At 43.3% G+C, this 538,570-nt stretch overlaps 2 protein-coding genes and 1 pseudogene across 6 annotated transcripts; all 3 read right to left on the bottom strand.

The window, feature by feature from the left end:
• Positions 1-2,031: 2,031 nt before the first annotated feature.
• On the bottom strand, positions 2,032-3,759 carry Gpr151 (G protein-coupled receptor 151). Its single transcript, XM_048419712.3, has one exon. It carries the CDS (start codon positions 3,757-3,759, stop codon positions 2,491-2,493), a length of 1,269 nt encoding a protein of 422 aa, XP_048275669.3. The 3' UTR covers positions 2,032-2,490.
• A 36,884-nt stretch (positions 3,760-40,643) lies between these two features.
• On the bottom strand, positions 40,644-41,654 carry LOC148120001 (prothymosin alpha pseudogene; annotated as a pseudogene).
• A 19,958-nt stretch (positions 41,655-61,612) lies between these two features.
• On the bottom strand, positions 61,613-460,061 carry Ppp2r2b (protein phosphatase 2 regulatory subunit Bbeta). Of its 5 annotated transcripts, none has more exons than XM_048419510.3 (11): positions 459,588-460,061; positions 310,537-310,730; positions 153,882-153,979; positions 153,524-153,604; positions 150,776-150,941; positions 143,770-143,882; positions 113,652-113,829; positions 98,172-98,336; positions 73,179-73,348; positions 64,733-64,824; positions 61,613-62,331 (listed from the first exon to the last, which is right to left on the bottom strand). In XM_048419510.3, exons 1-11 carry the CDS (start codon positions 459,659-459,661, stop codon positions 62,052-62,054), a joined length of 1,611 nt encoding a protein of 536 aa, XP_048275467.1. In that variant the 5' UTR covers positions 459,662-460,061; the 3' UTR covers positions 61,613-62,051. The 5 variants fall into 5 exon arrangements, with proteins under 5 accessions (XP_048275467.1, XP_048275471.1, XP_048275469.1 ...); XM_048419514.3 differs by lacking the exon at positions 459,588-460,061 and adding an exon at positions 310,848-311,285; XM_048419512.3 differs by lacking the exon at positions 153,524-153,604 and having other exon boundaries at positions 459,588-460,051.
• Between the last annotated feature and the right edge of the window lie 78,509 nt (positions 460,062-538,570).

Raw genomic sequence — 538,570 nt, 5'->3', positions numbered from 1 at the left:
TCCTGGCTTTCCCTTTTCTCTCTCTGTCTCTCTCGTTCTCTCTTTGTAAATCCTATGTTGTTCTCATGGGTTGCTAGTACCAGGGTGCCACAAAATAAGATGTGTGCGAAGATAGGTTAATTTCTTTACCTACAGTCTCCCACCTTTCAGGATGGCAACAAAGCCTGAGAAAGGAAGGAATACTGGCCTGACCTATTTGTGTTATGTACAGCATCTCTATCCGTGGTCGTTAGTATCTGGTGTAGTCGTAGAAATCATGTGAGCTGTTGAAGACTGGTGTTGATGAGCAGACTGAGGTCTAAAGCTGTGGAAGTGATAGACTAGTAGGATTTGTACACCACCCCTTTTGAAATTCACCTTTATAAATTTAGTGTTTTTGTTTTGTAAGGAGTGAGACTGAATGCTTGCCAAAAGGAAAACTATTACCGAAGTCTGCCTTTCCTGAGGCCTTCCTTCTGAGTTCCATGTGTTAGTGTCTGCACATCTACCACATCTGTCATAGTAGAAAGGAGTGAAGAAACAGCGTGATGAGATAGAGCTCCTGTTTCCTAGTTTGGGCACACATTCTTTGTGTGGACTGTTCTTAGAAGGAGCGAGTCAGTTTTTCCCTTGCAGATTTTTAAAGAGATCAGACTCTGATGTTCTTATGAACAATTCATTATAATTATATGTTGTTTTACATGTAGCTTAAGGTGTTACTGCAGCTTTATCTAGAAACCTGGGACTTTGTCACCCCCAGGCTACCTCATAAAGCCCTCTTGTTCTTAGTGATGGTTTGAAATGCTAATTCAAGACACAAGACAGCATTAAGTCTGTAACACCTGTCAGAAATAAAGCATCACTTTTATTTCTTTACTTCAAGACATAAGACGGCATTAAGTCTGTAACACCTGCCAGAAGTAAAGCATCGCTTTTATTTCTTTACAAGTCAAGATGTCATATACTTGAAGCTTACACTCTACATACTATGTCTATAAAACAAAAGCTTGCTTCTTTTCAGTTCCAGGCAGCTTTTCATGTATCTGGATTCACAAAACAGTTATTTTGGAATCTTGGGCTATACTATTATTTATTTAAAAATGACAGCTTCAAATCCAGTTTATCCTGAAACAAGTGAAAAGGAAGGCAGTTTTGTCTCTGTTGACTACTACAGCCTTTTATAGTAAAATCATTTCAAGACTGAACATTGCAAATGACAGGTCTTGGTACTGTACAGAATATTCCCCAAACTCCTCCCTTGCTTGTTTCAGAGACATTTTTATTCTCAGAGATACCCAACAGTGGAAAAATCCCAAAATTCCATTAACAGAGCTGCTAAGAATCATAAGTGTCTTTTATCTTTAAAGGGGGATGCATGATCATGCTTTATTGGCTTGCTGCTATACTCAAATTTTCCACATCTAAAAAAAAAATTTCCACATCTAGGAACTCTTTGAGTGCTTATATTGTTCTTTGCTTTGCATAGTCCTTGGGACCATTCTCATCTTTCCAAGTTTCCTGTTACTATTTGCTCGGTTCTCTCTCTTTCTCTCTCTTTTGGAATGTGTACTATTCCACATTTTGTTTAACTTGATTATTTATCTTAGAAGCCCTGCAATATTTTAAAAGTTGAGGGTATTCAAGTTTGATGACACCGGGAAAGCCCCCACATTCTCCTTCATGCTTGCCTTTAACCAGTAGTTAATACCTGTATCATTAGCTTCAACTTACCATCTACCTTAGAGAACAGAGATCAAGGAGAATACATTTCAGCTTGTAGAAGAATACTCTGTTTTAGAAGAGAAGAGACATCATAGTTTGAAAACTCTCTGCATTGTGATATAGAATGTCATGTAAGGGTACTAATATTCTCAGAATTTGAATCCAAAACCCATTCAGGTATATTTTTCAAGATTGAAACAGCTTTTAGACTGTAAGGTAAAACTTGAATTTACTTGGGCCCCAAAAGCCATGGTTTGAAGTTAGCCCAGAATAGAAGATGTATTCATTATTTTGTAAATTTTACTCAGAAAAATTACATGGACTTGATATTAACATGTACTAAAAGCAAATGGAGAGACCTACAAGTAAAATTTACACTTTTAAAAAAGCCAGAGGAGATAGGGATTTTGAGCTATGCTCAGGTGAAATATAACTTGCTGACTTGAGGCCAGCAGTTTCGGGAAGACAGTAAATGGGCTCAGTCTGATGAACTACTCCAGCCAGTGCAGTACCTGACTGTGTTTAGGGGGTACCCTGGGCATATGTTACTGTGAACCCAATCATCACTTTGATGTAGGTTTCTTTACATAACACTTCTAACGAATTCTTTAGACAGAATCCTGAAGCATAAGCACTGCGTGCCAATCTACTTACCAGATTGAGTGGTTTGGAAATGCAGATAGAAACCTTTGCAATTTCTAGTAGTAACTTATAGTTGGGAATATAGCTAAGCAACAGCCCAAGTAAATACAATAATCACAATTTGTTTTTCTTTGAAAATTAAAGCCATTAATTACAGCCCTCTGTCTCTTGGCCTTCATGTTCCCAGGGTACAGGGTCATTGTCCTGCGCTGAAGGGACAGCATCCCTCTCATGCCAAAACTGCTCAACGTCAGGGAGGATGGGAGCCACTGCCTTGTCAGTTTTCTCTTTGCTGGAGTTGGGAAAGTCAGGTCTGTCTGTCTCTTGAGTGGATGTTTGGGGCTCTGGAGACGGAATCTTGTCAGGGAGGGCCTCTGTGTTCCCCGCTGGTGCCCCCTGAACCTCCGAGGCAGCTGTGGGCGTTCTGGTTATCATCCATTTCCATAGGCCTTTCAAGCCTGCCTTGACCTCTTCAGACATCACTAGAAAGATGAGAGGGTTTGCTGTAGAGATGGAAAACATGAGAACTTGAGACAGGGCTATGAAACCCTGTGGTGGCAGCGGACCTCCAGCCTTCAGGTGCCATACCCACAGCCAGGCCACCCATTCGGGGAGCCACAGAAGAGCAGAGGTGACTGCAGTGCTTAGCAGCATCACTGTGAGTTGCTTTGAGCGCATCTGGTTTCTAAGGCTTTGCGTTTTCGTCCCTCGCTTTTTGCATTGGTCATAAGCTCGCCAGAAATAGAAGCTGGCTAGAAGTAAAGGAAGGCAAAACACCAGGAGAGGATAGAGCTTACCGAACATTGACATGAATTCTTTGGCTACAGCTGGCACATCCAGGAGGCACATTTCCACACCTCCATGAAGTCTGGTGGTGCTAAAGAACCATTCTGGCAGGGGAAGCAGGCTGGCTACAACCCAGATGGCCACCAGCACTGACCAGATGGTGCAGTTGTGGATACTCACTTGCTTGCCTGGGTCTCTTGCATACATGAAGCACACTTTGGCAACTACAACAATTGTCAAACTCTTGGCTGCCATGCATGTGTGGATGAACCAGTCGGAGGACTTGCAGACAAACCAGCCGAGATCCCAAACACCTTTGGAGTATGCTGTAGCTCGGACAGGTGCAGAGAAGAGCAGGAGAGAGATGTCAGCCAGGCTGAGATTCAGAATCAGGGAGTGGATCATGGACGGCTTGCTTTTCCAAACACCATGAAGGAGGATGCCAATCACACACAGATTCCCCACGAAGCCCACCAGGCACACAGCCACCAAGAGAGCTGGAATGACGGTCCTCCAGTCCTTGGAGTCAGATGGCAGGTACCCTCCTGCAAAGTGGAGGTGAGCAAGCGACACATTCATGATGCTGGAATTGAAGTCAGCAAAGACAGCTGCCAGCCTTGCCTTTCCCATGTAGCTCCTCCCTGTAGATGTTAGCTTCTGGTTTAGGTTGGTCTTTCTCTTAGCTCTTTTGCATAGGGAAAAAAAAATACCCTCTGTCGTCCACACTGACGACACTTCTGGACCCTCCCCTTGCGCGTTCGCTGACAATGGAAGGCTGGCTGCTGAGCTCTTGTGCTGCACACGGCATACCTGTAACTGCATGGAATGACAGGCAGCAGGAGTGTGTTGATACAGCTCATTAGCAAGTCTAATACTAAATACCAGCTTCATGAGGTGATAACACATTCCCATAAATGATAAATGAGTCGAAACATACACGTAAATAATGGTGTTCCCCTGGGGTGAGGGCAGCTATGGGAGGGGAGAATCATTAGAAGAGGTATTTTCAATCAGTTGTTTCTAAACTCTTGACAGGATTTCTAAGTACAGACTGGCCTGTGATTCGGTAGACACTGCAGAAATCCAAGGCCTTTGCATTTTCACATGCATCAGGATCCAATAGTTTGACATTGGTGTAAACAGGGCCCAAGAGTTCTCTCCTACCAAGTTCCTATTGGGTGTTTCTGCTGCTGCTGCAGGGAGACCACAATTTAACCAGTGTTCTCTCCCCTCTTGGTTTTCCTCTGCAGACAGGTGCATTCTCCTCAACCCTCACTAGCGTATCAGTTCCGTGATCAACTGATTGATAGCAGGCACAGCTGGATAGTGAAGAGGTTGGAACAGTGTTTTTAAATCCAATTATGGATGACCTAAGTTTATTGTGAATTTTCTAGAGGTACTTTTTGGAGCTCTGAACTAGTTCACATACTAATCAGACCTCAGCAAGTGATGGTGATGAAGCCAAGTGGGAAATTAAAGCTTTTCAGAATTTTTATGTTTATGTTGAAGACTTTTAAGGGGTTTGAGAGAAAGTACCATGTTAAAGCGGAAAAGCCAGCAAGGTGCCACAACTAGTAAAAGCAGTTGCTTTGCAAACTCCGGCGACTTGAGATCCACTCCCCAGAGCTGCCCTCTGTCCTCCACAGGCACGGTGATGCACGTGTCTGTGCATATATATCGTGCATAAAATACACAGCGACAAAAAGGTTGGGGAAGTAAAGCTCAGGTGAGCGGAATTTCCCGGGCAGTGGACACTGGAGGGGATCAGAGGAGCTGGCATTGCTCAGACAGGAATAACCAGCAGATGGTACAGTTATTCGGGGACTGATCTCCCTAACAGGTTCATGGAGAAAGTGTGGCCTAGAAAGCCCAAGGCCTAAAGGGCAGTGCCAGGTGGGAGCAGGGAGAACCGCCCCACTGAGTGTGGCTGCTCATAGGCTTCCAGCTCTAGTGGCCAGATCAGAACGGCCAGGCTATGACTGAGTCACGCCTCTGGGTCCTAGTACTAATTGTGCGGTTTTTCCCAGGGAAGGAAAAGGAGGGCACAACAAAAACCCTGGATGCCGCAGACATACATGCAGGCAAACACTCAAACATGTAAAGTAAAAATCAATAAAGCTGAAAAGAACCAAAACCAAACCAGCGAGGTGTGTAACTGCATCCTCTGAGAAGGCTGCCCATGGTGCTGGGCTGCAGCTTCTGTTCTTTTCCCACACATCTACGAGGTGGAACTGGGACGGAAAGGACCAATGATAGAAAGGGTCCTCTGAGCTATAAGTTGGTACAATGGGCCTTCTTTTGGTAATGAGAATATTCTAAAATTTTATTGTGTGGTTTTCTGAGCAATTAAATGTACCAGTTTACCTTTGATTATATATTCAGAGAGTGCTAATTTGATTAATGTGAACAATTTCTCGGCTTTTGTTTGTTTTGTTGCTGTTGAAACATGGTCTCACTATGCTGCAGTTCTGCCTGTCCTGGAACTCACCGTGTAGACCAGGCTGGCCTTGAAACTCATAGCAATCCACCTGCTTCTGTCTCCCAAGGGCTGGGATTAAAGCCCTGTGTCACTACACAGTTTGTTTGGTCACAGGCAGAAGGAACAGGGAGAAAGACCTAGAAGGTAGGAGTCGGTAGACGGCATGCCTGGCTTTTCTGGTTTAACAATGGGCCTTCAGCAAAACCTTGCCTGCTTCTCCCTCATGCTCAGCTCTAGCACAATGTATCTGCCACCCGCAGATTTTCTCAGCTGGGTCCCATGTGACTTTTTTTTTCTTTAAAGATTTATTTTTCTCTCTCTTTTTTTTTAAAAAAAAAAGAAAACAAACTATCTTTTTTTCGTTACACATACCAATCCAAGTTCCTACTCCCTCCCCTCCTCCCATTCCCTCCACACATCTTCCCACCCCACCCCCACCCACTCCTCAGAGAGGGTAAGGCACATTGCTTTGTGGAAGGTTCAAGGCCCTCCCTACTATGTCTAGGCTGAGCAAGGTATCCATCCAAAGAGAATAGGTTCCCAAAAAGCCAGTACATGTAGTAGGAATAAATCCTGGTGCCACTGCCAGTGACCCCTCAGTCTGCCCCAGCCACACAACTGTCACCCACAATCAGAAGAACTAGTTTGGTCCTATGCTTGTTCCTTCCCAGTCCAGCTGGAGTTTGTGAGCTCCCATTAGTTCAGGTAGACTCAGATAGATGGAATTGGAAAACACTGTCCTGAGTGAGGTAACCCAGACCCAAAAAGATGAATATGGTATGTACTCACTCATAAGTGAATGCTAGTTATAAACAAAAGATTTATTTATTTTATACATATATAAGTGCATGAACAACTCGATGCCAGAAGAGGGCATCAGATCCCGCTATAGATGATGGTTGTGAGCCACCACGTGGGCGCTGGGAATTGACGTCAGCACCTCTGGAAGGGCATCAGTGCTCTTAACTGTTGAGCCGTCTCTCCAGCTCCCCATGTGACTTTTCCATGACCTACCACAATGTTGCCAAGACTTGCCCTTGAAAATTGAGAAGCAGTAATAAAACGATAAAGAATCTGAGCTATTGGCATCATTTTCTTATTTGGAGATGGGTTTCTCCACACTGAAGAAGTGGGTCACTTTTAGGCTTGCCTTAGGAGAGTAGGACCTTCTCAGGAAGTGCCAAGAAGTTTTGATGGGCCCAGAATGGTCCTGGTTTAGACCTAAGAAGCTTATTTTTGTTCTGTCATTTGGAGGCCAATCTAGTTAAAAATGATCCATTGCCACAGCAGTATGGTAGCATATGCCGTACTTGTAACACTCTGAAGGCTGAATCAAGAGAATTGCAAGTTCAAAGTTAGCTTGGGCTATATAATGAGATCTTGTTATTTTTTGACATTGAATTAAAATGGAATATTCACTAAAATACAGAAATATACCTTTCTCACATTACATTGTTCTTTTGTTGGCTTTCCCCTCACCCACACTGCCTTCTTTCAAATGAGAGATGGCTCAATGGTTAAGAGCACTGGTTGCTCTTCCAGAGGACCTGGGTTCAATTCCTAGCACTCACGTGGCAGTTCAGAGCTGTAACTCCAGGGGACCCGACACCCTCACACAGACATACACACAGGCCAAGCACCAATGCACACTTAAAAACAAAAACACAAAAATCTGAGATAAAAAAAATTTTTTATCTAAGGTAAAATTCTAACTGAAAGAAGTCATGTGACCAAATGGCTAAGACATGAACAACAAATCTTGCTATCTTGCCCTTCCACACAGTCTGGAATAGACTTGGGGTGCCAGGTCAGCTCCCATTGTGCCCCATTCCACAAGAATCCATGCAGAATTTATTCATGTGTGTCATTTCTGTTGTAATTCTGGATTACGCTTGTGTGTGTGTGTGTGTGTGTGGTATGTGTGGCCTTGCCTTGGCACAGAGGATAACTCTGTGGGGTTAGTTCTATCCTTTAATGTGGGATCTGGTGATAGAGCTCAGGTTGGCAGGCTTGTGCAGTGAGCTCTTTACTCAACGGAACTTCTCACCACCCTCTTTAAAAATCTTTTTATTTGTATTTTAAGTTAAATTTCAAAGTGTATTTTCTTTATTACTCTTAGTGTGGTGGTGGTCACTGAGTTCCGTGGAGCATGAGTGGAGATCAGAGCACAACTTTCTGGAGTTAGCTCTCCCCTGCCATCTTTATGTGGGTTCTGGGGATCCAATTGAGGTTGCAGAGGCTTGGGCTGCAGGTTCTTTAAATACTGAGCCACCCTCTGATAACTGGAACTTGTCTCAAAAATAAACAAAAGAAAAAGAAGAAGAAGAGGAAGAGGAAGCAGAAGAAGAGGAAGAGGAAGAAGAAAGAAAAAGAAAAAAAAATCACAAAAGCCATTGAAACCACCCTGTCGTATAACTTGCCACATTTCCAGTAGCCCCAGTTAGTTATAGTTTGAATATTACAGAATTCAGCCATCACATTGTATAATTCCAGGTTTAATAATGTTCCTATCCTTCCTAGTCAGAGTGGCTAGTCTGTGTGATGATCTGTTTAGCAAATGGGAGCTGTTTCCATGGTTACTAAACCCAGCGGGGGCCCCTTGCGTCTTGACACACATTTTCAGCATCCCTAGACATAACTAGCTCCAAGTGTTGCGTGTTCACTACCTTAATTTCTTGGTGGTGCGAGAAGAGAAGCTATACTGCCCTCTTCGAGATGACTGTGCACCTGTTTGTGACCTAGAGATACCATCTGCTGTGCAAGGCCATGGGTATTAATTGAAGTTTCTTCATGCCTTAAAGCCCTAAATCCTACCCTTAAGGAGGAAGATGGCACTTCTCCCAGCTCTCCTTGTGGCCACTTCATGAATACATGTTTTTTCAGAAGCATTTTTACTGATTGGCATTCATTTGCTTAGGTAACATTATTTTTTAACATTGTCAATTGCAAAATGTATCAGAAAAAAATTCAAAGGAAGAATAGCTCTTCTGGAGCAGGGACTCTGTAGAAACTCCTGGTAAGTGTTTCCCCCCGGGCACAAAATGTTTGTGAATCACCCTTTCTGCTGAGAACATTGAGACAAAGAGCTTGAAGTACCTCTCCTTTTCAGTGCAGTGCTTGGTGAAGCAGACAGCAAAGCTCGTTTTCACCAGCATTCTTCTACCTTATTATTTATCCCCTTGTATTGAGAAATGGAAATATCTCTAATCTTCATCTTCATAAGTTTTGTTTTGTTTTGTTTTGAGACAGAGTTTCTCTGTGTGACAGCCTGAACTGCCAGGAACTTGCTCTATAGACCAGGTTGGCCTTGATTTCAGGGAGATCCGTCTGCCTCTTGATGTTGGAACTGATGTACACCTTCATGCCTGGCTCCTACCTTGTTAATTAGCTAAAGGAGTCGATAATTAGCACTTTATAGAAGGAAGAGGTGCTTCGGAGATGGTGACTTGCTTGTGGTTCCAAAACTGATTAGTATTTACAGATAAGGGGGTGAGGATCTGGGTCTAGACCATGTGAAACAGGTGTGGAGGTGGAATCTTAGCCCTTGGCTTTGAAGTCCCACTCCTCTACTCTTGCTGCCTGAAGGCGCTCTGCAACTCCAATGGACTGTCTGAGTCCTGGAATCTCGAAGAGCAGCGGGAGCTGGTGGCACATGTCTAGAAACCCAGCACTTAGAGGCCGGGGCAGAAGTGCAAGGCTAGCCTGAGCTAAATGAGATCTGTATAAAAAAAAATTGTTTTTAAAGATAAAATACAAAGGAAAACAGTTTTAAATGCCCAGAGGCAGGAGAGTACCTGGGTCTGTTAGGGGAGGCTCTGTGGCAGAGGTGAGATGTGATGCCTCCCAGATCTCTCCATCTGTCTATTCCCATATTCATTCCATCCTGGACGTGATTTTGAAGGGACCACAGTTTGTACTGGCAGTGGCAGCGGGGGCAGCAGCAGCAGCGCTAGAGACCCAGCTTTGCTGTCACCCAAGAGCCTAAGGTGTTCCCCGAATCAGGCACCCTGGCTAAGGTCAAACCAGATGCTTAGCTCCCATGCAGCAGAAAACTTCAGGACAAGCCAGTATGAAGCACAGCTGAAGGTCATTAGACGCCATTTGAAAAGGAGCTCGGAAGCCCAAGGCTTAAGGGACTGAGGACACCTGGGGAGAAAATGAGACTCCTGTGGGCCTCTCTGTATCACCTCACCGTCTTTAGGCACAGAGACCATTTTGGAGATCTTGAGGTTATCTTCAAAAGGTTGCTAAGGAAACTATATGAGGTCGCATGTTGCTCCTCCTCGAAGGCCACCAAACATGGATCTAATTGGTAAGGTAAAACTCGAGGTCGCTGGGAAGCTGAGAAGTTGGATGGCTTTACTGTCGACAGTCAAGAGTCCTATTTGTGGGTTTCTCTGAAAATGAACGGGAGGGGAAGGAGGCCTGTGCTGGCTAGGTGACAATGTGACACGGGCTAGCATCATTCTGGAAGAGGAGACCGCAGTGGAGAAAATCTGCCCACTAGACTGACCTGTAGGCAAGCCAGGGGTGCATTCTCTTAATTGATGATTGTTGTGGCTAGGCCTATCCCACAGGGGGTGGTGCCACCCCTGGGTGGCATAAGAAAGCAGGTTGAGGCAAGCCCCGGGGGAAAGTCCATGGGGTAAGCGTGTTTCTTCATGGCCTCTGCTTTAGTTCCTGCCTCCAGGTTCACCTCAGGGTTCCTACCCCGACTTCCCTTAGGGACAAAGTGTGACCGATGACTTGTGTGCCAAATTAAACATTTTCCTCCCAAAGTTGCTTTTTGGTCATGATTTTTAAAAGTGTATTTACTTGTATTTTAGGTACATTGGTGTTTTGCCCACATATGTTTGTGTGAGGGTGCCAGATCCCCTGAAACTGAAGTTACAGAAGTTGTGAGCTGCCATTTGGATGCTGGGATTTGAACCCAGGTCCTCCTGGAAGAGCAGCCAATGCTCTTAACTGCTAAGTCATCTCCCCAGCCCCTGTCATGATATTTTATCATGAGATAGAAAACTAACAAAGACAAGACCCTCCCCCCCCAAGGCCATGTGCTTTCAGGCCTCGTGCTAGCTAGTTTTATGTCAACTGGACACAAGCTACAGACATCTAAGAGGAAGAAGCCTCAACTGAGGAAGTGACTTCCTTAGACTGGGCTAGAACCAAGCCTGTAGGGCATTTTTTTAATTAGTGTTTGATGTGGGAGTATCCAACCTATTGTGGGTAGTACCACCCCTTGGCGAGTGATCCTGGGTTCTACAAGAAAGCAGGCTGAGCAAGCCATAGAGAGCAAAGTCAGAAAGCAGCTCTCCTTCCATGACCTCTGTATCAGCTCCTGTCTCCAGATTCCTGACCTTGAGTTTCCCTCGATGGGCTACATAACCCAAATAAACCCCTCCCCAAGTTGCTTTTGGTCGTGTTTCATCATAGATCATAGCAATAGTAACACTAATTAGGACAGAAATTGGTACCAGAACAGTGGGATATCTCTGTGACAGATATGACGACCATGTTGTTTTGGGGAGGATTGTGGAAGGACTTTGGAACTCGGGGCTAGGAAAACCATCGAGAGTCTAAAGCTTGCTGAGCTTGGAAGATAAGAATGTTGGGAGCATTGCAGACAGTGGAGGCCTGGCTTGTGATGTTCCAGAGGGACGTTTGGGAGTCACAGACTCTACCATTTTGAGTAGAACTCTATGGTTCTACTTAGCTAGGGTTGAATAACCCGCTGAGATTAACAAGAGCCCAGACACTGGTTAGTTGGAAGTAAGAAATGAACAGTGATTAAGAAGAGGCCAGCATCACTGAGGTGTCACCTGGGAAGTGTCTCCTCAGAGTTAGCCTACAGCTGTGATCCCGAGGGGGCCAGGGTTGCACCTTGCTCCGGAAGCTTAATTGGTGGTCTAAGAGTCACCCAGCCGGTCCCCAGCTGAGGCTTGGCGCTGTGAGAGGCCAGGGGTAGCCTCAGTAGAAGTTGAAGTCCCAGGATTAAAGGGGTCATAGGGAGAAGTTGAGGCTTGGTGCCCTGAAGAGAGCTCAGGACAGGCTCTTGGTGAAATTGCAGCCCTGTTACCGCAGAGACTCCAGCATTTTGGAGACGCCAGTACCAGGGGATGATCACCAAGACCAGCAGCAGCGCACAGTTGAGAGACTTCAAACTTTGAAAAAAGAGATTGGGAGTTTCACAGAGACTTTGAATTAAAAAAATAAAAAAAGCCTGGATATTTTTAAGGTGACACCCTTTGATGTGTTTGATTTTGTAAGGCTGTGGGGCTTTTTATATTTTTACAATGTTTTATATTGTGATGTCTTTATTAATAGGTGATGGTGGGGATGAACAAGAAAGGAAAGGTTGTGGCTTAACGTTGATGTGTTTGTGTGTCAAGTTGACCAGGGGTCAGCTGTGCTGGCTAATTTTATGTCAAACAGACACAACTTGAGTCATCTGAGAGGGAACCTCAGTTGAGAAAATATCTCCATAAGACCATAAGATTGGGTTGTAGGCAAGCCTGTAGGGCGGCCTGTAGGGCATTTTCTTTTTTTTCCCTTCTCCTTCCTGCTTTCTCTTCATCATCTTCTCCCTTTTTCTTCTTCCTTCTTCTTCATTTTTTTTTAAATTAAATTAAAATTTTTTTTTTTGAGACAGGGTTTCCCTGTATAGCCTTGACTGTCCTGGAACTTACTCTGTAGACCAGGCTGGCCTCGGACTCAGAGATCTACCTGTCTCTGCCTCCTGAGTGCTGGGATTAAAGGTGTGCATTACCACTGCCTAGCCAGCAGTTTCTTAATTAGTGATTGACAGTGGAAAGCCCAGCTCATTGTGGATGAGTTCACCCCTGGACTGGTGGTCCGGATTCTACTGGAAAGCAGGCTGAGTAAGCCAGTAAGCAGCTCTTCTCCATGGCCTCTGCATCAGCTCCTGCCCTGTTTAAGTTCCTGCCTTATCTTCCCTCGACGGACTGTGACTATGGGTCTATATACCACACAAACCCTTTCCTCCCCAAGTTGCTTTTGGTCGTGGTGTAATAGTATACCTATCTAGGACAGGCCTTAGGCCTGGTTCATTGTTATTTTAGCATATCAATATATAAAATGATTTACTGCTGTGTCTGCAGCCTTCGCAGTAAATGCTGTGCTGGCATTCTCGCGTCCTAGCTGATGACTCAGCAGGTCTCTACGGGTGAAGGTCACCTTTCCCTCATGTCCCCATAATTTCCCTGTGTTTCTGGCTTGTTTTAAAACGATTGCAATTTTCTTATTCTCTTCCTAATATGTCATAGGTAACTTTTGCTTTTTCAAGATGGCTAGGCTGAAACTTGCAACGTAGCTGAGGGTTACCTTGAACTCTTGACCCTCCTTCCACTTCCCAGGTGCTGGGTCTAGAGGTGTGTGCCACCACATTCAGTATAAGTAACTTTCTATGCTGTCAGTGCTGATGACACACAGCGTTAAAGGGGCAGTGTTTCCTTCTCTGAATGTGAGAGACAAAAGGCGGGCCGGGCAAGATGGGTGTGTTCTTTAATGATCTCATGTTACTGATGTAAGCCAAGCCACCTCATCAGTGTTGGGTATATTCCTTGCTTGGAAACAGCAATTATTCCTTAGAACGGAGCACCCTTACCTGAAAAACAGCAAATGATGTTAGACATCAATGGCAAGGCGTTAAAAGCTTGCCGTAGCTTTTCTTTCCCGCTTATCACTTCGCAATGAATCTGTCAGTTCTAAAGATGGAGAGAAAAGGCAGCGGCACAACAGTAGGGCAGGCAGCCCGAGATCCTTGGCGGGACTCACACAGCGCCTGCCTTTTGTTTTCCCAGCTTCCTTTCACCGTTAACTGGGATCCAATAATTACACAATCGCCCAGCATCCCAGAGGGCGCTGCGGTGGAGCCTGAGATTAGTGAGCAGCGCCCCCTTGTGACAATTTAAAATACTACCGCCGAGCCAGGACAGAAGGCAGCTTGCAGAGCCTTGGGTTGCATGAAAGGAGGGGTCTGGAGAAAACAAGGGACTATTGAATGGGATATGAATGGAGTTATTGAAGAATTTTTAATCAGCATAAGAATATTTATAAACAGGAAAATGAACACACGGGTTAAAACGAGGCCCAACATGATGGAGGAGAGAAGCAGCTTCTCTTCTGACTTCTGGGGTGTGCTTCACACGTGCGTCTACACACCCACACCCCCCCACCTCCACCATCATCCCCAACCTCCCCTCCCCTCCATCCCTTCCATGTGTTAGAAAAAATCCACAGCATCCATGAGGAGAAAGGTACAACCTTCACCGTGGTTTGAGAGCGAGCAGCAGACTGGCTTGGCAGCTTGTTGGACGAACAGAATCTCTGGCCCCACACAGATCTTCCGAGTTAGAACCCAGACTGGATCAGCTCAGGCGCTCGCATGCGCAGTAGAGCACAGCAGGAGTGTTTGCTGCGTGGATTCTAAACTTAGCCTTGGGTTGGCTGCTCGCACTACTTAACCAGCTGTGGGAGACTGGGTACCATGTGCGCCTCAGTTTTCTTAATTATGACTGATGAATACTAACTAGTGTCTGTATTGGCAGACAACCAGCCCCACCATTGTCTCCAAGGTTTAATGAGGAATTATTACATTCTAGGCAACATTTGAAGCTTTTCCACTTTCTTATTTTGGTATTTTAATTAATGCCTAATTATTGTTTCTTCCCAATAGTTTTATTTTTCAGTTAACATACAAAATCATAGATTAGAATTTTATCTTAGGGTTTCTATTGCTGTGAAGAGACACCATGACCACAGCAACTCTTATAAAGGAAAACATTTCATTGGAGTGGTTCGCTTACAGTTTCAGAGGTTCAGGCCGTTATCATCACGGCAGGAAGCATGGCTGTGTGCAGGCAGCCGGCAGTACTGGCTACTGTTGATCAGAAGGCAAAGGACTGAAAGACTGGGCGGTATATTGAGCGAAGGAGACCTCAAAGCCTGCTCCCACAGTGATGCTCTTTTTCCCACAAGGCCACACCTCTTAATAGTGCCACTCTATTTGGGGGCCGTTGTCTTTCAAAACCCCACAAATATTTTCATAGTATGCGTCCTTGGCCTTAGCTGGTATTTGGCTCCACGCTGCTCCCAAGTCCCCCCTCCCTGTCTGCATTGGTCCCCTCGCGCTCTCCAATGTTTTCGTTTCATATGCAAATGTATGAGTGCGCATGGCTAAATTTAGATTCTGTGTATGATAGAAAACCGTCAGCATTTTGCCTTTCTTCCCTCTCATTCCTCCCTTCCGTCAGGTACTTCCCACACCCTAGTGTCTTCCTTCTACTTTTGGGTCATAGTTTATCAGTTTAAATGCGATAGATGCGGATGCTTAGCTCTAGCTCCCTTAGACGGGAGCACATATTTGCCCTCCCAGCTGTTCAGCCGGGCTGACTTCACTTGGCATTACTGGCATTTGGTCCCAGTCACTTCATAAAGGGGGCATTATTTCATTCTTCCTATGGCTGAGGAAAACTCCATTGTGCGTGTATGTACCACACTGCTCTGTCCATTCATGTGGGGATCTAGGCTGTGGGGAACCCAGGCGGGTGCTGTGATTGGGCTGTTGTTTTCTGCGGCAGGGCCTCATGTGACCTAAAACTTGTGTGGCTGAGGATGGCCTTCAGCTCTTGCTCCTCTGCCCCCCACCTCTACACTGGTTTTGCTTGCATCTCCTAATAGTTGATTAGAAGCCAAAGTTGAAAGTGACAGCAAGGGACTGGAGAGTGGTGGTTCAGCGGTTAGGAGCGTGGGCTTCTCTAGAAGAGCACCTGAATTCAATTCTCAGCATCTAAGGCAGGGGTCCCACAACCACCAGTAACTCCAGTTGCAGGGGATCGGGCGCCCTCTGATCTCGCTTTTGCGGGTACTGCACTCGTGTGTAGCGAATCATGTTCATATACTTACACAATTTTTAAAAATTAGAAAAAAAGCCACCCATTATAGGTTAATAAAAGCAATGATGTTTTCATAATAAGCAGATTTTCAAGAAACATTAAGTGAGAAAGAGTCAAATTGTTTCGTGTTCTTGTGTTTAAAAAGCCTGCCTTCTGCGTTATCTGTTGCAGAATCACAGAATACGCAACCTGTAGAGAATGCCATGGCATATGCAGGGGAGAAATGAAAAAGGCAAAGATTAGGGATCAATTTTATCTCATGAGCCCCCCAGAAGGGCCCAAGGGGACCACCTTTAAACTGGACGGAAATTCAAAAGACTAAGGCACATTCACTGTAAACAGGCATATAGAACCCAAACCATTTCTCTTTCTGCTTTCATTAATTGCTTAGTGGGAAAGAATTCTGCTGGGGTTCCGAGTTGTATTTAAAATGACGGAAGCAAGTTTCTCTAAGAGTGATAATCCTTACAGGTTGCGTATTCTGTGATTTTGCAACAGATAACGCAGAAGGCAGGCTTTTTAAACACAAGAACACGAAACAATTTGACTCTTTCTCACTTAATGTTTCTTGAAAATCTGCTTATTATGAAAACATCATTGCTTTTATTAACCTATAATGGGTGGCTTTTTTTCTAATTTTTAAAAATTGTGTAATTCACTGATCTGAGCTAGCTGATGCCCCGGAGCCTTTGCTTAGTTGTACTTGGCGAGCGTCACTTTCCAGTATGAGCTGCAGGAAGTGAACATGGTACATTGTCTTGGGTTGCTCCTGCTGCTGGAAGGGAGGGTGGGAGTAAAATGGGGATCCAAAAACAGAGAGCTCTCTAACTGCATGGATCTGTCAAAATACACTTGTCAAAGTGAATTGGATTGGTGTGGTTATAAAATCTTTGCAGGCAGACTGGGAATGCCCTGTAGGTAGGTGTTGGCTGTTCTGTGGGCCTGGAGGGTTTTCCTTGCCGAGACTCAGTGACGGAGAGCCTCCTGTGTGCTGGTAGTTGCTGCTTGTCTTAGTTAGGGTCCCTATTGCTGAGACAGCATGACCATGGCAACCCTTATAAAGCAAAAATGTTTAATTGGGGTGGCTTAACATTTTCTGAGTTTTAGTTCATTTTCATTGTGGTGTGTCGTGGTGGTATGCAGACAGACGTGGTGCTGGAGAGGTAGCTGAGTGTCCTAAATCTTGGCTTGCAGACCACAGGAAAAGGTCTGTCTCACTGGGTGTGGCTTGACCATAAGAGACCTCACAGCCCGCCTCCATAGTGATATGCTTCTTCCAACAAGACCACCCCTACTCCAACAAGGTCAGACCTCCTAATAGTGCCACTCCTTTGGGAGCCATTTTCTATTAAACCACCACACTGTTTTTCCTATTCTTATTTCTCTTTCCCTTTCCCCTCTGCTTTTCCTATTCCCTTCTCTTCCCTTTCTTCTTCTCCTCCCCAAGCCCCTTTCTCTTCTTTCCTCTCCTCTTCTCTTTTTAGTTCTGCTGTGGTTGCTATGAGTACCATGCTGAGATAAGGAATCTAACATTGAAATCTTAGATAAATACAGTGTAGCTCTTGGATACTTCAAGACTGATTTAATACACTAATAATCCAGACATCGCGGCCCATACCATGAATCCCAGCACTTGGGAGGCAGAGGCAGGTGGATCTCTGTGAGTTCAAGCCAATCTGGTCTACATAGAGTTTCAGATTATCCAAAGCTGTAACATGAGGGCCTGCTTGTTGGGGTTTATGTCCTGCCTAGTTCCCTACAGCCAGCAAGCCCCAAAGAAAATCACACAGAGGTCTCCATAAGATTATAACTGATTGGCCCATTAGCTCAGGCTTCTTATTAGCTCTTGTAACTTATATTAACCCATTATCCTTATCTATGTTAGCCACATGGCTTAGTACCTTTTTCAGGTGGGCAGATCACATCCTGCTTCTTCAGTGATCTGGGCAGGAGTACAAAGGAATGGGCTTCCTCCTTCCCAGAATTCTCCTGTTCTCATTGCCCCGCCTCTACTTCCTGTTTGGTTGACCCACTTATACTTCCTACCTGGCCAATCAGTGTTTATTTAAAACATGATTAACAGAATATAGACAATTCTCCCGTACCACAAGGTTATGCAGTGAAACTCTGTCTCAAAAATATTTTAATCATATTTAGAAACATGGTGCTGGTGCACACCTTTAAACTCAGCACTTGGAAGGCAGAGGAAGGTAGATCTCTGTGAGTTTGAGGCTAGCCTGGTCTACAGAGCTAGTTCCAGTTTGGCCAGGACTGTTTTAAAGAAAAATCCTGTCTTGAAAAAACAAAACAAAACAAAAACAAAAAACCCAAACACACACACACACACACACACACACACACACACACACACACACACACATATATATCAGGGCGGTGGTGGTACACATCTATAATCCCAGCACTTGGGAGGCAGAGACAGGCGGACCTCTGAGTTCGAGGTCAGCCTGGTCTACAGAGCTAGTTCCAGGAGAGGCTCCAAAGCTACAGAAAAACCCTGTCTCAAAAAAAAGAAACATGGCGGGAAAATTAATATTTTAAATGCTGGGGGGAGGCGGCGCCAGGGAACAAAATGTGCTATATAAGCTATATAAAGCTATCAATTCTGCGTTTACAAGTAAGTCTATGTAAAACATAGGACAAGAGAAGTCAGTATTCAGCATCTGCCTTTTCACTTTTGAAGTGGTGGTCTGTTAAATTCCATTTGCATTTCTCAAACATGTATCATCTGCTTCTGGGAGAAGATCGGGAATAGAGATGAATTTGGTTTCTCAGTGTCAAGGATCTGTTTGCTGCTGATAAACAGGCCAGAGTCATTTGGCAGTTTTCTGCAGTTGCAGAATGTGGCCAGCAGAGGGAAGCAGAGTAGATGCTGCTCCTTGCTGAGAATAAGGCAGGGGCTATGCAAGCATCTCTAGCAGTAGGAATGAGGCTAGCTGAGGATCGGCTTGCTCTTGGTGCTAGTTGCTGGTTTCTGTGGGAAGAAAGCCCAGAGCTGCTGGTGCTTCTGGTGCCTCAAGAGAAGAACACATCCAGATTTCTCCGATTTTTCTAATTTAAAGGCAGAGCTTAATTTCCTTTACAGCATCATTCTGAAGCTCAGAATAAAAACAAAACCATGCTAGAGGGTTGAATTTGGCCTGTGGTCTGCAAAGATCTAGACTCTTTGAGGGAGGCTGCAAATGGCCCGAATTTATCCCCCCCCCATTTAAAATCAGTTTCTATACAGTTATTAGTATATAGGAATTTTACAAAATAATGGGCTCTGGATGTGTGTAATGCATTTTGATCCTGCTCACTGTTGTGTGGTTCTTTCAATCTATTTGCCTCTTTTTATAATGGAATATTCCATGGTGAAGATAAGGATTCAGGAGACAAAGACAACACGGTTTCAGCATTCTTGGGGAAAGTCACCTCGTCTCCACTGGGATTAAAATTTCAAGATGATGATAGATTTATCTTGGAATCTAGCCTGCTTGCCGGATAAGAACCTTCCATCAAGGAGCATGTTAATTTTGTGGGCAGTTGTAAGTCTGTCACTGTGCGTTGGAGGGGAATGACTACAGCATCCATGTTTCGTCAAATGGTTTGACTTAAATATTCTGCCCTATTTCCCGGTAGGTTCCACATTCATTAGTGTAGTTTCTTGACTTTTGATTTGGGAACTATAGTGAACCTCTGGGCCTTAAAAGAGTTTGCTCTCACAAATGACTCTGTCACCCTTGAGAGGTCTGTCTGCATTTCCACATAGCAAGCGGACCATCTCTCAACATGTGGATTTGATGAAGTCTTCCTTGACTCCAAGCTTCTTCTCTTCGCCGCCAACTCCTCCACAACTTCTATGTCGGATGAAGATGGAGCTCTCATTCAGTCCTAAAGAGAACATCATCATCAGACTTTTCCTTCAGGGCTCAGGGATCTCTGTGGAAGAGGAGGTAGAAAGACTGTAAGAGCCAGAGCTGGTGAATGGCTTCAAGGAAACAGTGTCCTCCAGACCCAAAAAGGCTGATGGACACGTGAACTCACATAGACTGTGGCAGCATGCACAAGAGCCGCACAGTTTCAACCCAGAACTGAAAGCAGAAGTAGACACAGGCTGCTACCCCTAACCTGGAAGCTATGTCCAGTAGGTACCACAGGCAAAGGAAAGCCTATTTTTTCCCAATGGAGCCTCAGTGGGTATAGTAACTGCACTTCAGGGGATATTAACCATGCTCGGAACTAGTTGGCCAACTCAAAATGAACTTGATGGTATTTTTGTAGATTTTTTTTTTGTTTCAGATTGCTTCGTTTGGTTTATTGATCTTTTGCATGTATATTTTGGTTTCCGTTTTTATGGCTTTTTTTGTGGGGTGTGCATATGCAAATTTACTGTTTTCTGTCTCTTGTTTTTCAAAGAAAGGGAAAGGGAATGGTGGAGGGGATCTGGGAGGAGTTGGGGGAGGGAGAGGATTGATCAGAATATATTGTATGACAACATTTTCTTTTCAACTAAAAATAAGCAGGATCTCTCTAGACCGGCAGGCAGCTATGCCTCCTGATTTTCCCTGACTGCTTGCCTTCTTCTCTCCAGACCCTTCGTCTGTTTTCAGACCCGTCTCTTGCCATCTCAGAGCTTTGGGACAAAGTTATTTTAGTTACACCTGCTATAGAACGGGACAGCATGATGGTGCTGATGCGTGTCTTTTGTGAGTTGGGTTGCATTTTGTTTGGAGATAATCAAGGAAAAGGAGGCTTCCTTGATAAACCGGGCACCGTAAGACCTGAGTTAAAGTAGCATTTCCTGTATTGAGCATAAAACTGATTTCCCCCCTTTTTTCATTCTGTTTTTTTTTTAATTTTAAAGCCATGGTTTCATGTAGCCCAGGCTAGCCTAGAAGTCCTGCTTTCCTGCCTCCACCTCTCAAGTACAAGGATTACAGGTGTTTGTGCCACCATACCTAGCATAAAGTAGAAACAAAAATATATACTTTATTAAATTTACACGTATGTGTGTGGATGAATGTATGCCATGTGTGTGTAAGTTCCCATGGGGCCCAGAAGACGATGTTGGATCCTCTGCAGCTGGAGTTACAGGCACCTGTGAGCTGTTCAACATAGGTTCTGGGAATTGATTTTGGATCCTTTGGAAGAGCAGCAAACTCTCTTAACTGCTGAGCCATTTCTCCAGCCCCATAAAGTTGAATTTTTAAACATTCACTTTAAGTGAGTAGAAGAGACTCTGGGAAGGTAACTGTACTATTAGTCAGGGCTCTCTAGGGAAACAGAGCTGATAGAATGTATCTACCTTATCTCTATCTATCTATCTATCTATCTATCTATCTATCTATCTATCTATCTATCTATCTCTACCTATCTATCTATGTATCTATGTATCTCTCTCTCTCTCTGTATCTACCTTATCTCTCTCTCTATGTATCTACCCTATCTGTCTGTCTGTCTATCTATCTATGTATCTATCTATCTATCTATGTATCTATCTATCTATCTATCTCTACCTATCTATGTATCTATGTATCTCTCTCTCTCTCTCTCTCTGTATCTACCCTATCTATCTATCTATCTATCTATCTATCTATCTATCTATCTATCTATCTACCTATCTGTTGGCAGAGTTTTCTGTCCCTCCCACGAGTCCTGCAGTCTTTCAGCCCCAAAGAAACACACAGAGGTCTACATTAATTATAAACTGGTTGGCCTATTAGCTCAGGCTTCTTATAACACTTATAACTTATATTAGCCCAAAATTCCTGTCTATGTTAGCCATGTGGCTTGGCACCTTTCATCAGTGAGGCATGCTCATTTTGCTTCCTCTGTGTCTGGAGTGACGACTGCAGACTGCGCCTTTCTTCTTCCCAGAATTCTCCTGTTCTCATCACCCCACCTCTACTTCTTGCTTGGTTGCCCTGCCTATATTTCCTGCCTGGTCACCCTGACTATACTTCCTGCTGGCTACTGGCCAATCAGTGTTTTATTAAAATACAAGTGACAGAGTACAGACCGTTGTCCTACAGCGGCAAGCGGCATCTATCTATCTATCTATCTATCTATCTATCTATCTATCTATCTATCCATCCATCATCTTATCTGCCATCTACTTATTTATCATATGTCTGTCTGTCTGTCTATCATCTTATCTATCATCTGTCTAGAATTGGTCTAATCTATCTGTCTATCATCTATCCTGTCTGTCTGTCTATGGGATTCATTAGAGTGACTTACAGGCTGTAGTCCAGCCAGTCCAATAATGCTTATCTACTAACAGAAAGTTTAAGAATCCAGTACTTTAGCACACTAGGTTCAGTGTGGCTCTTTACATGTCGCATTTTACATGCCACATTTTACATGCTGGAAAATAAGTAGGCTCTAATGCCAGTGAATCCAGAGTGAGGGCAAGCAGGCACAGAGCAAAGCATCTTCCTCTTATTTCCTTCATCTAGGCAGACAGGAGAGTGTGTGACCCTGATTTAGGGTAAGTCTTTTAACCTCAGATGATCGGGATTTAGCCCCAGGGAGAATTTGGGAACATGAAGAACACTGGGGGTCCAGACCGTGTGTTTAGGGCCTGACCTCAAACAAGAGGGTGTACACTCTTCTGTGCTGAGAGAGTAGATATGGAAAAGGAGATGATGGTACCAGGAGCCATGGATATCTTTGGGCAGCCACCTGGGGTCATGCTATTGTCCAATGACCACCCTGCAGCTGGGGCAATGCTGATGTGAGTGACATGTGCAATTACCTAGGGCCTTGGTGACATTCAGGGATGTGCCAAAGACCATGACTGGGTCCGTGGCTCTACCTCAGCCTAGCTCTTTGAAGATGTCCATGGCCCACATTTCCACCAAAGGAAGTAAGAACCCTGGGCCTCTGGGCTGCTACCTGTGACCATGCTGGAGTCTGGGGGACATGTCACTGTTGGGACCATGCCAACCTCTGTGGCCTGTGCTGCCACCTGTGGCCATAACATTGCCTGGGCTTAAGTTGCTGCCACGGCCATGTCTGGGTCCATGGTCCCATTAGTCAGGGTAGTCTTTATCAATGTCCAAAGCTCCAGTTACCGCCAAAGGCAATGCAGGTGCCTGGGGTCAGGACCCCAGCATGGGAAAGTTGGCCAGTTTGGTCTACAAAGTGAGTTTCATGGCAGCCAAGGCTACACAGAGAAACTGTCCTGAAACACTCCCCCCAACAAAAACAAAAACAAAAAACACCGAAAAACCAGCAGCAACAACAATAACAATCCCCCAAAGCCTTCCATGTTAGGAAGATAAAAATAAATTTTTCTCATTTATATATTATGTTATAAAGCTCAGCTAAAAAGAAAGTCATTCCTTAGAAAATTATAAATATTCACATAAAGTCAAGAATTTTAATATAAACCTACTAATAAATAATTTTACCATAAAAAAGAAAGGAGATTATTGAGCATCAGGAGAGATTGATATTGGGAAGTGGTAAGAGACGGGAATTGCTGTATGATTGTACTTTCTGGGTGGATTTGGGGTGAGGCCATCAAATCCAAACAGTGGGGAGCAGATAGTGGATAGTTTAGGTTATTGGGGCAAATTAGGTCCTGGTAGCTTTGAAACAGAATGGCACTGAAGACTGAAGAGACCAGTTTCCAATGACAATAGCCAGCTCATTCATGTCAGCTCATGCAGATGACCTGTCTGTTGGGCCAGCTCTCCAGGTATGGCAGAGAGGTGAACAAACCAGGCTCCTTTGTCACTAGGAAAGGTCTCTCCTGTGTCTCGACAGTACATATTGGCTTCTTGTTGGTGAGAAGAGGTGGATGTGACTGGAATGTGTTGAACTCTTAGTGGTACACCTCACATTCCTCTGTCCCTCTAACGGGGGCCTCTTACCTGCCCGTAGCTCCATTATTTGGAAGATAGCTTGAGACCATTAGGATGCGGTCTCAAGGAGGTTAAGTTGAAGTTAAGTTGTCTTAGCACTACTTAGCAGTCTTTTTTTTAAAAAGATTTATTTATTTATTCATTATACTGTATTCTGCCTGCATATGTACCTGCACTCCAGAAGAGGGCACCAGATCTCATTATAGTGAGTCACCATGTGGTTGCTGGGAATATTACTCAGGACCTCTGGAAGAAGAGTCGGTGCTGGGAATTGAACTCAGGACCTCTGGAAGAAGAGTCGGTGCTCTTAACCGCTGAGCCACCTCTCCAGCCCTACTTAGCAGTCTTACTCTTGGCTGACACAGGGCAGAAGGGCCTTGTCTGACTTACTGCGCAGGACAATTGCCTGCTGGAATTCCTCCTCCTCACTCTCTGTCGATATTGACTATGAAAGAGAAAAAAAAAAAAAACCTGTCTTCCAGGAAAGGTAATCCGACCCAGCTCTGGAGCTCTGGGCTCCTGGTTCAATGACCACAGAGCTGTACAAACCCTTCTGCTGGATCCATTTCCATCCAGAGCCGTGGTTCTCAACCTTCCTAATGCTGTAACCCTGTAATACAGCTCCTCATATTGTGGTGATCCCCAACCATAAAATCATTTTCATTACTATTTCATAACTGCAATTTCACTAGTTAGGAATCATAATGTAAAATCTGTGTTTTCTGAGGGTCTTAGGCAACCATTTCAACCTGTGAAAAGGTTCTTTGACCCCCAAATGGATCGTGACCCACAGGTTGAGAACCATTGATCTAGAAGGCGTCATGTTGCCTGCTGGATGGCTGTAGGTGGTCAGTCTACAGGTGAAGTGTCCCTGAAGTGGTAACCTGCTCACATTCTGAAGAAGATTCTTTGGGGATGTGCTAGCTAAAATAGCCTGGCCCTCACATGGTTGCTGTTGCATGTGAAATCCAAGGGCCATAAATCCCATTTGCTATTGTTAAAACAAAACAAAACAAATCAAAAAGCTCCCTCTTTAATTTAACATGTGATTTTTCCTTTTTCTTTAAAATCACATTTTACTTGGACAATTGCCTTCTCCCAACAGATTTTCCTAAAAGTTAAATCTGAGAGAAAGAGCTGTGTTTCCTCTGTATTTCTCTGTAGTTGCAACCCTCTCCTGTTCCCAGGGGTTACAACTGATATTAGGTTAGTGTATCTTGCAGACCGAGAGATTTACCTACACTCTGTTATTTTGCTTTACATTTTGGTTTACAGTTGTCTGCAGGAGATAGGGAAATCTCAAATAGCAATAGTTTGAGCAATTTAGAAGTTTCTGCCAGAAGTAAGGAAAATCTGGAAGCAGGAAGTTCAGGACTGGAGGGTACCTTCATGCTGTTATAAAGAATCCTGGTCCCAGTCTGCAAACCTTTATCTGTTCTCCATCTTTAAGGTTACCTGGTCCAATGTGATGATGAAAGCTGCAGCCGTTCTTCCTGTATACCAGATGCAGTAAAACGAATGAGGGTCTTATTTATGTACACGTCTGATTACATCTCATTGAGCAGAATTTAATCAAAGGGCCCCATGTAGCTGCAAGAGATGCTGGTTACTAAACCCTTGCTAAAAATACAAATCACGCTTCTATTAAATAGAAGAGGAAGAAGGCAGTGGATCTGTCATGAAAATGTACACAGAAGGGCACAGTATTACTTCTGTTACATCAAATGTGATTTTGCATCTTGTTTTTTTCTTTCCAGTTTAATGTGGTTAACAGTGAATAGAATGGGATATATATCTCAGTGTAGCTATATATACACTGATATATCTACACTGAGATATATATCCCATTCTACTCACTGTTACCTAGTATACATATTATAGAGCTATAATTTGTTCTCTATAGGAGATCATTGGAAGTTTTTTTTTTTTAAAGTACTTAGGTGCTTTCCTTTCTATATTCAGGCACAGGAAAATGATATATGAACGTGGTTAAGTTGGTAGAAAGGTTGTATAGGTAGAAAATGGTAAGGTTGGGACCCAGATCTGCCAACTACTCAGAATTTTACAGATTATCTCGGTCCGTCACAAACAAACCACTATTGGATCCTCCCATAGGCAAAGCATCTTGGTAACCATCTCTGCATGTGCTGGACCCAAGGACTGGGACAAAGGAGCCAGTGAGGCAGGGTTGGGGCCCAGCTCTTCACTGGAGGAGTGTGCAGTGCACATCTATTTCCCAATCAAGACCACGTGCTGTGGGAGATCCCCGGGTGGGAGGAGCCCTTGTCTGTGCAGAGACAGTTTAGGAGGAAGCCACCGTTTGCAAGAGCCTCCTAATTTGTCTTCCTTCCACTTTCATTTGCCTTGGCATTCACAGTGAGCTTTTAAAAATAAAATGCCAGATAATGCTAAGCTCATACTGTTTCCTTCCTACCGAAGTATCTCGAATACTTCTCCGTTTATCCCTTTCCCAGAGTGTTCTCCTGGGGCACCTCACAGCAGGCTTAGAATCACTTTCAGGTGGCAGGAAAAATCGTTCCTCTGGAAGCTGTCCCCGCAAATGCTTCTGGTGCTGCTGTAAGATCATCAGCAGCTCCTCGGTTGTCCTCTTGTCCCTTGTCTGAAAGTCGTGTACGAGGGCATGAGTGGGTGGGTTCCGTGAGGCGAAGCCATTGTTTTGGCCGCGATACAAATGAGGGGTGGGGTTGTGGCAGGTGAAGGCTTAGCCTTTTTGCTGCGTGCTTTCTTGGAGTCTGCTTTTTCCTTTCTAGTGTTCTCAGAGCCTGTACCCGCACCATCTGTCCATCTAAGGTTCATGCCTTTCCTGTGGCCTTATTATTCAGCTTTCCCGGCAGTGTCTAGTCCCAGGAATACTTCGTAGGTTTGGGTTTCTTAAAGATACACACACACACACACACACACACACACACACACACACACACACAAAGAAGTATCCCAAATACAATAGGAGCCTAGAGTGTGGGGTGGGACACCAAGCCAATGTCTTTCAAAAAACACTCAACATATACTTTCACCCCACCCTGGGGAAAAAAATCAAATTCCACTCCTTTTGCGGTGTTTTGGGGTATAATTAGCTATTTATTTCTACAGTTAGAGGGGTAAGAGCAGGTGGAGTGGGCACATGCCCGCTCAGCTCCCATGTTGCTTCTTTGTCACTAAAATAAAAATTTTTAGGATGATCCCCTTGGCAGGCGATCACACGTGTTATGTCAGTGTATTTAAAAAGTGGGTAATTCATTTGTTAAATGAATACGGCAATTATTAATTTCAATTTATCCTGTTTATTGGGAACAGCTGTTCATTAACATTTTATGTAACTGCTAATTTTAGAGCCAAACTAATTACCTCAAACACAGCGCTGTGGTATCCTGAATAGAAAAGCACTCTTAACTGTCCTGCCAGCCAGAATATAAATATAAAGCCAGCAAGCCCTCTAGGGTGCTATTTTGCAGCTGGCCAGGTGGGGGCTCTCTTCAACTGGAGTTCAAGTCATATGTTGCAAAGAGTCTTGGTCAAAATGCTGCAGGGTTGTTGAAGGCCAACCGTGGCAAATCACCCCTAGGGAACAGGCAGTTAGAAGAACGAAATGGGAAGGTCTGAGAACTCACACATCCTCATTGGTCTTTGTTTTGTTACTTTGGGTCGAATTTAGTCGTGAGAATCAGGGTGGTAAACGGTCATCAACCATCAGAGACAGAGATTTAAGAAGACCCTGATGTTGTGTAGGGACAGCGACAAACGGGACGATGACCATTGGAAGGGCTGCTGGGGCCTGGGGAGGTGTGTGCCGGGAAGTAAGAGCTGGAGAGGCTTCTCAGGGGAGCTAGCCATTGTCATCTGGGACTGAACAAATGTGCGGAGCTACCGACTTTTCAGCGGAAACCCAATATATGGATTTTTTTTAACGTGAAATTTCCCAAATATGAAATGTTAGCTCAAATTTTAGTTGAGCATGTAGACTAACGTAGTACCTGTGACGTCATGGGCCACGTATGTAGAGCTTGCTAGGTAAGAGCTGTTTCTGGGTGAGAGATGTAGTTCAGGGGGCAGACACTTACCAGAACCCATGAGACCCTGGGCGTGATCCTCAGTACTATAGAGAAAACATATGGTGCTATATGCCTGTAATCTCAGCACTTGGGAGGTACAAGCTATATAGCAAGTTTAAGACCAGCTCTCAACATGAGACCCTGCCCCTCCCCCTCCCCCTCCCAAGCACTCTTTTCTCTGTGGGAAGTAGTTAGGAGATGGTGAATTTGAGAATTTGAGGATGACTCTAATTCATTTGATAACTTTAATTTTTAAAAGAATTTTTTTGTTATTTTAAATTATGTGTAGGTAGGGGTGCGTGTGTCTGTGTGAGTCTGCGTGCAGGCATATGCACACGAGTGCAGGTGCCAGCAGACGCCAGATGTGCCAAATCTCCTGGAGCTGGACTTCCAGACAGCAGGCATGGGGGTGCAGGCTGATTGGGCCCCGCACAAGGGAAGCAAACACTCTTAATCACTAAGCCACTTCTCCAGCCCCTCCTTTAGTTCTACCACTTCTTTCTTCCATACAATTGTCTGTTTCCATTAAAAAAATTAATCTGAAGAAAACCCCATAACCCTCACATTACCTCACATTTCTTGTACAATGAAGGAGTTAGGATTTATTTTTCTGCAGATTCTAGATCAAATTTTCAGGATCTATAACTTCGATATGACTAAACTCTGTAAGAAACACAAAGCTTACGGAGAACATTAAAATACAGGGTTTCCTCTGTGTAACAGTCCTGGCTGTCCTGGAACTCATTTAGTAGACCAGGCTCACTTCGAACTCACAGAGATCCACCTGCCTGGGCCTCCCAAGTGCTGGGATAAAGAAATGCACCACCTCCGCCCAGCTATAGTAACCCTTTTTATGTAGGAGTGACTTCACTCTTTTTTAAATCTTTCTTTTGTGGGTAAATCGCCTTTAACACGGGACAGAGGGCCTTGGGATTCAGTGGGTACGAAGACCCCTAGGCTCTGAGAGTCTACTGCTAAACGACCGGGGCGGACAGAGAACCCCCAGTGACGGGGGCGGACAGAGAACCCCCAGTGACCGGGGCGGACAGAGAACCTCCAGTGACCGGGGCGGACAGAGAACCTCCAGAGATTCTGCGGTGCGAAGGTCCCTGGAACACACTTCAACTCCTTACTTTTTATGCTAATCTTAAAAAAAGAAAGAAAGAAAAAAATAAGAAAGAATTGGAACGAGATCTTGTGTGTTGGCGATGAGCATCTGTTTCTGTCAGTTCTCAGCCCTCAGGTGCCTTCTCCAGAAGCCCGCGGTCACTGGGATGCTAGAAGCTACGTTAGGTTCTCAGAGGACTTTGAAGACAGACGGGAGGCAAAGGGCGTGTTTCCCTCTGAGTTTTGTCGAGTCTGTACATGTGAATACCGGCAGCAGCTGGGCTGTATGTTCACTGTTCATTCTTGAGCTCCGTGGTGTGAGAAAAGCTGTGCTCTCAGCACTGCTGGTAACCATGGAAACAGCGACGGCCTGGCATCTCCAGGGCTGTGGCAGTTTACGCTCCTGGAGTTTGAACCCATTTCCGTCAGCGCTGACAAGGTTTGACTGTGGTAGCGAGTTGCTGGAAACCTTAGACCAGGGGTTCTCAACCTTCCTAATGCTGTGACCCTTTAATACAGTTAGTTCCTCATGCTATGGTGATCCCCTGACTGTAAAGTCAGTTTTGTTGCTACTTTGTAACTGTAATTTTGCTACTGTAATTTAGGGTAAATATCCGAGATGCAGGATCTCTGATATGCGACCCGTGTGGGGTCGCGACCCACAGATTGAGAACCACTGCCTTGGTTGATGGGTTTATGCTGGGCTGTGTGCTGCTGGTGATAAGATGCTCTGGCCTGGAAGCAATATGATATGTCTACTCTCAAAAACAGAACTATCAGTGCACAGGACTGTCATGTGCCTCACCTTCCCACAAAGGGAAGTGTCCCTGGGAAGGAGGTGAGCTGGGGCTATTTGGTAAAAATCACTTATGTGCTGGTTCACAGACGCCTAGTTGTGGCCTTGAAATCCCACTCAGTTGTCTCAGAATCCCGCAAACTTCAAACCTAAGGTTTTGAATGAAGCCACATGCTTCTAAAGCAGTGGTTCTCAACCCATGGGTCATGAGCCCTATGGAGGTCGCATAGCAGATATATCCTGCATATCAGATATTTACATTAGGATTCATAACAGCAGCAAAATTACAGTTATGAAGAAGCAATAGAATAATTTTATGGTTGGGGGGTCACCACAACATGAGAAACTGTGTTAAAGGAAGCATTAGGAAGGTTGCTAACTACTCATCTAAAGGTACTTGGACTGGTTTTTGTTTCTTACCAAAACTTGAGCAAGTTCTTTGCATTTCCTGGGAAGGTGAACAGGATCCACCCACATCCTTTGGAAGGAGCTACTTGGGGGTGTTAGCCATGCCTCTTCTCTCTTACCTGGGTAGCTCCAGCTGTCACAGGTAGCATTTGCTACTTTGCTTCTCTATACAGTCATGTCTTTTTCTTCTATTGGCCTGAAAACTCCTGAAGACCCTGGCTGCCTTTGCTCTTTTTTTGAGACAGTGTTTCTTCTGGGTAGCCCTGGCTGTCCTAGACCTCAGAGATCCACCTCCCTCTGCCTTCCAAGAACTGGGGTTAAAGGCATACATCACTGAGGGGTCCCTGTAGGTGTCACACAGGGAAGTGAACCATGCAGAGATGAGAATGAAAACGGGTGCAGATTGGCTTGGTCAACCTGGACCATACTTCAGGGAGTCTAAAAGCAGGCAGTTTATTTCCAATGTATCTAAACCCAGTGCAATTAGGAAATAAATGTTCTGACTTACTACAATTCTCATTGCATAAGAGGCACAATTACATTGACACTCAACTCAGGATACCTGTCATTTCTTCCGAGAAGATGGGTTCTAGAGATAGGTCTACCTGTACTAGCTTAAGGGCCTAAGGAAAGATCTGGCCTGGTCTCCTTCATACAGATAATGACTGTGGAGGTCAATTGGGCTATTAAGCACCTCTGGTCTTGGTTGTGGGAGTTTGGGGGAGCCTCCGGCTATAAGGGTCATTTAGATTACTAGCCACCCCCGGCTTGATATGGCCTGGCTCAACAGGTAGCACAGATTACCAGACAATTAAGCTTCCAATTCTCAGCTTTCTGGACAGAAAAACAGGTCTTTCATCTTTCCCATTGGAAAGATGTTCATGTATGCTTAATATTCCTGGATTATCTGGAGACCTGTGGGTGTAAGACCCTTGGTGCTGAGCTCCAAACATGCCACCATGTCTGGCTGCCGCCTTTGCTCTTAATCACACTCTCAGAACCATTGCAGCTCGAGGCATAGAGTGTTTGGATGAAGGAGTCGGTCCTTGCTTCATTAAACCTTAACTAAAGTTCAATTGGTTAATAACCATGATTTAATATTATTACTGTCCCAACTTGGATTACAGCCTGAGTTTATTAAGACAAGTAGAAGATTCCGAATGGTGTGGAATGTACATTTCTTCATTATTTTTTTCTGATACACAGATCTTATTAAGATTTGTTGCATGTGACGACAGCACAGTTTCCACTGCGTCCAAGTAGCAACTGAGAACGGCAGCATGTCATTCTGCAAGAACTGGCGCTTGCGGTGTTTCCAAGTTAGCTCGCAGGAACTTTATTCTCAATTAAATCTAGTCGTGCTTTTGAAAAAACGCTTTAGGCCACTCCAAGCTTGGCAATTAGCATTGGGCATGGGCAATGATAAAACAACCACAACAGATAAATAACAGACACAACCTCGCAGGCCGTAAGCGTAAGCATTGCCTGTAAAAGGAAATGGTAGTGAACCCGTAGTTAGCATGTTGATAGGGGATTTAGCAAAGACATCTGGAAGCCCCAAGAGATCTCAAAGCAGGGGTGATGTCTATAGCACAGTTTACATCGCTAACACACTGAGAACAAGTACAGTATGAGGAGCTCATTTGTATTAATGCCTTAAATCCTTCGGAGTTATCAATAATACTTCAATATAAAAAATGTTCAAGTTGCTGAGTGGTGGTGATGCATGCCTATAATCCCAGTGCTCAGGTGGTGAAGACAAGCAGGTCTCTGTGGGTTCAAGGCCAGCTTGGAATACAGAGTGAGTTTCAGGACAGCCAAGGTTACGCAGAGAAACCCTCTCTTGGGAAAAAAAAAGGTGATCCCAAAACTTTTAATAATCAGAATTTATAAAAGAACAATTTGAGCCGGGCGGTGGTGCTGCACGCCTTTTTCCCAGCACTCGGGAGGCAGAGACAGGCGGATCTCTGTGAGTTCAAGGCCAGCCTGGTCTACAAGAGCTAGTTCCAGGCCAGGCTCTAAAGCTACAAAGAAACCCTGTCTCGAAAAACCAAAAAAAAAAAAAAAAAAAAAAAAGAACAATTTGAAATTAGAAATCAAGTGTACAGAGACTCAAAAAAAAGGAAAACAAATGATTCATATAGAAGAGAGGGATCAAATAGAATCCCAGATGTGGGGTGATTTTGGAAAGTAGAAACACAGAAGTCTCCTGCAGCTTCTGTCACTCCGGTGAGTGTGTTAGGGACCGCCAGAGGTTCTGTGATGCTGGCTCCCGTACAAAGAGCACTGGGTGAGCACTAACGGCTGTTTCCCTGGAGCAGAGGTGAAGGTGAAGGCGCTTTCACTTTGGTTTAATTCACAAACTATCTCCATGGTGTTCTTGTTTCTCCAGGAGCACAGTTTCCAAGGTAGTATTCTACTTCTAATTAAAAACATTTCTTATTTTATTTCATGTGCATGGGTGTTTTGCCTGCACATATGTCTGTGTACCACATGCATGCTTGTTACCTCGGAGGTCAGAAGAGGGAGTCGGGCCCTCTGGAACTGGACTTACAAGTGGTTGTGAGCTGCCAGGTGGGTGCTGGGACTCAAACTCGGTCCTCCGGAAGAGCAGTTGGTGTCCTTAGCCACTGAGCCATCTTCAACCCTCTTCTTTTAGTTATACCTCTAAGCCTCTGCTTGTGGGATTTGCACCTATGGTGAGGAGTCTGTAGGCAGCAGACAGATATGAAGAGTTAGCTGCCACACCAGATTTCATGTTCCGTGTGGTTACGCTAGGCTACTGTTTGCAGACTTCAGCTGCCTTTCTAATGCACAATGTGCAGATCTATGTGTGTTCTTAAATCGCTCTTCATCTTGGCATAATCACTATCCTTTTTCCTTCCCACTAGCCCGGGAACTCCCTGAGGCCTTGTCATGTTAAACACAAGAGAACCTCAGATCTATCTTTCCTTTACGTAGGACTTGAGACAAGTTGCTAAAATAGAAGAACTTCCCAGGCAAGCAGAGGAATGCACTCCTGGTACCGTGGAATCTGAGCAGGACAGGGAGTCCCTACCTTCCATTTTGGTCTCATACAGGGAATATAGGCTTCCTTCAGCATCCACACCAACCGGGGTTTCCAAGATAGCCCATGAGCTGGACTTGGTCTGTCTAGGTGTCATCCCTGGGTGCTTTGGACCTGTGTGTTGGGTGTCTATTGTGCCAATGGCACCCCTTGCTCTTCCATCACGAATTCACCTCAGAGGAATGTATTTTTATCATCTGCCGTCTCACCCCTTATGGCTACCGTGGAAGCTGTTAAAATAATACTAATTATAGCAATAATAATAGCTGCCACTTATTGGCCATCTGTTACATTCTACTAAGTTGCTAAGAGCTTTATGCGTATTGCCTTCTTTATTCTTCACAATCATCCCTTTGCCGTGGCTAGTCACTTTGTGGACACTTGGATGTGACTTCCTTGTGTGAGGGGACTCTGCCTCCAGAAACACCCAATTTTGTTTTTCCCTGTCTCCAGTAAATGTGTCAGCTGGTTAGAGTCTTGAGTTGGATTCTTTGGGCATCACTCGGAAGACAGGGAAGAAACAAGGGATGGTAGAGCCCACTGTGCAGCTCAAAGTAATATCTGGACAGAAGTCTTACTGCCCAGGCTGAAAGAGCTTGCAACAACCGCTGGCTTCTATGTGTGCACATTCATGCTTCTGTAGACTCTAATACATTCTTCTCTTGCTAGAGTTCTGTTGCTTATAGACATTCACCCCATCATATCAGGAATGGCCCACTGTGCTTTATGGTTTAACTATGAAATGTCCCTCATAGACTTGTGTGTTGAAGCCTTGGTTCCTAAGTGGTGGCGTTGTTTTCAGAATTTCTGGAAACTTAATATTTTGTATGTGTATGAGACCAAGTCTCATATAGCCCAGGCTAAAACTCACTCTTTAGCTGAGGATGACCTTGAGCTTCTGATCTTCCCGCCTCTGCCTCTCAAGTACTGGGATTTTAGATGTGTGTTACTATGTGCCATTGTGTTTTTCATATTTTTTAAAGGACAGGTTTCGCCATGTAGCCCGGGCTGACTTCAAACTCATGATAATCCTCCGAGCTCAATATTCTGAGTGCATGCACCACCATACCTGGCTAGGGATTGTTCCTGGAAGTTTTAAGAGTGTGGTCTAGCTGGCGGGAGCAGGGCATTATGGAGCATGCTCATAGGGCTATGTCTTGTCCTGACCCCTTCTTGTATTTTTTTTTTCTGCTTCTTAGCTGCCGTGGTATGAGTTGCTTTCCTCTGTCACAACCTCCCATGGCAGACTGAAGCCTCTGAAACCGTGAGAAAAGCAAAGCTCTGCCCCTTAAGTTGTGAGGTGCTTTCTCGTAGCAACAAACAGAGTAGATGGCTGCTCCTCACTGCCCTATAGGACAGACCGAAACTCAGGTAAGATAACTTTATTGAGGCTCCATGCGAGTATGTGGGAGGGCTGGGGCTCAACCCCATGGATGTCAAAATCCAAATCCATTCTTCCTACTGACCTCTGGAGTAAAGGAACTCCAGACTTCACAAAGTGTTTCAGATGTGGGAAGAATTACCACACGGCCTGCTCTTCAGAAAAGACCCATGACTAGGGGTTTCCTCCGTTTAGCAAGACATGCACTATCTTCACTGTCTTGACTTGAGATGAAAGAACTTTCAAACTCCAGAGTGAGTGTTAATTAAACACCATTTTGTTTTCTTCTTGAAATCTATAGCTCCAATTAGAAAACAAAACAACCCAACTGCATAAAACTTCATCGCTTGAAGCCCCAAGACAGAGAGCAGCCATAAGACAGTGACAAGCCAGAGATGGATTCTGGGCATTTAACAGTAAATGAGGACGCATTTCCTAATAGGCTGTAGCCTGGAGACCTGAGGCTTGGCTGTAGCAAACTGGTTAAGATGTCAGTTCATAAACGGGAGTGGAACAACAATGCCTGTCGACTGCTGCAGGTCCAAGAGGGACAGCTTTTAAAGAATGTATCTGTGGAAGGGGTTCCGCAGAACTGGTTTGAGGCGTGAGAACTGAGTGGGCAATCCTGGGGAGACGGACACAGGCTCTCACCAACTCTGGGATCTGTCAGTTACAGTTCCAGGAGGTGTTCTATTTTGTCATTTTATTCCCAAGGAAAGGTTTTTTTTTTTCTTTTTTAATAGAGGTGGCTTTAACTGTAGTTTATAGCTGTGGAAACGGGCATTCAAAAAAGCCATCAGAAATTAGAGAGATGGCTCAGCCATTAAGAATACTGACTGCTCTTCCAGAGGACCTGATTTCAGTTCCCAGTCCAAAATGGTGGCTCACAACTGCCTGTAATTCTAATTCTGGGGGATCCGACATCCTCTTCTGGTCTCTGCTAACTCTGCGTGCAAGTGGTTCATAGATACACATGCAGGGCAAGCACTCGGCTACATAAAAACGTGCATTAAAAAAAGTCACCAGTTGCTGGGGATTACCGGGAGGGCCCTGTAGGCCATAGACCTGTTTTTGACTTGAGAACTTTAGCCTACGGCATGGCAGGCGACTTCCTTCCGCTCCCTTGGACCCATTTCTGATCCAGAAGAACTCTCAGGGTGAAAGCTTTGAAGCTGGGCGGACCTGGTGTCACTTGTCTTCTTACTGCTGGGTAAGTAGATGATCTTTCCTGAGCATTGGTGTCTGTCAGGGGCAATTTCAAGGACATGTCATAAGATACAGGATGATAACAGCATGAGGACAGAGCCGGGCACAGGCTGACGGTGTTGACACTGATGCTGTTTTTTTTTTTCTTTTCTTTTTGTTCCCCTTGGCCTTTCAGGTGCACATCTATCTTGTGTTTATCTGTCTCAGCACCTGCGGCACTGCATGACGTCCGCCCGGGTTCTTCACACGGCCCTTCTAATCTGCAGGTGGTCTCAGCCTCCTCTTATGCGAATGCTGAGCCTCTGTGGCTGCTGGGAATATACATGGGGCTGTATTAGCACTGTCAACAAGTTCACGTTGTGGAAAACTTCAAGCAAATTTAAGCAAAATGTCTTTGAATATAAACTGAAAATTGGAGAGGATTTGTCCCATAGCTAGCCTCTGACTGTGAGACCCAGGCTCAAACCTGGTTTCCCTTTGCTATTTTATCTTGTTCTTTTTAAGTTCATCTTTATCTCTTATTTATTTATTTGTTTATAGGTGTGTATGTTCTGGGATATGCACAAATTTTAATACTTGTGACAATGGTATGCTATTTTAAAAAGTATTTAATATTTTTATTATTTTTGAGGTTAAAATATAATTGCATTACTTCCCTCTTCCCCTTTTCCCCTCTAGTCCTTTCTTTATGCCCTCCAGCTCTCTTTCAAGTTTATGATCTCTTGATCTCTTTTTAAATTTTTGATATATGTATTCACACATATATGTATATATATACATATATATATTCCTAAATATATAAATACAACCTACTTAGTCCATACAGCGTTATTTATATGTGTATGAATCCAGGTCTTGGGGCCCAGGATCTTTCCCTTTTCCATGGTAGCATGTCTATTGATGTGGTCTTTGTTCAGCTTTTGTTTAGGCATTCATACTGGTGAGACTTCATGGGTGTAGCTTCTTGGACATTTCTAGGAGACAACAATCTCGCAGCAAACTTCCTTTTCCTCTGGTTCTTGTTCTTCTTCTTCCTCCTTCTCGTTCTTCTTGTTCTTTCTTCTTTCTTCTTCCTTCTTCTTCTCCTCCTCCTTCTTTCTTCTTCCTCCTCCTCTTCCTTCTTCTCCTCCTCTTCCTTCTTCTCCTCCTTCTTTTTTTTCTTCTTGTCAGCATGCAAAGTGCTGGGTCTCATTTGAATTTTCCACACATAAGCTGTCATTATATATGTTCTCATCTGTTTCTCTCCCCTATTCCCCACCTAGAAGGAAATGAGAGTTTACATCAAAGGAAACTTATGAAACAGAAGAGTGAGTGGCGATGGGTCAGGGGCTGTCTTAGGCTAGACCTCTTCAGACTTAGCCTACATGGTTAGAATTGATAAGAGACTTCTTTAGTAGCCTCATTTGAGTTTAATTTGAGTTCAATGAGGGTATCATGTAACATGATGGCCGGCTTGTTGAGGTATCTGTTCCCGCCCAGTACCCCACAACCGGCAAGTCCCAGAGAGACTCAACCACACAGAGATCTCTATAAGTTATAAAGCTGATTGGCCCATTAGGTCAGGCTTCTTGTTAACTCTTATAGCTTATATTAACCCATTATTCTGATCTATGTTAGCCACGTGGCTTGGTACCTTTTTTAGCTGTCAGCTTACATGTTGCCTCTTCGGTGGTCTGTGCAGAAGTGGCAGAGGGAGCTTCCTGCAGTCTCTTTGCTCCACCCCTACTTCCTGTCTGGCTTTCCCGCCTATACTGCCTGCCTGGCCAATCAGCATTTTATTAAAATATGATTGACAGAATACAGATAATTCTCCCGCACCAGCATCACTTTGTTGGTTTAAATGCCTTTGGAAGCTCAGACCCTGAAGCAATAGTAATTAAAACATACCTGGTCATGTCTATAAAGGCAGCAACTTCTAGAAAAAGCCTTGGTTTAGTCAATAGTTTCCTAGCCCTTAGAGGTTGGCATGACAATTCATACCCTTGTATTTCCTCTGATTGTTTTTGTGAAGAGCAAAAAACCAAAAACCAAACCAAACAAAACCCAGCTTCTAAACACCAAGTGGTTTAGCTGAGGAATGCAGAAATTCTGAGATTAACCAAATAGGAAATAAAGGGGAAGCTTTGTTAGTCTTTGATTTATTTTGAAAATATGAAAGAGTTATACATCATAACATACACATAGGAATTATAAAAGAAAATAGTCAAATGCCTCCTTCTAAACCTGTCTCCTTCTTGGGTGCTCCTGATGCCAACAATTCTGGTATAACCCTTGTGGGTATTTGCTATGCCAACACAAGCAAACATGCCTCTTTTTCTAATTGTTTTTTTGAGACAGGATTTCTCTGTGTAACTTTTGGAGTTTGTCCTGGAACTTGCTCTGTAGATCAGGCTGGCCTCGAACACACAGAGATCTGCCTGCCTCTGCCTCCTGAGCGCTGGTGTTAAAGGTGTGCGCCACCACCAGCAGGCAAAGATGCTTCTTTTTTTTTTTTCTGCATCACTTTCTTTAAAATACAAACAAAAGCAGGAAGTGTGCATTACTGTGCAGTACTCTGTTTTTCTCACTGACTGGTACCCTCCCCTTGGGAATTTGCTCTTCCTACTGAATCAGTGTTGTGGAGATGAAGACACCATCATGTATGAATAAGGGTGGGGAGTGTTGTCATGACACCACAAAACTGCCCAAAGGCAGTAGTGATTCAATGTCTGCTTTCTAAAACCCAGGGGGCAATGTTGTTTGGGAGCTTAAGAAGAAAGAGGCACATTGTGGGGCTGGCAAGATGCTTCAGTGGTTAAGAGTTCTTGTTCTTCCAGAGGATCCAGGTTCTCAGCATCCACATGGTGGTTCACAATCATCTGTAATTCCAGAGAATCCGACACCCTTTTCTGACTTTCATAGGCATCAGGGATGCACATTGTGCACAGACATACATGCAGGCAAAACACTCATAAAATAAATACATCTAAAAGAAGAAAAGAAGGCATATTGCCATGTGAACAGAGATGGTCAGTAGTAAGTTAAAAAGCATGTATATTTGGCATACTATTTTTTTCCCTTGGAATATTGCCACTTTGTTGACAGGTACTTCCATTAGGAAGATGAAATTCTGTAAAGTTATTTCCTTGACATAGCCTCTAACACTTGGTCCGGTATAGTAGTCCTGGAGACCCGTGAGAAATTGACTGGGCTGTGAACTTTGACCTCAGGCAGATCCATTTAGATAAAGATAACTCTCTAACTTTTGGGGGTGATGCATACAAGACTTCAAGCTTACTGATGCCAAATCTTAAGAAGTAGACCGTTGATGCTGAATTTATGGGGAATAGAGTTTGTGTTATGTTGGAGCCTATTATTTTTATGACTATAGAAATTTTAGTAAATGGAAAAACTGATTGCAATATTCTAGGATATGAGCTTATGAGATTTGTTTCCTACTGTTCTTTCCTGATCGCCTCCTTCCAAGTGATTTTGTATTTGGTGAACTAGTAATTCATATACAATAGTTGTTAACATCCTGGGATTCTATGAGTTATTGGTCCAGGTGGGTCCTTTTACTTCCCAAACACAGGATACTGCTGTTGGTTGCCCACCTCCTATTGCTGAAGACATCACACACACACACACACACACACACACACACACTGGTTGTAGGACATAGAAATCAAGCTGGAATTGAGCTTGAGAATTCCTCCTGGTGGCCAGCCCTCATAGTGCTGGAAGGGGCTTTGGGAACTGTCATAGGAGAAAAATCAACAATCTTACTCAGCTGTGGTCTCTGCATGCTATATTACCAACCTGCCAGGCAAGCTGTGCCCACTGGTGCCATAGAGACATGGTGGTTTGAAAGAAAATGGTTTCCAAAGGGAGCGGGCAGTATCAGGAGGTATGACTTTGTTGGAGTAGGTTGGTCTTCTTGGAGTAAGTGGGCCCCTGCGGAGGCAAACTTTGAGATCTCAAGTATGCTCAAGTCACGCCCAGTGTCTCAGACCACTTCCTGTTGCCTGTGAGTCCAGATGTAGAACTCTCAGCTCTTTCTCTAGCTCCGTGTCTGCCTGCATGCTGCCTTGCTTCCCGCCATAATGATTATGTACTAAAACCCTGAACTGTAAATGAGCCACCTCAATTAAATGTTTTCTTTTACAAGAAAAAAGATCAAGCGTTTTCCTTTATAGGAGTTGCCATGGTCATGGTGTCTCTTTACAGCAATAGAAACCCTAAGACAAGTGACAAGTCTGTTATGGAGGAAACCGAGTGTTTTCTGATTGGCTTTGAGGCAGGGATGGTGGTAAGCCCTAGCAGAGAAGCTCCTGTCGATGCTCTATTAAATGGACACGATGTGACCAAGGTGTTTTCAAAGTATTTAGATCCACACCCATCGATTAATACCTCGGTCAGTTACTGTAGAGGCTCATGACTGTCAGAGTGCTGAGAATAGGTGACCGTTGCATGTGTGAATGGGACATCTATATCGCTTTCCCCAAGGTCCAAGGAACATTGTGGGGGAGGGGTGGGAAGACGCTAAGAGCCAGGGGGAGGGGTGGACTGCTGCGCAGTGATGTCTTTCAGGCATGACAAGGCTGATGTGCTCATAAACTCACAGCAGGTGCAGTTAGGTGCACAAGATTGGGCCAATATGCTGCCATAGAGTGGGGAGGGGCCCTTGAAGCTGGACCCCCCCCTCCCCATGCAAGAGGATTTCTGGGCAGTTAATGATTGCTGTGGAAGGAAAAATGTTTTCTTCAGACACTGGCAGGTTGTTTGTGCGTCTGTAAACAACCCTTCCCATAAGGTCCTACCAGCAATTCTAACTAATTGGGTCCCTCCCTCCTAAAGGGCAGCTAGTTGGCTAAAGAAAAATGAGCAGGGGTGGAAAGGGGACAAGAGAGGGTCATAGAGGGTGAATAAGATCGAAATAAATTACATACATGCATGGAAATGTCGTATAAAACCATTATTGTGTATCATTAGTATAGGCTAATGAAAAAATACATTTAAAAAAGCATCGTCAGAATATCAAAGCAGAGGGACCTAGATCAAAATTCTGTTCTGTCACCTATCTAGCTCAGGCAGGGCAAGCCAATTTTTTTTTTTTTTTTTTTTAGAACAACTCAGCAAAATAAAATTCCGGTTTATTGTTGGACATTGTTTCACACATACATCAAACAGGCCCCCCCCCCAATAAATAAATAAACAGCAACTTCATAGACAAAAAAAGGAAGAAAAAAAAGAAACCTTTAATTTTTGGCCTTTTAAACCATCTCATACAAACCAACTACTTACAGTACAGCTAGGTACATACACAAAAAAAGTTACTGGAATGCTCGGAATAAGATTGTTTTTTTGTTGTCATTTTTTTTTTTTTACAAGTTTTTTCCTCCTTTGAGATTATAATGAACATGGTCACACCACAAGTAAGGTCAGGAGTAGGACAGAGAACGCTCTGAAGGCTGGTCTGGTCACCAGTTATCATCAAAAATGGCTGACCCCTAACAATATGTACAAAAATATAAAATGTAAATAAAAAGTACAAACAAATTTTTCCTTTTAAAGTATTTTAAGAAAAAAAGCAGGGCCTTGGCAGTTTTGGTTTTCTCCTCCCCTGTTGCAAATTCATGTTATGGTTTTGGTGGGTTGATGGAGAGCGCGTGTCATCTGTGGGTGGCACTGCCCGCTGTTGGCGGGTGGGGCCTGCTCCTCTACTCGAAGGTGACCACGTTTATATTCTGAGACGGGAAGTGGAGGGTGACTAGGTCATGGCGGCCTTAGTTTAGCTTGTCCTTTGCTGTCTAGTCATCCTCGTCTGTCTTCTGCTTCTTGGTGTCAACATCATCATCCTCATCATCTTCAGCTGCCCGCTTGCCCGTAGGAGCCTCAGCCTCATCTTCATCTCCATCCTCTTCCTTACCGTCACCTTCTTCCTCCTCCTCTTCCTCCCCACCTTCTTCCTCTTCTTCATCTACCTCATTGTCGGCCCCCTGCTCCCCATTTTCCTCTTTAGCATTGCCATTGGCAGGTGCGTCTCTTCCATTCTCTGCCTCCTCCACAACTTCCTTCTTTTCCTTCAAGTCCTTGGTGGTGATCTCGGAGCTGGTGTCCACGGCCGCGTCTGACATGGTGGGGCACGCCGGTGATCCGATGCAGCGAGGGCGAGAAGAATCGAGTTAGAGGACTCTGGCGAGAGAGCTGCGGGAGTCCGCCGCGGAGGAGGAGGAGGAGGAGGAGGAGGAGGAGGAGGAGGAGGAGGAGGAGGAGGAGGAGGAGGAGGAGGAGGAGGAGAAGGAGGAGAAGGAAGAGGAGGAGGAGGAGGAGGAGGCGGAGGCGGCGACGGGGGCGGGGGCGGGTGGCGAAGGCGGCTGCAGCGAGCGCCGAGCAGCACCAGGAACAATGCAAAGATGGCTTTTCAGAGCAGCCAGTCAGGGCAAGCCAATCTTAAATTCAACTTTTCATTTATAAAGTCGGGCTAACTGCCCTTCCTGGCATGGTATAAACACAGGACACCGGGGCAAGCTGGGAATAGAGTGACCAACAGAAATGAGTGTTGACGTCACCTTCCAGTTTCACCCTGATGTTAGGATAGTTTGTTTTACACATGAATCTGTGGTACATTCATCACTGTTTTAAAGGAAAAACAGCATAATGACTTTGAAACCAATTTCTATGACCATGGACTGCTATTAGAAGAAGCATATTCTCTTGGTCTTTTGGGGTGGGGTGGTAGGTTTTTATAAGGACACTAGAAATGCCAGGTAAGGAGTCCGGTATAGGGTGATTACAGCAGCGGCCACCCTCACCTCTACATTCTACTCTACTCTTCTCGGGGCTCAAAAGCAGTTTATCACCACCGCGAGTGAAATTCCATCACCAGAGCAAACCGAGAAATGCCTAAAATCTTCATGCACACCTTCGCTTGAGTCGGCCCCCTGAATCCAGACAGTGAAAGGGAGCCTTGGGAATAAGCAGCCAGGAACGGCTTCCTGTTCACACAAGGGCTATTGAAAATGCTGAGTTCCCCCACTCAGAGGATCTTTTGCAATCATTTCTAAGAGTGGAGTCACACTGTAGCTGTTTCACCGATTTTTCGGCCAAAGTAGGGAACACCCTCATAGGTCTTCTGAAAATCAACTTTTGCTAAGCCTAGTGTGTATGTGTATGTCTCCTAGTGTGTGTGTGTATGGGTGTTTGTTTCTCTTTGTGTGTGTGTGTGCGCACACACACACACACACACACACACACACCTATTCCCCGCACCCCCTCCCCACAGTCATCTTAGGGCTGAGAAAAAGCGCTGAGAAATAAAGACATGGGAAGTCGATTTATCACTGGAACTTGCTTTTCTGCCTGTATAGTGGCTCTCAGGGGAGCCTTAACAAGGTGCTGATGAGTCTGAGTCCCTTCCCTGCCCCCCCCCAACAGTTCTGGAAACACTAATTTACAACTGTTATACCCCCTTCACCCTCAGGCTCCATCAGACCTCCCCTCCTCCACTCCCCTCTGGGCGCCTTAGGGATGTGGGTGAAGGGAGGAGTAGTATGGACAGATTGGTAGTCTTGGGACCACTCTTCATACATCCCGGATATTGTGTCGATTATTTGTCACCCAGAAGCACTGTAGGGGAAATCAAGAGGAGTCTGGAAAACGAAAGGTTACAAATTCCAATCCAGTTCCACCTCTGGTAGCTTTGGAATTCAGTGCCAGCTCAATAGAGGCATCTGGAGAACAGATGTCCCTGGCTTTTGCAATCCTGGGGTGTCCTCCCAGAGTCACCCCAACTGGTGGAAAGGGCTGTGTGACTGTAAACACAATGCTCCTTTTTAAAAATGTTTGCTTGCTGTTCTAGAGTTTGATAGGTTTGAAACACTCACTTTTCTCTCAGTCAACCCCTCATTGAGGCATTTTTTTTTTTTACAGCCCTAGACGAGACCAAAAATGGGTGTTTGAGAAGATGGCAAATGCCACCAGTTAAATATAGACCGACCCGGCACCTCAGAATGGCTGGCAGACAGAATGTGGGGGCGCAGGCTTTGCTGCCAGGCAGTGATTCAACCTCTCCCAGCCCATTTCCCCATTTCGTGAGTGAGACTTTGTATCGACTGTAAGGCTTGTTGTGGGGATTAAATTAGGTCGTCTGCATTGTATGTTTCCAGTGGCCAGGCTTCAGGAGGCTGCCCATCTCTTAATGTAGGTCTGGGTGAAGCAGACTATGCTGGCTAGTTTTACGTTAATTTGACACAGCTGGTGTCATCAATTGAGAAAATGCCTCCGTAAACTTGGACTGTTCCCAAGCCTATAGGGCATTTTCTTAGTGGTTGATGTGGAAGGGTACAGTCCTTTGTGGGTGGGGCCACCTGTGGGCTGGTGGTCCTGGGTTCTATAAGAAAGCAGGTTGAACAAGCCAGCAAGCAGCAGTCCTCGTGGCCTTGGCATCAGCTCCTGCCTTGAGTTCCTACCCTCACTGCTTCTGATGCTGAACTGTGATGTGGAAGGGTAAATGAAACCAACCTTTTCACCCCAACTTGCTTTGGGTATGGTGTTTCATCACAGCACTAGAAACTACCTAGGACACTGGTACTTTTTCAGTTCTGTGCTGTAATATCCGGTACAGAGAGTGTCACATGACCCTCTTTGTCCCGATCCCAATATTTTCCACGATTCCCTTCCTTCATCCCCTCAAAGAAATGCCAGTCCAGCAACTGTGGATCCATCTGTCTGTGGGGCAGACATGCGTGCACGTAGTAGCAACTGGTTATACACAAGATGAGAGAAAGCCCCTGCTTTCCAGCTGCCCGTGTTCTGGTGGGAAGGGCAGAGAGCAGGCATGCATGGACGTGCCAGGGAGCAGGGGGCACTGTGAAGATGATGGGTCAGGAGGAGGGGGGATAGGATCTGAGCCAGTAGTGAAGCGTGAGTGGAAGACAGAGCCGGGTTATGTAGAGTGTTCTGGAACATCAAACCTGCGGTGGAAAAGGGGGTGTGACAGGGAAGTGTGGCATGAGGTGATGAGAGAGGGGCACAGTCTAGGACTTAGGAATCTCATGGACATGGACTCTGTTCAAAATGTGTGCAAGGATTTTTTTAAAAATTTTTTTTAAAGATTTTAAAATTTCTTGCTCTTAAGTTCTCCATGTTAAAAACATTACTTCAGTTTTTTCTAGACTTTTAAAGCAGACATAATTTGTCAGAAGTTAAAAATGAAATTTTTTTTCTGTTGAATAATATCACATTTAACTTAAAGATTATGAAACTTGAATAGCAAGAATTAAAGTTGCTGGAGAAGGATCACACCTATTTTTGGGTACCAAATTAGCTGTGAGGTCTAAAATAGAAAAATAATATCGCTCATAAGTTTTTTTTATAAAACTCTCATTTCAAAATATTTTGCAAAGTATACAATTTTGTTTCTTCTCAGGAGTTTTATATCATTCAGAAACCTAGCAGACTTCTATAAAGGTCAGTGGAAGTAGTTTTGTCTTCAGAAACCAGAGTTCACACCAGGAAGATGAATCCTGAAGCCTGGTCCCTGTGCAGAAGTCAGAGGGGAGGATTTGAAGCCAGCACTTGGCAAGTTGTGGTTGGTGGTGTGACTGAAAGGTGGGTGGAAGGAATGACAGACAGGCAAACTAGCAACTCTACTACAGCCCAGGCTCAACACAAGAAATCTTGCAAAAGGAGAGTCTTGGATTTTGAAGCCAGAAGAGCTTGGCCTCAGATCTCAGACTAGGGGTAGCTATGAGTGCAGAGTAGGGAGAGATAGGAACAAGGGCACTGTTATTCCTTTGCGGTCACTTTAAGGACTAACCATGCCCACCCCAGCCACTTCTGACCTCTCTCGTTGCCATCTTTCTCTCTCTTGTGTTTGTCTCTTGTCGTGTGTACATGTGTCTTTGTTTTTCTCTATGTTTCTCTTATGTCTCTCTGTTTTCCTCTTCTTTAAGCAATAAATGTTTCCCTCTTCTTTAAATAATACTATGTCCTGTGAGTCTTTTATCCGCCATAACCATCCGCCTGACTCCCCCGGCCGCATGGCGCTGCCACCCTGGAGATCTTGCAGGGACCCACAGCCATCCTTGTCGGACTAGAAGCTGCTCTGCGAGCCGCCCGGGGCATCCCATCATCATATCTTTTTTAAAGAACAATAGGCACAAATACCAAAGCTTCCCAATTTTGGCCAGAGATTGGCTATTGCTAGAGTGACCAGAGAAGGGTGAGCAGTGAGATAAAGAATGTTAGGTGATTTGGAACATCTCTTATGGAGAGCTACTCCCCAGGGTCAACAGTATGGGGGTGGATGATAAGATTCTAATATCTAGTCAAAACAAGTGACTTTAGTTCTGGCCATGCTAATTACTGTGCTTTTGGGAAGCTGTCACCATTTAACCAAAAAGGAGGGACTTTACAAAATGCCAGGTCCATGGCGAAAAGTGGTAGAGAATTGCTTTCATTCCTGTTTGTGGTTAAGGTTACAGAGGCAGTTGATGGGGAGCAAGCAATAGCGGTCCTTAGGTCAAGAAACCGTGGTGGCTTAGACTAGAATAGTGTGAGCAGCGAATGTAGGAAACGGATGGAGTCAGGAGTTTTTCAGGAGGCTAGGTCAAAACCTAGAGAAACGTTGATAATCTTGGCACCCAGGTAATGCATCTGTGGTTCTGCCTGGATGCTTTCCTGCCAGCTATGCCTGTCTGTGAGCCCCATCTCTTTTCACCTTCTGAACTCTCCCTTCTGTGTGTTCTGCATGAGAGCTTGGCAAGGCAGAGCAGCGGCTGGCGCTATTTTTAGACCTGTATATTGACAGCCTCCTGAATGCCCAGACTTGTGCCTGTCCTTTTAAGGACGGTGGAAAAACTTCTGGAGTTGTTATCAAGCTGATGTCCATCATGATGGTCCTGGGGAGAACACCATTACGCTTACCTGATCAGAGAAAAATTCCCTTCGCACTCTCCCCAGGCTTTCTCATGGGACTCTGTTTCCCAGAATAGCACAGTGGTGTCTCAAAACAGGGTTGTTAGAAGCTCTGTGTTCAGAATCTCGTATGCATTGAACATGCTGCCTAACATCTTGAAAGCTAATTTTCTATGTGTGAAAAATGGGAAACCACTTTCTAGGGCACTTAGGGAGCTTCCAGGAGGCTTTGTGTGAGATCTGGCAGATGTACAGGCAATTGAAAGTGAATTAGCTCGTACAGCTATTGTCATTTCTACTATTGTTTTTATTGACTTAAGGAAGTCGTGCGCCTATTAAAATGCAATGCTGCGCATGGGTCCTGATGGCTTGCCTTCTTCAGATGCTCAGAGACTCAAGAAGTATTAAGGACCTTAAAAGGCATGTAAGTGTGATGAAAGTGTTTTCAGAGGATCGCCAGCTGTTTCTACTATTCTATCAGACACGGGAGACCTCACCTAAGGGAGTTTATGTAAGAGAGTTTTGGAGTCATCTACCTTCATACCTCATCCCGCACACGGGTTTCGTCTGTGACCTCCTTATCTAATGCTTCCGCGGCATCCTTGTCTGGTGCTCAGGTTTTTGGGATCTGCTTGATATGTTCCGTGATGCTGTTTGGGGATAGTCATTTGTTTTTCCTATGCTCAAAGGATTTCCAATCCTGGAATGTTCCATTCTGTATCCCATACTTTACTCACAGACAAAGACACTCCTCTTGACGGGCAGTCTCATCTTCTTGAGATATTTGAAGTGCACTGCCTCATGAGAGTTTGCGGCTGGTTATCATGAATAAGAAAATTCTTTCACATATTGAACTTCTGCTGATTTCATTCAGCCTCTATTGGTTTTGGCTTATTAAGTCATAGGAATATTAGATTTTATTTTTTGATTATTTTCTTCTCTCCTTCCCCTCTCCCTCTCTCCTCCCCCTCCCCCTTTCTCTCTGGTAGAGAGGGAAAGAGGTAGCAACCCAAACTAAAAAGCAACTTGCCTTGACTTTGGGTTCATGGGTGTATTAAATTCTTGTTGTGTCTGATATGTGAATCACTGGTATGAGCAGAAACTTTGGTCAGTGGTACCCTTCCTGCACTCTGCAAATTTGACTTTATCTATATTCATTTCATATTAGATACAACCTAGAATTCTCTTTGAGAGGTAGGGTCAGGAAAAGGAACCTTGCAGCAAAAGTAGGAGCTGGGGGCAATCACTGCAAAGGAGGTATTAAGTCTGGCCCTAATGTGGGCCAGGACCTTTGGTAGTAGTTACTTAAGTTACTTCCCTGGAGAGAGGCTCTTATGATAGACTCAATGGCTCTGTTACCAGCTCCACAGACGCCATTCTGTCCATCAGGTTGCCAGTCTGATCAGGGCAGGGAAACAGAGGGCAGGGTTTGCATCAGCGGGTGTTGATGGACTCATAAATTAAGAAAACAGTTTTCCATGCTGTGATGGCTAATATTGATTGTCACCCTGACAGGATCTAGAATCACCTAGGAGAAAATCCCCAGGCCATGCCTATGAGGAATTATGCAGCTAGGTTGATGGAGGTAGAAGTATATACGCTAACTTCAGGCGGCACCATCTCGTAGACTGGGGTCCTGAACTAACTAAAAAGAAGGAAGTGAGTGGAAAACCAGCATTCATCTCTCTGCTTCCTGACTGTGCTTGTCATGTGACCAGCTGCCTCAAATTCCTGCTCCAACTAAGACCTTCCAAAGCGGGAGACAAGGAAGATTTCTACTGAGTTCAGGGAGGAAATTATGGGCTGTGGATTGGGACATTCCGTGCTTGGCAAAGTCTTGGAACCATAGATAAACCTGCTGTGGCTTTCAGATTGACTGAAAAATATTTTATTTCTCCCACATGGCTGTCTAGATTCAGATTCAAATTATTCTTGTGGCAACATTTAGGCCAGAAAATGTGCTTTTCTGATCTCAACTTAGTTCTTTTAAAAATTATTTTTATTACGTGTATGTGTGTAGGTGCCCACAGAGTCCTGAAGAAGGTGTTACAGGATTCTCAGAAGCTGGAGTTACAGGTGCTTGTGGGCCATCCCGTGTGGTTGCTGAGAACTGAACTCAAGTCCTCTGGAAGAGCAAGAAAATTGCTGAGCTCTAGGCCCTGTCTTTGCCTTTAAAATGGGGACAAACAGTATCTATGGCATTGACTTGTGGTGACCAGGTGATGAGATCTGATGGGTAGCTACTGTTTATTGAGCGCTTAATATTAAGTGAGATATGGTCTGAGAGAACTTGGAACAGTACATTGTGTTTTTACAGAGAGTTGATTTCACTAAAGTAGGTTCCTTTTATTTCATTAGCAGCATATGGGTAAAACCAATAAAAGTTCAAGCTGCGAGTTCTAGGAGAGTCTATTTGGAATGGAAGTTATATCTTCGCTTTTATTTATTTTTTTCTGTGTCTCTAAACTGACCCCACGCCTCAAGGCGCCCAGGACTCTCGCATGCATTCATCTTTGCTCATTGTTTGGACATCAGAAGATCTGCCTGGAGCTGATTGTAGAGACCTAAATTCAGAACCTGTCTGCCTATAAGGTCGAGAAAGACGGATGACTTCCATTCCCCCGAATCTGTTATTAGAGAGCAAGTGTACTAACCTATCAAGTGAACGGAGGGACGGGAGAGAGGTGTGCCCCACTGGGAGAGGGAGGACGCAGCTTCAGAGAGGAGTCCTGATGGATTGGTTGGTACCGGTGAACACAGATCTGAGCCTGGGGCACTCTGGCTGTTGGAAACTTAGCCCAGATGTTCAGTGACTCGCACAGTTGCTGTTCAATTTGAGTCCGTGACATTTGTACAGTTGATGGGATTTTATGAGACATTTTATAGCACTTCCCTGCCACTGTTTAGAGAAATAACCTCATGAGAGCCAACCCTCTTTCTTGTTCCATTTTATGAGGAAAAAAAAAAAAGCTCTTTGAGCTGGGAGCATGGCTCCGTGGCACAGTGTCTGCCTAGTGTGTGTCGTGTGTGAGCACTCCCCCCACCACCCTGGGGATGGGCAGTTTGGTCTCCAAAGCTGCAAGAAAAACGAGGTGGTTTATGTTAGTTTCTAACTGAGCTTCCCCACCTACGCAGTTCCCCGAGCATTCTACAGATGCAGGCCAGCCTCAGGCAGCAGGGGCCTTTGCCTCTGGGTTTCAGAAGGGGCTGCATAGTTGAAGGCTTTCCCTGGTCTTTTGAAATAGGAATCAAGGCTGACAGAGATGAACTGTCCTGGAATACTTACATGTTCTTGAGGTCTGCCTTTTTGGTTCTGAGGTCTCCCTGGGTTGTTAAGCGTTTAGGAGTAAGACATTTAATTTGCATCCTGTCTTTCTGCCATCTCAACTGTTATTTTGGGCAAGCTATGAATCCTCCCAAGCCTGCCTTCCCACCTGGAGAATGATGAGCAGAATTGTTTTATAGGTTTGCTGGGATGGTTTTTGCGGCATTTAGCAGTGCCTAGCACAGAGTAAACCCTTCAGAACTGATACCAAATGCCGATAATGACAGCTGCCTCATCTCTTTCCTGCCTCTGTGTAGTGGTTGGTCTCTTTCCCTGGTACTGTATAATTTCTGTCTGCAGATCAAGATGTGGAACTCTCAGTTCCTTCTCCAGTACCATGTCTGTCTGCACACCACCATGCTTCTTGCCGTGATGATAATAGACTAAACCTCAGAAAATGTAAGCGAGCCCCTGTTGAATGTTTTCCTTTATAAGAGTTGCCATGGTCATGGTGTCTCTTCACAGCAATAAATAAAATCCTAAAACAAAAGCTGGTACCAGGGACTGGCATATTACAGTGACAGGCCTGGCTATGCTTTTGTTTGGAGGACTGTGGACTTTTGGATTTTGGATTAGCACAGCAGTTGAATGCTTTAAGTGGTGCTTAATGGGCCATTGTAGGAACATGGAAGACAGTGGTGCTGAGGGTGATTTGAACTGTGGGGGGCCTGGCTCAAGAGGTTTCAGAGGAGAAGAATTTTAGTATGTGGCCCACAGACTGTTTGTGTGATATTTTGGCAAAGAATACGGTGGCTTTTGCCCTTGTCTGAAAAGTCTGCCTGAGGCTAAAGTAAAGAGTTTTGGATTAATTCTATCGGCAGAGGAAATCTCAAACCAGCCTGGTGACTGTCGTGTGGCTATCAGTGTTTACTCTTATGAATACCTACAATGAAAAGGAGCAAACCAGTAAGCAGCCCCCCGCTCCATGGCCTCTGCATCAACTCCTGCCTCTAGGATCCTGCCCTGTTTGAGTTCCTGTCCAGGCCGTATTTAGTGGTGAATAGCAATGGGGAAGTGTAAGCCAAATAGACCCTTTCCTCTCCAACTTTCTTTCTGGCCATTGTGTTTCATGGCATCGACCACCCTGTGACTCGGCTCTGCCCTCCTTACATTTCCCTCATCACCAAGTGGAGCACATTTCTCAAGTTCACTGACTTTGGACATCATTTTTAAAGCCCCTTAACCATTTTCTTTCTGGTTTCTTTGAAAAAAAATACAATGTGTAGGAACCTTGCCATTCACACAGAGAGTTCTGTTCTCTCACCTGGAGCCACTGCACTTCTGCTGGCTCATCTCCTGTTACTTTGTGTGGTCCCTCCTCTACGGGCACTTTCTTATGTGGGTCCTTGGCTCAGCTAACATGTTCATGCTGCAGGTCCCCCCCACCCCCAATGTAATATCTCCTGCAGAGGCTACCACAAGCTAATGTCCAATTCTCTGTCAGGTCAAGTGATATCCTGGCGATAGCCATTTTAATTTCCATACTTAGAGTTCTATCCCCACCTCTGTCTGACTCACCTGACTCCTCACACATCCAAGATTCCTTTCCCACACCTCCCTGCTTCCTCATTTTCCACCTCATTTCAGAGTCTTCGCTGAGCAAAGCAGCTGTCAGCCAAGGCATCTTGGTTAGCTTCTCGTTTGTTGTTCACACGAAACCAGTCTTTCAATTGTATTGATTTTACCTTTTCCATTTTCCCCTTTATTCCTAGTTCAGGATTTATCATATTCCTCCTTCTGAGCCCCTGAGGTGCAGCAGTTTCTTCTGAGTTTAAGACTCAGATTCTATCCTGCAGGGAAGTTCATTAAGACAGATAGCAAAGAACTCAAAATAGTTTCAGGATGTTTCTGAAACTGACCAGATTCACTGGATCCTCGGTTCCTGGGAGTAAACAGTAAAGACGCTGAGAATCGCTCTCAGACAAGCCACGCTGCAAAGAAGACTCTCAGACCAGCTTTGCTACTTGGAAGAAGCTGAGACCCAGCAGCCTTGGAAGAAGCAGAGAGAGGCTGAACTGCTGACTAGAAGTGATGGGTTGCCTTGCCTGGAAGAGGATTAGACCAACTGAGCCACCAGAAAGGGTACTCTCCACCCTGTTGATCTGCCTGCTGGCTGGGCCCTTCAGCTTTCCCGCTTTGGTGAACTGTCACCGTGCTGGAGTAGGCTTTGGTGACAGAGCTCTCTGAGTCATCCATGCTTCTGTATCTTAATCCTCACCCAAATCCGGGAAGAAACCCCAGTAAAACTCACGGTTCACCATGTTGGACTTTGGTGGACTTTGTCCTTTGGTCTGTCATCAGTTCCCTTATCTGGGGTGACTAAATGTTTGCTCATGTCTCCCCGGGAATAGTGTCGCTGAGCAGCCACATCAACATTTTCCTAAGTACTCTCCTTACCGTCAATCTCGTTCCCTTCAAATGTTTCATTTAAACAGTTGCCAGAGAGAACCTCAAAAAATGCAATACCAGCTAGGTCAATACTCCTTCCCCATCTTTCTGGGGGCGTTCCATAGCCTACTGCGCGTCTGAAGTCTAAACAGTTCTCTACAGTCCACTCTTGCTCTCTCAGCATCATGGGAGCCCAGCTTTGCAGAGATGCTCCCCTTCCAGCTCGGACAGACAACTCACGGTTCTCATGTTTTTGTACCTAGGTGGCCTTCGCCATTCTTTTGGACTTAACCCTCTTTCCCCTCCTTCAGAAGAGTGGATGTCCTCACAGCAAACCCCAAAGCAGCCTCTGTATCTCTGTGTTTCCCATGCAGCTTTTAACGGGCCTATTTGGGATGACACTTCCTATCAGTCTAGACTCTCTGAGGCCAGGGCCTTGTGATCTCTGTAGTTCATGCCGAGGCATGGAAGTTATGAAGTAATTGGAGAGGAAATTATTTTTTAACTTAAATTTTTTAAAAATAATCTTTTTTTCATTTTACATACCAATCCCAGTTCCCACTCGTTTCCTTTCTTCAGCGCCTCCCACCTTTCCCCCACTCTACCTCCCCTTAGGGTAAGGCCTCCGATGGGGAGTCAACAAAGTCTGGCACATCACTTTGAGGCAGGACCAAAGGTCATGCCCCACTCGTATCTAGTCCAAGCAAGGTGTCCCTCCACAGGGAATGGGCTCCAAAAAGTCAGTTTATGCACTAGGATAAATTCTGGTCCCACTGCCAGGGGACCTACAGACTGCCCAAGTCACACAACTGTCACCCACATTCTGAGGGCCTAGTTTGGTCCTATGCAGATTCCCCAGTTGTTAGTCTGGAGTCAGTGAGCTCCCACTAGCTCAGGCCAGCTCGCTTTTGTGGGTTTCCCCATCATGGTTTTGACCTGTTTGCTCATATTATTGCTCCTCCCTCTCTATGACTGGACTCTAGGAGTTCGGCCCAGGGCTTAGCTGTGGATCTCTGCATCTGCTTCCATCAGACGCTAGATGAAGGTTCTATGATGACAATGAAGATAGTCGTCAATCTGCTGACAGGGGAAGGCCAGTTTGGGCACCAGAAGAAGAAATTTTTAAGAAGACAAAACAGTTCACAGTATTAATTCTTGTTACTAATTAAATGATACTTTAATTTGATGTGTGGTAAATAAATTTAGTGTGCCCACCTGTGCCAACTAACATCAAGAATTTCAGCCTGCGTTCGAGTAGATCCATTAGTTTGGGAAGAGGGGAGAGTGAAAAATGACATTATTATGATGCAATGAAATGGACCTTCAGAGTTCATAAGACGTGGTTTTTAGCCCCACCTTGGAATACGTCTCTTTGTAGCTGTGGGAAATCGGCACTATTTTCTTGGTCATGAAAGTGTCTGAATTGAAACGTCTCCAAAAGCAGTAATCTGCAATTATCGCTCCTCACCCAGGCGGTGATGTCGTAGCGAGCACATAAAAAGACAGTCGTAACAGTCTTATGTAGAGTCATATAATCTTACTATCAACCAACCCAGTGAGATTTAATTTGTAAATGGAGCCTCCGTCCCGATGTAAAAGATAATGAAAACTTTACAGCCTCTGTTTTCAGGCTCTGTCCCTAAGCGATCGGGAAGCGTCCTCCCTAGCTACAGGGAAGATAATGAATTCAGACAGGATCCTCCAAGGGTCTGTTAATGTGGTGTTGAGACCATTTGGGCATGTAGTGTGTGCGCATGCATGTGTGTAGTGTCGTGGCAAGAAGGATTTGTTTCATGCTGGAGAATGAGGGGAAGCTGTAATCACTGTTCATACTGGATGGGCCCCGGAGTCTCTCCTGGGACACACGAGACTGATAGACGGGGTTAACCATCCCTGTGCTGGCCCGAGGGCAGAGCTGCTCAGAGCCAAGTTCCACCCCTGCGATGGGACACACTTTCGGTACCCGAGGAAAGTCAGGTTGCTTTGGAAGTTTGTCCTCTGTGACGGACAAACAGCTTCTGTGACAGTTGTCTAATAACCAATGAATGTGTTCATCTTAGCATTTCGGGGCACTCTGTCACCAACAACCATCATAAATGAATGAATGAAAATTTCTGCCTGTTTAAAAAGAAGATAGAAAGTGAAGCTATGCCTCTCATCTCGACGGGCAGGGCTTAAGGGGACAGAAAGTGGACGTTCATTAAGTGTCCACTGACAAGAGGACACAACTCTGGTCTCCTGCCCCTGCCCTTCTTCTGTGAGAATCAGAGAGACATGATTACACCACTGCATGGTGTGTTTGTTCACGTCACTGGGGATGCGACCCTGGGGCTTTGTGCATGCGAGGCAACTGCTTTATCCTTGAGCCACATCCTTAGATTAATCACCATACCACCTTTGTATTATCGTCTTGTGTGTACGTGTGCATGTGTGTGTGTGTGCACATGTGTGCGTGTGTGCGTGCATGTGTGTGATATTGAGAATGAACCCAGGGTTTTGTGCATGCTGGGCAAGTGGTAGGTCACTGAGCTCTGCCCTAGCCTGTCAGTGTGTTTACTAGCAGGTCTGTGTTGTATGTTGTAGAACCGGTTTTGCTTCATTGAGAACTGGGTTGTGTTTAACATGCAGCTGTACTCATTTATTGCTTTCTGATTGTTCATAAGCAACTTGTGTTTGGGGTTGGAAACCAATGGCTTAGAGGAAATACAACTTCTGGTTGTGCCATAACCAGAGAACCAGAGGTAAGAAAGCTACACTGGGGGGAAATTCAGGAGTTTTTTTCCTCCTATTTTTCAGTTTTTTTAATTGGTGTGATTTGAATATATAGAATAAAATCCAGCATTCACCCTTCGCCATCCTTATCAATCTATCACCCACCTCCTCTCTAATTTACAACCTTCTGTTCCTTTCACTGCACTCAGAAAGTCCCCTCTGTACCGTGGACACTTAGGCAAAAGAGCGTTCCAGTTGGCTCCCCTGCCCGCCTTGCCCCGCCAGGCATCTGCTCAGCCCCAAGAGATTTTCTTAGGGAACCGGCCTGCTTTCCCTTAAGAATGTCCCAGGCAAGGTTTGTCTCCCCTTATTTTGAGAATAATCACTCTTGTCACCCCCATAGCCTCGTTATGGGGAATATTTAGTGCTGCAGCCAGAATGTGTGTGAGGGGGGAGCGCTATCTCGAACGCGACAATACTGCTTCCTGCGTCAGTGAACACAGTATTGATTGTAGGCTGTCAACCTTCCTGCATGCTTTGCGGGGTCCCAGAAGGCTAACAGCTGCAGGGAGGGTAATGCATCAGGCCCGGGCACATGTGTTCTGTTAACCAACACGACTCTGAGCTTGCTTGCTTGCTCTTAATGCATCTTGGCTCACTGACTCTCAGATTTCCTTTTTAATCCCCTGAGTCCTCTGAGCAGTCCTTTGGTGCTGTTGGGATCTCCGTATGTCGAGTTCCCCTCACTCAGCAGCCACTGTTTGTCTTGTGATCTTCCTAAGGGCGAGAGCTCGCACTGACTTCTGTGTGTGCCGATTCACTCAACAAACATTATTGAGCATCTAGGAGGTGCCGAACATCGCTCTGAGGATCAAGAGTGGACTAAGCAATGTCTCATTCGTGTGTAACTTAGAGAGGCAGGGAAAGGCCTTTCCAAGGAGGTGACAGTCCAGCTGAGGCCATTAGTGTATCCCCTGGGACTGGATAATAACTACTTGCTAACTTAGGCTGGAAGCTGGAGTTTCCCAGGTTAGCTGTTCCCGGGCTAGTTTCAGACTGGCCCCACGGGTGACCCCAAATGAGGCCAAGCATTATTTTCTCACTGTGTCCCTCACCTCTCAGGACTGTCTGTCCCTTGTCTTTTCTAGTCAGCTGCCCTGGAGCAGGGTAAATTCCTTAAATACCCACGTGTTCTTTGCCTGCACGTCCTACCCTGAGGCCTGAAATATTATTTTCTCTTCACCTGGACGACTCACTCCTCTTTGTCTTTTAGGTTTCACCTGAGGAATTGCCTGCTGTACAGTTCCTCTCTTTGATTGAGGAGGTCCTGTGTGCCCTCCGTACCTGCTCGGCCCAACAGGGCAGGTGTGGTTCTTTGTAGTTCTAACGGAGACATACCAATACACATTCACACAGTGCCTCTGTGGACCAGGCACCCTTCTGTGAGCTTGGAGGGTATCAGATATTTCAGTTTTCACACTGAATTTACAGGGTACGGTTTATTATTAGTAAGGGCACTGGGGCGCAATGACGTAATTTGTCAGGGTCATATGGCTTTTCAGTAGTAGAGATCTGGTTGCTTCTTAGGAGGCAGGCAGACAGAGAGGCTGGTAGGTTTGTCCCCGGAGGTGCTTAGCCAAGACCTTGAGCTGCCACTGTTGCCTGTGAGGTTGTCCCTTCCTGTGTGCTACAGGTTCTATGTAGACAGGGCCCAGCCCTACTGCCTTACAGATCAGCCTGACACATGTTTGTCAGGCGTTGTTTGATCAACTATTAAATACTTAGTGAATGAGTGACTGCTCAGAGTTCCAAAACGTCATTTTTTCTTTGGCCATTGAAGCAGACATCTTTCAACTCCAGTGTCTCAGGTTCTTGACACTCAAAAATTGAGTCCCACAGCATTCTGGCTGGAAGGGCAAATCATGACCCAAGTAAGGCAAGAAAACGCCACACTGATGGCTGGTCCCAGAGACCTCTGGGTTTTCCTCTTAAGGTTCATTTTGGGAGAAATGCACCTATCTAGGGGTGTCAGAGATGGTGGCCAGGGGCGACTTCAATAAGCTCTGCCTACCCAAGAATACTAAGGGTGACTTAGAGGGACTGGTGACAAGGTGAAGGGCTAGCAGTGGCTATTCTGGCCCCACAACAATTACTGTCTTTGGTCTCTTAAGTCAGGAGAAGGCAGATGTGATGGACCCGGCTGGGTCTGCCCCAGCATTTTATCCAGTGTGGCAGATCTGAACTGGGGTGGGGTGGGGATAATCAACATTGAGGGCAGAGTTGGAAGCTGGAGACACCACTGAGTGTATGGACTTTGCACTTAGTCCTGGTCATGCACCGGTATTTGCCCACAGTGTGGCCTGTTTTTGAGTCTCCTCATTGGTGAGAACGGACAAGCCAAGGTCTCTACACATCATTCATCACTGTGGAGGAAGAGACACAGGATCTGGAGGAGGACAGACTTGGATTAGTATCTGGGCTAATTTGAGTCTACCACGGGAATGCGTTTCTACCCATGAGGGGTTGTGGTGATTTTCATAGTCACATGGTGACTGCTCTGTAAATACAGCTTTTCTCCACCCCCCCATCTATTATGTTTAAATACTTGAATGTGGAGCTTGAGAAATATTTGTAACTGGGACTAGGGGGCGTGGTAGTTTAGTGGTGGAGTGCTTGGACGGTCCTGTGTGAGGCTCTAGGTTCAAACCCAAGTAGCAGTTATAACATTGTTACTGGATGAGGGAAAGCCAGGAGGGGTGGGTTAGCTCTGGGGAACTGAAGACGCTTTTCTAATAGCACGAGGGGAGCGTTAGCTAGGTATCCTGCTCCCATGCCATACCACGCCCACTCTCGCTTCAGCTTCTCTTTGGGGTTCCATCTATTTGAAGTGCTGTACCATGTTTGGGTGCTTGGTGGCATGCCTCAAAACGCTGCTTAGGTGTCAAAGATTCTGAGTAAGCGTTTTCTTATCACTGTAACCATCCAATCCCTCTGTAGTTCCTGTGTGTCCTTCACCCTGCCTTGCCTTATATAAATGCACTGATGATGTGTTCAGAACTCCTACATGCTTGTTACATCCAACAGAGACAGGGTCTTGCCTGTCTCAGTACCTCCACCCTTCTGCCTGAGAGCTGGTTCCTAATTTCCACTCACAAGCCATCAGGCTACTGCTGATGTTGGTGAACTTAGGCTCATGGTTAGGACTGACTTTCCAATCAATACTTTCTCTTTCTATATAGTGCAGGATGGGGATGAGAACATAGACCAAGCATCCTGGTTTTGTCTTTTGTTAATTGTGTAAACGTTGTCATTTGTTTCCTCTATTGTAACAGTTCAGTCACTCGCTACACAGCAGTATATGGGTCAAAGGTGACTCACATTACCCATCACCCATAGGGTTATAGGAGTTGATAGATTCTTCTTGCCAGGTGCCACTGTGGTTGTCCTGACACTGTGGTCATTCCCCCACCCCCACCCCGCCGTGGTCATTCTTAAGTCCTAGTGTAACACATTGATCATGGTTATAATGATATTGGTGTAAACAAATTTGTCCAGATACATTTAGCCACAGAAATACTATTTCTCTCTCTCTCTCTCTCTCGCTCTCTCTCTGAGACAGGATTTCTCTGTGCAACAGTCCTATCTGTCCTGGAACTAGCTCTTGTAGACCAGGCTGGCCTCAAACTCATGGAGATCTGTCTGCCTCTGCCTCCTAAGTGCTGGGTTTAAAGGCGTGCACCACCACCGCTGGGCAATGCTTGTGTAATTTGTAGAGTCAAGCCTGGCCTGGGAGAAGTGCTGGTTAATGTCAGCTTTGTCTGTAGCTGACCCAGGACTTTAACAGCTCGGTTTCAGTCAGACACACCGAGTTGGAGTCTGAGATCCATCTCTCACTGGTGATATCCTTGGCTAGGGGACAATCTGTCATTCTCCATTTGCAAAGTGGGATTCCATGGCATTGTGTGTGGAGGGAGGAGGCGACAAAGTGAGCATGGAAAGCACTCTTGTAATCCTCAGGGAGCATGGCCGGTGTGGTTGGTCTGTCGTGCTTTAAGCAGCAGAAGAGGAAGGGCAGAGCCTGGCCTGAAGCAGTTAAGAAACAAGCAAGTCCCCACTGCCTGTCTTTCCGGCACGCTGCCCCTTGTTGCCGGCTTAGGTCACTCGTATGTCTCATGACGTCTTCCTCCTTTGGATAAGAAATCATGGCTGCCTTAAGCACAGGAAGGCGTGCCTTCCATTTTACTTAATCGATCTGATGCCCTCCAGCCGTAATCTGATGGTGCTTACAGCATCTAGTGCAGGGTCCTTGGAGCCAAACAAACTGTTCAAAGTAAACCAGGTCATCTGGGTTGGCTAAGTAAAGCTTACCTGGGGCTCAAGGAGACGAAGAGGAGTCTGGCAAAGAGCCAGCAAATGGTGACAGATGGTGGTTAGTGACACCCGAGGGCTTGCTCTAGTGACATCCTTTCCTGTGTTTGTCTTTTCGGCGATTTGTCTGAGGCTCCTTTTCATGTGCAAGGGTCTGGTGGCCCTGTGCTCTAACGCATTCGCACGTCCCTAACCCACCTCCAGATCACGGGCTGCGCTCTGTACGGAGTTTGTTAGACAGTGTGGGGGCTTGTAGTTGAAGTCCACAGACTTCAGTGAGCTTGTGAGCTGCTTAGTGATGATTAGAACCGGATTGTTCATGTCTATGTTTTGGGGAGCAATGATGTCTCTATCATGTGCAGACCATCGAGATATGCTAATGCCTCCGAGGGTATTGATGTTAGGCTTGTTCTGTGGTCCTCAACCTTCCTATAGTACAACCACTTAATACAGTTCCTCATGGTGTGGTGACCCCCAACAATAAAATTATCTTCACTGCTGCTTCATAACTGTAACTTTGCTACTATTACGAATCATAATGGAAACATCTGTATTCTCTGATGGAATTGAGTGACCCCTGGGAAAGGGTCATTGTTCGACTCCCAAAGGGGTCATGACCCATCAGTGGAGAAACTAGCTACTTGAACTTTAGTAAGCCCACTTTTGGCGGCTCACACAGTGACTCAGGAGGTGTGTGGATACATGTTTCACATACGCACAATTAATGCGGTTCCTATTTGAAAGAAACACCAGCCCAGCAGACCAAGATTTCAGGGATATTTGTCCTTTGGAGGAGGAGATCATGCTTCTGAAGAAAGGTGACTAGGAAATATGTGTAATGAACAAGAGTACGAAGGAAGGCTAGTGTTCAGTTTGCTATGAATGATTTGTACACACCTCACCTGGCGTAGTCGGAGGAGGGGAGGCCCCAGGAGTTGGGAGCAGGACGAGAAGATGACAAACATCTGTGACCCGTGCTTCCTGCCCATTTAATGTTCTCTAGGAGCTGGAGGGATGTCTCATCCAGGAAAGTCTGACAGAGCCACTTTCCTTCCTAGGAACTCTCTTCATGGCCCTGAAAGATGCCCAAGGCGCAGCTGGCATTGCAGAGAACTTGAGAAACATTAGGAAAGTCCCATCATCACCCTAATGTGCCCGCTGTGTGAGAGGCAAAGGCTTGCGTTTTAAGGCTCCTGACATTGGGATGCATCTTACAAAATTGTTATGACTTAAGTAGATAGTGATTTCCACTCCACAAAGCTGTTAGCATACAGACAACAGCTTAGAAATTGAGTCAACATAATGCTTCTATTTTTTTTCCTCCTCCCAAGCGAATTAAAATATTGGGAGTTCTAAAAAAATCTAGAAAGAGAAGGAAAATTTCTTTTCTAGCGAAAATCTCCCATCTCAAGTTATTTCCTGTCTATCAGATGAAAACGGGGGGAGATGTGTTAAAATAGAGCAACAGGTAGAAGCCTAGGTCCCACATTTTGGACATACCCCAAGCACCTTCTACACTTCCTCTCTAAGTGTACAAATGCTTTACTTTTGAACTTTTGGTTATGGAAATGGCTTTTCATAAGTGGTGCATTGCATCATCACAAGAGAAAGATGAACCAGGCGCTGTGATTAATGATGAAAAGAAATACTGCTGGTCAGAACTGATGTTTCATGACAGTTCTTGGAGTGTAAGGAAATGCGACTTCAACACAAGGCCAAGGCAGGGATGACGGTCTGTGTCCTGAGCCCATCCCCCTCCCTCCCAAAGCCCCCCCCCCCCCATCTCGTTGTTTGTCAGGAGGGAGGGAGCTCTTAAGTCTATTCTTCCAGTTTGGTGAGTGTGAAGGGAGCTCAGAGATGTGTGCTTAGGTTTACAAACCAGCATCATTATGACCTTTGTTTTAGACACAGTGAGGACTGAGGGATGCCCGTTTCTAGAGAAGAGGAGGGGTTGCTTAGGAGGGATAAACCCAAAAGAACAGGCCAGCCTTTCTTGGGGGCTGCTGCTGTTATGCCCCACTGCTTCATTGAGACCTCCTGATACCAAGCAACCAGGGCACAGCCTCTGAAGTCAATGGGCAAATCCTCTGGCGGAGGTTGAAGGGAAAGAGCCAAGGACCACGGAGGCGGGGATTAGATGGAGCCATTTAAAAGGAAACAAAAATAAAAGCAAGAGTAACAAGCAATGGAAGGGATCTGGTCTCAGCCGGCCTTGCCAAGCAAACTCTGGGAAACCCCGTGGAGAAAGGATTTTCTCTGAGTTCCCTAAAGTGTTTGTGGTGCTTTGGCCATTACATTCCCAGGCTGTTTCTATGGCATTTACCAAAAGAGAAAACAGTGTCATGATGTCCCTTCCCTTCCCATTCGGTACCGCTTTCTCAGCCTCATGAAATAAGTCTTTGGCCTCAATGGAACTGTTTCAAAGGAAATGGGTGGGAAGGCATGGGTGATATATACTGACTAGGCCTGATTTTTCACAAAGAGAAACTCTCTAAGAGTAAACAGTGTTTATTTTTTGTTGATTTTTTTCAAACAAATGGAATTGCTTAATTAAAAAAAACCTTATCTCTTCGCCTTAAATACTACAGACAATCTCATTTTTATCGCAGCAGACACCTAGAAACAAAACACGGAACCCACCAGAGAAAACTGGGCAATGAGTGAACGCATCAGAAATTCAAGTCGACTATGGGAGAATTAGTGCCAGTTGGCAGCTCTCGGTTCTAAACAGAAGTGGCCCGAGTCTACAGAGTTGGACAAAAGTTTCTTAGAATTGGGGAGCTGGGAACATTGAACTCCTTTTAAATCCTATTCCAATTGTTTTATGCATAGGGAAATGAAACGCAATGCATCAAATGAAGACCCAAAGAAACATTTAAAAACTCGTTTGACTAGTATTCAGTATGTGAGACTAAGTAATAGCTTGTCCTCCTAGTTAACCTTGTCCTGGAATATATATAAGTTATTTGTAGCCGCCACTGCTATAATGTTTTCTGAAGGATGCCAAGCTGTATGCAGGATCTTTTTGCTAAAGTCCAGACTGTCCACACTGATCTCGTCTTTTCTTCGCTTGCCCCCGACGCACACTTTTCGGGGTTTGAGGATAGCCCGGGGCTTGCTGTTTTCCCTCGAGGCCTCAAGCGTCACATCACGCTTGGTGTTGCGGTCGAACATCCTGAAGAAGTTGTTGTAGGAGCCGGTCATGATGACACTGCAGGGGAGAGGGGAGACTGAGTATGACAGAGAAGGGTGGCGAGACATCCCCCGAGCATCTTTTAGGAGCCAAGGAGGCTTAGCATGGACATCTCAGCTCACAGGGACCAGAGGGTTAAACTGAGAGCACTGATGTCTTTTTGAGTCATTAAAAGTGCCAAGCTCTTTGACTGGGCTTAGGTTGAGATGACCATCAGTATTACTTATTTTTATCCCATAGAGACTTTTTGTTCTTGGGTCACTAATATGGTCCAGTTGTTATGATTCTGGGGTTATTGACTTTTCATTAGTGTAAGGTGTGGTGGTTTGAAAGAAAATGGCCCCCAAAGAAGTGGTACTATTAGGAGGTGTGACCTTGTTGGAGTAGGGGTGGTCTTGCTGAAGGAAGTGTGTCACTGTGGAGGTGGGCTTTGAGGTCTCATATATGCTCAAGATTCCGGTAGTCCAGTGTCTCAGTTTACTTCCTGGTGCCTTTGGATCAAGATGCAGAATTCTCCAGCACCATGTTTGCCTCCCAGCCATGATGATAATGGATTGAACCTCTGAAACCATAAGCTACCACCTCAGATAAGTGTTTCCCTTTATAAAAGTTGCTGTGGCTGTGGTGTCTCTTTACAGCACCAGAAACCCCAAGACAGGAGGTGTAAGCAGGAACACATGGAACCAGCAAACTATTTTCCAGGTTTGACACACAATTGTTGTCTTGGAATTTCTGGGCTGTCTGAGCTCAGGGAACTTAGCTTGTCAGTACTGACGCAGTGCCCACCACAGGGTGGCCTCTCTCCTTTTAGGAGCCAGCTCTATAAGCTGATGTTTCAGGAAACTTATCCAGAAAATGGATGCCGTGATCTTACCCGGAGAGACAGTAAACAGATTTGATCACCCTAAATCTAAACTTGGAGGAAAGCATTGTTTTTGCAATCTCTCTGTCCTCGGGGATGTCTATGATTGAGTGGGAGAGCAGCGAAGGCTGAAGACGTCCAGCAAGAGGGTGCTGGCTGGCATTTCAGATGGGTGGCAGGCAGTGGGGAGATGTGGAGTGCCGCCTGTACCCCTTGTATACCATCTCATGGTGGCACCCCAAAGAGGCTGACAGATTGTGTTTGGGAAGGAATGCCGGGTGTCATCTGTGTTTTGGAGGAGGAAAACAAAAAAACTGGTAAGGCTGGCTTGCTTTGGGAACTTCGTCAACTGCAGATTAATCAAAGGTTGATTTTTTTTTCCCACTGGTCAAATAAAGGGATGCTATGGATAAAGGGGTATCTATCTGTCTGGGTGCTCCAGTGAACTGTCATGGGGATACGGATGCGAGGGGCTCTAGCTCCACAATCACAGCTTTCAGTAGCTCATGCAAGGCAGTTTCGGGGGAGATGAAGGTGTGCACACTGGCAGCGAGTGTGACAAACCCAGAATGGATTGTGGCTGGGATTGGAAGACGTGTGTAAAAAAATGTCTTGTGCATAGACACCTAGTAGTCATCGGTTATGAATCTATGTTAATGAGGGACGAAATGGAATTGTATCAACTAACAATGACTAAGTGTAAATAAAGGAACAGGCTGGCTTCTTTCCCTGGGGACTCTGGTTCATATGGTTCAGTTGCTGTGCTCTCTTGTCCTGTAATAAACTGCGTAGTTGCAACCCAGGTCCTTTGCTCCATGTTTACTACATTTAGTTCAGCTGCATTCTACAGAAGAAGATTCGGTGGTGGTTTGGCAAGGGGGCAAGATCGTCAGAAACCATGGCACTGACTTGAAGCTGGAATCTCAAAATGGCTAGCTGGGCAAAAGTCCCGTGCTATCGAATGCTATACCACCTTCATCAAGGAGCTAAGTGAGCTCAACAGCCTGCATCTAGTTTACAGCTAGTCAGAGAATCATCTGTATTTGTCAGACTGAAAATGAACTATTGGGAGGTAATATGAAGTATTGTACAAATCAAGGGCCTTAAAACACTAATAAATCACTCTGAAGGAATGTGATAAATGAGGTTGGCTCGAATTCTGTTAATGAAGCACTACAGGCTTCAGTCAGGTCTGCTCTAGCAGCTTCCAGGGGATAGGTCTAGTAGCCAGAGTTATGCAGGAGAGGATTTCCTGGTGTTTTACCAGGGGTCTTGAGTAGGCACCCGGCCCTAGCTTTCCGGTACCTTGTATGTCAAAGACACCATTTTCTTGTTGACACTAAACTGTCACCTGCACCAGGCCTGAAACGAACTTGGGGCCTCACTGCATCCTTCTCTTTACAGGCTTGGCCACGGACTCCAGTTCGTGGCCCGCGTAATGTATCCTGGCCAGGTCTTGGGGTCCGCACTGAACTCCGTTTGGATGTACCCCATTTAGGGCGAATCGTCCGAAGGCTCCTCAAGGGAAAGACTCTCAGCCCAAACACAGTTTCTTACCTGTCTGACCCATTCCATACACACTCAAATTTATCAAAAATGCAGTCATTTTCGTAGAGGGAGCACAGCTTGCTGCGGAGGTAGTCATGAACCTGAGAGGAAACATCAAGAGCATGGCATCAGCATAAAAGGGGCGGAGTCCCACGAACACAGACGCGGTGACGTGAGCAGTTCAGCCCCTCTGTGTGCCCTCTGATATTACATCAGGAGGCTCTGCACTGAATGCAGGCTCAGGGCCCTGTCTCTAGGAGGAAAGCCTGCATCAGTGACCTTCTCTTATGCCAGTGTGGACTGAAGAAGGTTGCTTGTGTAGAGTGGCACAATGCAGGAGCCCGTAAGTGGTAGTATTATGTTTTGTTTTGTTATTGTTGGTGTACGCCTGCATGATGTGTGTATGCAGGCGTGAGCACATGTAGCAGGCGGAGGACAGCTCTGTGGAGTTGGGCTTCTCTTTCCACTTAGATGTGGGCTCTGGGGATTGGATAAGGTCATCGGGTGTAAGAGACTAGTATTCATTGAGGCTTTTGATACACGGCTGTTCACTACAAGTCTGCTATGGGCCTGAGGCAGAGCACTGGGGAAGAGACCAGAGGATGGAACAGATCCATGAGAAGTTTTGGACAGCGCTAAAATCACAGAACATGGAAGTGTGGTGAAGGGCACTGAGAGATGAGGGACATTATTTTTTGTAGGATGAGGATGCCAGGTTACATGTAATGAGGTAACACATGTACTCTGCAGAGAGCAAATGAGTCTGAATGACATCTGGAGGAAAGGCTTTTCAGACCTTAGGGAAGAGCTAAGGGCCACAGGTCCTGGAAGGAGTGGGACAGACCTATGGCGAGTAAGCAGATCCTGAGCAAGGGGAAGAAGGACATCATAGGAAGGGCCACCAAGTCTGCGTGTTCCAATGACACGTAAGTGCAAAAGTCCAAGGGCACTTCCCTGATGATGGCTCAGATTGGGGTAAGGGCAGCAGCTAAAATCTAGATGGGGTCTGGAGCTCTGTTGATAGGACACAGAGCAATCCTGCAGGGTGGAGCAGAAAACTGAGCCAAAGAAGGTTCCTGACCTCTCGGCTGAGTATAAGATGGCTGGGTAGGAGGGGCTGCTGAAGTTCTTATGAGGAGACAGAGGAAGCCCTGGATTTGAAAACTGAATCCCTTAATGAAATAGAAACACTGATAACTCAAGCTAAAACGAAGGTAGGGGTGAAAAAAATATTCAGGCTCTCAATTAGAAAATTCAGGGGAAAGCCTTTTAGACAAAAGAAAATATCAGGTCTCAAAGATTAAGTAGAAGAATTAGATCACACAAACAAAGAACATGAAAGATTAAAAATCACACAGGAAAGGACTATACAGGAATTGTGGGACACGATGACAAGATCAGATCTTTGAACTATAGGCATAGATGAGAGAGAAGAATCTCACGTTGCTGGTGCAGACCAGACCTTAAAGCTTATAGAAGAAAATCTCCTCCGAGGAAAGGCACACCCATATAGATACAGGAAACACACAGAACAACAAACAGAAGAGCTCCCCATGGCGTAACACAGATAAAACACTAAGTATATGGCACAAAGAAAGAGAATGGACGTGGCAAGAGACTAAAAACCCCAGAAATCATATATAAAAGACAATCAATCAGAATAATAGCTGATAGAAACCTGGAAAGTCAGAAGAGCCATAAACTTCAAATTCAAAATGGCAATGGAGGCTAACCTAGATGACTGGACCCAGCCAAACTATCAGCTATAGTTGAGAGAGAGATGAAAATTTCCTATGGTACATATAAACTAAAAGAATTGATGCCCACTAAGCCAGCCCATAGCCAAATGACTCTAGAGAGAAAATGAAGTTGCAATTACTGAAAAATGAAGTATGAATAAGAACACAAACTGCAAAATACACACACACACACACACAAACCGACTATAATTAACACAAACCTTTCAACGATAACTTAAATATTAATGACCTTAATATTTCAATTAAAAGACACTTTGGCTAAATGGATTAGAAAACAGAAGCAATCAATCTTTCTGTCTATAAGAAATGCAACTTTAAAGATATGCAGATCTACAGAGAAAGGATAGAGAGAAGTATTCTAAATAAATGGAGCCAGGAAGCAAGACAAGCAGGTATTGCTATTCTAACATTATGCCTTCATATAAAAATTAACCGGGCCAAAAAGCAGGTAGGCTAACTGCAGATCTTCACCTCACCCTCCTCTCTTCCAAACCCTGCCCCAGTCTCAGCCCCAGTTCTGTAACACATCATCTGCTGCAGCCTGCTCTTCCTCTCAGATCTCCAGAGAATCAAGCAGACCTCTTCCCACTGCATCCCCCTCTCCCAACTCACCCTTTGGTCCCAAGTCACACAACTCCGGGATTCCCTGGGAAGCCATGAGCCACATCTCCCAGGGAAACAGGTAGGCTAACTGCAGATCTTCCCTTTTCTCTTCTCCTCCAAATCCAATCCCCCAGTCTCAGCCCCACCTCTGTAGCAGAACACCTGCTGTGGTCTGGTCTCACTTTCTGCCCTCATTAAAAACCAGTAAAGCAGATACTGGTGAAATGCCTTGCTTTCTCCTTCCTGTGGACCCCCTTCTAGCCTATTCCTATTCCTGGGGGTCAGCTCTCAATACCTAGAGAATCACTGTACCTGAAACCCCCAGTGACTACACCTGGCAGGACCCCAGAAACATTCTACACCAGGCAACACACAGCCTAAGAACACTGTCCTAAGAACAGAAGGCAACAGAAATGAGGGAACAAAGTACCCAACAAAGACAGGACCAGAACCCAGCACCTAGAATTACAGTCATCCCAATCTCAGATGCCTGGATACCAGTGTGAAAACAGAACTCCCAGGGCAAAGTCTCCACGAGAACCCTGCAACCCTACTGCAACAGTCCCTGAGAAATACAACGTAGCAGAAGCACAAAATAAAATCGAATATGATTGGGGTTCTTAAAGAGGAGATAAATAACTCCCTTAAGGAAAACTATGAAAACCCAAACAGTGGAAGGAAATGAATAAAAATAGTTCAAGATCCGAAAGTGGAAATAAAATCAAAGGAAACCAAAGCCCAAACTGTGACAAATCTAGAAATAAAAAAATCTGGGAACTCAAAGAGGAACCTCAGGGGCGAGCCTCACCAACAGAATACAAATGGTGGAAGAGAGAACCCCAGGCATTGAAGATAAAAGAAATCGATACCTTGGTCAAAGAAAATGTTAAAGCTAGAGAACTCCAGGCACAAAACATCCAGAGAATCTGGGACACTGTGAAAAGATCAAATCTGTGAACAACAGGAATAAAGGAAGGAGAAAAAAAACCAAGGTCAATGTCACAGGAGAGATTTTCAATAAAACTATAGAAGAAAATGTCCCCAGACTAAAGGAGATGCAGATCAAGGTACAGGAAACCAAATAGACTGGACCAGAAAAGAAATTCCCTCAGCAGATAATAATCAAGACACCAAGTGTATAGAACAAAGAAAGAACATTAAAATTTGCAAGGGAAAAAGTAACACATAAAGGCAGACCTTTTAGAATGACACCTGACTTTTCAGTGGAGACTCTAAAAGCCAGAAGGACCTGGACAGATGTTCTACAGACTCTGAGACCACAAGTGCAAACCCGGATTACTAACCTAGCAGAACTTTTAGTCACCATAGATAAAGAAAAAAATTTCATGAGCAAAGCAAATTTTAACAGTATCCATCTTCATCTATCCAGAAGGTGCTAGAAGAAAAACTTCAGCCTGAACAGGTTACACACACACACACACACACACACCCTCACAAAGAATAAATAATACCAGATCAGTAAATCAAAAGGGGGGCACTACCACAACAAAGATAAACAGTAATCAATGAACACTGCTCATTGTTAACTCAGTATCAATGGTATCGATTCCCCAGTAAAAAAACCTAAAAGAATGCATGTCAAAACAGGACCCATCCTTCTGCTGCAGCCAAGAAATACACTTTAACATCAAAGATCACCTTGAGTTAGATAGACATTGTCTCAGGGTAAAAGGATGGAGAATGATATTCAAAGCAAATGGAACTAAGAAACAAGCTGGTGTAAGCTTTAATATCTGACAAAATTGGCTTCAAGCCAAAACTAATCAGAGGAGATGGGGAAGGACACTACATACTCATCAAAGAAAAAATTCAAGAGGACACCGCAATTCTTTATATTTATGCAGCAAACAATGGCACCTAAGTCATAAAAGGAACACGATTGCAGCTTAAATTACACTCAGCCCTCACACGCTGCCAGTGGGTGACATCACTACCTCACTCTTGCCAATATACAGGTCATGCAAAGAATAAACAGAGAAATGCTGGAGCTAATTTATACCATAAACCAATGGACCTAACAGATGTTTACAGAACATTTTACCCAAACACAAAAGAATAGACCTCTTTCCAGCACCTCATAGAACTTTCTCTAAAACTGACCACATACTCGGACACAAAGCCAAGTCTCAACAGATTAAAAAAAAAGTTTTTTTTTTTTTTTTAAAAGAAATAGCATCCTGCATCCTGCCTACCCACCATGGATTAAATAAAGCTGGATATCAACAACTGCAGAAACAACAGAAAGCTTACGGGCTCACGGAATGGAACATCTCACTACATTCAATGAAAAATGGGTCAAGACAGAATTAACAAAGAAACTAAAACTTTTAAGAATTGAATGAAAATGAAAACAAAACATACCAAGCTTACGCAGCACAATGAAGGCAAGTCTCAGAGGCAAGTTCAAGGTGCTATGGACCCACATTAAAAAAAAAATTGGAGTGTGCCAGGCAGTGGTGGCACACACCTTTAATCCCAGCAATTGGGAGGCAGAGGTAGGTGAATCTCTGAGTTTGAGAGCAGCCTGGTCTACAAAGCAAGTTCCAGGACAGTCAGATCAGTTACATAGAGAGACCTTGTCTCGAAAAATAAAAGCAAACAAACAAAAAACAAAAAAAATTGGAGCGATCTTATACTAACAGTACCTGAAAGTTCTAGAAAAAAGAACCCTCACCCAAAAGGAGTAGATGGCAAGAATTAATCAACTTAGGGAATAAATCAATAAAGTAGAAAGAAATAACCACAGAGCAGGCAGAATATCCAAATTAACAAAACTAGAAATGAAAAGGGGGGTTGTACAACAGACACTGAGGAAATCCAGAGAATTAATTATAGGAACATACTTTACATACTTTAAAAACCTGAACTCCATCAAGTTGGAAAATCTAAAAGAAATGGATACTTTTCCTTTTTTCCTTCCTTTCTTCCTTCTTTTCCTTCCTTCCTTTTTTTTTTTTTTATTTCTCAAGACAGGGTTTATCTGTGTAATAGCCCTAGCTGTCCAGGAACTCAATTTGTAGACTAGGATTGCCTTGAACTCCACTTGCCTCTGCCTTCCAAATTCTGGAATTAAAGGTGTTGACCACCACTGCCTGTTGGATATTTTTTTGATACATGCCACTTACCAAAATTAAATCAAGATCAAATAAACAATTTAATCCCATGAGAAACCCCAAACAACCCAGGCTATTGCCAAGGCTATAGGTTGGTATCCACAAACTGATGACAAGGCTCTATTGAAGACAACACCTACACAACATTGAACATGGAGAAGTCCAGTGGATGCCCACCTAGAGCGACCACTCTAGGTTGATACCATTCTAGAATTGTCGGTATCAGTGGTACTCTGTGCACTACCCTTTCCTTCCTGCTTGTGTCTCTGAAGACTACTTCAGGATGATGTGGGGGTTTTGTTCTCAAGTCCACATGCTCAAAGGGAGTGCCCTGCTGCTCAGGACTACTGTTCCTGTCTTATTCTCCGTTCCTTTGATGTCAAACATTCAAATTCAACTTCTTGTTATCCACGTCATCAAAAGCACAGAGTCATTCCTTGAAGCAACTTGAGTACCTCATTCTCTCTCTCTTTTGAGTACCCCTCTCTCTTCCATTCTTTCTGTCATCATTTATAGTGACTCAAACACATGGCTATTAACTACTGGGCCCATCATATTCAATGATTTTCCTTCCCTGCCCCCATTGTCACACGACTACAACAATATCAAATGTGAAGTCTACTTTTATTGCTATTTCCTTTCTTTTTAGTTCCTAGTACCTTGATTCCGTCAGTTCTTCAGGACCATTGACCCAAGCACTTTGTTCTTCCTTAGCTCCTTAGGGTTGGCATCTGTCATGGCAACTTCACTCACAATGTGCAAGTTCAACAAACCTCTCTCTTTTAATTCTACTCCCTTAACAAAACTTCACCACTGGCTGAACTTCTTCTGTCACTTGTGCTAAGCAGGCGAATGTGATTGGAAGACACACTCACACATATTTGTCTTATTTTATTATAAACAACTTTTTGAGAGAAGTTTTCATACATCCCCAGCTAAGGATGTCTTTGAACTGATCCTCCTGCCTTCACTTCCTGAGTGCTGGGATTACAGGTGTGTCCCACCCTGCCCTGTTTATACATTACCGGGGAATGGACGGAGGGCTTTTTGCACGCTAGGCAAGTCCTCTACCAACCAAGCTATACTCCCAGTCCTTCCAAGGTTCTAAGGTTTGAATGAACAACATAGACCTCACACTGATCCATGAGTAACCTTATAGTATCCCCCTCTGTTAATCGAACATTTTAAGTATCTTCTCCTTATTGAACAGATGACCTTGCTCACTTTTCTGAGAAAACAGAAGTAAGAAAGCGTGGATGTTCCTAGAATGAAATTTATCAGCCCCTGCATCTTGACCATGGTGGGTGGGGCCATCCCTGGGCTGGTGGTCCTGGGTTCTATAAGAAAGCAGACTGCCCAGGCATGGGAAGCAAGCCAGTAAGCAGCACCCTTCCATGGTCTCTGCATCAGCTCCTGCCTCCAGGTTCCTGTCATGATTCCCTTCAATAATGAGCAGCAATGTTGAAGTATAAGCCAAATAAACCCTCTCTCCCCAACTTGCATTTTGGTCATGGTGTTTCATTGAAGCAACAGAAACTCTAAGACAGATTGTGCATAAACTTTAAAATCCATTTTTTTCCTGTCTCTTCACTTGTCTCTGCTACAGTGTTTCCTCCCCAGTGCGACTAGAATGTTTGAAAATCACAGTGACAAAATGTTCCGGAGTCGGTAATGGTTCTGCAACTCTGTGACCATACTGAAACTCAGGGAGCTATATGTTCTGAAATGAGTGAATCCTGGGCTAGACGAATTGTATCTCAAGCAAAACATTATAAATCAAATCTGTCTGCCTAGATCCCCCTTTCCCTGCCTCATTTCTTTTTATCTAATTAGAGATAATAAAAAAATAAAAGCAGCTATTTTTGTCCCTTGATTTATCTTCTCTTTGACCCTTCCCTGGCTTTTTAAATTTCCCCATCAGTGTTTCTGCCATCTTCTACCCAGTGCTTATGGCAAGAACTTCTGACATAGAGTCCTTGACAGCACTTCCACATTCTATAAGGAAGAAGATGACACTGACTCTCCATCCTCCCTGTTGTTCTATCATCCTGCTCACATCAGCACCATCTCCTTTCCTGCAGTCTGCTTGTCATGTTATAAGGTGGAACCCATTGTTGTCAATGCCATTTCCTTGTACCCAGCCACAGACAAGTAAAGCTCTCAGTACCAGGTTTTATAAGACCAGGCCCCACTTCAGTCTTCAGGCTCAACTTTCTGCCCCCCCCCCCCCCCCCGTTCCAAATCAAGGAAAACTTTCTCAGTCTCAATTCTCTTTACTCCAGGTATTTGGCCATGGTCTGTAGGTCTGTCTGTCTGTCTGTCTGTCTGCCTGTCTGTCTGTCTCTCTCTCTCTCTTTCTCTCTCCCTTCCTTCCTTTTTTCCATTTATTTATTTATTTTCAAGACGGAGTTTTTCTGTAGCTTTGGAGCCTGTCCTCGAACTAGCTTTTGTAGACCAGGCTGGCCTCGGACTCACAGAGATCCACCTGCCTCTGTCTCCGGAGTACTGGGATTAAAGGCACGCACCAACACCGTCTGGCTGCCATAGTATTTTTCTAAGCACATGCTGTTGTTAACCAACTTATGACAGTTTTGTCTTTACCTTCTTTACCCTGCAAGGTTTCCCTACCTTGGGTTCCCCTGGTCTTAGCACCATCTCTTGCTCCAATGCAGTGAGTTCCTTGTTTACCAGTCAGCTTCTCCACTAGAGAGTGTCGTGAGAGCAAGGCTATGCTTGTCTTGCTCACTCTAGCTACGGTACCCATCCCACATAATATTTTTAGGATATAACTGTTACTAGTCCAAGTTCACATGGATTCTATCTTGAATCCTACAGCACTTGCCACCTGTAGTTTGTTTTTTATGTAACACATCACTATGAACATCCTCTATCTCTCTGCACCGTAAACATCTGCAGGTAGAGACTGATGTAGAAGCCCACAAAGGGTATAGTCTGTACCTGGTAAGTCTCGATGGGGCGATTTTCCATGTTGAGATCCCAGACTTTCACGGTCAGATAGTCTCTGGTCATGATATACCTCCCACTGTGGCTGAACTTCACATCCGAAATTGAAGAGATAATTTCAGAGAAAAACGATCTGTTGCTTGGATCTTCTGGCTCTTCAAAAACTGTAGAACATAAGACAAAAGCAAAACATGATGAATATGACACAGGCTTGTGATCAGATTCTAAAGTTCGGGTCAGACAGAGAGCTGACAGTAAACTCAGAGTTTCTATGTAGGGCAGGTGTCTGTAGAATATAAAGAAGTTGCCAACAGGGTTAGCTCCATGGAAACAGAAAAACAAAACCAACAAAACAAACAAACAATAACTGGTGAACTGGTGGATTACTGTGTTTTCAAGGGACTGGAATGGGCCCTGTTTCACCCTCTCCTTGCTGGAACACTGCCTGTTTGAAAACCCAAGATTTGGATCACGTTTTCCCCATCTCTGGACGTCATGTGCATGCCCATATTTGGAGACATCTTAGAATTCTCTTTTTAAATTTTCCTTTTATCTCTCCTCTTTTCTTCCCCATCTCTTCTCTATTTCTTTTTTTCATGGTGTTAGTGATCAAACCCAAAGTCTTAGGTATGCTAGGCAAGGACCACTTAGCTGTACCCCGAGACCTTGGAGTCATTTCATATGCTTAAACATGCTTCAGTTTTTTCTAAAACATGTAATCTATATTACTCTAAACTATAACGCAAAAGTTAGTGGTTTTATATATAATGATGTATTTATGAATCATACCACAACCTAAATTCAGATGTTTCTACCAATTCCCTCTCAAAAAATCCTCTTTATTTCCCATTCCTATAATTCTAGGTAAATATTAATCTATGCCTATGAGGAAATGGTTCTGATGGGACTCATGGTAGCTGAGACCTACTCAGTGAAGGTAAGGGAGATTCTCCATCAGGGCACATGTATGTGTTTTATCAATGTCAGTATAACCTAAACTACCATTTCTTACTCCTTAAGATCTATGTGCCTATGTATGTATCTAGGTATCTATCTGTGTATCTATGTATGTGCCTATGTATCTATGTGCCCATGTATCTACTATCTCATCTAATGCTCAAATGTATGAGCTGGCAACTATCTCTGTTGTCATTATAGAACAGGGACCAGACCAGCAAGACTGAGCAAGCTGCCCAGGACCTCACTCCTGCCCACCTGCCCACTCCACACTGTACTTTCCCTTGCTCTGTTCCCATACTTAGGCTGACCCACAACGCTCATGTCCTGATGTACCTAATGCAGTACCACCTGCATGGCTTGACTTCTCCCCTCTCCTTCCTACTCGCATCATGGGACACTGAGTTGGAGTAGAGGTTGGGATGAATTAACCCACTCTTAAGAACTCCCTCTTTAGCTCCTATGTACTGTACGGTGTGGACTCATTCAACATTTGTAAGTCTTTAAGCCTCTTTCTCATGAATTAATCAGTCAATACAGGTATCCTTGTGGCTGAAAGGAACAGAGCCAAAATATGAACTTGGTCTGTTTCCAGCCTATGAGTTTTCCTCTCTTTTTCTTTATTATTGTTACAAGGATACATACATATCATTCTCTAAATACAACCTGATTGAGTCCATTCAGTGTCATTGCTGAAACAGGTCATTTCTGGACCATCACTTCACAACCATCTCTTTGGTTTAAATGTCTCATTTCAATGCCACCACCACCTCGGCTTTGATGATCTTGACAGATGAGAGGAGGTGAAGGTTGGCTTGTGATGAGGAGGGAGCAGACTCAGACTCACGCATGGGTTTTACATTGCTCACTTCTACCGACTTCCCTTCCACGGAGAGGCACAGCTGGCAGGCTCTTCCGTTTGGAGACAAGGTCGACTATTTCCCATAATGGGGACACAACTGGCAATTTCCATAAGGAGTGAGGCAGATGGCGACTTTGCTTTGGAGATCTGCAGGCATCAGTTTTGCCTCTGGAGAGAAAAGGGCTAACCGACTGAGATACAGCCAGCAATTTTTTACTACACGGAAGACAAGTCCAATAGTTTTTCTCAACCAGAGAATTGGCCCACAGTTTCCTTACAGAGGGTAAGAACTCCCTAGGGTTGCCAGCATCAGCCTTTGTCCAGCTGAGAACAGTGAGAGAAATGGTTTAAGATTTAGTTAGTGCCTAATCTACTTAATATGCTTAGTATCCTCATTTCCAGATGTGGGTTGGAGATTGGGAATTGAGATCGTATTTACCATGGGAGGATTCAGAAGTGGGAAACAGTGTAGTCCAGTGGTTTAGTTCTTGTGATATACTTTTTACACACCCTTCGGTGATTCCACAAATAATTGTTCCTCAGTGAACACTGCAGCCACATGGTGCCTTGCACAGCCTGGCGGAGGATAAGTGTGCTGTGGAATAATCTCTTTGTATTCTGTGAAGCTGTGTCTTTGCCAAGGTACCTACTGATTGGTTTAGTAAAGAGCTAAATGGCCAATAGCAGGGCAGGAAAAGGTTAGGCAGGACTTCTGGGCAGAAAGAGAAGAGGAGGAGCTGAATCTAGGCATGAAAAAGATGCTAGAGGGTATGGAGAGGAAGCAGGACATGCAGGAGGAGATGAAACGCCACGAGCCATTTGACAACACATAAATTAATAGAAATGAGTTAAGTTATAGTTATAAGAGCTAGTTAGAAACAAGCCAAATCTAAGGCCGAGTTTTTATAATTAATAAATCTCCGTGTCCTTATTTGGGAACTAGTGGCCGATAAGTTTACTACATAAGTGAATGCAGAAGACATCATATCTGCCCCTAACTTTTACATTTTTTTTTTCTGAGACAGGGTTTCTCTGTGTTGCTTTGGAGCATGTCCTGGAACTAGCTTTTGTAGACCAGGCTGGCCTCTAACTCACAGAGATCTGCCTTCCTCTGGCTCTCCAGTACTGGTATTAAAGGTGTGTACCACTACCATCTGGCTTTTACATATTACTCCTAAAAGAAGATTCCTTCACAGATGTCTGAAAATAAGCATTCAAAACTAACACTAAACATGAGCCCAAAATTTATTTTGGGGGTCTCAGGGGCTAAAGCACATGCTGCACAAGAGTGAGGAACCCTAAACCTGGATCCCCAGCACCCATGTAAAAAGCTAAAGGTGGCAGTGCACATCTGAAACACTTAGCCCTGGTTCTGGGAGAGGCATCTGGCCGATCCTGGGGCCTTGCTGGCAAGGTAGCTTAGCCGAAATGGTGAGCTTCAGGTTTAGTGAGAAAACCTGCCTAAAACAATGTGTGTGTGTGTGTGAGAGAGAGAGAGAGAGACAGAGACAGAGAGAGAGACAGAGAGAGGGAGGGAGGGAGAGGGAAGGAGGGAGGGAGAGATAGGGGGGAGGGAGACAGAGAGAGAGAGAGAGAGAGAGAGAGAGAGAGAGAGAGAGGCAAGTTACACCTATAATCTAAGATAGGTTGCTGTGAGTCAGAAGAGGCCAGCCTAAACTACCAAAGCAGCCAGGGCTTCATAGCAACACCCCCTTTCAGAAATCAAGAAAGGGCTGGAAAAATGGTGATGGGCCAAGGGTGATGGCCCTTGCCACCAAACCTGAGGATCTGAGTTCAAACCTAGGAACCCACACGGTGAACGAGAGAACTCATTCCTGTAAGTGGTCCTCTGACCTCCACATGTGTCTGGAGCACGCATGGCTCATGTCTCCAATAAGATAAACGTTAACAAAAACCAAAGCAGCAAAAATAAAACCCTATTGTTTCAGCTAGAAGACTCCAAAACATATAGCAGCTTCACACAGAGAGAAACGATGAGACAAGGGGAGCTGGAAGCGATCAAGAAGCATTTAATGTTAGAAAACACTTCAGGCTCTACAGGCTTCTGTCGCCATAATTCAACTCTGCCCCAAGAGTGCAAAAGTAGCATATGTAAGAAGGGAAGAAATGAACACCAGGAATCAGCTCAGGGACAGCAAACCTTCAGTTTCATACCAGGCCACACTACTACCACACACAGCACATGACCCTAAGTAGACAAGTACTGGGGACCCACATGGTACTCAGAGCACAGAGGGTACAGCTGGGTTAGATGAGTGAGCAGGAAGAGTCACGTTCCTGTATCCCTCCAACAGGGAATGGACCTCCTTAGTTATTGTGACCAGGAGTCTATGTCAGCCCTCACTGGAAAATGTGTTCCTTTTTCCCCTCTGTGGCAGTCAGGGAGCACTGACACTCTACCCTCTAAGGTGCCCACATCCACATCCCATGAACTTGCACTATGTTGTAGACAAGGGTGGCTAAGACTGTAAACTGACCGAGTTGAAGTTGAGAGAGTGATCTGGGTGTAACGGTCGGCACTTGGGATCCCAGAACTTGGGAGAATGAGGCAGGAGTTCTCGGCTAGCCCAACCATGGAGACGATTCAATGGGAGAGCATGAAACTGCACAGCACCCGGCCATGTACTGAATGAGTGATCCCAGAGCAAGGCCCCTCCCTGCTCAGATGCCTACAGACAGTCCCCATTGTCTACAGCCAAGAGCCAGTCCACCCTGGGCCTTAGGTCAGTATGTCCGCATTCCTGCAACATTCTTTTAGGGTCTAGCACTCCCTGAGACCTGTCTGGTCTACTCATCTGCTTCAGAGCCAGGCAGAGAGCGAACAAGATTAATATACACAGACAGGCAGCAGAGACAATGGGACTGCTTGACCTGAGTGTTTATACCCCAGAGAAATGGCAATGCCCGCTCGGCTCTGTTGATTGTGGCCAGGCAGAAAGGCGGCAGCTCCCACATACTCAGTGTTTCTATCTGAGATGTCTACACTTTTCTGGGAGAATCCCGATGTTTTTAATGTTAGTGATCAACTATAAGTCACACGTGAGCCACGAGACCCATGATTGACAGGCTATAAAGGTGCTGTGGGTGTGGATGTCACATGGTGCACATTTTCACTTGCTCTTTGTTCGTTTCCCATCTGCCTTTGCTCTCTTCTTTCTTGCACTTGAGATTCAACCTTCAGGGCCTTCATGAGCCACCCAATTGCCTGTGCTGTCTCCTTCTCAACTTACTGGTAAACTTGGCTCAACTTCAAACTTGTATAGATTGCGTGTGTATGTGTGTGTGTATGTGTGTGTGTGTGTGTGTGTGTGTGTGGCACAGGTATGCTCTTGTGGGTGGAGGTCAATGTCAGGTCTCTTTCTCTACCACTCTTCACCTTATATATTGAGAGAGGGTCTCTCACAGAACCTAGTGCTTGCTTATTTGGATACTGTCTCCACTGACTGTCCAAAAAGCTCCAAGAATCCCCAGGGCTGGGATTACAGGCGTGTGTCATTGTGATCAGCTTTTTGTGGGGTGCTAGAGATCAGAATCAGATCCTCGTGTCTGTTCCTCAAACACTGTGTGACTCAGTTACCTTTGTACCCCTCCTATTGTTTACAGAAGTTTGTATGTGTTTTAGATCCACGAGTTTAGGAAAGTTCCAGTTCAGAGAACAGGCTTCGTGGAAAGGAAGTATTGGGAATAGCAACAGCACCCGTCAGCTGCCCAGCACAGCACGGAGGTAGAATCAGCTCTGCTTCATAGCTGAGGACACAGGACCCCATGGTCCCTGAGTGCACACATTGTAAAGGTTCACTAGCTTTGAGGGTGGAACCTCCTTGTGCAGGGGCCTCAGCTGGAATCTATGATCTAAAGAGAAGGGGAACGAGACCCTGTGCTTGGCTTAGCACAGGCCTGTCAATCTAAAGCCGGCATTCGGGCTAGCATCCACTGAGAAGTTCATTAACGGTGGGCCTGCTTGTCGTCCTTTCGTGAAGAATAGCCGTTTATTAGCTAAGCAGGTCTGGTCCCTTTTTGTGAGCTGCCATTCTGGAGGGATATTGATTGAGGGGGCTCTTTGAGCACATTCTCTCCAGCAGGCAGCAGCCATAGGAGGCGGCTCCAGTCCAGACAAGATGATGAGTTGGCAGTGGGGGTCTCGACAGGAGCCTAATGAAGAAATCTGCTAACAGGCAGGCCTGGCTTTACAAGGGCTTGCATTGGTCTTTTACCCCCCATTATATTCCTCTTCCTGCAAGGCAAGTGAGGGCCAGAGGCCCACGGGGGCCTTATCCTTGTCTCTGTACAACAGTACTTTCCTAAAGCCAGGGGTGCCAGGGGCTCCAGGATCATGATGGCAGTGTCCTCAAGTCCTTGGAATCCTGCCACACAGCACAGGTTAGAGACTCGGGCTTCTCTGCGCCACCCCCTTTCCCCTCCGAAAGAGCTCTCTTTGCTCCCTCCTTTCCTGTCTCTGATAATTTGTTCCCAACAGGAAGCTTCTTGCAGCTGTTCCCCGAGCAGCCCCAGCCCCCTAGGGAGTCTCTGCCCAGGTGGAGGAGATGGCGAGTGAGTGGCCCGTTATTAGGGGTGATCGCTGGGAAGCTGGTTGTCATGGCACCGTGGAGGCTAGGGCTGCACTCTCAAGCTGTCCCTGCTTCCCAGGATTTATACATAATCATTGCTAGGAGAGGCAGACACACGGAGGGGGAAGAGAAGAGCCGCGTCCTGCTGACAGCAATCTCTTTGTAGACCAAGGTGAGCAGTTCATGCTGAGTGGGGTGGTCCATCTCATCAGGGAACAAGCGCTGCCGGGACCCTGTGTGGGCTGGTCACAGCCTCCCTGTCTTCTCCTGGCTCCTCGGGATGCTCGTGTGTTCCCAGAGATGATTTTCCACAGAAACACATTGTTACTAATCCACTAACAGATCAGCGTGTGGTGTCCAAAGAGTGCCCAGGTGGAGCGGTGACATTGTTACTGGTGAAAACCTCTAGGGCTGTGCAGGAGGAGGCAGGGGGACTGTTCTGTGTCCAGGTCATGTGCTAAACTCTTACGGAGGTGAAAGAAGGAGGCTCAGAGTTGCCTACCACTGGCCATTGAATTGAGGGCTGACTCTACAGCCCACTACTACCTCCCCTGTGGTCTTGCTTCTCCTCCCCTGATGAGACTGACAACACACACTTTAAGGCACTCCATATGTGTGTGTGGAGTTGTTCCAGACACATGAACATGAGCTAATCCAAGTCTTAAACCTTGGGTAAACAGCCAAGCACAATGGTTCATTATCTCTATGCACTCACTAACCACAGCTAACGAGTGGAGCCATCTCTCTGTGGATTATCATAATGCACCAGAGGTAAATATGGAGACCAGTCACCAAATTCAGTAAGCACCCGCCACCCTTCTCCCACAGCTCCAGACAAACTGTCATCATAGGTTCTTCCTTCCTTTCCCATTCGTCACTGTTGCTGTTGCTGTGACCAAACGCTTAACTGCCACGGGGAGGGAGGATTTATTTTGGCTCATGGTTTGCATGGTTTGAGAGGGTTGTGTCCATTGTGGTGGGAAAGGCATAGAGTGGTTCACGATGGTGGGAGCATTCGTCTGGGACTTCTCACTTCTCTGAGGGCCAGGAAGCAAGGCAGGAAGTGTTGGCACCCATTTAGCTTCTTTTTATTCCTTTTCATTCATCTGGGGACTCCAGTCCTCCCTAAGTTAACCACTCCTCTGAAAGACAGGCATGTCCGAAAACACCTTCCCAGACGAATCCAGAGGTGTGTTTCTAGGTCCCATTGTATTGACAATGAAGATCAGCCTACATTCCTTCCCATCAGTGTGCTTTAACACAGGGAAGACACAATCCATAGCTGTCGCTGGAACTAAATAGGCTTTATCCTTCAGTCGGCACTGCTGTTCATACGCTTTCTTCAGTGCACGAGGCAAGTCCTCAGCAAGACCCATGGAAATGGATCCATACGGATCCATGTTGTGTTGAGCTGGGCCTGATGCTACATGCTTGGAATTCCGGTACTTGAGAAGCAGAGGCAGATGATCAGGAATTAAGGTCAGTGTTGGTTACACAACAAGTTCCAGACTAGCCTGAACGCCAAGAGACCTTGTTTCAAAAATCGGAACTAACCAAGCAAACAATGAAAGCCATAATGTGTTGATTTTTCGAAAGCCAGACTCTTGTACAAATGCTTATGCGCTCTCTAGCTTTCTTGGGTACCTGTCTTCTGCGGCTACATCCCAGGCCCGGTGAGGCAGAGATGGGTTATTTATCATACCACCGTCATTATCATCACCGTTCACTTCTGGGTTTCAGACACTGGTTTGAGTTCAGCTTTCAGCTTCTTGTTTTTCTGAGCTTGCTTTTGGGAGCCCCAGTTTTCCCACCTTTATCTCTGGCTTCACGGACTTTTGTGAATGACAACCAAATGCTAATAAGTGGTGAGTGTTTGTTAGGTGCCAGGCATCGCTTCATTGAATCCTCACGACAGTCATGTAATGCAGGCTCTAATGCTGATCCCATTTACACAGGTAGACAGATACTCAGGCTTGAAGAAGTTCAGTAGAAAAAGCCCAAGTTACCTACTTGGGTTGGTTTTACTCCAGAACCAACACTAATGACCACCATGATGTACATACATACTTTCTTCATTCTCATTAGAGCCAGGCTTCCAAGCCACAAACATCGATAGCTGGCTTTTGAGATTTACTGTTATAAACCTCAACAGAATACAAGGAATCCACCTGCTAACAAATAGTTGTTCAGTGGATTTAAAATTCTCTAAAAGACAAAAGCCTTCTTAACACCAGGCTCTGCCTAGTTGGGTTTTCTCTCTACTCTAGCCTTTCCCCCTCCCTTTGTCCCCTGATATCCTTTCTGGCCTAGAAACCATTTCTTTCTTCTGTGAACTTCCAGGTCAATGGTGTCAAGATCTGGTTAGGACACAAAAGTCAATGAAGAATATCATAAAATGTGTTGACATTAATACAAATGATGGAGACCCATCAATCATCTCTCTGGGATACTGGGCAGGTATGGAACACCCTGAAGACATCATTAAAGATCAATATTCATAACAGTAAACGTTTAACAAGCAAGCATTCATTTTGATGCTGATTTTTCTATAAAGAAGTAAAAACGTTGAGCAACAGGACAATTTGACTCCCCAAAGGGTAGCTAGCTGCTAGACCCTCCTCTGGTGTCCTGGCTGCTTTGAGCAAAAGACTGCCAACCAATGACATAGATGAATGCTTTTTATGCCAGTATCATTTATTTTTGAATACCTTGGGGTAGTCAAACAATAACAACATTCAACAATAAGAGCTGCTTGCTCCAGCTCCTGAAGGAGCATCCCTGCCTTAGACTGCTTCAATGGTTTGTGGTAAACTTGCTGCTTCCATAAGTGAACTGTAGTTGATCTTGCAACTATTTCTATGGAGGTTAGAGGGAAAAACTCTTTCCTTGTTCACCTAGCAGATGGACTACTGTGCTTGGTATACAAGGACAAGGCTGTGATTGGTGCAAACACAAACATTCATTTGGATGAAAGCTTTGTTTTGATTGGTACAAACAGCTCCTTTCTGTCTATCGAAGTGAAATTTTTGGACTTTTTAATGAGCCGAATGGATGGGAGATAACATCTAGGATTGTTTGTCATCGTAAGGTTTTTCTTAAGTGGTCCTCTCCTCCATCCTTTCCTCCTTTTCTCTCTTTTCTCTCTTCTCTCTCTCTCTCTCTCTCTCTCTCTCTCTGTGTGTCCTGGGGGAGTAAACATAGGTCTTGGTGCATGCCAGGAAAGTGATCTACTACTGAGAGATTGTCTCATTCTCCTCAAGCGTTCTCCTTTCTTCCTTTCTTCCTTCTACTTCCTGGAGAACAGGCTGTACTGGAATTACAAAGAAAGAAGTGGTAGCCGGGCCAGTAACAGCTGGTGGCCAATAGGCCAGCCAACAGAATCTTACTAAGTGGCTGGCTATGTGACAGCTAAAGAATAGGCAGAGCCATGGAGAGCACCAGAGCTGCAGAACAGACCACATGGCCTTGACTCTACCAGGGTCAGAGCTGTAGGAACCACTGAGGGGTCTTGGTGAAGCTGCAGCACAGTAACGGCTGAGAGTGACAGGGTGGACAGTAGCCACAGGGGCTGCAATGACAACAGTAACAGGGTTAGAAGCAGCAGTGGGATTATTAAAGGTCAAGGTCCAAGAACAGCAACATTGGCTGCTGTCAGGGTGAAGGAATCTTGGCTTCCAAGGCATGCACAAGAGTGCTGACATGTGTTACCACAGGACTAAAGGTCTTGGGACCTGTGGCCTGCATGAGAATTGTAACACCAAAGGGTGTCCCCTGATGCTGCTTTTGCCTGCCTGTCACTGATGTCAAAGTCCCATGGATATGAAACCTTCAAGACCAGCAATGAAGAGCTTCTGTTTTCAGTACAACTTCCTTCTAGAGCAGGAGGACCCCAGTCAGTGATAGTACCACCCTTAAGTTCTCCCCCATCTATCTATCTATCTATCTATCTATCTATCTATCTATCTATCTATCTATCTATCTATCTATATCAAATAATAATTTTGTTTAAGACTTTATTACAGAGCTATGGGATGACTCGGGGTACAGGTGGTTTGCCACAAAACTTGAGTTCTATTCCTGGAACATAAAAGGTGGGAGGGGAAAACCCACTCCCAAAAGTTGACTTCTGACCTACTATTATGTGACACTAATGCATGTGGATGCACATGTGCATGGATGCACACACACATGCAGAATAAATTAAAATGTAAAAACATTAGGGTCTATTACATAGGTTATTAAAAATTTCAAGAAAGCTTGTAGGAGAAAAGTTTAAAATTGAGATATTTCTGAGTTTGGGCTTGTTTGGTTTTCCTAGGAACTAAGAAATCTTGTATGCAATGCCCCCATCACATCTTTTGCTTAAGAATCAGCGCTATTAAACAAATGTAGCAATAAGACAGCTTCTAATAACATCCCCGCCCCCCCCCTCCCGATCAATGGATCACTGACCCTCAGCAGAGAAGCTTTTCTCAGTAGAGGTCTCACAACTGGACTCTGTGCAGAAAACGAGAGACCTCAGAGTGCTCAGCCCCGAATGGGATGTCTTTCTCCAATCCCTCCCCTTATGACTCAGGGATCTCTATGCAGAAGCGGGGGAGGAGAGACTCTGAGGCCAGAGAGAATGGCATTTTGCAGACTCAACAAAGCAAATGCACTTATAAACCCACAGAGACTGGGACCGTACACACAAGACCTGCAGAAGTTCAAGCCAGACACAGTCCCATTATAGAGGGGGGAAAACAGTGTGACGAGCCACCCATAGTTGAGAAGCTATTTACAAGGGATACCTGCCTGGAGAAAGGAAAACCAGCTTTCTCCAGTGGAGTACCACTGGGTATCAACCATACCCCAGGGCAGGCTGCATGCACATGAGCAGCTGGCCAACACAAATTGGACTGCATATTTTTTAGTGGCTTTTTAAAAAACCTTCCCTCCTTCCTTCCTTCCTTTTTCCTTCCTTCCTTCCTTCCTTCCTTCCTTCCTTCCTTCCTTCCTTCCTTCCTTCCTTCTTTTCTTCCTTCATTCCTTCCTCCCTTCCTCCCTCCCTCCCTCCCTCTCTTTCTTTCTTCTTTCCTTCCTTCCTTCCTTCCTTCCTTCCTTCCTTCCTTCCTTCCTTCCTTCCTTCCTTCCTTCCTTTCTTTCTAGCAAGAGAAATAATGTAAAATTGAGTAGTCATGGGGTCAGGGTAGGGGTCTCGGTGGAGAAGCAGGATGGGAAAGAAAACAATAAAACATGTATGAAATTCTTGAATAAAAAACCATCATTATTATGTTATGAAACACATGACATTTGATCTCACATCATTCATTCCTACATCCAACCAGCATGGTTTAGCGTCCGTGCTCTGCTAGGCTCTGTCTCTGGTCCTCTACCATGAAGGACTTCCTGAGGGCAACAAGTATGCATTTGACTAACACCCATTCATAATTCTGTAGTCCAACAGTGACAGGAACATGGGAGGTTCTTAACAGAGACCAACAGTGTTTGGGAACACATGGGATCATTTGGGGACGAAGGCATGCAAAATCACTTTTTAGTCCAGTTATTTCACATTATATTCAGAGTAACCTTTCTTTTGTGTGTGTGTCATGCTGGGGATGGGTTTCAGGGTGAGGCAAACACTCTACTATAAAGGCCACATGTGCACTCATTTAGCTTGTACAGTTTGTAGTTAGCATCTGCTGTCCTTGACATTGGGAATCTAAATTTCACGTTCAGCTTAAAATGAACTTTATGTTCAAAACACTTCATAATTTCCTGTCCTGCATTAGCATAAGCCTTCTATCCTGCCACGCTCAGCCCAATATTGTGTTAATATTTGCTTTGATTCCCATGTTTTCTCCCCTAAGCTTAGTGATTCCATCCCCCCACCCACATGTAACTTTTCAATTGACAACTTTGTCTTAATGCAGGGATTTTTAAAAGCCATTACAATTTCAGAATATACTGGCTGACCCTAGGGTTAAGAATGCCCACACAGATGTTAATTCCTATTGAAATGCTTATACTGAGGTTCAAGAGAGAAAAGAGAGTATTATTATGAGCTTTGCAGGGTGAGCATTGGCTGCCCGCTGCTGCCTCTGGTCTGTGCTGGGGATGATGGGAAGCAAGTTCTCACAGCAATTCAACGGAGAGAGGACTTGCAAGATGGCCTGAAAGCTGTCTGAGTGGATGGCGGCACTCACGACTCAGTCACTGATGCCACCTGCTAAGCTGTCAAAATAGAATTATGGGAACCACACAGGGGCTCGCATTAGCCGATATATTTAACACAGGTCAATTATACACACAAGAGATCCCTGCTTCTCTTCTCCACCTTTCAGTACACACATGTACTAAGGGTGAAGGCATACATCATTTAAAGTAAGAAACAAACTGGATCACTGTTAATGCTCTGAGTAGCCTTTCCCGGATTTGAATTCCTCAGCTACCGGAACGAAAACACACACACACACACACACACACACACACACACACACACACACACACACTAAACGAAACCAAACTAAGACAAGCCAAAGACACCCAGCTAGGCACATCCATGCCTGTAACCCTAGCACTCGGGAGGTCAAGGCAAGACTGTCTGGGCTAAACAAAGGCTATGGCCTTTAGGAGTTTTCATTAAGATTGGTGAAGATAAAAGCTAAGGCAGGGCTTTCATTGTTTCCCAGCAAAATGTGTCAATGCAAGCATTTTATGAGGTTTTTTTTTCCATGAATCTTAGTGCTCACAGAATTTATGAAGCCCCTCCAGTTTCTCCCCTCTTTAATCTTTGCAAACCTACCAGTAAGCCCCTTCATTTAGACCAGTGCTCTGACTGAAACACTGGGAACTTCCTTGGTGGTGTGTGGGGGGTGTGTGTGTGTGTGTGTGTGTGTGTGTGTGTGCGCGTGCACACACGCGCGCACGCCAGAAATAACCTTGAGCCTCATTTTCCCAGGAAACATCCATTTCATATTTTTGAGTCAGAATCCCTCATTGGCCGTAACTTGCCACATAGGCTAGTCTCACTGGCTGGTGACCCACCAGGATTATGAGCATGCACAATCATGTCTGACTCTTTGGTGTGGGTTCTGGAGACTGAACTCAGGTCTCCATGGTTTCACACTTGCAAACCCTTTCCTGATTGAGCCATCTCCTTAGCCTCCTTAGCTTTGGCTCTCCTCCTTACCCTCCACAGCCAGGTTGCAAACAGACCTACTAGTTCATGCTCCAGGCTGCTCCAAACTGTCCGGTTTGACATCTCAAGAACTTTATTTGTTCTTCTTGTAATCACTCTTTTTTTTTTTCTGATGCTTCATTCTTAAAAGGTCCCTGAAACCTTCCTAGATGTCCCTTCCCCTGATGTGGGAGAATTATCTGTATTCTGTCAATCATTACTACATTCCCCTATTATAATAACAAAGAAAGTCCTTACCACGGCCTACAGGGCCACTATGTTGCCCAACCCCCTTGTTGTCTGCACAGCATATACCACGGAGAGTACCAGTTGTGTAAAGGGGAGTTTGAATATAGCTCCTTCCTCATGTGTTCTAAGTCACCAGCTCCCCGCCAGCTGTCCTTCTCATAACACAATGGCCATTCCCTCCCATCCCTGCCCACTTGCCAAGCATGTCCCACCCAGTGCCTCTGTAGTGCTGCAGCTTCGGCTCCAGGGACTCTTCACCAAGTGTGACTGGTGTTTGATTCCTTCTCCCTGAGTAGAGGCTGCATGGGCCACAGGTTCTATCTTTTCAGTGTTTGGCAACAGTAAACGTTCACTGAGTACACAAGTCACAGATGATCACAGCTTCACAGACTCCTCCCCATACTCAAAAGTTATCTTGCATTTTCCCAGCTTGAGAAAGTGCATTGCGGCTTTTGAAATTATAGCCTGTTTACCGTCATTTTTTTCCTATGTTCAGTGCTTAGGAATCTATTTCAACTGTAATAAAATTTAGACATGATAAAGTGGGCCTTTCCCTCGGTCTCTTTCTGCCCCCTCTATTCTTCTCCACTCTCCCCCTCTGCAGGAGATTGCAAATAGGGCCTCCCACTTGCTAAGAGCACATGCTATCAGTAACCTAAACCCCAGCTGCTAGAAATGCAGTCTTAAGTTAGAAATGAACCACCAGTCAACTTCTTCTTTATGCAAGCCTTCCCCACTCTTCAAAGGGAAGTGCCAGATGCAAACCATCATACTGCATGATTACAGTCGTTTGCCTCTTTAGGGGATTTGTTCAGCCCTGTGTTATGTGCCTAGGGAGTCGTAAACAGAGTCTAGTCATTGGGGAGGTTTGACTTAGTGAGAAGAAGCAAAACAGATCAGCAAATACATGGTATTTAGTGTTCAGAGAGGGCATTTCAACTGGCTCGGGAGCCCAGAAAGTCTCTTTGGTCGAATATGCCTTAGCTGGAACTTGAGGGATATGGTGGGAAGAAAGTTGGCCACAAGGGTATCTATCCCCTAACCCCTGCAGTCCTTCTGTGACAGCAGGTAAGACTGGAGAGGGTTAGGTTGCTAATTAGCCGATCCTAAAATGAGGTCGTTCCACTTCATCTGGGTGGCTCTCATACAAAAAACAAGTGTCCTTAAAAGAAGAGAATGGGGCAGAAAAGGAAGCAGTTGTATGATGTGAAGTTCTCATTTCCCTATTTCTGAATTATCAAAGCCTGGGAAGGGAGGCAGTGTCTGAAAGCTGAAAAACTCAAGGAAGTCAGTTCTTTCTAGAACGGCCGATGGGAAGACAGCCAAATTTTAGCCATCAACAGCCATGTTCCACAGCTGGACTTCAGAATGGCAAGATGGCAGCTGTGAGAGGGTTAAAGCCATGGGGCTTTGCTACAGCAGCTCGGAGAAGCACTGGGTTTCCTGATTGGCCTTTGGAAGGAAGGAACGGGGCTTCCTTAGACCCCTGCCAGCATCTACAGGCCAGGGACCCTCTGAACCAGCGTTTGGAGGTCCGTGTGTTGGTCTGTCTCTGCGTGTGTCGGTTTGTCTCTCTGTGTGTATTCTCAACCTCCAGTCCCTTGCCCAAAGCTCGCAAACTGGGTTCTAGTGCACAGAGCACAGACACGGGAGCACGGTGTGCGGCAGGACCCTCCCCAGAAACCATAACTGCCAGGTAGTCCCTACAACTCTGGTTTCCTTGAACTCCACTATGAATGCTCGCTTGTGCCTGTGACTAGTTTGTGGGTAATGGCCCATCGCAGACAACAATGACAAGTTAACTGGCCCAGAGGTGTTCTGAGGGCCAAAGCCACTTATGACCTCACAGGTGGCCCTCCCCATCTTACATGTCTTGGTGTGGAGTAGGTGGAGGAGGCTGCAGCCATGTGCAGGTGATGATTTCAACCTCGAGTGCTTTCTCAACCGAGACCTTGAGCAGAGAAGAGGGCAGGACCTGGGACAGTGTCAACTGTTAATGAATGACACTCGCTTCCAAAATTAATAAGCTTTCTAGTCCTTAGGAAAATCCACTCAACTGCAGTCTCCAGGATGACTAATTGACAGAACTGGTAAATTAATCAAACATGGAAATGAAGACGGAAGAAGGGGGAAGGGATTCTATTTTTACCTGGATGTGGGGCTTGCCTGCTCTGTGGTTAATTGCTGCTAAGCTTGAATGGGGTAGACGTGTGTGTGTGTGTGTGTGTGTGTGTGTGTGTGTGTGTGTGTGTGTACTCTGTCTCATGTATCAAGACTGTTTGGCTTTCCTCCAGGTGTGGTGTGTGTCTCTGCGTGTTTGCAATCCTGTCATCAGGAAAAAAGCCATTCTAATAAAGGGCTTTGTTTCTCTAACCTAACCAAGCTCGCCTACAGTAAACAGTGTTAATTATGCCCTGATCGATACTGAACCCCCTTTGGAGGCTTTAGGATGAATCGCAGCTGCAGTTATAGTTGATGCCTTGGACACATTCCATTAGGGGCCTGGGGAAGGAGACACAGGTTTATTAGGGGATCTAGTGACTTACAGAACCCGGGCTTGGCAATTAAGTTTGTAAATGAGGGATGAGAGTGGATTTCACACCCTGTGCAGAAGCTGACTTAACACTGCAGCTGGAAATGTTTAGGCTAGGGCACTGGGCTGATGTGCATAGTACAAATTGCAGACCCATGAAATTATCTTTCTGGATACTGAAAAACAATCGTGTATTTTCCCCTGCTAAATATGCACAACTGTAGTGACTCCTCTGGGAAGTAGACAGACATGGGTTCGAATCTGACTCTGGCCCCTGGAATCTGGGGCAAGTTTCTTCATCTCTACATCTTATCTGTTAACCAGTGCACTAATCTTTATGAAGATTAAATAAGACGTAGAAGACTCCAAAACAAATTGCCCATCCTTCTGCATGCCTTCCATCTTTGAAGGGAAATGAAACTGCTGTTTTGGGTTAAGCATCAAGCTAGGCTGTTTTCTTAATGAGGCTAGTCACTAAAATGTTTCAGTATTTAAGACCTGTGGTAATATCACCTTTACTTCCTCAACACAAAAAGGCCTGGTGGTCCCTAATCATGGTCTATTTTAGACATACTTACATGCACTCCAGGACTGAGGGCTGAGTAGACAGTCTGCCTTGGTGGCATTGAAGGAAGGAATTCCTATGGCCTTGATTTGGGCTATAGTCTTGCCCTTGTAGAAGGGCTCAGTGGGTAGAAAAGGACCCCAGATCTCAGGCCTGCTGGTGGAGCCATTTAAGGGGACTGAGGCTGCCAGGTGCTCGGGCTCCTTCATTGGGACCCTCCATGACTACTTGGCTCTCCTATAGGTCCTGAGTAAAAGTCAATCCCTCCCAATGGGGTGGGATGGCCGGAGGCAGGCAGAATGGAGGCAAGCAAGCCTGCCAGAACCACGGTGGAGCAGAGGTTCAGTTGAAGGACCGACCCCATATTTGTGGGTGATGTGGCGTCACATGATTGAGTTCGCTCAACAGAAGCACACTACAACATACCAGGCAGGACACGCCTCCTTTGCTTAACAGTGAACGCTGCCACAGGACTACGTCTCATGTTCATTTTACCCAGTCTATCTTCGTTGGCATCACAGAAGCGTTCAGTAACATTGATCCTGGCACCTTTCTGAGGCCTTCTCCAGGCTTTGCTTACGCACCTTGGCTTCCTCCTACCCCCGGAAACTCATCTCTTACCTTCTTCTCCACACCCCATTGTTCAATGTTGATTGACATCTACTGGCCTTGGTCTTGGGCCTCCACTCTTCTCTACCCCTACTGTGTCCCTTGAGTAGAACCATTCTGTCCCACTTCTTGAAACACCATGAGATGTTTATGACCCCTCAACTTCATCCTTGTAATGTCTTTCTGAGCTTCTAGATCAATGTATCTAAGACCAACAGACTTCTCTAATCGGATGGCTCACAGGCACCTATATCTGTAGACAGTTAAAGAGGTAGTCTTAGTCTTTCTACAGCAAGTCACTTCCCTCTCTGGCCTCCTCATGTTGGTATCTTTCCACTGTACCATCAGCCAAAAACAACACATGACTGCACATTTCCCCCTTGCAGCTGCTTCCCCATTTCAAATCTCTCGGCAAGTCCTCGTAGCCTGACATCCCGGGAGGACCACACCTATGTACACTCCTTGGTGGTGGCTATCATTTCTTCTGAGACAATGGAAGGAGTCTCCCAATCGATTTCCTTGATCTTAGGCTGACTGCTCCATTTTCAAAGAGTATTTTAAGGCCATCAACCCACTTCAACATAGCTGTGTTCTGAGTGAGTGAGTGGTGTTCATCTGAACAGGGGCATATGCATACATATGCATGTATGTGAAGCCAGAGGTTAATGATGGGTGTCTTCCTCAAACACTCTCCACTTTACATATTGGGGCAGGATCTCTCAGGGACCCTGGAGGTCATGGAGTCAACCAGTCTAGCTGTCTAGCATGCTCCGATTTTTCTGTCTCTGCCTTCTGAGGGTTGAGATTACAGGCAGGGTGCTATGCTCACCAAACATGTACATGGTACTGGAGATCTGAGGTCCAGTTCTCATGCCTGGGTCACACAAGCACTTCACCTAGGGAGTTGTCTCCATACCCCCAGCCAAGTCTTTCTTCATGCTAAAATTGTACTGGTATGGGCTTTTGTTGTGCCAGCATAAAAGACGTTGGGTAAGATGTCAGTAGGTGATTTAATCTTAGGGGACACTGCCAATGACCCAAATGACCTTACGCAGCACTAGACTGCGTTCATTTCCTGCTAATGGCTCCTTATCTCACTTGGAATAAAATCCATGGACTTTTCCCAGGCTGCACGAAGTATGGCTCATAGCCCACCTTTTGGCCTCTCCTTCTACACTGCTCTCTGCAGATTCAACCCCATCCTCTGGTCCTTGGTCTGCTCTTCAAACACAGGTGCTCCTGAGCTAGGCCTGTCACTGTCTCTGGATCCTTCTAATACTTCCGCTGTAGTTCAGAGGCTCACACTACCCCATGGAGGTAGCTCTACCCCAGCTACTCTCTGACCCTGTAATATTTTTTTTTGTTTGCACCACTATCTGAAAATACATTGCATGTGTATTTTTTGAATGTACTTGTTCCTTTGCCCCATGGGATGTCACCTACGGGATGGCAAAAGCCAGAATATGTTTGATATGTCTTAGCTGACTCATTGGTTCCTGGTGCTCTGGTGAATTAGGGGAGATACATGGCCTGAATTCAAAGCCCACAGCCCAGAACGGCCAGTTCAGCTCTTGTTCCATGGATCCCCTGTAGCAGGAAGCTGATGCTTTCCCCAGGTGGTCAGAGTAGAAAGAGAACCCAGCCATGGGGCTCTCACATCCCCTACACAGTGTAAGCACACAGCATGGCTCTTATCGAGAGCAATGGGGAAATAGACAGAGAACTGCAAGGCCAGAACAATAAGAAGTCAGTGAACTGCACAGACCTGAATTAACCCATAGCCCATGCTTGTTTTCTACTCTCTATAATTGTATCACTTTCTCTTCTGATTGAGTAGTGATGCTGGGCACCTCACAGGGTGGGCACGAGGATGAAATGGGCCCACACTTGTGTATTTGGCTGGCTTCCTGGACATTGTGAAATGTCACAGAAATCAGCTGTGGTTATGGTTGGTGATATTACTACTTCTTCACTATTGCTACCTATCCTCCTGGTTTCCCTCTTAAAACAAGATGCACATGGTAGGGAAGAGATGGGGAGGGAAGAGAGAGGGAGAAAAGAAGGAGAGAGAGAGAGAGAGAGAGAGAGAGAGAGAGAGAGAGAGAGAGAGAATCTTCATCACAGACCATGCTATGTGTCAGGCACTGTTCTGAGGTCGTGGGTGTTACTGCATTTAATCCTCCAAGTATCCACAAGGCAAGTACAACCACTAGTCATTATTTTGCAGGTGAGGAAACTGAGGTAGAGAGAAGTAATTGGCTCAATTTGGCCATTGTGTCATAGGCTGCTAGTGGTCACCTTGTCTTCATTGTACTCCTTACCCAGGCTCTGAGTTCACTCACTGCTGTCTGGAAGGAAAAAAAGCCAAACTGTTCTGGGTCATGTGTGGAGGGAACACCAGTCTTGTCTCCACACCACCTGGCAGACCTCCTGTGTCTCTGATGGACACTTAGGGGTATGGGGAGTGTTGTTTATTATTGCAGACCCCACAGTGGAGTTTGGGCACCCTGGGCGCTCCCCCTTTACTCCATGGACTCTCTCTAAATTATACAAGTACAGCTCCAACTGAGGGTCAATCTAGAAAACAGACCCACATTCCATGCCATCTAACAGCCCTCCCTGCAGCTAGTCTCTCATGGTCTCTGTGCAGACACGCTCACACTGCTACATTGTAGCTTTGCAGCCCCCTAAGTTCATCGCAGGCAACTCTGTTGTTCTTGTCTTCGAGTGTGTCCACAGGATGCCAGAAAGTCAACTCTCTCCATGGTTTCAATGTATTCCAGTCCCAACTGTGGGTTTTCCTGACTCTTTTTTCCTTTTTAATTAGCATGCAAATTTATATCCATTTTAGATAAATGGTAAAATTATGTGTAGAACAAAGACATTTTAAAACAAAACTCTTAATGATTTTCTATCAATGTTCCTGCTTTTCTTTTATGTTGTTAGTACAGTTTGACTTATGAAGGGCTAAACTCAAATTCTACTTATTGTTACTCAAGGATGACTTTTGAGCAAAAAAGACTTCTTAGCTCAGCACCTCTGAAAACAAATTAAAATCCTCCTTAGAGGAAAACTGCTTCAGGACCACAGAAAGCTCCCAGACTGCTTTCTCCTAAAAGCCCTGACCAGGATGCCTTTCAGTGTACAGTTCTTGTGGTCCTGATCCTGTGGTCCTCCATCTCTGCACTCCTTTTTTAAAAGGGCCGCACTCCCTGTGCTTACTGTGTGTGAAGTCTGATTAAGTCTGATGCCCACGATCTTTTCCTGCCCTTACCGCCTGGAGGGAAAGCAATGGCTTGCAGGAAGGGACACAGTCAGGATAGGAGGCTCCTGGGCCTGCACATTTATAGAATTCCTCATCTCTCCCTTCTGTAGGGGCTGAATTCTGCCATCCCCAAAGACCACACAGAGGTCCTATCTTGTCCCCATGCCTCAGAATGTGAATGTCTTTGGAGACCAGGCCTTCAAAGAGGTGATCGCATTGACATGACACCCTGTAACCCAAGATGATGCTTATAAAGAAGGGGACTTTGGACATAGGCACACAGAAAAGATGATGTGGACACACAGGGAGAAGGTGGCTCTGTTCAAGTGAAAGAGAGAGGGGTGTGAGGAACCCAGCTAACCTGCCAGCTGACACCTTTCTGGGAACCGAGTCAGGGGCTGGGAAGATAGCTCGGCTGGTAAGAATGCCTGAAAACCTGTGCTTGACTCCAAAGTCCATATAAAAATGCTGTGCACAGCACAGTGGATCTGTCATCCCAGCATTTCTACGAAAACATGAGTGGTCAAGATGGAAGAATTGTTCAGGAGCATGCAGGACAGCTAGACTCGAGTGCACAGTGTGGCCGAAGCCGCAGGAGAGACCCTGCCACCCAGGTAGAAGGAAGGTGAGAGCTGCCTCCTGAAAGCTGTCCACTGACTCACCTGAGCGCAAATGAACAGAATAAAGAAAGATGTGTCACCTGCATGCCCTCATTCACACACATGCCACATACTAAATCAAATTTAAAAATTGAGCAAAGGATTGACAACATTTCGTTGTCAGTCAGCCAGGGGAACTTCGTTAAAGCATCCTTGTTAAGTGCATAAAGCCTTCTCTCCCGGGTCTATGCGCCGCTGACCTGTCTCTTTCCCACAAGTGCTCAATCTGGCTCCATGGCAGTTGTAAGATAATTGAGGGTTATGGGGGAAGGGTGTTCCAGACAGGGGAAGAACTTATGCAAAAAAAAAAAAAAAAAAAACCCAAGGCAGGAAGGGGCTAAAAGTGTTGGTGGTACAGGAAGTGTGTCAGTATGGTCAGGTTCCCTGGAGCTTAGAGGGTGGAGACAGGGGCAGAAGATGATCCCTGTGGGGCAGGACAGGAGCTTGGATTTGAACTCTTTTGGTCTTTAGGCTGGCTTCCACATCACCTGGCTAGTCTCTTCCCCCACCGCCCAGTACATGCGTGTAGAAGGAGAGAAGCCAGGCCCGGCCCGGCCCAGCCCAGCCCAGCAGAGCCCCGCCCAGCCCAGCCCAGCCGAGCCCCGCCCAGCCCAGCCCAGCAGAGCCCCGCCCAGCCCAGCCCAGCCGAGCCCCGCCCAGCCCAGCCCAGCAGAGCCCCGCCCAGCCCAGCCCAGCAGAGCCTCCCTGTCTTCAGCACCCTTTGTTTCAGGCGCCTTAGACTACAAATGCAAACACCTCGCTGCCGCCAGGAGCAATAGGAAAAAAAAAAAAAAGAATCAGAAAATAGAGAGGGAGAGGACAAATCGTCTCTTCCAACCCCTGCTGAGCATGCAGAGTGAGGGACATATGGAAATTAATATATTCGGCTCTGATAACACGGTTTTCCTCGGCGTTTTGATTAAACGCCGACGGTTATTAAATACCCTCCTCCTCCGTGCTCAGCTCCGAAAGCCAGTGTTGCTTTTCATTTTGAACTCTGATGAACTGTCGCGCGCTGCTCACACACCTCAGCTGAGCCTCAGCCCGCTGTAGGCTGGCATCGGAGGGGAATGGAGAAAATCGATATGAGATGTCAGGCAGGAGGTCAGAACGCAGAGCCTCCCCAGTTGGCAGGCTCTGGGGCCGGTGGCTTTGGAACAAAGGGAGGTGTGCTCTGAAGAAGGTCAGCTTTTTGGCCCAGTCAGGGAAATGAATCTATTTCTTCTTAATTAGATTACCAGGCTGGTGCCTTGCAATGAAGAGGTGGGCAGCTTTGATGAAGGCTTGTGAATGTACCCACTAGGGTCTCCCTAGGGACTGTGCTCAGGACTTTGATCTTGTAGGGGTGGCTGGAAGGAGGAGCGGACTCTGGGGGCTCCCGGGCATGTGTCCCGAGAGACTTCCTGTGTCTGTGCACTTGGATGACCCCTTCCTATACTCTTCTTCCTCCTTGGGTTTTACATTTCAGCTCAGCAACCATTGCCTTGTAAGGTCCCCATGATGCTAGCTGACAGTGCAATGTTCCATGTCACTTGGGACACTGGCGATGCTCTAGGTGTTCGTGATCCTCTAACGGAGGCAGGTGTCTTCATCCTTCGGTGTGCCTCATTTTCTCTGTCAACTTGACTGGTCACAGGTGCTCAGCTGCTTGGTCTGACACTCTGGTGTTTCCGCTAGGGTGTTTTGGGATAAGTTTAACATTTAAATCAATAAATATTAATGTGGAGGAGCCTCATCCAATAAGGTGAAGGCTTGATGGGAGGAAAGAATTGGTCCTCTTGTGAGTGACAGAGCCTCTCCCCGCCTGGCTGGTTTGGGGTTGCGATGATTACCCGTTGCAGTTGAATTGAGACTCTTGGCTCATCAGCCTGGTGGCACGTGGGATGGAAGACCGTCCCCTCTCCCAGAACTTAAGCTTGCTGGCTGCAGATCTCAGGATTCAGTCTTCATATGTGAGCCAGTTCCTAATAATAAATCTCTTTATGCACGCCACCTGTCATCCCCCCTGCTCTGTTAGACCTTGGCTAATACAGCGAGCTCCGAGAGACAGAGAAGTACTGCTTTTGCTCACCCTAGTGTTTCCAGAGTTGGATGTAGTGCCTGGCATATGGCATGGACTTGGTGAATCTGAATAGTGAGTAATGGGGCCTCCTGTATCTGGTAAAAGGGTAGGGGTTCTAAGTACGTTACAGCGACAGGCCTGTGGTTGGGGTTCCGAGGAGGATAGGAACCATTCTGGATGCCACCTATTGCCCTCCTGTCACAATCAGAAGATGCCAGCACTGTCTTATTCAGGAAATAGTGTTAATCTCTTCTGCCCACATGCCCTGTGGGGAATGTGGGGCTCAGGAAGATTACCTGAGGTCACATGGGTACCAAGTGCCAGAGTTCAGCTCTCCAAGTACCGTTCTAAACCATTCTCATTTAAAATCCTTCTAAAGCCTTGTCCACTCTCCAGCTTAAGTGCTGGGTTCAGCTGGCCAGTCAGTCCACAGTCTATTCCTCTGCATTCAGGACTCATGTGGGCCTGCCTGACTTCAAAGCCCAGGCTGGTCGCTGTCACACTGGCTGTGAGGGCATCACAGCTTCTTGTGGCCCCTCAGGAATCTCTGTAGGTCAGGGTCCCTCCCACCTTGTTCCATATTCACTTACCAGAGAGAACCTGTCCCTCCCAGGTAGCTCAGGTTACCCCACACTCAGCAGGTCCCAAAAAGAACACAAACGCTTCATGCCTAGTAAAACTTCCTGTAGCCCCCATGCCACATACAATTCATGTCAGCCATTGGGCATGTCTTCCTCCACCTTTCCCCGAATCCTGCATTTACTCCTACCTCTTCCCTCCCTGCTTCTTCTATCCCATGATTCTCAACCTATGGGTCACAACTCCTTTGGGGGAGGTCACATATCAGATATCCCACATATCAGTTATTTGTATTGATTCATAACAGTAGCAAAATTACAGTTTTAAAGTCGCAATGAAAATTCTTTTATAGTTGGGGGTCAGCACAACATAAGGAACTGTGTTTGGGAGTCGCAGCACTAGGAAGGTTGAGAACCGCTGACCTAGTCCTTCCCCAGCTCTCTTCTATCTTCACCACCCACCCCTCACAGTCCGCAAGTCTGGTTAACCCTGCTGCCGAGACGGAGATCTGGAATTCTCTGCTGCTAACCACGCCACCCCATTTCCTTGTCATTGCCCCCCCCCCCCGCTTTGACAGCTTCTTCACTGTTTCTCAGGGCCGTTCTTCCTCCCCACAGCAGTGAATGACCTCCACAGAGAATTCAGATCAGATCCCAGTGCTCAGCCCTCGATGGCAGAGTTCCCTCTGCGTCCGTGTGCTTCCAACTTGAACATGGGGCTTCCCCTTCTCAGGAACAATAAATGTGGGGGGCTGACTCCCCAGTCAGCCTAACACTTGTGATTTCTTTAGTCCCAGTGTTAAATGAGATGGAACCCTTCCAGGGCCCCCCCCCCCTCCTCCCACATGTCAGAGGCCAGGGCACCTCTCCCCCAGGGCCCTTGTGCTGGGTACTCACACTTGGTGTGCCTGTCACACAGAGCCGATGCCCGCATGTCACACAGCCGGATTGTCCCCTTGCTGCTGCTGTATACAAAGGTGTTGCAGTGATGGGGGTGGAACTCGGCTGCCGTGATCACCTCTGTGAGCTCTTCCATGTTGGCCGGCTTGATGTCCACGATATCTGGCACAGACGAGTAAAGGAAGGGCAAGGAGAAGCGGGGAGAGCCTGGGGCAAGAGCGGCCCTTGCTGTGAGCGCTATGGGAGCATTTACCGCACACAGGGGCATCTCACTGGGAGGCCATTAGCAGAGAAGCAGGCAGCAGTCATTTCTGGCAGCTGAGGCTCAGGGACTTTAAGGGATGGGGGCTACCCCGTAGTCAGTGGTAGCATTAGAGCTTCGGTCTAAGCTGGGTGTGGTGCCCCATAATCACTGAACTCAGGAAGCCGCAGCAAGAGGATCACTGTGAGTTCCAATCTAGCCTGGGCCACACTGTGAAACCCTGTCTCAATGAACTCAAGTTTCAGGACTCCTCGATTCTATTTCATCTTCTGTAACACGTAGAGGATGAACTCACACTTGGCCGGGAGATCACGTGAGAGTGTCTCCCACTCTATAACAATAGCTAAAAATCCAGCCAGTCCCGCTGTAGCCAAACTATTGATTTTGAACTCTTCCTGGGATCGCTAGGCTGGTAAATGATATCTACAACGGGCTGCAAATCCTCTTCCGTGAACTATCCATAGAGCCATAGAAGCTGCCACCCAGTGTGGGGTCATTAAAGAGTCTCTCAGGATGCATATCTCGAACTTGTCTCATTTAATCCTTAACAACAACAATATCACGAAGAACACTTTTTACACCCACTTTCAGGGCTGGGAGTGGAGGCTATGTGAGCATTCAAGAAGTTTCCACAAGAGACATGGTTAAGGGACTGGGGAGAAAACTACTCAGCCGGTGAAGGAGCTTGCTGCTAAGCCAGTCTGAGCTGAGTTTGATCTTCTGGGACCCACAGGTGGAAGGAGACAATTAACTTCTACAAACTGTATTCTGACTTTCACAGGTAGGCTGAGGAACACGTTCACTACTCACCTACACACACACTATATCTAGCATCTATCTATCTATCTCTCTATCTCTCTATATAGATATAGAGGTAGAGGTGGATGTATATACATGCATACATATATACATATATATCCAGGTGCAAAGCCTGGGAGATTTTATAATTGCCTATTAGTCTCCATAAGCTGTAATTTGCTAGAACTGGGGTGTTGGGTGGGAGCTTAAGTGTCAGAAAGAAATCATCTATGTGGAGTGAGGGTTTGGGATAATGTGGGATATACTCAGTTTATATCTCCAAGTTCCCACCTCCCCATTCCCCAGTATATCCCTTTGTAATATATCACATATACATATATACACACATCACACACATACACACATATGCATCTATATATATACACACATATATGTGCACACACGTACACACATATACATATGCACGTATCTATTTCAGGCTATATCCTTGTGTATCAGAATTAAACATTCAGGCTTATGTTTACAAAGGCAATTCAGTGGAGATAAAAACAAATTCTTTCCAAAGGATATATAGCAGAAGTGAAGGAATGGGCTTGCATATGCCCTGGCTGGAGCTGAGGTTCTGTCTGGGGACCAGCTGTACCTTGTCATGTGGATATTGGGGTGCAGCAGAGCTAGGCAAGGGGACCTGCATTCCACTGACCCTACTACTCACGGGCCGCCTTTTTCATGTTTGCCCCATCACCAGTTTCTTTTTTTTAAACTTATCATGTTTTTCTTTAGATTGCTTCACTTTTCATCTCTTACTACTTAGCTAAGTAGTAAGCCAATATTCATGAAGGGATGAGTTTAATCATCTACATGAAAATGAACATACAGTGATTAAAATAAAAATGTGTGGGCCAGGAATCGTTGTGCCACACTTTGGAGAAAAACACGTTGCATGAACGAACAGTAGCTAGACACAGGCCATCCTAGAGATGCTTCTGTCTAAGCAAGCAACACAGCTCCCTCTTTGGCATGGAGACAGGCACAAACATGCAATAAGCTCATATTTTGAGCCCTACTAGCACCAATTAGGTAGCCATGTACTAACTAATGTAGATACGTACTAGCAAACAGTACCTAGGTTCCTTCTAGATCTGTTGCCACATGGGATTTGTTTCAACGGCTTTGTACAGGGTTCTGCCTCTTGCTATTTGATTATCTCTTAGGGATACCGTTGCATTCTTTCTAAAGGTAGTATGAGCCTGGGCTAGTACCACCTTTTGGCACATTTTCATCTACCAAAGCCAGATGCAAAGGTTACTTGGTTCAGCAGGGCACGCACAATCCTGGATTAACAAAACACTACCTCTCAACTAAGCCTCTCCTTTTGGGACACACACCTGGAACACCCAAACAGTTTGGGAGGGGCTGCAGCTCTGATGTGCTTTCTGGCTGCTGATCTGTGCCTTGGGCTTGGCGTTGTTGGATAGGGTAAGCAGAGAGGATCCTGTTCAGTCGCTCCCTACCCCACAGTGCCAGCAAGCATGTTTTCCTTCCAAAGTAAGGAGGGAAAAATCTGGTGTCAGCTTTCCCAGCCTCTGTAAGTATAGCTCAGCAAACAAGCTGCACTGGGAGGGATCTTCACTGTGTGGGAAGGGGAGGTGCTACAGCCACAGCTATTTTTTTCTACCTAAAAATAAAGTCCCTAAGTCAGAAGATGAGAAAACAAAGTCCCTGAGCATATCCGCACCTCCAGGAGCGTCCTGCGACCATCGAGGACTTCTTCCTGGAGCAGAGTCCAGTTGATCTGCCTCTGTCCACCGTTTCCAGATCCGCCCTGCCTCCCACCCACCCTTCATCTGAAGCCACTTGATTCGTCTCCAGGGTCTGAGTCTCCCTCCTGATACAGTGCTTGGGTTAAACTTGGGTTTGGTCAAGGGAAGAAGCCATGATTCTATTCCTTTTTAGCACAACTGTAGCTGTTGTCTACTGCGGGCTGAGCCTGCCTCTTTGTCCTTCATTCCAGGCAGACAAAGTCAGTGCCATTAATAATCCTAATTTACAGCTGACGAAATAGAGGAAATAACTTTTTCTTTCTAATCAGAACAACCTTTTGTTTTTTAAATCTGGTCTTTCCCGTTTTTATCCATGTATTTATTACATTCTGGTGACTTTGACCCCGTCCTCCGTTGTGTCCCTTTAGCTCCTATCAACCTCTCATCTTCATCTTTTTTTTTTTTTTTGAGATAGAGTTTCTCTGTATAGCTTTGGTGATCCTGGAACTTGCTCTGTAGACCAGGCTGGCCTTGAACTCAGAGATCTTCCTGCCTCTGCCTCCGCAGTGCTGGGATTATAGAGGTGCACCACCACTGCCCACCTTCATCCTTTCTTTATGTTCCTCCGCAGTACTGGGATTAGAGAGGTGCACCACCCCTCTGCCTCCGCAGTGCTGGGATTACAGAGGTGCACTACCACTGCCCACCCTTCATCCTTTCTTTATGTTCCTTTTCCACAATCATATGCTTTTGTTTTTCGTTTATTTTATTTTTTTTGAGACCCAACGAGCTTACCCGGAACCATCTGTGTGACTGTGGCCTTACATTATTTATTTTGAGTGTGTGTATGTGCACACATGTGCCAAGGTGTGCAAAGGACATTGGTACAGTTGTTTTTTTTTTCCCTTCCATTGCGTGGATCCTGGGGATTGAACTCAGGTCATCAGTCTTAGTGGCAAGAGATTTGCTGAGACATTTCGCTGACCTCTGAGATAAATTTCTTAGGGCCGGATGTGGGGTAGAGCTGGGATTTGCACTCAAGCTTGTGCAAGGATTCTTTACATGAAGTCACAGAGCATCTTGGGAAGAAACGGGCCCCACAGAGCAAGTTTCCCTGAGTGGGTTTGTCTGGCTCTAGATGAACCATGACTGATGCGGGAGAATTGTCTGTATTCGGTCAATCATATTTTAATAAAACGCTGATTGGCCAGGCAGGCAGTATAGGCAGGAAAACCAGACAGGAAGCAGAGGTGATGCAATGAGAACAGGAGAATTCTGGGAAGCAGGGAGGTTCCTCTGTCATTCCTGCGCAGACCACCGAAGAGGCAACATGTAAGCTGCCACACTGAGAAAGGTACTGAGCCCATGTGGCTAACATAGATAAGGATAATGGGGTAATATATGTTATAAGAGTTAACAAGAAGCCTGACCTAATGGGCCAATCAGTTTATAACCTTATGGAGTCCTGTGTGTGATTTCTCTTTGGGATTTGCCAGCTGTGGGGTACCAGGCGGGACGGAAACCCCAACAAGCCGGCCCCCTCATGCTACACATGACTAGCTTCTGAGAGAGAGAGACAGAGAGAGAGAGACGGAGAGAGAGAGGGAGAGGGAGAGGGAGAGGGAGAGAGAGAGAGAGAGAGAGAGAGAGAGAGAGAGAGAGAGATTCCTCCTTCGAATTATGTCCCTGAAAACTCACCAACTACATTTCCATGATGGTATTTTCCAGAACCAAATTTTTTATGTCCTATGATATCACTGATTTGCTTGAACTAGTTGTTGGGAGAAAAATCTGATAAGGGCTTTCATGTCCTATTTTTCAAGAGAGGACTTTGCTGAATTCTAGAAACATGTGAGAGAGTCTGGCTGGGAAAATTTGATGTCTTTTGAGGAAGACAGGAGGAAACTCACACCGATGTCCAGAAACCTAGGCCATTTCTCTCTCAGGTTCCAAAGGGAGAGGTGTGGCTTCAGCTCACCAGTTTCCCCCTTCATATTGGAAAGGAGAGAGAAAGGCGCCAAGCAATGCGAGGTGCCCTGTATTACAGGGAAGTCGAATGATGTATTTTGACAGTCAATTTTCTCCATCTGATCCTTTTGAGCACTCTATCTAAATTATTTCCCTGTTTTCCAAAGAACTAAACAACAAACGATATCACTGAGCGCGTGCCTACTATACAACCCAGACAGCCAACAGATTGTCATTAAATTAACCCTGGGGCGTGACAGGTCTGCTCTTTTTGACCCCAACTGCTTGGGGGTATTCCTTATTAATGCTAAACCCAGGCAAATTACCTCTCCTAACAAAAGGGGTTAATCTGGCTCTTGGGGGGCTGACTCTGGAGACAGTTCTGAGGATGAAATGGGGCATAGCCAGCCTGGCAGCTGAGCTCCATGCTTGCAAGGCAGAAGGCAGGAAGGTGAGGGCACTCCTGTGCCAGGCAGTTGCCTACGGCATCATTGAAAGTAATAATTGAAGACATCAGGAGGTCACCCCTTCAGGGATTTGCTTTGAACAAATAAGCAGTCCAAGCCATAAATTACAGCAGCGGTAGGATGAGGGGGCGGATGGGATCAGGGCTGTGGTGAAGGAAGTGGGGAGCCTTTCATTCACTTACATCATCCACATTCGGAAGGCCCAGGCTCTCTATACCTGTCATTCCCCTGCCTCCTGTCAATGGCAACATTATGAAAGATTGACAGCAACCTAAATAAATATATAGGATCACATGATAAAGTGAACTTTAAGAAACCTGCTATTAAATTAGTTTTGCAGTGAAATGTACAAGTATGTAAAAAAAATCCCCACTGTATGCAGAATTCTACTCTAGGAACATAATGCCATTTAAGCCTATACCTGAAAGGGATGAGCTTCAAGGCAGGAGGGACATGGAGGGACATGGAGCTGCTTGTGGTGATTCTGTGAGCGGACATCTGTGAGTGGTTGTTTTTTTTTTATATCCATACCATTCTCCCACTTTCAGTCAATGAAATGGTAAGACTTTAGAGTATGATAATATTTAGGACAGATTTTATGCTTATCATATATCAGGCTAGGAAAATTTGATACAAAATATATACTACAGTCAGAGAGACTGTCACCTGTGAGCAACTGTCCACTCATCTACTTATTCCATGACATTTCTGAGAATGAACAACGTGCTGGTGATCTGCTGGGTACGGTGGATAGGCTGGTGACCGAAGCAGACACAAACCCCATCTACAGGGTCTACAATAAGGGGACTGTGGCTGGCAGACAAGGTAAATCAGCTACCTGAGACAGTGCTCACTGGAAAGCAGAAAGAGGGGGTCTCTCTTTCTCATTCTCTTGTTCTCTCTCTGTGTGTGTGAATGTGTGTGTGTGTGTATGCTTGTGTGTGTATTGTGTGTGTGTGCATGTGTGTGGATGTGCTTGTGTGTGCATGTGTGTGTGTGTGTGCATGTGTGTGCAAGTGTATATGTGAGAGTATGTGTGTGTGTGGTGGCGAGTGAGAGGTGGGGTATTCCATCTTGAATAGAAGAAAGGCTCCTAACAAATCAGGACTTTGAATTTCTTATGTTTTTCTTTTGTTTTTCCCCTGCTACCTTTTATTTTTTCCATCAACTAATATGGCTGAATTAGCTGACATTCTCACAACTGAGAGACAAAATCAGTGGTGAGGTTATTGGTTATTTTATTTCATTTTCCAAGACCTCTACCATGACTGTGTCCTATTAAACCAAGAAAACAACCTTTGCTTAGAGCCATCCCTGAGAGCTGAGACTGGCCTGAGCTCTGGGGGTAGAATTCAAGAAAACACTGATAAATACTGTATTTGGAATAAATGTGGCTGGGAGGCCATTTTCATTCCTTCTGCTTAACTGAGAGAACTTGAGACAGTCACTTTATCTCTCTGGGGTTCAATTTATTTGCCTTCAGATGAATAGAATCCTATTAACAGCCTCTAAGAATTTTAATTATTAGAAGAGATAATGGAGAGAAATTATTAAAATCATTTTCATATTGGACAGAATTCCGTTTTCTAAAGGAAGTACATGTATCCATAAAAATCATTTCCAGGCAGCGTCTTGGGGTCAAAGTGGCTGTCCATGTGTGCCTCTGACCCATTGCACAGACTCTTCTGATACTGACAACTATTTTCCTCTAGCCCTGGCTAAGCCAGGCAGGGAAGAGAGAGTTGAGGAACACATGCTACATTTACTGGTCGAGGTTACTGCCTATTACAGATGGACCTGCTTGTAGAGGACACATGTTATCATGCGATCTTTACTTTTACTTTTTTAAGACTCAAGTCTGATCCTTGGCTATTAAGCAAGGATCACAAAGCACCTCATTTTGTCAGCTGAAATCACTGGTAAGGCATTGGTGATTTCTGAAGCAGCTTCAGGGAATAGACACCTTTTAGGAGCTTAAAAAGCCAATGTACAAATATCCATGGAGTATTTGCCAAGTACCAGGTTCAGGCTGAGGGGCTGACAGGGATGTATGATGTCATAGTAAGTCTACAGACTGCTTCATAAGACATTAGCGGCAACACCCTTTATGACTGGGGAGTTCTTGAAAGCTCCACACCTCAGAGTCTTCTACGTACACGTCAACAAGCCCAGAATTGTGTTTAAAAAAATTCATAATCCAAGATTCTGTTCAGGCATTGTTTCCATCATGAAGCTGTTCAGCTGCTGGGACTCTTCCCGTCTATGCATCCTGGAGGAGGCATGCCACATAGTATGTGTTTGGTTCATTAGCATGGTTGAATACAGATTTTACTGATTCAGATGATTTGGAGACAGGTTGCTAAAATTTTAAACCTCAGATCTGACCAGTTATAGAATCTCAGATGATCTTGAACATAGAAACTCATGCGTATAGAGGAAGAGTTTCTGGGTGTGGTGGCATATACCAGTAATCATGGCTTCCAGGAGGCCAAGACACTAAGAGACTGAGTTTCAGGCCAGCCTGAGCTACACAATGAGACCTTATATCAGTAAGCTAGAATAAAGAAAGATGAAGGAACTCCAAGAGATGGCATGTATCTGTAACACACTTGGTGCTTCATACAGGCTCAAAAACCCTTAGACTTGTATTCCCTCAAAGGCTGTGTGTGTGTGTGTGTGTGTGTGTCTTTCTGTCACACACTTACTTTGATGGCTTTGGGAACTGCTAGTGTTGTCAAATTGACCTTGGGCTTCCCCTTCTCCTGTTTTAGATTAGTCTCAGTTATAAGGGATATCCTTTTCACAAGTTGGAAGACAAAAGGAAGAAAGTGATGTGCACATGCCCAGTCATTCACCCACTTACTCTACCTCGGTGCAGCCACGAGGGGATTTTACAGATAAAACTAAAGATTCCTAATCAGTTGAATCTAAGTTAATAGTTAATAAGAAAGGGAGACTATGTAATGTGGGTCTGTCTGGAAGGCATTTATTTATTTATTTATTTATTTATTTATTTTGAGAGAGGGTTTTTCTATGTAGTCCTGGCTATCCTTGAACTCACTTTGTAGGAAAGACTAGTTTCAAACTCAGAGATCTTCCTGCCTCTGCCTCCCAAGTGCTGGGCTTAAAGGTGTGTATCCCCATGCATGGCCGAGCTGGAAGACATTGAACAGCGAGCTCAGGGCCGCAAAGTCCTGGGTTTGAGCCCAGCCCTGCATGAACTGGGGGTGGTGGCGCAGGGAGATAAAGGTGGGAGGATCAGGAGCTCAAGATCAACTTTCGCTACAGAGCGAGTTTGAGGTCAGCCTTGGCTAAGGAAAATCCACTAAGAGAAACCTCAGACCTTCCTTGAGAGCTGGCAAGTCTGTCATTTCTGTTGCTCACTCCCTAGTCTTCCCTCCTGACAGCTGCCGGTGCACAATCTTCTGCTCATGCCTGCAGGGTTCCACCTGCTTGTGGTTTTCCATCCCTGACTCTGTGTCTTAAACATGGATGGCACTTGCCTTGCCAGCCTTACACCTACAAGGACAACACACTGGCAAAGGTCCATCACTAGTGTCTTAACCACTCCTTCCCAGTATTCATTGTTTTTTTGCATTCACCCCAGTTCCGCTCATCCCAGTTCTCCAAGTGAACTCTACCCCATTCACCTACCAGACTACAGGCCATGATATAGGGGATGGAGCTGGCCTCTTCATGTCATCTCAGTTTGCTTAGTAAGTGCTCAGCAATGCTTATGGCATTCACGTGACTCATTTTTTTCTGACTCAGGGGTCTCTTCTAAGCGTCTTTACATTTTCAAGAGCAGAAAACCCATGGTAGTCACCACGGGTCAATGGATCAAGTCACCAAGCTGGTGGAGTATGAATTCTATAACTTTTTGTTGTCTTAGGAGAGGAAAGTACAAGACCGCATAGCAGAAAGAAAAGTAGGTTGAGAATATGAGCTCCACACTAACAGCTGCCAAGCATGGAACCTTCACCCTACGCTAGGGACTTCACAGGATCGTTCATGCAGCCTTCACAATGGCCTCCTGAGACAGCTATCTTATTATTTCTATTAATTGATGATGGGATTGGGGGATGGAGAGATCTCAAATGACAAATCAAGATTATGCACATTTGGGAGACAGTTCTGGGTTCAGGTCTAAAGCATCTGACCCCTCAGTCTTCAGTCCTGAGTCAGGTGGGGAGTGCACACCTGTAACCCCACAATTTCAGGAGGCTGATGCAGGAGGATCTACGAAGTGGGAGCCCCATCTCAAACAGATAAAAAGTGAAGACACAGTTCAATGGCTAGCTACCACCCTGCTCTGTGGGAACTGAACAGTCCAAGACAGGCATACGGCCAAACTCCTGTTGTCTGTCCCAACTATAAGAGGCCCAAGAGGCGCACTTCCGGAGGAGAGAGACTAGGTACCATAGGGGTAGCCTCTGAAATTGGGGCTTAGTGTCTACACAAGTAAATCAACTGGCTTGGGGAAACCTTCCAGGGAGGCTTTCAACATGAGGGTGGGTGCTGCCTCAGCACAAGCAGACTATGTGCTGGGCTTGTCATCAGAGAGATGCTCTTCAGGACCAGGGATACAATTCAGTGGTGAAACATTTACCTAGCCTGCATGAAGCATGATCCCAGCACCAGAAAAGGGAGAGATGTGACCTCATTTTATAGAAAATGCCAGCCTAAAATTAATTTGTGCCTTTGCTTGGTGTGGGACAATGGTCTGTATCCTGTCAATTATATTTTAAATAAATGCTGATTGGCCAGTAGCCAGGCAGGAAGTAGTGGGGCAATGAGAATTCTAGGAAGAGGAAAATTTCTTCTGCAGTTGTGACCCAGCCACAGAAGAAGCAAGATGTTACTGCCTCATTGAAAAAGGTATCAAGGCACGTGGCTAACATAGACAAAAATAATGAGCTAATATAAGTTATAAGAGTTAATAAGAAGTCTGAGCTAATGGGACAATCAGTTTATGACTAATGCAGACCTCTGTGTGATTTCTTTGGGACTTAACAACTGCTGGAACTGGGCAGGACAGAAAACTCAGACAACATTTGCTCCCATGGTGGGATGAAAGACATCTTAAGAAACAGGGAGTTGCTGCATCTGGCTTCCACGTCCTCCCCCAGGCTTGTGTAGCACTGACCCTTTAATCTAAAAGGGAGACAACTGTCCACGATGTGACCAAGTGTTGTTCTAGAAGCTAGAAATCACAGAGTTGAGGCTTTGTGCATCCTGGATGGGGCAAGGTGACAAACAAAGCTACCTTATGAAGATGCTGGGATCAAGTAAAAATATCCAGGTTTTTTCTTTCAGAGGCATCCTTACACAAGGAGTAGCCTTGCCTAAGCTTTCCAGTCTATATCCAGGGATGGCCATATGCACACACAGGGACCTTGGTGAGCGCTAGGCAAATATCTCCACACCTCCTTGCCCAAGTTAGCTTCTAGATTCTCTCTGAATATCTCAATTCAACGATCAGTTCCTCAGCAAAGCCCTCTTCATTTTCTAGTCCAAAATTGGTTTTTAAAAAATATAGTTGAAGAATTAAATTACTTTCTCTTAAAGAGCTTGTCTCAGTTCACAATAAAATACATATTGGTGTTATTATTTGTATCATGTCATTATGAAAATTCAATTTTGTTTCTTTTCTTTTTCTTTTGTCAGGTTTAGTGCGGTACCTGGCACAAAACCAGGCCCCAGTATTTGCAATTTTATAAGATAAAATTCATTGACTGATCAATTCTTAACTCCCCGGACCAATAAAGAATTCAAAGGATTCCGTGTATAACATGCTTTTCAAAAAGAAATAGTAACATATGCGTGTGTATGTTAGGACTGTGTGTTCAGCATGTATTTATGTGTGTGTGTGTCTAGGATACATGTATGTGTGTGTCCAGGGTGCAAGTCTATGTGTAAACATGGAGCCAGAAAAGGTTATTGGCTATCCTGATTTATCATTTTCTACTGTGTTCTCTTGAGACACGTTCTCTTACTGAACCCGAAGCTCCCTATTTTGGCTAGGATAGTAGGCCAGCGACCCCCTGAGATCTGCCTGTCTCCGTCACCCCCAGACGGAGTTTGGGGCTGGGGTTATAGTCATGCTCATTTTTTAAGCTGGGGATTCAAACTCAGGTCCTTTTGTGTGTGCAGCAAGTGTTCTTACCCACTGAACTGTCTCCCCGTTCCCAGAGAAGCAATGTGTTAAGAGCAAACTTTGCTTATTAAAACCCAGGGCCACCTCTTGCTCTAGAAAATTACTAACCTAGGAATGGGGTCCTGACGCATCAAGATCATTTTATTCACTTTAATAAAGGACCCATTATTTGGGATGTCCTGGGTGCCTGTGGATGGAGAGGGCTTGTGGTCAGGTACCCAAAGGTGTAGGACGGGCATGCTCTTACCTGGTGCTAAATGTGAGGCCCTAGACCTCAGACACTCCAAAAATGGGTGCTGATTAGATTATAAGGAGCAACATTTGATAAATATCACCCAAGTCTAGAGCCAAAGGAGGAATGTAGAATTAAGAGTGTGATCTAGACAATGACAGAGAAGAAATCACTGATCATCTTCTCTAAGTTTCTCTAGGTTTTTTTTTAAATCTCTTCAACAAGAAGCATAACTTTTATTAGACTTTGTTATACTGATCTGTTGTGGGATATTTGATAACACTGTGAAACCCTGAGAATGTGTTAATAAAATCAATCTTGGCCCAGGGGACGGAGTCAGTGACTACTTGACAAGAATTAATCACAGAGAGTACAGAGGATCCAGCAAGATGGATAGAGAGACACACAGGATGGAGTAGAGAGGGCCTTAGAGACTTACAGTGTTTTGGTTTGGGATGAACGGAGAGACGTTCATTCTCTCTGAAATGTGAAAAGGATGATTAGCTGGTTGCTTCTCTGCCTCTCCAAGCTACCAGGTTTCCACCCCAATAGCTGACTCCTGAGTCTTTACTGGTAAACAGAACTATAGAGACTTAGTTAAAAACTACATTTGGTGGCAGCAGCAGAGTCAGTGCCAGCAGGAATAGAAATCCTGCCAGGCCGTGGCCTGATCAACGGAGCACTGACCGTGGGGCAGCAGGCCCTATGGATGGTGGTTAAAATATCATTAGGCTCAGGAGTAGCCACTAAGTCAACGGAAGATCAACATGATCATTTACTTAGCAAGGCATTTCTCAAAGCGTGTGTGTGTGTGTGTGTGTGTGTGTGTGTGTGTGTGTGTGTGTGTGTGAGGGGGGAGTAAGAGTCAGTTTAGCCATCTCACCGTCCTTTAGTAGCGTTCTTCCTTCCAGAGGATGAAGTGGAGAATGGGAGTCTGGGTAAATAAAAGGCACGTGGTGAGAATGTTCACAGTCAGAAAGTACTGGACCTGGGTGAGAGAGCGCTCTGTTCTCGTCAGACTCTAAATCCTGTGTTGTGAGCTGCGACATCAGTGCTGTGCCTGCGTGTCCCCAGGCAGACTTCCTTGCTACTTGTCTTACCGAGTTAACTGTGGATGTATACTGTGTAATTTAAGTGGATTTTTTTAGCATCTGTGACCTCACAGGATGCGAGTTTTCTACCTCTTAGTAGCACTAACACACAGTTATGAAAACGGTCCATGTATTTCTACGAAGCATCTTGCCTGCCACCCCAAGCAACCCAAGCCATGCTCCTGCCTCTGGTTGATAAAAGGCATAACAGAAGAAGGTGCTAAACAGGAGGTATTTAAGACAAGGGTTGTTCTAGATACTTTTCTGAGGATGTTGTGGAAGAGGGCCACTGCCTGCTCCAGAGGTAGCTACACTTCAGTGCTGAGAGGCAAAAGGGCCCTGGTTTGCACACCTTCCTGCCCGGGGCAGTCTGACTGAAAGGCCATATATAGATGTCAGTTGTCGTCACCCACATGATGACAGTGATTATTTTACATATGGCAGCGGTAAGGGTGAACGCTAAGGTCTCATTTGTATGCCAGCATCTGGCAGGCTGTCACACATCTGCAGGAGATAACCTAAACAGCACTATTAATATGTCCCCTTTGCATTCTCCCCAAGGCATCTGTCTCCCCAAACGTCTGAGAAAGTTCCTTTCCCTCTTGAAAGCCTGGAGGCAAAATTCAGAAAACATGCCACCTAGGCTGGGGAAGCATAAGCTCAGAGTGACAGCTGGCTGAGCCCAGGCAGATTCCTGGTTCTCGGAATAGATGCGAGGAGGGAAAGGCGACCGCCATCGACATTCATTCTATCCGCAGCTGCTGTGCCGGGAGAAATCTGCAGTCAGAGGCAGCTATTCTCCGGCCCACACAGTGTGTCATGTCTGCTCTGGGATCAATGAGAGCTAACCAGTCATGGTCCCAAAGACCAGTTCTCAGTGTCTCCAGATGTATCTCAGTGCCAGAACCTGGTTAAGGACACCTTTCCTAAGAACCTTCAGGGACTATAGGAATGTCACTGTGGTAGTGGCTAACGAGCTGTGTACCCTTGCACAAATATCCTTTCCACGTATGTGCGTGAGTTGCATTCCTCTCTGTGGCTTCAGAGGATCCCCACACCTCAAAAAGACAGGATCTCCTCCAGGCCTATAACTTACCAATAGGCTAGGAAGGCCGGGAGTGAGTGTACTTCCGCGTCTCTAGTGCTGGTATTATGAAAAAGTGTTGCCACATCTGGTCTCTTTTTCCTGAGTTCTGGGGATCAAACTCAGGTTCTCGCGATTACCGAGCAAGCACTTTACCAACGAACCCATTCCCTCAGCTCGGCTTCAACACTTTGCACGTTAAATTTCCAAGCTAGGCTTCATAGTGAAGAGTCTCCTACAGGTCCACTCTGACCACTGACTACGATGCCACTCTCGTTGTGTGCAGTAGCTTTCAATACAGAATGCTGGATCCATTGGAATACAGCAACGGGCCATTCGGGGCTCCTGTTCTCACGAAAACGACATTCTCATGGGGGCAAAGTAAAAAACGCACACGCTAAAACACTTCAAGTTCTGGTGAGCACAATGCAGACAGCAAGAATACAGCTGCTGGCAGCCACTGGGGAGCTAGTGGGAGAGTCTCTGTAGAGACGGTAGGTTCGGTTGAGGCTGGAATCAAGAACTCTGAGGACACATTTCCAGATAGAGGGGACAGCAGGTGCAGAGAGAGGAAGAGCAAAGCTTAGCTGGGAATAGAAACATGGTTCTCTGGTTGAAGCAGAGTGGGTGAGGCAAGAGCGACATGACAGGTGTCAGAGGGAGTCAGGCCCAGATGGTGTGGAATCTTCTAGACCCTGGGAAATGACTTATAATTTTCAGTTCACTAGAAAGTTACTGGAGCGTTAGGTGCGCAGTCAGGATGTCGTGTGGGTCACACGGTAACTGACAGGCAGGGCATGTGTGCTGAAGGAGAGGAATCAGGCAGCCATAGGGGAAAGAGACAACGGTGGCCCATGTCAGTGAGTGCAGGTAGGAGTGGGATGGAGCCATCTCAGCTGTCCGAGGTTCACTGTGGACAGCTCGGGATGGGCGGGGCTGGGATGGCAGAAGCCGGCAACTGAAGGGCGGAATCAAGGTTGACTGGGAGCCAGAACTCAACTCCCTGAGGGCTGAGAGCGAGAAATGAGTTGGGAACTAGAGCTAAGAGTCAGGCTTTAGGATGGATTGAACGGGCACACCCGAGACCAGTTGTTCTCGACCTTCCTAAAGCTGTGATGCTTTAATATAGTTCCTCGTGTCATGGTGACCCGAACCATGAAATCATTTTCCCTGCTACTTCATAACTGCAATTGTGCTACTATTATGAATAGTGTAAATAGCTGAGTTTTCTGATGGTCCTGGGGGGGTCGTGACCCACAGGTTGAGAACAGGTGCCAAGATTAGCTTTTATCACCAAAAGCAAGATGAATACAATGAGGTCAAACACTGGCCTTACACAGACACTCAGAAATCTTTTGTACTTTTCATAGTTTGGGTTAAGCGGAAGATAATCACGCTTATAGCTTTTGCTTTGTCTGAGGTGCTGGGATCAAACCTGGTGTCTCGGACCTATATCCTCATTCGCCTTAGGATCATCATGTTAAGCTGCATTTGGGCCATTATTCACTGTGCAAAGAAATGGTTTTAAGCTGCATTTCAGAGCGAGAGCTGCTGCTGTGCCCACAATTTAAGATTTTTCTTCAAAGTTGCCAGGCATTTCCATTTTGACGGTTCTTTTCTGACCTCTTTCTCCCCTGCCCGCTCCTACCTGGATACCCCTGAGTCAGACCAATAGGCTTGGAAGGAAAGGATACTAAAACTCTGATTGGTTATCTCAAAGTTCCACAGATTAATCCTCAGGTCATCAGCAGACATGTAGGTTTCGTAGTCGCTGTTGACGGATATGGAGTTGATGTGGTATGTGTGCGCATTGGCAAACACTCTTCGTGGGGTGGCCTCCACCATCAGGTCCATGGGTCTCAGGACGGGCACCTAGGGTATGAGAGAGGCACAGTGCTCAGGACAGAAGTCTCTGTTTTGGTAGGAAATGGGTCATGCTGTGCCCTTACCACCACACAGTAAGTCACAACCCTGAAGCCAAGAGTGACAGAAGCCAGCTGCCATTCGCACCACATTCTGGGCCTTGCAGATGTTGACATCTGGCACTGGGGCATAGGGGACGGTGACAGCACATCTTTATAAACTTGAAGCACTTCCCCAGCCCCCTTCAGGGGGACTTGGATCCCATTATGGGAACATAGTCTTCTAAGCTCTCACTCCCAGTCTGTTTCCCTTTTTTTAATTTAAACTTTTTATTTTTTGAAAATTTTATATATGAGCGCTGTGTTTACATCACCTCTTTCTGTCCCCGCCCATCTTCACTTCATCTCAAATTCATGACCTCTTCTTTGGCTATTATTGCTACTCACACACACAAATATGTATACATATACATGCGCACATTTACACAATACACCCAATCTTCCGAGTCCATTTAGTGTTGCTAATATGTACATTCTTTCATTTTCAAACAGGAAATCCATTCAAGAAGGAGATTGTGGGAAAAATCTTAGGAATCTGTCATTTAGCTTCAACCTCCATTCATCTTTTTTGTGTTTTTACATCTTGCCCCTAGTGGCCTGGGTTCCCTCCTAGTTTTACACTTAACCTTTACGGGACACTTATAGGAAAGCCTTCCACCACCCAACCCTAGTGACCCCAAATGAGCCATTAGTACACGAGTGCTTGGTGCATCCTGGTTGGCCTGGAAGCATCTTTGTTTATACCTATTGTCCACGAGTATGAATTAGCTAGTGTCACATTCAAACTGGCCCCCGTTTGGACAGTAAATTATATGGTCACTCCTCTGAGATTTAGAAGGTATTCCGGAAGTGTTTATTGAAGGACTGAGTAGAGCAATGTCAGTAAGTGTTTTCTTCATGGTGGGCTAGGGAGCTAGGACACACACACACACACACACACACACACACACACACACACACAGAGAGAGAGAGAGAGAGAGAGAGAGAGAGAGAGAGAGAGAGAGAGAGAGAGGAAGAGAGAGAGAGAGAGATAGAGAGAGAGATTTCTCAGGAAAATGTGAACGAAGACACACTCTTCTAAAAGACCCAAACAAGCTGAACTACAGAGCACAGACAGAGCTCTTAAACAGAAACAAGGAGACAAAGAGCCACAAAGATCTCCTCCCTCACAAAGACTCTTGGAGGAGCCCTGGCTGACGTGACAACAGGGGGTAGATTAAGACTAGCTTCTGGATAAACATCACCCCAGGATGCAAGAAGAGGGGACCCTAAGCTGATTGGTAGTCACCTGACAGCACCTGCTAGAAGGCAAAGTTCTCCCAGTCCAACTTGGAGTTGTTCACAGGCTCGTGTGTGTGTGTGTGTGTGTGTGTGTGTGTGTGTGTGTGTGTATGCGCGTGCGTGCACATGTGTGTGCCCGTGCGCATAAACAGCTCTGAGAACACATGGATGGAATAAGGTCTAGACAGAAGAGATGCTGGGTCCCAGAAGCCAGTGTTGGGGTCTTCTGTGTGACAGGGTAGATGGGGGAGTTGATCTCTCGGGTCTCATATGCCAGGCATGGATAGTGGTTTTGTGGGAGAGTAGGGGGCATCCTCTTTGAGCATAAATAACCACTGACTGATGGGCTGGTATGTGCTCCATGATCTGGTCATTGACTGAGCCTGCTTTGCCCTCTTCCTTTTGAAGATGGTCATAGCGATTTATTGAGGCGGTCACTACCCATTCCATCCACTCTTTCAGCAACACCAACTGAGCTTTGTACAAAGTCCCAAGGGCTCACCTGGTAAGTACTCAGGACCCCTGCCTCACCATCATATGGCTGCCATAGCTTAGGGTGGGGAAGGGGTGGAGGTGGGGTAAATGATCACACAGCAGTTGAGCAAGTGCCCCAGGGAGGAGGCACAAGGCATAGTGGGTCTTGAGAGGCTTCCTGTGACTGGGTGATTGGCTGGGGACATGAAAGATGAGTGTGAGTCCCCAGGTCAGCAGAAAGGGGGTTCTATCCAGAGAAATGGGGTTGAAGCCGGGATGGTGATAGAGCCCACTATGAGAGCAAAGGTGACAGGGTAGATTGGGGGTAAGCTACAAGATGGGGCTCTGCCTACTCAAGAAGGTTGGAATTAAGAAGGTGAATGCCTTTGTGATGACCCAGACATGAACAAAGTCAAGCTTTGCTCAGACCTTTCTGGAGGTACGGGGGGGTGGAGGGGCTGAGCTCCATCTTTCACAGGTACATGTGCATGAGTGAACACCTGTTGAGGGCTTGTGTGAGTTGAGGTTTCACAATGGATAAAACTAAACTTCCCCCATGAACCTGGCCCTGAACTAGCTACTGAAGCATCAGTGCCTGGCTAGGCACTCTTCACACAGACTCCCAGACAATGCTTTCAACAACCGTGAAACAGGTACCAGCCCAAAGTAGGATTACAAACAGGACGCAGAGGTCAAGGTACTGTCCCAGGGTGGCCCAGATATGAGAAGGCACAGATGGGATTTGATCTCAGGACCCATCTGACTACAAAGATGAGAGTCCTTTCCTCATCTGCACCAGGCAGAAACACTGTACAAGGCAGGGACTGGTCATTGCTTTGTTAGTGACCTGGATAAATAGCCAGGAAGGCTTGTAGAAGAGAGGCATTGTGGATGTCACACCATACTGTATTCACGATGTCTCCATAGGCATCGCCAGTTTGTACAGTAAATGGACAGGGCATCTATTTTGTGTGTTTTCAGGAACACATGGCACCTACACTTTTACAGTTGGTCCTAAGGATGCTCACACTTTAGAGCCATTCAGTGCTCCCCGGAGAGGCCTGAGTGCCTCCCAGGCACCAGGGCCCAGGACACTGGGATCTGTCCAGCTTCCATAAAATCCTTGCCCTCTAACCTGGTCCTTCATGTCTGCACTGGGTCGGCAGATTGCTTCTGTGGCTGTGTCTGATGCAGATGAGAGCGTGACAACAGGATAAAGAGGCATTTCAAAGTAGTAGCTGCCAGCCTAGGGCTGCTGCCTAATGTGATGAGCCTGGTTGCTAATGCAGGCTGACACAATCCATGATGGGTCGTCTAATGGGGAAGGGCTCAGAGCAGGTGTCTGGGGATGGAGCCCTCTGATGCTCTGCACAGATAAAGGATGTAGGGTGTGTGTGTGTGTGTGTGTGTGTGTGTGTGTGCGCGCGCGCGCGCATGCATGGGTGTTTGCATGTGCATGTATGTCTGTGTATGTATGCACGACTATATGTGGAATGAGTCCCTGAGCCATTCTTATGTTCAGGTAAAGGCTGGTCCTCTGTCCATGACGGCGTCCTAAGGAGGACCCTCTGCAGTTCAGGAAGGACCAGATGGGCAGATTAGACAGCCATGTTGGGACCATGATTCCCGCATGGTCTGATTATTCCTTCTGGGACCATGCAGGGAGAAGAGCGGGGCACGATTTCAAGAGTGACAGGCAATGTTTGGGCTTTCTTTGGTGAGTGCTGTTCTGGCAGCCTTCCTGTGCTGTGAGCCAGCCTTGGTGTTCAGAACCCTAGGTGTCAACTCCACCCCATCCATGATCTCATTCTGCTTCCCTGGAGCCAGCCTTGGAAGGGGCTCCATTTGCCACCCTATAGGGGAGGATGCAGCCCAGTGTCGCAGAGAGAGCAAGCTTAGCTTTCAATGTTGGGAGAATAAGATCTTGATCTGTAGCCCAGGCTGGCCTTGAGCCTGTGACCTGCCTGCCTTAGCCTCCGAGTGCTGGAATCATGAGCAAATGCCCAGCCAGGCCTGGTATCACTTAACTCAACTGAGGCTTTCATCAGAGGCTTCCTGACAGATACCGAGGCTCTGCACCTGGAGTGACCCAAGCTGGGATGCAGCAGTGTGCTCTCTAGGTCAGCTTGCCTCCCTCCTCCTCTGCTCAGGTCCAGTGTCTTCCTGAGGCTGACTGTGCACATGAGTATTCTCACACACTTGTGTACGTGATACTGGGAGGGATCAACCCAATCCCATTTTTCCCGGACACCTGGCATCCGGCTATTATATCCACTGATGGATATCCCTGGGGACAAGGGGCAGACCGTGTCTGACCTGTCATATAGGATTACAGACAGCCACTCTAGTCAATTCCCCTTTCCGGTGGTACCCTCTCAGACAGACCTTCTATGAACACCCCCACATTAAGTGACACCCTCATATCTACTGCCTGGAATGTTCTAAACACTTAAGCCAGTTATCAGTAGATGATCTTATCTTCACGATCCCCCAAGGGGCAGATAAGAAAGGCGCGGCACAGAAAGGTTGAGCAATTAATCTAAAGTCACACAGCTGGCCCGAGGCAGAGTAAATAGACCTGTACTCCTTGGATCAGGAGTCAGTCTGACTCTCTCTATCCTCCTGGTTCTGTATCAGATTGCACAGATATTTGAGGTAGGGGTGCTGAGCTGTACTGGAGTTCAGTGGGAACTTCTTAGGTGGTATCTCCTAGGGAGGCGGTGACAGACTCAGAAAGGAGAGGATGCTGACACAAGATGAACTAGAAGAGGGGCTATGGGGGAGTGTGTGCACTCCTGAGAGTAGGCCATTAGCTTAATTAGTCACTCAACAAACACAATTAGATCTCTTCTCCTTATCAGGCATGCCTCAGGGCATACACAGTCAAGTTTGCTTCTGTGGAGTCTCTGTCTGTCTGTCTCTCTTATGCTATATGACACAGCTTCTCCAGGAAGGCAGCTCTGAAGGGTGCCATGTGAGCAGATGCCAGAAGGACACGAGGCAGGGGGACCAGTAGATGCAGATGCACCAAGGCTGAAGGGCATGAGGCAGGGGACCCATGGTTGCAGATGCACCAAGACTTAAGCATGTGCAAGGCATCAGAAAACCATGAGATTGGAGAGGATGCGATGAACAGAGAGGAGCCGGAGAAGATGCCACCGTCAGGGTGAGGACGCTCAGGAAGCTGGGAGGAGCAGTCCGCTCTCACACTGCCGAGGAGCCTCAATTCTCATTGTTATGAAACCTTGAACAATATGGACGCTTGTCCAATTATCAAACCCACCTAGGGGGGTAGAGTCTGGCATGATGTACTCGCCATTAAAAGGTAATTCGGTGTAACAAACCAAATCGAGTCTGTACAAAGACTGTCAAATAAAATAAGCCACTAACAAATTAAATTACTCCCCATTTTTGGTGGGAAGAATGCCAGTCAGTCATTTTTCATTTAAAAAATTATGCATCTTAATTCCATTTTTAAACATGAAAGGAGCATTAAGAGGCCTCGTGGGCCGTCTCTGATGTCACGTCCCTTCTGGTCCTCAGAGAACCGATGGAGCCATCAAGCCTCACTCTGGTCAAAGCCTTGTTTCCTCTGTGAACTGGTGGGTGGGTTGGGGAAGCAGGAGGGACAGGTTGGCTCGCCTTATGATGACATATCAGAGCTGTTGTTTCCAGAACGAACCTGCCAATCAACAGCACCCCGCCAAAAACCCCCAGGAATCCTATCCAAATAATATAATTTTTAGACTTCCCTGCTCACACCCTTCAACAGCCTCAATATGGCCCTAATTTCTTCTTTTATAGGATTTGCTGTATAGATTGAAATAAGCCCCCAGAACAAAACCCCTTTTGGACCAAGTCAGGCTTTGTGCTTCAGGATATTAAATAATCCTTTCATTTGACATATACTTATTAAGTGCCAACCACTGTGCCAGGCAATATGTGTACAGAGTGAACAAAACAGATTATGCTGTGGAACTGGAAGTGCAATAGGAAAGAGACATTCATGTCTCAGGCAAGTGTATTGTTACAGGCTGTCACTCACTCCGCACCGACTTTTCATGAAAGAGAGAAAGAAAAAAAAAAAAACCAAGGTTTCCAATTTAGATTAGGGGATCAGGTAAGCTGTTTGGAAAGAAGGGGAAGCTCACTCTCTCCAGAGCACCCCAGTTCTTAAGTCAGCTGTTCTTTTGGGGGACTTCGATTCGGCCATTAGGTGATGTCTGGAGACAGCTCTGGAGTAACTGAGTGGCTATTCCTGGCATTAGTGAGCAGAAGCCAGGGACGTTGCTAAATGCTGCACAGTGGACACAACCACCACAAAAAATTACCCAGACTAGAACGCCAGCGGTTCTGAAATGGAGAAGCTGAACTCGTAAGGAAGCCCTTCTGAGATACAGCGTAAGCTGAGCAGACAGAGGAAAACCTGTGCCAGCTTACAACCGGCTACAGAAGGTTCAGCTCAGGCCTGGGGACAGAAAGCAGTGAGGGTCCACGTGCTCTGTATGCGCAAAGTCGTGCCGCCAATTTCCATACTTATACATAGATATGAATGAAACTCAAGGCGTCAAAGGTGACTGTCATGGCAGAACAACAGTTTCACATTCTCAGTGTCTAACTCTGAGCCTGTGTATGGAGAAGGGAGAAGAAACACCTTTCCCTCAGAAGATAAACTTGCCATCTAATTACCACTGCGTGCAGAAGCCCCAGTCACTGCCAGTTCTGTGCTATTTTCCCCCAGACATTTCCATGTTCTGCCAGCATCACTGCCTTTCAAAGCGTGTTTCCCTGATGACTGCCTCCTCTGTTATTTCCCCCAATGTTACACACTGTATAATCTCACATGAAGAAGGAAACATCCTGAAGCGTTACAGAGCAAGGCAATTCCAATTAACACATAGCTGGGGAAGGGTGGGTAGGGAGAGGTAGTGGCTTCGTTTTGGATTAGTTTGGTTAAGATTTGTTGCAGAAACTGCCTCTGCCTCTCACATGGATTATTAAATCCAGGGATGTTTGCTATTAGGATAAATAGCCAATGAATATTTGGTGGCTAGAGTTACCAGACCTTGAGCAGTATCATATTATAGTCTGCTATTTATGTCTACAGAATATGCAGAATCAATGGTATAAATGCAAATTCAATACTAACTTGACAAATCTTGCCAGAGAATTTCCCTGGGAAGTCATTTACACAAGGAAGGCCCACATGTATACAAAGATACCTTGCCAATACCCTGAAAACGGGACCTTACATAGATCTGAGCTTGTAGAGCCCTTTGGAGCTGAGCTGTGTCAGTTCTGCCTCCTACCTGCAGGTGGTAGTAGTGATCACTGGTGCCTGTCCCACAGGACCGAGTTAACTTTCAATGACCTCCCAAGGTAGAATGATCCAATTCCTGGGTCTGGCTGCATACTCAAATCCAGTAAGCATTCTTGTTTAAAATTGACATCTGGGCCTTGCCGCCAGAAAGTTAAGTCACCGTGCCTGGGAGATGGAACTCAAGGACTGGTATTTTGAAAACCAAACCCCCAAACCAGGCAACCTGTGTAGACACACAGCTGGGAACTAATGACTTTGGGGCTAAAGGGAAGAATCCCCGAATATTCATCACTTAGCAGGAGCTTTTTTGGGGGTGTTTAAATGATTGCCACAGCCAGCCAAAAGAGAGAGATTCCCCCACCCCCCAGCTCTGCCCTTTACTGAGACGTTATTGGCATTGTAGGAAAAGAAGAATCACTGGTGTTTGAGGGTGTGAGCATGTTCCCCATGCTCCTGTGGCTGGTTCTGCATCTAGACACATGTAGGCAGCACTAGCTGAACTCAATGGGTAATAATAATAATGATGATGATGATGATGATGATGACGACAAAATGACCCGCCCATACAGTTTTATACTGGTGTGTTTTTTTTTTGTTATTGTTGAAAGAAACTTTTCCTGATTAATTTTATGAGTGCACAAGGAGCTCATTCGTGGAATATTAAGGACGTGGAGTAGGAGAAGGGCCTGCGAGGAGATGAAGAGGGAATGCTGGGTTGACAGGATCAACATACCTTACACACATATATACATTATCAAAGAACAAATAAAAATAGGACAGGCTTTTTATTTGTTATACATAATGAGTTCCTAAGAACTGGTAATAAAGCAAATAGCTCAATAAAAGTATAAATAGAAGATATACACAGAAAATTCAGAGGAAGAGAGAACCAGACATTTATAGGTATGCCAATCTAGCAGCAGCCAGCAAGAGTCTCTAAAACCCTCAATCTTGCAAAAGATCGGTCAGATTCCTTTTTAAATCTTTATTCATAAAGAATCTACATGGCAGATCCTGTCGGAATTCACTGCAGTTTTACGACGAGGGTAGCTCTTGAGACACAAAACAGTTGCTTCATTTTCTAGGCTGAAAGCATTCAGGTGCTGGGCCTGGGGTGACCCTTAAGGAGAACTATCCCGCCTGGAAGTTGAAAAGGTGAAGGCCAAGATGATCTTCTCACCCAGAGGTGAAAGCAGCGGTTCTTAGCCTTCCTGATGCTGTGACCCTTTAATCCAGCGACTCATGTTTTGGTGACACCCCCAACCATAAAATTATTTTTGTTGCCTCTTCATAACTATAATTTTGCTACTTTTATGAATCATAATGTGAAGAGCTGTGTTTTCTGATGGTCTTAGGCAACCCCTGTGAAAGGGTGGTTCGACCCCCAAATGTGTTGCAACCCACAGATTGAGAACCCCTGCCACTGGCCAGGCGAGTAAGAACTGCAGCAAAAAAAGTCAGAAGTAGATACTAAAAAAGAAAGAATGTAACTTTCAACTTTAGAAAGTCCTTCTTAAATGGAAACTGTCATTCAGTCCCTGATCCCCCCAGGAAAAAAAAAAATGTTGGAGACTACTAGCTTCCATTGTTAGGTATGATCACATTCTATTGAAACCTAGACTCCTTGGGAGAAGAGGCTGCATAAATCACGGTCTACCTAGACTCTAGAATGGCTACCATTTCAAAGAAGACGAATGGACTCAGAGGGTTATCTGTGAGCTAAGTGGTGTAGGCATTATGAGAACTGTATCCCACCCCACTGTTGTTATAGCAACATGGGAAGTCAGAAGCACGGGGACGATACAGAAACACTCATACTCGAAGCAGTAACATTCTTACCTGGGAAGAGTCTCTATATGTTATTGTCTGACTTGATGCTATAAACGTATTTTCCTTTTCTAATATACAAGGAAAGGAAGGGGAAAAACCAGAACACAAAATTGAGGACTAGGAAAGTGGGGGTGGACCTGGGAGTCAAGGGAAGGACTTGGGGGTATTATAAAAAACATGCAATTCTCAAAGAATTACAAATATATTTGTAAAAACATTTTACAACAGTAACAGTGCAAACTGACTTTTCTATAAATGCTTTTTTATGCTCTACTTTGCTTATTTCTCAAACATATACAGTAATAAAAAGCTGCTTTCCCTTGGTGAGTTTATTGAATTAGGAAAGTGTTTAATTTATTTGGTATAAGTGTTTCAATTTATTTGATTACCTTATCTATCAAACTTACTCATTACATTTATAAAAGGAAGGAAAATCATCGTATCTAATACCTCACAGGACAGAATTCTTAGTTTTCTTCAGTTTGGCCTATAGCCCTAGTCATTGGGAGTCTGAGCAATCAGTGGTTACCCACAATGCTTGATCAACAAAGTAAGACTGCATCTCACAGAAGGCTCAGCAGGAAAGGGTCCTTGGCTGGAGATCTCAGCTTGATCTCTAAGACCTACATGGTGGAATGGATGGAGAGAAAGAACTCCTTAAATTGTTCTTTGATTTTCACACGTGGACTTGCACACATGCATGCACACACACATACAAAAACAAACAAACAAACAAACAAACAAAATGACATTATAAGCTTACTCCATCGTGCACTCGCCTCTCCCTGGGGGAAAGTCGAGTTCTGAAATAAGCACAACACCCCCATTACTGTGAGCTAAGAGCTGCTTCGCGCACCCCAACTGTCAGCACCATCAGCATGGGGAGGGGACAGGAGGAGCCTCGCCAAGCAGAAGACAGGAAGGGTCAGACACTCCCATAAGCCTTTGGACTTACTATACACCGTTTTCTGTGATCTCCCCACTTCTGTCTCCCTAGTTTTCCCCCAGCCTGATGAATCCCACTGTTACAGTTAGCAGGGTATTCTTCATTCTGTGCAGGCTCTCCATCCTGCTGACACTGAGAGACTGTGAGAGTCCTAAGACGACAGACCTCCAGGTTCTGTCTTTAAAACAGAGCACTGTTCCCAGGGTCACTTCTCCCTAAGGCTCCTTTGCTCATTGTTTCCTAGGCAGAAATTGTGTTTGTTTGGATTGTTACTTGCAACTACCTGTCGTCTTCTTCAAGCAATGAGCCCAATTATCTCTCATAAATTTTATTCCAATCTTAGAAGTTCAATGAGCCCTTTTCATGTAAATGACTATCTATCTATATATCTATCTGTTTGTTTATGTGGTTCTTCTGCGGTTTGAACTTAGGACCTTGAACATTCTAGGCAAGGACTTTACACCCTCAGCCCTCTAACATTCTTTTAAAATTTAGATTATAAACCATATAAGCCAGATTATGTAGGTAAACTGTACAATAAAACGTTCATCCTGGGTGGAATAAGCGATAAGCGTAGGTCATTCCATCTTTTGGAACAATGTTGTCTTATTGGCACTAAGAGTCTGAAATCTTCTGCCCTTTACCCTGGCCACATTTCCATATCCTACTAGCAAGCAGCTGATTCTTCTCTTCACACTCAGCCATAGACCTTGTACTATAGTGTGGTGTCCTGTGTCTATTCCCTTTGAGGTTTTCAGGTCACCCGTGATCCATATCCTGAGTCATCCTGACCCTTCTTTGCCCTCTGATTTGGGGAAAGGTGAGCCATCAGGAAAGGTGATAGGTTGGAGGCCATTGCCTAGGACTTGAAACGTCCACTGTAGTTCTCTCTTCCTGAAGGGAGGGGCATGAATTATTTTCCCCAAAGTCAAAGCTAACAGCCTTTTTGACAAAACAGAAAGCTTCAAGGCTTCCAGAAAGGAAAATCTGAAAAGAAGAGAAAACTGGGTACACAGAGGGTGCAAGACAAGGAGCCATTAAAACCACTGCATTTGACCACGAAATGCCTGTTCCTGACTTCTACCCAGGTTCCATTCTGTTGAGGACCCACAGGACCTATAACCCAGGAATAAGAGTTATTCACTGAGTCCCATTTGTGTGTATTTAACATGTGGACTCGGCTGATCATGTGCACATACAAGAAAAAGGGAAACAAATGCGTGCATTGATAACCACTGCCACTGTGTCCCCAGCGGGCAGAGGCCCCCGAGTGAGCATGAGGTAGGGAGGCAGCAAACTGCCCCGCTGTCTATGTCTAGGTGGATCTCATGTCTGTTCTGGGGGGACCATGGACTCGCTGTCAGAGGTTTTTTTTTTTTTTTTTTTTTTTTTCCTGGAACTCAGTCACTCTAAAACCGCCTGCCACTTCACCACCCTTCCCTGCCTCCTGAAAGTTCAGCACTTACTATCTCTTATAAACTATACAAAACACTTGGGAAGCTCAGTGGGGTTAGGTCAGATCGTAAGGGATGAAGTCACTTAGTTAACACCGTAGGGTGGGATATGACAGTAATCTCAATGTCACTGACATTAACAAAAATAAACAAACAAATAAATAATTAAAAATTTAAAAAGCTCAAAAACTTATGACAGTTTTAGTATATTCATTTAGGTGGGATTTGGCAAAAGCATAAGAATAAGCAGAGAGGGAGAGAGAGAGAGAGAGAGAGAGAGAGCGAGAGAGAGAGAGAGCACGTGCTTAGCATAGAAGAGCTTGTACTAGTATCTGAGTACCACAGTGGCAGGGCCTCTTAGTCACACGGTCTCTTCAGCCCTCAGGGGATCACACGGAGTTGCTTCTCAGCACATTTTTAGAAAACTTTTCTAAAGATAAAGATCATTATGGCAGTGAACTTGCAAATGAAACACATTACGCACCTAGTAGCCCATCAAACAAGCACATGTCCAGACAGAAAACTTTGAGAGGAAAGGAAACGGAAGATTTTCTCATGCAGGGACTTCTAGTATAGTCTTTCATCAGAATCATTTGAGAGACACAGAATACATGGACTGCCAAGACCTGCAGTTTGAGACTCTAGCTCAGTTGGTACGGGGTAATGCATACTGACTTTTTAAAAGTGCCCCAATGACTGAAAAACAGTCGTGCTCGTGATATCTCAGAGACCTGCTATTCTCCTTTAGATACTTACAACTGATCTGTTCTACATGGGCTGTGACTTAATATTTACTTTAAATGGACCTACTGTTTAGTTCACCACATTTATTTTGATTGGGAGTTTCACAACACTATAGTATATATATAAAAGAAAGTTTCATGTGAATTGTCAAAAATTATAAAAATGTATTGGAAAAAAAATTTGTGTTTAAATTCTGGTTGATACAGTTACCTGGGAAGGATCTAGAGTTTAAAGTAAGCTATGAATTAAGAGAAAAATTGTTAAGTGTTCTGAGTGAGGTTGAAACTATTGTTGCAAGAGCCAGTCTTAGGGCTCAGTGTAACCAGAATGATAAAAAGGGAATGGGAAGTTGCTGAGTTTTTTTCTTGTTGTTATTTTTTTTTATGATGCTTCCCAAGGCTGTGTCTTAGACCAGTATAAACATAAAGGACTTCAAAAAACTTGGTGACACAGGAAAGTGACCGCCATGCTACCAAGAATGATGGTTCACACAGTGGCTTCAACTACTGATAGAAAAATATATTTTCCCAGGTGTGGTGGCATATCCCTATGATTCTAACACTTGGGAGGCTACACAGAGAGTTCCAGGACAGAAGTTATGACCTTGTCTCAGAAAAAAAAAAGAAAGAAAAGAAAAAGGCAATTTTCATCAGGTACAATATTGGATCTCGGTAGAGTGTTCATTGCTAACTTAGGCATGTTTTCATAAGTGGGACTGAAGAGCTGGTTTGACAAGTTCCACCTCCACAGTGGGGATGCCTAGCTGGGCACAGAGGGTTCCTCTCTTTCATGTGTAACTGAGGCCTTCAGATGCAGTGAAACGTGGCTGTATGGCATCTAATCCCGTGGGCTAGCCATGTGTGACCTCATGAAGTATGTTCTCCCACACACCTGATCAGATAAATGCCCTCAGTGAGCCAAGCTTTATTTTTTTTTTTATTTTTATTTTTTGGATTTTTGAGACAGGGTTTCTCTGTAGTTTTTGGTGCCTGTCCTGGAACTAGCTCTTGTAGACCAGGCTGGCCTCGAACTCACAGGGATCCGCCTGCCTCTGCCTCCCAAGGGCTGGGATTAAAGGCGTGCGCCACCACTGCCTGGCTTGAGCCAAGTGTTATTACCCAGAGAAGACTGAGGTGCCAGTCTACTGGGAGGTCTCATCTTTCCTATATAGAGCACACATGGCACCCTCTATAGACGTGGCATCTGAAGCCATGTCATGCCTTCTCTCTAGTGTACTACCGGCTTCTGTGACCTCAAAGCCCACACGTGTCCCTGTGCGGTAAGAAAGGGGATGAGATTCTGCCGAGGGTCTCCCTGTGAGGAACAAATGGGGATTGAGGGCTTGAGAACTAAGTTAAATGATATGCAAAGACAGAGGAACAAAGACATAGCTGGAGGAGAAGAAGAAAAATAATGAGCGCCTTTTCCCATCTGAAAGGAGAATTTAAGTGGCAAAGGAAGAAACCAGGCTCTTGGAGCTTGGCAGGGGGTGATTTATTGATCAACACCTTAAGTGTGCGCCCAAAAGGAAGGCACACACTTTCTTATTATTTGTGCCAGTGTGCAAGATGAAAGCCATCCCAAGAATCAGGAGCAGATGTAAATTTCTCAGGAGGAGAAAATGAGGAAGTAAGATTCTTTTCTTCTAAGCCTCTGAAAACAAAGCAATGGTTTTGAGGTTGAAGAGACCTCAAATCACACAGCTGGCTTGGGCTCTGATGAACAAACCGCTGAAGCACAGACTCAAGTGCAGTCTTGGGTAGAGTCAGAGACATCTTAGACTTGCCCTATGAGCATGCAAGGGGTTTTGGTATTTTCTCAGGGATGTTGCTTAGTGACGGGAGATGCGGTGGAAGGGCAGGAAGCTTTGTCCCTATGTGAAGCTTTGTTTTCGCAAGAGTAGAGACTGCTAGCTGAAATAGTAAGGGCAGCTGGAGAGAGAGGGAACCAAGGTAAGGTGTTACACGTAAACTCTGAAGGTGGTAGACAGACACCCTTCTCTGTGCGCATGCTTGAAGAGGGCACAACAAATCTCGACGCTATCTCTAGAGTCTGACTCAACAAGCTCCCCAACTGCTTATTTTTTCCTTCACAAAAACTGCTAGTTTAAAATGGCTTTCTATTCTAGCTCTATTTATAGGCATGCAGGATTTTTTTTTTTTTGGCTTAAATTATAGAAAGTAAGTTAAACCTAGATCTTGAGTTACGACACCAAAAATAGGGAGACATTTTCATTTCCTAAGGTTGCAGATTTAGGCAAGCTGAGCTTACATTGCGTTTGGAATTTTAATCTCTTATCATATATGCCACTTCCACTGCTCATAATTTTTTTCTTTCTCAGAAGGAGGTAATGCCAGCTCCCCTGTGCTGTGGCGTCTTTCCATTTGAGAATCAGTAGAACTTACATGAAGGTACAGTCTTGCCAAACACAAATACAGAGAAATCTAATTCTCTACGATACTCCATCTTAGTACAAAGGCGGATCGAAGCATTCCTCCAAGAAAAACTGTCCAGTTAAGGGTGGGGGCAGATTCTAGAAGACACTTCAAGTGTCAGTGTTGCATTTGAGTTTTCGAAAGTTCTAATCACTTCCCATGTGTGTGTGCATATGTGTGCGTGAGTGTGTGTGCGTGCGTGTGTGTGAGTGTGTGTGCGTATGAGTGTGTGTGTGTGTGTGTGTGCGCGTGAGTGTGTGTGTGTGTGTGTGTGTGTGTGTGTGTGAGTGTGTGTTGGGCCAGAGGTTGACACTGGGTGCTATCTTTCTCAATCACTCTTCATCTGAATGTTCTAAGGCAGGGCCTCTCACTGAACCTGGCATTCATCAATGGGCTAAAGTGGCCCACCAAGGAGCTAGGGATCAGCCTGTCTCTACTGTCACATCCTAGCTAGGGTTACAGTGGCATCACAGCACTGCAGACCCTCACCACCACATCCGGCTTTCACATAGGAGCAGGTGGTTCAAACTCAGGCCATTGCACCTGCAAAGTGGGCATTTTATGGACTGAGCCATCTCCTGAGCCTGAGTCTGAGAATGTAGAAGCGGTTAAAAAACTTCTGCCAGGAGGGAAATACACTTATTTGTTTCTTAGTGGTCAAGACCAACTAGAAACTGAGAGCGCTTTCTGTCTTGTCCTTATTTGAGGAAAGATAATCCCCTACTCAGAAGCAGGGCTGCCAATTTTAGTTCTTTATTTGTATTTTTTACTGTGCCCACAAAATAAAGACATGACACATAACATTTGACAGCAACTCCTATGACCTAAGGGTAAACTGGTTCAGACAGAGAACTCTGCATTTGGATGACTGACAGATGGAAGCTGAGGCGGAGAATTTAAAGGGAGATTTATAGCCAGAGTCCCAAGGGGCTCTTAACAGCTTCCCAGGTGCCTGTTCTTGCCACCACCCCAGGGTCCCTCATGGAGATAGCGAGGCTGCAGTGTCTTGCCTGAAGAAGTCACTCTTCAGCAGAGCTTTCCTGGCTCAGAGAGAACGGCCTCCCCAAACTGGGCATTATGGAGTGAGGGACTCGCTCACCTCGACTTACTGCAGAGACTCGGGTGGGTTTATTTTCTATTGGCACCGTATCTGTACTTACAGAGACCAACTGACTACGAGATGCTCAGGCCCCGTTGACACACCTACGGTACAACTACACCTGAGGCTCAGGTGAATACGGAGGCAGAGTGGGAAGAAAGCTTCTCAGAGCTAGAGATTGCCCTCTGCTTTGGAGGATGAACTTCTTTCCCGTAGTTTTGTCCGTTTTGCCCCAAACACCCCAGAAGCAGTGCAAATCTTTTATTTCTCAGAGTTTGTGCACAAATGAGAGGTTCCTGAGTCCTAGCCCTTCTCTAGCTGGAATCTTCCAGGCTGTCACATTCTGCAAGCTGTGCGGTGTTTGATACACAACATGCAGGGCGAAGAGCATTTGACTACACTGTCTGACCAATTTGAGTTTCTTTTTAATTAATTAATTAATTAATTAATTAATTAATATGCATGTGTGTGTGCCCCCTTGAATTTATGTACACCAAATACTCGCATTCAGGGGCTGGATCCCCTGGAACTAGAGATAGAGGGGGTTGTGAGTCATCATGTGGGTGAACCAAACCCAGGTTCTCTGCAAGAACAACAAGGGCTTTTTAACCACTGAGCCAAACCAGGTTGTGAGGGCACACATCTTTATCACAGCAGTCAGGATGCAGAGGCATGAGGATCTTTGTGAGTTCAAGGCCCGCCTAGAACAGAGCTAGTTCTAGGTCAGCCAAGGATACACAGAGAAACTCTGTCTTGAATACCAAGCCAAGCCAAACCAATATCAAAACCAAAGCCAAAACCAAAAAATCTTATTAAATATGTTTAACTTGCTGTCTTTAAGTTTTTTGCTTTCTAAGTTTTATGCTGTTAGTGTGTGCCTGGAAACATCCCGACGTCCTAGACTGTGGGACAGGATAACAGTGGTTAGCCCACCTCAGTGATGGATTCCCTTGAAGGAAAGAAAACTTGCAAGAATAACAGCCATGATCGTGAGGTTGATTAGACAATGAGAAAATTCAGGATCAAACGTATAACGAGTGTCATGCCCAGCACGCTGCCCCTTGGAATCTGAGAAAGCTCCTATGGGTTGTATTGTTGCATGAGCAATAAGAGATGTTGGCAAATGCCTAGGGAAATAAATTATCCCTTCCAGGAACCAGTGGGTATTTATCCCTGTTATTCACCTGGATGTGGGGCTCTGATATATATATGTATATATATATATACATATATATATATCAGATATATATATACATATATATCAGATATATATATATATGTATATATATATACATTTTTTTTTTTTGCATGGATGATAGCGGAACTAATCCTTTTTTGAAGCTAAGTGGAAGCTCCTTCTAGGGTGCTGCACTCCTAACCAAGCCTAGCCATTTTTTTTCTCTCTCCAGCCTCACCCCTGTATGGGAGATGGAGGTAATGATTTATATTTCGTAAACAGCTCTGACAGAGGCACTCCATCTTGACTTCCTCCGTCCCCAAGACTAATCGGAAGCTTATCTTTTCCTTTCTGTAATAGGGAGCTGTCAGGTTCTATGACCCGCTACACAATCCAATCACTCATAGAAGGGTTCACCTTTGGTGACGACATTTTGGTATTGGAGAAGCTAGGTGGAGGCTGTGCCCTGCCATGTATCAAAATAATGGCAGTTAGGGGCTAACGAGCAGCATAGCCTAGCGGACAAACGCCACCTGCTTCCTGAATTTAAACACTCTGTCACAGCTGGGCGTGGTGGTGGCACATGCCTTTAATCCCAGGCAGAGGCAGGAGGATCTCTGTGAGTTCGAGGACTGCCTGGTCTGTAAGAGCTAGTTCCAGGACAGGCTCCAAAGCTACAGAGAAACCAAAAAACTCAAACAAAGCAACAACAACAACTACAAATGAAACTCTCTGTCATGACCAGGAACTATCTACTCGTGCGCAGCTTCTCTAGTTAGGTATGTCTCCTGTCTTGGGTACAGAATATTTAGCCATCCAAGCAAAGAAGGAATGCTCAAATAAAAAAAAAAAAGAAAGAGAGAAAGAAAAGGAAAGGAACGCAACTCACCCAGAGAAGAGAGTACGAGTCAAAGCTAAGCAGAGTCCTTAACAAAGTCCCCTGTGCTCAGTGTGGCCTTGCTGGCAGCACACTCCCCTGTCTGAAGTCACTGTCACCCTCTTCCTCCCCACACTGTGCTATGCTGACTCCCATGTGGGTTTTATGTGGCACTGGGGCTCAAACCTTGGTCTGTTGACATGCCAGATGAGCAGTCTACCAACTGAGTTACACCACCAGCCAAAGTGTATTCTAGGCTGGCCTTGAACTCTTGATCCTCCTTCTTCATGCTCTTTAGTATTTGTCTACCTGGGTTTGGCACCATGATGGGACAAGTTGTTTCTAAGTTTACAAGAGGATTGGTTATAGTGACGAGCAAGAGCATAAAACTGGTATGTCTACTACTTTAAAAGATATATTCCAAACTCATGTGATCTAAGCCTCATGAGATTTAAGGATCACATATGCTTGCCATAATTGTATATATGAAGACTGAAACACACACACACACACACACACACATTAGACAGAAGTTATATAAGATGGAGGGTTTTTCATGACCTAATGTGGAATTTCTGTTTCAAGAAATCCTGACATGGGGTTTGAGTGAAGACTAAATGTGGATACAGCGCCTGCCATGGTGTCAGGCAGAAGGAAGCTCTCAGCTGACATGAATGAACTTGAGCTGTCAAGCAGGAAGGTTACTAAACATCCTTCACCGTTAGGTGGCTTGGTGAGTGGGAGGCAGGAAACCCGAATGAAGATGCTGCCGGGAGAACTGGTCTCCCAACTCTTTGACTCAGTACTCTCAGCTAGCATTTTCCAAAGTCAGGTTCACTGCTATGTTACCCGCCCCTGCCCCCCCCCCCCCCAATGATCAGTGACCTACTGTTTAGCAGTTCATGATAAGGTAAAAGGGTTCAAACCCAAATCGATGACTGACTTTGTGAACTGGAATCTTGCTATGGAAAAGAGGCGTGAGTGTCAGTAGACCAGACGGGTAGCGTAGTGTCACCGATGACTCTTCTAACGGTGGACCATATTCTTAGTAGAATATCTTAAATAGTAATTATCCTCTAAATTGAGAACGCCTCACTCCAGAGCCTTTCTGGATGGTACATATTACTGTCTTAAAGTTTTACAGAAACTCTGAAAGACATGGATTCGCTTGAACTATAGCTTCCCATGCTACGCCAGCAAGACACATGTGTGAGTATGTGTTTGTGCTCCAGTGGCTTCTTATCACTTCTAGAGTAAAGAAGGCTTCGGATCACAGCAGCAGCCTGTGGAAACACAACCCGGCCCTAGTGAACACCTTCCAGGTGCAATGCTCTTTTCCTTGTGGCTCAACCATTCTAAGGAAACCCAAGAATTCTGTATTTTCTCTTCGGTTGAAAATGTTTTCTTATAAATATAAAACTAACCTTTTATAAAGGTTTTTCTCCCATCAGTTTCTTGTTTTATGCATTAAAAAAAAAGAGACAGTGCCTTCACATTCTCTACCCCCAGGGATGTCTTTCAAAGCCTCTACTGTCCGGTGAGGACTGGTATTTAAAACGCTTTTATCAGTGCATCAGTTGGAGCTTGGTCGGCAATGTCCTAAGATCAAAGTGATCATGTCCTCTGCTGGGCTTAATTCTAAATCCATTTGTGTTAATTATTTTCTACAAAGATCTTATGTATAATGAGCAGAGGACCCAGACACCCTCTTGTGATTTCAAATTATTTTCTTAGCATAACTTGGTAGTGAAAGGGAATCTGACACACACATTTGATCTGCTAAGAAAGCCAATTTGGAAAACAAATCCAAGTCAAGCAGAGACCCTGTTAGCGTTCTCAGGTAGTGAAGTCGTGAGCATCTGCATGCCTGCACACTCGTTTCAAGGACTGAGAAACTCTTCCCCACTTCCACCATCCAATTATGCCTGTGTGTCTGCTTCCTTTTAAAAGTATAGCCAGATATTACTTAGATGAAAAGATGGGAGGAACGCACTCCTCTTTTGAGAGAAAGCTGCTTGGATCGGTGTGACTGAAGGTTGAAAGGGTGACACTATCTATACTTGCAAAGCCTGAAAAAGTCCCACAGACTGTGCTCATCGGCCTTCCTACAGACCATGCCTGAATTCAGGTCACTGAATGACCAAAGGTAAGGAAAGAAAGCATTCCATAGCCTGGAATCATGTTTGGGCCCCTGACCATGATGTCCTAAAATAAATAACACCCATAACCATGGGAGCATTTGGACTTTGTTTGGGTCAAATGTGACTCTTCTCTAGTGGACATTTCAGCATCTTACATCCTTGAAGATTAATCCATGGGCACATTCCAAAGGGCTGGGGAACAAGACATGATGATAACTTGATCCTAATCCAGGTATACAATTCCTTTTATACTGTTATTCATGTTGGATCTAATTCCAGAATGTTAAATGTTGCATACTAGAAGTATCTCTGGGATGAGAGATAATGTGACATTGTCAGGGAGCATGCTCTGACTTCAAGGGAGCTAAGGAGAGCATTTGCCATGTTAGACTCTCCACCAATTTCCTATTTTATCATCCCGACTTGTGCAAGAATATACAATCATTTCCATGCTATAAATGACGGCTGCCATCGGATCAAAGATTGATCCCCTTCCTAGTGACTCTTATACAAGACAGTGTTAAGAACACTGACTTTGGAGTCAGACTGTATAGCTTAAGAACACAACCCTGCCACTTGGTAGCTGTAGGTGTGGGCAGGAAGCCTCAGGGGTCATAAACAAGTGTCCCCATTTGCAACTTGGGAGTTACAGAATTACCCATTCCACAGTTTAATGTCAGGGTATAATAAAATGTGCTTATAATCTGTCTCCCAGGTCTGGCACATAGCACATGCTTAATAAGTGTTTTTTAGTAGTTACTTAGTTACTGCTGGAATATAGTATTGGGCATAAGGTAGCTGCTGCCATGATGCATCCAGAGTGAGAGGGGAAGGAGCATGAGTAACAAATAAGAAACAGCTAGAGCCAACCACAGAGAGAGCCACCGCAAACTGATCTATATCAAGGCAACTGTATTCTGATGCAATGCTGCTTTCAAGTTGGTCTTTACAGATCTTGAGGAAGAACTGAAAGCAAGTCGGAGACTCTCCAGTGTGAACAGTGTGAAGCTGATCTTAGAGGTCGTCATGACAACATCTGCCAGCACCAGTCTCTGGGTCATAGTGGGTAGACATGGGTAAGTGTCTTGGCCCCTTCTGAGTAGTTGGCTAAGTGTGTGTGTGTGTGTGTGTGTGTGTGTGTGTGTGTGTGTGTGTGTGCAGGGAATGTGCACGGGGGTGGGGTGGGTTTAGGCACGTTCTGACTCTGATGACTAGAGGTTTTATGCCATTACCTAGCCCTAGGTACCCTTCCTACTCACTTTCCTGCAAAACAATGAACCCACATTGTCAACACCAGCAGCTTCTACTGCCCGTATGGCAGATTGCTCTCTTACCCCGGGCTTATTCATATGGATTTTGGCTTGAACCTCAATTTCAATGCACACATCAGACATTCAGTCTTAACGAGAGGCAGGACAGCAATATGAACTGTGGAATTAGAAAGACAGTGGTTCAAGTCTAAGCATCATCACTTATTAACCTCTGACCTTAGGTAAGTGCCTTCACCTTTACAACTTGCGGTGCCATGCCCTTAACAATGAGGACCACATTAGTCCCACATTACAGGTTTACCTGGAAGAGGAAATTATGCCAAGTGCTTCTGGAACACAGTGGATGCTTGCTAAACACGAGTTGCTTTTATAATTCCAACTGAATTATTTCATTTGGCTACCACTGAAAACTAGTATTGTCTCCCTGGATATTAGCCAAAGGAACCAGGCAGCAAGAAGAATAGAAACACTCACAATTCTCACTCCTAAAAGGCTAAACGAGTCCAGACATGGAGGCTTGCCGGGAGCCTAGCTGCCTGAGGTTCCTGTACAGTGTTTTCTGATCCCCTAACTGAAACTCCATGACACAGATATAATCAGATAACGACAACAATCAATAATGATAACAGAAATTATTATTTATTTTCATAAACACAGAATATGTGCGTCCTGCTGAGTTACACACATCACACGCCAGTATTCACTTTTGGGGCAGTCAATCAATGAGAGCTCTCAATATCCACCCACAGAGGTAGGAGGCTGAAGACGGAGCTGGGGATGAGAAATTACCCTCGGCAGAGTGACACATTCACCAAGTTAATCTAATCCAGGGGGGCCATCGGGGGCTGTTGCCATCCTGTGAATATGGAACAGACTTGATTGATTTTCACTGCAGGAGCTAAAACTCCATTGTTATTTGCAACAAATATCAGGAAAGATGAAGCCGTGAAAGGATTGTATATCAAGCCTCCAGTGCAGCCATAAATCAGAAAATGAAGTTTAAAAAAATTAAAAAAGGGTTAGAGGAAGGCTAGAGCTGTGTCTGAAGAGGCCTCGGTTATTAAAGCATACAGCCCAAATTAAAACTAGGGGCAGTAAAAGCCAGTCTCAACTCAACTGAACATTTGCCCTGGAATGAAGATAACCTGACTCAGGACACTTTGGCTGCTCCTTACGGGTGGGTCCTTAGGGCCACATCCCCAGAAGGAAACAGATAATAGTATACTTTCTCCTGCCTCCCAGGTGCTACAGCCACAGCATCAAAGCTGGTGTAGCCCTGAAGACTCATCTTGGAAACCCCGTCCTCATCCTGCACCTCCTTCATTCTGTGCAGCCTCCAAATTGCCATGGCAACCTTCTGTGTTACTCCCGAGAAGTAACACTGAGCCTCAGCCAGCACTTCTGTAAGTGTGCACTGGAATTCTCCATGGGTGGCCTGGGGAGTCCTATCAGAGTTACCAAGGCCAGCATTCCTTGTGTTGAGGTCAAGTGAATGTTGCTGAAAACGAATACTGGGTGATCACGAGGCATACTGCATTTTCAGAGCCCTGGATTAGGCTGATTTCACAGGCAGCTTGGCTCCTCTCTGCACTGTGAGGACTGAGTGGTTAATTTGTCTTTCTAAGACTACCTTTGCGGTACCTGGTTTGTACGGTACCTACCATGTACCCAGTATTCAGAAAGTTCTCATCATTGCAGAAACCAAGGACCAGGCCAAAATAGCTTGCAGAGTGGGGAAGACAGGATTCTAGGTGCACACAAATCTGCACCCTATTCCTGGGTCTGCTTGTTACTATCTTTGACTTCTCAAGCCAACACTCACCTCTCTACATCTCTGCTTACAAATCTCTAAAATGGGCAGAATGCTGTAAAATACAAAACTGCTAGCCCCAAGCCTATGTCGATGAAGGGCTGGAAAAATGTAGCTAGTATTCAATAACTTAAACAGGTAGAGTGTCTAACCAGCTCCCTTAAAAGCAGATCAGGTAGCTAAACTGGTAGTTTGCCTAAGAGATTGTTCTTTTGGGAGAGGCTAACTTGCTTAACCCCACGACCTATGAGAAATAACCCTCAAGAAGTTTCCATCGGGAGCAAGAGCCAGTGGATGTTCATGTTTGTGAGGCTGTGGCCTGGAGGTGTCTACATGGCCACCAATAAGATTTGCAAAAATCACGGTCACATTAAAAGGATAAAAGGTTAGTGCTGCAGAGTCAAGAAAACACAACTGAGCTGAGGGGTGGACAGGCATGGCCTTGGGAGGGAGGCAGGAGAGTGGACACATGACGCCGTCTAATCATCCATGGAAGAGCCAGCTGGTTCCTGTGAAGCCACCCAGCATAAAAGCAGCCCTTTCGGCCTCCAAACACAAACTGTTGAATTAAAAAAGCTTTGTCAAGGACTTCTGAGAGATTGAAATTAGTGATGGAATTCTCCGGCAGTATGGCCACAAAGTATCATTTTCTTAATGAGTAGAAACCATGGAGACAAGGAATGAAAATCCCCATTAGGTTTTGGATTGGACTGGGCTTCGAATCCCAGCACTACCGTATCAGAGCCATGAGACTGTGGGCAAATACCATACATACATCCCTTGACACTTAGTCTTAGCTCTGGTGTAATCCATTCTCTTGACAAATGGTGACCTACTGTCTAGCACATGCCCACACTGCTCCAACGGCTAAAGCTTCGCCCCCTCTCTTTCCATAGAGAGTATGGCTTTCTGAGGGATGAGGCGAGGCAGGCAATGAGCAAATGGTTTATTAAGTTATGCTCAGAGCTAAGAAAAATGATCAGGCAAAGGACACGGAGAGTGACTGGGAAGGAGCGTGCGCCATTTCTCACCAAGTATTCCGGGAAAAATTATTTGATAAAGTGGCAACCGAGCAACCACTGACAGGAAGTCTATGGCTTCAGCTGGCCTAGAGAATCACACAACCTTCCTGGCAGAATTACGGCACCAACACAATGGGATAAGGCCAAAGAAATCAGTGCATAACGTCCAGGTACAACCAACAAGCAATGCTTTTATCATAGTTACTTAAATACTATTTCCATTAGCTGTTAGGGGAGTCTGGACCAAGTCCATTAGAAAACTTATCTCATTGTATCTCCCTCACCTTTCAGAAGACTGGTTATGACAAGACACAGCTTGAGTGCTCGCACCCTCGGGAGTCTATTTATAACAGGTTTAAAAGCAAATGTCGCCCTGGCCTAGGTTCCCAGGGCAATGTCAGCCAGTCATAATGAGGCACACGCATCTCCGGGCTCATCCTGCCAGGAGAGAGTGCCAAGGGTGATTTGGCACTAACCAGCTCCCATCCATGGCTAATTAATTCACTCGAATACCAATCCTGTTGCCTAGAAAGGGCTCTGAGGGCCCATTGCCCCTGGGGACTGAGAGCCCAGGAGAGTAGAGCATAGAGGAGCTTCCTAAGCACATAAAGACTCAAGGTGTTTGTTTCTCCCCGCTGTCTTGGGAAACTCAATGACTGGGTGGAAATGTTAGGTGAGCGACCAAGTGTGTGTGTGTGTGTGTGTGTGTGTGTGTGTGTGTGTGTGATGGACATACGTTGTAAGCATTCTGACTAGGTATAATAAAGGCACCAATCACTAGGAGTGGCATTTCAGTGGCTGGAAAGATGGCTCTGGGTATAAATTATTCGCTGACAAGGGAGAGGGTTGGAATTAGGATCTTCATCTCCCATACAAATGCCAGCTGGGCATGGCGGCCTGCCTGTAATTCCAACTTACAGAACGCAAACCAGGGACTCCCCAGAGCGAGCTGGCTAGTTATCCTGGTGGCAGTTATGTGAGAACTCAGGGTTCAAGCGAGAGACCCCTGACGAAGAAGGCCGGCAGCAACCAAGGAAGACAGCTGGTGTCAGCCTCGGACCTTTACATGCACGCATACACACACATGTGCACTTGCATACACATGTGTACCCACAGATGAGAACTTGCACACACACCTCTACTCAAACCACACACACATTTGTATGAGAGAAAGGCATTTCAAAGGCCTGAATGTATGTGTATAAGGCTGAGAGCCCTGACTTTTGGTTTAGGTCTCAGCCGTGTAATGGCAAACAACAGAAAGACAGGGAACAAGTTGCTCTCTCTTTTGGAGCTTGTACCAAATCTCAGGGCCCAGTGGCAAAGCAGATCAATGTCTCCTTTACAGATCTGGAGGCTGAACTTGGAAGTCCCCTCTTGGAACTGTCCTGGCAAACAAGGAAGACAGCACGCTTGTGGCCTAGCAAAGCCTCAGCAAATGCTAGATTCCAGGAACTTGCTTGCCAAATACCTGCCCAGTCCTTCTTATTATGTGTTCTAAGATGAACTGAGGCATTAGGTAAGAAGGCGTCCAGTGGGTGTTGCTCAATTATCATCATGATTATCTTGGGGACATAAGGATACTGAGCAGGGAGATACTCTTCTCCTGGGCTCCTTGGGTAACAAGTGATTGGATTTGAAAGAGCATCTTCCATTAAATTAAAAAAAAAAACAGCCAGATTTGCATTCTTGTTTTAAAAAAGCTGAGCCTCTCAGAAATAAAACAGGATGGGTTCGTTACACAGTGAGGATTAATTAGCTGTCGGGTATTATTAAATGTCCCTACTCTCAAGACCCACGTGGAATTGGATACTGTGAAAATGAGCAAGTGGTAATCATCGTGGGGGTGGCTGGGTGGGAGACACAATCACTGGCGGTGCAGATTTCAAGAGCTGAACATTGGTAGATAACAGTCTGATTGATGTCATATCGGAGCGCTCTCTGGTGGGGTCATGGTTCTGAACCCAGCTAGGGCTGCTGGTGGTTGTGGTTTTCTGTTTGTTGTTTTCAGCTTCTTTCTCCATCAGGATCGAAAAGGAAGGGAGAATGGCCCTGCTGGAGCTTTACATGAAATGGGTGCTATTTTAAGGCCTCAGAGTGAGGAGTTGAGTGAAACATGGGTAAAATAATTTTACAGCAAATATGTCTCCAAAATTATTATAATTACAGCTCACATGATTGAAAAGTAACAAGAGCTCCAAAAAAAAAAAAAAAAAAACCAACACAATTTTAAGGGGGTTGGTGGATGTTAGAACCCAGTGACCACCGACCCTGGTGTTTTAACAAAATCCAGTGTCAGGTGTCAAAAATGCAAATTGGGTCTCAGAATGAGAATTTTCCCCCAACCCTCTGCTTGGCAGCTTAAACATAAGGCAACAAATAAACAAACAAACAAGAAAACCAAAACCAAAAAATGGAGTGCCTTGTCCAGCGCCACACCCCTGTTACTAACAACTGGAGTTTGAATTGTTATTTTCTAACTGGCAACCACACCTTGGGGCCTCTGTCAGGGTGATGGGGGGTGGGGGGCTCTTCATTAGCATCATTGTCTTGCCACAGTCCTCTCTACTTCAGTGGGAATGTAAAAAGACCTTCTTTCCTCCCTCATTGGGATGGAGCCTCCAAGGGGTTAGGCACAGATATCCGGAATCCCACAGCATGTCCTTGGCAATGGGGAGCCATAGTGGGCACTACAGATGGCCTCTGAAAAATTTCATGCACGTAGCAAACAAAGGCAGATGTATCAGTTAACACATTAAAGATAATTTCAGAGGCACCAAAACGCATTGATGTCACATTAAGAAATGAAAACAAAGTACTTCCCCCTTGGAATAATTTGATCAAGACTGAGCCCAAATTTAAATTTTTCGCTTCTCTCCCTGAATCTTCCATCTGTCTGTAGCTTGTGGTTACTGATCTGTCTGTTGTATGTATGTGTGTACATGTGCCTGATGTCTGTCTGTCCCTCAAAAAGAGGGGTTTCTTTGTCATTATTGAACAGCACAGAAAATGTGGCATGGGAAAGAGAAGAGGGAACTTGACAGAAATATTTTACTGAATTTTACAAGGGCCCAACTGATCCAGAACAGCAAATAATACTGCAGATGTTATCAACCTAAACCCATTTTGCTTCCAACATTTATGGTGGATGTTTGCTTTTTAAAGTTGCTTTCAGCCCATTGGCTGCTTCCAGCAAATGATTACCACAGCACACACATACACAGAGGCATTACTCTGGGCCCAGAGCATAGAAAAGTATATAATTTAAGATTGGCTATGCTTTAGTTTTGGTTCTAAAAGATGATTATGTGGGCAATCCAAGGCATAGTAAGATTGTGTACATTGCTCTCTTAAAGACAGGCTAACCTTAAACAGGTCAAGTTACATAGGACATCAGGTAAGGAAATAGTCTGAAATGGTCACAAGGTATATTAACTTTGTTTCTAGGCCTGGAAAGGATTAGTCTCTTTGAATGCAAGAGATGTTTTCAGAACAATGTATCACTACAGGCAGAGTCCTTGGCAGAACGCAGGGGCAACTAGTTCATTTGTTTTCATCCCAGGATTGCCAGGTCCCAGGGGACAAAAGACAGTCTTAATTCCTGTCCTATTTCCAGCAAGGTGCTTACTACTTAATCCGTAAGTAACGTATGGAATGAATACAACAAAAGCATGACTTTCGTTCTCTCTCACATGCACATATAGGCCTGCTTTCAAGGAGGGTCAGAAAAGTGATGATGCTGACTCGGGTGCTGATGGTGAGGATGCTGATGGTAATGATGGTGACGATAGTACCCCCCAGGTACTGCATGGTGGAAGCTCTGGGTCTCTCATCAGAACTCCAGTGAAGAGGGACCACTGTCATCTGTGTCCTCACTGATGAAGTCATGATGAAGATAGGTCACCGGAGATACAAGGTTTCAAGCCAAAGGCCCACCATCAGCAGCCAGAGTTGAGTAGGGTCATACTTTCCACCCTCTTCAGCCCACCAGGACCTTCCTAGCCATCATTATACTTTTCTGTACTCTCCTAAACCTCTGCACTTTTACGATGGCAGGGCAAGGTGAAACCTCCCCAGCCTGGTCTCATGCAGGAATGGGGAAGTGGCATCAAGACACAGCAACCAATGTGTGTGCTCAGGAGGAACACAACTAAAGACACGGTGCCCATCAGTACGGGAAGCCCCAGAAGCCTAGCACTGGGGCCAGTAGTATTGGAAAGCGTTTGATGAATTAAATAGATGGATAAATGAATGGACCTGTGAGCTGATAATCACAACGCTCACTTTTGCTTTTGGAGCTAGCATGAGACCCTTTCTCTCCACCCACACATGTTTTCCCGCTGCCTCTCAGGTTTCGTCCTCTGGCATCTGGAAGCACACAGTTTACAGTTCTAAAGTTCTGTGGGGGTTAGAACTGGTCCTGGTATGTCCTTGCTTTACTGTTTACACTAAACAGATTCAAAACGAACGATCCAGTCTTAAACCACTTTTACCTACAGCTAGAGCAGCGGTCCTCAACCTGTGGGTCTCGACCCCTTTTGGGGTCGAATGACCATTCCACAGGGGTCTCCTAAGAGCACTGGAAAACACAGGTATTTACATTATGATTTATAACAGTAGCAAAATTACAGTTATGAAGGAGCAATGAAATAATTTTATGTTCGGGGGTCACCACACCATGGAAAGCTGTATTACAGGGTTGGAGCATCAGGAAGGGTGAGAACTACTGCACTAGACAGTCTTCTCTTAGTGGCCCATTTTTAGAAATCTATTGTCCTAGCACCTCCCCCCGAGGCCCTTCCTGGCCTCCAGAACCAAATGCCATTTCTTTCTCCTTTGGACAAACTCCCAATCTCCATCTGTACATTTGTCTTACTCTGTGCAAACTGAGGACCGTTTGAGTGTGAGTCTTGCAATGGCTCTCTCCTTACCAGGCCGTGCACATCTGGACAGCCCTAAGAAGCCATCTAGACAGAGAGCACAGTCTACACACGTGCCATGTGTAATAGCAACAGGGGAAGGGTCTTCCTCCTTTACTAGTTCACAGACAACAGGACTTCTGACCAGTGTTGCAGGGGGAGATTGGAAAAGAAACCTGTCGGACTGAAGTTCAAAAGCATTAGGCGAATGCTGTGTGTTGAATGCAGTTTCTCCCCAGAGGCTCACGTGTGGAAGGCCTGGTCGTCATGTGACTGAGGACCTAATCACCAAAGGTGACTGGATCAAACAGGCTCTCTTCAACCATGCTCAATCTCTTGTTGGGTTCATAATTTGATGGAATTTATTGGAAGAGGGGGCCTGGCTGGAGAGAGGAGGTCTAAGGACGTGTCTTTGGAGGGTATCTTTTCTCTGACTCCATCCTATCTGTCTGTCCCTTTGTGTTTGGACCACTATGAAGTGAGTCCCCTCTATACATGCCATTACTGCTATTACTGCTTCCTTAGCACAGCCTGAAGGCAATGGACTCAGCTGGCCCTGGAAAAAAATCTCCAAAACTGTGGGCTAAAATAAACAATTTGTCCTTCAAATAGTTTCTGTCAGATAAAATAGTACAGGAACATCTGACAAATACAATAGCCGGGTAAGGTTCTGATAAGTGGCAGAATTTGAACCCAGGTCTGTTAGATACAGATGCTTGGGTTCTCCTGAACAAACCTTCCAACCCGGCAGCCTCGTGCCCCTTCTGCCAACTACAGAAGGTGTTCAAGACATGCTAGATAATGTAAATAGACAGGCGACGAATACAGCAACGGATGTGTGGCCATGTGGCAAGTCCTTAGGGACAAAGGAGAGGCATGGATTTGTAGTCATTAGGGCCTGGCACTTTTCCCATCCCTCCATCTGCCACCAGACACGAGCAGGCTGGGGCTCTGCCCAGTGCCTTCAACCACATATTATAGTTGTAATTTGCTGCTGTGGCCAGCACGTGCCCAATTCTAGAGGGGCGTTCCCCTGCCCCTGGTAACCCAGGCTGCCAAAAGGCATGGCTGGAACAGCCACGCCACTCACCCGCAGGGTCGTGATGGTAGCAGGATCCCGGAGCCGGCCTTCCTCATCTTTCAGGTTGTAGCCTTCTGGCCTCTTATCACGCTCACTGACTTTCCACAGCTTCACAGTTTTATCTGTGGAAGGCAACCAGAAGTAAGGATGGCAGGACAAGGAAGTCTCTTCTGGGGATGGGAGATGGGGTGGTGGTGGCCAAGGTAATGGTGGCAAGATGGGCTATAGGAGTCAGCTCTCGAAAGTGCTGTTCAGCATCCCAGGCCATGTGAAGGAAAATTCACAAGGTAAGACAGAAACACAGACAATGTTGGAACAAATGGCTTTCTCTGATGACATATTGTGAAACATATATTTTACATTTTAATTTGACTCATTCAATATTGACTGAAGCTGAATAAGAATAGTCACATAGGTAGAGTTCACTGTGTAACTGTTAGTACATGGAAATGAATATAATGTTCATGATCTCTCTGGACAGTAACCATCTCTATTTTTAGCATCCACACTTCTTAGACACTAGAAGTTTCTGTTTTTCCTGGTCCCGCAGCCATTCAGTCCCAAAGAAACACATAAAGGTTTATAACAATTATAAACTGTTTAGCCTATTAGCTCAGGCTTATTCTTAACTAACTCTTACAGCTTAAAGTAATCCATAATTCTTGTCTATGTTTATCCATGTGACTTGGTACCTTTTCTCAATAAGACATTCTCATCTTACTTCTTCTGCATCTGGCTGGGAACTGCGTCTCTACCTTTGCTCTTCCCAGAATTTTCTTAGTCTGGTCGCCCCGCCTATACTTCCTGCCTGGCTACTGGCCTATCAGTGTCTTATTAAATTAATAAGAATGACAAATCTTTACAATGTACAAGAGCATTATCCCACATCAGGTCCTCACCATGCCCCCCAAATCCCTTCATAACCTTGCACTCTTGACTTCCTCAACCCTCTTGTATTGCTGACTACCCTGTTCCCAAACTCCCTGTGCTACTGTCATGTGGCTTCTTTCTATGCCTACGACAATAAGCACACTTCTCAGGGCCTTTGAACCTACTGTGCCTTCTGCCAGGAAAGTCCTTTGCTTGCTTGCTCTTCTATCTATCTATCTATCTATCTATCTATCTATCTATCTATCTATCTATCTATCTATCATCTATCTAATCTAATCTATCTGGCACTGAGGGTTAAACCCAGGACCTGTAGATGCTCCAAAAGTTCTCTGCCATTGAATTACCTCCCCGGGCTCCATGACCTTTTCACATGACTCACTCATTTTTTATGCTCCAGCCTCAGAGTAGCTTATATAGAGCCCATATAAAAATGACTGCATTCTAATTCTCCATTCTTTATTCGATTCTCTCTTTGTCCTTGGCCACTTGCTTTGACCTTCCATCCTCTCTCTCCTTCTTTTCTTCCGTATAGTATAGACTATATGGAATACTATCAATTGTCTAAGCTGGTCAATAATTTATTTATTTATCTATCACTAGAAATTTCTGGAGTTTTATCTGTCATGTTCATCACTGTAATTCCAGTATTTAGAGGTACCTAGGATATCGTTGAGGCTCAATAACATCAATATTCATTATCAAATATATATTGGTCTGAATGTGAATAGATCTCCTCTCTATAAGAGTGTACTTTTATAATATTTAGGGAAAAATGATGTAGAGATAAAACAAAAATGCTTTTATCAGGCGGAGGGCATAACTCAGTTGCTTGGCATATACAAAGCCCTGAGCGCCAGTCCCTCCATCTCTCCTCTCCTCTTCTCTCCTCTCCTCTTCTCTCCTCTCCCCTCCTCTCTTTTCTTCTCCTTCCCTCTGTTCTTCCATCCATCCTCTCTCTTTTCTTGCTGCTTCCTGATAGTTTCAGAATATAAACTAAAGTCTAGACTGCCGTTACCTTGCATCCCTTGATGACACCTGCTCTTTTCCACAGCACTGAAACAAACATGAGAACTCCAATGCCTCCAGGTGCTGATAGCTCAGGGTAATGATAGAGGTGAACTGGGACTCTGGAGAGCTGGCAAGGGATGCTCCACCCAGGATTCCAATTCTGTATTTTTAGAAGATATGTTTTGGCTAAGTCAGTCTTGTCTGTGCGCCATATGGCCTTGAACACCTTCCTTATCAGATCACACATTTGCAGTCTGTGCTTGTCTTTACCTTTCCTTCTGAGAAGCAGGGACGCACGTGATTCCTCTGGATTTGTCTCTGTTGGGCAGGATTTGGTGTGAGAGACTGTAGGGTTTAGTTCTCACTACTGCCTTAGACAGCTGTTAGGTCTCAAACCCAGGACAAACAGCTGAGATGCCTATTGGCATAAGAAAGCAGATTCTGGCTGCCATGTTCTTCCAGCACCCTTTAGTTCTTACCTGTTACAGGGTCCTCCTGGCTAGCATACCCTGTCTCTACCCTGAATTCTCCAGCCTGGGGATGGGCTCTCCCTTCTCCTAGGTCCTCTGGCTTCCATATAACTCAAGTCATTTTGGCTGTACCAGTCTCTTGGCCCAGGTTGTCACCTCTTGGTCAGTGACTCCTTTTTGGCCCCTCTTCTCTCCTCCCAGCTCAGTCTGGTCATGTTCATGCTAGATTCTCCTAGATGTCTCTGCCTCTGTTTCTGGCTGTTTTCTCCCTCATATCTACAATAAATCTCCTCCACCACACCAAGGAAGAATTATGTCCTTCTCTCTCTCCCCTCCCCGCATCTCTCTTTTTTTCAATCAACAGCCACATGGCCAAGGACTGTGGTCCTTGTAAGAAGGTACACACAAAACAATCCTGTGGATTGTAAGGAGATGAGGGCGTGCAGAGTGCCCGCTTCAATCTCAGTTCAGTATACATACATTCACATATTTCTATATTACACAGTTGTCGCTCTGCACTCTGCTTTATTCATACACTGGTAGAAATGCCATCTTTCTTATGGGAGTCTTAGGATAAAATGAATCAGCATGTTTAACTTCTCAAAATGGTGTCTAAACAGCAGCTGTCATTAGAATTAGCAACGCCGAGCCACAACTCGACAGTAATAACAGGGTACGCTCTTGCCTTGAGCGTCGTCCCACAAGGATGTCTACACATCTGTGTCTTCTGGGGGAGAAAAGCTGACCCTCTAAACTGCTTTTCATGGGATTCTTTGGCCTTCTGTCCTGTCTCATTTCTCCACTACTCACCAGGCTCCACACTACCACCTCCCAATTCTTCACCTCTAGGAGGACCACTCTTGCCAGCAAAGACACACGGTCTCACAGTAGTTCACACCTTCACGCCTCGTTCTTAGAGATCTCAAAAGTACTGTTCTGTGGGCTCTCAGCAGCAGTAGTGATCTTTTAGTGAAAACCCATCTCCATACACGTGGATATTATTTGGGCTCCCAAGCCCATCCTCTCACGATTGGCGAGGCTGCTCCTTGCAGAATCCATAATTCTCATCTAAGTGCTCACCCTGACTTATGTTGGGAGGAGGGCCTCTCCAAGTTGTGGGCTTAATTTAGAACTTGCTAGCTCTGTGCTCACTTCCCTCTTGTCCCAAGTTCTCTTGAGACCCTGCTCATGTGAAGTTGCTTTTTTAGAGTGAGAAGGTTAAACATGGACCGTATTTATGCAGTCACTTGGTCTGCTCTTCATCAGCTGTGGCTGAGAACAACCCACGAGCCAGTGAATTTAATCACCAAATACTTGCTGTTGTTTGTCTTTGGAGCGTGTCCAAATTTAGTTACTTGCAAGGCATTTTATCTTGTATTTTATATTCTAAATGATTAATTGCCTTAGAGAAAAATAGAAATCACAGGTAAAACACAGGGATAAAAGTTGCCTATATGACCTCCAGTTAGGGATAAACCATAATCAACATTCTGTATATATTGCTTTTGATTTTTGGATGGGGTCTCCCTGTGTAGCTCTGGCTATGCTGGAACAGAGACCTCCTTCATCAGCCTGCCTAGTGCTGGGATTAAGGATGTGCTCCACCATGGCCATCTCTTGTGCATACTCCTATATTTTCTGTATGCAGTATTTTGGGGCAAGGAACTATAACAATAGTATGTATTTACAATAACGTTTTGCATTTAATCAGTTTCTTTCTTTTATTATATAAGAGGTACATGCCATTGTAATTGGAAAGTGAGAATGACCAGAAAAGTTAGAAAAGAAAAACTTCCCTCAGTTCCAGCGGACTAAGATTATGGTGTACATTTCCTGTAGTCTTCCACTATTTCCTGGCTTAAGTTTTCTAATAAGCCTTATACTATATAGGTGATATCTGAATTTTACCCAATTGTATATTTATACCAACAGCCATTAACATACTGTGTTTACAGATGCTATTACATGTAATCTAGTACTCTCTAAGATATATAATTTGTAGTAAGAATCTGTTAACAACTAAAAGTCTAACAGTAGGAGACTTATTATTAAGATACAGAAGACTGAAATCACATGAGGAAATAATATGACGTCATTAAAACACAGAAGAATCAGACCATACAAGGAAGTAATATGTAGTCATTAAAAATTATACAGTATTTTAATAAAATATCGGTCAGGAAAATATTCTTTCTTCTGTATTATTAAATTTAACAACCTGCTTTAAAAACACCTTGTAGAAGAGATCATACTTCTGTTAATAGCACATTATTTATATCTTTTTCTTTCCATAAGAGACATGAATAGTAGTTCTCCCTGTACCTGAACACATATTGTCTTTGCTTTGTGTCTGGGTATTTTTTTAATTTTCACAATGAGCACCATAGTGCTCTGCCTGACACAAGCAGTCAGGCAGGAGAAGTAACCCAAGCAGAGCAATGTGTCTTTGTGTGGCAGATCACTTCAAGGTCTATTTCACTATGGAATGCTCGCTTTATTTGTCTTTAAAAGTTATGACGCTAAGGACATGGTCTAGTAGAATTAGTAGCTATACTCAACTAATGAGATAGGCACCCTTCCCTCCAAAAAGATAATTGTTGGAGAATTCAATCCAGTTCCCCAAGGTTGTGCTGCCTGGGGTCATACTTGCCTATATTATCACAGCATTCTCATTTGATTCAGAATCTTGAAGCTTTGTAGGGGGAAAAAAAAAGAACTCCAAGAAGCATGCAGCTGTGACTATGAGAAATGGCTTTTCCTTTCTCTTGCCTTGTTCTCTGAGTAGTTTATCATCACTTGTGGAGGCTTTAAACACAACCTTATCATTTATCTTCATTTTCTCTTTTATATAGTAATTCCCATTGTCTTCCATTAATTTTTGAATGTTAACCTATTTGGCTTAGGGGAAGATTTTCAACCTTAATATTAGTATAGAAAAGAAAACTGCATATGAACATGGGAATTTTTCTTAGAAGAGTCATTTTGAGAAGCAATTGGCATTTGAAATAGCATCCCAAATGGGAAGATAATATCCTTGTTAATCAAAAAACTATTTAAAAACTCAATTAACAGAACATTATGCCATATAATTAATCTTCATTGAATTTCACTCTCTTTCCCATCCCCCCCTACAAAGTAGTTAATAAGCCTTTAGATTTGATTGCAATAATCAATAGGCTAAATTTCATAATATAATATAACCTAGCTATGGAAGACATTCAGACACTTCTCCGATACTGAAGTAATTACATGAAAACCCACCATAAGTCTCTTTCACAGTAACGTGTGACAACAGAGTCTTTGAGTGAGACTTGAACAGAAAGGAAAATCACAAGAGAATAAATGGAAATAAGATGAGGTGATTTGGCCTCCAAGAGATCAGGGTTGCAAAGAGTAAACAGAACAATTAAAGCAGTTATGAGAAGGAATGAAATTAACTGGAATCTTAAAAAAAAAAACAGAGACATAGACACCTGATCATACTGAGGCACGCTTGAATCACTCCCAAACAGCTAATCAAGAATGGTCACATTTCAGATCTGTACCTGGCTTTAGATTTGAGAGATTGGCGGGCCATCTGCTTTACATTCTCTCTCTCTCCTTTTTTTCTATAAGATTGACCTATGACTCACTGTATATACTTTCAAAATTAGAAATGATAAAAGGGTCAAATTTACAAGTGACCCACAGTACACAGTCAAGGCTTAGTAATGGGACGCCCTTGACTGTGTGTCTTTCTCTTCTTTAAAAAGAACATATGCCTGATCGTGTTATAGACATTGCCTGCATTTTTCTGTACTTGATGGGAGACTCTTAAGAGACATAGAAGCATGTACTCATCACAGACTCACACGCATGATGAAATGAGTCATTCTTCGACTCTTTGCTTGGGCAGCGGTCTGTAATTCTCTCTTAATCCTCATGTTCCCCTTTCCCGTTAGCATTCTTCAGTAGTGACTGAATTTCAAACTGGTTTTGGAATTTTTTTTAACCCCCAAGAAAGGGGTTAAAATCCTGAATGCAGGCAACTTCATTCCCGGAGTGAATATGTGACCTTGCTTAATTCACCTGTCAGCACCCTTTCTTCTCTATTGGTATTAATTCTCCCTAAACCTATAGAACATGGAGACTTTGACGGCAGATAAAAAGACTTTTTCTTGATCAGTTTTAGGGAGCATTCCCAGCTCCTCTGGTCTTGTGCTCCCGGTCCAGAACTTGATTTTCTCAGATACACAGACATCTGCTTTGCAGGCCCGAAAATATATTCAGGGATTAATAACTATTTTTCAAAATGCCGACGGCATGTCGAGTTTCCTGAAATGCATTCCCAGAATAACATGTGATGAATCTTAAGACAGGAAGTCACACCCCTCAAACACCTGCAAGCAATCTCCATTAGGAAACTGCAGATAACGGGTTCCACAAAAATTGGGTCATAAATTGGATATTTATAAAAAGAATAGCTACTATTTACTGAGTCCAACTCTGCGTGCGCCATGAATTTTGCTAAATATCTTGCAAACAGGGTTTCTAAGTTTTTCACAAGCCCTCAAGGGATGGAGGAACATTGAAGTTAAGAGAGTTTTACAGGTCTGGTTGACTGTCTCTGAAAATGTCAAACATGAAAAAAAATCACTTCCACATACCGTTGGTAGACAGAAGAAAGTAAGCTGCATTCTGCTGAGGAAGCCATCTTATCTTATTGATTTTTTCTTCTATCTCTAAACTCTTCAGGTAATCGAACTCGGGTTCATGGCTCTGGAATGTGCTGTAAACATTGTATTCACCCCTACGGTGAACCTGGTTTTTACTCTGTAGGACGGTAGAACACACATAGAAAATTAAGACCATTTAAAGCAAGTGCCAACTCTTTTTTTCCCTCTGAGCAAAGCGGTTGGGGTGGGCTGGCAGGCTACATCACAGCATGGGGAGGCCAAGATCATAGCAGTCATAGATTTAGCTTTAGTGTACTGGTCCCCAAAGCATTCACTCTGTTGGCAAATAACAGAACATACACACACACCACACACACATACACACATTTATAAATTATATCTTTAAACTATATTAACACAAAGTATATACTGTAACATATACATAGAAACAGAAGGTGCCAGATGTGGTGGTGCACAACTTTAATCCCAGCACTTGGGAGGGAAAGGCAGGTAGATCTCTGAATTGGAGGCCAGTCTGGTCTACAAAGAGAGTTCCAGGACAGCCAGGGCTGTTACACAAAGAAACCCTGTCAAAAAACAAACAGACAAACAAACAAACAAAAAAGAAAAGAAAAGGAAAGGAAACAAGTTAAAATAGGATAAGACTTTGCAATCAATATAAATAGAAGATCTAATATTCGAATCTGCATTTCAAGAAATGCTGATGCTCACACATACTTATAATAATCCCTATGAAAGGTATATAGCTGTGGCAATTTTCAATGCTCACGGGATCTCTGAGACATAGGCAGACCTGAGAGAGGGACCCTAGAGGCTCAGGCCTGTAGGTGACTCTTCCAAGGTCACATAGCAATTGTGGAGCGGATTTGGACATTGTTTCCTCTCACCTCCATATTTATCCAGGGTCCTGATGAAAGGGCCATCTGCACATGAGTGCCATCTGCATCAGGAGGAGAATGATGGGCTTTACCTAGTCTTTCCCCTAGCACTAATTATGCAAAGTGCAAACAGCAGGAACTAAATAAATGATGAGACACAGGAGCACAAAGCCAAGGGCCTGAAGTTACAGGAAAAGGTGGAGAGGAGGAAAAAGCCTCTTGCAGAGACAGAGGGAAAAAGAGACAATAGGGAAGATGGACGGCAGGTATTGTAGAACCGTGCCACCCAAAGTCTTGAGATTTGGCTTTGAAAAATCTGTTCAAACATTAAAATTTGGGTTTCATTCAACATATTTTAAATCGAAGTTTGATCTTTAAAGAAAAGGGTCCATTTCAAATATATGATCCTAAACCGAAACAGGACACCCGGAGGCATGTCTCAGCTTGCCTAGAAGTGGGTACTTCTGCCGAGCCTCGCGGTGTGCAGACACTGAGGACTGAGGTCCTTTGGAGCAGCTTTGGCGGGAGTGATAACACTATTATTAAAGACTCACTGGCCTCAAATGATGCCACATGGCTTTTGTCAGACAAGCCATGTATGTGTCTGAGCCCCAAACTCCGCAGAAGCCGAACACTGAACTCCATGATCTCATCCTCGCTGACGTTTGTGTTCCGGTGAACCCACCCATCCTGCTTTGGAAGGTGTGCCTCCCGCCCCCCATCATTCTCCTAATGAGTCAGGCTTCCCAAATTTCCCAGTAAATGAGAATAGGTGAAACCTATAAATAGTTAGCAGGAAATGTGGGGTGGAATATTACTGGCGACATGCAGCCTTGGGTAATTTATGCTAAATAGCTCTTCCAGTTCCCCTTAATCATAGCTGTGAACCTAATTGGATTTTTTTTTTTAAATTGGAGATTTGAAAATCAGTTTTCAAAGGACTTCAGATGCTGACACCCTCGATGCTCTCCTGCTAACTCACAGAGGACTGGTCCACCTTAACAAAAAATTTCTAAGAGGGTTGATTTGCTACCATCCAAATCAGACTGTCAAGTGTGTGTAGCATGTGCCAGACCAATTAGCACCAGACAGCTCTGGAAAAAGCAGGAAAAATTCCAGGTCACGAAGAGCGATTTAGTTCTTACTTGCCAACTACATTTTCATGTTTCTGGGGCCAACGTAATAGGCCGGGTGCCTGATTTAATGCTGAGTACTTGAATTTACACAGAACCCCGAGGGATTATGAAGCCCTTATAGAAATTAATTGCAAATAACGTGCAATTACCAAATATATCACCCCTAAATGAGGCTTTCCTCTTTGGAGGGGGAGGTGTAATGCAAATGCCTAGGAGGCAGAAAGCGGGCATTAAATTGCCAGGGAAGTCTCTTGTGAAGTCCTCCTCTTAACACCGGGCCTCCCCCGCACCTCCCCAGTGCCCAGGGAATCTCGGAGGAAGACAGTGGCAGATGGGAGAGGGGCTAGAAGACACACTACCCTGCTGGCAGGGCTAGAGTGTGCCAGCAGAGGGCAAGGAAACCAAACTGGGCCATTCCGAGAAAACAGAGACAGGCCTGGGAGGGGGAGCATCCTCAACTCCTGCGGGAAAGAGAGGATTTCTAGTGGAACCCAAGCCCCAGGAAGAAACCAGCCCCAGACGTGGCATGAGAGACTATACCCAGCACCACACTAACGTGCCATCTGTTGGGCCGAGACGCCCTTTGGAAGGACTTCACCCTTTTGGCGGGCTGAGCACCATTCTCTTTATTGACCCGGCATGCCCTCCTTACAGCTGTTGTCAAATAAAGCTATTTTCCTCTCCCAGATGTATTCTGGCAGTACCTGAAATGAAGGGAGATGGGATTTCAACACCCGGAGGACAGATCCCAAGACAACAGCTGGAGTTTGCTCCTCCAGAAGCACCTGTGGAATTGTGCAGGTCAGATGAGAACAGCTGCTGCTTCCCAACATTCACTATGCAGAAGGAGCAGGCCCTGCCCGGGGAGAGCCCTCTTAGGGGTGCTTTTGTGAGCTTGAACTTAGAACTGCGGATGCTAATGACTTTTTGGCAGTTTTACTTTGGTGAGCAAAGTGGCAAGGCAAGGTTAAGGGCGACAGACACGTGAGGATTAAGGCACAGTGGGAGGCCTCCTCTTAAAAAAGGGAAGAAAATGAGAATTTCCAATTGGCTGACACTTACCTCCTGTTCTCGCTGAAATATTACAACCCGACCCCCCTTGTCCCCAGTCGCTAGTAACTCTCCCGTGTGGTTGAATTCTACCGTAGAGATAATGTCAGCTGAAAAGAAGAAGACAAAAGCAATTTGAGTAACGGCACACTTACTTCGAAAGGGTAGATAATAGACACACTTTCCTGTGCATTTAAGGGCTTAGGGCTCCGGCTGTGCGGTGGAATTTACAGGGCTTTATGTTCTGCATTTTAAGTACCACTTTAAGCAGCAGTTGGGAAAGCGAATTTCCTAGGTGCCCCCACCGCACTCTGGGCTGCTCCGGGAACATCTGAGGCGAACAGAGGGGCAAGGCGTGTTCACACCCTTTGTTTTGCGGAAGAGACAGTGATTTTTTTTTTTTTCTCATGGAACTGGCGGCTTTTCTTTACTAACTTTCACCGTCCACAGGCCCCTATTTCCACTCTAGGAAGTCCCCACACAGGTGTTAGTGGAGCGGTCGGTGCTGGCTCTGATCACTGAGGGAAGCAACCTGAGGATGTCGGTGCTGATGCCAAGCACAGAGAGCACAGGGGTCGCTGGGATAGCTCATTAGCGCTGCTCCGACTTCACCCAGGCTCCCCCTCTTGCCTAAGCCCAGAACCTCACCTGGTGATCACTCCCTTTTTCCAGGACAGAGTACTGGGAGGCAGTGTCACCAGGCCAGAGAAAGGGGCGGGCGCTAGGGACTCAGAGCATCCTTAAGTGGAGAAGGAAGATCAGCTTGAATGCGGGTCACCCCGGTGGCGCCAAGACGGGAATCACCCACGACTGGATTTATTAGGGCTAGCTTTTGAAACAATGTCTGGGGTTCATTTCCCCACTATCTTTCCCCCACATGATGTCAGCAATTGGAGGGAACAAATGAGCTTAGAGATAAGGAGGAAGGAGCCTCAAAGAGAAAGGAAAGGAAGAAGAACAAAAGAGGCAAAGGATTGTGATCAAGCCTCTGACTGGGGCACTGGCTGAAGCTTGAACCTGTGACAGCAAGGGCAAGGGCAAGGTGAAAAACCACGGCAACGGTACCTAAGAACTCAAGTCTCATCTCTTACTTGTGCATCATCATTTTAGGATGCTCCCGGTATGCCGGCTTTAGTTAGATACACGACATAAAATTCCCCACCTGACAGCAATGTCTTTTCCATATATGAAAATATTCTTAATGCTCGCCCTTTGTGCAGAATGAGAGAGAATCATATATTTTCATTTTATTTTGACTCCATCAGTAGTCAGTTCAAACTCGACAGGGCAAAGAACATGGAGAAAGCAGTCCCTTTGAAGGAGCAGGTGCAACACAGCACGTGCCGTCTGAGTGCCTCAGTCTTTAAGGAATTAGCACCCAGACATCTATATCTTAATGTAAACACCTCGAATTCTATATACTGACGATATATTTTTTTCAACATATGACAGTAGAAATAATTTTTTCCTGGGTCTCTCTGGGTAGTCCAGGTTTGACCTGATGTCAGAGATATTGCAGATCAGTCTCCAACTTGACAGCTTCCTGCTTTCCGCTTCCTGATATCTGGGGATTGGGGGTGCACCACCAAGCTCAGGGCTAGTAAAGGAAATCTTGTCTGCAGGCCGAGGGGAAGGCTCGGCGGGTAAAGTGCTCATTGTGTAAGCCTAAGGACCTAAACTGGGTTCTCAGAGCTCACACAGAAGAATAGTGTGGCAGTTCCCATCTCTGATTCCAGCACTGGGCGGGAGAGATGGAGATCCTGGGATCTTGCTGGCCTGCTAGTCTAGCCGATTGGTGAGCCCCAGGTTCAGTGAGAGACTCATCTCAAAAAATAAGGAAGGAGAGGGGTTCAGTATGAGTGGGAGGGGATAAGAGAGGGTAATGAGAGGGTATGTATGATCAAAATACATTATATAAATGTATTTTGAAACTGTCAAATAATGATTTTAATATATATTAAAAATATATATAGAGATAGAGGAAGATGTCAAATGACAACCTCTGATGCATGGGGGTGTATCTGCACATTTATACAAATACCATGCTCACACAGGCAAATCCCCTTCACACACTAATCTCGTCTATAGGTTGCATGTGGTTTGTGGGTCAAGTGTCTATGATTTCTGGCTTTTAACCATCTTCAGCGTAGCTAAGTCAACCTCATTCCTTATTGATCTCAACTGGAAATCAATTCCATTTTCCCAGGAAATGAAGCACAGAATAAGCAGCATGGTTGCTAAGCTTGGAAGGCCAATTCCTATATCAGGCACTCACAAGCGAAGGCACAGCAGAGCGTGGCTGGAGAACTTGCCACTTTGCACGAAGCATCTGGCCACTTGTCCTCCTTAAAGCTCGTGTATCTTAACAGTTTACTCTTTGCTTGGAGGACAGAAGTCAGCTGGTAGCTGTCTGCAGTTGCCTTGGAGTGCTCTCTCCGAGACGTACCGAGTGCTAGTGTGTGCTGCCAGCATCTCTACTGCTTCTGGCCTTTCTGTGAGGACAGAAATAGCTTCCTGATCTGCTTAGAACATAAGGTGGGCTCAACTGTCTCTTTTCTCTTTCTAGCTTCTGTCAAGTACTAAGTAATGAATCATGACTCTCAAACTGTTCAAACACTAACAGAGAGTCAGAGAGAGAGAGAGAGAGACAGAGAGAGAGAGATAGAGAGACAGAGACAGACACACATAGAGAGACAGAGGACATGTGAGCAATGACAAGGTGGTAGGGAGACCTGGCTTGGAACAAACAGTGCCAACTTCACATCACCTTTGTTTTGTTTTGCATTGTCTGAGATAGGCCTCGATATGCAGGTCAGGTTCACTTTGAACTCGCCAAATGGCCTAAAGACTGGCCTCAAACTCCTGACCTTTCTGCCCCAGTCTCTGGAGTGTCATGGTTACCAGTGTGTGCCATCAAATCTGGCTCACTGGGGCTGAGTTTTAGTGTTCTGCTTCTGTGCAGCTCATGCCCTTGCCTTGGGCAGCAACGCTGACACAGAACTCTGGACTGTGGCTAGGCAGCCTCTCCCCCGAGAGCTAAGGATGAGCTCTTTTCTTTAGGGGAGGCTAGGTAGGTACCAACATAGTTCAGCTCAAACATGAGCCCTGGCTCATCTGTCGAGAAAAGGCCACTCTCAGCAAAGCAAAAGCTACTTGTGAACACATGGCTCTACCCAGACTCTGACATGTCGTTCTTTAAAATCTAAATCGCTGAAAACAGGGCAGGATTCAAGTTCAAACCCCATGACCCCAGCCAGCACCACTAGAACCCTCCATAATGAAATGTAAGGTATTGCCCTAGACCATAAAATGGTTCTCATTTATTTTGCAATTGTCCCCATTGTTGTTCAGGGCTCTGCCTTCCTTGAAAACCTTGCAAGAGAAAGAGCGACTCGAATGGCCGGAGCATGCACCTCCTCTATCCTCTTTCAAAGACTTTGGATTTGTTAGAATCCTACCAGCCAGCCTGGTCGGGATAGGAGGCTGCTGCAGATCAGTTATCTGTTTTGAACTTTCCTGCTTCCTGCCTCATTTATCACCGCTAAGCAGCTGGGTAGAGCTGGAAGACTTCACTGTCCCATCCATCTCTACTTATCTCTGTCGATGACTGCTTAATAATTGATAGAAAACTCATGAATCACCTTCACATTCCAATTTTCAAATACCAGGACTTCAGACGCCCATTTTCTTGTGTTTGAAACATGCTTTTCATAGAGCAAACTTTTGCTGCTCAAGACAGGGGGACTTCTGTGAGCCTCGAAAGATGGGGAACCGGGCACAACCGTAAGCTAGCAAACGTCGCTACAGCAACCTCATCCCAAATCATGATTGACAGAAATCAATTCTTTCACCATAGATAAGTTTCTAGGACAACTCAATATTGCACTAAATTTCATTTCAATATAATTGCACTGCCGAGTAAGAAACTAAAACCTGAAGTATTTTCCCTCTAATTTCTATATGGGTGGTGATAAAACACACACTGGCTAAGAAACAAAAGCCCCAAACAGTGCCTGGGGTCAAATGTGGTTAAAGGGTTTTCTAAAGGAAACCCCGTGAGGTATGAGACTGGCCGTGCTCCCCACCTATTTGTGCTGATTTAATTTCCACAACACGGTGGCCTGCTAACCCTCTTTCTAGCTCAATTGGCGCTGCGAAGACTGACTTTTTTCTTTTAAAAAAATCAATCTGGGGATCTTACAAAAGTTTCACACTAGTAATTTTCTACATCAAGTCTCTATTTACCTGAACAATGGCTATTGACTCGGCAGTTGTATTCACAAGACGGGAGGCTGAGGGGGAACAGAGGGAGTTCTGAAATTATGGCCTAGTCTCCCACAGTGTCTCACCAGGCTGGAGTCAGAACAGAGTACCTGGTCAAAAGAGATGCATGTGTGATTGGGTGACATATGGACTGGGGTGGCATTTTGATCAAAAGGACAATGTGGTTTATACTCAGAGTCCCAGGGTCCACTGGTGGAGCCATTGTACTGTCCAGGTCGCTGGTACTGCCTCTAACATCAATCATGGTGATAGAAATGAATGGGTAATGAGGTCAAGCCTTATCTTTCATCTAAAACACGTCCCAAGGATAGGGAACCATCTGCCCTACTGTATTGGCCATTTGGCTCTGCCCACTCAAGCCTGAGCTTTCCTCCTGATGATCAAGTCCACTCTTGGCTGTTTTTGTATCTTTGATTCAGACAAGGATGTTTGGAAGGATGGAAGGTTCACCCCACAGCATACCACAGTAGTGAAATGGTAGCAGTTGCTAGGTTTCTGTAGGAAAAAGTGGGAGCATCACTCTAGGTGAGGTGTCTTGACTCATTGGCCATGGGGGCATCAGGAGAATGGACATGTGCACCCTTGCTATTCCTCATAGGAAGTTCTAGTCAGGCTGGCCATGGCCTTATGGATCATTAAACAAAGGGAGAGCTTTGGGACTTGACAGGGGAATCAGTTACTCCTGTCTCTGTGAGACTGTGGTCTCCTTTCCCAGTCTTGGGTCTCAGTTTTAAGTCAACACCCATGTTTTCAAGTCAGGTTTTCTTGGGTAAGCTTTTGTAACTGAAATAGTGTGTTGTGGTCCACCAAGAGGCAAGATACGAGCTACATTCTTGTCTGCTCTACACTTCCTGCCTAACCCAGACCTGACCTTTGTTATGTGAACAGTGTTTGGGGAAATGGAATTCTTTTTCTTTAATGGGGTATCATGAGTTGTGTTCACACTGGTTTTAACTTCAACCCGATGCCAGTCTTTCTCTCAGAGACAACTATAAGTAGAAGTACCCAGGAATGTCATTCTTAAGGATCGTATCACAATTGTGTCCTCAGCTAACAACATGTACTGCATTGTAACTGGCAGCATAACTGCCAGTCTGCTTTTGCCCTCCAAACTCAATAAGGGCAGACAGTATGCTATGGAGGAATTCTTGTTGGGTTGTGTCTACTCAGTGCTTCTTCCTTACCTACATCTATGGTCCAACTATAGAGCTGAAAAGTCTGGATATTGCTTCTTCTCCTTTGTACTCAGGTGACCAAGAGGTCACTTAGGTGATAAAGAGGGTAGGACTGAAGATTCCAAGAGAAGTTTATTTTTCTAAATTCATTTTTATTATTTTTAATCATGTGTATGTATTTGTATCTGTGTGTGGGTATGTGCACGTGAGTTTAGATGCCTGGAGAAGCCAGAGGCGTCCAATTCCCTTGGAGCTAGAATTATAGGTAGTTGGGAGTTGTTCAGCATGTGTGCCGGGAGCTCAACTTTGGTCTTTTTTCAAGAGTAGCCCACACTCTTGGCTGTTAAACCAGCTCCCTGGGGGAAAGTTTTATTCTTGTGCTTTATCTACGTGTTTTTGTGATATATGTGTTATGTCTTCTTGTGATTATATGTGTTCATGATATGTGGGTGGCACAGATCATGTGATACGGAGTAACATGAGGACTTTAAGAGGCTAAGAGACTGCATGTGACAGCTGGAGAACCGGGACAATATTTTTAATGACAAGTGAGGAGCTAAGACCTTCCTCAGGACAGCTCTGTTTGAACTTGCAAAAACACTTGACACTATGGCTTCAGTCACTATTAGAATGACTTCCCTGCTATTTGAATTTAAAAGTATTCTTGTTTGTTTCTTCTTGTGGAGCTGAAGTTTAAACCTTGGGACTTTACTACACTCTATCCCTAGAAGTACGCCACTAAGTGTACTGTTCTGCCTGGGTCTTCCTCATAGTTCTTAGCACAGGACCGGATGACTAACGCAGATTGAACTGGAAAAATTTGGCTCCCTGCCCCCAACGCCCCTTCCTCTGTCTCTCATGTGCACACATTCATTTCACTCTCCTACTCGACCAGTTTTCCTTTCCACTTGATTAATTAGAATATGGCATGATTTGTTTCCTCTTTTCCCTGCTGTGGAGATGGTGTAATATTTTTCAACCGTGCAGATATGAAAGCAGGGTATTGTGAGAGAATGCCCACTCCAATTTACACATGGTGGCCATTATAAAATTGTGCCTTCAATGGGCCCTAACCAAGCCCTGTTCGGGAGTTCTGCTCTCTCGGCTCGTCTGCAGCAAGACTCTCTCCATGCTTGCTGAGCTGTGAAGATCCAGATGGGAGGAGGCAGGTGAGTCATCAGCACCATGCTGTTCCCATTAAAAGGCACACGGCTTCCCCAGGATGGCCAGCTCTCCAGCATGAACTGTCGCGAGGCAACACACATGTGGCACATGTGGGCTGATGGAAGAGGGAGCTTCCCTACAGATGGAACGCTACTTCCCCACGGGGTAGGGGTGTCTTCCCAATGACAAGTCTCTAAGTGCAGAAAGACACGGTGGGAAAGTGACAGTCGTCTGGACTTGCCTGAGAGCCCATGTGGGGAACAGTGGAATCTGCTGTCAAGGTGTCTTCCATCTGTCACCCACTCTTCCAAAACACAGAGGAGTCATTATTTCCTCAGGTGATGCAAACCCTGCCAGTCTTTCAGATCTATTATCTGAGCAATGTGGGGCATCTCTAGCTGACCCTGTTTGTTGCTCGGGCTTCAGGTCTAAAAGGACAAAGGAGGGTAGGTAGCTCCAAGCCAGGCACTGTGCCACCGAAATATACTTATTATGGCATTTGCTAGGCACATCTTTAGTCAGCAATTGTGCTGCGCCAGATGCTCTGAAGTCAGTAAGGCATGATGTCCATTCCACGGGAGCTGAAACTGCCCTATTTGAGAGTTGGCTCAAGCATCGCTTTTCCAGGGAAGCACTGTGTGACTTCTCCCAAGGCCAGGCCAGTTCCCTTTAATTTGCAGCCTCATTGCTCCCCTTACTTCCCCTTCATAAGTTATCATCTCTTGTCATTAACACTTATTACAGTGGTATTAGGATCATTTGAACGCCTCTCTTGTGCACCAAATTATAAACTCCACAAGGAACCCTCACTGCCTAGCTGAACGTCTCAGCACAGGACAGATGCCCCTCAATGCTTTGTCCTTTGGTGGATTGCCAAAGAAGAGTCAACACCAAAGCATACCATCACACTGAGATGAGTAACAGAGAAACACTGGTGGATGCACAAAGAATTTTAAGGTACGGGGAGCCAAGGGAGCGTGTAGTTAGAAGAATGACTGAAGACTATAGAACCAGGTAGACGGATCAGTGAAGAACAGGGTTCCTTGAGCCACAAGTAGGGGAAATAGTTAGGGCAGAAAAGGGCCCAAAGCAGTGAGCTCTTGAGAGAAGATAGGGAGAAGACAGAACAGGCAGTGAGTTCTGAGACTATGGCCGTGACATGAAAGGATGCTATTTAATGAGTTATTTAGGTGTTATGGAGCTATGAGTATAGTATACTAAAATTTCCCCCCAAACACAAGTGGTCCTTAAGCGTGAGTGGATTCAGTGTAGAGGAATGGGAAGGCACGGTAGGTGGAGACACAGGAAAGAGAGGCTGTGGAGATGGCCTGTTTGGTAAAGTGCTCGCCACACAAACATGAGGTCCTTAGTTTGAATCCCCGGCATGTGTGTAAAATCACCTGCCACCTCAGTGCTAGGGTGAGGCTTGGAGGCAGAGGCAGGTGGATCTCCAGAGCTTGCTGTCTAGCCAGTAGGTGAGCTCTAGGTTCAGTTAGGGACCCTGTCTCAAAACGTAAGGCAAAGAGTGACTGAGGGAGACAACTAATGCAGACCTCCAGTTTCCACACCTCTGTCTTCCCCACCCGGACACACACACACACACACACACACAGAGACACAGACACAGACACACACACCCACAGACACATACAGGCATACACACAGACACACACACAGATACACACACAGAGACTTACACACATATGCACACACATACAGACACACAGACATACACACACGGAGAGACACAGACACAGATACACACATACACACACAGACAGACAGACAGACACACAGATACACACACAGACATACACACACACAGAGACACAGACACAGATACACACACACAGACAGACAGACAGACAGACAGACACAGACACACACACAGATACACACATATACACACAGACAGACACAGAGAGAGAGACGACAGACAGACAGACATGCACACATATAGGTACACACACACACATACACAGACACAAACACACAAACTGTAGGGGGAGAGGTTGTTCAAAGATAGTAGTAATAGAGGATTCTGGATCCCAGTTTTCACATAAAAAGCAATGAGAAGTCATCATTGCAGTTTGAAGCAACACATCTCTCCACATCCCTCCATTTAAGAGATTTCTATTGTGCACAGAAAAGGCCATTGACCATTAGGTCCAGTACAGTCCTTCTTAAACTCTATATGGACCGAAACAAATGAATGAAAACAGGTAAGAAATGAGTTGGAGTCTCCTCCCTAAAACATTGTTTCTACGACAATATAAAAGGTGCCAAGGCTGCTAATTCATATGCTATTATGGCAAGGTAGTTTTTCCAATAGTAAATATTAGAATCCAGTGTGCCATCAGCATTTTGACAAATCACTTGAGTTTTTGCTGCTGTCTCTCTTTCTGACCAGAAGTTGAGGTGTTTTAAAGATTATAATAAGGTATGAGTCTACTTCAGATAACACTTCCCAACCTTAAAAGCAAGACCGGATACACAGGGTAAACAGGAAGACAGAATGAACAGTGCCAATTTCATTACCAGCGGGCTCCAACCTTCAATGAATATTCACAAGGAAAGACACTGTAGTACACGTGCCTTGCTTTTCTATCTTCATTGGCAACTGGAAACTTTGAAAACACATTGTACTTTACTTTTTAGGAAGTTAAATGCAACTCCTATGGCTTATATGACGGTGAAAAATATTAAACAGAAAATAGAGAAGGAATCAATATTAATAGATTCATTCATTAATCCATCTGTCCAGCTAATAGACTTTCAAATACACCAACTGTGGCAAGCACTCTTTTAGTCAAGCCCTGAGATGCCAGTTAATAAAATAAAAAAAATCTGTTCACGTGGAGCTCATGTTCTAGTTGTGGGGAAAGGACACAGCAAATAGTATTTTCTATTGTGTTCTGTGAGGACCAACTAGAACTGAGCAGGGGCAAGGAACAGAGCGGAGGCTGGAGGATAACTCAAAGAGGGAGTCAGTGACTGGCCTAAGGGGCAGCCTGCTGTAGGCAAGGGGTTTCCAGACCCAGGAGCCATGGAGAGATCCTAAGGAGGAGCATGCAGATATCAAGGGTAACCAGAGCAAGGCAAAGAAGGAGAAAATGGAGGCAGAGCCCTGAGAGGCCAGATCATGCCAAGTTCTTGCAAGCCACAGCAAGCAGTTTGGTCTAGAGGGAGTGAGAAGGGCACAGTGACACAATGTACTTGAATTGCCAAACTGCACATTTAAAAATGGTTACACCAGTAAATTTTAGTGGGGTCCCACCCATAGACAAAGAACCACAGGCATCTAGCGACCACCAAGGGAGGGAGAGTTAGGATTTCCTATGGATGAGCCCCGAGAATGGTTATCTAATTGCGAGTGGTCAGCCCTGTTATATACATACAAGCAACACCAAATGGACATAGCAGATTACATTTAAATGTTTGTATATATACAATGCACGTGTGTAACATTTACAATGAAAAAGAGGCCATCAATTTGAGAAGGAGTGAAGGGGGCTAGGGAGAGTCAAGGGATAGGATATAAAAGAGGTAGGGGGAAAGAAAAATAAGCAGAAATGATATAATCATGTTTTAATTAATTTTTTACAAAACTCTAAATTATGTTACAAACATTTTACTATAAAGCAAATGGCAGGTTGCTGGGGAATTGTCAACAGAGGAACAGTAGACTTTTATGATAATCAATTTGGGGATGTGAGGCTGTGTGTGGAGGGGCGCCATTGGGAATGCGTGAGGTAATGCAGGTGAAGATGGAGGAACTCTGAACTGCCGTGGAGGCAGAGAGAAGCCAGATTCTGCATGCACGCTGAGGGCAACCCATTGGAGTTTGGTGATGGAGCAATAACAAGAGTGAGTCCAAGGTCTGTGCCCTTGGAGGTGTCACACTGGAGCTTTGAATTTTGAGAGTGAAGCAGGCTTTTGCAGGGACACACAGATGTTCAGTCTCACGCATTGGAAATGTGAGAGTTTCTGAATAGAGCTGGTGAGTGAGAGGGCTGCTGGAAATGGGGTCTGGAGTTCAGGGCTTTGGAGACTGTTAGTGCTCAGATGGTATTTAAAGGCACAGGGTGGTATGAGATCTCAAGGAGGGTGTTTGGTGAAAGAAAGAAACAGAACCTTGGGATGTTCATCTAAAGATGGGGAAAGGGGCTGGAAAGAAGTCTCAGTAGTTAAGAGAATGGCTGCCCTTGCAGAGGAGTGGAGTTTAGCTCCTGGCTACATAGTAGCTTACAATCATCTTTAACTCCAGTTCCAGGGGTTCTAATGACCTCTTCTGGCCTATCTGGGTACTGCACACATGCAGTGCACATACATACTTTCAGACAAACACTCATACACATAAAATAAAAATAAACATTTAAAAGAAGCTGGTGGAGAGCTTGGCATCCTAGATGACAAAAGAAATGTGGAGTGGGCCATGTTGTCCAATAATGCTAATAGATGAGGAAAAAGGCTAGAATCCCCCTTTGCAGGAATACTGTAAAGGTCACATTTAACTTTGACAAGTGTGATTTCTGTGGACCTGTGGGAGTGTACCTTAAAGAGGACAAAATGAGAGAAACTTGAGATGATAACCATAAGTAAATATTTCAAAGAGTTGTGTTGTACAGAATGACAAAGAAATAAGTGTGTGTGTGTGTGTGTGTGTGTGTGTGTGTGCAATGTAGGCATGTATACATACCCAGCGGTTTGTAGCTGAGTGTTTGTCTATCATGTGAGGGGTCTTGGGTTTGATCCTTGGACTTCACAGAGATGGGTAGAGAGGAAAGAAGGGAGGATGGTAAAGGAAGTGGGGCAAATGGGGTGTTTTATAATATTACGGAAGTAATAGCATTGTTTATTTGCCAATGAGAAAGTTGCAGCAGTTGAGGAGAAATGAATGGTGAAGATGGAACAGGATGGAATTGCTAAATGAACACAGAACTCTTCTTAAAGAGGAACAAATCTGAAACCAGGACATTGTCACCACTAACACTTAAAGGGACATCAGTACAGGCTCGTTTCCTACTCAATGCCAAAAGGCAGGAACAAAAAAGTCATTGAAACGCTACCTACACATAAGATTTAACATGGCTCTCAAGACACTTAACACTGTACTTAATACCAACAACTCCACATATGAAAATTATTGAAAGGGTCTATTTTACAGCATATATATTTTCCCGTATTTCAGCTCAAAGTGAAAAGTGACCAGGGAGTACTAAGTTTCTCCCATACTTGGGCATTTTAGAGTTCCTTGTGGCAGCTGTGAGGACATCAAAACCCCATTGTTCTTCTCTTGTTTTTTACCCCCTTCCCTCCTCTCACCACCTTCTTTTTCTTTTGAAGTCAGGCACAGAGAGAGGGCTCTATTCTTCTAGCCACCAATCTGCTGACCAAGCCGATGGATGCTCACCTGTGCACACTTTGAAGTGATGTGCAATTACCACCCCCCCTCCAGAGCACTTCCACATGGGCAGCCTGACCCACTCATGGCCTTTGCTGAGCAGCTTTCCCAGCTCATGGAAACAAGTCCGTCAGATGAGTAGAGAATCCCTGCACGCTCCTCCTTGATTTATCGACACTTACGGATGGCCAGACCAGGGTGCTGGTACCAGAACAGTCCAGGCAGGTGTGTATGTGTCTTCCAGGAAGTTTGTCTTTAATGGAAACTGTGGCTGCACATCCCTTACTGTGCAATGACTACAGGGAAAGGATGATGATTGTCAAGAAGAAGACTCAGCTGAAATGAATGAGCTGGTGACGTAGCTACGAGCGCTTTCAGTCTTAGGGAGACGCCACTGTTGCAGATTAGAAAGGCAGAGTTGTTCTCTGAAAATGTCACCTACAGAGTGGTTTTACTATGTCTCAGGCACAGAACTAGACGGCCTGTGTGTACCTCTTCTCCCAGGACTGTTTCCATCTGCATCCAATGTCTATGTCTTCTCTGGCCAGAGGCTGTGATTTGGGTTTTATGTTATGTTATTTAATTAGCACTTTAATTCTTTGACCTTAGATTGGGGGGGGGGGGGTCAAGTTACTTGCTCTAGTTTGGAAGATTAATAGTTAGGGGAGTTGAGATTTGAGCTCTACTCTAGTCCTCCCCCAAATTACATATTTATGTAGTTTGTATTTGTGTATGCACACATGTGCTTGTGTATATGGGTGTGGGCATGCATGTGTGGCACAAGCGTGGAGGTCAGAGGGCACACTTTCTGGAATTGGTTCTCTCCTTCCACTACATGGGCCGCAAGGATCAAACGCAGGCTGTCAGGCTTGGTGGCAGACACTTTTACTCAAGGTCCTCCAAAAAACTACTTTCTTATTCACAATATGTGTATGTATGTATATGTGTATGTATATATAGTTGTGTGTATATGTGCATGTATTATTAGAAAAATATTTTTTAGCCCATCACCCAGAGCTGTGGGCGTTACTGATTAGGGTGGCAGGGTATGTCGACTGGGTTCAGCTTAATGTCGTCTTTTTCACACATCTGATTTTTGAGCCATGTTTAATCCTTCACCCCCTCTAGAGAGCCATGCTTTTGATTGACTAGCTCTTACTGTATTTCATTTCCCCAAGATTTCAGAATTAGCATCTTAAGCAAGATTGGTTTCCACTTAAAACTTTGCTAACCTAGTAGGCTTTCTCTTATTGAGAAGGACTCACTTAACTTGGGTTATGGTACAAACGCCAGCAGATGGCTTGCGTTTATGACGGTGTAGGTTATCTGACTAGGTCATGAGTTCCCTGAAGACAGAATCATCATATGTTTCTTTGACATCTCCCTAGCTTTTCTTCTACTATGTAGGCTCTTATATTGTACACAGTAAACAAGACATAACTGGTCCATAGTTGGCAAGTTAGGATGCCCATGGGACAACTGTTGGTCTGTATAAGGCGCACACTAGCTTACTTCTCTAGAACTTGTTATTTCCAATGGTCCATGGCTGCAGCATCATGGTTTGGGATACTTCTAAGATAAAGCTGGTTGTTGAGAAACTAAGCAGCCATTTTTTAGAACTAGTACCCCGAACACAGCAGATGAGAGAGGAATGGATATCAGGTCAAGTTTCCATTTTTTTTCAAGTTATCTGCTTTTAGGGAATTTTTCATCAACAGATTTCTCCAGTCTAAATCTTTGCCTTTGAAGAGTATGGGAAGACAAAGGGCTCAGGATATCTGATTGCTAAGAAATGTGGCAGCAAGATTTCTTCCTTCCCAACAGGACTAGAGTAGTTTTTTAACTGTGACTGTGATGTGTTGATTATGTTCTGAAAATTCTTGGGAAGAAATAAAATTCAGTGTCTTATCTGGCAACAGAAGGAACCAAAGCATTAGTCACTCAGGGCTGTTCAATGTTAACAATGATCTCAAATATGCCTCTTGCTTCTTTAGCAGAAGGGAAACCAATATAAAATGTACTAGACACCATTCTAAGGATATCCTGGACTACCATAAGCCTGTGGTCATTTAATGGTGAGGAAACTGTGGTCTTACATGGCTTCCTGACACCTCTTCTCACTCTATTCTGGTTGTGCACCTGTTTGCAGGACCCCATGAAAATACCTTGCCTCCCTCCACTTTTGGGGGTATTCACACCTGCTGCCCCCTTCCATCTAAAGACCCCCCACTGCTCCTTTGGCTACCATCTCTTTATCTGGAACGTTTCTGCATAAGTGGCACCTGCTGAGAGCAGCCATTTCTGACAGCACCTTTCAAAGCCTTTCTACATAGCTCCTCAAAAGGAGCACACACTTCCACCATGAAATACCAGAACCCAAGGTGGTTTTATTTTTGTTCTGGTGTTGTTACTGTGTTCCCTGTAGAACCAGGGAAAATGGCTTAGCTGGTATTTCACTGGCTCAGTGTTTCATGAGTAGAAGAGACAAAGTCAATGCTCACTGGAAGCATGGATTCTTGGGTTACTCATTAATCTCACCGATACTTGTTACCAGTGACTTGGGCTTGTGTTCTCTAATACTGTACACACACACGTGTGTGCATACACACACACACATGCATGTATGCACTCATACATGTGCGCACACACACATGCACACAACACAATGGGTGAATCAGAGATGAGGAATTCTTAACATGTAAAACACCACAAACCTACACGTGCTCAGCTAATGACACACACACACATTTTGAAATGTACACTCTTGTGATACTTCAGTTCTAGCCCTTGTCTGAAACAGTTCACACTCTTTGGCTCTTCAGGAAGAAAACCATTAGCACACCAGAGGCTGCCTGGGGAGATCCTTCTATGCCAAAAGTCTGACCCAGTGTGCTACTTCAAGCAAACACATCTGATTGGCTCGCTGGATGACTGAGAAGAGATTGCTGGATTAGACAGTTTATTAGTGGAGGAGCCAATTTGAAGGCCTTCTGGCCTTCGCTCTGTGCCTGGAGTTAGCAGAATGCTACAGTGAAGGCTAGTGACAGTTGTCAGTCAGTCAATCATGGCAGAAAGGGCGGCTACCCAGACGTGCCAGCCACAACCAGTTTAATGACAGCTTCAGCTTTTACCTGGGAGGTAATCTATGAAATGGTAGGGATATTATCTACTCTCTCTCTCTCTCTCTCTCTCCACACATGCACGCACGCATGCACGCACACACACAGTCCTTGGAGTGGTGCCAGACACACATTAACACTGACATCAGAAGATCACCACTTATACCAGCAGTTCTCAACCTGTGGGTCACGACCCCCACAGGGGGCTCACATATCAGATACCCTGAATATCAGATATTTACATTATTATTTATAACAGTAGCAAAATTGCAGGTATGGAGTAGCAATGAAATAATTTGATGCTGGGGGTCACTGTAACATGAGTGATGTGGGATTCCCCTCTGTAGGCTATGAATGCAATTGGTTAATTAATAAAGAAAATGCTTTGGACCTGTAGCAGGGTTTATGTAGGCAGGGAAAACTAAACTGAAAGCTGGGAGAAAGGAGGCTGAGTCAGAGAGAAGACATGTAGCCCTGCTGGAGACAGATGCCTAAACTTTAGCCGGTAATCCACAGCCATGTGGCGATACACAGATTACTAGAAATGGGTTTAATTAAGATGTAAGTGTTAGTCAATAAAAAGCTAGTGCTAATGGGCCAAGCAGTGTTTTAATTAATACAGTTTCTGTGTGATTCTTTTGGGACTAAGCAGTCGGGAACTAAGTAGTGGCCTCCTCCTACACATGAGGGACACAGCACTGGGAAGGTTGGAACCCACTGAACTACAGGAGATGATTAACAGGATGTCTTTGGATGTCATAGAGACACAGTCCAGCCCTGCCATTTGCAAGCCATATGTCTTTATGTCTCTGAACCTCATTAAAAAAATCTGTAAAATGGGGTCATGGTGGTGGCTTTTTTAGGGGAATCTGATGAGGGGTGACTGCGGTAAGAAGTGGACAGAACCATGTTACAGATTCTTAGTAACTGTGGTTATGTTTTTGCTATTTTTCCTAATGCATCACTCTTGTGGGACTCAGAAAAGGCAGTGCAGGGCTCCACAGTCCACACAGTAGGACTACCAATCCCAGCTGCAGTGGGTTGGCCAAATCTCACCAGCAGAGCTATTTTATTGTTTTGTTCCATCACACCACAGTGCCAGCTCACACGGTGTCCAGATTTTTGAACAGGGTGTCAACATTTATAAATGACAAAGTTTCATTTGTAAAACTGCACGTTACAATCACTCTTCCTCTTTCTTCTCTCTCCCTTCCTCTCTCCAGCTCTGGTTGCTCTGATATTTGCTCTGTAGCCCAAGTGGACACTCAACTACCCTCTCAAGAGTTGGGCTTATAGGCATAGGCCGCCACAGCTGGATAGACTGTTATTCTCTTTAACAACAACAAACAACCACAGGCAGAACCAGGCTGTCATTCCCTCACTGCTCTTTGGTCCATAGCTAGGGAACAACTCTAGGGGGTTATAAACGCACCCTGAATCCTGAGTCGACAGGGTCTCCCACCCTACTCTAGTGCAGCCCCAGCACCAGATTGTATTGCCAATGCCTTATTTACCAACCCCAGATTTCCTGACCGATCTTCACTCATCTTTCATGCTACTTGGTCTCTGTGAATATCTGACTCTGACTCAGCCTCCGAGGGTCTTCCCCAGCATCCTTTGCAAACTCCTTGGTTCCCCACAGCCTAGGGCCATTCATTGGCATCAGCTGGTAGAAGGGATGAGCAAGGGAAACCAGAGAGTCACAGCCAAAGGCTCACCAGATGTTGACTCCAAAAACTTACTCTTAGCTCACCTAGAATCTTCTTCAATGTCATCTAGACCGAGGGTAGAGAAAAAAGGAGAAGCCTGTTACATAACAATGCCTGGGAGCTGAGCCCATGAAAATGCGTCCTAGAGATTAGTGGCCCCTAAGGTGAGGTTCCTTGGAAGAAAAGATGTGCTCTGAGAAATGTTCATTCTTGATCCCTGACATTGAGGACTAATATAGGTGTGTAAAGTTCAGAAGTTCTGCACAAAGAGGCTCAATCCACAATTCATACATCTAAAGAGATTCATTGACCAACTACTATGAGCTAGAGGCCGTTCTGGTGTTGGTGACAGTGTTGACAGGTACATTTCTGAACTCAGGTAACTTCTTTACCATGGGGTACAGCTGGACGTTTTAGTCCATTCCCACATCTATGTGACAAGGCCATGTGGTGAGCGCCGCTACTTAGGCACCTCCCACAGCCCACCCCAGGGTCTTTCCCCAGAAGCCCTTCACAACAGTATATGATAGAGACTGTCGGAGCATTTATGTAGAACGAAGACCCAAACCACTCAAGAACAGCACTCAGAGAAATGCAAAAGTCCAAGGATCTCTAGTAGAGCCTTGACATGGGAAGAATGGCATCCTTGTCCTGACTCTGGGATTTGGGGAGCACTGCTGAGGACACTACATGAAGGGTTAACTTGCTTCCCCCTTATCTCCAGCCTAGAGATGCTTTCCTCTTGTTTTAACGTGACCCAGTTGGAAATGTATTTGTTTTTCACTGTTTAATCTTCTGTATCGCCCACTGTTGATTAGATTTAATTAATTTATGTTTCTAATGAATTTAGAAACTCGCTGGGCTATAGCAGGAACATTTTCAGACAGCATCTGGCCACCAAATGGATTGATTGCCTTATCTGCAAAAGTCTTTCAAACATCTGGGGCCAGAGTTTTGAGACTTTCAGAAGCCTTTGCAGAGGTGTTTTATTTTGTAAATAAATAAAAAAGCATGGCAAATATCAAGGTGGAGAGAGAGAGAAAGAGAGATGGAGAGAGAGAGAGAGGATGCTAGACACAGGTAGGATTCACTTTGATTTGAAAATCTAGATCCTGGCCCTCCTCCAGTTTGAAAGCACACTTTGCTGCTCATTGGCACAGCTTCAACGGCACAAATAGACTCATCTGAATCTATTTTGTTCAACATAATCAGAATCCACCAGGCCCAAGCCCAGACTGCCACCCTGTGAACTTCTTTGGCACTTCCTCCTGAATGGAAGCTCCCACTGATCATTAGGATGAAACATTTACAGAAAACATTTAGAGAGAAGCGCTTCGCTCTCATTCATTCAGCAAACATTTATCGGGGGGCCGACTGTGTGCCTGGCACCGGGCCACGCGCACCTCTTCATCAGCTGCTCCTGGCAACAGCCCTGCAAGGATGGCAGGCTCGGCTCTTTCAGTCACACAGATATGGCCGAGCAGGATGTGCAATAATAACTGGTGCCAATAGTACTAATAAAGAATAAAGATGTGTGTGCGCACACACACACACACACACACACACACACACCCTATGAAGCACTTTACAAGCACTTACTTGCTCACCCCTTCCCCGTGGGATAGATGTCATTTTGTCGCCTCCATTTTAAAGAGAGGAGCCAAGGCACCTGGAGTTTACGGACTTGCCCAGTTATCCAGCTAGCTTTCAGCAACACCTGCCGTCTAGCTTGAGAGTCTTTGCGCCTTGCCTCAGGCCTGTCCCTGTCTGGATACAGCTCACTGAAGACCACATTAGGCCCTATTCCAAGGCCATCAGTGCCTTGTGCATTAACTCGCAACCACTCCTTATCCAGCGAGTGGTACTATGATTCACGATGCCATGGAGGATGCTGACGGTCTGAAACAGGGAGTGGAGGCCACCGGCAGCTGGCAGCAGGGCTGAGGCCGAGCTCGGGGAGACAAAGGCTACTTCCTGTCTCTCAATGCTGCCCGCTGACAGACGAGACGGAAGCGAGTGCCGGGAACTAAACAGCTTGGACAAGCTGAAGAATGTGCTGAGAAGAGCACAAGAGAAACAGCTCCATCTTGAGAGAGAGGTGAAAGATGGTGGAAAGCTCATTGCCCAACTGGTTTTTCTGGCTCAAGTTCAAAGGGAGATGACTGACAACCAGGTGGCTGCCCATAATACAGGCTATAATAGAAAGCTGGTAACCTGGAACATCTGGAAATTTATGGACAACAAGTGCAGGCTTTCGCCACAGTCAGCTTGCCGGTTTCACACTGCTCTTGAATAAACCTGTTTTGACCTAGTGCCTGTGGCAAAGCAGGAACCATGTCTAGACATTTCTTTTGTTACAAAGACCTCTTCTCTCCTTCCACTCCTCTCTAACCACTTCCTCAACACACAGTGGGTGGGTCCTCTGTCTTCCCTTTACCTTTCTACCTGCTCCCTCCCTGCCAAGCCAATCTCCACTCCCCCACAGCCCCAGTCTGTCTAACCCATATGTATCGAGTTCCTATAGTTCTTCCTGCAAGTCTTCCTTGATTTCCCTGGTCGGCTCAGGTGTTCATTTTAGGTGTATTTTAAGCACCTTACTTTCTCCTCTGCTACGCTGTGAAGTCACTGCTCACTGGTCTCTGTGTGGCTACAACATGCTGGCAATCATTGCATCCGCAGTGTATGGGTCTAACTAAACAGCCTGTGAATCTCTCAGCATGCCCTTGGCTGGCCTTCCTGTTTGAAACCTCTCACCTTCATGCTTCAGACCATATCCTAGAAATTATTAAATGCCTCCCTAAGCTGTTACTGTTTTCTCTCCCTTTATTACTACCTGAACCCTTGCACAGAAATCAGAAGAGTGATAATACCCAAGGGAAGAAGAGGGTTAAGTCAGAATGTACCCTGAGATCTTGTGAAGTCTTAAAGCACCCCAAAACTTAATCTGGGTAATAGAGACTGGGTGTATACACGTAAAAACCATTGGGACAGGCATTGAGAAACACCGTTCTTTACTGAAAGTATGACTATCTCAGCATGCACAAACGGATGCTTTGATATCCTACTTGGTTGATAAAATTCAAAGCTCCCTGTTCAGGTGTTGAAAGTTTGTCACCAGTTGGTGTACTCGTCAACCGGCTTGACAAACTCACTTTTCTCAAATGTGTGTCCTGTTCTTCTCAAACCCTTCTCACTTCTTTTCACACCTAGGCTTCAAATCATGCTGTAAATCGTACCCTAAATGTCTGCCTCTCTTACCCTCCCCTTGCAGAAACTCCTACTCTTGGAGGATGGGGACAAATCCATGGGGATTGTGTCAGCAACCGCACCAGTCACACCAACCTCCTGTCTCCGAGTCCTTGACTCTTGTCTGGTTCATTCATTGAACCAATTTGTTTTGAAGATGGTAAACGTTCAAAGGTAGGAACTCCACTGTACTTTGTATTCTTGTATTTAGTGAGAGACCAGCACATTGGTAGGTACTTAGTGTGTATCTCTGTATGGACCGAATGCTGGCCTCTGCTACTAGCCCCTGGACAGCTATGAGCTTGAATATAGGTTAAAAAGGCACGTTTTCTGTCTTTTAAAATAAAAACACGGTAGTACTCAAAAGGACAGTTGATGTAGATTCAAATGAGGTTTTAAGCCCAGATTTTGGCTCTCACTGACTCAGTCCAATGAATTGCCATCACCAAAATTCATTGGTCCCACTCACACAAAGGGCACTCTCTCAGAGGCTATTGTGAGAAGTAAACAAGAGCATAAATATTTTGAGTTGACATTTGCTTCCTTATTCACTTGGATAAGGAAAACACAGTCACACCCCAACAAAAGCCCATGTTCTCAGCTACTGCGCGAAGGATCCAGAACAGCCACTGACTCCCAGGAAACACGGAACACATGCGAGACCTTATCATCAGAGCTATGATACACACAGGGGAGGTGTCAGAGAGAAACACCTACGGAGCAGGAGGCAAGAGGAGGACAGGAAGAGGGGGTGCACTGTGAGCTGTACACACGTGTGCACAGACAGAAGGAGTTTCATCCGTTAGGCTTTCCTTAGAGAAATTCCAGCACATCCCATTAACACAGTCCCCAAGGCAAGGGCCGGCCTTTGACCTTTACGTATTTAATATCTCTGCAGAGATTCTGAAGCCATAATCATCGTGAGGTGGTACACAAAGACAAGTGTATTTGGGAGTCCTGAAAGCTTTCTGCTTTAGCTGTCGCTCAAGTGACTCTTTCATCGCCTTAATTCCTGTCACTTCCCTTCAAACTTTTGACCTTAGGATAGCTCTTTGATTGCTCAACAGGATTTTGACGGGTAGGAAAGAGGAACAGCGAGGAACGAGTTCCATTGTGTCCTGACACCCTCATTTACAAGACAACAGTTTAATAATTCTAATTCATACCCCCGTCTATGCACGCAATCAATAATTCATGGCAATCCCTCCGCTGCATTTGTAGTGACAACAGAAAGGGCAAGATATTGCTTCTCTTCCACTCACCCTCCTTTCTTCACTTAGTCATGCCTGGAGCCTGGAGAGTTCAGAATCTCAAGAAAACAGTTTCCATGGTGACTCTTCCTTTGAGTACCCAACTGTATTTCACTCTTTCTGGAGTGAATTAATGCTCCTTATTGCTTTCATGCTAAATATATTGAGGATTAGATTTGATTTCCTCTGCAGCGATGCAGTTTGATCAGGAAAATGAAAAGGAAAAACACAGCATGAAGAAACTGTCTTTCTGCCACTATCTTATCACAGAGAAGAAATAAAACACTTCAGAAAAACAAAACAGCATCCGGCCATAGGCTAAGGCATGCAAGTGCCTGGAAGCTGGGATATGTATACATTCTTTTACAATGTTAAAAAGCCTGTCTCAGGACAAAGTAACCTTAATTCCTCCAACTGTTGAGGGTGGTCTAAGCTGACCATGGAACACCGACTACAGAAAATGTTTTGATTTTTGAGGCACTAATACTGCCCTCCCTCAACACAATATGTATAGATTATACCGGACACGGAAGTCTTTGAAGCAACAATACCATACCTTGATGTTTTAATATGGTGACTTTGCTTTCTCTAAATCCAGTGGCCTTTATTTGTTAGAAGACGAAAGCTCCCTAAGTCCCCTATAGCAACCTGAATTTCTCCCCAAACGGTGTATTGCCCCAATACTTCCTATCTACTCATTCAATTTCCCACCAGACCCTACTAGGCAGTGTCTGTGTCTATTCTGTTTGCTGCTTACTCCTCCATCTGGCACAAGTGTGTGGGGCAGGGCACACCAGAAACCTGGAACAAGGACTCTATGAGTGGTAACTGAGGCATGGGGGGTCTCCTTTAAACCAAAAACCATTCAAGATCCTCAATGCTCTTCTGCCCCAACTCCTGTTCCCTTTCTGTCCTGCAAGCAACAAAGGGTTAAAAGGACTATTCTGTCTGTGGAGGAGGGGTGAGGAACAGGCATCATGGGGAGAGTACCTTCTCCACCACCAACCCACTCACACATCTTGGAGTCTAGTCACTGGGAACAAAAACCAGGTAGAAAAAAAAGGAAACTTAACTATTTGAAGCTGTGGCTATCAATCTGTGGAACACAACCCCTTTGACAAATTCCTATTTACAAAATATTGACATTATAATTCATAACAGTAGCAAAATTAGCTATGATGATAATTTTATGGTTGGGGGCCATCTTAGCATGAGAAGCTGTATTAAGGGTCGAGCATTAGAAAGGTTGAGAACCATTGATTTGGGCCAACCAGTGAGTATACAGTATGTATATTAAACTAAATGATTGGTTCGGGGACAAAGAATTGAGTAGGATTACTGAGCCCTGAAAGTTTATGTCTAGGAAGAGTACTTTGGGGATTACCACGAAGCAAGCCGTGGTTGAGTACAAACTCGTACCCTCAAGTGCTAACAATGTTTTCATTCATTCTCTGTATCAAACACGCATGAACGTCTTCCATTTGCCTAATAAATTCATGTATTAATGTTATTACTTTTTTATTTGATGTAAAGAAATTCAGGAAGGCTCTAGGTAGCTTCTAACAACCTAAGCTCTGCCAGTAGAAGAGCCGAATTCAAATCCACACAGCCTGGCCTTTGAGTCAGTATCTTAGCTACACCATTGTGAACCTTAGGGGTTCTGAACTAAGCCCAAGCATCTCCCATAGTCTCCTTTGATGGATAAATTACCAAACTTCCATGTTCACAAATGCTGCTGGGCAATCATCAGAATGCCTAGAGAGCCACAAATGATTCTAGATTTCAAAATCTAGAAGTGGAAAACCACTTCAGTGATTTTGTGTGACTGTTGGGTTTATACATCACTGTCACCAGGATGTGAACACCTATAGCAGGACTCCTTGGATTCACATTTCCATATGAAGGGGTGCTAGGAAGACGGCTGAGTGTAGCCTTTTCTTACAAGAAGGCATTCTCCAGTGTTTTGAGAAATCCCGGGTGGTGTTCTTTCGGATTTCTAAACTTGCTTGCTGAAATTCATAACTTAACAGCGGCAGAAGTTCTGCTCCATTGCGGGCAGTGGTGAGCGCAAGGTCTCACTATGCTGCTGCTGGACAGTCTTCATTTCTTACTCTGGATCCCCTGAAGTATATTAAACATAGATATGATTTCTTAAGGCCAAGGAGGAAGCACATTATGGTCCAAAGGGCAAGACTGCAGGATATGATTTTTTTTTATTTTAGTTTTCATTTTTAAACGACAAATAATGGTTGTTTATAATTATAGGGTACAATGTGGTGTTTCCATATATGTTTACCTTATGGAATGATTAAGTCAAACTAATTAACATAATCTGTTACTTCATACCATTTCTGTTGTTTGTGAAACCATTTAAAAGTCATTTGATTGGTAACTTTGAGCTATGCATACATTACCTTATCTGGATTTCCCCTACTCTGCAATTCTAAGACTCCTTCCTTTCATCTAACTAAAATGCTGTTCCTTTAAACAAGGCTACCCCTTCAGCCCCTGAAAATGTCCATTTAACTTGCTATTTCTGTGAATCTGACTGTTAGAGCCCACCTGTATATAATGCTATACAGCATTTACCTTTTTAAATCTAAGTGAAATTTCCACTTTTAATTTGCTTCTTTGATACACTTCTATTCTCAGTTTCCAGCATTAAGCATATGTAACTTTAAATATAAATTTAAATATAAAATAGTAACCATTTGTAGATGAAGTGTTTTCTCAATGAAAGAAGGGGCAGGACATGGAAGAGATTTGGTTTGGTGAGTGTAGTCCATGAGAGCCAGCATTAGAAAGGGCATAAAGGTATCAGCTCAGTGTTACTCATGACATTGTGTGACTCCTATAAATGGAATCATTGAAAATGAAATCATCTTCCTATACTTAGTAATAAAAAGAATTATTACTTATCAAGCAGAAAAATATGACTTTTCGCTTTTTCTGCCAGAGGAGAGAATGAGCTTTGTGGTTATATTATTTATATATCCTAGGTCACGGAGTTCACCTTGGATGTATAAAGACCAGAAGGCCCCAATATTTGGGAAGACTAAACATCTGTCATTAAAGAGTTGAGTGTCAAGGTGAATGGCCCTGAACATGTAGCCAGAGACACTCTGCATTTCCATGAGAAATTGAGATCTTTGTGGCTACCAACCGGGGAGAATGTTTCAGGAGAGAGTTTGGAAGGAAGAGCCTGGCGTGAATATCCTGTTGTGCCAGAGCCATTCACTGCATATTCTTGGACTCATTTCTAACCTCTTCATTGTTAGACAGCACAGAATACATCACGAAGATGCCCGATAGCAGATACAATTCCAAAGATGCTAGGATGGATAAAAACAAAAATGGAGGGTGATAGCAGGTATTACTAATATTTTATTAATAATTTATTAATAATAAAGAAAAAAGAAAGGCAAAGTGAGTACCTTCCGGCAAAGTGTGTCTTTCTTTTTTATTTATTATTATAGTAGCAACTCTGGGGTATATAATGATTACCAGTTACTAGCCCCTAAAATGTTTGCAGCAGCAGTAGGATTTTGAGACCCTGGCAGCTCCTGGAATGAAGTGCATTGATGTGTATTTATTAACGCATGGGAGATCTGAAGGCACCTATTGTTCTGCTTATAGTTCTGGGCAGAAATGTAACATAATTTTTTTTTCCCAGAACCCAGAACCACAGTGTGCTAATTTATTATTATCTGATTAGCACCTTAGATGGCAGACAAGGACAGCTGACATCTCTAGAGTCTCCTCTACTTTTCCTCAGTCTCCAGAGAGTTTGAATAACAAAGAACTCAGGTTTGAAGTCACATGGATCTCGCCAAAGCCTAGTGCGTCACCTATTAGATGATAGCCTTTGAGAAATTTGATTCCTTCTGTAAGACAATACAGACATATTTTCATCTTTTCATAGAGAGGCATGAGGGTGAAAGGATAAAGGAGCTAACACTATGCCTGGTATGGGGCAAGTCCTTACAAACCAAACCAAACCAAACAAACCAATAAAACAGGGATGAAAATTTGGGGGCAGAGTGTGTTTTAGATTTTTATAAGAGGTTTATCATTTCTCAATGGGGGTCAAACTCATCTCTGTATCTGTATCGTTGGCTTTGACTTCCCCTCTTTATCCGCAAGGTAGAACTATAAATATTTCCTAGTGACTTGATGATTAAGGTGAGGGCCAAGGACTCGTTCCCCATTTGCTGTTTGGAAACACCCTTTCCAGGAGATACTTGATGGCTTTCGGGGATATTTATAACTCAGGCCTCCTGGCAAAGTCCCTGATGCTGAGTCATTTGTTACCCTGAGAGAAAACGAGGCAGCTGAACCGTCAATCATGAATTCTGCTTATCAGTGGTGGCAAGAGGTCAGAGGTAAGACACTCAGTGTAGGGTGACTACGAGAATCAAAAATTTCAATAATGTCCCTTTGCCCACATCCACGTACAATAAGAGGATTTCTGGCATACACACACGCATAAACGTGTCTGCTTATTGCAAGGCATTAGTGAGGCACTGTTAAATGATAATTTTCTATGGGATGCCTCAGCCTTCAGCTCTGAATGCTCAGAAACTATCCTTTCTCTTCAAAGCAAGGGAAAACAAAGTGTCAGGTGATGGGAAAGGAGAACGGACAGACATAGGCAAGGGGCATTGTCTGGATTTCCACAGTGGCTTTGGCTTTGAAAGCAAGAATAACGGGCAGCCTTCCTAAATGGAAACGAGGAAACAAAACAATAAAGGTAAATTTTATAAACACTACCATGAACAACAATAGCATTAATAAAATTGTGGTGCTTCTGCCCTAACCACCAACAAATATGGCATCAATAAAACACACTGAAGGCAAGAATTCGGGGATATAAAAACAAATGAGAAAAGAAATACTAATAGCTAACAATTGCTGGAATATTTGGGGCTAGGAGTTGGGCTATATATCCTTGAATGCATTCTTTGTTCAACCCACAAACACTACAAGGTTGTGTGTGTGCCTAAGTCTAGTTTGAAGCTGGGGAAGACCAGGCTTGGTGATGGGAGATAACTTGCTTAAGACAACCCAGCTGAGCTGAGTGATCCTAATCTTGTACTGTTGCAGCTTCAGCCAAGAAAAGTTGCACTGGAACAGTTCCATTTGTTACTCATAAATTATTGACACACAGTCGTTCAAAATTTATGTGCACAACATTACTCTTGGCTCTAGATGTAGAATGCGAGCGAGAATTTGGGTCAGATATGGACTTCTGGACTCCTGGGAGATCTTAGCATCGTTTTCTCTATACACACAAGCAACAGAGGCCCTGTCCTCACCATTTAGCGACTCACATCCAACCGAACAACCGAGCAATGCAGTCTATGCACATCTGTGAAAGCATGGGAGAGCATTTACAGAATTGTGAGGACAGGATCGAGCGCACACAACCAGTGGCCCTTACGGGTTTGCCGATGCCTACAGGAAATACTTGGTGGGATGTGACGTTCACTGGGGCGTGTGTGCCTCTTTCGAGTTTCCCAAACAGATGGGCCTGGTAGAGTTATTCTTGGCTCTGCATAAATGAATGAGGTCTCTAATTCTAAATAAGTGACATCTGAATGTACTCCAAGTGGCTAAGAGCTGCCCATGGACATTGGCTTCCAGCAGGAAGATGGGAAGTGGCATCAGGTTCAGAAAAGGTGCATTTGAGACAGTGAAGGTATACACAGAGAGGGAGGGAGAGGGAGAGAGGGAGAGAGGGAGAGAGAAAGAGACAGAGAGGGAGAGAGAGAATTGATTTAAGAGGACATGCTCTAATTACTACCATGGGTGAGTTCTGCTAGCCAGACCCCTGTGTTTTGATGTCTTGACAATACAGCGGTTGAGCTTTCATGCTACAGGTTAGATTGATTAGTGACATTAACAACAGAGGTCAGAGTGGAGACTGTGGCAGAAGCGGCAGTGAGAGACAGAGCAATTGCTAACATTTACTGAGCACACCAGGTACTGTTCTCTCTCTCTCTCTCTCTCTCTCTCTCTCTCTCTCTCTCTCTCTCTCTCCTTGCAGTGTTAGGGATAGAAGCAAGGCCTCCCACATGCTAGTCTCAGGTCTCTTGGTCACCATTTTAACTGTTTTACATGGATCATAGAGTTGGTGTGAGAAACAAATAGGCGAAGCAGCATTTCCATTCAGTTTTTGCAGATGTTCAGGTCTCTCTTTGTTCAGTCTATGTAACTACCAAGGCTTTACTATTTCCAGTTTGTAGCTGAGGAAACTGAGGTACAGCATGGGTGCTTGCTACCTCTGCTAGTAGTTTTCATAATTGGGATTTACTTCCAGGTTTGTTTGATAGCAAAACTCAAAATCTGAATCGCTAAAGCTTTGGTACCAATACCTCCTTCTACTTGGTCACATGCAGGCAACCCTCAGGGTTCCCCTCTTCTACTCTGTCCCTGTGGGATGGGGCCGCAGCATCTTGGTTCTTCAGAGGTCAGACAGGACAAAAATCAGTATGTCCTCAAGGGCTGGTGTGATAGCCCAGATTCTATAATGTGGAAGGGCTCTGCACAGTGCCTCCCATCCAAAGAGCTGAAATCCAGGCATGCACCTCACCATACAGCCTACTCCACACCAATGGCATTTCCATTTCCTCACTGGGCCCAGAGCAAGACTGAAAGTGTGTTTTACCGGGAGAAGATGCAAAGGCCCAAGGTTAACGTGTAGGGGATGAACTGAGCCACACAAGAGGAAAGGGAGTGGGGGGAGGATCTTGTAACATGAGGGCCGGCACAGATAATTCTCCCGCATCAGGATCTGCTTCGGATTCCACTGCCAGAATCCCCATATTTTTATTATTTGTATAAATCATTTGGCTTTGAAGACACCAAAGGCCAAACCTCCAAGTACAGCGATGAAAATAAATTGGATAGTGCAATAAATAACGGGCAAAACCAGGCTGCCAAATGAAGAAGGATTTAGATCATTTAAATCCTAGGCTAGGAGTTGTCGGATCCAGTTTAATGCTGGTAAGTGTGGGATAATCACTCTTCACAAACAGTGCTATCCCACCAAACACCCTCATGCAACCCCTTCAATTCTTTTACCACCTTTTGCAAGCTGAAAGAAACCCGGGGGGATTTACAGAGTGGAAAGGGTGTTATAGCCTGAACAGAAATGAGCCCAGGTTATTATATAATAATCCAAAATGCCTCTGCTGGGCTTAGAGGAAATATGAAGAGCCAATAGAATGTCGTGAGGTTTGATTAGCTACAAAAGGACTCTAAGTCAGAATAGATGTTAGACTGCTAATGTGGACAGGAGGAAGAGGAGCTCCATAGCTGGGTATAATGCAAGAAATAAAGAATTAGAAATATTGCCGGGTTGCCTATTCAATGGCCTGAGGGTGAAATAAATATTGAAGCATACAAGCCACAACAAGAGAAAACACAGTCATCCGATGGGCTGTTCTCAGCATTTGGGGTTATTTATACTGGACTCCTGCCCACACTCAGAGACTTGGCCCCGGGGACAGAAGCAGGGCCCTGCCTGATAAGACTAGAATCTTAGGAATGTTCATAAGCAGCCGCTGCCTGATGGAATGATGAACGGATTTCATTCACTCACCAAATACTGATTGAGCAAACACGTGCCACGTGCTGTTGTAGAGCTGAGAAGATATCATTGTGGAAAACAGGCTGACGGTGACAGTCGCTAACGACTGAGCACTCACACTGGGCCACATGGTTTGTACGCAACGGTGTCTCCAATCCTCCCAACAAGTCCAGGATACAGGTATAACTCAGAGTAAATAACTTGCCAAGGTCATACAGACATGAACGATGCTTCTACCCAGCAACAGTCTCTGCCTGTCCTAAGTCTTCTGCTTTCCAGGGCTTCCAAAGAAGGAAGTCACAGCAGCCATAATGAAAAGTGTGGGTGTCTCTGCTGCTGCTTCGAGGAGACCCTAGAATCACCACCCACCCTAGTGCCACACACAAGTTTTCTTCGAACTAGAATGACTAGAGCACTCACGCTCTGGTGACATTTGATACTTTTTATTAACACTACCATGAGGGGCCAAAACCAGGATCTTGCAGCTGTGTGTTTTCCTCTCTACTCAGCCGTTACTGAGTGGTACATGTACTAGGTCACTTCTTCAGTGAAGTGACCCCAACAAGTCCTTTTTAGAGCCAGTAACTGCCTTGTGTTCTCTAGCTCCGCACTGTCTGACAGCAATTACAATTTTAAATGTTCTAGTAGTAATGTTTAAAAAGAAATATGTTATTCAGCCAACATATTTGACTGAATCAAAACTATCATGAATTCCATTTATAATAATAATATAACATAATGTTTATAACATTCATAGCATAATTTATAACATAATGACTTTTATATAATACCATTATTGAGTTTTACTTTCCCCTTCTACTAAGTTTTAGCTTCTGGCGCACATTTTACATGTGATTCACTGGACACGGACGTTCACTGCAGGTTTTGTGCTTATTTAACTTGTCCTGACTAGCTTTGATGAGCTGTGCCTTCTGTGGCGTTCACTGAGTGTCTACTTCATGCCAAGACTTGTATTGGGCATTTTCACATATATCACACCTCGTCTTCCCAGGGGCTTTCCATGTGAACACACTGGCCTCATGTTACAGAAGGAGGGACTGAAGGCAGTGCCTCAGGTTTCCAGACTGTAGGGACGAGGTGCCTCCAACCTCCTCCATACTCTCCACAGAGCCTTGCACAGGGCACAAATCAACTAATACCTTGGGAGTGGGGGGAGGTCACTTAGTAAGTCTTGGAGGAACCAGTATTTTAAGCAGGTGTGCCTAACACAAAGGCTTGTGCTTTCTCATCAGGGTCCCTTTAATTCTTTTCCCCCTTCTACTTTAATTCTCATTGAGTTGCTATGGCCCCTTAGGCGAGGCACAGAGATGCCCCAGTGCTTCTGAAGATCAGCCATTTGTCTAAAGAAATGAATACAGATGGGAAACTCTTTACTAGGATGGGAGAGCTAATGTGTCTATTAGTTTTTGTGTACACTTTCACAGTTTCTTAGTATCTACTGTTACCAAGAAGGGTGTGTGTGTGTGTGTGTGTGTGTGTGTTTGTATGTGTGTACAGATTCATAGAAAGAGCAGGTTAATTTGTGTGTGTATGTGTGTGTGTAGGGTTATGTATGCCACAGTGACTGTGTAAAGGTTAGAGAGCAATATATACAATATATAGGCAATATATATACTATATAACAATATATAAGATATATAGACACTATTTTAGCATTATGTAGGTTCCAGTGATTGGACTCAGGCTATCAGGCTTATGCTGCAAGTACCTTCCCCCACTAAGCTGTCTTTGAGGCCCAACAATTAATTCTGGAAAGAGGAATACTCCCTAAATATTTTGCGTATCGCTGTGTAAGACATTGGACATCTTTCAGTTAAGTGGTCTTGGCTCTGCCTCTGCTTGTTTGCCAAGCAACCAAGAGTCAGATTCCTTATAGGCCAAGAGTGGCCTGGTCAGATGCGGTGAGAACTCTAATTGGATCCACACTTCTTAGGGAAACAGAGGTGGGTGGGCTCTTGATTCTAGCTCATATTCGAGAGTCTTCAGCAAATTATACAGAAAGCTTTCTAGTGAAATGATTAGTTAGTGATTTAATCTATAACAATATTTATAGGCCAACCAGTAGGCATTTCTGGTATGATAAGAATTGCATACATGATAGTCCCCGTCCTTTGGGACAGCATAGCACAGCAATGGGCTCAGGCCTATTAAAAAACAAGTGTAATAAAATGTAGATATGGACAAAGTTCTATGTAACACACAGGAAGCATGCATAAACAGAAACTAGAGAAATCAGGGGAATATCCCTGGGGAAGAGCATAATCTTTCGTCAGGGATCAAACAAGAGCCAGTTTGGCCAAAGAACAGAGGAAGGACAGTGTGCAAGGAGACCCACACAATGTGGCCCATTTAGAGGCCAGGGGAATTTTCATTCAGAGATGAGCACAAGGAACTAGGGCTGCACAAAGGAAGAACACAAGTCCAGGTGGCACTGGACAAAGACCTTGGAGCTCTTGATGAAACTCTTTATGAATGGCAGGAAGAAAAGGCTTGCAAGGAGCCAGAATTGGGATGTAAGAACAGACGACTGGAGTCTTGTGTTTTACTCTGTTACCTCACCCATTCCACAACCGCTGGTTTACTGTCTCCCTCTCTTACCCTCCTGAGACCCTTACTGCAAAGGTTCCTGCCTTTATTATCTTCAATGCATTGATAGAGTATCTGCAGCAAAATTGATGCTAAATACTTATTTTGATGAATTAAGTCTGTGAAAACTGTTAGTATATTTGAGATGCTCAGTTTATTTTAGGGTGTATTTATTATCCAGAGGAAGGAGAGAAAGATAGGGATTGGCGGGGGGGAAGGGCAAGAGGGGTGGGTACATTCAACTAGATTCCTTGGACCTCCAGAAATTACATTTTAAAAATTATGTGTAGATATTTGCACTATTTAAAGAATAAGAGGTATTCATTTAACTCAGATTTTCAAAGGGGTCTAAGATATCCAGGATTAGGAACACTGGCTGAAGTAGACTCTTTGGAGAAAGTAGTTTGGAAACCTTTATGGCTAGGGAAGGCTTCTTAGAGGTGAATGGGTTGGATAAAGGACAGTTCACACCAACAGTAGGAGAATGAGCTGCTAGAGAGGGAGCTGATCTAAGATTCACACTGAAAGGAGCTGTGGGAATAGGCTTTATAAAAAGACAGCCGTATGGTGACAAGCTATCCGATATGGTTGTGATCTGAAATGTTCCCCAGTGGTTCTGTGTTCAAGGTTTAGCTCTCAACAACTGTGCTATCATGTAGGAGTAACTGTAGGAGACTGGCCCTAGCTGAAAGCATTAGGGCTTTGGGTCATACCTTTGAAGATTCTATCTGTCCCTGACCCTTTCCTTCCCCCTTTCCGTACTGCGGCTATCAGGAGTGAGTAACTGTATTCCACCACACCTTCTGCAATGATGCTCTGCCACGAAGGTCCAGGCAGAATGGAACCAACTGACCACGTACCAAACCATCAAAGCTCTGAGCTAGGCTAAGTCTTTCTGCCCTGGACATTGTTCTTTTCAGGCATTTAGCACAGCAACAGAAAACGGAGTCGGTGATATTTAGAAGAGAAAAGAACTTTGGAGATGATTGGCAGCTACTCGGTCTTTAAAGAAGAGCATTCTGAGCAGATGTGAGGATCTTCAGAGTGCGTACACACAAGGGGCTTTGAAAGTCATTGTGGGAAGAGGCCAGTCTCAAGGAAGAGCCCTTAAGAGTCAAGGGAGGGAATTCAAGGAAGGGGAGACATTAGCTCTTGGTAATAAAGCCCTTGGAGCTGCGGAGTCCACTCAGTGGGTAAAGTGCTGGCTGGGTGATGATGAGAACCTCAGTGAGCCCCTTGCACCCCCTACCCTGCACCCATGTAAGAGTTAAGTGGGTGGTATGGAGCTGCAAATTCAGCACTGGAGACAGAGAGAGGAAAATCCCCTGGGGCTCGCTGGCCAGGTGAGCTAGTCTAGCTGATATGAGAAGCTTCATAAATAAGGCGGAGAGTGGTAAAGAGAGCACCCAGTACAACCTCAAGGCTCTGCACGCACGCACACAGAGAGAGAGAGAGAGAAAGAGAGAGAGAGATTGATTCTGGTAGGGGTTGGAGATTTAGCTTAGTTAATAGAGTGCTTGCTTAGCATGTACAAAGTTCTGGGTTCAAAGTCCTGGGTTCAATCCCCAGCACTGCATAAACTGGGTGTGGTCTGTAATGTCAGCACAGGTGGAGGCAGGAGGATCAAAAGTTCAAGGTCATCCTCGGCTACACATTAAGTTCAGGCCAGCTGGAGACACAGGACACTGTCTAAAGAAAAGAAGAAGAAACAAACAAACACACACCGGACCTTGAAGCTCTAGTGGAACTCATTTTCCTTCATCTTTCAGGAATTTGAGTTTTCCACATTAAAGTCATATTCATTAGTGAGATTTCTTGTGTATGCACAGATGAAAAGTTTACAAAGGATAGCTATTTAAACCGATAAGAACAGATACCACACTTGATCTAAGCCAAAAGACTGGGAGTGATGATAGTCGTTTACATTTGAGGTATTTCTGTCTCAGTGCTAGAAGCCTGAGACTTTGCTATCTGATGTCTGATTCCCCTTGCCCCCACCGCACACACAGAATGAGCGTATTTTTTTTTTTATAGAGATGGTTTTAGTTACTGTTCACATCACTGCGACAGAATGCTAACAGAAACAAGGAGAATGGACTGCTTCTGGTTCGTGGTTCAGGAGATATGGTCCATCACTGTACCATGTGGGGAAAGACATGGTGGCTGATGGCTCTGGTGGAGAGAGAATACGACAGGGATGGCTGTCTCAGCAGTCAGGAGGCAGACACAGCCTGTGAGGGGGACAGGTTATAACCTGTACTGGCTTTCTCCTGTAACCCGCTACCCTCAGCTAGACAGTGTACTGCCCATGGTTCCACAACACCCTAAACACGAGCAGCAACTGGGGACCAAGTATTTCAGATGAATGAGCCTTAGGGGGACATTTCACATCCAAACTACAACCAAAATGCGGCTGTGGCTTGAATGAGGAATTGTCCCCATAGGTGCAGGCCTTTGAACACTTGACGGCAGCTGGGGATGCTGTCTAGAGAGATTATGAAAGTTTTCGGATGTGGAGCCTTGCTGAAGGAAGGATGTCACGTGGGGTGGGCTTTGATAGTTTATATTCTTGTCCCACTTTCCAGTTTTCTTTCTGTTTCATGTGCTCAGTCGAGGTGTGCGAGGTGTGCGAGGTGTGCGAGGTGTGCGAGGTGTGCGTTGCTAACCCCCTGCTCTGGCCACCACCCTGCTGTTGCTCTGGCTAGCCTTTAGGAGGCGCAAGCTGAACTTACTTCCTCGAGTGGCTTCTGGTCGTGACATTTTTATCACAGCAGCAAATCAGTAACAAATACAGACACATATGGGAAACACTTCATTTTGAAGACACAGGGGGTGGATAATTACGTAACTATCGTACTCCTGTATGAAATTCCTTAAAAACCTACCAATTAAAAATAATGAGTGTTCTAAAAGAAATGAAGGTCATAGGAGGGAATGATCTCATAGACATTGTCTCACTAAAGGAACACATTAAAAAGGTGCGTGTGTGTCTGGGTTCGATTCCTGCTCCAGCTCTTTAGGGATGAAAGTTAAGAATACACCATTAAAAAATTGCTCTCCAAAAAGTCATAAGTTTGTCATAGAACTTTTTTTCTGTTCTGTTTTTTCTTTTTATTTATTCTTCTCCCATCCTGATGGCAGCTTCCCCTTTCTGCACCCCTCCCACCATAGAAAATCTGAAAATCCTTGGCTAGCAAGGGTGAAGCGGACTCCATGAGAAAGGCTCCGCCCTGGAAGATGCCGCTGTTCTTTCACACACACGTACGTACTTTAGACGTCAAGAATGTGAGGTGAGCTTAATACGGAGTCATAACTGAACGAAGCAGACATTTAACCTTCCAGGGCATTTTTACATTTTCAATTGTTCTTAGAGGCTGAGGTTGGCTGTGCTGATACCAAGGGCAGGAGCAGGTGTTAATTATTGGCTACAGGTGGTGGACATTCATACAAACCCCACCTCTGCATGTACTCTTGGACAACCAAATCTTTTCTTTTCTACTCTCAGCCTTCAGACTAGAGTCAATACCCAGGGGCAAACAACCTCCTGAGGCTGCCCCTCTTGACAGATGGTGAGCGATGCACGCTCTGAGGGTTCGGTCCTAACAAGGGTCAGATCACCCTTCCTCGGGTTTGATAGCGGGACCACCCCCGCCTGTGATGCAATAGTGAGAGTCCATGACTTTAGGTCATGTGGCTTTGAACTTACTTTACTATGTCATATTTTATCCATCCCTGTATGCTACCCTAAATGAGATCTCAAATAGCAGAGTGAAAATATATTTTGGGTCAACTGCACGTTGGCAGAGCCACGTGAGCCTGATTTCCAAATATAAAATGGTAGAATATATGTGGTTCTAGATAAGAAATTGCATTTGCTTTGTGCATGTGTGAATGAGAGAGGGTGTGGTCTATGAATATGTATGTGTGTGTGTCTGAGATACACACACACACAGAGAGAGAGAGAGAGAGACAGAGACAGAGACAGAGAAAACTTGCTTGGGTATATACCTCACAGGCTATCCTTCATTGAGGTAATAGGATTTCCTTAATCTAGCCCATTACACTATCTTCTTGTAATTATCTCTGGGGCCAATCTGTCTGTGTAATGGGCTCCGGAGGACAAGAGTCTTCACGTTCTTACAGAGGAAACTGGTGTGCATGTGTCAGAAGAAAGCCATCTTGAAGAATTACTGGCTAAGCGTCTCAACAACCACCCAGGGGGCTTTGCTGGGAACCAAAGGAAACTGTCGGAGCTGGAACTTTATTGCTCCAAAGGGTATTTCTTTTTTTTTTTCATGAGCTTTTTAATAAATTTGAAATGTGCACGACACCAATGGCATTGGGGACTCCATGCCATCTGGTGAGGCTGGGCGGGCTGCTGCCTGCCTGCTCTCTATGTGAGAGGGTATGAAATCTTAAAGGATGGAGAGACTGCCAAAACTCTAACTGGCTTCAAGCATAGCAAGTGGCTAGCTCCTTTGCCTCACTAGAGCGGTCTGGTCAGCCTTCCCGGTACCCCCCTGCTCCGCCCGGACTATTGATGCCTGGCATTGTGGACGTGAACAGTAAGTATCATCCAGTGTATTTGAAGGTAATTGGATTGTCTAACAGAAATTTCATTTCTTCCTTTGCAAATTAGCAATGTGCGGGGCAGAGGAAGGACTTATAATGAAGAAAGCAATGATGAGAACATAATTGTAAATGACCGTTACTCTTTGAGTTGAATGTGCCCTTCCAAAGTCGATCTGGAGAAGTTCTAATCCCTAGTACCCCAGAACAGGACTGATTTAGAAAAAGGGTCACCACAGAAGTACTTATTTTAGACAAGGTCATTAAGATGGGTTCTAATCCGATGTGATTAGTGTCCTTATGAAAAGAACAACTTGTGATAAGGGGACATACATGTCCAAAGGGAAGACTCCATATGAACGTCCAGGCAGAGAAAGAGTGGTACATCCCTCCCATGGACCATCAAATACTGCTGGAAAACCACCAGACACTGGGGCATCCTCCCAACACCTTGATTATGGGCTTTTCCAGAAACGTGAGCTAATACATCTCTGTTGACTAAGGCACCTGGCCTGTGGTACTTTCTTACAGCATCCCTGGTAAACCGAAGTAATAGGGACCAGTTCAAAACTGAGAAGTTTGATCATCTCATTTCAACGTCTTAAAAACCTTTTGGCTTGAAGATTGGTGTGAACTAGTTACCAGTGGGAATCAATAGCTTGGTGGGTAGTGGAAGGGTTCTTTGTCTTTTCTTCACCAACACTTCATTCTCTGACCTGAAAGGACTGGGGAGCTGGGATTCACACTCTTGTTCCATCCATGGCTTGAAAGTGTATGAAGTGAGCAAGGGAGGCTAAAAGAGAGCATTGCATCCTGGGCTCTATCCCAGTGTGAGCCACGGAAGTGTTCTTTGCAGAGGGAAAAACGATGAACCCCTGATATATACGGTAAGCAGTAGTGGATAATGATTAAATTAATTAGCGTTATTAATTAATTAATTAATTAAGATGGTATCCCTGTGTCTTCTCACTGTTTCCCCGCGTTCCTCCCACGAGTCTGACGCAACTCCAACTTCTAAAACACCGAAGCTCGATCATGCTTCATTTTTTGAAACAATCATTTCATCTTTTTGGGCTCTGTGTAAAACTTGTTTCAAATCCTCTTCCTGTGGAGTCGATCTCTTTCAGCTCCCTCCCAATAGGTCCCGAGCAGGACGGAAGAGCAGAGAGCAGGAAACTGTAAAGCCGAAAGGGGCAAGAACCCCACAGCGATAGGTTGCGCTGTGCCTCAAACAGGACGGCCACAAAATCATTAAGCAAATATTGCTGCCAGTCAGTCTGCCTCAGTGAGTGGTTATAGGTAGGATTACCAAGATTAAAACCAAGACCAATGGTGTGCAAATATAGGCCCAACTGACCTTATTGATTCTCCCCCGCTGAGAAAGAATCACAGCTTAGCAGGCAGAAATCAATTCAACAGCATTATGTTCAGCTGAGTGTAGGTTTATTCGACACCATGCCTGGATAGCACATTATAAAGCAGCAAAACCCAACAAAACCCAACAGCCATAACTACATAAAATATGATGGTTTACAAATACTTAGGTATTTACACAAATAAAGATCTACTTCTCTCACTTGAAATCTGAAGTAAAATGGAGACGATTATAGACCGTTCTGTTAGTCCCTCCTTCCCTTCCCTCCCCCTATTCTTCTAAAGGATTCTGTGTTCACTTGGCTACATCAGCCATCCCCAGATTTCAGCACGGAGTGACGAGAGCAGACATAGATTTATATGTCTGCAGCCCGAGATGCAGTAGCTGCTGATTGCTCCTGAGGAATTCGTCCCTTTTGGCTTTTACATTAAAGGAATCTGGCCCTTGAGCTCCAGTGCACCACGGGGAACAGAAGATCCATTCTTCCCTTCTCCAGTGAGAACTCACAAACTGAAGCAAGCTTTCAGAGTCAACAATGGGTGGAAAGAACTGGCCTTCCAGCAGTGAGCAATGTGAATGTCCACCCCTACCTCCCGTGCGTGTCACCAGGGAGCCATCCTGTGTGCTCCTCAGTCCTGGGACCCGAGCCAGGCAACCATTTGTGCTTAGGGGGTCAGCCTTAACCCCCAAACTCTTCAGAAGAGCCAAAAGGGAGTCCCTTTCCATTTCCAATTGCTAGGCAACACTGAGCAACACATTTTCCTGCAAGGACTTATGTGTGGTTTTGACTGAGAATAGCTTTGAGTTATTTCTCCTTTAGCCATGTTACCTACTCCTGAGCCAGCCTTCCCTGCTAAGACATGTTTCTTCTGCCTCTGTGGTCTTTCATAGCTATTGTGGAATTTTAGGTATATTCTGGGCCTCTGGTAAGGAGACTGTGAGGCACCTGACCTTTCTTAATAAAGCCATATATGTTGACTGAGGTTTCTGTCCTGCCCCCTTCCCGCAGGTGTTAAGTCCCAAAGAAATCACACAGAGGTCTACATTAATTATAAACTGATTGTCCTAGTATCTCCAGCTTCTTATTAACGCTTATAACTTATATTAGTCCATAATTCTTGTCTGCGTTTGCCACGTGGCCTGGTACTTTTTTCAGCGAGGCAGTCATATCTTGCGTCCTCTGCATCTGGGTCACGACTGCAGACTGAAACTTTCCTCTTCCCACAATTCTCATTGCCACGCCTCTACTTCCTGCCTGGTCATTGTTGCCCCACCTATACCTATACTTCCTGCCTGGCTACTGACCAGTCAGCATTTTATTAAAAATAATACAAGTGACAGGATAAAAGACCATTGTCTCACAGAACATATGGTCAGCACAGAGATCTGGCAAATAGGAGGAATATAAACTCTCTGTTCTCAACTCAACAGGGGGAGCAATTATCAACCCAAATTCTTCGATGATTTTAACTTGGGCCCCTAGGCAACAGGAGACATCTCTGCAGTAGTGTGGAGCCTCATCTCCCTCTAAACCTAAAATGTACCGGAGTGATGTGGTCAGGATGAAGACCATGAGGTTGATGCCATCGTGTCTGAGAACCGACCCCTGCTCTTCCATCCTGTGATCCTCTCCCCTGAGCTGGCGTCAGCACCCACAGCATCCTCACCGCAGACCAAGAAGGATTCCGAGCACTCTTCTAAGCTTTTGAATTCTTTTCCCAAATGAGATAATAGAGACCTAATTCTCAGGGTTTTTGTTTTTGAATATCTAATAAGAAAACAGTATACTAGCAGCTCAGGGACTTGTTAAATGACGATGTAACTGTTGTGTAGGCAGAGGAACATTGTTCAAGGACATCACCATGAGCATCCTGTGCCATAATCAGGACACTCTAAGCTTCTAAGTCACAGCATCTCTCTGAACTCTCGTTTCCCCATCTAAACTGCTTGCTTTCTACACAGGGAGAGAATGAGGTAACAGGAAGCCTGGGTGTCTTTTAAAAATGGTGAATTGTCCTAGAAAAGGGACTCCCTTTTGGAGCAACCCACTTTGGTTTTTGGCGTTAAGCAGCGCATGCAGTTCACTCTTGGCTCAGTGACAGATCTTAATTGGCCTGGCTACAAAAACCTTACCGTTATTACGTGCCACACCTGTGATGGCCATGCATCACGGTAATCAAAACAATTAGGTTGGGGACCCAGAGAACGGCTGTCCTCACTGTGCAGAACCCTCCTCGCTTCCAGAAGGAAACAGGCAGCTGCCTTCTGGTCTCTCTTACTGCTCGCTCTTCTCGGAGAGAGATCTCAGTCAGATCCACCTCAGCCGAACCGCACCCATCATCATGTTGTCACACATCTGTGAGGAAATACTGACTGACTCAGAAACCGCTCGGGGGTTGTGGGTAAAGAGAACCACATGTGGTAATCGCAGGACAGCACAGAGAGCTGGTGACAACCGGAGTCGGGGGCAAGGCATTCCAGGGATGTATTCCAGAGGAGGGGGGAAAGGAAAAGGAAGGCAGGCAAAGAATTCATCCTCTAGCTTGTGAAAGGGAGAACGAGGAGGGGACTCTGGGGACAAAAATGACCTCACTCTGTGTATTTTATTGTGTGTTTTCATTCACAGGCAGAGTAGCCTGAATCTACTACAGTGGGCACCGCAAAGCCCACTGTGGACTGAGGTTCTCAAAGGGCAGCTCAGCAAGTTCACACACTGGATTCGAATGCAGGCTCTCAGCCGAGCTGGCTGTCGTCTGGGGACAAAGCACCATTCAAGGGCTACAGACTAGGCTGGATCTACTGTCAAGACCACAGACCCTTCCAAGGTGCTCACCACATGTCAGTCACTTGCTGTGGAATTCGGTTTTGCAAAGAAGCACTTTCCAAAATGGCCCCACATCACTAAAACAGCAGCCATGGAAAGATCAGTACCCAGGGTGCTGAGAAGGTGTTTCTAGCCACCTTCTCTGCCATCACGGAGACAGAGAACACAGCTCTTGTCTCTGCCAAGTGGACAGATTGGCTGTGATGTCATGCTCGGGACAGAGAGAGTGAACAACATCAGGGGATCATTTCACCTAGGAAGATCCTCACAGAGGCTTTTGGTCTGGCTTTGCTTAGCTTTGTCTAGAGACTCGACTGAACCATTCTAACTGGAGTTCCCAAGCTATGCATTAAGCCATCTCATGGTGTCCCAGTTAGGTTTCCATTGCTGTGATAAAACACCATGGTTAAAAACACCTTGGGGAAAGACAGGGTTCATTTTCGCATTATAGTGCATCGTTGAGGGAAGTCAGGACAGGGACTACTCAAGCAGGGACCTGGAGGCAGGAACTGAAGCAGAGGCCAGGGAGGAGTACCGCTTACTGGCTTGCTTCCCGCGGTCTACTCTGCTTGCTTTCTTATACCACTCAGGACCACCTGCCCATAGATGGCACTGCCCCTAGTGAGTTGGATCCTCCCATGTCCATCACGCCAGTCTAGAAAATGCCATACTGACCTGCCTACAGGCAAATCTGATGGACATATCTCAGTTTGAGGTTCTGCTTCTCGGACAACTCTAGCTTGAGTCGAGTTGACAACAGACCAACCAGGACACACGGCAGACTCACAGGGGCTGCTCTCAAGTATTCTCAAAGTCGAGGGAGGAATGGAACTAGCTCAGCGGTTGGTGGCTTACATGGTCTTACTTGGTGTGCACAGAGGCCTGGGTCTTATCCCAGTATTACAAAAATGAAACCACAGTAAACTAAATATATTCAGAATCTGCCAAGTACTATGAGAACTAACATGAGGGAATTCACTGCTCCAATATTAGCATGTGGTTGGTGATATATTCCTTTCAATCATACACACACACACACACACACACACACACACACACATAAAATTGAACATAATTAAAAACATTCTGGATACAAATCAATATCAAACAGATAAGAAGGTATCCAAAGGAATCCCAAGATTTGAGAAGCTGGGTGGAATCTAATGGGGTCCTTATGTAATTACAATGCAGTATAAAGTGAAAACGTTAATTAAATTCACATGCATCACTTATCCTTAAAAAGTTACCAAATTTCTACAGTATGCCTGTTTATTAACTAGCTTGGACCCACCTCCTTAGTAGACAGAGCTGCGAGGCATTTCTTCCAGCCCAGTAGCAATGTGAAGGCTATGATTGCAGTAGTGAGCATGCTTTGGGTAAGGTAGCCTAAGACTCTCAGCTCTAGGAACTTCAGAAAGGCTGCTGCTGCTGAGCAGCAAGTGGCAGAGTAAAGGATGTTCACTGAGACTAATTTTTCAAGACAAGGACCGTGATGTTTTCAGTTAAGCTGTTTCTATAGAAACAGTTGTGGATATCAGTATGCGGTTGGATGAAATGGCGCAGTGAATGAGAACGAGAAAACACCCAGCTGTCTCCTAACCGTATCAACACCTTACAAACATCAGGAGCGCATCACGACCAGGATGCGGACACTGAGTCAGCCAAGGTACAGAACATCCCATTACTGCCAAGGTCTCTTATGGTACCCTCTCATAGCAACGCCTACCTCCTTTCAGGCTCACTCGGTAACCCCTGGCAACTGCTCATCACCTCTCTGTTTCCGTAATCTTGTCATTTCAAGTGTTATTGGAGTGAGGAACAAGTTAAGAAGAGGCCATGACCCAGGTCATAAACTTTGAAAACTGGCTTATTCATTCATTCACTCATTCATTCATTCCCCCCCCCCTTTTCTCTGACGCTCATCCAGGTTGTTGTGGGTACCAGTAGTTTATTCTATTTTGTTGCTAAGTCATGTTCTGGAGCCTAGAAACAGCACAGCTTGCTGTCCAATGTAAGGACACCAGAGTTATTTTAAGTTTTCAACAATCATGTAATATGCTGCTATATCATAAGTTAGTATATATATATATATATATATATATATACATTGGTGTATGAGCATACATTTTTATTTTCTAAGATAAATGCCCAGGAATGCAATTCTTGGCTGCATCATTTGTTGTTTAAGAAATTGCCATGTTGTTTTCTAAGATGGCTGTACATTCTACGCCCCCTCTGACAGTTTGTGAGGGACGAAAGAGTCTCTGGATTCTAGCCTAGCCCTGCCACTGGTTTTCACTCAGTCACTGTGATACATGTGGTCCGCATTTGCATTTCCTCCATGGCTAGCTCTGTCCACCATATCTGGATGAACTTGGTTTTTATGTGTCCGCTATTGCTTATGAGATGTCTTATGTCTTTTGACATTTTCTAATCTGATTGTATTTTTGATGCTGAGTCCTGGAGGCTCTTTGCATACCTAGAAAAGGGTGTTTATGTGTAGTTTAAATATTTTCTGTGACTTGTTTTATTCTCCAGTCAACTTTTGCTGAGTAAGTGATCTTCATTTTGTTGAGGCTCAGTTTATAGATAGTGCATTTGATGTCAAATGTAAGAACATTCTTTGTCCAGTTATAGCCGGATAACATTCTATTTTTCCTACTTAAAAATAACTTTATACATAATTCTATGATCGAGTCTAGAAACCTAGCTATATTAGCAGCCTTTGTTGAAAGACTGTCCACTATTAAACTCTTCTGCACCTTGGTAAAAATGGGCAGAACATCATTTGCATACATCTACTCCTGAATCCTCCTCTTTTCTGTTCCTCTGGTCCATGTCTTTAACCTTTCATTAGCAATACAATATTGTCGATTGTAAATCTGTAATGAACATTAAAATCAAGTAGATACAACCCTCTTTTTTTTTTAATCTTAAAAATCCATGATTTAGCCATTCCAGTTCTTTTGACTTTTCATACACATATTTGGTAGGATTTTGATGAAAGCTGCTTTAAAGGCAGGGAGCATTGGCAGCTCTACTTCGGGTGGTCAAGTCTGTGCTTTCAATCAACAAATGACAGCTCTCATTTATTTTAGGATTAGGTCACACATTCATTGGCCCCGGAGGGGTCTTATACAGCAGATGTAAGAACATTTGATAGAAAACGGGATATAGAAGCATATTTCTATAAGAAAGTAAGAACCCCATCAGCTGTTAGGTGACAAAGAAGGTGGCTTCAGAGGAATATGAGTGATGGTGAGGGCTGCTGGCTGGAGGCGAGGATGTCCTCTATGTACGGGACAGCTGCGACCCAGTTCTTGTTCCTAAGAACATGGCTGCCATGAAACCCATTAATTAGTATGCTAAATAAAATATAAATTAGGGACTCCCTCCCAGAATATAGTAACAAATATCATCTTCAAAAAGAACACGAGCCCAGCATTGCTATGACTTATAAATTTTAATCAGAAGTCAGAAATCCATTAAAATGTTGGCAGCGACTCTGAATTTACATAAAACAAAATAGGCCAAATACGCTCATTAGTAGGCTGGATCCATGTCAGAAACCTCTCTTTGTTATCTTTACTTAAAGGAGTCAACAAGGGACGATCTCCAGCCTTACGGCACTCACAGCCCACCCTCGGCAGTACACAGGTACTATCAGGCCGTGCTCCACACTCTCTGAACATCAGAGTTCCTAGGACGGGGCCACCGTGTGATCTGGGAGGCCAGGGATGGCTCCGCAGAAAGTGACTCTCTGAGTTGTCCGTAAACATACCAGGAAAGGCAAGCGGGTACTTTCCAGAGACTGCAGATTATAGTGCGGGGCAGTCTTAGAAAACTAACCCAGCTGTGGCTTAGCTGTGTGATTTCGGCGTCATAACTGACGCATCTATGGATAGGGCCGAGAGAAGCAGAAGTCAGCTTCAGAGCACCTCGGAGTGGAAGGGAGAGAGCGCTTCCACCTTTCTCCACGCCTGGGCCACTACTCGTCAGTGGCAATAACAAAGGAAACCTTCTAGGAGGGGAAAGAGCTCATGCTTTTCCAATCACATCTGAGCTCTCTATAATTCTCCGTAAGTCCGTGTACAACCTGAGCCCCTCTTGCCTTTGTAGACTTCTCTCCTCTTTCCCCAGCTCCCTGTTCTGTGTCACAAGGTCTTTGCATTTTGTCATTTAATCATTTTTCCACTTGATATATTCATTAAAGAAATGCTGATTGAAGACGAGTTTTTTGTGGGGGGGAATAAAATCAACAAGGAGGACTTCAGTTCTTACCCTAATGGAGTTTACATTCTAATAGAAAACACACACACACACACACACACACACACACACACACACACACACCTATTGTTGTATAAACTATGAAAAACCACAAATGCACACTGAAAAAGAGAAGGGAACTATGGTGTGAAAGCCTGAAGTGGGAACTTAACTCATTTTATTGTAGAGTAGCCTAGGCAGAGTGCTAGGACAGAGACCTGATGGGCATTTGGGAGGAGGATCCACGCACTGGAACGCTGCAAACCTTTCAAACTTAGATTTTACCCATACTGTAAGGAGAAGTGATTGAGAGACTCTGTGTGTGCCAGTGACATCATTGCAGAGAAAACAGAAGAAGAGAAATTGGAAGCCTTGATACAGTCCCAGGGAGAGAGGGCTTGGAATAACGTGGTAGTAGTGGAGGTGGGGACAGGCAGGTGAGACAGTGTGAAGCTAGAGGTCACACGGTCATCTTTGAAGACGTGAAATGTGAGAGGAAGGAATCCAAGATGGGCCCAGAGGCTGCATCTTCACTGACTGCATCATTTATTGAGAGGAGAAAGCGTCTGCCTCTAACTTTGCGACCCTAATCCCAACTCATCTGAATTAAACGTTTATCTTTGTCCTAGATCACTTCCATTCTGCCATCCACTCTCAGATTTTACTTTCCAGGACTTAAAAGTATCCAAAGACATCTTACTTAGTTTACTAATTATAGTGACTCACTATCTGGGGAGGCAAGAGGATAAGGACACCGCCCACCTAGTTTATTGTACTCCTCGCAGAACTTAATTTGGAGCTCTTGGGATATGCCCAATGAATATCTGTTGACTGAGAGTTGCAAAGTGTGAGACAAACTAAGCAAATTTCCGAGTTACATACACACAGTCCTTTTCAGAGCAAGTAGATAACGGGTAGATAATGGGTGTGCCGATGTTCATTCACTGTGGCAGTTACCATGCCAGGCTCCAGGGAAACAGAGGCCAGCAGGGAAGGTACCATCTGCAGCCTGTGGGGTTTACTGGATCCTTCTGTGCAGTGCAGCGATCTCCAGATCGGTGGCTACTATTAGTTACTGACATTCTAGGGAGGGAGACGCTTGCCAGCCAAAAATGGTTGGTAGCCTCCTGTATGTATGGAAGTTAGTGGATTCCTAGTTTTAAATGAAAAAAATGATAACTGGGGAAAGGAGCGAGAATTCAGTGATTGTGTGTATTGGTAGTACTGTCTAGAAAGATAGAGCCAAGGACTGGGGGTAGCTGTAGCTAGAATAGTGGTTTTCTTCCCATGGAGACCAACATGCTCCGTCTATGCAAGTGACTTCTCAGGGGCTACCATGAAAGGGGAAGTGGTTTAAGTTAACACTAATCAACCTGACTCTCCTGGGGCACCTTGTACCCGAGAACCTCGAAGTCCTTGGTAAATGGAAGCGAAGCCTCCTTCTCGTCTGAAGAATGAGCCCTTGGATTTTCCTTAAGTCAAGCAGAGTTGCAGGAAAGGGGCTGTGATTGTCAATAGACTAGGTGCCAGACAGAATAATTCCCAGGCCTCTTAAAAACGCATGCTTGCAGAGGGCCAAATTGCCTATAAGACCCCAAGCTATTTTGCATAACAGGGTACTGTCATAAAGACCCCCTAAGTATTAGGTAAAGGGCGAATGAATGACTGAAAATGAGAACAATTGGAGTGCATGGGAAATTAGCAAAGAGCATTGTAATAAATAAACTACTTAACTTTGGAGTTTTATTCTAATGCATTTTTGCTAGAGAAAACCTAGTCCTATGTACTGACAAGGCATAAGCAAGTCTTCTCCCCACAGTGAGATCTGTACCAGTGAAAAATCCGAGAGCAATCTTAATGCATATTGATCAAAAGGGGCGTAATTAAATAGATTACAGTGGTTCTAAAGAATTGGGCTGGCCTACGTGTGCTTTCATGGGGGGCTAAGGCAGATTAGAAAGTGAAGAAAAGCAAAGTACAGGGTCATGTGTGTTAGTATGCCTTCAGTAATCCCAAGATTCTTTAGTTTCCTTCCTTTAGGAAATAGAGCTCGTTTAGTCTACCCATGAATGTGGATCAGATTGCTGACTCGTTTCTAAGGAATCAATTATGGCAGAAGGAATAACGCGCTCCTTCCAAGGTTGAGCCATACAAAGGTAGTGCACTGTGGTTTCTTTTGCGGTGGTCCATCTTTCCCTCTAGAGGCAGCCTGCTGAGAACACTCAAGTGGCCCTTGAGCAGAAGCCCATGTGGCAACCTGGCTCCAGAAATGGAGATTCCAACCAAGTACCGTGCCAGTGAGCGTCACAGAAGTTCATCCTCCTGCCCAGCCCAAGTTATCCCAGAGAATACTTCTCTTTTTCAGCCTGACTACAACCTCCACAGAGGCCCTAGACTGACCCCCCGAGGCTTGGCCATCCTTGGGTTCTACTCTCTCAGACAATGTGTGAGGTAAGAGATGTTGCTATTCCAAGATATTCAATTTTGTATCGTCATCAATAGCTAATACATCATTTATATAAACACGAGTTTATATAGTTGAAGAGACCTACATATACACAAAGATGGCGCAGAGAGAGACTTGGAAGATGTGCAGGGGTGGGTCCAGTGGTTAGTTCTGAGGAGTAAGGATAGAAATGAAGACAGGGATAAAAAATTGGTTCTGATTTTGTTGTGTGGCCTTTATATACATGTAATGTTAGCTAAGACTCAAAGGGAAGAAACACAATGTAAAATGGCTCTTCTTCATCGTGCCTGGTAAAGGAGAAAAGGCTGGGGAGCTCGACTTTGATCATCTCCAAGAAAAAGTCTTGCCTGGTAAATTTGTTTAATAATAAGCAGGCTTATCAATGGGGCTCTCCAACCCATCGGGGAAAGCCAAATCCCTTCAGCTATCTTAACAGTCACCTCAGCACAAGTCACACACAATAAGTGATTATTTTTATTCATGTTTCTTATCTAACATTGAAGCAGGTCACAGAGACCTTTATTTGAATAAGACCAATCGGCAACATTCTCACTTCCAAAGGGCACCTGAGTTCTTTTGAAGGTGACCAGGCTATTTAAAAAGCCAAGTTATATATTAACAGAAGCTGGTTTTATCGGGTGGCTCAGACCTAAAGAGGCTGTGTTATCAGGGAAGGGTGCAGACGAGGTATTTTAAGTTTTACTTTGTACTTTCTTCTAGGCTTATGCCAACTTCTTTTTGAGCCTGGGGTCTCCATCATTTAAACGCAGTGGGAAGCAGAGGCCGATTCGCATCTGTGGCTGCAGGCACCAAAGCATTTGCAGTGGAGTTGGGTCCTGAGCTTAACTGTGTGCTGCCTTCTGGGTGACCGACTGGAAGTCTAACCACAACGCATTCATTTCAAAAATCCCATTCCTGCATCCATTAAAGGCAGCTTGCACACTTACATTTGCATATCTCTGATCCAGGGTTCTGGAAAGCAAGAATAGATTCCCGTTCAGCCTCTGGGATGATGGGAGGGAACAAACTGGAAGCATTTCTCTTCTTTGACTACTGGGTAGATTTAACACTTTCGAGGGGTTCTGATCTGGCCTTTCCGTAACATCGGTGGCTGCTCCAGGAAGCCCCAGGATAGCATTTGCAGGGCATTTCTCATCCTTCTGTGTGTGTCAGCATCCACTGCGCCATTTGATGGCAGAGTGACCTCTGGTTGTCTGATCTGATGAGGAGGTCCAGTGAGCCTCAGCATCTGCAGAGACAGCTCTGACTTCCTATCAGATGGGCACACTACTAAATAATGCTGCCACTGGCCAGCTTTCTGGGCTTAGAAAGGAGTGCATTATAGTAGCCGTGATTGAATGTAGCACATCCAGTGTGACCGTGCACTGTGTCACAATGGCTGTGATTGGACGTACCACATCCTGTGTGACAGTGCACTGTGTCACAGTGGCTGTGATTGGATGTACCACATCCCGTGTGGCAGCGCACTGTGTTACAGCATCTGTGACTGGACATACCACATCTGGTGTGGCAGCACACTGTGTCACAGTGGCTATGATTGGACATACCACATCCCGTGTGGCAGTGCACTGTGTTACAGTGGCTGTGATTGGATGTACCACATCCCGTGTGGCAGTGCACTGTGTCACAATGGCTGTGATTGGACGTGCCACATCCTGTGTGACAGTGCACTGTGTCACAGTGGCTGTGATTGGATGTACCACATCCCGTGTGGCAGCGCACTATGTTACAGCATCTGTGACTGGACATACCACATCTGGTGTGGCAGCACACTGTGTTACAGCATCTGTGACTGGACATACCACATCTGGTGTGGCAGCACACTGTAGTGGATTTGATGCTAAACATCTCCCTGTGCTCCCCATGAGTGGATACCATAAGGGAGGAGTGTGCTCCCTAAATTCAAGGAAGTGAGGACAATGGAGGGGAAGCCTGAGCTGAAAGAGAGAGAACAAGGAAGAGAGTGAAGGCCATGGTGAAGGAGGGCTGCTAATCTTTCCTCTGTGTGAGGGAGGCAGAGGGGTAACAACACAGTTTTATATAAATTCCACATATTTATTTCATTTAGTATGAATTTTATTATTAAACATACCTACTGCATGCAGTTCTACCCAAGTATAAAACACCACTGGAGGCAGCCATGTGAGCTGTGGAATGGGGAATGGGGAAGCTAGACGAGGAACGCAAACATGGAAGGGGAAGAACACAGACTCAGTGAACTGCGGAGCACAACTGACGTTTCTGCAAAAGTAGAGGGGAGGCCAGAACCCTACTGGAACTGCCCTTGGGAGGGCTTTGCTCTTGGGTGCATGTGGAATGCTGGAGGACACTTGGCGCTTTACTAGTTACTATTTATCAAGCATGGGAGTCACATGGGTTTGTCTTGAGTTGCCCAACTGAATGGACCTCTAAATCTGCACAGGTATGCACTGTGGAGCAGGAAGAGATGCCCTTGTACACCAAATTACATTGACAATTAGGGGACCGTTAAACCAAACTATAAAGAAGTCCAGGATTTCCATGACTTGATCTGGACAGATGTGGAAGTACACTGCTCCCCAGTGTCACCTTGGCATTTGAAGGTCACAGAAATCCCCAGGGCTTCATTTTTGTTTTCCACAAGATGCTGATGCCCATTGGGCAGAGTCCATTCATGTTCCTTAAAGATTTGCTTGAGTGAAGTAGGAGTCAAAAGATGATGTTCTACTGGAAACCACCAAGGAAGAAGCTGAGATTCCCACTGACAGATTCACAGACCTGACCTGAGATGGCACTTGGTACAATGACACTATTCCTCGGCTGCTTTTGCTCATGCTATATTTCTGCCTGTGGACTCTTTCTTCCTGGTTGGCCACATCTGTCACACCGTACTGGCAACTGTGACAGCTTGCGTTTCTCTGAGACTACTCACACACGCATTTCCCTCAGCTATAGGCTTTTCATTGTCAAGTGGATGGAATTGCCAACAACTACCCAGAAGCTTCAACCTGCGACAGCAAAAGAACATGAAGTAGCTTCGGAAGAGATGAGTTCAAGACCAGCCTTGGAAGAGGGACTCTCATCTTCTGAGTTTGTTCCACCTTGGTTAAAGGTTAGCAACGTCTAACTCAAAGGTTTGTCCCGAGGATTAAGATGCACACCAGTGGGTGGGGAGATCATGAAGCCCTCCTCGTAGGTGAGGAGTTACTAAAAGCTGATGACTATTAAAGAGTCAGTGTTCTTTAGGGCTGTGGCCCCCCCAGTAGGTCACCCATGTTCCAGAGGATGACCCTATACCCCTGTACTGACTGGACTCAGTGGGAGAAAGAATGATGACATAAAGCTGCAGCTGGGGGGCGGGGTATGGTGTTGGGGTCTGTAAGGAATTGGAAGGGGCAATGTGGAGTAGCTATGCTCAAAATACATTGTATACATGTATTAAGGTCTCAAAAATAAGCTAAAATATACAAAAATTATGCATGTCAAAGTATTTTGACACTATCATCACCATCATCTGATAACATAAAATATGTATAAAATCTTCTAATATTCTTATTGATGTATACAATTATTCAGTCATCTGGTTAATGAATTCTCCATTAAGTTGGCCTCATGAAAGACCCAAGTCTTTGATTTTTGTTCACCTTGAATCCCCAGAATCCAGGAAAGCAGTGGGAGTACCTTGCAGTGACTCACACCTATGGGCTAGTCAAGAATAAGGAAGCGTGGACAAAATCTAGTCCAGGGGGCCGATGGAATGCACTCTTTGGAGAGACAGAGAGTGTGACTCTCATTTGACATGGAAGGAAGGCTTTGCCTTTGCTATAAACTAAATTTCCAAGCTACATTTAGCATAGAACAGGGTCAAATCCTGACTCCTTTCCCTGCCTATGATCCCTCTCCCACAGGAATTCTCCCCCACCCAAGAGAACGAAAGCCTAATGCGTCCCTAAACCAGCCTTTCAGTCTCTTCCCTAAGCCATCTGCTCTTTTATCTGGCAAACATTATTGATTTTATTCGAAAACTTTTAATTAGATGCTTCCAGGCAGAGGCTGAGTTAAGTTTAGAAGCTTCGAGCTTGTCTCATACTCAGCAGCTGCAGAACGGCACTGAGCCTCATGAGCTGAGTTCATTATTGTCTCTATGTTGATGTCATCTTCTTTTTCTCCCATACACTGGTGTTCCAGGAAGCGACAGAGCCTTGGAGCCATGAGACAAACACTGCTTCTCAGAAGCCGCCTTTTATGGGATTTTCTGTGTATGATCGGATGCTGGTAAAGCCGCGAGAATAAGTAATCCTCTTCCCTTCTGTTCACCAACTACCTGAAGCTACCCGAAAGCTCCCTAGGCAATGAGTCAGCCAACTCATGATGCTCAAGGAACAGGGCCTTAGCCAACGCTGAAGATGGAAACTGAGTTTAAAGGCACGTTAAGGATAGTGAGCCAAATGACAATGACCGTGTTCCAGAACCATCCTCATGCTCCCCCAAACTCCTCTGTGGGCTAGGGAAGTCTTACAAATCCTACAATAGCCTAGAATGCTTCACCCCTTCAAAGATCTTGTTACATTCATCTCCCAGTCTGAATTAGGACTTTTATTTTTCTTCACTTCAAACACCCCACGCACGCATCACAACCCTCCTTAAACTTCTGGCACCTTTAGTCTTACGTCTTTTCATTCACAGTCTTCAGTTTCTGTGGATACCCTGAGGACAGGCACAAATGAACCATTTTAGTGTCCCCCGAGCCTACCCAATAGCTTGACATGTAGTGGGTGTTCAATATGTGTTTATTTGGAGTAGAAGGGATCCTTCCTTAGACTTCAAAGTACACTTCATTGAGTATGGTCAAAGATTCCTTAGTTTATAGTTTAGCACCACACTGATTAAAAAATGTACAGGATAGGGCTTTTTCCATCTGATCTAATTTTGTATAAGGCATACATACTAGAATACGGAAGATCTCATAACTAATACTGATCCAGATCACACTGGACAAAATTGCCTCTCAGTTATTACAGTATTTAATGCTATATGTACTGTCTGGATTAGTGGCTGTCAGCCACACACTTAAAAAACGAGTGTATAGTTAGTCATTGTGCAAAATGACGGGTTTCATTATGATATTTTTCATATATATATTTATACACTTTGTTTATATTTGCCTCCTCATGGTTTCTTTACTCATGCAAAATTTGCTTTTTAAAAAATATTCATGTTATGTGCATACACACAAACATTTTAAGTTTAGAATCTTCTGCATATGAGAGAAAGCATTCTGCAATATTTTTCTCTTAGAAAAAGGATATATATAGTACATTTCATTCCTCTATCCATTTTTTGATCTATATTTAGAGTGATTCCTAAGGGTGTTGTGAACAGTGTCACAATAAACAAGGATGTGGTCACACACATTAACGCAGTGTCCACAGGGTACGCTGCTGCTCTAAGAGATGGGCAGACTCTCAGAGGATATCGATGGTTGACAGGTGAGGTGGAAACACAGTTGCTTAAAATGCACCTCGCTGTGGTCACTCATACCTACAATCCCAGGACTCGGGAGGCTAAAGCAGAAGGAACCGAAGTGCTAACTCCAGTGCCCCAACTGCCATTACTGATTGTGTTGGTGAGCCATCAGCGACTGCAATAAGTCAACAGCATCGAACGATGCCAGATTTGTGATTACCTGACCCAGAGTGTGACTATTCTTCTGTAACGTTGGGCAACAGGAAAGGTATGCCTTTTGAAGCTGATGAACTTTATCTTATGTAAAAAATAAATGGGATAATTACATACTAAACACTTAGCACAGCATGCACCGCACAGAAAGCACCCCATAAACTCAGCGCTCTGTAATAACAGCAATAATTACTATTTATTGAGTGCTTATTATGCGCTAGGAACTATGCCAAGTGCTTTATATGGACCCACTTAATATCTCTGGGAATGGTTTGAGGTATTGTTTTCATCCCTATTTTGTAGGCAAAGGAAGGAACCGGTGTGGTTGGGATTCCCCTGCCTTCACTGTTTGCTTGGCTGCTGTGGAAAAGGCAGTGTGGCTCAGAGTTCATCTAGCTGGACTGCAGTCCTGAAAGGAAGTGGTGCTTTCTAAAGACCCGGTGCCCTCAGGGTGCTGGGCAGCTGATGGATAGTGCAGAGTGAACTCTGCTCTCCAGCAATTCAAAGTCGGCCTGGAAAAGGCAGGCGAGATAGCCAAGAGGAAGGTGGCAGAGAAGAGATAAGACAATAGTGATGAATCACCAGGGAAACAGTTTAAACCAACTGTACTTGGCCTTCAAAGCCAGAGCAAGGAGGATGGGTAGCTGGGTTTTTGATGAGAGGCTTCAGTTTGCACTGCACTATTCGGTGAATAATTGGTTTGGCGTTTGTGGGTGAGGGATCGACGAGATGGCTGTACTTGGGAAGGAGACATTTGCAATCATATCCAAATTTTGGTGGTGACTGCTGATGTCCGCCACCAGCAACAGGAGACTTGTTTAGAGGGCAGTCAACAATGGCTCGAGATTCTCCCATCTTTCTGCATGGCTGGGTTCATGGCCCTGTGAACGCTCTCCTTGTTTCTGTTCCATCCCTAAGATGAGGAACATTAGAGCTCTCCATGTCCCTGACTTGAGTGCATGCAACCTGCTAAGTAACAAACGTCTGATAGATGATTGGTGTTAGTTTTCCCTGACTTCACGAGGGAGGAAAAGGTTGAGGCTCACTCACCTAAGATTGAAGTCAGACATAGACTCCTCTGAGCCTGGCTCAGAGAAATTTTGGCAGGAGCAGGGGTGGAGGGTGAGAAGATACCTTTCACACTTCCAATTAGTTTGAGCTCAAGCCTCCTCTTTATACCTAACATCTCCAGCATGGAGTCATCTCAGTCTCTTGATCAGCTTAGACTCTGAAGGGCCATTTAAGGATAACAGGGCAATATGATTTCCTATAACATATTCTGACCACTGATGGAATTCCTTGAATGGAAAATGTCATAGAAAAATAGCTATTGATACTGTCCAAGGCACAAGAGTGCTCCAGGATATAGAATTATCTTTTACATGAGACACAGGCAGGTATGAAAAAGAGAGGCTCAATTATAAACTATTACTCAATTTATTCAGTTTTTCAGAGACTTTCATTTTCCTCATCGGTGATGTGATGATTAAAAAAAAAAAGAGCCAGAATTATTATCCTGAAAGAAACCAGACCAAGTCCGTGTCTGCCCTGCTGTAGGCTGTCAGCAGTCAGTGGCCTGCGCGGAAGGCCAACTTCTGACCAGAGTCACTTAGGCCTCTCTTCTTGAGCTCCTGTCATTTGGCTAATGTGCCCCACATGCCAGTAGAGTGACCTGTGACCTGTCTGGCCCCAGGAGCAGCTCTGTGAGCCTGTTATGCTAGATTTCTGCCTAGAGCACTTGGCTGTAACAGAGTGGAGAGGGGGAGAAATCAATACAACCTGAACCGAATGCGCACTTAAAGCATCAGCCTTCAGCTCTGGAGTCTCACCCTGGCACTGACATCCAAAGTGCTTGTGCTCTGCGACAACTAAGCAGAAGTGAGGCAGGAAGTGGAAATGGCTCCAGGTGCAGGCCGAGAAATACGCTGTCATAGATGGGAATACACACAGGGGCAGGCACAGGCCACAGTTCTAGCGAGAACATACTCCGTTCAGTGCACACGCCAGCTGCGGGTCCTCAGAGATGCTTCTCAACCTCTCTGAGCCTCGGTTCTTTATTTAGAAAGTCTAATGGAGACAATTATCTTACCCCCAAATGCTAGGGGTGCTTTGGTGTTCATGGATTTAACAGACACAGCATGGATGGATTTGACTAATGCTCAAGGTGACTTACAAGGACCGCTGGTGAGGGCGCAAGGCAGCCCAAATGCATGGACCATCATTTAATGGGGTATCAAATACACTTGTAACTTATGTCACCCAAAGGTCTCTTCAAAGAATGTTTGATAATTTCTGTGTGTGCCACAGTATTAAGGACCAGGGATATGATAAGTGAGTTAAAGAAAATTTCCCTTTTGCCAAGACCTAGCAATTTGAGACCAAATCTTCAGCAGGAATTCATAGAAAGGAAGAATGGGCCCTGGTGAAGCAAGTAGAGGAAGAATAACTAGCTTGCCTGGAGAAGAAGGAAGCTGGTTAGTTTGTAATGTAAGCAGAGTTGGTGGAAAGGGCCTTCCAGATAAAGACTGTTGTAGGCCACTGGCATATGATGCCAGCCTTGTGGGCCACCTTTGAATAGATTTACCTGGAGAATAAGTTGGGGCAGGTCTGTACATGGACACCTCTCTTGGGTTTTAGTGTGCAATAAGGAAAGGTATTATTCCATACAAGAATTTAGGGGGCCATTTCTCTAGCGTAAGCAAATATATAAATCCATAGTCTATCAGAAAAGCCAGATCAGTAATTCCACAAACCAAGGACGGCTTCTGGTCACTGAATCACTCCCTAATGGACACACTATTTCGAGCAGGCATTGATTTCTCAGCCCTCCTGCTCCCTCCCCGCCCCCGGCTTCTACCCCTTGATAATACACTTGTCTACTTCTGCTTTGCCTGCAAGACTGAGTTTATTACTCTTCATTACCCATCCCCATCCATTCATAAACAATTCCAACGGGAAGGTCACAGCCTCTGGCCTTGAGGTGTCTGGGGAGGTTAAGAGAACTGAAGGGCTTCTAATCTTAAAGGTGATCAACCATGCCGGACAACGTATGTTGATATTTGTAGATCATCTCCACCCTCTGAAAAAAGAGCACACACATGCTTATATGCTGCCTTCTCTAAACTATCCTGGTAACTCTATATTTTTGGCTAATCACATATGCCACTGTGGTGAATTAGCATTTCTGCAATGTAAGATGATTCTTCAATATTAAAATCTTGGAAGCAAATGAATAGTCACAAGTAGAGGCTTTAGAAGAATAAGTAGATTTTTGTAAAAAGTATGTCATACCTGCTAGTTTGTGATAAATTTACCTCTGTAATCCAGTACCAAATCAATGAGGAATGTGTTGTGGACAAGTAAAGATCAATTTTAAATAGTTGTCAAGAGATATGGCTGTAAAGAATACTATATTTCACATATATAACTCAGTCAAACCATTAAGACAAAACGACTATAAATCTATAAGACAAAATAACAGCACTGGCCCTTCAGTGTTAATGTGTATTCTTCCAGCATGGTGTGCATTACTTTTTGACCTTCGTCCTTGTCAGATATTTGGAGATGACAGTCAGTTCATGTTTTACATCACAGGATGCACTTTGAATAAATCTGATATAATAGAACCAAAGCATCTATGAATTCTCCCACATAACCATCAGCGAGACTTTAATTAAGTCACCCTGATGACTGGGATGCCTTTCACTGGGTCTCTATTTATTTTAAGTACAGTAGAGTCACCTTGGGGAAGCCCTTCCATCCACTGAGCATCTTAGACCACCCATCTGTCTTATTTTATGATTGAAGAATGCATTTAAGATGGAAGTAGCTGAAGTGTATTGTTTTCCACAGTCATTATTATTATTAGTAATATAACTTTACTAAGTCATTAATATCTATTTACGGAGAAAGAAAAACCAATAGCATTTCTTAGCGAGTGTATTCTACTCTCTGTGTGTCTAGATAAAATGATTGGGGCGTCTTTGCTGGTGCTGTCTGGCCATGGAAAATTACTACAACACAAGTAAAGGAGAAAATTCTACTCTCGCCCATTAAACTTAATTTCAAGATAAGATGACTTGAAAAGTAATGTAAGGGAAATTTTCCCTAAATTAGCATTTGAGAGGAAGCAACCATCTTCCAGTGGTAACACTCCTTGCAATATTCCAGCACAGATATATGGGGAAAGACGTGTGACTATACCACTAAACAGGGGGCATGTGTGTGCTGGGGTGCATGCAGACACTGTAAGTAGACGAAACGAACCAAGCTAACTTCTGACTAAGGTGCAGAACATATATTCCTTTTAACAACAATCCCCGACCACTTTACAATCCTCATGGTTTCCCCTTTTACAGAGAAAAAGAGGAAATTTGAAACATTAGTCACCGAAAGACTTATAATAACTACACCGGTCCAAAGGTTCTGAAAAGTCCCACGGAGAAAGCCTGAGTTCTGATTCTGCAGCGGCCAGTCTTTCCCAGCCATCTGGTGAGGCCTTCTAGCCCCCCTCCCTTCGTTCTCAGCATTTCCATCATAACTTCTTGTTCATGCTAACCCTCTCTCTCATCCATGTCCACGGCTATAGCCTTTAAATCTGCTAGCCACACAACTTCTGTCTGCTTTCCCCAACATTGCCTCCTTGAACAAATGGAATAGTCATTCAGAGAAAGACGGTGCCTCATCCCTCCTCTGCTCTCACCCGTGTGGGATTTCCACTGCACTGAAATAAGTCCTCAGATTCCCCAAGGCCGGTGTGACTCAATGCTCTCCAGCACAGAGTCTGCCCCTCCTCCTTCCACTTCTACTGCCGTCTGAACTGCTGCCTCCCCAGCTAAGCAGCCAGGCATTTCCCGTGGTCATGGCTTACATTTCTGAGATTTTTCTTCTATGGCCTCTTACCTTTCAGATGTCATTTCACTATCCTCTCTTCAGACAAGTTCCCACTACAGCTCATTGCTGCAGCATGCTCTCCCCCATGACATGTTGCTCCCTAACACAATGCCTTGCAAAGTGTAGGCCCCAGATCAAAAGTATAAGCAGCAACTAAGAACATTTTAGAAACCTGGGTTTGCCAAGCCCATTGGTGTAATAGTGGCACGAATGTTATGGGGGTGACTACTCTCTCTGACTAGATTTAAAATTCTCTCCACAGAAATAAATATGTGCTGGTTCTATAAATTTGGTCGAGAAATCATGGTTGCAGGATGCAAAGGTTCTGGCGGGGGGGGGGGGAGTAAATTTACTATTATTTTTCTAAAGGGACATAGTATCAAAGAACTCTCTAAACTTATCTCCATGCCGATAGACCAGAGCTCACCAGAGAAATTGCTTTGTGTGGTGGGCTGTTAAGTGCAGAGAGCATCTATGTGATGCTTAGCCACTAAGAGGCATCTGTATCACCATCCTCTCTCCTCTAAGTTCAGGAACCAATGCAGGAGGTGAGGGGACGATTTTTAAAAGCCAAGGGTCAGGGAGAACTGGAGCTAGACATTGTCTCTGGGACATGATAGGACGGCTGTGCTCACGAATTTATAGCAGGCATAGCTGCCTGTACAAGACCCATACAAGACCAAAGCAGTCAACATTTCAGTATGGAGGGGGGAGGGGCCGTGAACTCCCACCCTTGGTTGGGGAATTATGAATAGTTGGTGGCTTCTGGGGGAGAGATGGCTGATTTCTTTAAGGGTGTAGCTGCTGTAGTTCAATAATGCGCCAATGGTTGCCCCCCCCCCCCCAATCCTTGAGTTGACAGGAGCACAAATTGGACTTGGTAGGTTATCAAACAATAACAAGAAAAGAAGACAGGAAGTTGGGAGGTGGTAAGGATGTAGGGGTAGAGATGTGTAGTGTTAGGGGGTAGAGGGATAACAAATATGACCAAATAAATATGTTGTGTGCGTGTCTGAAATTCTCACAAAATTAATACAACTGTTCTATTATTTAAAAAAGAAAACTGGTTTTTAAATTTCATTCCAGACTTGCTGAACAAGACCTCCGAGGCCATCCTGGCCACTGTGTATCCCAAACCTGCAGGTGAATCTGATACATATATGTTGAGGGTCTCCTATTATACGTGTTTCCTGTGTGTGTGTCACAAATTTCAATAGTTCCTTCTCTAACCTGCCTTGTGTCGCTCCCTCAGGAGATGCAGGACCACTCAGGGGCAGGTGTCTGTCTTTATAATATGTATGGCAGTACAAGAGGCAGCCTGGTAATATCTACTGAGTAAATGAGTGATGTGGAATGCATGCAGGGAAATAATGCTTTGTAAAGGCCCCCATCAGCTTAGAACTAACCTTCCAGTATCTGTAGGGATGATAGGTTACTATTCCATATTTACATATGAACATGTCAGATTCTAGACACTATAAATATAACCAAGAATGAGCTTTTCCTTTAAGAATTTACAGACAATTAAGACTTTAAAATTGAAAAAACTCCCACAATTTTGCCATTCTGTTAAGTAATATAATAATAATAATACCTAAGAAAATATATTAAAAAGTTTTTGGTATGGGCATGTACTTGTTTTTGACTCAGTTAATTTAGTTGCAAAGAAATGATGAGAAATATGTACACAAGTATCTAAAATAATCATTTTCCAGTGTTATTTATGTTAGAAAAAAATCAGAAGTAACCTAGATGCCCTGTGTCTCTAGATTAGGGACAATGATTTTAAAGTATCTTAGAGAGAGAAAAAGAAAAACCTAGCAAATTATTATAATTTAAAAGAATTAATGATCCTGTATGAAGTTGTCACAACACCAAGTATAAAACTAAGTTTTGAATTCAGAATAACAGAAATACTAAATATACTGGAAAATATATACAAAAAATATCAATAGATGTCTTTAAGTTATGTGATAACTGGTAATTTTTCTGTATGTTACTCTTGTCTTCAAGTTTTCTATAGTATATTATTTTAGTTAGAAAAAAACCTGAAAGGCAACAGGTCGGAGCTGAAGAGAGAATGTCTATTACTTAAGTAGTAGACAGCCCTACAGAGGAGTGCCATCTAAGCTGGGGTCAGAAGGTCAAAGCTGGTGTCAGGACGGCACCAGCAGAAAAGCATCAGTCAGCAACGAGGAGTGGGTTCAAATGACAAGGGATAGCTCAATGAAAGTGAAGATCTGATATAGGGCATCGTCATATGTAGCCTGCCGGGAACAATGTATTTGTTCATTTTCTCAAAAGATGAAGCTCTGTATGGACTGTGGCATCTTGATTCAACAAAATTCGACTTTATTTGGGTAGGATGGGTTCAGATGCAGAAGTCTGAAAAGACACTGTTTTCTTGGTGCATAAAAGTGCCCAATATAAGAAGCCATTATAAGGTTTCACTCTGATGGATCATAGAAGGGGAAGGAAGAAGACACTCAAAGACATTCTTGCATCTTTAGATCTCAATCTCCCCATGCCAGAATTCCAGGACCATGCCTAAGTCTTGGTTTGGCTCTGCTCAGTGCCCAGGAAGACAGAATGAGCACTAAGGTAGCTCTTTGATGGCTGTTTATCACTCAACACCAATACAGAAATTTCAAAGGCCAAGATAAGTGGCTTGACAACCCGAAGACAGGCGATAAGGCCTTGCCTTCTGATCACCAGACACAAGAAATCCTTTGTGAACAGGTGCTATTAATTTTTCTAAACTGTCTTGGGCTGTCAATCATTCTCAGGTCAATTGCCCATGAGCCTACTGACCTAAGGAATACTCATACCTAACTGAAATCTAGTTGGATGTAAATTCTGAGAAGAGTGCATGTGGTTTCAATAGAGGGGATTACCTTGGAAATGATTTACACTAGTGCCAACAAACTCAAACATCAGTTGAACCCAGGAAGATAATTAGCTGTCTACCAAATGTTCCTTTCATCCACAGGAATGAATTTTGGCCTAGGACACAGGTAAAAAACATTTCCCAGCTTCTCTTGCTGTAGCAGGCAACCCAGAAGTTCGCCAAATTATCCTTTCCGTTATTCTTGAGTATTTAGCTGATTCATATTTCTTGGTACTCTTTTTATTTAAGAAAGGCATTTATGACATTTAAGGCATTTCAGACAGTGTTAGCCCATAGAAAATGTCGTGGGGGGGATAATGTACCCCATATCCTGTTCCTCCATAAGCCTTCAGACTATACTCCTTGTCTTCATTGCCAGGAAGAGAGAAAGGAATCTAAGACCATCTTAAGAGATCAGAATGTGCGCCTTGTGGGCACCATGGAAAGCTTCCAACACGTATGCACAGAGATATTCATAAGGTGTATCACAGCAAAAGGTTGAAAGCAACTTAAATTACATCCAAAGGAGAATGGTTAAATAAATTCTAGGATATCCATTTCAGAAAAAGGAATATAACTTAAGAAAAGATTGTTATCTTGTCAAGGGGGTAGGGGAGATGGCTCAGTTGGCAAAGTGTTTGATGTACCAGCATGACGACCCAAAATGGACACCCCGTCCTGCGGAACTCACGTAAACAAAACAAGGCATGATGCCCACACATGTAATTCCTGTGCTGGGGAGGCAAAAACAGGAGGATTCCAATCACTCATTGGTTGGTCAGCCTAACCTCGTAAGCTCAAGGCCAATGAGAGGCCCTATGTCAAAAAGTAAGATGGATAACTCCTGAGGACACTGAGAGTTGGCTTCTGGTCTACATACACACACACACAAACACACACACACACACACACTCACACATGTATACTTGCACATGCAAATACACATATACAAACACACATACACAAAAGATAATAGTTATAAGTGCACTGATGTAGAAAGAGCTACAATACCCAATGATGGAAAATAATGTAAAAATATTCTCGTTATAGGCAGTGGTGCTGAAGTAATAAATGATGCAGGGAAAATAAAAGTCTTGGCCTAGTCAAATGTGGTGGTACAACCTTGTAATTTTACCAGCTGCTGGGTACAGACAGAAGATCTTGAGTTTGAGGCCAGTGTGGGCTACATAGCGAGACAAACACACAAAATAAACAAAACCAAAACCCACAATTACAAAATCAAGGAAGCAAACACCAACAAAACTGTTGTGTTCTGGCCTTTGCAGAATTTATATGTTGTAGAATGTATATCTTAAACATCTTAAAACCAGGTTAATAATATGCATATATTTATTTGGAAATACAGAAGGACTTTCCAGATTGGTGCCCAGTGATTTGTTCTTGATGATGATCTCTAGAAAGGTGGGTGCGGTCAAAGTTCTGGATGGTAACTTTTGGATATAGTCTCCATGCTCCCTGAACTCTTTATAGGCATGCATTTGTGCATGTGAAGTCTTTTCATTGGTTTTCCATTAAGGGAATGACAGAGCTACTCTCTGGAGGTCTGCTGGCAGAGCTCCAAAGGCTACTGCAGGAGGAGAGGGGCTACTTCCTCAGCGAGCATTGCTCTCCGTTTCTTTGCTCATGCCTGTGACACTTCTTCGGACTAAAGCTTTCTGTGACAGCAGGAGTTTAAGAACAACCAGCTTGCTCATATTTGGAAAATTAAAACACACAAAAGAATAAAGAGAAGATGACTACTTGGGCTTTCCTCTAGACTAATCCCAGATCATTGAAGGGTCTGTATTGTCCAGCCCTTTTGTTACTCAGGCCCCTCTGCCTGTAAAAGGCAAGATTTTAGTTTTCAGATGTCAAATGTCACTCAATAAATATCACAAATGAGTTCTGAAGGGGAAATGCCTTTCCAAATAGAAGAGTTTTGTTTTATTGTAAGGTTGTGTTATAACCTCGAAGACCCCTGTAACAGCGAAGATAAAGTTAATCCAGCAAAGCGTTTTCCGTAAGAAACCCGCAGAACAGAAGCACATTACTTCCTTCAGATGGAATTTTAAATCAGCGTAAGGGATTAGACAGCCTTATCTAGCCGGCGGAACTCAATTCCGAAAAGCACGATGAACTCTGGGAAACGGTCATCTTGTGCCATTTGTGTTCCAGGAACTCTGCTTGGCCCTTCCATGATTAATATATCTGATATAGTTCTGGAGAGCCAGTGTCTTTTCTCCTTTAGCGTTTCATTTTGGTGTTTTGAAAGGTCTGGACAAAGCAGAGGCAGGCTTCATGTTCTTTCAGACTGGGGCTTGCTTATTATGTATGATCTGGTTGGAAACGAAGCAGTGGAAATGGCCTTAGTGCTATCACTGCCTGCCTAGTGTTAGGGGAAACAATCCATCTTCTCTCGTAGTAGCACAGTCACTGAAACAACTCATTACAGCATCATTACAGAAATAAACAATATTAGAACACAGGCTGGACAACACACATAGCCCACAGGTAATTGAAGTTTTTTTGTTGTTGTTGTTTTGTTTTTTTTTTTAACCAATCCTATTAGCTTGCCTCCATAGGCTCCAGGGCTAGGGTAGTTTCTCCTACATTTTTGTAAGTGATCAGCAGTTTCATTTAGTTTATTAATATTTAACTTATTGTTATTGTTTGTGTGTGCATGTGTGTGTGTACACGCAAGTGTGTGTCTGTATGTGTGCATGCTCACGTATGATGTGTATATGCGACTGTGGATACATATGTCAGAGGAGTTGGTTTTCTCCTTCCACGGAGGTATCTAGGAATAAATTGCCAGATTCGCGCAGTAAGCACCTTTACTGGCTGAGCCATCTCACCGGCTCATGACCAGCTATTTTAACGCAGATTGTCTTCCCACCAATCTAGCTTTCCCTGAACTATTTTAACCTTAGGGTTGATTTTAATTGGCTTGTTAAATGTGAACTATCCGGACAATCTGTTTCTCTCAGCACTGATAGTCTGTATTCAGGGGCTTTTTTTTTTTTTTTTGGTCCAGAAACCCTACCCTACCATATTCCCTGTGCTTTTGTTACAAAATAGAGTAATGCATGAAATACCTTTGGACTTACAGGCACAAGATGAGAGAACTTCACAACAAAGCAAAAGTGCGCACCATATTGTAGTGACTACACATTCCAGCAAGCTGGGATTTATTCTGGTATTGCAAAGGAGGCTGAATATGTGAAAATCCATCAATATAATTTATCACATTAATAGAATCTACAGGAAAAAAACACATCTACATCTGCATCTTTGATAAGAAAGATGCAGAAAATGCCCTTGATAAAAAGCTAACACCATTTTAGAAAAAATATAATAAGTTAGGAACAGAAAGGACCTCTACATGATAAAGGTGAAGTGTGAGAATTTAACATCAAACTTCATAGGGAAAGACACGCAGCCTTTGGGCTATGACTAACAAGACCAAGATACCTGTTTTTATTCTTCTATTTCAATGTGATGCCACAAATTCTGGCTAGATCAACAGCAAGAGAAATAACAACCATCTGACATGGAAGGGAAGAAGTAAAACCAGGCCTATCTGTAGATGATATGATTTCACACCTATATCTCTGAAGATTATGCTTCATAAGCCTTCTAAAATTAATGAACACAGTCAGCAAGCTCAGGATAGATTTCTCTCTCTCTCTCTCTCTCTCTCTCTCTCTCTCACACACACACACACACACACACAAAAGCATATGCACACACACATGCCTCGGTCCCAGTTCTGTAAATTATCAATGAATAGTATATAAATTAAGAAAAAATCATCAGTAGCGGGGCAAAATAGACAAAATTCTTATAAATAAGTTTAATCAAGGAGGGGTGAAACCTGTGTACCAAAATCTACAGGATAGGAAGACTGCTTTCAAAAGTGTCTAAAGAAATGTGAGACCAAAGGGCTGGAGCGACAGGTGAGCCTTCGGGTGTTACTGCCCTTAGCAGAGGACCTAAGCTTGGTTCCCAGTGCCCACACTGGGCAGCTCAGAACGACCTGCAGCTCCAGCTTTGAGAGACTCAGTGCAGCTGCTATTTTAGCTTCTGTAGGCACCTGCAGCCCTGCGCAATACTCCCACAGAGACAGAGAGGCACAGACACAGTTAACAATACAGTCAATTAAAAAATAAGTACTTCTCATATGTGGTATATTACTTGAAGTCATATATGTAGCGATCCTAATGAAAACCCCAACAGCAGTATCTTTTGTGTGAAAATAGGAAAACGGATCCTAAAATTCGTGTGAAATCTGAAGGGAGTAAAAACAATAGGCAAAACGATCTTCAGCAAGAACGAAGCCAAAGTCTGGTGCGGTGGGGAATGTCTATCACGGCAGCCGAGGCAGGAGCTGGAGCTGGAGGCCAGTCTGTGCTTAAATGTGAGACCCTAGCTAACAAAGAAAGAGGCTGGAGGATGAATATACCTTGACTTCAAAACTCGCTATAGAGCTATGCCAACCACAATGGTGTTGTATTGCTGTCTCCAAAGCTATACCTACCCATGATGGAATTGAGAGTTCAGAAAGAAACACACACGTTGCCAGCAGTTTTCTGTAATTGTGCCAGGACAACGCAGTGAGAAAGGCATTTCAAACAAAAGATGCTAAGAAGGCTGGATGTCTACATTCAAAAGAACGAAGTTAGATTCCCACTCTTCACAATACACATGGAATTAAGTCACAAAGGATTTGACCCTTTTGGAAGAAATTCTGGGTGACCTGAGTATGACGCTGACAGTGGGCATGGCTAGCCATGAAGGCAGGAGCGCAGCACAGGGAAAACACATAAAACCGCACGTAACCAAAGCATGCAGAAAGAGCACCAGTAAGAGTAAAATCCAATCCCACGGAATAGGATAACGGATCTGAGAATCACATAATCGATGGGAGGGTCATGTCCAGAATATAAAGAGAACACCGGCAGCTCAACGATGGTAAGACAACCTGGGATCCTGGAGTAGTTCAGAAGTCAGCCATTTGCCTAGCACATAAGCCTGCTTTTGATCCCCAACACCACAAAAGTGATTCAAATGACAAGTTTTATGATATATATATGTGTATATATGTGTGTGTGTGTGTGTGTATGCAGCATATATAAGCATACATATGCACATAATTAAAAAGTCTAACGTGTCATTATTGACTTTTGTAATACAATACTACCACACTATTACAGACATAAGAACATTTACAGTTTTTATTTGTGTATGCTTTTTGTTTGCAAGGCAATCTCATGCAGTTCAGGGGACCTTAAAGTTAATCCATAGCCCAGGCTGGCCTTGAATGCCTGACCTCCGTGCCTCTACCTGGGATCACAGGGGGGAGCCATCATGCCTGGCTCTTACATTTAATTTGATAAACACAACTGTAAATCTTAGAAAGTGGCATTTTTTTGCAATGGAATTTAAACATATTTTTGTCTAATAGAGCTAGAATATGCATTTTGTCTAAATGTATTGTATATAAATGTTAAAAAGTGAACGTGGGGGCGGGGGCAAGAGCCCTGCGGATAAAAATGCTTACCTTTCAGCCCTGACAGCCTGAGTGTGATTTTGTTCATTTGTTTGTTTTACCATGAAAATGCAGAAACCCAAATTTTCTGAGTGTTTCCAAGTTGCTCTCTATAGCATTACACCCCAACTATACAGTGTGAGGATTGTTGCCCATATATGTTTCCCATCAACCCTTGGGATGACTCGGTATTCAGCCATTTTCCATGTGCTTTGTGACTCCAAAGAGACAGCTTTGATGGTAGCTTCCTTATGAAGTGTTTTCTAATTGCTGATAGCATATTCTTTAGGTAAAGATTTATGGTGTAGCCAGAAGTATTATTCCTAAGTGAAGGCAAAAATCTGTCTTCACTTTCTCATAAAGATGTAATCATTATTTTAACCTCGCAACTACTTTCTGCTTAACTATTTGACTATGTTCTCATATCATCCACTATGTAGCCCTGGCTGGCCTGGAACTTACTTTTCTGATGTCCAGAGTTTCAGTGCCCAGAACTCATGTGAAAAACTAAACACAGTGGTACAACTGTCTATAATTTCAGCACTCCTGAAAGGAAACAGGCAGAGGAGGCAGGCGAATCTCCAGTTCTCAGGTCAGCTAGCCTGAATTACGGTGCTGAAGAGACCTTGTCTCAAGGTTGGAAGGCAAGGACCAGTGCTCAATAGTCATGAAATAGTGAATGATCACATAGGTGGAAGATTCTGGGAGAGTTTTTGCTCTTATTTTTGTTTTCGAGATGTTGGATGAGATCTGATCCGTCCTTCTACTTATTAGGAGCCTGAGCTTCCATGATAATAGCACAGAAAGTTTCCCCAAATTAAACCCCCCTTCTTCCTCATGTGAGGGCAAGCCTTCTCTTTCCAGTATTCCAACAATGTTGCTCCCCTGCTCTGGCGATACCTCTGCTAAAAGTATTATTTCCTATCAACGTCTGACATGGAATTTCCATAGAGCTTACCAGGGCACATAAAACACACTATCTTAATTTTTAAAAGTCCAGAAAATTTAACAAATTTTTCTATGGAATTGCAGATCAGAAGATGACGTTCTCCTAACCGTACCTGCCTAGTCTAGAGTTTCCAAAGACAGCACATGATAAAGACGTGGCCGATTTCTGCATGTGCTGCCAGCCTCAAGTATACAGTGTGTTCTAAAGCAATCTGAGTAAAGCATGTCACAGTTCTTGTCACTGTTGTCACCTCCTGATTATCTTCTTTCCTGTGTTTTGTTAGCTTCTGGTCACGGTGCTGAGCTGTGGTGTCACCCCTTTCTGGAATTTGCTTACAGTCTCTTAAAAGTTCCCTCTTCTCGGTTGTCAGTATCGTGAGCTTTCTCATCAATGAAGAGGGTGGTGAAGAGAGGAAATGCATTGATGCAAGCTGACCAATCAGGGACAACTAGATCAGCACACAGAGATGGGCCACGGAAGACATTTTTAAATAATGATTCTGAGAATTCAGAATCGAATCAGACACGTGTGTCTCTCATTGTCTCTACCTGCTGCCATGCCTGGAATGAAGACTCTTAAATTCCCATTAGTTGAACAGGGCCACCCTCTAAGAGTAAACAGACCCAGAATCCAGGCTGTCCTGTGGGTCTTCAGAACAGCTAGCAGTAGCTGAGAGCACATTGAGTGTGGGGGCCCAGTGTGGGGCAGGATGAACACAGCTGTCGAACATCGGCAATCCTGATGAAAACCCCTCTCGATCTGGGAGCCGAGTCACCCCATCTGGAAAATCCCTCATCGCGAATAGTTGGAAATGACATTTTGGCTCTACTTTTCTCAGTCAAGCCTGAACCCTGAAGCAGAGATTCCGCAGCAGCACGTCATCTGGATGTTGTCAACGCTGACATTCCAGGCTCTTTGGTTCTTGAGAGCGATGTCAGCTATCTGGGGGCCAGCACAGAGACAGCAGCTCTGGGCACTCACAACAGACTCACGCTCACACCTGGATTCCAGGAAATGGATGGCTGTGCTGGTGGCTGATTCTGACATTTGCTATCATGAGATCTGAACCCCACGCCTGCCGTACACGAAGGCATGTGGTTGGCATTTATAGAGACCCTGACATTCCACGCTGCGGTTCATGATTGGTGTCAGACAAAGGAATGTATTAAATGACTGCCAGCCTGATGATAAGGCTGGCTATTATTGAGGTGTAGTTTCCCCAGGTCTAAAAACTCATAGTGTTGCCACTGAAGCATGCCGGGGAGAAGATAAAATTTAATTAATAATTTCCGCAGAGGCCACCAGTCTATTACCACTATGTTCCTGGATGGTTTTTGCAATGACCTTATGGCTCATAAACATTATAGATACACACTTGGTCATAGTCTCATCCCCAAGTTTAATTTATGACTTAGATTGCGGGGCATAATTAGATCGACTGGAATACAGATTACCTGATGCTGGAAGCGTTACAGACTCTGCGAGCAGTAGGTGTGCGCCTCCCTCCCTTCTGTTCACTCTGATGCCTGGATTAGAGAGTGCAATTTCGTAGATGAATAGCTGGCAGCGTGGACATAAAGCTGGACATAAAGGCAGGCACGTCTCACTGGTAGATGACAAACTTGCTTCTCCATTAGTATCAAAGAATCTGTACGCTGAATTGGGTAGCTTTTGGGGGTTGCGTTTTTTGGCTTGCTATAATATTAAATGGAATGGTTCAATCTGATTGTTTTTTAGCAATGCAAAATTGTAAGGAACAATGTAATATTGGGTAGATACTTCTCCACTGGAGTAAAATACATGCTCCTTCAATATCCAAGAACAAATATTTTGTACTTATTATATAATCAATGCTTGCTATATCCATAGGAGAAACAAATAGTCTTAGTTATCTTTGGGATCAGTGTTTCAAAATGGGAAGAATAAAAATTGAGTAATTACCAAGGCTAGAAACATAATGCAGCTGGTAAAGGTCTTGCCTTGCATGTATGAAGACCTGGGTTTCATTCTCAGAGGCCACACAAGAATGCCAGGCATGGTGGAACATTTATAATCCTAGTACTGGGGAGCGGGAGACAGAAGGGTTTCTGGGATTCACTGGCTAGTGAGTCTAATCTAATTGGTGAGTCCAAGCTAGGGAGATACTGTGTGGCAAAGGAGGTATACGCCCGAAGTTATCTTCTATCCTCCATTAGCATGCTCACACACATGCATGTGTACCTGTACACACAATGCACCTGCACACACATGAAAACACACACACACACACATGCATACATACACTAGACAATAAATATTAGATGCACTGATCAGTGAGTTGATTGTGACATAGTTTGAATATTTTATTTATAGAAGACATAGTGTTTATGAAGTCAAAGATAATATGTTCAAAATGAGAGTCCCTATCTTCTTTAGAATGAGAGATTTCTACATGCCTCCTGCCAGGTCCATTGCTAGTAGGAACACCAAGGATGTAACAATATTTAATAGTTCAGCCCTTAATGAACACCCCAGAATACAACCTGAACCACAAATGTGGTATTTTCTTCCATAGTTTTAATATATTCCCCTAGGTTATCGCCAAGTAGATTGGCTTTGCTCTTGTGCCTGGTTAGGACACAGTCTCAAAAGACTTTTAAGTATGAGACATACAAAGAGAATTGCCATGTCCTTTTTTGGGACATTCCATCGATTAGATGTTCATTCCCAATTATTCATGCATGCACTAAAACCTTAGATCTTTGGCCAAGGTAGTACTATAGCTATAATTATAAAACACAATAGGCTTAGACCAGAAGATGAGTTTAAGGCCAGCCTTTGGCTGCATAGCAAAACCATGTCTCATAAAACTCAAGCAAACAAAACAAAAAAACAAAGTAAGGAAAGAGACAAACAGAAAGCTCTCTTCTTCCCCACCTACTCTTCAGGGATGACCTCAAATACCTTTTAAACAAAGTGCAGCAGTCCCTTTGTAGTCCCAGGAGATTGGGCCGGGATTCCCTAGACAGACCAAAATTCATAGATGCTCTGCTTCCTTATTTTTTCTGTATTTGTATATAACTTATACTCATCCTCTCTTATATTTTAACTCATCTCTAGGTAGATTCTTGTAATATGAGTATCATGTAAATGTTATGTAAATTATTGTTCAGCAGACATGCAATTTTAAGAATACGTTTTCGATTGGTGGTTTGTTGAATCTGTGAATGAGGAATTTCTAGATAACGAAAGCTGGCGGGCAGTCGCAGAGCTGGTACCTCTTTCATTTCTGCCTTTAACCACGCACTCACTTGTGTACATCTCGCCTCATTCCAAACTAGGGGAGACACCTCACATGTTGGCTGAAATGCATGTGAGAACAGGATGCAGCCTACAGGGCCCAAACAAGCCACTGTCTTTTCAGTCCTCACCCACATCCCAGCTGAAGATGGTGACTGCAGCTAACAGTGACAGGGTGCTCATTAGCTCTGGCCTATGATAAATTCTGCAGATACAACTGTGTCATTCATTTGCCAGTACTGCTATGTTATACGTATAGCACTATGCCAGGCTGCAAGGAAGGGACCTCAAACAGATGCTTTGGTGAGCCCACCCCAAGCTGCACAGAAAACATTGGTAATTCTACTGATCCATGTCGAAGTCTGAGTCTTTGCTTTCACCTCTACATCATCCAGTTTCACTGGTAACTTGGAAACTTATGCAGTTTCCCACCAATGGATGTAAGAGCGTGTCTAAGTATCACTGAAGGAGAAAACTTCAGCACCACAACTATCTGGTGTCAAGCGTCCAAACTTGTGCAGCTTCTGGACCACTGAGTACTTATTTTACATGAACACAACCATCACAGCATTTGAAAGGCTGATAGGCAGGCAAGCTAAGTGAGCATTTTAGATTCTTACTAAGGTAAGCTTTCTCTCTCTCTCTCTCTCTCTCTCTCTCTCTCTCAACAAATCAGAATGTAAGTGATCTGAGTTGAAGGCCAAAACAGAGATTTTAAAGAAAAGAAGAAAAAATCCATATTGCTTAATCACATTACTGTGGAAAGTGCATTTTCCCCTCGGTCTACTACTGTCCTTTGGAGACTTGGAGTCATCCTGACATGATGAAACAGGAGAAAGGAAGATGATTACTTTGAGATTCAACTAAATGGGGAAGGACAGTGTCGTTAATGGGTTCCATTTTGGGTCAGTCTGATTCTTCTCCGTCCATTTTATACAAGAACTAGCAGGTTCCCACTGGTTCTAAAGTTCTTAACTAAAGTAACTTCAAACCTAAAGAAGGATATTGTTCTGAACTCTCTTCATGTGTGAAATACTATGTGTTCTGTACCAGTCTAAGGAAGCCAAAGGTTTCCCCTGAACGCTATCCTGGAGTTATTTATCATTGTCAGATTACAGAATGCAAAGAGATGGCTTATGGGAGCTGACGCTTCAGCCTGACCATTCAACTGACTCCTTACTCTTCAAATAATTGGGAGATTATGTTCATCATCTCTAGACTTTGCCTTCTTGCCTAAATCATATCATAGCAGAGGAAAAGAAGATTTCCCAGAACAAAGACCTCAAGAGCTTTTTCCTTTTCATTGCCTGTAATTTTTAGAGTTGACCAACAGGTTTTGCATACTTCTTCATGTATGACGACCACCTCCCTCAGCCACTTCACTATCAAATCCTTAAACTTTAAAGGATGTTCACAAGTGTGCTTGTGTACGAGTGTGCGAGTGTGTGTGTATGGTGTGATAGAAAAACAAAAACCAAGAGAGAGGGATTACGTGAATCAAAATGTGGCTATAGTAGGATCACAGGCTAATATATCAAGTGTGGAAAAGATTCCTTAAAATTGCTATCAAATAACTCAAGTCAAATTGTTCTCTCAGGAACTTTTTTCCCCCAAATAAGTACAAAATATATAAGTAAAAGTTGTTATTTTAATAGTATCAAATCAGGGCTGGAGAGATGGTTCATTGCTTAAACACTTGCTGTGTAAGTATAAGGACCTGAGTTTGGATCCTCAGTGTGTACAAAGCTGGATGAAGTAGCCCATGTCTACAGTTCCGGTGCTCCCGTGGAGAGACAGGAGGAAGGCACAGAAGACTCCTTATGTCTGCTGTCATCGTGTACCGTTCAGAGAGCAACAAAAACGAGAGAAAGCAGAAGACAAGTGCAAAAAGCCAAGGTGATCCTCTGAGCTCCACATGTGCACCGTGGCATGATGGTGCTCATATCCACACACGCCATCCACTCCCAGACATGAAGAATATCAGAACAACCCAAGTCTAAACATAAAGGTTGCATAAAACAACCTGCATTGAGATGGCAGGTGACTACAAGCTACTGAAAAAGTAATGGGGCAGAAGAATATTCAGGGACACATGCATCCCATTCCTGATCTGGCTACTGAAGCACATGTGGTCATCATCTCAGGCCCAGGGATAAGTCACGGCTCATGGACACAGCACAGACTGAAATGGATACTCTAAGGTGTGATTATAGGGACGATGACAGTTCTGCATAAGACATAGTGTAATAGAACCCTGCGTTGACTGAAACCCGGTATGTACAGGCTAACAAGTAACATGTCTAGAAAGCTACTGATAGCACCTGTTCGGGGAACTTTAAGTATCTCTTATTTTAGACTAACCACTTTCTCTTCAGTTGATAAATAGTATAAATATTTCACACTTTCTATTTAACTGTTTCATAATTTCCCCAGTTTTCCAAAGTCGAATACGATTTGCTAGTTGATTAAGCACCATGTTTTTAAATTTTTAAGTGACGAATGTCAGAGGCTGTAAATGGTGTTTCAAACAAAACAAAATCCAGTCAACAAAAGAATACAACGCACTCAAAAGTTTTCTTGGAGAGGGGTGCCTGTCTTTGTTCATATCACCAGGTACAGAATTATGACCATGTCTGCAAAAGTCTCCTTCAGAGGTGTGATTTCCATGAACAGGAAACAAAGACTTCCAACACCCAGGGCTTTAACCAGTCATATCACTCTGATCCAGGATGCAGAGATTTCAGTACTGTCCGATCAGGGCACAGAAGGAACCAGAATATGCTTTTTCCGGGAACATCAGTAACTGACAGTGTGTGACAATTAGCTTTAAATTTTAGATTGGATAAAATCTAGAATTATCTGAGAAGAGAGTATCAATGAGGGACTATCTACATTGGGTTGACCCATGGCATGTCAGTAGGAGATTGTTTTAAATTAATTCATGTGGGGAGACCCAGCCCACTGTGGGAAGCATCATTCCCTAAGTAGGGGTCTTGAATTATAATGGTAGAGAAAGCAAGCTGAGAACTAAACATATATGCATCTATTTTTCTCTGTGCTCTTGACTGTGCATGTGATGTGAGTGACATTTAAAGTCCCTGATGCTGTCCCTGACATAATGGACAGTGACCTAGACTTGGAACCCTCCCCAAAGTTGTGTTTTGTAGGGACATTTCATCACAGTAGCAGAAATGAAACAAGAACAGAATGTCAGAAGGTTATCTGGGAGAACGAGAGTGTAAGTATGTTCACGTGATTTTTCTGGGTATGCTTGTTTGTGCATTTTTAGTATTTGATGAGCAGAAAATATAGACCACCCAGATTTGTTTACCATGATTACTGTCTCAAAGCCTCACGTGCTAAGAACACCAAACTCAAAATGTGCACCCTTTCTCTAATTATAAATAAGAAAATGGGTTGTTTCAGCCTACCCGCCATAGCATCAAACTTCCAGTTTCCTCTATACAATAGAATGACGTACAAAGGTTTTTCTCAGTAAACAATTCTAAAAACAAAAAGAAAGGTCATCTATGTCAATACCCAGGACTGAAAGTGTGAATAGCAAGTAGCTTCATCAATCTAAAAAAGCCTGGACCATACACCTTTGTAAAATAAATATAATCATTACGAAGCCAAAGGTGTTTCCCATCAAACTGAAAGATTGCCATGAATGAAAATCCTTCACAACCTCGTTTAATTAAGCCGGGCCAATGTTAGCATCATAGCACTGGCGTGAAAATGGATTCATAGACATGCTCCTTGGAGCAGTCTGCATTTCCCTTGCCGCAGTCTCAAACACCCTTTTCACATTTTGAGTAAAAATGAACACTTCTTGTTAGTGGCAAATGAGAAGTAACATGGACTAGAATCGGTAATCTAAATACATAGACACAAGCTCATCTTGTTTGGCTCTTAGCTTTACTTGTGAGAATGCTACTTTAAACGATACCCTGGATGAGCACAATTTCTTTTCATCTATATCTCCGAACACTCACATACCACTCAGGGCCTGGAGCTGTGGCTCAGCAGCAGAGCACTCGCCTCTCATCGAAGAGACCCTGGACTCCACTCTTAGCGTCGCCTCCCAGCCCTCGCACAACACTGCTCCTTTTTTTTCTAGCTGGATAAATATCTTCACAAAGGAAGGTTTCTTTCTGGCAACTTTACAGAGGGTCGGCTTCCTGGTAAGCTCAGGGCAAGACAAACTTAAAATGCTATGATGCCTTTGACTGGACGCACACAGACGGAGGAAATAAATTTAGAAAGTAAAGGGGATTGGACATCAAAGTGTAGGGGATCAATTACTGCAGACACAGAAGCAAACAGAAAATGAATTGTCTAAGAGCATGTGGAAATTGCCATGAGGTTCTTGTCTAGGAGCTATTTCTCAGCCTGAAGATAGCGCTGGAGTCAAGATTCCTTTGCTTCTCAAGGGCACATGTCTTAATAATGCTGCTTAAATGCAGAGTGTGGTTGATCTAGGTTTTCAAACTCAAAACCAGCCAGGAGCCAGTTTTGAAGTTGGCATCTTCCTATCCATCCCATGTTTTGATTAGAAAGACACTACCGTTTCCTGGAACGCTTGGCTCGGAATTCTGTGTCCACCTGTGCAAACTGCCATCCACCGCCAGGCGCTCTTCTGAGGCTGGGCTGCTCACAGGTGGTGCAGACACTTACAGCACCCTCTGTGTTCTGTGCGTTCCTACTTCATAACTGCTGCTTCCTAGTCACTGCGTTCTCCTCTCACCCAAGGCAATGCTTCTTGGTCATTGGAGAGGAGGTGAGACTCTCAGTCTCTCCCCACAGCCCTCCAAACTAAGAGAGAAAAAGAAGGGCACATTTGAGTATGACATAATCGAGTTTCTCATAATCAGAGAAAGAGATGACGTTTGGGAAGCAATAAAAGTCAGGGCTTCAATTTTTATTTAAGTCCAACCACTTCAGGAAGCTTTTCCCTCCGAGCTTGTAATTTGCTCAATGCTCTTTACAGTGCCGTCCATCTATACAACAGGGTTTCTCTTGCTCATCCATGGCAACACTAAGAAGCTGTTCCTATGGTAACCCTACATTTTGCTGTTGGAGAAATGGGAGCCATGGGGAGGTCAAGGTTTAACCCAGAGCAACTTGGTACTTGAGTAACAGACACAGTAGTTCAATCTGAGGTCTGTTGATAAAGCAAACAAATATACATAACTAGTATTTATAACAACTCATACTTCCCTTTTTTTGAATCTGTGTGGGGAGTTGCAAACTCAGGTAGTTTCCATAGGTGGGGCAGGCTCGGATTGGAATAAGGCAGTTTGGAATTCCCCTAGTGATCTATATGGGAAGATCCCCCTGGTCCCAGTCTAGCTGGTTGTAGCCATGAAGAACCTGCCCCACTGAGGGCACACGGCCAAATCTTCAAAAGAAGATGGAATCATGGACACTCATTAATATTTAGAAGTTTTTACTTGTAGTTTACACCTGAAATGCCACGGATTTTGAGGAGTACAGAAACACTATGAATTCTTGTCAACTCAATTCTATATTAGCTGGGTGACTCCTTGTGTATGTTCCTAGCCCTTGTTTTTCCTTCTTGAAGTCAAACTTCGACAGGAATGACAGCAGCATGCTTCAATGACACAGCACATCTTTGAAGTATTAAGTCAACCAATCAGAACCTATGAACCGGCTCATCAAGTAAACACACTTGCTGCCAGGCCTGAAAACCTGAGCTGGATCCCTGAAATCCACACGGAGGGGAAATCAACTCCTGCAAGTGTCCTTTGACCTCCACACATATGCACGAGGCCCCTAAATAAATAATAAATGTGAAAAAAGGCTTTTTAAAGCGCAATCACAATTAACCAGATGCTGAATCTATACACCCCAACGAACTTCTGTACAGTTAAAATCGTCGTTGGGAAGATACTGTAGAACGTTGCACTGGCTTTCACTCTTTTTGCTACCAAGTAGATTTCTATGCACTTATTCGCCACCACAGTGGAAAAGTATGAGCAATCCAGAACTGTAAAAACAATGGACTTTATCGCATCTTTCATGACTCATATCCATACCCAGTTAATTTTGGTGCGTGATTTTTTTTTATTTGCATTTTTTTAAAAAATAAAAGTGTTTATAAAATTTAAAAAAGTAGTTAATCAATCAAATCACACACACAGTAAGGCAAGAAGCCAAGTGCTGAACTCTGTCCCATCCGGCCTCTAGGAGGCCATCCTGAAATGAATCAGACAGGGAGGGCCCTGTGTTCCAGCTACTGGTGAGAACTGGTTCCCTTTCCTTCTCTAGGCTGTTGTGCTGGCTTCTCTAATGTTGCTGCTGAGCTAGCTGCCTACTGACTTCTACTGGTCTGACCATCGTTTGTGCCCTGGGGAAGAGAGCAATTCCTCTGAGGCTCTTACCTACAGCTCACTTCAACCACTTTGTCGAAGTTTTAGAAATGATGGTGAATACCACACCCAGCTAGCACATTTTTTTTTCCTCCTCAGCACATCCTGCTTAAACAAGCAAACAAACAGCAACAACAAAATCAGGGGTAGTTGTTCTCTAAACAGGGAAGCTGACATTGTGAAGCATAACCTATGGTGCAGTTTCGGGTCATTCGGGAGAGCACTCTTAGCGCTCTGGAAGAGGGTGTGTTTAAACACAGCCTTTGGCTTTGCAGTCAGACACAGCTGCAAGCCTCTTCAGTTTGAGGCTGACTCTCGCCAACCCCTGTACCTAACCACTGCTTTTGTTTCTTCTTAAGACTTTAGCAGGGGAAGATCAGTCTTGCTCAGGGTTGGTCCCAAGCACCTGGCGCACACATGAATAAATGTTTGTTGAATAAATGAATACAGTGAAAGGAGAGCTCAGATCAGCTGGGACCAAGAGAACATCTACGCTGTGATTTATTCATTCAAGCGTATAGAATAAACTCATGTCCCTAAGGACGATGCTCGAGGAACAAAAGGCAGGTAGCTGTTGTTAGATCGGAGGCTTCTGTGTAACTGTGCAGGGTGGAATCTGGGGGCACTTGCTGGGTTTTGTCCAGCCAGAGGAAGAAGGAGGAGGGTTTTGGGTAAAGTGTTCAAAAATGAGGGAAAGAACATCTGAAACTGGATGAGAAGGAGAGGCGACTTGGATGGGGTGTGTGAGGTGAGCGCTCACCAGTGTCCAGAGAACTTTCCGTAAAATGCTATCATCAACTACGTCATAGCTGTCATGGGATACGGCCAGCAGTCAAAGTATAACGCTGGGGCATTTTCAACACAGAATAACAAGTATGAATGCAGGAGGGTCTTTCTGGGAGCAGACAGTCCAGGGTGAAATGGCCAGAGAAATACAACCTTGAACTGTAATATAAAAGAACTCGAATGAGTGCCCAAGGCATCAATGACTTTAGACATTTGGTGAGCACTTACCCAGTGCCAGGTATGTGTGGGGCCCTAGTGCTACTGTAGCAAGCAGGGAATCTAGTTCCCTTAACTCAAGGAGAGAGAGGCATTACCTGTGACAAATAAGCTCTCTAGGTGACAGGAATAGAGGGTGGGGAGTATGGTAATAGAAAGGAATGGAGTACCATGTTAACTAGGTTGTCAGTACCGGCCTGTCTGAGTGGCTGCTGAGCTAAGAGCTGAAGTAGGAGCAGAAGTCAGCCTGCCTAGGAGAGGGATCCCCTGTGTGCCAGACGTAGGTATAAGGCAAGTGATGGTGAGGAAGGCAGAGCCTGGGTCAGTGAAGCGGGGGTTGGGTTAGGCAGCCAGAGAAGCATCTGCCAGGGTAATGGGTAGACTGGCAAGGACGCTGGGAAGTTGGCTGGAACGCAAAGGTAAAATGTAATCACAACGCAAGGGCCTTGACATACACCATCTCTGGGGGGACGGCTCTTAAACACTAGCCCTCCAGGGGGCAGGAAATAATGTAGTCTGGCTAATTGCCCATAGGGATGGCTCTGTACGTTAATGTAAAACTAGGGATTATCTAGCCCCAGATGTAAATGAAAAGGGCACAGTGGGTCACTGGTTTTTCCAAGACGCTTCTCACTTGAGGTGGAAGCAAAAATGCCAATTACCCTCATTTCAGCCCAAAAGAAACGGGAGGGGGAAAACACTGGAGAATTGTGATTCCGACTGACTTGAAGATCATAACCACCTCCCCAAAATTAAGAGCGGGGGAGGGGGAGCCCCTTTGCTCTTGGGACCTCAAGTGATTAGAAAGAGTTGTTATTTGGCTGATTTTCACACTTCATTAGCATATGCATGATTTAATGAGGAAACACGCTGGTGTGGGGGCTGGCACAGCAAGGGCGGCCCTCCCTACCCACATTCTAGAAACTGGGGCAGCAGCATCGGGAGGACTTAATTACGCCGATGAGGCAACTGAGATCACTGCAGAGAGGGAAGGACACACGATAGAGCCTTGGACAAGCAGAAAGACACCAATGTCCCCCTCCACCCAGGAACACCCCTGTGCCCACAGCCCAGGGTGTTAGTGCCTCAGGACTCCCCCCAAAGGCAGAGCACCAGGGCGCCCATGTTTTCATTTGCTAAAGCCAAGAAGAGTGAAGCATTATGAATGCCCATATTCTTCCTGACGCCGAGGAGAGGAAGGAGGGAGTGGGGTGAAGTTTTGTGGAAACAGAACAAAGTAAACTCCTGAAGCAGAGTCTGGCCTCCCGATATCAATCCCGGTTTTCCAGATTAGATCCAAAAGAAAAGCAGTGAGGGCGAGGGTCCCACACGATGCTTCAAAGTCGTTAATCTTTAGTTTTCTGTTTATTCCAGTAAAACAACAATGACAACAAAAATGACAAAAAAAAAACCCAAAATCCTTCCAAGGAAGATGAACTAAAAGGCAAGGCATGACAGAAAGATGGACCAAGCACAACCACCATCTTTTCTGGACTAGCAATTGGCGCATGTCCTTCGGAAGCACCGATATAGGATCCAAACTATGAGGATCTTTCTGAAAAGAAGGGGCAATGAGAAGTGATGATACCAGCAAAATAAATAAATAAATAAATAAATAAAATAAAAAAAAAATAAGTCACACCTGTGTTAAAGATTTTACAAACCCGAAAGAGTGATTAGGACCATAAGGTCTGGAGAGTTTGAATGGTGTAAATCTAAACCTGAAGTTATCTGGTACTATCCTTAGTCCCTTTAATATCCATTTATTGTATATGATCTAACATCCCTTTGGATTACCGCGACAAACCTTTGGAAATTAGCTTAACACACACCATTAGCCTCTACCAACCCCAAAGCTGAGACACATCTCAAAGTCCTCACCCCCCACCCCCGCTGTCACCTGCCTCCCTGCCGTCCCCTACCCAATACTTTGATTTATGAGTTTTGTTCCATGACTGTAGAAACGCATACCAGCACCTGCAAGGTAAAATACATCATTCCAGGCGGCCCGAACCCGTTCCTGGGCCAGTCTCACTCCTATCTGGCACACAATAAACTACCTTCTTTTCCTAGGTGTGAGAGTTGTGTTCTATGTGCACCTACGGAAATGTAAAATCACCACCTCGCTGGAGAGCATGGAAGCTGAAAAGTGTGTCCACTTTGACTTCTTAGGCCAGTATGAGACTCAACAATCCCTTCTGTACGTCCTGGGTCTCCCCCGTGTTAATTCTCCATTAGTTTCTTAAGAACATCCTTTTTCTTTTCTCTCAGTTTCATCTGGTGTGTGTGTGTGTGTGTGTGTGTGTTATAGACCTGAGCTAATCTGTGAAACCTATGCCGACTAGAAAAGATTATTTCAGGCATTAGAAAAAAAACCCCACCTTGGATGGATACAAGTTAGGTCCAGGCTTCCGCTGCCCTAGGAAGACCATCCCAGCAAACTCCTTTTGCTCTTTTCCCACCCCCTGCTTGAAGCTCTCCAAACACGTCAAACACGTTCATACCTCTGCTTCTGCAGACACTATCCCACTTCTTGGCTGAATGAAGGAATCCATCAGCTCTTCCATCTGTTATTTTGGCTTGAATCCCCAAACCTTATGCTCCCACATTTAACTCAATAAACACGCACTCACTGCTATTACCCCAGAACGCTGCCTGTCTTCCCCGTTTCTGCCAACGGTCTCCACACCCCCACCCACCTTGTGTTCACACCCAAGGGAAGTTTGAGAAGTGTGACTCTTTCTCTGTCTGAGAGAATTCTACCTTGGTTAACTTCAACTACTCCATATCACTGAGAAGCAAGGGATCAGGGAAGGAGTGGACTCTAAACAGTGCTGTTGTTAGGAGACATTTCCTAATGGTTTAAGGCAAAGATGGAACATACCACACTGAGGCAGTCAACCTCATGCCGTGAGCTCAGAGCCTGGAATAGCTGCCAGGTATCCATAGGGAGCAGAGCAGAGAGATGGCTGATTCAGAGCCACAGACCCAAGGACTGGACCAAGTCTTACCTCAGCTATGTCCCTTTGAAATTTCTAAATTACAAATGACATTTGTTTAAAAACAGGTCTTGCTCTGTAACTCAGGATGATATGAAACTCCATCCAAACCCCAGGCTATCTTCAGACTGAAGGAATTCTTTACAAATGCTGAGCGTACAGGTATGACCCACCACACTGGGCACCCATTTTTGAAAACAATTACCACGCAGCAATGCACTTCCATGCTTAAAAGTACCACAAATACCATCACAGTGTGTCATACATGAAATGTATCAGACTGAAGATGAATGATAACACCCCCAAAGAGCAGGAACTGACTGCTGCTTCAACACAACACATTATTGAAAATTACAGATCTGAAAGTTGTGAATATTTCTATGGGGGCAAAGTTCATTCTTTCACGCGATTTTTTAGCGTAAAAGCTTTTGGAAAACAACAAACAACTGGTTGCTTTTGGTTTAGTTGGTTGGTTAGCTGACTGGCCTTTTTTCCCCCTTTAATTTTGTTTTGAAATAGGGTCTTATTATGCAGCCTAGGTGAGCATCAAACTGACCATCTTCCTGCCTTGGGTTCTCTGATATTGGGATGACAGGCATATATCACCATGTTCAGTACAGTGTGTTTTAGGCAGCTGTATGAACTAGAAAAACTCTACAATACAGAAGAGCTCTGAGGAGTGATTCCTGCAGCTTGCCTCTGGTATAAGATTGTACAAAGTTATAAGCAAAATGTCACCTGGTCCAAAGGTCTATGGTGGTGGAGGTTCAAGCTTGTGCTAGGAAAGATGAGCATGACACCTATTTCACAGCAAGAATAGCACACACAACATACTTGTGCACATACACACACGTGTGTGTGCATATGCCCAAAGCTCTAAGATGTACACACACAGAACATTAAAAGCACCACTTGATCTGGTCTAAAAGACCGGACAGATAAATATTTCAAACTTTTAGAATGAATACACGAGAAAAGCCCATTTTCTCAAAATTCTGTCAGATTTGAATGGTAGTTTATATGCCAGACCCATATTGGTACATTTACACAACGGAATATTACTCAGTGGTTAAAAAAAATAACATCTTGAAATTTGCATGCAATTTCAATGCAAAAAAATCTCTGTCCTGAGTGAGGTAACCCAGACCCAGAAAGATGAACATAGTATGCACTCACTCATAAGTGGATACTAGCTGTAAAGCAAAGGATAACAAGCCTATAGTCCATGACCCCAGAGAAGCTAAGTAACAAGAAGAACCCTAAGAGAAACATATATAGATCCTCCTGGGAAGGGGAAATAGACAAGAAATTGGGAAAAACTTGGGAGCATGAGTGAGGGAGAAGGGGAACAGAAGGTGAGGAGGAGGGGAGAAGGAGAGGGTGGAAGAGAACTTGAGGGAAGGGATAGTTAAAATGGGGGAAGGACAGAGATGGAGAGCAAGGAAAGGGTTATCTTGATTGAGGGAGCCACTATGGGGCTAGCAAGAAAGCTGGTACTAAAGAAATTTCCAGGAACCCACAAAGATGACCCCAGTAAGACTCTATTTTTATGTTTTTAAGAATAAAGGCAAACAGAATTCATAGAGAAAATTTCAGCTTTTTGAACCAAGAAATTTCCTGGTCCAAACAATGCCACAAATGATAAATATCCTGCAGACTTTATGCTGAACAAGGATAGGGCTGAGAGAACCCACCAACGGGGGTCCAGTGTGCTTCGCGGTCCTTGCATCCATCAGATGCCCTTAAGGACCTTGTTGTAAGATTAATGTTCCTAGGTGGCCACTGTTTAGGATCCGAATTAAAAGATACTGGGTAGAACTTTGGAATGACATTTGATTTGCATCATGGGAAATTCTAAACATTTTGGGCAAAATTACCATATTTTGATTTCCTTCTAGTTGATAACTCTCCACGTAAAGAGATCGATAAATCCGGACTGTAATTCAACTGGGCATTCGCAGTTCAGACTGACCAAAGGGATATATCCAATGGCTGTAGCTTAGGTTGGACAACTAGTCTGATGTGCTTTAGAGACATCTTCCATCTTTTTAGCCAACCATAATCAATCTACTACTTACACTAAAATTGTTCTGATTCTTACATGCATTCATATTGGTAAATGAAATGATTTTGATGTTGCCCATCAAGCACTAAGTCCTGACTGAAAAACTAGTGTGTGTAGGAGAGTTACACCCTGCACGTCTCAGTGGAGACACAAGCACAGTCAGATGCCTTTACTAAAGAGGGTGGCAGGGCACCGTAACATTTAACGTACACGTGCAATTGGCTCTCCTTTGTCATAAACTGCAAAGCAGAGCTGTAAATAAAGTGGGTTGCTGTGAATGCCCACTTCTTTAGCTCTGTTCAAATAGACAAGTACAGAAATGCTCGGAAACCCACATATCACTCCAATAATTTGACAGTTGGATAAACCCAAACAAACAGGTGGAAAATAGCTACTATTTGCTCCCAGTTTGGGTAAAATCTCCCGCCTCTACCAAATACCACGTCCAAATGCTGCTACATCTATTGCTTTCTGTTTCTATTTGGGGTTTTGGAAACAGTCCTTTCAAATTGTCTCTGTTTAAATAATATGACTAATCACACATCAATATGGTATAGTTTCTGTTTAACTGAGGAATTTCTTTTCATAAATCATTGACTCATCTAACTTATTGGTTTTATTAGGATGTGGTCAAATGGAATAGAATGGGTACAGTTCCAGCAGGAATCAGTATGAAGATTCTGCAAGAAATTAAAGACAGAACTAGAATTTGGCTCAACTACGCCATATCTGGATATATACCTTGAGGATCTAAGTCAGATTATAGTGGAAAAACCTGCCCATACATGTTAATGAAGATGTGCTAATTTCTTTTTCCATTCTCTTGAAACAGGCTAGGGTCATCTGGGAAGAAGGAATCTTAATGGAGAAGACGCCTGAAAAGGATTGCCTAGTAGGCAAGTCTGTAGGATGTTTTCTTGATTGATGGTTGATGTGGGAAGACCCACCTCGCTGAGTGTGGTGCCATGCTTGGGCTTGTGGTTCTGGATGCTATAAAATGTAGGCTGAGTGAACTGGCCTTGTCCCATAGCCACACTGATGAATATCTTGCATATCACCATAGAACCTTCATCTGGCAATGGATGGGGATAGAGACAGAGATCCACATTGGAACACTGGACTTAGCTCCCAAGGTCCAAATGAGGAGCAGAAGGAGGGAGAACATGAAGGAAATCAGGACCATGAGGGGTGTGTCCACCCACTGAGACGGTGGGACTGATCTAACGGGAGCTCACCAAGGCCAGCTGGACTGGGACTGATGGAGCATGTGCTCAAACCAGACTCTCTGAATGTGGCTGTCAATGCAGGCTGACTGAGAAGCCAAGGACAATGGCACTGGGTTTTGATTCTACTGCATGGACTGGCTTTGTGGGAGCCTGGTTTGTTTGGATGCTCACCTTTATAGACCTGGATGGAGGGGGGAAGACCTTGGACTTCCCACGGGGCAGGGAACCCTGACTACTTTTAGGATTGGAGAGGGAGGGGGAGGTGGAGGGGGAAAGGGAGGTGGGGAGGAGGTGGAAATTTTTAATAAATAAATAAATGAATGAATAAATAAATGTAGGCTGAGCAAACAGTGGGGAGCAAGGCTGTAAGTAGAATGCCTCTGTGGCCTCTGCATCAGTTCCTACTTCCAGGTTCCTGCCCTGTTTGAGTTCCTGTCCTGACTTCCTTTGATAATGAGCTGTGGTGTGGAAGCGTGAGCTGAAATAAGCTGTTTCCTCCATGAATTGCTTTTGGTCGTGATGCTCTATCACAGCCAAACCCTAAGACAAGAGGAATGACTCACAGTAGCCAAGATATGGAACCAATGGAGACACATCAGCAAATGAATGGATAAAGGAAGTCTCTCTCTCTCTCTCTCTCTCTCTCTCTCTCTCTCTCTCTCTCTCTCACACACACACACAATACACATATGCACAATTTTATTTAGTCATAAAACATAGGGAAATTATATCACTTTTAGGAAAATGAATGATACTAGAGATCAAATGTTGAGCAAAATGAACGAAATTCAGAAAGACAAATATCCCTTCCCCGATCTATGGAATTAGATTTAAAAATAAAAACACAGTAAGGAAACTATGGGGAGAGAAGGCAGCAGTGGAAGAGGAGGGGGCTGAAGGAGGGACTGGGGTGAAGATGAGGGGATGGCCTGCTAAGCACCTAAGAAAATGCTATGTAAAACCAGACGTATACTGATTAAAAAAAAAAAAAAAGAACACAGGAAGATGAGCCTGTGCCTGGGTGCTACAGAGCTTGGCTAGTGTGGGAGGTGGGAGGGATTAAGATTTAGAATAGAAACTGATACAATCACTAATAAATTTTTTTGTATCTACAAAACAGAAATAAAATGAGAAAATTTCAAAAAAAAAAAAAGATTTAGAGCTGCCTAAATAAACAAAGAGCTTCAAGTCGTTCAACACAAAACCCAAAGAAAGACAACACAAATGGAATCCAAAGCAAGGAAGTCAAGACAGCAGCAGTTTCCAATCCGCTACACCCTTTTCCCATTGTGGTTAGGATCACATCTACTTATTACTGCCTTCAGAGTTTTACACTAGAGAAATGTATAATTCCAGGTACCATGCTGGACTATTTGTACCCTAAAATTGTATCATTACATTTTAAATAAGGCAGTATAACATTTTTATAGGTAACAATAAATATTTCAAAACATGGATCAGAAGGTTCAAAGTCACAGATAATATACATTAACATGGCTTAATAATTAATTACTATTTGAGCCACACTGTACTTTCAGGACTCAAGACCTAAAGCACTTCAAGCTATACAAAGTAAAACATAAATAATAGTATCAGTCCAGCTTTTTCTTTATTTTATTATTCTTTAATTTTATTAAAAAACAAAATAACTATCTTTTTCATTTTACATATCAATCCCAATTCCCACTCCCCACTCCTCTTGTTCCTTCAACCTTCCCCCCATCCCACTTACTGCTCAGGGAGGGTAAGGCACATAGTTTTGAGGAAGGTCCAAGACCCTCCCCACTATATCTAGGCTGATCAAGATATCCCTTCAAAGAAAATGGGTTACAAAAAAACAGTACAAGCAGTAGGGATAAATCCTGGTCCCACTGCCAGTGGCCCACAGTCTACCACAGCTAACTGTCATTCACATTCCCAGGGCCTACTTTCTTCCTATGCTGTTTCCTTCCCTGTTTGGTCAGAGTTGGCAGACTGCTGAATGGGAAAAGATCTTCACCAACCGCACATCAGACAGAGGACTGATATACAAAACATACAAAGAACTCAAGAAATTAGACATCAAAATACCAAATAATCCAATGAAAAAATTGGGGTACAGAACTAAACAGAGAATTCTCTACAGAAGGATCTCAGATGGCCAAAAGACACTTAAGGAAATGTTCAACATCCCTAGTCATCAGTGAAATGCAAATCAAATCAACTCTGAGATACCAGCCTGTCAGAATGGCTAAAATCAAAAACACCAATGATAGCTTATGCTGGAGATGATGCAAGGTAAGGGGAGCACTCCTCCATTGCTGGTGGGAATGCAAACTTGTATAACCGCTCTGGAAATTAGTATATCGGTTTCTCAGAAAATTGGAAATCAACCTAGCTCAGGATCCAGCAATACTACTCTTGGGCATATACCCAAAGGATGTTCAATCATACTACAAGGACATTTGTTCAACTATATTCATAGCAGCATTGCTTGTAATAGTCAGAACCTGGAAACTACCTAGATGCCATCTCAACCAAAGAATGGATAGATATAAAGAAAGTGTGGTACATTTACACAATGGAGTACTACTTTTAGCAGTTAAAAAAAAATCAATAACATCTTGAAATTTGCATGCATATGAATAACAAGAAAAAAAACATCCTGAGTGAGTCAAACCAGACCCAGAAAGATGAGCATGATATGTTCTCACTCATAAGTAGATATAAAGGATAACAAGCCTATAGTTTATGACCCCAGAGAAGCTAAGTAACAAGGAGAACCCTAAGAGAAACACATATAGATCCCCCTGGGAAGGGGAAATAGACAATATTTCCTGAGAAAATTGGGAGCATGGGTATGGGGGAAGAAAGAGGGCAGAAGGGGAGGAGAAGGGGAGAAGGGGAAGGTGGAGGAGAACTTGAGGGAATGGGATAGTCAAGATGGGGGAAGGACAGAGATGGAGAACAAGGAAAGAGATATCTTGATTGAAGGAGCCATTATGGGGCTAGTAAGAAAGCTGGTACTAAAGAAATTCCCAGGAATCCACAAGGATGACTTCAGCTAAGATTCTAAACAATAGTGGAGAGGATGCCCAAATTGGCCTTGCCTTGTAGTCAGACTGAAGACTATCTTAAATATCACCATAGAACCTTCATCCAGCAACTGATGGAAGCAGAGGTAGAGAGCCACAGTGGAGCACTGGGCTGAGTTCCTAAAGTTCAGTCAAAGAGTGGGAAGAGTGAGAATATGAGAAAAGGGGTCAAGACCATGATGGGGATACACACTGAAACAGGCCAGCTTCATATACTGCATGCATTTTGACAGCTGAAGATTCTTTTAAAAATTTTAATTTTTGTTTGAAGTTTATGAGTCCATTAATAGAATAGAAAGTAGTATAGATGATAATTTAACATACAATGCATTAGTAAGGTTATGTATATATACATGTGTATGTATACACATTGTTGATTTGATAAATTTTTTAAAAATAGAAATTAGAGTCTGTTGACTCATCAAATGCTTAAGTAGCAACTTCAGTGAGCTTAATTTTTATTCTTCCAATCATATTGAAATTTTTAAGTGATTTCACTAGCATTTGAATAACTGTTTCAGCAGAGAAAACAATTTGAGAAAAAATTGAGATACTATGTTATTTAACTTAGGTTTATTTGATTGTCAGTTGTATTTTTTTTTTACTTATTTATTGGCTTTCTTTTTTTGAAGCACGATCTTGTTGTTAATACAGGAAGACCTTAGGCTCATAGTGATCCCGCTGTCTCAGTCTCCCAATTATTGTGCCAGCGAAAATACAGGGACAAGGAAGCAATGATTTCTTACTCAATCCAGCACCTATCTACAAACAATCTATATTATTTTAATATCACTGTATCATATCATGCATTTAGATAGCATTCCCTGAAGTAGCTAAAAGGTTGTTCTCTGTTTTGGGAGCAAGATTTCAATGTCTTGATCTGTATCCCAGGGCCAGGGAAACTTTTCATCTCATGAGGACTTTTAAGAGTAAACTGAATGTCCTTGTGGGCCTGCACCTAAGGGACATACAATCTCTCACTTGAGGGGTCACGTGCATTCCCATGCTCACAATTGATGACAGTCAATATTGGGAAGCAATAAGTATTAGCAGATGGATGGATACAGATGACATGATTCACGCCACCGAATACTGTTCAGCCTTAATGAAGGAAATTCTAATGTGTGCAATAACATGGATGGATCTAGAATCTGTATTACACTAAGTGAGAGACACAGATGACTATGACATGATCTCACTTATCTGTGAATTTTATTAAAGCTGAAGGCAATGAAAAACAGAGTGAAGGGTGGTTACCAGGAAAGTAGGTGGGCAGGATGAAGGAGATGGGAGGCATTCATTTAACAATGAAAAAATCCAGGGGATTTGATGAGTTCATGGTCTCGATAAAAATGATAGGTAACAATGATATGTCATACACTTAAAGTTTCTGAAGAGCCAAGGTTAAATATTTCTTCTCCCCTCACACGTGTGCATAACAAACAAAAGGACAATCAAGTTTTAATTATAAGAGGAAATGGATTGGTTAATCTGATGGCTGTAGTCATTTCACCTTGAATGATGGCATTTCAAAACATCCAGTTGCATACTTCTGGCTTATAGAATTCTTGTCCACTGTATATCAATAAAAATAGTCAGTTTGCAACATAAAAAAGATTAGATGGATATAAAATGCATACAAAACAATGAAGACTCACAGCACACAATTATCTCTTCTGCACACATGCTCAATAGGGTAGAGACATGTGTGCACATAATGTGTGTGCACAGAATCTGGCACTGTTTTTTTTTTTTTTTTTGCTACTCTGCACTTCCCTATTACACTCAGCTGCCTAACACTGCCTCATAAGCATCTCTGCCACGGGAGCCATTCATTCACTGAGGTTTACTGCTGACTCACAGGATGCTGCACCAATGATGTGAACACTGCCTACACTAACTAGCAATGATCTGAAATCCAGGGAGGATGTCAGAGGTACAGTGGTGTGGTCTTCTTACTCATTAGGGGGAGTTAGAGACATCGGGCCCCTTCATGATGGGAAGGGTCTGTGCATTGGTGATGTTTAGTGTGCACAGGTGATCTGTGCCCATGCTTCTAAGTTTGCAGACATCTGCTTCCCAGCCTGCTCATCATCAAAGACAGAGTCATCAAACAGAATCAAGTAGGCAAACCAAGTGACCCACCTGGTTTCACTAGGTACACATGATCTTTTTTTATTGAGGGAGAAATTTGGATTTTGAAATGAAACACTATTTCCCTGGCATCTGCCTGCTCTGGTAGCTGAGGGACAAACATCCTCTCTTTTTGAATGTATCTTCTCATCATGTCTGACATGCCATGCACTACATCTAAAAGTCTAGAGTAAACCGAGTCAAGAAAGATGCGCTCCAGTGCGGTACACTCTACTGGATCGCCAGCAAACGTTATGGCAGAGAGCCTGCCCATACCTGATGGCTCAATATAGATTTGCTTTGTTGAATGAATGCACAAATGTACAGATTAGGCAGTCCCATCTACAAATCCCAGGGAGAAAACTTAGAAAGCCTGTATTCCTAGGTACAATTTTGTCTCACAGCTTCCAAGTCTGGCCAGGATACATAAGCTTTCTATCAGGCCCCTGTTGACCACCTAGCACCTCCTCATCAGCTCGCTCATCCAGTAGGGTTCTGCATCCTTCAAGTAAGGGATAGAGTACTAGTGAAACACTTCCCCGAGCACTTGGGCATCAACCCTTTGTTAGCCCCCAGTGCTCCTTCTGTGCCATCACTGCACTGGAGTGGTTTCACCTTGGTCCATGCAATGAGAGGCCCCGGTCCATTGTCTCACACAGAACACAGCATTCTCTGATAGGCACGAAATGCTGCTTCAGCTTATGTGATATTCAAGGAGGTGAGGATGCCCCATCTGTGGCTCTTCCCTATCATATAAAGCAAATAATTGCTTTTGAAAATACATCCATGCCACTATTGCTAATTTTTTCATTTGTCCAAGCTATGCCACTAACAACCTCTGGGTATTTACATAGCGTATTTGATTATACAGTGGTTTTGTGTGTATTTGATTATGCAGTAGTTCTGTGTGTACGGGACTCTTACAAAGCGGGTCTGTGTATACAAAATTCACAGCCCTGATTTTTCAAATACATTCCCTTGTTTTGTTTTCCTCAGCCTCTATTTTTAGCAACAGGACAATAACACCCGTCTTTCAGGCCTCTGGAGGGATTAACGTTCTCACGTGCTGGAAAGCTAGAAGAAGCTGCATCCATGCTGAATATAATAACACGATATATTTTGAATTCTGTGCTTAAAGAGATCTCTCTGCTGTGCACCTCGCTCAGGATTCCAGCAGCTACGCTTGTGACTGTCAACAAATGGAGTTAGTGACCAGGCAGTGGCTGTCTTGTGAGCTCTACAGTAAGGGGCACACCTGAGAACCTAAATTTTAAAACATTCCCCTCTTTGTCATATCTCTGGTTGTTTGTTTCAGAGCCTGACTCTTTGATGGGGGCAGAGGACTCCAACACACAAGAGCAGTTTTCCTTCTGACGTGGCAGAAAGCTGCCGCCTTGAGATGTAGGCTCAGCCCCTGGGGTGAAGAGCTTGACAAGTGCTTTTGAAGCTATCCTCTGTGGCATTAAAATCAGCAGCTGGTCCAGGTATGATGCGGGGCACAGGAAGCAGAGGCAAGCAGATCTCTGCATTTGAGGCTAGCCTGGTCTGCATAGCCAGTACCAGGCCAGCCAGAACGCCAGTGAGGCCTTGTCTAAAAATAAAATAAAAACCACTTGTAAAAATCCAACAACAGTCAACACAGTCTAACCATGCATGGCTGCTCAGTGGCAATGAATATTTACTCAGAACATAGCACCGGTGGTTCAGGAACACAGCTGCCTGCTTTGCTAGAACGGGATCGTTGAACTTCAACTAGGGCTTCAACTACGAAGCCCTAGAATTCTAGATGCGGAACTGCGGCTTTCAAATAAAAGTTGGCCTTCTCCAGGGAGCACAAAAGCCAAGGGAAATCACAGATTCCAGCCCATGTCTGCTTGATCTCAGAGTTTGCCCCAAGTCACCCGTCGTGCTTTCTCTTCCTCTCGTCTCATTTCACAGAATCTGTTCATGCGTACCTTCCCCAAGCTCAGTCCAACCTGACAAGGTTTGAGACTGACCACGACCTTATACCCAGAGACAGGTGATGGACACAGGAGCCTTGAGGAACCTTTTCGGCTGTTATAGAGGATGTCTGTTGATCCTCATTCTAGGTCAGGCAGAATAAAGCTACGGCCAAAGAAAGTTTTCCTTCCTCCTCAACTGTTAAGTGGGTCAATGGCCTGTTCATTAAATGGTAGAAGTGAGCTAGGTTCTTATATCAAATCTTAGTCTTTAACTATGGCTATATTTCTTCCTGGTCTTTGTCTTTCATAATTATAGCAGGCTAATTTAAATATGAATAAAGTAAACACTGTAACAAAAAGGGGAGAAGAGAGAGAGTGCTCAAGCATGAAAGGAGGTTTGGCTGTGGTGGTGTTGGGAGGGGGTGTCTATTTACTTTTGGTTAAATGCCAGTACTGTAAGAGTCTGAGGTCAGTAAAAGAGACATGAAACCAATTAGGGTTTCTTAGCTTCTGGCTGCTTTGTGCCTATGCAGACTGCACACCCACAATATACAGTTTTGCAAGGAACTATGGATGGATGCAGGCACTCCACCATGCTATATGATGGCTTGGTGCCAAAATCCTGGGACAACACATGTCCACTTTTCAGACTTGGGTTAAAAGTGCTGCAACTCAAAAGAATGGGGGTAGACAAAAGAGTAAGAGTGGGAGCAAAGCATGAATCCTAGCAATTACCATCAGAAGCTTAAGGAAAAAAAATACAACTGCCTAATCTCTATAGCTCTGTGCTAATGGCTGCAACTGTAATTTCTGCATATTTTAACAGATGTTCTGTTTATAAAACTGCAAACAGATTTAGGGTTATGAATAAAGTCAGAAGGCCCTGGAGATGTTTCTTTGTATGATTAACTGACCACAGGCCATTTGTTTTACAACAAAGATGCTCAATGATCCATGGTCCATGATTTATGCCAGCCCATGTGCACTAATGGCGGATGTCTCCCTGGTACTTCTCATTAGCATGGGAAGGCAGATTGGAGGAGAACAGATTATGGGAATAGCTCCCCCATTGCTCAATATGATAGTTCATTAGTGATTGTAGAGTCAATCTGAAAGAAAACTAAAATAATCAAAAGCTGGATTTGAAAAATTGTAACAATTAAGGAACTCAATTTGATGATGAAAGAATATGGCTTTGAATAGTCCCAGCTTTAGATGCTTTGATTATCTGGAAATGAGAAGTTGTTCTATGTTTGCTAAATGAAAGACAAATCATATTAATATTTCTGATAATAGTAAAGTCATATGCCTGACTGCTGTTCGTCAGCTAACTACACACAGGCAATCTGCTCTCATGCTGTGCAATCTCTATGGACTAGAGGTAGACATCAGGATTGGGAGGCTCCCAGGATCCTGGATACCCTTTTTTCTTTTTGATGATGCTTCCATTTCTTAGTTTGTATCTCATGTGTTCTTCTCGTGAAATGTGCTAACTGTTTAACTCATTTGTACGGATGCTTCTTTATTTCATGGTCCTAGTAAGAGCTCATTGTTTCAGGACTAAATATTCTACAGGTAATTTGTTTTCTAGTCTAAATTCCTAAGAAAGTATCTGATAGGCTCAGATTTTTTTCTTTTTCTTTTTGGCATGGGGAGGGGAGGTGGTGTGTTATGGAGTCTAATGTCACTTCCTAAGGGATGGCAATTGGTTTTGTTTCTGAACCCTTTCCCCTCCTATCCAATCAGATCCCTTCTCCAAGAAAATGAAATTTCATATCTAAGAGATATACACACCTTCATTTTCACCAACAGATGATGAGGTAAAGGAGAAACAGAACACACATACACAGAGGTACACACATGCACACCCAAATGAACACACATGAATACACACCTATCCCACAATGCACAGATATATACATAGACTTGCACATGTGCATACATAATAGAATAGTATAATCTCTCAATAAAGAAGGCATTCTGATGTGTCCATTAAGATGGGTACAAGTTCACTTATGTTTAAGTTCTAAAAGATTTAAATTCAGCTAGGGGTAGTGTCTCATTTCTCAAGTCCAACACTCAGAAGGTTGAGGCAGGGGGACTGCTGTGAGTTCACTTGAACATAATGAGATCCAGGTCAACTTGGGCTATAAAGTGAGATCCTATTGCAACAAAACACCTCAAAATATAAATAAATAATAAATAAACAATCCAGAAAATAGATAAACTTAGAAAGAGCCCACGGGCCTTGGTTGGGTTTAGGGAATGAGGGGCTGTGAGTCCAAAGGTATCAAGGGTCAGTTAAACAGGATGGTAATGTTCTGTAGAGATAACGTACAGCAATATGTCTGTAACTAACACCATGAACTCTGTCCTTGAAATCTACTAGGCAGGGAGAGCGAAAGTGCCAATTACCACACACCTACACACCTACGCAAAGGGACTGCTAACTCTGGTAAGAATTTGATCCATTCATTAGCTTAATTGTGACTTATTTCACAGTGAACACACGTATCAAATTCTTAAGTAGCATCCCTGGAAATCAACAAAAGAACTGGACAAAAGCAGGAACCTCTAGAAACCTTTGAGTAGAGGCTAATGGATCAGATCCCCCAAGATGAGAAAGCTACCAGTGGTACATCTAGCACATCCTAAGCAGAGAGAAGGGCTCAGGCTGTGCTGCGAAGAGAACCACCTTTGCCTTTTATTAGTTGTGGAGCAGTATTGGTAAAAGACAGTTTTATTTGCACTTCATAAAGAAAACACAAGGCTCTACTTCATAAAGGTGTTGGAAGCATGAAAGGCACGGACAGGCGCTTACAATAGGGCCTGGCACAGAAGCCACACGGAAACGCCAGCTGTTGTCCTAATCCTATTGGTACATTTTATTGACATCAGACAATTATAAGGACTTTTTGATAAAGGACCCCGAATATGGAGGTGAGTTAGAACTCTAAATGGCCCTACTTAACCGAACTGGAGTAAGAGATAGGAGAAGCTGTGCACATCTGCAATTCAAATCAGCCTGGGTGATTCTGTTCTCACTGTGAGTAGGCAGGGCGGACTCCTCAACTGGTTGCAAATGCGGTGGGGCTTTGTGTGCTACAGAGGTTAGCGGTGGGCAGGCAGATGCCCTAATCTTTCCTTGAAAGATCTTTACAATTGTGTAATAGTTCCTAAAACTCAAGAGGCAACATCTGACTCGAAGGAACTTACACATTTCAGGCCCGTTTGCAGCTTCAGACCCCCTTTCTCCTGGTCTGGCTTTCCTTGGATTCTCTGGGATGTATACAGCCTCCCATTCAAAATGTCTGGGTCAATCTCAACATCTGGCACAGACTCCAAAATTCGGTGGATAATTAAATTCTACCCAAGAACTCAACAGGGGGTGGCAAATGAAAACCCGAGGGCACTTGCCTGGCTCTGGAAATTTCATTTGTGTGCAAATTATGACTATGTGTTTGTGGGTGCAGGAAAATTATTGAGTGCTCCTAAAACACTGTCTCACTCCATCTGTTGCCAAAGTTCACATCAAGTACCAAATTCAAGGGAGGAGAATGAGCTACATGAAAACGAACTTGCACTCTGAATTTCAATGTCCCTGGCGATGCAAATAGACACACTTAAACTTGTTCTCAAAACGCTGAAGCCCTGGGACTTGTACATTGATCCAAGTTATTTAGCTAAACGAGACACAGCATTTCCTACAAGAGGGTTTCAGCAGCAGGTTGGTAAACAGCTTTTCTTCGTTTTGCACACCCCAAATGATGGTGAGAGGGAGCTAAGGATTTTGTGAGGTCTCTCTCCATAAAGGGCAGACTTACAAAAACGAGAGATCAGACCTTCATGTTTGACCCAAGACACATAAACCAGCATCCATTTTGCAAATGTGTTGAGCCGAAAGGATGTCGGGGGTGATTGGAAGGACTCCAGACTGGCATTAGAATTCAGTTTCAGATGCATTTTGCTCTTGTATTACATTAATATGAAGCCAGGGGTTGAAAGCAGAGCCTTATGGAATGTTCCTGTTATAAAAGACAGGGTGCTGGGGACCCTAGAAACACAGTCAGCTTGTGGGTGTGTATGAACTATGAACACATGCTGCTCGGATACACCTATTACCTGTCTGTTCCTCTCAATGCTCCCCAGATACTTCTGTGAATGCAGAATCGGGGCACCTTTAAAATTTTTACAACCTTATGTTGTAAGAGCAAACCCCAGGCGATTTGTAATGTACCACTTTCTTACATTATTTTTCAGGACTATATGAAATTCATTATTAAGACTCATATAAGCCTCATGTGGGAGAATGGGACAGCGCCAGATTTTATCAGCCACATTTGTTAACTTTAGTGCAGCGGAGACACTTTTAAAGATAAAGGCCATTAATGTTTCAGCACATCATTAAATTTAAATTCCGAACTGAGCACTGTTATAAGTGAGAATCCCACCAGTTTTAATTGGGCATTTAATAACAATTCTCTATGTGAAAAGAAGTACTGGATGTTGAAGAGAAAAAAAAAAGACCCATAATGGAATGAATGTTTGAGAAATACTATCTTCTAGCTCAATCATGTGGTTTTGGTGAGTCAGATTTAGGAATACCCCATGTTATGTGTAGTTCCTGAGAACACAAAGACAGTTTGACCTAACCAGACTGGGGTGACAGGGTGGGATAGTGTGGTCCAGAGCAAGCACAATGAGTTTCAACTTGTCACTCAGAAATGACATTTCCTGGGCCTCACCCTTCCCATTTACAAACTGGAGCAAAGTGATCATCATCATCACCATCATCACCATCATCACCATCATCACCACCATCATCATCACCATCATCATCATCATCACCATCCAGGGTTAAATATCCATCACTTACAGAACATTCAATGTATGCCAGACATTGCTATAGATAGCTCAAGATATGTTATTTAGTCCTCATTATATGCTATTTTTAAAGAGAGGAACCAAGACCTACAGACCGGCAATGACTCGCTCCAGGCATCACTACTGACATTCAAAACCGAGTTCACTGTTCCCCTGCCCTGTGTCCTCCATGCCCGCCCTGGCCCATTGACTGTCTTCTCAGTTACACTGCAAACATCCTGAGAGCCAGCCAGGGCTGTGACTTGAGACCCAATAGTTGTCAGATGAATGAGTGTATCGTGTGAGGTTGTTTAGGAAGACAGAAATCAGAAGCTGCTCAGAAGCTGCGTGTCCCTTAGAAAGCTTAAATGGAACACAGGGCAAAGACTGCGGGCATTCTAACGTGACTGACATGCTGGCCACTAAACCCTTAAGCCTGGGACAAAGCCTGTCAGCCAGAGTAATTGTAAAACTTTGCCAGTGGCCTATCACACAAAGCTACAGGCAGTGAAGTAGAATGTTCAGTGGTTTCCACTTTATGGTCAGTCCTAAAGGAGGGAGTCTGGGAATGAGCAGAACAGCCTAGTTGGGGGTGGTCTTCGCATCTAACATTTTGCTGTGATGGGGCTTTTGGGTTCCCAGGTGGCAGCACCAATGACAGCAATGCTAGTTGCTCAAGTGCTATAGGGTCAGGTCTTATGGGGTGGTAAGAGATTAGCGTTATTGCAGGGAGGAGGATTTCGTTGCAGAGAGTGATTAGCCAGATGCTTAGATCAGTAGAATGTAGGTCAAACTGGGCTCAGAAGTATGCACAGCTCTTATTACATGGAACGTTGAGGACTACTGAATCACCCAGGGGCTCTGGGCCACCTGAGTATGAAGTCAGCCACACCCTTCCGCAGCTGTATATGCAATCCTGGCTTGCTGACTCTGGGAACGTCACTCTCTACTCTTGGAATTGGAGAGCGTCAATAAGACAGCTGGGGTTGTTTAACTTAAATGCTGTTCTGTTCTAAAGCTGGGGAACAACCCCGCACAGTCTAACTCGCTATCCTCTCACCACCACAACACAAAATCACCGTCTTCGGAAACGGAAGTGTTCATTCCCCATTTATCTGAAGGGTTATTTAGATAGCAACAAAGAGACTTCAGCTTCAGTATCCCTCACCAATACGTTTTTTTTTAATAAACTATGCAGCTCATGATGACCAAGGAAATAAATTTTTCTCATGGACATTTGTTGTTTTATTTTTGTCTTTCCACATGGCGCTGCTATTAATTTTGATGTCCCTAGAAATAAAATGTGTGCTTCCAGGAAATGGCTAACATGGATGCACTAAGCACCTATTGCTACTTTAGCTGTAAAGCCATATAGAAGCCTAATGTTTTATAACCAAATGCAAAAAAAAATAATAAAGTTCAAAAAGAGTCAGAGGGGTTGGAGCATGTGTTACTCATTTTTTTTTTTTCGAGACAAGGTTTTTCTGTATCTTTGGTACCTGTCTTGGAACTAGCTCTTGTAGATCAGGCTGGCCTTGAACTCACAGAGATCTGCCTACCTCTGCCTCCCAAGTGCTGGAATTAAAGGCATACGCCACCACCGCAAAGCTGCATGGATCCAGGTTCAGTTCCCAGAACCCACATGGTGTTTGTAACTATATAACTATCTGAAACCCCAGTTTCCTGAAAATTTGATGCCCTCTTCTGATCTTCTCAAACTCCAAGAAAACACACACACACACACACACACACACACACACACACACACACAATGTATATGTATCTAATTAAAGCACTCATATACATAAAATAAATAAAAAATAGAAGAGAAATACCACTCATGGCTGGATGGCTGGATAACAATTCTCTTAGACATTGTGGGTTTAAAAAAAAAAAAACCTTCAATACCAGGTATGGGACCCTTATTACTTGTTGGTCAGGGAGGACCCAGTAACACCTTCCCCAAACAACACAGGCTTTTGCCATTCCACTTGGCTAACAACCAGACCGCATTGCTGAAGAAACCCCATCCCTTGGCTGTAAGATACAGAGAAAGAAAGCTGGAACTGAGCTGAAAAGATCCTACCTGCTGGAGAAAGTGCTATGCAGGCGGCTTGGGGAGGAAAGGCGCCAAGAGTTCTACTCGGAACTTTAACAACTAACACCCTAACCTTGCCAGACAAGGTATGCCCACTCATGCACCAGTGGCATGAACATCAGTGTAACCAGCCCCTGTTTGATTGGATTTGAAGTCACAGGAAGGAACCCATATTTGGTAGAGTAACCTAGTCAAATCTACAAGTTACGAAAGTCACATGTGAATCGTACTCTAACGTAGACTGGCCTTTAGGTTCCAATAGTGCTGCTAGCCACTGTCACACACAACCTGGAGCCTTCCCAAAATGTAAAACAGTGATACAGGGAGACTGGAAAGAGCCCTGGAATAAGACTCAATGTATTTTAGCTCTAGCTGAATGGGCAGTTTTTCATGTGGGCCAGTAGAATCATCTCTAACCTTTCTCCGCCTCAGCTGACACCCAGAGAAAGCACTGGGGCAGACGGGTAGCCTGCAGTCTGCAGAGTCATGTTATCCAGGAGAATGTGAGCACCTGGGAGGCGCAGGAGTGAGTGTGCAGAAGGAGAGGCCTATGTACCCTCCACTGTCTCCATGTCCCCTCCAGCATTGTTCTGGATGCTCACGATTTGCTAACCTAAGAGTGGATCCTGCACCGCAGCATCTGAAATGCCCGGGAGCCTGCAGAATGGCAGACTCTCATTCTCCGCCCAGTCCTGAGTCAGAACTCACATTATAACAGGAGTTGTATGTGATCCACCCAAAGATTAAAGCTTAAGACCTGCTTCTCTTCAAGTCTCCTCCTAGCATTTTTGTTCTGTAATTCTATCCAGTAGTTCAGAGCATTTCGCATTTCACATTCACAGATTACCTATCTACTTTTGGCTCCTGCCCTGAATTGCCATGGATTCGCGACTAAGGAGCCATTTTCATGTTCTGTTGTGTTCGGGTATGATTTTGCATAGTCAAGTGAGGCTAGTCTTCCTTGGAGAAGGGAAAGTTTCTTTTCATTCTTCTTCCTCTCTGATCACAAAGTTGGCCAACATTGCTATCCAGAAGAGGGTTTTAATCTACAAGATGTACATGTTTCATATTAAAAGGTGATGCGCAAAGTTTGCTAAGACCTGACCTGAGCTGGGCATAGAATGAAGCACCTCCGGAAGAGTAGGACCCATTGCTAGTTTCATTTTACAGACAAGACATATCAGTCTTGGAGAAGTAACTTGGTCTAGTTCCAAGCCAGAACATATTAGAGCTGGGTCTTGAACTAAGATTTGCCTTTTACTAGAATTTATGTACTTGATCACTGGGGACATGCCCTTCCCAGTCACTCCCAGGTTTAAAACTCCCAGGGTACCTTCTCCTAGGGATCTCCATACAATCTTTGTGCCTTCGTGCATTCTTGATATTGTCTCCCCCATCATATGACATTTCCTATGTGTGCTGTCCAGTGGGGTAGTCAATAGTCACATATGTCTATTTAACTTGAGGCTGAATGAAAATGTAAGCTACTCATCAGAAACATTTGAAAAGCTCGGTGGTCACATGTGCTTAGTAGTTCACATGATGGCTATCACAGACCATGACTGTTCCTCTCATGGAACAAATTATTTTTTTAATATTTATTCATTTATTTATTATGTATACAATATCCTGTCTGTGTGTCTGCCTGCAGGCCAGAAGAGGGTATCAGATCTCATTTCAGATGGTTGTGAGCTACCATGTGGTTGCTGGGAATTGAACTCAGGACCTTTGGAAGAGCAGGCAATGCTCTTAACCACTGAGCCATCTATCCAGCCCCAACAAATTCTTTCAGAGAAGAACATTCCTGAAAAATCACCTTGCTAACATTAGCCTTGTCCCGTATTTTGCTATTTTCTTGGTATGGAAAGTTCTGTTCTCAAAGGCACACACTTGGGAAAGTGACCCCAGTCCCTCTCCACTGACAGGTAAGAGGGTATATAAGGAGGAAGGACTGAGTGATTCTGAATACCCAGGGAGATGGGGAATTCTCAAACTTGACCCTGATCTCAGGTTAAAAGACCCTTTCTAACCAGGAGAAGTCTGGTATGCCATGCCTGCTTTGCCAACCTTGGTTTCTATGATTCCCAGCAACAGCTCTTCACGCCAGGGGACAGAGCCCAATCAAACAGAGTTTTATTTCTTCTGTGAAATAAAATAGAACTGACTGGCCAAAGCATCTCCTGGGACAGCTGCGACGGGACTTTCAATTACTCAGCAACACTTCAAGTCAACCCCACTTCCATGTTGGAGCTTGCCGTCCGCATTCATCTTCACTGTGCAGGCCATCTGCAGACTTCTAAGACCATTTTCACTGTTACCTTGTACATGCAAAATCCTTGAGGCAGAAATGCCAGATGCTAACAATAGTGTGTATAAATACCTACTTCTTCAATGATAAATGTCCTCGAGTTTTGAATCTCTAAGAAACACACACATAGACACACACACACACACACACACACACACACACACCATATGCACACCAAGTACTTGCTCAGAAACTGCTTATTATATGAGTCTAAAATCAAGGCTTTGGAAACAGTAGAGAACCCATGGACAGAGAATGATCTTCTGCTTGGAAAACAGTGACAAAGAACAGGGACAGTCCTGGCCACTGTTGGCGAGCAGACTCACCAGTCTATTAGGGGTTGAATGACAACAGGCACAATAGCTACCTTTTTTTTTTCTCTCTGAGGGCCAGCTTTCATTCCTTTACTAGTTGAACAATTCCTTGTGTTCCTAACAGAGCAGTTCTAGATCTCAGAGAACAACCAATTTAGTGAAAAAGCTCCGTCTTCAAAGTGGTAGGACCCAAATAAATACCACTTGTAATAATGGTTGCTAAGGAAAGATACAGGTGATATGGGGGAAATGATCAGGGGATCTTGACTGGGGACAATGGTCAGGAATCTCCCCTCTGAGGAGGTGGCCTATGGCAGATGGCCAGTGTAACCAGAACTTAAGAACTGAAAGAAGAAAAATGAAGCCAAGACATGGAGACATGGTCTCACAGGCCAGACTCAGGAAGTTTAGGTTTGCTAAGAGTAATGAGAAGCTACTGAAGGATTTGAAGCAGTCAGTTTACATATATTCTGTGTTTTGCAAAGATCGCTTGTTCAGAAGAGTGAGGAATAGATTATATACTAGATGGCAGAGCTGAGGGAACCAGGATGGGATCTTTTTGAAGTCTATGTAGAAGCCCACCAGTGAGGTTCAGGCTCACACTGCAGTACTTTGAATAGAAATGGATGAAGACATTGTGAAGTATAGGAGGACTTGCTAGCCAACATTGTGTGTGGAGGTGAAGGAAGGAAAGCTCAGAACTGATGGCTGCTGGCCACATTTTCAGGCTTAAGATCTCATGGATCTGGTCAATGTACTGGAGCTGGTTTGAATGCTTTGTGTTCTTTATTTGTAAACCAGGTAATTATCTTGGGTGGAAAAAAAGGGCCAACATTGCTAATGACATCTCCCTTATAGACAGGGGAAACTGTAAATTCATGAATCATCAAACAGCTTGGTTAGATTCACAGTTTGTGAAAGGTCAAGCCAAAGTGTGACTCTCAGAGGCACTGTCTTAGGTACTGACTGCAAGTCTCCACTGATCCTCCATCTAAATTGGTCCATGGCATTTCTTTCCCATTCAGTTCTCTGTTCAAAGCATCCTCTGCATTTGGAATGCTCTAATCCCTCCCCCCACTCCACCCCCACCAGTCCACTCCTTCTCATTCTTTAGACTTATACACATGGTTTCTGTGACGTCAACATTTGGTATTTTAATGCCCACCAAGCTTTTGAAAAGTTTCATGCCTGACCAACTGGTTTCCCCAATGTTGTATAAGCCCAAAGCACACGAGGCAGCAGAGGCAATCCCATCACTGCCCCACTAGAGCCTGACACAACCCCTGATGTTCAGACGCTGGTCTGTGAATATTCATTAAGGAGTCTTAGACCCCCGGTGGAGTTGCCACTGAGACTAGTCCACTTCAACCCAACAAATCAAAAGCCTTAGTGAGTGGCCACACTGGCATGTTGTGTGGACCTGAGGTCTAGGAGATTTAGGGTAAGCATGGGTTTGGTTATTAAATAATTCTGTGATGTCTGGATAGTCTCCTTGCCTTTGTATGCATTAATACCCTTAGGCCAAAACAGAAGAAAGTAAAACCTGACCTTCTGACCTGATGGAGGAGAATAAAACCCAAATTAACTTATCTAAAATGTCTGAAAATATATGAAACCGTGTGTGTGTGTGTGTGTGTGTGTGTGTGTGTGTGTGTGTGTGTGTATGAGGGTGGTTCTCATTTGCTAGAATATCAAAAAAGCCCCCAAATCTGAGATTCATGGTACACTCTAAACTGTAACTACCTGTAATCAAAATAAATAAAGATCACATATTTCCAACATATAAGGGTACAGAACACATTGTCATTCCCAAAGGGCAGAAAGTGAGGAAATACTGGCCCAAAGCAAGACTGAAACCAGCTTGGCAAAATCCACATTTTGCATCCTCACACTCTTCAGAACTCCAACTCCTTCCAGTTTTGCTGACTGTGACACGTTTCTTTTCCTTGGGCTGGTCCCAGCCCAGTCTGTAGCTTTCCTTGCTAGGTTTACCATGAGAGGCATCGTCAACATCTCGGGGTCACCAGCATAATCCAGGTTTCACTTTCACAGCTTCACACAATGGCCTCTCTGAGCCTCCACGTACCGACACCCCTAATGTGTCCCTGGCTTCAGTGGCTTCCCTTAGCTCTGGGGACAATTCCACAACCCATTTCTTGTATCCTTGACCCTAAATCCAGAAGCACATAGGCGAATCTGCCAAGTTCTGCTGCTTGATGGGGCTAGAAGTTGGCCCCCTCTTTCAACTACATCTGCACCAGATTTCTGTTACTGAAGGTTTCCAACGTAAACTTCCTGAAATTCCTTTTCACAAGTTGGAAGCTTAGCTGGGTGGGGTCTTTCCCTGAGGTCCCCACTCCCTTTATTCCATTTAGTCAGGCCTTTCGTCAAACTTCCCAACCCCCTTGAACATTGGACTTAGCTCCATTACACTTCCTGGTGCTCCTTCTCTCCTCATACTGTACATTTTGTATTGTTTTTGTTGTCCAGATTGCTCATTTTCACCATAGACCTGCACAGAAGTAATTATTAACAACTACACGACACGGTCAGTATTAGACTGTCCTGAAATCTCTACCAATGCCGTTAATCCAAACTCTTCAATTCAGGCTCAGGCAGATTTTTCGGACAAGGGCATAAAACAGCCACATCCAAGAACTGTCTCTAGGCCACCTACGAATATTCTTCTCTGAAAGCGTTTGAACCGTGAGCTGTGCTGTCGTAATCTACCTCGCTCTCAGCACTTTTGTCTTCCATGCTCCCACTAGGATGACCCACTAAGCCCTGCTTAACGTGTTCAGCCACTTTTCTAGTACAGAGTCTCAAAGCCTGCCCCAAAGCAGCATGGTCAGACCTGTCACAGAAACACACCACTCCTGGTACCAGTGTACAAAAGATAGTTATATCATACTAGGTATCATAATGAACCACTAAAATATATGATGTGTTTGCATTTATATGTGGGATAGCTATATCAGGTTAGATGTAGTTATGATGTGGTTATTGTTTTTACTTGAAAATTAAGAATGGCATAGGAGACATGATTATATATCCAGTTGACAAGCTATTTTTGGTTGTCAACTTGACTACATCTGGAACAACTAAAACCCAAGTACCTGGGTATACCTGTGAGAGTTTATGTTCTTAAGTAAATCATTTGAAGTGGGAAGATCCATTTTTAAACTGGATCTTTTGAGGTGGGAGAATACACATTTAATCTAGATCTTCTTAGGTGGGGAGATCCACCTTTAATCTGGTCACACCTTGTGCTGTCAGTCTAAATAAAGGACATAAAAGAAGGAAACTTCCTCGTTTTTTGCCTGCTTGCTCTTGCTCTCACTAGCAAGTCCATTCCTTTGCTGGCACTAGAGCCTACATCTTCGGGATTCCAGTGTATACAAAAGATCAGCTGAGACCTCCAGCCTCATGAGCTGAACGACTACCGGATTCTTGGACCTTCTGTTGGTAGATAGCCATTGTTGTACTAGCTGGGGCACAGCCTATGAGCTACTCTAACAAATTTCCTTTCTCTCTATGGTTTCATTCTATATGCTCTGTTCCTCTAGCAAACCCTGACCAATACAGGTATACAGTTTTGAATGTGTGTATGTAGTGTGCATGTAGCAATTGGTAAGTATACTACCCCCAAACAGGTGCTTATTGCTGAATAAGAATAAATATTTAAAGATAAGGTTTGTTTTGGGGGCATGGGATAAATACTCAGAGCAATGGCACCCGCCTCAAGTTCTCGGTGAGCTCAAACAGGCATATGGGGAGACAGTTTGTAAAACTTCTTAGGATCAATAAAGCATGCCATTTAAAAAAGTCTATCTCCTCATCCAGAACAAAAACTTCACATTTCCCATCACTCTGCTCTGCTGCTATTTTAATCATTAGAAAACTTGCTGCCGGTTGCTGTTAACTCCCAAGAGGCTGAATAATCACAAGACCTGGGACTTCCTTGAGCAATGGGAAAGGAAGCTGGTGGGGAGCAAGGGAAGGCTGACAGGCCCCATAAGGGCAGAACCCAAGAATGGATGGGGATAGAAATGGAGAGGGTAAGACAGGAGGCTTTCTGGCATGGTCACGGCACTGTTGGGTGGGGCTAGGATTCAGGTCAGACCCAACATCATAACATGTTAGAGAAGGCAGGACAAGAAGGAGGAAGGACAGCAAGCTACAGGGCACAGTTGCAATTGCTAAGGGTAGACACCCCTCTCTGTACCACATTTTCTTCATCCACAAAATGGGTTGTAAACTGAAGTTCCCAGAAAGGAGAAGAGCTGTACCTGTGTCAAAGACTCTACAAGGCTGATTGATGAATTAGAATGTCCATGATGGTAGAGAGTTGGAACGTTGAGGTTTTGGAACCAAATGATTTGACTTAGTTTTAGCCTTCCAGTGGCAACCTCTTTAGTTGACAAAACATCCCTGCAAGTCTCTGAAAAATTCTTTTAGAATAAACAGATGGTGAGTTTCCACGAACCCGATGTCTAAGGATCAGGGAGCTTTGGAGGCCCACATCAGTGAGCTCCTCACTCTGCTACAACCTGCCTACCTGATATCTCTACTAATGTGTTTGAAAAGAGTTATAATTCACAAACACCTTTTATTCTGTTGCCCTAAAAACTTCACGAAACTCTTCATAGACTGGAACATGGTATTTGGGGTAACCTGGATGCAATCACTTTTGACTTGAGAATAAACTGTCTTTTGGTCCCCCTGTAGTGTTTTTGTGTCCAGAGGTCCCCAGAGAACCATGGAAATAGAGAGAATATCATAGGTAGAGCATTTAGCACAGTATCAGAGAGGAAGTCTGTGTTTTGGTCAATTGTAAGCAACCCAATGGGGGTTAACGTACCATTCCCTCTTCCAGAAAATACTGATGGAGAAAGGGAAAAAGGGATTTTAAGACTCCACATTAGTCATTCCTCCCCCCCCCCGACTTTCTGAACCAAGTTTTCCTATTTGCCAGCTTCTTCAAATGCTGCTGTGTTTCTTTGCTGCTTCTCTTCTTGGAATCCCAGGGACACAGCAGTTATGCATACCATTTATCCTGTGGAATGAGAATCTTCTCCACAACAGCTGGACAGATGTGCAGCGGCCTGACTTGACCTCACTGCCTGCCATGGGGGCCTAGTGCCTCCAAAAGGGCCCACTCTCTTCTTTCAGCATTTAGGCAAGCGTTGAAGCTCTTGCATTTAGCAAGTCAAAACACTCTGCTCTGGGAATGTTAGTCCCCTGGCCCTGGTTAGACCACCCGGCATTGACTCGAGCATTCATGTTCCCTCCTCCCATTCATGTCCATTCTCTACATCTTTTCCATTCTCACTGTGAGATTCTTGATGACAGAGGAGTTATTCTCAAATTTCTAGCTATTTCTTATACCTTGCACAATACCTGAACATACAGTACCTGCTTGGTAAGCATTGGAATGAATTAATACTCACGGAGCTAGAGAATTTACCAAGGGTGACAAATACCTTCAGGAGCCCAGGCAGGTCAGATAAATACAGGTGTGGTTTTTAGCCAATTGAGGAGTGAATGTTTTGGCTAAAGGCATTCCTCCCTGACTTGTTTTGGAACAAAGTACTGGTTGAGCAAATCCTTCCACTACTGACTTAAGAGTTTGAAGGCCTCTGGAGTTTGTTGGTTCTGCTGATACTCTGGAGCCCACCCCATGATAGGGGTGATCTCCTCCACTGCATCCTACAGACAATAACTCATCGTAAGGCTAAGGACATTGTCAAGGATGGAAAGACAACTCTTAGTCATTTATATAGCTGCGTCCTTGCAGTTTTTACCCAACTTTATTGTGCTCTTCGACACTGGTGAAACAAGCTGAGGTCTTTTCTTCATGATTTCCCAGAAATACTTGAGGATATTTACCCCTCTGCCAACTCTGCTAGATCCTCTCCAGGTCTGACACCTTTTGGCTGTGTCTTCTATCAACATGACAAACTTCCACCACTGTGACCACCTCTGTTATTAATGATGGGATATTTCAGAAAAGATCTACATGTATAGCAGGAAGTTTAGTAAATTTTGGCACACTCCTAATATCAGACAGTTTATGTACCATGTTAAAAAAAAAAAGCACTGAAGTGTTGACTGAGATTTCTGTCCTGCCTGGTTCCCACAGTCGTTAAGTTCCAAAGAAATCACACAGATGTCTACATTAGTTATAAACTGATTGGACCATTAGCTCAGCTTCTTATTAACTCTTATAACTTATATTAGCCCATTATTCTTGTCTATGTTAGCCATGTGGCTCGGTACCTTATTTGGCGGGGCAGTCACATCTTGCTTCTTCTGTGGCTGGGACCAGGACTGCTGCTGACTAGGACTTCCTTCTTCCCAGAATTCTCCTTTTCTCATTGATCCACCTCTACTTCCTGTCTGGTTGTTCTGCCTCTACTTCCCGCCTGGCTACTGGCCAATCAGCATTTATTTAAAATATAACTGACAGGATACAGACCATTGTCCCACAGCACTGAAGAGTACAGAAAAGATCTTTATTACAGCAGGCAAGAAGGCCCAACACAAAATGAAGCATAGGACATCATCCCCCCCTAAAAAAAACCTACTTTAAAATAAGTTTGAGGCAGACAAACAATCAGAAAAACTACATTGACCAAAAATTATATCTCTTAGCCAGAAAAAAATACACTATTTCTTTATTAAGTAGTATTTCTAGAATTAATTAAAATTGTAAGACTGCAGGCCTTTTAATGCCAAAGAACCATAAATAATTCCAAATTAGGGTCTAGTCAATGGGGAAATGGCATCCAAATCTACTTGTTAAATGTCCCCTCTCTTCCCTCCGTCATGAATACATTCAGATCTGGTGAGGCCTGAACATACTTTTTCAAAGGCTCTTAGGAGGTTTGGGTAGATGACAATAGACTGTCACAAATGTTGCAGAATAAATCTCCCTTCTTGCAGCCCCCTGGTTCTTCTGACTCACTCTTGGAGTTAGCAGAGACCCTGGGGGCCACTCTTACAGAGTGCTGATCTTAGGGGGTCCGCCCTGCCTGGGCAGATGCAGGTGGCTTTGTCAGACCTCAGGGAAGGGATTGGCATTGATTCTCATGCAATTCAAGTTATTGGATTTGGCCCATCCATCTAGACTGTCAAGATTTTGCTGTTCTGGCTCCTCCTTCCAGCTGTGAGTCATCCTAAAACTCAATCTAAATGACATTAAAGGTATTGAAACAAATCTCCCCTCTTTCCTTAGATAAACACTGCCAATTTCTTTCTTTTTTTTCCCCTTCCTTTGATAATCAACCTGAACATGAGGCCTAGGTATTTACTGTCCCGGGAAAAGGGTGGTAAATCCTTTGAAAATCTTTGTTCTTTGAAAAATGAGTTGATGATAAATTTATTACTTTTATTTTATAGATGACAAACGACTGTCTATGTTTGCAGTGTATACAATGAAGTGGACAAATCGAACTATTTAACACATCTATTATCTCAGATACTTTTTTTTTTTCTGTGAGAGCCTTTCTCTGTTAGATATTGAAGTATAAGGTGGAAAGCTTTGTTTTGTTTTGACATAAGGCCTCTCATCATCAAAACCATATGAAAACTGTAGAATGAAGAGCTCTCTGTCCCCAAGTTTATTTCCTCACTTGAGGGGTACAACACATATTCTGCAAAGCTCAGTTTCATTTATTTGACCTACGGGCAAATACTTCTGCCACCCCTTTTATAAAAATAATAATTTATCTTGGAGCCACTTCTCAAGGATCTGTTAAGTTGATATTTGTTTCCGTAAAGCCATCTGAAGTGGCCAGCTCCTAATCGTGGGGACCAGAACACGATTTGCAATGTTTCTTCTGCTCCATCAATAACTTCCTGATGGTTCTGTGAGGCCTGGAACACATAGTTGCCTAGTTCTGGATGCTTTAGAGTTATTTGGGAAACTTGTCAAATTTGGGCTTCTCAGGATATCTTCTGGTGAGTCTTGTGCAGGCCTCAAACACTCTTAGTAAGTGTTCTAGTTGATACCAGTGCCTTGTGAGACCTGAGCCCAGGCATTCTGGCATCAGGATTAACTACCTGATGGATGCTATAGGCGTGATGCTTTGGGCACCTTCTCCTCCTCTACAAGCTTTTCCCTCATCATTCAGTCACAGCTGCTTTCCAATTGGAGAGCACCCATAAGGTCTTCCTTGTTGAAGCCCACCAGCTCTCTTTAGCTTTTATGTTTTATTTTTGTTTTTTCTATACTGTCTCATGCACTGACTTCTTTCATGACCCTCTTTATGGGATAAACCTCAGCCAGGATCTGTAGTCCACTCATCTCATACTTCCTGTGTTTTTGACCTCACTTTTCTCATTCTCTGTTTCCATCTGTGCTCCTCTTGCTGGTACTCCCTATATCTGCCTGCCCGTGTCTGCATCTTCAAGGTTCACACCAGATGTACCTTCTCTATGAAACTCCTTGTGAAGCCTGTCCATCTCCAATTACTTCTTCCCAAACATTTTTCTTCAAAACCTCTACCCTATTTGCATATTTATGGAACTCATTTTTTTCTACCAGGTATTATCTGCAAGAATAATAATTTCATGAATCTAGATAAACGAATAAACAAACTCACAAATAAGCTACCAAAAAATGGAAGAACAAAAATCAACAGGGTTCCCCAAGAAAATGTTACAGGAAAATTAGCAATCAACTTAATGAACATAGACCCTGCTTGGTTGAGTCCCTCTGGTATACCTGAAGTTCATTTCTTCAAAGGATGCAGCCAACTTCTTTTGTTAGCGATCGAAATACATCACTATACTTCCATCTTTTCCCATGGCAATAGAGTTAAGCATTTTCTACTAAGAGCACATGTGAGATCCTGGAAGGTTATAGGAAATCCCAAAGGGAAAACAGGAGTTGTACACACCCTTTGGCATCCATCACCAGTAACACACTGCATAAACTCACTAAGACTTCTCGTAGCTCTTAAGCTGCTCTGTCATAGGACTGCTTATTCCTTAGTCTCATTTGCTACCATGGTCTAAAACCTGCTAATGCGTCCTCTTTGTCTCCAAAGTGAGGGATCCTTTCCTACTTTATAGCTTATTCATGCTTCATCTTCCGCCTATTATGTCTTCTCTTCTTCTAAGTCATGTCTTAAATATAGTTTCCCCAGGGTAGGCTTACCTAAGACTGAGACAGGCTGTCCCAGTATAGCCATATAGAAAGAAAGGATCGTGTTTGAAGTTTATATATTCCTTTTATAAACCTTGGTCATGGGTCTAATTAGTTTGTCCACTAGATTTCAAACTGGAGGACAAGGAACAGAGTGGTTGCATCTGCACTTCTCAGTGCTATGCCTGATGAGTAACAACATTTGCCCACTAAAGGGATGAAATGATCTATAAGAACATCCATGGGGAAATCCATGTAACAATGGTGAAAGTACAGATCGGCAGTGGGGAGGTTGCAGTGGGTCATGATATTAGTACGGAAGTATGAGAACCTGGGCTCGGACCCCAGCACCCATGGCAAAAAGCCAGATGTGGCTATGCACACCTTGGAACCCCAGTGTTGGGGTTGGTGGCAGAGACAGGAGGATTGCTCTGGCTTGGTGCTGGTAGCCTTGTGAAAAACATCATGAACTCCTGATTCAGTGAAATACCCTATTTCAAAAGAATTAATGTAGAGGGTCTAGAGACTCAACAACATCTTCCTCTGACCGTTGTATGAGTACACACACATACATACACACACACAAAGACAAAGACACAGACACACACATACACACAAAGACACAGACACACATACACACAAAGACACAGACACACACACATACACACAAAGACACAGACACACACACACAAAGACACAGACACACACATACACACAAAGACACAGACACACACACATACACACAAAGACACAGACACACACACATACACACAAAGTCACAGACACACACACATACACACAAAGACACAGACACACACACACAAAGACACAGACACACACATACACACAAAGACACAGACACACACACATACACACAAAGACACAGACACACACACATACACACAAAGTCACAGACACACACACATACACACAAAGACACAGACACACACACATACACACAAAGACACAGACACACACACATACACACAAAGACACAGACACACACACATACACACAAAGACACAGACACACACACAAGAAAATGATGGGGCTTACTTCTACATTTGAATCTCAGTGCCTACTCTCACTTGCTGATTAGCAACCAACTTTACATGGTAAAGTGACCGAGACTTATAAAACTACTAAGTGCTTTTTAAAAACAATCAATCTGGAACATCACTACATTTTTTCAAAACAAAACAAAACAAAAAAACAAAAGGCAAAACCAAAATAATGGCAAAACGCACAAAAACACCTAAAACTAAAACAAAACTCTAACTTAAAACAAAAGTCCTTTTCCATCTTCAAATACTCCCATTCATTTTAGGTTACTTATTTCTTAATGACTCAACATAGTTCCTATTATTGTTATTTTACCGATAAGCAATCTGAGACTCAGGGAGATGAAGAAATGTAGCCAGGCTCCTGGGACAAGTCACAGCAAGAAAGTGACATTGTTGAACAGGTAGCCAAAGGAAAGAGTGCCTGCCTGAACACAGGAGATGGGAATTTTAGTTCATTTTTTGCCACTGACTCCTGGGGTGACCTTGATCCACTCATTTAATCTCTGAGTCTTAATTCTGTCTCTACAGAGATAGAAGCTGAAGATTAATTGAGACCAGGCCTTCAGAAGTTTCTGGTTAGGAATAAAGAAGATGCCGATGCCACGGAGATGATTATCCCACTTCATCCCCGCCCTTCAACAACCAACAGATGGCCTTCTCCTCCCAAGATGAAATACCCCTGCCAAGGTCAGCTATGCCTACAAATCAGTCCATGCTTTTTTCCCCAGCACAGAATCTCCAGCTGGAAATCAGCTCCAATTCTTCCTCTTGCTTGGGCCTTGCTCTAAATAACATATTTTGAAAATGAACTATTTTGGGGCCAGGAAATCTGTAGCTCTGAGCTGATTCATCGCTTTTGCCACCAGCCCGCTGCTCTCCCTCTTCGGCTGTGTGAGACAGAGACAGTTAATCTCCACTGAGCATTTCTCAGGGGGCTGCACAGAGAGGGCTCCTCTTGTCACCATAGATTCCTTGCAAAAGATTGCAAACCTAAGGGTGAGCAGAGTCACTCAACATGCCTAAATCTAAAACTGCGCACGTGGGGGTGGGGTTAGAGGGAAGGAGAGGAGGGAGGAAGGAAGGACTCACAAGAAGAATAAAGCTGAAATGGCCACGTGTGTTTCTGGTTGCAGAGATTCAAAGCCTGACAATTCCTGATCATTTACACACACACACACACACACACACACACACACACACACACACACACGAAACATAACACACACAGGATACATAAAATGTGTCGCTTTAAAACCTGTTTTCATTGGTTAGGGGATGGTCATAACTTTCCCTGCAAAATTTACCTTTATAACCATGTTTTTCTTGGATAAATCTGTTCTGGAATGAGTTTTCTGTCTTTGAGTAAACACTGGGGTCATCCTGAAAAGCTTGTGAGAGAGAATGGGCCACCAGGCCAAGAACAAAAACATGTGGTGTGTGGTACAGATGCTCACTTGAGGATAACAGAACTGGCTACGGCCTTCTTGGGCAGAAAATACTTCTCTAGAAAAGCTCCTGTGTTAAGTGGAACTTTAAGGTACTGCATAAGCAAGTATTGTGACCAACGATGCTATGACAGTTGGAGAGAGGATGGGCCATGCTGATTGTGGACATTTCCTGCCCTTCCCTCATCGTTGGGTTGTGCCTCTTCTGAGCTCAAGACAGAGACCCATTCACAATGCTGCCATCTTCACTGGATGTCAGACAGGCCAAAGTTACCACCAAAACTGACCTCTACTTCCCATGCCCTGTTCTACCTCTGTCCCTACTTCCCTCACCAAACCATTTATCACCCTATCCACCCCAGGGCCAAGCTAGACTCAGGATCCATTCTGAACACCTCCCTTAGCTACACCACTGATCTTGGCATGCGCTCTCCCTACATTCTTTACACAAACCCCCTGAGCCCCAGCTTCTATTTTTAGGTCTCTATTTAGGCTGTTCTTCTTCTATGATATCCTTTCTTGTACCACATAATTGCCTTCCTCAACACTCTCTGAGAATTCCTGGATCTCAGTCATCAGGTATCACTCTCTTATTAAGTCAAGCTGAACTTGTCCCCTTCTCTGGAGTCAGAGCACTCTATGAGCTAAGAAGTTTTGCTGGATCTGCCTTCTCTCATGGCCTTGGAGTCTCAAAATGTGGCAGAACTCAATGACACTGGATTTGGGGTCAAACAGACCCGGGTGAAATCCCACCCATATTTTATTAGATTGGAGGTAAATTCTTTTTTTTAATTTATTTTTCATTTAATGTATATGATTTTTTTTTGCCTGTGAGCTTTTATGTGCACCATATATGTATGCCATGCCCATGAAGGCAAGAAAAGCACATTGGATCCCCTGAGACTGACATTATAGACAATTGTTAGATGCTGGGAGTCAAACCGAGGACCTGTGGAAGAGCACCCAGGGCTCTTAATGGACTGAGCTCTCTCTTTAGTTCCAGGAGAGTAAATTCTTTATGCATCAGTACTCTCACTTCAATCAATGATGTCACTCAACTTGATAAGGTTAAAATTAGAAATAAATAAGAAAAAAAATCAGAGTATTTAATACCTGGTTAAGGGATATAACCAAAAGACAAAAACAAAACAAAACAGAAAAGCCCCATTGCTATTAAAATGATTTAATTTTCCCCTTGGTATTTAGCAAAAGCATGAAGGCATTTATTTCTCCACTCTCCAATGTAATAAACAGAATATCTCAGCATACTCCACACTAGAATGCCCCCAGACTTACTATGCTTGTGTAAAAGGCATTGCTACTATTTCTATTTCACCAATAGGCGAGAACTTGAGTTTCTTTGCCTATATTGAGTAGGTGGTGCAGGTAGGACTAGAATTCTCGTTCAAATGTTATTTGCATGAAAAAACATTATTTTATACCATAAAAATTGAATCCTTCTTAAAATAATACGGCCTCCAGCCGTTTGTACTATGCCACGTGCTTGTCCCAAATATGATGATGACTATTTTCAGGAAAAGAAATTTGGAAAACAACATATCGGTAAGATGCCAGGAAGGGGACAGGTTCCCCAACCCTGGGCAGATTCTTGTGAGTGAGGATGCAAACTTGTGAAAGCGTCTGGAAAATGAAGGAGGTCCCTTCTGGAAGTCCTCATTTACCAGGCTCCTCCCAGCTCAGTAGCTTATTTAGGTCACATGTTGGCAGCCCTTCCTGTCTACTCTATGCAATGTTACCTCTCTACTACCCACACTCTGTATTACCCTTTACTTTATCTAATCTCTTCATAACATCTATCCCCATATAAAATTCTTAGTTACGGACTCTTTCTTTCCATAGAATATTACAAATATAGGGAGGTCTTTGTCTCCCTGTACCTCGTATTTGTGGACCTATTATTTGGTCACTGTTCTGTGTCCAGCATTTAAAACAGTGCACAGCATATATAGGGATACCATTTGCTAAGTGGGTGCATGAGTATATTCATTTTATCATTACCAAAACACCAAGATAGATTTCTCTAGACTTAATAATTACATGATATCCTTAAAATTAAAAGCAATGTGATTCAGTCCCCCAAATTAGAACCCATAAAAATGGGAGCCAAATCTAAATGTCACTCCTCAAGAATTGAGAACAAAGGACTCTTGTCTTTATTTATATCTAAGGGAGGCTGAGTCTTTTGGCAGGAGAGACTATTTGGAGACATTCCTCTCATTTGAAAGGAGGTGTCCCACATGCTTCTTCTCTGGCTTGGAGGTCAGACCCTGCCTGGTTTCAATCTGGAGATCTTATCTGACATCCTAGGGGTCATTTGTGATGACTTTCGGTGTTGCCAAAACAAAATCAAACAATCCAACTAACCTGAACAGGACACCACATGCATACTAGGAAAACGCACATCAAGAGGACATCAAATGCTTATCAAAGTAATTTAGTTTCTAGAATTAATTTCCAGATGTCTAACACTATTGTCTAGTTCACATCAGAGTAAAAGATCTTGGGATTGTATTAAATTATCCATAATAAATATACATGTTTCTCAAGCAGAAGTGTGAGAAAACTCCTACACACAGAGTTTTTCTTTTAATAACAAGATATAGTAACAGAACAACGTAGTTCACCTGCTATCTAATAGAATGATTTTGCAAAACTTGGCAAAGCGCAAGTCCCTATTGCTTCATACAAGGCTATTTTAATACAAGAAATGGGGGGAGATTCAATCAAACTTATGCAGTATTGATTCTGCAACTGCTATGTTAAAATTGGAGCCACGCCCCAATTCCTATGTTGGCCCTCTGCTGAACGACCTCCTTGAAGAGTACAGGCACCAAGCTGTTTTCCACCTTCCTTTTTTTTTTTTGTTTGAAGCAGCAGAGACACAAGTTTTCCTTTTCCAGATGCTTCAGAATGCTGCACAAAACATGGCTGGGATTTGATATATGTAATTATGTCAAACCTGACAGCAGTATGGTTCACGGAGGACCACAAAAGCTTTTGAATGTGAAGCTATTTATTGATTTATTTTAGAAAGCTTGAAACACAGCTTGTCGCATCCTCCCAACCCACCATTAAAAATCCAAATCAGGCCGAGTGGTGGTGGCACGTGCCTTTAATCGCAGCACTTGGGAGGCAGAGGCAGGCAGACCTCTGGGAGTTCGAGGCCAGCCTGGTCTACAAGAGCTAGTTCCAGGACAGGCTCCAAAGCTACAGAGAAACCCTGTCTCGAAAAAACAAATAAATAAATAAATAAATAAATAAAAATCATGTCATGAAAACCATGAGAACACATCAAGAGAAGGCATCATCCAAGTCATTGCTCAGGTTACCATTTGTGTTCTTTAACTTTTGGGCCAACGAGAGCAGATGCTGTCAGCATAGCAGCAGCGCTCTGCCCTCTTCAGTTCTTGAGTTAGGTCCTTGGCTCCCTAGAGACTCTTCAATAGATGCCATGGATTTTCTCTGGGTCCTTATCACCACCGGAGAGGGTCAAGAACATATAGAACAGTGGAACATTGAACAGAAACAGAGAAACAGAGGGGTGCCCATGGGGGGGGGGATTCCTGAAACACAGCCATGGCAGCTGGGTAATTACTGAAGTACGTTTTAATGGAGATAGAAAGAAAGCCCCAAGAAGGTACTTCCCAGTAATTAATTGAGTCTCTCTTCATTCTAAATTGAGAAAAATACAAAAATCAATAATTTTAAATGTGTCATACTTATTGACACTACTGAAACCTCCCAAGGAAGCATCTACTGCAATTCCACCATGATTCTAAATTTACGTTCCCTAGTGAGTGGACATAACAAGGTCAGGTCAGTGCCCCTGGGCTTCACAGAGCTGACGTTATCAAATAGACTGGACCTTTTCCACAGGGCTAAGGGATCAGTCCTTGGGAGGCGGTGGCTGAGGTGTCCGTGGTGCTAGGAGAACAGCCTGCTGTACCTTCCCTTTTTGGTTCACTGGGAGACCTGTTCGGAAATGTGTTCTTTCCCAAGGCAGTGTCTGGCAAGCTGTGCATATCCAGATAAAGGAAACACACTTACTCTCTGGACGCTCCCTCTTCATGGTGTCTCAGTTTGAGTAGACTGCCTTAGTAAACGCGCTCCTCTCCTTTCCCTCAGGTAGCAGTAACTCCTGGGAGGGAGTACATTACTGCACATTTTCTTGTACTTTGTAAGCTAAATCACTATTCTATCTTTCCTGGTGGAAATTGAAGGGTTGTTGAAATGTGGACTAGCCTGAATGAATGAATTCAAACTTAGGATCTAGTAATTGCTACCTGCGTGCCTTGGTTTTTACCCTTTATACTTTATTCTCATTTCTTGGTTGTACTTTATTTTCTTCAAAACTACAATAGTAGATTTCAAAAATATTTTGCAAATCAACATGTTATAAATATACATGCATTTATTGATACACTTTAAAATTTTTTACAGCACATGTGTTAAATGCTCATGAATCACAACACATTTTTGTTGATGTTGTCCCTGCCAAAGCAGGATAGGTATCTAGGAGTAAAGGGCCCATTTTCAGAAAGGAGTCTGAAGAGTTATGGATATAAAAAAAATGTAACATGGGAAAAGTTATAGAAATGAGAAAAATTAAAAAAAATTCAAGCTACTTAAATAATATAAGGGTCAAACTCAATTCTTAGCCTCCTCCAAGACTACCACTACTGCCATTTCTCTGACATTAAGTTGAAAAACCTTAACATAAGAAGCATATGTGCCATCAAGTTAATCTGAATACCCTTATTTTAAGGACCAAGTGGGTAGAGTGATTAAAAACTACCTGCTAAGCACAACAAAGAACCGGAGAGCCAACATTTGCAGTTGCAGTCATATTATTCTGAATCAGAAGTGCAGAACAGCAAGCCATTATGTCCCTAGCCTCCTATACCAGAACGGGTCCTTAGTGGTTCAGAATTTCGTTGTCCATTTCTTCTGACCAAGAATATTTGGGGTGTAGGGATGTTGAGTATTGAATTCAGGGTCTCATGCAAGCTATGTAAACATGCCACTACTGGGTTGTACATATAGTTGAGCTTTGGAGACCAAGACCAGCATAGGAGTGGCCATCTTGAAGACAATACTTTCAAAAGCAGGGAGCTAAATGAAAAGTCCCTTGATAGAAATCAAACCCATGGTGACCTTTCACGTTCCACGATCAACACAGCAGAGAAGGGACAAATCCCTGGAAGCAGACGGACACTGATTAATCAGTTTCTGGATTCAGCATGCCCAAATCACCTAGAAGTCAAAACACAGCAAACCCCACAAATCCGTAATTTAAAACTGCATTCGTTGTATAATTCTCCATCTACTGAAATTCTTTCCATTCTTAAAGAACCAGTTGATAAAGGATGCTGAGAGCAGGAGAAACAGTCTTCCCTAGGGATGAGCACATCAGTTGATCATCCAATACCAAATGCTCAGCCCTGGAAACATAAATATAAAAGTAACAGAAAAGGTTGTATTTATATATTTAGAAATATAGATAGATATTAGGGATATATACATTAGGAATATATTATATATAATCATATATGTTAAAATAAAAATAAATCTCTAATATATACATCTCATATATAATATATAAATTCCTAACATATACATCTCACACATACACACACACACACACACACACACACACACACACACACACACACACACATATATATCACTTAAAGAAAAAGAGTCAGGCTACTGACCTTTTAAGAGAGCAAGTGTGGGTATATGGAGGGACTTGAAGTGAAAAAAGGGGAAAATGGAAGAAAATACCAAGGTGATTTTCCTGACTTTAAAGACAGCTCCAATACACAGTAATTAACATTTCTCTACCACAGCAGTCTATATACCTTACATCAGACAACAGTCACCTGCGACCTACACCCTGGAATATATATTTTTTTGCTTTGCACTATTTAGCATATGGCTATTGGATTACAAGTATAGATTGTTTTCTTTATCCTTAATGGGACACAGGCTCACAGTCAGGAGCTCAAAATATATATTTAGGTAAAGTCATAGTAGTTACTATACTTCACTGAAACTTTTTGGATGGCTTCTGCTTCTCCATTTACATAGCTTACGAAGACATGATAATGATTTTTCTGCAGATCTCACTATCATTTTCCTCAACGTGAAGCCTACCACAGGGCTAACACTGTAGATAACTGGAATAACCAGGTATGAAAATAAACGGAGGCAGGTGAATCGATAGGGATCACGTTTTACCATTGTAAACCCACCCCACAACCCCCACCCAGCAGCTAAGGAAGGAAAATGTCAAATGTCTTCTTCAAGTGGATAAACTCTGCTCCTAAATGAATTGATTTTATTGGACACAAGCGCCACTTTCAAAAGCACCATAGGGAGATTTATGCTTGAGAATTTTTACAAGGTATAACAAAGAAAGAAATGCAGCATGGGTCACAGCTTAGACCTTAGAAGGTAAACAGTGGGAATGAAAGGGGAATAGCTGCTTTATTATATCAACCATGCTTACAGCCTCATAGAAAGACAAGACTGGGGCATTGCTCTTTAGCACAGAGAAATTTATATAAACCTTTCCAAGAGTGTACAAGCGGTCATATATTCAGTAATATTTACTATGGTAGATTCTTGGGTTAGCTAAATCAACAAAAAATCAGTGAGGTCCTGTCCTCGTGGATGAAGACGGGAAGTAAAGGGAATTTCTATTCGTCTACCTTGCACGCACTGTTAAGAGATCATCTTCACACACACAGTGTTTCCTGTCCCTAATGTCCCAGACATTACTAAGAAAAGAACAGATGACACAGCAGCTAATCTGATTTGATAAAGCCTTTAATTCCCTTGGTAAATACTGGAGAAGAAAGGAGATCACCGAGAAAGGGAACCTAGAAACACACTTTAATCCATTTTCCACCGTCTTCCTACACCCTTAAATAGAAACAACAAGACAATTTCTCAAGACGGGCAGTCCCTGCCTTGCTCAGGAGAAAGAGAATTGGAAGCCTCCCTGGCCTACTTGCAGTGATTGTCATAATCCATCAAAGATGCTCCTTCAAGGAAGGACCCTCCTGAATTGGTCCTCTATAGTAGCTCAATGAATTTTATAACCTATAACGTATGTTCTCTAATTCAAAGGTTTGATTTTCTTTTTCCTTGCTTTGGTGGAATGCGGTTTTACCATCCAATTAACTTGATTTTCATCTGTGAAACACCTTCTCTTCTAATCTTTCATTTAGTTTTTTGATTAATCTTCTGGACCATTCAGCATCATCCTAGAGAAACGTGCCTATCAAGGGTCAATTCGGCCAATGAGATCTACAAGCCCCAAGCAAGAGTTGGTGTCATGCTTCTCAGAGCATCCCTTATTTATAGACAGCTTAACTGCACCAGGTGACAGAGGACTAAGCTGCTTTCTGGGATGAGTTTTTATGGTTTACTCTCCAAAAACTCAGATTCCATCTGGGGCAGCAGACTGTTGTAGAGTCCAGCTATTAATAGCTGCTGGTGCACACTTCCTCAGAGTTGGGAGGTCCAGGGTTTTGGGACAGCCAGACAGAGATAAGCCCAGGGGGTGACTAGATGGACAGAAAGGATCATCTATTTTATTTTTTACTCTAAAACAAAACAGATAACACTGAAAACATGACGACCCTGTTTCATTGCAAGCCAAACTCTCTGAAGAACCCTCCCCCTTGGAATTCTTAGGTCTGACTCTAACCCCATGTGATGCATTACTGCTTCTGTTGGTCACGGAACTCCTTATGCAGGGTGCAAAGATGAAAACAACTAGATTGGTTAACAACCACAACCAAGGGAAAGAAAGGGAAGGGTTTGCCTAGAAGATCAGAAGCAAAATAAAAACAGTTTTACTATTTATTATGCAGGAGCAAATAAACTGAAAGAGTGGACATGCTTTGGAACCAGAAAAATTTTCCTGAACTCCATGGAAAAAGAACAGCTAGCAACCATTTCTTTACAGGGAAGAAGCCCCGTTCCCCCACTTCAAGTTTATTTTACGAGATTTAAAAATGATTTTGATTTCAGCTCATTTTTGTCAGAATGAGGGTAATAATAATACACCGTGAGACAAGAATGACACAGATATCATATTTAATGGGTTGCTTTCTATTAATTAATTCCTTTGCACCAACATTTCCTAAACTACCCATACTTGTCTTATTTTTAAAAGAACTTTCTAATATCCTGCCAGGGAAAACATATTTTGGTATTTGATTCATCATTATGCTGAATGGCTAACATATTTGGAGGGGGTACGTTTATAAGTTACCAAATAGAGGGTTTACGTATTGTGAACACAGAAATAAAAAGGATGAAACTTATATGTAATGGAAAACAGTAAGAAATGGAGGACGGGTCAGCATATCTTTTAGTTTGGTCTTCAACACAGGTATAACCACACTGTTGTTTGGAAGTCACACATCACCAAAGGCAAGAGGTAAAGCAGCTCAGAAGTCAGGACTGAGAGGGGAACCCTCTGCTCTCACACCGTAGGAAAGTTCCCAGCATTAGGAAAGTTCCCAGCATTAGGAAAGTTCCCAGCATTCTCGGGATGGTACATCAAGAACTCCTGACCTATTGGATAGCAGCACCATATAGAACTGGCCTTGCAAGAGAAGCACACCAGGTCGGTTCATAGAGATGGCAAAGAATCCAAAAGAACTCAAAACAAACAAACAAAAAACCCAAACAAAAACAACAACCCTCCCCCCAAAAAAACCCCACAAAACAAAATAAAGCAACAACAATAACAACAAAAAACCCCCACAAAACCTAAGGGATTTTTCTTAGTAAAGCATACTCCTAAAATATAATGAGCCTTTTACTGCAGGAAAAAATGGTTCACATTCAGGATATGGGGGTCATAATGTACTGAACTCAGTCAGTTATTAAGGATCTGGTTGTTGCCATTGTTTGGGGGAATAACCTGATTCTGTAGTGTGGATGTGGACACTTACTTCACAAGGGTTACAGAATTTTTTTTTTTTTTGAGTCAGAGTTTCTCTGTGTAAGAGCTCTGGCTGTCCTGAAACTTGTTCTGTAGACCCAGGCTGGCCTCGAACTCACAGAGATCCACCTGCCTCTGCCTCCTGAGTGCCGGGATTAAAGGCATGTGCCAGCACTGCCTGACTACAGAGAATATTTTAAACAGCATGTTTAGTGCATGTTTAGTGCTGGAGGTGGACGTAGCTGATGTTTCTGCGTCCCATTTGTATTTTCATCACCACCACTATGTGATAAATAATTCTAATGCTACAGAAATTTGGCTTTGAACCTCTGCTCTGAGTACTTGATCAGGGCTTTAGACTTCTCTGCAAAATAGAGCCTGCCATACCTACTTTATGAAAATATATTGGATAAATAATGCTATCTAATCACTCTATTACTATGTGATATGACTTCTCCCTGTATGAAAATTATTTACTATGATGTTACCATGAAAATCAAAAACATTCAATAAAGTGAATGTAACAACTAAACAATAATGCATATAAATTTCAACCTTGGTGCTATAATCTCTACATACTAGGTAGCAGAGATACTTTATATCCATTTTCTGCTTTTGTTAATATCAGAATGCAACAATTTATAACATTTCCAGGTATTGCTTACATTTTGCTGACTTTCTAGCATTGTCCTTTCTAAAATGTCCAAATCTGTTGATCACTTCAAAATGCTTCCAGTGTCACATTACATTAAAAAAAAACCCTACCTCATATATGTGGCTTGGGAGGCTGAACGAGCACATTCCACATAGGGATTTGTGTCTATGTCCCTAAGTAGCAGGGAGATTGAGCCTCGGTACTTTCCAGCTCATGCAAGCTTTACTCAGAGCTAATAATCTCATTAAGATGTTCACTATTCCCAGCAGGAATATATGCAAGGGTCCAAGTAAACACACTTCCTAAGCTGCCTTTCAGTGCAGGGGAAACGTGGCATTTCCTGCCTATTTCGTTTCACTGGGAAAAGGCAATGTCTAACTTCGGGTGTTCAGAGGCGATGAAATCCTGATACCTTCACCTACTGTGGGAATGGTGTTGGAATAATTTCTTCATTCTTGGAGGCCTTTTCACAGTAAGCGCTGGAGAACGGGAAGTAGTGAGATGGACCACAGGCAGGCTGAGAGTCTCTGCTCTCACCATTCCAGCCTCGCTCGTGACCCCCAGCCGCACAGCTGACAATTTCAAACATTTATTAATATCGATCTCTGTGTGCCCTAGCAATCAATACTAGATGTCCAAAGGACCAGATAATATTCAATGTGCAGAACTGAACTTGTTTCCACATAATGCTGCAGAGAAATTGAAGATGATTCATTAAATGAATCAATTGATCTCTTGATGGCTGAAAATGACGACTGCATCTGTGCACACCCTCGGCTTGGCTAATGTGCCTCTAATGAGTCCTTGCCAAAACATTGCTACCGCTTCACCAGTTACCTTAAACAACTGACCAATGATTTCCCTGAAAAAACTGTGATTTCATGATATCTTGAATTTGAAAAGGGATTTTTTTTAAAAATCTATAACAAATGACTTATCTTTCAATGATAGTAATTGTTAGCACTTATTGAAGACTTGCAATGTACCAGGGCAAGGTTTACATGTCTTCTAGATACAACCCACTTCATCCTCAGTAGTTTCATGTAACTCAGTGCCATTATTATTGTTCATGTCTTAAGTAAATGAGAACACTGCCGCTTTGACAGGATTGGTGCCTCTAGGAAGGTTACCATCAACTACACGGAGCTGGAATTTAGAAATGTATTGTCTGCACCAGGAGTCGCAAGTCTCGGCCAGACCCCCACAAGGCCCTCCTTGGTAAATTCAGTCATTTCTAACAATGTCTCACTTCGTTTGGCCATAAATCTTTAGCTTGTCTCAGCTCACCTAACATCGTCATTATTCTGGTTCTATTTTCAGGACTCAGGCTTCTAATTGGTGCCCTGAGTTATACTCACTGTGTTTCCCGTATTAAAAGTCTTACACCTGGGCCTGAGAGAACTTTATGCTCTTCCAGAGGATACAAGTTCAGTTCCCAGCACCCACACCAGACAGCTTACGATTCCTGCTACTCCAGTTCCAGGGGACCCACCAACCTCTTCTGATCTCCAGGGGCACCACACATGCGACATACACATAATATATTTAAATAAAAACTCTTCCCCCTTTCAAATCACACACCCTTACTATTTTTCTAGAAGGTGGAAACCACTGAACTGTGTTTCAAGATGGGGTTTCAAAAGTTACCTTGAGATGGTATGACAATCTCATAAGCATCTGTTTCCACAACTATAATAGTATACAAGTAGAAACACAGTTGTCTTTTTTTTAAATCTCTAGCAATACAGTTTAATATATTGTTTTCATAAGCTATGTTTTAGAGAAAAATACAAATACCATTTTTATAAACTGTGTCATCTGACATAAACTATAAAGCTTTCCTGAGCCTGAGTTCAATACATGCTAGGTTAGAAAGTGATGGAAATACCATCACTCATGTTTGATTGCTTCTTATGTACAAATGCAGTAATTCATATATTAGACTCACTAAATATTTGGCATGTAAACATTCAATATGTTAATGCTGAAAATCGATAATATTATATTTAATATATTTTTATCAATATAATTTTATCATTATCTTTGGGAAATGATAACAGAAAACTTACTATAAGGCCTACGATTTGACTATTCCTTTCCTATTCCCTGGGTCGCAAATTTGCAAACCTACTATAATTGGTATGCTGTTGATTCACTTCTCTCTTTTCTCTTTCCATTTTCTTTTGTGTGTTGTGCATGCATGTTTTCATGTGTGGGGGTTCACGTGTGTGCATGTGAGTGTGTGCGAACTTGTGTGCACATGCATGTAGAGGCCCTAGGTTGATGTTGGGAGTCATTCATTACTCTTTCACCTTACTCATTGAGGCAGGATCATTCGTCAGATCCAGAATTCACCGACATGGCTAGTTCGCTGCTCTGAGACCCCCTGGGATTACAGGCAGACTGTTCTGTTCCTTGGTGTTTATATGGGCTCTGCAGGTCTGAACTCTAGTTCTCATGCCAAGGCTTTAACCATGGAGCCACCTCCCAGCCCCTTCAGTTGTCTTGTTACAGACATGTCTTCCAGGCCGAGCAGTGCAAGACCATCAGAAATCACAATACAGACTCTGAGTCCAAGTGTGCAATATTTCAGGTTCTTTGAGGGGAATGTTTGCAGCTAAGAGCAGCAGAATGGCTCTTGCACGACCATGTGTCAGCAATCCCAGAGCACTGGGTGTGTTAGGATTACACTCTCAGGAGGGGTAGCAAGAACTGAATCTTCTCACTTCCTTTGTTTAGTGTGCAAGAACAGAAGGAACAACCCACTGTTTCGAATTCCAGCTGACTTGGCTCCACCTGTATAAAGGTGATTTAATTATGTGTCTCTTTGGTGACATAAACGCTATACATAGATGTAGGTCAACACGGCTCAATAGAAACAAAACATGATTTAAAGGTCTTATACCTGCCATAGTAAGAAGTAAAAGAGAAAAGAAAAGCAAAAAAGAAATAGGTGAATTTGACTTTAATAATATCTATTTCATCCAGGGATCCAAAATTATTCTTTATCTTTGTGGTGTTAGAGATTGAACCTTTATCCTATTATGTATACCACGCAAGTGCTCTGCCACTGACTTATGCTGTCTGCCTCAGAATTTTCATTTCTACATATCATAAACATTAAAGTGATATTAATTAGATATTCCACATGTATTTTATACAAAAATCTCCAGAGTCTGGTATGCATTTTCCATCCAAAGCACATATCAAAAGAAATCACAACATCCCGAATGGACGCAGTTGCAAGAGTCTATCTTATTTAAAAACCTCCTCGAAAAAAGGTCAAAAGATATAAGGTAACTTCTAAAATCGAGGAAGGAGGAGGAGAATTGAGGAAGCTGGCTTATGAGTGATCTGCAGATTTGACCTGACTTTCAGGGATGGCGGTCCCCTAGTGCCTTGTGTCACACTGTAGCGCTATGGTCTTTATTCTCAACATTTCATGAGCCCTTATTTGCATGAGCTCTATGTTCCGCTCCCTAACAGTAAGCCTAATATGCACCTGTCATGTGGTGGTAAAAAAAAGTCATTCTTTGATAAATGAATCAGTAAAAAAAAAAGAACAGTAGTAACCAACCATTTGGTAGGATCTGTTTGGTGTTTTGCATATATTCTTTCTAACATGATGAATTTGCAAAGAGCCTTCATTGTATGGAAGGGAAGGGCAAAGCACGGTGCAGCTAAGTTCTCTCTCAAGGTCACAGATCAGAAAGAAGAGGACCAGGGAAAGGACAAACATACACAGAGGACAGTCAGAAAGGAATGAGAGTTGATACTGTGCAAGCGTGAGCTGCCTCAGAGGTCAAGGCAGCATACACTAACACACTAAGGGCCGACATGTACTAGTTTGCCGAACACTTCTTAAACAGTTCCATTTCTGTTATCGCCTGGACCCACATTCTCTTTCTGACAAGATTTCCTTTAAGAAATAAAAACAAATTAGCTTTGCGAGATAAAGGGCATCTGGAGGGAGGGAGAGCCGGAGGAGTCATTGACAAGAAGGAACACAAAAGTTTAGCCCAGTTCTCCTCACTATTACCTCTTAACACTCTTGCAAAGTGAATTCTCATCACCTGTGGGAAGACCAGTGTCTGCAACAGAGCCATACATTAAGAGGCTGAACACACAATCTCCACATCTCCCGCTTCGCAATTTCCCCTTAGCTAGGAACTGGTTCTAACTCTATTCTGCAGAACCGCCTTGTTCACTCAGAGACATCATAGATATCTATTTGCTCTTTGGAGGTGATAGTAAAGCAAACTGTATTTAGGTGGTACTGAAGAAGGAGGAAGAGAAAGAACGAACTCAAGTTGAGTCCTAAAATGCATATAAATGTGATTACTAAATATTAAAAAAATGTATTTGTGATGGAAGGGAGGGTAGGTGTAAGAACTAGAGAAAAATCTTTCTTATTGTTCCACTTATACATAAGATTAAGATATTACCTCTACTGATTCTGTTGAACAGAGACCTCAGAGAACCAACACTACTTTGCAAAAGAACACGATGGGGTTCTAATTTGCTGAGTTCTTGGCTGTGTTTGGGACAGCCACTACTGCCCACCCCCAACCCCCCCTTCACCTCCCGCGGGTGGGGCTGAGGACAGAATGCAGATGGTGCCACCGTTTCTGCAACTTTATTCCCCTTCCCTTCCAAACATTTATTTTTGCCTCCCCAGGGCATTGGGAAGAGCATGTTCTCACACAGTCTTTCTGAAGCCTTGCCAGGTTTATCTTTAGCATTATCTCAGGGCAAATAAGACAGAGGGAAATAGCATTTGGGGTCGAATGTAGAAAACTTAAGTCTTATTTAGCCTAAACTGAAAAGAGCTAAAATGAAAGGCTAATAATGTTGATTCTGGATTCTGTTCCCCGTCCCTCCCCACAAGAGTTTCTATTTAGAGAGAGGACAGGCAGTGGAAGAAATAAGATGGGTTTAAGCACTAACAGCTTTGGCTGTAACTCAGACTAGATCAATGGCTGGGTGATTGAGTACCCTGCCTTGCATAGATGTGACGTTCTTGAACGGCTTCTCCGTGCCTAGCATTGTATGCTCACACAGCTTCACAGTTCGCATTAGTTACCTCTCAGAATCTCTTACAGCACTCTTCCTCTCCAAAGGAAAATATAGCACTGTCTTCATGGCTCTTATAATAATTAAAGGAGATCAAAACATCTGTAAAATTATGAAGTTTGCATTTGGAATGTCATAGTTGCTTAGCAATTCTTTCCCTCCTTCCCTCAACTTCAGAGCAAACAAATTAATCCCTCCTCCAAGTCAACTTGTAAAAAAAAAAAAAAGCACAGGTCTAGAAAGTAACTAAAAATAGAATCTGCAGACAGCCCCATAAATCTATTGTCTTAAAGTACCACATGTGTTTTTGGAGGTCCGTCTGTCGTGACTGCAGGATTTCAAACATCTGCCACAGATACTGACCATTCAAACTGTCCTATTTGATACGAACTATTTGTTTCACAAAACAAAATAAGTTGCTTTTCCTTTCAACCAGGGAATGTGGTATATATGTCTCAGAAATCAGTATTATCAAGGTGGCCAGAATATTAAAGTTGCTTATTCAAAGTAGTGAACATATTCCCTGCAGTGTGTAAGATATTGTCATTGGGAGGGTAATGACAGAAATAAGCGTGCTCTTGATCTGATAAGCTTCCTCTCCAGCAGGGGAAGATACAATGTCTGTCCTCAGGGAGGCTAGCCCAGGGGCAGGAAGGAGGCACGCACTTCCATTAATCAATAGTGGCCAATATGTTATAGTGTGAGCATTAAATTACAAAGTAGTAACTCTAAGGTAAGGAGTCATAGAGCTGATGTAACCACTCAGGGGGCTGGGGTTCAGGGGAGGGGAGTGGAATTGCAGCGGAGACATCTGAAGGTGGCAGAGGACTATTCACTGTCTTCCATTGTCCCTTTGAATCCAAAAGTAGCCACCGCCTGTGTGACCATGATTCAAAGAAAAGGGCGAGACATTCATATATTGAAGTATTTCTCATTTGTTAACGATGACTGAGTGCTAACTACATTTCAATTGTTAAGCTATAGTTAGATAATTTTCAAGCATAGATGTTATTTGACATTCCAATGCTTCAAAGTTATCCTGATATTAGACACCACGAATAACGATCAATAAGGATCTTGATCTCATCACTCTCCTTAATTATCTAAGGATCCTATAGTCTACTGAGCACCACACATAATCTTTGGAAATTTTGATCAAATCATCTCAATGAGCGATATTACAAAACTGTCCCACTCAGAGAGTATACAGGAGATTAGCTTCCAAGTAATCCAGGGAAAATATGTGTGTGTGTGTGTGTGTGTGTGTGTGTGTGTGTGTGTATGTACACACAACAAACTCAGAATCTATATATTCCCAAAAGAAGGGGGTCTATGTAGCAGTCTGGTATATGGCTAAAAAAAAAAAATACAAAGTAGAAGACGTAACTTCATTGCCAATTTCCTCCACAAATGAATTCTCCATTCCTCAAAGCCTATATTTTATTCATTTATTAATATTTCCATTATTCTAGAATTTGGATGTAGTTGCACTCATTTATTCTATTTCATAGCTACCAACAGAGTGAGATGATGATTTCTGAAATACATTGACATGTTCCAAATGTCTGAAAAGCCACTCTCTCCCGGGCTAAGGGACATTTGCTGGTTTGACCATCCACATACAGGAAGGGCCCTTGATGAGGCATCCCTGTGCTTCTGCACAATTTTAGCAACAGCTATTCACGGTTAGAAAGCAAATGGATCCCGCAGATCTGCACGGTTGGCTCCACTGGGCAAAACGTCACTTCTGGAAAGCAACTGAAGATGTCACTAGGGCATTCTGGACACTGAAAACATGCAATTTCTTTAGGAAGAACTGGTGGCTTCATAGAAAGAGTGGGATCCAGGATCTACACATCTTTCTTTTCAGCACTTCCGATCTTTATATCATCACGTGATCCTCCTGGGACTGTCATCACCTTTGCCTTCCCCTCATTAGAATCCTCACGTAGGTATGCAGAACATACTTTGTTCGAACTTCTCCTGTTTACTATAGTGACTGTTGAAGAGATGTTTTCTTTATTAGTTCACCCCTTCTTTTAAAACCTTTTAGTTGACTTCAGAGCATGTGGATGATTTTCCAAGCCCTTGTCATGACTTACCAAGTTCCACAAGATCCAACATTTTGCTCTCTCTCTATTTTATTTATTTATTCAACTATTTAATTGTTTATTTATTTAGTTTGGTTTTGTGAGACAGGGTTTCTCCGTGTAGTTTTGGTGCCTGTCCAGGAACTCGCGCTGTACACCAGGCTGGCCTTGAACTCACAGAGATTTCTTTGTCTCTGCCTCCCCAGTGCTGCGATTAGAGGCGTGCGCCATCACCGCCAGGCTAACATTTCCCTCTCTTATCTCATGCCACTTTTCTACTGGGTTTCTGTTCTTTACGCATGCTCCCAACCTTGGGGCTCTTGGACATGCTGTTTTCTCTAGTTGATACACTAATCCATTTTCCGACTTTCTCTCTCAGCCTACACTGAAACCATCTAGAGTCATCTTACCAAGTCCCCTCCCCCCCGTTTGTTACCGTTCCCTCATCATTTATAAGTATTTCATTTTGGAGAAGGGTTTTGTATTCATTTCCAATGACTCTTCCTTATACTTATAAGCTCCATGAGGGACAGATACTATGTGTGTTCATCTCATGCTTAGACCTCAGTGTACAGAGTGGAACTGGGACTGCTATTCTAGATCGCCCCATTAATAGAGGGTACTCAGTAAATACTGACTCAAGTAAAAAGAAACAAAACTTGAATATTTACACTAAATGCTATATTCCATGTGCATGACTAAAACACAAACATTGATAAATTTATTTTTTAAAGATCCCATCAATGAGTAAGAATTTAAAATTTAAATTTAGAAACTCCACATATGCACTGACCAATAAAGTAGCCACTAGCCATGGAACTAACTCTCTCTGTATACTTGAAAAGAATCTCTTCTAAATAGAATGAGCCATAAGTAAAAACATATTTGCTGGGGTTTAAAGACTTCGTTAAAAATAATCCAAAATGTCTCATATTGCTGAGTATATATTGAAGTGACATTTTAACACATTAAAATCTACTATTGATTCCATCCACTGCATTTTCTTCTGTAGTTGTTAGAAAACTAAAATTACCCGTGTGACTTACACTGTATTTCTATGGAATGACCTGGTCTTCCCCTCTCTTTCCCCAGCATTCATAGTCATCTTGACATCTATCATGGCAGCTATCACAGAGGGAAAATGTGCAGAAGTCTCAATACTACTTGAAAATTCCTAGGTCATCCTGGAGCTCTGGGAACCGGCAGGGTCTGAAGGCCTTCTCAGATGGCTTGGCGTACCTTTCCCCATCTGATGGGGGATTCCCCTCTCTATGCTGTGAATATGCTTTATTACCAGTAGTCAATAAAGAAGCTGCTTTGGGTCTATGGCACTGCAGAATAGGACAAGGCAGGAATTCCAAGCAGAGATAGAGGAGAAAAGAAACCAGAGTCAGGGAGATGCCATGGAGCCACCAGAGAAGAAAGGCTCTTGTACGCCGGTACTGGTAAACAACAAACCTCATGGTAAAATATAACATAATAGAAATGTGTTAATTTAAGATGTAAGAGATAGCTAGAAATACGCTTAAGCTATTGGCTGAGCAGCACTGCAATTAATATAGTTTCTGTGTGATTATTTTGGGTCTGGGCAGCTGGGAAACAAACAAGCACCCTCCGCCAACACCAATCATTTTGCATCTATTTCGACAATCACATTTGCACTCAGGTTACCTACTAAATCACCTACAACTTCATAGTTTCTAGTTTACATTATTAACATTTTGTTTGTAAAAACTTCCAGACTAACAGGAAAAGTCAACAGATAAATAATATCCAGAGCTCTGACATTCCTCCTGCTCTGTCTCTCCTCTTAAGAACACCTTATGTCACTATAGCACACTGGTTACAATTAATGATCCAATATTAAACACATTGCTACTAAGCAACATAGGCATTTACATTTCTTTGGTTTTTACTTAGTGTCCTCTGTCTGTTCTAGAACCATCTATGCCACATATACTTGCCTTGAGAGACTTTCTCAGATTTCCCTTGCCTTTGATGTTAAAGTTCTTGACAGTTTTAAGCAATACCAGTCAATGTTTGTTGTAGGAGATCCCCCTTGGGATTTGCCTGGTTTTCCTCATGACTGAAGGCCCACAAAGCGAAAGCATCATTTTTATCACTTCGTATCTGTCAAGGCGACCTACTGTCAGCATGACTAATGCCTGTGTTGACGCTGCTCACCTGGCTGAAGTAGTGTTCACCAGGTTTGCTCCTGCAGCAGAAACTCCCTCCCGCTCCTCTCTGCACTCTCTGGAAAGAAGCCACCAGATGTAGCCCACACTTCAGGAGCTGAACTGTGCTCACCTGTGGTGCTTCTTGAGGGTGTCATCCACATCGTTTATTGGGGGCTCCTCAGCAGGGGATTATCTTTCTTTCCTCACATCTATTAACATACATTAAATCATGTTATGAATGCACATGTATTACTATGAGCATCTGCTTTGTGTTTTGGGAAATGATCTCAAGCCATTTCATCTCACTGTTCAAGTTGTCTACTTTGTCCACAGAAGCTCTCTCATTGGTTCCCATGTTTCTTTGACGTGTCCTCATCGACTTAAAGTGGTAGGATTTCTGAATTCCCTCCCTTCGTGGCTCTATTGAGGGCTCTAATGTATCATATGCATCCATTTTCTAGTAACAGCACCAGACAGTGTTCCAGAGAGTCCTGGGTCTTCAAATTGGAGAACGGTTTTAGAAACTGGGATGTGAGTGCAAATTGTGCTCCCTGATCCTGGGACGCCTCTCTCAGGTGTTAAGAAAATTCATGTGCACACACACACACACACACACACACACACACACACACACACACACACCTGTGTGTGAAATACACATTTCTAAAAAGAGTTGTCTATACACAAATGAACTTGTCCAATTGTAATTCAGAAGCACACAGAATACTTTGGCTCCTTCCTCTTTCTTATCTCTGAGCCCTCACCCAGCAGTGACAGGCGAGGGGAATCTTCTAGAGACAAAAATCAATGCTTCATTTATGGCAGGATTCCCTGTGTCTGGGGCCTATATTTTGAATTGACTACTCTGAGTTTACCCCATAATCTAGAAGGGGCTAGAGATAAATATGCAAATGTTACAAAATACATTTTCAAAGACGAAGATCACAACAATTTATTAGGGCAACTGTACAGGAAGGTGTGCTAACAAAGGTCTCATTTAAATGTTTTTATTCAACTCAGTGAAGGGAAAATGACAGTAATGGGTCTAAGCCACACAGAAAGGATCCAGGCTTCCCTGGAAAGGATTCGAGTGCCTTAAAATGATTTGTTTCTCCACAGCAATTTACATTTATTAAAATAGATAATAGACATAATCATTGTCAAAATAGAGCTTCTAACCCTGTACAATGTCTTAATACATTCTCCAAGTTCCTGACAAACAGGCACAAAGCCATGGTGGATTAGATTCATAAGTGGGGGATCATTCTTATAGCACAGCAGAAGAAAAAAAATTATCTCACACTTCTGGGAAGGAAGCTAAGAGCCGAGAGCAGCCTTTGAAGGTGGAGGGTGAAGTACAAAGAGAAAGGTGCTATCTTGATGCCTTGGCTGAAGAGAGGACCAGGCTCTGATGTGACACTCTGCATTAATGATGCTAATTTATGCCTGGATGAGTGTGTGTGCACATGACACAGGGAATTTAAAGAGGTCTGCATTATGCCAGGAGCATCTTGCAAAGACATGTGCTGGGTGCAGGGAATGCTTCACCTGGGCATGGATGATGTCTGCTCTTTGTCAGGTCCATGGGAACAAACCATTTGTCTACTCATTTCTAACTTCTATTTTTACCCTGAAGATAGAATATGCTTTTTTCTTTCTTTTTCTTTTCAAGAAACAAATTTGGTCATTGCCTATAATCTTCCACAAATTTAATTAAATTTTTTAAAAAGAAACAGTTTTCTTAGTCCTACTAGAAAAAGCAAAAGGGCCACACATACTCTCAAAGATCTTCAGAATGGGGTACACCTCGCTAATTATATCCTGGGAAATTCAAGCTTCATCAGTCATCTTCCATTTCTTAGAAGGAGCATCCTCTCTTCTACATGATCTAGCCTTTGTATGTGTGGCTATCCCCTCAGAACGGCCTCCCAAGCCTTCAACATCACTCCTACTATGCCCCAAAGGTTGGTCATTCGTTCTTTGATCGCTGAAGATTTCTTTGTTCAAGTTTGTCTTTTTTGATGTACACTCTCACAGTAGCATGATATCGTCCTCTGGAGTTATGGTCCCACGTGTCATTGTGCACTTGACTTTGGTACTTTTTGATTAACGTGTTTTTCCCAGAGGGTCTTGCCATTTCACACTGTGGCACCTAACTTCATGCCTGGCACACAGTAAGTGCCCCACAAATATCCATTGATTAATAAAAAACTAACTACCCCACCCACCCACACAATTTGTCAAGGTTTTCTGAGCAGGAGAACTTGAGATGCTGAGGGATATGCTACTACACACAAGAGATTTTACCAGTTGCCATAGGGATAAGTGTAAGAAATAGCACTGCTAGGCTCTTAGTTTCCAAAGATACAGGAATAATGTGCTGAAAGAAATTAGTTTTTGGACCTGAATCTAAGAGAGCATGAAAAGTCCTAATCAGAAGACCCACCCCTTTTAATTCTGTTGTTTTTCAGTGACTAAATTAAAGTCATTGTTATAAAGGAATTTTGGGTTATTTCACAATTTTCTAAATGCTGGTTTCAAAGCACTTGTCATCAAGTCTGGACTGCATCACACTGTATCACACATGCATCACACATGCTAGGTGCTGCTTTACGCATTGGGTACACACTGAACAAGAGAGGCAGGCATTTACCTTTGGGTGGAGGGCATAGCCAGCACACTAACAAGTGAGAGAAATGGCGCTAGATAGCTGCTTCTTGTGATGCTGAATGGAGATACGGCCATGAAAGCAGAGAAAGAGAAGACCAAGGTGGACTTCATGACCTATGCTGATTCCAGTGCCTGCCTGGATAACCATCATTACTCCACAGTACCAAGTAGATCACAGCGCGTTTTTCTTTTCTGCTTGATGAAGAATAAAGCATCTCATGCTTTCATCGAATTTAAATGTATTCCCTTTCGGAGCATATAACTAGGCAAAAGATACCATACGTTTTCTATGGAGTAATCTAACTGATCGATATCTCTACTGACAGTTGTGCACCCCCAAGATTAAAAATCCCTGTTCCCTAAGGTGCAAATTTCACCAGAGCATCTATTTCATGCCAAGAAAAAAAAATTCTTCACTTGGTGTTAGGTGAGGAGTAATTAGGGTTATCGAGAATCATAAAGGCAATAGAGAGATTATAAATTTTACAGAGAATGTATAAGAAATCTCCAGGTAACCACTGTAAACCCTGAGGCATAGGGCAGTCCTGGAAGCTTCTCTGGCTCTTGATAATTATGTGCAAACTATTTGCTGGATGAGTGGACATGCATCAAGAGAATTAGCCAGCTGAAGTATGACTGCGGGGGATTTGGAAGAGAAACAGTTGCTCACTTAGCAAGAGGAAAAAGCCCAGAGAAATGGTATCTTTTCCATCCCCCCCCCCCCACCTGCTGCCACCACTACTAAAGCCATAAAAGGTCAGGAGGGAAGGATCTCACAAAATGGAACCATGGCTGTCCCAAAGCCTGAAGCTCGGGGCTCACCGCCCAGCTCACTTTCTCCCAGGGAGGAGGGAAATCCCCAGATTGACACACAGTTCCAATTATATTCCTGAGCAAATAAACTAATGGTGCCTTTGTGTTTCCACCTAACAAATTATGCTTTGATTACAGGTCATTAGTGACCATAAATACATGAAACTGTTTGCATTTTACTTAGATGTCTGAATGATAGCCTTGTCCTCACACTAGCTCCGTCCAGCTTCCAAAGGGAAAAGTCCTGTAGCTTCCCCCAGGCAAAACTAAAACTAACAATTAGCCTCAGGGATTGGACTATGATGCATAAGAGTCCATTATTTTGGTTAATTGTTGTTCTGCCTATTGTAGCAGTAGCTACTCCCTTTATGGCGGAGACATAATCTTTCTGCAAAAAGACAGTGCAATCACTCCAAAGGTTCTTAGCCATCCTGAGTACCTGGCAATGCTCCAGTGAGGGAAACAGACCTGCTTCTGGGGTACTACTGTACACTCTCCTGAATTCACGACATAATAACTGATTAGAGTTCAGATAAATTCAGGAAGCAGGTTGGTGACAGAAACATAGAGGTCACCAGAAGAGAATAGAGCGTAACACATGCATGCACACACCAAGCACACACACACACACACACACACACATATATGTACACATACACACATGCTCACACATATGTACGTATGTCAGCTGGGTAATCAGGATTTACACAGGGCCAGGGAGTGTCTTGGATTATCCACACGAAGAGCCAAGGTTCTTAAAAAAGAATTGGATACTTGCCAAGCCTCAGTTTCATTTTGTGCTGAGCTGTACAGTGGGGTGTGGAACGATTAACAGAAATTAACAAACTCTGAATGTTTGAGTACCTTTTAGTATCGCGATTGTCATTTGGGACCAAATCCATGATCCACCTTGTGGAAAGTTCTTTTTTTTTTTTTTTTAAGGTTCTTTCGGTAGTGCCACTTTAACTACTAACATTCCAAGTCCACCAAATTACAGGGGTTTCTAACATAACAAGCAATGGTAGTTTATATGTCTCTGCAACCACATTTACATTTTATTCTGTGCTACCTTCTGAACAAGTCACTCATGCTTCAACTCTATGTGCACAGGAGCAGGAGAAGTTAGAGCTCTGTGCTGCTTCGAGCCCCTTTCCAATCAGGGAGACTGGGTTTTACCCTACAGTCTGGCTGGCCTGAAACTCACTATGTAGACCAGGCTGCCCTCAAACTCACAAAGATCCTCCTGCTTCTACCTCTACAGTGCTGGAATTAACGGTGGCGCACCAGCATGCCCAGCCCCTGTTCGTCTTTAAATCTGCTTGATGAAGGAGTTTGGTTATGATTACACAGCGGCGGAAAATGTATCCCCTAAAATCAAACTTACCAGTTTTCATATCCCAGTCTACTTTACAGGGGTTTTGTACAAGCTTAACCTCCCAAGCTTCAGTTTCTCCATGTGTAAAGCACACACAATAACAGTGTCACTTCCTAAGGTGATTATGGCATATCAGCAGGTAAGAAATCCACAGAAAGTGATCTGGGCACTAAATGGCACCGAAGTGCTTAATAATTAGTAACTAGGCTATGATTCAAGTTGACACTCCTTAAATAAGATGGCCACCAGCCTCTTTATACCAACCTCCTGCCATGGTTTCTTGTTTTGGGAAATCAGAGACAACCATATATGGGTTTATGTCGCAAGTGTTAAATAATTTAATGTTGCAAATTCAAGACAATCTTAAGCAAAGACTAATGGATTCTATTTTTAAAGCTAGGTGAATTTGTGGAAATGACACTTCTCAGAGACTATGTACACTTTATACCTCACATTTATTCATTCATTAAGCTATGTAAAATGTTTCAATAGTTTCCAACTCCTTAGCATTTTTGAAAGGGCAAAAGGTAAAGCAGGCATCCATTCTTGCCATCTTCCTCAAACGCTCTTAAAGTGCCAGCTCCCAATTGTTTCTACTGCAGGTTTTGTGCTTTGGAATTTTGAATTTGACGTACAAGTATGATCTCTCTTCTCCTCTCTCCCTTTCTCTCTCTCTCTCTATCTCTCTCTCTCCCATGGTAGAGAAACACAAACATTGAAAAGTCATTCAAAAATCTTTCCTATTTTATCTCGTTAAAGAAACATCATAAAATGCAACATTGAAAATGCTATTGTGGGTTGTAATGAAACAAGATAAATTAGCATTACAAAGCCATCATTAAAACAGATGAGAGATGTGAACTTTCTATACCCAGGATAGAACTAAACTGAACTTCATATCACACACACACACACACACACACACACACACACACACATACATACACACAAAATTGAAAAATAAATTCCATCTCTTATAATCTTACTTTAAAAAGTTATCTACATGTATGTCTGTGTGCCGGCTTGTCTGCATTTACCACGTGGAGGTGACCTTGGAGGCAAGGAAAGGGCATCAGCTCCCTTGAAACAGGAGTTATAGGAGGCTGAAAACTACCTGATATATGTGGTGGGAACCAAACCTAGGTAGGGTCAATGCTAGAGTAGCAAAAGCTCTTAACCACTTAGTCATCCATCTCTTCAGCCCCCTCCTACTCTTTGTGAGCTTAAAAAGCACACTAAGAAATATCTTTGGAGAACTAAGTGTATAGTTGAGTGGAAAACCACCTGTTTCACACAGGCAAGGGCCTGGGTTTGGTTCTCAATATTGCTAAAAACAAAAACAACAACAAAAAATCATTTTCTAAAGTACCCTAGATTCCCTGGTTCACCATTGCTAGGCACATTTTGTCTATATCTGGACAGAGAGTATATACCTACATATCCAGATATACATAAAAAGCAGGCACTTGCTCAGGTATATAGTTTTTTTCTACCCTTATTTGGCCTTGGACCACTTATTAAGTGCATTTGCCCTATGACAAATATTTCTTTGAGAATTTTCCCTCCCTTCCTTCCTTCTCTGCTTAAAGGTAGCTTTTCTCCCATCTGACTTTGGTCTGTCTAGGTATGCATATCCAACTCTGTTACAAACCCTATCTCAAAGGAGAATTTCTGGTGATTTTTTTCTTAAAATACAACTGTTTTCACTTAAATTATATTTCCAGGATGCAAAACTACATCCTGTCAAGCCAAGCACCTTTGCCATAAATAGTTTGAAGAAATGAATGAAAAATGACAACTGATCAAAGCAAGGATTCTCAAATATTCGGTATCAGTGCATAAATACTGCTTGTTCCTATCACACAAGGATTTCTACTTTCACACTTAAAAGTCACCTATGTGTTCAGATTGTCCAGTCCTCATTATATGCAAAGTAAGAGGCCCATTCTGTCTCTTCATCTGTCTTCAGACCCCAAGCCCTTGTTCTTTGTTCAACCAATTAATACATCTGTCTTGTTCACTAGCCTATTCAACCTGCCCCTCTATCATCAATAAAGAAGACAGTGCTCTTGTCTCTCTTGCCTACCTGTCACTCTTTCTCTTGGTGATGTTAAAATCATTAAATTTATCATCCTCGTGTATATTTGATTAAAATGGTATGCAATTATAAGTCAAATTGTCTCATATACAGTTATTTTTAATATATTCAATCTCACAGAATAACTATCAAGCAATTAAAATTATTGACGCAGGACTTCCATGTTGCTATTTGGTCAAGAGTAGCAGGCATAAATGATAACACCTTTTCGTCCATAGATGCTTTCATCTGGGTAATTCACATTTCATTATTGTGCCACTGTTCTCTCTCTTGGGGTTTCTCTTGGCTCCTGTGACAAATACGGGGTTCAGATCCAGGCTTCAGGAGGGGGCGGTGATGCTTCAGATCTTGGTAACACACAGCAGCATTTACATTCCCCAGCCCCCACCCAGTCTCTTAGGTGAGATTGGTTCGGACAGACACCAGTTCCAATGAATAGCTTAGATTCTTACAAAATTCCAATCTAAGATAATATGTTTATTACTTAATGAGGATCAAATCACCTCCAGCCTGAACTGATACTGGCTCAAAGGTTAAAGATGAAGAAGTAACTTATTTTTATTCTATTCTGTCTTGTAATAGTAATATTAGATACTATAGGACTTATAAACAACCCATCTAATATTAATGAAAATAAATTCTAACATAACTAAACAAATGTGTCCCTGGGACCATCATTGGCTTATTATATGTTGTATCACATGCGTGGTGCTTATAGCAACCTGAAAGAAATTAAAGACTATGTTATCTTCATTTTATAACAAAGACACATGGTATAGAAAAGTCCAATAGTTTGCCTTAGAACAAAAAACTAGTGACCTAATCATCTATTTCTTACCAACTGAAATATAATTTTAGTATAGTACCAAACTCAAGGGATTATAAGGACAAAAGCTATATGGTCCAGTATGAATTGTATTTGTGACCACTTTAGTCTTGTAGAAATATTGCAAACAATAGAACAAAATTACTCATTTATTGTTCAGTCCGTGGCAGGGACAAAACTAACTAGTCAGTTTACAGCTATTGTCTGATTTAATTCTTCCAATAGATACCTATGAGTCAGATATTTGCGTGTGAGACACAGCTACGGAAGAGGACCAAGACCATGGGCTTCTCTCCACTTTTAGAACTCATCAAAGAATGTTTAGTTCTTTGAGGCTTACATCGCTGGCTAGGGACACAGTGTTTGACACACTTTGATTTGTCAAGTGGACAATGATTTTAAAAAGGAGGCACCACTCTTACCCAGGTCCGACAAAGAGTTTAGAGGATGCACAGAAAGCCAACGACTCCAAATTCTCCCTCATAGGTAGAGGTAGAAACAATCTGACTTCATAGAATGAGAGAGAGAACGGTGGTCGCTAGTAGCTAAGAGAAAAGGAGAGAGTAGAGATAGAGGGAAAGTGATCGCATGTTGGAGAGAGGTGGTGAGAGCATCCAGGATCTCAGGGCAGAAGCTAAGGGTTAAGGTGAAGGCACACAGTTGTTTTTCCCCAAGGAACCTGCTGTAAAGGACATGGATGGCCACCATTTTACATAGAGATTCAGCAAAAAGAAGTATTTTTCCCCAGCCTGAGATCGCCTCCAGGTGAGAATCTAAGTATTTTCTCGGATTTTTACATGAGAAGAGCCGTATTCAGAGAATCAGAATCCATAGCCTTAACAAGTTTTTATGACAAAGTAAGCCCATGATTGTAGATAAATTGATGGACAACAAATGGTTCTGTTTCCTTGTTAAGAAAATAAGTAAAAGCAAGGACATATTCATTCATTGTTCACTGTTATAAGAGCTTCGCATACAGGATCTCAGGGCAGAAGCTAAGGGTTAAGGTGAAGGCACACAGTTGTTTTTCCCTGAGGAGTTTGAAGAAATTCAAAACTCCTATACGTGTGTTAGACAGCACCTCTATTGTATCTAACTTCTTCAAAGACCAAAATGTGAACACTTTGTGTTCAACAATTTAGGAAAGTTGGTTTACTAACAGACTAATCTGAAAGGCCAGAGGATAAAAGTATCATCAATACCAAAATATCTGTGGAAAGATTTGCTAAATTGCTTTCATGGTTAAGAGGGATTCCTTCCCCAAGATTCTACTTCCCTGTAGACTTGACAGAAACAGACCAGGTTTGTATTCCTATGTTCCTATCCAGGCTTTGAAGTACCATGTTATTGTTTCTTGCTAGTCTGCATTAGAAAGCATAATTTCCACAAATATTAAGTCTGGACAAAGCAACCCAATATGGGGAGTTGGGTCCTAATAGCCAGTAACAGAGTCAGAGATCCCCTGTTTCCCCGTTACGAGTCCCATAAGAGGACCAAGCTATACAAGTAACATATATACGTACGTCAGGCCCATGCAGGTTCTCTGGTTGCCAGGTTAGTCTCTGTGTGTCCCTATAGGCTCAGGTTGTTTGATTCTGTGAGTTTTCTTGTGGTTTCTTGACCCCTGACTCCTACAATCCTTTCTTTCCCTCTTCAGCAGGATTCTCAGTCTAATGATTGGCTATGGGTCTACATCTGTTTCCACCAGTTGCCGGATGAAGTCTCGCCTTACCCAGCATTAGTATGCAGGGAGGTGCTTAGTCTTACTCCAACTTGATATACTACATTTTCTTTACACTCATGGGAGACCTGTCCTTTTCCAAAACAGAAATGGAGGAGGAATGGATTGGGAAGTGGAAACGGAAATGTGAGGAAGGACTGGAAGGAGAGGAGGAAGGGGAAGCTGCAGCCAGGATATAGACTAAATAAATAAAGAAAGAAATTTATAATAAAAAGAAAGCATAAGTTATCTTGTATATAGACTAGGACAAAGGGAAAGGACCTAGTGAGGACATCTTTCTGCAAAGAGAAAAGATGAATTTCTTTCAGAGTTCATCTCAAAGAAGTGAAACAAAGATGATATATAATACTATTCACTATTTTTTTTCTAATCTTATTCCAGTGACTTATCCAAGAACTGCAAGAACAAACAGCGGAATTAAGGAAGTAATAACTTTGCTTGTACCGTAGATGATGGCTTAACTTCAAGTTATCTATGAATTAAAATGGCTTTGTGGCATGATTTTGTCAGGTTGCTTTTCCTATTCTGGTTCTTCTCTTAAAATATTTTGTAGGTCACCAAGAGCAAGTAAAACAAAGATCCTGCTATTCTAAGCCTACAGTTTCCTTGGAGCTAAAATTGGAAACACATATTCTTTGAAGGGACCAGTTGTAGAGCTAGAAATCTGTTTGATCACTTGCTCAAAATCTAGCGAGCGCTAGGTGACATGACCAAGGTCACTTTTCGGTTAGTCAATCTCAGAGCACCTGGAGGTTGCATGAGTCATAAACCAAGCAAGAACACCAGGGTCCTCAGACATACAACGTAAAGCCACATCGTCTCATGTGCGGATAGCGTTTTCCTGTCCAGTCTACTGTGCTGCAAACAGCCATACAGCAGTACGCTGCTCCCTAGCAGCTGCCCCCTGTGCAGACCTCCCCAGTAGGTCGGGGTGTCACTAATCCACTGATTAAACATTTTAAGACTAGCTTTGACAAAGCATGCCAGAAATTCCTTCAGAGTAATTAAAACTACCTTCTGTGTCAATAAACACAGCCTGTGAGATCTTTCATGTGCAGAGGGGTTGGCTCTGGCCCACTGGCTCTAGAACATTTTTTTTTTCTCAGATGGGTTTTCCATTACGGCCATTGATTTTCACTGATTCATCTAGACCCTTGCCTACCCCGCTATGAGGTGTCAGAGATGATGTCAGAGATATTATCTTACATCTCCTGTTTCAATCAAGAGATAAGGACCTAAAGAGGACAGAAACTAAGGCCAAGCTCACTGTCAACGCTCTTCCCCAGCCCTTCAGGCAAGAGGCCTAGAGAAGGGGTCTCGCTGCAAGCCACTACTAGTCCAACTGATTTTCATTTGTGGGATTTTTGTGTCATCAAAGTGAAAGAAGGAACTCGGGTGAACATCTGTTACTCTGCTATCCAGTGACTCGTCTTTCACACTTGGCAGGCACTCTGAATTGGTTCTCTGTACAACCCGACAGCCTATTGTTCTTATTATGTAAACAATGTGGACAGTTGTTCACAACTGTCACACATTATAGGAATATGGAGTAGCAATTAGTTAACATTTCATCAGCCTGAGATAATTACCGTTAATATTTTGATAGCTGACTTTCTTATATGATAATACACACATACACGTGTATATAAGTGGAACCCTATTGTACATAGTTATTTTTTTATCATGGATACCTTTAATTTTCCTTAAAATATGGGGGTTTGCTTATACAAAGGATATTTTGCTTATCAGAACCAATATGAACAACTTTTCATATTTTTTTCTTATGAATGTCACAGCACACTGACTCAGAAACAGGTGTGAGGTTGCGTGGTCAATGACTACTTGCTGAATGATTCAAGAATAGAATGACAGAATAAGCAGAAATGAATGTGTTAAATAGAAACAAGGCAGAAGAGAGTCTGAGTCCTTACAAAAATCACATATTGCATCATTTGACAGCTCCTCTGCATCTTTAAACTTTAACTGGGGCAAGAGGACCCAACTTCAACATCTTCACAGGAATCTACAAGTGTGAATTCCCATGCAAATTACTCATGTAAACTCTCATTTGAGCCAAGCAGCTGTCATCTTGTGGAGTCCAGCTTTGCCCCTTTGCAAAAAGGATTATCCCAGCTGGGCTTGTTGACTGTGCCTCCTTATGGAGGGACAGGGAGGGTCATGGGACCCTCATTTAAGTATCCAGCTTCTCCTTACCACTTGCATGTAGCTTCGACTTAAGTGCATATGGCTGTGGGAGGGACGACTATAAATAGGTAGAGGAAGGAAGACTAGGGGAAGGGGGTTCCACCTAAGTCACTAGGCAGAAGCCTCCACTCCTGCTGCTCCACACCTTCCAGGGGTGGCCCTGCTGGGGCAGGGGGACAACACACACGATGAGGAACCTCTCATCCACACACTGTGAGGAAGTCCAGTAAACTCCTTGGTTCCCCAGAGTGAACTCTGGCAGGAGGATACCTCTGTTTGCCACTGGAACCTCTGGAGAAGGGGTTGATGTGACTTGTGTGTCCCTGATAGGAAGGAATTTCTGCAACGCCATGCAAGCAGCTTCTGTGGAGTTATCCATGTCCTTTCTAATGAAATCGAGTTCTGAAAGCATCTACCAAGCCAAGAAGAACCCTACCTCCCATGTGGTAAGCTAAAAGGCAAAGATGAAAGCGTTGCCTTTGAGAAAAGGTCTGCCTTGTTCGGGAGGAACTCTGCAGCACTTGCCTTTTTCCCTGGCTGACTGAACTTGGACCTCAGTTTCCACACTCATGAAGTGGGAAGAATATCTATGCTCCATAAAATTGTGATTAGTCGATAGCTTAGGGCATTCGGGGAAATAAACAGTTTGATGAGAATCTGTGGGTTGGGGCTGAGCATGTGGATAGTTGGGAAGGGAAGGAGTACACACAGGGGCGGAGAGAGAAAGCGATCCAGAGTGGTAGGACCCAGCACAAGCCGCCTTAGGTAGTTTGAAGATGAACAGACAAACAGGGAACACTAACATTCACAAGGGAAACACTGTGAGGAGACTAACCTTCTTAAAGGGCGAACGAGAGAAAACAAAGGTTTTGCCTTTTCAGCATGTGCCAGTGTCTAGATCGAAATGATCCCTGGGAGGGACCCAAAGGCAACCTGCTTGTCAAGTTACTGGAAAAAGAAAAGGACCTGGTGTGCATAGTGGGCTCTAACCCAAGTTTCTAAGATGTATGGGGGAAAAATCCGATCGGAAAATTTCCATTTCATATTGTGCCGAGGAAGCTCCAGGACTGACTAAGCATGCTGGCAACAGAAACGCAATGTGACAAACAGACTGCCTTTGTGTTTTTCCCCACAGCACAGAGTTCAAGTCCTGCTGAGACCTCAGCATTGTCTCCATCTCTGGCTCTGCACAGGGTCAGGAGATAGAATTAAAACTTAGCCACCACCGGGGATGTTAGATGCCATTCCATAGGACTAGGGAAGTCATGGTTTTATCTTAAACTAGGACCATCGAGGAATTCCCAGAAGCATAGTCCCACATATCTGTGCAGCCTTAATTCCTACCTTCAAGACAGAAGAGGGAGGTGACATTAGGAGATTTAATATTATCATGAAGGGTGATTTTAAAATTATATGGCCAAATCTCCACTGAAACTTACTGTTTCTAGAAGATACCTTAACATTCGCTATCCTCTATGGAAGCCCTGGTTTTCCTTCCCACCCCCATACATACTTATCCACTCAACCAACCATCATCCATGCATGCATGCATCCATCCATCTGTGCATCCATCCATCCATCTGTGCATCCATCCATCCATGCATCCATGCATCCATCCATTCATGCATCCATCCTTCTACACATCCATCCTTCTTTAAATTTTAAGAACTGAGCAGGTAGCGCATATACTCTATCATTTTTAATGTTTCATAAAATGTTTTAATTTTAAAAAGGCCTCAAAGGACCTGGTATCCTGACTTCAGGACTCTAAGGGAAGGCCCCAAGAATCTAAATCAAATGAACCAGAACCTCCAACTGATTTCCAATGGCAAAACCTAAAGCCAGCACAAGTTCAGACAGTCTGCGGGCTTTGAAAATGGACTCAGACCTGCTTAAAGCATAGCAGTCATAATTTATTCACACATATCAAATGGATCTGATCTACATTATTTTTCATGTCCTCCAAATTACAGTGCCATTCTGGGGGGAAACTAGTGATGTTTGGAAGTCTTAAGACAACAAAGAACAGAATTTCCCTCTCAGCCTTGCCTGAGTTCAAATTTCATCCAACTACATGTTCATTGTATTAACCAGGAAAATAAAAGCACAGCTTTTAGAAATGTCAAATTTGTGCCCCAAGAGAGGTCAGCTCATTAAACAACCACACTGGTTGTCACACTGGGTCAATAATTCTTTGAAGTCACCTACTTACTAGTTTGAGGAAAATTAACATTTCTGGGTCACCAGGTTCCACATACTCATCTACAAATGATGCCTGGGAACCACGAAAGTAATTTTATTTAACATAAGTGGGCGACTGTATCCCAGGGAGCAAGCTGCTCACCCGTGCACTTGATGGCTTAGAATGCAGCCTGCCGCTCCGCTAGGAAAGGGCGAAAGAGCCAGAGCTCCAGGAGAGCCTGGGCCAAAAGGTTTAGATTAAAATTCAGTTTATCAAATTTTCCTTACTCTCATCCAACAGAACTTCCCTGGGATGAACTTAAAGACCCTAAAAAGCTGTGGCAATGAGAAGTTGGGGCAAATGGTGGCCAGAACAGAGGTAGGAACACACCATAGAGGTTGAAAAGAATTAACCGGTGCAGTTATCTCAGAACGCAAGTTAAAAATGTCATCGTAGAAACATAGCTGTTTGTGTCATGTTGCCCAGCACGTGTGTCTTTAGAAGCTTGTTATGAAAAACAAGACATGATTTACAGACAACATACTATTTATCATACAATTATAAGAAAAATGGGCATAATTTGAACTTATGACGTTAAGGGAACGTAAATATAATTCTACTATAGGATGTTATTAAACAACACTCTCCCCCCCCCAGTTGAATCCAAACTGACAAATGCCAGATACGGTACTATTTTACATGTCAATGTAGCATTCCCTCAATTGTCCAGTCCTCTGTGTCTCTCTCTCTCTCTTTTGTGTGCACACGTGCATGTGTGTGCACACTGCATGTGTGCATGCACGCACTCACGCGCGCACACACACACACACACACACACACACACACACACACACACACACACACACAGAGAAACACCTGGAAGAAAATATATAAAACTATTGATGTTAATTAGTCTGGAGCTAATTGATTTTCTTTTAGGCTTTCCTCTACACACTGAACACCCACTGGTGTGCACGTACTTGGTTCTCTCTTAACATCAGTGCTTTTCCACACTGTGCTGGTCTTACTGGAACACACCCATTGCCACAAGCTACAATGGAAGAGTTGAGCTATTGGGATAGACAAAGTATATATTCTGGTCCTTGTCAAGAAAAGCTCACTGACTCCTGTTGTAGAACACCCATACACTTGTGCAAAATGGAGAGCATACAAAATTTTCATGCCATTGGGTTATTTATAGGGAATTATGACATTACAGTACATTACAGTACATATGTAGATATATATATATATATACATAGAGAGAACATACTTAAATTTGTGCTTAAGAAAGCATGCTTTTGGTTTAGACATAAAAATTACAGGTTATCTTTTATGTGGAATCTAGAAACTACATATTTACATGACAAAAACTACATTTTATATATATATATATACATAGAGAGAGAGAACATACTTAAATTTGTGCTTAAGAAAGCATGCTTTTGGTTTAGACATAAAAATTACAGGTTATCTTTTATGTGGAATCTAGAAACTACATATTTACATGACAGAAAACTACATTTTTATATATATATACATATATATATATATATAACATTACATATGTATACATCAGGAAAATAGAGAAGAAATTGTTTGGGAGAGCAAAAAATGGACAAGATACAGTCGTATATGTGAAAATGTTATAATGAAAGCCCTTATTTTGTATACTAACACAAAGCTGAAATTTAGAAGTATTAAGAAGTGGGTCAGTATCCTGGATTGTAAATAAAGCTACTTTAGGAGGTGACTCTCTGGAGTAGGCACACCTCCACTTTTCTTCTTGAGCTGTGTGTTTTTTGAGAACCAGTAGTGTTTGTTCCCAAATCTCTTAATGTCTATTTTGGAACATATCAGGCTAAATGAAAAAAAAATGGTGGAAAAAAAAAGAAAAAGAAAATGCTTGTTCCAATGAAAAGTAAACAGAATGTTTTTGAAAGATGACAAATAACTGTGACATTAAATGTAGTAGACAATCACAAACATCTGCAGTAAAGATAGTTTATGAGGTGACTAAGCACATATATTCATCACTGTATTTTGCTCAAGTACATAAAAATTAGCTGTGGTCTTTACCATAATGGGTTTTGTGTGTGCAAGAAAAATATAGCTCCAGACATGAGATCCATACAACACGTACACATTTTGCTTTTCTCTGCAATTAATTAATACTTTTCCTAAAAAGGAATGCCATTATCAATGAGATAGCTTTCTGAATTTTCTCAACTCTTTGTCACACATGGGGTGAGAACAATTTCTTCTGTGTGTCCGACATCAAAACAATGTATGTTGCTCTATCCTCTGCCATATTTTTGTAATTAGAAAAGACTTGGCAAAGATGCACGAAGAGCCACCCAGGTCATCTTTTGACACTATAAGGGCAAACACGGTAGCCACACACAGTATGGTGTGTGTAGTTAACTACATTTGGAGAATGGCAGAGTGTCACCTGCCCGAATAGATGGGAAGATGCTTTGGATCAAGGATGCAGAAACTGCAGCAGCCATCCCCCACTCACAGCACACCCAGTGCTATCCTTGGAAGTCCATGGTTTTGTTTTAAATTAATAGATTTGCTCTCTACATGGTGACAGTGAAGGAGATATTTTGACCTTCCTGATTTCCAAAAGGGCACAGGGGATTTACAACTCTCCATAGAGTCTGCGGTGCAGAGGGGAGAGTCTACTGTGTCTGTCAGATCCTGTCATGGAGAGTTCCGTTTCCCCGACTGGCACTTGCTCTTCCCTGTCAGCGAAGCAAGGTGGGCAGCACTCTGCTCACCAGATGGTTATTTGTCCCACCAGCCACCGTTGCTGCAAACCAGAATCTCTCCAGCCTAAGGCTGCCTCCAGCATCCGTGCTGCAAGGCACTTCCTGCCAACAACTTTGCCAAATGGCTCCTCTCAAAGTCATGGGCTGCCCAGACAGACTGGCTCCTCCATCTGCAGCAGCTTTTGGCAAAGAGACATTTCCCTTTCTGGCTCTACCTCTTGGCTGCATCGGTACCGTCTTGCCAGGAGAATGATTTGGCCCCTCAGTATAGCCAGACCTGGACTTCTGGAGCCATTTAGAGCTTGTGCCTGGGTTCCCGGCCCACCCCTTGAGCACAGTATCTGAACATACCAGAGACCCAGATGATCATGAATATAGACAGAGATCGATGCAGACATTTACAGCCAATAAAACTACAGATTTGTTCCTTCCCTCCCCCACCTCCAATCTCATCATTAGCAGATTAGGAAGGGGAAACTCAGATACCCAAAGTGACTAATTACTGTGACGGGTTTGGGAATCCTACCCAGGGCTTCTGAGGTACATCCCATACCAGTGGATTCTTGATAAAAACAGGAACCTTTGTTTTGATGTTGAAGCAGAGAGTATTTTAGAAAACTGTGTCACCATTGTGACTTCAGTTTTCAGCAGTTATGGTTGACCCACTGAGTAGAGATAGTCTGGGGTCTTGAATCAGGCAGATTTGGGCGTGGTCTGTGCTGTCCTATTGTAGGGTAGTAACCTCAATTCTGCTTAAACTTTTCAATTATAGGGAGACACAATGATTATTGGCTCTGGAAGTGTGAGGGCTTACATGGGAAGAGAGTCTAGAGGACCGACTGCTTGGGGCAAACAGAAAGCCTTTTCCAACCACCAGCCGTCATTCCTATTTACAGAAACTCAGGTCCACACACATTTTAGACACAGTTCTGCGTTCACGGTAGTGGCGTGCCTGGCGCTCTTCTCTTTAGGCCCTTGGTGGCTCACTGCATAATCAAAGGTTTACATGGAGAATAAATGGGGAGGATGTCTTAGTACCCTCCCACTCAGACGTATGAATCAGCATCTATCTCATCTTTGAAGATGATAAACTCAGAAAAGAGGATGTCTGCTCAAATACATATATAACCACTATGGCAGTTTCTATATAGTACAAACGTAGAAGGGTTGACCATCCATTCACAAGTAAGTAAACTGTGAGCACAGTCATAACGCAGAGGTCTCTGTAGCCACTAGAAAGATAGACAAGGAGGAGTTCAGACATGAATAAGACCGTTAAGACTATAAAAAATTGCCCGACAAAAACAAAATAAACAAGGTGTACTCATTTAAGTGATCAGCCCCAGGAAGCACACACCACCTCACAGATCTCAACTTTCTCTGGTCAAAGCCTGCCCACCCCTAAACGCCACACATCTTTTGCCCAGTACCCCCACACCCTCTTCTCTTCTTTGCAATCACCATAAGTAAGGAAGGTTTGTCCTGAGAGTCTGACTGGCCCTTCCCGTTACCCAGGTTGGCTCATTCATTCTCCAAATAAATCAGTGAATGCAAATTCGTTATCTTTGGATTTCACACATGCCTAGTGTATCATTACTCCTAATCTTTAGTGAATTTGGAGCCTAAGAAATTGAGGGTTCCCAGGTTATCGATGACAAAACTCCTAGTGACCTTGTAGAACTAACTTGTGTCTTCAAATGGAGAGCTGAGTCAGGCTCTAGAGAGAGATTTTAGGTCCCCATTGGCATGGCAAAAGAAGGGACCTGGGAGGATGACAAGTCAGATGGAACCTTTCTCCTTGTCATAGAGGCTGGGGGAGCAGCTTTGGCCTCAGGCACCTTCACATTTGTGTGCAAAAAGAAGACGCCCCAGACAGCATCTCTGCCACTCTCTCATTGTGGTCCAGGCACTGATAGGGGTTGTCACCAGCCCAGCCCAGGAACTCACCTCACTGTCAATATCTTGGGGGGGGGGGGTGAGACACTGAAAATGTTGTTCATAAAACTCCAGCTAGTTTCTCACATACTGACTTCTTAGCGTCATATCTATTTCATTCCTTTCATATTAGAGAGTGGAACTAATCCACAGGAGTATGTCAGCCAGGGGCTCTGGCGCTGGCTGAGGGAACTTAGCTCCCTCTTGGTGAGAGGCTAGAGATGGCCCAGGAATATGCTATGCTCAGTTGGGAAAGGCTTGATCCAGGGAACCCAGAAGCACTGGTTAAGCATAGCGGGGTATTCGTCATCAGCAGAATTCAGTTTGAATTCCCTCTCCCAAGATCTGGACAAGAAACAGAACAGCTGGGCAAAATGCAGGTGCCCAGAATCCAGGCTGTCACAGGCTCCACTCTGGTCATGTTGCTTAAATAAGTATGCTTGCAATACAAATGTGTTTGCGGAGTTTGTTTGGTTCTTTGTATCACGGAATGTATTATTGTGAAATGAGGTTAATACTTGATTAATGCAACCACTCTCCCAGTTTTCACAAGGAGCTTAGACAAGTAAACCTGAGAAACACCTAGGAAAACGTCTTGATCACAGTCAGCACTCATGACACCTTCCCTCAGTTTGGTGTCTAAATTGGACCCGTGGTTTCCTCTTAAATGCAAATGTCAGAGTCTACGGATGTCAGTCCATAGCTGTGCTCTTTTCACTGAGCATTATCAATATTTTGACAGGACTGGTGTAATAATATTCACCCCAAGTTCACTGCTATGTTTCTGACCAGCACTCGTCAAGGGCTTGCGCTTGCCCCTGGAGACCTGGTTGCTAATAATGAATACTTGCTGGTAATTTCAATGCACTCTGGTTATTATGTTGAGTTGCAGAACATTTCCTGTCCCCAGAAAGGTCACTGACAATAGCATACGGCATAAGGCAGCTTCTTCCCACCTTCCATTCCAGGCTTTCCTGAGAGCTTACACTCTCATCCATATGCATTGGAAGTGTACCATCCTGATCTTCCATTAGCATACAAATGCCAAGGCAATTGAAGGGACCGGAGGCGGCTTTCTATTGTGGGACACCACCTCCTTTTATTGGTCCAGTGCCTTCCTGTATCTTCATCTTAAGAGTCATCTTTACACACCTGCCCAGATTTACCCATCACAGTATTCCCTTTGGAGGAGGGATCCCGCGCTTGATGATGCAGAATTTCACTCAGCTCTCAACTTTAAAGACATTCAAACTCAGCACATCTGAGACTGGATTTTTTTTTTTAACCACCTGCTTACACACGACATGTATTTGGAAACGTTTGGTATTTGGGTCATTATGATATCAAAACCCCCATTCCCACGTGAAGTGTTTTTGCTGGAATTTCTTGATTCCAAACAAGGATCAGTTTCTCGTTGACTTCTCACTCAGCGCCTTACGTTCTTCCCTTAAATAATCTTCTCTTGGGCGGCTCACCTGTTCACATGGTTTCAAATAATTTTAATATGCTCCTGCTATCGAATCTAATTTAAATATTATGTCTAGGACTTTCTTCTGAGCAACAGAAGCAGATATCTGCTTACTCTAGAGCAGTGGTTCTCAAACTGTGGGTCTCCACCCCTTTGGGGTCACATATCAGATATTTACACTATAAATTATAACAGTGGCAAAATTATAATTATGAAGTGGCAACAAGATTATTTTATAGTTTGAGTCACCACAACATGAGGCACTGTGTTCAAGGGTTGCAGCATTAGGAAGGTTGAGACCCACCGCTTTGGTGGGTCTTGATGTAAAACTATACGTGTCATGGCTTTCTTAAAACTTATCAACTGCCAAAGAAGGTTTCTTGTTTCTCTGCAAGGATCCTGTGTATGGATCCTCAAAGCAAACCTCTGGGAGTTGTCTTCAGCACCAGCTACCGCATTCACACCCAAACAATCTTATCAAGGAAGTCTGGTACAGTCTTTCTCTACGATGAGTCCCTAATCCACCTGCCAGTGCATGTCTACTGCAGACATCATCCTGGGTATAAATGTGTCTCCTCCTTATCTCCCGGCTTCCCTTTCTACCCAGCTCATATTCACCCTTCTAACCCCACCCTATGCAGCAGCCAGACTGAGCTTTTGAAAAAAACAAAGCTGATATTTCTCCTTTACCGAAATCCTTTAATGGTTTTTCATCCATCTTTGGATGAAATCCAAATTCCTTTTGAGCAATGAGGTTCGATAGGATCTGGCCCCTGAATATCTCTTCAGGTTCCCCTCACCCAATACTTTATGAAGAAAATTTCCAAACAGGCAGCAGAACAAACAAAAGTGCTAGGACAAACAAAAGTGCTTTATAGTGACTATCCATGGGCCCACTTGGGTTTTATCATTAAAACCCTACAGAGCATTTTATCATATTGCTATCCATTTACTTGCTCCTCTGCTCTTCCATTAATCATTCTTGGTTTTGGTGCATTTCTGCGTCACTACCGACTCTACCCTCATTTTTAAATCTTCGTCCCCTACAGTCCAGCTATAGCCATCTCTCCATTCCTTGACTGTGTCAGTTGGTTTTGAATCTCTGGGCTCCTGTGCCCATTGTCCCTTCTCCCTAAGACACCTTTGGCTCTTGATAATGTAGATCTCATCCTTCAGTTCGTAACTTAAAACTGCCAAACGACAACCTACCCTTGGTTCCTAATCTAGACTAGACCTATGTTCCACCATGTGTGTGCCCTACACATTGACTTGCTAAATTAACCATCCAGTGTTTTACCTCTCCTGCTAGACTGGACATCCCTTGAAAGCAGAGGCCATGTCTGTATTTGAACATGCATTTCTATTTTAACCTTTGCCGAAAGCCAGGTGATATTTCTAGAAAGACTAAAGGCAGAATCAGTAACTGGTAGGAACCACATAAAGAAGTTAACCCATTCTTTCTTTAATAATATGTAAACAAGACAGCTTTTCTTAAGGCTTCTGGGAGAAAATGGGACTTATTGATGCCAAGATATAACCAGCAATTAACCAGCAATTAAGAAAATTGCTAAATGACAAGTTCTCTGGCTAGAGGACCAGAAGGGTGGCTTCTGCCATATTCTAATAACTCTTCCCCTCAAAAATACCCCAATCAATATGCAATCTAAACAAGACAGAATGTTTGATATGCAAACACAGGTGAATGCCACAGCTATGGTGGATTGGGCTGATTTGTGGTAGGTCAATATCCTGAATGCTTGCTCTGTATCAGATAATTTTTTCTGGGGTTCTAATGTGAATTCTATTTGTTTTGTTTGTTTGGTTTTGGTTTTTTTGGGGGGGTTTCTTTTAAGACAGGGTTTCTTTGTCTAACAACAGCTCTAGTAACCATGGAAGTAGTTCTTGTAGAGCAGGCTAGCCTCAAACTCACAGAGATCTGCCTATCTCTGCCTCCTGAGTGCACCACCACTGCCCGGCTGTGAATCCCATTTTAAAGCTAAGAAGACAGAGGACAGTCAAGTCATTTTAACTCATGTCCTTTATGACACTATTCTTTGAGCCCATTTGGAAGTGCCAGGTTAATCTAGAAAATCCACAGACTGCCACAATGAAAACAGGAGTTTTGGTTACTCCAGCAGACATCTAAAAATGCAGAAAGTCCCATTTAGATCTTAGAAATCCAAGACATGGACCCTTGGTTAGGGACTCTTGAGTCCCACATCTGATCGACCAGTATACTGACTTTAAGCTTATGGTCACCTGAACTCCGTCACCCATTATATGTCACCCATGTGCACATTTAAAAAATACTTCTGAGAAGAATTCTATTCCATATGGAAAGAAACTCAACTCATACACTCTAGAAACCATTGTCATCTTTCTGGTCATAGGAGGTAGCAGAATTTTCTAGTGAAAACAGGTGGGCTTTAGGATGGTCTCTACTTGAAGATTACGTGTTCTTAAATGGATGGCCTTGTAACAAGCAACATCTCCAGGCCTCAGGGGCTTCAGTTGGCATCCCACTCTGGATATGTGGAAATGCACAGAGAAATCTCAGAAGAGTGTTTGGAGTAGAAAAGGCCTGATGATGCTGATGCTGACTTGAGAAAAGAAGGAAAGACAGAAAGATAGAAAAAGGTAGGAGAGAGCAGTAATCTTGATGGCCCATAAAGGAGAGAGAGAGAGGGAGAGAGAGAGAGAGAGAGAGAGAGAGAGAGAGAGAGAGAGAGAGAGAGATCATAGCATTTGCATTGCTCTTAGCTGGATGAGCCTGCCTGCAGCTACCACTTACAATGCAAATTGAGCTTGGAGTCCTTCACAGTAACTACACAGCAAACCCCTTTCAGCTTGAAATAGAACACTGTAGAACACTGCAGTGTGGGGTGATCCAAGCAAAGCAGGGTGGGGGTTGGGGTTCAGAGAAAACATGAAGGAGAGTTTAGGGGGGAAATAGTCCACTGTATTTGAGCAGGTAGAAGTGCAAATGTGGAGTGATAATAAAGGAAACAGAGAAGTACTATCTACTAAAGGACGAAGAGGATAATCCACCAGTAAGTGGGTTTAAATTGTCAAGAAGGAAAAGAACTTTTGGGGAGAAGACTTGAATCTGGTGCTCTCTTGGGGGCAGGCTGGTCCTTCCTCAAGTGTTCATTAGAAGGGGCAGAAAGGTTTCTTCCCTACTGTCCAGTTCAACTGAATAGATGGTTGAAAACTAATAAACCAAAACTAGAGAGAGCTTCTTACACCACCAAGCTTTTATTCCATTTCCCCCTCTTCCCAGCTCTTCACTAAGATCAGGTACAGGCATCTACGAGAGACTGATTTATATATACCAGAAAAAAATGAAAAGCTCTTCTCTATAAACTCATGCCTCAATGTTACTATAAAAACTCAAATGTTTCATCCAGAATTAGAATTTATATAAAAATGCAATTAAATAAGTACAAAGCTAGTATTCAGGACCCTGGAAACAATAAAGAACATCATTTTAAACTTCCTCCTTCCACAAATGACATTCCTATACACCTGGCTCGGTCACCTTCTCACTTTGCTAGGTTTCCCTTTGCCTGTGCAATGTAATAGAAGATATATAAAGAAGGTAACATCCGTTCTTTGTAGTCACACACAGAAAGCTCCCTACTCACCACAAAGCTAACAGACTCAAGGGCTGGTTGCTCTGGTGGATGGAAATCCTAGATGTCATATGCTACCTGGTCACACTCAGTCACAAAGCACAAAGACTTATCGTCACACCGCCACTGTGCTAAAGAATTTCAAAAACACACTGTGGAAAGAGTTTCAAAAAAACAGCAAGAATGGTATTCATCATGGGGCAGGGATGGGTGGTCCATCTTAAAATTCATCCCCAGGGTCTCAGGGCTTGCAGGGCATCTGGTACCACAGACATGGTGGACTCGCTGGTCCCCAGACATGGTGATGAAGGAAGTGTTTTTAATAGCACTTGGAGTTCTTCTATCTAAACTTCCAGAGATGCTTGCAGAGGGTGGCACCCTGACTCCCTCCCCCACATGTGTCTTTTTATTTTCCCCAGGGCTGGCACTCTTATTTGAAACCCTGCCTTTCTCTGGCATTCTTCTGATATGATTAAACACTACAGAAATTTCAGCATTCTAGAAGAGGAACCACAGGCTAAAATGTCTTGGGACCTTTTCCCTAAGCACCTTCACACCCGTGTTCTCACATGGGCTATTACCATAGGACAATGCAGCGCTTTGTATTAGTTGCCAAACCAAGACCCACAGGTAGAAAATGAAGCTCAAATGCAAAAGTTGTGTCATTTAAATGAAACTAAAACGTCTCTTACACAAAAGGAAGGATGCTATCCACCTGCTGACTTTCCCTGAAGGCTTGCCCAGCGCTTAGGCTGGTGACAGAGCGAGAGCAAGCAAACGAGAGAGAAAGAGAGAGAGAGAGAGAGAGAGAGAGAGAGAGAGAGAGAGTGAGAGAGAGAGCACAATTTCACCTCTTGCCAAAGCTCAGCTTGCTGAACACTCCTGCTTTCTGCTGGCTGTTGATTCAGCAGAAAGTACTGCTGCAGAATTCATAATGGTGATTTTTAAAGGCCCCACGGTTCCCGTTGCTCGCCCCACGTGTCAGCCTCCTTTGCTCGCCGCGGAACACGATTCCCCAGCTACATTTTTAAAATTTTCTGGCTAACGTACTTCCAGGGGGAAAGGGCTCCCCCACTTTTGCAAAGGGCTTTTAGGGGGTTGTGATTGTCTGAGCAGGTAAGCCAGTGAGTCAGAGAGATGAATGGGCAAGAAATGAAGCCGTGCCCTTACTCACTGCAGCCACGGAGAGCCACGGTATCACACTATACCCAGAGAGGGGTGGATCAAGGTCTCACTGGGCCCCTCCCTTTTTCTCTCAGTCCAAGATTCCTGTAAGCATCTTGGGGCAAGAAGGGGTTATCTGCTTCCTTGGGATCATCTGTCTGCCTGGGAGCCGCGCCCTGAAAAGCCTAATCCCTAAAGGCCATTTTAACTCCCGGGGGCGCCTGGTCCACCTGCTGCTGAACTGGGGCTCTCGTCACAGAGTCCCGATGGATGTGGTGATCGCAGTTCGGGTGTGAGCCTAGTCTGAGCCCCCGCCCTAGCCCCAGCCCCAGAGCCCAGAGGAGTCTCTACCACTAGGCGCCTGACCGCTGGGTGAAGCACAGCTATCCGCAACTTGCACCCGACCCCAGCGGCGGAATGCGGCCGAGCTGGCATTACCTTCGGTCGCATAGCTGTGGTCGCGCAGGAAACTGTTGTTGATTTTGCGGGTATCAATGTCCTCCTCCATTGACAGCAGGCTTACTTGCGTGGGAACCAGAAGCCGGCAGACAAGTATCCATGATCCCACCCCGCAGCCAGTCTCACAGGAGAGGGGGGCAGGGGAGCCAGTGGGACTGCACCATGGTCCAAGCCTGAAGAGGAGACGGGGAGGCGGAGAGAGAAGAAAATAAAAACCCGGCAATGGAGCTGTCACCTCCTCCACTCCGTTCTCCGCGGCTGCGGTGGCTCCTCCCGCACGGTGCGCTCACTTCAGCTCCAATTCCCAGCGAGGATGCTGTGCCTGCCTCCTCTGCCTCCGGGTACCAGGAAGCCCTGTGTCCCCCACGAGAGGTCTGGTCCTGCCCGACTGCCCAGGAGGCACTCCCAAGCGGGGCTGGGGAGATGCCCAACAGGTTCCCCTTGGTAGGCAGTGGCTTCAAAATGCAAAAAAGGAGAGCCCTCCTCCCTTGGGAGAGCGGGCAGCCGCGACAAAATGGTGCCTTTCCGGACCCACGCTGCAGTGGCGAGATGGCAGGGGCAGGATTCAGGCTTGCCTTGCCGAGACGAGGGTGCTGGTCCCACGGGAGGGCGGCTCCCACAGGCGGGGGCTAGGAAAGCTGGCAGGGAGCTAGGCAGGGCGCTGTAGCCAGCGCCAGCGCTCTCAACCTCACACCCACAGGCGCGCACTCGCAGCTGCTGCTGGTGGTGCTGCTGCTCCTGCTGCAGGAGGCTGGAGGCGGCTGGTGCATTAAAGGCGAGGCTCCTCCCAACCGCGTCAGCAGCCCCAGGACTCTTCCCCAGCAGCAGTGGGAGTCCAGGCGGAGGCTGCGGCTGCTCTCTGTTGCAGAAGTGTGCCTGCAGCAGCCAAGGACACCTGGACAGCGAGTGGCTAGCTTGCAGGTTCACAGGGCGGTGTGTGTGTGGGGGGGGGGGGGGGGGAGGGTGGCTGTAGCTACACTATTTCAACCTCTCCCCTCTGGTGCCTTGTAGCCAAGGGCTGCACAGGGCTTGTGCTCAGAGACCCTTAGCTCACTGCTTTGCTCCAGACACCTGCCTGCACTTCATTCAGGACAGCATTTAGAAGCAGCTTCCTCTGGGTAGAAGGCCACATCTAGGTCCCTTTTGCTAACGGGATATGATGCAGATTGCGCCTTACTGAAGTTCAAGGGCGGGAGGCCTGGAGCTTCAAACCCGTAGAAAGCTGGAAAAGGAGCTTATTCGAAGGTTAACCCTGCACGTTAGGACTACAGAGTAGAGCGGGGCCAGAACTTTGAGACTGCTATCATGCCCGATTGCTTTCCAAGTGGTCTAACATTTAACTGTGCAAAGCTGGTGTTCGGAAATGCATCAGTGTCTACACAGTCAGAGATGTAGTCTATATAATACAGGCTGAGTTATGGGTCAATCTGTTATGACTGAAGAAGCACACTCTCTGTAGCCCTTTAAGTTTTCTTTTGGACAGACACGGGAGCTTCTTGGCTCAGGTGGAGCTTCTCGGCTTAGGTGGAGCTTCTTCAGAATGTCTACCGTATGCCCTCAGCATAATAGGTCCCTGAATGCAGAAGGGAGACTGGGACCAACGAGGGCCACTGCTACCCGTATAGAATTTAAAGAATCCAATGGAACATACAAAAGACCTGTCTTCTTCAGCTCAGAGCAAAGACAGGATCCACTCCTCAGCCTACACCTCCCTAAATGGCAAATTCCACATTTGAAAGAAAATGAGATCATTACTATTACAAAACAAACAAAATAATTTAACAGAACAGTCCAAACCACGAGAAGAGCAATTTGGAAAAGAACTTCTCCCCGCTTTCCTTCGGAAGCAGTATGCATTTCTCTGAGTGTCACTGTAGGGAGAGACATCAGCAAATGTCTTGCTCAGTTAAACTCCAGAGTTTAGCCAGATGGACCCCGAGGGACCCGTGAGTTAATTATATACATACAATGAATGCTTCAGGAAACACAATTTAGAAAGAAGCATTTGAAGTTTTAAAAAAAATGGGAAAACAAGTCCTTAACTGAGGTTGGGAATTGCCACCAGGTTTTAAAGGAAAAAAATAGATGTGTCTGGTGGGTGAAAAATGATATTGTTTCCACCCCCAGAAAGTAACTGCATCTTTTGGGGAAGAAGGGAGTCGAAATGCTTCCCTGCAATTTGGAGGTGAAAGGTGGGCTTCCATTAGATTCTACTTTAGCTTCATGTAGTTGTTAAATCTCACATGCTTGTTTGACTCTGTTCAAAAGCCACATGTGAAATTTAAGTGACAGATGAGAATTGGTACAAGTTGGTTCAATCTGCTTCAGGGTTGTTCTACTGCTGGCGTCTTGCACATTGAGCTGGGGGCCTCACCAAGGCTGCTTGGTTCCCATGGGGACACCTTTCTGCTTCTCTTGGAGACTGGCATGTGGTACAGAAGAAAGAAGGGAAAGGGTAAGTTCATTTGTCAGGGCATCAGAGTGCAGAAGTGTCCTGCCTTTGCATAAAACAATCTTAGACTGTGTGCAACAGCAGGGCTGAGGACCTGGGAATTGGGAAATTCACCGCCTTGTCAGCTTAGAATATGGGCTGGATTGGAATAGAGTTGGATGATGTAGAGTTGTATGATGTAGTGGGCTCAGGCTTATTGGTCAGATTAAGTGTGAGGGATTTTCCATGATAACCCATGAGAAATACAACCTTCCCCTAGCCTCTGAGTCAGCTAAATTTCCCCTTTGGTATGTTCTGCAATATTCTGCCTGCATTCCCTCCTCAACACAAAAGACACAAGTCCTAAGAGGGCACACGAGAAGGACTTCCAGTCCCACTCACTAAGTAGACTTCAGAGTTACGGAAGGCTGTTTCTCGTCACTGAGATCACACCACAGACCTCTACTATTTTTTGTTTCCAATTATTTTTGCCTTTTTACTGACACTTGTTTTTCCAGCATTTGCCTATGATTATTATCACCAAATATTTTCATCATGTCTCCAATATCAGGTTATCTGCCACTTAGCAGGTGCTTGCTTATATTTATTGAATGGTAATATATATTAAATAAATATAGTTAGTGGCATTTAGTCTTTTATTTCTCTATGACAAAAATCAGGCAAAAACAATCTACTGTGAGCCTGCAGTTTTCTAGCTTATACCTCCTGCTGCTATGGGAATAATTGTTCCCATCCAGTCCTACATGTATGCATGCTAAAAATTACTAAACATTTGGTATGTCCTAGCACTGGTCTAAGCATTGGGAATACAGACAATATGAAACAAAGTTCCTTTCTTCACAGAAGAATGCGAGCTTTGAGGTAGGACACATCCTATAACCAAGCCCACTGGTTGGCGAGGTGGCTGGACGCAGGAGGAGCATAAGTTCAAGGCCAGCACGGGCTACACCTTGAAAGGGGGCTGGAAAGATAGCTCGGCAGATAAAGGTGCCCATACCCTAGCCCGATGACCTGAATTTGACCTCTAGAACCCACATAGTAGAAGGAGAAAACTGACTCCTACAAGCTGTCCTTTGACTTTCACATTTATGCTCTCTCTCTCTCTCTCTCTCTCTCTCTCTCTCTCTCTCTCTCTCACACACACACACACACACACACACACACACACACACACACAATGTAATAAAAAATTCAAATAGACAGACCATAGCATAACATCAAGTATCAAGCTGTGACATCAGGGAAAGCTTCTTTTCATGTACCTACTATGATACTCCTGTGTCTGCAAGCAGGTTACAAAACCTCACTGAACCATAGATTCTCTTACCTATAAGTTAGGGAGAAAGATGGCATCAATTTCATAAAACCACTGTGAAGACTAAATAAAATAAAATGCCATCTGGAAAGAATGCTTCGCTATTGCTTAGAGGTTTCGTTCGGTTTTGTCGTACTACCACCATCGATTTCCAACAAATCTGTGTGCCAGGTGACGGATGACACAGGATGGGGATTCCACACACCAGTTTGTGAGATGGCTAGTTAGTCTCCATCATCATGGACCTTAGCGTCCAATTTATAGTTTAAGTAGAGGGCCACAATCTCCAAAGGGGGCGGCAGAGAGGGCTCAGGAAGGCTGACCTAATTCAGCCTTGTGTCTACATAAAAAGAGCCAATTACAAGTACACTGCACTCCTATGCTACTCCATTCAGCATGACAGCAAGTGGATACATCTTTTTTTCTCACCCTTGTCCTTGGTCTCCTTTCTCAACACAACTCTCCCTGCTTGCCCAGGTAGTGCTTCTGACACACGCTGAGACCCTTGAGTGCAACCTATGCAATTAACACATTAAACAACCACAACTTTGTTAAACCCTTTGATCCACTCCAGTCTCCCAAGTTATAATGTAGTCTTAAGGTGTCAGGCAGTCCCACTTTGTACCCCAGCTCAGGCATTTATGAATCCCTTGAGCTTCAGCAAGCAGTTTTGCATCTCTGAGCCTCTGTGTCTAAAAATCAGGCCAGAGCCCTAGCAGTCCCTTCCCAGGGTTGTGGAGTGGCTTCAGAGACAATGTAAGGGAAGCACTTGGTCCAGGCTTGGCCTAGAGCCAGACCTCTCCAGATGAATGACGGCTTTCTCTCCACAGTGCTTCATGGAGACCTCTGTCTGCAGAGAGCTAGAGAGTCACACTACAAGTTGGTCTGCTCCATGAACACAAGTGACCTAGAAACCCGAGTATTATAACCTCTGGTTGTCTTGATGAACAGCTAGAAGCAATATAGATGATATTTTAGCACCTTGCAAAAGAAGCCTATCTACAATGCTGATATAAATGTGAGGAAAGAGGACTTTTCCTTCTTGGTGCTTCTGTGGCTTCAGATTTAACTACACTTCCCCAGTGAAGGAATCCCATGGATTTCCTTTCCAGGAATTCCACTCACCCCATGTCCACCCTACTCTCTGAGGTGGTTTAAGCGCTGGCTGCCCAGAGACTGACTTCTTGAATGTCAAGCAAGTTTGTAATTCTTTCTTGTGCATGCTACAGCATGTAATCCTCCGTGAGTAATTCTTTAACATGGCATTTCACTTAGGAAAGGAAAACAAAGCCTTTTGTGGGACCTTTGTACACTGTGTGCAGATATATTGCTGTGACTGGCTTAATAGAGAGCTGAACAGTCGATAGCTAGGCAATAGGTATAGGTGGGATTTCTGGGGAGAGAAAGGAAGAGGAGAAAGAATTAAGGGGTGGGAGACACGGAGAAGAAACAGGAGGTGCAAGCAAGATGGAAAAGAGGTAATGCCACATGACAAAACATAGATTAATATAAGTGGGTTAATTTAAGGTATAAGAGCTAGTTAGGAATAAGCCTAAGCTACAGGCCAAGCTTTAATAATTAATAAGAAGTCTCTCCATGTCAGCTGACTGCATAACAGAAAAAGAATTGCTACAAAAGTCTTTGGCCCTCCCAGTGCTGTGTGGACCTCTGGGCCAAGATGTGTAGGATGCACATCCCTGTCCAGTCGGGTCTTGAGTGATGTTATGATGGTGGTATAAGACCTGAAATAGATTGTGAGGATAGTTGTATCAAAGAAATAATAAGTTTCTTAGAATAACTATATAATCAAGTTGTTATTTTTTAAACATGAGATTCAGTCTTTAAACAATAGCTAGCAGATCAATAGAAACTCAGCACTTGCTGCAGGATCTTTGCTGCCCACCCCTTTGCACCCATTCCTTGCTGAAGTAATTATACTTCTGTGTTCCTGCCTTCTTGCACCCACCCCTTAAATTCTTACTTTTAACAAAAAGATTACTCATATTTATCAGAAGAATTTTTTAAAGACAGGCTTTCTCTGTTTAACAGTCCTAGCTGTCCTGGAACTAGCTTGTAGATCAGGCTGGCCTTGAACGCTCAAAGATCCACCTGCCTCTGCCTTCCAAGTGCTGGGATTAAACGCATGTGCTACCACTGCCTGGCTACTAGAAGAAATTTTATGAATCCTTTGATTCCTTTCAAGTTGGTTATGAAATTATCATGGTAGACTCCTGAATGATTGCTTCTGGAAGGTTCCTACACCTGTCAGTGTAAGAAATGCTGGTCAACAGTCCAGGCCCCATAGTTACTTTACCCTTGCCTTGATAAGCCTAGGTGTGAATCAAAAATATCTACAAAAACATTCATTGGCAGCTCCTCTTCTTGTCTACTGTGGTGCTGATGAAATCAGAGTAAAAGCAAAAAATCCAAAGCCCAGATCTGAGGGCCAGAAAGAAAACATCATCTTAAATTCTTCTCAATCAGTGGTTCTGGAGTTAAAACTGATTGTCTTATACAGGGTAGTTTTAATTTGCATCATATTTGTTAAGTACAAGCGATGATCTCCAAAACCAGTTAAGCAGCTCTCTGGGGGCACTGTCTAGCACCTGCTTATCATACACAAAGCAAAGCTCTAGTATAATTTATAAAGAAGAATATATTGAAAAACAATTTGTAGATCTAAAAAAATGTACCAAAAATATCACTTTATAGAAGTTACCCTTAGTAAATAAGGTAGGGTTCAAGAAAATAAAAACTGAAGACATGAAGTTATTTCTCAGAGTCTTGTTTGAGGAGTGGGTAACAACTGCAGCATCCACTAACAGAACTGGCTGGGCAAATGATGGTGTCTTCACATATCAAGCAACTATTGAGTTCTTGATGCAATAATGGTGGTTAACACTTAGTGAGCACAGGCACTAGGCTCTGTGCAAAGGGCTTTATTTTCCCCATCTCACTGAATACTCTCTATAGTTCCTAAAGTCAGCCCTATAATAATTTCCATTTTACTGAAGGCAGAAGAGCGTTAAAGAAGGGACCTGTCAGAGAATTAGAAGTCTGGCTCAGCCATGGTGGGTCTTTGAAGCCCATGCCCTTAACCACTGCGCTTGGTGGAGGTAAGTAGCACAGGGTCCCAATGGGATCCCCTCAATCTCTTTTCTAAACTACCTGCCTCTAGCTTTCTGATTTGTACCTCATCGGGTGAATATTCTGTCAACTGAAAATCATAACTGTGAGGTTGGTGAGGATGTGATACAATCCTTGGGCCTTTGGGACTGCAGAGTGCAGCCACACTATGTCACAGTTACTCAAAGTGTTGCCATTTCTCAGGGCACAGCAATTGCCACACCGCCTATACCCACTCAAAAGAACGGAAAGCACAAAAAGGCTTGCGTGTGAATGTTCACAGCTGTAGTATTCAAAATAAGCACTAAATGGACACAACACAAATGCCCATTGGTTGATGCACACACACACACACACACACACACACACACACACACTCTCTCTCGCACACACACTGAAATAGTATTTAGCAAGAGAAAGCAGTGAAGTACTGATACATGCCATGTCACAGATGAAACTTAACAAAAACAATGACTGGTGAAAGAAGCCAGATAAAAAGACCCATTACTTTTTGAAAAGTTAGTAGGCAGATTTGTAGGCAGAAAATAGAGTAGTGACTATCAGGGGCTGTGGGTGGGATGTAGGATCGGCTACTGGTTTCAAGAGCTCTTTTTAGGATAGCAAAAATGTTTTAAAATTAGAGAGAGGACACTGAGGCTCACACAAGTCTGATGGTCCCCAAGACTGATGTGTACAGCGCTTTCAAACATTAGGTTGTATGACGTGTAAGTTATGCCTGAATAGAGCTCTTCCTAAAAGATGAGTAACAAGCCATTGCCATCATCCCTGCTGTCATTCCCAGTGAGCGTGCTGTGTCCTTCAGACTTACCAGAACATCTCACGGTAAAGGAAGTTATTAAGGTTCTGCCATGAAAATGGCAGAGAGCAAAGTAAGCTGCACCCAGTTTTAGACAAAAAGGTGAACATGAGGTGGCTAGGTGGAATCTTTTTAAACTTCCTGCCCTGGCATTTTTGTCAAAAACAAAACAAAACAAAAATCTACAAAAACAAAAAAAACCCAACAAACTACCACCACCACCACCAAACCACAAAAGGAGAACCCTTAAACTCTTAGAATGCATCATTTTCTAGCAACAGAAAATAAAAAAATAAAGTGATTACATGAAGTATTTTATAGGCCAAAACCTTGTGTTGGAAAGATCAGACCATCCTTTGTTCATGGAAGTCAGAAGAAACTTGGAAGAAAATGCACCTGTGATCAGTGTGCACACAGCGCACTGAGTCTCAGAAATGTGCATGTGATCAGTGTGCACACAACACACTGAGCCTCAGAAATGTACATGTAATCAGTGTGCACACAGCGCACTGAGCCTCAGAAATGTGCCTGTGATCAGTGTGCACACAGCGCACTGAGCCTCAGAAATGTGCCTGTGATCAGTGTGCACACAGCACACTGAGCCTCAGAAATGTGCCTGTGATCAGTGTGCACACTGTGCACTGAGCCTCAGAAATGTGCCTGTGATCAGTGTGCACACAGCGCACTGAGCCTCAGAAATGTGCCTGTGATCAGTGTGCACACAATGCCTCAGAAAAGTGATACAAGCTTTTGTCGCTAATTTGACTGCAGCCACATTGAAAAGTTTAGAAAAACAGAAGGCCTTCATGTTAATAATTGTTTTAAATGTCTACTTTATGAAAATACAATTATTTCAATACATTCCAAAATATATAATTTCAACATGCAATCAATACAAAATTATTGATTCACTACAAAGTTACCTTTCTTTTGTACCAATCTTTGGAAAAAAATGGTTTATAATTAGAAATGTCTCCAAATTGGTTCCCAGACTGAACAGCAGGGGTGCAGAGGAACTGCTCCCCAAAAATGTCATTCCATTGACAGAAAAGCATTTTTACATATTCTTCCAGAAACAGTTATTCTACTAAGGACTGGATATGGAATTTGATGACCCTCAACACTATTTCAGGTTATACCATCAAAATATAAAAATATGTATGGTCATAAATTTTTACTTAAGATTTTACAGAATAGATATTTGAATGCAATTTTCACTTCACTCTAGAACTGCCAAACTGTAGTGATAAGGCGAGCAGGCCTGCTTTTTGTCCCACCTGGCTCCTGCATGGCTAGCTTTTCACCCGAAATAACAACATACAAATTGTATTCATTTAAACACTGCCTAGCCCATTAGCTCTAGCTTCTTACTGGCTAACTCTCACATCTTGATTAACCCATTTCTATTAATGTGCATACCGGGAAGATTCTAACCTACGTCCATCTTGGGCCGGGGCTTCATGGTGTCTGACTGACTCTGCTTCTTTCTCCCAGCATTCTGTTCTGTCTACTCTACCTATCTAAGCTGCTGTTTTATCAAAGGCCAAGGCAGTCTCTTTATTAACCAATGAAAGTAACACATAGACAGATGACCTTCCTCCATCACCAAACTGAATGAACAGAATAACAAAATACAAAAACTGTAAAAGTAACTGTAAAAGTACCTATGTGGCATACCATAACCCATAGTTACTCTCCGGCAGTAACCCCTCTACTAGGCCAACTGCTTGGCTGAACACCTATGGCTTCAGTTTCAGCTGGGAGACAAAACACAATATAGGCAGATGTCTGCCAGAAAAAGATTTTTTATGGTTCTTTATCTAGAAACTGTTAGGGTACAGGCATACTTTCTTATATATGAGAACAACCAGGGCTTTCTTAGATTAGATTGGAGAGCAGAATTTTGTGGTCACATGCTCAGTGGAAGACTCTCTGATGACGTCTAGAATTTGGTGCTTCACTGCCTTTGAGACAGGTATGGAACAGTTTTAAGTGTGCGACAGCATAGCCTTCTCCTCAGGGAACTATCCCTGCTGGTTCCTGCCCTCTATTCCTCTGAGCTGCCTGGATGGTAGCTCTGAGGCACACCTGCTGGGTCTTCCTCATTGCTTTGACTTATAGAGGCCAGAGTCCTGGACTTCACATCCCCAGCTCTTTCCTCAGTTAGCACCCAGAAGGTGTCATAGCTCCAGGTCTGAGCTTTGAGCATGGCCCTCTCCCCTAATCGTAACAGCTGAGCTGACATTCCCCTGGGTGCCTATGCAACACCTCCATTCTTAGTGCTACCTGCCATGCCAGCTCCACTTCCTGTCACTGAATTCTTCTTTTCCCCGCATGCTTCCCATCAAAGCCATCAGCTCTAACTTCAACATGGATCTGTAATTGACCAATTCTCACTATCCCAGCTGCTATTCCACGCTGCCCACGCTGCTCTAGTTACCAAGAGTGTTTCAACACGAGCCACTCTCCAGGCCTCCTGAAGCAGCCTGTTCCACCAGCACAGTGTTTATTTTTAAGATCTTAACTCTCTCTCTCTCTCTCTCTCTCTCTCTCTCTCTCTCTCTCTCTGTGTGTGTGTGTGTGTGTGTGTGCATGCACAGATTTGTGTGCATAAATGCAGTGCTCACAGAGGTCAGGAGAAGGCATCAGAACCCCTTGAGCTGGAGTTAAAGGACATTATGTGTGAGCCACTTGATATGGGTGCTGAGATACAAGCTCCTCACTGCTGAGCCTATTAAAAGCTAAGGTTCAGATCCTTAGTTTACCATAGTTTATTCCCTGCACCAAAGTCAGTCCTTTAAAATGTAGATCATTCCATGTCATTTTCTACTCAAAGCCTTTTGCTGAGTTCCTAAATGTTTGGACCAAAAGCTTCTTGAGATGTGGAAGGATTTGGCTCTGGCTATAGTTCTATTGTTTTGTCTTCCCTGAGGTATCACCAAATATTTCCAACTCCCCCACTGACACAGGGACATCCTAACTGTTCATTAAATATCACAGGGATAACGCTCTTACTCCAGAACCTTTGAATCTTATTTCCTCTCTGATCTCAAGTTCATCATTAGGTATTAGCATAACTCAGTAGTTCACTTCTTCAGGGGATAAACCTTTCTGGGGTGGTTTCCTCTATATAAATAAAGCCATACCCACCAATCCTCCACCAACCCTCTTTTCCTGTGGTGCAAACAGAGAATATACATTGGTCTGTCTTTGGTTACTATACAAGGAGAGTAGGATTTTTGGGGAGTCGGGAATTCCTTGTACCCTACACTTAGCACCCACAACAGTGGCTGCTTTGCTAGTTAATCTAAGCCGTGGCTGTCAGTCTGTGAGTCTCTATCCCTTTGAGAGTTGCATATCAACTATTCTTCATATCAGACATTTACATTACAACTCATAACAGCAGCAAAATTATAGTTAGAAAGTATCCACAAGATAATTTTATGGTTGGGCTCACCATAACATGAAGAACTGTATTAAAGGTTCATAATACTAAGAAGGTTGAGAACCAGTGTTTGCTCTAAGGTGTCTTTTGCTTCACTTTTTGAGTCCAGGTCTAATGCAGCTCAGGTTGGTCTCAAACTCACTATATAGTAGACCTATGACTTTCTAACCCTCCAGCCTTCACTTCCTCTGTGCTGGGATTACAGTCGTGTGTTACTATGCCTGGTTTATATAGTCCCGAGGATCTAATCCTGGGCATAGTGTATGCTAGGCAAACAAACTACCAATGACAGTTGGGTTATATCCCAGCCTTCTAATGCACCCACGTGTGTGTTTTTTTAAAGAATGGTGGTTTGAATAGGAATGGTCCTGACAGACCCGCATGTTTGAATGTTTGTCTCATAGGGAGTGGCACTATTAGGAGGTATGGCCTTGGAGGAAGTGTGTCACTGTGTAGGTGGGCTTTGGGGTTTCAGATGCTTAAGGCCAGGCACAGTGGCACACTTGATACCTTTGGATCAAGACGTAGAACTCTCAGTTCTGTCTCTAGCACCATGGCTAGCTGCATGTTGCTATATCCCACCATGATGATGATGGACTAGACATCTGAAACTGTAAGCCACCCACTGAAATGTTTCCTTCCTAAGAGTTGCTATGATCATGGTGTGCCTTTATAACAATAGAAACCCTAAGACAAAGTAATGAACAGTAAATGTAACATGTGCAGTGAAAACATTTGACCTAGGCCCAACAGAAACTGGCCCTTTCTTTAAGCTGTTGGCGGTAAAGCTGTGTTATACATGCGAACAGTTTGTACTTTAGGTTGGGGGACAGCCTCCCAGGGCACCTTAGGGTAGAACCAAGTACAGTACAGTGACTACTTGATTTGGGCTGGGAGCTTTGGGTCACATGATTTTCCATGCACCTAGTTACTGAGTCCAATTCTGTGGCAATCATTAACAACTTAGTCATTCCTATGGGACCTGCACAATGGTGCTCCAATGACAAGCCTGACCGCCAGGCTTAGAAAAGCTCTGGTGGTTGATCGTACCCTGTGCAGGTTGTCATAGTGATGACAGGAGGGTGATATGCTAAAAACAAGGGAAGCTTTGCCTGAGATGCCTCCAGATCTTGTTCAATACAATTCTTCTTCGGTTGACCTTAATATGTACTTTTCCCTATAATGAGCTGTAACCATGTGTATGACAGCGTTCAGTGAGGTTTGCTAATTCTCCTGACAAAGTATTGAAATTGGGGTTAATTTGGGACCTCCTATTTGTAGTTGATGTCAGGAATTGGGGTAATCTTGAGGACAGTTCTTTCAAATTTTATAGCTTGTCTAATTCTTGGTAGTGTGAAATACTCTTTTGACAAGGTTCAGGTTGGAAGGTGGGCTTATAGGCCATTAGGTCTGGCCCATCATCATTTTGTGGATAGGAAACTGAACCATAGAGAGAGGGAGAGACACACCCAGATTACCTAGTGACTTAGTAACTGGCCAGAAGTATTACATTTGTTAGCATGTCTTCTATGCTCCACCACTAGGATGTTTGATAACTTTCAAGACTGACAAGTATTTCAAAGTGTATATATACCACATTTTTATTATCCCTAAAATTATATACATACAAGTAATATTATATGAACTGAGCAGGTAGCATCTATGCACGTGTGTGTGTGTATCATAACAACTAGAAAATAGAGTCCATAAAATTGAGGGGGGGAGTGAGGGAGGGGAGAGGGAAGGAGAGAGAGAGAGGTGGAGAGGTAGGGGAGGCATGAAAAGAGTTGAAGGAAGAAAAACAGGAAACGATGAAATTATATTTTAATTAAAATTTTTTAAAAAAATTCCCCCAAGTCAGTAGGCCCAGTTAAATAAAACTACAAAGTAACTGGTTTGTCTTGCCTGCTCTCCTGCCCTGTTCTGAAGCTGTGGAAGAGGAGTATCAATTTTCCTGGTCCACAGACTGAGAGAGATCTGAGCAGGAAGTCTGTTTACTAGGAACCAGCCCCAAATGCCCCTTTCCACACCTCCATAGTCTGTTACTTTCCCCACCTTAAGCAGAAAACTGCAGACCACAAGCAATTTTAGAGGCCATAGGATGGACCACATCGCAAATTTTGCCCAGCATGTCAGAAACATGGTGAAGGGTTCAAGGTGCTACACAAACAAGGCTGTTGTCCTCGGCATGAGGACACTGGTATGGCAAGCGAAGGAAGGCGGAATCCAAGAGCTATGTGGACCTTGAACTTGTAAGCAAGGTTGTGTATATTTTAAACTCAATAAATATTTATGGAATAAGCACAGAAGGAAAATAATCATATTAAACATCCCTCAAATAGAGACCCTGCAATTTCCCTTTGGCATCTGACGGAGCCACAAGGACTGAACGGAAGATGAAGATGAAAGAGTATGAATTTACATCTGAAAAGTAGCGTAGGCCTCGGAACAATGGAACAATGACTTGAACATGTGGGGATCACAGCCATTTTGGACAACTGAATACAAAATTTGGATTACTTCCCTGGGTATGTGAGGTGGTGGGACCTGGGGTGACAAAGCTTGGGTGCTTACTGCTTCCAAGAGCTGACTCACTAAGTCTGTTTTACATAGTAGAGAAGAACAAACTTGCCTGCAGCCCAAGGAAAGGTATGAGGCTGAACCCAGGCTTTGAAGCCTGCTGCTAGCTGGCCCCTCCGCGCACACTTCAGTGGGAGGAATAAGTGGGAGGAATATCACATGGACCACACTGGCTGGTAATGCTACAAGGCTCCATCTGAGTCGTTTCAAAGACAGGTAAGATAAAAGAGGCAAACTTAAAGACTATGCATTTGAGAACCTGCTCGGTTCTGAGTTCAGACCTTGGCTCTGATGTTTCCTACCGGTGTAATTGTGGGCAAGGTAATCATCATGTTTGTTTTAATTTCATTTGCAAAACGGTGAGCAGCAGTCAGGTCACAGAGTGGTTGCATAGCCTAAAACGGCACACGGCATATAACGCATCCAATAGCAGTGAGCGCTCGTCATCAAATATCGGTAACCCTGACTGCTCTGTGCCTGTCATCGCCGAAATGGGTGCCGGGCTAACTCACTTGTCCAGTTCTCACTCTGGAACTGTTCCACTCTTACTGTTTTTATTTTTCCAAGTTTGCTCAAAGCCATAGTTGCAGGACAAAGCAGTATGAAACTGCTGGCGTGAGTGGGTTTGTGTGGAGGTGTGTCTTCATCCACCGCCAGGCCTGCCTTGCTTGCTGTGTTCTTACCACTAGCCTTTGAAGGCATTGGCAGGGAGCTCACACCTTGATGGGAGAGAGAAGGTTTGAAATGTATGTTCAGGCAATGGAACCTCCGCAGCTTAAAGATTTAGAGGCATTTACCCAAGTGAGGAGGGTGTCAGCGGGTAAAAAGCATGCATAAGATACCAGCCCAAGACTCTGAGATTGTTATGTGCAGGAGTCACTGTAAAATAAAACCACAAGGTTCTTTGTTCACAGAGCACCAGGGATTTTAAGACAGCAATAGCAGAATGTGTTGTCAAGCATGACATGCCTGTGTGTGTGTGGAAGACTTATGTTACCGAATGTGCCATAGACCGTGGAGCTGGCCCAGCCTTGAAGGACAGGAGAACTCAGAGAGGGATTACCAGATTTCCATCTTTGGCACAACAACACTGTCCGGATTGCTGGCTGAACCTTTCCTATCTCCCTCTTTGTATACCCTCTTAGACTTTTCCTTCTAATTTAAATGTTTCTACTGCTTTAAGAAAACCCACGCAGATCTTATTCTTCAAATTCCAGCTGAGCTCCAGCTTAGAGAAAACATGACAGAATGAGGAGCCCAGACTCAAAATTCAACAGGCAAGGGTGGAGCTTGCTTTCCGTCAATACTGAATAACAGGCAATGTTTATCCGTTCTCTGTAAATCAGTGTACTGAACCAGTGGGCAGCCAACTGGAAATCTCTCACAAAGGGGGCAGGAAGATTTGACTGGAGACCGTATTATGCTTTTTGGCCACCCAGACCCAAATAATCCACAAAGAAACTATATTAGTTACCAGCACTGTTTGGCCAATAGCTTAGGTATATTCCTAGCTAGCTGTTACAACTTAATTAACTCATTTTTATTCATCTATGTATCGCCACAAAGATGTGGCTTACCTTACAGTTCTGGTGTCTGTCTCCTTTGGCAGCTACGTGGCATCTCCCTGACTCTGCCTTCTTTCTTCCAACATTCAGTTTACTTTTCCTGCCTAGCTCTATTCTTCCCGGTCAGGCCAAAGCAGCTTCTTTATTAACCAATGGTAATGAAACATATCATAGCATACAGAAAGGAATCCCATATCAGGAGGATCACCAGACTTCACAAATACAGGAGGAGCTTAAAACACTCACGTCCGACATTGACACAAAACCTAAAAAAAAAAAGTACTCTTAATAAAGTTTTCTTCACTTTTCCAGGCGCAAAAAGGGCGTACCAAATGCCCACTAACATACATACACATGCACACGCGCACACACATGCATACACACACACACACACACACACACACACACACACACACGGGCATGTGGACATGTCTATTTCCATGACAGAATCCTAATTAGCTTTGGCTTATATGAATCTGCTTTCTTGTTCTCTTATTTAACTTCTCTTGGTTCTCGAGTCTATCTTTATAAATCCCACTTTACTCTCTTCACCAAATTAGCGTGAATCTTTCTGAAACACATATCTGGTTTTCTGTCACTCTAATTTGAAGCGTGGCCTATAACAGTTTCCTAAACCCAAAGACACAGAATTATCAATGTCTTTTGAGGTACTATCAGTGTGTAAAAGAGGTACAGGATGTGACATCCCCCAAAACATAAAAAAAACTAATTACCCTATATGATCTAATAGTTACTGTTTCTCTTGATGTGATAAAACACCACGACCAAAAGCAACTTGGAAAGGGAAGGGTTTATTTCATCTTACACTTCCGGGCCATGCGCCATCATCAAGGAAAGTCAGGGCAGAAACCCAAGGCAGGAACCTGGGCACAGAAATGGAAGCAGAGGCTATAGAAGAGCCATGCTCACTGGAATAATTCCCAGGGCCTGCTCGATTTTGTATCTTATACATCACCAGACAATCTGCCCAGAGATGGCAGTACGCACAGTGGGCTGGGCCTGTCTACATCAATCATCAATCAAGAAAATGCTTCACAGACTTGTCCAGAGGACAATCTAGTGGGGACACTTTCTCAGCTGTGGCTCCTTCTTCTCAGATGACAAACCTATGTCAAGATGACAAAAAAAAAAAAAAAAGCAAGAAACAACAACCACGGCACTTTGAGGCAGCCTTCGGTTGGAGGTGTCCAATGTATATCAAAAGACAGAATTCCTGTCATAAAGAAGGTAATTTAGCTTTCTCTAGGCTGGAATTTCCTGTAATAAATTAATTCTATTTACTTTCTACGGAAAAACACTGCCAGTTGCAGGCCTGAAACTTGTCAGGCTCTTGGGTGTGTCTTGTCAGCCCCCTTCCAGAATCTCTGGCTTTCTCTGCCTCTTCCTACCTGTGTCCTATCCTCTAGAACCAGTGGGCAGTTCCAGGTTTTTGAGAACTTTGAGCTTGCACTACTGCGCTTGCTGTCAACAATATCTTCCTACTATTCATCTCTTCTTCGATTCCCCAGTGACATGTCATTTGTCCCTTAGGGCTCAATGGTCCTGTAAAGACATACCACTGTCAATAACCGCTTCCTAGCCTATTTTCAAGAGTTGATTATTTCCCCCAAATTTTGTAATCAAAAGAGTTCCGATATTTGTTAAACAGATTTTGGTCACAGATGCTCACAAGCAGATTGCAGTGTGGACAACCTTTCTAAAGGGTTAAAGTAGCTGATGCTCGCTTGGAAAGAAAAGAACAGATCATTTCTTTTTCTGTCTTTTGAGTGCTGTCCACTTTTCCTTAGGCTAATCAAGAAGCTCCGTGAACAGGCCCAACCTTACCCTTTCTCTTCATCCGCAGTAGCACAGACCCACACAGCAGCTGCCCTTTGGAAAGGTCTACAACTGTCCACTCATGTGGCCACTAACTCAACTCAGGCCACTGCCACTTCTCAGCTTCCTCCTGTGGCCCCTTAGCAAATTTTCCATTCTCCATGAATCTTCCCCTTAGCGCAAATCTGAAGGCTCCAGTTGCCCTCGAACAATCCCTAAATGCTTCCCATAACTCTTAGTGAAAGATAAATTCAAGGACCCTTAAGACTTAGCCACAGACCTATAAGAGCTGGGGAGTACTTTTCTACGCTCATTTCCATCAGTTAAGATCTCACGGTCTACACTGGGAGCCTAGAGGAGCCCATGGGAGTTTCCCAGGCTTTCTGGGCTTCTGTGTGTATTTTATTTCTTTTGACATTCTCTTTGACTTCCTCTGGAGAATTCTGAGGTTCTAGACGCTAATGGAGGATGATGTCCTTCGACTGTGAGCTTACACATCTGGGTATTATCTCTGTTGTGATAATGGAGGATGATGTCCTTCGACTGTGAGCTTACACATCTGGGTATTATCTGTTATGATAATGGAGGATGATGTCCTTCTACTGTGAGCTTACACATCTGGGTATTATCTCTGTTGTGAGTCTTTGGCTCTGCTCTGTGTCGTACTCATGGTTGGATCCATGCCTAACAGAGGCAACATGAACTTGTAGGTTTGAATGAATCATTTTTGAATCTGTTAGTTGACTGGATCAAAGAATAAATAAATGGATGAAAGAAAGGGAAGCTAAGAGGGGCAATATGTGTGCCATGAGAGAAGGGACTTAAAGCTTTATCTTGTTCCTTTGGCCTTTATCTTCTGTGCCAACACCCATCTTCTTCCCTTCAGTGCCCGGAGCTCTATGAGTTCACTCCACCTGCAGGGCCTTTGCGTTTTCCTGAGTTGTCTTTCCTCTCTTGCCCATAATTAAAGCTGCCCTATATACTTCAGAGTACTCATCCTTCCACAGAATTCTCAATGACATAGACCAAGCCGGCCTCTCTACAAGGGGTCTGTCTACACCCCTTTCTCTGCTGCCACCATGGTCTGCGACTGCTCACTCAATTATACTGTACATGGTAAAGTCAGGAGAGAATCACACTTTTTATTTGCTACCAGGTTCCGGTGCCTTGTACAGGGCCTGGCAAGCAAACATGGTTGTTCAATGGAGGCAAGACTAAGAAGAACATCTCATCAGTAATTTGGGCTTGTTTTTGTACCGTGCACATAGTAGGGCTTAGAAGGTGAGAGCAGTTCATTAAAATAAAGCCTGGAACTTTTTTTTTTGTCTGCGAACAGCTTTTAACTACTATACTCAAAGGAAATAGATCTATCTCCACAAACTTAGCAGCATATGCATATTTTCATGCCTCCTTGAAAATACGTTTTTCGTTCCTTTGAAATAAAGGTTGTCAAAAGCCTCCCATCTGCCAGGCTCCCAGACTCCACCTCATTAGGCAAATATGTAGCTGCCGAGTCCGTGTCCACCACGGGAGAGCGCAGGAGCACTAACGCATCCATCCCATAATGGGCTCTAATTGGGGCACACTAGTTTGTCGTGTTACAGCTTAGTCAATGCTGCTTCAATAGGTAATTATTAAAATAGAAAACAAACAGTCCCAAGGAGTCGCGACTGCTTGACAGTTGGGGCTAAATCATCCCTGGGTTGGCCTGGAACAGTGTTCCGTGCAGACAGCTCCACAAAGGGCCTAGAATATTCAAAGAGAGATTCTAAAGCGTGTGGAGGGACACACGTTTGATCTATCTACAAAGAGTCACATTAGTATATATATGCATTTGAGGAGAGGGCAGACCATGGCATTAGAAAGCCTTTCTTTCCTCATAATCACATGAGCCTCCATGTGAAAGGAACTCACCGAGAATGCCAATGCATTGTGTTCATGTCTTCATTGGCATATTATTGCTATCACTCACAGCTAGCACCCAAGAAGACATTTCTGGTCATCGTTGAAGCAATCAAATCTCCGAACTGCTCTTAGCGTGAAAAGTACAGGAAATCTGAGATTTCAACTCAGGATTACTAGTCTTTACAGTCCCGCAATGGTTCCCTTATCCTCATGGAAACACGAAAAGTTGTGACTAATCAAAGCAAGGGGTTGGGAAAAGGGATGTAGGGGTCACGAATGGGAATATGCTCATTGTATATTGTATAGTTGGATGAAAAATGTCCTTATGCAAAACAATAACACGTACTGTGATCTACACATGTGAAAATTAAGATACGTTAAAAGGAAAATGGAGACAATTTCTCTGAATAATAAAAATTTATTAATCAAAAGATGTACAATGAATGAAACACTCCAAACTTTAAAGGCAATGGAGAGAGTTGTTAATACCTGAAAGAAGAGGACTCTATGAAATAATTGAGAAAAGTAGAGACTCCAACTACCAAGGAAGATGACTTTAAAATCTTATAAAATTTATTTTATTCCATGAGTATGGGTGTTTTGCCTGTTTGAGTGTTCATGCTCCATGCAAATGCCTGGTGCCTGCTGCAGAGGCCAAAATACATGTTGGAGTCCCTGAAACAGGATTACAGTATGAGCCACTACTTGGGCACTGGGAATTAAATCATGTTCTTTGAAAGAGAAACAGTGCTTGTCACTGGCGAGCCATCTCTCCAGATCCAGGAGGTGAATTTTTACTTTGAATTTTTCTTTTTATGAGACAGTGAAAAGAAATGTGTAGCCCTGGCTGTACTGGTTCTATAGACCAGGCTGGCCTTGAACTCACAGAAATCCATCTACCTTTGCCTCCTGAGTGCTAGGATTAAAGGGGTGCACCACCACTGCCCAGGGATTTTTCATTTTGAAACAAAGTTTCCTTAATTAAGAAGCAGATGCTCTAAGAAAATCTGGTTTAGCCCTCTAAGTTGTTATTGATGCTTTTTGATTTTGGAGAATCCAATAAAGAAAATTACTGTCAAAATGTGAACTACATGTACATTTATCTCCTTAACCCCAAGCTCTTTGTAAAATAATAGCGAAGGTATAGAGCAGATCTAACTCCCAATGAGAGGATGCCAGGAGGACAATCAAGTGCACGGTGGAACTCAGATGCCAATGAGAAAGCAGCGGAAGGAAGATGGCAGGGAAGAGATGAGCCAATGAGAGCGTTTTCTTCCTTTGCCCAAACCTGGAGATGCTTTGGTAGGTAGTAGTGTCCAAAATGATGTGAGGGGAGGGCTGAATGTGTGTGTGTGTGTGTGTGTGTGTGCTAAAGTGATATCCATAGAGAGATGAGTTGTGTGCTTAGTATCTTAGTATTCAGTTCTCTACATTCTATCCTGTGAGGACACAGCAGAAGGTTCCTCCTCTCAATAAAAAATTAAAGTAGTCTAGAGAGGTTCAAGTCGATGAGTGTGGGGACAGGATTCTCCAGAGTGCATTTGAGCATTTAGAGTTTCCAAAATGCATTCCTGAGCCTTACTCCTTAATGGAACTATCCTGCAGATAGTCCCTAATCATATTCACTCAACCATCCTGAAAAGTCATTTTCTCCTATGACCTGGAGATGTGAGATCATATTGTCAATTGAGTCAACCCACAACGTGAAGAAAAACTAAGAGAAATAGACATATTGATACTGGAGGAAACAAATATTACCAGGAGTATAAACAGACCTTAATTAGTAGATGGAAAAATATTTCAGAAGCCAATATGCCCATTAAGAACAGGATGCTGCAAAACAACTGCATGAACACTGGTGATGTGGCTCAGTGGGGGAATGTACTTGCTGTGCAAACAGAAAGGTCAGAGTTTGAGTCTCAGGTCCCACAGTATGAGGAGAGCATGGACCTCCCAAAAATTGTCCCCCATCTTTCATACATGTACCATGTGATGTGTGTGCACTTAAACCCATGAACACATACATGCACACAATAAAACAAATACTACTACTCTATGAAAAAGTATACATATTTAAAATATGGTAAAGATTCCTGCTGTGGGAGCCTGGTTCACCTGAGATTGATCCCTGGAAGCCATCCAAAGGTAGAGAGAGTCAAACTCTACAAAGCTGTTTTCTGTGTGCTGTGGAATGTCTATGTGTAGACACACAGAATAATAATGAAGATTTATAATTTAGAAGAGAAAATGCCAGAAGAATAAAATAATGATGAATAAATGAAATCAAAAGGAAAGTGATTATAAAGATCTATCTATCTATCTATCTATCTATCTATCTATCTATCTATCTACCTACCTATCATCTGTCTACTTATTATCTATCTGTCTATCTTCCTACCTATCATCTATTTATTATCAATCTATCTACCTATCTATCATCTATTTATTATCTCTATCTATCTATCTATCTATCTATCTATCTATCTATCTATCTATCTCTGTGTGTATTTTTGGGGGGAGTAAGGGATAAAAAGGGGGGATTATAAAGTGGTATATTGTGTATATGTATAAACACACACACATATGTATGTGTCTCAGAACAATAGTTTGTTACCCATAACCCTAGGGCATTGACAAGTAGAGTATAAGAAAATGGGTTCTCATGTCTGCAAAACACTTCCCAGAATAAATACAGTTTGTGGCTGGAAGTTGACAATGACTTGAGGCCCATTCACATTCTCCTTTCCAGTCGGTGACCCTTGATCACTTGTCATTCCAATGTAGGCTCCTACACTGGAGCAATGTATACACACACACACACACACACACACACACACACACACACTTCTCAACAGAGGAGAGTGGCCAAGAGTAAAGGGCATTCTCTTTACTATTTTAAAAGATTCACAACTATATAATCATTGAGCATTTCTCCTATACTCATGATTTTTTAAAAATCCAGAGTTCCCTGGAAGGAAACAGACATTGGTTTTATGCCAATCACCATAAGGCTGTCACTAGAACTTCCTTGCTAGCCACACTGGTCCCTTAAAAACAATGAAGCAAGAAGAATGGTGGTGGCACACACCTTTAATCCCAGCACTTGGGAGGCAGAGGCAGGCAGATCTCTGAGTTCGAGGCCCGCCTGGTCTACAAAGCGAGCTCTAGGACCACCAAGATTATACAGAGAAACCCTGTCTTGGGGGAAAAAAAGCAAAAAACAATGAAGCAACAACTTGAAATGCACAGGAGAAAACAACTTTCTGAATAACCTGCCTAACAATTCCCTTCCTGAGTGGCTGAGAACCCGAGGATTCTTGAAAATTTGTCATCCCTTGGCTCAGTGATTTGTTGTAAATCCTAAAAGTCTGTTAAGGGTCGTATTGTTCTCCCCTTAACAAGATCTGCTGATAAGTCAACCCTGAGAATAAAGGTGAGAAATAAGATCAGAGTCAGAAAATGTACACAGGCCAATCTTCCATTCCTCACCCAGACTGTGTCCCTGGGCCTTTGAAACAAACAAAGGCAGAGTAGCTTTGCAGAGTGAAGAAGGTGCAGGGAGGATGCAGGGCGAGCCATCCATCACAGGGGCTCTGGGGCCAAGGGACACGTGAGTGTCAGGTGTAAAGGAGCATCGTGTCATTGCTGCTACCTCGGCAGCTCGCAGAAGTTAGTGTTTCAGCTGACAGCATGGGCAAACACCGTTGAAGAGATTTCACAGATTGAGACAGATTCGTCTCTGAAAATCAAATATAAATCTGAAGTTCTCATTGTATATGGCTGGCATGTTGGTACTGACTGAAAATACCCATGAAAATGAACCCATACCAAAGTATAGACCCTACTACACCCCTGAAGGTCTTTTACATTCACTAATTTCCTGAATTCCATTTAGATACTCAAGACACAAAGACAGTTTTCCCTCAGTATCTGTGGGTGGGCTGGCTGTAGGACACACCACAGATATCAAAATCTATGGATGTTCAAGTCTATGTTCAGTAGCAAATTTTCATGTAACATATATAATGCATATATAAATATATCCTCCCATTAAAATTATTTCTAGGTTACTTAAAGCTAACACAACAGAAGTGCCATACAGATGGGTGTTGATGACAAGAAAAAAAAATTCTGTACATGTTCGGTCTAGACTCAATTCTTTCTGAATATTTTACATCTACAATTGGTTAAATCCATGAGCACAGAACTCATAAGAAGAGCTGGCAATACTTAACATGCCTGATGACCTAGCTGTCCTGTCAATCATATGCATGTCACTGTCCTCAAGAAGTTTTGGTCTATGAAGACAATGAACAGAGTTAGATGGAAGACAAGAATGCAAGGGAAAAGAAATTTACCTCGATGAACTATCCATGAGCAATTCTTCCAGAAGGCAACACTTCATGATACAGAGCATCTACACAAGGGGCTGATGTGACCTAGAGAGTGACAAGAAAACAGAACCCTAGTGCAAAAACCTGTGGACGGGAGGAAGATGGCAGGGTTCAGGAATGACAATAATGGGTTAAAGGGAGAGAAAGAGCAATTGGAACTGGAGAAGTGCACAGAGGATCAACACAGGAGCCGCCTGGCTGTGCAAGAAACTGGAACAAAACCCCAGGTGTGATGGAGAATCTCTGGAGAGGTCACTTCTCAAGAGGGGTAAGAGTTGACACATAGGCTTCTTTCATCTGCCCAAACTCACCATGTGCAGATTCTACAGACTCTCAGCCAGGTGATGCTGCCTTCCTGACCCTCCAAAATTCTTGTTCTCCCCACCTCCCAGAAAATACTAATTGAGACTCTATGCTGTGAAAATACTCTGTGAGTTCCCTATAGTGGTCAGATAACAAAATATCACTATCTACGTTTTCAAGTTTCCTCACCTTCCGATCCAAGCAGCAACTTCACGCTGTGCCCTGATCTGTAAAACCTCTCTCCAATTCTGCCTAGTTCAGGTTTTTCTTTCTGCCTATTTAATAGTATCAACAACGTTGATGCGAGATCACTGCCATCGCTAACAATATTTAATACAGTACTTCTAATACAAGCAGAGCTTTCCAGGCCGTAGGCTTTGTTTTATGCAGTTTACATAGCTGAACACATTTAATTATCACAAAAATCCTGACACCTGCCTTTTGACATGCGATGGCCCACTGCCTCTTTAAGTGTTCCTTTTGAAGGTTATTTTCCTCTGTCCTCTTTCCAATCCATCCTACTCATTTTATTGACAGACTAAGTGTCCCTACAACAACAGAGAATGTCCCCAAATCAAGCTGAAAGCCACCCAGTGCTCTGGAAGCAACATCCTAAGTTGTGATACTCAAATCAATGCATTTTCCAATCTCTTTCTTGCAATGGTTCTCAACTGTGGTCAGGATATTTCTGGGGATTCCTAAAAAAACCCCACATGAACACCACAAATCAAAACTGCCTTCCTAACACTGAGGAAGTATTTGCTTTGTCTTCTCTTGAGTCTATAGCAGAGTTTCCCAAGACCGCACGGTGTGGAATATCATAGCAAGCTAAGTACAGAGTGCCAGAAACTGGATGCCTTTTATTATCCAGACATTAGATAAATTTCCAAAACCAATATGAAGCATTGCTACTTTCTTATGTATTTAAGGTTTGGAAAACTTATGCAAGGAGATCAAAATTTGACTGAGTGACAGAAAGTAGGAATTTGAAGTCTTGGGACTGCATACCCACTGAGTCTCTGATACGGCTGTTCAAGCTTAGTCGTAGGAAAGGTAGAGGGGTGAAAAGAGTCACAGCTAGGCTGGGGAGAACCGCACTGTAACCAGGGGGAGGCACTGCTTCGGATTCCAGTGCGCCGCCTGGAAAGAACGCCTAGCGTCTAATCAATCTGGCACCCAAATACTCACCAGAACAGTTCGTATAGAGTGGCTGCCCTCAGCACGAGATGGGACTCATGAGTAATAGGACCTGTAGAGCCCCAAGAGGAAAGCAGAAGCAGCTGGGACCTCATTTGTGGGTTCAAAGGTAGCAGACCTCAACATGAGGACATTGTACTAGAGGTCATGCTAAGTCCAGGTTGTAGTAGCAGGAGGGAGTAAAATTAGCAAGGAAATAAGATACAAAGAGTCACACGTAAGTCTAGGAGAAAATATATTTAAAAATTTTAGCTTAAACATTTATCAATCCTTTTTTAAAAAACTTTTGTGATTCAATAGTTAAAAGATAACCCAAAACACTTGAACAAAAAGACATACAAATGACAAACATGTTTCTGAAAATATGTCACCAGGGACATGCAAGTCAGAACTACATGGATCACTGTACTCCTACACCGAGCCTGGAGCGCGTCAGAAGCATCACTGTGGAGGAAGGAATATACTTAGAACATTCTGATTCCAAGTTCAGGAAACCGCAGTGCTCAACATGCCTTTATATGTCATGCGCAATTGTGATTACATAGTCAAGTGAATTATTAGTTTTTTTCTTTCAATACATTGATTTTGGTAAAAGACTCTGCAATTGTTTGTAGGTGAATACATATGAAGTGGGTTGGTCCTAACTATTTAACCAAACAATGGTTGAGACACCAAAACCCTTGTAAGTTGTCTGTCATGCATAGTTCCCGAGTTGTAGCTAAGGAGTACGGAGGAGGATAAAGTAGAGAGGAGTCTGCGCATGGGCACAGACGGGGCGGGGCCTGGGGTTCCGTGAAAAGCCTACGCTCCCGACCTCCTCTGTTCACGTATGAGCTTCCTCAATAGCTTCTGGAGGCAGGCCCCAGTGAGAAGGGAGCTGGCCAAGGGAGAAGAGAGCCTTTTCTTGGGGTTAAGAAAAGGAAGCAGAGACAATAGGAAGAAGAAGGGTGAGTGAGTCACCTCTCCTGTTCCTGACCACTCCCTATTCCCAGAATGGAAATTTACGCAGGGAAGTAAGTGACTTTATTTGTGGTCCCAGGAGACTGAAAAACTCCCCCACATTAAAACCAGGGAAAAGAGCAAAGGACTTGGGAAGCAACTGGATCTTGAATTCTATTCATTTGCTCAGAGTATTCTTGGGTTTTTATTCCAACCCCGGTGCACTTCAAGGAATGGCAGTGTGACCCTTTCTCCTGTCCTGATCAGGGAGAATTCCTCCACGGCTGTGCACATATTACCATCCTCTTAAGGGGGTCAGGAAAGTCCTTCATTTCAAAATCTGATTTATCCGCATCCATAATCTTCCTGTTAGCCGGGTGATCTGCATAATAACGTGGCATGAAACATTCTTGCCCATGCTTTCCAAAACACAGAAAGAAACCTCCAGAATAATGGACAGCATTAACTGTCTTAAGCAGGGACCCATTTGCAGATTGAGAGGGCAGCTTGCAGCTGCCACCGCGTTGCAAGCCTCACGTGTCACCTACCGTGACACATCTTGAGAAAAGCCAGGGTCTTTTCCAGTCTGCTGATTCTCCGTTTCAATTAGAATAGATTTAGAGTCCCCAAGCTCCAGTTTCTAGGTGGCCTTGTACAATATTATTAATAATTCAATCATACCTGGGCTGATAACAGGTCACATTTCTACCACCCTACACATACAAAGCCCAGGCAGATTAAAGGACTACCCCATGACTAATTTCTTTAGCAGTTTCATATCTGATTGACATCCATTTATCTAATTGCTGCTAGCCGATTTAATTTCATCTTGTTAGCTTAAAAACAAATGGGAAAAAGCTGTTTACCTTTTAAATATTTGACTCATTCTTTCCCATCGCCCGAAGCTTGTTAAGATATTCTATTCCATGCAACGGATCTTATAATTTATCAGTTTTCATTTTCCAAATTCATTTCAGCCGCGTCTCGCTATTTACAATCTGAAGTCTAATATAAAGTTTAATCTTTCACTGCAAATAATTTCATGTTCGTGTGAGCTCAGTAATGAGGAAGGCAGCAGGGTGTTCACTGGCGACCTCAGAAAGTTGTAAAGGCAGGCATTTGAGAGAGCTTAGCTCTCGTGGGTTCTAAGGTTAGTTTAACCATGTATGGACTGCGGTACCCAGGACAGGTTTCCTCACTTGGATCTGAGAAAAGGGTGCAATGATTTTCGGGGATGCAAAATTTACAGGGGTGGGGGTAGAGTCTCACGCTTGAGAGCTGAGTAAGCATAGTCGGTACCCATATGACCCTGGCATGGGGAATTTCCGTAGCTGGCCTTGCGGCATGTTACATCTCTGCTTCTGGCCCCAGCCTCTGAGCACCAGTTGCCTTGTTTGCAAAACAAGGTTAGCAATAGCTTGTTTTCTTCTTACTTTAATTTTTTGGTGGATTTTTAAAATAATTTTATATGTATACACTTTGCATAGACCACTCCCATCTCCCACCTCCCTGTCACCCCTAGCCACCCTCCACCCTCCACCAGCTCTCAGGCTCAGGTGTCTGTTTTCATTTTATGATACACCGGGGTTAACCAAGGCCATCTGTGTGGCCATGGGTTTGGAGCTATTCACTGGTGTCCGGTGGGCTCACAGAAGGTATATAGCTAAAGGCAGTGACAGGGACACTCCTTTTCCTAGGATCTATGGGCAGCCAATAGTTCAGCGCTAAAGGGGAGGGCCCTGTAAAGGTCTTGTGTGGGCCCAGTGTAGGAAACCGTAGCTGACGTGAGCTAATGATTAGAGCAGATACATCAAATTGGGAGAATGGCCGTTCATACTCCTTCCTGTCTCCTGGCACTGACATCCATTCCCCTGACTCTTTCACATCGTTCCCTGAGCCTTGGGGGTGCTGGGGTGCCTGACTTGCAGGAGCCCCTTACCTTTTCTTTTCAAGAATAAAGCATGATGTCACCAGATGTTCCCTGAGCACAGCCTGGTTTGCCTCCTGTGAACCTTTCAGCTGATGTCTTCCGGTGCTCTTTCTAAAGATTTTCTCTGCTCTGATCACACTGCTCTATTGGTTTCTTGAGCGCATCAATGTTCTACGCCTCTCACTCTACCACAGACCTTTCCATACGCTGCCCACAGACTAGAAGGCTCTCCACCCTTCTTCCCATAGTTACCTAGGGTCTATCCTCATTCATTTCAATTACATGTATTTAGTGCCTACATAGGTCTCTTTGAGTCATACTTGGTACTTAGGCAATCATTTATCCAATTGATTATTATCTTTCCCATTCGATAATCTCCCAAAGGGCAGGGATTTGGTTTGGATTAGCAGCTGGGGTACTATCCCTATAAAATCAGTAGGTGCACAACAAATAATTTGATTGATAAAGGTCATATTTTCACTGCCTTATTTGTGATACGGACACCCTTGTCAGGTACAGGTCATGTGGTACATCACATGGGCAGCCACTTCCTTCTGTACTGGCTGTGTGTCCTGGCTGATTTTCCTCGCAGTAAACTCGAATGCCTCCTCCCACTCCACTGCCCACTTAAATTCCATTTCCTTTTGTGAGGATCTACAACCTCTGGGTATTTACTACTCATCTATACTGGTTGCTAAAGAACAGGTAGCATATTATGCTTGGTTGGGTATAGACAATAACTAACACCACATTCCCCACACTCAGGGTTCCTTCAGCACTGTGGGGGATTAATCACATGCAAGAGACACCATGAAAGTGAATAAGTTTCCTGGGGAGTTATGGGATACCTTAGAAGAGACAGTGGCCACTTCCTGAATGAAAGATCTCTCTTTTGTTCTCTGTGTGTGGTCAACATTGGTTGTTTTCTTCAATCCTTAATCTCTCATTACACTAATTTTGAGATGGACTCTCTTGCTGTACCTGAGTTTCAAATATTTTAGCTAGACTGGCTGGTTAACCCCAGTGATTCTCCTGTTCCAGACTCCCTAGCCCTGCCTTGCCAGTATTTTGTTTGTTTGATGTTTTCTTGTGTGTGTGTGTGTGTGTGTGTGTGTGTGTGTGTGTGTGTGCTGGGGATTGCACTCAGATCCTCATGCTATGCAGAAAGGACTTTCCTCACTGAGCCATCCCCCTGACGGTGAATAAGTAGGAGTTACTAAATGAGAATTAGAGAGAAGAGGACGACTATTGAGAAAGGCAGGGGAAAGATGCTGAGGTATTCTGCACGCATTCAGAGTTGGCACACTCCACAATTTTGTTCTTTCAACTGTTCCTTTGTTTATTGGACCCTGAATTTATCCCTAGCAAACATTAAGTCCCTCTACTCTGCCAAATTCTAACCAATAAGCAAATAAAATTGTAAGACCAAAGACAAGCCTTATGCATGCTCTCTTTGGGACTATAAAATGAAATGTCTAGATTGGGTCTATATCCAAGAAGAATTATTAAATTTATGTCATGTGTCCAACACCCCCCTCCCCATTGGATACCTGTGAATGACTCCATTTTAGGACACTGATCCTATGGAGACCTTGTTGGCCTGGGAAGGAAAGATATTCTGAAGGTGTAACTATGTTTAATTTTGACTCCAAGACTTTCTGCTGTGATTACAGAGGCATCCTGCAAGCCAGTTGCATCAAATAAAAACAATGCTAAAACAGTATTCCTTTTCATCATCAGTACTATCATTGTCTACTGGGGACGGTGGAATGAGCAGAGAAAGGACTGATGCTTAGGTAACTGCTCTCTGTTTGAGGGAGGCAGGGTGGGGAGATCCTTGGGGCCTACTCTCACTCATCAATGTGACTGACAACATACCCAAAACTTTCAGATTAGCTCAAGAGCCAAGTCAGAAGCATCGAAATGAATTCCCCACTTGGTAAAAGTGGACAGAAATAGAGGTTACTACATATCACCAGGGAACATTGAAATTCTATTTTCATCTAAGCCCTCTCTACTTTTTGACATCCCCCCCCTTGCAATAGTTTTCTCTTCCAAATCTGTCACATTAAAATGAGTCAGTCTCTTAATCTCCCGTTGACCTTTCCCTGAGGAACCCCACAGGTCACAATCCTTGATTTATAGCTCCATATTCATTTTGGAAAGGTAAAACTGAATTGAACAGGGTGAATTGGAGGGACTTGGCCTTCCTTTCAAATAAATACAATAATGTACTTGAGTTGGGAGCTCAAGTTCAAGGCCTCCAAGCTGAGCTCATAAATCCTTCTGTGAATCAAAGTGAGACCCTAAAGAGAAATTCGATGGTCGAGGGCTCCTCATTTTCCTATTTCCTGTGCTCCACAGAGGTGACGCTAGCTCAGGGCTTTCTGTTTTCTTCTCACAAAGCCCTTAGACCCTTTTTTCTATTGTTTTTATTGAGCTACACATATTTTTCCATTCCCCTCCCTTCCACTCCTCGTCTACCCTTTCTTGTGCCCCCCCTGCTTCTAATTTACTCAGGGGAGCTTTTCTTTTTCTTCTTCCTATGAAGATCCATGTGTGAGGGTTTGGTTTTTTTTTTTTAATTTTTTTTAAAGTTCAGGGAAAACCTGACTCCAAATCTCTGTGGTTATAAAAAACAGGAACAATGGGATGGTGGAGAGCAGGTGGATTTGAGAGGCACTATTCACTCTGCATATATGAAATAACAACGGATATAAATATTTAATTCTAATGTTTGGAAAGGAGGATTTCCTTGGAAGTTGATTTTAATGCATATGTAAATTAATTATGATTCATGACATTCCCTGCACAAATCATTATTTCAGAAAATGATGCAATCACTTAAAAACAATATTGACATTTTGAGTGTTACAATACGCTTAAAGATGGATTTTTCTCTCTGTAAAGAGGACCTCCCAAAATGAACAAGATGAGATGGAGTCCTGGCCACATGGCTTCAGTTGGTTCTATTTGAGCAAGCTGACTTTTAGAGATGAAGCTGTGGTGGGGCAGGCAGCAGTTTACAAAAACACCTCCACCCCAGGCTACATCCCAGTTTCTGTCCACATATGAAGCTAATGATCTTTGTGTTTTCTTAGAAACCATTTTTGGAATCTCTGGCCATGTTCTAATTCAGTATATGCCTGTAACCATCTCCAAAGTTGACTTCCTCATACAATTAACTAAAAATAAAAAGTCTCTAAAATGTGGGCTCCAATTAGCCATTCAAATGACTGCAGAAGGTGCTGCTAATCAGTTTGGCTAGGACTTAAAGGAGACACAGGCAGGGATGAGCCCGGTGAAGAATAACAGTCATATACTGGTGCCCAAGCAAAGGAAGAGATTTTTCTGAACAACAAACTGCTGTATCTGGCTGCATCAGACACAAGAAAATGGGCTTAGCAGCCCTATAGGGGCTCCAAGGAGACTTGGCAGGGGCTGTAAATGTGCGGAAGTTTGGGGTCTGAGCCCCCAAACTCAGTTTGGGGTCTGAGTCTTTCCCCAGCTCAAAATCATCTCCCACTAGCTTACTGCTCTCAGCACTAGAGTCAGTCGTGACTCCTAGAAGTAGCTCTCCCCAAGACAGTCCAGTTAAAGCATATGGTTTTATACATGGCCAGGGTGGCGTTCTTTCCTTCTTGTTTATTCTCCCTATTGTTTTTTTTAAAAGAAAATCCTATGGTCCTATTTTCTACACAGCCTCAAGTGCCTTTATTTCTCTTCAGAGCATCGGTTGGGCCACACTGTTCCCACATTCATCTGGGCAGCTACCACACCCACCTCTTTGTTTTCCACCTTCCACTTTTGTCCCTTGTTAAGCAGTCAGAGGAAACTCATTTTAGAAAACATTGGCGTATTCAGGGTTTCTATATAGAATTCCTTCAACATCTTCTCATTGTACCCAGCATAAAACCAAAATTGCTTGCCTTTAATTAAGTAAAAACAACCTTTCCACAGTCTTTTGCAGACTTGGCCTTTCTCATTCATACATCATACATTCATATTCATTCATTCATACCTGATCAACCTAGGGAAACCTCTCAGTTTCTCTCTCTCCTTTCTTCCTTCTCTCCATCCCTCTCTCTCTGTCTCTCTCTCTCTTACACACATGTGTGCAAGCACACACATGCGTGCACACACTAATATATTCAGATATATGAAGTGTAGATTTCTTCTATAATTATAATTCCTTCAGAGCTACAATATGTAAAATTTCAGCAACCTTAGCAGTCAATATCCTCCAAAGAAGCTCATCCTGTGGATTACAATAATGATCAGTGTGGTAAAATATGCCCATTGGCATAATAGGGAGAAATGTTATAGGACTAACCTTCTTCTGACTGAATTTAAGGTCTGTTCCTCGGACAGAAACTTATGTCTAGTATTGCAATTTTGACCAAGGGCATGTGGTTGGAGAACTCAGAAATCCTAGGGGTAAAAGTATCATTACTTTGCTCTGTGAATATAGCATCAGACTGCCTTCTAAATCCTATTTCTGTGCTCAACTGATTAGAGCAACTCCTGGAACTCATTAAAGAAGCCTCTTCCTCGGATGGATGACTATTAACACAGAAACTCAAACTTTGCTCAGAGAATAGGTGTGGCGCCCTCAGCCACACATGGTACATCTATTTTATTTTGCCCACCCCCAAGGCTCATGGACCACTGGGGGCGATAGTGGCACAGAAGGGGTGTAGGAGCCAGAGGTCAGGGAGGACCAGAATCAAACAGTTTCTTCTGGACGTGACTGGACCACGGCACCCATGAAGTCTCAGCTACTGTGGCTGCTTGCAAAAGACGTGCAGAATATATCAAGTCTTCAACATTCCAGCTTGATGGGGGAGGGGATTGGGAGGAGCTCACAAGCTCCAAGCCCCTAACTGGGGAGCTAGTGACACTTAGTAGGTGTCCGAAGGGGGGAGAGTCAGTTCTCTTTCAGTATGTAGCCCCTGGTGGTCTGACCACACTCCAGTGGATGCCCCTACATCCATGGGCACATGGGTAATACAAATTAAATTTGGTGAGTCATAAGAAAGAAGTGGACAAGGAGTTTGGAGGGTGCAGAGTAGTGGGGTGAGCCTGGGAGGAGTTATGTGGGGGTGGGGAGGAGTAATCAAAATACATTTATATGTATAAAAACAATATATTTAATAAAAAAAGATGTTCCTTTACCTGAGTTTAGCTGTCACTCTCAGGTGCAAACCTAGAGAAGGAATATGCTCGGTCATACCATTTGTTAATAGTTCAGACTCAGTGACCTCTATTGCTTTTCTATTTGGTCCATATATTGTACTAAATTCTGACTTACCATCATAGACATACACTGCTATTAGCTCTTTCCCTACCGCCCAGGGTCTGCCACTTCTCTTCTCCTTCCTAATTCATAGAAGTCATTAGCACAAAGGAAATCTCTATTTCAACACTGCTCGCCCACCTTCCTAGTCAGTCCTCACAGTGCAAACGTCCAACTGTTGCATTTACAAGTCCGGGCCCTGCTTGTACCAAGCGTATTCCCTACCACTCAGTTGTATTCAAGGTGCAATGAAGCTCAAGAACACTTTCTTCCTACACCTCATCATTCTAGGAATGGTAAAGCCCTGCTTTTATTATGAGAACCCCCAGCTTTCATCTTGGGAGACACTCAATGTCCCCTTTTAGCTGGAAGTCTGAAGTCGATGCTGTGTTGAGCACTGGTAAAGGAAATCATTGTTTTTATTTGCTTTGAAGTAGTCTCTATAGCAAGCAACACCTTGCTTGCATCTAAATATCTACTCTCAAACCCCCATTAGCCTTAAGACCAAGCTAATATTTCTAAGGGCTTTTGAGTTTTTGAGTTACTTAATACCTAGAAAAATCCAATGAAAAAGGTGAGATTCTAACCAGAAGTTCCCTGCTATCCAGTTTTGACTACTAGAGAGAACGTTCTATTCCTCTGAGGGTATAGGAAGTCTCCTCATATCTTTAATCAAGTGGTCTCAACTGCTCAAGCTATGTGTGCATGGCAGAGATGGAGGAAGGAAGCATACGTGTCTGCCTTGTGGCTGTTGACCTCCCAAAGTCACACCCAAGGTCTGGCGTCCATGGAGTCAGTTACTGAACACACACAGCTACTGTGTGGCATGGCAGTGGTCCCAGATCTTTCTGATTACAGACTCTTGCTGCCTAGCTCTACTACTCTCTGCTATCTCTCTTCTGAGCAGCTGGGGCCATGATTCCTGGTACCACTTGCTGCATGCATGTTTGCCTTGATAGCCATTATCTGTGCTTGTATTTTTCTCATCCAGGACCTCTAGTTTTCCTCACCATTTATCTGTTTCAAGTCAGGCTCATTCTATATACAGCATGAATTAGGAACTCCAGGGCCCAAACTAATATGTGCCCTGCTCTTAGTCTTTAGCAATTATTGGTGCAAGTGGGAACTTAATTCGAGAGATAGGGAACTTCACTTAAGAGAGTTGTTTGGAGTTATGCTTAAGGACACATATGCATGGTATCACTGGTGTCAGGATCTCACCACTGAGGTCACGTCAGCTTTTTCTATAAATAAAACAGGCTACAAATGCATCATTGACCATCTGAGTTCCAACTAATATTCTAATACTGCTGTCCTGCCTAAGTTAGACATTTTTAAGTTTTTAATGCAATCTTATGTCACAATCTAAACACAGCGAGACCGAAGGCAAAGGAAGTGAACAACGTAAAAAAGTAAAAACAATTGTCTTGGCTTTCTTCCTGTCCCACCAAGCCCTGTGGTTATCACTGCTACCCAAGAATGCAGAGCATTTGACCCTCAAGCACTGAGCTATTTGACCCAGGTGAATGCATACGTGTTATCTTGCTGTCTACCTGTGTCTTTCAGGGATGCCGACTGAAGCCTGGGGAGTCTGACTCTCCTTTCTATCACTCCTGTCCGTTCACAGCCCCCCCCCCCACACACACTCCTGGCTTTCCTTGCAAACATATAATCTGGTCCACCTGCATTTTTTTATATGTTTAGGCTCCAGCAAAGAATCAATTATGGGAATGACAGGCCTGCCAGAAAGAATTATGACTCCATCACTTAACAAGTGTGTGAATTCATTGAGGAGGCTGTAAGGGGGATGAGTAGAAAAACAAGGAGGAAGGATATGCTCGCAAAGACGCTGGCTTCGGGCTCTGCACTCTGTCTGCCACTTGTCAAGGATGGCTTTGCCAGTCTTCCCAGAGGCAGACAACTTTGAAGAAACTTTCCATAGCGCAGGCAGAGTTTTGGCCTGTTATCTCACGCTGGTAACACAGAGAGTAGTGCCTGTAAGCTGAGGTTAAGGATACCTAAGCCGCTCAACACAGAGTTACTCGGAACTATGCTAAGCTTCTCCCAGATCCACATAGCAATCCCAATCTCATCTTCTGAGGCCTTTGCCCATCTGTTAGGAGAAAGTCCAAATGTTTTACTCACATCTATGGGACTCTCTTGAGTCTCTGCCTACCATTGCCCTCTCTGAATCTCGTGCTACTTTGGATGTTTCTGGAATGGCTTTGTCTTATCTATATTCAGGTTCTTTTGTTTCCTCCTGTGCTCTGTTGTTTCTCTTGTGTTTTTCTCTTTGAATACGATCACTTAGAAATGATTGCTTCTGCTTTTCACCTGGCTAACAACTCATACTCCAAGACCCTAATCTATTTTCATTAGAAAGTTGGTCTTTGATTGCCTAAACTAGGTATGGCTCCCTGTGATTTGCATTTCTTTTTCTTTTCTTTTCCTTTTTCTTTCTTTCTTTTTATTTTTTTCCCCCAAGACAGGCTTTCTCTGTGTAACAGTCTGACTGCCTTAGAACAAGTTCTGTAGACCAGACTTAACTTGAAATCACAAAGATCCACCTGCCTCTGCCTTCCAGTGCTGGGATTAAAGGCATGCACCACCAGCACCAGGCTTGATTTTCATTTCTTTGCCCTCCACTTCCTAGCTCATTACCCGAAGAGACTGTTTAAACATATATACCTTAATACGGTTTGAGTGTAAAATGTTCCCCATAGACTCGCGTACTTAACCTTTGATCCCTAGCTTTGTGTGGTTTCAGAACCTTTGAGACGTGGGTGGGGCCTAGCTAGAGGAGATGGGCTGCTGGGTGGTAGGCCTTGAAGTTTATAGTCCACTCTGATTCTTGACACTTTCTTGATCCTTCCAGATACGAGCAAGCAGCCTGCTGTTCCTGCTGCCACACTGAGACTGCTCTTACCACCATGCTTTCCTACCAGGTCAGGTGTTTGGTGGCAGTGACCATAAGTAGCAACTCTACACACTGTTTGTACTAGATTTGCCCTCTGTGGAGGCTGGCATCATTCCTAATTCCCAGCTGTTTCTCTGGCGTCCAGTTGAATGTCTGACACATAAACCGACTCGGATAAATGAGAGAAAATCAATTATCTGCAAAATCTACAGGACTCGTCTCATTTTTTTTTTAAGGTAGGGAAAGAGGTTAAAGGGGGTTAAATAAGTTGCCTAAGGGTGCACAGTTAGCAAACCGAGAAGCTGAACTTTGAGCTCAAGATGGATTGCCAAACCCACAGTACACAATTGCATTGCAGCATTTGCCTCTGTAAAATTTCTCACAGCTATCACAGGAAAAAAAAATCAGTATAGACTGTTTATCTCAGAGAACAAATGAGCAGAAAAGGCTGCCAGGGTTATTCTGGAAGCCAGTCTTTCTCTTGTCTGATGTCACTGTGCCATGAAAGAACCCAGGTGCCCTTGCCTATTTTCTGCACTCTGACACGTGGTTTCTGCCTCTCAACTACTGGCAGTGGTGGATCTAACAACCTCCAGCATTATCATTTGGCCCTCCCTACAGATCTACCTAGAGAAAAAAAAAAAAACAGTGTGTTTCTTACATTCCTAGAGAGGTTGCCCAGGCAACAAAGACAGACCCAGATGAGACATACCACAGCATCTGCACATTCTCCCAGACAGATGCCTGAATCTGTGGGCAGCAGCCAACTGCGCTAACACACCCTCTTAACAGTGCACCCTAGAAAGACCCACCTGGCTAGAAAACGTCCCCACAGAGAGCTAACACAACAGCTCTAAATTCTGACTATATGGTCAAATGAGAAGCTCAGTGTTTGAGCTACAGGTGAAAAGCTCAGTAGTTCAATTTTGCAGCCATCCACAGGGAAAAACTGGCCATTGAATTACACATTCATTTAAAAAAAATTGAGTTAGTTCATACAATGGCAGCTGCTGACACAGCCTGTCTCTTAATAGCTGTGTCCCTGTCCATAATGTCCTCATCATGAATTTGTTCATCTATATAATGGGCTTCTAAACAGGAGTAATTACCGAAGATACTTGAGGGTGAATGGAGAAAATGCTAGTAAAGTACCTAATTTGTGATTATTAGGGATTACTTGGATTTCTTACTATCTGAAACAGCAGTCTGTTGTCCTTGCTCCATGAAAGTAGGTGAGCTTGCCTGTCTTCTGCACCCTGAAACATTCTTTTGTATCTATTTTATTGACTTAAATTCTGTGGAGAAACAAAGTAGCCTGGTGTGACTTGCAAACCCTGGTGTGAGCTGTGTTTGTGATATACAGTAAAGCTTTTACCCAGTTGAGTAGAGCACAGGACATACATAGTAAGGACCCAGGAAAGGAGCTTGAAGCATCAACCATGGTACATGCAGACAGGAGAAAACAGAGTAGAAACTAGATGTTTGGAGGAAAATGCACTCCCCTAAGAGCCGCTAAATGGCTTCTTCAGGGAGGCAGCGATGATGTCTCACCTGATTGTTTTGTTCAGAAACACTTTCCAACTGAATTATTCCAGCGCAGCTGCATTTTTGGCTACATAACTGCATGTCTGTCGGTCTCCATCAGAAGACAGATTTCAGAGCCTTGCTGGTGCATGTATACAAGAGAGGAGGAGGCTAACCATAGGCGGGGAGCCCCAGACTAGCCAGCTCCCAACCTCGAGCACTTTATGTATGCATATAAATGTATGTAAGTGTTTGTGTTTATGTGTGCCTATGTGTATGTGTGCAGGTATATATGTGTTATGTACATATAATGTATATGTATATAAGCATGCATATGTGTGTGCATATATGCATGTGTGTTTGTATATGGGAACTGAGTAAATATATTAGTTATATCCATCCATATTTTTTTAAATGCCCAAATAACCTTTTATTATATTAAAAAGCTATCCTTCGGGCACAATTTAATTTTTTTAAAAAGTAATTTATTCTTTGACCACCAAAACCTCTTTGGAGAAAATTTAAATGAATATATTCTTTAAATTAAACCATTTCTGAAAAACATCAGTTGTTTTTGAGTATAGGGAACAATGAATTAGCCATGGGCTTTGTTCTTGAGTTCTGAAAAATCCAGAGAAGCAAATGAACGACCTCCAGACTTTTATTTGAAAAGCTAGCACCAGGGATTAACATTTGCAAACCACTGAGAATTTCCTCTTTTAAAAACATACCTCATGAAGTGCTAATTAATAAATGATATGTCTTATTAATGCCCATATAATAATTACCCAGATCACAATTCCATCTGCTAAGTAGCCGGCAAACAAGACAAATGACTGTGTTCAGTTAAACAGATTATCAAATGCCTTTGGGAGTACAACCTAATAGTCCCAACTAAACCATGAATCAAATAGCCACTCCTTTTGCCACGTGGGCAGGCTGCAGCAATATCATCTCCTGTGTGAAAGATGACAGAGCCGAGGAGACGCGCAGCACCTCCCTCTCTCAAGAGAACACCATCCTGCAAGTGACATGGTTCAGGTGTCTGCCTCTTATAACCTTGTACTGAAGCTTAAGATTTGGTTTCCTAAAAAGATATGAGAAAAAACAAAGTCCCCAAAGATGTCACTTCCAGTTAAACACTATTCTACCCAGAGCATGTGGTGAAGTTTCTCAGCTCGTAATACAGAGGAGGAATTTCATCTTCCTGTGAATATGTCGTCATTTCATCTCTGCCTTTCTCATGACATTCGCTACCAGTGTGTCTCACAGCTTGTGACAGGCACCTTAAGAACAGAGATCACCTCTTCTGAACCTCTCAGCGGTAACCACAACTAACAATGACAACAAACCATGACTAAGTACCGTTCCTAGTGACGTTAAGCGTGCTGGTTGCTTGGATGCACGCGTTAATTTTCCCAACTGTTAATTCTTTAAAATGCATCACTTCATTTCCACAATTCACAGTGCCACATCCTCGCGTTGCATATGGCCCTTCAATGAGGATGAATGGCAAAGCTTGGGTTTGTTCCTAGATATGGAAGTGTCTCTGTCTGAGCTCTGAAATGCTCTGCTTATACACTTGCATGGGTGACCTGTACCTGTTCTATGTAGTGCCTAGGTCAGGGCTAAGTATGTACCAGACATGGATGCGAGTTGCACACTCGCCTGTGGTTTCTGCCTACAGGTTCATTTTTACCAGGGTCACACGATGTCAAACACTATCATTTGCACTGTTACTGCTGGTTTCCCCAAAAGAGTCTAGGAAAGATCCTCTTACCTTTTTGCTGTTGTTGTTAACATAAATATCTCTCCAGGGCTCCCCCTTCTAGTTCAGTATCTGTCAGGATGATATTCACAATTGGCCTTTTTTTTTCTGTTGTTATTCTGGGGTTATTCACATGTTGGACAGCAGACTGGGTGGTAGGAGGCAGCCCAGTGTTGCTGGTACTCCCCCCCACAGCTCTCCTCAGCATCCTGGGCTCTCCGGTCTAACAGGGCAGGAGCCCTGGGATGGCCACTGACTTCACAATAGTCAGTGTTTCCTGTTCATGCAGAAAGGGACTTTTGCTGGTTTGGTCCCCTCAGTACACAGGATTTTATTCCATCCTGACAATAACACCTCTGCCATGCATCCCGTGTACTTGGAGGCATTGCACTTTACTCTTAGCTCTAGAAGGAAAACATGGTTGGTTTATGTCAATCAGCCCTTGCCAAGTTCAAATGGATGACTCAGTTACGACCAACGAGAGACCAGAAGATGTTTGCAGCAGCGCTGGAGGAAAAACTGCTTCTTAATTTAGAAAATCAGCCGCAAAGATGGTTTTTCCTCTTTACTGAACAATCACATGGAAAAGGAAAAATCCACAAGGTTATCGAATCACTTTGGAACCATGAAGTCCAACTTTTAGAATAAGAAAGATACCGTGAAAAGATGAGGAAACTTGGAAAGGAATTGGTTTGGATGATTACTGAAGCCACCTAATCAAGCCTTGTTTTAAAGCTTGGACTGTGCCTGGGTTTTTCCATGAAATCAGAGTTGTAATCCTCTCCATTGATCAAGACAGTTTTGATGTTCAGACTTTCTCTGACACTGAAACGGAAAGGTTTTTAATAGACACAAGTGACAGCTCTGACTATTTCCTGCTCATTGTCACATCCACGCCCCCATCCCCTAAAATACAAATCTCACAAGCTAGTCCAAAGGGCCAGAGAGGATATCTTATCTTACTGGCTCTTTCCAGTGCTCAGCCAGAAAAGCCAGAAAAGCCCGAGAAGAACTGGCTTGCATGTTTTAAGTATGATCACAGAGTGCCGTCATGTATGCTGATGCCAGCGAAGCCTCCCCAGGGCTTTCTTTCTAGGGTTGTCACAAAGCCTGATTATGAAGATGCAATGAGATCACTGCCATGGGAGTCACAGCCACATTCACAAGCAGACCAGGCTATCCCAGCAAAACCCTTGTGGCCACTTTCAGGGTGTCATTTATATTAAATGTTTCTAAACGGAGGGATAATTATCAGTTACTTAGAAAAGAGTGTTCTCTCAGACCTAAAAGGAATGTCTCCATCAAATCCCTGTCTCCAGAGCTGGGGGGAACCCCACAGAAAAGGAGGTGAAAAGAGTGTAAGTGTGAGAGGGGACTGAGGATGCCAAGAAAACGAGGCCCTTTAAATCCACATGACCAAAGCTCATATGAACTCACAGAGACTGAAATGGCATGTACAGGGTCTACATGGGTCCTCACCAGGTCCTCTGCATGCCTATTATGGCTTTCAGTTTAGTGTTTTTATCGGATTCTTGAGTGAATGAATGAGTGGGTCTTTGATTCTTGTGCCTTCTCTTCAGCTCTATTCCTTCTGTTGATTTGCCAACTTCAGTGGGATAGTTTTTGTTTGATTATATTTTATTTTGTTATGTGTCATAGCCCCACATTGGGCAACGCCTGTCAGGATCCAGCCTCAAAAAGTTCATTTGTTCCAGGATAGGGGCATGAGAGTTAGGAATAGTAGGCAAGAGGAAGAGAACTATGAAAGAAATACAGAGGAGCTGGGTGAAAGATTGCTGAACCTGTGTTCCTGGTCCCCTAATGCCATGCTGCTGTCTGAGAAAGGAAGGAAGATGGTGGTGATGGTTGGCGATTCCCAGCTTCTTGGTGCATCTACTGCACAAACCTCCAGACCTTAGTGAGTCCTATTTACTTCCGAGCTGTTCCAAGAATGCCAACTGAGTGTTTAGCAGTTTATCAATACTATATATTGGGATACAGAACTCACTTTGCCAGTATGGTGTTCAATTTGCTGTTGAAATAGAAGACCTGAGAACTGAGACCTCAGAAATTTTCCCTCTGGGGAAAGGAGACTTGTTAAGATAGTGGAACACTATGATTATCTAGCTATCTGTGAATTCTCTCAAGAGAAAATTGGCTCAGAGGTACGCAACGCCAAGATGTGCACCCTCACTTAATCCTTTATTTCAGAGGTTGATAGTCAATGACAGGTAAGATCTTTTTTCCTTCTAGGCAAACTAAGACAGAACATACATGATGGAATGTATGTACCAATGATGGATAAGTCTAGAAAGTGGAAGAAGGTCACCTAAGCCAGACACAATCATCTGTCCTATCGGAAAAGCATAAACTTATTAAGTAAATTAAAAAGGGAGGAATATGTGGGAGTCCACAGAAGTAGATCTGTTCCACCTTCACTAAAGGTCAGAGAGTGCAGGCCTATTCTTGCCCCTTCAAGGCTATTGGCAGGAGATTTAACTTAAGGTGTAGCTACTAACAGTATATCTTTATCTAGGGTGTGGTTACTTGGTGTTTTGGGTCTTAAGATGGTAACCACTTTGTTTTTTGTATTATGATAAAAAAGTCTTTTGTTTCCTTCTCCTTTTTTTGGATTGGGGTATTTAAATATCATAAGAAGTAAACACAGATGCATTCAGTATTCACTGGATTGCCCTCTCAGTACTATACTATGTATCTGTATTTCTTTCATATTTCTGCTCCTCTTTCCTAATATTCCTAATCCTTATGTCGCTACACTGGATCTTAGAAACGTGTTGAGGCTGGTCAACAACAGATGTTGCCCCAACATGTGACTACAATAGATGGTTCCTAATGTGGGACAATGGCAGTATGTCTTTAAAAAAAATGAATAATTGAATGAATGAATGAATGAAATAAAATCTAGCTGCTAGGGTAAAGGTTAACAACTGAACTGTCATTTACACCTGCTAGGAGAAGAATAAACAATTTTCCAATGGAGTGACACTGGGTATACCAACCACTCTAAGGCAGGTCTTATGTTCAGGAGTAGTTGACCAACATGGAATTGACTCCACAGTTTTTTGTGTGTGTGCTTTTATTTGGCTACAGTTTGTTTTTTGCTTATTTTTCCTTCTTTTTCAGGCCTGATTTTGTTATTGTTTTCTTGGTTTTTTTGGGGGGAGGGTGTTGCTCTTGTATTGGGTTTTTATTTTTTTTAGAACAAACTCAAAGTTGGGTGGGTAGGGAGGGGATCTGGAAGGGCTTGGGGAAGGGGAAGAATCTGTTGAAATATATATATGAACTTAAAATTACTTTAAATAATAAAAATGTAATATAATAGCAAAGTAAACTTAAAAGGAAAAGAGGGATGGAGGAGGGAAGCAAGGAAAGAGGGTTCTCTGACTTGGTCATACTTCATCTGTGCACAAGAACAGCAGCCCTAGGGAATCTCAGTGGTGAGGAGACAAGAGAACCCCATGCTTTAGCCTGTACTCGTCTGCAGTAGAATGCATGTAAACATGGCGGCCTCATTTTGATGGGACAGCTTGGATTGGATCTTGTAGACTTGTATTTATAAAGGATGCTCTGTGTCCAATGCTGGACATTACAAGGAAAACAAAGAACAGAACAATCAAAAGCAGGCGGCATTGAATTTCCCAGGGAGATTTGTCCTGAGGGTGAGACGATGAGGCAGTATTAGTTCCTGCTTGTTTTTCATTGGTAACGAAGTTGGGTTAGCTCAAAGTACCTTGTGACCAGAAGGGCCCTGTTCTTGACTTAATGACCTATTGCCCCCATCTTGAAATTTGATATTCATTTTGTATGAGGGGCCTATGGTTTTTTTTTGTACTGGATTAACAATTCTATAAGAAGTCCTTATTTTTATAGATGCTATAGATCTCTGCTGCCATCTTCATTGAAACTGTGTGAGGGAAGAACAGAAATTCTGCCAAAGATTCCTCTGTGATGGTCCAGTGATTTCTTAGGCTTTCTGACTTGTATCCTCCTTGATTACAGTGTTTAGTTGAATACTCTTGCTGTACCTTTTTAGCTTTCTGTTCATTTACTTTATGTATATATAATGTATGTGCAACGCATATATATGTGTAGCATATATGCATGTGTGAGTCACAGCATGCATGTGGAGGTCAAAAGATAATGCTGGGTGTTGGTCTTGACCTTCCATCTTGTTTGAGGTGGGGGGTCTATTGTTCACTGTTGTCTTAGGCTTCTTTTGTAGTGATAAAGATCATGACCAAAAACAATTTGGAGCATGGAGTGTTTATTTCATCTTTTATTTCCTGGTCACAGTCAGTCGCTGAGAAAAGTTAGAGTCAAGCAAAACAGGAGGAACCAAAGTAGAAGCCATGGAGTGTGGCTGCTTACTGGCTTTCCCTGCCTGCTTTCTCATAAACCCCAGGATGACCTGCCTAGGGGCAGTACCATCCACAGTGGGCTGGGCCCTCTCTCATCTGTCATTAATCAAGGAAAATCCCCTATAGATGTGCCTATAGGCAACTAATGAAGAATTTTATCAGTTGCGGTAGCTATAGCTTGTGTCAAATTGACAGAAAAAGTAGCCAGGACAACCATTTTCATGTGTATATACCAGGATTGCTTAAGGGCAAACTTTCACAGGCATTCTTGTCTCCATATCTGATCTTATCATAGGCATACTGGAGTTACACATGCAGATTTCTGTGACTTCCAGGAATCGAAATCCATGTTCCCAGGCTTGTATGGCAACTGCTTTATCTCTTGAGCATCTCCTCAGTTCCATTTGCTCTTTTTTTTGTGTGTGTGTTCTTTTCTTGGCATTTGCTGCAGGCGTGCACTCTTACCAAGGTATCACTACCTTCTCCTGAATGATTCACATTCAATTCTGAAAAACAGAATCTTTGCTACAACATAATCCACTCACTCCTGTCACCTTTGTGCCATTCCTATTACAGACATGGTAGACTTAACAACGCACTATTAAAACGGTATCATGTAAACCTCTGTCTTTTAAAGAAACCAAGAGAAATGATATAAATGCATTCGAGGGATTTTTTTTTTTTTTACAGTAAGTCTCATATTTATCAGGTGAAGCCTTCCTTTCTTCCTGTGGATCCATGCCACCTTCTGCTGTCACATGTGCAAAACTTCCTTCCTTCACTCATTCTAATCAGGCACATCTGCGAGAAAGTTACACGCTCAATATCTGTTGATCCGCAAACGTCTTTGTTTCTCTTATGTCTTTGAGGAATAGTTTTGTTTGACACAGAATACTCGTTTGACAGTATTGCTCCTGCGTTGTGGGAATGTCACTCTTCTGCCTTCTGCCACCAGTGGCTTCTGATAACAACAGCCTGGCTGTACTGATGGTCACCTCTCTGCAACGCGTCACTTTTCTCCTGCTGTTTTAAACTAATTTCTTTTGGGATTTGGCTCTCAGTTTGGCCAGGGTAGTTAAGAGGTGAGCCGATTTGCAGTTAACATGTTTTTGCTTTTTTTAAGATTCTTGGATACATAAGCTACTTTAATAAAAAAAAAACAAATATGGAAATTTTACGCCAACTGTTTCCCTCCCCTTCCCCTATCCTTCTATTCCCGCTTCACTTTTGTAGACTGGGTCTCATTATGTCACCCTGCCTTGAATGGAACATACTATATAGACCAGTCTGACCCCCAACTTATAGCAATCCTCCTGCTTCTGCCTGCCAGGTGTGAGGATCACAGATGTACGTAAACACATATTTTCTGTTTGTTTCTTTTCTCTCCTTTAAGACTCGTTTTATGACTGGCGATCTATCTCGGCCCTCTGGGGTCAGTTACCTTGCTTCTCTTGATTTATAGCCCACAGAGTCCGTCTCTCAAGACTGCTATTACTTTAAACATTAACAATAGTGGTCATCAGGTGAAGAATATGAGGGCTCTCTAGTGAATATTCTCTTCACCCTGTTTCTCCTGCTACCGGAGGTTCCATTTGACCTTCTCAGATATTTCTATGGCATTATTACAGACCTCTATTTGCTGATCTGCTGTTATCTTAGTTTCTTTTAATTCTTTCATTATATCATGCTTCAGATTCTTTTTAAAAAGCATTTATTTTGAAGCCTCTATCTGCTTACATCTCATACACCAGACCACTGCCATTACCTACTTCTTTTCCTGAGTGGGGGCCACCCTTGCTGGGTATACATCGGTGTTATTTTTAAAATGAAACCTTTCTGATCATGTTGCTCTGAGTTCTGATATTCTTTCCTTTACTGGCAACTATTGTTTATGTTTTGCTTATAGCTTCCCCAGTCTAAATCTATCCCTTTTATGCCTACCAGTGACTGTGTATATGCTGCGCCCTAAAACGCTGAACCACCAGGAGCTCTATTCTTTCAGTGGACTCTCTTTGTGGTAGAGGCACATATTCAAATCTAGGCTGTTTTCAAGACTTGTTCAGTTTTGGTTTCTGCTGAATTCTTTTGAGACTCGCATGTACGTGATATTAACCAGAAGCAAGGGGAGGTTTGTTTTCTCTCCAGTGTCTCCATGTGCAGAGCTTCAGGCAACAGAGCAGTTCTCAGTGAGGTGGGTGAGAGATGCCTCAGGCCAGAACATCTCAAATACATACTATTCCTATTAAAATCTTGGTGCATTGATTGACTGATTGATTGATTGATTTAGGATAGTGTGGATTGAATGAGAATGGATCCCACCAGCTCATATATTTGAACACTTGGTCCCCAGTTGGTGGGATTCTTTGGGAATGATCAGGAGAAAGTAACCTGGCTTAAGGAAGTGTGGCCCTGGGAGCAGCCTTTGAGGTTTCAAAAGACTCGTGTTAATCCCAGTGTGTGCTCTCTGCCTCCTGTTTGTGGTCTGAGGTGTGAACTCTCAGATATTTCTGCTGTCACACCTATGCTCCACTACTGTGAACTCTAACCCTCTGAAACCGTAAGTACAAATCAAACGCCTTCCTTTTAAGTTGCCTTGGTTATGGTGTCTAATCATAGTAATAGAAAAGAAACTAAAACATATGGAGGTTCACTAGGTAGCCCCAGCAGGCCTAGTATTTGCTGTCTTCTTGAGGTTGGAATTAAAGGTGTGTACTCTCACACCGAAGTTATCCCAGTAGTTTAAAAAGCAGAAACAGTTCTCAGAGTATTGTATGCATCGGTTGATTTTTAAAGCACAGAATGGTTGTGGATGTCAATGTCTTCTAGTTTTTGAGCTTCATTTTGGGGAGAGAACTTACTCGATCTCCTGACATGGCAATAGCTCTAAGTCCTGTGCTCTGCCTTGGGTTTTGACTTTGCCCATTTCTTCTTCTGTCCTAGAGGCGCTGTCACATGTTTGAGCCCACTATGCACGAGGGACTTGAGATGAATAAAATTTCTCTTACGTGTGCGAGATAATTTTAGCAAAAATCATATACTACCACTACAAGAAACAGGTAAACCGGCTTGCAGCAAGCTAAGACATTGAATGAGCGCCCTAAACATCTTGCTGTACATTCTTCCCGCTAAGTCTTTCTTCTATACATGAAGTAGCAGAGGATTGCTGAGCGCCTTCTTTCGGTCTCTCATCACTCTACAACTGTGTAGACTCCGGCCATCAATGGACCATCTTTTCCATTAAGTCTGGACTTGGTCTAAGGGTCCTCCTCAATCAGCTCTCCAGACAGCCATCACCTAGTTGGGCAGATAGGATCTCTTTTCCTTGCCGCCATCTCTTCAAAAGTAGAAGCTAAAATTCTATACACCACCTTCTGTACTTCCAGGCATCAGTCAAGGCTTTGGGTCAGGTTTGGGCACAAGGCATGACAACTTGATTCACGTTCCCCTCGATGTTTGCCTCCATTCCCGTGGTCATTTCTAAATCTATCTTCATGATTTTAAAATCAAGCCTACTTCTTATCCCTTTCCAGAGTTACATTTTAAATCAGACCAACAGTTAACAAACAAGCTTTAAGGGAAACATATTTTGAAGAAATGTCAAGAGAAGAATTCATATTTAAAAAGAAAAAGAGGCAAGAGGAGGAATAAGGGAAGAAAGGAATTTTGTTGGGAATTGATAGGTATTTTATCTTAATTTTGGTGATCCATGCAGTATTTTGAAGTCATGAAGTTTTGAAGTTCTGAGAAGTCTTGCAGGCAATTAGTAAGCTTAATTAAAAGTTTTTTTCAATATAAGCTAAAAATTAAAAGCACATAGTCCAATGTAAAAGAAAAAATGAGTAGTAGCTGGAAAATGTAGGCTCAGAACGGGCTGATGTTTGGCTCTGCCCTTTTCAGAAGTTACTTCATGTCTCTGAACTTCAGCTCCTTTACTGTCACATGGGAATCACATCTATATCCCAGTCCTGGACAAGAACCAACCAAGATAAATAGCCAGGGTCAAATATGGTAAGCACTCCCACCATTTTTGTTAAATTAAACAACTATTTGTGTCCCGAGTATCAGATGCTGGGGATATAGACTAAAAGGTGGCTCTTCACCTCATGAAATTTGCGTGCTGTAGGCAGGTGGCAGATTAAAAACATATAAACCAGATGAACAGTTTCTGAATAGCCACATTGTTATGAAGAACATAAATCAGGGTTATGTGTTAGAAAAAAGTGAGTAAGAGCTGCTTCAAGGCTGGATATCCCAGAAGGCTTTTCAGAGCAAAGGAATCTAGAAAATATTGAGAGCTGAGTTGCGAGGAGCCAACCGAGCAAGCGACCATGGAGAAATGGAAGGAATGGAAGGGCAACAGGGAAAATCCTCTGAGTTTGTTCAGCATGGAACGATAGTCTACGTGACGGGCTAAGGAGACTGTAGGTCACAAACAGCATCCTTCCCTATACTCTCTTTCTAGTGGGCAGGGGAAGGAGAGCGGCTGTGGGAAAAAGAGCTAATTAGCACAGTCTTGGGACTCAGGGAGAATTGGCCAGCCTCCTGAACAGGTTTCTAGGGTCAAGGGAAGGATCTTTGCTCTCCTCACAAAGGCACACACACAAAGTGAATGTGAGCAATCAACTCAGAAGATAAGGGCATGTGAATTGAAAATGCAGAAGTCGGGGCCCACACCTGGCTCTCATTGTCATTGTTACTGGCTTCTGCTGCAAGGCTTGCATTCTTGTGAAACTGATGCTCATTTCTCTTTTCTGACTTGCTAGCCTAGAATTCTTTTCTGTGTTTTCTCCCTACCGTTCTTATGAAGGGCACAGAGCAGTCTCTTGGGTGTAACTAAACATCAAGAAATTGCTTATCAAATGCCACATGGTATTCCCTTTTAACTCATAAAAAGCTGTTTCTTGCCCATACCATAATTAAGTCCTTTAAAAAAAAAAGCCTTCTCTGTGGCCAGTGACTTGCCAGTGGCAAATTCTCATTGGTGCTCATTTGGCCTTACCAGAATAGACTAGAAATTCTGCTCCCTATTGTGCCAAGGATCATTTTTTTTAGTGCTCTTCTCAATAACTAGAGATCAAAGGGGATATCTCTGTAACCCAAACCAGAGCCTTCTGCAATAACTCACCACCAAGCAACAATGGGATAGAAATGCTTTTTGTGGGCATGCTTTTGTTTCCTATCTCAGTGTTTTCCAATGCAGGCTTAACCTGCTTGCTAATCTTTTGCCACACAATGGGAAGTGGAGGTAAGAAGCTGGCTGCTCTCCCTGCAGCATTGAAGAAACATTTTCTTGAGAATGTATAACAGATCTTCTCAGGAATAGTATTCTGTCTTAATAATCTCCCTCTTTTTAAAAGCAATTATTCTTGTGTGTGTGTGTCTATGTATATGTATGTTGTGTGTGTGTGTCTGTGTGTGTGTGTGCCACAGTGGGCATGTGGTACTCAGAGGACAACTCCCAAGACACAGTTCTCTCCTTCCACCATGGGATCCAGGAGACTGAACGCAGATCATCAGGCTTGGGGGTAGGGAAGGCACCTTCACCTGCTGAGCCATCTCACAGACTCTAATGTGCCTCACTACATGAACAAAATTTTCTCATTTGACTTAGGCTTGACCAAAGACAGTTACTAATCAAAGATTTGAAGAGTTTCGTTTGCTTTTTTGTGTTCAGGATGTACTTTACAATTTCCTTCTCTCTCAGATTTTTATCGTTTTAGTATTTCATTATTCCCCAGGGTAGGGTAAGAAGTTTGGGGGAAGGAATTGGGCCAGTTGGACCCGTCTATCAGTAGGTATGATAAATGTCTGAGTGAATGGCTGACATAATTGTAGTTGTCCAAGGGAGCTTGGATATACACCTCTGGGTTTTAGCCATACCTCTTCACCTGTTCTTCTCCACCAGACAATAGAGTTACTCAAACGAAAAGCATACCACGGTTATCTTAGTCACTGCCTAATGAAGAAGGTTTTCCCTTAAGTCATTGGTGTGGACTGTTCTTTAGAAGCAAACGGTGAATGCACAGCTGGGTAAGTGTGTGTGCATAGGTACATGGGTAAGTGGAGGAACTGAATTAACTCCTCTCTCCAGCCTCTCAGCTCACCTGGATCCCATCGTTAGCGTCATCTGGAATATTCCGTGTAATTCTTCCCTAGGCATCCAGGGAAATTCCTACTCTGAATCTCCCCCAGTATGTTTGTGCTAATCTGTTTGAAAAGGCTCAGTCTATCTATTGAGTTCGCATCATATCACTCCCCCCGCCACTTCCTTCTTGTACTTGTTCAAATCCATCTCCAGCGAACTGGGATTTCCATTTCAGACTCATCTGTTCCCTAGAGTTATCAGTCTATGGCTCCTCCTCCAGCCTCCCATCCCTGTTTTCAGGGGTAAATCGAAACGTCTAAGATACCGAAACAATAGATGCCATAAAGATTGTTCTCCTCTCTGCTGTGTGCTGCTTTGTGACCTCATTTCTGGTTGTGATCAACAAGGTCACAGCACAGCGAGGACAGGGAAACAAGTCACTTCAAATGTGCCAAGAGAAGTCTCACAGGGAGGGGCAGGTAAAACTCCACCCATCAGGGCCGGCAGCTGGGGCAGTAAGGTCTTAAGAATCAGTGGGGGCAGCTGGAAACAGTGTCTCTACCAACAGCAGCATTATGTGTACCAAAAGGTCCACGTGGGAATTAGTGTATACCGCTTTAATTACAGCTGGTTGTATTCTACCTTGGAATTTGTAACTAATTCTCCTTGGCTTTAAGAAATTCTGTGCGCCCCTCCCCCGACCCCCACTTCGGTTTGGCAGCAGAGATTCGAAGTAAAAAAAGGATTGGAAGATAATCCCATGTGTTTCCAATTGGATGAGTCTGCTTGTAAAGTTATTTTTCTAAGCGTTTTTTTTTTCAATTAACATATTAGATCCTTGAGGAGTAGCCTGGAAAAATGCCCAAGTTACTCTCTGGTTAAGGAGAATAGCAGGAAGTCTGTATCCAGGGACCCCAGTCCTCTGGTTAGAAAGCGGGTCAACACTGCACCTTAATTATTTATTTTGGGGGGAATATATTGAAAATGACTATTTGGTATTTCCCCCCTCTTTCCCAACAGATAATTGGTTTGGCCTTGCTGCTCCATTTTTAAGGAGAAAGAAAACAAACAAACAAAAAACTATCATATCACAACTGCACTTGCAATGCTATCAATGACTGCTTTGCTTTGCTGTGAGATTTCCATCCACTGCATGCAGATTAACAAGCTTCCAAACAGAGGCAAGATGAAACCCATGCTAGAACCTGGGGCTTCTAGGGACACATAGATGCTCAGAGGTGCTCCGGAGTTAAAAGAGACACTTTTTCACAAGTGCAAATAACACTCCCCCCCCCACACACATATAAGCTGTATGTGTATGTGTGTATAGGGGTGCTGGGGCCCTTGGCCTCAAAGAATGTATGTGAAATTTGTTTGGGTTTAACTATAGCTCCAATCATAAAATTAAATATTTGAAAGTTGTATCCTGTTTCACCAGAGCTGAAAGGGAAATCAGAGAACAAACAGTTTTCGAGTGGAAGGTGTGGCTGTGGCGAGACAAGGCTATTGTTCCCATAGCATAGAACACATTCCTCCCAGTCTCCCGTTGGTGACATGTGTGCATACGGAGGGTTGAATGCAGAAGCATGAAGAAGGGGGCCTTAACCCTGGTGTGGAAAGATGGCTGGAGTCGCCACTCTGACTACAAGGCTTTTCTAATCTACCCCTGGTCATCAATTCATGTGATTAACTTTTCCTAGTTTCCAGGCACATCAACGAGTTATATAGATTTAGACCTAGGCCTCAAAGTGCTTAAAGTGTCCCCATGTCCCTCCACACTCACTGCGTTGAAATCCTGACACCACACAAGGTGATGGTTTTAGGAAGTGAGACCTTTGAGAAGACCCTGGTTGTGAAATGCCTTCCAGAAAGGACCCAACATCCTTACAAAGATCTAGAAAGATCTTGCCCCCTTCTCATCTGGTGAAGACACCTATAAGCCACAAAGCTGACCTTGGTGTGCCACCAAATCAGACAGCTCTTTGACCTCAGGAGTCTCCAGCCTCTGGAACTGTGGGAAAGAAGTTTCTGCTTCATAGAAACCCCTGGGTTGGAATTTACAACATCAGTATGAATGGATTGCCACGAAGGGTGTGGCGGCTATACAACACCTAACTGTGTTACATGACCCAGCTCACATGGAGAACAGCGAGAGGCTTGGAGCATTCAGCAGCAGCTTTGTCAGCAACATCTGGGGAGGTGGTGAGCTGTCATAAAATAAAGTCTCTGAGGAAGCAATGTATTAGCCATAATCTAAGTGTTAGTTAGGTGTCCTAATTGGCTTTCTATTGTTGTGATAAACACTATGACCAAAAGGAGCTTGGGGAGAAAAAGTTTCATTTGGCTTACACATCCCAATCACAGTCTGTTATTGAGGGAACCCAAAGCAGAAACTCAAGCATAGCAGGAATATGAATGCAGGAACTGAAGGAGAGATCGCAGGGGGATGCTGCTTACAGGCTTGCTCTCTATGGCTTGCTCATCCCAAGACCACCTGCTGATGGTAGCATTGACAAGCCCCCCACATCAATTATTAACAAAGAAAATTCTCTACAAGCGTGTCCTCTGGCCGATCTGAGGGAGGCACTTTCTCATTGCAACCCCCTCTGCCCAGATTACTCTTGATTTTGTCACATTGACAACGACAACAAAAAATTATCAGTTCTCCAGGTAACGGAGTACCGGAGGAGGGAAGGAGAGGAAACATAGGGATGTGATGGTGTGCTGGAGAAACTCAAGGAAGCTTGGTGCTTGTTTTATGTCAGGTTTGGAAGAAGAGTAGAAAATACCATTAGAGGGGCTGTGTAAGGTAGCACAGTTGGTAGAACGCTTGCCTAGCATGCACAAAGTCCTGAGTTTGATCCCTGGCACTGTATAAACCAGGTGTGGTGGCACGTGCCTAAAGTTTCAGCAAAAGGAGGTGGAGACAGGAGGATGAGAATTCAGACAAGCCAGCAAGGTGGTTGATTAGGTAAAGACACTTGCTACCAAGGCTGATAACTTGAGTTTAATCCCTAGAATCCTCAGGATGAAAGAAGAGAATCAAGAACTGACTCCTCAAGTTGCTCCCTGACCTTCATGTGTGTGTTATGGTACATACATTACCCCCAAACACATGGAAGTTCAAGGTGATCCTCTGCTATTGTGTTCCAAGTCAGCTTGGGCTATATAAGACTATATTTCAAAGAGCAGTCACCACCACAAACTCCCCCAACTATTCCTAGGTAGTAGTAATGTCATGGTACTTTGCAAAACTAGACATAAAACTGACATCACATAAAAGAGGACAGCCTTCTTAAGGCAGTAGGCAACACTTCAGTTTCATAGAGTAAGGCAGGACCTAGAAATAAACCTAGGTCACTACTGACACCTGATTTTATCAAAGGGACCAAAAACATAACCCGGAGAAGGGCAGCCTCTTCAGCACGGCTGCAGGGAAAGTTGGATATTCCCGTGTAGAGGAATGAAAGCACACATCTCTCACCCTGTACAAAGATCAGTTCCAAATGGATCAAAGACCTAATGGCAACTGCAAAAAAGAAGCAAGAGGAAGCACTTTAAGTCACAGGTACCAGTTGGAAGGGCTTTGTGAAAAGGATCCCAAAAGTCAAGAGAAAATTGTGAGACTTGACGAATGAGGTCTCGGAGATCGAAAAGCTTCGGCACAGGAAAGCAGGTACCAGCCATGGTGAAGAGACTGCCTACTGAGGGAGAAAAACCTTCCCAGCCATTCATCTGACAAAGACTTAATAATCTAGAATACATGAACCCCCCAAAAATAATAAAAGGAATCAGGCCAGTCAACAAAATGGAACCCACTGAGCAGCGCTTATCCAAAAAAAAAAATAATGAATGAATGATAAACACATGAAAAATAGTTAACATCTTTATTCAGGAAGGAAATGATATCAAAGCTACTCTAATATCCCGTATTTCCCAAGTCAGAATGACCACTACCATCAAGAAAGCAAATGATATCAAATGTTGGTGAGACTATGGGAGAAGAGGCCTAATGCACTGCTGTAGGAATGCAAATTAGTCCAGGGCCTATGAAAATCAGGATGAAACATCCTCAAAACCCTAAACTCTACCATGTGACTGAGTTGAATCTCTGTTGGATGGATGTTTAAAAGAATTAAGTCAGGATGCAATAGAGAATTCTGCTTGTTCATTTTCAGTGTAACTCTGCTCATAATCACTGTGTTATAGAATAGGCCCAAGTGCCCATTAAGACATAAAGCAAAGTACTACATATGTGATGTAGTATTATCCACTAAGAAGAATGAAATCTTATCATTGTCAGCATAATGGGTAAAATTAGAGATCTTCAAATTAAGTGAAACAAAATTGATTCAAAGAAAAAAGAATACTCCCCCCCCCCCTCTCTCTCTCTCTCTCTCTCTCTCTCTCTCTCTCTCTCTATATATATATATATATACAGTCTCTCATATGAAGAATTTGGTGCAAACAAAGAAATGTCGGGATGAGTGATATGACTTGGGAGAAAGGAAAGCAGAATGACAGGTTCACTCCCTGGAACCTACATGGTGGAAAGGAAGAACCAACTCTGGCAAGTTGTCCTTTGACCTCCACAGGTGCACTGTGACAGTCCTGCCCCTTGCAACATAAACAGCGAAGGGTAAAACATACATAGACTTTAAAAGTAAAAGAAAGGCTATTTGGAAGGTAGGAGTATTAACAAGAGGGGAAACAGACAAGATTGAGTAAAGAGGTAGATTTGTTTGAACTACATTATGTACGTGCATAAAAATTTCATGTTATTTTCTAAAATAATATAATTTAAAAATAAGGGTAGGGAAGAAAGGAAAGATAATTCCAAGGAGGGACCAGATATTAGAACTTTGCTCATTTGAGACCTAACTTCGGATTATCTTCACAGGATCAGATTTAGGGGAAATCTCCATTTGACTTTCATACTCTGATCTTGTACAGCAACTTAGGCAAGCGGTTTCCTCTCTGAACTGTGTAATGCGGTACACCACTCCACAGGACTGCCGAGAAGGGTAAAGGATGGAGGATGCCTGCGCCTGGTACACGGAGATTATAACTGGTGTCACTTTTCTTATGCTCTTAGATCACAGTCTTCCAGGATCGAGTCGCAAAGGAAGCTCTGCTGCCCTCAGTGTAGGCACAAGCAAGGTGAAATGTATTGATCTTTCAGAGTAGGGTCCTTCTTGTGGCTCGGCTGCTTAGACATTATGAGAGCTCGGCCCTGTTCTTAGCTGTGAGACGGTGAATATCTTCTAGGATAAGCATTGGCGTTCCTTGACTAAACACCATTTTATCCATTTGGGTATCCATGGGTACAGCCAACGCCTTTCATGTTGCTTAGTACGGTTCCCTAAAACCCATCGGATGGCCCCTGGAGAGGGGATGAGAAGCCGATGAAACCATCTGAGGAGCATGCACAGGCAGCTGGTGTGGGAAGGAGTTTTTTTCCCCTATCATCCATAAGAAATCTTGCAAGCGGTAAAATAAAAACAAAGAACCAACCACAGATTTCTTATTATGTGCAGTCGCTTTTAAAAACCTGTCTGCTGAGCTTCTCGCAGTCATTCGGATTGCTTTTCACATCACTAGTCTCAAGCAAACAAAAGCTCTTTCCACAATTAGTGGGAGGGCGCTCAACAAAGCAAAAAAGCTCTTTCTGAGCCCAAAAGAGATTTTTTTTTTTAAATCCTGCAGCCTGTAGACTTAATGTCTCTGCGTGGAGACTGTAACACACTGAAAATATACTCAAACCATGTAGCTGGGGAGCATCATGGTAAGGATATGGGGTATTGCCATATGGTCATTGATCCACTGGGAAAGACGCATAGCCAACGAGCTCGCCCACTGAACAGCACCCATGCCAGATGCTTCTTGGACTGCACCAGTATCCATTCTCCAGACAACTGTTTGAACTGGGCAATATTCACTTCCGTTTGCCGATAAGGAAATCGATATTCACATAACTGAGACTGAGTTACCAGATTCTTTTCCAAACGCTGTTAGGTGCTCAGAGTCAGGACTGGATAGAACAATATTACTCAAGGATCGTGCTCACGAATGTAGCATGATGCCACCTACCTTCCCTTGCTTAGAGTACACCACTGTAGAGTACTGTGTGTGTGTTCGGTACTCACTTAAGTACTAAGCATTGTTAAAGTACGGTGGAGACACAGGCAATGGGCTTGGACTGAAGGTGAAGAAAGAGAGTTGGAGCTGGACCAGATTCGCAAGGGGTATTTTGGAGACTCAACAGGAGTTGGCCAAGTAAAGAACACAAGGAAAAGGGAATCCTGTGGGTTAAAGGGGGCAGTAATCACATAGTCACAGAGGGTCAGGCTCTTGGGGTTGCCGGTGTCTTAGTCCAGCTATCTGTGACAATCAAGGAAACACATGGGACAGATGATTTAAATCTATGGCTGTCTGTCTTCTATATGGAGAACATTTTGGGTTACTTACATTCTGCCTTATTTCACAAAGGGTTTGAGGTAAAATTCATTACACGGTTTTAATGCAATGACCTTCCTAATTAAGTTCTTCCCAGCGCTGTTGTGCTCATCTCTGTATTCCCTGAGCCATGTGCAGGGAGACATAAATAAGAGTTGAATTGAATTTGTACACTCTGAGTTTGCTGCAAGTGGTTAGCAGGGGCAACGGGTCCCAGAAGCTCAGTGGGCGGCTGGGGAAAGCTTGGCCCACACTCTGAATTGCTTAGGCTGGGCCAGCACAATTTGCTGCATCACCGATGCCTCAGATTACAAGACGTCTATTACTTCATGTGTTTTTAAGAGAAAAAAGATCCCAAAGTTTGTCTGTAATGACTCGATAAAGCTACGATCCTCTGCATGATACAATCTCACTTCAGAGACAGGAAATGTGAAAGAGATGTGTCTACAGAGAATGTACATGGTAGTGACAGACTCCCACTCCGAATAGCCGGAAGACCCTGGGAGGAGAAAATGAGTTCTTCTACCTTCCTATTGCCAGTTCTCCCTCATAGCGTAAACCTCAAAGATACTACAAATGCTGAGCCAGCATTTTTGTCTCCTGGACCTGAGCCTAAGGAAATAATTGTGCGGGTTTATGAGAGCCACTGCAGAGCCGTTGACACAGTCAGAACAGGATCCCCAAGTCACCTGAACCGTCTCCATGACAAGCCTCACATGAGAGTCACCCGAATCGTCTCCACGACATGCCTCATGTGAGAGCCATACAACAGCGTGAGGCACCAGTATAGAAATGCTTACTTCAATGGAAAATGCTTTCCGTGTGATGTTTTAAAAAATCAGTTGAGGCATTGGCTATCAGATAAAATTGTGGCTGAGAATGGAAGTCTGTTTACAGAGGGAAAATGTCTGAATTATATATAGCAAAATGTTAGTAAACATTTGGAGGAAGGGATTTTAGCCAAACTTTTCCATTGTGTTCCAGCGTTTAAAGAGAAAAATCCAACACTGCTTAGCGGCAGGCTTTTAAATAGATGGTATGCCCACAGATAACGGACCGTTCACCTGGATGTAGAAGCTCCATCTCTGAAAGCACTTCTCGAGGCTTTCCTGTTTCTCAGATGAGCCAGGCCAGCCTTCAGCTGCTCTCAACTGTGGGGCCCTTGTGAGAGGAGTGTGGGAAAAATTGATTGCCGATTGGGAGTAGGGCTTCATCACCTGGAACATTTCCTCAAATGCTGATGCTTGAAACGAGCAAACAAATACCTCAGGCTACAACTATTCTTGGAGGCCTTGGAAACTAGAAAATCATGATGCAGTCTCAGGCCCTGGGAAGGGAAGGAGCCCAAAGCCAAACAGGCAAAGCCCAGGTCCCACAGACAACAGCAAGCCTAGGCTTAAGCCGTTACGACTGAAACCATAATTCTCTCTCTAAGCACCACATGTGACAAATTTAGGGCTTGTGTATTTTCCAGGTTGTTTATAATTCTTTGTAAGTTATGTCATTCCCTAAAATACACATCACTGGAGCGCAGAACTCATTTTAAAGATAAAAGTTCCATTTTGACTGTATTTATTTATAAAGTAAATATCCTCCCATCTTACATAGCAGACGCCGAGTGCTGAAGGCCAATCCTGCTGACTGGAAACGGCTGTAACTGTACATAGCTCCTCCCCAGCACAATGACTGATACTGTGATTTTTTTTTTTCAGTATTGCCTTATATCTCTTTACTTGTAGCAAAAGGAAAACAAGCATTTCTTGTGTTGCCCAACACGAAATGTCTAATACTTTCTTAATTTAAAATTCAGTTCACATCAAAGTTTTAGGTTGTGATCACATTTAATTGACTTACAGAGTTAAGTTTGTCTTTGCTTTTCATCAGCTCTGCAGGATTTAAGCTCTATCCTATCATGTTACCCTCTATTATCTACCTATCAACTGTTCACCTTGCTATTTCTCCATCACAGAGGACAGTTGTAACCCGAAAAAGTAAAATATAAGGGACGGTAGAGATTTCTCAGCAGTTAAGTGCATTTGCTGCTTTTGTTGAGGACCTGAGTTCAGTTCCCAGCACCCACACTGGATAGTCACAACCACCTGTAACTCTGGCTTCAGAGGTTGTGGTGCCTGACTTTGGCCTTGTAACATGACGGGAACGGGTTTGCTGGGGTTTTTGTCCCACCAGGTACCCCACAGCTGGCAAGCCCCAGAGAAAAATCACACAGTAATCTCCATAAGTTATAAAACTGATTGGCCCATTAGCTTAGGCTTCTTACTAGCTCTTGTAGCTTATATTAACCCATTATTCTTATCTATGTTAGCCACATGGCTCGGTACCTTTCTCAGCCGGCAGGTTACATCTTGCTTCTCAGTGGTCTGGGCAGGAGTGCGGAGGGAGCTTCCTGCTTCCCAGAATACTCCTGTTCTCATCGCCATGCCTCTACTTCCTGTCTGGTTGACCCACCTATACTTCCTGCCTGGCCAATCAGTATTTTATTTAAAACATGATTCACAGAATACAGACAATTCTCCCGCGCCATGGCCTGTGTAGTTACTTCCCTATCCCACACACGGTACTCACTCGCACACCTATACACACATAGATTAAATAAAGTGAAAATGTAAAACACAGATTTTGGTTGCCATCACGTATGACAAGGAGACGGTTTAGCACAGAAGGTTCAAGTGTACTCCAGTCTCACATCCCTTTCCCCATTCTCTGTATGATAGCACACATTGATCTGTCCCCCCCATGCTGGCTTACACAACTGCTAGCTTCAGTGCCCCGCACTCCTGTCAACAGATCTAGCCTGGTCTGACTAAAATATCCCATCTCCTTAGCCAGGATAATTAACTCAAGCATGCACAGACACCTAATCCAGATCCAGCAACCAGAGAATTCTCAGAAGTATTTGAAATCAAGACCAAGGAAGGAGACTTTCTCTCCCTTTACATGCTGCAATGAAAACGCAAGTCAGGAACTAAAGCTGCCTGCTCTGGCTGGACTCGAGGGAGCCCATCTGCAGAAAGGGAAATGGGCCGCCACCCAAGAAGAGCAAAGCGAACGTGGACCGTCACAGTAGAAAAGTTCAGGGAGTCCTTAGGGACCGTAGGCCCCTCCTCGACTTTGATTCCTAGTAAATCCCTTTGTTTTGGTGGAAGCTTGTTGAGCTGTGTTTCTGTCATTTCCAAGTGCCCATATTCTTGGGTAATCCTTGGTCCTTCGCTTACCTCCCGAGTCATCGTGGGTTCATAACAATCTCTAGAGGCATGCAGAGTTAGCAGTGCAACATGGAAGTCTGCCACAAGGCAGCGAATTAGGTGTAGTTTTACATTAAAGCATAGTTACTCTAAGTAACACCATGTCTTTAGCTCAGTGCCTATTTTCTGTAAGCTGCAGCCTTCCCATAGCGGACACCTTGCTTCCTAGTTGCTTTCCCCTAATGGTTTAAGAACCTGCCCAGAAGTGGCATGGTATATTCATTCCTGATACAACTCCGTCCTTCATTTTGCCTCGCTGACTACCTAACACAGTCAGAAGGCACTGGGTTTTTCGAGCCCTGTTTTCTTGGTTCTTAAGGTTCTCACAGACCGCTTAGAAAGAAAATGAACGTGAAGTTACACGAGATGCGTCCAGACTGTACAGAAATCCAGGCTGACTTCAGAAGGTAGCTGGAACACAGGACACTCCTCCCCCCGGCACTCCCTCCTCCCAAACAAATGCCATATGTCTGTTCACGATGCATCCTGGCGCACTGCGATGTGCTTGACCTTCGATACTGAAAAGATGCCAGAACACTTGGGACCTCATTTTCTCTTCAGCTCATTGCTACAACCGTATTTAATATGGTTGGGAGGAAAAATGAACACGATGACAAGCAGGCCTGGGATTCTTCCAAGCAGTCCCTTGGTGAGACAAATCTCTGGATGTGTCATGGCATTTGTGACGGTTCACAGAGGGAAGTCTGTTGAGGCTTTGGGAAATGACGCTTAGGTTGCCTGCAAGTGTGTTTGGATCACTCTCTCTATAGACTTTTGCAGAGTAACCAAGAAGTAGAACCCACTTCCTTCTTTCTCCTCATCCCATAATTCAGTGCCAGAAATTTGTCTTGCAGGCAGAACAATCTATAGTGGGGCCTGTGGCTCTAATGGCAGCACGAGAGACCTTAACTCTATGTGAATTGTAAATAAAATTTCCTCAAAAACGAAAACATATTCTTATGTTCGTTCTCTCAGGATGACACAGGAGAGTACTCAAAATGTGGAGCTTAGAGAAACTCTCACAGTTCAAGAAGCTACAGATCCAAGTTAGAGGAGGTAACGAGGCCTCACTGGAGGAAGTATGTCACTGGGGGCATGCTGTGAAGAGTACAGCTCATCCTTCCTCTTGCTCTGCTCTGTGGTTGCCAATATTTGAGCACTTTCCCTCAGCCACATGAGTCCTCTGTGATGCCCTTACCATGCCTTGGGTCTCAAGGTAATGGGACTGCCCCCCATGGACTGAGAACCCTGAAGGTGAGCCCAGAGAAGTCTTCTCTTGTTCTCTCAGGCAGTTTGTAACAGCAATGGAAGGCTGGCCGCCACAACCGAGAATTCCTCTGTGTCCTCTAGCTTCTGGATCTGCTGACATTCCTTGGCTTGAACAGGCACCATTCCAGTCTCGGCTCTTCCCACATTTTCTCTCTCATAAGCACATCAGCCATGCTGGATTAGTGGCTGCCCTCATCCAGTACAACCTCATTTGGTTTGATAACATCTGTAGACTCCACTTTTAATATCCTATTCTGAGGCATTGAGGGTTAGGACTCGAACATATGGCCCTTGGGAACACGCTCTAACCAATAGCAGTTATATTGCTACCCCCGGTTTATCATTCATAAATGTTTATTGTAAAAATTATAAAGAAGAAAGTAAAGCCATTCAGATTTCTTCTGCCAAAAAGGTCATGCTAACAGAATTTCTTTGCAAGTATTTCTCAAGATAGTTTATTTTCTTTTGTTCCTCTTAAGAAAATAAATTCTAGAATACAGATATTTGGAAATGTGTGTCATTTCCTCCAGATGATAATAAATTATGCTATGGTTATGATCTCTCTCTCTTTCCCTCCATTCCTCCCTATTATACTGGGACAACTATCTACTTTAGATAAATGTTTGTAGACAATACAAAAGATATTTCTACCAGTCATTTTCCATCAATAGCATGTGAGCATTCTAGTTTTCCTTGTAGGTCAAAAATGACAATAAGACATGGAACTTTAAGACAAAATTTAGGGATGTCTTTAAGTATGTTCTCCTAGGAATTCTGAATCTTTGTTCTTTACCATTCTTAAGTAATGCATGTATATTCATATTTTTGTTTAACAGCTTCATAATTTTATTTTTATAATGGGTTAGAGTTGACGATTAGACTCGATGTCTTGTGTTTAATGTGTTCATCTTTAAATCCTGACTCTAGAAGGCTGTGGGTGGGGTGTGGAATTGTAATCCAGAGAGCCTGTTAGATTCCCTTTTTTACTTCTTCATTCTGAACATCTGGAGGGAGTGGAACTCTGAATGGGGAAATTCAGAGTGTTTCCTGTTCACCTTTCCAACGGATTGTGTTTCTTTAATAAAGAGCTTTCTATTAACTCACAGAACAAGCCACACTCCAAAAGCCTTCAGGAGAGCAAGCCGTAGCTCCCGGGCAATACACAGCCTTTCAGCTTCAGTGTGCAGAGTTAATTGAATTTCTACACATTCTTGCTAAAACTACATCCTTTCTCCCCTTCTGAAAACAGACTATGGATTTCTAGAAAATAGATGACATTGTGGGGTTAATCTTGACTCCACTATCATCTGTTTCAAGTGCAGGACTAACAAACTTGGGTCTTCCCAGCGTCAGTAATCCCGCTCACTTGCAAACCATCTCAAACTTATTATCATGGACTCTGAGTTAAGACCCCATTGAAGAGTTGGGAACTACAAGCTTGATTTTTTTTTTAAAGGAGTATACAGCATAATCACAGACTGGAGTATCTTTTCCACAGAGAAAATCTGTAAGGACTCATGAGTGGTTCCAAATCATACAGTGTCTTCAGACAAAATGAAGACAGTATCCCCAAACATCTTCCCTCGACCTCCTAGGGACAAGAGACTGGAGAACTCTAGGACCCCAAATGCACCAATCTTCACATTGTCCTTCGGGTTAGTGAGTGATTCTACACCAATGTGCTGAAAGAGAGGCAGCCCCAACGCCTTCCTTGTCTTTGGTGGGTGACAGTTCACACCAGTGACTTGCTATTTAGCTTCAGAGAGCAGCATCCGCATCCTTATCTCTTTAAATAGGCAAATGAATACAAATTAAAGTTTTAATCTCAGGCTGAAACATCAATGGTATTTTCACTACAAGGAGTTTTATAATGATCTCATTACTACTCCTAAGTGCAACACACTGAGGCGTTTAAATAGCTGAATTGCTGCTACATATATTCTTTGAGAACAGGTATTCAGGTAACCATGGCAATTGTGTCTCCAGGCAGGATGGTAGCAGGGTGGGAAACTATTTCATTAATTGAAGGAAAGAGATTGAAAAGAGGTTGTTGAGCTGTAGATCAGAGTGGGGGGGGGGAAAGACAGGTTTCACAATCTTGTTTTATTCTGATTATCAAATTATGTAACCCAGAGAAACTCAAAATGATTTGAAAGGTTTGGAGAAATTACAAGATTAAATGACTGTGCCATTCTTAGCCTTTCTGCATTATTATCAAGGTTGACCTGTACCAGATTTTATTCAGCTGGGCGGTTATATGGTTTGTTCGAAACTTGATGCATCTCTTGAGAAGGCAGAATTGTGGCTGGTGACCCACAGGAAGAACAGGATGACCCACATCAGTAAGAGAGCTGTGTGAATGAAATTGAAAACCTATTTAATTCCAATTGGTAGAAACTGGAAACACTGTTTCTACCAGAAAAGTTCATTTTCAACCCCACTTCCTGCCTTCGTGACCCTTGGTATTATCTAGATTTAAATAATGACTTCCTTCCTTCCTTCCTTCTTTCCTTCCTTCCTTCCTTCCTTCTTTCTTTCCTTCCTTCTTTCCTTCCTTCCTTCTTTCTTTCCTTCCTTCTTTCCTTCCCTCTTTCCTTCCCTCTTTTCTTCCTTCCTTTTCTTCCCTTCCCTTCTCTCCCCTCCCATCCTCTGTCTCCTTCCCTCCTTCCCTCCCTCTCCTTCATTCCTTCCCTCTATCCCTCTTCTCCTCTCCTCTCTCTTTTCTTTCAACCAAAGATGAGGAGATATTGGAAGAAAAGTGATATAGTGAAAAAAAGGTGTCAGGACTGGGTTCTTAGAAGAGACCCAACTTTGCTCTCATTTAAGGGGTGCTGCAAACTGGTACAGGGTGAGCATCTGTGATTTCACCAAATGTGCCCATGTAACTTGGGGCTTTGACTTTCTGATAAAAGCTCTTCCAGTAGATAGTGGAGGATTCGTGAAAACCCAATAGCCCCAAAACGATCTGGTTTGTAAGTCAGGTGGGCCATATTTGTGCAATCTTTTTTCAAATCAGGCCAAAACACAGCACTGTAGTACTAGGTGACTCCCTGACTCCCAAAGAATACTCACATCGGTGCTCCCTGGACAATGTGCCATGAAGTTAATGCAGGTAGAAAAAGAGACAGATAATACCAGGGGCAACCATTACTAACCAAGGAAGCCAGGACTTGGTTATCTTTTATGGATTCATTCCTCAAAGAGTAAATCCACTTCTATTCAATCAGGCAACATTGTTTACAGAATCGAGGCAAGCAACCTAAAACTGGGTGGCTAATTATTAATCAAATGGATTTCATTTTAAAACAAACATTTCTTTTCTGCCAAACAGATTTTTGTTTTGGAGAGCGACTAACTCTGAAGAGCAGGGCCAGGAATTGCCGTCTGCGTTACAATAGCTCTTTGGGTGCTGTCCAAGTGCAACGTGTTTACTACCTTGCTCTGCCTTGCAACCCAGAGGCTCTTAGTTACCAGGAGCTGCAGCTGCAGCTCAGGGGCTGTGCTTCCAGGCTGCACCACCTGCAGAGACAATGGGAAATGGAGGGACAGAGAGACCTGTTTCCTTAAGGCTCGGAGGACAGTGGGACAGGCACTCTTAGCTCTGATATCATAGAGAGCATGACTTTCCACTGTGTATACGTGAGACTGAAGACTAGGGAGGGAGGTGACACCTGCCTGTGTTAGATCTCTGGAACAGCAAGGTATTGAGTGGGCCTCTGCTGGTAACGCTTAACCTAGACAAATATTAGCACTGTGCAATGAATGAGGGGTGGCCAGAGGGCTGAGTGAATGAAATTTCTCACATCTAGCCTGCTAAGGGTTTATTTATTTATTTATTTATTTATTTATTTATTTATGTGTATATGTGTGTGCCTGCATCAGTTCATGTGCAATACCTATGAGGCAGGCGCCAGAAGAGGGCATCAGGTCCTAAGGAACTGGAATTATGCGGTTGTGAGCCACCTTATGGGTGCTCAGAAACGAACCCGGGTGCTCTGCAAGAGCGTGCATGCTTTTAACCGTGGAGCCGTTTTCCAGCTCCCAACCATTTAGTGTTTGAGCCAACCCTGCTGTTAGTCACATGGACTCTATAAAGTGATTCATCGAGAACCTTTTTTGCCCCTGTGTTCCATTTCCTAGGCTGTAGCCACTTAAGCAACAACCTTCCATAAAAAGAACATACAATTAACTAGTAGCTAGCGTAGCAGAGATCCCCGCAGTGCACATTTCAGCTCTTTTCTTGCTCTACTAGAGACAGAGATAAATGCCTTTTCCTTGCTCTCAAAAGTGTCCGTGAAGAATTTTACTTGCAGCGTGACAGTGAGTGATGCTCGAATCCACGGCAATTAGTTTTTTTTTTTTCTTTCTCGTTTTGGGATGTAAGTACTCAACTTATATTCTGGTAGACATTTCCTATTTCAGAATCAGTATAATTGGTTACTTTTCAGACCCCAAGTCTGTTGCTTAGTCTTGGTGCATCTGACGACCATAGGTCTCTGCTGCAGGCTGGGAGGATTTTTATGACCTGAAATCACATCAGAGCTGCAAGATCAAGGGATTAGGGTTTGTCACTGCATGTGACTGGATGGAGAATAGTATGGAGTCTATGAAATCATCTCTAGATCTGATTTGCATTGTAAATTAAGATACTAGCCAGAGGTCCTGAGGAAATAACACAAATCAAACATGGCATCGCTACTACGAATGCTCAATTCATGCCAGAGGAGGCCACCACCATGGGAGAGAACCGTTTCCATCTGAACAATTGTGGACTTTGGCACTTCCCTCTAAAATGGCTGCTGGTGGGATGGGGATCAGGCAGGTGGAGGATCTGCTGGGGAAACACTCATCCAGAGAGTTACAAATGAAGGAGAACCAGCAGGAGTCTCTTCAGCTTGGACTTCAATACGACTAAGCAGAGGTCCACACAAGGTCTTGTACAAAGGCTCATCGTCTGAGAGCAAATACTCCATATGATGCCAAAGCCTGGGTCTTTCAGAAGCCGAACTCCTACTCTGGTGCGCATTCCTTTGACTTCTCTCCCTTGTTTATAACCTTTCCCGTGGCAGCATGTCTATGCGGGCTGGGTCTGTTCTTCGCATGCTTTGGGACGGCTCCATGCTTTCCAAAGGGAGAGCATGTGATTTAGGTTGAGCCAATCAGTGCTTCCCAAACTCTGACCACAGACCAGGACTGGAATGTGACTGACATCTGACCAATCAGGGTCAACGAAGTCCATTTCTGCTTCTGAAATTGGGACAAAATGACCTCTTGGTTGCTGATCTCAGAACTCTGCGTGTGAGATGACAGGCTCAGGGCTGTGGCCGGAGAGAAGAGCCAACAGACAGAAGCCAAGGTGTAGGAGCAGATGAAAGGCATAGAATGCCAAACTAAGATGTGGTCCAAAGCCTTGTCCCCTTCTGCCCGAGGCCAGCCGACTCCGACTCTAATGAGGCAATACATCCTTCTTGCCACTCTAGTTTTTTTGGCTCTCTGCAAGAGTTCTAATGGCTTCCTCCCTGCACCTTTCCCAACATCTTTTAGCATCTAAATATCTCTCTCTTAGTGGAACCACTAAACGAATATGACTGATTCACATAAGTTATGTACTGGATTCTAACCTCTAGGATACCACCTGTTTGCTAGAAATGTCCTTACCCTTCTCTTTTCCTCATGGCCGAATAACACTCAATATCCTTCATAGTTAGCAATACCTGCTCTCGGAAGCATCATTAATGCTCTTCCTGTATTCCCTACAAGGCAAGACTGAAAAGATCCCTGCTTGTATTGTGATGACCTTTCCCTTAATCTGTGGAACCTTAATTCATCACAAGAGTGCTTTTAGAGACTGTACACATCTCCCAGAGTCTAGGAGCACTTCATGATGGGGGCCTATGAGTTTCACTATATGCAGGGGTGGGGTACATTTTTAGGGCACCATCTTTATACCTATGCTTTTTGTGTTTTAATATTTGCTCTGTTACTTCTAAGGGTGTAAGATTTAACTATATCATATACTCTTCATTGTGTCCTTGCTTTTAAATCTGTAAAATAAGGTGTACCAATAATATCTAATTTACAGACATCATGGGGTGAAATGACTTAATCTGTGTGTAGTATTAGAATAGCATAGTGTTTTCACCCATATTAGCCCTTAGAATTATATTTCTAACTCGAATGCATGTCATAAAAGAGATACCAGAAATTGTATAACTATGGGAAGGCAGCGTATACCCTGCAAGTCTTATATAGTAAGTAGGGGAGAAAAGGAAAGCAATAATGCAATCCTTATGATTTTATTTTCTTAAATTTATATGTCATGATGAGAAATCATACGGCATCAAGGGACTCTGGGCTGCTGCTGTTTCGTGGAGGCTTCGTTCAGTCCTACTTCTGGTACAAACACATTTATTGGAATGCCATTGTGTGTGGTCCTGGGAATTGGAATTGACTGAAATAACTCCACCTTCAAGAGGCTCATGATTTGGTAGGCGAGTTGGGCAAGTACATAAATGAAATTGAGTGGATGTGTAGCTCATGGTAGCTGTGGGGCATGGAGGGTTGCTCCTGAAGCTGCCTCACATCCACGGTTGAAGAATTAGAGACACAGACTCCTGGGTCCCCTGCTGTAGTTTCTGAAAAACCAGGTCTGGGGATATTGATAGTACTTCTAAAAGATCTGTATGAATTAGCTCTAGGGCTCTTTCCAAAGAGGATTAACTGAGACAAGAAGGCATAACCTCAGAGAGGATGGCACATGGCAGCAGGCGGCCCAGGTAGAAAGAATCTGGGGAGAATGCAGTTGCTACCTGCCCTCACTGCTTCCGGATTGAGTGTCTGTGCCACTGCCAACGCCACCGCCACCTCCACCGCTGCCGCTGCAGCTACCATTGCCATCCTCTTGGGACATCAGATTCCACCTTGTTTAGCTTTCCCATTGAAATGGACTGCCAGAGACTTTCAGGGAATCTTCTAGGCCTTCAACACCAATTTGAACTGTTGGCACCACTGGGTTCATGAATTGGGTTCCTTGCCTCTCTAGAACATGGGTGGCTACTGCTAGACTTCAAAGCCTCTATGGTATAGATAATCTAATACCCCCTTTAATAATCTACCTTACATATATACAAATGCATTCTTATCCAACACACACACACACACTCACACACACACTCTAAAAGGATGAAGAAGTTGAAATATCCAAAGAAAAGAACTTTAAAACCTCTTATATGTCATTCTATTGATTCTGGTCCTGTGAGAACACTGTCGACTATGGGTGGTTTCTGGCACAGAACGTGGGGTGATGGTCTGCCTGGATGAGTTAAGGAAGGCTGCCTGGTGTAGGTGATGTACTATAACCCTATGGGTAACTAGGACTCTGCTAACCTTTGACAGGAGCAGGACAACAGAGCTTCAAAAACAGATCTTTTGGTGCTATTGTCCAAGACGGAACATAAATCCTGGCAGTTTTACCCACTGATTCGAGAGCATGTGACATCATTTCTTGATTCTGTTTTTTATTTTCAGTTCCAACCCAGCTGCACAGTGAGTCCTCTGGGAAGCACTGGCGTGGTAGGAGACGTTAGGATCATTCTCCCAAGCACAGGTCTGGTAGGACTGAGGCAAACATCAGCACTGTTTTGTTTGTGTCTGCAGTGCTGAGGAACAGCACAATGCCTCATGTGTGCCAGGTAAGTGCTCTCCCACTGAACCATGCCCGCAGCCCCAAGCCTCAGTTCTTTACAGAGCTCCCAGGTGATGGCAAACATGTAGTGCAAGAATTGCTAGTTAGACAATGCATGGTGTCCTTAAAAGACCCCAGGTATCAGCCCTAGCATCAGACGTCATACGCTTCTCCTATGCCTTACAAAAGCCAAGAGAGACTGAATCTCTTGCTTGAGAAACAGTCAGAAGGTGTGATCCAAACGATGATATATTCCAGAGGCTTGCAATCAACAAGGTAATGCGTTTTGAATGCAAAGCAGAACAGAGCAACACAGGTATGCCATCCACTCAGAAATTAACAGATGCACCACATCACACGTATTTTATTCTCATGCCAAAATATTTAGGCAGAGTGGGGGACATTGCAGTGCCTGGCGCTATCATGGCACCCTGGCTCTGTCATTCTGGGTTTGCATGAAACCACACAGAGATGAGGCTGAGCGTCCTAGCATAAGCTTCTTCGAGCTCCAGAGGCACAGGAAAATGGCCGCTATCTCAGGCTCCTACTCACCAGCTTGGTAGGTCTTCAAATTAAATCCAGGGCTATTTTTTAAAACTGGGATTCTAGACTCAGACCCCACATTGACTTTATATACATGGTCCAACCCTGGCACTCGATATTTACTAAAGCATAGTGTCTTTAGAACTTTTGGTGATATCTGAGTTTCTAGAAGCAAATTTTTGCCTACCCATAGGGCTGAGCATCCTATGATCTTTAATGACATTTCCACAGAAGTCTTTGAAAAACCCATTTTCTTTGTTCCTGTTTTTCATTCTTTCTTTTTCTTTTTAAAAAATAAATCCAATTTTAGGCTGGTTAAGTTTTAAAAACACTCATTTGTGACAAACCAAAAGGTGCCTGGAGATTATTTTCATTACACCCACTAGCTCTTTTTGACTGGTAGGTGCATTCCCATGAGGCAACCCATTCCCACTATGTTCTGCAATCTCAGAGACATGGTCAGTCAAGGTGAACGCATGTGACTCAAGGAAAGACAGGATTCATCACTCAAGACTCTGGGCCTTGGGTTTGCAAGATTCTCAGAAGGTAAATCACTTGCCTCTAAGCCTGACAAATAGAGTAAGGGCTGTAGGTAAAGGGGGAAGCCTACTCCAGCATGCTGTCCCCTGACATCTGCCCCCCACCCCGTGTAGATAAATAACTGAGCAATACAAGGGGGGAGGGGAAAAGAGAAGGAGAGGGAAAGAGAAGAAAGAAGATGAAGGAGGAAGAATCAGGTAGGCTTAGTCCTAGGATAGTTCTTGGTGTCATCAACTGGAGACTTAGACACTCATTTGCCCATTATCAGTTAGGCTTTGGGTATATTGAGCTGCCTGTGTTCTATCAACAATTTCCTTCTTGCTAAAATCTGGAGTTGGTTTCTGGTGCCTGTAGTCTGGGATCACGGGATGTGATCTGTTGCTAAATTATGGCTAGTGTCAGAGGAGACTATGATCGAATGAGAGTATGACGGAATGAGATTAGCAAACTAATCTTGAATGTTAAGTATGTGATACTCGCAAGGCTTAGAAAATGGATGACCTCGATGGGTGCCTACTGCAGACCCAATGTTCGCAAATGAGCAGAACCAGTAGATAATAAATGGAAGACCATCCTTTTAATTAAAGAACCAGGGAACGTTAATCATGGTAGATTTGGACATGTGGCTTCCAAATGAAGAACATATTTGAAACTAATAAATGAAATGTATTTAGAAAATCAAAACAATATTCACAACCCAAATGCCAAATGGCTTGTGCTAAGTTACATGCTCTCTCAAAAGTCAAAGCAGATCCTTGAACCAACCTAAAAAAATGTGGTAGGAAATTTTCTTGAATCTGCAACTGAAAAATAACTAATAGTTACAAATAAATCTATCTTATAACTTCTGATAAGATGCTTACCCCCACCCATCCTGATTTTTTGCTATAACTCTTTCATTAAAAATATAGGACCCCCCCTCCACCCTTGTATGCCCCTTATAGGAATGGGAGAGAAGATGCTGTGCCTCACCTGGACAAAACAGTAGAGTTGACCCTGGTGGTGTGAATATGGGTGAGCTGGATCTGAGGACCTGTGAACATAATGGCTGCAGACTGCATGGAGTGAGCTAGCCCAAGCAGTGCTGGACGGCTGCCCGGGGAGTGCCGATAAGGGAAAGCTGGTGCGCTGACCAACCCAACTGCTACCCAGGCCCAGAACCAGGGCTACGAGTTACCCTACTCCAACATCCACTTCATCTATGAACTGTTGGAATCTGTGAAGGGGATGAACCTACAGTTCCAAAACTGCAGGATCTCTATGACACAGACAACAACAGGACAGCCAAGAGGAGCCCCAGAGAGAGCCCATTATTGATGGTGTCACAAAAGCCTGATGTCTCAAGCCCAAGCCAGACCAATGACTCATAGCAATGAACACTTACAAGTAAAGATGAACTAACTAAAGGTAAACCACACTACAGCTTCCACAAAATTCTTCTCCTTTTTTTATTTTAAATTGTGTTTTGTTTTTGGGGGGGAGGCTGCATAGGCAGAGAGTAGAAATGAGGAGATGGGGAAAGTGGGTTCAGGATGAATGATGTGAAGTCTACAGAGAATCAATAAAAGTTGAGAAAAAAATACAGACATATATATAGACACAGCCATACTTGCAATTTGTAAGTTTGAAGTGTAAGACTCCAATTCATCAGCAAAACTTACCGGGAATTTGGGATATAGTTTTATCATCTAGGGAACAATAAATATGCACACCTCCAAGCATGGGACACATTGAGCTGCCATTTAATAGCATGAAACAAGCATTTCACCCTGAGCTTAGAAGAACTTCACATAATTTAGGTGGGAAAAGGCAGAAACAAATTAGAAATGTTCATGAAGCCAATCAAAGATGCATTACTTAAATAACAAAGAGATACAACATAACAGAAATGTGAGTCTGACGAATTGCCAGCAGGAAATGAGCCCCTGAGCCCCACCAGGGGAAGACATGAACGTAGTTTGAGGTGCACAGTGTGTGGGGTACAGAGCCTATAGTAAGCATAACCATTAGTCCTTTAGAGAATATGGTGTGCACTGATGTTATAGCAATCCTGGTACAGCTGCTATTCCTAATTCATGCTAAAATCATGTTTGCATACCTATCAACACCAAGGGTGTATCCAAAGCCAAATTTCTATGTAAAAATGTATACATGTGAAAATCAGTGTGGGAATTTCAACAGCCTGTTCCCAGCAACTGAGCTGCTGAAGATTTTAAGTGGTATCAGCTGTACTGGTTGGTCCTGTGATGATTGATCTTCATTGTCAGTTTGACAGGATTTAGAATCACCTAGAAGACAACTTCCTGAAGGTGTCTGAGGGTGTTTCCAGTGAGGTTTAACTGAGGAGGGAAGACCTGTCTGCAGTGTGGGGCGCACCATCCCATTGACCGGAATCCCTAACTGAATGAAAAGGGAAAAGTGAGTGGAGCGCCTGATTGCATCTCTCTCTGCTTCGTGGCCGAATGCAACATGACCGGCTACCTCACACTCCTGCCACCATGTCTTCCCACCACGGCGGACTGGACCACCAAACAGGCAGCCACAATATGCTCTCTTTCCTGAGTTCAATCACAGTGATCAGATAGGCAGAAGAAGAAAAAAAGCCCAGTACTAAGCAGTAGAGCAGTAGCCACCATAAGCCCGTCCTGTGATTAGTTTATAGATCTTGGGACTGGTTTGTGGGAGAAACATGGAGAGTTTAGAGATGTGGCCTAGAGAAGCCCTGGAATTCTATAAACAGAATTTGGTGGACAACTCAGGTTGGGACTTAAGAGAGTACTGAGAAAAATACAGGCAGTGGAAACCTGGCTGATGAAGTTTCAGAAGAGAACACAAACTCTAAGGAAAACTGGGCTGGAGACCACACGACCACACACACACACACACACACACACACCATGAAAGATCTCTAGCTCAGTTTCCCATGGAGTCTATGTGATTGGTTCTCTTATTCCTTTCTTTTGGAATACTAATTCTTTTGTGTCCTGTGTGAAAGTGTGTTGTTTAGTTCACAGCTAAGAGAGTTTCTGGAGTCTCACAAGGGATTTTCTACTCTGGAACAGTGTTGAGGCTGTGATAGACCATGGAAAGCACGATTGGATACATTTTCTGCTGAGCTAGCCATGAGTCTGTGAGACCAAGGGTAGAATCTTAAAAGCCATGTGGCCAGGTGTCAAGCTTATAAGCTTATAAGCAGTAGACTTATGATGCTTAATATTGACTGTGAACCGGAGTAATGTAGGACCAACTAGAGGTAAATCTCTGAGTGTGTCTATCTGGATGTTTCCACCTTTATTCAAGGTAGGGAGACCAACTCTAAATGGTGGTGATATTCTGCATAGTTGGGGCCCAGACTTAATGTAAGTTGGTACAAAAATAATTGCAGTTTTGCACTATTGAAATCTGTCACTCAGTGTTGGTATATATTCTTAAGTAAATGAGACTGCATTATATACTATTTAAATTTACTATTTTGGAATGACTTATCATTGGACATTTATTTTATAGTATGGGAATGATGTTAGGGAGCTGACTGGCAACATCAGCAAGATATCTGGGCCAGGGTCTGCTATGGAATGTATAATGCAAAATTTGCTCAAGAATTTGGAAAGGAGTTCTGAGGCTAGGGGATAGTGGCTGACCATCAGAGGTGGACAATAACCAAATGAGGGCAACCATTAAAGTGAGTCCTCTTGGATACCCAAGAGAAGTTACTAATGAGATCACAGTCGATCATATAAGGGTCTTGCAACATTTGAGAGAATTAGGAAAGGTGAAAAGCTTATAAGTTGGTGCTTCAAAAACTGACCATACAGTAACAAAAGAAAATTAATTTGAACTGTTCTCCTATCCTCTCCTATTCTATACAACAAACCATTTTTATTGGCTTGTGACTTGTTATAAAATATGGACTGTATATAACTAGCAATGATCAGTGGCTGAACTGAGAAGTTCCAATCTTCCCAAAGCCAGACTTGCACTAAAAAGGTGGTTTGGTCATTATTTGGTGGTCTGCTGATGGTCTGAACCACTGCAGCAGATTTCTGAATCGAGAGGAAACCATTTTATTGGAAAAGTATGCTCAATAAGTCAATGATGCGCACTAAAAATGCCCACAGCCAGCATTGGTCAACAGGAAGGTCCTAATTCGTCTTTCCACAACGATGCCTAAGTACGTGCCACACAACCAATGCCTCAAGCTTCTAAAGTGGAGTAAACTGGGCTGCAAGGCTTTTCTTCATCTGCTGTGCTCACCCGACTTCTCGTTGACTGCCACTTTTTCTAGCATCTTAACAACTTGGAGGCCAGGGAAGGACTCTACAGCTAGCAGAAGGCAAAAGATGCCTTGCAAAAGTTTTATGAATCTTGAAGCATGCACCCCGTCCCCCTCTTTCTTTAAATGCAGAAAGAAATTTATTTCTTGTTGGCAAAATGCATTCATTGTACCGTGGTTTCGATTTTGATCACTAAGAATGTGTTTGAGTCTGCTCCATGATGCCTTGAAAGTTCGTTTGGACCAACTTGAAAGAGAAATCAAGTGTAGAGGCAGAGTTCACCCTTCTCTGCTTCCTGTGGACATGGTAGCAAGAGTCACCCTTTTGCTGCTTGCCCTTCTCCATGATGGCCTGTGTCTTCCAAGGTGAGCCAAAACAAGCCCTTGTCTCCTTAAGTTGATTTTACTGCTTATCTCCTTAAAGCCATAAGAATGACTAACATAGGCCACAGGGAAAGACTGAAGCTGCTGGCATTTCTAAGTTGCGATCCACAGGGCTACACTAGCTGGCTGGCATCTGAGATATGAATTTTCTCTCTTCTCTTTATCCTCTTCCTTCCCCCCCCCCCCCGCGCCTTTTTCTGAATTTTGCCAACCCAGGGCTTTGTGCGTGCTAAGCAAGAGCACTATTAAAAATTCTATTCTCTGATCAACAAACCAAGGCAAGCACCTTCCTGGAGCATGAGGGTTCTTAAATTTCACCAACAGGAAAAAGAAAAGAAAAGGGATCCTCGGACTGCTTTCTATATGTCAAGCTGTACACTAAACATTTAATTCTCCCAATAGCCATGCCAAAAATCTTATCATTTCCTTCCTTCGCAGATGATGTCACAGATTCATTTGGGTTGAATTATTTTACCATCACACATCTAGTGAGCAGTGAAACTATAATTTAAGCCTAAGGATTTTTCAGCAAGAAATCACACAGCACCAGGGGTGCCAAAATATACTAAGACTGGAGTCTAGGAATAATTGTCCCCAGAGATTGTTATGCATCTGGTTTCACCCCACCTAAGAACCTGTTGTAATTGTATAATGTCTATGAAACTATCTAGAGGTCTTGTTAAGGGGAAGAGATATTCAGTTACTAGGTCTGGATTTGGACCCGAGGGCTTGGATTTCTAACAGGCTCCAGGTGATGCTGATGCTGCTGGCATCAGAGGACTTCTGAGCTGTCAGTGAATAATAACAGACAGACACAATATTTAAATTGGGTTTTAAAACAAATCATGAACCCTGTCCCCAGACAAACTGCAAGCATCTCCATATCCTAATAGTGCTAGACCCACAGAAATAAAGCCACTCAGTGGGTACTTAGCAGATGTGTGGGGTGGTGGGTTTTAGGGTTGGAACACAGGGCTTCTCACGTGCTACATGAGTGCTTTTCCACTGAGGGATACCCTCACCCCTCTAAAGAGGAAGAATTTTGACTCTCGAAATCCAGTGCAAGAGTATGAACTTGCTTGCTTCAGGTAGCTTGGCTCGTTTCTGTAAGGGAGAGGTTAAGTGCTCCAAGCCTGAGATCCGAGAGGTAATCTAAGGAATCTTGGACATTTGAGCTCTAAAGAGATGTCAGGGACCCCATTAGAACTTAGAAAAATGACAAAAGAGGTATGATTCTAGGGATTTAGAGAAACATTAACTGAAAGAAAAAAAGAATTCTCTGGCATTAAATTTTCATTTATCTGTCATATTTTTTACTAGTTATTAGGAAGTCCTTACGGTTTAATCTTATCCCACTAATCCCGAGTGGGAACCTCTGCCGCTCTCCACTCCCGCATTTTGTGTTTTCTTATCTGATCCCCAGCTATGTGAACTGTCATCATAGAGAATGAATCACCCTGGTCACTCCCCGATGAATTCGCTCAAGATTTTTATCAGCCTTTGTTTGACCAGAGATTAGTCTTTTGATCTCGGGGAGAAAAAAAAATGTCCAACTGAGGGAACTCTTGCAATAAGGGAGGCTAACCTGTCATCGTGACTGTGGATTGTGGAAACACTTGGCACTTAGTCGGGCTCAGTTTCTCTTTCCATAACTTCCTCAGGAAGAAGGCACAGTGCACTTCGCGCCAGTTCACAGACTTGAGAGGGCACCCTTTTCAGGAGTTGACAGACACTCACATGCACACCTGCCTTGGGCTCTTATAACACAATACCACACACTGAGTAGATCCCAGCAAACATGGGTTCCTCATGGCTCCGGGTGCTGTGAAGTTCAGGGCCAATGTGCCAATGGATTTGGTATTTGGAGAAGAGCACTTTCAGGTTTATTAAGGACCGTTTTCTCATTTTGCCCTTATATTTCTTTATGGCAAAAAGGGCAAGGGAGTGCCCTGTGGGAACCTACTCTCATGGCCTCAGCATTTGCTAATATCACCACATTGGGGGCTAATATCACAACCTATGAATAGGAGGAATATAGATGTTTAGTTTATAGTAATGTCTTACTTGGATTTGAACTCATAGTGATCCTCCTACCTCTACCTCCCAAAGCTGGCATAAACTGGAATGAGAAGAATGCGCTACCATGTCTGTCTTATCCTAGCATTTGTAATGTATTTTGGAATTCACAAAAAGTGTCTCACATCCAAGGCAGCTATAGGCAATGCTGCTCCAAGTGGAACATGAGCCCAGTGTCCTCTCCCCTGCAGTAAGTAGATGCCTAGCCTCTCGAACAGGACTTCAAAGTTGGCTAGATGTAAATTACAGGTTTTGCCTTAGAAACGCAGCAATTTGTATTCCGTGACCAGTAGTTGTGATGTAGGAGGTCAGAAGGCAGGCTTAACTGACTCGCAGACAAGCATCACCTGTTTTCTGTCATCCAGAATTTAGAGGAAAAGTTGAAAGGTCAGGAAAAGAAAGGGGGAGTACTAAAGATGGGTGGGGACGGAGGCGGGAGGGAGGCAGCCGAGAGTAACAGAGGGAGTAAACGTGATCAAAGAACCTTATCTGCACACATGAAAATGTCAGTGACATCCTTTGCTTGCTACAATTAATAGACAATTAAACAAAAACAAAAAACAAACAAAAAAATCAGGTCCCAGAGCCTGCATCCTTATAAAACATCCCATGCCATCTTTAGATGCTCACAGTTTCAAATGGGAGACAGTTATGTAAACAAATTGCTATCCTGCATGAACCGGCAATAAATGGAAGTGTACAATACCCACGGTACAAACAGCAAGGAGAGGGCACAGTGAGACTCAAATTAGCTCTGAATAGGATGGCTTCTTCCAACTTAGTGCTTAATTTGAGTCTTGAGAGACAAGGTTGTCAGGTTCCATTGCAAAGTAGGGGCACCTAACACTTGAAGGTAAAAGCACCTAATAGAAGTACTTCTGCAGGTTGGACATTACTAGCTTTGCATTTCCAATTACATGCTCACAAACCTAAGTTTATTTATTTTGAAGCAAATTTCAGACTTAGAGCAAGGAAGTACCTTGAAGAAGTAGGAAAAGAAATTCATAAAGGCCTGTAGACTTTTTGTGAGCTGCAGTGGGAGAAATGGGAAAACCTTGGACCCTGTCCTGGGTTTCGTGGATAGCCAGCGTCCAGGAGGAGGGACAGAATGCAACTGCTAGCACTGTCTGCCAAAGATGTGTCTGCTTAAAACAGGGAGTGAATTTAGAATTGAGGAAAAGCACCAAGTACCTGGGGAAGCAGGGGATGCTGAGCTGGCGGAGGCATCAAACATCACACCTTCTGCTTTCCGCCTCCCAGTGCTTGTAACGAGCCTTTAGTCACGCAATAGACTTGGATAGATCATGAAGCAGCTGTCTCCTGAAGGTACCACCCCTCCACACTCCAGCTGCCACCCCTGAAGAGCAGAGGTCTTGATTTCCCGAGAGGACCCCCTGCCCCAGATTCTGTTCTCTGCCTTAGCTGTGTCACTCCAGCCCTGTTAGACTGAGTCTCCATATCCATTCCAAAGGCTCCAAGCCCAGTCAGATGTTTCGAGTCTGTTTCTGAAAGAACTATCACTGAGATAATCTGCTTGCATAACTGCTTCCCAGATGTTACATTTCCCCGCAGAAAGATGAGGAATCTAACCCATACAGTATCCTATAGCCATTCGTTTTGCTTTGTTACTGTCATAACTCTTCAAGCAAGGTTTATTTACCACTCTCCGTGTGCCCATCAATTATTCCAACTATTTATTGTTGTAACTTTTGTTTAGACTTCATAAGAATTCTACAATGTCATTATGTTTTAAATTATTACTTATTTTACATGTATGGGTGTTTTGTTTGCATGTATATCTGTGTACCACAAACGTGTCTGGTGCCTACTGAGGCCAGAAAAGGGCATCAGATTCCCTAGAACTGGAACTGGAGTTACAGCTGGTTGTGAGTTGCTATGTGGGTGCTAGGACTCAAGTCCTCTGGAAGGGCAGCCAGTGTTCTCTTAACCGCTGACCCCTCTCTCCAGCTCAGTGCCGTTACTTTAAACACCATTTAGAGATAACCTAAAGCAAAGAGGACCTAAGAAACTTACTCTGAGCTCCACAGTTAATTAACAAATGCAAGGACAAGGACACACATTCAGGACCACCTGACCTTAAAGGCTATAGAACCCATCAGTACACAATCCTGTCCATTCTCCTTTGCTTCAAACAATGACATCATCACCATCCCTGTCATCCCTAACAGTTGTGACCTATGCATTTTCTGTACCACTACCAAATTCAGTAGGTTCTTTTGTTATCTGCATCTCATATTTGAGAAAACCATGTCAACGAGAAATCAAATCAAATACTCAAAGCCATCTGGTTAGTAAGCAATAAGAGGTGGGAGCCAGGGAATTTAAAATGCTTTGTAAGATCTTTAAAATTGCACCCAAATTTCTGACTTTGTTCTTATGTAGTAGTCTTAAACTAAATCCAACATTTTCAAGGTGTTAACATGTAGAGGAATATAACGACTTATTTGGATTGAAATTCAATTCAGAGGAGATTCTGGGGTCTCTCATAAATAAATATGCTCCTGGAAAACTAATTAGAATCTTATAGTGACAGCAAATAAGCCAGTGTGTCTTTGTTGTGTTCTTTACTCATATAAATGTTCAAAAACAACCAAAAAATTAAAAAAGCTTGTAGCCTGGTGGTGATAGTATACACCTTTAATCCCAGCACTTGAAAGGCAGAGGCAGGCTGATCTCTGAGTCTGAGACCAGCCTGGTCTACAGAGTGAGTTGCAATACAGCCAGGGCTACATAGAGAAACCCTATCTCAATTTTTTTTTAAAAGAAAAGTTCAATAACTGATGTGCATTTAACAGGTGCCCAATGTCTCAGGGACTAGGCAGCCTAAGAAGACTGGGACTCCTTCCCTGCCTTCCCAGTGCTCACAGTAAGGGTCAGGAGCACAGAAGAAAACCAATGTTTATGGTATTGTCACCATAGCTAGATAGACTGGGAGCTTGACTGAGGTGAGCTCTCTGACTTATTCCACTTTCCCTGGACCCAGAAGGGAAGTCAGTGCCTGAAAGTGAGGAGTAAGGATGTAAGTACTTCCTAATGCACACCTGAGTGAACGGATGTGCCATATTCTGGGGTTCAGGAAGGGGCTATGTTATCTGGGGATGGGGAAGAGATTGTAGAAAAAGCTTTTGGGTCCCTGAAGGTGGTGTTTCAGCTGTACCGAGTAAGGACCAGCAGGAGCGGGCAGGCAAGTGAAGAAAGGGGTAGGAGGAAGGGACGAGACGGTTAGAGCACTGTGAGTCATCACGCTTCATGGTGTGAAGCTTCCAGATTTGGGGATGGGGTTGGGAGGGAGACAGAAAAGTCAATCCCTGCCATACCAAGGAAACACATGGGAGGCTAGCAGCAAGATGGGGAGGCGACAATGGGACCACATTCACAAGGATCCATACAACAGCTGTCAACGACTGTGAAATCATGGCATGGCCGTCAATAGACCACAGCGGAGATGTGCTGGAACAGTTTCAGCTGCCTATAAGAATATAAACCCTTGGGGGCTGGAGAGATGGCCCAGAGGTTAAGAGCATTGCCTACTCTTCCAAAGGTCCTGAGTTCAATTCCCAGCAACCACATGGTGGCTCACAACCATCTGTAATGAGGCCTAGTGCCCTCTTCTGGACTGAAGAAAGAATACTGTATACATAATGAGCAAATAAATAAATAAATATTTAAAGAAAAAAAGAATATAAACCCTTTTTTCCCTGTCTTCATGAGCTTCCCGAGTCCTGATCATCTCACTGCCATACCAGATTTGACAAAAAGCAAACAAACAAAAACCCCCAAAAACATCCTGGGGCTCTCCTTAGGAGGTCCCCTTGTCCTCACTGAGAGTATCTGGGATCAACCCATAGCCTTTATTTGCTTGAAAGAGCAACCGTGTCATCTGTCATCCATCGTTTTCTTGTATTTCTCGGGAGAAAGACTCCCACGCTGCCTAAAACCCAGCCAGGGTCTAGAGACATCAGGAAGTGGCTAGAGCGACTAGACCGGACTAGACCGGACTAGACCGGACTAGACCAATGCTGACAGAAGTGGACCAGGCAGGATGGACAAATTCAAGCAAATTAGGCTTCAGAGCTCCAGCTTCCATCTTTCAAGCAGGACATTAACCCTAAATCCTGGAGGACAGGCCATCACACGCTTCCAGAGAGCAAGTAGCAGCTTTAAATCTAATAAAAGAGAGGCTCTCTGGCATCCGGGAACTTCAAGCCCTTTCTTGTTATGCAACATGTCCATCATCCCTCTCTAATGCTTTAATGCTATCCGCTGCCTATAAACGCAATGTATGGCTGTTGTAAAAGTTCCAGTAATCAGAAAAGATGACCTTAAAGTGGAAGGTGTCTTTATTGCACTCGCCAGAGTCAACCAAGCTTAAAATTTTGGTAAAACTCTTAGTGTGGATCTTATTCTCAGGTGCACGCTGTATTTGTCTTTCCTCCTGAGAAGCTATCTTAGCTGTGCGATTTTCCTTTTAATACAACATGAACATAGATTTGCACTGTGATTTCTGAAGTCTGTGACATATTCCATTATGTGGTTGTAACATCATTTTTCTAATTTGTTCTTCATAGACAGCTATTTCTCATTTTTTAAAAAAACAAAGCTTACAGAGGCAGGTGTTGGTGATAAACAGCAACCTCACTAAAACATCCTATTCTTCTATGGGTTTTGCATAGGACAAAATTCAGAATCTGGGCTGCTGAGCCAAGTGGCATGCACGTTAAATACCCGGGCTCCACATTGTCTGGCGCATGGCTCCCCAACATCCTCCCACCCCATCAAAATGCCGGTTTTGCTGTCTTTAACAACTTGGCACATAATTTTTGGTTCCAATCTTTGTCTATCATTAGGTGAAAATTAGCACCACATTGTGACTTTTACTTTAGATTTCTTGGATTACTAGCCAAGCAGAGGGCCTTCTCGAGTGATCATAGGCACTTATTCTTGTATAATGTGTCTTCATGCACGTTGTTCATATTTGATTGGGGATGTTCTTTATGGGAGTTTTAGATTGCTGGGGAAAAACCCTTATAGTCTAAAATGATAATTTAGTATAGCCACTATTAATAATGTCCATCCTAAAATGTCAGCACTGGGTGTTTAAATGACAGTTTTCAAAACTGGTAAACTCTGCTCTTTCAGAGAGGTGTGATTTTCAAGGAAATGGATTCCCAACCAAAAGGCATTTTTATCTTTATTATTATTTTTTTAATACTGGTGGCCCAGTTCGTAAATGTGGTCTGTGACCCACTTTAGCTTAGGTAATCTCTTGTCTTTGCCTGCGTGTCTCCCTAGAGACAAGAATGAATTATGAAGACACCACCTAGGGTGTTTTAGAGAGAAAGCTAAGCTTGGCAAAAGCTTGCTCAGCTAGTCTGTGATTCATCTGTTTTGCATGGCTAGCCATAAGCTTCCAGAAAGGAATGCATCCGTGTCCTTAGCTCACTACCCTCGCCCCCACCCCAGGATGATCTCACGAAGCCCAGCAGTGGGGAGGGTGTCCTGCACATTCAGTGTTCTGAACCCGAAAAGCTCTGACATGTGGAGGCCAACACGTTCATTTCTTTGTCTTTGTTGGTCAGTGCAGGCTTCTGCTCCTGCCAGTGTTCCCTAGACTTTGCCTCCATTGCTTTCCTTAAGTTTCAGGAGATGAGAGAGAATCTAGTGATCACATGTGTGTGTGTGTGTGTGTGTGTGTGTGTGTGTGTGTGTAACAAGCTTAAGGCCAACCTGACCTACATATAAAGATGCCGTCATCAACAAACAACACAGATAAGTATGGTTGAGAATACAAAGCCCTTAAAGCTGAAAACCTGGGAGGTGGTATTAACCAATCAGAGACCATTTCAGAATTGCAAGGAAAACTCTTTGATTCAGATCACCCTCAAGTGTCCTTAGGCCCTTGCCAGAGGTCACAAAGCTAGATAGTGGCGTGGCTGGGAAGGCAGCACTGGGAATGCATCTCTGCCTTCAGGGTCATTTTTATGTAGCTACTCTCAGATCGCTTTGCCTCTTCCCCTTTGTTTCACGAGTGTTCGGACCATGGACTGCTGTGTCTAGCTACTGCATGGGAGGGGGGGGGGCTTCTTGGCAGAGCTGGGTAGAGGGCATAAGACCCTACAGGGTCACCACTGTGGCCCTTCATTGTGCTGACTTACCATGGAGATGATGGTTCAGCTGAACGAGGGAACATTATTAAATGAACAAACGTGATTGGGATAAATTGTCAAGGACGGTTTAGGCAAAGTGAGCTAGAGCCCATCTTCCTCACTTAGCTCCCCGTTTAAGGATATTTCATATGAATTCCTATAACAACGCTGCAGACAGCGTAATGTCCAATCCAATAAAGTCAAAACCCGGGAGGCCAGTCATTGCCTGTGATTTGCTGTGTTCACTAAAGCAGTGTGAGCCTGGCCTGACCCAACCTAGAGATGTGAAAAACGCCAGCCAGACTGGCTCCTCTGTAGTCACTTTTCTTGGTACGGCAGACAGTGGGGACTCGACTGGGCTGAGTGATCTTCCCGGCTGTCCTCTGGACCCCTGCCCACTAGGTCCTCTCTCTCCACTGATTGGCTAGTTTTCTACTCACAGGGGTTTCTAATCCTTTCTCTGGCAGAGCAGCTACTGAACATTAGGCTCCGCAAGCTTTGCCTTGAGGGCCTCTTTTCTCCTCAAGTAGTTACCCCCAATTATTCTAACGCCAATATGACCCCTTTCACGGCTTTCTCTGCCTTTTCCCACAGGGGGCATTATCCCACTGTTTACGGAACGTTACTATTTGAAGGACACCAGCAGTCAACGCGGGTATCTTGTGCAAAGCCATTCTAACAAATATCACAGCGAGAATTCAAACCCAATTGCTGATTCCCCAGGTTCTGGCTTTGTTGAAGGACATTTAATCCCCAACTCACTGTACTGAGACCTTATTACTTTTGTTGACTCTCGAAATACTGTATACCCAGGTGTCCTTTGAATAGAACAATTCAAATCGTTTGACTTCTCCGACTTCCTTAAGAAGGTTCTTACAAGGGCAGTTCTCACAATGAATAATTTACCTTTCTCAGGATGAAGTTCTACTGAGACCCGACCTACTCCAGGCGCTGTGACCTCCAACCATAGCCCTTAAGTCAGCCGGCTGCTATAGCTCCAAGATGGCTTTGGTCATGTGAGCTCACTGAAATCTTTAGTACCTATATCTGCCATCAACCATTCTTCTATTCCATCAGCTGCATACCAAGTGCTTTGAGAAATGTGACAACAGATGGCAAACAAGTGCTTTCTGTCTCCCCACTACCCCAAATTAGTGTGCAAGCTATTCGTAGGCCTGCTAAACAGAAAGAACCGAAGAATAAGTTTACGCCCAAATAATTTTGGTAAACGCTTGACTATTCGAGTTCCCTCTTGGGCAACTCTGTGGTAAATATCAGCACATTAAAAATTCTGACAAGTTCTGTTAAATGGCTAAACTTTGGCTTGGTGGTTCTTGGATGTGGGCTTGGCGGCTCTCAGACACGGACTTGGTGGTTTTTATATGTGAGCTTGGCAGCTCTCAGATGTGGGCTTGGTGGCTCTCGGGTATAGAGTGTGTTTCTTTTCAGACATGGCTCTTGGCATGGGGGCCGTGCCTGATCTTGAGCCTCCTCTGAGGTTCGCCCTGGATAAACGTCTGCTTCAATTCTTGTCTCTGTGTCTGATGGGCTTTAGCAGATGGTCCTTTTGGGAACTGCAGGTCCAACTCTGTGATTGACAGTGAATGGGTTGGCATCCTCATCCATAAACTGGAGGGATGTGACATCTTGTCTCTAGCCTCCTTCCTGTTCTTTCACCCATACACGTGGTACTTACAGGGCCACAGACTGCAATAAACTGTGCCATATAGACACTGAGCTGTCCCATCAGGTGTGTGTCATGGGAAGCACACTGAGGAACGAGTAGCCTGGTTTGTCTTCTGGAGCTGTGGACTTTGCTCAGCTAGGTTCCGCATAACAGGATGCCTACAGAGGGGTGTGAGGATGCTGGGTCTCCTGTTCTTGTTCAAAAGAAGAGAATGTTGGATGTGTCCACCATTCCCTTAAGACATCATTCCAAAACTGTTAAGAAATCTCTGCCCTACCTCCCTTCCACACCTGCAGTTTTTCAGATATGTTGTTGGCTGCATTCCTTGGGCTAGGTGGGTGCTATGTAAACACTCTGGGGGGATATTCAGACCAATAATGCATGAATTGGAATATGATGCTATAATATTGGAGAGGGTTTTTTTCTGCTTTAACAACACTTGATCTTGATAACATGGTGTCCTACAATACAGAACAGGACACTGTGATAGTAAATTGCTAGGCTAGGACATCACAAAAACCTAGGTTTGAAGCTGATATTGGATTTAATCAGATGTCCATGCCCGGGCACTGTTACTCTCTGATCCTCAGATTCTGAATTAGGGCACCACATGCGACTCACTGCCTGGCTGATCCAGTGCTGTGAGGTTTGTGTAACTCTTGCAATAGTAGTTGTATAAAGGGTGTTAGCTTTAAAAACAATTATTTCAGAGAAAAATGGAAGCAACAAAGGGTGGAGAGTGACACCACGCCAAGCCCTGGAGGTGGAATCTCACACAACCAACACAACTACAGAAAAGATTGTGATTTGTGCTTGTAGCAAATATTAGGTAGCCCTTAGTATTGGCCAGACATCCCTGCGGGACCTCGTTGTTCATTGTGAAACACTGCCACCTTGTGGAAAAATTGGCCACATGCAGGCAAGGAAATCGTGGTTCCATCAGGTTGCATGAAGAAGAGGCCATTACATTCTGGTTGTTGTGTCTGGGCTTAGTTTCTAAATCTGGAATCCTATCCAGGAAGAGATGTGGGGATCTCTTCTTGTGAGGAACTTGTAAAACGGATGCAGAGATGAAACTGTTCTTTCCTTTAGACTGGGGCCAGCCATGTGGATCCGAGCCAAAGACCGGTTCCACCTAGGCCTCGATACCCTTTATAAACAAAATTTACTATTATCTAAAATATTTACTTATGCCTGTGTCTGTGTGTGTGTGTGTGTGTGTGCACATGCGTGCATACGTTTGCACCCATCCCTAACTAAAACGAAAGGGCGCTTTCCTCAGAGTGCAAAGTGGAGCAGCGTATCCCTTCAGGGATGCCTTCCACACAAGACACATCTTCATGGCACATAGTAGGCGATCCTGAACATAGTCAGTCACTAGAAAACAATAATGGCAATAGCAGTAAACACAGCTATTCTTTCTAATTTTCCACACACGGAGTCGTTCCTGTGCACAGATTGCCTCCTTTAATCTTTGTAATCACCTTGCTTGGTGAGGGTGATGTCACTGTCATTTAGGATCAGAAATGTCTGGATCCTAGAAATGGTCTTTCAGGCCAGGAATCATGGTCACTCTTTGTCCGTTTTACACTGCCAGGACCCATTCGATCCTGTCTCTTAGCATATGTACGGAATACCCATTTTACAAATGTGAAGGCAACTTCCGGAGGACACTCAGCTCAGGCTGAGAACTCAGGCCTCTGCTCAGTTCTCAGGGCTCCACTTCTTTCCCTACAGCACACAGCTTTGGACACAAGGATGAGCAAAACAGTTTACATTTCTGTCCTATGAATCCAGATATGAGTTGTATCAAAAGTTTCTAAGAGAAACTCTCTCCCTCAAGATAAGTGAATGTTGGATTTCCCGCAGTCACGTCTCTGGCTCTATTGACCCTTAGCTGTCTCCTGCAGCCTCACCTCAAAGGTGAGCATTATAGGATTCACTGAGATACTGTGAAATCCTAGGTTTGGGATCGATGGATCTCATTTGCTTACAGCTACGGCCCTATTGCTATCACTTTCATCTCACTAATAATGAACCCCAGTTTCTGAGAGGCTAAAATAACTTTCCAATGGTAACCCAGATCCAACACCCTGGCTTGAACCCAGGCAGTGGCAGGTAGCTGGCCTCCAGGACACACCCCCAAACTCCAGAAGCCCTTCTGGAAGCTAGTTCTGATGAATTCACTCTGCTGCCACCAGAAAAAGAGTCTTTCAGTATAGCACTTCCAAGATTTCCGCAGCTCAGAAATTGTGCTGTGGTTGGCACACTTGGGGACGAGGGGCATCCTGCAGCTAACTCCCCTCCCCTCTGTGTTTGCAGTCTCTCAGCCTATGGCTACTCTTCAATTAGTTTCCATCTGTAGGAACAGAAACTCCCTAGGGATACACAGGCCAGAAAGAGACCAACTCAGCCAAGATCCCAAAATATCTTCACTGCAGCAAGTAAGCTAGTGATGCAGAGGAGGAAGAAAAATCCCTTTTATTCCCTGGATCTTTCCCAAAGGCAGCCCACTCAGCTTATGTAAGGTGCGGATACCACTGAGGGATGCAACCACGGTCCCAGGAATCTAGGACAACCCTGCCAGTTACATGTTAATTAAGTGATTTAGGGGCCACCCAATTGCCCTTTTGGAAAAAGTTGACTCTGTGTGAATATTAAATGGCATGACCCAGATCACCAGACCTGGGCAAAAAAAACGGTCATCACCCAAAGATGGTGGCAAAGTCATTCTGAGAGATACAGTTCAAACAACTCCCCTCTTCCTTGAACTCCTCCTTTGACGCATCAGGAAACAGTATTCAGAAGGCTTCCAGGTCTCAACACATTCACGCACACAACTTCTGTGTGTGCTCACAGCCGTGTAGTTAGATATTTCAAATAAATATCCGATAACACCCACTCATCCCTCTCTCCACTTGCCACCAGAGGCTCGGGACATCCCAGTGAGTTAGACAAAGGCTGGGCTGAGGACTGGTGAACTACAGGCTCTCAGGGTTGTGTCGAAGTGATTGTTGAATGGCACCTCCCTTCGCTCAGTGTGTAAGACAAACAGGAAAGCACAAAGTTACAGGCCAATGGCATGGGTCGATGACACAATTAACTGCCTTGCCTGGTCAGATGGTGGTGCCAGTGCTGAATGAAGGGTTAGATCTCTCCGTTTCTGGAGGGATTCAGACATTATGGCACACCTCTCCACTTAATCTGCATATATTAATGTCTCTCCATTAGTATTTTAAAGCGAGGCAAACAAAACAGTAAATCAAGCACGGGTTTGCAGTGTTTGCCAATTTTCAGATACACACCCCGGCCAACTTTAAAGTCACTGGGCATGGCATTTGAAGAGATGCAGATTACAAACTCGGTATGCGGTCTCCAGGGCTCAACTACCACAAAATGTAGCAACTGGGAAGGGATGAGTTTGGGCTCTTATTTTCACATTAAAAATACTGAACTGTAGGTTTCAGAACTTGGATCTCAAGCAATGCTGTGATTAATCGCCAGCTTGCAGCAATTCTGGACACCAAATGGCTGGCTCCAGCAGAGGAGGCTTGTCAGCTCCAACACGGCACTGGCTAGATGGTGTCCATAGCCGAGAAGTTGCGGCATGAGCTGAGAAAGACCTGTCCTAGTGTGGGCGCTTTATAAGAAGGTACACCAGGCAGCACTTAGCAGTAGGTTCAGTTTGGTTATGTGGGGAAGCTTTCTGAAACAAAATGGCATTTGAGACCCACAGCTAAGCAGGCACTAATTCTGTGATGCTTGGCAAGTGGCTTCCACGGAAGGAACACCCTTGCAAACATCTAGGGGATAAGAAGAAAGCAGAACCTCTTAAAAATGGTGACTTAGGGCTGGAAAGATGGCTCAGCGCCTAAGAGCGTTGCTATTCTTATAGAGGACCCCGTTCAGTTGTCAGTACCAGCAATGGGTGGTTCACAACCTCCTGTAACTCTAGCTCCAGACATGAGGACACATAGTAGACTCTGAACTATCAACCTTGTCCTGAACGACAGCAAGAGCAAGGCTTGGGACTCTGGTTATCCAGTAGAGAAACGAAGTTACTGCAAAGGGGATGGAGGAGAACTGAGGAAACCCAGTGGTTGTGTCTGCTGGATGAGGTCATTGAGCATGTGTGAAAGCATATGTGCATGTGTGCATGCATATGTGTGTGCATGCATGTGTATGTGTGTGTGTGTGTGTGTGTGTGTGTGTGTGTGTGTGTGTGTGTGCTGTTTGGAGAGCAGAGAGTGTGCGAGGACACAGTCAAGAATAATGCCCACTGATGACAGCAATCAAGGACTTATGGGGTAAGATGGCAGATTAGAAGCTGCCCATGTGACTGGCAATAGAAGGGCTGGACAACAGAAAGTAGATGGTTCTAAAGAGAAACGAGAAAAAAGCACAAAGGTGATGGGATGACTCACAGGGTGAGGTCTTTGTGTCCTCAGATCCAGCAAAGTGGCAAGAGAGGACTGACTACTGAGAGTTAGCCTCTGACTTCCATATGCACACACCATGGGATGCATATGCCTAAACACATACGCACACACACACACGTACATGTACACACATGTGCACTTACATACACACTATACACGAGGTAGGATATACTGATCTTTCCATTTCAAACATTAGAAACTGGAGGTACAGAGGCGGTGGGGGAAGGTCAGGGTAGTTGAAGCCTACACAGCTACTAAGTGGCCACGGTGGCTTTTGGAGTACACACTCCACATGGTCTAAATCACTGAAATTGCCGTCTTCCTAGGCAGGCTCTGCGCCACACGAGAAGATGTCACATTGATTAATTTCTTCACTCTAGGCATAGAGAGAAAGTTCCATTTTTTTTTTGTAAGGAATTTGAGATGAGAGCACGTGGAAGGAGTGTGATGGAGGAGAGAGAAGGATGGAAATAATGTCTACACGGTACTTATGGAATCCTCAAATACCATATACATTTAAAAAGTTTGCATTCATTCATTCGCTCATGAGTCTTTGTGTGCATGTGTGCCATGGCAAATGTGTGGGGGTCAGAGGACAGATTTTAGAAGTTAGATGTCTTCTTCCATCATATGGATCCCAGGGATCAGGATAATAAGGCTTGGTGGCAGGCATCCTTTACCTGTTGAGTCCTATTGTTGGTATCTGCTTGTTTTTACAGACAAAACATAGAAGACATCACAAGATGACGTCACCAGTTAAAAAGACTGATTTCCATCCTAGTACATGTTCCATCTACATTTTTACATTCCTATCACACCACACAAGGTTCAATGTCTTTCCACTTCCTCAACCTCTCCTCTCCTTTCTCCTTCTCTCCTTCCCCCACGTTCCTTCTTCCTGCCATCCATGCTGGTGGGTGTGAGCTGAGATCCTTCCCTTTGACCTTCTCAGCCCAAGGAATCTCTTCACCTCTTGGTGAAGCAGCGCCGCAGAGGCCCACACGGCTAGCTCAGAAACAGATCCTTTCAGACCCGCTGGCAATCTTGTACAGAATCTTGGAAATGGATCCTCCAGGCCTAGCTGACCTTTGAAATGGCACAACTCTAGCTGATGGTTTGACTACAGCATGAGAGACTTCTGGCCAGGGGAGCCTGCCAAGCCACGCTTAGATTCCTGACCCGCAGAAACAGAGCACGGAAAGCCGTTTAGTTTTGTGCAAAGTTTTGGAGTAATTTGCTATGTAGCAATAGATAAATAATAGCAATAGATAAATAACGCAGGTTCCTTAGGTATAAGATTATGACAAGTCAAAGGAGAGCTTCCATCTTTCACATTTAAGTTTTTAATTGTAATTACAAAGGACACGTGTGCATGTGATGAGATCAAACGTCAAATTGTATGATGGAAACTGGACGTTTAAGCTGGGTAGGATGGTGTCACTTGTGATCCCAGCATTCTTTGTGCTTGGTGGGTGGAGACAGAAAGCTAGCCTGGGCTACCTAGTGAGCCTGTGGGTAAGAGCGGCTCAGTGTCAAGCACTGACCAGCATGCCCAGAGCCCTGGTCTCCACCAACAGCCACTCAAGGAAATAACAGAAACACGCAATACCAAGGTTCCTTTTAACCATGTTAAGGGCACAGGTCAGCAGTTTAAGCTCACATTGAACAATTCAGGCCCTCTAAAAAATAAAGGTCTGTATGATTCATCAGATAACCCCCTTCCTACCCCGCTGGCCACCACCATTCCACTGTCTTCCCATGAGCCCCAACACTCTTGATGCTTCCATGTGCAAATAAAACGCCCCCCTTTGTGACTGCTTTATGTCACTTAGCACAATGTTTTCAGGTCCATCTCCCAGCCAAGGGAGAGACTACAGGAGAACATAAATACCAGAAGAAAAGCTTTGGCATTTGCTTAGGAGCTGCCTACTATAGACATTCTTGCCAGACTTAAAGAGAAGAGAGAAGCCGGAATTCGATGTCCATGCTGTTGCTTGTGTCAGAATTTCTTCCTTTATGAGGCTTGACAACGCCTCTCTGTGCCTATGCACCACATTTTATCTGCGTATCTGCAAGTCAGGAGAAAATCAATCCTGGCAGATCCCCAGGAATTCTCCAGACTTCCCTCTCCGCTTCGGGACTACTGAGACACCCAGCCACAGTGACGGAGCAGGTACTGTGTTCTCAGCCTTTCCAGTATAAAGAGTCATTGACTGCCCAGGCCATGTGGTATAAACTTATTTCATAAGTTTCTGTTCATTGTATAGCCATCCTATCAGTTCTGTTCCTCTGGAGAACCCGGACTAATGGACTCTCCTTTACAACTTTTAATTGGGCTGTTTCTATTGCTAAGCTCCAGAAATCCTTTGTGTATTCTGAATGCCAGTTCACTCTTTCCAAACCTCTTTTCCCTTCTGTGGAGAGTTCACTCTGTGAACTGTCCCATTTGCTACACAGAAATTTATAAATTTTGAATTAGTCCAATTTGTCTATATTTATTTTTATTTTTCTTTGTTTTAATATCACATCCAAAACAATCATTAACCAAGTTTTTGTTGTTGTTAAGAGTTTTATAATTTGGGTTTTGTATTGAGGTCCTTGATCTATTTTGAATTTTTATGTACCACACAGGGTTAGACTACAGTTCCTAATTTGAATTTTCTTAGCTGATGCCCAGATAATGATAACAATGTGTTGAACAGAGCTTCCCCTTCCTGTGATTTTGAGCATTCCTTGGTTCATATAGCAGATTCCTGTGTATATCAAGATATTTCTGCATGTTCCATTGAGCCATTTATCTATTTTTGGCTCCAGCGCCATATGGCTACGTTTAATGTAGGTTATATTTATATTCTAATTAAGCAGACAAAGTTCCTGTTTCTTATTCTTTGTGTGTGTGTGTGTGTGTGTGTGTGTGTGTGTGTGTGTTTTGAAGTTCTGAACTGATTTCTTCCTGACCATATTTTAATAGGTTTCTCTTTTTAGACCTTCACACATGAGCTCGGCATCTGCATCATTCTCGCCCCTCCCCCATCCACCCCACTTGTGCTCCCTACCAAATCCATGATCTCCTCTTTATTGCTGTCCCCCACTTTCTCTGCCTCATATGCACACGTGCGCACATGCTCGCTCATGCGCACCCCCTCAACACAAACATAATCAACTGCATCCATTTAGCTTTGCTTATAGGTCCATGTGTCCAGGGATATCCACTTGGAATTGGACAACCTATTTGAGAACCTGCCCGGGAGGTAAGCTGTTTTCCCTCTCTCGGCAGGTACTAAGCACCTCTAGCTCTTCACCTGGGGTGAACTCTGTGGAACTTTCCTTTGGAATTGGAGTGTCAACAGGGGTAGTCACTTTAATGATATTCCTATTACCCTATAAGCATCACCTCACTCCTCGGCCCCCATAAAAATATAGAGGTCAAGAAAAGTAGTTGAAACAAGATTTGCATTTTGTAGCTTTGCTCTCTCTTTTCATATGCTTCCCCAGCAGTGCATCATCTCTCTGAGAGCATCTTTACCTTGCTATTTGCTCAAGGAAAACAAACCAACAGAACACAAGAAGCTTGGCGTCACTCTTGAGTGCCCTGAGAGCCTGGCCATTGGTACCCAGCACCATTATGTGCTGAGGCGTCTGATTCAACTCTCCATGTCTTTCAAGATCATTTTTCTTCATATTCAAATCCATAGTTCAGCCATGACAAGGACCAAGACCTCAGATCCTTGGAAAATTGACAAAGCCTTTCCCCACGTGGATCAGGCTCAGAAATGGCAACGCCTTCTTCCTCTGATTCAAGTGCAGGTGTCAGTGAATGCCTGATCAGTGTGTCCAACAACTGGCAACTCCAGCTCCCTCCTTCCAGATGCTTCTGGCCTGAGACTGCTCACCAATGACACCTGCACAGTGTACCGAACTCTTTTCCTTATGCTGTGTGTAGTGAATACACCGAGGTTCATGGTGGTGGCATTAGTAGGTACGGCTTCATCAGAGCCCACACAGCCTATTGGACCCCAACTCTAACAAGTCTGTGTGTCTGCTGTTTCTATAGTGTAGGTGCTTTCCCTCATTTTCTCACCTCCCCTAGTCAGGTTAAGGCACCGATCCTCACTGGTGGCGGCAGTCCTGAGTAACGACTTCTTAGTCCCTAGGAAGATGGGTCTCTATGCTGTCCTTTTGTATGTTGCTATATTACCCCCCCCCCCAGCAGAATCAATTATTTTGCATATTATCAACCCTCATTGCTGTTGCTGAGAATTATATGGAAGGTAATGACTGTCATCTCTTTGTGTTTTTTAAGTTTACATAAACTTAAAAACATTGAGGCGAATTTAGATGCATGAACCGGTATATAAAGTAAGACAGCATATTTAATACCTAGCACCTTTTGCCCAGGTCATCTCCTGGCAGTGTGTTGCACGGCTACTTGACAATATCACCCCCAAAATATTGACAGAGCTACAAAGATACAGAACGTTTGCATCCCGGAGGACCCCGCACGCTTCCCTTTCGTAGGCACCCCTCTCTCAGCTCAGCTGCCACAAGCCTGCCAGACAATCTGCTAGCTGTGTCCCTGCAAAGATGTTACACAGGCGGAGTTGAGAAATTGAACATATACCCTGATGTGACCAGCACGCAAACTGACAATAAGAGAAACTTGATTGACAAGCTGACCAGCCGTCAGCCCAGGATGGCAAAGCCACAGCCTCTGCCAGAGTTAGCCTGAGCGCTCAGAACTTACTTTTCACTTTGACTTAGAATTTAGCAATGGCCTGAGAAATTGTGTTCCCTAAGCCAGCTCCATCATGTGCCTTGCTCCTGGCTGGTCCTTGTTTCCATCAACATTTTCATTGCTATTTGCTCTGAGCTTATTTTGTTATTCTAGGTCTTGAGGCAGAAACTTAGACTATTGATTTGAGACTGTCTCTCTTCGAAGTGAGCGCTATAAATTTTCCCCCTAGCATCAGTCATATTCCATAAATTTCGATGCATTTTATTTTCATTTCTGTTCTGTTTGATAAACTTATTTCCCTGGAGACATTCCCTTGAGGCCTTTGGGTTACTTAAGGTGTTTTTTAATTTCCAAGCACTCAGAAGTATTTCTGTTATCTCTCTTTTCCTTCCAGTTTGATTCAGTGTGGCCAGAGAATGCACTCCACATGATTTAATTATATGAACCTTGGTGAGATTTGATTTATCGTGCTGAATATTGTCTAGGTCCCAAAGTCCCTTAAAAAATCATCCTTTTTAGATGCAGGACTTTAAAAATGTATGCAGAGAAAATATTAAGAGAGTTGTAATATCCTGCTGATTGCGGCTGCATTCTTCTGTGTCCTTACCGCTTTTCGTCTAGGTACCTTACCTAATGTTTAGACAATCATTATAGCCTCAGCTATGATTACAGAGTTGTTTGCTTCTTTTTGCAATCATGTTGGTTTTGCCTAATAGAGTCTGCAGCTTGGTTGTGTCGTCTGCTTGTGTTTAGGGTTGGTAAGTTGGTCCCTCTCTCTACCTGCAGCTTTCTTTGTCCCGATGTTAACAAGTTACTTTATTGCTGCCATGTCCGTATATGAATTTTTATCTTTTTATTTTCAATTTATTCATATTCCTATATTTGAAATGACTTTCTTATAAACCACCTATAATTTGGTTATTAGAAAATTAATCCTGCCCCCTTCTTCATTTTAACTGATGCACTCAGGTGATTTGTTTGTTAGATTTTGATGCATTAGAACTTACATTTGTCATCTTACTCATATTTATTATTTGTTTTGTTTTCCTTGATGGTGACATGGCACGGGAGCACCACCATGCCCACTTCTGTGGGGCAGTGAATATAGAACTCAGGGCTTTGTGCATGCTTGGCAAGCCTTCTACTAACCAAGCAACACTTGTTCATATCTAGTGTTTCTGAGTATAAAAACACTTTATACTTTTCAGTCTTTGCACCAGTGTTAAAATGCTGTTTTAGATACCATGCTCTACTGAGTACTATGGTTGCCTTATTAGTTGTAGTGCGATGTAGATGCCTCTCTTTGTATTTTTCCATGTGCAATTATAGCTATCTAAAATATTTTTTACTATATACATTTCAAACTATATTAGGTGATATTGAAAATTTGCTTCAACCATGAAATAGAACACAAAACTCAGGGAACAGAAAAACTACTGTATTTTCCCAGCCTATATCAGTGGTTTTCAACCTTTCTAATGCTGTGACCCTTTCATACAGTTCCCTGTGTTGTGGTGACCCCCCAACCATAAAATTGTTTTCATTGTTACTTCCTAACTGTAATTTTGCTACTGTTATGAATTTTAATGTAAATATATGATAAGCAGGATATCTGACATGCAATCCCTGTGAAAGGGTGGTTTGACCTTCCAAAGAGCCACAACTCACAGGTTGAGAACCACTGACCTACAGTCTCTCTTTCTCACAGGCTAAGCTTCCTTGTCATTCCTGTTGATTTTTTGGAGACTTTCCTTTAGGATTAGCCTATTGTCAGATACTCTTAGTTTTTCTTCGTCAGAGAGTTGCTGTGGAATAACCCTCTTGTACATTGTAAAGATTTGTTATTCAAATCGGTTTAATAAAATGATTGGCCAGTGGCCAGGCAGGAAGTATAGTCTGGGTAATCAAACTAAGGATGATGGGAAAGAGAAGGGCAGAGTCTGGAGTTGCCAGCCAGACACAGAAGAGAAGGAGATGAATGTGCCCTGCTAACAAAGGTACTGCCCCCTGCCCTGTGGCAGAGTGTAAATAAGGAATATGGTTAACTTAAAGTGTAAGAGTCAGCAAGCAATAAGCCTGAGCTGTTGGCCAACCATTTATAATTCATATTCAGTCTCTGAGTTGGTTATTTGGGACTGTGCAGTTGGGACAGGAAACAACTTTTTACAGAGACTATCTTAATTTCTTCTTTAGTCCTTAAAATTCTTTATTTCATTATAAATTTATAATTATATGTATTTGTGCATTGCATATCATGAGTTATGAATAAACTACTAAATTAAATTAAGCTAATTGCCATATTATTGCTGTAAATATTTATCAAGTACTTGTGTTGAGGGTACTTGAAGTATAATTTCTTGGCAATTTTGAAATGTATAACATGCTATTAACTATATGCAGTGCAATAGATTTTAAATAAAATGTCTTATTCAATCTTTCTGCCTCAGTACCTTTTGGCTATCACCTAACACTTCTCACTTCCGGGCCTCTAAGACTTTTTATTTTACTCTCTACTACGGCTTTGACTGTTCTTGATTGCACAATTGAGAAAACACTGTGTCTTTTTGTGTCTAGCTTTATATTCATTTACAGTTCATTTACTGTATTTTCCCCTGATTTTTCTTTTCTATAAAAATTTTTAAAAAAGATTTATTTACTTTTATTTTATGTGTATGTCTGTTTTGTCTGCATTTATTTCTGTCTATAGTGCCCACGGGAACCAGAAGAAGGCATCCGATCTCCTGTGCCTGGAATTATAGAAGGTTATGAATCACATGTGGGTGCTAGACTTGAACCCAAGTTATCTGGCTGAGCTGCCAATGCTCTTAAGCATTGAGTCATCTCCCCAGCCCCAGATGTTTTTCTTTAAAGAGGGTGACTAAAATTTAATTTCACATACGCAGCATATACACTGTATTTCACTTGTTCATCTGAAGACAGTTCAACTCATTCTACAGCTGTTGAATATGATGCTGCAATGAACATGGATATATAGTATTATTTACCAAGGGTTTTGAGAAAATACTCAAAAACAGGTTTGTCGAGTCACTTGGTAATTCTACCATATTTTCAGATTTTTGAGGAATATTCATTGTTTTTCCATGATCATTATGTTCATTCACATTCCCACCAATGATGTACAATTACTTCCTTTTCTCCACATTATTGTCAATCCTTTTGTCTTGTTAATGACAGCCATCCTGGCAGATGGGGGATGTGTCACTGTGCTTTTAATTCGTGTTTCCCTAATAATTCTATTGCTCTAGCAGTTCAGTGGTGTCATCCCTGTCTTCCTCATCTCGGTTAAAAAGCCCTATTTTTATTTGTGTATTTGTGTGCATCTTCCTGAGTTTATGGCACCTCCGATGCCAGAAGGAGGCATGTCACCCCTGAACTGGAGTAATAGGCAGCTGTGAGCCATCCAGTGTAGGTGCTGGGAACAGCGTCTGAGTCCTGTGTGACAGAAGTGCTTTAACTGCGGAGCCATTTCTCCAGTGTCTCCTCATTCTCCTTGGCTTAGTTTTTCTAGTTCAGGGCCAACACTATTCCTTCCTTCCTTCCTTCCTTCCTTCCTTCCTTCCTTCCTTCCTTCCTTCCTTCCTCCTTCCCTCCCTTTCTATCCCCCTCTCTCCCTCCCTCCCTCCCTCCCTTCCTTTCTATTAAATAGTATTCTTTTTATAAAAAAGTTTATTGGTTTTATTGAGCTATAAATTTTTTTCTCTGCTCCCCTATCTTCCTCTCCCCTCCCCTTCAACCCTCTCCCATGGTTCCCAATGCACCCAATTTACTCAGGAGATCTTATCTTTTTCTACTTCCCATGTAGGTTAGATCCATGTATGTCTCTCTTAGGGTCCTCATTGTTGAAACACTGTTTCTTTCAGTTCATGAAATTTCTTGTTCTCTCCATGGTAAATGCCTTTCAGTGGAAACTCCTATTTGAGTGTTAGGCAGCTCTGGGTATTATTTAACATTTCTGTGTCTACTGGCTTTGTTTTTCTACACTGCTCTGCAAGGATCTAAAATGACATCACTATCTTGCATTGTTTTATGAGGTTAGTGGCCAGGCTCCTCAACTGGTCTCTAATGATATTTGAAGGACTTTTCACTATTGGTGAGTAGGGTGTGTGTGTGTATGTGTGTGTGTATCCATTTGTGTGTGTCTCTTTCTTTCTCTGTCTCTTTCTCTCTCTGTCTTGGGTGTGTTGTACGTATGGTTTTATACTGGCCTTTCTTGTCCCCTCCAAATGGGGGACAATTTGAAACCTTGTTTATTATATTAGCATGCGAGAGGTTGGACAGAGTTTTGTGCCTGCCAGAAGAATGCACTACCATTGAGCTACATCTACAGATCTTAGTTCTTTTAATAAAGGAGTTGATAGGTAGCCCAGGCTGGATTTGAACTAGCAAACTTCCTGCTTCCACCTTCTGAGTGCTAGGACACCAGGCTAAAGGAAGCCTTGTTTCTATTGGGTGGAGGTGAGAGTCTCCACTCTTCACTAGGCCATCTTTAACTTACTCCTCCTAGGAAAGAATAAGATACCCTGTCATAATCAGATTGCCATGGAAACCCATGCTCTACCCATGATTTAATGATACTTTAGAGCAGAGGCCCCCATTGCAGCAGAGCTCAGATAAAGTTCTACGTTCCCACTTATGAGTACCCAGACCTCATTCCTGAGGGATCTTGAGACATTTCATTACGACTCTTGAGGTGGGAGGGGGATACTCCCAACGTGGCCTTTGCTAGCTGGGATGCTATGGTGATGCTGTTGCTTTGAGGTAAGACCAAGAAAAGGTGTGGCATCTTGTTTTGGTCATCACAAATTCATTCTTTCAAAGGAGCATCTAGTAAGGACTATGCAGAATATAATTTTAATTGTTTAAATTAAATTAGTTTTAAAAGATCTATTTTTATTTTATGTATATGACAAACACGTACCGTGTTCGTGCCTGGTGCCTGCAGAGGTCAGAAAAAGACACTAAACCTCCTAGAACTGAAATTAACAGCAGTTGTAAGTTGACATTTGGGTGCTGGGAACCAAGCACGGGACCTTCACAAGAGCAGTAAGTGCTAAGCCATCTCTGTGGTCCCCTGAGAATGACATTCAGAACATCAGTTCGACTCTGAATTGGCGCCATGTGAAGTTTCTCCCAGCATCAGCCTTCTTATTTGCAGAAATATAAATAAGGGTAAGATCAATGCTATAGGAATATTTGGGGACTTTAAATGGGTGCCCTCTGCTCCTATTTCATTGTCAGGAGCTCAGTAACCCTTGCCATCATTATTGTTCTAACTGCCGTCATTGTCATTGTTCTTTTAACTAGAAACGTCCCACATTAGTTTTCTTTTTCAGATGTGAGTGATGTGCAAACAAGATTCTGTTTCCTTGTGTTGTGATACTCTAAGGTTGGTCAGGGCTGCTATTTAAGTCAGAAGGCAGGAACAGGCCCAGGAGCTGTGTGTGACCTACAGGAAACTGCCTCTCATTAAAAGCACAGCTCTTTCCCTCGGGTGTGTATCCACTTCTGGAAGAGCTGAATAGGCCTGGAGTTCTGGAGGTCAAGGCAGACAGTCAAAAACATCGCTTTAGCTAGCTGTTTCTTATTCTGATTGTCCAACTGGGCCAGATGGTCATGTGACAAGGTAACGGTCCATTTCAACCAGTTTGTATAACTAGGCTTTTCTTATATCATAGAGATAATTAACAAGCTGGTTTTTCAGAGGAGTAGGTAGAAGGTGTCCACTCAAAGACAGCATAGCCTGATTAGCCAAGCAAATAAGAAACCGAGTCATTAAGGGACCCTGTCCTTCAGCACACACTTAGAAATGACCATCCTAGCGTATGGTCCTGAGTCAAGATTCTAAGGAAGGTTTACTGGGAGTCATTGCGGGGAACAGTGAGAGATGAATGAGACGGGAAGAGAAGGAAGCCTGTAAGCCCTATTTAAGCAGTTTACTTAAGTCAGCTGCAAGATCTCAAGTAGCTTGTAGAACATGGGACTCACCCACTTAAGGGGGAAGACAGGCACGCCAATTTTTATTTACCAATCCTAACAGTCCTAGGTTGAGGTTGTCCCAAGAACTGCTAATTTGTGTTTTTGTAAACTTTGCCTACAGAGCCTTCTCCTGCTATACTCCAAGCTCAGTGTTGGCAGCCAGGAAGTCATGCACAGCCATGGTGAGTGTTTAGGCCATGAGTAGGGCAGGGCAGGTCAGGTCAGTCAATGAATTTCATAGCTAGCATTGTGCCATGCACACAGGATAGCATGCTTGAAAAACTGCCACAATTCTTAGTCATCTAGGTTCTGTCATCTATTTAGTGGAGAACACCGAAGAATAAACAGACAATCATCATGTGGGGCGATGAAGGCTGTGATAATGAAGTATAGAATGCTCGAGAACAACTCTGAGGAGCTATAATGGAGATGGGGCAGGGGAACCTCCCTGAGGGAGGGGTCAGACTTTCCCAGTCCAGCTCATACTCCATTCTCTGTCTTTATCTGGCTGTCTCAAGTACCGTTTTTTTTCTTTTTATGTCTTAGATTATAGACACCACTTCCTTAGAAGGAATTTTCACAACGAATTTCACTTCCCAATTCTTGGTTCCCATGGCAATCGGTATTCATATTAAGATTAAACAGGATGGTGCCTGCCTTTTTCACTGTTATAGCCCTGGTATTTGGTACTGTCTGGCATGCAGTGGAAGGCAATTATTATTTGTTGAGTGAAGGAATAAATGATCTGTCTGTAGCAAAAGCTACACTTTCTATTGTATCCGGGGCTATAAAGAAATACAAATTATAATTGGGAACATAACCAATGACAAGCCTGCCCTTTTGAGAGCTAATTCTCTAAGGTAGAGTGGGCAGATTTGAATTAGAAATGACATGGGCACTTCCAAAACACCGTAAAAGAACAAAGGTTGCCTTTGCTACCCACCTACCTGCCTTCTGACAGGCCCGACCCCATTATTTCTGGAGTAGTAGTTACTACATGCTGGGGATCATTTTATTAGGACTCAGAGGAAAATACAGAGCTACCAATGTAGTTCCCAGGACTCAGCGCTAAGGCCAGGCCAGGGGACATGGCAAGAATAGTAAACAATACAGGCAGGCAGTCGCACAGTAGAGTGAGAATTCTCCCCGTGAGCTTCCCAGTGGTGCTAGCAAGAATGTGTCAGCAGAGGAAGTGCCATAAAGCTCTTAAAACTTAGTCAACTAAATTGTGAGAGACACACCATTATTCAGTGTGCTCTGAGCAGGAGTTGGGAGTCTCAATTCTTTAATTATGGTAAAAGAACGAAGACAATGACAATTTTGGCAACTGCGGAGGAGTCATGGGAATCCCAGAATTAAGATAAATGCCCTCTTTTAAATTCAGTTGTTTTCAAGATCAATGACAATAGGGCGTGTGTGTGTGACTGTGCTCATAAGCACGCCTTCATAAGGATAGTAATTAAGCTGGGTACGTGACTGAAATGCTCCTGGGTTGCCAAAGAGAGGGAGCAATCAATCTAACCGGTAGATTAAAAGACATCTTCATGGAGACATAGTTGAGCTTGACCTCATGTGTGGAGGGAGAATTTTGACTTTGGGAGGTCATCATGAGATGGCACCTAAGCATGAGAAGAGTGTGAAGGTGCAGTGCAGGCTCATCCATCACGTGGGTGATGAAGGCGGGATGCAGTTAGCATGGTCGAAGGATAGCAATGGGGTACGGAGGGCTACAGCTACAACCTCAGCACCAGGGGGGCTGAAGACTAAGTCTGTGGGTAGTCTGGCACAGAAAACAAAAATGGCAAGAATAAAGAAAAAAAAAACCAGAAAGCAAGGAGGGGAGAAACTAGAGTATGAGGTAAGAAGCTACAGCTATGTCATGGGCGCTAGGCTGCCTGACCGTGAGTAGGCCTGGCCAAAGACAATTCCAGGGTCTTCACACAAGGATGATGCAGTACTGAGCTGGAGCACCAGGAACCATGAGCGCTTGCCCTTGGCTGCTGGTAGAGGTCACAGAGGAGTCCATTGTCTGACTCTGGGGCTGAATGGGCACCCTGAGGTGAAGGGAACCCTGAAGCTTCCTGTTTGGAACCAATGTCACCAAAGAGGGACTGGCGCTTATGCGTCATCGTCATCTTCGCCCTTGTGAGAATATTGGCCTTCAGGCAGCAGGCTTCAGGGTAAGGGCACATCCCTGGGAGTTGTTTTCTTTCCCCTCTAGGCTTGCCCCGTGTTAATGGTCCCAAGTCTGTGGCTTTTCCTGACTTTTTGGCAGATTGTGGAAAAGATCTCTTACTCTCTTTGAACTTCTGTCTGTGGGTTTTTAAATTCTGAGGTAAATCACAGGATCGCATCCACCACTAAACCTCAAGGTCTTCCCAAATTTACTTCTTCCAGTACCAGACGCAACCTAAATTAGCAGGCCATCTGCATCTTTCAAGTGAACATCGGTGCTTCACAAGGAAAGCAATGGTGGGATTTTTAGGAGCAGCCAGGGACTTAGGCATGAAAAGGAAGGGGTCACCTGAATGTGAGGGAGCCCTCTGATTCTCAGACCCCTTCCTGAAGCCATTCTGCCCTGCCTCCTGGTGACAGTACTTGGCTCAAATCCCAAACCCTTTCATTTTACTTAGTCATTTGCTCTTAAAAACCACTGACTTGGGGGACCAGAGAGATGACTCAGTGAGTAATAGTCTTACCGCACAAGAAGAGTGAGGGATCCAGGTTGTTACCTAGCTCCTGTATTCGAAGCTGAGCATGGAGGTAGGTGTGGTGTGCAATCCCAGAGTTGGAAACATGGAGACAGGAGGATCCCTGGGCTGGCTGTCCAGGCTTGGGCTTGCTGGCCAGCCAGCCTGGCCTAGTGAGTGAGCCACAGGTCCTAGTGGGAGACCCTGTGAACAGCTCCAGAAGAATGACCTTGAGGCTGATCTTTAACCTCCCAGTACACAGGCCCACGGGAACACTTGCACAGACACCTACACACACACAGACACTTACACATACATACCTACCTACCTACACACACACACACACACACACACACACACACACACACACACCACCCCGCACATGTTAGGGATCATTGGGCCAGCACTACACCATTAGTCTTGTGCTAAGTCTGCTGTAGATATCACGTCTACTGGTTATTCTTCAAGAACCTGATGGCCACTTTTGGTTAAGAAACTGGCTCTTTACTTGGTCTTGCCAGTCACTCAGAGTGTGATGGTATGAGATGAAAAGGCTTGACATTTCTGTCCTTATATTGTGTCTGCTTCCTTTGCAGCCTTAACCTTTAGACTAAGGACACCTACCGGTCTTCACGACTAGAATAACGAAGTAAAAGAGGTGGCCCTTGAGGACCTGGACATGAACCATTCTCCCTTGCATCAGCCCACGTCTCTCTGTCAGCGTCCCTGGAATTGGAGGCTCGTCTGTGAGGCGCTTCTATCTGTTGGCCACTGAATAAAACTCTCTTTCTCTCAGCCCTTCTGTGATGTGAGTCATTGACCTTGTCAGGTGCCATGGACTTGAACCCTTCGTTTGGTTAACTAGCATCAGCTGTAGACCATCTCCTCAGGATGACTAGCCCTTCACACAGGCATTTTGAGAATGAGACTCTGCATGTTACCACATCCATGGATGTAGTCTTTCACCTATGCCTGACACATTCTTTTTTTTTTATTGTTTTTATTGCACTATACAAATTTCTCCGCTCGCCTGACACATTCTTGACAATCCCATTGGCTTGCTTGTCATACAGGCCCTGGACCTAACTAGATATGCCATTTCCCTGCCCAGGACCTGCTCAAGCAGAAACAGGCCAAGAAGCACACATCCTAAGGAAGCCATCAGATGATTCAGGAGAAGGCTAACATTTGCAAGGCAATAAACTTAAAGTTGGAGTAAAAAAAAAAAAAGGAGAAGAATACATCATCACTTGTAGGCAACATGTGAATATTTTCATTATTTTGAGCCAAAGACAGATTCAGTGATATATAGTCGCATAATTTATAGAATGAGTGGAATTCAATTTTTGTAAGTAAAGTGGACATTTTTATGAAATCTAACAATGTCTCTACGGATAAAAAGAGAAAGAAATTACCCAGGAGCCTTAGCTATAATAAACACTTCAGGAAATGTAAATGTTGGATTTTTATTTGCAGGATCTAAACGCATGGATTCCTAGTCCTACCTCTGCCTTGCTTAAAAGCTATGTAAACGTTGATTTCAATGAAATATAAGTAGAAACCACAAGTGTCAAATATGATTAAGTTGCTCACTAGGGAGACGGGAGGGAGTCAGTCAGATCACTGCACCCCATCTTCTTTCCACTGAGATCAAGACCCATCACTCCAAAAAAAAATGGGGGCCTTACTTTCCATACCACCTACAAATCCCCCAGGGGCATGTTATCATATTCCTGGAACTGGCATTCTAATTAATACAAAGAGAAAATTTGTCTCATTGTCATTATTTTCCCCATAGACCTACAATGGCGCAGCGGGAGGTGAACCTCACTTGCAGGGGTCCTTTTGGGGAGAGGCGAGCAAAACCTTTGCAGCTGGGAGAGTGGACACCTGCCTACGAATGTACTTGGAGCAAATACCCTCAGCTGAGCCTGAAAGTCAGGGGCGGCTAATAAGCTGCCAGCATAGGAAACGGGTGACTCAGTCCATCTGCCGGCGCATGCTGCTTGGGCAGATGAGACGGAATACGTGGGCTTCCTTTCTGCACGGCTTTTCCTGAAAGCCCACCTGTATTTACGCATTCACAGGCCTTCTAGAAAACGGCAGCCTGTCTGCCAGCTGTTCCATTCTCCCAGAACTGAGAGACAAGTCCCCTTTGGAAAACCCCTAGCGTTGGAGAAACGTGCATCCTCGAGAGTCCTCTCTGCGTCTTCAGGACCATGGGAACTATTTCTTTAAATGCTAAAGTCTTTTCTCCGAGATGAATCATACCAGAAATAGATTTTTAACAATTAGACTTCATTTTGCTTGCCCTCTCCGCACCCCCTCTCATCATTCATTGACCCTGAGGGTTCCAGGAAGCCTGGTGTATGAAGCACCACCAGTAACTGTTAAAACAGACTGAGGCCCAGACTTCAGGGCCTTAAAAAAAAAAAGGCAGCATGTCTGAGAAGCAACACAGCCAGTATCCAGTCCTGAGAGCTTTCCCTGCAATATATCCCAGTCACAGACTGATTCATGAGGCTGGCGCAGTTTCTAGGTACCAATTCACTCACCCTTTGGTCAGGTAGCTGGATAGATGTTAGCAAGATTGAAGGTCACTGGGGTTGTGCCCTCTCTGTCAATCTGCAGACTGTAAAAACAGCAAATGAAGCTGCAAGACTCTGGTCCCAGGCCAACATGGCATCTGAGATGTAGAGACGTGACATTCTGAACATCTCAGAGTACTATCTAGATGGAGGCCCTGTGGTCAAGAACAAAGACATACACCTACAGTTATCCCCTCGTTTGCCAGACAGGAAGCCACCCTTCAGAAAAAGCTACCTGTTTTTACAGGCTTTAAGAATAATAGAAAGCATGTCTGAACTAGATTGCATTATGGTCTCTTTGGCCACTGTTCCTGTCACTCCTTGAGAGTGTGTCCTATGCACAATTGTTCACTCTTGTGCCTTGAGAATGCTCTGCTCTGCCGTGGTCTCTTGGGCCTTCTTCCATTCTCGCCTCTTTAGGGGGCTTTACTTTACTTTGTAAAATAACTACCTATTTTCAACACTATGCTCTGCGCGTCTGAATTGTTTTAACAGAACTCGTAAGGACCAGGGAGCTGAGAGGAGACTAGAGCAGGATGCTGAGGATATTTTGAGCAAATCTTCATTAAATGCCTGCCGGCTTCCATGTACTAGCTAGCTATTGTGGATTCAATGGTCTGCAAACCAAGACATGGGGCCTGCCCTCACAAAATATTCTGTCAGAAAAAGTAATGCAAATCGATGTAAACTGTGGAGGCTGAGGACGAGGAAAGCAGTAAGGATGGTTCCAGGCCCTGATTCTGTGGACAGTGAGATTTGCACTACACCATGGCAGGATCTTCCTACATAGTAATTTGGAGCCCTGGCTGCACATACCAATCATCAAGGAATAAAAATAACACCAATGCTGATCCCCAAACCGTTCCCATAGTTTCCAGCCTGTGTGGTCGGAGTGAGATTTAGGAAATGGTCCTTCCTCGAAGAACTAATTTTCTTGGGTGATCCTAACATGCCACCAAGGTTGAAAAGCACCGCTGGGGTAGTCGTCTCAGGGGACCTGACGTGGACCCTGTTCTATGTGATTACAGGTCAGCATGGAATGAGAACATGAAGCCCTTCAGTAGTAGAGTGACTCACTGTCCCGACAGCAACTGATTTCCAGGAAATCCAGGCCAATGTGGCTGAGTAAAGACCGGGGGATTTGCTAGCTATGCCTGTCAATAGAGGAGGGCCAGCGCAGTAGGACAGAGAGGACCCCAAGTTTGCAGATTAGCTCCAAGCCTTAGCTTTCACATAAAGTATTAAGATTGATAATGGTGGGACTGGTGGGACAACTCAGTCAGTAAAGTACTTGCCTCTCAACCACAAGGACCTGAGTTCAAGCCCCAGAATGGATGTAAACAAGCCAGGTGGAGCGGTGTCCACTGTGGTCCTACTGCTGGGGGTAGAGAGGGGTGGAGACAAGCCGAACCCTGGAACCCATTAGCCAGCCAGCCAGCCGAGACTGTTTAGCAAGCTCCATGCTGGGGATAGTTGCCCCCCAAACACATACAGGCGATAAAAACAAAACAAACCCAACAAACAAAAGAAAAACTCAACCAAAAATAAAAAACCAAGGAGGAAGTTTCCTAAGAAAACAATAGCCAAGGTCGTCCTTTGGTCACCACATGAACGTGTTCAAATATGTCCAAGTACTCACATGCCTGTACACACAGGAACACACACATACACGAACACATGAGAAACAGATAATGATTTTCCAAGCTGAATCTACCCCAGCCGTACCTGGAGGCCTGGTTCTCACGCCGATTGTTGCGCTTGCTGATAACCCTGAGGTCTGGGGCAGGGCCTGAAAGTTTGCAGACGGCCAATATCCCCACAACGTGCTGCCGTTGTTACTATTGCTGCAGGCTGGGATGAAGACACCACTGATAGACACCAACACATGGGAAGTATTTCCTTGATGGATGACTGGGATCCTGTTTGTATTTAAAATTTGATATTTTATGCCTCATAAAGTTTGGCATCAGTTTTGGTCCTAACTACTACTGTGTTATAGCCACGAAGCTTCGGAGGGCTCTGCAAATTTTACAGGTAAGACTTGTTTTTAACCCTAACCTGTTCTACCTAGAGACCATACACAGAGAACCTCTCAACTAAATGGTTTCTAAAGGCCCCTTTGGTCCTCATCTTCCATCACAGTTAGTAGGGGTTGCGGCACGGCAAAGGCCCCCCTGGACTAAGCTTCCCTGTTCAGGACTACAAAAGTGCTCGGCCATTTGAAAGATTTGCAGCTGTGGGAAAGGCCCTGCCCAGGCTCCACTCTAGTTGACTTTCTACTGCTGAATTAAAACCCAGGACCAAAAGCAACTCGGTGGAGAAGTTTTGTTTTGCTTACAGGCTGTAGTCCATGATGAAGGGAAGCAGGAACTCGAGGCAGGAGAAAGGAGCTCGAGACCGTAGAAAAGGGCCGCTTACTGTTTGCTTCTCACGGCTTCCTCAGCCCCTTCTGGTATAATCCAGACCACCTGGGAAGGGTTAGCCGCATTCGCCCGGATTGGTCTCATCGCAGCCAATCATTAACCAAGACAATACCCTACGGACACACCCGCAGGCCAATCTGATGAAGGCTACGTCTAGATTGAAGTTCCCCTTTCCCAGGTGACTCTAGCCAAACGCGAAACAGCAGATCCTCCAGATCCAAAGTTTCTGCTATTGATCACTGAGCAGTTGGTTGAAGCAACACCTATGAGGCACACATGTGAGCTGAACGCTTTTGTCACCAGCGTCACCAGCCTGCTTTTCTTTCGTCATCTACCGTGGGGGTTCCCTTCTGGTGACACTCACCCTGGTTTTTTGTTGTTGTTGTTGTTGTTGTTAGGCCTAACAGGAACGTTTAAATTCCTTCACGTCTACCTGCTACTTAACAGTTTCCTGTTCCCGATTTTCCAATTTGTTCCTTGTGGGTTTACTTAATCCGAAAGAGGGCAATATAATGAAATGTAGTTTCATAAATGAAAGTCTGTAGGAATTGTCTTTCAGATCGATATTCATTACTTATTAAATAGTCATAAAACGAATAGCTAGCTCTTCCCAAAGAGGACAAGAACCACTTTCATTCATGTTGTGGGAAACAATGGCTCTGTCAAGAGAGAATGGCACTCACTAGATCCTGAGCAGGAAGCCGAAATTTCTATAAACTTAAATTCTTAAATTCCATAATAAATTCCTACCGTTAAATTTACACATTTTTATTTTGCCCCCCCTGAGTTTTTTAGTGTCTATTCAGAAATTTCCACCCTAGAGAGCATCTTTGTAGGCTCATGTCTCTTGGAGTTTAGCATCCATCCTTAGCAAATCAGATCTTTCACTGTTGGTCAATATACACTTGAGCCCGCTGCTCTCTGTATAGAATCAAGCAGCTTATCTACATGGATGGCCTGTTCTGTGTATCTACCAAAAATCTTACTCATTCTTTCAGATGTAACTTAAGAACCACCTCCTCCAGATTTACTTTCTGATGCCCACATACATGTGCCACCCCTGGACTGGTGCTAGGTTGGCACTGCTGATCTTTGCTAGAGCAAATCTTAGAATCTAGCAAGAGATCTGTGCTCTGCTTCTGCACAAAATCCTGGGTAAACTGTCCTCCCTGGAGGGAGCTCAATCCTAGATCTGTTTGATCAATTGCCTAAATAACTTGGCCATTTGCCGATCTGCAGCCCAAATAAAAGAACCCTTGATCCTGGTTGGTGAACCGGATCACCGATGTCTAGTTCTCATCAAATCATCAGCATGGGAAATAATGTTCTTGAGCTGTCCTTAGATCTCACTTCCTGCCTCTGACCCCTCTGGATGTCATTCCCGTTCCTGTGCTTCTGCAGTACGATCTTACCATTTCTTCTCTTTATTTCATTTTAAATACAATACACACACCCATGAGCTTGTTCCCATAATGCTCTACCCAACATGATAATCATCTCACCTATTTCATATTTACCCATGTGATACCTTCTCAATAAGACCATTCCCTACAACCTGACTTGAAATTCTAAACACCTTTCCATATACCTAAGAACTTTCTATTTTTCTATTGCCTATTTTTTGTTTCTTCTAACTTACCACATACATAGTAAAATATCATATAACTATGTGCAAACATAAATGTCTGTTTAATCTGTCTGTCTCTACATATGTATATTTATACAATACACATCTATATTTCTGAGTTTGGGATTTCTTTTGCTTGTTTTTTGTTTTGGTGTTCTGAGATAGGATCTTTCTATACAGCCTTGGCTGTCCTGGAACTCACTCTGTAGTCTTGGCTTGGCCTCTAACACATAGGATCCACCTGCCCCTGCCTCCCAAGTTCTGGGATTGAAGGCATGCACCACCACTGCCCGATCTATATTGCCTATATTTTCGGGAAGGATTTTGGAATCTGTCTTGCTCACTGTATATAATACTGTGTCTGGGACATATGAGGTGTTTGATAAATGTTTGTGGTATATGTAACTGAACCCCCAGGCTCTTCTCTTGTAGTCAGTCTCATAGACTGTAGTGGGGTCCACCCTATATTACTGCTCTGCTCTAAAACTTCAGTGATCGTGTAGAGATCCAGAAGGAAGTTCAGGTAATTGCATTATGATGGTTTGGACTTCCTACTAACATTTCAGCCAGCTCTCTTGTTTTCCAAATGGTTGATCTCCTTTGCTCTGTAGTGTATCCGCCTTCCCATGTGTTCCTTCTGATTAGATGGCTCCGTTCTTTTCTCTCTGAGAGGCCTAAATCTACTGTCTTCCATGCATAGGCCGAATGCCATCCATCTCCTTGGTGAGGTCTTTGCTCCTATCTGAATCTCACCATTGACTGACTTCTCTTTCATAGCACATTGTAGTCCTACAGAGCACTTAGCATAGGGGTAAGTTCTTTACCTCTCCAGACTTGATGTTTTTCAACATAAAGTGGGACTATAGTAAAAGCCTACTAACTGCATGATTTAGGGGCTGGGTCACATCTTGGATGTAAGCCTGAGTTGCTGTTTCTTCCTTTCTCTTCCCTTCCCCCTCCTCCTCCTCCTTCTTTGGTGGTACTGGGTATTGAATCTAAGGCTTTATACATGCTACACAGGTGTTTTACCACTGAGCTACATGCTAGGCCCTAATGTTAGCTATTATTAGTATAATCACTAATATAGTTTCTTCCTTGAAATTATCTATATGCCTGTGTCAAATGCCATATTACCTGATAACAGAGCAACAATTATGCTATAGGCTTACAAATATAAGGCCCAGTATAGAATGGGGTATCTATATTGGAGTTATTGGCTAGCGAGTTCCCATAGACCACCAAATATTACAGGTTATGACCACTGCCCTTGGTTACTCCCCATAACTTGACAGTAAGATGCTCTTGCTGAACATATGGCATTTCTGAATCACAGAACAGGGAGAAATTAAGCTGGTACTGACTCGGAGCGTTATCCCTACTGAGTAGCTTCCATTGTACTGGACTGCTGTGCATGCTGTGTTTGGAGAAAAGCATTCACAAACCCTATTCCGCTGTGAATCCTGTGACCTGCACTAATGGCCAACCTGGCATCCCAAGCCCTCTGGTGTGATAATGGCACAAATATCATGGGAGTCCTGGTGTGGGAGAATTGTCTGTATTCTGTCAATCATGTTTTAAATAAACGCTGATTGGCCAGGCAGGAGGTGTAGGCAGGGAAACCAGACAGGAAGTGAAAATGATGCAAGGAGAGCAGGAGAATTCTGGGAAGGAGGAAGTTGATTCCTCCCACTCCTGCCCAGATCACCAAAGCAGCAGGATGTGAGCTGCCCCACTGAAAAAGGTACTGAGCCACATGGCTAAAATAGGTCAGAAAAATGGGTTAAATTAAGATATGAGAGTTAGCCAGTAAGAAGCCTGACCTAACGGGCCAATCAGCATTATAACTTATAGAGATCTCAGTGTGATTTTTCCCTGGGACTTAACAGTTGGGGGGCCGGGCAGGACAGAAATACAAACAAGCAGGCCCCTCATGTTACAGAGTACCCAATCACTTTATAGTTGATTGGGTGTAAGACAGATGCCACCGCATAGAATCCCTATTTGGAATACTTATCAGGGTCAGAATTCTGTGGCTGGAAAGATCATAGGCTATAAGGAAGATCCTCCTCTCCTTACTTTGCTAAAGAGACAGTGTTAAACTGACTTCTAATGACCTATCCTTATACTCATAGATTAGTGCATCTCTCAACTCTAATGGTAAGTCAACCAGTTTGCTCTTCTCTGAATATTACTATCACTTTACTTCTCTCCCATCCCACATTATAATACAATAGGGCACTTACTCACTTAGCATGGGGCAAGTTGGTTTTTTTTTTAACTCTCTCAGCCTTGACTTTTTTTCAACATAAAGTGGAATGACAGCAAATAGCCTACTAACTGTATGATTATGAGGTTGAGCCACACACAGCACATAAGCCTGAGCTGTTGTTTCTGCCTTTTTCTCCTCCCTTTCCCCTCCTCTTCCACATTGGTCATGGTGTAGAGAATGAGACTGTGCAATGCTCAGCCTTCAGTGGGATGTGCATAACACCCACCTCTCTCTCACTCTCTCTCTCTAGATTCAGGGATCAATGTGGAATTGGTTTCAGGGGACAGAAATACAGGAACGCCATATGTTGTGGGTGACTACGACAAAACAACAGTACTTTCCAGGTTCAACAAGGCGTTTGTTCAAATGAGCTCACAGCAGAGGTGACGGCATACACAGACCTGTGCCAGCTCACACCAGACAGCTTCTCAGCAGGGAAGAGGGTGGCAGGCAGAAAGTATCACCCATAGCTGGGGAGCTGTTAGTAAGTGATAGTTGCCAAGAGAGGGAGAGTTAGGTTTTTTTGTTGGTTTTGTTGTTGTTGTTTCAGTCGAACACATTCCAGTGGATATCCATTCACCTGGAAGACATGACCAGCACCGATTGGACAGAACAGGAAAGCCAAATGAGGACAAAATATCTGATGGGTACAAAATAGGGGGATGGAAGTGGGAGAGGATGGGGGAGAGGAATTATGATCAAAATGCCTGCATGGAATTCTTGAAGAATATGGGAAGGAATAACTAACACTCAGGGCCTTTAGAAAAGGCTCAGGGGTCTATGCAGAAGAGGAGGAAGAAAGACTGTGGAAGCCAGAGGTGGTGGATGGCTCCAAGGAAACAGCATTTCCCAGACACAGCAGGTGGATGCACATGTGAACTCACGGAGACTGTGGCATCACACAGGGGACCCATACAAGCGCAAGCCACAAAATTCAAGCATAGAGATGGGGGAGTGGGCGTAGCGTCCCACCTCTAGTCAGGAAACTGTAATTTCTACCTGCCAGAGATGAAAAATCAGTTTCTTTTTCCTAATGGAGGAACACTGGGGTATATCAACCATACTTCAAGGAAGGCCCTAAGCTCCGGAGTAGTTGGCCAGCATTGGACTCCATGATTTTCTGTAGTTGTTGCTTTGTGTGTGTGTGTCGTGTGTGTGTGTGTTGTGTGTGTGTATTATTTTTAAGAGAGATAGAATGTGAAATTAGGTGGGTATGCAGGTGCGAAAGAATCTGAGAGAAGTTGGAGGAGGGGAAAGAACATGATCAAATATATCATATAAAATTCTCAAAAAATAAATAAAAGAATTAATAAAAATGTAAAGAGAAATACACTCATGTTATTTTCTTGGTAAACTTAGAGTTTCTTGAAAACAGAATAAATTTACCTATCTATGCATGTATTTACTCTCTATATTGATCATTTGTTGAGTAAATTTGGGAATTAAGACCATGACATTTCCCTCCAAGTTAAAACAAATATTCTTGATGTAAATATGCTGACTTAAAATCATAATCATGTTCTAGCAATTAGACACATCCCAATGTGCCTTTGTCCTCAAATATTGTTTGCATAGAATTAGGAACACACTAATATTAAATATTCTTATATTCCCTAGCCACAAGAAAAAGGCTGGTTAGCTAATAAGGTATCACTCTAAACTTTTGTAAAACTATCTGGGGAAGCTATATGGAGAAAGAAGAGAATCAAAACATAGAAATAAAGTCCAGAGAAGATCTAGTCCTTATCAGGAAAGAGACAGTCACAGCCACAGATCCACATGGAACTGATATACCAGAAGGGGTGGATAAGGGCTTAGCTCAGGATGCTGTGAAAACATAGAGGACAACCAGGCCTTTTGTGACATTGGGGCTCTATTTCCTAGAGGAGACAAATCACCAAGCAAAACTAATAGAAAGTTAGTTCTATTATAGAAAATATTATAGAAAGTAGAAATAATATTAATTATTTAATGAATTAATACATTCATTAAAAGAAGAAAAGCAGAATGGAACTCTGTTCTGGAACAAAATGTCAACAAAGACAAGAAGGCCAGAAACAGCGTGGTATGTGCTGGAATAGCACTAACACTTAGGCATGGTCCAGAGCAGCGAGGGAACTGGGAAGCCAAATGGCAGGTTGTGTGACAAGTCGTGAAGTTCTCCGGTGTCCAGTGACATTGTGTTGTTGTGTGGACGTGATAGGATCTTTGGCACAGTCAACTCCAGTGAGCCAAAGCTTCTCCTGCTAGCAAGCACAGTGGTCTCACCCTCACATAGTGAGCAGAGTGCACGTCAGACAGGAAGCAGAGTTGAGCCATAGCAAGAAGTGACAGGACAAAAGTCATCTTCCCAAACACTCCCCTGCCACCCACCACCTTCTTCGTCCGTCCAGGTCCCACCTTCTACAGTCTCAGCACCTCTAATCAGTCTATCACATTTCAATAAACCAACTAATTAAATAATTTATTTTGCCGGAATCCTCATGAAATACTCATGCAGACGCTGTCACAGGTATGTCTCTACCTTATCAAGGTCACTATCACAATTAACTATGATGATCCATAATACAGTGCTCTGGGGATTTCTTTTGCTGGTAAAGAGGAAAGAATTTTAAGTGGGAAGGGGACATGAGCACATCAGATTTACACTTTAAATAGATCACTCTGGTTAAATGGGGACGAGAGAGACAGACAGAGACATAGAAAGAAACAGAAATAGATAAACAGAGTGTTACAGAGAGACAGACAGAGATGGAGAGATACACATACAGAGGGTACTAAAGAGATGGAGAGGCAGAGAGACACACAGAGAGGGCCAGGGAGAGCCAGAGACAGAGAGGCTGAGAAACACAGAGACAGAAGGACATAGAGCATGGCAGAGAGAGAGAGAGAGAGAGAGAGAGAGAGAGAGAGAGAGAGAGAGAGAAAAGAGTTAAAGAACAACTTTAGACAGGGAGAATGGGTTTCATAAACAAGAAATGAGGGGCTGCAGTTAGGAACTATGGGGAGCAAAAGCATCAGTGTTTGGTGATTATGTTTTATGGGCTAGAGAAAGGGGAGACTTGGCTTTCTATTCCAATGATCGTAGGCACTGAGATAGGGACATGGTTGGTGAGAAGGAGCAGGGTACAGACTGGGCATGTGATATGAAGCTGATGAGATGAATTTTAGTCATACTGGGGGATCAGTACACTGATAATCTTGACGTTAGGGAGAGAGCTGAGCTGGAGGTAACATTTAGAATTCTTAGAACACAGGCTGGTTAACACAGTGGGACTGTATAGCTCATTCAAGGATAAAGTTCATGCCAGGGCTAGAGTTCTGATGAACACAGCCGTCACAGCAGGGAAGAGGAACCCCACAGAGGAAGGCCAAGAAGAAGGAAATACATTTGTTGACACAAAGGGAGTAGAGAATTTCAGGAGAGAGAAATTGATCAACAGTATCAAATGCTGTAGCAAAGTGAAGTAAGACAACTATTTCTGAGATTTGGCAAAGGGCATTTGAAATTGGGTTTAGTGCAAGAAGGAAAAACAAGATAGCTTAATGCCTGCTGCTTGGAAAAGATGATGTCATGCTAACAGATGACAGGGTGAGAGAAGGCTCCAGCAGGTCTGTTGCTTATTTATCCTGTCTAGGGGGAGGATTTCCAAACAGGAAAGGCAGAACCCTGTAACCAAGAAGGAATTGAGGCTTAAGATGGTTTAGAAGGGAAGACCAAGTGTGAGTGGTGTTGCATAGAAGAAGTTTCCCAGGTCCAGGTGAATTGTCTTCTAGAACAATCTCCTCGCGTGTGTGCACACACACACCACAGACACACATAGACACACACACACACACACACACACACACACACACACACACACACACACACACCAGTTAGAAAACTGTAAACATTATAAAAAGAATGTCAACAGTGGTAAAAGCCTGGCCCTCCAGGCTTTTAAATAAAAGGAAAAGGAGTCCAGGAAAATGCCTGTTCAAATGTAGAAAATATTATTAATATTACATAGAACAGGAATGCTTATTCTGTGTGACTTCAAAAGATAGAACGCCAAAGCACAGAAGTTCTGAAGCAGATTCATGTAGCGATTTGCAACAGCTCTCATAAACCAGGATCACCTAGGGATGATCCTCTTAGGCAGCGGTGTTTTCTGGCCTTGGAAATCGTCAAGCAGATCCATCAGCTGGGTGTGATTTGATTGGGCCCATAACTCATTACTCACAGGTTTACCTCTTTCTGGAAGGCATCATTTAAATTTATTTTGTGGTAAGAAAATGAAGTAAGTTACATTTATTGTCCCTGAATTTTTTTCTAAGGATTCTTCTAAATGAGAACCTCATATATCCAGATTCTAGAAACCATAGTAAATGTTGAATGACAGTGAAAAGAAACAGCCTGGTCAACTATATTATCAGGAACCCCAAGAGGACTGGAACAGAGTCTGAGGGTCGTCTCCTTGAAGCGGGGGTTGAATTAGACAGTGTTCTGTGCCGCTCTGGACCACCAGATTTATAGGGAAGTATTTAGCGGTGTTCACAATGCCAAGCACGGCTGCTCTGGAGGAAATGAGTCAAGCTAGACCCTAGGCATGCTCAGAACAGAAGGTGACGCTGTTATAAAAGACTGTTTATCAAGTCCCTGTAGGCCAGTTAAAATGAATTAGAATGATCAAAGGCATTAGCATCGAGTTCTTGCTTTGTATAGTTCAGCCTACAAATCAAACACAGCTCGCTGTTTATTACGGGGAGGTCATAATTCACAGAGGAAGGTTCCGAGAGGTCACTATTTATGGCTACCCAAAGTGTTTCATTTGCAAAAATTATAAATGGAAAATCTGGCACTTAGTTAGAAATGTAGATCTACTGATACATAAATTTGCCCCATTGATTTTTATGTATTTCTTAAACTGTGCACTGCTGCTTTCAATATTGCTGTGGAACAGATTGACCATAAATATTTGAATAACTGCTCTCCAGCAATCAAAGCTACTCACAACGGTAGCCGAAGTTACCACTGTGATCTGCTGAGGTCAAAAAAAAGCAGGGTAAAATGAGAACGATTCAGTCAATTATTACTTAGTCTTGTTCCATCAACTGACGGCAGAGAAGCTTCTTAGGTTGTGCTTGTAACTAACTAGACACCCAAAAAGCACTTTCAGAGTGGAATTTATACGGAGTGTTTACTACCAACATGGAAATGGGAGATCACAGACTTTACTTTTCCAAACTCCTGAAAGGATAGGGCCCTAAACCCTGCCAATATGAGTTTTAATGTTGGCCAAAGAGTTTTACTCTGTTTTATAATTTACCCATTACTTTATAAAGAAACTATGTCAAAAGTTCAGATGGCTTTACTTCAAGGGTCTGGAACCAAAATAATGTTCTTACCTTGACAACCAACTTATCCAAGTTATTTTCATTATATGCTTTGCCAATCTCTCGTTTCCCTTGGGGGCATGCCATGTAGTCATTGTAACTTTTCTCGAATAGTCCTGGAGTAGCTCTTCACAACTTGCCAGGACAGTTCTGACTGTCTGTGCTTTAGTCTTTAGAGCACATGGCTCAGATCTGCCTCCAAGAGAATGGCACTGGAGAAGAGACATATCTAGTGTTGATAATGGAACTGGCCATTTCTTATCCATGAAGGGATTCTCTAGAAGGCAACTGTTGGCCCAGGGTGCATCATCAACCTGAGGAGGACTTTCTTAGAGCTATAATAATGGAGTTATAATAATAACCCCTAATGGGTTATTTAATATGTTATTCAAGCCCAAGTGTGGTCACTCCTAAACCACATATGACCATATAGATAGCATTAAATGGACTCTATCTATCTATCTATCTATCTATCTATCTATCTATCTATCTATCTATCTGTGTATTATTGCTATAAAAGAACTATATATATTGTTATTAAAGAAGAAGAGGTCATGAGGTTGAAGTTGAAAGGGAGTGGAGGGCATGGGATGATTTGGAAGGAGAAAGGGAGGTTTGGAAATGTTATAAGCAAAAGATTCTCAGAAAAATTTAGAAACATAATTAAAAATAATACTTTTCTATCCAGTCTTCATTTATTCACCCTTCCTTATACACATATCAGATTTACATCACTTTCTACAGCTATCTCAGCTTTGTTTCTTTCCTATTTTCTGCCATAGGCACTTTTCCTTATAAATATTGAAACACATTCAACTCTGTATTGACATTTTATCCTGTAGAGCCTAGGCAGGCAGCAAACTATGATACATACTCAGAATACTCTCTACCCTTTCTTAAATTCATACATATTTTTTAATTTAATAAAATATGAAAAATTTATATTTAACTTATATATTTCTATAAGGATTTGCTAAATGATATCCTTCTTATGAGACCTGTGAGTTTTACTGGGATGAGAATCATGTCTATTTTATCCCTAGAAAGTATCCAGCTATTAAAAAAATCATAATTTATTTGCATAGATCTCATTTAGTGAATAAATGAATGACAAAATAGTGACAGCTGCATACTATTAAGGAAGTCTTGGGATTTTCATAAAGAAGGCTGAACAGGCTAGCTACAATAGACTATCAATAGAAGGAAGGGACAATCAAATGGAAGGCAAAGGGATTCAAGAGTGTCTGAAGTTTACTGAACTGTATCTTTCTGCTTATGGGCTTTTGTTAGGGTCGATGGACAAAGTGTAACCAATATTACAAAGATCTCAGAGCACAGATAATTAGAATCTGGTGCTATTGTTAGTACATTAATTTGAACGAGTTCAGCACCAAGGAGTCAATATTAGTCAAACCCATTAAACCCATGTGATTGTACAGATAATGAAAAAAGAAAAAGATTCCTAAACTAACCAAACAGATTTTTTTGAACCTTGAGAGGTTAGAAGTCTATTTGAGAAAAGTTGTGTATAATTGGTTTCTAGGGGACTGTGATATGACATCTGATATCTTGCCATCAATTCTTACAGTCATTGGGATACTTGGAACTTCCTTGATTGCCCCCAATATTAGTAGATTGTAATCCTATGGTATGGATATAAAGTTTCCATGCACGGGCTCACAGGTTGAGAGTATGATACCCTGTTGGTGGTTCTACTGAGAAGGTGATAGGATTGTGAAGACATAAATGATGATGTCTCAGTTCAGTAGGCTATAAGGTGGGAAGGCCTAATTGGAGGAGGAAGGCCGCTAGAGATGTGCCCATAAAGTGTTGTGTTTTGTCCTGAGATCTTCCTTTTAGACTACCTCTGCTTCTTGGCTGCAGTGAAGTGATCAGCTTTCCTCCACCACATCCTTCTGCCATGATGTCAAACCCATCAAATCCACGTGATTGTTGTCATGAGATGAGCAGTTCCCCTACTTGCCCCATCCCTACTGTAATGTTACTCGGCTTTGCCTCTGGCAGAATCCACAGATATAGCCAGCTTTGCACTGATACCTCTGAAACTGTAAGCCAAACGTAGACATCCCACCTTCAAACTGTTCAGCAAATGTGTTTGTCTTATGATGAAAAATTGATCAGTACACATATTTTCAAAAAGTTGACCAACATACATGATCTGTGGAAAAATACATAGATATTGAACATGAGGAACTTGCTAGAAGGAAAAGTAAAAGATAGACAGAAAAAATATGCAAATAACAGCTAATAACAGTCATTTTTCTAATTTTAATAAAATAATATAAAACCATCTAATTAAGAAATTCAACAATACACACAGCATAAATACAAGAAAACCTTTACCATGCACACCATGGTAAGATTATCAAAAAAGGGTGATAAGGACAAAAAGGTTTTAAATGTCATAACACAACTGGAACTTATTGAAATAATGAAAGAAAACTCTCAAAATCTACAATACTAGGATCCATAAAAATAGCCTTACATCAAAGATTTTTCCAAGACAGAATAAAAAGCAAGTTAATTCATTGTCCACACATGATTTTAGATGTGAATTCAAATCTGCATGAGAGAATACACAAAACAAATGGTATGCACATGAATAAATATGGAAGAACTGACAATTCTTTATTTATGACTTAAAATATTTATTAAACTAAATGAATAATAATGAATATGTTACATTACAACAGCGTACTAAACTTTAATGAATAACATATGTAAAAATAAGGGCAAAAAGTCAGGCATGGAAAAGTTTATTTTTGTTATATTCTACAAAAGTAGTATAATACCATAAAATGTTACAAATACATAACACAAACTCTAAAGAAACTAAGTGATATAGCTGATGAGTCAATAGAGGAGAGAATATGCTAAAAAATAGTCAATTAATACAAGCAAAGTGAGGGAACGTGGAAATACGGAGCAAAGAACAGATGGATAAACAGAAAAAAATAGCAATATGGTAAATTTAAAAATGGAATGAGCACACCAATTAAAAAGCAGAGATTGACAGGCTGGATAAGATGTGGGTCCAAACTAAGTACTGTCTGAAAATACTCTAAGTATAAAAGGATAGGTCAAAATTAGGGGGACAGAAAAAGATGTCTCATGAGAACACTAGCTAAGGGGACCACCTGGGCTCCACACAAGGACAACAGGACATTTCCTCTGTGTCACAGGGGGCAGTTCCCACCAATTCAGATCATGTGTCAGCCTGACTTGGTTAAAGCATATTCAGGTAGCTGGTGGGCATTCTGTCTGGGTGTGTCTGTGAGAGGAGTTTGGAAGAGGTTGGCATTTGAATCAGTCATTTGAGGCTCCGTCCTCGGCAATGTGGGTGGGCACATGCCAATCAACCCAGCACCCAGACAGAGCGGAATGGTGGACTAAGGACAAATTCACTGAGTTTTCAGGATATGGTTTATTCATCTTCTTCTGCTTTCTAATGACAGAACCTCAGGCCTACAAAATTCAGGACTGACAAGAGGTCCCTTAGTCCTCAGGTGACTGGGCTCCAATTGAGACTCCCACTACTGGCCGCCCTGGCTCATGGGCTTTTGTCTTCACACTTAATTTCTCCATCAGTCTTCCTGGTGGGCAGCATATTATGACATTTCTCAATCTTCAGATTTGTGTGGGCAAATCTCCTACTAAATTTCTTTTATGCATCTCTCTCTATACCATTGGTTCTGTTTGTTGGGAAAACACTGATTGAGCATTGATAATGAGGTCACTTCGTCAGAAAGATATATGCACAGTCAGGCCCTAGCCCTAGGGGAGAAGTATTAAACGGACTTTAAATGACTTTCATTGTTATACACATAGACCGGTGTATCTCTACATTTATGTTGAGTGGACGATAATTAACACAGACATCCACAACTGGTCAAGGTGCAGAGAAGAAGAGATTGCACAGTGCTCAGCCCTGGTTGAAACATCTGTATCTTTCTCCTTCTCCCAAAGCTCAGGGAACATTTTGGAAGCAAAGACAGAAAGATAGTAAGAGCCAGGGGTGGTGGACGACTACAATGAAACAGCGTTTTCGGACATAACAGGGCAGCTGTGCCTCTGAACTCACAGCGGTTGGGCTGGCGTGTACAACACCCGTGCAAACCCACACTAGACTAAATCCCAGTGGGGGGTGGGACGGAGAACAGCTAGTCCTGGCCTAGGCTGAAAGGCCATTGGAAGCTGATAGGCGCTGGGAGAATCAGTTCTGTTGAAGAGTGTGGTCCTAGGTAGGTCAGTCCCAGTGGCAGGTCACATATCCAATAGCATATGGACAGCAAAAGTTGGATTGATGGGTTTAAAAAAGAAACCAAAAAGGAAAACACATTTCAGCCAGGAGGGAATAGGGGTTGGGAGAAGAAATAAATATGATCAAAACATATTGTGGTGAATTCTCCAAGAACTAATAAAATGAGAAAAAGACATAGATATATTAAATGTGTATAGGCCCCACAACATAGCCCTTAAGTATACAAATAACAAACCATCCAGAAAAAAAAATGGGAAATGACAAGCTCATAATTATACTTAGAAGTTTCAACATTCTCTCGGCAACTCAGAAAGTCAGCAGTAACGCAGAATAAGTAAATAGCACCATCAATCAATATTTTCATTTGATTGATGCCGAGAAGCACATTGGTATCTAAGAACACCCCCACACATGGCTTTTTATTGCGCATGGATTATTCACCAACATAGGACAGTATGGGGCTGCAATACAAGGTTCCATGAACTTAAAAAGATGGATATTCTGTAGAGAATGAATTCTAGCTCCAAAAAAATTAAATTAGAAATTAGCAACAAATGTAAGGCTGGAAGACTCCTCAACATTAGAAATTAACTAGTAGGCTTTTAAATAATTCATGGTTTAAAGATGCCAGAAGACAAATCAAACAATATTTTTAGTTGAATAACATTGACGAAACATGCCCAAGTCAAGAAATTGCAGATAAAAATGTTCTCAGAGGGAAATTCATGACTTGAAAGTTTTGCTTCAGATATTGTGAAAGAAAAGTGAAATGAACGATCTATGTTCCCATCTTTAGATCTACAGATGAAGCAGTAAATAGACTATACTGAGGGAAATTAAGAAATAAAACTGGACAGGCCCTTTACATAGAGGCGTGAAGGCGACCCACCTGGAGTTGGGTTAATGAGAAGGGAGAGTGGGGAAAGCCAAATTAACAGGATTAGGAACAGAAGAACTTTCATTATAGATCTTACAGACACTCAAAGGCAAACAGTGCTGTGAAGGCTCAGCAGGTTACAGTGCTTTCTCTGCAAGTCAGAGGACCTCTGCTTGAATTTCAGGACCCCCCAAAAAAGTCGGGCATGGCTGCCTGTGCCTGTGAGCACTGTGAGCAGAGACAGGCAGGTCCTAGGAACTCACTGACTGGGTAGCCTAGGCCAGAAGAGCAAGCCTCAGACTCACCGGGAGACTTTGTTCAAGACAGAGAGCTATACAGGATGACATCTGGGATTCTGTTCTGGCCTTAGCATGTGCTCATACAAGTGTGTCACAATACATTCTGATGAATACAACACACACACACACACACACACACACACACACACTGCAACATTTTTAAAATGCTTTAATTTTATGTGCCTAAATGTTTACCCACATGTCTGAACGTGACACTGGAGTGACAGATGGTTGTGAGCTACTGTTCAGGTGCTGGGGACTGAACCTGGGTCCTCTGGAAGAGCAACCAGTTCTTTCAACCAACCAGCCATCTCTCTAGCTCCACCAAATAAATCAGTTTCTAGGGTCTGGAGAGAATGGTTCAGTGGTTAGAGCACTGGATAATCTTCCAGAGGGCCCTGGTTCAGTAACTAGCACCAGTATGACCACTCACCATGGTCTATAACTTCAGTTCCAGGGAATCTGATGCTTTCTTCTGGCCTCCACAGACACCAGGCTTGCCTGTGGTACACAGACATCTATGCAGACAAAATGCCGGCAAACAAACAAACAAATAATAAAATTAGTGTGTGTGTGTGTGTGTGTGAGAGAGAGAGAGAGACAGAGAGAGAGAGAGAGAGAGAGAGAGAGAGAGAGAGAGAGAGAATGTGCCTTTGAGGACTCCAGAAGAGGCTATTGGACCCTTGGAAATGGAGTTGTAGGTTAGCTACCTAGTGAGGGTGCTGGGAACCAAGCCCCAGGTCCTCTACAGGAGCAGCCCGCGCTTATCAGCTGAGTCATTTCTTCAGCCCCAAGAAACTGAATTTCAATGAAAAGCCATCGCAAAACATGGTCCAGTAGGTGGTCATGCTAACGTCTGTCAAACGCTTAAGTACCAGTCTTCGGCAAGCTTACTCAGAAAATGAAAGAGGAGGAAACAGACGACACAGGCAACCAGCCTACCCTGACATTATAAACAGGAGGAAAAAACTCCTTGTAACCTTGAGCCAGGCAAAGAGTTTTTATGTAGGGAAATACAGTATGATCCACGATAAAGCCATTGGGCTCCATTAAAATGAAAATCTTCTATTCCTAAAAGATAGTGTTAAAATTATGAAGAAACCAAAAAAAAATATGAAGAAACCAACCAGCAAGTATTTGCAAATCATATACCCAATAAAGGACACATCAGTAAAATACATAAAGACCTCTTCACTGCAGTGTTTTTAGGAGGCAAATGATGTAAATTTTTAAAAGATACATGGGCAGACATTTTGCCAAGAAAGATATACAAGGAAATAAAATGTGGACCAGGTGTGATAAGTCACGGCGGAGCAGTAGCAAATAGGTCCGAGTTAATGACAACAGGGGTATTTGGGGAAACCATGCACTCCTAACTTTGAAAATTTCACCCCCCCCACCTCTGTGAGCTTACTGCGTATTCAGTATTTCACCTTGTTAAAATAATGGTTGCACTAGACAGCACAGCATACATCCATTAATTAAAAATTACTTTACATTCGATGTCAGAATACCTCCTGCTAGGTCTCCCAGGCAGTCCCCATATCCAGAAACGAGCTCAAGCTGAACTGTAGAACTAGGCTTTCTGGCGGTTAGATAAAAGTTCCCTAGAAACTTGTGAAATGGATTTTTCATCCCCCCAAAAGAATCATCTCCTTCGCCTCTGGCAGAAGGGACGTACAGCTCCTCAACTTTCATACACACCTGTGGTACTATTAGCATATTAAATTTCACGCTGGCCTCCAGGCTCCTTCAGTATCACAAGTACCTGCTATACACTTAAATCTTCATAGCAGCAGTCTGGCTTTCTGCCCCGTCCCCACCCAGCTACTCATCCTCATAATCCAGATGATTTCTCTTTCTCCCTCCATTTCTCCCTCCCTCTCTCTTTCTCTCTGCCACTATCCTCTCTCTCATTCTTGGTCTCTTGTTTTCTCTCGCTCTCTTGCCGTCTCTCGATGTCCGCTCTTCTCCGCTATTACTCTTCTCTCATGCTCTCCCAACCCTCTCACAGGTAGCTCGGATCTTTTCTCGTCTGCTTTCTTTTTTCTGCTCTGGACATTTTCAGATGTCTCTGGGGCTTTTCTCTCTCTTATCCACAATAAAGACCTTTCCCCAATAACGTCATATCGGCATTTTCTTCACTGTGTCCCCATGCACAATTCCCCCGCAAAACTTAGGAACCTAATTACATCGGCTTCCTTTCCAGAATTTGTGTTACTTTCGTCCTTTATTTTTAAACTTTCTATGGGGTGCCTGTTATTTCTATCACCAGGTAATACTTTACGTAAGTTTGTATAATTTTAAAAGAATTTCTGCTCGCAATAAAATATCCCAAGCTGTAGTTATTTGTAATGTTTTGCCTTTATGAAACTTTTTGTGGTAGAATTATGAATTGACAGAATTCAGAGCTTTTCTCCTCCCCCTGGTAAAGCTCTTGTTCTGTAACCTTAGCACTTCTGTGTTGAGATGGAAGGTGAGGATAGAAGACACCCTCCCCCACCCCTTGTCCATAGGCCACCTAGCCAGCAATTAGTGTAGATCCCCAGTTGTCCATAGGCCACCTAACCAGTGTTATGATTGTTTGTCACTTTAAGAGAAAAGCCACGCCCACTCCTGGCGGCCCCTCCTCTCCTCTCGCCATCTTTGCTTCTCTCTGTGTCCCCCCCTCCCCCGCCATGCTTCCCCTCCTGCTCTCTTCTCTGTCTCTCACTTCCTCTTTCTCTCTCTCTCTCTCTCTCTCTCTCTCTCTCTCTCTCTCTCTCCTCACCTCCTTTCTCCCCTTTTTGCCTTCCCCTCCATAGCTCCCTGAGTAAGTATTTAACCTCATTTCTACAGGGTAGACGGTGAACGTTGTCCTCTGACATGTACACCCACATTTACACACTTATGCACAAATATACAAACACAAAATTCAAATAAATGAATACAATTGCAACCCCATTCCCTTCAGGTTTCCTAACTTGATTCAAAACATTCAAGTTCATTTCCAATTAAGAATAGCAGGATTTAAAAATAAATAGGTCTTTGATAAAAGTACTCCTCCTCGTGTGTGTGTGTGTGTGTGTGTGTGTGTGTGTGTGTGTGTACGCGCTACTGGAGACTGAAGCCAAGGTTTCACCCATGCTAGACAAAGCACTGTATCATGGGAAACATTCTGAACTCTCTTAGCATTTTATCTTGATTGGGGTTAATAACACTCCTAGAATTTGTAGCTTAACGACTTTCATAAATTTTAAACAATATCAGCCGGTGTCTCTTTAAATATTGATACTCGCTCATTACTTCTCTCACACTTCTTCGGCTTCAATACGAAACACGTTAGTCCTTTTCTTGGGCTCATGTGTCTTTCAGGCCCCCTTCCATTTGCTAGAGTTTTTACTTATTGCTTCAACTGAGTATTTATTGACCTAGTGAGCCAGTAATCTGTTGAATTATGAATGCAGTGTTTGGCATGCTTGTCTTTCCCCAAGGTTCTCACTGAAGGCTGTGACCTAGCTATGGAATGCACCTGTGCTTCCTCCCTTCATACCTTCTCTGCTCGCTGCTCTTCACATTGCACCTGTGCCTCCTGGCTCCAGAAGATCCTCCGAGCTGCGCTGTCCCTGGACGCCTTCCTTTGTCGTTTGTGTTCCCCAAGAAAAGAGCCATTCTGTTGCTTGCTTGGAGTAATTTGGTACTATTTGCATATCAGACGCTTCTTTGTAAGCCTCTGAGTACATTGCTGATCTATAGCTGTCTGCTGGGTTAAAAGTGGGACAATCACAGCTGATTTCAGCGTCCCCACAGGGCAGGGCCCTCATGCTCCCTCTAGCAGCAAAGCAGTTCTTTATCTCAACAACTCAGCCTGGCCACTGTAACCTCCTTTGGTGATTTTTCATAGTTCAAATGGTAACAATTAGGTTATCCGCAGGACTTCATCCTGGGCCCCCTTCTCTTTTCAGTTTCTACTCTTTCTCTCAATGGTCATCCAGGGGCACAGCTTGATGTGCTGTTTAGATCTCCAGTTCCATCCTCTTTCTAGTCCTCCGGTCTCGAATGTTCATTTGCCTTATTGATATCATCTCACTGATGGATACACAACTCAAAGCTGATGTATCCCCACAGAAGTTTGATATCCTGCAGCAGAGGTCCTGGGAACCCCTATTCTAATGCAGTGATTCAGCAGCCATTGATGTCTCTGTAGTTGATCAAAGTAATTTTAGGCATTTGACATTTTGTTATACTTCTGATTTTAGAATATAAGTTCCCTTGGAATAGGAAGAGGGTTTTCCTGTTTGCTATCTCATGATCAATACCCACACCTTGGTCCAGACCACAGTATTTGATGCTGAATGACTTATGGAATGATTATCAGAAGATATTCACATGAGAGCAGAGGAACAGACCAGAGCTGGACTTAGATCTTTTTCTTGCTTGGCTTCTGATTGAACTAGAGAGGCGGGGTTGTGCGTAGATTATGAGAATAGGTTTCATTCTCATTCTCTGCCATCTCTAAGCCTTCATCAACGCAACAGCGGGGCTGTCATTCACACCTCACGCCTCGACACTGTACTTAAGCTTGTCTAACTCAGCAGCAGTCCTATTGAATTTACCTGCTGCTGTTCACGCACTCAGTCTAGGCTTTCCGTCGCCACAACCCTAATCCAAACTTGCATTCTCTCTTGACAACGAAACATCCAAGTCTCTTACCAGCTTTTGCTCCTAACTTTTATTTCCCTAGAATTATTTTCCACACAGTAACTGTATCTTGTCAAATGAAAACACATCTTGTCCTTGAGTTGCCTGGATCATCAAAGGTTTTTCATCATGCTTAGAATAAAAACCAGACACCTACCCTGGCCTGTGTGCTTGTGCAGGGTTTGGCAGCTGCCTTTTGTTATGACTCTGCCTTCATTCTTCTTCTCCCTAGGCCCCACCTACACTGCACTACTATCTCTTATAGTAACATAGTAAGCTTACTGTTTTTAATACTATTATTTTAATATCTTTAGATTTATTTTATGTGTCTGCATGTGTGTATGCATATACACTGTGTGAGTTCCTAGTGTATAAAGAGTTCAGAAGAAGGAATATGGTTATCTGTAACTGAAATAATTGATGGATGTGAGCCACCAAATACTTGCTGGGAGATGGATAGCAACATGTAGAAGAATGTAAATCGATCCATATCTATCACCATGCACAAAACTCAAGTTCAAATGAATAAAAAACCTCAACATAAAACCCACCACAATAAACCTCATAGAAGAGAAAGTGGGAAGTACATGTGAATGCATTGACACAGGAAACCACTTCCAAAATATAACCCCAGTAGCACAGACACTGAGAGAAACAGTTAATAAATGGGACCACCTGAAACTGAGAAGTTTCTGTAAAGCAAAGGATATAATCATCAAGACAAAGCAGCAGCCTATAGAATGGGAAAAGATCTTCATCAACCCCACATCAGAGAGAGGACTGATCTCCAAAATATACAAAGAACTCAAGAAACTTGACAACAAAAGAACAAATAATCCAATAATAAAAATGGAATACAGTCCTAAACAGTGAACTCTCAACAGAGGAATCTAAAACGGCTCAAAGATACTTTAAAAAATGCTCAACATCCTTAGCCATCAGAGAAATGCAAATCAAAACAACTCTGAGATTCCATCTTACACCTGTCAGAATGGCCAAGATAAAAATCACTGATGACAGCTTATACTGGAGAGTATGTAGGGTAAGAGGAACACTCCTGCATTGCTGGCGAGAGTGCAAACTTGTACAGCCACTTTTAATATCAGTATGTGGTTTCTCAGAAAATTAGGAAGCAATCTACCTCAAGACCCAGTAATACCACTTTTGGATTTATACCCAAATGATACTCAATCATACCACATGGACATGTGTTCAAGTATGTTCATAACAGCATTATTCATAATAGCCAGAACTTGGGAAGAACCTAGATGCCCCTCAACTGAAGAATGGATAAAGAAAATGTGATACATTTACACAATGGAGTACTATGCCACTGCAAAAAAAAATATCTTGAAATTTGCAGGCAAATGAATGGATCTTGAAAAAATATATTAAGTGAGGTAACCCAGACCCAAAATGACAAACACAATAGTACTCACTCCTAAGTGGAGAGTAGACATAAAGCAAAAGATAACCATCCTACAGTCCACAAACCCAGAGAACCTGCAGAGCAGCAAGGACCCTAAGAAAGACATATAAGGATCTATACAGGAAGGAGAAAAAGACAAGATCTGAGGAAATTGCTATCATGGGGAGAGAAATGGGGGCAGAGAAAACTGTACAGCTCAATAAAAACAATAAGAAGAACAACACATAAACATACAACACACAACAGCACTACCACAGAGCCGTTCTCAAGCTGCCCCCATGTTTAAAACTTTGTATTAGGTCTTTGAGAATTTTGTACAATGTGTTTTGATCATATTCACACCCTCCCCCAACTCTTCCCTTCCCCATTTCATTAACTTTGTGTCCTTAAAGAAAAACTTTCAAGACCATTTGACACTGCCCATATATTCTTGGATGTGTGACCTTCTACTGAAATTTAGTTGACGTAACGGGGAGGCTACACTCCTAGAGAAAACTGACTCTCCTGCACCTAAAGGTTGCCAATAGTGTCATGGCCACGGCTGGGGTTTGGGCTCAATTCCTCTCTTCATGCAGGAGTTTGTCTGGTGTGTCTTGCACAGCTCTTGTGTGTGCTGTCACAGCTGCTGTTAGTTCATATGTACCTTGTGGTGTCCGGAGACACTGTTTCCTTATATTTGATTACCCCCTCTGACTCTTATTCTCTTTTCCCACCCACTTCTCTGCTATTCTAAAATGATCCATGTGCTTTGGCAGGAAGCAGAGGGGTATGCATGATCTATTTAGGGCTGAGCATTCTGCAGTCTCTGGTTTTCTGTGCCTTGGCCAGTTGTGGGTCTCTGAGTTAATCACCATCTTCTAGAAATAGATGGAAATGAAAAAAAAGAATCTAGTCTATCATCTTGTTGGACTGAGTCATAATTTGTTCTTTATCTAAAAGTAATAGAGTAAGTAAAGTTTAAAGTCCATGTTTTCTTTGTCTCCGTTTCATTTTCTTATAGAACTATTCTGAATTTGTTACAGCAACAATAATTTAACTTATTTTGATCTCTGATTGGAGTCAAACAATGCACTTTATTATCCAACTTATTATGATATCTCTCTCAATGAGGTTCTGTTATTGCATATACTCTATATATAAGGTACTTGAGGTATAGAATGTTTCTATCTCATTCCAAAGATCACAAAGATAACTGACATTTCATTTGTCTATGTCAACTAAACTTCAGACATCAGCCACCTATGATAAGGAAGATGCTGTTTGGCTCTAAGTGCTGTTGAACAAACCTCCTAGTAATTCCTTAAGGTCCTAGAGATGGGGAGTGGGGGGTACAGAGAGTACCAACATCTTAGTAAGGTACCTTATAAAATATTGGCAGCAAACCCTGAAAGAATTTGGCCAACATCATTCTTGGATGGAAGTATGAACCAATGAGTAAAATCAAGTCAATTTCCCCTCTTCTGTTTGAACAGTAGTAGAGTCCCAAAGCTTGGCAATCAGGAAAATCAAAAAGGCTGGCTTTGTTTACCAATCAACCCTGGGTTATAGCATGATTAGTGTATTATATTATTTAGGAAACAAAATTACACATAAAATTGAAAGCATATATTTCTAAGATATACAGGAATTTATGAAGGAGGAGTAAAAGCTAGGAAAATAAATGACCATGTAAACTAAAAGACTGTGTGGCACACAACCTTAACTATTTTAATGAAAATAAAGGTGAAGACAGTGTAGGTATCTAGATGATTGAATAAACTTTAAATTCTCCGTTGGTCATTTAGTATCATAAAGATACAAATCTGTTGAACAATTTTACATGGTATTTTAATAATGGTTCCTAGTACCCAATGCACTTTTTGACTTTTCAAAATTTTCTACATTAATATCTTAGAGAGTGAAGTGTATTTTTATACATCTGGAAGATAAACTCTTTCTTTAAAACTGATTAAATGCAATAATAACATTAAGAATGGTTTTAAAAATCATTATATTAATAGTTTACTTCACAAATGAATGGAGGGTTAACATCTTAAAAAATTTTAAAAAACATTAATTGACCAACTGCTGTATTGAGTAACTTTGTGAGAAACATTATGAATTAGCTTATTTGAGTTTGTACCAATTTGACAAACTAAGTAACTGTCCAAGATAGCCTGTTGCAGATACAAATACACCTAGGCAGTCTTTCTTGGGAGCTCACCCATGTTGGCTTACAGGGAAGTTCCCAAAGTTCCTGGGAATTATGAGTGTGTAGTGAGCTATAAACCTGTAAATATGTGTATACAGATGTATGTACACATTCATAAATATTTGTGCAAGTTTTCTGCCTCCTAACACTCTGAAAACTCACAGTGTAACAGTTTCTTTTGTCTATGTTTATTAGAGAAGTTTCAGGATGAAAATGACGGTGAGTGCCTGTACTAGATTCTGGGGAAACTGAGGCAACAAAATCAAGAATTTGTGGTCTGCTAGCAACACAAATAGGTTTCTTTCCCAACCACAATACAAAAACAAAAACAAAAAAAAAAACCAAAAAACTGAACCCAACCAGATAACCAAACAACCAAACAAAAAAATACCAGCTTGAGAGTTGCCAGTTGGAGGTGTGATGCTGTGTATTGCAAAGTGGCTTGGAGACTGGAAAATTCTTAGTCCCATTTACCTTGTGATCCTGCATCACTTGGGATTTTATTTTCAATTTACTGAGATGGGTTTTTGGAGATGAGGATTGTACAGTGGTAATGGTGTGTGTGTGTGTGTGTGTGTGTGTGTGTACACATTGCCACATGCGTGTGCTGGGTGACAGAGGAGCCATCGTGGACTGTGGGAAAGTGTATGTAGATGCCATCTGCTCTTCGTGGAATGATACTTAGAGCACCCAGCATCTTCAGAGTTGTGTGAGAGAGAGTGAGTCATGCTGGGAACAACATTTTCTGCCTGCCCACTCCTAGGCATATTACCAAGTTTTATTTTATTCTCTAGGTTCTAGTCTTCGGAATCAGTGAAAGAATGATATTCCTGAAGTATCTCACACTGGTGAGATACTTTTCATAAGAATTATGAGTGACTATTGAAAAGACTTTAGTTTCCCGAGGGCGGGCGTCTATTTCATTTGCCATTGTGAGCCAGCATCTGGTCTGCTGTCGGGAACAGACTCAAGGCCTAATAACTAGTTGTGGGTGAATGAGGGAATAATAAATGTTTTGGTTTTATTGGATCAGATTATGTCTGGAATCATTGCTTTCCCGGGTCACTGAGATGCTGGCAACTCAGTTTTGTTGTGGGATATTTTTAGACCCAAGGTTCTTTGACTTTGTCTTAGCTACGTTCCTATTGCTCTAATAAAACACCATGGCAAAAACAACTTGGGGAGGAAAGGGTTGATTGTATCTTACAGCTTGTATTCATTATCCAGGGTGGTAGGGGCAAGAGTAGATGCAGGCACATGGAGGAACACAGCTTATCGGCTTGCTTCTCCTGATTTTCTCAGTTGGTTTTTTATACCACCCAGGAGCACCTACAAAGAGGTGGCACACCTACAATGGGCAGGGCTCCACAACAGCTATCACCTAAGAAAATGCCCCACAGGCTTGCCTACAGGCCAGTCTCGTGGAGGAATTTTCTCAACTGAAGTTTTCTCCTTGCAGACACCTCTAGCTTGTGTCAAGCTGACAAAAGAACTAGCCAACACTGACCTATCAGCAAACCCACCCCCATGTGTATTTTTAAGGGTATGTAGTGACATCGTTAAACCAGTAAGGGTTTAAAAACGGAGAATGAACTGGGACTAGCTTATGGAATAAGGCATGCTGTTATTCGCATTGGGTTTGTATTGTTTAGGTTAAACAAGAAAACAAATTACAGTATAACACGATTGACAGTGGAATATATTATAGAAAAACAAACAAAGTCGACATAGCATGAAAGATGAGCGCTAGACAGTGTGGACCCAACCATCAATCTTACCTGGGGAAAGCACTGTCTAGATCCTAGAAGCAATTTAATGAGGCTTTCAGAAGGCTTGCTTCTAGCACATCAAACTTTGCAAGGATTTCAAAAATACTGAAATCCTGAAGCACTGGGGAAATTGTGTTCTGCTGTTTGCTTGCCTGTTTTAGCAAAGTAGAACCAGAAGGCTGGGGAAAGTGAAATTCTAGAGGAATGAGTCAGGCGATCGGAGCCGGTAGCATGAGTTGGGCACTTTAGTTTATTATATCAACGTATCATGTGAATCCCTATTCACTTGAGATATTCTTCTATCTTCATGTCATATGAGGCACTGGAAGATCCAGGCAGTAGCTTAAATTTACTTCGCTAGAGATGTAAAACCCAGAAGTGAATGCAAACAGCTAAAGCAAAACCCCTTCTTTATGCTGTTAACTTGGCAGTTGCTAGATTAAAACCTCAAGTTTTAGACCACTGAGACACACTGCTTCTTTTAAATGTGAAATAAAATATAAAGGACTTAATTTTTAAAGGGATTTTCTATTTTCAAAAGTAACCCTACAAGCCAGGTGGTGGTGTACTCCTTTAATCCTAGCACTTGGAAGGCAGAGGCAGGCAGATATCTGAGTTAAAGGTCAGTCTGATCTACAGAGTGAGTTCCAGGCCAGCCAGGGCTACATAGGCTATACCCAGTTTCAAAAAATGAAAAATCAAAACCAATCATCAACAATAAGCAAACCAAAGCCAAACCAAAACCAAAAATCCTTTAAACTCTCCAACCCAAGGAAAGGGTGCCCCACACAAATCTTTTATTTCTTGAATGCATCAAATTACCGCAGTCTCTGGGACTTTGCAGGTCTTGCAGGCTTGCAGGTCTGTCTGCCTGGAATGGTCTTCTCTCTCTCTCTCTCTCTCTCTCTCTCTCTCTCTCTCTCTCTCTCTCAATAATTTATTATCTTTATATACATTGGTGTTTTGCCTGCTTGTATGACTGTGTAAAAGTGTCAGAACTTGGAGTTACAGGCAGGTGTGATGTCATGTGGGTGCTGGGACTTGAACTTGGGAGCTTGGGTCCTCTGGAAGAACAGTCCATGCTCTTAATTGCTGAGCCATCTCTCCAGCCCTGGAATGGTCTTCTCTAAGTTTTTCATGTGGCTCATTCTTTATCCCCGGGCAAATTTCAGCTCAGACAAACCTTTCTCAGAAGGCTCCTCTGTCTACTCTATTCCCATTGCTCACCCTCCCTTAGTCACTCTCCCCTCCCCATTCTATTTCCGTGCTCTTCCCTGCCATCACCCTGAATTAAACACTTCTGGTCACTGATGCTCCCTATGTTTGTCTGTTTCCTGTGTGGATGCAAAATGAGTTCAGCCACAACGGCTGCTTGCTCTGTGAAATTTCTCAACCTTCACATCTTCTTGGCACATCACAGGAGCTTCAAAAACGTTTGACAGTAAGAAAAGAAAGTGTGGGCACATGGTGGATGACTACTATGGGGGTAGCCAACCACTCTCTGATTATATTTGAGGGCTATTCCACAAGAGGGAATTCATGTCTGATACCATAAACCCCATCAAATACTCATGCTTGGGGAGGAGGTCATAGACCCTGAGGGGGATACACTATTGTTGCTTTGCTATAAGGAAGGAGTTTCCAAATTGCTCATGAATATCTGTTTATACCCGCAGACATATGTTACACTTAGCTTTAATCAGAGACATGTCTCTTCCATGTGAACTACAATGAGTGCAGACTTAGGGTTGCCCAAGGTGCTAAGACTAAATGAAGTTGAGGGTTAGGCTTCAAGAAGATATTTATACTACTTCCTTTAAGGCTCATGGAACACTGCAGAAGAGGGTAGGAGTCTAGAAAGAATGTAAGAACCGAAAGACAGAGACAAAGGCTGAGAAGAGCTCTTCTAGGTACAGCACAACCACTGGAATCGTGAACTCTGGGCAGATGCGGTTACTGGCACTGGGCCTGGGTGGGGATGGCCTTGCCAGCTGTCATCTACACTGAGTGATGCTCTCTTGGCTTCTGAAAGAGTCCGAGAGAAGAAAAGTCATTGTCTTTCGATGAGAATCTATTGGTGAGCACACCAGGCTACAGTGAAGAGTTCCAAACCCATCATTGTCACAGATATGGCCCTGGCAAAAAATAGATGAGTCAGAATATAAAGCAAAACAAAAATCCATGAATGTGGAGAAGAGATTTTTTCCAAGGAAGAAGGCAGGCTGACAAGGGCAGTAGGGAGATCGGAGGGGGAAAGGAAGGCAACAAATCAGAATGGATTCTATCCACTGAAGAAATAAAACCAATAGAGGCAAAAGGAACTCTTGTGTGTTGTGAATGGGGATGTAAACTAGCCCGACCACTATGAGTATTAGTACAGAGTTCTTCAAAAACTCCTTCATAATCACTCCTGGGAACCTACCCAAAAGAACTCCAAGTGAACACATCATAGAGATACTTGGATATGAATGTTTAATGCAGCACTGTTCACAATGACTAAGTCATGGAACGATCTAGGTGGCCATAAGCAGTGGGATGGATAAAGAAAATATTGTTTAAACACACGATGTTGTTCTTTCAGCCATAAATGAGAACAAAGTTATGTCATTAGAAGACTAGATGCTACTGGAAATAATCATATTAAGCAAATTAAATCAGCCTCAGAAAAATAGATACCACATTCTTTATCTCATTTAGAGTTCTGAGGTTTTTTTTTTATATAGAGACACATAAAATTAGGTTTGTATATTTGACATTAAAGTAGAAGCAGAAACTTTCAAGTAACAACTAATGGGAAAGGCTGGAAAGGAAGGAGTGGTAGGGAGTTGGGGGGGTATGCTCAAAGTTACTGTATATTTGCAGGAAAACTGAATATGGAACTCAGTGTAATAAAAAGAATACAGTTGGAGAAAATATTGAAATAATTAACATCATCTTTAGGGGTGGAGCCTGCAGACCCCAGAGACATTCATGTCTCTAGAGCATAGGCCCACCATGCTGCCATGAATGGTGCCATCAAATAGGACAAGAGAGAGCACAGGCCCAAGAAGCCCTTGTTAATAGCACCTCTAGTGAGCCATTGTGCTAAGAGGGTCATCAAAGGGACCATTGTTGTGGTGGTTTAATAAGAATGGCACCCACAGCTGTTAGCTGTCTGGGAAGACTTGTAGTCTGTGGAAGAGGTGTGTGACAGGGGTGGGCCTGCAGTTCGGAAAGTCTCCTTCCACCCCCAGGACACTCTTTCTGCCTGCTGCTTGGGGCTCTGTTTGAGATGTGAGTTCTCAGCTTTTCCTCTGCCAAGCTTTTGCTCTGTCAGCATGGACTCTAATCCTTTGAAAAATAAGCCAAATTAAGCATGTTCTTTCCTAAGTTGCCTTGGTCATGGCGTTGCTTTTTTTTTTATCACAGAAATAAGAAATTGTGGCGGCTATTTACAGGTTGTAACTGTACTTAGGTCCATATAAGTTCACCATTCGAATTTTACCAGAATCTTTTTCATTTATCTTCTTTCTCTTTCCCTTTTATTTTGGGTGAGTGTTAATGAGATACACATACATATGTACATTCACATGCACGTGGAGGTTCATAGATGCTCCTGTCTCTCTTTTCCCAGTGTTAGGACTGCAGGAGGGTACCACCATACGCATCATCTTCTGTGTGTTCTGGGACTGACCAGGTCCCCATGTTTACAGCTTTACCTGTAGAGCCATCTCTCTGTCCCCATGACTTGTTCACATTCAGCTCTCACGGTCACTTATACCTAACACTTCCCCTGTCTCCCCCTAACAGAATACACAGCGTGAAAAACTCACTTGCCTTTGCCCCATAACCAGTGTCCAGAGTCATTCTGAGGAAAGAGTTCAGAAGTGAACCAAGAAATGGGCTGGCAGTTCATTCTGCCTGTGATAGAGAAGGTGGGGGACGAGGCTGGGGAAAGTGCACCGAGTCCCTGCTAAGCCTCAAACATTGTTTCAGATGCTTTTCCACCCCTTTGTTCATTTGTTTGCCTTGTAAAGTTACAAGTCCTGGGAGCCTAACTTTAAGAAGAAAAGAAAATTGTTTAGAGTAGAAGTCAACTTTTCTCCTCCTTCTGTAAATTGATGTCACACAAGGCAAGTGGTTCTTTAATAGAAGGTTGCAGATCACCAGAGCCCCTGACATTCACGAAATAACCAGACAGTACTGTGTCCAAAAAAGCCCAATAGAGAATTGTAGCCAAGGCCTTGGCCCCATGTTCACCTGCAGGATCGTTCTTGTGTATCATATTAGTGCGGGGTTAGCTGAATAGGCGCCAAAAGCACAATTTCCAAATAGAAGAGCAGGAACAAGCACAAATAAAGCGGATCTAGAGGAGGCTGTTGGGACTGGGTTCAGCAAGCTCAGTCAGACAGGGAAAAAACACAGGCTGGCACGGTGTTGCACTGGAGATTGGAACCGGAAAACCACAGGGCACCAGTTCTGATAAGACTGGGCTATACCAAATCCGCAGGCTGAACTCTTTTCAGACTGGCCCAAGAGCTAGTGGATTCAAGGGCTCCACTGTAAAGTGAGGAGTATGAGATACACAGTCTGGAATTGAATTGTTAAGGGCCCCATATGAGGAAGGAAGCACTTAGAAGAGACTTCTGGGAAGTTTATTAAGTTTCCAGCTTGTTCTCTGTGTGCGAACAGGGCCAATTTCAAAGAAAGATGTGCTTCCTTTTCAAAATTGTAATCAGGCAGTTGCATAAACTTGGCTCAGGCTATTTGAAAGTAGCTGGAAGCTGAATCTGGTTCTCTCCCCAGGGCTTACACGATGCGTGCCAGCAGTGCCTAATGAAGTCCCTTCACAGTGAGTGCAGCCTTGGGAACTTTCCTGTCCTGTAGAGCTTCTCCTGGTACCCAAGCATCACTGGATGGCCGTGACAGGATTGCAAGAACAAACCACAGTGCAGGGGGTGCATAAGCTGAGTCTGAGCACAGCGGTTTACAGGGCAGCTGTGCTGATGGCTTTGTGAAATGCTGGGGGGTGGGGGTGGGGGATAGGGAGTAGGGGGGTGGGAGGCTGGGGTAGACAGGACTCGGCCCTCCTTTCTAGTTCAGGCTCTGTGATGAGGATTTATTTCCTGGAGTAAATGGAGTCCCAAGGACACATCAGTGCCACCGGAAACTGCTCTGTGCACAGGCCAAGGAGGAGATGACCTCTGCCCTTTGACTTCTGGCTTCAATCCAAAGGCTCTTCTCTTAGCAGGTCCTTAGCAGTGCTCGCCTACTGAGACATGGGGAACAGCATGCCTGCCTGTGAAAGTCACACCTCAGCTTCCTTTTCCCACTGTTAGCAACCCTGATCCTAATTCTGATGTTTCCCCCATCTTTACAAGACACAGAGAGAGGAGGTCCCCAAACGTGTCTTAGGGTTACTATTGCTGCAATAAAACACCATGCCCAAAAAGCAAGTTGAGGAGGAAAGGCTTTAGTTGACTTACACTTCCACGTTGTAGTCCATCACTACAGGATGAAGGAACAGGAATCAAACCAGGCAGGAACCTGGAGTCAGGAGCTGATGCAGAGGCCATGGAGGAGTGCTGCTTACTGGTTTGCTCCTCATCGCTTACTCAACCTGTTTTCTTATGGAACCAAGGACCACCAACCCAGGGATGGCACCACTTATATTGGACTGGTCCCTCCCTTGATCAACCACTAATTAAGAAAATCTCTTACAGCTGGATCTTAGGCATCTCCTTCTAGATAGCTCTAGCTTGTGTCAGTTCGATATAAGACTAGTCAGAACAATGGCTGTGACTGATGGTGCAGTCACTGGAGGCTACTTGAAGGAATTTGAAACCCCTGAGCTTCCCACCTATTCGGTCTGTTTCATAGGACCGTGAAAAGAGAAAGTAGTCACTAAGATAGACATTTCCTAGCCTTCCTTACAGGACTGGCTTTGGTCCTGTCTCTTCTGATAACCCACTGTGTTGCTTACATATGAATACACAGCTGAGCATATGTGCATGGCTCTCTAGAGGCTTTGATACAGCAGCTCCAGCTTGCTGAATCAACAAGATTTGAAATCATTCTTAGAGACTCTGCCCTAAGACAGAGTCTTTCTTGACTTCTAAATATCATGCTTTCAAATGCAAAGCCTGGAAGAGAAGCCTCCATTCCAAGCTGGAATATTTCCTGACTGTCAAAAGGAGCATAGTTTACTACCTCTGTTGTCGCTCACTAGAATAGAAATCTTTCTGGATGTCAGGACAAAGGACAGGTTCCCATATTATTCAGACTGTCACAAACAAAATTCAGGAATTCGGAACACACAATGAGACAACTACATGTCTACTTACTCTAAGGAAACAGAAGGGATGCTTGTAGAGATCACATATCTGCTTTAGTGTGTTCCACTCTATGAAGCATGTTATATATTCTTTTCCCCCTAATCTTTTCAGAGCAGTTACAGAAATTTTCAAAACTTTACCCAATCTAACAATTGTTTTCTGAAATTTATTCTGTTATAATTTTCAGTTTCTCTTTGGTTTGAGACTAAACTCTATAACTCGTGGTCACAGACGCATGAGGCTATGTGCCTCTAAAGCCTTAACCTTCCCCTCTTGGTCTCTGTATGTAACCAACTGGCTTTTCTTCACTGTTTTTATTTTTGTAACCTTTTCCTCCGTGCCAAGAATGTAACCCTGTCTTAGGCATGCTAAGCACGGTCTCTGTCACTAAGCCACAGCAAGCCCTTCTTTCCCCTTGATTCGCCTTAGCTCTCTGTTGACTGGACCTCAGACATGCTCTCCTTGACCTGCAAAATTCCCCCTCATTTTACCTCACTATGCTCTATCCATTCTTCAGCACAGTGACACCTCCTCAGGGTCATTCCAATCTTCCTCTGCATAATGAACAAAGCCTCATTAGACCTTGCCCTGACGCCAACACTCGCCATGGCAATGTTGTCACAGGATGCAATTATTTTATTTGCCTCCCACAATGGCAGGAACTACATCTACTTTTTGGCATCAATGAACAATCACCTAGCTAGCATCTGACACATGATGGAGATGCTCTTTACTCCTGTCTCTGTCGTTTGGGAATGGATGGAAGAGTATACAAGTGACTGCACTTACAAGGATGCTCACCAGCCCCATTTGCTACTGACATCTCCAGAACAGTGGCACCCCATGAATCACCAGCAGGTTCTACAGCAGGCTTCCCTAAAGCACATCTTTGAGGCTGTATCTAGATCTGCCTCGCAATTGCTCTTCTTGCTCACTGCCTTTTCAGACACTTGTGAAGATAAAGACCTTGGCCATCTCAGCCCGTCTTTTCCCCCAGTCCACTCTGCCTGTGAAGAAGCGATGACTCAGAAAACTAATGGACCAGGCTCCCTAACAACGACAATGATTTCACTGTCTGTGATTTTCCTATTACAGTTCTAAAATTGGGTTCCAACGAAGGAAAGGCCTAAGGACACAAATATCAGGAAGAAAATATGGATCCAGGAACACAAAACAGCACTGACTAGTATTGGGTACATACGAATGCCAGCAAATGGGTAAGAGCTTGGGAGAATCAGAAGTGAAAGCAGATCCCTTTGCATGAAGACATAGTGGACTGGGAGGAGTGGACCCTGGCTGCTCAATCAGACTAACTTGGCAGTGTCGCTGGAAAGACCTGGACAGAGATGCTCTCAGTGGAAGCAGAGGCACTTAGGTGTCCACCAGGCGCATTCTGCTCAGCGTCACAGGTCTTTACAATAAACATGAAAAGGAAACACTGTTTCTTCCATTCTAAAGTTGGATAAACAGACACGTAGAGGACGAATAAGTTTAAGTCAAAACCAGAACTCAGCAGATTCTTACTATTTCCAACTAACTAAGCCTTTTGTACAGTCACCACTTGGTGTGTTCATCTGTCCAGTATGGGTAATAAATACACTGTAGGATTGCCGTAGTCGTTTACCTCCACGAGACAACATGGCCACCATGGACACACAGTTGGCTCTTATTACATAGTTTCAATTCTCTGTGTTTTCTATTGACTTGAGAGTTCCTTACAGGTTTTCTCATGAACTCTTGAAAATAATTACTTCTTCCAGGTGTGGGAAGACACTTGCAGGGCTTGTACTTTACACAGTATATATCACTTCGCCCAACAATAGCATTGCGTGTGACCTGCTGTTACTGTAACAGATGAGCCTGGCATGATTGGCTCATAAAGGATGAAGGTTATGTGGGCTCACAGTTTCGTCCATCTCAGGATGGACATCATAGAATCTATTTGCTCCTTTGTTTTACAGCCCGTGGCAGCACAGCCCATCCTCCACCCTCCCAGCAAATTAACTCACTTTGCAGCCCAAGAACAGGAAGAGGAAAGGGCTAGGGTTCCACTTCCTCCTTCAGGACATTCCTCCAATGACCTCAAGCCTGCCACTAGATCTAACTTCTTAAAGGTTGCACTGTTTCCTAATAGCACACTGTGCAGAGAAGTCAAGCTTTCGCATGAGCCTTTGGTGGGACATTGTACACAAACGCCATAGAGCAATGAGGTTTTACTCTGCTCCAAGTCAACTCTCCAGCACAGAATTAGACAGCTTCTGAAGGTATGGTGGTGTCAGGAAATGACCTGAATCTAGGACAGCTAGCCCAAGACTTCTTCCCATCACCACACCATATTCAAGCGCATAGGCCAAGAGTTGACTCCTGAGATCTCTCCAAATGTGAAGAATATTAATATTCCTAGCTAATTTTTTTCTTGGGTACCACACCCTATACTTGCAATGAATTGCCACGTTCATTCACTAAAGCAACTGTTCATTGCGTGCATAAATTTTATCCCTTCTTTTGTATGTGACAAAGTTAAAGCCCAAAGAATTGGATTTCTCTATGTTTGGCAGACATTTTAGTCAATACCCAAACAGTGCAGCTTGAAGCAAATTTACAGTTACATTGAAGCAGACAAATACTGAACGGAAGGTAACTAACTGACTTTTCAGGAGGGGAACAACGACCTTGGTTCTTCCCAGGGTAGCCACGCCCCTGTCAGATATCCTTGAATGCCTTTACCACAAACAAAGTCTCTGCCGTTGTAGGATTTTACTCTGTCACTTCAGGGAAACTGACTAAGCAATTGCCCTCCCCCAGGACTCTCCCATTGAGCCTGTATACACTCCTTCCTCTACCTTCGCTATTTAATTCCAAACTCTGACTCACATAATATTTAACTTGGAAATTCTATAATCTATGTCTAGAGTTTCCACGTCCAGGAATTCTAATCTTGAAGAACTGTGATGCAGTCATATGGATTTTCCATGGGTGATTCTTATGCACAGTTGGGGTTAAAAGCAATAGACAAAGTTGTGTGTGTGTATAACTTGAGGAGTGGGCTGTGTCCTGCTGCCCAGCTAGCTTAACCCTGAAATAATCACACAGAAAGTCTGCATTAATTATAAACTGATTAGCCCATTAGCTCAGGTTTCTTATTAGCTCTTATAACATATACCAGCCCATTATTCTTATCTATGTTAGCCACATAGCTTGGTACCTTTCTCAGCAGGTCACATCTTGCTTCTCCCATGGTCTGGGCAGGACTTGGAGGAATGGGCTGTAATGAGAATTCCCAGAATTCTCCTGTTCTTATTGCCCCACCTCTACTTCCTGTCTGGTTGACCCACCTATACTTCCTGCCTGGCCAATCAGTGTTTATTTAAGACATGATTGACAGAATACAGACAATTCTCCTGCAGCATGTGTGTGTTTACATTTTAAACTAGGAAGACTCCCATCTTTCCTTTCCCCATGTGTTGAGGACAATTCCTGAAATGTGGTGGGGCAGATAAGAACATGGACTCCAGCGTCAGACAGTCTGGGCACAAATCCTGACTACATTTTAGCCTGGTGGTTTCTGGGTGCTTTACCTAACCAACCACTCCTTGCCTTGTACCTTCATCTAGCTACAGGTACCAAGGTGGTATTTTTGAGATGTATTAACTGTATGATTAACACAGGCACATAACAAGCTAATTTTGTAGGCAAGACCATGCACAAAAAAAATCAATATATCAGAAACTACTCATACCTATATATGGCTCCCAATGTGGTAAGTCCAACAGGGATAAAGGAAATCACACGATGTTCCATCTGTGATTGGAACATCATTCATGTCTGAATGGATACAGACATTATGGTTGGTATTTTCCAGCACTATTTTTTTTATTTTCATAACCGTATGCTGCTATTGTTAGAGAACAAATGCACTAGTTTAATAACTGGAAGTCTATCGATCATTATCAAGGCAGTGACTGAATCTCAGGGCACGTATCTTCCCACATCATACTAAAACTTCAAGCAAACACTCCTTTATATGGTCCTTTGCGCAGCACACAAATGCTGGTTACACACTTCCTAGAAGCTAAGGACTGTACTTGATTGACAACCTTTGCCACATTAAGGGTACAGTGGAGGAAAACGGGCAATGAGTAATTTAATTGGTATGTAAAAGTGAGGCAAGGTAGGTGCTATAGAATAAATCAGAGCAAAATAAAGGAGGGAGGTGGGGTGGGAGAGATTGAGATTGTTTGGCTTCAGATGGAAGGCAGGGAAAGGATTCTCTGTTGAAGAAACGTTTTGCGAGAAGGCTGTGATAGAGTATGATTGAATTGTAGGTATTTTTAGGAGGTTAAGCCCAGGAGGATTTACCACAGAATTGGAAGATGAATATGAGGGAAAGGAGGAGTTGTGAATGATTCTAAAGATTTTTTTTGGCAGGACTAACTAGGAGAAAGGAGTTCTTATTTCTTAAGATGGAAAGGAATGCTGGACAAACAGGTTTTCTCCAGGGCAGAAGTCAAGCAATTCTGTTTTGAGATTCCTATTCTGCTTTTCCAGGTGGAACTGTTGGGCAAGCAGCTGGAAAGCATCTTAGGAGTCTAAGAAGGGCTGGACGGTGAGGGAGAAGAAGACAGAAGGATCAAACCCAGAAGACAAGACAGTAAACTCCTTAGGAAGGAAGCAGCGAGTCTATGGCCCTGTGTGTTGTTGATGCTGTGCATTACTCAGAGGAGACCTGGCAAAGATGACTAGATTCGTTGATGTAAGGATGGGTGTGGCTCTGAGAAAACCCATCTTGGTAGAATGGCACAAAGAAGAAACTGGAGAAAAGAAGGGTGACAGCCAAGCAAAGACTCTTCCAAGTGGAGCAGTAGATCGGACCTTCGATGAAGGAGGATACAGGTTTATGAGATGAGTGAGGCCAGGTGACTTACTGTGTGTGTGTGTGTGTGTGGACAGCACAAAGAGGCTCCGTGGAGAGGAAACCCCTGGTGCTGATGAGAGTGGGCAGAGCGAAGGCATGAAATGGCTAGAATGAAGAGGGGGAATGAGCTCTTCATACAGCGGATGCTCAGTAGGCCCACTCACCCACTGTCCATCATATTTTAAAAATACACTTAAGACATATAGTAGTAGCAAATGACAATATGATCTTGTCCCATTTGATCTTAACAAAATTCCCTTGGTGTAGCTGTTATGATTTCCATGTCACAGAGACACACACCATGCCTTAGAAAGGGTTTTAGGAGCAGGCGTGGATCTATGAAGATGAGAGAGGTTGATCAGAAAATGAGTAGGCAGAGAAAGCTGTGGGGGAGGCACATGTGACGTGGGCTCTGAAGAGTGGGATGCTTCTAAATATGTGGAAAGGATTGAGAAGAGGATTTAAGAAACAAGGCAAGTAAGAATTCTGTAAATACAAAAAAAAAGCAAAAAAAAATGCGAGGAGTCCATTCTTTGTATATGTACTCTGACATCGGACTGCGTGAATTCTAATCCTAACTTCTGTTCCCAATCAGAGTGAGGCTAGTCATGTCACCCAGCTTCCTTGGGGTATGTCAAGAACGCTATTCACCTAAACATTATTGTTGAAAGTCGACACACACACACACACACACACACACACACACACTTTCATCCATGTACACACAATGGAATTATAGCACTGTGTCTTTTACTCATCTTTGTATTAGTATTTTTTATGACACAGTGAAGAGTGAGAAAAACGTGCATTTGTGTACGTATGGGAAGTGACTTACAGAAAGCTTATTGAAGATGTCATTGAGAGATGTTTCAAGATGACCTTTCTGGTAAAGAATCCTTACAGACAGAATATGGGTGAGTCTGTCCATCCACTTTCCTATTCAGCCCTCAATTTTAAAAGGGTGTCATGAATATCTAATGAAAGTGAATGGAGCAAAATCCAGCTTTTAGCTCTCCAGGACACAGATATGTATGAAGTTAAGTGGATCTTTTCAAAACACCTGGGAGGCTGTCCTCACACGGACTCAGAAAAAAGTGTTCAGGCTGTTGTGAAGGCTACAGAGGCTCTAACGTTAGGGTCAGAGGGTTGAGGCTTGCTTTTTGGCTCTGTTCCTTTACTAAGTTTTGGCTGAGACAATTCTTCATTTAAAACATGGTGATAATGGTATTCAGTATGGATGGGTATTGTGAGGAGCAGGTCAGAGAGTCCCGACATAGTCTCTGGCTCTCAGCCAGGCTCCACAGGCTTCCTTGGAGTTGCTTGTATTTCTTGGAGATTCTCTCCTCTGTGACTATGGCTTGTGTGACTCACAACATCCATCTTTGAAGTCTCGAAGAAGTCTTCCCAGAAAGACTTGTTTTAGATCAGTTTCTAGGATGAGTGGGGGTTGTGCACGGGAGAGCAGCAAGAACGATCCATGCTGCAGAGGGGGCACATGCAAGGCACACCCCCTTGTTCTTTTAGGACACTAACCATACCCTGGTTGGTTAATAACCAAAGAAGATCTTCCAGTGTTTGCTCCCAAATTAGATTCCAAAAAATAGCAGCGAGTCTCCTTTTGCTTCCCTGCCCACCCATTCCTGTGACTTTTTATTTCCCTTTGGCCTGTAGGCTGCTTTTTATAGTTTCTTTTAGCTTTAATCTAGTTGTCTCTCCAATTCTGAAGCCATTTTTTTTCTCCTGGATGATTCCTTTTCCTATCAAGGCATAAGAAGATAAGGATCCCTTAACTCAGTCACATAGAAGATAGAACAGTGACTTCTCAAACTGTTATCCTACCTTATCATCATTTGGATGTTCTTATTTCAGACTGCATCCTTTTATCTCAAGATAAAGAACCATAGGACCAACTCAATGACTCGATTGGTAAAGTGCATGTCGACAAGGTACTCATGACAACCTGTTTGATGCCCAGAACCAACATGGCAGAAGGGGAGAGCTGATTCTACAAGCACCATAATGCACTCTCTGACAAACAAAAATAAACAAACATGAATCAAAAAATGAGCATTGCAGCAAAATTGGTCTCTTAAAGTAAGTCTGCTTGAGGATCCCCACCCTGCATTGACTAAGACAACTTGTGCTTATATGACGGTTGTGTTGTGTTTATGTGTTTCTATTGGGATGCTTTTTGCAACGTGATGCACATGATTTTGCACTTATCTACATGATACCCACATATGTGTCATCCTTTTACCCGCATGAGTCCATCCAGTGTTTATTTTGCACTTGACATTGCCCTAGTGCTAGCAGTACGGAAGGGCACACAGTTACACATGGGCTGGCTTCCACCACCGTCATTCATCACAGCAATGATGTCATCACAATTTATTTGCCACGGCAAACTAGGTGTGTCCTCCGAAGTGGAGAAACACGGTCTTAAATAGCTATGATGAGCAGAGGGTCAAGGATGGCTTCTGGGATGGAACTGGAGTTGAAGGCTGGAGCAACAATGTTTTATGGCAGAGTGGGTTCCTAATAGCCTATTGTTAAGGGAGAATGTTGAGGGACCAACAAAGGACTGTGTGGCCAGAGGCCAGGCAAGATGGCCATATGTTAAGTCAAGCAAAGAGAGAGGTTGAACAGGTAGCAGGACAAATAAGATTTTAACTACAGATATGTTTGAGAGCACGGGATGGAAAGTAGCTCCTGTCTCTCCCCCCCTCTTCTCTCTCTCATCTATCTAATGTGATGCATGCATGTGAATGCACAGGTGCACATGTATGCAGAGGCCAGACTAGTATTGGAAGCCCTTTCTTCTATCACTCTTTACTGCCTTGAGATGATCTCTCACTGAACCAGAAGCTTGCCATCTGGGGTAGGTGGGCTAACCAGTGACCTCTTCATTCCCCAGTGCTGGGGTTATGGGTTTACAAAGCCATGTCCAACATTTTGTATGGGTGCTAAGCATTTGAACTCAGGCTTCCAGGCTTACAGAACAGCTTTTCTTTTATTGACAGGGCCATCTCCATAGGACTCCTCTTTAAAACTATTTATTATGCATGCATATATGTATTATGTATTTCTTATGTGTGAGGGTATTTTGCCTGCATGTATGTGTGTGTATCACTTGCATGTGTGGTTCCTGTGGAGGCCAGGAGAGTGGTCAGATATTCTGGAACTGGAGCTATATATGTCTGTTAGTTGTCATGTGGGTACTGAGAATCAAATCTAGGTCCCTTGCAAGAGCAGCAGGAATTCCCAACTGCTGAGCCATCTCATCAGCCCCAGGACTCCATATTTTAAACAAATCATTCTAATTACTATATGAAGAAACAAACCTTCATTTCATGGGTTAAATAACAGAGAAAGAAGGAAAGCAAAAAAAAATGCACTAATTTATGAAGGTAATATTCTGGAAGCACCTTCTATATGAAGTATCATTTTGTGTTTGGACAATGCATTGGATATAGCAAATTCAGTGTACATGAAGGCCAGTTTGCCATTATTATTGCCATGATCAAAGCCTCCTCTGTAGCATTCTGAATATATTTCTTTGAAGCCATCCCCTGGAAACCAAGGTTCAGAGGCGCCAACACCTAATATCACCTTGCTGGCACTTGGAAGAGGTGGGATCCCAAGGCAGCATTCACTTTGCTGGGATTTAGAAGAGGAAGAATCCCAAGCCAACATCTTCCTGTTGTGGGGAAGCAACAGGAAGACAACTCAAGTCTTCACTATACGGTGTTCTTCCCTCAAGAGACCCAGCACCACTTCACATCCTAAAGTTGTTTTAGAATTATTCTTAGGGAAATTGTTGGAGCCAATTTTGTATTTATTTTCTAATAAGAAAATTATTCATTCTTCCCTTATCCAGTTAAATAAAATGTGACATTAAGATGTGTAAATAAATAGGCTCAAGTGTAGAGTAGCAGGGCTGCTATAAAGAAACATACATCTAGAGAAAAGCAAAACAAACTCAGACACATTCTGACATATTCTTCTCCTTATACGAACTTTAAATAAGGTAACTAGCTTTGGGTGACACTATGATGTGTTTAAGGAAGTGGGTTGGGCTTGGAGATGGAAGAAGAAAGAAAATGTGAACCTCCCAGGAAACACGGGACACCGTAATCAAAGTCAGACAGTGCCTGTCATTTAAAGAGTTTTAGGAAGACTGATATTTGTCACATTTCATTCTCAACCTCCATGGGATGAGGGCTTCTTACTTCTGTATTACCAGAAGAGATTGGGTGCAGAGCAATTAAATAGAGTGGGCCAGCTGCCTTGGTGTCTGACTCATGTCTTTTTCACTGTGTCCCAAGGCCTCGTCCATGATGTTATTCCGGCGGAAGCCACTCTCTTTCCTAATTGTCTTTATTAGATTCACAAGGAATTCAAATCCAGGCTCCTGGTTTCCATCTCTGTGTCTGTTGATGGGGGTGAGGCAGAAGTTGTTTGTTTTGAGACAAAGTGAGGTTTCTATCTTGATAGAATTAATTAAATCCATTTAAAAAACACTTAAAAACATTCTTGTTGCGGTAGCAGCTTTGTCTCCATGACCAGCCTATTTAGTTTGATCAATGCACAGCATACCAACTGAGATCAAGTGTTTGGGTTGTCAGAGACCAAGTTGGGAGGAGAGGAGAAGGGAGGCAATCTGGGAGCCAATCAGAATGTAGAGTCATCAAGGCCCCTTCCAAATGGCTTTAGGTCTGCTGTATGTGGGAAGCTTTGGAAATTTTGATCCATGCTACCTTCCTCTATCTCCTTCCCCAATATTTATAAGCATACATGTAGAGATTTATTAGGTTCTTCCCTGCCCCCACAAGGGAGAACATTTTCTAGTGGGTCATTTGCTCTTAAGCCACCAACACATTTAAAGGGACGCACACACATGCAAAAATAACATATTAAGAAATCAGTGTCTATGAAAATGTCATCCTCAGTCTCAATGTTAAAGTCATCCCAAGCACCTATTCCCTTTTCCCATTGGGAAGTGTTTGAAAATCCACTCCATCCCCGAAGACTGCTTCTCTCGTATGCTGTCCACAGCCCTCAATCCCAGACTCCTCCTGCGAGGATGAGAAATAAGGGTGACTCAGAACAGGCTGCCCACCCTCTCCATCCAGGATGATGGTGGCTAGACAGAGGTGGATTCGCCGTTGGTGTCCCTTTTAATACACTTTTAGGGTAACTACCAAAGGTGATGATTATCCAGCCTAGTAGCTCTGCGTGAAACCGCGCTTTCCTGGGAACATCAGATCAACGGAAACAGGCAAATCCCACACGGAAGAAACACAAGCAGCTCCTTGGTGGAGAAATGCTGAGATCCACAATGCTTAGTGGAATGGTCCTGCCAGATGTTTACCAAGTGTAACGTGCACAGAGAAAGTGCACACCCTTGTATACATGCCATGGCAGGCTAGAAACCAAGGCAGTCCCGGATAGATTCTGGGCAAGGCCCAGCCCATGCTCCTTTCAGAGAATTCACTTAGAAACCCCACAAATCACATTTCCAGCAAGTACCCAAACTGAGCCACCTATGTACAGACCGAGCTCCAGCCTGACAGCCAGCACTCCCCAGTCACAGACGAGGCTAATTCTATTTTGCTAATTGCTTTCTTGGGCATGCACCAAGTTATTAAGCAGTGACACAACAGAGCTAGGATAAACGTGTGTGGCAGCATCCCCGGACTGTTTTTTCTCGGCACTAGTTCCAGCGACTTGTTTGCATGGTAAACGGAACGAGGGAAATTGACAAAATATTTCTGAATGACTTCAGATCGGCTGCCCGCTTGGAGATCACCTTCGCAACATGAGCCTGCTCTTCAGAAAACACTTCCCTTTCCTTGGAGGAGGCAGGCTGATTTTCGGAGCAAATCTATATATCAGCTACCAGCTTCCCCAGGAACGAAGCTGCAGAAAGCAGCGACAGCAGAACCTGTGGGAAGTCAGACACCAGCCCACTTTGTCCCACCCACCCAGACACTCTCCCTCTCTGGTCTGTACCTTCCGTGTGGCAGCTGGAAGAGAGGATGGTGTTTGGAGGTCTGAAGATGTAAGGCAGGTAACGAGAGAAGCATTTCATCTTCCAAAGGAAAAAGAAAATTCTAAATGAAAAACCAGTCTCCCGAATCCATAAGGATTCTCTCGGCCTTGAAAGCTGGCTACATCACCAATATGTTTATGTAGGTTCTCTCCCAGATCGGCAGAGCTGGGAAGCCCAAGGAATAACTGGAGATGGGTCCCATTTTGCCATCAGCGCCTGGAAGCAATGCCTTACATTTCTGCAGGCTGCTCAAACTCAGAAGCCCCCAAGCAAGCTGGGATAGAGCCTCTTCATTGGCTGGAGCTCCTCCGAGCAGGATTGCTGAGTAAGTCAGTCAGTCCTGCCTGTAAACACACGCTGAAACGTTCTGCCTGGAGCGTCTACCTTTCCCTGCGTGTCCGTCTCCCAGTAATAGCAACGCAGCCGGACACGGCAGTGGTGAGGATAAGTGACCAGCTCCTATTTAGCTGAAAGATCAGATTAAACAAAGACAGCATAGTGTTCTGCCCTGGAGGGGATGGCTGTTCAAAAAAGCCACCCGTAATGCCACGGATCTCAGGAATATTAAAGTACAGTGCAATGAAACGGATCTCTGTCCTCTGCTTAATCTAGATTTAGTTCCTTTTTTTTTTTTAACTCTAAAGCTCAAACAATAGGGCTATTTATCATTTAGGTGAAGCCAAAAGCTGGGTTGCTTTGTCAGGGATGGAGGGCTAGTCCAGACAGAATCTGTGCTTCACTGTAGCATCCCACTATTCCCCCTACCCCAGCCAAGCCGTATCACTGAAGCGTGAATTTGGTCCTGAGCAGCCCGCTGGACAAATATAAAGGCACAACACAAGGGCAGAGGCCAACTCAAGGGAACTGACCCTTCAACAGCTCGTGAGCCTGATGGCATAGGAAAAAATGCAGGAAGTAAGTTAGTGCAGAAATTATACGATTATTCTAAAATTCAGAGAGAGAGAGAGAGAGAGAGAGAGAGAGAGAGAGAGACTATGAAAAGATGTGGCTGATTGCTGAACCCTAAGTTGGCACTGGATTAGTTTGGTGCATGAAATAAAGTGGCCGTGGCTGCAGCAGGCACTGGAAGGCAGGCAAGCGCAGGGCTGCAGCTTGGGATTTATAACTTCTGTCAAAGGCACTATTGTATATGATGAAGAGAAAGAGTAAGCGTCCTTTGTGCTGCTTTCAGAGACACAAGGGAGTGATTTAAGTAGTCAGTGAAAGAAAGCAAATATTCCCCTGAGTGGGGCTTTAAAAAAATATAAGAATTAAAATAAAAATATGCCTTGAGAAACCTCAGAGCCATTGTAACACACAGCCCCACAATCCCGCCCTCCCCAGCTTCCCACTTCTGCTCTATCGTGATGATGAGAAACTTTACAAAAATCACTGGCAGACAGAGTCAGGCCATCTAGTACTGAGATCACCATAAAACCTTCTTTGCCATGACCAGATATAGCAGGCCATTCCTATATACAGTTTGGGAAAAAGCAAACAAACAAAACAACAACAACAATAACAACAACAACAACAAAAACAACAAAAAACCCACCTAAATCAGTGGTTCTCAACCTGTGTGTCCCGACCCCTTTGAGGCTGAATGACCCTTCCACAGGGTCACACATCAGATATCCCGCACATTAGATGTTTGTGTCAGAATTCATAATAGTAGCTAAATTGCAGTTATGAAGAAGCAACAAAAATAATTTCCTGGTTGGGGGCATGGGTCACTGCAACATGAGGAGCTATATCAAAGGGTCACAGCAAAAGAAAGGTTGAGAATCACTGGCCTAAGTGATGTCACTTGTCCTGTGGGTGATTTCAAACTCAGAACCTGGGAGGGTAAAGTGGGTGAGATAAGTTCTTCCTAAGAGACATTTCACATTCGAGACAGTGTGGCTACTTAACACAAGGCTTCCGTTCAGCTGTGAAACGGGAAGCAAACATGGTTCGCCATGTGTATTCTCGGAAGAAGTGGGACAAGTAACCGTAAAACACATAGCATACTATGGGAGCTTGGTTAACTCCCACATTGCTTCTGTGTCGGCCTAATTATGAATGAACATGTGCCCCTCCGAGAGCCTCAGAGTGGTGGGTGTGGTTAAGACATGAGGCACCGAAGTTTGACAGCCTGTGACGTTAGACCCTAATGTTGACGTGAACTCACAGGGAGACCTTGGTCACCTTGAAGCCCATGGTGTGTGGATGAGGATGACGGAAAACAGTACTGTGAGAGTGAGCAGAGTGGTGGGTGCATGGGAAGGACTCAATCCATTGTAGGCTGCCAAGTCCATGCCTGGCCTCCAGGACTTGTTCCCGACTGTGGCAACCAGGGAATAAAGAAAAACACAAATAGATGGACAGACAGAAAGCTGGGACTAGGTAGAAATAAACCTCAGTGCCTTAGAAGCTCAGTTTATTGTCCAGAACTGACCGAAGAGGCTGGGTTATTATGAACAGATGAACAAGAAGGCAGGGTTTATGGAGTGCAGCTGGATCACAAAGACAGGCTTACACAGTGTTGATAGACACAGTCTTCAGGAGGGCAATGACTTAGGGGTGGGTGGAGAAAGTTATGGTGGACATTTTCTGTAATTTGTCAATTTCCACACACCAACCAGGAGTTAAGGCTTTGCTGTTTCCCTCTGTGCCTCCCCATTGGAAAGAAAACGTTGCCACTTCCTTCTGTGCCTAACCCTTGGGTGAGTCCTTTTCTCTGAGTCTGAAGCTCTGGGTTCCTTGACATGGTGATGTCTCTGTCAATATCGTACAGACACTCAGGTCTTCCCTCACACGGATTCCTCTACTCCTCCCTGCAGTAAGTGCTCCATAAGCCTGATTCTTCGTGTTCTCCATAGTAATAGCCACCCTCAGTCAGAGGATAGTGCACTAGTTACTTATCATACCTAGACAATCATATTGGAAACGACTCCAGGTAGACATCAATGTCTAATTCATCTCTGTAAATGTTACCTGGCATTCATCAAAGTTTAGTCCAATAAACAGATGAATGAATAATCCAAACTGTATAGGTGAAACCTTTTGAAAGGTGTTTGATCTCTCCTTTTCAGAGGTCCTTTGTTACAGAAACGAAGTGAACTTGAGCCTATGAAAAGCTGACATAGATCATTCAACCAAAGTCATCATGGAAGCCATGGATCTACATACCTCCATTCTGCATTAGTGTCAGTTAAACGGTAGGCTTGCGTGCAGGAAGCACCTCCTGAATCAACAGCAGTGAGCAAGTGTTTCCTGAGAGAGAAAGCCCTGATTTTGTCCGTATCTACCTACAGGAAACTAAATAGATACAAAACAAACAGAACACTGCTCCATCCATCAGAAGGGAAAGACCCCACAGGCCGGTGCCTAAGTCCCAGGAAGGCCACTGCTCAGCTCTCAGCACACTTGGACCTCAGTTGAGAATAAATTCTCCAGTGCTAATTTAAAATGGCCGATTTTGTGCTAGGTCCATAATTCCCACCTGCCCACAGGAAGAACAGGAAGGGGCAGGAAGAATCGGGAACTTCCTTCAGGGATAGACTCTAACGCAGGCAATGTGTTGCACTTCATCACTTCATCTGGACGGCTCCTGTATGCCTTCCTGTCCTTTTTCTTCTTTGTTCCTCTCAGCAGCCCCATTTGACAGGCCAGGAAGATGTGATAATTTATTCAAAGGGGACATCTTTCTACGCTGGAATCACCTGGCGCACTTTGAAGGTTTAGGTTCTTGCAGTGCTGGGCCAGCTGACTCAGATCCTCCAGGGCCAACAATATGCTTCAGAGCTTCAAGAACCTGTTCAGCAAGGAGGTTGATTTCATGCCTTGTTTTTATGGGTTAACACAGTTTGAAAGTGTCCCCCAATAACCTTGTCCTAAATCATGGTTCTTGCCAGTTTCATCCAACAGTTTGAAGACATTGAGATGGTTGATTAGGCCTTAGAAGAACTGATGGGGGGATGGAGTGTAAGATACCATCCCCTTTGTAAAGGGTTGCATAACCTATGAACACAGACAAACGCATAGAGGCCATGATTGCAGGGAGAGGAGATGAGGTTATTCCTTGTGATTCTAAGGCCCTGATGGCTAATGTTAGACACCTGCACCTTGCCGTAGGCCCTTATACATGGTTCCCGTCTCTGGGAGGCATAACAAATGAAGAGCTGGCAGTCACTAAATCAAAGTGGAATTCCCCCCGCCCCCCACCATGTTAGTACAGGGAGAACATTAGGGGCGCTGTAAGGGTTTGAAGTCCAAGAAGAAGAAGAGATGGCAATGACAGGGATGGTGTTGGTGGTAGGATAGAAGCCGGAGTAGAAGGGAGTCTCCAGTGGGAAAGTTACAGGCTTAGGAGGAAGGAAAGCTGAAGTGATCCATTTTAGGTTCCGCTTGAGAAGGTCCGGAGTCCCACAGAGTGGAATCCTGAGAGAAAGGAAGATTCTGACATCAAACAGGGGAGAGAAAAGCAATTGCGTTTCTTGAACACTCTGTTATAGACTGGGCTGCTCCGAGCTTCTGCAGATGGACCTCCAGAGAGATCAGAAGCAATCACTCTGCCATGCCAACTCCCTGCTGGATCCCTGCTTTGGGACCCATGGACGCTGGACCGCCTGAATGCCTGATCCCACAGGAGCCATCCCCATAGCCTGCTCTCACTGAAATTGGAGCTTGATGGGAAACTTATGCTAGAATCTTCCTCTAGCATGCTTTTACAGCCCCCTTTAGGGGAAGCCTCAGCATTATCATTTTTCATTGTGCTAAAAAGGACACAAAATCCCATGGGTGAAAGGGGAACTTGTAGCTGGGCCCTAACATCTGAAAAGGATAGAGGAGGCTCATTTATTTAACAACGGAAAAAAATCTTATAAATCCTCCCAGCACCCAAGTGTTCTAATCTGCTGACAGTTGACATCGCATGGTTGCCTCTCACTGGCTAGGCATGGTCAGCGCCAGTCAGACCCCAGGTTGGCTCCTCTTGGCCTGGTAGGCGCTTCCTGATGACCAATCCAGATGAGTCTGTTCACACTCCCACTATCAAGTCAAAGTAAGCTACTATTCCACCATCGCACCTTAAATAAAATGTCACACCCTCGGGGACAGGTTTCCTAAGCCTTGGACAGGTCTGTATCCTTGCCATAGTCAGTCAGTTACTACCCATGCCTTCCAAAACACTTGTCATTATTGAGTATGTTTATTGAGCATTTACTGACTTCAGGAAATCTACAGAGCAGAAGATGTGTAAGGCACCGGTCCTCTTCTTCAGACATAATATTCACACTAAACCTAAAGGCTGTAGCAAAGAAAAACCAAACAATTCAGTAAAGTACTTAGTTTTCTGCCTGACATGGAGTGTTCTTCACTTGCATTGTCAATTGCTCTTCGCTCTCTGGTTGGGTCTGTTGAAATTCAAGTTCAGGGTTCACTGCCTGGAATACTCCAGAGCTGGTAAAGCACAGCTTAGACTGAGTTGAGTTATCCTGAGTAAGCAGAATTGAACAATTTTGTTCCAAGTTCTCCTATTCTCTATCTAGTTGTGAAATCCACAGCACAGTAACTTAGGATCTGGAAGGAAGATTAAGCTCATGTGTGCGTTTGGTCAGACAAAAACAAGTAGTTCATATATTCCAGGCTAGGGATATAGCTCAGTTAGTCGAGTCCTTGTCTGACATGCACAAAGTCTTAGGTTCTGTTCCCAGCACTGCATAAACCAGGTTCTTGCCTATAATCCTAGCACTGAGAGGTGGAGAAAGGAGGATGAAAAGTTCAAGGTCAGTCTCAACTATGGAGGAGTCCCAGGACAGCCTACACGAGACCTTGCCTCAAAACAAAGCAAAGCAAAGCAAACAAATCAGATTCACACATGCATACAGGCTTTCCAAGAGCTATCGCCTAGGCACCAGAGGCTCAGTGAACTGAGCTAGCATTCTCAAAGAGTGAGACAGTGCAAAAATAAGCATTCTAGCAACAAGATGATTTCAGACAGCGCAAACTAAAGTGAGGAAGTAGAACTGTGGGTGTGGAAGAGAGTGGCTGCTTTACGTAGTGGGTCTGGACGGCTTCTCCGAATAAGAGGCGTTGAACTAAGCAATGCTGAGGGAAGCTGTAAATTATTTAGCCTATCCAATTTAGCTTCACAGCAATCTTTTTCTCTGGATCTAAGTACTGAATTGTTTCTAAAAGAACTTGTTTTTCTTCCCTGCCTTTTATCTTTATTATTTCTTTATTGCCGTGCAGGGTATAAGCTCAGGGCATCACACATGCTAGGCCAGTACATTCCCAGCGCTATTTCATCCCTTTAATGCAAGCCCTGTAAGGCCACAGATACTCTGCTCATGCCCTCCCACTGCTACTTAGACCTACCAGGGTCATCACTAGTGATGTAATTCATATGTTTGATTGGCAGTCTAGACCAATTATCCTGCTGGCTCCCTTCAAATGTGACAAAGGCAACAGAGAGGTGGCCAGTCGAAGATATGATTAAGGGGACTGGACCATTAGGAGCAGGCTTAACTTAGAGAGCAATTATACCACATAGAAAAGGAAAAACAAAATGCGGTTTCAATAGAAGATTTTTTTTTTGGTTCTCACTGAAAAGGTTCCAAAAGGAAAAGCATAGAAGCCATGCAGGTTTCCTACCAACATAGATAGCCAGGCATCTTACAGAACCTATAGGGAATAGCTAAACAGTACTGATAAAGAGATGCCAGTGCAAGAAGAAAATGCAGTGTTTAGAAGCTCTGAAGCATGGAGATAGGATTTGCTTTGAATAGATGATGATAGTTGTGATAAGAGCAACCCTTCAGTTCTGAGTTCCCCCTCGTTCTTACTAACTAGGTCCTAGTTACTCAGGTAAGCATACTGCCCAGACTATCTCATTTAATCTTCTTAAAAACCCTAGGATAAAGTAAACAACCTTATCTTCTTCTACACGAGGGAACTTACAGAGAGGTTAGACAACTGGGAGTCAGCAGAAGAGCTAAGTTCCCAGCGTAGATGTCTCCTTCACACCTACCCAGGGCTGTTGGGACCTGGTGATACTTGCTGGGTTAGTTGATATGAAATTAGCTCCATTTGGTCTAACATCAGAGAACCAGAAATTAGATTGAACTTCTGTATATATTTATTTGGAACCTGTGGGCATTTGATCAGACCCAGTAAAATTTACATTTGCATCCGTTTGAAAGAAAGAATTTGTTAAGGACCACTATTATCACGGAGGAGAAATTAAGCAAATCTATACATCTACCGCTTTATGACTCCAGGGGTTCAGTGTACATTGGATGATGTCAGGGGCACAGGTTAGATGAGTGCCTGTTGTACAGAACAGAAAAATGAGCAAGAGACATGGAAACAATAAAGAAAAGAAAGGGACAGGGATATGGGACAGAGGGAAAATAAATGAAGTCCTGAAAACAGGAGCATATATTACAAAATGCACAAGGGCCATACCAGAGTAATAGATAAATCATGGATTAAGAAATCCCCATGCCTAATCAGGAAATTAAGGAAGAGTACATGTGTTCCTGGAATTGGCAACATTTGAGATGAACTTTGAAATGAACCTCAAAGTCTGAAGAAAAGTTGAGAAGAATATTCTGGAAGGAGCTAACAGGGAAGCATTAGCTTGGCTAAAGTGTTCTAATTCACTCATTTCCCTGCCCCAATTTATTCTAAGCTAATGTATAATAGAACATACCTTAAATAAATAAAGCATATTCCAACTGCTGTGCTTGGACTATGCATTAATTATTTCTCAATTGGAAATAGTGGACTTCAGCCTCTGTGAATAAGAAGCTGGTTATTCAGTTTGCACATCACTGCAAAGCCTTTCAAGAAGGTATTCCTAAGAAGAAAGTATTTCAAGGTCAGAATGTGTGCTCAGCTCCTCAAGAGGAATGATACTGTCTGCCTGCTTCCTGCATAGCTCTGGGTCTTAATTAAATAATGAGTAATATAAAAAGAAATTGCCATGCTGAGATAATAACAGCATTCTTCAAGGATTTCTCTCACTATGGTAGCCACTTTGGCCTTTGACCATAACCGAGAATTCAGCCCATATTTCCTTGTGGACAGAGAAGAACATTAGAGAGGATTTTAAGACAACCCAGCCCATGAATCCAGGTAGAAAATCTTCAATTTCTGTCCCCTCAGGGCACCCTTAAGAGGTGTAGAAAAAGCACCTCAGAAATTGGATTTAATATATTTTCTACAAGACACTTTTAGCCCATTTCTCCTGTTCTTTTGAAAAGCTGTAACAGTAAATCCTTCATTTAGCCACAGAGGAGAAAACACTACCCCGTTCTTCAAGGAATGATTTCCTATTTCAGAGAGCACCTTCCTCTCCTGGGAGGTTCACTCTGCCCATAGCAAATCGCAGGCAAGCTCTGTTTGGCTTTAGGGTTTTGTATTTTATAACTTAAACTTCATGTACCAGTCTCTCCGCATCCACACTACATTGGAGAGTTCATGAAGGTTCGCCTTGTTGTCTCAGTCTATGAGTTTTGCTTGACAGCAGGGTCCTCAATGCCAGCATCACTGACGTGCTATGGAAGCGGAGAATGCACAAGGGAAGGGCTCTTCTGTGGGTTACACACAGGACGCTTAGCAGTGTTGCCCTCTTCCACACACCAGATGCCACCAGTGTTCCTGCCCTCACCCAAGTCATGACAATCACAAATATTCTCTGACATTAATAGATATGATCTGGGGAGGAGATGGGGAATTATAATCTTTCCTATATGGGCAGGAAGTCTTTTTTATAGAAACGTGGCCTCCGAGACCTAGGGTGAGGATGGGACCACATTTGCTGAGACAACATAAAATCTGATCGGAACGTACTAGACTTTAGCTTCTCCACCCTGTTTCCTACACATATGGTATACAAACTATATGCAACAATGTTTAAGTGCTTTGAGATAAAAAAAAAAAAACCAACTGGATGTTAGTGCTTAGCCTAATAGCCTTTCAGGCAACTGTTGACATATGGGCACATTGATAGCTCTATTCTCCAACTAATTTAAAAATGAAAGCATTCTGTCAACCAAATGTATTGACAAGAAGTTGAACCTATCAGTAAGAAATGAAACTTGTAACCAGATGAATTTCTTTAAGAGTCTCTTATCTTGTTTTTCTTCCTTGTTGGTTAGAGAGATGAGAGCCATGCAAACATGCATTTGTATTTGCAATAAATACTTGTTAAGCACTACCATGGCCCAGCTACTGTGCTGCAAACTAGAAAGGTTTTCATACTTTGTACAGTCGACTGGAATTGATTAAGATAACGAGAGTTGGGGCAATTCAAGATGCAATCCAAAACAGGAAGGTGACAATAGGGCAGGGGAGTGGTTGAAAGATTGAAGAAACTGTCATGTTTATGAGGAAAAAGGCACAATATTCAATAGAGTGTGAGGGTCTGAGTCTGGGAAGTTAAGAGAGCAGAACTGAGGATGACTCTCAGCTTGGCTACGCTTTTGAAGGAAGTATCTGGAATTGACAGGAGCCATTACCATCAGCAGCAAAGATGAGAGTGTGTAGGAGGGGTCTTGTTGAATGTCAGTCCCCAGACAGAGTGCTCAGATGCAGAATCTCATTTAAAGCTGGATACCCCTCTGTGACATAGCCTCTATTATTCTTGGAACATCAAGACTCTTGTTGTAGGAGGCTACTTGTTCATTTCTCAGCTGCCCAGACTTCTGGAATAATCACCCAGAAACTATATTATTTAATTCACTTCTTGAACAATTACTTAAGCATATATATAAGAGCTAGCTATTTTTTTTATAACTTTAGTTAACCTATTTCTATTATTTTATATTTTACCACGAGGCTCATGGTCTACCAGCAAGATTCTACCTGGCAGCTAGCATCTTTCCCCTCTGGTGGCTCCATGGTGTCTCCTTGACTTGGTTTGTTCTCTCTCTCTCTCTCTCTCTCTCTCTCTCTCTCTCTCTCTCTCTCTTTTCCAGCCTGGCTACATTGTTAATCCATTGGCTGAAAGCAGCTTCTTTATTCATTAACCAATAAAAGAACACATATACAGAAGGACCTCCCACACACATAAAAAACCTTTTCATGACTGTTGTATAAAAGCTTCCCCAGAGATTAAAACATTCCATACTGCAGGGAAACTCCTTAAGAAGGATGGCAAACAACTCAAAATAGCTTCAGGAAATTCCTGAAACTGGCTAGATTCACTAGGCCCCTCCCTTCCACAGTAAATAATAAAAGCCTAGTGTCCCTTTCAGAGAAATTAAAGAGCCAGGTTGCAAAGAAGATTCAGACCAGACCAACTGCCTTGAAGAAGTAGAAATGGACCAAGTTACCTGGAAGAGGTTTAGACCAACTGAGTTCCTTGGAAAAGACACTCTCCAAATGGCTGAGCTGCCTGTGCTGAGCAGTGTGCTCCAGGTGTCCTAGCTTTTGTGATCTGTCACCCATGCTGGGGTGAATTTTGGTGATGCAGTTATGAGTCATTTCTGTTTCTGTAAGTAACCTTTCACCCATATTCCTGTAAGCAATCCCAAATAAAATTCATGGTTCACCAAGTTGGACTTTGGGGTGTTTTGTACATTGGCCTGTTGTGGGTTCCCTATCTGGGCTGAGTAGCTGTGTGTGCTGCATCTCCCCAGAAAAAGTTTTGTCAGAAAACAATGACACACACTAGGAATGGCAAAGCCTGGCTCAAACTCAGCAGGCTGACTTCAGAAACTGCTTTGTCAACTACGACGTGTAGCCATTATGGATTTCACTTGCAGGTTTCAACCAGAAAGTATTCAGTTATTTAAGATGCTTCGGTATCAGTTTCCTGAACTCAAAATCTTGGTGTTGAAAATTCTTCTTTACTGGACTGGGGGTGTGAGAAAATAAGCATTGGAACTAACTAGAGAATGGTCATCTATTGAGTGCTGAGTGTTTCCTCCATGCTGTAATATTAAATCCTTCATGTGCCTTACTAATTTAATTCTCACAAGGGTCCTTGTAGCATCTTCACTCCTTGTCTATAGGGTCCTGAGAGAGAGGTGGAGTCATAGAGAGACTAACTCCATACTCAAGGGTTATGGAATTTGGTTACACTGCTTGCTGAGAATGTCTGTCTGGAGTCTAGACTTGTTCATTGCTGCCTGAGCTGGGAGATATAGTCCCAGAGATAGAGTCTCAGATATAGTCTGAGTCAACCAGAATGCAGCACCTACAATGCTGCCCCTCGTGAGTGCTGTGAACCAGTTTTATTAAGTCAATATTAAGATTGTTGCTTTGTCAAAAATTCTAGGAACTGTATGTTTAACTTTTATTTATTTATTTATTTTGAGACAGGTTTACTCTGTAGCTTTGGAGCCTGGAACTCACTCTGTAGACCAGCCTGATCACAAACTCAGAGACCCACCTGCCTCTGCCTCCAAAGTGCTGGGATCAAAGCTGTGAGCCACCACGGGCTGGCTCCAGGAACTGTATGAAGTGAACAAGATAGGTAGAAATGGCTTCTGCCCTGATGCCACTCTTGGTGTCTGAAGAGATGCTTAGCAACTAAAGAGCACTGGTTGCTTTTCCAAAGAACCAGGTTTGATTCCCAGCACCCACATGGTGGATCATAACCATGTGACCCTCCAGCCCCAGGGGATATGAAGCTGTCCTCCATGGTACCAGATATGTACATGGTACACAGACATACATGCAGGTAAAACATTCATACACATAAAATAAAATAATTTTTTAAAAAATAAAACTTTCCTGAACTCATTTATGTGATCTAGATGAAAATTTGTATCCAATGATCCATTTCCATTAAGCCCTTGTCTTTAAACCTTGGGGAAAAAAAAAGCCAAAAAACCCACTGTCCTACTCTCTGTTTTTATGAGTTTGACTTTCTGAGATCCCACAAGCAGTCACATGATATTGTGATTGTTTTTCTGAGCCTGGTTTGCTTTGTGCAGCATGGAGACTTGGTGTTGTCCCACACAGTGAGACTGCTTCATTTAAAAGGCTGAACAGCAGTCTGCAACTTTTTAGCTTGAAAGGAGAGTAAAGATCTCGTCTAACTCTGTCATACCCCAAAGGGGCCTGAGCAGTGGAAACATTGCGTGGAACTGTGGAAGAGGGAACTCCAGGGTTGCCTGTCTACTCCTTTCTGTATTCAGATCCTTCACCCACAAAACGAGGAGCGTTTGCATTCATCTTCCTGTCCTCTTCAACTGACCAGCTGTGAACCTAAGGGTTCAAATCACAGTTCTCTCTGGCTTACCTACACCCTATGGCCAATGATGAGCTGATGACGTATAGAAAGTGTTCAGTAATTGTCCGTGCATGCTGGTGTAGAGACAACCAGCTAGGGCGGCCTTTCATCTTCCATGGCACTGAGGCAGTGGATCCTGAACCTGGAATCCTCCACAGGTGTTGAGATGATATTTGTCATTGCTTGTATGCAAATGGCAGTAGCTTGAGTGACCACTTGGGCCTGGAGTCTACCTGCGACTCATTTAGCCAGTTTGACAAGTGCAGGCACCTGTGCAGACGTCAGAGGAAGATGTTGGATGTCTTCCTCTAATGCTCTCTGCTTTGTTCCCACGAGGTGAGATCTCTCATTTAAGCTGGAGATCACCATTTCTCACTAAACTGATTGGCCAATAAGCCCCAGTGACCTGATTGTCTCTTTACCCACCAATGCTGGGGTTGCAGGCATGTGCAGCTGTGCCTGACTTTTTCCTCTGTGTGCTGGGGCTCTCTGCTGTTTATGTCTGTGTATTAAAGTGCTCTTACCTGCTGAGCCATACTCTGGTCTCTATAAGTCATGCTTTTAAAAACTCTTTCTATACTATATTTGATGAGAAATGCACTCAAAAATAGCAAGAATGAAAATTCTGAAGCATATGTAAATGATAAGCCATTAAAAATTGCCTTTAGCTTTACTTGGAAAACATGTAGTTACTATTAATACTCTGAAATCATTACCACTTAAATTTCATTTGTACAGACCTGCCAACACTGAGATTACCTGTACAGTTGATTAATGGTGTAGATGAGCAAGAAGCACACACTGAAAAATGACTTATACCATGATATTGAGAAAGTGTGATTCAAAATGTAAGAGTCATTCCTGAAAACACACAGTAATTATTCCTTAAAAACAGCTAACAAAGGCCAAAGAGATGGCACAGTGAATATGAATACTTGTTCTGCAAGCATGAGGACCTGAGTTTGAATGGCCATTACTCACATACAAAGCTGGTCATGGCTACACATACCTGTAACTCCAGCATTATGTACCAGAGATAAACAGATCCTGAGACCTCACTGGCCAGCTAGAGTAAGTCAATCAGTGAGCTTCGGATTCACTGATCAATTCTTAGACAACAAGGCAGAGAGCAGTGAGAATGATAGGGAAGATATTGGCATGGGCCACTCATTCATTCCCAGCTGCTCAGACTCGAAATAAACACACAGAAACTGTATTAATTAAATCACTGATTGGCTTATTAGATCTACTTTCTTATTGACTACCTCTTTTATCTTAAATTAACCTATTTCTATTAATCTGTTTATTGCCACGTGGCTGTGGCTTACCCACAAGGTTCCAGCGCATCTGTCTCCTGTGGGTGGCTACATGGTTTCTCACTGACTCCTCCTACTTTCTCCCAGAATTCAGTTTAATTTTCCTGCCTAGCTATACTCTGCCCTATCACAGGCCAAAGAAACTTCTTTATTAATCAACCAACAAAAGCAACACATATACAGAAGGACTTCCCACACTAGGAAGGCACACAACATTCTGCTCTGTATTCCACATGGGTTAGTTCATGTGCCCATGCACATTACATGTCTGCATCACATATATGCACCACATGCATGCAAACACACAGCAAAATTACAGAGATAATATATGTGCATGGTAAAAAAAAACAGTCTTCAAAGAATGATCACTGAATGTAGCAGCCCTAGCCCCTCCCACAGTTAAGTTGCACAGTCTTTGTATCTGGTGTCATCATCTGGAAATCACTCATGTACCACGAGCTTTCCTTTCCCATAGGTGACTGGTGGCACCAGAAGGTAAGTTCCACTACACCAGAGGCATGGTTGAATTCAAGTGTTGCCATGTTTGCAACATCTGCCTAAGCCATGTTGATTGACTACCCAGATGAATGAAATTCAACCTTATCTTTAGTGATGCTGCTATAAAATTAACCATACCCCTTTAAAACAAAAGCACTAACTAGATTAAAAATGAGAAAAAACTGAGAAAAATGAAAATGTGTAGCACTTCCTTAAAATCTTGAGCATGAAATCAGAAATGACTCCAGCGAGGCTATGTAATTATGTATTGTAGGCCTGTGAATACCATCAGCAAATAATACAGGCAATAATTAGAATAATGTCAAGTGCCCTCAATTTACATCATTAAAAGAGGTAAATATGACTGGGGAGAGAGCTCTTCAGAGAAAGCGCTTGGCAGGCAAGGATGAGGACCCGAGTTTGATCCCCTGAAGCCATGTAAAAGCCAGGCATGGCAGTGCATACTCCCCTGCTGGGAATGAGGAGACCAGCAGATCCCTGTGTTTGTTTGCTCCTAGCCAAATAGGCACGTTTTAAGTTCAATGAGAGACACTGCTCAAGAAAGAAGGTAGAAAGCAATTGGGAAGGATAGCTGATATCAATCTGGGATTTACACACACACACACACACACACACACACACACACACACAGAGAGAGAGAGAGAGAGAGAGAGAGAGAGAGACAGCCTCACATATCCCCTCATGTACATACATACACTATCTTACACACACACAAACACACACACATCCTCACATACACCCTCATGTACACACACACATACACACACACACACACAGAGGCACGTATGCACACATGCATGCATGCACACACAAGGCAAATGCTCTCAGTTCATGTACCCCAAGCAGTAGCTGCAAGCCAAGCCAGTCTAGAAATCTTCAGAGTGGCCTGTGCCAAATGCTCTACAAAGAATAAAGTAGTGACCCCTCCCTTTGAAACCCCGTGGAAGCAACGCCACTGATTAAGCCACATCTGTCCTGTTTGCATCTGACACTGCTGTCGAGCCAACTCCAACTGCACCCTATTCCTCCTCATACAGATCAGACTTTGTTGGGATGTTCTGCACTCAGGCATGAGGAGTCTGACCCGGACACAATTGAAAGGTTCTATGTGTAAACCACTGAGACTAATTCCATCCTCCCCGGCAGTGGGTGGCTGAAAGGAGTACAGATGACTCAGAGTATAATCCAAGGGGGTGGGGACCGAAATAAACTTGCTTTGGGCATTTGTGGAAAAGATTTCTTTAGAAAAGTAAAAGCCGGATGTTCTCTCACTGGGTGTGATTCGGTCTGAGTGTGATATCTGGAGCTGCTACGCTTGTCTTGGGGCAAAGCTGCCACCAGCAGGGGAGGAAGACAGAGAGAATCTGGGTCACACGGGGAATCTATCAGTTCTGGCCATTCACTGTCTCAGGAATTGCTGTAAAACTGAACACTAAAATAATCTCATAACTGGCTCCTCCCTTACAAATCTGCTATTGGCCTGTTGTTGCCAGAAGCAGCAGCTAACAGTCTGTGGCTGTGCATCCCATTTGGGCAGAAGTCCAAGTCTTTGCAATAGCTCGTAGGATCCTTCCGTCTCTCCCTCTGTCTCTCACAAATTCCTCCTTTGCTCAACTTCAGATACCTTGGTCTCTTCTCTGACTGATGCTACCATAGCTGAGCTCTTGCCAGGGTACTTCCCCCTCTTATCTGGAATTCTCAGATATTCACAAGACTCGACCTCTTGCTATCTTCATACAAAGCCTTAGACACCCTATTCAAAAGGAACTCTATGCCCTTACACCCCTTACTGCTTTGTTTCCTCCATTATATTTACCTTACACTTTTACACTCGACTTATTAGCCCCTAGAGTTCCGAGTGTGAAGCAGAAGCTCAGTAGCTGCTTGCCAAACTAGATAAGAGATAACAATCCTTTATTTGTCCAGGTTTTTGGTAAAGGTTTTCTATTGCAGCCTGAAGCATCATTCACAGTGTATTGTTGGGCTGCCAGTGTGTTCCCAACAGCACGCTGGTCTTAAACTCACATTGAGTATCTCTAGAATAGGGCACTCCCACTCCAAAATGGCACTCTGCATTGGGCAGTAGAATGTGGGCAGTCGACGGTTTGCTAGTGCAGAATTCAAAAATTGGCTTTGTTATTTACGAGATTTTGAAAAGTGGACACTTTGTCTCTATGCCTTGGCACCTTCTTGCTTTCCACCCTGGTGTTTGGAGCCGTTACCAAATAATGGAAGTGAGACTTGCCCAGAAGCACCGAGATGCCACCACAGATGACCTGGTGACTTCAGTGACCACCGAATGACTAATGGGCGGGTCACACACACAGGATGGATATGCCTAACGATTTCTAGGTGAGATAACGTGAGATTTCGTTTTGCTACTCCGGCGAGCAAATGATAATCGATGGACACTTCCCGACAATTTTCTGTTTAGTGTTTTTGGAGCAAGGTTGACCATCGGTAACTGAAACCATGGAAAGTGTAGCCAGAGACAGAAGGGAACAACTGGACTTATTCCATAAGCATTCTCAAAACTCCTGTTTTGTGCCAGGGGCCTCTTCAGGTTGCTCTCTCAGAGGCTAAGAACACCAGTTCTGATGTCTGCTGAGTGTGGGGCTGGGGTAAGCCGATAAACTTTCTGCCTCAATTGTCCCCACTGAGAAATGGGGGTGCAAAGATGAACTGAAATAGTATATTGAAATAGTTTTTGCAGAATCTACCCTTCGAATAGACTTTCATTAATTTTACTCTGGTACTATACGGTGATCTCAGAGTTCTTTCCCATCCTCTGCAGGGAGTCTAGGAAGGCAAAGTCATTAGTTCAAAGTTGAGGCTAAAGCATGTACCTTTAAGTCCTGTCTAATTATTGTTCTTTTTCAGGTAACAGATTGCGTCCCGATTGTTCTGGGGAGCCTCCCTCCTCTCTCGCCCGACTACAGAGTGTTAGGTGATCCACTGTTTTTCCAGCACATTTCACATTCACTTAGATCATAATTGAACATCACTTGGTATTTCCAGGAGAGTGCAAACTGCTTTCAGGAATGAGAGCCAGGAGTGTCTTGTGCATGACAATGGTTTTATTTTCCTTCTCTGTGCCTACCATACATTAGGTCTTCCAGAATCACACTGCTGTTATAGTAAATGTTTCACCTATTTAGCATTAGGGAAGAAATGAAAAGAACAAACATGTAGTCTTTCCTTTTCCCCCTTCCATTCCCTTCCGTTCCCTTCTGTTCCCTTCCCTTCCCTTCCCTTCCCCTCCCTTCCTCTCTCCCTCCCTTCTTCTCTCCCTTCCACCTATCTGTCTTTTGCATTTGGAGATGTAATTAGCTAATGTAACGTTTGTAAGTGAGCACAATGTGTGGGCTCAGTGTGGCACAAAGGACCTGCTCACATCCTTGCGAGAGTCTACTCCTCACAGGCACCCGCTGTGTGCTGCGAGCCCTCTCACATCACAACATCCCCCTCACCACTGAGAAAAGGGCTTTCATCTCATGGCGCGTTGTTCCTAATCAGACCAATTTTGCTTCCAGCTGAGTGAAGCCCCAACAAAGTAAAGCAATATAGGAAATCCCTTTGTAGACTCCTGGGTGCTGGGGGAACAAAACCCAAGCTTTGCTTTGACACACAGAGGGAAGGTTTTCACTCTGGTCAGTGCCTGGGGCTGACAACTAGGTTGTACAATGACCTCTAATTTTTGGCATTCTGGTTTCCTTTGAAAGGGCTCAAAACACGTTCAGATCCTACATTTGCTTTGCCCTTGTAGGAGCCCCTGATGTAAGGGAGGGAGGAAGAGAATTTCTCAGTGTGTCTCTAGGATTAACCTATGTTAGAACTACTTGGGAGGGCTGTGGAATACACAGGTTCATTGTCCTTACTTCAGACTTTAGTAGTGGGACCTAGGTATACGCATTTGATGGCCTTCCCAGGTGATCTGTATGCACCATGAGGTTTGAAGATCAGTTGATGTTCTTTTGAAGGTTACTACTTGGATATAGCAAACCAAATTTAAAGCTAGGCTAATCTGACTTCAGACTAGGCCCTTGGGGTAGTTGACTGTGAAATCTTCTGTCCAACAGACAAGATTTATTTTTCCTTAAAATGTAACATCCTCTCAAAGCCTCCGTTTCACCCTGAGACCAAAAGAAGAAAGCAGAGGGAAGGAAGGCTCCCTTTTACATCTTTCAGGCTTGGATGTGTAGGGTGAAGCTTCAATCATCTGGCGACACAGATGCTGCTGAACATCTGGAAAGGTTATCGGCAATCACTGGCTTCTTTTTGTGAGATGGGGGCGGGGCCTTAAGTGTTCACACTGCATGGAAACATCCCAATCAGTTCTTTTCTTCTAGGGAGTCGGGCAAAGAGTCGCAATCATTGAAAGGTGAAATGGGTTTCTACCATCCTTGAGTCTCAAACATCGGTGCAGAGCTAAAACATCCTTGTCTGAATTATCAGCAGAAGACCCTACTCCACTGGAGCATCTCTTGCCGCTGTCAGTTTTTACGTTAAGGTGTGTGGAATGCTGCTCACATCACCAGCCAAATTGATGTATTTTCTTCTCTCATTAGAAATCTGAATCAATAGAACACCTCATCCTTCCTTCCACATGAGAGATCTTTCCAGAGGAAGGGAGAGGAAAAAAGTTATCCCCATTTAGCAAAACAGAATAAACACAATTATTGCCCATGAATAAAATGAAATGGCCTGTGTGGACAGACGTTGAAGGACAATGAACAAACAAAATGAAATCAATTGCATATTGTAGCTGGAGGAGGGAGACCCACAAACTCCACCTAATGAGTCTGACTTTTCCTACACACAGAATCAGATATTGACTCTCAAGATATATGCTGTCTGCAAATTAATCCTAATAATGATAGTGTAAAACTTTATAGAATTAAATCACCTGTCATATGAAATACGCATTCTAGGCAGATCAGCTTCAAGGATTATAGAGAACTGGGAAAACTGGTTGTTTGTCTTCCTCAAACAAAGAGGGGTGAGTCACATTTAGATAGCATTCTAACCCAAGGAGGCTGAAAGTGTCACTAGCTCTTCCCATACTGTTTGTCACAGAATCTGTATTTGCTGTGCTCCCCATGAGCTACAGGACTGTGCTTTTGGTCATGGTGTTTTATCACAACAATATAAATCTGAGAGAAATTGGTACCAGGTCAGGAGGTACTGCTGTGACAGACCTGACCCTGTCGTTTTGGGAGGATTACGGTAGCATTTGAACTTTGGAAATAGAAAAGCCGTAGAGTGCTCAGATCTCAGCAGGCTGCTGCATGGGAGCTTGGGAGATAAGAATGTTGAGAAAAAATGCAGATAATGGAGGGCTGACATTTCAGAGGGAAGTTTGGGAGTCCTTTAAAGACTCTCGGGTCCATTAGATATTTTGTGTGAAGAACTTCGTAGTTCTTTTCAGCTAGGACTGAAGAACTGGCTGTCGTTAACAAGAGACCAAAGTCAGAGGCAACTCTGGGAAGCGTAACAGGGGTCAGCACACAGAAGCTGTGGTCTAGAGAGCACTATAGCTGTACCTCATGTTGGCAGCCACACTTGGTGATGGAGAAGATTCTCCCAGGTGGTTTGGCATTGAAGGCACCAAGAGGATCAAGGACTGCAGCTGAATTACAGCACAGCACGGTGCGGGGCCAGGAGAGCTCACTGGTGAAGTGCCGCCTCAGCTGCAGTAGAACCTGCAACATTGAAGTGGCCACAAAGAAAAGTTGAGGCTCGGTATCACGTGACAGGGTTGGTCCCTCTGAACCCAGGAGAGGCTATTGGTGAAGGTGTGGCTACAGGCTTTTGGAGATGCCAGCACTATAGATGATTACCAAGGATAGCCCAGCAGTAGATGACCAACGAAAAATGAGCGCATTGATATTTTTGTATACTTTCTGTCTCATATCACTCGGTTTGGGCATATTTTTTTGTCTCAGGGTCTTTGGCTTGTTTATTATGGTTTCTGATTTTGTTTATGGATTTTTAGGTTTTATTAGATGGACATAGGATGCATTTGCCATGCTTGTTTTGTCTTCCCATGAACTTCCATGTCTTCCCATGAGCTCCCCATGAAATTTGTTTGCAAACCTCCTTCTGAAGATACATCTCAGAAACAGAAAAAGCAATAGAAAATTGTAATGTACAAAAATTATTTATCAATATATTTCAGTCTGTATTTCTCCTGCTCTTCAATATAAATACATTGCAGCAAAATCATGAATAAATTACCTCCTTTAAGTTACCCCAATTAGTTTTTACTAAAACTAGTTTTTACTCTGAATTAAAATTCTATAGAGTGACCCAAAGCTCATAGGCTCTCATGTATACCAGGCTCATAGTAAAGTTCAACTCTGCCAATTGTTCATTCTTCATTCATTTAAATGAATTTAGACCAGTGTTATGTCATCTGTAGAATCCACACTTGCCATCAAGGCTGTGCAGACTGTTAGAGGCGACCCTTACCTCATCTGGTCAAAGCAGGTAAGCCTGGATTTAAAACACCCAAATGTGTTACTCCAGTTCCTCCCAACTGCCTGTCACTCAGCTGCTTTAGAATGCAGACATCCTTGGGGAGAGCAGTAGAGTTAAGACCCCGAACTTAGAAGGTGACGAAATGAAGAGACTTAAAAGCAGATTTTCTAAGAGGGGAAAAGGATATATAAATGTAGGTGCAGCATCCTAAAATGAGAAAACTCCTTAGGAGTCAGAAAAGGCGCCACGTGCAAATGTCAGGACTCAGGGATGCCACGACTCCAGGGGCCATACCAGGATTCTCCCACCTCACATTCCCTCCCCGGTACTCCCTGGATAGCCAGCGATCCTCTGCTGAGACATGGGAGGAAGAGACAGCACGTAGTACGTGAACTCCAAATTCTCCAGAGCAGAGGAGAGGTCCTGAAGCAAGCCTTGCCGGCGCAGCTGGTTTGATTTTGCTGAAGTTCAGTTCACTCCATAGCTGCCTCACTGGTGAGAACAGAGTAAACTTCCCCGGAAAACAGAGCAGAAAGCAATGATTAATCCACGCCATCTCAGAAGCTCTTCTGGAATGGACGAGGACTCACAATGGAAAAGCAACGAAACAACCTTAATAAATCTGAAAGCATCACAGCTCCTCCCCGAGAAGGGGTGCCAGGGACCAGGGCAGCCTTTCCTACCTTCTATAGTTCCAATCTCGATGGTGCCTTTTCCTTGGCTGAAGCACCATGGAGGATCTGGGTGAGGACCTCGATTCCCGAAAGTGACACAGGGAGACAGAGTAGGTGAGGACAGGGTAAGAAGAGCGGAAACAGACAGTGTAGCTCACACATTTCCGAGAGGAGGCATGCGTACCAGATACCATCTTCAAAGAAGAAACCTAGCAAGAGGGCATCCTGGGAGTGGTTAGTCTCTTACCACATCCTGCCCTGATTCACTGCGGTGTCGCACACCTCTTCCCAAGGCAGCACTGGTCAGAACCTGAGCGATTGGGGTCCACCCCTTCCAGGCTCTGGCAGTATCCTAGACTTGCTGCACCTTTGTGCTCCTTGTGACTGACCCTTTCCGTGAGAGCAGGAAGACTTTCTATTGTCTTTCTTCAGAAGACACAGCTCCCTGAAAAGGTGAGAGAAGAAGAAGTGGGACTTTGTTGTTTTTTTAAATGGAATTACACAGCTTGCCTGATTGAGTGGCCAGTAGATTCAAGCACACCTCTCTCTCTCTCTCTCTCTTTCTCTCTCTCTCTCTCTCTCTCTCTCTCTCTCTCTCTCTCTCTCTCTCTCGCCTCTTGACAATTCCAAAGTCATCCTAGTGAGGAGGGAAGAGTAAAAAGAAAAAATGAAGTACAACCATTGTAGATACAAGATTTATTTATTTTATTTTACATGTAGATTTCTGTTTCAAAGTCCGATTGTACATTTGGTAGGGCTAAGTTTTATGGCTCGTCTTGATTCTTGGTTTTTACAGATATCCTTATTTAATGCTGAGATACATAGTCATGTATTTTCTAATACACTTACTAACGAGCAAATTCCAGTCACAGAGTCTTTTTTTTTGGAAAACTGCTGGCAAGATAGCTCAGTCAGTAAAGCACTTGCTGTGTGGAGGTGAGGGCTGAGTCCGATCTCCAGAACTCAGACGGGAAAGCTAAGGGTGGTGGTAGTGCCCTCTTGTTATCCAGGACTGGGGAGGTGGAGACAGGAGGATTCCTAGGGCTTGTTGGCCAGCCAGACTAGCCTACTTGATGAGTGACAGGCCAGTGAGAGTCCTTGTCTCAAGAAACAAGGTGAATGGGGATTGGGAAAGAATGCCTATGGTTGTCTTTTGGTTTCCATGTATACACATGCACACACCTCATGCACTTGCACATGTGCATATGTACACACACACACACACACACACACACACACACACAAACCCTTTATGGAGAGTAGTGGTACTAGGTTTCTTTTTAGCATCATGAATATTTTCTTCAATTATGCTATGTCTGGAAATTCGGGAAAAGTCAAAGTGTGGGTGAGTATACAAATTTACGAGTGAATCAGTCCAATGCGGGACGAAAGGATCCATGAATTGTCAAGACACCAAATTGGCTCTCTAGAAAAGTACAGCCAATTAAACAGTTATTTTGTGGTCCTCAGCTCTTTATTGGGTTTCTAAATAGAAAACTTCATTTCCTCGGTCCTCTAAGAGAACAGGCTTGCCCTTCGTAGATGTTTCTCACTGCTGCTGGAGTATGTGAAGGGAATATTGTAGGGTCATTGCCGAGAGTGAATCCTTTGCAGTCTGATGGTTGGTAGCTCAGCTCTGACTTGAGACAAATTCCCAAGCAGGTTGAGCTGTTGTTTCCTCATCTTTAAGGTGGAGGCCATAACAGTACCCATTGTTCTGAGTTGTGGATACAGAACGCAGTTCTCACAGTCAGTGACTCGATTCCTCAGATCTTGATCAGAAATGTCAAATGTTCAGTAGTAAGGAATAGGAAAACCTGTCGAGAACTGTCTAGCTCTGTGGAAGGTACCATGTGTGCACAGCCACAAAGTACCCCTGTCCGCATGCAGACCTGTGGAGAAGGAATCACAGTTTTGTGTGAAGTCAAACTGATTTTATGTGTGGGGAAACCAAATTGAAGAGAATAATAACGGACTGAGAATTATGAAGCCATGAGTTATCTGCTAATAGTGGATTCCGATGTTTATGTCTGGGCTACTTAGGATGTGTGTGGAGGGCAAGAGCTGTCAGGATCGGTTACCATAAGTGGTCCAGTCAACCAAAGCACCTCAGTTCCCTGGTTCAGAGCCGGCCTTGAGAGGATTCAGTGGTTGCCTCCACACAGTCTTTGGTAGCTGATGGCAGTGATATGGGGAGAGCTTATACCACACTCATTTTAACCTAGATGTGATAACAACAGGATCTGGAGAGCTGGTGCAGAGGTTAAGAGCCCTTGCTGAACCTGGATTCAGTTTCCAGCACTCACATGATGGCTCACAACCTACCTTTAGTTACCTCCATGCCAGGGGGATCTGATGCCCTCTTCTGGCCTCTGTGTGTACTGCACACATGTTGAACAGATAGATGTAGGCAAAACCTCAACTAGAAATCTTTATTTTTTAAAAAAGTGATAACAAAACCAGGAAGCCTAAATGTAGAGATGTGTCAGGATGAGTATTAGAAAAGCTATTCAGAAAATAGGTATTAAATGAGTTGACACTGGCCCTCAAGCTCAGGAGTGTTAAGCACAGTGGGAGCCTAAGGACCCACTCTATTTCCACAGAGAAACCGCTACTCGGTGGCACCTGAGGGTTGCCGTGGAAATTTTAGCCCAGTCTTTGATGATTGGTTTATTTTTATCAGAAGCCATAAATCTGTATTGTACTGTGAATAATCCAAGCATTTCATTAATTCTAAGTGTGTGTGTGTGTGTGTGTGTGTGTGTGTGTGTGTGTGTGTGTAAATGATAGGTCAACCTCAGGTGTTGTACCTCAGAAACACTATCCATCTTGTGTTTTCAGGCAGGATCTCTCACTGGCTGAGAACTCACCAAGTAGGCTAGGCTGGACGGCCAGTGAGCCCTAGGATACTTCTGCTCAGAGTGCCCAAGTGTGGACAGCCACACCTGGCGTTTTCATATGATTTCTAGGGTGCAGCTTAGTTCCTGATGCTTGTACCGCAGGCACTTTACTGACAGAACTGTCTCCACGGCTCATAACTCCAAAATACTACTTAGAACACTCATGGAACATGGCTCACACAGCACCAGGCAAGCACAGCACATCCACAGGCTGGGTGTGTGTTTTGAGCAGCCAGTTTGCAAATCGCCCAGACAGAATGTTTATGCTGAAAGAAACCTGACATGATACCTCCCTCCTGCCCACTGTTGTATAGATCAGAAGTCAGGCCCAATCGAGGAAGAATGGATAGCATAGTAAGAGTACTTCTGAAGAAGAACTATCCAGAGCTTGTCCTTATGTGATGATGCTACCTGGGTGAGGGTCGGGTGAGATAGCTATCTATATTTACTATATGTTCTTTGGGGGTGACACATTAGATTGTTAATATAGCTGGCTGAGAGAATTAAGACAACATAGAGAAAGAAAAATTTGTTTTTCTTAAATTATAGCCCTTGACAGCTTCCTCCAACCCCAGTGCCAAATGATACTCCAGTTGCTATGGCAACAGTGCCAATGAGTGACATTTTCTACCCCAAGGCTGGTGATGATTTAGTGGCTAGGCTTCCTGGAAGATGCTCATTCCTTTACCCTCCGCTTTGGTTCAAGCCAGATCCAAGGCTTACCACATGGCTAGGATGTCAGCTCATTGATGGCACCCACCTGTGTTTCTAGGATTGCATCATGCCTGGTGTCTGAATCCAAACAGTCCTTGGCATGCATTTGGTCCAGTCACTTCACTTTAAGGTAGAGGACATTGAAGCCTAGTGCACGGGATAGGACATAGCCACAGCATTACTTAGTGGCAGAGTTGGAGGCAGCCCAGGGCTCTAATGTCCTGCATAGGACTTCGCAGAGGCTGGCTACCTCTTTTACGCCAACTCAACTTTGTAAATATAATGAACACAGGGTGTGAGATGCAGTCAAAAAAACTCCTCATTGATTGGGATGCCACAGTAAAATGTCCTTCCATTGGCCTGGGGCTTGCACTGTTTCTGCAGAGAGGCAGGGGAGAGAAAAGGGTGAGGTAGGAAGAGGATCAAGACTAACTGGCTTTGAAATGCAGTGTTACAGGCTGTTGAAGCATATAGCATATATGAATATAACATATTCAGTTATATTAAAAGAGCCTATTCTGGGGCAATCCCGTGAGTGTGTTGTTATGACCATACCATGATATCCTAGATAGTCCGTGTGACTACGTATCTTGCGAAGTCACTAGCCACAACTTTCTACATAGGAACCAGATCTCTAGGCAATCCTGCTGCTTCTGAGATAGCTAAACCTATGGAAACTTCAGACATTGTAAAAAATGGGGCTTTACACTGAATTTTATACCTCAAAACCTTATGTATCACTTGGCATTAGCAACTGCCCCTGTGCTTAGAAGAGACAGACTGTTTCTGCATCCCAGTGTGCCAGTGAGCCCATAAAGAGCAGGGGCAAGCACGAAGGTGAAGCGCCAGGTTCTGAAATCAAACTTTTCTTTCTGTAGAATTGACTCTGCCACTTCCAAAGGTGATAGAGAAACCATCTTCAGATCAATTTGTGGGTCTAATTCCCTGAAAGAGTCCTCTGGCAATCAAACAAACTGCTAATTGGCTACACTGGCCATCACCACCGTCCATCTGGTGGAAGAAAGGGAAAGGAAGTGGAAGGAAGCAGCTGCCTTCCACTGACTATTAAGAAGGTAGAATCAATTAGGGAACCATGGTGATTGGGCATACGGGGACTGAGAGAAGCCAAAAGAATCGTGAGCTGGTGGAGTGTCTGCCTTCTTATTGCTGTCTTGATCTGATATCCTAAATATGTATTTGCTAAAACAGGGAAGGCTGCATTTGTATTTATAAAGAAATGATAATGATGTAATAAATGAGAAAGCAGTTGCGTATTTTGCTTAAAAGATCCCAAGACGTTATTCTGTAGTGTGATTAATAAGGAGCCTAAAGGCTAGGGAGATGATTCAGTTGGTAAAGTGTCTACCAGGCAGATTTTGAAGCCCAAGAACCCATATAAAAATATTCTGTATTTGTTTTTGAGACAAGGTCTCTGTGGCCCAGGTTGGCCTCAAACTTAGCATACCTCCTGCTTCAGCCTCTAGAGTTTGGGATTACAGGTACAAGCCTCCACACTGGGCCAAAATACTCCATACTCATCGTGGTACTGGGAAGGTTCTAATATGTTATGTTTTATAGTTTTTCACAAAAGATCATTTTCTGGGGATGGTGGAGGGGAACCATTGAGTTCTTTACCATTAAGTATATTAACTATTGACTCCACTGACACATATATCTATTCATCAGGTTAAGGATGTTCTATTTCCTTCCTAGTCCATTCCCTCTCCTTTCTTAATTTTTGATTTTTGTCATTCTATAATGTATATTGTACTTTAAAGTTTTTAGAAATAAAAATACTTGAAGATTGTGTAAATATTTAACTTTATGTAATAAGGTACTTATGCTTTTTAAAAATTTGTTTCCACAGTAATTACATTTATTTCTATATGTTAAAATTTTATTCATTATTGCATATTATTCTTTTGACTTACTATCAAGTTGGGTTTGCTAACTGTATATATACTTGTCTTAGTTAGGGTTTTATTGCTGTGAACAAACACCATGACCACAGCAACTTTTGTAAAAGAAAACATTTAACTGAGTCTGACTTACAGTTCAGAGGTTTAGTGCATTGTTATCTAAGTGGGAAGCATGAATGGACACACACAGGCAGACATGGTGCCCTAGAGGTAGGTGAGAGTTCTACATCCAGATCTGCAGACAGCAGAAAGAGAGAAACACTGAGCTAGGTTTAAGCATCTGAAACCTCAAAGCCCATCCCCAGTGTCACACTTCCTTAAATAAGACCATACCTCCTAATAGGGCCATTTCCATTGAAATCACCATAATACTCACGAGGGAAATGTATATCAAAAAACACTAACCCCAGAGAATCAGTTAGCAATTCCTGCATCCTGTGTCAAGGAAATGAAAGACGGACAAGCTCAGAGAAACACAGAAAAGCCAGAATCCAGTAGGCTGGGGTCTCAAAGAAGAAACCATAGTATTCCAGAAGGTCAGCATGTTTATTATACACAGGCAAACAGGGAAGCAGGTTTAGCTCATCTACATAGTAGCAGGCTCTGTGGGGTAGCAGTCTTGAGGTGGTAAAAGTCTGTGAAGACATTTCCTGTTCTCACTGTCAACATTCACCTCAGACCCAAGGAAGGCTTTGCTGTCTCTCTGAGCCCCACTGGGGGAGACTTTAATACTCCCACTGGGGCTGCGACGTTGGTCCTTAACATGGCCACAGGCAGGTCAGCAATGCACATTCACTGAAGACTCCACTAGCTATAATCCTTTATTTGTGTGGTTTTTAATTACACACACGGTCTCTTTACTGGGTATCGTGTTAATTGAGTTATCTAATTTTACTCATTGCTTTTTTTCTTGAGTGGCTACAGTAATTTGAGTAACTTCAAGGAACTGTCAGAGCATTTCTTCTAAGTTGCCACGTTGATTTATATGTTGCTATTCATAATGCTTCCTTATGCTTTTTACGACCAAGGGAACTGCAGAGTTGTGTGTATAACTCCAAAACCGATACCATGGTGTCTTTTATTTCCAGTCAAGTGGTTAGCTTTTCCAAAGGAGCAAGGCTGTCCTGCGTCTGCTTTCTATAGGCGGTTGTTGAAGTCACTTTTTTCTAACACAGGCATTTGCATGTTTGGATACAACATCATCCAAGGCTTCATGCTGTAGATAGAGTCCTGTTGACCACAGTTGCAATGTAGAGATGGCAAGAGCTTTGTAGGGGGGCCTAATGTGAGATAATAATTGGTTCACTGTCCTTAGAATGGGGAGAGTAGCTCTATTTGAATCCTAGTTGGCTCCCTCAAAGGGATTGTTAAACTGGAGCGTAGCTGTCACATGCCTGATCACCTGTCTCACTGTGTGTTCTGCTCACCTGTGTCCCCATCACAGCCTCATCTTCCCTCATGTGTCAATAGTGCAGGGGCCTCCCCAGAGCAGATGCCATGCGGTTTAATTGTGAGCCTTCAAGATTTTGAGCTAAGGAGGTAGCTTTTCATGCATTCCTCAGGTGGTTACACTAGTGGAAAACAGTCTAAATCAATGTTCTAAGAATTTGTTACATACTATTTTAGTAGTATATTGAAGATTCTGATATATTGAATTTTCATTTTAATTAGTTCAAATTAATTTTTAATTTTCCTTTTTACCTTATTCATCAGCTATTAGCCTATTGGCTGATATATTATTTAGTTTTGAAATCTTTGGGAGAGCTCCCAGAGATACTATTCACATTGATTTCTAATTTAATCTCATCATTGTCAGTGAAAGTGCTTTATTCGGGTTTTTTACAGAGCTTGGAATTAAATTCAGCATTCTACCACTGAGCTGAATCTCTAGACCCTTGGCTTGATTTAAATCTTTTCAATTTTATTGAGAGTTATTTTCTGATCCCAAATATGGCCTATCTTGTTAAGTGTTTCAGGCATACTTCCAAAGAACATACTTTGCTACTGTTGCATGTTTTATAAATATCAGTCAGGTCAATTGGCCTGTGATTCTTCAGCATCCTGTATCCGTATTAGTTTTCCATTCTATCAGTTATTGAGAGGAGTGTTGACATCTCCGAATGTGACTTTGTGCTTACCTATTCCTCTTTTATTTATTTTGGTTAGTTTTTCTTTCTTTCTTTCTTTCTTTCTTTCTTTCTTTCTTTCTTTCTTTCTTTCTTTCTTTCTTTCTTTCTTTCTATTTTTCAAATTCTATGACAATAACATGCCAGCATTTGGGATTGTCATTTCTTCTTGGTGAATTGGTCCTTTCCTCATCACTAGGCATCTTTTCCTTAACATTAGACTGGTATACAGTTGAACATCCTTGAACTTTTGCCCTAATTGTGTGGTTACATTTAATGTATGTTTCTTGTGGGAGTTGTGTAGTTGGATTTTTAAAGAATATCAAATCTACAAATCTCTGTCTTAAGTGCCATGATTATGCTATTCATAACTATTGAGATTTCTCATGTGGGTAGGTTTAAATCTGTTTTTATTCATCTGTCTCATTTGTTTTTGTTCCTCTGACTATTTATTTCAGGGACTTCTTCAACACTGGATATATCTCATCACTTTATTTCACCTTCCTTTCTGAGCACTGAGCTATCATTCTCAGCTCTGCTGTTTTGATGATGGCTGTGGGGTTTGTGAAATGTTTCTTTAATGTATTACAATCTGCCTCATGATCCTATGCTTTTTTGTGTATGTTATCAAAACATCATAATAATAGGACTCCATTTTTGTCTGTCAGTTTGTGATAAGGCTTTCATCTTCATACTAAACTGATATTGTTTTGTGTGAATCGTCAATAATGTTTTAAAGAGATTTGAATAATACCAACGAGACTTTTATATCTGCTCACGTTGTCACTACCACTGATGCCCTAAGTTTCTCACCAGAAGCACATTTTTCTATATGATATCATTTTCTTTCTGTTTAAGAAGTTCCTTTAATATTTCTTAAAATGCATGTCTTTGGGTTATTCATTACTTCGGCCTTTATATGACTCACTGGGCGTGAAATCCTGCAGTGGCATGGGGCTAGATCTCTATTAGCCTATTACTTTAACAATAAATTTGCGGTCACCTTTGCGTGTGTTCTGTATGCATGTATCTTTTTCATTCTGGACACCTTTAAAGTTTTCCCTCTTAGCTCTGACTTTGTGATGGCTGTGATGTGTATTGAAATGAACTGTTGGCTCTATTTTTCATCAAATTTGGAAAAAATTAACCATGAATTCTTCAATATTTTTTCTGTATGTATTTCTTCAAGCACTTAGCTCTCCAAAGGATTAGCAATGTTCTAGTCTACCTTTAAGGTTTGGTTTCCACTACTTTTTACTTTGGACACCTTGTATTGTTGTCTTTAAGTTGAGTTTTCTCTTGCAGCAGTGTCTAATGCTCCACAAACAGTATTCAGGTCATTTTTTTCATTTCCATCTTTGTGGTTTTTATCTTTACAGTTGAGCTTAAATTTTAAAACCTTCTTTATTTCTTTTATGCTTCTATTTATTTTCCAGACCTTTGCAACACAATGTTGGTGACTACTATAATAACTGTTCATCAGCTTGTAGATCAGCTTTGAACAATCACGTTTTCTTTCCCTTAGAGTTTACTTTATTCTTTTTTTCACCATGGGCACATTCTAAGAGTTAACAGGTTCTGTCTTAAAACACTTTGCTGTCTTGAAAATACTTCCTAGCTTTCCTTTGATGGGGTACCCTTTCCTAGGGAGAAATGTGATCTCTTCATGTCTTGTTACTAAAACTGATTCAGTGAAACCAGAAAGAATGGTTCTCATACCTAAAGATTTAGCCTTTGAAGTACTTTACTTGGTACTCCAGGCAGTCAGAATGTTTCAAGTTTGGTGGACAAGAGTCTGTTCTGCTCCTGACTTGGAGGAAATGCTAGTCATTCAGTCTCTGTATGTATCTGTAGTTTTATCTTGTCTCCAAGACCATCAGCATCCTGTGAACTAGATGAGAGACTATGGGCCCATATTTCATCTAAAATAATTTATAGGCAGGCGCACTGGCCACTAAGCAGATGCAACCCTGCCTAACAAGTAAGATAGCGAACTAACAAAAGCCAGGAAGTATTGCTCCTTTCTCCTTCGTTAAAAAAGTAGATCTCCTGGGGAGAGGTGCTTGCTAAAGCTGGTGACTAAGTTACAGGTGTTTCCCTAGCCCCATGTCCCCTGGAAAGAGAATATTAATGAGTTTCCACCTTGGTTTACAGGGTGGGGGAGGTTTAAAGATGTTTTGTATAATAAATGCGGGTAGATCTTCAGGATGGAGAGAAGCCTGAGATGCCCTTCCACGATGACTGTGTGAACTGTGTCTGGTTATTTCTCGCACCGCCGTACGGGTTCAGTTAGGGAAAATAGTTTCTATGTTGGGGCCTATGGTTCCTGACAAGAGACATCCTTCTGCATGATAGAGCGCACTGTCAGCTCTTCTTTCCAGGATCATGTTCTTCAAACCAGCTGACTTGTTCTCTCAGAGAGGGTACTGCCACTCCCTGCTGCATCTCCCTCCAGACAGGGAATCTCTTGCAATTTAAATGAATTCCTTTTCTTTTGGCCCTTTAATGTGAGCTGGGAAGTTATGAAACCAACACCCTCTTTCCCCATCTGTGGTGGTTTGAAGGAAAATGGTCCCCGTAGGTCCATAGGGAGTGGCACTGTTAGGACATATGGCCTTGCAGGAGGAAGTGTGTCCTTGGAGGTAGACTCTGAAGTCTCATATACACTCAAGCCAGGTCCAGTGTCACTCTCTCTTCCTGCTGCCTGCCAATCTAGCACCATGTCTGCCTTCAAGCCACCATGCATCCTGCAATGATGACAATGGATTAAACCTCTGAAATATTTTCCTTTATAAGAATAGCTTGGTCATGGCATCTTCTCACAGTGACAGAAACCCTAACTAAGACATCATCTCTTGGCATCACTGTTCTTCACTGTCTGATGTCTGGTATCTTGGAAGCCTTTACCTCCTGCACCTTATCTCCATCTTCATTTGATTCAGGAAGCAGAATAAATTCAGTCCCTGCATCTGACCTTGGTCAGAAGCAGAAGCTTAATAAACTAAACTAACAATGCTTAGCACTCCCATAGGCCATAGACCCTCTTTGGTGTAGGAAGTCCTTCTGTATTTGTATTGCTTTCATTGGTTGAATAAAGAAGCTGCCTTGGCCTTTTGATAGGGCAGCCCATAGGTGGGCAGAGCAGACAAAATAGAATGCTGGGAAGAAGGGAAGTGTGGCAGATGCCATGAATCTATGGCCTGAGATGGATGTAGGTTAGGATCTTGCCAGTAAGCCACAGTCACGTGGTGATACACAGATTTAATAGAAATAGGTTAATCAAGATGTGAGAGTTAGCCAAGAAGAAGCTGGGCCAGGCAGTAATTTAATTAATACAGTTTCCATGTGGTTATTTTGGGGGCTAAGCTAGCCGGGCGCCTGGGAGCCAGGCAGGACGCAGCCTGCTGTACCTTCTCCTACACCTCTTCTTCAGTAGGATTTATGGATTGAGCGGAAAACTCTGGATGGCATTTATCTGCTCTTTCTACTCATTTTTTAAAAACTCTTAGAAATGTCTTGTCCATCATCACTGTGTCGTTAAAAAAAATGCTGGGCTCCTGTTATTTTCCACAGTCTCTGTACTTTTACCAGATGTTTTCCACAATAATTCATATGCTTTCACTTCCCTCCAATAAAAGCTCTAAATCTTAAAACGTTCCTGCTTTCCCTGGCCAGGAGGTTTGAATAAGAATGCCTCCTACATACTCCTGTATAAGAACAGGTGGCCCCTAGTTGATGGCATTCTTAGGGGAGGTTCAGAGGCGTGGCCCTGTTGGAGAAAGCACATCATGGGAGGTGGGCTCTGAGAATTAAAAACTTTGTTTCGTTTCTAATTAACTCTCTCTGCTTTATGCTTTTTTTGTTGAAGATATCCCTGAGCTTCCTGAAGCCATGCCTGCTATTTCTTACCATGTCTTTGCTCACGCCCTCATGAACTCCCATTCTTTTGAAATTGTAAGCCAAAAAGAAACACGCTCCTTTGAGTTGCTGCTGGTCCTGGCATTTATCACAGCAACCGAAAAGTAACTGAGACACCTGGCTTCCTTCTAAAACATCCCGTCGTCTCTGTGACTTGCTTCCAAAATGTGTCCTTTGTCCCATCCCACAGACTGAGCTTTCAGCTTAAGACAGTGCTAGCCAGTAAAACCAATCATTCTAAGCCATGAATCACTGCCATGCTACATGTTCCAACAGCAGTTCTGAGCCTAGTCAGTCCCTCATAGGAACGACTCTGGAATCACATGTACAATCCAAACCATTCATTTGGTTTTAGTGTATGAGATTGTTGTTTCTATATCAAAATCCAGTGCTGGACACATGTCCCTGCTCCCTAGATGGTTGAGAATCCTTTCACTTCTGCAATTTCTCTTTCCTTTGTACAGAGAGTAAAATGATGCCAGGCACACCTGGTTGTCTCTGCTGAATCTGTGCTTGCCTTTGTATCTTACAAAGTGATTTCTCCTTTTGTTCAGGACTAACTACCGGTTGCACTGACCCTTACCCAGACCCTCTCCTTAAATAAAAGAGCCTTGTAATCTCAGACTCCCTTGCCGGTGTGGGTCTGGGCACCAACCTACCCCTGCTAGGAGCAGCTGCAAACATTTCGTTCTCGCAATACAGATGCCGCTGTCTCCTCCCCGTCCCATTGCTCCTGTTCTCATTCCAGAAACAGAATGTAACGATAGGAGCCACTGCAGACTTCTGGCAGTCCAGGGAGAGAGAGAGACAGGAAAAAAACAAAAAAACCACTGAGATCATGGCTCTGATGTCTTTAAGCCACTGAACCAGAGCAGCAGCTGCCTGTCTTTGGTTACTCAGGGCAGATGCACAAATCTCAAGAAAAACACCGCTTGAAGTCACTGTTTAGTTGGTCACAGCTGAATCAAAGTCCCTGTGTACAAATGGAGAAATAAAATGCTGTCTCTGTGTAATTTAATCAATTTTAATTCTCATGCAGCAAAAAACGGTCTTTTTCTTAGAAAACAGATTGCTTTAAAAGCGCCTCTGGCCCATCGCTCTCAGCCTTTGGCCGTAAGGTCAGAATCCTGGGCAAACAGCCCACAATGCAGTTTATTTACACCCTTATCTGTAGATTCTGAATTCTCTGGAGACAGGACCCTGCTTTTGTGAATCTTTTCCCTCTTAGAACATGATACCCCATGGAGCCTGTTAGGCCAGTAAGGGATTATTTGTTTTATAAACAGGAATAGAAGTAGATCTGTAATCCCATGGTGGAAGACCTTCCCACAGGATAGAAAGCAACGCTCAGGTACCTTGTTTGAGAAGCAAACAGGAGGGAGTCAGAACACAGGCCAGCTCTTGATCACACTCCCTATAATATAGAAAACAGCATGTGGCTCTCCAAGGAGACAAGTGTCCTCTGACACCCTGAAGGATACAAAAGGAGCCTTATGCAAAGAATTCTGCACAGAGGCTGTAGCAAATACACCTCCATTTTCAGCATCTTCTGTCCTATGACATTTTACTGAGGAAGACAATTATATTAAAAAATAGCTATCACACTTAGTGAACTGTGTGCTTTACATGGATGGTGAGTCATAAGCCACGAGTGACTTCAGGCAGGCAACAGTGGCCTGAATAGCTGTGTGGTGCTGATTATTGATTACCAAATGTTTGAATGTGAAGGTATGGTATTCTCCAGCCCATGGAGTCAAAAGCTGACAGGAACCAGTGACAATTCAAATTATCTTTCTCCTCGTGCTTGTACATAAAGACTAGACAAATCATCCTGGCATGAGTCTCGGAAAGCCTGAGTCACCGACGGCAGCTGTCTGAGGGTGAGGTCACACTTCTGCCTCAAGGCGAGAACATCTTCTGGTTAGGGTCACTGAAGTGGACAGATGAGGTCTGGCCAGCAGGATCAGGCGACATCGACGTTAGCACCTACATTGTATTGTGTGGTTTTGCATGTTTGAGGCCCGTATTTTCAAATGACATAGGCCTAGGAAATATGACCAGGCATGAATACTAGGGGAATAGATCAAGAGAAGCAGGGTGGAAAAGGCTCCTTTTCCTGAAGTTAAGGGGACAAATTTATAGCGAGGCCCCTGAAACGCAGGTAGAATTTGCCATCATTCTCTTGTACAGACTGGTTAGACTGATAAATAATACATTTGTATTATGCTTGTGAAATATGCAAATGGAGTCCAATTTGCAAATAAATGCCTTGAAGAATTTTTATAACTTCAGGGGTGCTCTAATCCTGGGATTTGCAGCCTTCTCATTTCTGAGGCCTTTATATTATTTTGTGATAGTTGCCATCAATTTAATTTAGCTATACGGAAAATGGAGTTTGGGGAGCTCTTATTTTTTTTTTTCTTGCTGAAAGAAGAAAATGATCAAAAAACTGGCAAGATGGGAAAGGCCAAGCACATTTGTAAATAGGGAAATAACGCATGTCACGGATGAGGGGAGGAAACCCAGCCAGCTAAGCAGGCACAGCCTTGTTGGTCATTCCTGTCCTTCACTCCCATTCCCAGCATCCTCTCCTTGCAGTGGATGTGAAGGACATACAATTAGAAGCTCTAAATTTAGATGCTAAAATAGTGTCTGTCAGAAAGCATGAGCAGGAAGTAATGACCGAATTTGCAAGCTCGGGAAGCCCTGTAAGAAGTGGTCTTTCCATACGCATTACAGGAACCCAAGCTAGAGAAGAGTGGTAGGCAGAACCCACACTGCTTCCTGGCAAAGAAGATACCAGTCCCCTTCAGTGTATGCAACCACAGTGGGGAAAAAGAATCGGGTTTTACATGGGAAAATGAACAAAATTGCCAATGCCCTTGGACATATGCTCTTAGTTTACTGTTAGGGAATACATCTCTAAATAACCACAAGGGATACAGTGCTCTCAGGAGCCCCAGCGCTCAGATGTTAAGTAGAAAGGAAAGCACAGAAGGTTCCGAGAGGCTCGCCAGGGTCAGAGTGTGGCAAAGCTGGAATCAGAGCGAAGGTCATTCATTCTTGAATCAAGGCTCTTCTGCACATCCTGCTTCTCTATCAGGTGCCTCTTTTGCAAGCAGCCTTGTGGAATTCCTACGACTCCTCTGTGTAGGAGAGGACTGACTGGCTAAAAAGAATTTTAAAACATACTTAAATGAATTCTTCATTAATAGTGAATTAGTAAAAATAGAGTTTAATTAATCTTAATTGCCAACTCGAGCTAGGAGCACTGGGAGTCAGGTACCTAGGCATGCTCGTAGGAGATTATCTCCCCTGGGTTAATAGATGGGGGAAGACCTGCTCACTGTGGATGGCGTCATTCCCTAGGCTAGAATCCTGGGCTGTTTACAAAGACGAAAGCCGGCAGCTGAGCACGGGCCCTCCTTGTTCTGCTTCGTGACTGTGGAGGCAACACAATCAGCTGCCTCCAGGCCTTTCGGCTGTGCCTTCCCTGCCACATAAACTGTACCCTGGAACAGTGAATCAAAATAGAATCCCTCCCTTAAGTTGATTTTGTCAGGTTATCATATTGCAACCACAGAAAAGTAACTGCAACACCTGCCAAGTACAAAAGGTGGCAGGAAAGAGGGACACCGTGCAGGGAAAGGCAGGGGCTTGCTTTCTTGATGGCGTGGAGTTTTGCCCTCTTAGATTACAGTTCCCATATATCCTCTTCTCTGGATATAGTCTTGGGGGCTAGAATGAGCATCTGGAAAAAAGCAGGTATAGGGGGAAACCCTCAAAACATATACCTGACTTATCTGTGGAATGAACCCTGCTGATCCAGACTCAGATGGAACAGGAGAGGGGGTGCCAAGGAAAAGGGGTAGGGCAGGGCCTACACCACTTTCTGACTCCTTCGGCTCTGTCCAAGAAATGTGGGAATAGCAAGGAGAGGGAAAGACAAATTATGGTGGCAGGCGAGATGAGAGGGGCGGATTGTCATTGTAGATGTGATCTTTCTCGTAGCTGCCCGCCTGGGATGGAGTTGTGCCCTCTCACGTCATGTATTCATCTCATACATTATTCAGCAAAGATTTATGGGGGCAAGGTCACAGGAAAGGAAGACTCAAGTCTGCTGTTCTTATGACACTTTTGTTGTAAAGGATGGGAGGGGTGATGGGAATGAAATAAACAAATACGCAGGCGGGGCGGTTAGGTAGCTACACATTCTGTGAGGAAAGAAGATACTAGATTCATTCATAGGGGAAAAGAGCAAAAGGGGGTATTGGAATAAAGAACTTAAGGACAAGATCGGACACAGTCAGGGTGGTATGGCCGTAGAGTAGGAGACCTAAAACAAATGAGTGATCCAGACAGGAGAAGTATCAGCTGTACCACAGCACACTGTGAATGGAGTCACTTATGGAAGCACACGCGTGTGTCTTAGAAGCAGGAAGGAAACCGTGGTGGCTTCTGAGGAATGACTAAGAGGGGTAGGTACAGTAGCTGAGGAAGACAGACAGACTGTGGACCAAGCAGCCCACACTTGGTTTAAATGCTAAGGATATTGTAAGGACTTTTACTTGGTCCTCTGAGTGATAGTAAAAAGCCATTGGGAGTTTTAAACAAAGAAGATTTGTAGAAAAGCAGCAAGGCAGAATGGCTATCACCAAGAAAACAAATGACAGCAAATATTGGTAAGGATACAGGCAAAAGGTACCTTTCTGCCGTGCTGGTATCTAGAGTGGCCGCTGCAGTCACTGCAGAGAACTGAAAGTGGAGAGGGGACGAAGTTGAGAAAACAATATGGCAAGTTGGCACCAAGAGTGTGGTTGTTGTTGTGATAAATCTGACTGTAGGATTCCCAGGACCATGGAACTGGCTTGTAGGAGGTATGGGGAAGACATTGGAACCTTGGGCTAGAAAAGCCCTAGAATTCTGTAAACAGAGCCTAGTGGTATATTCTGGTGCAAGATTTACAAACTAGAATGCCAGAGGATATGGAGAGACAAAGTTCAGATCATGAGATCACAAAGGGAAAACCGGCAAGAGGCTGTTAGTGTGATGTGTCAGTAAAAGAATCTGACCATACACTGTCAGTGTCCTGTGAATCTGAGGGAGGCTGAGGTCAAAAGTTATAGACTAACTTGTTTGACAGACTTAATCTCAAGACAGGATAGCATTTAGACTGTGCCATGGTTATTGTTCACTGATTTTTTCCAGGTCTACACGTAGGGAGATCAACAAGTGGAACAAGATGTGAACATGCCATTTAGACATGCCATTCAGGGAAGAAAGGAGGGGGGTTGAAGTTGCAGATGAGGATGGTGCTACGAAATCAGCTCTAAGAGCTAAAGAAATTAGTGCCAAGGAAGAGAAATGTCTTGCTGTTCTCTGGGACAATAGGAAATAGTTTTCCTATTTTTGAGGGCAAAACTTTACCCATAAAGACTCCAACTTGGGAAGAGCCAAGTTCATTTGAAAGGAGAGAGTCTAAACTAAAAGGGTCCCTGGCTCTAAACAGGGGCCTGGATGCACACAGAGGTCCATGCACCTGTGGTCCAAAGGAGTCAGACTCCATCTCCAGCTGAACTTAGACTGAATACATTTTGCATCACAACAGGACCATGAACCTATGTGGGCAAGGAACACAGGTTTTGGTTTAAAAATGATGTTTGGGTATCAAGTTGAAAGGGGTAGAATTGTCATGGTCAATATTGACTGTCAATAAAGCAGGATCTAGAGTGATCTAGTAGGCAAGCCTTTGGGATTATCTGCGGGGCAGATCCTAGGTTATGTCAGTCCGGGTGAGAAGACTCACAGCTGAAAGCGGTACCCCTCCACAGGCTGTAGTCCTGGACTGAATAAAAATGAGAAAGCCATTGACCACCAACATTCATCTCTCCTTGCTTTGTGAAAATGGAATGCAACAAGCCATCCCAAGCTCTTGCCACAGTTACTTCCACATCGTGATGGGCTCTCCACTTCCTTCCTTAAGTTGATTTTGCCAGGTATGGTCACAGCAGTAAGAAATCTACCCAAGTGGTACAATTAACAAAGTCAGAAATTAATGGTATAAGAAAGGTGGCACCAACGAGTGATGTCAACAAATCTTTGCCTAGGTCATTAGAAGAGTGGTCTTAACATTTACTGAGACAGGAGAGGGCAGGTTAGGAGGTGTTTTGTGTGTGCTGTGTTTCAGAGGTATATCAGTTACAAAAGAAACATTGCATGATATTACTCTTGCTAGTTGTAGCCATTTCTCTATTCACAGTTTTTGTGCACAACCCTTGTTATTTGGCAAGATGTTCGACTTGGAGTGACATCCATCCAGTGCATTGGAGTTGTGGTTTTGAGCAATGACTGCATTCCTTTCCTGTGAGTAAGCAATATGAGTGTCTGACTTGGAGCAAACTGTCAATCAAATGGATAAACATACACAGTGTACATATGGATCAACGTGAAGGACTGAACCTTCGCAATGATCTTTATGGACCCAGGCTGACATCTATTACATCCTGTCCAGATAAATGCAAGTAGCCCCGTGCCAGGATGCAGGGGAAAGCTTGGGCCAGTGCCTTTTTTTTTTCTTTTTTCTTTTTCTTGTTTGTCGCTCTGGCCAGATCTTGATTTGAGTCCAAGGTTCTTAAATACTAATATGATTGTATCATTTTAAGGTAGAACTATAAGGAAAAAGTATTTTTTATGCTAAAATAAATTTCAAAGCTTGTAATCCACCATGGCTGTTTAACTTTGAGTTTTCTATACATATCTATTTATATTTTTATTGGGTTCCCTTATGGTCCTCTTTAAGACTTACCCTTATCCCTTCTGTCTCTTCAGGCAGAATAGTGTGTGATCTATATTTTGCATCAAGAATCTCCCACTGCCCAGTCCCAGAAACACAGACTGAATCCCTTGCTTCAGATTTAACCACATCATTGCTTCATTCTCTGTATGGACTTTTGCTCTTCATGAGCCCGTCAATAAAATAGATTACTAACCAGACTCAGGCTGTAGCTCTGTGGTAGCACTTGCCTAACGGGCATGAAGCCATGAATAAAGCAGTGTCACCAACATTTTAAACCTTGACCAGAGTACGGGCTGGGTGCGGTAGGGGTTGATGTTTATAATCTGCTATGAGGATTGCCCAGAGGCTAGTACAGGAGGATTGCTACGAGATGGGGGGGTAGCTGGACTTTCTTAGTAATGTTGACATCAGCCTAAGCTACAGAGTGAGACCCTGTCTAAAAGTATCAAAAACTAAAATGGGTTCATTAACGAATACCTTATTTTATATTAACATTTTTAAAATTTTTTTTATTATATTACATACCAACCACAGTTCTTCCTCTTTCTCCTTCTCCTCCCTCCTCCCCCATCAACTCCTCAGAGAGAGTAAGGCCTCCCATGGGGAGTCAACAAAGCCTGGCAGAAATTGAGGCAGAACCAAGCCCCTCTTCCCCATCAAGATTTAGCATGGTATTTCATCATAGGGAATGGGCTCCAAAAAGCCAGTTCATGAACGAGGGGTAAATCTTTGTCCCATTGCCAGAGGCCCCACACAAAGATCAAGCCACACAACTGTCACCCACATTCAGAGGGCCTAGTTGGGTCCTATGAAGGTTCCCCAGCTTTCAATCTAGAGTCTATGAGTCTCTACTAACTCTGGTCAGCTGTCTCTGTGGGTTTCCCCATCATGAACATCACCCTTGTTCATATAGATATATACTAACAATTTCAATAGAGCAGTCCCTGTGTGTTTGCTGTACCTAAGAATGAGCAGTTCACATACAGCATCTCAGGGGAGTTCTCAGTGTGGTCCTGATGAGGCAGCAGTAGGTGAGGGCAGACCTTGCCATTCATGCATCTCACCCATCATGGCATGTGGGTGCTAATATTTGAAGAACCCCCATCGCACCTACCACAGAAGACATGGAGTAAAGGCATCAACTATGGTACACATGTCCAATGAGCATTACTCCATGCTGAAAGAGGTTGGGGGTCTTCTGATATTCCTCTCTAGGATATTTATAGTAGGTGTTTGCAGAATGGATGCTAGGAGAAGACTTAGATTAAAAAATGTTTAAGATGTCTTAGATCTGTTAAATCTTATTTAATATAGTAGTTTTATGAACTCGCCTTTGTTACTAGACATCTTTAGGAGCACTAAGTTCTGTGGAACAAAATTTGAAGGGCCTGAAATAATTTGCTCCATCTAGAAGTTAAGGTCATGAAGGATGACAACACACACCTGTATCCCCAGCTTTGTGGGGCTGAGAGGTTCAGATGTGCATACAAGTTTAAGATCAGCCCAGGTGGCAGTGCGATCCTATCTCAGTCCACCAGTTCACCACAGCACAGGCTTTAGCTCAGCTAAAAGGCTTGTTTTCAACCCTACTACTCTATTGTATAATGCTACGGCCTTACATGAATTCCTTTGCCCCTCTGTGATTTTATAAATTAAGGTTCTGATCTAGTTGAACCTGTAATCATTTTCCTTGTGAATGCATACAAATCCTGGTAAGCAATAAACAGAATGATTTTAAAATTTAGGTTTATCTTTTTTCCTCTCCACAACCCTGCTTCCCTCTCGATCAGCATCCCTGACTTAGAGTAGTCTGAAGCAGTGCCTAAAAACAAGGAATTTAGGTTAAGAGCCAATTCTGCTATTTATTAACTGTGCGGTCCTGAGCCAGTCACTTGCCTTCTCTGGGCTTCAGTATCCTTAACTATTAAATATAGATGTTGGGAGGTCAAACCCGTTAAGCATGTGGAGTGTCTAGCCAAGAGGGTAGCAAAGCATGCTGTATAAGCTACCCCAGGCTTCCACTGCTCTCTTCCTGTGTCTGCACTTACCATCCTGGTTTAATAATCATCCTGGTATTTAATTTCACTATCAAGAACAGAGGTGATTCTTGGTAGTCAACCTTGAACTTCCAACAACGAAGCCAGCCCGGTCCCCATCCCATTCCCAAATTGTCCCTACCTCCCTGGGACAAATGGCACCTATCATTAACTTCCAAACCTCTGGCCCAGCTACAGAAGGCAGAACAGAAACAATTTCCCTTCCCGCTGCCTCCCACACATTTGTTTTCCCTGCATGTCAGATGTTTGACTTCTAACTGTCCTCTGGCAGCAACCACTCAGGCAAACTGAAGTGGACAGATGGAACAATTACTCGGAAAGCTCTGCCAATGGGAAACAAAACAAAAAAGGCGACAGAAGCAAGCGCCTCATAGAGCCCTGCCACTGAGAGGAAAGGGCTGATTGGTTTAAATTATTCCCACAGCCTCCGGCCTCCATTGCATTTTCCAGGCAATTGCTCCGCTCTCCCTGTTCTTTCAGGTATCGCAGCCTCACACAGGCCTTTCCTGAAGCAACTGATGATGTATTTGGGCAAGGTTTGTCTGGAAGCAAATGTTTGAATGACGTCTATCGATTCGTTGACTTTCGTGATAACAACGTGCAACACGGATGTTGCAGCACTGGGGAAATACTGGTCTCAGGATGGGAAGACACTTTTGGATAACACAAACGTTCACCATTAAGTATTGGAAAAAAAAAAGGGAGACAGTTATGGCTAATGTTTCAGCACTCTCAAGTCCAGCATCCTGGTTTCAGTCCTTGCCTTTGCCACATTTTTGCTACTGGACATAGCATCAGTTATTTAACCCCTGACTTCCAGTGTCTTGGTCTCTCTTTGGCAGATAATAAGAGTACCTACTCACTGAATGATGATGAAATGAAACAGTAATGTATATACGTGACAGCATGGTGCCTGACACACGGGAAATTCCCAGTAAATGGAGAGTTTTATTAATGAATTATTAATAACCAGCCTTCTGTTTCAAGCGATAAACACGAAAGACAGAAAAGCCTAGTACTCTAGATGACAAGAGCAGAGACCTCCACGCTGCGGCTTTTGAGCTCTCCGTTGGCCTGTCTGACTGATGGGCTGCTACAATTTCTCATTCCCTGGAGCATATCCTCGTTGACGGAGAGGTACTTGCATAGAGGAGACCATCACACTCTATGAAGTCTGCCTGGTACTCCCAATAAGAGGATACTCTGGCTCAATCTTAGCCAAACAGTGAGACTCAGTTTGCTGTAGGAGTAACAGGCCCTAATTGGACCTTCCAGGCACCACCAGCGGTGTCGGCAGGATAACAGGGCGTCTGTTCTGGCCTGCTGTGGATGCTTTGTACCTATGGGCAGAAGATCAAGCTGCAGAACGCGAGATGTGTGATGTGCTTGTCAGACTCCTGCTGATCTACACCAGAAATCCAAGCACACCTGGTTAGGTCTAAATTTTATCATAAGTGAAATAAGGCCATGCAAAGAGATCAAAGACTTCCATAAAGATAGGAAATTATATGAATAATGTCTACCACATACTCAATACTTCAAGTCAGGAGCCTGTTTGGTTTAGCTCCTATAACCACCGTTCAGAGAAGACATTCTGATTGAATCTATGCTACAAGTCATAAAGGGGCTAAGTGATCACCAAACTAGGAATGTGTAGCTATTTTAACCAGAGCCTTCTCATGTCATAAATAGGAGGCTTAATTGACAGCTCTGTTTTCTTTGGGGGAGTTTGTGTTGACCTGGGGATAAGTTTCCTGGTGGCCTAAGCTCCTATGTTGGGGTCTGCTGGTAGGAAGCCAATTTAGGTTGTTATTTAAGGGGTATGTAGGCCATTTCTTAGTGCAAAGGTGGATATGGTTATAAATCTGTAAGTAAGGCATTAAGCTTAGAGGTTTTAGGGTCTCTAGAAGACATCTCGGGGGGAGTTTGGACTGATAATATTGATAGGCTTATTTTCCATGGCTGAGGACGGGAGAAAGATGGGACCCAAATTCTAAGCTGTCTGCAAACATCTTTGAGACAGAGGGCCGAGTGATTGGTCAGTATGAAGGCCATTGGCACAGGGATTGGGGACCAGGACTACTCCAAGTGGCCCGAAGGACAACAGTCAGAAATGAGAAGTAAGATCCCAGACCTCACCCATGGGGAATTACCACCAAAGCTGACTTGGAGAAGGGGACCTTACCATTTAATCAGTGTTGTGTGGAGTAGCAGGTTTGGGTCCAGGATTCCTGTGTGCCTTAGCCCAACCACCCGTGGGTGGGAGAGAACACAGAAAGAGCATGGCTGAGTCATGCACCAATGTTATGATTCATGATGGTGTGACCCAGGCAGGTTGGAGACAGACAGAAACACCATGTGGTGAGAGCTTGGGTTTAGAGTTTATTTAATGGGTATTGGAAAGGGTATAATTGGAGGGGGATTATGGAAAGAAGAGAGAGAGAGGAAGGGGGAAAGGAGAGGCAGATGCTGCCTCTTCAGAAGGATGAACACACAGAGAGATTGTGACTACTACAATTTTGTGAATAAACACTGTGCTCCATGTACTGTGCACAGTGCTGGCTACCACAGCTAACCCTCCCACAGCTACAGCTGTGTCTATCAAGCCTGTGCGTCAAAGACTTTCATGAGCAACTGGAGGATCCTCTGTAGGACATAGAATAAATTTTCTCTCTGTGTGTCTCTCTCTATCCTTTTCTGTCTTCACTTAATTTTCTTGCCTTTAAAAATAAATTTTTTGTGAGGATCAAATAATAGAATACAAAACAAAACAAAGCAAAATGGATACCCGGGGCTTAGAAGGTGACAGATTGTAAGGAATATGTCTTTTTTTTCCCACAAGGTGAAGACTTTTTTCAGAGAAGGCAGGTGGATGGACTAAAACCCAGTGTCAGTAAATCTATAAGATCCGTGCTGGCTTCACTGCAATGCCAGACCACTTTTTGTAACTGAAACTCTGGAGCTCATGATGTGTGTCCCAGGAAAGGTCAGTGAGCAGGGACAGAATTGTGTATTTAAGCTTCATTGTGAGGACTAGTAACCTAGGAAGGCAACAGACTAATATATTTTTAAAATCTGACTTATATCTAATTTGCAGCCAGTGGACTTCATAGGGGTTGGAAGTGGTATTGTGGGGACACAGACAGTAGATCGTTCCAGAATTTAGCCTTGCCCTTTTTCATGTGCTCAGCACATCCTCCATTCTTTCTTTATTATTTTAAAGTTTATTCTTTGCCGATTACACACTTGTATACAATGTATTTTGGTTACACCTAGCATACCCAACTACCTCTTCCCCCTTCACTAGGAAACCCTCTCTAACACAGCCCCCTCACTCTTCCATGTCACTGCCTTTATTAATCTTTTGTCACTCAATGAGGTCAAATAGCTTCCTCCTCAAATGTTGGCTGATTTTTATTGGCTTTACCTTGGACAGGTTTTGTGCATGTGACCATGCCACAGTGAGTCGAATGGCCACATCATGCTTAGATGGTAGCGTTTCATATCATTCTTCTTCATTCTCCAGCTCTCCCATTCTTCTGTTCCCTTTCCATGATGTTCCCTTGAGTCTTGAGGTGTGGGTACTATGGATGTCCCATTGGGGGTTGGCCATTCAACTATCACTTATTATCAACACATTATAAGTCTCTGGACTATTGGCCAAATTTCTGAGACTTGTGATATCTGTGCTATTCTTATTACCATCTTCCCCATTCTATGTCGTTATGATGAAGTGATGTGCAATTATTTTCTGTATGTTTTGAATGGGCTTATAAAGAAGCTACTTTGGTCTATGGCAGGGCAGAATATAGGTAGATGTGAAAACTAAATTGGATGCAGGGAGAAAGAAGACAGAGTCAGGCAGACTCCATGTAACTTCTGAAGGAGAAACATGCCAGAACCTTACCAGTAAGCCACAGCCTCATGACAATACACAGATGAATATAAATTGGTTAATTTAAGATATAAGAGCTAGCTAGAAATATGCCTGAGCTATTGGCCAGTGTTGTGATTAATACAGATTTGTGTGATTATTCAGGTCTGGGTAACTGGAAAACAAAAAGCAGTCTCTGTTTACATAGTAGCACTCAACGTTCAGCAACATATATCCACATAAAACCTAAGAAAGCTTTAAAAAGTGATTTTAGACCCACAAAAATTGGTAGTCAATAACAGCTTCTTGGTAGCTGCACTTTTTCAGATAGGCTCTATCTTCTGGCAGCTAGCAGAGGTGCTGCTCCTCTAAGAGATGGCTTCTTGGTTCATACTGGTGACGTGAATGACTCTGGCTCTTTTGGGAGGTCCTGCTATGGAACATTTAAATGGGATCTGTGGGCAGTGTGCTGCAAATTACTTGGTGGCAGCATGGGTGTTCGAGGAGGGTGCTTGTTCTTCCCAGCCACCTGGCTAGCTTAGATCTGAAATAACCACACAGAAACTATATTAATTAAAACATTGCTTGGCCCTTTATCTCTAGCTCCTTATTGGCTAACTCTTACATATTAACTTAATCCATTTTTATTAATCTGTGTATTGCCACATGGCTGTGGCTTGACACCTAAAGTCTCAGTGTCTGTCTACAGTGACTCCATGGCATCTCTCTGACTCCACCCTTCTTTCTTGCAGCATTCAGCCTAGCTTTTCCTGCCTGCCTAAGTTCTGCCTTGCTATAGGTCCAAAGCAGTTTCTTTATTCATTAATTCATAGTACACAGAGGGGACTCTCAGATCACATAGAACAACTGCTTTGTTGAGTTGGGATGGTAAACATGGCTCCTAGAGATGGTGGTCAATAGATCTCTGATATGTTGGAAATCCCAGCAGTGTGTAACCAACAGACAAAGTAGCCACTCTATTCCTAGCTATGTCTGCTTAACAGTTTAAAGCAGTGATTAAAAAAGAATTGCAGATATGTAATAAAGACAGATTCAGACAGAAATAAACATGGATCATAATGTGTTTAAAAATTATATGTAGCCTTAAGGAAAAAAGAAAACTGGTATAGGAAGTTACAGAAAAAAATAGTTTTAAAAAGTAAAACAGTCTTTAAAGACACAGTAAAAAGTAATATAAAAGAGGGCAGTCTTAAATTAAAGGAGTTAAGATAATAAAATAAATATTTTAAAGTAATAGAGTAAAAAAATAAGTCATATAAAGATGGAATATATACAGAGAGTCTGAGTTATATATATTATTGTGTTTTCTTTTTTTTTTACTGTTATTGAGTTAACTGCTGAAAAACATTTGATTATGAGAGCTGCTAAGCTAAACCAACATATATATATTTTAAAGGTATCCTGACTTCAAAATTTGAGTTTAAGGATGTGTTGCTTTGGAAAGGAAGTTCTGTTTTTTTTCCCACAGAAGATGAAAGCCTGGATTTTTTTCAAGGTGAATGTGGTTTGATAGAACAAGACCCTGCTCCTGAAAGGTTTCCATGAACTCTAAAAATACTTCATTCCACAAACTACAGGAAGCTGTGGGGAGAAAACAATGCTCAAATTCCCAAAATGATTATTTCTAAATGTTTATTTTCATTTTAAAAGGGTTGATTATAAATGGCTAATGGTCACAAGTCAATTTAAAAAAAATAAGATATAAGGAGTATATGATATAGAAATGAATAGTTTATATTGGTATGAATTTGTTTTATTAATACAAATTTAAGGTCAATTTTCTTACATGTATATTTCTACTCTTGCTTAAGGTATTATGTTTATACAGTTCATTTAAAAATGTAATATATAGTTAAGAAGTACATATTAATAGAGAGTCATCTATAATAATCAAAAATTTAATCACATTCATTAGGTTTTCTAGCTATAGAAAGATATATTTCAGTTAGATAGATAATCTTCAACACTTCAAAGACTCATGGAATATGGCCTTTAAGATGTTGCTAGAACTTAGACTTCTTTCAACATTAAGACATGTCTGCTTCTGGCAGCACCAATATACTTCAAGAAGATGATGGGCATCAAAAAACTTTTTATGGAGTATGTCAGCCATTTGGGAAAGAAACTACTCTTGCCTGGACTGTTTGATAATATGCTGTATAAACTGGACTCGTAGGACCCACAGATAATGACTCCTGAACTTGCCAAAAGAAGGTGAGTCAGTTACTGCTTCATGAAAGAGTCTGCAAGATATTCTGCAGGACACAGAAGAAAGTGACTGACAAACTGCCAATATAGGCAAAACAGTCTTTCAAATTTCCTGCTTTGTGGAAAAGTCTGCCATATACTATGAGTCTGTTGGCTGAAGATGGATGCCCCAATATTACAGAAGAATTTTGTGTGACTGTCTAGGCAGCAAGATGTTTCTGTCAATTCTAGAGTTTTAGAAGTTGCTTACAATGCAGTTTCTGTTTACTTAGGTAATAGTACATCTGTCTGGAGACTTTGATGAAGTTGAAGATAAATAGTTGTAATTATAGTTTTCCTTAGTTATAATAAAAAATAAACTAGGTTTGAAACTTTAGACTCACAAACATTGTAACTATAATTCTTGTGTAATACCTGTTAAGTAATTAATGTTATATAATTTTACTACTTTAAAGTTCCTTTTTATTTAGACAGAAAATGGGAGATGATGTGGGATTCCCCTCTGTATGTTATGAATATGTTTTATTACCATTGGTTCATAAATAAGCTATTTTAGCCTATGACAGGAAAGAAGGGAGGAAGAAGGTGGAATCAGGCAGATTTCATGTAGTTGCTGAAGAAGAAACATGCCAGAACCTTACCAGTAAGCCACAGTCTGATGGCAATACACAGATGAATTGAAATGAGTTAATTTAAGATATAAGAACTAGCTAGGAATAGGCCTGAGGTATTGGAAAAACAGTGTTGCAATTAACATATTGTTGTGTGATTATTTGGGTCTGGGTAGATGGGAAACAAAAAAGCAATCTCCATTTACAATAAAGCACACTGATCAAAAACAATTGAGGTGATGAAAGGTTTGTTATGCGAACATTTCCAGATCATAGTCCACCACTGAAAGAAGTCAGAGCCTGAGTTTACAAAGAAACCACAGAGGAATCCTGCTTATTAGTGCACTCACTGTCTCACACTTTGTATGCTGGCTGAATTTTGTCAACCTGAGACAGGCTGGAAAGATGAAATGCCTATGGGGCATTTTCTTGATTGCTAATTGTTGTAGGAGGGACCAGTCCACTGTGGAGAGTATCATCCCTAGGTACATAAGCCTGAGCTATATGCAAAGGTAGCTGAGCTAGTCAGGGGGAGCAAGCCAGTAAGCACCATTCCTTAGTCTTCTTTGGACTTCGCTTCAGTTCCTGCCTCTGGGTTTCTGTTTTGACTTCTGTTGGCGAGATGATGGACTGTAACCTGCAAGCCAATAAACAGTATCCTCCTCTAAGATGCTTTTCAATAGTGTTTCATCACAGCAATAGAAAACCAAACAAGAGCAGCTAGATTTCTTTTATAGGATCGCATGGCCAGGGAACCACAGTGGGTTAGATTCTCTTAAATAGATTAACACACAAGACCATGCCCCACAGACATGGCTACAATTAGAACTGGTCTTTGACATCTCTTAATTGAAACTCCCTTCTTAGGTGACTCTAGGCTGTGTCAAAGTGACAGTTAAAGCTAACTAGGACATGATCTCTCCTGTCCCTTTCATTTTTATGTGGTTATGACTCTCATTCCTGGCCACATGTCAGAAGGCAATGGATAACTTTGTTCAAATCTTGGGTCTTTGCAGTCATCCTGGATGATTTGCTCTCAGAAAGACTCAGTTTCAGACTGTGACATCCAGGGCCAGGCTGTTGTCTGCTGCTCTTATTCTTAGCACCAGTTTACACAGCCTCTCTGTGTGCCACATAGGGACGCTCCCTGATGTGGGTCATCACACACAGCCCTGTGTCTTAGCTGTGTCTTAGCTGACTTCCATAATGAAATACTATAGAGGGGTGGCTGGAAACAGCCATTTATTCTCTGACAGTGGTAGAAGTTAGAACTTCAAGATCAAAATGCCAACAGATCCAGTTTCTGGTGAGGCCTCTCTTCTGTGTTCCCATTTAGAAAAAGGCTGAGAGTACAGGGTAAGCTGTTCCTTGTCTCTTTCCCTGAGAGCACAGGGTCCATCCCTGCACTCATGACTTAGCTACTTCTCTCCAAAGGACTCATATTTACCTGTGTTAACCTTGGGCTTAGAATGTCAACTTATCAACTTTCGTGTGACATAATGGAGTCTTTAGCACTTCCCTAAAATACATAATATGTTTTTCACTCCTATTCCACTAAGTGTGTGATTATGTGTATATGCATGTATGTTGGTATACACATGTAAATCTATACATGTGCATTTCGGTGCAGGTGGGGGGTGGAAGTAGAGACTGACACAGATGTCTTCTTATCATTCTTCACTCATTCTTTGAGACAGGGTCTCTCACTGAACCCAGAGCTCATCTATTTAGCTAGACTTGCTGGCTAACAAGCTCCAGGGCCCACTCTCCCTTCTCCCCAAACAATGGAGTAGTTACTCCTGACTTTTACATAGGTGCATACCCTTTAGATTCAGAGCCTCATGTTTACATGCCATGTTCAGCTTTATTGACGGAGCCATTTCCTCAGTCTTCTTTATTACATTTCATTAGCTACATTTTTTAAAAAGTTGAAGAGACTGACTGAGTACTTGTTTGCTGGGCAATGTACCAAAATAGGCTCTTTACTTAATTGCAATATGTACTTGGTTTGTTTTCTTTAAAAGTGTATATGGTGTCTCCTAGAGACATTCCAAGAGACACTGTGAGGACACATGGCAGACCTTGTAGGATAGGAGATTAACTCTCCTGGTAGTTGTTTCTCCATGCCGCACATGATCACTGCTCACACAAATGTGGATATCCACCTTTTAGCTGGGGATTTTATTGATCCAGCATCTTTCTCTTCTTTGCACTCCCAAGATTTTGTGTCTAGGCACAAGGATGGAGCCATCCTCTGGCACGGCTTGGAAGCCATGACATAAACAGTTTACATCCCCTCCATGCTACAGGGTAGGGATGGTGATGTGTCGCCAAACAACTGTCCCTAACCATGGTGTGTGTGCCAGGCACCATTTCATTCCATCCTCAGAGCATCTACTGGGATGTGGGGTGCGAATTTTTCCCTTTCTGTAGAAGTGGAAATTGAGGCTCGGTGAGGCAAGATGCTTCACAAAGAATCATGGAAACAGAGACTCTGACTTCATTATCCGGTCACCCAGACCTGAATAATCACATAGAAACTATATTAAATACAATACTGTTTGGTCAATGGCTCGTATGTATTTCTTGCTAGCTCTTATATCTTAAGTTAACCCATTGTATTGCCACGTGGCTGTGGTATTATCTCATTTTCTTCATGTCTTGTTTCCTCGGCAGCTGGCTGACTTCTGCTTGACTCTGCCCACTCTCTCTCTTTGTATCTCTGTTCAGATTTCCTGCCTGGATTTACTATGCTAAGCTATTGGCCAAAACAGCTTTATCCATCAACCAATAAAAGTAACACATATACAGAAGGACATCCTACAGCACATTTTTCTGCCTCTGTCTTCTCTCTGGTTTCTGAAATGTCTCATGATAATCCTTAAACTTTGCCTTAGAAATAGGTTGTCCCTGAGTAAGTTTTTTACATCTTGAGAAGTGAGTATAAAGAAGCGGTAGTAAATACAACTACCACCTACCTGTCTAGAAAGGCTTAACAGTGAGACAGTCTCAGATTCGTGTCATCACCTATATTTTGTATTTAAACAGATTTTTGACAAACAAGCCACTAGAACACATCTGTAAATACAAGTTCATGTAATGAACCATCTGATTTTGTCATATGACTAGACTCAGAAGCCAAGGATTCTTGATAAATTGGAAAAACAATATCAGCAGGTCTAAAATAATGTTCAATAGATCCAATCCAATTATGCACATCCTTGTATAAGAGATGTTTTCAAAATATCATTTTTCAGTTGTGTGTATATTTACCAAGTATAGCACACAGACATTCTCCCAGAAAGCATTTGATTTTCAAAGAAAATCTATTTCTCTAGTGTCTGTACATAAAGTGTAGCATGGCAATTCTCATGAAGTGTTCAATGTATCAGTTAAGTTGAAGGAATTAAAGTTGACAAATCAAATTTGCTCTTAAAAAACCCCCAGCATGCTCCTTTCTCACTTGTACACCCTCAGGCACAGGGCCATCCATCATACCAGGGTCTGGAAACTGCTCCAGAATTGCCTCAGAGGCTGTGGTTAGAAGCCATCGCAGGCGATTTCTGGTTGAGGGCCAAGACATTTTATGCATTTTGTAGATATCTACATAGGCACAAGAGATTAGCTTTTAGAACTGTAATAAAGGTAGAATATCATAGTGATTAAGTATGTAAGTTCAAATACTAGGCAGGTTGGTTTTAAATCTGGGCCTTGTGACCTTTACCCCAACACCCCATATCTCTGTTGTGACTTTAGCATACAGAATAAAAAAGGTGATTGTGAACACTTCCTAGAGTTATTTTGAGGAGTGTGTATAAAAAATAGCTTTGTGTCACTCAGAAATCCATGCCATAGTGAGAAGTGAATGATTGGTAAAAGCCAGCACTAGTAACACTTCAGCACTGCCAAAAGCTACCTGTAGTAGGAAGGCCGCTTATTTGTTCCCAGACACCCAGACTCCCAAAATAACCACACAGAAACTATATTATTTAAAACACTGCTTGGCCTATTAGCTCTAGCTTCTTATTGGCTAGCTCTTACATATTAATTTAACCCATTTCTATTAATCTGTGTATTGCCGCAAGGCTGTGGCTTACTGGGTAAAGTTCCAGTGTCTGTCTCTGGCAGGGCTACATGGTTACTCTCTGACTCCTCCTTCTTTCTCCCAGCATTCAGTTTAGTTTTCCCCACCTGCCTATATTGTGCCCTGTGCAAGCCTAAGACAGTTTCTTTATTAACCAATGACATTCACAGCATACAGAGGGAAATCCCACATCAGTTACCCACCAGTCATGCATACCACCACTGCCCCCCAGCTATGCTACCACCACTGCCACCCAGTCATGCCTACCACCTCTGCCCCCAGCCATGACTACCACCACTGCCCTTCAGCTACCACCGTACATATTAATATACTCTTAAATTTTTCTTTTCCTTTCCTATTTTTCTTGTTTTATGTTCTTTTATTCCTTTCACCTATAATGGGGAAGAAAATTATTTCTCCTGTGAAAACGAGTCCCTGGAGATTGGAATACTGGTTTATTTGAGCAGATGTGTATCACTGACACAAAAGATCTCAATATGACCTGTTGACATACTTCATGAAAAGGATGAAGTATGGGTTATATAGAAATTCATATTCCTGCTCAAGATTTATCTTTTAAAAGTCTCAGGTCCACACCAATGTCTCTCTCTCTGAGACAGCCACCACCATATTCTCTACTTTGCCCAGGACTTTAGGAATTATCTGCCAAATTAATAAGCAACCAGAAGGCAGGTTTATGTGGCTTAAATATAAAGAACATTTAACACATAGCAATCTTTCAAAGGATGTTAGCTTAATCAAGACTCCCAGGCCTGCTTGTATTGTAAACCTGGCATATTACCCTAAATCTAGGTTCAGTTTGGGATAGCTGAATCCAAGGCTTCCCAAGAGGCCACCCTGCTCCTCTTTCCATCTCTCATCTTCCTTCCTCTCTGCTCTTTTCAGGTAGCTTTGGCCCTTGTGTTAGGAAACAGCTGACGACCTCAGCCAACAAGTCCAGAGGAAACATTGTGCTTTTCTCCAGCCACTCTACAAACATCCCAGGCAGGCAGCATTCATTGATCAGGCTCAGTCATGCGCCACCCTGCAGCTATGGCCATATCATTAGCCCCATCTGTCTCCTGAGCCCAGCGGAGGGATGATATTTGGGAACACAGAAATGGGCTTTGGCTGGGGAAATACTTGTGTAGAGATCTTGTTTGTCCTTTGCAACTGTCATAGCTATCAATACAATAAACATAGCGATACCCATAGCACTCTGAGAGATGGACAAGTTTCTATGTATCACCCTTAATCTAAATCCTAATCTCTTTTCATATACGAGTATATTCAAGTTTGAATTATTCAGGAGTAGCAGGTCCATAAAATGCGAGTGTTACCATGCCCTGTCCCCCAAAACTTCAGGTGGAAATACCCCTGCCCCAAACCTGCTACTTTACTGAGCTTATATCTGTTTTGGTATTAGCTATGTGGCCTCTTTTCTCTTAAAATGATGTAAGGAGAGCAGGAGAATTCTGGGGAGGAGGAAGTTGATTCCTCCTTCTCCTGCCCAGATCACCAAAGCAGCAGGATGTGAGCTGCCCCACTGAAAAAGGTACTGAGTCACATGGCTAACATAGATCAGAAAAATGGGTTAATCAAGATGTGAGAATTAGCCAGTAAGAGGCTAGACCTAATGGGCCAATCGGCTTTATAACTAATAGAGATCTTTGTGTGATTTTCTTTGGGCTTGCCGGTTGTGGGGCACTGGGCGGGACAGAAACCCCCAACAAACAAACAGCCCCTCATGTTACATTAAGTAAATTATTTAAATGTTTTGCTTAAGTTGTGGAAGCATTTATTTGAAAAAGAAAAAAACTAAACAAGAATTATCAGCTCACAGAATTTAGTAGAGATGCCAAAACCAATTCTCCCGCAGAAGTGGTTTGAGCCACTGTTCTTGCTGCACCAATGGAATGAAATTTGCTCACTACTTCATGGTCGCATCCTCAGCACTTACTCCTTTCTCAGCCCTGTTGCTCACAAGGCAGCTGCCACAGCTCCAGCCCTTGTCTCCTTTATTATTATTGACAGAAAAAAGATCTGTTTTGAGATCCCCATGACTACCTCCTATCTTCACAAGTTATAAACGAAACTTCTGACTGCTGTGGAATCAATCACTGATTAAATGTGATATGTGGAGTGACTTAGGGCTGGGTCATGTGCTTTGTCTGAAGGATTGGGATAGGCTAGAAACCAAATATGGGTCTTAAAAGAAAAGGAAAGAGATCATTTTCAAATGAGTCTCTAATCTGGAATCACGAATGAAACAATAAACCAGAGTCAAGAAAAAAAAGAAAGAAAGAAAGACAACTCTCTCTTCAGCCCCCATGTTTGCTCATCATCTCAGCTAGGGTGTCTGAGTCATGTGTGACACGCACTATGGGGTACTCAGTGAAAGCTTGCTAGAATGAAGGAGAAATAACAGGACTGACTAGGGAGAATCAACCATTTTCTGACTGCTGCTGACATTTTCATACTGGATTAGTCAGGACTTTCTTCAGAAATGGAGAATTCTGAACTATGGGGTCATTCACTAGATTGATTAACTGTAGCCTCTGCCCACGCGAGCTTTTAAGTTTTCTTCCTTACTAGAAATGTTCCCTAGTAAAAGCATCAGGAAGAAGATAACTCAAGCCTTGGTGGTGTGGTACCCTTACCTCTTGGTCCCTGCACTGAGTTCTGCAGATGACAGCTCTACCCACCCTGGGAAAGTTTAGATTAGATGGACTGCAGGGCTGGAGAAGTATCTTTGCAGAGCACACCTTGAGAGTTGCTTTCCTTTACTTCCTCTGATCCACAACACTTTGGACTCAGTGAAAGCTTCATAAGAACAATGATATCTCTGCCCAGGGCTAAATGAAGATGATGGCAGTGCTGAGTTGCACCCTCTAAGCAGGTGTTGTTGATAGGGGACTCAATCTTTTCTCTTATGTTCCCCAAGGATGCTTTCCAAACATGGGTGTTGGGTGCAGAATTATAGTTTCACCATCACTGATTGCTAAACGTCCCAGTCAAAGCCTCTTAGCTCTCCTGGGCTCTACAATGCCTTTCTAGCCTTCATGCAACAAATGAAAAGAAGGCTTAGAGACCCGGGGAAAGATTAACAAAGCAATGCCATTAGTAAATTCCTTCAAAGATTGATTCTCATGAAGCCAACTTCATATTATTGAAAATCAAAATTCACTATTTTTCTTCACTATAATTTTCTTAGGTGCTCATGAATTCATGTTGGCTACTTGTAAAATTGAAAGCCAAAAAAGGCTACACTGTTAAAGGTTCAGCAAAGAAATCTTCCCAGATTCGACATTACTGGAAATAAAATATATTGTTGGGTGGCAGGGAGATGGTTCAGTGGGAAGAAATGTTTGTCGCACGAACCTGGAAACCTGAGTTCAATCCCCAGACCCCACGTGAAGGTAGCAGGAGAGAAGCAACAGAGTTGTTTATTGACCTCTGACTTCCACACACTTGCTATGACCCTCACATGCTTATACTCACATAAGAGAGAGAGAGAGAGAGAGAGAGAGAGAGAGAATATTAATGTGTATTAAGTGCTCAACTATAGAAACATACAGCTGTATGTAATTTTTTAAGGCAATAATGATACTGTTATTTGTCAGTATATGCCTTGGGAATTGGGTCTAAAATTTAAAAAAACAGCAGGCTGACATGTTTATGTGGTAAACAAATGACAAAAAGTAGATGAGAAGCAGGAATGACACAGGAGAAGCCCACAAGGACGTTAGTGGCTGATGATTTGTTCCTTAGTTTATTTAACTCCAGCAGACATTGGCTGTCACTCTGTACTAAAATATGGTCTGCCACAATAGCTTTTGGAAAGATCCAAAAGTGTTAATCAATGTTAAGGGCAGAAGGCTAGACCAAACAGCAGTAAATTACCTTCCAGGGAACGGCCGCTTATTTCTGGTTTGATGTGAAGATGCTGGGAGAAGAATAATGGGCACCAGGGGATGTCTACTGGGCCAGAAAAAGTGTAATAGATATTGTACCAAAAGTAAGCTATCTTCCAGATCTAACGGGGAATAAAATACACTTTTTTCAAATATTAGATTCTGAAGAAAAAAAAACTGAAACAGATATGATCTACAAAAATGGGGCTTGATAGCTGAATTATATAAAATGACTCCATTTTTGAAAACAAATAACTAACTTTACTTTCCTAATTTTCAGAGCAAAAAATAGTCATTGAATATATTTTCTTCAAATTTAAAGATCAAAATTCTTAAATCTCAGTCGGAAAAATTAGTGACTAAGTATTTTAACATTTTCTTTCCTGTCTCACTAGCATTTATTGCTTGCTTATTGTCAAGATGTTTTGGGGGAAAATTTGGAAATGAGAGAAAATACTAAAAGATTTTGAGATTAATTCTAAATGTACCATTGAGTTGTAATAACTATTAACGTCTTAATTTATTTGTTCCTGCTTTTTAACCACATATTGTTGCATAGTTTTATACACAATTATATCATTTCTTCCCCACCTCTTAAGATTATAATCATTCAAGTCAATATTCACCTTCGAAGGTTCTGGGACTAAATTCCCAATGAGAGCAACTTAAGGAAGGAAGTGCTTATTGGGACTCATGGTCCAAGAGTGCCATCTATCATGGTGTGGAAATCACAGTGGCATGAATGTGAGGCATGTTCAAATTCTGCTCACAGTCAGGAAACAGAGTGATGGATGCAAGTACTGAGCTCACTCCCTCCTTCTCACTAATGCAAGGACCTCAGCTCAGGGATGGTGTTGCCAACAATTCAGGGGGTTCTTCTCACTTCAATAACTTACCTCACACTCCCTTACAGGCCTTCCCAGAAGCTGATCTGACCTGCATGACCTCTCACAGGTGTGCCCAGACACTTGCTTCCTGAATTGCCACGGACCAGCTCAGGGGAGCCACTCAGACCGTGGGAGAAGCAGGGTCTTGGTAACAGGAAGGCACAAGTTCGGCGAATGACAGACAGACACAACTCTGATGAGGTTTGAATCTGCTGCAATTTTACTAAAATTCAAGCATCACTTTTATGGGATTACAGAAGGAAGTTGGCAGACATAAAAGCTTACATAAAACAATGATTACAGGCAGTTGATTATTCTCAGCAAGTCTTGTGGTCAGGGTCAGGTGGGCAGAGCTTTTCTTTGAAATTCGTCTCACACCACTAACCAACTGTGCTTTCTCATGGCCCTAAATCATATCTGCGCTCAAGGTAGCCCAAATACTATTCTTCAGGATTCCGCCCCCAGGGTTTGCTCCAATATTGAATGGCTGGCTTCATGTTGTCAAGAATAGCCTGCCTTTCTTTCCTATCTAAAATGTACCAGGGGTTTCTCATTCTGGCTAGCCTCTCCATAAATGTTACGCATGCCACTCCATACGTTCTCCTTCATAATTTACCCATCTTCTACCATCATGAGTTCTTTCTGTTTTAGGGTATCCATAAATTCCCCCAGAGAACGAGCCGGAGTCTTAATTATAACATTAATGGCCTGAATCAAGGGAGGGGACTGACACATCAGTTCCTCCATATTCAAGGAGCCGTTGGAAATGTTTCCTGGTTCCTTGAACAGATTAAGTTTTTGTCAAGAGAAAAGTAGAACAGAAGAAGAAGATAGCAGAGCTAACGCAAGAAACCATCGCCAGGAACAAAGTGAACGAGGTCGTTGAGGCTGATCAGCCACCACAACTCGAGCAGGCTGCCAGGGAGCCGCCGGGGGCCAAGCTCTAGGAAGCACGAGCCCCTCATTTCGAGACGGCCACCACCTGAGAGGCATTTTGTCACACAGGCGAGATAGCCGTGGATGTGGCACTGAATGATTTTATAATAGATCCTATCAAGCTGACCATCAATAATTAACCACCAGAAACTCACTCTTGGGCATTTATCTATGATAAATGAAGATTTATGTTTATGAGTATATTGGTCTGAATATTGATTTCAGCTTGGTTTGTACTACTCAAGAGCTGTGAACACCCAAATTTTGCCTTTAAATAACTGAATGACCAAAACTGATCAGCAACTGGATGGACACACAGGGATGGTACGATGAGCCTCAATACTTAAGTATGCTGAGTTAAAATGTTCAAACTACCTTACATATTGCACACACTCATAAAACAATCAGGAACATATGGAGATGGAGAACACATCAGTGGGGGTCATGACATGGCCAGGTAGGTGCCACTATCTAAAATAGAAGGCAAGAGGGTCTCATGATGGAATTAATCTATCTCTTGACTGTGGTGAAGGCTAAAAGACATGACTATGTATATAACAAAATTAATGACAAAACCACAAACACATGAAATGAGTACACTCAAAATTAGTGAGAGTTGAGTAGGGTCAGTGGGTTGACTCAATGTCATTTCATTTTGACAGTATGTTGTAGCTGTACAGGGTGGTGCTGGGCAGGACTATGTAAATGGTAAAAAAATCTACAACAACTCTAGTCTGACAATTGCTTCTGAACCTACAATAAGCTTAAAACACTCAGTGTGTGACATTTAACTCTCTGAAAATGTCCCTATGTAACACAATTTCATGTAAACATTAAAATTGCAATAACAATAAAATGAATTCAAAATACAGCATGACCATTTTTACCATGTAAGCATGACTTTAGATGGGAAGGTCTACAAACACAATTTTGATGTCTACATAATAGACTTATTACACAAACATTATTTATCTAACCAGCTCTCTAACATTGGATTATTTAATGCTGAGCTATGTGCAATGCTAGCTGTTTACAAATCCCAGTGCAAAGATCTGCATGTGTATAACTCATCTCATTTCAGAATAGCTCCTCAGAAACTTCTCTTAAAGTGAAAGACTGACATTTACAAGGCAAAATGGGTCCTGTGTTTGACTATATTGGCAAAAACTTTTTCCATTCTGGGCATGATCAGTCTTTATAATAGATAAATTTTCATGGTGAATCACTCAGAAACAATAATTTAACTCTTTTAATTTTGTTCTTTAAAAAAAGTCCCTGACAAGCTAAAGATGGATTGCCAAATCCTTAACTCTCATCTCTTCATTCTCCTAAGCTCAGTGTGCTGAAAGACTATTAGAAAAGTTAAGTTTTGTCATTTTCTAAGCACAAACCTAAGGAAGCAGACAGACCCTGTCCTGAGCGTGTGTGTGTGTGTGTGTGTGTGTGTGTGTGTGTGTGTGTGTGTGAGAGAGAGAGAGAGAGAGAGAGAGAGAGAGAGAGAGAGAGAGAGAGAGAGTGCAGAGACCAGATATCAGTGTTGGATATCTTCCTCAATCACTCTACTAACTAACTCTTTAAAAAATTAAAATTATTTTTAGCTTAACTTTATAGCTCGTTTACCTGCATGCATATCTGTGCAACATGTGCATGCCTGATGCCCTTGAAAATCAACAGATGGCATCTGATTCCCTGGAACTGGGATTTCATACTGTACTGAATGGTCAACTTGACTCAAGCTAAATGATAATCTTAACTAGCTGCCACGTGGGTGCTGAGAACCAAACTTGGGTCCTCAGGGAGCACAGGCAGTGCTCTTACCCACTGAGCAATCTCTCCAGTCCCTATACCTTATATTTTGAGACAGAGCTTCTCACTGAATCTGTTGCTCACTGATTGGTCAGACTGACTGATCAAGGAGTTCTAGAAATCCGTCTGTCTCTACTCCTCAACACGAGGTTACAGCCATATGTCTCAGTGGGTAAAGTGCCTGCCACATAAACATGAGGGTCTGAGTTCAGATTCCCCACACCCACATAAAAAAAAAGCCTGATCACGCATACCTTCTAGTCCTTCCCAAACAGTTCCATTAACTGGGGACCAAGTATTCAAACATATGAACCTATGAGTGTCAATCACATTCAAACTACCACATATTTGCAAGGTATTTAGTACTATGTGTAACATGAAGGCTGGCTTGTTGGGGTTTCTGTCCCATCCAGTATCTCACAGCCAGCAAGTCCCAAAGAAAATCACACAGAGATCTCCATAAGTTATAAAACTGATTGGCCCATTAGCTCAGGCTACTTATTAGCTCTTGTAGCTTATATTAACTCATTATTCTTATATATGTTAGCCATATGGCTCAGTACCTTTCAAGTGGGGCAGGTCACATGTTGTTCCTTCGGTGCTCTGGGCTGGACTGGCAGCAATGGGCTTCCTCCTCACAAGAATTCTCCTGTTCCTATCGTCCTCCCTCTACTTCCTGTCTGGTTGACCTGCCTATATTTCCTGCTTGGCCAATCAGTGTTTATTTAAAACATGATTGACAGGGGCTGGAGAGATGGTTCAGAGATTAAGAGCACTGCCCGCTCTTCCAAAGGTCTTGAGTTCAATTCCCAGCAACCACATGGTGGCTCATAACCATCTGTAATGGGGTCTGGTGCCCTCTTCTGGCCTACAGCCATACACACAGACAGAATATTGTGTACATAATAAATAAATAAATATTTTAAAAAAAACATGATTAACAGAATACAAACAATTCTCCTGCACCAACGATGTCTGTTCGGGGAGGGGGCTGCTCATTGATCCTGGTTGCCCAGCCATGAAATAATCACACAGAAGCTGTATTATATGCAATACTGTTTGGCCAATAGCTTAAGTGTATTTTTGGCTAATTCATATCCTAAACTAACCCATATCTATTAATTTGTGTATTGCCACTTGGCAGTGATTTACCGGGCAATCTTCCCAGTCTCAGGCAGAGGATCCATGGCTTCTCCCTGATTTCGCCCTTTCTTCTTCCAGCATTCGGTCTAACTTTCCCTGCCTACCTAAGTTCTGCTTTGCTATAGGTCCAAATCAGTTTCTTTGCTCATCAATGATAATCACAGCACACAGAGGGGACTCCCACATCACTGTGTCCAATATTTAGTAAGAGCTCAGCACTAATTGCATTGACTCTATCACTGGACAAGTATGCCCATAATATAAGAATGAGGAATTACTATGTTAAAAACAGAGGTAGCTATGGCTTCTATTTTCTTATACCTTAAAATTCACATGGTCAAGTTTCTTCCCACAAATTGCACAATACTTTATGTCCATGTCGCAGGGACAAGGGATGAGGGAACTTCCTACTCTGCAACACGCTTGATGAGCTTTCACTGTAACAAACCGCACAGTAATAATTTCTGGCATTGTGGGCCAAATGTGGTCACTGCCACTGCTCACCTCCACTGTTGGTGGCATGAAAAGAGCCCCAGGCAATCTGTAAAAGAATGGGCAATGACACTATTAACAGACCTGGTTGCATCTGGACTGTGGGTCTTAGAATTTTCAGTGTCTCTTCTAGAGGCTAGACCAAGAGAACATCTATCCAGAGATGTCCTAAAGGCAGCGCTGACACTGGAAACCTGTCTGAGATTTACTGTATGACATGTCGCATGGGCCTTGTCCTTCAAGGCAAACGGGATCTTACTAGGCATAGAGATGAGTGTAGCTGCACTATTTCATGTTACTTTCTGCAGAATTGACTGTATCAGCTGCTTCTACAAACTTTAATTGGTAGTGATCTATGTACAAGGCCTACATACTCCAGTACTTGGTTAAGCTGGCAATTAGGAAAGTCAGCTCTTTTCTCTTGAAGCAAAAGCAATTTGGATTCTTTTTAAAGCCTGGAGTGGATATTTCAAGCTAACTAAGCAAGATGTAATTACTAAATATAGACTGTGTGCTTTCATGGAAAAAAACCTGTGTGGGCAGGGAAAGGCCTGGGTTCAACTTCTTGTTTTAGCTTTTAACCAGCTATGGAACTTGGGGGAAGTCATATCCCTGGGTCTAGGTATAGGTCTAATAATTCCTTCTTTAGGTGCCTATTAACACTTAGAAAATTAAAAAATATCATATGTAATTTATAAACCTTATAGTTAATGATGTGTCATTTCTCAAGAATAATACTTATAGTAGGAGTCACGTCTCCTTAAATCCTCATTTATTTTCTTTTTTACATTTGTTTTTATTCTTTTAAATTATGTGTTGTAACATGAGGGGGCCTACTTGTTGGGGGTTTTTTGTACTGCCCGGACCCCCCAGCTGTTTAGTCCCAAAGAAAAATCACACACAGATCTCTGTAAGTTATAAAGCTGATTGGCCCATTAGGTCAGGCTTCTTACTGGCTAACTCTCACATCTTGATTAACCCATTTTTCTGATCTATGTTAGCCATGTGGCTCAGTACCTTTTTCAGTGGGGCAGCTCACATCCTGCTGCTTCGGTGGTCTGGGAAGGAGTGGGAGGAATCAATTTTCTCCTCCCCAGAATTCTCCTGCTCCCCTTGCATCATTTCCACTTCCTGTCTAGTTTTCCCACCTACACCTCCTGCCTGGCCAATCAGCGTTTATTTAAAACATGATTAACAGAATACAGACAATTCTCCCGCACCACTTCCTCCTCTTTTTAAAAAGAAAAACAAAGGAAAATATCCATAGTTCATTTTTGGGAATGTGGGCGTAGTATTCCAGACTACTTCCAGCTGGTTGGGGGCGCTGATAATCTTATGGGGACCTAAAGAAAATTTAGAGTTATGATCAAGTCCTGACTGAAGTATCCTGTAAGTCTTGATCATCTCAGGCAACAATCTTGAACCTGTTCTGGATGAAGAACTCAGATATCTGGGCCATCTGTTCCTACCGGAGATTGCTCAGGTGGTCTCCCTTGGTCAAAGATGATTTTTCTTAACTCTGAATAAATCCAGAGCCTCTCATTTTCTGTGGAAACAAAAGCAAAATCTCTTCTCCAAAGTAACATACCTTTTGACTTCAATTCTGACGCCAAGGTATTTTCAAATGAAGGACCCCAACCCAAATTGCTCAAATTGCTGCCGCAGCTAAAAATAACGCTATTTTATGCAAGGCTTGTACTTTTGGGGAATTCAGACAGAGGACAGTCATACATTGCAAAGTAGGATTACAGACTGTCGGCAACAGAACAGGATATCTGTGGTCAGCCGTGGAGGCAAGGCAAGAACGGGAAGTGCCAGTTATGAAAGGGCCAACTCAGCCCTAACTGGGGGTCCATGTATCAAGGGGGAATTTCTCCCCAATTTAACCTGGCTAAATTAAGCTGTCCAATGAAATCCCTGTAACCAAGGCATCTGCTTCTGTAACCGCGCTTTTTGCTCTCTGCCCTTATAAAAACCCCTTACCACAGCCTGAGGGCGCGCAAGTCTTCCGAGAGACTCTGCCGCCCCAGGCGCCTGTGTATCTGAAAATAAACCTCTTGCTGTTTGCATCCGCAACGGTGTTCTCGCTGATCCTTGGGAAGGGTCTCTCCAGAAGGAAGACTCTCTTCTGAGGGCTTTCACAAAATACCTTTCTTGGATTAATTCTGCAGCATTTATACGCAAATATCTTTTAGCAGCTGTTGCTCCTTCCTCAGCATTTAAACAATTTAAAGAGAGCATAATAGCATACAGTATAAAGATTCTCTGTGTATTTTCCCTCTTTATGTGGCTTTATTTTAACCTCTATTTCTTTTATGTTTTACTTTTAACTTTTGGCTTTTTGAAACAGGTTCTCTGCATATCTTTGTCCTGGAACTCCTCTGTAGACCAGGCTATCTTTGAACTCCCAGAGATCCGTCTGTCTCTGCCTCCCAGGCTACTCTTTCTTTCTTTCTTTCTTTCTTCCTTTCTTTCTTCCTTTCTTTCTTTCTTTCTTTCTTTCTTTCTTTTTTTTTCCTCTGAGAACTTTAACCTTTAGCCTGTATATATTTTTAACACAATGTAAAGCATTTAGAGGTTTTCTTACTCTTTGAATCTCTCTTTACTGCATATCTCTCTTTTTCTGACCACATGGGTCTTTAATTTGCTAAGGAATACAGAGAAAACAACAGTCAAAAGCTCTTAAGGCGTTTCAAGGTCCTTGCCAGGAAGCAAGCTGCAACATTGTATCCATAGTCTGACTGCCTGCTTGAAAGTCAAGAGTTTTCCCTGGCAGGACGGCCCAGAAAGCCAACATTTTAAAACAGCGCAGCTTTTTTCCTGCTATGGCTGAAAACCGAAATGCTTTACTCTAGTCTTCCCCAAGCTTTCTCAGGCTTTCTGTGGATGCAGTTATCCACGTGGGCACCATTCTGTAACATGAGGGGGCTGGCTTGTTTGTGTTTTCTGTCTCTCCCGCCCCCCCCCCAGCTGTTTAGTCCCAGAGAAAAATCACACAAGAGATCTCTATAAGTTATAAAGATGATTGGCCCATTAGGTCAGGCTTCTTACTGGCTAATTCTCACATCTTGATTAACCCATTTTTCTGATCTATTTTAGCCATGTGGCTCAGTACCTTTTTCAGTGGGGCAGCTCACATCCTGCTGCTTTGGTGATCTGGGCAGGAGAAGGAGGAATCAACTTCCTTCTCCTCAGAATTCTCCTCCTCCCCTTGCATCATTTCCACTTCCTGTTTAGTTTTCCCACCCACACCTCCTGCCTGGCCAATCAGCGTTTATTTAAAACATGATTAACAGAATACAGACTATTCTCCTGCACCAATGTGTGAGCTCATGTGTATGTATGTGTGGACGTGCGTGTATGTTCATGCAAGTGCATGTGTGCATGCATGTGTGTGTGGGTATGTGCATGTGAGTGCAGGAACCTGCAGAAACCAAAGGAGCTGGATCCCCCTGCAGTTGGAATTGCAGGAGGTTGTGGGACTCCTGATGTAGGTGCTGGGACTCAAACTTGGGTTCTCTGGAATTGTCACATATGTTCTAAACTGTGGCAGGATTTCTTGGACCACCAACCAGCAACTAAATCAACACAGAAGAGACTTATTATCAATTATGAATGCTTGACCTTATTTTATGCTTGCCCCACTACCTCGTATAACTTAATTTAACCCATTTCTCTTCATCTGTCTGACCTGCTTTCACTGCTCCCTCTGAGTTTGGTTGGCTGGAGACAGCCTGGCTGGCTGGTCCTGGGTGTTTTCTTCCTCGTTTTTTTTTCTCTCTTTCCTCCTCTCTCGAGCCGATATTCCTCCTCTTATTCTCTCTGCCTGCCAGCCGGGCCTAGCTCTCTACTGCCTAATTATTTGCCATTCAGCTTTTTATTAGACGAATCAGGTGCATTAGGCAGGCAAAGCAACACATATCTACATCATTAAACAAACACAGAATAAATAAATGAACACATCTTTGCATCATTAAACAAATTCAGTATAAACAAATGTAACACACCTTTACATAGTTAAAGTAATATTTCACAACACTTCACCACCGATTCATCTCTTTAGTCCTTCCCTTCTTGATACAACACTTAAGCACACTGAACATTTGATGATCATTTGCAAGGTGAGCATCTAAATGGGAGGGAAAAGTTAGTAAACTCCATGACTAAGACAGAAATTACAGTGAAGTTTCTTTTTATGAAGCCAATCAATATGTTTTGAAAGACTGTTTTACAAAAGCATTTGTTTACGTGAGTAATCTCACTGAGTCACCATTTCGGATTCTCTGCCTCCACATGGCCATGACTCATGGAATTCAGCCATCATCCAGCTTTGATTCAGAGAACACACTTGATCATTTATCCTGGCCCTACTTCTAAATGTAACAATAACTTTTTTTTCTAAACAGAGTTTGCATGATTGTCATTTGCAGCTTTTGAAGCAGCAGTGATGGGAACAATACTCTGGTAATTTATTCTAGTATTTTGTTTAAGAAGAATAAACCTTTGAGAAAGCTAAGATACAGTTGAGTTCAAATAAGCACCTGTAAACACTAATGTAATTGATACTTTAAGGACACTGTTAAACAAACAAGTTCATTTAACTTCTATACTGGGACACTATGTTTTTCCTTGGATCAGGTTGGCTTCTCTTGAAGGAAACTTAACAGTTTCCTTAGACAGCCTTGAAATTTTCTATCTGTGAGTAAACAGAGGCACTGAAGTTGCCATACTGTATATAAAGTATGAAGAACTGATCAGGAACTTGCAAGCAAGCCCATCTCCCAAGAGATCTTTTATAATAAAAAATCTCTATGGATGTGACTCTTGAATAATGGATGTATTCAATGGGCTGTGTGATGCTTTTAATGCAAATGGTCTCTTCTGCAATCCTGTGAGATTCAGAGTCTTCTGGCACACAAATGGCATTGGTCCTTATCAGAACTGTCTGTGGCTGCAGAGAGTGAATAGCCTTGTTCTGAAACTAAGGGTTGGTAGAGATTACTGCTCATCACAGTGATTGTTCTTACCTTTGAATGTACAAGGAGAGGAACCACACTTCCTTTTCAACTTCTCCACACACAGCAGTACATTGGCTATCTAAGGGATGGAAGGTTTGAGTTGGACACTATTTTTCTGATGGGTATGATTTGCATAGACCTACACTAGAGATTTTGATTCTTCTCCTTTTCTGAGAGAAGTAAGACATAAGATCTACTTATGAATCACCGTCTCCAACATGGAATTAAAGGCTCTTGGTTTCTACCTTCCTTGTTTATGTGATTTAGATAATTCTGATTGCAGGCTGTTTTCACAGTTTTTTTATTTTAAACTGCATCTGGCTCCCATAAAGAAACTGTAATGTAGAGTATATGTTGTTATTTTTCACCTGAGAGGGAGCAAATAAAAAGGGTGAAGAAATGAGAAAAAGCTATGCTAATTACTACCACCACCTGTAATTTTCTAATTTATGATAAAGTTTACGGAAGAGTTTGAAGGAATGAAGCATAGACAGACCGTGTGTTTCCAGCAGATCTCTGGGTGCCCCACTCCTTGCTTAGCTACATCAGGATTCATGAGCTGTATAACATGCAGCCGGGAGCTAAGATGAGGAGTGACTCAGGGTCCGGTAGCCTATCAGGAACAGATAGTACTGGCAATGTGTTAAACCCACCAGTGAAAACTACAAGCCTCGTTTCACAGTATACAGTTTTCAAATATAATAAAGATGAAAGAGTTTTACAGTCAGCACCCTCAGTTACTCAATGTCTTAGTCAGAGTACTATTGCTCTGATAAAGTCACCATGACCAAAACAACTTAGGGAGGAAAGCATTTATTTCATCTTCTGCTTTCAGTTAAAGTTCATCACTGAAGGAAGTCAGGCGGGAACTCAAGCAGGGCAGGAACCTGAGGCAAGAGCATGCAGAAGCCATGGAGGAATGCTGCTTTCTGGCTTTCTTTTCATAACTTGCTCAGCCTGCTTTCTCAAAGTACCCAGGACTACCCTCCCAGGCGCTGCATCACCTCCAGCAGGCCAGGTCCTCCTACATCAGTCACTAATTAAGAAAACGCACCTCACACTTGCCAACAAGCCAATCTTCTTATGGAGGTATTTTCTCAATTGAGGCTCTCTCTTCCCAAATGATGTCAGCTTGGGTCCAGTCCACATAAAGCTAGCCGACACCCTCAGCTTCCCAAAGAAATAGAATCTGTAGAAGACACGTGCGGAGCTGAGATTTATTGTGAGGAATTGCTTCAGGCAACTGTGGAGGTTGAGACGAACCCCATCCTTCTACCTGTAAGTAGAAGACCAGGAAATCAGTGCTGTGATTTCATTCCAGATCTGAATCAGGGCACCAATCGCAGTGATAAGGCGAACATGGACATTGTAGCAACAGACACATTAGCACGATTCCCACGTGAGCGAAGACAATCTTCTTTCTCACTCTACCAACTCGAAGGCAAAGTTGATCCTCAGCCTACAACTGGGTCATGTCCTGAAAACTCCATGGTAAGTTGGAATGTTTGAACACACATATCCTACCACTGAGCATCACTGCCAGAATCCATCAACATAGTCCTCTGCAGATATCAGCTCTTGACCCTCATAATTGCTGGGTCAACTGGAAGCTGTGGTTTTCCGATGATCCCCAGCATCAGGCAAGAGTTTCATATCGTATATTGCTTGTCCAAAAAAAAAGACCAAAATTCAAAACAGAGGTTCTACCAAACTTGTATCATTTCATACCATCATGGTGTCAGAAAGATGCCAGTTGAACCAGGCACAGACTGCGTTCATCTCCGTTGGAAACAGAGGCATGCCCAGAAACCATATTTTACTAATTGTCTGGCGTCCCTTAGCACAGTCATGTTAACATGTAAAATCAGCCACTTCACACCCATGGAGTTACCCACCGTTAGAATTTTGCTATATCTATTAACATACCTCCTGAAATACATTCCTTCAATGCACTCATCAAATTATTCTTCTATGGCACATTTTCAAATAATCTGCAAATCTTAGAACACTTCTTCCTAGCCACTCATGAGTATCATCATTCACTATGTTTAATATTTGTTTACAGTTTTTATATGAACTTTGCATACAATAATGTCCACATGCAGAACATTATGCATTCACAAAGTGTGATGAGCTGGGCATGATGGCACATGCCTGTAATCCTGGCACTTAAGAGGTAAAGGAAGAAGCGTTAGTTCAAGTCCATAGGATACATAGTAAGTCCAAGGCTAGCCCAGGATGTATCATATATCACTGTCTGTTAAACTCTGTTAAGGACATAGAACACACCCTTCAGAATATTTCTTCAGGCCCTTCACAGTCAGTAGTCACACCCACATCCCAGTATCAGAGGCAACTGCTAGTCCATCTTTCTCCACTTTGCTCAACAAATAAGTCTGCGGTTTTCCCCTCATAACTTGTGGCATTTTATGTTCAGCTCCTAAATTATGCCATCTTTCAGACCAAGGTTTTTAATGTTGAAGTAGTTTATCATTTTATTTCTGATAAAGAATTGGCATAAATCTAACCATATCATAGAGGCTTCTTTACTTAATCTCCATTTTGTTTGTTATACTGTGTCTGCTTGATGAAATAACTTTTTATTTATTCTATGTATGTATGTATATATGTGTATATATTTATCCATTTATCTATCATATATCTGTCTACTATTTCTTTTACTTGCTAGCTAGTATTTTGTTGTAGAAGTAGACCAAAATGTGTTTATTCTCCTGTTGATTGACTTCACAGTTCTTCCAGTCTGAGCTACTATAAGTGTAAAATGACCCAGGCTTCTGCTACAAGCTTTTGTAAAGATACCTTTTTCTTATTTGGGTAGCTATGTGATTATTTATACAAGCGGCAGCATGAACAGTTCCAAAATAGCTCTCCCATTTACATAACTGCCAACAGCATTTGACAGGTCAGTGCTCCATAGCTGCACTAACATTCAGAGTCAGGCATGTTAATTTCAGCCATTCTGGAGGGCACCCGGTCACTTCACGTTGTTATAATACGCATTTCACTCATGACTAATAGTGTTGAGCACTTTTTCTTATGCCCATTGGTCATGAATATTTCTTCTTTGTGATGAGTTTATTCAGACCCTTTAATCAATTTTACCTCTCTCTCTCTCTCTCTCTCTCTCTCTCTCTCTCTCTCTCTCTCTCTCTCTCTCGGGGTATTTGTTGAGCCTAGGTGCTTGTTTTTCACTCATTGTATTTTGACTCATATATTTTTCTCACTTACATATTTTCTCCTAGTGTGTGGCTATTCGATCCATTTTCCAATGGGTGCCTTTTTGACAAAGAAACATTTTTAATGTTGAACACCTTAACTTACTTAGTGATTTTTCAAGAGCACATTTTGCTGTCTTTCTCTTAGTCGATAGCCCAAGGGTTGCATCTGACCAAAGGCAGCCATGAATACAGACCAGCATAAAACTATAACTTTACTTAAAACATGAGTTTTATGATTTTTGTTTGACTGAATGGCTAGCAAACATAAGCTTGGCAAATAACAGAATAGTGCACAACATCAAAAGACTGGCACACCTGGCAGAGGACACGCTTTCATGCTCTACTGTAAAGGTTTTGGCACTCATTTTATTTTCATAGGCTATTCAGTCATTCCCACTTGATGGTGTGGGAGAATTGTCTGTATTCTGTCAATCATATTTTAATAAAACGCTGATTGGCCAGGCAGGCAGTATAGGCGGGAAAGCCAGACAGGAAGTAGGGGTGGAACAAAGAGACTGGGAGTATTCTGGGAAGCAGGAAGCTCCCTCCGCCATTCCTGCCCAGACCACCGAAGAGGCAACATGTAAGTTGACAGCTGAAAAAGGTACCAAGCCATATGGCTAACATAGATCAGAATAATGGGTTAATATAAGCTGTAAGAATTAACAAGAAGCCTGAGCTAATGGGCCAATCAGTTTATAATCTTATGGAGTCTTGTGTGTGATTTTCTTTGTTGCTTGCCGGCTGTGGGGTACCAGGTGGGACAGAAACCCCAACAAGCCGGCCCATCATGTTACAGCCACTTGTGTCATTAAACCTTCAGTAGAATCCTCGTAAGTCTGTTTCTGGGTCTGTCTATCACCCTGTTACCTTGGCTACTGTGCATGTGTCTAAGAAAGTCTACTAATATGTTCTCTTCCTTTTGCAAGGTTAGCTGGCTATGCAGGATCTTCACATTTCTATATAAATGTTCTCAAGAATACCTGTTATATCATTATGAATTAGATTATATTTATCTACAAACTGATTGCTAGAATGAACTTTTTAACATGTGTGGATTTTTTCCAGTTATGGATATTTTAATGACCCTTGAATTCTTTTGTGCTATTATTGTTAAGACTGTGTAGTTCAGACTGCTGCAAGACTCACAAATCTCTTGTGTGGCCTTTCTAGAGTATGGTTATAGAAGAACCTCTATGCCTAGCTGTAGGAGTTATCTATGCTTTAGCATTCAGAAATGTTCCATACTGTTTGTTTGATTTATTCCTAAATGTTTTAATTCAATATAAATTGGGCCGCCTCTAAAATTTTACTTGATGTTTTCTGCTACTACATAAAATACAGGTGGTTTGGGTACATCAGCCTTGTGCCTCAAAACTTGCTTAAATTCATTTATTTCTTCTGACTGATTTTATGTTCTTTAGAACAACCAATGTAAGCTCTCATTTCTACCTTATAGATAGTACTAACTTCTGATATTATTGTCCAATTTTTACACTTCTCTATTTCTTTTCTTACCACAATATCTTTCCACTTATTTTCTATCTTGGAGATATTGTTTAATATTAAAGGATAAAGTTAGCTATTTGTTTTTTCACAAATGCCCTTTATAAAAGTAAGGAAGTTTCCTCCATTCTTAATTAGCTTAAAATTTTATTATGGGCTGATTTCCAGTCTCATAATTTGATTTCATTTTTAAGAAAAACTCATTTCCCCTTTTATTCCACTAGTGATGTGATACATGATAAATCACAGAAAAGATTTTAGAGTATTAAAAGCAACACTGCATATCTGAGAGAAATTTTACTAAGTACAGTCTATTATCACTTAATATACTCCTTGACTGAACTTGATAGTAGTTAACGAAACTTTTTTTTACTCTTGGGAGTTCTTATTCTTTGATTCTCCAATTCTTTGTATTCTTTTTAAAATATTTGTTTATTCACTATGTGCAGCTATGTATGTGCCAATTCAGTGTTCTTTGTAAGCATCTTCCTGGCCTAATAGAATGAGGGGTGATCATTTTCTGAAGCATTTTATGTAAGCATTGTTCTGTGTCTTTAAATATTTCCTAGAATTGTCTAGTAAAACCACTGGATCCTAACATTTACTTCATAGGAATATGTTTGATAAACTTAATTTTCTTGCTATTTGGATTGTGTCTCATCTGTACAAGTGTGGTCAAATATCATGTTAAAATGGGCATAACATTTATTCATACTGTTAATAGTTGTTTGTTGTTGTTGTTAGAGGTGAGGTGTTTTTATTTGTTGATTATTTCAGTGAACAAACTTGTGTGTTTATCTTTACAGTTTTCTTCTTTCTCCTTATTTTCTACTTTCCTTTTTTACAAAAAAACCCCTCAGATGATTGATTTTGTATTTTTAAGTGAGTATTGAAAATTTTAAATCTCGCCTTAATTTCTGTCAGTCATATCTTACAATGAAAAATTCTATGTAATCATTGTTTTATATCTTCTTTAAATATTTCCTAGAATTGTTTAATAAATCATTGGTTACTAAAATTAACTTTGTAGGAATTTATTTGATAACAAATTTAATTTTCTTGCTATTGGGATTTTTTTCTATTGTGACAGTGTAATCCAGTGAAATATTCTATGGCTTTGCCAACCATTCGCTTAAAAAATATTCTTCTTTTTTCTTTTTATTCCTCCCAGGATCTATATAGATTATTGTTATGGTTTAATGCTTTTGTACACTGTATATTGGTTTAATAAAACGTAGCCAGGCAGGAAGTATAGGCAGGGCAACCAGACTAAGAGAATTCTGGGAAGAGGAAAGGCAGAGACCCAATCACCAGCCAGACGCAGAGTAAGCAAGATGAGAATGCCTTACTGAGAAAAGGTACAAAGCCACATGGCTAAACATAGACTAGAATTATGGGTTAATTTAAGTTGTAAGCTAGTTAATAATAAGCTTGAGCTAACAGTCCAGACAGTTTATAATTAGCATAAACCTCTGTGTGTTTATTTGGGACTCAACAGCTGTGGGACTGGGCAGGACAGAAACTTCCATCTATAGATTATTTAGAAGTTTACTCTCCAATTTCAAGGTATTTGGAATTTCCATAGAACTAAATTATTTACAATTTTATATTCACTGTGGTCAGATGGCCTTTTCTTTTTTATGTCAGTTCTTTCATATTTATTAAAATGTTAGTTTTCTGCCCAGAGTGTGAGAAAGCATTGCACGCTGCAGTGCTGGGACAGAATTCTGTATGGAATTAGTTTGGCACATTTGAAAAGATTATTCAGATGGTTTTGTTTTGACTGAACTGTTGGCCCTGTTTATTGTCTAAGAACCCAACTCCATGGTATTGACAATGTCTTCCTTTAAATCCGTCAGTAGTTGCTTACTTTACTTCACATTCTGTCAGCTACCCCATGTTCCTGTGATAGTCATGTCTTCATGACAGACTGACTTTTGCAGTGGTCACCATCAATCTTTTGTCCTTCTCTTGAGACCTTAATCTTAAACTCTCGCATTTCTGGTATAATTTTAGAGTCTTAGGCTCCTTTTCATGGCAGATTTCAAATAACCTGAATCGTATTGTGACTCCTGCCATACCATATAGATGGGCCTCCCTGCTTTTGTTAAGTTCTGTTTCCAATTAGAGAGTCATCCATTAATATTTAGGGTAGTACTTATGTGTTTTGGTTTAGATATTCCATTTTGTTTTGTTTCCCCTACTTATTATGAATTTACTCATATCTTGTTAATTCTGCTTTATTTTTATATGTTGTGATTTTCATAAAATAAGATGTAGCTTTTACTTATCTACTTTCTATTTCAATCTCATTTAATATATACAATTTTTTAGAAAGACAATATTAGCTACAGTATTCATCTTTTATGTCATATTTTATATATATTCCTTCTTTACAAATTTATGGTCTTTACATGACTTTTAAATTGTAAAAGTGATCTCATATATCTTTATTATTCTTAAAATTTTAATGGGATTCTTCAAGTTATGCTTTTTGTTTACTTTTAACATGAGAAGTATTGGTTTCTGACATTTGTTTATTTAGATACTTACTGTTTTTGGAGAAGTATTTTGTCCTATACCAGGACAATTTTCCAACACTCACAGCATTATTTCTATGTGACATCTTCCTGTCCTGACAAACACATTCAGAATAATTCTAATAACCGGTACAGTAAACATTTACAATTGTTCCCAATTATCCTCAAAATGATGAGCCATAGCCATCTCAATTTTTCTTCATTGCATTAACTTTGGAGATTTATTTATTGAAGCATGACTTTGAAAGATAAGGACACTGATGGATTTGCATTTCCATTTTTCTATTTTACAGTAATTTATTTTCTTATTAACCCTATGTTATTAGTATTTAAAATGATTGCTTTCTGTAGTGATTTGAATGAAGTTGTTCTGCACATTTTCTGACTCTGGGTATTTGAATACATGGTCCCCAGTTCATGACGCTGTTAGTCCTCAGCTGATGGCGCTGTTTGGGGATGTTTAAAGGGTACAACCCCTTAAATTATGTGACTTGGGGGCAGGATTTGAGAGCTTACCGCTTCTTTATTTCTATCTCCCTTTCTCTGTTTTGCCCTTGTGGTTCAGACATAAGCTTTCAGTTCCTTGCATCTGCTGCCATGTTCTCCAACCATCTGGGGCGCTAACACTCCACTCCCGTAAGCTAAAATAAGCTCTTCTATCAATTGCTTCATTATAGTGTTTTATTACAGCAACAGGTAAGTAATTCATACAGTCGAATCAACATCTACACATTAGTACCATGCATCATTTTTTAAATTGTATTTATGTATAGAGCTTTGCAAGTCAGGCTCACAGAGTTTGTAGTTTTTTGTTATAGCTCCCATAATAAAGTACCACAACTGAGTGGCATTCATCACCAAAAACTCCTGTCTCACATTCCTGGAGATTAGAAGTCTAGAGTATCGATGTTGGCACTATTTAAAGTCAGCAAGGAAGGGAAGTGCTCTAGACAATTGTTGATGACCATCTTGTGTATTTTCATACCATCTTTCTCTAGTGTGCTTGCTTTTGTGTCCAAATTTCTCCTTTTCATAAGGACCCTGGTCATTGATTTAGTGAGCTGCTTGCTCCAGCATATATGCATCTTTTTTATTTACACCCCCAGGGGTTAGTTTTACCTACCACCTTCACACAATCCAGAATCACCTAAGAAGGGAATCTCAGTAAGAGACTGTCTGAATTAGTTTGGCCTGTGAGCATGTTTGGGGCAGGCAGGTACTATCTTGATTGTGTTAACTGAGGTGGGATAAACCACCACTGTTAGGGGCATCATATCCTAAGCAGGACATCAAGAAGTGTGCGCATACTCACTGTTCCCTGCTCCTGGTTATGGGTGTGATGTGACCCTCAGTCCTGCGCCTGTGACTTTTCTGCTCCAATTCATCATAACTTGGAACTATGCTTTAGCACCGTTTCTCCCATAAGACGCTCTAGTCAGAGCCTCTTCACAGCAATAGAGCCGAAAGTGAGACAATAACACAGGCCACATCCCGAAGAAAGGAGGATTTGGATCTCGGCGGATACATCTGTTAGGGGAAATAATTCAACACACAGCCAGACTTCAAGGTCATGCATGTTAATAAATATTTTCCTATCAGGCCGTGCAACAATGACACCTGGAGCTCTTTTAAATTCATAGATAACAGAACTTTATTCCTCTTCTCAGAACTTTGGAGACTTGACTCCACTATTGCTGAAATTGGGAGGTGCCAATTTCACCTAGCTAGAGATTTGCAGTGAACAACCTGAGGGAATGGGTCTCCATCAACGTCACTCTAGACCAGTGATTTTTAAACCATTTAGGGGTCACATAGTAGATATCCTGTATGTCAGATATTTAATTTACATTATGTTTAATAACAATTGCAAAACTACAGTTATAAAGTAGCAACAAAATAATTTTATGGCTGGGGGTCACCACAACAGGAGGAACTGTGTTAAAGGGTCACACCATGAGGAAGGTTGAGAACCACTGCTCTAGACAGAATCTGATTAGGACTGAAAATAGCGCAATTCAAATGGACTTTGAAAGTTTTGGTCCAAGGATGGTCTAGCGGACTCTGACTGACAGAAATGAATGACAGTCACAATTCTACGAGCTTATAATATAACGTAGGAAAAAGTATGGCGATTTTGTATAGCATCATTCTTACATTTTGATTTGGAAAACTCATGTTTAAAAATCTTCTCCTGGTAGATGGGTCAGCAAGAATAGACAAAACCGACAGCAACAATTATCATTCATCACAGTTGGAATCATATGGTAGCATCAGATCCCACACTGAGTTTGTCCAATTTATAGATTCAGAATCTGATTGAGTACTATTTAAGGGACCAAGAAGATCTCCGCATGGGCTACCCACCCTAATTGCTTTATCACAATCACCAGAACCCAACCCTGGTCTTCGTAAGTCATTGAAGATCCCAAACGATCAGGAGGACTTCTGTGGTAAATTTGAGGTTTTCTTTTGCTTTTGGATACAGGGTTTCTCTGTGTAGCCCTGGCTGTCCTTGAACTCACGTTGTAATAGGTCAAGCTGGCCTCTAACTCAGAGATCCACCTATCTCTGCCTCCCGAGTGAAGGGATTAAAGGCAGGCGTCACCACCAAGTGACTAAATTTGAGCTTTTAATTCAAACTACTCAGTTACCTGAAATCTAATAGATGAAGCCTTGCTTCCATACCATCTCCATGGAAGCTGCTAAGGCTCAAATACAGTTATCATATTTCTTGACTTGAGCATTTAGATTAGACCTTACTCTTCCTCTGGAACCCAAGTTCTTGAAGGAAGAACTATTTCTATCTTGATCATCATTACATCTTTGTACTCAGAATGCTGTCAGGAAGGTGGTATCTCTTAGCTTAATAAGCCAACCAAAATTACTCTTTCCTTGTTTAAATAATTGATTTAGGGGTAAAAGTCTCACATTTATGTAAACAGAGACTATGGTTTCATTCTGAGCTACTCAGACCTGAATAATCACATAGAAACTATATTAATCACAACACTGTTTGGTCTGTCAGTTCAGGTTTCTTATTAACTAGTTCTTACATCTTAAAATAACCAATTTCTATTATTTTATATTTTACCACATGGCTTGCGTTTTGTTACCTCTTGTTTCTTGGGTGGCTACATGGCATCTGCCTGACTCCACCTTCTTTCCTCCTCTTCTCTGTATGGATTTACCATCTTGCTATATTCTGTCCTGCCATCGGCCAAAACAGCTTATCTATTAACCAATGGCAATAAAACAATCCACATTATACTGAGGGGAATATCACATCATCTCCTCTTTTCTTTCTATATAAAAAGGAAGGTTTTAGCTTTCCAACACAGCAAAATTACAAATAACAAAATAGGTATCAAGCAAGAATTACAGTTACAATATTTAGTCTTTTGTGTCTGGGAAAATTAAAGAAAATATTCTATTATCTATTTTATCTTTGAGTCTAAAGTTTTATATCTTATTTATCTTTTTATCATAACTAAGGAAAACTATAACTACAACTATCTATCTTCAACTCCATCAAAGTCTCCAGACAGATAAACCTAAGTAAACAGACACTGCATTGTAAGCAACTTCCAAAACACTAGAATTGACAGAGACATCTTGCTGCCTGGACAGCCACCAAAAGTTCTTTTGTAACATTGGGGCACCCATCTTCAGCTTACAGACCCATAGTGACTGGCAGACTTTTCCATGAAGCAGGGAATTTGACAGTTTGTCAGCCACTTCTTCTGTGTCCTGCAGAATATCTTTCAGACTCTTTCATGAAGCAGGAACCCTGAAGGACAGTCTTACCTTCTTTTGACAAGTTTAGCAGCCATTTTTTGTGGGTCCTCCTGCATGTCAAGTTTACATAGTATACCATCAAGCAGTCCAAGTAAGAGCAGTTTTTTGCCTAAATGGTTAGCCTTGTCACATTGAAGGCAAATTTGATAATGAGTTTCTTCAATGTCCATTAACCACTCCGAAGTAATTGATGATGCCAGAAGCAGATATGTCTCACTGTTGAGAAAAGTCTAAGTTCTTAAAGCCTATTAAATGCTACATTCTGTAGATCTTTAAATAATTGAAGACTATCTGTCTAACTGAAAGATATCTTTGTATATCTGGAAAACCTAATGAATATAAGATTTGTAACTAAAGTTTGATTTTAGAGATGACTATCTATCTATCTGCATTTCTTAACTTTACATTACATTTTTAAATGAGATGCACAAACACAATACCTTAAACAAGAACAAAAATACATATACACAGTACAACAAAATTGACCTTAAATTTGTATCAATAGACCAATGCAATACCAATGCAATACCAATGCATTACCAATGCATTACCAATGCAATACCAATGCAATACCAATGCAATACCAATGCATTACCAATGCAATACCAATGCAAAGTATTCATCTCTCTATCATAGCCCCCTTATTTTTTTTATTTTTAGAAATTGACTGTGACCATTAACCTATTATAGTCAACCCTTTTGAAATGAAAATAAACATTTATAAACAATCATTTTAGGAATTTGGGCATAGTTTTCTCCAAACTGTCTCCTGTTGTTTGTTGGGCAAAGTGTTTTTAGGGTTTGTGGAGACCTTTTGGGTTGTCCTGTGTCATGAAACCACTTTAGCCTGGAAGGAAACTACAGGTTACTATCCTCTGTGGAAACAAAAGTAGAACCTCTTTTCCAAAGTAATATATCTTTAAACTCAAATTTTGAAGTCAAGATACCCACATATATATATATGATGGTTTAACTTAGCAGTCCATACAATGAAATATCTCTATAGTTAGCTCATTCACAGTCAAAAATTCAAAGAAAACACACTAATCTACATAATCCAGACTCTCTGTGCGTTTTTTCCCATTTTTACATGACTTATTTTATATTATTTTTATTGTATCTTTTAAGACTTGGTTTTATGGTTTAAAATTATTTCTTTTTGTAACTGTCTATACTCCTTTTCCTCTCTCTCCCAAGCCTACGTACATTTTTTAAACACAC

Source organism: Myodes glareolus, chromosome 13, assembly GCF_982192425.1.
Source record: "Myodes glareolus chromosome 13, mMyoGla1.1, whole genome shotgun sequence".
Taxonomy (NCBI): domain Eukaryota; kingdom Metazoa; phylum Chordata; class Mammalia; order Rodentia; family Cricetidae; genus Myodes; species Myodes glareolus.
The sequence above is the reverse complement of the archived record's forward strand: the minus strand, read 5'-3'. Positions and strand labels throughout refer to the sequence as shown.

Coding starts and splice junctions, on each gene's coding strand:
- Gpr151 (XM_048419712.3), bottom strand. CDS start 3,759: ATGGGAAAGGCAAGGCTGGCAGCTGTCTTTGCTGACTTCAATTCCAGC.
- Ppp2r2b (XM_048419510.3), bottom strand. CDS start 459,661: ATGCTTCTCTCGTTACCTGCCTTACATCTTCAGACCTCCAAACACCAT. Junction 153,980..310,536: donor CCACAGCTATGCGACCGAAG/GTAATGCCAGCT, acceptor TCTTCTTTTCAG/CTGACATTATCTCTACGGTA. Junction 64,825..73,178: donor GCCCCATCGAGACTTACCAG/GTACAGACTATA, acceptor GTTTCCTCTCAG/GTTCATGACTACCTCCGCAG.